Here is a 576716-nt window from a genome sequence, read left to right as displayed (position 1 = left end):
CATTCTCGTCGCCCAGGCACGGCTCAGTGAACGGAGCAACATCGCGGAGGAGGCCTGGAAGGACCAGGCCCCAACCCAGAGTCATCTTGATCAGCTCCTCCTCGAGACCCAGAACCAGCGCAAGAAAGAGGACGACACAGATCCAGAGCTACAGAAAGGAGTTGAAAGACTTCACAATGCCCTGCAAGATCTTCGCCTCGACACAGATCAAAGAGAACAGCTGGAGAGAGAAGCCAGAAAAGACCTCACCAAAAAACTCCAGCAAGGTGACGCTCTCCTAAAAAGAGCAGAGACTGAATTGAAAGAAAGAGACTGTAAAACCTGGGCCTGCAAAACACACTTGCAAGCTGCCCGAGTTAAATTCAACAAGCTTACTCTGCAGAGAGACAAGCTCCAAGATGAACTTTACACTGTTCACACAGAACTGAGACAATTTCACAGATTACAGATTGGCTGGATCTGAGAAACGCACACCACAAAATTTCTCCCGGGCCGCCACTCCAACCCTTTCAGCCAAGAACCCAGAGCTGGAAAAGGAGATGTAAGCTCACGTCTAAGGAAATCACCAGCCAGCTTACAAGAACATCTGTCAACAACGGAGGGAAGAGAACCCTTCCAGAGAACGCATGTCACCAAACCCTGCACTGCTCACAGAGAACTTCACAAGCTAGCCAGAAGCATCTCTACATTCAATCCAGATCCTGCAGGAGGACATGATGTTCATGCTTCTTTACAAGCAATTGACTTTCATTTGCAAACTGTCGCCAACGTGACAGATGTGAACACATTGTACCTGTTAAAAATCACGTCCAGCCGTGATGTGCATTGCTTTCTGGATCGTCAACCAGAGACTGTCAAAGCGTACTACCAGCAACTGCTACAGACTTTGATTCTTGAATTCTCTGATCCAAACTCAGATCATGGGCTCCTTATTGCTATGGACCTCAAACAGGGCCGATTTGAAAACCCACAGACTTTCTGTAGTCAGCTACGAAACACCTACTTCGGAGCATGCAACGAACCAGGTATGGAACAGGATTTCAACTTAAAAACTCTGTTCCTCCTAAACCTACATGCCAGTTGGAGTTTTCATCTCAGAGTCCCAGCGTGTCCCCGTAACAGGACTACACAAGAGTTACGGAACTTAGCCCACAAAGCTTGCACCAAGCAAAAGACTATTTGTGAAAAGACTGTGAAATACCCCAAAGTCTCTGTCTCTGAGCACTGCTTGGAGTTAACCCTAGATGGCGCCCTACAACACCACAGTCACAGACATTTTTACAGAGAGTCAATACCATTCCAAGCCAGCAGAGGGCAACACAGTGCAGCCACGTCTGAGACAGCAGAGATCCTGAGGGTGCTGAAAGTGCTTCTTCACATGAAAACTCACAAGGAAGATGAGCCAAGCACCCAGAACACTGCCTGTCATCTACAGACCACAGAGCTAACTGTTACAGCTAACTGAACGAGACAGCACAGGTCCTCACACCAGGTACCACAAACACAAGGTACCAGAAAATGCTGTTTTGACTACCTGCCTTCGCAGCGAGCTACACAAGACCGGTCCTCACCAACCACCGATCGTCCCACCTGCCCTGATGCCAACATTCCTGGGCAGCCCTGTCAAAAAGGGGGTGGGCCGAAAAGGAGTCAACAGGGAAGACCTGATCGACACAGGATTAAACCCGACGGGGATCTCATCTTACCTTTTCAAAAGACTCCAATTTGAAGCTAAGAGACAAGATCGAACTCTTACACCTCAAACTTATGAACTGAATGTACAGGTGTACAGACAGGATGACATCCAGTTTGAACAGGTTGTTTCCATTCACCTGACATTCGTTCCGATGAGTCTAATACATCCCATGTATGTCCCACCAATGAACACTCATACATTGCTCATCGACAAAGACCTGCTAGAACACTTTGACCCTTTTCTGAACTTCAAACAGCTAAAAGACTTTGCTCAAGTGCGAGAACCTCTTTCTCTCCAGCCACACAGGTTGCTAGAGCCAGACTGTCAGGTCGCAGAGGTCATGGGAACTCCCACAGAGCCAGACGGTCAGGTCACAGAGGTCACGGGAACCCCAGCAGCCAGCCATGAGTACAACGCCCTAACAACAGGCCCAAGTTCAAGCCTCTGTACCTTAGTCAACAAACAGGGTACGGTGGTACCAGCTTACACCAAAGGGGTCGCTGTTCGGCTCAACCTGCAAGGTGGTCAAACCTTACACCACACGCTGGATTTCTTCCAATCCTCACCTGAATGTGTGGAACTCGGACTCACACTTGCAAACAACAAGCATGTCAAACACCAACACCTGTTCCAGCAATGTGATAACATCACAAAAACACACAATGTGATCGTGTACTGGAAGAAGGTAAAAGGACACTCGAAGTTACCAAGTCTAGACGAGGACTTTAAAGATCACACTGACACCCTTGCCAAAACTGGCACACTAAACAACATTCTGTGGTCACTCCCAACCCACCCACCCACATTCAAGGTTGAAGTGATTACACACAGCACAAGAACTTTACTAGCTAAACTGCCTACCTCAGAATCGCTTACGCAGGCTCCGTTGTCTACACAGACCAACACAGCGGACATGCGGGCTTCTGAAACCTTAATAATGACTTTGCTTTACCACCTCTCAGACCCCTCCATCCACCCTGGCAACCAGTCTACAGTCACTGACAACCAAAGCCCCAGACCACTGCATGATACACAAACCATGCTGCGTGCACAGAACAATATTGTGGGTTGTGCACCGTCTGACATCACAATGCCAGGGCGTGTAATGCCACGGAGCAAAAGGGGGATACTGCCAATATATTTCCATGACGCAGCATGTGCTGCACCACGCAGCACCAGAGCCACTGAAAAAACACTGAAGCAAGCGTCATGCCAGCAGCAAGATGTGGCAAAACATGGGCGAGGGCGAGCTAAACCCAGTCACCGCCCACGAAGCAAAGAGACTGTCCTGTCCAACCTAAGACAGGCCTTGTTTGTTTCTTTCTCCCCTTTCTCTCTCTCTCTCCCTATTATCTGTACCAGGATGCTGCTGTGGTTTGCCGTGCCGTGCTGTCAGCCAAAGAGAGGACAGCTGCCACCGAGAAAACCGCTGAGACTCCTGACTACCGATGACAGGGCACACTACCCCAGCACTGTAACCGAATACAGCTGTACAAGGTTCCGATGGAGAGAGGACTCCCTCACTCACACTGAGGCCGATGTCAAACACCTGTTCAGCCAATATGAGAAAGTGACGGTTACACAAATGGAGTTAGGTGGACACCACCACTGCTCCAAACAATTCCCGGGAGCTTTGCTTAGAGCCGCTGCTGCCGCCAGAATGTTTAACATTGTTATGTCCAGTGTCAATGCAGCGAACCAGACTGTAAACTCCTTGAAACCACTGTTTACTGTCTTCCAGAAGAACTTTACCCAGAATCAGCTGCTTACAGCGTTAACAACAGACATGCTGTGGGAGGTTAGCTCCTCCAATGACAGCCTAACCACGAGTAAAACCCCACCATACATGATACCCTTAAGCCTCGTGTTAACTGTGTTGTCTTACACCATCACCATGCCAGCTGACCTGCTACGAATGCACCTGGCCAACTCTCTGGATAGCGCCTTCCTACGGCACGCAAACCCCAAACAGAGAGAAGTGAACGTGCCCCTGAACCAACTCATCAGCGAGTCAAACCAAGTCTACAGACCTAAAGACATTGTCAGTGTCAGGATGTGGAAGAGCAACACCCACACCAAAACACACATTCCAAATGTGGTGGCCTACCACGACACGACACACAGCTGTACCTGGCCCCAAACATGCACATGTGTACTTTAACCAAAGACATTCATTATCTCTGCCTTAGCAAACCCTTCCTCAGACACAACTCTGAAGGAATCTGCGAGCTGCAACCCTGGGTCAGCGATACGCGCTGCCCTGCCGAAGCCAAGCCTCGTACACAAGTCACAGAAACGCAAGCAGAGATTGTGGGTAACAGATGGCTCGTCAACACTCCTGTGCGCTCAGCTATGCTGACCTACGACCAGCATGACACCGCCACCCGTGCCAACCTGCTGGACCAAGTACTGAAAGGTACCACCCAACACATTGACATTACTCCTGTCGACACAGCCCTCCAAGCACAGCCTCGACAGCCCGTTCTGAACCAGTCATCTGCGGTCCTAGCCTGGACTGCTGCCGACACTGCACGGGGCATCTCCACTGTCAGTGGTCCCAACCTGACTCTTGGCGTGACCTTCATCCTATACAGGATACTCAACGAGATGCAAACCTCTACAGCCAAACTAACGACAACTGTGGCTGGAGGTCTCTGATGGAATCCCCGGAAAAGGGGGTGCCAAGTCAAAGACAACACCGAACCTCATCAAGCTGAGTCCTCAGCTTCAGGAACCACCTGCCATCATGACCCACCTGCTACATGACCATCACGATTCACCAGTCATCTGCCCATCCTGATGATTGCCGTCCGATGATGTCCACACAGGGACTTCATCTGACGAAAGGGGGAGGTGTAACAGATATGCAGGTCATCGATTCATGGGTTCAATTCAAGCCACAAATGAAACCCTGTTTGTACTAAACGCCTGGCCTGGCGCCAGCCTGGCTGGACTTAAATTATTTTACGATACCCATGCGAGCCTCAAAGGAAACCTGAAAACCCCCCCCAAATTCCTTAACACACACACACACACACAAAGAAACTTTCTCAAAGTTACTTTTTTTTTTGTAAGTCCTTATAAATATGTATTTTGAATGTTTGTGTATTGCATAAAAATGGTTAATCCTGGGTAAATGGTTAAAGTGCTGACTTATAAGTGGAAATGCGTGATTTAATTCTTATACTTTCTCAAAGAGTCATGTTTCTGCAACCCCCACTCCTGACCAGGTCGTAAAGCTTTATGACCCCTGGGCAACAGAACAGGAAATCTAAGCCTTAGGAAAGAATGGTCAAATGTAGTCTAAATGTGTATATATAGTATTGTTTCCTTTTTGTACATTAGATGTTTCCCATATAAATTGGGACTATCTGCAATTTATTATCGTGTGTTAATCTTTAAAGGTGTGTAATTCTGCATTTGAATGTAACTTCGTGTTTCTATCAGTTATATATATATAATATATATTGTTTGGTGTTTTTCAAATCGTCATGCTTTGACAGACCCACTTATCTAAAGTAAAGTAATGAAAAATGTATTATTCTGGAATTACGAACATGCTAGAATATCCCTGATGAAATCGGACAAGTCCTAAATTATTAGGGTGGGTTGTTCCCAGAGACAAAGGAACTTTCCCGCCGCTTCAGATCGCGGATGTTCATTGGGTGGTTCACGCGAAAAGAGGCGTGAACATCTCAATCTATAAGAGTCGACCGAACAAGGTCCACGCCCTCTCTTCTTCCTCTTCTTCTCGTTCTTGGTTCTCGGACACGCTGCTCTCCTGCGCGACCCTCCGCGCGGCCTCGCGCCGCGCTCATAGCGCAAGCCCCCCCCTCAGCACAGGGGCTGAGAGAAAAAGCCATTTTAATGGCTCCTTTAGAGAGCTTTCGTTTTGTTCGTTTCTTTTCTTTACTAAGTTTATTCAACTATTCGCCTCTCCACGCAAGGAAGACGAATTCTGGAACAATGTTTGTTGAACCTTTCAAATACCGCGCGAGGACAGAACAAAGGACCACGTGCTCCACGCTCACGCCAAGATCCAGCGCAGCTTGCACGCGCGTCACACGGCCTCCGGCCCACGCGCGCAGTTTTCAAAGGACCACGTGACATCACACGTGCGTCGCCGGTACCACGCTCACCCACTGGGCCATGCAAGTATCGTTTTCTATGGAGATTTAAATGCTGCTTTAAAGTGTTGCTATTATTTGATTCGTTGTTGGTTCCACTAAGGTTTACTGACTGATTTTCATACCTGAGCTCATTCTGTGATCTCTCTCGCTTTCTCCACTTCTCTCTCTCTCTCTCTCTCTCTCTCGCTCTCTCTCTCTCTCTCTCTCTCTTTTATTTGGATTCCGTTATGTCTTGTAAATGTTTATTGTCTGTATTTTCGTACGCATATTTACTCTGTGTGATTTGTAGTTTGATGTATTACTAGTTGAATTATTAAAAACCCATATATAAAATGATTGGCTTGGACTCCACCCCACTCACATTACGAGTCACTGAAATGTTTTGGTCTTTAGCTACAAGCTTTAAATTTAGAAACTAAATTTATCATAATGATAGGATAATGTTTTCGTGGCCAGAGAATATTTTTCCTTGAATTATAAAAAGTGATATCTTTATTGAAAATTGATAGGTCAATCTGGCTTGCTGGACAATCCACTGTTTGATCTGCAGTAATTTACAGTAAGAGATATCACAACAATTGATATGAAGAATGGAATATTGACATATTAATGAGTAAATTACAGTGCCCTGTGATTAGTATTGGTATAGGCAATTGAGCTATTTTTCATAATCAATCAAATTTAATGTAACTGTCATCTGAGATATAAATTAATCAAATTCCTGATTAATTATTCAAATTCCCTATATATCATTTGAGTTAATTACTACGTAAAACTCATTGTTGTTACAATAGGGAGCCAGTGCAGTGTGGACAGGACCGGGCTAATATGGTCATACTTCCTGGTTCTAGTAAGAACTCTTGCTGCTGCATTTTGGACTAGCTGTAGTTTGTTTACTAAGCGTGCAGAACAAACACCCAATAAAGCATTTCAATAGTCTAACCTTGAAGTCATAAATGCATGGATTAACATTTCTGCATTTGACATAGAGAGCATAGGCCGTAATTTAGATATATTTTTGAGATGGAAAAATGCAGTTTTACAAATGCTAGAAACGTGGCTTTCTAAGGAAAGATTGCGATCAAGTAGCACACCTAGTTTCCTAACTGATGACGAAGAATTGACAGAGCAGCCATCGAGTCTTAGACAGTGTTCTAGGTTATTACAAACAGAGTTTTTAGGCCCTATAATTAACACATCTGTTTTTTCTGAATTTAGCAGTAAAAATTACTCGTCATCCAATTTTTTATATCGACTATGCATTCCATTAGTTTTTCAAATTGGTGTGTTTCACCGGGCTGCGAGGAAATATAGAGCTCCGTATCATCAGCATAACAGTGAAAGCTAACACCATGTTTCCTGATGATATCTCCCAAGGGTAACATATAAAGCGTGAAGAGTAGCGATTCTAGTACTGAGCCTTGAGGTACTCCATACTGCACTTGTGATCAATATGATACATCTTCATTCACTGCTACGAACTGATGGCGGTCATATAAGTACGATTTAAACCATGCTAATGCACTTCCACTGATGCCAACAAAGTGTTCAAGTCTATGCAAAAGAATGCTGTGGTCAATTGTGTCAAACGCAGCACTAAGATCCAATAAAACTAATAGAGAGATATACCCATAACCAGATGATAAGAGCAGATCATTTGTAACTCTAAGGAGAGCAGTCTCAGTACTATGATACGGTCTAAACCCTGACTGGAAATCCTCACATATACCATTTTTCTCTAAGAAGGAATACAATTGTGAGGATACCAACTTTTCTAGTATCTTGGACAGAAAAGGGAGATTCGAGATTGGTCTATAATTAACAAGTTCTTTGGGGTCAAGTTGTGGTTTTTTTATGAGAGGCTTAATAACAGCCAGTTTGAAGGTTTTGGGGACATATCCTAATGACAATGAGGAATTAATAATAGTCAGAAGAGGACCTATGACTTCTGGAAGCACCTCTTTTAGGAGCTTAGATGGTATAGGGTCTAACATACATGTTGTTGGTTTAGATGATTTAACAAGTTTATACAATTCTTCCTCTCCTATAGTAGAGAAAGAGTGGAACTGTTCCTCAGGGGGTCTATAGTGCACTGTCTGATGTGATACTGTAACTGACGGCTGAATGGTTGCAATTTTATCTCTAATAGTATTGATTTTAGAAGTAAAGTAGTTCATAAAGTCATTACTGTTGTGGTGTTGGGAAATGTCAACACTTGTTGAGGCTTTATTTTTCGTTAATTTAGCCACTGTATTGAATAAATACCTGGGGTTATGTTTGTTTTCTTCTAAAAGAGAAGAAAAGAAATCAGATCTAGCAGTTTTTAATGCTTTTCTACATCAGGAAGATAACTTAAAAAGCTGTCTTTTGTGGTAGAAGTGATGGTTCTTCTATACTTGTAACAAGAAGTAGAATTTACAATTTTGGCTATATGAAGTTTGCACAGAACTAAATAATGATCTGAGATATCATCACTTGGCTGAATAATTTCAACACTATCAACATCAATTCCATGTGACAGTATTAAATCTAGAGTATGATTTCAACAATGAGTAGGTCTAACACCAATAGAGTTCAGAATGTCTATAAATGCTGATCCCAATGCATCTTTTTCATTATCAACATGGATATTAAAATCACCAACTATTAAAACTTTATCTGCAGCCAGAACTAACTCGGATGTAAAATCACCAAACTCTTTAATAAAGTCTGTATGGTGGCCTGTATACAGTAGCCAGTACAAACATAACAGGGGATTTATCATTAACATTGGTTTCTCTGGATAATGTTATATGAAGCACCATTACTTCAAACGAGTTATACTTGAAGCCTGCCCTCTGAGAAATCCTGAAAATGTTGTTATAAATTGAAGCAACTCCTCCCCCTTTGCCTTTTAGACGCGGCTCATGTTTATAACAGTAATCTTGGGGGGTGGACTCATTTAAAATAATGTAATCGTCAGGTTTTAGCCAAGTTTCTGTCAAACAGAGCACATCTATATTATGATCAGTTATCATATTATTTACAAAAAGTGTTTTCGTAGAAATGGATCTGATATTCAATAAGCCAAGCTTTATCATTTGTTTATCCATATTGCATTTGTTTTTTATTTGTTGAACCTCAATTAAATTGTTAGCCTTAACTTGGTTTGGAAGTTTTTTGTATTTCCTAGTTCGGGGAACAGACACAGTCTCTATAGTGTGATATTTAGGTGAAAGAGTCTCTATGTGCTGAGAATTAACTGACCTCTGTGACGGGAGGCAGCTAGCAGACGGTCGGTTTAGCCAGTCTGTCTGCTTCCTGACCTGGGCCCCAGTTAGTCAAGTATGAACTCTAAGACTATTTGCCATATTTCTAGAGAGAAGGGTGGTGCCACCCCAGGAGGGATGAAGACCATCTCTTTTAAACAGGTCAGGTCTGCCCCAAAAGCTCGTCCAATTGTCTATGAAACCTATGTTATTCTGTGGGCACCACTTAGACATCCAGCCATTGAGTGATGACAATCTGCTATGCATCTCGTCACCATGGTAAGCAGGGAGGGGACCAGAGAATATTACAGTGTCTGACATCGTGCTTGCAAGACAGAAAAATAAAAATAAATTAGGGGGATGGTATGGTCAAAATTGTTTTTAATTAATTAATTTTTTGTTGCTAATGTTACATTATGAATACAAACTTTTCCTACAATTTTAAAGGGGTTTTGTTTAATGAAAAAAATTGCCTTATTAAATGAACTATTATTTAATTAACTATTTATAAGCTTATTTATAAGGGTCTGAAATAGAGGAATTTTTATAATATTGATAATTAAATAATATTTTGTGTTCATTTGAATGGACTGTTGAATCACTGGCTCACTTGATTCATACAAAAACCAATTAATTCAAGGAGCAAAACATCTGTGAGATGGGATTGCCCTGCGTCTGCCAGAGCCTCTGAGTTCTGGACTCCGATTCAGGTCCTTCTAACCAGCGGCTCCACCATAGCTCCCTCCTCTCTGCCATGGTCCGTCAGTCCACTAGCTCCACCGGGCTACCTTGTCCCCTAGGCTCCACCTTGGTCTGTTGTTGACAATCCGCTGTCTTGGGCCTCCAATCCTAAGGCTGCGCCTCATCCCTCCATCCATCTGACTTTGTCAGTCTTCTCCTACATTCTGGCTCCACCTTGGTCCTCTGTTGCTCCGGATCCACCATGGCCTTTCTGGTCCTCACCTCAACCTTGGTCACTGGAGCCATCTGTTCTGCCTTGGCCCTCAAGATTCTCAGTGTCATCCTGGCTCTTCGCCTCCACCTTGGGCTCCACCACCACTTGCTCCGCCACCGTCGGTTGGCCCCCTGGAGCCGTCAGCCCTTCCTCCACCATGGATCCTCCCTCCATCGGCTCCACTGTGGATTGTTTTTCCGGGTGTCCATCCGCCGCCCAAACCTCCTCTAGTATTTTTCTGCCTGCCTTTTTTTCATCCATTTGCCATCCCCTGTCACCATCCAATCCTTTGTCCTCCTCCAAAGTTGTTCCTACGTCGCGAGGTTGCGCCCTCCAGGAGGGGGATGATCTGTCACACCACTGGACTGTTTTTGTGTTTTCATCCCTCATGGGCTTCGTGACCTAGTTTTACCTCATGTCTGATTGTGTCATTTATTTCATTTGTGTCTTTTTAATTGTCCTTGTCATTCCATGTATTTAAGCCCCAGTCTGTGCAGTCTGTTTTGGTTCTGTCTACTACACCCCTACATGCGTCCCCTTCCTGTTCTGTCCTGGATTTACCCTTGTGTGAATTTATTAAAGGTCCCAGGATGTGGATTATTTCCTTTTTTATGTTTTTTTTATGTTTCCTAAATAAATAAAAAATAAAAGGCATTTTTATATCCTGATTGTATCACAATTTAAATAACAGATTTGTTTCATGTTACTAAGAGAAACAATGTGAAGTTGATCGTTTAGTCACTGGCTTGATAAGATAAGAGAAAGAAAGTCTGTGTGAACTTGAATAATTGGCTACACATCAGAAATCACTGATCACAGATCAAGCATTAATGAACACCGTTACTCACTGTTTGTGGCGTTGTTGTCGAATCTATATCATAAATTTGTCTTTGTAAAGCCTGTGCTGACATTGCGACTGAATTAAATGTAAAAAATAAATTGAATAAATTTTCTCCAAATTCTCTGGGTGGGCAAAGCAGAGAAAGGGGAGGTAACCTTTCCCCATATGACAACATACAGGGAAGATTCCAGATTGGCCTGCCTGAGCTCTCATTTTTTTAAAGGCAGAGCAGGACACCCAGGGCATGGTTTACACTTATCAAAATGTCTAGCCACTGGGGGACCAGACAGGCAAGTGGAACTCTTATTAATGTCAAAAAATTTCATGTCATGGGACCTTTAAAGACCTTTATTTGTATTAATCTTCTTTGTGTGTTTATCTCACCGTAACATGACAGTCACCATGTTATTATGGGGGGCTTAGTTTAGTGCAAATGTTAAGTAAGTGTGATAGGGAAAATGGGGGGTCAAATATTTCTGAAGACTTTTGCTCAAAAAAATCACACAGTATATGACCAGCTTTATGTGTTGTGGCTGTTCATTTAAACAACATCAGCATTTTGGGGGCCTGATGCAAAACACAAACTTTTAAAAATGGGTTTGAAAGTGTACATTTAAAAAAAAGAAAAAAAAAAAAAAACTGTAATAAGAATTTGTGAAATTGGTGATGTCATGACATCGCCCAACTACTGGCCTGGCATGCATAATACAGAATTTCAAGCCAGGCTCACACAACAGGAATTTTAAAATCCCAATCAATTATAAATCTGGTTGCAGCACACACATAAGGAGAATCTTTGCAGATTTTCTTCCCACAAATCTTAAACATGGACACACTACAAGATTAGAAAATTGTGGCACATCACACACTACAAGATATTATTAAGGCTAGCCACACACTAGACTATTTTCAGATTTTAACATATTTTAAAACCATGGTTTTTAGCCTTATAATTCTCTGAATGTGCAGAGTAGACAATTCTACCAGGCCACAAGACCACACACTTGCTGATTATAGAAACGATTTCACAGTAACACGTGATCTCACTGAGAATTGTGAGATAACACACGACTAAAAATATAAACACATATGGAAGACAATCAACAATGTCAGCTGGCTCTCTTGGAGTGTGTTCTGTTTCACAGTGAAAAACAAAGTCCACCGACTGTGCAGATCAAAAGCATGATGGGAAACGACTTGTCAATGACACAGCTTCATGCTTTGTGGTTCAGACAACTGTAATGCTGTGTTCTCTTCTCAAGAGTTTTACTTAAAAAAAAAAATCTGATTTCATGTGGTTATGTATTTAAATTATGCATGAATATTCACAAACACTATGACAGTGCAATATCTGTGTGAGATAAGTGATTGTTTTCATTTTTCTATAAAAATATAGATTTTTATCAAAGTAAAAATGGATGATACAGTAAAATAGGAAGCACTTTGAATGTGCTGTTCATCATATTTATTTTCATATACAGTAAAGCAGTTCCGGTTTGATTGGATACTCTGGCGCGATTTGGCTGCCGCTCCTTTCACCATTTGTATGTTTTCTGTTTGTTTTGTGTTTTTATGTTAAATGGTGCAAGTCTATTCCATATTTATTGAATTATTGCTTTTATCTGCCTGCGTTCTCTGGAAGACTTTGGAGCCTAATCGAAGGAGTTTACTATGTGGCCTTACTGTCAATACTCGTCACTTTGTTACTGTTGCAGTCGTGGACACACGGAGCATGGCTTTAAGGTACACCGCACAACAGTTGCTCAACTTAAAACAGAACGATTTACAAAAAGACGTTATGAACTCTGTTGTAATGCTATCCTGTTGAGATGAAGATGGTATCTACATCGGAGTGTAGTTCACAGTTATTACCCTTGCTCTTCTAACATCTGCGTGCCTACCCTTACGAAAGCAAAATATATTTACCAATATATTTCTTAAAATATATTGTGATATATTGTAATAAATTATTTTCCCTTTTTATTTTCTAATATTTTATATATTTGAATACATTTAATAATATATTGATGATAAATATATTATATAATATATTGCAAAATATACAAATGATTGCCGCTTTCAATATATTGCAATATATATATAAGAATATATGCCTAATATATTACATGATATTTTCCAATATACTGCAATATATTTTTGTTTCATAAGGGTATGAGTAGGCGACAGACAAAAAGAGCGTCCTATACTGGTGCGCTACTGTCTATCGACCACCAAAGACAAATTAAGCTTTTATGTCTGAGTTTGCTGATTTGTTGTTCATATTGTGTTTTAAATTCAAGAATATACTTGTCTTGTGAGACTTTAACATACACATTGACCAAAATGACTGTGTGATGACAAAGGACTTTAATCTCAAACAGTTTATTAACGGCCCGGCACATAACAAGGGTCACACTTTAGACCCTGTGATTGCAAATGATGCAGTTGTTTCACAGCTGTCTTGTGTTGACATTGGTCTCTCAGATCATCTGGCAATTTTCTTTGACCTGGATCTGTCTCCATTGTACTTCCTTTTCAAATACTGTTAATTTCCGTAAATGGAAATCAAATGATTTATCAGATTTTGCAGATTCTGTTGTTTCCTCTCTTAGTGGTCTTCTGTCAGCTTCTCTTGAAGACAAGATCTTGCAGTTGACACACAATTTTATGCAGATGACACTCATATCTATATTCATTCTAGGCCTGGTCAACATTTGGATGTTCTTTTCTTAATCCAGTGTATTACTGATATAAAAATATGGTTGTCTGAAAACTTATTGTGTCTTAATTATGAGACTGAGGTCTTACTTATTGGCTCCTCCCATTGGCTCATTAATTTTAAACATTGATGGCTCTGTTTTGGAGTCACAAACTAAGTAAAAAAAAATTAGGAGTTATTTTTGATTCAAGTCTTTCATTTGACTATCATGTGCAGTACACCATTAAGAACTCCTTTTTTCTTCTCAGAAATATTGCTAGACTTTGTTGTATGCTATCCCTCCCTGTGACAGAGTTTTTTTTTTTTTTTTTTCTGGCATTGATTATTGCAATGCACTTCTTGTTGGGGTTCCTAAAACCACACTTAACAAATTGCAATGTGTCCAAACTGGGGGTCCTGACTGGTGCCAGGAAAAATGAACATATTACACCAATTCTAATGTCTTTGCACTGGCTCCTGGTCAGGTACCGAGTTGATTTTAAAACTCTTATGCTCAGATAAAAAACACTACATGGTCTGGCTTCCTCAATATCGGTCTGCACTTTTAATTTTATATACACCCAAGCATCATTTACGGTCCTCACAAGCTAGTTTATTGGTAGTTCCACAGACATGGTTGTGCCCTGCAGGTGACAGGGCTTTCTCCTCTTACGCTCCTAGGCTTTGGAATATACTCCCTCTACAAATTAGAGATGCACACAACTTAAGTATTTTAAAATCTTATTTAAATCTTATTTTTAGGTTAGCTTTTTCATGACTGTTTTGATTTTTATATTTTAGCTTGTTTTGAATAGGTTATTGTGTGTGTTATATTTTTATTTGTTTGTTTTATTATGCAAAGCACCTTGAGAAACTGTTTTAAAGGCGCTATATAAAAATAAAGTTATTATTATTAAAGTAACAGAACTGAAATTATATAATGCTCAATCAGCAGTGCAGCATACGAGTGAGAATAACGCAGTATCTGCCTCTGATCTCGCAGGTATCAGTTCCACTTCGCGATGTCAGAACTGTCCTTTTTGACTGCACTTATTTCACTCCTCCCCTCACTGCAGCCCTCTACTCTCGCATACATTTCAGGCGAGACAATGCGAGGTGAGGCGTATCTCAAACAAGCCTAGTGCCACATGTGATCCCACACAGCAGATCGTCATTGGCATTTCAGCAACTAATGTTTGCATATGTTAGCATGCTAGCTGCTTTCTACACTCACCCGATATGTTTAAAATTGAGGAGATTTCACCACATTGTTTCTCTTGTCCTTCCAGTTGTGTTTTCGATACATTATCATGTCGTGTTATTGCAAAACTTCCATAAGCAGTTCCTCAATCACCAATATCCAATGGACCTATACAGCATTGCGCATTACTGTGACAGTTTTCGGAAATCCTTGTAAATGTGGACTGTTTTTTACAATACTGTGATCTGTATGCAAAACTATTCAAAAACATAAAGGACATTTTTTTTTCAATTTTCAGTACATCATTGTCAAGTAAACACACCCTAAGGCTAGAGAGAGGTCTACACTGTGTGAGTTCGAAAACCCAGGAATCAGTTAACCTAATAATCATGCAGTACGTGGCACAATAGAGCGGCTCAGCTGCTATTGCATGAGCTTTGGTGCTAAACATGGGCATTAGGCTTTTTTAGATTTGCTGCAATTGCTTTGGACAGAAAAGGAAAGAAAATTAAAGGACTGCTGTGCAAATGATTTGGTGAATAGTAGAAAACAGCATTGGCCATTTCAATTGAACAAAATCTACTATAGAGCATTTTTGAGTGTATGTGTCAGTGCATGTGCATGTCATGTGATTTAGGAACAGGGGACATATACACTGTTCAAATTAGGGTTGAATCCCCAAGTTATGTTTCAACAGAGCTGATATTTCTTGATATTTCTATACTCGTCTTCGGCATTAATAGTACAGACTTCTTTTGGAAGAAAAAAAATTACACACTGTGCACAGTTTACATGTTATTCCAAACATAGGCCAAACTGGTTGATGTGTTCATGTGACCCAGTGCTGGTATCTTGATAAAAATAAATGTTAAAAAAAGGTTTGGCATTAAATATTGCAACTCATACAGTATATTTCTTTGATATTCAACCGTCATAACCCAGTGTCTTATCTGATTAACACATGAATTAGACCAATATGGTTTCACAACTCTTTCTCTCTTTATATATTCAGAAATTCTGCCAGTTTATTTTATCTCGCAGCGTTGTCCCCTGTGGTGCATGCAAGTGTTAAATTGAGTTGAAAATGTGCTCACAGCACTTTTGTGCTTGTGATCGAAAATTAGGTCATGATCGTGACTAATTGAGGGGAAGTAATTATCTCACAGACCCTTCATGATCACTCATCCTATTTGTTGTTTTTGCTGTCAAGCTTCATTTAATGTTGTGTTAATTGGCTTAACATATGGCCTTATCCTTCACAACTTTGAAGTGTTAAGACAAATACATTCAGTCACTTTTATCAGTTGAGCTTTTACCCAACATTTAGATTTAAATTGCTACTAATGCTATGTTAAAGTCTGATATATTGAGAAAATCTGAAATATGATGCCATTTTTAATTGGGACCACTAAATTTTATAAATGACATCATTAGGGTTAAGTGTCTATATTGCTTGAGAAAGTTTTTATAGGATGTTTTGAGAAGCGGGTAAGGCAATGCTTCAGGTCTGTGTTACCTCCCGTCTTTTGTTGTTCCATCACTGAGAACAAAAACTTTAACTTTAGCCTTAACTGCGCTGACCAGAAATGATAGGCTGGTCCCATAATCATAACAACACACAACAATATAACTCTCCAGTAATCTTTGTAATTATTTAGCTTGCTATTGAAATTTGGCATAGGAGTAGTGTGAATATCGTTGTGCTTGTAATGATTATTTTTAAGATCTGCAGGTAAATATGCATCTGTAAATATTTTGTTGTTGACATGAAAGGGCATCCATGCAAACTGTACTGTGCAGTATTTTAGTGTAAAATAAAACATTTTGAATGCAGCATTTTAGAAGAAACAACTTTTAAATGTTGCTATATGGCTGATGATTACATCCCGAGAAATTTATTTAACAGGGTCATATGATGCTACATGCACTTTTACAAATTGTTTAAACTGAAATGTGTGTTGGCAGTGTGTGTACACAACCACCCTAAAATGATAAAAATCCACCCATTGTTTTTATTTATTTATTTATTAATCTGCTCAAATCTTGACCCCTTTTTCAAATCGAGCTGATCTCAGATATCTGTCTGTGTGATGTCACAAAAACAGACCCCTCCCCCAATGATAGTTTGATTGACAGAAGCATTTCAGCAAAGACTGGACTGGTGTCTTACCCCCAGATCTACCTAAATGCATCTATGTTCGCACAAATCATTTGTGATCTAGCTTCACCTACAGAAGAAGTGAGAATACGTTCCTCTTCAGGAACTTGAGCTGCGTCGAAACGTTTTGGGGAACGCGTTTAGCTTGAGCGACTCTGAATATGATATCTAATCTGTTTTATAGAATAGTGTGACGTCACGGGTGAGGTGACGAGGAAGCTATAAAGGCATGAGCCGCACAGCTGGCTTCAGCTTCTGCGTTTTCAGCAAGCGCTCTGTGTGTGCATGTCATTCTATCTTGTCAGTCTTATTTATTGTTGTTTGTCACTATTAGCTCCTCAAAAAGTAAGCAATAGTCAAAGAGCAAAGCTAAGACGAGACATCTGAAAGGCAAATCCAGATCGCGTTTCAGATTGTGTGTTCATCACGAGTGATAATACACGGTCTGTGCGCGGTCTGCCTGGGATTGAGGCACGCTGTTTCGGCTCTTGAGGGAGCCGACTGCCTGCACTGGTACAAGCCAGTGTGGACGCTTCGATCCCGGAGGACTTTCTTGAGGGGGAGTCTTCGCCAGCGTTCCTCGCGGTGTCGGTCCAGCTGGTATTTCACAGTTCCAAAGAAGGATGGGGGGTTGCGTCCGATTATAGACTTGAGGGTCTTAAATCATTCAGTTATGAGATTGAAGTTCAAATGCTCACGATCAAGCATGTTGTAGATCAGATCAGGTCCGAGGACTGGTCTGTCACAATATATCTCAAAGATGCATACTTCCACCTTTCCATCCTTCCACAACACAGGAAGTTTCTGAGGTTCGCTTTCGGGGGCGAAGCCTACCAATATCGAGTACTTCCCTTCGGCCTTGCACTTTCACCCCTCATGTACACAAAATGTGTAGACGCGGCTCTGGTCCCCCTGCACATGCAGGGCATCCGCATTATCAACCACATCGACGACTGGTTGATTTTAGCTCAGTCAAGAGCAGGTTGCAGCTCGGCATCGAGGTGTTGTTCTCGCACATATGGGGGAGCTGGGTTTGAGACTGAACTCCAAGAAGACTGTGCTTTCTCCGGTTCAGAGAACCACCTATCTAGGCGTAGTATGGGATTCGACCACGATGCAGACACAATTGTCCCCTGCTCGTATCGAGTCGATCCGCATCTCAGTCGAGAGAGTCAAAGAAGGCCAGTCACTCACTGTCAAACAATATCAGAGATTGTTGGGTCTGATGGCAGCTGCGTCCAACGTGATACCTCTTGGCCTGCTGTACATGAGACCCCTACAGTGGTGGCTCAAGACCAAGGGATTTTCCCCGAGGGGCAATCTACTTCGCACTATCAAGGTCAAGCAGCGCTGCCTCCGTGCCTTAAACATGTGGAAGAAACCTTGGTTCTTGAAACAGGGCCCGGTGCTGGGAGCTCCTTGTCGCCGTGTAACACTAGCGACGGACGCATCTCTCACCAGCTGGGGTGCAGTCATGAGTGGCCACCCTGCCCGTGGTCTGTGGAACGATCGCCATCTAACATGGCATATCAATTGTCTAGAAATGCTAGCAGTTTATCGTGCACTGAAGCACTTCCTCCCAGACCTAAGGGGTCACCATGTGTTGGTGCACACCGACAACACATCGGTGGTCTCTTATATCAACCACCAGGGAGGTCTGCGTTCGTGCCCTTTGTACAAGCTGGCGCACCAGATCCTGGTGTGGTCCCAGAGCAAACTCCTCAGAGCAGTATATATTCCTGGGAAACAAAATATGGGAGCAGACATATTGTCGAGGCAGGGGCTGAAGCCCGGGGAATGGAGACTTCACCCAGAAGTAGTGAAGCAGATATGGAGAGTATTTGGCAGGGCTCAAGTAGACCTATTTGCATCTCAAGAGACGTCACAATGCCCCCTTTGGTTCTCTCTAGTTCATTCAGCTCCTCTGGGACTGGACGCCATGGTACAGACTTGGACGAGGCTTCGTCTTTACGCATTTCCCCCTATCACTCTGCTCCCAGGAGTTCTGGCGAGAGTACGCCGGGACGGGGTCCGTCTGTTGTTAGTAGCCCCGTTCTGGCCGGGCCGAGTATGGTTCTCAGATCTAGTCTCGCTCCTCGACGGCTCTCCATGGGAGATACCGATCAGGACGGACCTACTCTCGCAGGTGCAGGGTACGATAATTCACCCTCGCCCGGAGTTGTGGAAGCTGTGGGTGTGGCCCCTGAGGGGGCACAACTGTTAGCAGCCGGTCTCTCAACCGAGGTTGTTGAGACCCTTCTCCAATCTAGAGCTCCCTCAACGAGGAAACTGTACGCCCTGAGGTGGAAACTCTTCACCTCATGGTGCAGAGACCGCCAGTTAGACCCAGCAAACTGCCCGGTTGGTACAGTTCTGGAGTTTCTACAGGCTAGGCTCTCTGCAGGGTTGACCCACTCCATGTTGAAGGTCTAAGTGGCGGCTATTGCGGCCTACCACGCCCTTCTCGATGGCCAGTCTCTGGGAAGACACCCCCTAGTTACACGTTTCCTCCATGGTGCGCTGAGGCTGAGACCTCCAGTACGGTCCCATGTTCCCCCCTGGGACTTGGGTGTGGTGTTAGAGGCTCTTTACAAATCTCCATTCAACCGATTCAAGATATCTCAGATAGACATCTGACTCTTAAAACCGCCTATCTGTTGGCCATTACCTCTCTGAGGAGAGTAGGAGATTTACAGCCCCTCTCAGTGGCCCCTACCTATCCTGATTTTGCACCTGGCATGACCAACGTGTTCATATACCCTCGAGCGGGATATGTTCCTAAGGTGCCCTCTATCACACCACAACCTGTAGTGCTGAAGGCCTTCTGTCCTCCTCCCTTTCGGGAGCCCGATCAAGAGAAGCTAAATTGTGTGTGTCCAGCTCGAGTGCTGGATGCATACGCCCACAGAGCTGCCCTGTGGAGAAAAACGGACCAATTGCTTGCATGCTGCGGTCCGTCTCTAGGTTACGTATGTAACTCTAGTTCCTCGAGGGAATGAGACGCTGCGTCTCGAGGCCATACCCCCGGCACCCCTGCCGGCACTTGCTGGTACTTGAAGCTGAAGCCAGCTGTGCGGCTCGTGCCTTTATAGCTTCCTGGTCGCTTACGTCACCTCGCCCGTGATGTCACACTCTTCTATGAGACAGATTAGATATCATATTCAGAGTCGCTAACGCTAAACGCGTTCCCCAAAGCATTTCGACGCAGCGTCTCGTTCCCTCGAGGAACTAGGGCTACATACTTAACCTAGAGACTTTTTTTTTTTTTTTTTTTATGAATCTTTGCAAATCACCTTTCCTAATAATGTGCTTATTAGTAAGTTTCACAATGAATTCGGCTAAAGTGAACAGTCCTTCAAAGAGCAGCTTGGAAGAGAGGGTCAGCATAGCTCATTAACATTTAAAGGAAAATGTTACAAAACTGCATACTCTGAAAAGAGCTGTTTTTGAGAGGGTAAAAAGGTGTCTTTTACACTACCATTTTTTTATGTTAATTATTGTTGGAAATACAGATTGAACTGCAATTCACAGAATTCTCAAAAATTTACTGAAATTTCAATTTCAAACAATACATCAAATAAATGGTAGTTTATGCTTTAAGGTAGTTGTGAGAAATGTGTTATCTGTTTATTGTATTATAAGTGTCAAATTACATTATATTCAGCCACAAGTTGTATTGACCAATTTTATGGTACTCCGTTGGAAGTGAATTCATACATGGATTTGGACAGACTAGAGGATGTCTAAACGAGGACAGATTTTCATTTCTGGTTGAACTAGCCCTTTAGAGTCAGAGTGAGTATCAAAGATAGTCGTCTTGCGAGTGTAAATGAGGACATGGGCACAGTGGTGACTCAGCCTGGGGATTCGGTCCCCTGGTGAGTCTCACAGTAAACAGCAGCGATATGTCTCATCAGTAAGTCCCCACAGACAGAGGTTTGCTGGGACACATCACCTTCATGCCATTTTCAACATCTCTTAGCGTAAATATCAATCATCCTTTCTCTCTTTCTTTTAGCCATTCACAGCAGGTCATGTTTACCTGAGCATAACAGTCATCTCCAGCTTTTGTGAATGACTTTGAAGAGTCCTGCGTGAGCTGCTCTCGCTGTGCCATTGAATGTTGAAGATTTATCCATAATTCATGGATCCAAACTGTGCTCTCAAAACCAGGTCTATCTGTGCTCATTTTTTATTATTATTATTTTTTTTTTACACTCTGTAGACTGGAAGTGACCACCTTAAGTTTGTCCACCTTGTCAGCACAAGCTACAAGCCAGTGCAAACTGTTCACTTATAGGAACATTCACACTAATCAGCCAAAAGGCTAGATTTCAGAAGTAGTAAATTAATAATTAGATTAGATTAGACTGATATTGATTAGATATTGTCATTGCACATGTAAGGTACAAGGCAACGGAATGCAGTTAGCATCTAACCAGAAGTGCAACAAGCAGTAAGTACAGAATATATAGTGTCTACAATATGTTACAAATGTACAATAAATATACAGATAAGGCAGTACTATGCACACAATTTACAGATTTTTTTAATACTATCTGCATGATACTATCAGCAATACTATCAGCATGATATAAAGAACATACTATGTTCTTACTATGTAATATGAACATACTATACAGATGGATTGTGTAATAGGTGTCTGCACACTATAAGCAGAAACTATGAACATATGAACATAGTGTACACTAGTGCAATGGACAGTAAAAAGGTGCATAGAAAATATTCCAGTGTACAAATGGTTTCTGGTATTGAATGGATGTTCTGGATGAACAATAAGTAATAAACAGAATAACCAGAATTCAGTAAGGAGACAGCTGTAGGGAAAAAGCTGTTCCAGAGTTTGCTCCTGCAGTGAACTGAGCAACTAAGCAGTTCCCATACCAGAGTGTGATACAACTGGTCAGGATGTTCTCGATCGCACACCGGTAAAAGTTAACCAGGATGGCTGAAGACAGCTGGTTCTTCTTCATTGTCCTAAGGGAGATGAGGCACTGGTGAAACGCAGAAAGCAACAGGTCTGGGGGGAAAAAGTTCCTGGGGAAAAAAGTTCCTGGTACAAATGTTCCTTGTAATTTCGTTGGAAACGGAAAATCAGAAGTGACCACTTAAACAAAACATCTAAAGACAAACCAGCAAATCAACACCAAACTGTGAGCTTCAGCAAACAGACTCTCCAAAGATAACAGTACCCAAATGGTTTAAGCTGCACCTGAGCCACGAGGACTAAAGATGTGTAAATATTCACATAGTTAACTCTCAGTATGAAGATCAGAGATTTGCAGAACGCCTTCACTGGAAACTATATCGAATTTAATCAGTAAATAGATGCCATCACGTTAACCTTGAATGCCCAATACAATGTGAATCACCTTAGTTTTTCATATGATGTTATGTCAGGATGAAGAATCAGCAGATCTTAAACAGATTCTTAAATTTGTAAATCCCACAGAGTACAAATACAAATTCAAACATCTGATAAAAACTTCTTAAATTCACAAGACATCAATAACCCACAAGTAATCAACATAACTCAGTTGATCAATTAATGTCTTGAGAAAGCTGTGTTTGGAAGAAACAAATACATCAAGAATTTTTTTTAATTAAACTGGCTAGAACGATGCTCTGGCCAAAAGACCACTCCATAATCCTATACAAACTCCCCCCATGAGCAATCCTCTGTTGTCGTCTCACATCAAAATCCACAGACATGTTTTTTTAAGAACTGTTTGGGACTGTTTTTTTTTCTTTTTCTGGCAAACAGTGCTTAATCTGCATATTTGTCTCCTGATTGAAACCGGAAGACTTTTTCACTGAATAAAGCAATATTATGGATAGAGGACTATGATGTTTGAAGTGTCTTAAAAATGAAGAATCAACTATTTATGTTTAACTTTATTTGACCCTCTAACTATAGCACTCTATTCTAATAATGTTCTTTAAAAAAAATAAAAAATAAAAAAATAAAATTAATAAAATAAAAATTCCCCATAATCATGTGCCTGGAATCATTATCACTGATTGCATTCACCTATGTCTTGTTACCTCATCTCTCTCACCCTATTTAAAGCCTGGTTCCTCTCTTTTACATTGCTTAGTATTGTATGTTTAGGCCATGTCTAGTCCTAGTTCCTGTGTTTTCAGAGTTTCCAAGTTTTTTGTTGCCTTGCCTTGTTTTTGACCCTAGACTCTTCCTTGTTTTCTGATCATTTGCTGCCTGCCCTGACTGTTTGCTTATTCATTGGATTACCCTTTTTTCCCTGGTTTATATTTGTTTGCAGCTGTTTGACCCTGCCTGTCTGACTATGCTTTATTGCACTTGGATCCTCAATTTCATTTTCACGCCCCTCGTTAGACACTCTATTCATTTATTAACTGCTTCGTTTTGTTTTCTTAACTTTCCTTTTTTTTTTCTTTTTCTTTTAATTTATTATGAAATTGTAACAATTAGTCCACTGAATGTGAGTTAAAGAATCCAAGTGCAGCTTTATTAAAACAAAAGCAGAATCCAAAATCAAACAAATACAAAACAAAGTCATGACTTGGCATTAATAGACTTGACTCACTATTTAGGCTATTTATATCAAACAATACAGGTCACATGATAAGAACCAACCAATGAGAGACATGACACATGACTAAGACAACCAATTAGGGTTAGGCCAATAGACAATGCCATCGTCCATTGTCAATGGCTGACAAACATCACGATGTTGAGCCAGCATTGTGAATCCCCCAAACCAACTATCCCCCCATCGCAATCCGCCGCATACCAATAGCTTGTTTGAAATGAAAATGAAGTGTACTACAGAACCCCTAAAGGGAATACATACGTGATGGGAGGAAAATGTATATTTCAATATTTTCTCTCGCAGTTACTTGTATATTATTGGGGAATTATACTGTATATAAATTGCAGGCATCAGGGAGCCGCTATTATGCCTGGCATTTAAACTATTTTCTATAGTTTCACTTTCACTTTTAAGATTTGCGATCGTACATACACCATACGATACAGTGGAGCAGAAGTCTGCCAGGTCAGATACAGAGGAGCATGAAGCAATGGTAGAGCAGGCAGGGCAGGGAGCCATGGCGGAGCAGAGGACCACCAGGTCAACAGAGCATACAGGAGCAAGGATCCTCACAGTGGAACAGATGACCATCACAGCAACCCTTACGAAAAATATGTTTATTTAAGTGTACTATTAGTATACTTCTTTTAAACTAAAAATAGTAAAGAATACTTTTAGTTTACTTTTTATGTACTCCTCAGAAATATACTTAAAATTTGACTTTTACTTACAAAACTTCTAAATATATTTGAGCTATATTTGTGCTCCTAGAATCTGTGTATATATTATTATACAGTAGAGGGCGCTACTTCACATCTCCTGCACATAATTTCCAAAAAAAAAAAAAAAAAAAACATAAGTGAAGAAGAAAATAGAAAACAGATCTAACATGAATCTAACATGATCATCTGACAGGAAAACAGCATCAAAACTGTAAAGCTATGGAATATTCAAGTTTAATTCAATTCAAGTTTATTTGTATAGCGCTTTTTACAAAACAAATCGTTACAAAGCAACTTTACAGAAAATTATGTTTCTACAATATTTAGTAGTAGCTAGTAGTTTGTGCACATTTGACAGGATTTTAGAAAAAAAAAAAAAATAATAATAATAATAATACAAGACGTAGTCAGCTAGACGATGAACTATCAATATTATTAATTAAGTTATTATATGATTCAGTCACACATTTAGCAATAATTGTTAGTTCTGTTTGTTGATTCAGGGTTAGCATCATCTGAGGTCCTCTGAGGGTCAGCATCCTCTCTTCTCAGGTGTTCTGGATCCAGACTGGAGCTTGTGTAAATCCTAGTTACCACGGGATGTAAAAAGACTATGTAAATCCCGTGGCGAAACATAGAAACAAAATACAGACATCATTAGCATAGCTGCTGATCCAACAAAGTAAAATTAGTTTAACCCAAGCTAATGAATAAAAAAGCACCTTTGATCAGATGCAACTACACTCACAATTTAAAAGATACATTATTCGAATGCTTGGCGAAAGAGATGTGTTTTTAATCTAGATTTAAACAGAGAGAGTGTGTCTGAACCCCAAACATTATCAGGAAGGCTATTCCAGAGTTTGGGAGCCAAATGTGAGAAAGCTCTACCTCCTTTAGAGGACTTCGCTATCCTAGGAACGACCAAAAGTCCAGTGTTTTGTGACCTTAGGGTGCGTGATGGGTTGTAACGTGGTATAAGGCTAGTTAGGTACGCTGGAGCTAAACCATTTAGGGCCTTATAGGTAAGTAATGATAATTTGTAACTGATACGGAACTTAATAGGTAGCCAGTGCAGAGACTGTAAAATTGGGGTAATATGATCATATTTTCTTGATAAATCTGAAAGGGGGGCTGAAATGCTATTTCATGCATAAAATTTCAAAAATTAAGTTGTACGTTTGAAGGAGTATTTCTGTTCCAAAAATACTCCTTCCGGTTTGTCACAAGTTTCGGAAAGTTTTTTCGAGTATGGCTCTGTGTGACGTTAGATGGAGCGGAATCTCCTTATATGGGTCCTGAGGGCACGTTTGCCGGAAGAGCGCGCGCTCCTGTATAGCAGAGCAGAGAGAGGCTGTGCACAGGCAATCACTGATCAGAGCGAGAGTGTCGCGAAATGTCACAAAAGGAGTGTGTTTTTGGTTGCCAGGGCAAGACAACCCTGCACAGATTACCAAAGAAAAAACAGTATTAAGGGACCAGTGAATGGAGTTTATTTTTACAGAGCATCAACGGAGTTGTGCAAGTGTTTGTGTTTGTTCCCTGCATTTCGAAGATGCTTGTTTTACAAACAAAGCCCAGTTTGATGACGGATTTGCGTATCGTTTATTTCTTAAGGATGATGCAATCCCAACGAAAAAGGGTCACGATTGTGTGTTGGAACCACAGGCGTTGAGTAAAACTGCTTAAAATATCTCTGCCTCCTTGTTAGTGCGTCCGCCTCCCATCGGAGACCCGGGTTCGAGCCCCGCTCGGAGCGAGTCCTTGCTGCTGCTGCTCTCGTTCAGTTTCAGCCTTCACAGCTGTCACAGCTTCCAAACGCTCTCAACGCAACTGGCGCTCGTGATTCTTTAGCTCCGCCCACACGTCACGCCTCCAGGCGCTCGTGTTTTTCCGGGAAAAATCAGTACAGACTATCTTTCTCTTATGAATATAATAAAACTAAATACTTTTTGGAGTTATGAAGGATGCAGTACTACTCTATAGGTACTCAAGATTAACAGGATATTGAGTGAAAACGAGCATTTCACCCCCCCTTTAATAAAATGTCGACTGATGAAGAGAGAATTAATTACAGTCAAGCTTTGGGGTGTTGATCGACTCCATCTACATTTTCATTATCATTCTGAATCCAATTCATAGTCTTTTTCAGCTATTTATTAAAAATTTTATTTATTTTATGAAACTTACCCACATTAAAGAATGCATGAAACTAGAATAAAATGTTTTTGTTTACAAGCAGATACCCTGTTCTTTCTTTGGATGTTTTGTATGTTCAGATATTCACTGCTGGTCTGAAAAGGCAAACTCAGAGTTTTCGATTCCAATAATAGACAAAACTAAACCTCTCTGTAAGTTACAATAGTAAATTACTCTGTGAACCTAGCCTGTTTGGTAGAAGGTTTTTTTCAGTAAACCCAGAGTTTCTTTTGGTGTGCTCGCCCTTTTTAAAGAGTAAGCGATGTTTAAGTACCTCATTCATTCATTCATTCACGCTGCAAAAAGCTTTTATTCAAGATTTTTAACCTTATTTCAAGTTCAACTATATAAAAATTCGAATTTATTTTAATTTAATTTGATGTAATTCTTTCTATTTTGCCATATCCACATGCATATTTATTTGAACGGTCCCGCATTTTGGCACTCTCTTTATAACATCTTTTTGCGACCTATAAGTAACCTAATAATTAGGATTTCCAGTGTGGTTGGATGCATTGATTTCACACATATTCTCACCATTGCACATTCAGGAAATTAAGCTGATTACTGTATGGAATGGAAGGATGCCAGATGGAAGGGTAGTGCAAGATATATGCCGTAACCACCACCACAGCTGTTAAATAACCACAAATTATACACAATTTATTTGGTCATCTTTATGTTCGACAAATGTTGTTTGTCGGATTTTAATACTGGTATTGTGGGAAATCTCCTCCTCATCTGTCAGTTATGCTGGTGCAGGTTCTCCTCTCATTTTACAAGTTTCTGCCTTCTTGCTGTTGGCTTCTGAATAGAAGTCAAATGTATTTGCATTACCCTTAATTAAGAAATATATTTCATTTATAATAATAAATAAGAAATTGCATGTTGGATTAGAGAAAGAAAAAGCATACCATGTTGGAAAAGTGCTGCACACTGAACTAGATATACACTGAATGTTATTTATTGAATGTCAAATATTTGTAAAGTCATGCAACGTTAGCCTACATCCATTTTATACTTTACCTGATTGAATTATGTTTTTATGTTTAAATTATTTTCTTTTCTTTTCTTTTCTTTTCTTTTCTTTTCTTTTCTTTTCTTTTCTTTTCTTTTCTTTTCTTTTCTTTTGCCCGTGGGATAACATGGAAATTAATATTAGTACAATAAATTACATTTCTGCCAGTTTTCACCTCTGATAACACTGATTTAGAATTAAAGTTACATATTCTGTTGTATGCGGAAGTCTTTTTCCAGGAGCTGTTGCCATGGTGAAATGTAATTTCGGAAATACATCGATCATGGCTTTTCACAGCCATGGTGCAAGAGCTAAACTCAGAGTAAACATACTTAGAGTGGACTGAACTAAATCTGATCAGCTGATCTTTTTATTTATTATATAATAATAATAAAAAAAAAAAAAAAAAAAAAAACTTGCTTACATGTACTATGTTAAGATAAGTGAGAGTTGTTATAGCACTTGGATTGATCTTTAGATGATTTTCATTGCTTCCATTGTCCTCATGTGTCTGCTAAATGACTAAATGTAAATATAATAAAGATATCAGCCTTGAAAATACATTTATGATATTATCATCCAAGCCAAATGTCAGATAAAGGAGAAACTGAATGACTCCTTAACTGAAAAAAGACAGCAGATCTGTTTTTAAATAACTACATGGAATGTAAAATTTATCATGAAAACATACATTCTATCTTTGCACATCTCTTTTCGAAAGAAAGCTAATGCACAATTTCTCTCCAGCTTTCTATAGTGTCTCTAGTGAACAGATTCTGTTTACTTCTGTTGTTTCAGTCTCTCATAAGGATTGATCCAGAGAGTTTTTCTGCTCAAAAGAACCCATGTGTGCTGTTAAGATCTCACTGCACTGCAGGGGGATTCTATTGAGTGCTGAAACTTCAAACCAGCACTTAAGAAACCTTCTCACACATGGAATAGTAACATTTTTTATATACACAGACAGGCATGTGACTCCACGTTTTGCACTAATGTGAACCAGAATGAAACCATGGCTTCAGAGCATGAACGTATGTTCCCGCTAAATACTTATGTGTGCATGCATGATTCTGTTGGGCATTTACAGCAATAGATAATTAACAGTGCTAAAACAATATTTATTATATGAAGCATCTTCATTTTTTTATATTACACAATATAATGTGTAAGTACTTAAAGGGTTCATTTGATGCGATTAACATTTTTCCTTTCTCATTGGAGTGTTACAAGCTCTTAGTGCATAAAGAAGATCTGTAAAGTTTCAAAGACTAAAGTCTCAAATCCAAAAAGATCTTCTTTAAACAATTTAAGACTTGTCCACGCCCTCCTAAAACAGCTCGTTTTAACACAACCTCAAATGTCTACATCACTGTGTAGGAAGATTTGCATAATGCTGCCCTAAGAAAGAAGGCATACCTTTTATTCTTGCTGTTGCCGCTGGTGCCATGTTGTGGAGAAGCTGTGTGTTTCAATGTGAAAGCAAAACGACTTTTTTGGCCTTCCAAGAGAAGATGATATCCGCTTTCTCATGCCTAGAGCTGATCCGTGCTGATCGCTGAGGAAATAGATCAACTTTGTGCTGTGGATCGCTTGATCGGCTTTCACCATGGACTGAGCGGAGTCCAGCTCGGGGTATATGTGGTTGCCACAAGCCCAAGCCGCTCCCTCGTCGAATCTGCCGCGATTCCTCAGTCTTTGCAAGGACAGTCTGGTGCTTCTGCCTGAAATACCTTTACACATTGTACAGGAGAAATATCTAGCTAAATATCTACCTTTGAATGATGCACATTTCACAATTTTAACCACAAATCACTGGTCATAAAATTACACAAAAAATAATAATGTACATACAAATTGTGAGTAAAAAAGGAACCGAATAATTGAAAAATCTCATAAACTTATATTTTATTCACAATAGAATATAGATAACATATCAAATGTTGATTGTGAGACATTTTGAAATGCCATGCCAAATATTGGCTCATTTTGAATTTCATGAGAGCTACACATTCCAAAAAAGCTGGGACAGGTAGCAGTAAGAGGCCGGAAAAGTTAAATGGACATATAAGGAACAGCTGGAGACCAGTTTGCAACTTATTAGGTCAATTGGCAACATGATTGGGTATAAAAAGAGCCTCTCAGAGTGGCAGTGTCTCTCAAAAGTCAAGATGGGCAGAGGATCACCAATTCCCCCAATGCTGTGGCGAAAAATATTGGCGCAATATCAGAAAGTAGTTTCTCAGAGAAAAATTGCAAAGAGTTTGAAGTGATCATCATCTACAGTGCATAATATCATCCAAAGATTCAGAGAATCTGGAACAATCTCTGTGTGTAAGGGTCAATGCCGGAAAACCATACTGGATGCTTGTGATCTTTGGGCCGTTACACGGCACTGCATCACATACAGGAATGCTACTGTAATGGAAATCCCAACATGGGCTCAGGAATACTTCCATAAAACATTGTCGGTGAACACAATCCACCGTGCCATTCACCGTTGCCAGCTAAAACTCTATAGGTTAGAAAAAAGCCATATCTAAACATGATCCAGAAGTGCAGGTGTTTTCTCTGGGCCAAGGCTCATTTAAAATCTACTGTGGCAATGTGGAAAACTGTTCTGTGGTCAGACGAATCAAAATTTGAGGCTCTTTTTGGAAAACTGGGATACCATATCATCTGGGCTAAAGAGGACAAGGACAACCCAAGTTGTTATCAGCGTTCTGTTCAGAAGTCTGCATCTCTGATGGTATGAGGTTGCATGAGTGCGTGTGGCATGGGCAGCTTACACATCTGGAAAGGCATCATCGATGCTGAAAGGTATTTCCAAGTTCTAGAACAACATATGCTCCCATCCAGATGTTGTCTCTTTCAGGGAAAACCTTGCATTTTTCAACATGGCAATGCCAGACAACATACTGCATCAATTACAACATCATGGCTGTGTAGAAGAAGGATCTGGGTACTGAAATGGCCAGCCTGCAGTCTAGATCTTTCACCCATAAAAAAACCTTTGGCGCATCATAAAGAGGAAGATGCGACAAAGAAGACCTAAGACAGTAGAAGCCTGTATTAGACAAGAATGGGACAACATTCCTAAAGTTGAGCAGCTTGTCTCCTCAGTCCTTAGACTTTTGCAGACTGTTATAAAAAGAGGGGATGCCACACAGTGGTAAACATGGCCTTGCCCCAACTTTTTTGAGATGTGTTGATGCCATGACATTTAAAATCAACTTATTTTTCCCTTAATGATACATTTTCTTAGTTTAAACTTTTGATATGTCATGTTGTATTCTTAATAAAATATTGAAATTTGAAACTTCCACATCATTGAATTCTTTTTTTTATTCACAATTTATACAGTGTCCCAACTTTTTTTGGAATTGGGTTTGTAGTTGGCATTTAATGTAAGACCAGTATACTTTATATGATTCAAATTTGGATTCTGATCAGTACAAAACAAAACAGCTGAAAAGGCTCCGCACATCATGACACGTCTTTCTTCCATTTTTCACTGCTGTAGAGATACATCCATTATTGCATTTCTCACAAGATCTTCACAGACATTGCTCTGGATCATCACCATGCAACTCATGTTTTATCATGATTCATCAATACAACTCTACGGAACCACTCTGAATCAAACTTCCTATATTCTGGCAAAAATTGAATTCTGTCTGATGTTTTTCTAAGATAGCAGTGGCTGTTTTAGGAGTGCAACTCAATACTTGATGATTTTCTTAGCAGTTATTTGTGTTTAGCCTTTTTATTTAGTCACAAAATAAAGATGAAGCAACAAAAGTAATGCTTTTTTTTTTTTACTTTAGATAGTTGTATAATTGTATATGCAAATTGTTTGGTGAATGTACACAAAATATTTGATATTTTAATTTGAACTTTCATGAAGTTTAATTGCACAAAAGTTAATTGTCATTCATTTCAGTTAAATATATGATCATTAACATGCTTATGAATATGTCCTTGCCACAGGACATGCTCTGAGCTGGGACATGCCTTCAAACTGCTTGGATATTGTGTCCTATGTGTTTTCATTAGCCTGTGTTTGGCAGGAGTTTAACAGATTCAGAGCTCACTTTTTTAATGGTGATTCTGTCCTCTGCACCTTTTCTGGCCCCTATTCTCTACTGATTCCAACCAAAATCCATATTAAAAGGCACTGAATTTGGGGTAATTAAAATTATCTTGGCATGATTACTTGAAATGATTGAACTGCAATTTAGCCATTCACTGCAGAGTTTCATGTAAAGTCAATTCAAGTCAAGTCTGCTTTATTGTCAATTCTTCCACATTTACAGTACATACAGATAATCAAAAATGCGTTTCCCCAGTGCATATAGATAACACTAACAGTATAGCCTAAAAATCTACATCAAATATAAAATATAAGAAAGAACTATACAATAAGGGAATGTAAAAAAATACATAATACAATTAAAAATAAAGTTCAATAAAGCAGCCCAAGGCACATTGCAGATTTGAACAAACAGAGCAGATATATTAGTGGGGGTGGGGGGGGGGGGGGGTTGTGGAAGGACCTGGGGAAGTGGGATCTGGGGTGGGGGGGTGGTTGGGGTTCAAAGTTCAGTGGTGCCTAGGGTAGAATAGGGACAGGGGGGCAAGTTCGGGAGTGAGTTCAGCTTCCTGACAGCCTGATGGATGAAGCTGAAGCTGTCCTTCAGTCTGCTGGTCCTGGCCTGGAGACTCCGCAGTCTCCTCCCTGATGGCAGCAGACTGAAGAAGCTGTGTGATGGGTGGGTGGGATCACATGTGATGCAGAGGCCTTTGTGAGTGAGATGGGTTACTTAAGTGTCCTGGAGGGAGGGGCTCTGGCTCTCCTCAGTTTGCAGATGTAGTAAATACGCTGCTGTGATTTCTTGGCCAGTGCTGGTGTTTTCAGTCCAGGAGAGGTCCTCTGTGATGTGCACACCCAGGAACTTGGTGCTGCTCACTCTCTCCACAGTCGCAACATTGATGGTCAGAGGAACGTGCTGAGTGTGTGCTCTCCTGAAGTCAACAACGATCTCCTTCATCTTCTCCACGTTCAGAGAGAGATTGTTGTCACTGCACCATCTGGCCAGGTGGCTCACCTCGCTTCTGTAGTTTTTCTCATCTTTGTTGCTAATGAGACCCACCACAGTCATGTCATCCGCAAACTTAATGAAGAGGTTGGAGTTGTGTAATGGTGTGCAGTCATTGGTCAACAGAGTGAAGAGGAGGGGGCTCAGCACACATCCTTGGGGGGCCCCATTGTTCAGTGTGATGGTGCTGGATGTGTTGTTGCCGACCCGTACTGCCTGAGGTCTTCCAGTCAGAAAGTCCAACAGCCAGTTGCACAGCAAAGTGTTGAGCCGCAGCTGGATCAGTCGGTAAATTAGCTGTTGAGGGACGATTGTGTTGAATGCTGAACTGAAGTCTATGAACAGCATTCTGACGTATGAGTCCTTTTTGTCCAGAAGTGCGAGTGCTGAGTGGATGGCAGTGGCGAGCAGTTGGACCGATATGCAAACTGGAAGGGGTCCAGAGAGAGAGAGAGGGGGGGTGGGGGGTGGGCAGACTTGATGTGGTGCATGACTGGCCATTCAAAGCACTTCATGAGGATGGGAGTAAGTGCAACCGGACGGTAGTCATTGAAGCAGGATGGAGATGGCTTCTTCGGAACTGGAATGATGGTGGTAGTTTTGAAGCATGTGGGAACAACAGCCTGACTAAGTGAGATGTTGAAAATGTCTGTGAAGACATTAGTGAATTTTGCTGCACAGTCACTCAGTACATGCCCAGGGATGTTGTCAGGAACCAGAGCTTTGCATGCACTGATCCTGCTCAAGGATCTCCTCATGCTGTCTGGGGTCAGCGTCATCATCTAATCGCCGGGAGGAGGTGGAGTCTTCTGTGCAGTGGTGCTGTTTTGTTGCTCAAAGTGAGCAAAGAAGGTGTTCCGCTTGTTCAGCTGAGAGATGTTCCTGTCACAGGTCCGTGGTGGGGGCTTGTAGTTCATAATGGTCATGTATCCCCTGTCACAGGCTCCTAGTGTCTCTGCTGTCATTGAATTGATGGGCTATCTTCCCGGAGTGCTGTCTCTTAGCCTCTCTGATGCCGCAGGACAGGTTGGCCATGGCTGTTCTCAGGCCCACCTCATCTCCCGCTCTGAAGGCAGCGTTCCGTGTCTTCAGGAGTCTGTAGACCTCCCCTGTCATCCACAGCTTCTGATTGGCCTGGACAGTGATGGTTTTTGTGACTGTTACATCATCAATACACTTGTTGATGTAAGCACTGACAGTCTCTGAGTACCCCTTTGGGTCAGTGGAGTTATTGTATTTGGCAGCCTGCTTAAAAATGTCCCAGTCAGTTGTGTCGAAGCAGTCTTGAAGAACCTCTGATGATCCTTCTGGCCACACTTGAATCTGTTTTTGAAATGGTTTGGCGACTTTAATGAGCAGTCTGTATGCAGGCATTAGCATGACAGTGATGTGGTCTGAGGCTCCAAGATGGGGGAGGGGGAAGGCTTTGTAAGCTCCTATCTGTGTGGTGTAAAACAAAGTCAAAAATGTTATTACCTCATGTTGGAAAGTTAATGTGTTGGTGTGTTTTTGGAAACACACTCTATAAGTTAGCATGGTCGAAATCCCCAGCTATGATGAGAAAAGTATCAGTGTGTGCTGTCTGCTGCTCACTGATGTTCTGGTAAAGTTCATTTAGTGCGTCGTTCCTGTTGCAGAAACCCGCGACTGTATGCGTGCTTACAGACAGGTAGATTCGATGACGACGTACAAAAACACTGCGACTCACAAGACAAAAAACATGAAAACACTGTTCTGTCGGGACAGAGAGAAGCTGCTGCGTGTGGACACGTGCCGTCATGAAAGTGATACTTATTTCATAAGCATCAAGTGGCACCTGCAACTGTTTTTGTTAAAATGTCTTGCTCTTCTGTTCAGTTGAAGTACTTACAAAATTATCTACAAGGTATACGGACTGAAATGTGTGTATAAAATTAAAGCTGTTGTGGTTTATATGCTGGAAGTCAAGAATACTGCATAAAAAAGCAGCTGCTTGATATGATTTCATTGATATATTTGAAAAAAATTCTTGTATTCTTCTAAAAAAAGAGAGTAGGATTCTGCTACATTTTCCTCAAGATGATGCAACAACAGGTACGTTCACTGCCCTGCGGCCTGTCCTTCTGCTGTCTAATTGCAGTGTCTTGTGTGTATGCTTAAAAAATGAAATTTTGGGGTGGCCAGTTAGAGGTCACCTTTGACACTCATCTGGCTCCACTTGTTTGTTTAAATTAATCATGCAGTGATATCACTAATAAGTAGTAGTATCAGTAGTAATCGTAACGTACTCTCAAACCCATTTGAATAAAGCTATGTCTAAGAGCATATAGCTGATTTTATTGGGAATCGAACCCCATACGTTGCACTTGATATTTAATATCATATTAATCAGTTAACCTTTTGACTGAAACCATAGAGAAATGCACATTTTGCCCTCATACAAGTCCTTGTTTCATGCATACATGTTGTTTCAGCAGATTATAGGTTATCTTTGGTCATTTATGAATCTGAAATGTTTTCTTAGGCCTTGTTTTTTTATTTATTTATTTTTTTTATTTGAATCTTATGTCATTGAAATTAGATTTTTACAGATGTGTCTCAGTCTGGATGCTTTGTTTGCTCAAATGGGATTTAAAATTGTGTTTTGCATCACTTTTAACATGACAAACAGCAATAATGTCAAAACAAACAGTTGGAAATAGGCTTTTTGAAGTTCAATGTAGTGCTGGAGTAAATGGAGCACTTCTAAGAAAATTAACCAAAATCTGGCATCATAGGATAATATACTCTAGGGATATTGACTAATTTAGTGTTGGAGTAACTGGCATGTCTTAAAGTGAGTAAATTGTGGATCACTGCTGACCTGAGCAGTGAACTAGTTACTCCAGTTCACTATAAATAACGATTATTTCATGAACCAGACATCACTATCATTATCATTAGGATACATCACTAGATGCTGAACTTATACCCTCTATATCCTAGTTGACAAACCTCACCAAAAGTGGGTTCTGGTGTTTCAGGAGGGAAGAAGTCCTCCACCAGGGTTGCAAAACTGGAGAGCCACAGCTCTGCAGAGTTTAGCTTCAACCCTAAATAAACGTGCCTGTGTAGTGTAGTTTCATGCTCCAGTTACTTCAAAAGATAAAATGCCATCCCATCTTATGTTTTTGTTGTTTTTTTGTTGTTCACTCCAAAGTATCACTATGAAAGTGAAATGGGTTGTGAATGGTTTCATGTTGACTGTGAATACAAATGATAAAAACTTATTTTGCAGGCTCAGTACATATCCATTTCAAATGTGATGAAACAGAAACAGTTTTACCCTGTAAGTGTATTAAACATTATGCCAGCAGTCCTATAGTCATTCTAGTCTTGTGTGAGCTAAAAAAAGCTTACAGCAAACCCAATTTCCCCTTAGACAATCATTGTTAGTGTTCAGCTTCCATAAATATACATCCAATTGGATTTAAAACCTCTACTACAGCTAAAAGCTAAGCTACAGTGCTACCGTAACCCAACACTCGGCCTGAAACTTCTGTAGACTGCAGGAATATGATTTATATAATCTAGTTTGTGGGCTTTTAAGAGCGGCCTGCCCTCTTTAACATCTTTACTGTACATCACCATAACATTTTTAGAAGGAAGCAAGGTTAATCTTTCTTTTCAGCTATTTTAAAACCGGCATGGATTCTGAACATGATATTTTGAAGGGAGTTTCAGATCAGCCATAGGCAACACTTTTGTTCCAGAATATCAACTCTGTACTTGTGAATTTGAGTCGTAACTTTTGTCCTGTGGCTTGATTTGGAATTCTACACCACATTCCTTCTCCTGCATGTGCATCTCTCCTGTGTGTCTGACTTCACAGAACTATCCTCAAGCTTTGAAATGTCAGCATTGGCTTCCTGTATATAGAATCTATAATTTGTATTCTTCCTTGTTTGAGTGTGTGTGTAATAATACACAACAGCCATTATATATATATAGTGCTGTCAAACAATTAATTACATCCAAAATAAATATTATTTTTTGTTTACATAATATATGTGTCTACTGTGTATATATTTATAAGTATATATTTACTAAGTATATATTTCATTACCCTGAATACTGTTGCATTATGAATATGATAACCCCTGTTCACTCATAAATCGAGCATTAATTCAAAAGTGACACTTATAGCATTAAAGACATTCTGAAATATTTTTACATGCATGCCAGACCTCTACAGCTCATATCCCACTTATCTGTGTTTGCGTCATTATGTTGTGTTTTCCCTCCATATGTTCTGTGTCCCATGTTGATTGTGTCATTCCTAGCACCTGCGTTTTCCCAATCATCCTGTGTTTATAAGCCCAGGTCCATTAAGTTCAGGTTTTTCGGAGATTGTACGTTTACCTTTGTGTTTCCTGTACTCCTCTCTGCCCCGTGTATTCCTGTGGTTTATTGAATTAAAAGAAGATTGTTCCATTCATTACTGGTTTACTCATTCCTCGACTTTAGACTTTAGTGTGACAGAATCACTGACCAAAAACAGTTTAAATTGCACGTCTCGCATCCGTTGTGCCCTCATGGATCCCTTCCTTCGCCCCGAATTCCTTCTCCTCCTGCTGAAGCCGGGTGGCTAATCTTTTGAGGACCATATCAGACAGTTGCTGTTTTAAGCACACATCACCAGCTACCCGGATGATATGCTCTGTGCTTTCTATGATACAAGCATAAACGCAGAGTGGAGAGCGCTGTCGGCCAAATATGGTCCTGGGTAGGAATTCACAGCCTTCGTGGTGTGGACTCTAGCTAGAAATGGATCGCCACTTACCATCTGCCCTGTAGATGAACTCGCCGGAACCACTCCCGACCCAGAGCCCAGCCCACCATCCCCCCGATGCACAGAGCGCATGTCCGAGCCCACCGCTGACAGATAGCCAGAGCCCACCCAGACCGAGCCCACCCTCCACCTAGGCCTGTTGACCTGTAAGCTCCACCATGGCTCCTAGCTTGCTCCTCTCCATCGATGGCCTAGCAGTCCACAAGCTCTGCCTGGCTCCCTCACCTCTCCGGCCCCGCCTTGGTCTGGCGTTGACCACCCTGCACTTTGGGACTCCACTCCTCTGGCTTCGCCTCATCCCTCCGTCCCTCTGGCTCCATCAGGCACCTTCATCCCCTCGGCTCCACCTCAGTCCTCTTCCGCTCCGGCTCCACCACGGCCTCCCGGATCCACATCTCCTCGTCGGTTGCCAGCACCATCGGCTCCACCTGGGACCTCTGGATCCTCCCCAGCACCCTGGCTCTTCGACTCTCCATATCCACCTCAGGCTCCTCCACCACCTGCTCTGCTGCTGTTGGTCGGCCCCCTGTATACACTTTTCCTCCATGGCTACTCCTAATGTCGGCTCAACCGTGGGCCTCTGTTATGGCTGTGGCTTGGTCCTGCTGGGCTCCTCCTGCTCCAAGCTTCTTCCTGGCTCCTCCCTCCGTGGTCCCTGTCTGCCGGCCCCCTCTTGGGGGATTCATCCTCCACCGGAAACCTCCTCTTTGGTCCCCCCGCCCTCATTGTTCTATGGTGGGAGGTTACTGAGATTGTATGTCTACCGTTGAGTTTACTTTGCTCCTGTCTGCCACGTGTATTCCTGCGGATTATTGAACTAAAAGAAGATTGTTCCGTTCATTCCTGGTTTCTTCGTTCCTCACTCCTTGACTGTAGAGTGCAGAGTGTGAAAATACCATTATGAGCATTATAGAGATGTCAACTAAACAGTGTCATTATTATGACAATATACAAACATAATTTGAAATTGTCACTGCAAAAGAAACATGAAGTACATTAGCCATCCATCTTGTCTCTACTGCAGCACACCCAGCATCTTTCTTGAATACAACTAAATTACTTGATTCAATGATTATGTAAGTTTGAAACTCATTTAAAAAACAAAGATTTATACTGTTGAGTTCAGAACTCTATTAAAATGATTAGTTAAAACACACACACACACACACACACACACACACACACACACACACACACACACACACACACATATATATATGTGTGTGTTAATTAATGTTATGTTACTTGTTATGTTGACTTTTACTGACCCTCATTGAGCTACAATACCAAAAGAAAATTTAAGTTACAAAATTAAAAATAAATAAATAAACAGCATTCCACTAAATAAATAAATTCTAATGAAATGAGAGTCACTTATGACAGAATTTAAACTTTTGGATGGACTTCACCTTTAAGTATCTATGCAGCCTCTGAGCAATAAAACTATCCTTTGTTATTGCTTTGCAAATTAAACTGAATACATGACAATGAACAAAGGTATATTTTCTCCTTACATATCTACAACACCATAACAACACCATTTGCACTGTTTTTCTATTGACATGATGGCTGCATACATGGAGAGATGATGCAGCAGAACATTTAATGATATATTCCTATCCTCTTGTACTGACTTAACTTGGCAATGCGCACTGTACAGAAAAGTGGTTTTCTGTACAGCATGAAATTCTACAGGGGTTATTTATAATTCAACAGCATTCTACTGGTATGTAATTTAAAATTTGTCTATACATATTTTAGTAACCCCTTAGGGTGGTCACTTTAATCGACAGACGTGGTTGGGGTTGGCTCATTGCTCCAAATTACAGCGCCTAAAAATATAGCTGATTCTTCAATAATCCTGTAATTGAAGTGCAAATGCCCACAGTCAGTCTGTATAAGTGAGCCATTGTTATATCGAACTGATGCCGCAGTAAAAACGCAGTTGTGTTCACTTTTCAATGATTATATTGCTTTATTACAAGTACATTGCAAATAGATTGATACAGGTAGAAAACAAAGTGTGTTAAAGGATTAGTTAAACCATGCTGTTTTTCATGGTGATCTGAACTTGTATGCTTTTTTTGTGTGTGGAACACATAAGGAGAACTTTCAGTAATCATATCTCAAAAGCTCCAAGAGGTTACAAAGCACCATAAAATTAGTCCACACGACTTGCGAGCTATATTCTATGTCTTCTTAAGTCATATTCTGATTACTTAAATTTTTTCAAAGGTAATTCAATAGTTTGTCTGAAAAAAAAAGTCACAGGCCAATTCTTTCTATGGTTACTTTAAGGCAACAGGAGTGTATGATTTTCGCATTTCTTAGTTTAGAGAAAGCACTAAGACTCTGGAGAACAGCGGGACGTGAGTCTTTCCGCTCACGTAATGAATCCTCACATTCTCTCAACCATGAAGTCACTGACCTGCAAGCTTAAATTGGGTCCCAGGTGTAGGGTGAACCCTCTCTCTGCTGCGCCACAGGGAGTTTCCGGTTTGATTGGAGAGGTCAGTATGGCTTGCCTGGAGCCTGCTGGGGTCACAGCACCTCAGTCTGGTTCAGCTTTCATTTAAGGCATTCAAAAGAAAATCCCTCTGCATTTTTGGACTAATTTTAACTGGAAATCCACTCCAAATGGACTAATCATTCTAATGATAATGTGTCTTTGATGAAGAAAGGATCAATGTCCCAGGCTGACTGTAAGGAAAGCAGAACATTTAGAAAATTCAGTCCACATTTGCGTCAAATATTTATTATTACCATGCCACAGTAATGGCATGGCTACACACACAGTAATTCAAACACTGAAACATTGATTCATATTAGTTATAGTAAGTTGAGATCATTTAACTGACTCTGACCTTTGAGTCTCGATTAACAAGATGAACAAATCGTTTTTTTTTTCTTTTTTCATTTCATTCATGTAATCAAAATATAATTAAAATGTTGTGTTATTTCCCTAACATGACTACTACTTATGCAAACGTCAATCACACTTCAAACAATACAAAACTATAATGCTATAAGAAACAGAAAAGATTAATTCATTCGTTTACCTGGGTCTTCGGTCTATGATTAGCTCAACTCACCTCTTATCTGACCGAAGTCTTCAGGTATGAGTCGTTCATTCATCATGTGACAGCCCCATAAACTTTAACCTATCCTTCATTTTTAGTCCCGTGATGTGACAGCATTGGATAGAGAAATTAATTTAAAAGCATCATTACAAACGGGTGCATAGTTATTATTATCATCATCATTGTTATTTACTCTTACAATAAGGTAATGCGTTTCTGGTCTCAAATTGTAGCTTTTTACTTCTTACAGTTCATAAATGTGTGAATTTCTGTCATGATGGTTAATTTCCATACACTGGTAATGTTGTAACAAAGATAATAAAGAGTTGGTTATTATTGTTAAGTCTCTTTCTGACTCAGACTTCATAGGTTAAGTTTATGGGCCCTGTCACGTGATGAACGAACGACTTGAAAAACCTGAAGACTCGAAACAAGTGAACTACTAGACTAATTCCAGTACAGAACATATAGAATTTTGCGCATGCGTGACAAAACAAATCACTTTGAGACTCCGTTCTTCCCAAGTCACATTAAAGATTTGTTCAAAATGAACAAATCGTTCAAGAATGACCCATCAATAATTCACATATAATCCATTGTTAAAACAGTCCCCTTAGCTTTGGTCTCAAAGCAAAACAAGTTCCCAAAACCCCTTCCCATTGCATCAGGCCAGCTCGACCGGTTGAATACAGCTTGGTGGCCAACTAAAGCCAGCGAAACTTTAGGCTGTTTTTTTTTTTTTTTTTTTGATCAAGGAGATGAAATAATCTGCACTTTTCTTTTTCATCAACAGTGATGTCGATATTCATAGAGATTTAGTGCATTTTTAAGTATATACAGGGCTGCTGTAAGTCTGTGATAGTACACTTCACAGTTGCAAATAAAGATGAAAAAGGACTACTGTTACTAGTGATCACACCCCATCCACTGCAATATATATATTAAGAATACTTTTATTTATCAAAATACAAAAAAATAAAATAAAATAACACTGCATAGTTGTGGTCTGTGAAAAACAACTTTTTTTTTTGGCTTTTATGTGGTTTTCTAGTGACAAATTATGCCATATTGTAGAACATTATATCAGCAGAGCAAGGTATAACTGCAGAGCTGACACAATATCAGAGAATATAGATCCAAAGACAACATCCATGTATTAACATGTAGTTCCTAAAGAAAGTTGCACTGCACTTACTGAATTCGAAGATGACGAAAGGAAATCACTCTCTCCTTTGATGGAATACCACCTTCTCAAACAAACAACTACAAAGTGCATGAAAGAGCAGAGAAATCAATTGACAGTCTGCATTACAGCAGCTGAAGAGGTTTTCTCGTGTGTGTGGTCCATGTGCGAAATGAAAGAGAATTCTTCATATTTGGATGTTTCATCTGTGCTGAAGTGAGTGCTGCACACCTTATTCATTAATTCACATAATTTTCCATGGATATATATTGCTATATCATAAATCAGCATTGTTAGTCATTAGCTTTGCTTCACAGCTCAACATGCATATAATTTTTGTTTACCTGAAATAATAATTTGTTCAGTGATTTCTTGTGTTGTGTGCAGAATTGCTTCAGTCTCTTATTATTGCTCTGGGCTTTATGAAAGTGTAAATTTCATTTGTCTGGCAAATTCATGTGCTTTAAAGAACCAAATCATAATATGAAAATGATCAAAACATATCTATCACTGACAAGAAGTAAACAAAACCTTTAATTTTGTGTTGCACCGGTGGTGTAATTAAATAATATTTACAGTGTTTTTCCTGTTTGACATTGAGTAAAGCTGCACCTGATGCTCAAACAATATAAAGTAGATAAATGACTACAGCAGATTTTACATAGAAATGGCTTTCCACATCTAGAATAAAATTAGAACTGAAGATAACCAGCAGTTAAAGCAGCATTACAGCATTCTGGATTTTATTACTATATCCAGAAGATCACGTTTTCAATATGTGCTCTTTATTGATAAGAATTCATTTAAATTCTGCATTATCTGGAATATGTTCTGTGCAATAACAGCTAGTTCTAGTCTTTCACACAATATAATAGGTTTTTTAAAAACGAATGCATTTTAATTATTCTGATAAATGTTGTTTTAGGTCTCTTGTAGACCATTGTAAAATATGTGCTCTATGAAAGCACTAGCTTAGCAAAAAAAAATAGAACTTGACATCTGTAATATGTATCATGGGATGCATTAGGCTTGCCAGTTTTCCAATGTCAAGCGCTAGAGAAATCCCTGGGTAGGCATATAGTGTATGTCACTGTTATTTCCTACACTAGCACATGAAGCCATAAGTCTGCAGCCCACTGCTGCTGGAACATAATTGCCATTTAGACTCAATTCATTCCCTTTACATTATCAAGTAAATCACTGAACAAATAGTGCTGTTAGATCACAATGTTACTTCTGGGTTCACAGCACTACACCAATCAGTCAAAGCAATAGAGTGTATCCTGCTTAAACGCCATTAAATCTCTTGTACAACTGCTCAAAGACTATCAAACAACTGGAGTAAATTCAGCAGGGAGCAAAAATAAATACACTTTGAGATGTTTTGTGGTAGAGATTTATCAAATGATATACTGCTTCATATACAGCAACAACAAAAAGGAAGGTCTGATTTTCTGACATTTCTGAAAGTGTGTTTACATTTCTGTTCTGTTACATTTCAATAGCACAATGAAAGGGTCCATGCTTAATTTTTTTATATATATTTTTTGATGATACTTGATGTGTTTCATTGAAACCTGTGCCTACAGGTACTTGACTAAACGATCTGAGTACAACTCAAGCCTGCTGAGTTTAAGTTTTTCTAAGTTCTAAGTATTTAGAAGCAATTCTATATTCAACAAAACGAAAATAAAGCAACAGATATTTCAGATTTTTCAGTGCTTCAAAAAATATGTGATGCTAATTAGATTAATTAATTTGCCTCAGCCTTGTGGAGTGTTTAACAGCAACTAATTTTAAGTGGTTTCATAGCAGCATAACAAAATCTATTTGTGTCTGTAGATTTTCATTGCGATGTACTGTATATGTTTAAAGGAACTTTTTTTCTCATGCACTGAGCCAAAAATTGTCTCAGGGTAATCGGGTCTTACTTGGGAGCCTGAATCCTCTCTGATAAAGAGAAAATGACAATGAAATTTGGCTAGTGGATTTTGCATGCTGAGCCACTCCCTTTGCACACAGGTATAAATAGGCGACAGGTGCATCCACTCATTAGGTTTTATATAGGGGAGCGAGAACCTGTCCCTGGCAACCAGCAATGGTTCGAGGTTGTGGCATGGGGACATAAGGTTTCCATTGCCTCTATCAATGAGGAATGAGGAATCTTCGTATGTAACCAAGATATTCACTATCTGTCGGTCACTATGATTTATGTTGTGACTCATCATTATGGGGTCAATGGAAAGCTCCACAACCTGAACACTGTTACAACCATATGTTATTACAAATATTGACAAGCAGCCACGTGTGAGGGAGAATGGTGCAGCAAGCGTGACATCGGCCAGCTCTTCCTGCCACTTACCTGTTACCAAACACATGAGAAGAAACTGGCTCAATGCAGAGACTGTAATCTCGTGCAAAGGTGTTCAGTGTCACCCAGCCCACAGCTGTACAGATGTCTGCCAAGAGAGGTGTTCGCCTCGGTATTGGTTTGCCAAAGAGAATGGCACCCACAATATCATGGGCCAACCTCTGCTTGGAGGCTGCCTACCATTTCTATATTGACCTCTGACTTCCCGTAACGGGGCAAGGGCACCTTCCATGATTTCCGCAAAGACATGAGGGGGACAGGGAAAGCCCAAAGGGAGGACCCTGACAGCAATGCCCGACTCTCCAACACAAACCATAGGAATGGGCTGTGTTGAGGAAGAATCAAGACATGTAATTCAAGGAACATTTCATGATGGGTAAAAGCAAAGAGCTTTCGCAAGACCTTCGAACCTTATTGTTGCAAAACATACTGATTGGCATTGATTACAGATGGATTTATATACTTCTGAATGCTCCAGTGAGCACTGTTGGGGCCATAATCCGGATATGGAAAGAACATAATTTCACCATAAACCGGCCACGACCAGGTGCTCTTTGCAAGATTTCTGGTAGAGGAGTGAAAATAATTATCAGAAGGGTTGTCCAATAGCGAAAGATCACTTGTGGAGAGCTTCAAAAATTAGCATGTACAATTGTTTCAAGGAAAATAATAAGTATGCACTCAACCACTGTGCCTGTCTGCATGCTCACCACGCAAGGCTCTATTGCTAGATAAAAAGTATGATGAAGCTCATTTAAAGTTTGCTGCACAACATTTAGACAAGCCTGTGAAATAATGGGAGAATATAGACTGGTCAGATGAGCCACAAATTGTACTCTTTGGATGCCATAATACACACCATATTTTCAATTCAATTCAATTCAAGTTTATTTGTATAGCGCTTTTTACAAAACAAATCGTTACAAAGCAACTTTACAGAAAATTATGTTTCTACAATATTTGGAGGTCAAATGGCACTGCACATCACCCCAAAATATCATGGTGTAGCACTGGCAAAATGTATTTAATTAAAGGAAGGATGAATGGAAAAAATTTACAGAGACATTCTTGATAAATATTTGCTGCCATCTACCAGGATAATGAAGATGAAATGAGGGTGCACATTCCAGTAGGAGAGATCCCAAACACACAGCCGAAGAAACAATCATTTGCTTTCAGAGAAAGAAAGAAAAGCTGCTAGAATGGCCCAGCCAATCACATTGAATCCAATAGAAAATCTAAGGAAAGAGGTAAAGATTAGATTTCATAGAAGAGGCCCATTGAAACTTCAAAATTTGAAGACACAGATTTGGAAGATTTGGAAGAATGGGCCAAAGTCACACCTGAGCAATGCATGCACTAGTTTCTCCATAAAGGAGGCGTCTTGAAGCTAACATTACCAACAAAGGCTTTTGTACGAAATATTAAATACATTTCAGTAAGCATGTTAAATTTTCAATTCACTTCTCCCTATGTCAATCAATTTTATTACACATAACTTAATTTCTTATTAACTTATTTCTGTTGTTTTATTTGTATGTTTTGACTGCTTGGGTTTGTTACCGAACTGGTGGTGAAAATTTGTGGTGAAAATTTCATGCCAACAGCACCTTTAGAAATATATAAAAATGATGGTGTTCAATACTTATTTTACCCACTGTTTGATAAAAAAATATAGAAAATCCCTTTGTAAAAATAAATAAATAATAATAGTAATAAATTAAACAAGAACTTTGAACCTTTCTGTATCCAGTAATTTTGGAAATTAGTACATATTTAATTAGACATACAGTATAACAACTTTTCTGAAAAATGCAATACAAAACAATTGTCTTAAGGTTCTGTGATAATTGTCTTAAAGGGGTCACTGAGAAATCGAAATTCCCTAAATTCCCTTTGTCTTTTGTATGTTATTTTATTAATAAATAAATAAAATTACAATTATTTTCTAAGTTTCAGAATCTCAAAAATTATATTGAAGCCAATCTGCCAAAACGACATGTTTTGGAATCTGCCACTTTATGACATAATAGTGTGGATAAACACCACCTCTGCAGAAGAAGGCCAAAGCCTGCTTCTACAGTACATCGCTGTCTGTTTAGCCCGACCCACCGATTGACACATGTAGTAGGTAAAAAAAAAAAAAAACACGGCGAATGCAGGCCTATGCCAGACTGTGTTGTGTAAGAACTTCAAAATAGATTGTGATCATGTCTTTTGGTAATACTGTCTAGAGAATAATAAAAAAAACAACAACTCTGGGATGACGACCCACCAGGCTCCCTTCAAATTTATAATTTGATAATCTTGTCCACAAATTAAGTGCATTAAATAGCCCTGGTCTAAAGTAAAGTTTGCTTGAGGGTACAAATAATCATGGGCGGTTTTACTTTTCCAAAATTCATTGCAAAAGTGCCATCTGGAAACATCTGCATTGTGAACCCTGCCTGCTGCCATCACCCATATTTCCATGTGGTGTATTTGTGCTCCGCACATAGAAGATTCAAAGATACATCATTTCCAAAAAGGTATTGTATTTAACATTCATGTGCATAACTCTGGGAAATTGCACTCCTGTGACCCCTAATATTAATTCCAGTGGCGGAAACAGCATAAATGGAACATGATTCGATCTGAATTATTTATCAGGCACTCTTGGAATCAACAGAATAAAAGATGGCTGAAACGGATTTGAAGCATGTTATCATCCAATGCCACAGCAAGTAGGCTTTCTAACTAATGTGAAACAATACTAACAAAGTCTAATAGTAGTAGTGCATTAATCTTTGTCCCAAGTGTCCCATAAAATCACAACTGCTATCCTGCAACAGAACAATAACCAGGTGGCCACACTTTACAGAAACAGTTTGGCAACACAAAACTTCACAAATTGGTTCTCACATGTCATGTCATGATGTTTGGTCATGTTCATATTGTGTCGAGATGTATGTCCCCATGGAATAATGCATGAAAGTTTCCATGGATACAATTTTGCCATATGTTATGGTCAAACTATTTTGTCAGTTAGTCAGTCATATAAATAAATAAATACTTTTACATGTCTTGTTATCCTGGGTTGTGTTAATCCTCTGAATCAAGCAAGAAAGGGTGCATACACTGGAACTCAGTTTCAGTTCTGCAGGGCACAGAGTGCATGTTTCTCTAATTAACTTCTGCATACTCAGCCATAGAGAACTACTTTTATTTTTTTTAATTTTTTTCTGAAGAAAATGGGTGATTCTTGCCTGTGTAAATTCCACTGCCACTAGAATACGTTTCTAGTGTTACTGTTTGTTGCCACATTCTTAGGAAATCCCCCTTAGTGTTAGGGGTTTGTTCAAATCCCTGAACAATACAGTGATGCTTTCTTTAACAAACAGTACTAATGATTCTATTTTACAGAGCAATACTTAATTTGTTTTTCCTTTTCACCACATATGAACTACAATCTCTAGGTTTGGCTCTTGATTCCTTATAATTATCACCACATTCTCTCTCTCTCTCCCAATTTTGCCTTTCCCATCCCACACAACAAAGCATTCAGTGGAGCTCTGCTTGGCATTTTAAGCACTGACCACCATCTGTTAACCCTTGGGAAGTGTTTGCAGTTTGCTGGAATCAGTTTGGCTAACATCTTCCCTATGGACTAGTCTATCTCATTTGTGTATTAGTTTGGTCATTTGTCTTTTTTAGGTTGGCATGTCTCCACATATTATGATTTAGATCAGTTGCCACATGGTTCATTTGAGGGGAGAGATGGGCTGTGAGCATTGTTCTTGGTGTGACAGCCCTGTCTATTGTCTACACTAATTTCATGAGATAGGAACATTCTTGTACTGAGCAGTGATGTTTGTCTAGCAAGCTTAAAAAAGGTTTAATTACAAATCCTCTCACAGGAGATGATCCATAGATCTTTTTAATTCCAAATTAATGTTTCATTTGTCGCTATCTATCCTGTGTTTTCTCAAAGGACGGACGCTTAAATTAAAATGTAAATTAATTATTCGGGATTTGTTTTGTAATGCAAATTAAATGAGATTCTATTATATGCAAAACTGTCACATTTGTTTTACTCTGTAAGACTGTCATATTATCCAGGAATGTTAAATTTCAGGCCGGTTGCATTCCTTTGGGCTCTCAGTGACTCAAGCTGATTTGATATATATATATATATATATGATTATATATATATATATATATAATTATAGTCTAGTTATTCTATAAAATAAAGTCTCTGATATAAATGTTCATTGTAATAAGTTCTTCAAAAAAGCAATTACAGCTGTTGCTACAGATATAATTGATCAGTACATGGATATTTCCTCTGTTAGAAAATAAAGCTTCAGCTGACAGCTGAGTTTTGAAGCATAATAGATGGTTCCAAGCTCATTATTGGCTGTTCAACCATCCACTGTTCCAAAAACAGCTTAACCAGTTTAAGCTAGTGTGACCAGCCAGTTTGTTGCTCTTTCAAGATGGTATACCATCAGCTAATGAAGGGTTTGGACTGAAAACAAACCATCTACCATGTTTCAAAACACATCTAAAAGCCTAAAATAGATTTTCAAGCAAGGTTGCTTTATTACTTTAAACACTTTGGGGGCACTTTGTTCACTTTTGCAGCATGTTTGCAATCAGTCCTAGTTAATTTCTAACCCTAGATTATCATTGTTTATAAAATAAGAACAAGCTTGGCCATTTGTAACTTGAATGTGCAAGGCTTCTGGTGACATTCGCTTCCAGTAATTGTACCTGTACAAAACCATCTGTTATACTGTTTTATATTCCAAACTAGTATTTGTTGTCATTTTATTTATACTGTTATACTGATTCATATTGCAAACTACAGTAGTATATGTTATCTGTCACGAATCTGGTCTATAAACTTCCGTTCACTCACCACCAGAGGTCACCGACTCTCCATATGGACTCCCACAACACTGACTGCTACACATTACCCTGGACTACATTTCCCATGCTCCATTGGACTAATCACAAGCTCAGATGAAAACAATCACACACAGCTGTAAGCAATCACACATTCACTATACAGTATAACACTCACTCAGATCCCTTTCAAATTGCTGAGTATTGTTTAGCTATAGCTACCTTTCCATGCCATTCCATGTTCTTAATTAGTCTTGTGTATTGTTCTGTTGTGTATTGTTCTTTATCAGTCCCCAAGTGTTAGCTGCTTTACAAAGCCATTCCGTGTTTCTCTGTTCTAGTTCAGTCTTAGTCTAGTCTTTATGTGTTGCCTTGTTGTTTGTTCCCTGACATTCTGCCTGTTTATTTTGGATTACCCCTTTTGTGAAGCCCTCTGGATAATGTTCGCCGTTATTTGACTCTGCCTGTGTTTTTGACCTTGTTTATTAATAAATCTTGCACATGGTTCTGCAAGCCTCTCGTCTCGTCAGCTCTGTTATAGAATTCTCGGCTACACAAGGATCCAGCAGCTTTTCAGAGAAACATTGGCCAGGAATGGACACACCACATATATTATTAGCTCTTAAACAAGGTGTTCAATGGAGAACTATATTCAAGAGTATCTAGCCATTGCCTATTACTCTGATTTACCGGCCTGTTTGTTGATAGAGTTTTTTGCGATGGCATTAATCAACCGCTGAGCTCTAAGCTTAGACGCGAGGGTCCGCATTCATCACTTTGTCAGTTTATGGACTATGCTTTGTGTGTTGGCACTTCATTCACTGTGGATGTTGTGGAGGAGGAATGCGACACAGCTGATCTTTGTGAGCCCAGTCAAGTCACAACTGATCTTTGTGAGCCCAGTCAAGTCACAGCTGATCTTTGTGAGTCAAGTCAAGACACAGTTGATCTTTGTCAAGTCAAGTCACCTTTATTTATATTGCGCTTTAAACAAAATACATACATTGCGTCAAAGCAACTGAACAACATTCATTAGGAAAACAGTGCGTCAATAATGCAAAATGATAGTTAAAGGCAGTTCATCATTGAGGGTGTACTCACACTGCCAGTTTGAACCGTGCCCGAGTGCGTTTGACCACCAAAGCGCGGTTCGTTTGACTAGTGTGAGTGCTCCGAATCGTGTCCGGGCGCGGCTCGATTGGCCGGCCCTGGCCCGCTTGGAAGAGGTGGGCCAGGGAACGGTTCAGTTGGACTCGGGCGCGGTTCGCATGCAGTGTGAGCGCTAACCGTGCCGGGGCACGGAAAAGGACGCTTTGCATCACGGTTTTGCGACGCTCCAAAACCAACATGGCAGGGAAAGGGTCGCTTTGGTCTACGGCAGAGGTGCAAAACGCATAAAAAAAATAAAAACTGCAAAGTCCTTGCTGCACTTCAGCTGGTATCTTGCAAACATCCTCATACGAGCAGCACGATTACATGAAAATGTTCGCGCCACTAAGGCGACACATCTGTTTAACAACAGGCTGTGGACCAAACAACACAAAATTATCCACAAAGAAAACAGAGCGATGCACTCCATTGTGTTCATAGAGCGCCGCTCTTCCTGTTTATCCCGAAACCGTCGCACCATAATGACGTAAGCGTGCTCCGGCACGAATGCTGAAACCCTATATGTGAGTGCAGGCCAGAGGGGGAGTGGGGAGGGGGGACAATCGTACTCGGGCCCGGTTCATGGCAACCGTGCCTAGTGTGAGTACACCCTGAATTTAGTGAAGTTATCTCTGTTCAGTTAAATAGTGTCTGTTCATTTTTTTGCAATCAAGTCAACGATATCGCTGTAGATGAAGTGACCCCAACTAAGCAAGCCAGAGGCTACAGCGGCAAGGAACCAAAACTCCATCGGTGACAGAATGGAGAAAAAAACCTTGGGAGAAACTCAGTTGGGGGGCTAATTCTCCTCTGCAGCAAAGTCAGATTGTGCAGAAGGATCATCTGTTCCCGAGGTCTTGTGCTGGTGCTCCTCTGAGACAAGGTCTTTACAGGGGATCTGTATCTGGGGCTCTAGTTGTCCTGGTCTCCACTGTCTTTCGGGGATGTAGAGGTCCTTTCTAGGTGCTGATCCACCATCATGTCTGGATATGTATTGGATCCGGGTGACTGCAGTGACCCTCTGATCTGGATACAGACTGGATCTGGTGGCTACGGTGACCTCGGAATAAGAGAGAAACAGACAAAAATTAGCAGAGATGCCATTCTTCTAATGATGTAACAAGTACATCGAGTGTGATGGGAAGTGTTTCCGGTTCTGGTTTACCTAATTAATGCAGCCTAAAAATCCTTTAATGGATTTGGATACTAAAAGCATATTAGTATATTATGTGTAAGCCAGGTTAAAGAGATGGGTCTTTAATCTAGATTTAAACTGCAAGAGTGTGTCTGCCTCCCGAACAATGTTAGGTAGGTTATTCCAGAGTTTATGCACCAAATAGGAAAAGGATCTGCCGCCCGCAGTTGATTTTGATATTCTAGGTATTATAAAAAATTGCCTGTGTTTTGAGAACGTAGCGGACGTAGAGGATTATAATGTAAAAGGAGCTCATTCAAATACAGAGGTGCTAAACCATTCAGGGCTTTATAAGTAATAAGCAATATTTTAAAATCTATACAATGTTTGAAAGGGAGCCAGTGCAGTGTTGACAGGACCGGGCTAATATGGTCATACTTCCTGGTTCTAGTAAGAACTCTTGCTGCTGCATTTTGGACTAGCTGAAGTTTGTTTACTAACCAGGCAGAACAACCACCCAATAAAGCATTACAATAATCTAACCTTGGGGTCATAAATGCATGGATTAGCATTTCTGCATTTGACATTGAGAGCATAGGCCGTTATATTTTTGAGATGGAAAAATGCAGTTTTACAAATGCTAGAAATGTGGCTTTCTAAGGAAAGATTGCGATCAAATAGCACACCTAGGTTCCTAACTGATGACAAAGAATTGACAGAGCAGCCATCAAGTCTTAGACAGTGTTCTAGGTTATTACAAGCAGAGTTTTTAGGTCCTATAATTAACATCTCTGTTTTTTCAGAATTTAGCAGTAAGAAATTAATCGTCATACAGTTTTTTATATCGACTATGCATTCCATTAGTTTTTCAAATTGGTGTGTTTCACCAGGCTGCGAAGAAATATAGAGCTGAGTATCATCAGCATAACAGTGAGAGCTAACACCATGTTTCTTGATGATATCTCCCCAGGGTAACATATAAAGTCTGAAGAGTACCGGCCCTAGTACTGAGCCTTGAGGTACTCCATACTGCACTTGTGATTGATTTTATACATCTTCATTCACTGCTACCAACTGATGGCGATCATATAAGTACGATTCAAACCATGCTAATGCACTTCCATTAATGCCAACAAAGTGTTCAAGTCTATGCAAAAGAATGTCGTGGTTAATTGTGTAACAGGAATGAGTCGAACCAGACAAATTAAAGAGTCTATCAAAGCTGTGCGTTGAAACACAAGCTGAATTCCTCAGGAAGTCATAAATCAGTTCTAGTGCCACAAGAACCAAGCAAGATGACCAACCAACTTGTTCACACAACAGCTTTCAACATTAACACCACTAGAACAATTATTTACAATTTCAATTCGAAGAAGAGAAATTTGGTTTCAAATTTGTTTTTTCGTAATTGAAATGCAACGCTGGACATCACATGGAAACCCATGAGTTAAACACTTCCATTGACTTCCCCCACCTAGCAGAACCAGACTGAAATTCCTAAGGGGGGAGGGGCTTTAAACCTCTATCTTCACAGAACATCTCTTTGTCATGAGAATGGCAAAGAAACTGCTTTTTGTACATGTATATGGACCAGAATTAACTCAAAAAGACTTATAAATGAATCAGTCCGTCGCTTCACCCCATATTCATTTATGTGTTATTCATTTGACTATCATGATATAATCACTTATTGTGTATGTTTTTTTTTTAATAACTATGGGATAGCTAAAGGATACACAGTCATGTCTGGTATGTGTGTGATTGAATCTACTTGCTTGAAATAGCCCTGACAATCATTTATTTGTCACATGTATCATATTCGTGTTAAAGGAATCATGTCCAAAATTATACCCTGCAAGAGCAGGAAAATTCGGACCACATGCTTGGTAAGATAAACATATAATTTATGATACCCCCGAGCCAAGACAATATCTGATTGGTCAAGACAACATTTGAGGTGTGGCCAACAGGCGAGTTTAAAAACTGAGGACACCATAAAATCTTTTTGCTGTTTAGTCATCACTGTTCTTTGAGCGCAGTTCCAGTGTGCTTCAGCCTGCACGCCTGCTGCTACTCAGTCACGATGAGAAGAAACCCAACCTTGTCTCGTCAAACTTTATTTCTTTTCTTTTCCGTTTGAGAGTTTCGTGTTCTGAGTTAAGTTTTGTAACGTCGACCTCGTCAGCGCGTTTCAACTCCAACCAGCCACACAACTCCAGCTTCAGCCAACGCCCAACAACCACAGGCTTCCCAAGACGTCACTTCAGCCGCTACTGAACTTCCAACCAATCAGCGACACCGGGATACCCCTTTCAATGGGAGTACCTTTCACAGGAAACCAAGGCATTGTATCCCCAGATATTTGTTGTGCTGGTGTATCTAATATAATTTTAACCCCATTGAGGAACTCAATGCGAGGGCTAATTACGTGATTGATGGTTGTTCATGTATATGCAATTTAACATATTGCTGTAAACTTTGGATTCCATATTTCCATTCTCTTAAACTCATCTTTTCCTAACTTTCGATCTTCCTGCAACTTGTGTGAATGTGTGAGTGCGTGTGTTTATGTGTTAGATTAGTTTATATGTCTTAGATTTATCTAATAAAGCCTTATTCATATTGAAAAGAGAAGTATCTTGTGTTTTGTGCTTACAAGTTAATGTCTTAAACTGCCGATCTTGTTACTGTGCTAATTGATAGTGTTTCACTATAGTTTGGATATTAGTATCTAGCGCATATTGGTCTACAATTAACTAGTTCTTTGGGGTCAAGTTGTGTTTTTTTTTTTTTTTTGATGAGAGGCTTAATAAGTTTGAAGGTTTTGGGTACATATCCTAATGACAATGAGGAATTAATAATAGTCAGAAGAGGATCTATGACTTCTGGAAGCACTTCTTTTAGGAGCTTAGATGGTATAGGGTCTAACATACATGTTGTTGGTTTAGATTATTTAACAAGTTTATACAATTCTTCCTTTCCTATAGTAGAGAATGAATGGAACTGTTCCTCAGGGGGTCTATAGTGCACTGTCTGATGTGATACTGTAGCTGACGGCTGAATGGTTGCAATTTTATCTTTAATAGTATCTATTTTAGAAGTAAAGTAGTTCATAAAGTCATTACTGCTGTGGTGTTGGGAAATGTCAACACTTGTTGAGGCTTTATTTTTCGTTAATTTAGCCACTTTGTGTGTGCAGTCAATCACAGCTGATCTCCGTGAGTCCAGTCAAGTTACTGCTGTTCTTCCTGAGTCAAGTCAAGTCACTGCTGATGTTCCTGAGTCATGTCAAGTTACCGCTGATCTTCACGAGTCAAGTCATTGTTGATTTTTATGAGTCAAGTCAAGTCACAGCTGATTATCAGGGGTCAGGTCACATCTAAGCTGATCTGCTAGAGCCTCGTCACATCTCAGCTGTTCGTCCAGAGTCTTGTCATGTCTCAGCTGTTCATCCAGAGTCTCGTCACATCTCCACTGGTATCCCCAAACCCACTCACTCTAGCCCTCCTGTTTCTGAACTGATTTCCTTGTCTGAAGTGCTTCCCTTGATAGGGATTGCTTTATGGTGTTTTTGGGCTGTATACACCACCTCAGAACTTCCCAAACATCCTGTTCCCTGATGTTACTGCTGTAGAACCTTCAGTGGTGGCGGCATCTGCTGCAGAACCTCCGGAGGTGTCAGTGGTATCCATTTATGAACTCCCTGCCTACAGAGCCAAGGAGGCTGATTATGAGTTTTCAGTCTGTCCTGTCATGTTCAAAGTGACCGTTGCTGAACTCCGTACCCGATGGCCTCCATATGAACTCTCCCTTTTTCCTGTCGGTATTGCTGTATAACCTCCAGAGGTTTCAGCATCCACTGCAAAAACCCCCAGAGGTGTCAGTAGTATCCACTTGTGAACTCTCTTTCTGTTTGGTTCCGGCCAAGGAGGCCTTTTGTGCACTCTCTGCCCATCCTGTCACGGCTATGAAGGCCATTTGTGAACTCTCTGCCTTTCCTGTTACGGCTATAGAGGCAGCCCAAAAACCTGTGTTTGAACCTTTAACCCTGACTGTCATGAGTCCAGAAACTACAAATACACCCCATGTCTTTCCCATTAACCCTGTAGCTGTCATTGAGACCATTCAGGAACTGTGTACTTGTTTTGTTTCCCCCCCAAGTGTGTCTAATTCTGAACCATCTCTCTTGCCAGTCTTAACCAATGAGTTAAATAATTAATCTGATCCTGACTTCTCTGTCTGTCCAGTTTCAATCACTGATATGTCTACCTGTACAGTATCAGTTAACACACCCAATTTTGAACTGTCAGTCCATCCCATATTCCCCTAGAAATCTGTTTGTGAACTGTCTAACTATCTAGATTCAGTCTGTGTGCTGGTTTATGAACTGTCTGCATGTTCATTAGTCACCAGGGAGACTACTGATGAACTTTCTGTGTTTCCTGCCTCCGTCCCTAAGACCATGAATGCACTGCCTTTGTTGTCTGTCTCTGCTTTCACTAGGCCCCAGTCTCTGCCATGGGTCCCGTCTGCTCCGCCCTGGCGGGCTTCTGTCCCGTCTGCTCTACCCTGGTGGGCTTCTGCTCTGTCTGCTCCACCCTGGTGAGCTCCTGCTCTGCAGTGGAAGTCTGCTGCCCTGCCCTGGTTGGCTTGTCCCATCTGCTTTGCCCTGGTGGGTTTCTGCTCCATCTGCTTCGCCGTGGAGGTCTTCTGCTTCACCCTGTTGGGCTTCTGTCCCTTGCTCCATCATGCTTTTGACAGTATGGGCAGGTGCCAAATCCTACTGGAAAATGAAATCAGCGTCTTCAAAAAGCTGGTCAGCAGAATGATGACATTTTTTTTTTAAATGGGTGCAGTGACTTTGGGTTTACAAAGAACACAATGGACTAACAGCAGATGATATTGCACCCCAAATCATCACAGACTGTGGAAACTTAATACTGGACTTCAAGCAGCTTGGGCTATGAGCTTCTCCACCCTTCCTCCAGACTCTAGGACTTTGGTTTCAAAATGAAATACAAAACTTTCTCTCATCTGAAAAGATGACTTTGGACCACTGGGCTACAGTCCAGTTCTTCTTCTCCTTAGCCCAGGTAAGATGCCTCTGATGTTGTCTGTGGTTCAAGAGTGGCTTAACAAGAGGAATACAACAACTGTAGCAGAATTTCTTCACATGTATGTGTGTGGTGGCTCTTGATGCCTTGACCCCAGCCTCAGTCCATTACTTCACACAAATTCTTGAATTGATTTTGTTTGTTTTGTTTGACAATCCTCATTAGGCTGTGCGCTTCTCTTGGTTGGTTTTTTCTTCCATACTTTTTCCTTCCACCCAACTTTCTGTTAACATGCTTGGATACAGCACTATGAACAGCCAGCTTCTTTGGCAACGAATGTTTGTGGCTTACCCTCCTTGTGAAGGGTGTCAATGATTGTCTTATGGACAACAGTCAGATCAGCAGTCTTCCCCCTGATTGTGTAGCCTAGTTAACCAAACTAAGAGACTATTTTGAAGGCTCAGGAAACCTTTGCAGGTGTTTTGAATTGATTAGCTGATTGGCATGTCACCAAATTCTAATTTGTTGAGATTTAGGGTTTTGGTTTTTTTGTTAAATGTGAGCCAAAATCATCACAATTAAAAGAACCAAAGACTTAAACTACTTCAGTCTGTGTGCACTGAATTTATTTAATACACGAGTTTCACAATTTGAGTTGAATTACTGAAATAAATGAACTTTTCCATGACATTCTAATTTACTGAGATGCTCCTGTAGATTAAGATTTTACATCAGAACCTGTGCAAAAATCCATTAATAAATCCCAGTCAGTTTTTATTTTTTTATTTTTTTTTGTGGAAACAGGCCCATTTATTGCAGTGTAAACACAATTGTCTGGTTCGACAAGTCACAGACAAAGTAATGTGCAAACCTTACAGTTTTCTCTTAGTTATATGCTTCTAATATAGTGGTATTTTTCATTTGACATCAACACCATTGTTCTAACTAAAACATTTATCAAAATATGTAATCTGTAGTTTAGTTTAAAGATGATTTATTGTGCACCTATAGCACTCCTAGCTGTCATTAAAACATAGCATACCCCAGGAAAATGATGTAGCCTATTGTTAATAAAATTATGTAATTTATGTTTTGTTTTTTTTGTAAATATTATGTAATTTCAGTGTTTATCTCCATTAAAGAGAGTGGAATATTTAATGTAAATGTGTATATCGACATGAAAACAGAGTTAAAAATCATTGTTTACATCATTACTTTTCTTACTCCAGGAAAAAGTGTTCGTACGGATTATCCATATGGTGCATAAATATTTACGCCAAGTTAATATTTTTGTATAAATCATGAAATGTGCATGGAAAATTGCCTATGCATGTTTCTATGCCCATTTTGTGCATACCCAACGTTTATAAATGGTAATTTATAGTAAGCATTCTGTGTTTGCATATTCACTTAAAATATGTTTCTGGCCTCATATTTTGCTTGTGTCTGCTGGTTTTCTTTTTCTTCTTCTTCTTTTGTTTTGTTGCTTTGGATGATTTAGTGCTTATTCTCTTAATATAATTCTCACAGGTTGGGTTCATTAAATCACTTTGCTTGAGCCATTTGCAACTCCTAAAATATTACACAGAATAATGAAACTTTAAATTAAGATTAATCAGGATTTCTGTGAGCTTGTAGAAATTTTGCATGAGGTCAGATAAGTTGATGAACTGGGTGGGTTTCACCTTGTGCTGCAGCACAATTAACATGCCAGTGACCATCAAATATATAAAAAGAAAAATCCCTTGAGAGACAAGTTATTGGCTGTACACCAGGTAGCAAATTACAACTTAATTTCTTTATGCTGATTGATCATTGTTAGACGAGACACATCACTGTGAAATCATCAGCATACTTGATGATATGATTACTGTTGGGTTTGGAAGCAAAGCTGTGGATCTGCAGGATGTTCAACAGTGAATTATAGTAAAGCAAGCACAGCCTTGTGGTGCACCAGTATTCAGAATAGTAGGTAGTGGGAGCAGCTACCATTGATCCTAATTGCTCTATAATAAATTATAATAACAGCCTGGGAGCTGGGAGCCATTGGCAATACCAGAAATCTCCAAGTGGTAAGAACTTGATGTAATGGGTTGGACCTATTGATTATTTAGTAATTTCATTTTATTTCCAGACCATTGGTATTTTCTGGTAGCTTTGACTGGGTGGACCAGGGCCACCCTGGCTCTGGAAGATTTTATTGAGGAATTCACGGCAAAGTCAAAGAAAAAGTCCCCATTGTGTCAGATTTGAGGTAACAGATGAGGCGAGGACTCTGGTGCAAAGCAATGAGTTTTTTTTTTTATTAAAGTTCAAACAAGAAACAAAAAAACTATAAGGCACAAAAAAGGAAAGTCAGGAGAGGACTAGAAAACAAATATAAGGGTGTTAACAATGACAAACTGGCGAAGGACTGAAATCACATGGAGGGCTTTTATTTTTGAGAAAAATAAACTCATAATGAGGTAACAGGGGCAGGGATAGACAGTATACAAACACATGGCATATATAATAAACATAAAAGCCTTGTGTTCACACAAATCATAACACAAGAACATGTGGCCAAAAAGAACACTCATGAGATGTGAACTCACACAACAAGACGGCATGTCAGCACACAGCCAACACTCACAAGCTGTCTGCTACAAAACACAGAACACCACAAACAAAACCATTAATCAAGAGCGGAGGATGGGGGAATGAACAATCAATACATGCACTCAAGACAAAGACAAAACATGCCCAAACCCTGACATCAAACCAAAAGTGAACTGACAGTCTTGCCAGGATCCGAACATCACACTCCAAACATATTACATAATGCACAGACTAAAGAGTGTATGATCTGAGTGAACTCGAAACCACATGCTCACACAAAAACAATATTACAGAAGTGTCAAGGTTCTGTCATCTCTGTCACCAGACTGACTTAAATGACAGAACAACAGAACAATGCCATAACATTCCTCAGAGCTGCAGTGTTGACATGAGAGTATAAGTTCGGGAGCGAGTTCAGCTTCCTGACAGCCTTATGAATGAAGCTGTCAATCAATCAATCAATCACCTTTATTTATATAGTGCTTTAAACAAAATACATTGCGTCAAAGTGGAAAACAGTGTGTCAATAATGCAAAATGATAGTTAAAGGCAGTTCATCATTGAATTCAGTTATGTCATCTCTGTTCAGTTTAAATAGTGTCTTTGTATTTATTTGCAGTCAAGTCAATGATATCCCTGTTGATGATGTGACCCCAACTAAGCAAGCCAGAGGCGACAGCGGCAAGGAACCGAAACTCCATCGGTGACAGAATGGAGAAAAAAACCTTGGGAGAAACCAGGCTCAGTTGGGGGGCCAGTTCTCCTCTGACCAGATGAAACCAGTAGTTCAATTCCAGGCTGCAGCAAAGTCAGATTGTGCAGAATAATCTGTTTCCTGTGGTCTTGTCCTGGTGGTCCTCTGAGACAAGGTATTTACAGGGGATCTGTATCTGGGGCTCTAGTTGTCCTGGTCTCCGCTGTCTTTCAGGGCAGTAGAGGTCCTTTCTAGGTGCTGATCCACCATCATGTCTGGATACGTACTGGATCCGGGTGACTGCAGTGACCCTCTGGTTTGGATTCAGACTGGATCTGGCGGCCACGGTGACCTAGGAACAAGAGAGAAAAAGACAAATATTAGCGTAGATGCCATTCTTCTAATGATGTAGAAGGTACATGTTATGTGAAGTGTTCCCGGTTCCGGTTCAAGCTATTGGAGTCTTCCGGCAGGACGCGTTGCAGGCACCATACCACACAGTGATGCAGCTCCTCAGAATGCTCTCGATGGTGCCTCTGTATAAGGTGTACATGGGGGGGGGGGTCTCTGGCTCTTCAGTTTGCTGAGGAAGTAGAGACGCTGCTATGATTTCTTGGCCAGTGCTGAAGTGTTTTCAGTCAAGGAGAGCTCCTCTGTGATTTGCACACCCAGGAACTTGGTGCTGCTCACTCTCTCCACAGTCACACCATTGATGGTCAGAGGAAAGTGCTGAGTGTGTGCTCTCCTGAAGTCAACAATGATCTCTTTCAGCTTCTCTATGTTCAGAGAGAGATTGTTGTCACTGCACCACCCGGCCAGGCGGCTGACCTCGCTCCTGTAGTTTGTCTCATCTTTGTTGCTAATGAGACCCACCACAGTCGTGTCATCTGCAAACTTAATAAAGAGGTTGGAGTTGTGTGACGGTGTGCAGTCATGGGTCAGCAGAGTGAAGAGGAGGGGTCTCAGCACACATCCTTGGGGGGTCCCAGTGTTCAGTGTGATGTTGCTGGATGTGTTACTGTTGACCCGTACTGCCTGAGGCCTTCCAGTCAGAAAGTCCAATAGCCAGTTGCACAGCAAAGTGTTGAGCCCCAGCTGGATCAGTCTGTAAATTAGCTGTTGAGGGATGATTGTGTTGAATGCTGAACTGAATGTCAAAATTCAGGAATGATCTCTGATGACACTTCTGTGGACATGACAGGAGTGACCTCTGGACACTTGCAACATCTTCTGGACACTTGACAACATCTGTGGACATGACAGGAGGGATCTCTGGAGACTTACATCTTCTGGACAATTGACAACATCTGTGGACATGACAGGAGAGATCTCTGGACACTTGACAACATCAGTGTGGCTCATCACCTCTTGCTGAAAAGCTATCCAACCGTGTGAGGAGTTCGGCACTAAGAGCATCCACATTCTGCGCAATGGTGTTGAGATGGATGGCATGCTAACCCAGTCAAACTCCCTGCTGTATGAGAGCCAAGCGAAGTGGATCAGATCCTGCTGAATCCATAATTGGCCAGACTGTTCTGTCAGGATGAAACGGGCTGGATTCAGTTGCGGGTTACACTGAGCTTTATTGAACACGGATAAAACAAGGCAGATGAGTATCGTTCCACAGTTTAGCTCATTCGAGAGCCAAATACCAGAGACATGAGCGCTGGAATCTTCTAGGAGTACTGCATTCGTGAGAACAAGAGACAGAGCAAAACAGCAAAAGACACTGGAGCCTGAAGACAAGACAAAACAAGGTGAGTACACAGACCAGCTCAAGCTATTGGTAAGAGTTACAACAGTTTGGCCATGGACAGAGAAACACAGGGAATTATAAAGGGAAGAAATTAGAAGAGCATTGAGAACAGGTGGAAAACAATTAAGGTTAACAACGGAGAAACAAGGAGGGCGGGGAAAACTCAAATCAAACGAGTGGACACAGAGAGCTGTCAAAGCATCCAAACACCAACAACCCCAAAAGGCAGGTGATTAGCCCCAAACCCTTACACTGAAGTCTATGAACAGCATTCTGACTTATGAGTCCATCATATATATATATCGTCCTCTTGAAATTATAAGGTTCTATCTGCATTCCGAGTAGTTTTGAGATATTGAGCTTCAAAGTTTTTGCATTCCGTTCGACTGTACAATATGGGAAAAACTCAATTTTGACAAAAATGTCCCCTTGTTTATCTGTAAAATAAATCAAATATATTTCAAGAATTTATTCCTTGTATGAATATATGTGCTGCAGATTTTATATATAAATATAATGTAGTAATATTAGAATTTTCACATCTAGGTGGATTTTTTTTTTTTTTTTTACTACTGTCTGTCTAAAATAAATGAAAAAAATGTCCTGTTGTACCGAAATCGTATCGAACCATGACCCCCGAACATCTGTGTACCGTTCCACCACTATTGCATACTGACAAGCATAAAATAAATGGTTTATGGTTTTTGTGTTTTTGTAAATGGTTTTTGTTTATATTAAAATATGTTTTCATGTTCTGGATTGCAGTATATTTCCATGACAAGATGTTATTTTATGTTACCAGTTTATGATTGAGCAGCTACCAGACCAAGGGTCATTGAACTATTAATCTCTTATGTCTATTATAAAAACAAAAATTAAAAATTAAAAAATATAAAAGTTTGATCTGACCAAACAATTTCTAGATGACAATAAATCAGATGTGATATTATTTTTGAGACCTTTAGAATTAGTTGTAACTTTTTTCTTGTCTTTAGAATTATGATTTTATTTTACACAGTAATGCGAGATCTCCTTATCATCTTGCAGATTTCAGCTCCAATAATTACAGACAAGTGTGTTAGAGCAGGGTTTATTTTTTTATTTTTTATTGATACCTATATTAAAGAGATGGCAGTATTAAGCATTTTTGCTACAGTGGTGCTATGACCTGGGCAGTAAGGTTTGGGAGGGTGAATGTAATGGAGGCCAGCTTTTAGAACAGATACAGTAAACTCACTCCCCTGGCTTAAACATTTACACTAAACTTACAAACTTACATTTTTATGGATGTCTTGATTTAACTTACAGAGGTACTAAGTTTACTCCAGTGGCATTTAATTTCCTCTATAAACTAATGAAAATTCATATACAGTGTCTGAATATACAAATCTGTAGATTTAATTTCAAATTTCAAACTACCCAGTTATAAAAGATGTTTCAAACTACCCAGTTGCAATAGGCCATATGTGTAACATAGCAGACTCAGGCAGAGCAGAGGGATCCATGTGCAGAGATGTATTAGTAGCAAAAGGACAATGAACAGAGATGTAGGCCGTATAAAAACAATCCAGGGAACACCAATTGGGTAACCAAATCCAAACACATAAATTCAAGAAAACAATAAAACAAAGCAGATAACCCATAAGGAAGCCAAGGCAGAACATTGCCTTGAGAAAATTGGAAACCAGGCATCCAATACTTTGCTAAGCATAAATGGAATCAGGGTCCTTGTATATGAAGGAGTAAATGTGTGACACAAAAAGAGGATATATGATTATACAAGATTTCCGTGAGATGTGTGTGTTGTGTTCTTTAACGTTCCACATGGAAACAAAGATGCTGTGATGCCAAACCCCCTCATGAAAGAAGAAAGGTGCCATGTTAAAAGCTGTGACAATGAGCGCTTATCATGATCAACTAAATGCTGGATATTCAAAAGTATGTGAAATATGTTAAGCATTACACACTATTCTGTTATTGTGGGAATGCCCCGAAACATGACATGGCACAAAACAAAACATGATTGGTTGTTTTACCTGTCAGTCATGTAGCCTTTTCAGAGGTCCTTGGCCATTCAAAGAGGACAAGGTTCCCAGACCTTCTGCCATCAATCTGTTACAGAAAGTTACAGAATGACTACATTTTAGTCAAGCCATTTTTTATTTCATGATTCACATAAATTAATAATTAAAAATTTAAAAAATATTCACCTGGCTATTTGAGTCCCTGTCCCTTTCTGTATTTTATTTTGTAATTAAATATTTGGCTATGTTCTTTTAAAAGTTTTGACATTTTCTGTTCAATTTGTTGTTGTTGTTGTTGTTGTTGTTATATTATGTGGTGTAATTAGTGTAAATGAATGTCATCCTAATTGAGATCCTCAATGTTTTATGCTAGATAGTTATTTCTTCATAACAGTAAAATACAGAGAAATGTTTATCTGGAATAAAACAGAGAGGATATCAATTAATGACATAAATCTGTTGAATAAAGTTATGAAACCTTTAAAGAAAAAGTAGGTAACTATTTATGTTTACAGTTCTTGCTCCAGGCTTTGCTGTGGGCAAAATATGACCTAAACCCTTAAAAATGATTTTGGAAAGAAAAAAGTATAGATAATTTTGTTACAGCCGTTTGAGACCAAGAAGCAGTATGCTATGAGCAAGCCAGCTACAAAAAAATGCAAATATTTATTTCCCATATAAAAATAGATGCCTCTTACCAAATGCAATGTGGTCAAAATAAGACAACACTATAGCAACATTCTGCATACGTTTTCTAATATATCCATATTTTTCTGAACCGGTCTATGCCGTTTTAAATGATGGTTAGCACTTTCAGTTTGAGTAACTTCCACTCAGAATAACTGGGGAAAAAAAATATTTAAAATAATAAGGTTGTGCTATAAATAATCCTCAAGTCTCAGTCTCACTGAATGAGCTGTACATTTTCTGCCATGCTCTATTTCTATCCATCAGGAAAATTATGTAATGCTTAATAGTTCAGAGTGAGATTAGTATCACAAGATTATTGGTTAAAAACACTTGTTTCAGTCCGCTGTTCTGTTGCATATGGTTATTTTCTTTTTATTTGTATGCAGCTGTACTTACAGTATTGTTCAAAATAATAGCAGTACAATGTGACTAACCAGAATAATCAAGGTTTTTCGTATATTTTTTTATTGCTACGTGGCAAAAAAGTTACCAGTAGGTTCAGTAGATTCTCAGAAAACAAATGAGACCCAGCATTCATGATATGCACGCTCTTAAGGCTGTGCAATTGGGCAATTAGTTGAATTAGTTGAAAGGGGTGTGTTCAAAAAAATAGCAGTGTGGCATTCAATCACTGAGGTCATCAATTTTGTGAAGAAACAGGTGTGAATCAGGTGGCCCCTATTTAAGGATGAAGCCAACACTTGTTGAACATGCATTTGAAAGCTGAGGAAAATGGGTCGTTCAAGACATTGTTCAGAAGAACAGCGTACTTTGATTAAAAAGTTGATTAGAGAGGGGAAAACCTATAAAGAGGTGCAAAAAATGATAGGCTGTTCAGCTAAAATGATCTCCAATGCCTTAAAATGGAGAGCAAAACCAGAGAGACGTGGAAGAAAACGGAAGACAACCATCAAAATGGATAGAAGAATAACCAGAATGGCAAAGGCTCAGCCAATGATCACCTCCAGGATGATCAAAGACAGTCTGGAGTTACCTGTAAGTACTGTGACAGTTAGAAGACGTCTGTGTGAAGCTAATCTATTTTCAATAATCCCCCGCAAAGTCCCTCTGTTAAAAAAAAGGCATATGCAGAAGAGGTTACAATTTGCCAAAGAACACATCAACTGGCCTAAAGAGAAATGGAGGAACATTTTGTGGACTGATGAGAGTAAAATTGTTCTTTTTGGGTCCAAGGGCCACAGGCAGTTTGTGAGACGACCCCCAAACTCTGAATTCAAGCCACAGTACACAGTGAAGACAGTGAAGCATGGAGGTGCAAGCATCATGATATGGGCATGTTTCTCCTACTATGGTGTTGGGCCTATTTATCGCATACCAGGGATCATGGATCAGTTTGCATATGTTAAAATACTTGAAGAGGTCATGTTGCCCTATGCTGAAGAGGACATGCCCTTGAAATGGTTGTTTCAACAAGACAATGACCCAAAACACACTAGTAAACGGGCAAAGTCTTGGTTCCAAACCAACAAAATTAATGTTATGGAGTGGCCAGCCCAATCTCCAGACCTTAATCCAATTGAGAACTTGTGGGGTGATATCAAAAATGCTGTTTCTGAAGCAAAACCAAGAAATGTGAATGAATTGTGGAATGTTGTTAAAGAATCATGGAGTGGAATAACAGCTGAGAGGTGCCACAAGTTGGTTGACTCCATGCCACCCAGATGTAAAGCGGTTTTAAAAAACTGTGGTCATACAACTAAATATTAGTTTAGTGATTCACAGGATTGCTAAATCCCAGAAAAAAAAAAAAAAATGTTTGTACAAAATAGTTTTGAGTTTGTACAGTCAAAGGTATACACTGCTATTTTTTTGAACACACCCCTTTCAACTAATTGCCCAATTGCACAGCCTTAAGAGCGTGCATATCATGAATGCTGGGTCTTGTTTGTTTTCTGACAATCTACTGAACCTACTGGTAACTTGTTTGCCACGTAGCAATAAAAAATATACTAAAAACCTTGATTATTCTGGTTAGTCACATTGTACTGCTATTATTTTGAACAATACTGTATATTAAAAAAGACAGCAGACACAGTGCAGCTGTGGTCTGCTCTTTAGCTTTTCTCCACAAATCCTCATTTACATCTCTTTTTTTATTATTATTTTTATTTATCACAAGCTTTAAAGTATTTTTGCAAACAATTATTATTGAATTAATAAGTGAAACCTTTAAAAAAAAAGATTTACTCTTATTATTTGTGCAATGCGTTATGGGGAGTAGGAAAAAAGATGGATACTATAACATATTCAGTACTTTTCCAAAAAACAATAATCAGCTTTTCAACTTTCAGAAATAATGCTTTCCATGTTGATGATAAAGATTTTTTATTTTTTATTTATTTTTTATTTTATTTTGTCCAAACTCGACAGTAGGCTACTTTGATGCAAATCTGTAACTTTTTAACTTTTGTGAATAAATGTTACTTAAATGTGCAAAGTATACAAGCCATACGGCATAGCACAACACATACATAAAAATATATTAAAAGCATTTTGAGTGTGGACAAATCCAGCAAAGTGAATTCTCACAAAAATGCTGACTGTCCCAGTTAAAATAACCTTTTAGGCAAACAAAGTAGTCCTGATATGCTCTTTAATATGCCCATTAATATGTGATTTCCAACACAATAAAGTGTAATGGACAATGTAGCCATGAGGTGCAAGTGAATCTTCTTAGATGCTATTAGGTGCAGGAGTGCTCAGAACTGGAGTTGTTGGGTGGGGGTGGGGGTGGGGGGAATTTTCAAATGACTTGTGCTTGCTTTACAGTTTTTTATGATTGCTTCCACACTAAAATAAAAAATAACACACAGCTAGTGAAACCTTACACTCAAAGAGCAAAAACCCATCTCAGATCTGCACAACTATAAGCACATTCTTAGTCTTACACTTTTTGCAAAACACTAAACACACTTCTCTACATTAGACACGGAAATCTAACCTAATGTCACTTCGCTATTTCAAGACAATGCTTTACAAAATACTACACATATGAACCTATTGATCAGACATGGCCATCAGGTGTGCAGACACGTAGGTGCTTAACTGTAATCTCAACAATCAAGCTGTAGGCACTATAAAAAGTTAATACGTGAATTTGCAAAGTAGATTTTTCAAAGTAGAAAAATCAAAAAGTGTATCATTGAAGGATTTTAAGGTTGTAAATGGGCTTTACCATCAAGAAAAGACAAGCATTTCACACATAGGCCGTCCTTACTTCTCACCATCAAAAGGCAGCAGGTGCATAAATACACTTGCTTTGTTTTTATTTACTTCGTGTAGTTCTGAGAGCTGAGGTGCACATTTTGATTTTTTCAGATACATCAAGGTAAGTGCACAAAGGTCTCTTTCCCTCTCACACATACACTCACTCACACTCACACTCACACACACAAACACTTCTGGACCCTTGTGATGGTATAACGTGTTGTCCCTGAAGTCAAGCCTCTGGCAGGCTGAAGGAAGTGAGTTGTCTCCACGTTTGTGGAAAACCACACTCTACCGTTTCTCACAATCCACCCTGATACAGGATCCTCTGAATCCTCCTCGCCTTCAGTGGAAGTTTGAGAGGATAATGAGGGTGCCACAACCAAATCAGGATCTGACTCTCCTGAGCCTGTGGTGTCAGAGGGAGAAGACAATACATCCTAATGGTTAGAGGGTTCGACTCCCAATCGAAGGGTTGTGAGTTCTAGTCTCGGGCCGGACGGAATTGTGGGTGGGGGTAGTGCATGAACAGCTCTCTCTCCCCCTTCAATACCACGACTTAGGTGCCCTTGAGCAAGGCATCGAACCCACAACTGCTCCCCGGGCGCCGCAGCATAAATGGCTGCCCACTGCTCCGGGTGTGTGCTCACAGTGTGTGTGTGTGTGTGTTCACTGCTCTGTGTGTGTGCATTTCGGATGGGTTAAATGCACAGCACAAATTCTGAGTATGGGTCACCATACTTGGCTGAATGTCACTTCACTTCACTTCAATCATTTCTAAAACTTCAGTACAAGTGAAGCATTTTCTCATGTTGCTTGCTGCTCTTCTCACCATTAAATGACAGTAGGATGGCATGCAAGTGTTTAAATCCACTTGTTTTTCTTTGGTCTGTACTATCAAAAGGCAGCATGTGCATAAACACACTTCTTTTTTAATTGTTTGATCCATGTAGTTCTGTACGGAGCCCCTCTGGTACCACTTTGTCAAAAAAAAAATATATATAACTAACTCGTGGCCTCAAGATAATAACTCGTGGCCTCAAGATACTAACTCGTGGCCTCAAGATAAGTTAACTCGTGGCTTCAAGATACTAACTCGTGGCCTCAAGATAAGTTAACTCGTGGCCTCAAGATACTAACTCATGGCCTCAAGATAAGTTAACTCGTGGCCTCAAGATAAGTTAACTCGTGGCCTCAAGATAGTGAAGTGTCTGACACATGGACCCTTTGTTATTAAACTGGACCCTGTACTGTAGTGTAATGTAATACTTCACATTCTGTGCATTATTATCTGTTTTAATATTCAGTGTAATATAATTTGCTGCAGTTCTGTTTCTATTTATTTACTATTACTGTTAATCACAATCAATTCAATTCTGTTAATACAGTAATGTAAATCTTGTAGGCTGCATTCCAATAGTCCTTTATAATTCTTCATATTTTATAGCATATTTTTATATTTTTTACATGTATATAGGCTTGTAGTTTATTTACCAACTTCTATTATTATTCATATTCCTTTAAATGTCAGACACTTCACTATCTTGAGGCCATGAGTTAACTTATCTTGAGGCCACGAGTTAACTTATCTTGAGGCCACAAGTTAACTTATCTTGAGGCCACAAGTTAACTTATCTTGAGGCCATGAGTTAAATTATCTTGAGGCCACAAGTTAACTTATCTTGAGGCCACAAGTTAACTTATCTTGAGGCCACGAGTTAGTATCTTGAGGCCTCGATTTAACTTATCTTGAGGCCACGAGTTAACTTATCTTGAGGCTACGAGTTAACTTATCTTGAGGCCACAAGTTAGCTTATCTTGAGGCCACGAGTTAACTTATCTTGAGGCCACGAGTTAACTTATCTTGAGGCCACGAGTTAACTTATCTTGAGGCCACGAGTTAACTTATCTTGAGGCCACGAGTTAACTTATCTTGAGGCCACGAGTTAACTTATCTTGAGGCCACGAGTTAGTTATATATTTTTTTTTTTTTGACAAAGTGGAACCAGAGGGGCTCCGTAGTTCTGAGAACTGAGGTGCTTATTTAGATTTTTTCAGATTCATCAAGGTAAGTGTGCAAAGGTCTCTCTCACACCCTCTCTTTCTCTTTCTCTCTCTCTCTCACACACACACACACTATAATATGCTGTTATACTACATATAACTCCATATACAAGCCAGAAACTAAGTTTTTTTTTTTTTTTTTTTTTTTTGCACATGCCTATCTAAAGGGTTAATGCTCCCACCTAGTGATCAATCATAAAAAATATAAATTTTACCTCTTCCCAACAGGGAAAACCACCAACAATCAAGAATGCATTATATGGTGTCCAGGAATGTGATCAGATGGGCAGTGTTGTAGGGGCCAAGGGTAGAATGGTGATGGATGATACCGTGGTGGCTAATTGCTGCACACATTGTGATGTTCCCTCTGCGCTGGCCAGGGACTTCAACAATGGCATGTGGCCGATGATATTCCTTCTCCTCTTTCATCTTTTTATGAGGCTGAATCCAACCTCATCAATGAAGATGAACTGGTGCTCCATTGCAGCCACCTCTAGCTCAAGGACTCTCAAGGACTCTCTGAAACACACATGACAATATCAGAAATAGACATGGAGTGGTCAGTATTGTGAAGCACAATCATTATGATTACAATACTAAAATATGTATACAATGTGTTGAGAGTTTGCATCAGTTGTGGGATTGTATATGACTCACTTGCACATAGTTACATAGCAATTCTTTGACTCTTTCTGAATTGCGTTCAAATTGCACCCTGTAGACCTGCTTCATCCTCAGATTATTTCTACACAGGAAATGGTCCAGTATTGATAAGCTTACCCTATCAATATTTAGAAATATCTAATTGTTTTCTATTATTTTTATTTGCATTTGCTGTAATGTTATACCGTTATTTTCTAAGACCATGTTCATGACTGCATTTTCCTGTTCAGGAGACAGAGAATGTTCCTGACACCCTTGTGCAGGTAATTCAGTTCTGCCAAACAAATAGTAAAATACTGTAAATACTGTGAATGAATACAAAGTAGGAATAGATTTCCCAAACACTTGAAACATACTTTATTTTTACAGTCCTACAGAACAGTCCACAGGCATTCCTGTAGTACTGTATTCATTGAGCACTGTATTGATTGTATTGTATCCTTCAGTTTTCTAGTGTGAGTAGATTTCTTGCCTATTCTAATTTTGGAAAGTCCAGATGGTGGATGCTACAGTGTAGTTGCTCAAATTTGGCTGTACCCTTCGCCCAGCCTCCCTCATTGTTAGACCATGGTTGACCACATGGTAAACCAAAGTGGCTCGGATCTCATTAGAGATTACGGTCCTTGGCCTTCCTCATTTTTGTGTTCATCCTCGTCCTCTTCATCCTCCTCCTCTTACTCTGTTTCCATTGTTGGTATCCATTGCTCCAAAACAGAAGAGCTGTTGCCCTTTTATGCTAAAGCTCTGTTTGCTTATTGTAAAAATGTGTGACAGGTGTTTGCCCATGTGATGAGTCAGTGTGCACATTTGAATGGCAGTGTGTTCCTTGTGAAAACAAGATTTTTCTGCTCAAAAATGTGGCAAATGCAGAGAATTATGTGTAGTGTTTTGAAAAAAAAAAAAAGTGTGTTTTAAAACTGCAATGTGAATGTAAAGCAGGAATTGAGCTTGTAGTTTAGCAGAATTCAGAGGGTTGGTGCATGAGTTACATGTTGTGGTCATTGTGTCTCAGGTACCACTATTTGTGTGTAAACAATTGAGAAAAACTGTAACAGCAATTATTATATGATGCAATCACACTTGTAGCAATATTTTAAGTTTTGTATGTTATTTCAAGGTTAGCATCATGTGAGGTCCTTGGAGGGGTTGGCCACATCTCTTCTCAGTAGTGATGTCCGATTCGTGAACGAATCGTTCAATTTAACTGCTTCTTCTTAGTGAACTGGTTGAACCAGTTCACCAAATCTAACTGAATCGTTTGAAACGGTTCATGTCTCCAATAAGCATTAATCCACAAATTACTTAAGCTGTTAACTTTTTTAACGCGACTGACAGTCCCTCTGAGTCAGAATAAAATAATATCCCGGAGTAATTAATTTACTCAAACAGTACACTGACTGAACTGCTGTGAAGACCGAACTGAAGATGAATGCCGAGCCAGTTGATGAACGAACACGCCCACTGCTGGAACAGTTCTGACTCCAACTGACTCACAGAGCATCTGAACCGAACTGATTCTTTTGGTGATTGATTCTGAACTGATTCTGTGTTAATGTTATGAGCACGGGTAAACGGAGGGATTGAATGAAGAGCAATCTGGTGAAACGTAAGTTCATTTAATAACAAATACATCGCAATGGTTTATGTATAGTAAGTGGATCATGGTTTCTGCACTGATGACACCTAATTTATTTACTTTATATCTTCAAGACTTAAATCCTTGAATGCACATTATTGCTGTTACTTTATTTGGGTGCGTTGTTGCAAAACTCAAATGTCAACATTTTAACTATTTACCATCATAAAGTTATGATTACTGACACACACACACACAAACACACACACACACATATATATATATATATATATATATATATATATATATATATATGAATGTTTGATAGACGTGACGCCATTATGCCATCGCAAATGACGTCATTACGTCGCGTGTAAAATAACTGATGAACTGTTTTTTTTCAACCGGTTAATTGAATCGAACCGTTCGAAATAACCGGTTTCGCAGAAAAAAAATCTAACTTCCCATTACTACTTCTCAGGTGTTCTGGATCCAGATTGGAGCTTGTGTAAATCCTGTGGCAAAACAGAGAAACAAATAGAGACATAACTAACGTAGCTGCTGTTCCAACCAAGTAAAATTAATTAGTTTAAGCCAAGCTAAAGAATAATAATGCACATTTGATGAGATACAACTGCAGTCACAAATTGTGAGAGACATTATTTGAATGCTTGACGAAAGAGATGTGATTTTAATCTACGTAGATTAAACAAAGAATCTGAACCCCAAACATCATAAGGAAGGCTAATCCAGAGTTGGGGAGCCAAATGCGAAAAGCTCTACCTCCTTTAGTGGACTTATAGTGTAACCCAGTAGAAGAATATTCTACAGGTAATGAGTTTACTTTTTTATACATTGATATATAAATGAATGAGTGTAAGCTTTTAAGAATGTGAGCATATATCAAGTTAGATTTTTACACGTGAAAAACGTGGTTTTACCCTACAAGTTACTGTAGGTCTTTATTTTATTGGTTCAAGAGAGTTAAGTCCCGCCCACGCTATGTCTTGTGTTTTTTTTTAAGTGGTTGTTCAGTGGGGTGATTGAATAGGAGGAAAGGTGATATGCGGTAATAGAGTGGTGAATGATCTACGAGTTTACAAGTTTAAAATCTTGAACTGTAATATTGATCGCATGTGAAACACACAATTCATGTTTATTTGTTTTTATTGCGAGTTCACTGTGAGTGTTTATACAACATTCCAGTATCGTTAATTGTCAGCCACACACACAGACTGTTCTTAAATATCCCGCACACGTTATTCATCTGAACCGGACTATTAAATTAGTGGAACATTTCAACAGAACCAATTGACCAGTGAGGCAGTGTTGTTTCCTGCATTACATGGGGGAAATTGAGGACCAGATAGCGCCCCAAATACCCGCGATATTTGGGATTCCTCTGGCTGCATGGAAGGAGCGTTTCCTCGGCGGGCCAGAAAGATCAAAACCGAGGAGCTGCAGGAGGCCTAATACAGGAGTCCAGGATAGCAGTTTGCTTCACACATGAAATTGAGGTACCAGTGTTGATTTTGTTCAGAGGTGTCAACAGGTGTTACTGTACTTAAGTAGAAATTTGGGGTATCTATACTTTACTTGAGTGATTATTTTTCAGCCGACTTTTTACTTCTACTCCTTACATTTTCAGGCAAGTATCTGTACTTTCTACTCCTTACATTTTAAAAATAGCTTCGTTACTGCTATTTCATTTCGGCTTGTTTACATACCGGCTTGTCATCATTAAAAAAAAAAAAAAAAAAAAAAAAAAAAACCTATCCAGATAAATCGCGCCATCCGGATGGAGTGAATTTGATTGTGGTTGGATGAGAAGCCATTCCGACACCCTATTGGTCTGTACGCGATCCATCGCACCTGCATGTGACACAAATCACATCACAGTCCAGCCAGGACATAGACAGTTTTGGGTTCGTTTATCAAAAAATATATTTCTTAAAAGTAGGGTTGGGTATGGAACCGGTATCCGATCGCCTCAGAGTCAGTCCGCTTAAATTTCACATGAAACCAGCGTCAGACCGGTCTCCTCCCGTCTTTCAGCGCGCTCTTCCATCCGCAGAGGCGCAGACCGCGAACGGAGCAGCGCATGCGCACTTAAACAAACAGAGGACACAAGGTATGTGTTTATCGATAGATTGTTAGAATATCCATATCTGTGCAGTTCTTTGTCATAAATACAGTTTACAAAAGGTCACGAGGTAGCAGTCGGTTTCTCATCTGTAAAGTTTTCGCTCATCACACCACAGCCGTTTCCTCCAGCGAAAGTCTAGCCCTTAACACATATGAACGACCACATACTTTAATTACACTTACTTAAATGTACTTAATTTAATCATACGGACCATACGGCAAAAGTCTTAGACACTTTAGTATTTTCACTTAAAAGAATGGTGTTCGGACAGTTATTTATATATTTTGCTGTAGTGTGTCAGTATAAAATATCAGTTTACATTTCCAAACATTAATTTTGCCGTTGTCAGACTGCTTGTGCATTCAAAATCGCACTAGATTATTATTAAAATTAATGGCAAACTGATATTTCCAACTGACACACTACAGCAAAAGATATAAATAACTGGCTTAAAAACCTTTTTGGGGAGAAAATACTCATTTTTCCATAAGACTTTTGCACAGTACTGTATTTTAAAAACGACATTGTTGCTACTTTATAAAGAATGACCATACAGTAATTCACAGAACTGATTTAAGACAGTGACAGACAGCACTCATCTAAACTAAACATCAGAGTGATTGACAGAGATACAGTAGAAACATTATGTGTGGTTTTGTGTTAAATAATGACCCAGATTGTGAAATACATTTATTAGGCTTAGATTAAGGGAAGCACAACTTGCACAACATGCTATGGATTTATTTAAAATATTTGTAATGTTCTTTAAAGTTATCCATATTTTTTTTGTGGTTCTTTTTTTTTAAAGTATCGGTTCAGGCACCGTTTAGGAGCCGGTACCGTTTTAAAAGTATTGAAAAGGCACTGGACCCTACTTAAAAGTTATTATTTCTCACTGGCTCATTTACCAAATGAGTGCGTTTTCTTCGTCCTCCACAAATTAAGCTACTGTAGGTAGTTCGGTAGTGAGATGTTTTAATAAATTAGCATTTTCGATTGACGATGCGATTGACAATGTTGTGATAAATAGGCTATACCAACTTTGTAACTCGTTACCCCCCGAACACTGGACATAGCAGACGTATGTACCAAATACAAGAAGCTATCAATCAAGAAAGTATCAGGATTATGATTTCTTTTTCAGTTTTAGTTTTTGATTAATCACTTGGATTAATCATTCATTTTGACAGCACTATAATGTTTACTGTAAATAGACAACCATACAAGTGTAATTGTTACTAAGCCTGCACCAATGTTCTTGTCCATTGCCCTCGCAGATTCCTGCAGCTAATCTTGGATGTACATAAACATTCCATTAAAAGTTATTGATGACAAGCCTCTAAAGTTTACTTTTTGCACCATAACAATACTTATTGGCAACTAGTCATCATATCTCTAGTCCTTCAATGTATTTGCATTGTACTAAAGTGCATTCATTTTAAATGGGCATATATGCGGCTGAGGAAGATCTGAAGGTCGAACATTGCTTGATTAAATTCCTCTGGAGCAGTAGTTTTCAGTGTTCAGACTTCACTTCTTTATTTGTCTATATCATTTAGTTGTCTTGCACCTGTGTCCTAATTGGATGTTTGGGATGTGCACACCATTTTTGTATTTTCATATATGCTGCTGAAACAGGAAGCCTAGTGCATCCCAAATTTTTCAACATGAACATTTTAATATAACATTATAGTCATTATGGCCTATGGCCTTTAGAAAAATGTTTTTTGAGGCGGTGGGGTAGTACACAATAGGCCTCTGTGGTGCGGCCTAAGCTTTTGTTCTTAATGGCATTTTTTTCCCCTTACATTACTTTTACTTGTATACTTTAAGTAGTTTTTTAAACCAATACTTTTACACTTTTACTTGAGTAAAAAGCTTGAGTTGATACTTCAACTTCTACAAAAGTCTTTTTAAACCCTAGTATCTATACTTCTACTTGAGTAATGAATGCCAGTACTTTTGACACCACTGATTTTGTTTGTGCTCAGTAGATTGAAGGGGCCATTTTTCAGTTTCCCAGCCACCACGAACACATGCTACGATCCAGGCCTGCAACTGTGTGTGTGTTTGTGTATGTGGGCCCACAAAGCTTAATCTTCTTTACATTGTGTTTATTCAGCATGCTTATTAGCTGTGAATTTTAAAAGTGATTTCTGACATCCAGAGTGAATAGGTTTGTACATTTCATTCCAAGTGGATTTACTTGCTCCTTTAATTCTGAGTGTTTTGTTACAGAGACCATTTCTGTACTCTTGTCACCTGAGATATTGTCAGGGATATGCAGGACTCAGTTGCAGGTAACAGAGTTTATTTAGCCCTCACTGGGCAAACAGGAAAAACAGGAGAATGACTACTCCACAGTGCAGAGAAAAAGAATCCTCTCAGCGGGAACCAGTCCAAGCGTCTTCTGTGATGCAACGTCAAATCACATCAACCAGAGCGTCATTGGGGACGCAACGTCAAAGGCTCACCAAAATCCCTGAATGAAAGGACAGAGCACAGAGAGGAGCTGGGGAGAGGTCTCGGAAGATCCCAACAGAAAGGTGATGCAGGGACCGGAGGCAGAACCAGTCTAGACTGACAGGAACAGTTCAGGTGGGGAAAAAACACAATTCCAAAAAAACACTTGGAGCCTAAACCATGACTAGGCAGACTGGACAGGACGATCACACTCGAAGCACAAAACAATCACAACAGTCTGACAACAGACAGAGCACGAGAGGAACTAAAATAGAGGAGAGCTAATGAGGGAGGAGTGGCTACAGGTGTGACTGAACATAGGGAATTAAATGTAATGAGTGGGAGGGGGGAAGAAACACTGACAGCAGAACACATGAGCTGTCAAAACAAAACCCAAGTGTTCTGAGACTAGACACACAGACAACAAGACAAAAATACAGCAACACAGACCTAAGTCATGACAGATATAGCCTTTTTGGGGGTTTATTTGATTAGATCTTAAGTCTATGTGATTGTGTGAATACATCACATCACTCAAATTCAATCTTTGACTTTCTATTTCTGTTTTTCTGTCCTTATATTTCGTTACTTATCTAAGAGTTTTGCTTAACTATTTATTATAGTATACATATAATACATTATATATATTACATTTGAGTATAGTACATCATTATAAATAACTTTCTAAAGGAGAAGTAATTCATTTTTGACACCAGAGGGGCCTAACTTCAACATCTGTAGGCACATAGTTAATGAATCTGGTGCCCTGTCCTATTTGATCAACATAAAGGCAGGTAGGGGGGGCTACACAAAGTGAGGGCTCGTCCAGGATCTCCCTCTGGCTAGACACAACTGAGTTCCTGAAAGAAGAAAAGAAGAAACAGAAAAGTTAAACTCAAGCATACCCTGTTGTTACATTGTAAGAGACTGAGAACTGCATACAGAATAGTCATGGCTCTAAAAAAAGACCCTTTCCTCCAAGCAGAGTTGGCCAACTGGTGTAAAGATGCTGGCATTGATGAGGCTTATGCTGTAATGCTTTTAAATGTACCAGTTCACAAAGACGTGGCTGAAATTGAAGAGGCAATGGAAGCAGTAAAAGTGTTAGGAAGAGTTTGTGTAAGAGACACGAGAGAAGGACCTACCTCACATTCTCTGCTGGTGTTGTGTGAGTACAAAAAAGCCATTGACCCCTTGCGCATACCATCTGAATTGTTCTGTGGAGAAAAGAGCGAACCATGGTCAGTTATAGTAATTCAGAAACAGGAATCTGCATCTGACACAGCTACTGCAGGATTTACTGACAAGCTTGCAAAATACTTGATGGAAGAAGGAAAGTCTCTCAGTGATATAGAAGCGTTGATTTCTCCTCCAAGTGCTCCTTGCAGTTCTACTGAGTCGATTATATGTGTCATGGGTGAGGTCTTTGCAAAAACAGTAAAGCTCCCAAGTGACAGCAAGGCTTATCGTCACCTGCACACCCGCAGTTCCAACCCATGTGGGAGAGGAGAATATGGAATCTTGGATGGACCAAGCCAGGCTGATGATACTGAGTGTGACTGCTCTGAAAGAGAAAAACAACGCAGAATTGTGGAACGTCTCAAGGGACCTGCATTGGACATCATAAGAGCTATTTGATTTTCAGATCCTGAAGCAAGTGGTTTGCAGTACTTGGAAGCGTTAGAGAGCATTTTTGGCTCATCTGAGTCTGGTGAGGATTTACATTTCAAGTTTCGTCTTATACGCCAGGGCACAGGGGAGGCTCTGTCTGAATTCCTGAGAAGGATGGAGAAGACCCTCAGCAAAGTAGTGGAAAGAGAGGGACTGTCCCTCAGACTGGTGGACAAAGTACGAGTAGAACAACTGATTAGAGGGGATGTTAATTCTGACATGATGTTGCTGTAATTGAGGCTGAGAGAGAGGAAAAATAACCCACCTTCTTTTTTGAGTCTGTTAAAGAAAATACATGAAGCAGAAGAGAGAGAAGCTGCTCACCATAGAATGTCTGCAAAAGCCAAAGTTATACAATTCCATGAAGATGAAAGAGCCAGCACCTCTGTCATCCAGGATCTTAATGCCGAGATTGAAGAATTGAGAAGCCAAATAAGTGGAGGTGAGCCCAAAACCTTATCTATTTCATCATTAGTGATTAAACAAAAGAAAAAACAACCAAGAGGACTGAAAAAAATTATGATTCAGAAGTCCAAGATTTAAAGAAACAGGTCCAACACTTACATCAGCAGCTGGCAGTTCTGAGTGTCAGTTCTACTCAATACTCACCTCATGTTCCAGAACAGCGGCCAACACCATCCCAGTCCCAGTCTATATCCCTGTCCTTCAGATAAAAGTCAGCCAGAACAAGAGATGACTACTTCTGCTACAGGTGTGGAGAAGACGGTCATATTGCAACAAAGTGTCTAGCTCCACCAAATTCTGATCAAGTGATTCCTTGCGGCAGGCAAAGATTGGGAAGAACGAGATGGGTGGAGGTAGAACTGCATCAAACCAGGCTTGCTTCTCCAAAAAGAGCCAGACAGACATCTACAACTAAAGCATAAAAAAATGTTGACATTTCCCAACATCACAGCAATAATGACTTTATGAGCCACTTTCCTTCTAAAATCGATACTATTAGAGATAAAAATGTAACCATTCAGCCGTCAGCTACAGTATCACATCATACAGTGCACTATAGTTCACCTGAGGAACAGTTCCACTCATTCTCTACTATAGGAGAAGAAGAATTATATATATTTGTTAAATCATCTAAATTAACAACATGCATATTACACCCTATTCCATCTAAGCTCCTAAAAGAGATGCTTCCAGAAGTCATAGATCCTCTTCTGACCATTATTAATTATTCATTGTCACTAGGATATGTCCCCAAAACCTTCAAACTGGCTGTTATTAAGCCTCTCATTAAAAAATCACAACTTGACCCCAAAGAACTTGTTAATTATAGACCGATCTCAAATCTCCCTTTTCTGTCCAAGATACTAGAAAAGGTAGTATCCTCACAATTATATTCATTCTTAGAGAAAAATGGTATCTGTGAGGATTTCCAGTCAGTATTTAGACCATATCATAGTACTGAAACTGCTCTCCTTAGAGTTACAAATGACCTGCTCTAATCATCTGATTGTGGCTGTATCTCTCTATTAGTGCTATTGGATCTTAGTGCTGTGTTCGACACTATTGACCACAACATTCTTTTGCATAGACTAGAAAACTTTATTGGCATTAATAGAAGTGCATTAGAATGAATGGGGAAGTCGTGGCCTAAAGGTTAGAGAGTTGGACTCGCAATTGAAGGGTTTTGAGTTCGAGCCTCGGGCCGGTAGGAATTGTGGGTAATGGGAGTGCATGTACAGTGCTCTCTCCACCCTCAATACCATGACTTAGGTGCCCTTGAGCAAGGCATTGAACCCCCAACTAAGACTTGATGGCTGCTCTGTCAATTTTTCGTCATCAGTTAGGAACCTAGGTGTGCTATTTGATAATGCTATTTGATCTTTCCTTAGAAAGCCAGAGACCAGGACAACTAGAGCCCCAGATATAGATCCCCGTAAATACCTTGGGCCATATTTTAACGATCTAAACGCAAAGTGTAAAGCGCACGACACAGGTGCACTCTGGGTGTCTCCAAATCCACTTTTGCCATTTTAATCGATTGAAAACGGTCAGTGCGCCAGGGCGTATTTTTGGAATGGGTTGTCCTTATTCTCTTAATATGTAATGGGTGTAACGTTCAGTAAACCAATCAGAGTATCATCTCCAATTCCCTTTAAGAGCGAGATGCACTCATGCCATGGTGGAGCGCTATTTACATGGGAGAATTTGTTTGGCGAAAAAGCTGAAAGCCTTTCAAGCGAAGAATCCGATCTGCTCGCTTGCGAAGTTAAAGTGTGTGAGCAGATCATCTATGGAACAAGCAGGAATCCACCAAAGCTCCACGCGATGTGTTAGTTTATATGTATGTGTTTGTATTGGCACGATTGCCAATACATGAAGTTTTGGTTCCTTGCCTCTGGCTTGTTTTGTTGGGGCCACTTCATTTACAGCGATATCGTTGACTTGAGTGCAAATGATTGCACAGATACTATTGAGATGATGACATCACTGAATTTAATGATGAACTGCCTTTAACTGTCATTTTGCATTATTGACACACAGTTTTCTTAATGTTGTTCAGTTGCTTTGATGCAATCTTTTTGTTTAAAGCGATATATAAAGGTGACTTGACAACTTTTTCAAAAATTTTAGACAAATGGAAGATTTGAAATGGACCTATAATTTGCCAGTTCACTAGGATCTAGTTGTGGTTTCTTAATATGAGGCTTAATAAACGACAGCTTGAATTATTTTGGAACGTGACTTAAAGATAACGATGAGTTAATAATATTGAGAAGCGGTTCTTCGGCTACAGGTAACAACTCTTTCAGTAATTTAGTGGGTGCAGGATCTAATAGACATGTTGTTGGTTTAGATGCAGTGAAGTTTATTTAGTTCTTCCTGCCCTATAGTTGTAAAGCACTGCAGTTTATCTTTGTGTGTGATGGATGAAACTGAAGTATTAGACATTGTAGAATCTACATTTGTTATTGTTTTTCTGATGTTATCCATTTTATCAAGAAATTTATTCAAAAAGTCATTATTATTAAACATTGATGGAATGTTTGAATCATTTGAATGGCATCTGGTTATTTGTTAATCTAAAGTGAAAGTGAGTGAAAAGTGAGTGAAGTGACATTCAGCCAAGTATGGTGACGCATACTCAGAATTTGTGCTCTGCATTTAACCCATCCGAAATGCACACACACAGAGCAGTGAACACACACACACACACACACACACTGTGAGCACACACCCAGAGCAGTGGGCAGCCATTTATGCTGCGGCGCCCAGGGAGCAGTTGGGGGTTCGATGCCTTGCTCAAGGGCACCTAAGTCGTGGTATTGAAGGTGAAGAGAGAGCTGTTCATGCACTACCCCCACCCACAATTCCGTCCGGCCCGAGACTAGAACTCACAACCCTTCGATTGGGAGTCCAACTCTCTAACCATTAGGCCTACCATTAGGGATATGCTTAGGGCCTGTCTGTAGCTGGACATATTGTTTTTTCATGCAATTCTAAAAACTTCCAAGTTAGTTTTTCTCCACTTGCACCCAAAACTACAAATTTATTTCTTGAGTGGGTATTACTGTTATACCACGGCACATTACATTTATATCAAACCTTTTTTTAATTTGATGGGGGCAACAGCTTCTAATGTATTAGAGAATATTATTTTAAATATTTCTGGTTTAATCATGGTAAGATTTTCTCTAGATCCTATATTAAATGTATATTTTGACCTCACTATTTGGGGAACGACAGTCTTAATAGATTGGACAGCACCAGTATTTCTATCATTTAAGTGGGTAGAACAAAAGCAATCATAGTAGGTATTTGAGAATTGGCTTACTATTCATATGGAGCGAAGCGTCCTGGAGATGTTGCCCAAAAGGAGTTCCGCTCAGACTCTGTTGGGGTGTGGGCCATCAGTGCAAAAAAGCCTAGGACGCTCCCAGAAAAGATTTCAAATATTAACAAATAGCAGTTTCTCTTCTTTACACCATGACAATACCTATTCATTTAAGGCAAAAATTCTAGTTAACCATTCGTGTCCTCGTCGATATGTGGTCAGTGGTCCTGACACGATGATCATCGCTGAGGGTGTCGTGCTGGGCACCATCTCGATCAGGCTCCTGAAGTCCCTCTTCAGCGTCTCTGTTTGCCGCAGCGTGGTGTCGTTAACCCCGGCGTGAAGCACGACTGCTCTGGGGCTCTCGTCGGCCTTCAGGATTGTGGGTATCTGTGCAGAAACATTGAGAACATGACCACCAGGAAAACAGTGAGTGTGCACTTTACCTTCGGCTAGCATAGCACAGACATTTCAGACAGTAGAGTCTCCAACATTCACAGCGCCACGTTCAGTCTCGCCGAGGGGAGCGAAGCAGTTCTGGGTGGAGAACTGAAAGACCGAAGGGGAAGAAGTCATCGCCAGAGGCCTGGCTCACATCCTCTGCTGTGAATGCACCCAGGGTCTGTGGTGCCCTGGCGCCGGAGTGAATGACATCTGAGAAGATTGCGTCCTGGGTGCACAGGGCCTTTGCAGAGAAACACACAGAGTAGAAGTTGTGGGACTGTTAGCAGGGCACTGTATACATATCCCAGACTTGTGAGCATCAGCCCGGGAGGTTTCCAGCATGGCTGTCTGCCATCTCAGCTGGGCCTGCCTCACCTCCAGGTCACAAATCTGCTTCTCCATGGCCTCCAGCTCAAGCTGCACTGAATTCAGCTTGAACGTGTCCTCACCTGCACTCATAGGTAGACATACATCCGCCATCAAAGCAAGTGAGTAAACAGTGAGTAAACCAATGTTCATGTGTATGAATAGAGTATAAGCAATGCAAGCTGGAATAGCAGAAGCAGAAGCTCATAGCCCAAGTTGCTTGAAGTCCAGTGTTAAATTTCCACAGTCTGTGACTGATTTGGGGTGCAGTGACATCTGTTTTTTTTTTCACTGCACCCATTTACCAATAAAATTTGGAGCACTTCATGCTTCCTTCTGCTGACCAGCTTTTTGAAGATGCTGATTTAATTTTTTTTTTCCAGCAGGATTTGGCACCTACTGCCAAAAGCACCAAAAGTTGCATGGTGTTGGTGTGCTTGACTGGCCAGCAAACCGACCAGACCTGAACCCCATAGAGATTCGTTAAAATTTGACAAAATTGGGTTTTGCTTAATAATTGTAAAGTTTTAAATGAAGAGCTTTGATTTGCAGAAGATCTGAGATGTTTTGATACTCTTACTTGTGGATGTGTTAATTGTGTATAGTGTTTTGACAAAATGAGCTTTGTCTAAGCAATAAAACTAATAGCCATGAACTTAGAAAACAAAATATATCCTATATATCCTATACTGTCTAGGCAAAAGAGGGTTCTGATTCTAAATTCTTATTTTGTCCATAAACTTTAATGATTATTATATAATAACTGGCTAGATCATAATGCAAAATTACACCATTATGAAAGGGAAGAAGAAGAACAGTGCACCAGTTACTGGAAATCCTAATTTGGTCTGAAACACAATATCAATTCACCATCAGCTCTGCTGTATTTGCTTTGTTTCACTGAGCTTTCATTTATTTATTCACCTGTCACAAACACATCTCATATTCCATTAATTCAAAGCTTGATGGATCTGTGCCCACTGAGTGGAGACTCATGGAAGTTTATGCTAATGAATGTCTGGTAATTATCTCAGCCCCCTAATGCATCTGTGTGCAAAGGCATCTGGGAACAATGTCCCTTCCAGGAAGCTATTGAGAGCGTCTGAGGAAACAATTAAAGATGAATAATGATGTTTGTCTTGACATAAAAATGTCTAAGTGTTGATTTCTCAGCAGGCAATCCAATATTGCATTAGATTCTGACATATCCATTGTCTAAATTTTGAATCTGTCTGTAAGCCACAAGAAAGCAACCAACCACTACCCCACACACGCATATCACCCCCCATATTTGTTTTGCTGTGAATTGTGGGGGCTTTCCATAAACTTCTGTTACTTATATACTGACCAAAGGATATATTTGAGAAAACCTGTTTGCATTGATTTATGGCAATTAGTAAGTGTCAAATTATGAATACAGCATAATTTATAATTAACAAATAAAAGTTTTTTTTTTATTGCCTACCAATACTTAAAGTATTATTTTCTAAACTCTTAACACAGCAACACACCTACATCACACAGTTGGCTGAAAAGTAAAATTTCTTGCCAAAACCACATTTTGTTAACAGACTCTACATTTCAAAATGCTGAATATGCTTTTCCACATATACTAACTCTACCAAAACACAGCAAACCTGTTTCAAAATTGTTTGATTCATTGAAAACCTTAGCACTAGCTTCTATCCAACAGAAGCGCAATCATAGCACAGTAACAGTCAAATTACTAAAAGTTGATGGCTTTACATAAACCGCATAACTTGCCATGTTTCAATTCCACCTGCATATAATAGACAATATAATAAAAAATGTATTCCGACATAAATGGCCTTCGGTTACTATGCAAGCTTATTTCCGTCAAAGAGTAATAAAGTAAAAACGGTAATTGTGAAATTTTTACAGTATCTCACAATTGGATTTGTGAGTTTACATCAAATTCACAACTACAAGAAAAAAGTACATCAGGAAAAACATTTGCAGCTTTTTTATTGGTCTTCACAAAGATCACAAGCATTTTTGTACCATTTTCAAAACACAACAAACAAAACTCTGTGAACTGTAAAATAGTCAATTGCACATCTTATGTCCTCAATTAACCCCAAATTGATATCTGATGAGTTAGTAATCCACTCAACACAGAAAAGGCCAATTTCCTAATTGTTCACACAGCTGTCTTAATTACAACAACTACATAAGGGGAAGAGAAAAACAACAAAGAACACGAATGAGGAGAAAAGACAATAAAAAAGAGGAAGAATGAGCAGTGGAAAAGTGAGAGGTGGGGGACAGGGTAGAGGGAGAAGAAGAGGAAGACAAGATGGAGAAAAAAAATAAGAGCTGAGGATGTAGGAGCAAGAGAAAGAAGAGCTGATGTTGTAGGAAAAGGAGAAGATAGAGGAGTAGAGGGAGAATAGATGGATGGATTGGAGGGCAATGGTATAGTGTAAAGCGAGTAGAAAATATAAGAAGAGATGGACAGAGAGGAAGATGAGCGCAAGGTGTAAGAGGAGGGAACTATTCTACTTCAGAGTAAGTATTTATATAATTTTACTTCTACAATGAGTCTATGTAGTCTTGTTTGACATGGGTCTAGTTTTCTACAGTAAATGTAACTGATGCAGTATGTGGTCTGGTATTGTCGTGTTCGAAAATGCAAGGTCTTCCCTGAAAGAGATGACGTCTGGATGGGAGCATATGTTGTTCTAAAACTTGCAAATACCTTTCAGCATTGATGGTGCCTTTCCAGATGTGTAAGCTGCCCATGCAAGCTGCCCATTCCACACACACTCATACAACCCCATACCATCAGAGATGCAGGCTGAGCGTTGATGACAACTTGGATTGACCTTGTCTTCTTTAGTCCAGATGACATGGTGTCCCAGTTTTCCAAAAATAACTTACAATTTTGATTTGTCTGACCACAGAACAGTTTTCCACTTTGCCACAGTCCATTTTAAATGATCCTTGGCCCAGAGAAAATGCCTGCACTTCTGGATCATGTTTACATGTTGCTTCTTTTTTGACCTGTAGAGTTTTAACCGCAACAGAGAATGGCACGGTGGATTGTGTTCACTGACAATGTTTTCTGGAAGTATTCCTGAGCCCATGTTGTGATTTCCATTAAAGTAGCATTCCTATATGTGATGCAGTGCTGTCTAAAGGCCCAAAGATCATCCAGTATGGTTTTCCGGCCTTGACCCTTAGGCACAGAGATTGTTCCAGATTATCTGAATCCTTGGATGATATTATGCACTGTAGATGATGATAACTTCAAACTCTTTGCAATTTTTCTCTGGGAAATTCCCTTCTGATATTGCTCCGCTATTTTTTGCTGCAGCATTGGGGGAATTGGTGATCCTCTGCCCATCTTAACTTCTGAGAGACACTGCCACTCTGAGAGGCTCTTTTTATACCCAATCATGTTGTCAATTGACCTAATAAGTTGCAAATTGGTCCTCCAGTTGTAATTTATATATGCATTTAACTTTTCTGGACTCTTATTGCTACCTTTCCCAACTTTTTTGGAATGTGAAATGACCCAATATTTTGCATAACATTTCAAAATGTCTTCCTTTCAACATTTTATGTTATCTATAGTGAATAAAATGTTTATGAGATTTGTAAATTATTCCATTATTTTTTTTTACTCACAATTTGTACAGTGACCCAACTTTTTTGGAATCGGGTTTGTAAGTCTTCAAGCGATGCAAGAGGCCTGTGGAGATATTGGGGTACAAGCATGTCAAGGATGGATACAGTATTCTAGGTATTTTTTCCCACGATGCTTGACTCATGAAAATATGAACGATAAAAATGCACAATCCAACACACGATTACTCTTTTCCCCTACCTCTTCTTCTCACTTTTTCTGATCCAACTGCTCTACCTCTTACAACTAGTCCTCTACCTCTCTGATTCTTTGTGTTGTTCGGCATCCACAAAACCAATTAAAATATGTATTTTTTACTTTATGTTGATGTAGTGGAAAGAGATTCAACATCTGACTATTCCTCCAACTGAGACTGGAATACACCATTTCTAAATATTTCAGTGATCTGTTACTTAAAAATGCTTATCAGTTGTTACAATATTTTATATAGAGATATTTTTTTCAATACTTTTGAGCTGCTGTTGTTGCAGAAGTAGAAGCTTTATACTATATTTAAAGTTTGTAAAATAAGGTCTTCATTTCTAAAATGTAAGCATTTTAGAACGATGGCAATTGACTGCATATTTTGTGAAAACAACATGAATTTTGTTAATGGTATGGTCACATCAGATGGATGTTGTACTAATTGTGTTTAGAGTTTTGAAAATGTGACTACAGATTGGATAAAGGGATGTGAGCTATAAGTTACGGATCATTCGGGAGACAGAGGAGTAACCGATGAAGTTGTTTATTTAGACACAAGCAGAGGAGCAGGAAGTGAGGAGTGGATGGGCGTTGGGATCCGTGCAGGGTGTGTAGTGACTTCTGGAAAGGTAGGTGAACCACACACACGCACTTAGGGGAATCGGTATCTTCGGAGGCAATCCTTGGAGAGAGAGTAGAAGAGGAGTTAGTCCTAATAGTAAGCATACAGGAATGATCTTGTCGCGAACATGACCGGACGATGACTGGGTGCGTGTGTGTGGCTGATGAGTGGATGATGAGGAGCAGGTGGTGATGACTAGTATTCCGGTGAGGGTGTGCGCTGTGATTGTGTGGAGGTGGAACCTGGCGTGTTTGTAACAGTACCCCCCTCCCCAGGGCCCACTCCTGAGTGCCGAGGACCCTGACGACGTGGTGGGTGTCCTCTTCCCCTCTGAGCTGGTCGGTTGGGGTGAATGGAATGGAAGGCATCCAGGCGGGATCCAAGATGTCGTTGCGTGGGACCTAGGAACGTTCCTCTGGACTGTATCCTTCCCAGTCCACTAGGTATTCCAGCTGCCCACCACGCCGCCAGGAGTCCAGGATGTCCTTGACTGTATAAGCTGCGCCGTCATCTAGGAGGAGAGGAGGGGGGGGGGGCTTCCGTCTCGCCAGGTTCTGTGGAGGGAGAAACAGAGGGATGGTGAGGTTTCAGGAGTGACACATGAAATGTAGGGTGAATCCGGTACTCAGGGGGGAGCTGGAGTTTGTAGGTGACCAGATTTATCTGCTGGGTGATGGTGAACGGGCCAATGAATCTGGGAATAAGCTTGCGGCAGGGTAGATGCAGGCAGATGTCCCGGGTAGACAGCCAGACCTTCTGACCGGGTTAATACTGGGGGGCCTCGGACCGGCGAAGGTCGGCTGTCGTCCTGCGTCTGTGAAGAGCCCATTGTAGCCGGTGATGAGCCGCATCCCAGACCCTCTCACTCTCCCGGAACCAGTAGTCGACTGCGGGAACATCCGAGGGCTCTCCTGACCAGGGGAATAGAGGTGGCTTTTAGCCGAGTACGCGCTGGAAGGGGGTGAGTCCGCTGGTTGGTTGGCGGAGGGAGTTCTGTGCGTACTCGGCCCACCCCAGGAATTGGTTCCAGGAGTTTTGGTGGCCGTGACAGAAGGTACGGAGGAAGCGTCCGATCTCCTGGACCTTCCTCTCCATCTGCCCGCTAGATTGTGGGTGATAGCCGGAGGACAGGGTGATGGCCACACCTAGGACGGAGTGAAACGCTCTCCATACCCGGTAGATGAACTGGGGACCCCGATCCGTCACGATGTCTTCTGGAATGCCGAAGTACCTGAAGACATGGTTAAACATCAGCTCTGCCGTTTCCATGGCAGTTGGTAGGCCCTTCAGAGGAAGAAGACAACAAGCTTTAGAAAATCTATCCACAATTTTTCCACAGTTTGCCAGATGGTAGATGGCGAGGACTCCTGGACATGGCGCAGCTGGTACATCCACTCACATACCTTCTGACATCCGAGGCCATGTTGGGCCACCAGAAACATTCCCGTAGCAATGAGAGGGTTTCATTGATCCCCGGATGACCAGTGCCAAGTGATGTATGGGTGGAGTGGATAAGTGGAGTGCGCCGTGTCCTGGGGATATACTGGTGTCCTGGTGGGCAACCCGGCGGGGTGTTGTTAGGAGGTTCGGCTGGAGGAAGAGTCCAAACTGACCAGGTGATAGGAGCGATTATGACCTTGTCCTGGATGATGGGTTCTGGGTTTTCTGACCTTTCTTCGGGTGCATAACATCTGGATAGAGCATCGGCCTTTACGTTCTTTGCCCCTGGGCTGTAGGAGATGGAAAACTGGAAGCGGGTGAAGAATAACGCCCAGCGGTATTCCAGGTATTCCAGGTTCTTGTGGTGAGAACTTGAAACGGATGTTTGGCTCCCTCCAGCCAATGTCTCCACTCCTCCAGGGCAAGTTTGATGGCAAGTAACCCCATTCCCGATGTCATAGTTTGCCTCCGCCGGGTTGAGTTTCCTGGAGAAGAAGGCACATGGATGGAGGTGGCTGGGATTCCCCTGCTGCTGTGAAAGGACCGCTCCCACTCCGGTGGTTGAGGCGTCCACTTCCACTACGAATGGTAGATCGGGGTCTGGATGTACAAGGAGTGGGGCGGTCGTGAAGGCTAGATTGAGGGCCTGGAAGGCCTCAGTGATGGCAGGAGTCCAAGACAGAGATTTGGGCTTCTGGCGGAGGAGGTTGTTTAGAGGGCTGGTGATTGTGCTAAAATTCTTAATGAATCGTCTATAAAAGTTGGCGAAGCCAAGGAATTGTTGCAGTTCCTTAATAGTGGTTGGAATGGGCCAGTCCCTGACTGTGATCACCTTCCCCTTGTCCATCCGGATTCCACTGCGGTCGATGGTATATTGCACTGAGGGTTGATGGAATGAACACTTCTCTGCTTTCAGATAGAGCTGGTAGTCCCTCAGGCATTGCAGGACCTCCGTGACGTGGCGCTGATGTTCTGCCAGGCTCCGGGAGTATATCAGGATGTCATCAATGTAAACTAGGACGAACTGGTGGAGGAAATCCCGGAGCACCTCATGCATGATATCCTGGAATACGGAGGGGGCGTTTACAAGCCCATACGGCATGACGCAGTACTCATAATGGCCAGTAGGGTGATGAAGGCGGTCTTCCACTCGTCCCCCTCATGTATCCGGATGAGGTTATACGCACTGTGGAGTTCCAACTTGGAGAATACAGTGGCACCACGGAGATGTTACAGGGCTGCTGAGACGAGGGGAAGTGGATACAAGAATTTCTGAGTTATCTTATTTAAGGCTCGATAATCAATGCATGGCCGTAAACCTCCATCTTTCTTGGCCACGAAGAAAAAGCTGGAGGCAGCAGGGGAGGTAGATGGGTGGATGTATCCTTGTGCCAGCGCCTCCTTGATGTAGTCCTCCATGGCCTTCTCCTCGGGAATGGATAGGGGATATATCCGTCCCCTTGGCACTGGTTCACCCGGCAGCAGATCTATTGCACAGTCCCACGGCCGGTGTGGAGGCAGCTTGGAGGCCCACTTAGGGCAGAAGACATCGTTGAAGGGGGCGTAGCACTGGGGAATGGAGATGGATTGGTTCTCGACAGGGCTTTCAATGGATGTAGAGTAAACAGGTAGCGGTTCAAGGGGATGTTCCAAGGGAACAGGGCAGCCGGAGATACATGACTGAAAGCAAGTTTCACCCCTCTTCAGGATTTCACCCACTCCAGTCTTCCAGGAGATCACAGGGTTATGCTGCTCCAACCATGGGTGCCCTAGGATTACGTCAGCGGTGGAGTCCTCCAGAACCAGCAGATGGATTTTCTCATGATGTAGTAGTCCTGTCTGGAGAGATATGGGACCCGACCAGTGACGTACATATTTTTTGCTTAATGGCCTGCCGGTGATTGTGTGGATCTGGTAATCTCTGTTGTGACACTTACTGCCACTGATGTATCTCTTCCAGTTTCCGCCCTCCTCGATTCTGGGTCAGCCGGCAATCATGGGTTCGTTGGCTGGTTCTGGGGAGCTGACGTTCTCTGGTCGGCAAAGTGGTGTGGAGGACTGCGCCTGGCCCTGGTGCTCTTCTAAGCAAGACTGCATACGAGTGGCGAAGCAGATGGACAGCTGGATGAATCGCTCGAGGCAGATGATATCCTTGTATGCAGCGAGATGCAAACGCACTCTGGGTTCCAGTCCTTGGCGGTAGGTTGTTAGCAAGGTTTGTTCGTTCCATCCACTGGAGGCTGCCAGGGTTCTGAACTGTAAGGCATATTCATTGACATACATTTTCCCTTGTTTTAAATTGTACAGTTTCTCACCTATCGAGGAGTCCCAGTCTGTTGGATACGAGAGCGGTTGCATCTCCAGGACCAGTGAACACTGAAGCAGGAAACCGCTGCATTCCTCCGCCGAACCAGAGTAGGGCGCCGGCCTGGCCATGGGACTGGCGTGCACGGCAGGTGAAGGAGGGATGATGGGATCGGCGGAAGTGCTCGCTGGTGGTGGGGATGCTGGTGCCGACATGAGTGTACGACGGAGTGCATCAACTAGGTCTTGGAAGGGATCCGTGAGGCTCATGCTTGTCTCTCGGTGCGGGTCCGGTCATCTGTTACGGATCACTCGGGAGACAGAGGAGTAACAGATGAAGTTGTTTATTTAGACACAAGCAGAGGAGCAGTAAGTGAGGAGTGGATGGGCGTTGGGATCCGTGCAGGGTAGGTAGTGACTTCTGGAAAGGTAGGTGAACCACACACACACACTTAGGGGAATCGGTATCTTTGGAGGCAATCCTTGGAGAGAGAGTAGAAGAGGAGTTAGTCCTAATAGTAAGCATACAGGAATGATCATGTCGCGAACGTGACCGGATGATGACTGGGTGCGTGTGTGTGGCTTATATGGTGCAGTGCTGATGAGTGGATGATGAGGAGCAGGTGGTGATGACTAGTATTCCGGTGAGGGTGTGCGCTGTGATTGTGTGGAGGTGGAACCTGGCGTGTTTGTAACACACTATATATATATATATATATATATATATATATATATATATATATATATATATATATTGGAAATGGGGAAAAAAGTGAATACAGTACAGTAGGTGCCCTGTTAAAATGGCAATGGTGAAAATTTATAGTTTATTTCTTTCAGTTACCAACAAGGATTTTAACAACCATACTGCACCACCTTTACTAACAAAAGAGGCAAAAAAAACTTGCTTTGTGAGGATATCTGTGTGAAACGTATTTACTTTATTTTAAATCTAAAAAAAAAAAAATACAGCCACATGGAACTATATTTGATCTGGACTGCCACTGCAAGGTCCTTACAGGTTTGTAGAGCAGTGCCTCAACAATTAGCAGTAAAATCTGAATGCATTAATGTCACTATTCCTGCTGAAAACACCAGCTTAGGTTCAGATTCAAACCACAGGTTTGTTTTGTTTTTGTTACTGTGACACTGTTATTGAATTACTGCAGCTGTTTATCTCGAAAGATTTTGCTATATTCTTGAGGTCTCTTAATGAACTCTGTGTGCTATTTCATTAACTGCCTCAATTTAGAAAGTTATCAGTAATTTCAGTTGATGGCAGAAACTACAGATTTGCTAAAAGAACAACAGATGGCCAATGAGCAGATCATTTCCATACAATTGACTGATATTCAAATGCAACACAACCTCTACCCTTCCTTTACTAGGCTGAATCAGAAATGTAAAAAAGTATTGTGGCAAATTCTCCTTCTGTAAAAAGAGTCACTTAAGGTTCCATAAGTAAGTGGAGGATGAATGAATGTGGAAATCGTAGCTCATCCAAACTCCCATTAGACGTCTCAGGGGAGCCATTAAAGACTCATGGAGGAATTGTTGAGGGACAGAGAGTGATAGAATAGCTCACCTTGAAGACGGCAAGCCAACTAATAGGGAAGGCGAATCAATTATTCCACAGAAAATCAGTGTGCGGGAAACACTAAAAGTAGAAGGTAATATGAAGTGAAAGAAAGCAGGTATAGGATACTGCTAAAAGGAAAAACAGCATTTTATTATAATGAAATATCTCACAAAATTCACCAGACACAAAAAAACAAGCGCTACAAATGAATAAAAGAATGCAATATTATGGTTAGAGGTTTCTTTCAGACAGAAACAACGGTTTTAAGTTAAAAACATCTTAATGATGGATTTGATTATTTTAAACACTTAAATTTTATGTGAAGCTTTTCACTTCAAAAGTATGGTAGCCATGAGAGCTCAACACACTGCAAATGAAAAAAAAAAAAAAAAAAAAAACATTTTTCAGGTGATTCAAGCCAAATGTATATTTTGTCCAATAAAAGGTGTATCATAAACAGGTATTCATATCAATTAAAATATTATTTGTTTAAACATATAGACTACAACCTCATGAAATATCTTGTAAATATTCCTCATAATCACATTGTACCAGATTTCAATAGCTGGTGCCATGTGATGCCTCAATGCTTGGAGTTAGGGTATAACCCCAGTTTAGAAAAAGCTTTCAAACTCAGGTTTGAATTTTCTAATACTTTGCATACTTTATGTATAATCCCTCCAATCCTATTGGAATAACTTTAAATCACATTGTAAAAAAGACACGATTACCTGTGGTTACAGCACACAATCCAATGAGAATGTGTCTGTTTCTTCTATTGCCCTTTTCTGGGAATAGTCATGGGAACAAAACCTCATTGAGACATTTCTAACCTGTAAAGAAGAGCAAGTGTACTCTTCTCTGAGACCTTGATTAAATAAAAGCAGAAAGTTTGAAGATGTGCCTCTGGAAGATATTCCTTCAACTGTTAACACCCTAATAGCATGTGTAACCATTGGGAATTTTGGATTAAGTCTTTTATCCACCCACAGATAGGAGAGTGAGGCGGGTGAGAGTGTCAAGGGATCTGCAAGAGTTTCAGAGCTGAAAATCTAGAATAAATTCAGGGTTCGGTTCGGGGACCCTGTAAAACATGGGGTGGGGGTTTGGGGGAGAGGGGGGATGCAAGAAAGTGCAGGAAGAAAGACAGTCAAGAAAGTACAGGAGTTTCTCTAAATGCACACTACAGTCCAGTACATTTTTTTAACTTGACAGACAAGGTTTCTATGAATTGTTAATGTATGGAAAAGTGCTGCTATGAGATAAATTAAAAAGAAGATTTGGTAACACTTTAAAGTCTTTATGTATAATGCATTTGAAATGGTTATTTGAGGGTATAAAGGATTATAATTATTCATAGTGTGGATTGTATTACTTATTTGCTTATATGCATAATAATGTCTTATTTCTTGTTGTACATACTGCAATTATAACTGAATTTAAAATGTATAATGTAACAATGAATTGCAGTTTAATAATGTATTAAATGTGGTTGTAATTTTTCATGAGATAAGGTGCATTCCAAGGCATAATTAATGTACTAAAACTACTTTTATAATACATTATAAAGCCTTTATATAAAGTGTTAGATTTTTAATTTTAATATTATTTATTTATACATTTTTTTCAGTGAGGAAAAAATGGGGTATACAGGTTTGGAACAATACAAGGGTTGTTGATAGTTGCTTACTATTCATTTCAGCACAATCATTCCTAAGACACATGACACCACAATTTTACACATCAGAACGTAAACACTAAGATGATCACTAGAATGTTTGCAACAAAAAATACCATTTAATATGATATTCTTTTATTTTATTGAAACAACATTCTCACTCAAAGCCCATAACCACATTTTCAAACATTAACTAAATATTCAGGAAGACGAAAATATGTATTAAAGTTGTTCATTCATCTTAATATAAAAGCAATTGCATTTCAAATGCATTTACTTAGTCAGCAGCTGGAATGTAAATATGATATCTTTCCATTACAAAAAATGCTGACTGTTTTGACATAATAATGATGATGATGATGATGATGATGATGATAATAATAATAATAATAATAATAATAATAATAATAATAATAATAATAATAATGTTTAAGTCTCTTTGTGACTTCTAATCAACATTATCTGGGTGGGGGTAAATAAAATTGTATTAGTTTGTATTTTTCTGTTTGATAGTGTTGACCCATACGGAGTTACAAGCAATAAATAAATACATACAAAATAAATGCATAAATAAATAAATAAAAAGTAAAAAAAATAAAATAAAGGAGAACGCATTAAAGATGTAAGCATGGATTCACCATTTGAGAAGATTCTTCTCTCACTGTTTTGCAAAGGTGCATTCCAAGGCATAATTAATGTACTAAAACCTATATAATACTTTGTAAGGGCTTTATATAAAGTCTTATAAAGTTGTATATGTATATACAATATATTTTTATGTATATATATCAAAATTTGAAATGTTAAAAGGGTTTTAGATTGTACCCAGCAGTGCCTAAGTGGTTCAAACCCGAATCCAACTGTTTGAACCATGTGTGTGCCATATCAACCCATTCTCACTCCAAAGGCGTCAAAAACCGAAGCATGGTCAAGCGCCCCTAGCGTCACTTTTATGACGCCAAATGTGCCTCTCGGCGTCGACTATCGAAGCACTACGACCTTCATTGCTTTCAGTGGGAAACTTTTGGCGTCAGAATTCGACACGAGGACATGAGATGTTTATCGCTATGAAATCACGTTCAAGAAGTCTCATTCAGCATACATCGCGCGATACTTGCTATCAGTTCCACAGTTTGGGTGAGTAGTCGTATATACGCTCTTTTAATGCCTTTTATCAAATGTATTCTGTCTTCTTTATTAATCAGATTAGTGCCATATGTTTAATCGCTGTATTATATCGGTCATCCGCGGCTGTCTTTGAGTTTCATTGCGTTTAAATAAATGAACACAGCTGCTAATTAGTGTGATTAAACTATATCTGTCACCTGACGTGCCATAGACCTTCGATCCGTTTTATATTATTATTAATTTCAGGATCAATGATGTAAGTTGTATTTGTAGTAAAATCATGGTAATCACGACACAATAGTAATAAATGAAATGTGAAGTTAAAACACAGTAAATGGGACATTAGTAACTGTAACTGTAGTTTTACTATGATATATTAATAATCAATACAACAATACAATAATCACCAAACCAGCTATGTTTGTATCACTGTAATGTTAGTGTTTTTATGTGCTTTTATATGACAGATATCACAGTAATCATGTGTTCTGTACCATGCTTTTAATACCTTTTAATGTGAATCCAAAAAAAAAAAAAAAATCAAATTAAAAATAAATAATAAAACTGAAAAATGTATTTTTCCATCTTGCAGTTCATTCATATCAGTTTATATATATATATATATATATATATATATATATATATATAAATATTTTGCTCACAGATCATTATTAACATTCTGTATATAATTCAATTTTATTTTCTCTCCCCTTTTTTATTATTTATATTTTTAGCTGAAAAGACGTAAAGGCAGTCAGCCCAGTGGTGTTTCTGGAGAGGGATTCCTTCAGAAATGGAGAAGACAGAAAGCTGCGGAGGCAGATATTTGCAGCAGGAAGTCTGTGATAGTTTGTCTCTTTTATCAAAAATTCCTGCTGTTATAATTTGTACAGCATTTGTTGTTTCTTAAACTGTTGCACTGTCCAAATACCCACACTTGCCATCTTTTCACTTGACCACTTGATTACTTATTTGAAGTCTTTCCTGTATTTGGCCTAGTGTTCGAGTGAGCATGATGACCACGAGTGTGTGTCGAACTTTTCATGACCTGATGACTGTGTTTCCCAATCCTGATCCTGGAGAACCCCAGCACTGCACGGTTTTGGCATCTCTCTTATCTGCCTTGGAGTCTTCACTGATGAGCTGATGAGTTGAATCAGGTGTGTTTGATCAGGGAGACATCTCAAATGTGCAGTGTTGGGGTTCTCCAGGACCAGGATTGGGAGCCACTGCCTTATGGGACACTTATGTGTTTAAAGAGATTTTTAATATCTAATTATCAATATTTCACATACTGTACTAAACACATCACAGTCTTAATAATCCAGTTTAACACTTGTATGATATTGTACAAGCCCCAGGACGGTCTCATCTGACACTATCAAAAGAATTCATATGACTATAGCTTGTTATTAATTACTTGCTTTCAATAATGGATTCATTTAACATTTAATTTTACAGCATCTTTACAGAGGCTGCTTTTATGGTCTAAACAAAACACAGTGTAATGTATAAGTTGAATGTAATGTAATATTTCTGTTTTACAGGATTGTTTGAGGATAACACTGCAGTTCTCCATCATGCACAAGGACTCACCTCGTTAACTCTTTATCCCCCACACACACAGATATGGTCCCTGGATCAGTGATTAGACTTTGCAGTGGTTTGATTTTTGCAGAAGATGTAACTTTGTTTTATTTATAAGCTCATAATGAATACATTACAGAACCAGTGATGAAAACAATAGTTAAAAATAGTATTTTTCGTATTGATAAAGCATTTTGTTCTCTTTTTCAAGCTTCATACAGTGAACTTTTTAGACTTTAATTAAGAGTTTTAGTAAAGGAGATATTCATACACAGTCATCCCCTAGCTCCAGTCATGAAGTGAATTCATGATGTTATTGTCAAAGCTAGCAGGTGTTTGTTTTCCTGAACACTTTCTCTGTCTTTCATTGTTCAGACAATCAGTGTTTATTTGATGCTGTGCTGATTGAGTTTTATAGATGATATTGCACACTTGACATGCATGTCTTCATGGTGTTTTTTTGTGAGTTTGAAACATTTACATTGTGTTGTATAACATTTTGGTCAATTTAATTTTTTTAATAAAATTGATCTTTTTCCAGTGTTCTCTGAAAGACATACTGTATTTACTGTTTTGTTTTTTAATAAAAGCATTTTCATTTGCATACTGAAAATAGTTAATGTTTACAACATAACTGCCTTTTTATTCTTTATGGTGGCAAAAACGAGCTTGGTGACAGAGGATGCAGTGTAGTAATTTGGGCATGTTGTCTTTAAATGAGTTTGACATATCAATAAATAATGGAAGATCCTTACAAAAATATGCATGTTTATTATGCTTTATGTATTTATTTGTTCATTCATTCATTTATTCATTTATAATTTCTGTTTTTATTCCTAGGGTTCAAATGGTAGAGAATGGTAAATCACAGAAACACAAATGTGAACAATTTTAACTTTAAAACACAATGTAATATACAATGTAAATTTTAGAAGCACGTCATTTGATTAGTAAATATATTTGTCTTTGGTCAAAAAAAAATATACAAATCTTAAAAATGTGTCATATTTAATGAGAGGAATCTATCTGTTGGATACAACTGCGACTGCTGGGCATGTGCACATCAATATTGCCCAATGTTTGTCAAGCTGAACAACGGAGGAAGGTGAAGACGTTAATAAAACAGAATCTAATAAGTAGCAAGCTTAATCTATTGTTAACCGAATCTATCCCTTCAGCCGAAAAACGAAAGACATCTGTCATACATGGATAAGGAAGTGTGACGCTGCTGCTCAGCTTAGATGCCATTGGCTATGACTTTTCAGGACAGTCTGTGGTTGGACTATCTTTTAACCCATATTAAACAGCGCATCATGTTAAAAAGTATGTTTTGCTCCTATCATCACATTAGTAATATATTAAGTCAACAATGAAGTGTTGCTATCTTGAGAAAAATGACATCTTTAGCGAGATCCTAATCCTAACCCTAAGCATAACTTCAATGAACTACAAAAACAGCCCCCTAGTGTTGCCTTTCTATAGATAGAACGACGGAGGCTTGTGGGTAATGTAGTTTAAAACTTTTTATTAACGAAACTAAATAAATTATTTATTTTAAGGTAAACTGGATATCTAAATATGTTTATTGTGCAAACCTCTATGATATATTTGAGAGGCAGGCTGAAATGTGGTATTTTACAGTGAGCAATATTTAAAATGCTTTTATGCCAGCTTTCCACTTATTTCTGAAAACTGAGCTCAACATTATTTTATCAGCATAGCATAAGTAATAATCCTGCCCATTTTCTCTTTGATATGTTAATTGGACTCTGATTTACAGCCATTTGAAATGTACAGTTTTGGGCTCTTCCGGGGGGTGCTACTGGGCCCCTGGGGGTAGCAGGGCAGTAAAACCTACATATATGTATTCTCCTCATCATGAACAACAAACTGAGCTGAGTCACATTTATATCTGACAGTTTTCACAGTCCTCTGTTTTCTATTATATTCATCATGGCTATTATACCTTTTGACAGGACATTGTGAGGCCATCTGATGAAACATGGAAAAATTATAAAGAAATGATTTAATAATGAAAATAATAGATTATTTCTTTGATTTTTGAAGTAAATGGCAAGAAATATAATGGATGAACCTGCAACAACTTGCCATTATCTATTCCCCACTGTAAAGCAGTAATCAAGGACAATGTATACACATTGTGATACTTCACTATTACACAAGGACAAATTCATGCAGTGCTAAGAATATTAATTTATATATATATATATATATATATATATATATATATATATATATATATATATATTAGCATTATATATAACTAATTAGCCGAAATCAGTGTAAAAATGTCCTCCTCACCCCCGTATCTTGCTCCTCAGGTGCTGGACATCATGTGCGTGCTCTTGGTTTTAATGCAGTACAAGATCCACGTTGATCATTCCTGCTACATTCTCAGTTATCCGTCAAGTGCTTGTAACAATAAAGCCCATGGCACCATCTTGTAATGCAGAATAATTAATCTTGTAACTCCCTGTATTTCACAAAAAATGTGCATATTTGTTACTAAAATATAAAAAAATTACTTTCTGGTGTACTGATGTCCCAGATGTTATTAATCCGATCAAAAATGTTCATGTCTTAAATAAAAAAATAATCCCAATAATTAATATGTCGTTTTTCCAAGTCTAAAATAAACACATATGAGCCTACCTAGTAAAATGATGTATTTACCAAGAATCTTCAGAACACAATATTCACCATTTTCATTTTATTGAAGCATAGACTATAAACTTGATAAAGTAGCATCAAGACAAATAAGATTCAATGAAAATAATTATCATCAAAGATACATTAACCTCATATATAAATCAGTTCACACAGATGAGTGATGAAATGTCCTTAAAAGTCACACAGTCCCATCCAGTCAACTGTGATACAGATCATGTGATACATATAAGACATGTGATACTGTTTCAGAAAATAATGATTCCCATCATCACATCTAAACTGGTTTCATCTCCCCATCATGATCTTCTTCTCTCGTGTCTGGAAACAGTTTGTGGTTGATGTCCAGCACTGATGAGGTGTAGCTTGTTCTCAGCCAGAGGATCTCTCAGTCCTAAGATCCCAGGCCTGGTCAAAGTGAAACAAACAATGCAGAAGAAGTTGTTTAATGGACAGAGAGCGCAGCTTATGTTCTGTGTGGTTTTAGCAGGGTGAGTAACTATGACCCTTGTAGTACTGTACACTTACCATTCTTCAAGCTGTTTTAAGATCTTTTGAGAAGCTTTTCTCTGAAGACAATTTACCACATCCTCTTCTTTCACTCCTTTCAAGAGCATCACTTGGTCAAAACCCCTCATTTGGCTGATGAGATCATCTGTACAAATAAAAATACTGCAATAAATATGTCATTCTGCAAGAATTAAGAAAAAGTTACAGAAGCAAAGGTCTTGCTCATGAGACATTAGCATGTGTAGTTCTCAGAGACTCTAGAATTCATCTGTTGTTGCAGTAAATGTGTTTTTTTCCTCTAGAATCTTTCTCCAAAGTTCCTGACTTCTCTCACAAATGTGTTTTAGTCTGTGCAGTGTAATGCCTGGCTTCAAACCAATCAACTATCAATTCACAATTAATAACATAACATTTACAAAACAATGAAATAATGTCAATTGGTGTTTATATCAACTAAACCAATTTCATGACACTTGTCTGCTAATAAAACAGGTGGTGTGTTTTTAAAAACATAATATTAAAAATGTCCAGTCACACTTTGCTAACATGCTGTAATTGTAATAGTATAAAACGAAATCAAGGCTAACATGACCAGTTCTGTGAGAGATCATCATAAAATGTTGTATAACATTGCTTCAACACACACATACCAGAGGACTTCTGTTTGTTTGAGCTCAAGATGGCCATCTTCATTCCTCATCCTGAGCAAATCATATCCTTGGTCTTCCTTCTCTTCTGTGAAACAAGATAATCTCTACTTACTCTCTGTGCAATTAATATTGCTCATTAAACATAATTAAGTTAATTTAAAGTAAGATTCAGACCAGAGCATTTTTGGAGTAAACAAATGTACCTGGGAAGAGCTGATCATGGCAAGATTCGCTGAGACTCAGTAATAGCTCTTTTAGGTTTTAGGAAGGTTTGTGAGGGTTGGCTCTTAAAATAGCTGTTGAGCTCGATATTTTAGACTTGAAAAAGAAGAACAGCATTATCTGGAAAAAATCCTGTAAGACAGAAGGAAGGACATATTATTAATTACGTGCAGCTTGTACATTACACCTCTGTAAAGATGCTGTATAATTAAATGTTAAATGAATCCATTATTGAAAGCAAGTAATTAATAACAAGCTATAGTCATATGAATTCTTTGATAGTGTCAGATGAGACAGTCCTGGGGCTTGTACAATATCATACAAGTGTTAAACTGGATTATTAAGACTGTGATGTGTTTAGGGATCATTTTTAAGACTTTGACCCTGTCCAGATACCCACACTTGCAGTCTTGGCCACTTGAGAGTGTGTGTCCCCGGTCTTAATAATGCCAAAGCACAGCGTCCTTAACACACACTAAACCTCTCCAATACTGCTCTGGAGCGCTATACAAAGCTTAGTGTATCCCATCATGCATCATGTTTTGGAATAAATCGTCAGACTTTTTGCCGAGATCTCACAAGAGGTCATGGAAAGCTGTCCAATGTACAGTATGTGAAATATTGATAATTAGATATTAAAAATCTCTTTAAACACATAAGTGTCCCATAAGGCAGTGGCTCCCAATCCTGGTCCTGGAGAACCCCAACACTGCACATTTGAGATGTCTCCCTGATCAAACACACCTGATTCAACTCATCAGCTCATCAGTGAAGACTCCAAGGCAGATAAGAGAGATGCCAAAACCGTGCAGTGCTGGGGTTCTCCAGGATCAGGATTGGGAAACACAGTCATCAGGTCATGAAAAGTTCGACACACACTCGTGGTCATCATGCTCACTCGAACACTAGGCCAAATACAGGAAAGACTTCAAATAAGTAATCAAGTGGTCAAGTGAAAAGATGGCAAGTGTGGGTATTTGGACAGTGCAACAGTTTAAGAAACAACAAATGCTGTACAAATTATAACAGCAGGAATTTTTGATAAAAGAGACAAACTATCACAGACTTACTGCTGCAAATATCTGCCTCCGCAGCTTTCTGTCTTCTCCATTTCTGAAGGAATCCCTCTCCAGAAACACCACTGGGCTGACTGCCTTTACGTCTTTTCAGCTAAAAATATAAATAATAAAAAAGGGGAGAGAAAATAAAATTGAATTATATACAGAATGTTAATAATGATCTGTGAGCAAAATATTTATATATATATATATATATATATATATATATATATATATATATATATATATAAATAAATATATATATATATATATATATATATATATATATATATATATATATATATATATATATATAAATAAATATAAACTGATATGAATGAACTGCAAGATGGAAAAATACATGTTTTATTATTTTTTTTTTAATTTGATTATTTTTTTTTTTTTTTTGGATTCACATTAAAAGGTATTAAAAGCATGGTACAGAACACATGATTACTGTGATATCTGTCATATAAAAGCACATAAAAACACTAACATTACAGTGATACAAACATAGCTGGTTTGGTGATTATTGTATTGTTGTATTGATTATTAATATATCATAGTAAAACTACAGTTACAGTTACTAATGTCCCATTTACTGTGTTTTAACTTCACATTTCATTTATTACTATTGTGTCGTGATTACCATGATTTTACTACAAATACAACTTACATCATTGATCCTGAAATTAATAATAATATAAAACGGATCGAAGGTCTATGGCACGTCAGGTGACAGATATAGTTTAATCACACTAATTAGCAGCTGTGTTCATTTATTTAAACGCAATGAAACTCAAAGACAGCCGCGGATGACCGATATAATACAGCGATTAAACATATGGCACTAATCTGATTAATAAAGAAGACAGAATACATTTGATAAAAGGCATTAAAAGAGCGTATATACGACTACTCACCCAAACTGTGGAACTGATAGCAAGTATCGCGCGATGTATGCTGAATGAGACTTCTTGAACGTGATTTCATAGCGATAAACATCTCATGTCCTCGTGTCGAATTCTGACGCCAAAAGTTTCCCACTGAAAGCAATGAAGGTCGTAGTGCTTCGATAGTCGACGCCGAGAGGCACATTTGGCGTCATAAAAGTGACGCTAGGGGCGCTTGACCATGCTTCGGTTTTTGACGCCTTTGGAGTGAGAATGGGTTGGCCATATGGTATCAAAATAGGCTTTTGTTACATTATTGTAAAGTAGTTTTGCAAAAGATCTCAGATGTTCTGATGCTTGTGTGTGTGGATTTGTTAACTGTGCGTAGTGTTTTGACAAAATAAACCGTGTTTTTAAAATTGTGTCTAAGCAATCATTAAAAAACTGTAACTCATTTTATTATTTTTACCTTTTTTTATTTTACGCACATAAGAAAAGGTGTACTAGTCAGACAAATGCATATTCTGTTGAATGCTACAGGGATTCAAGATAATTTTTTCAAATTATTTTGACATTTTTTAAATTGCTATTGTGACATTTAAGTGTAGTTGTCTACGTCTATCCATGACATCTTTTGAGTAAAAAAACATGGACATCAAAACATCCGCATAAAACCTATTACGCTCTGTATTCGGAATGAAATGTCAGCAACAAAAGGCGAACCACAATCGAACAAATAACCTTTTATGTGATGCCAGCTCAATATCGTGTTTGCATTCAACCTTTAATATGTACCCAATTTTTCTCCTTTATTGCAGTTTTTCTTCTCCCCAGACATTTGTCAAAAGAGATTTTATACCTTATATTGGAATTTTAGTTGGGTTTTTGCTTGATAAAAACATATATATTAAAATCATCATAAAATAAAAATGTACTTATTCAATATCCCTAATTCATTGTTGTACATTATTTAAAATAAAAATCTTATTAGAATAATAACATAATAGCTTTACACTTATGTTTTAGCATTTTGAACTTTACAGCAAGATTTTGGGTAAATCTAAAATTACAAGCCACAAATTTGTTTGATGTATTATTATGCATTAATAATGTAACATATTATGCTGACTTAGAAATCTTATTATTATGGACTGGCATGCTGTGTCTTCTGCTGATATTTTCATATGGTACAGTTGACAAAAAAAAAAAAAAAGTATGACCATTCACATCAAATCCCAAGAATTCTGCAGAACTGAAAGACTAGTGTAAAGATAAATTTCTCATTTGACTATATTCTTCAAGTTTTATTTACAGTTACAGGAAATATCTAATGGTGGTTATTACTGCCAAATGTCTCATAAACTTTTTTCCATACTTTGAATGTTCTATGCCATATTCAATAAAGAAATGAACATTTGTCATATTTGTCTGATATTCTTGTGTTTGCCTTTTGTTGTGAGTTAGTTGAAGATCAGACCAAAATGCCCATTTTATGCATAAATGCGGGTAAACATACTTTTTTCCTGCAACTGTATCTCACATGATTTGATATATCTCAGGCATCAAACACTTCAAGGTAGAGGCTGGTTTAAATTCAACATCAAAGATCCACTGATCTGATGGAAGTGTGCTAACACCAGGGCCGGGTGGAGTTTGTTGAGGTGTTTGATGTGGTCTCTAATAAAGTGAGCTTAGACATGTTTAAACCCTGGATGAGCTCAAACTTAGCTTTGAATTGAAGTGATTAATCAGGTCAAGGGCTTAGAGACTCCAAACTTTCCTTCATTTTCATTTTATTTATTTTTGTAAACCCTGATAAAACTTCATGCAGACATGCAGAGCTACCACTTATGTTTGCTTCCTGATTAAATCAACTCACTGAAAAATGTCAATACAAGCCTCAATATAGTGTGGGGCAATTAATAAAGCACACTCCTTAGGGAAACCAGACTCGTGCTGCTAGCACTGACTGAGATGGTATCTAGGCAACAGATCATCTTAAAGTTTCTAACAATTGGATCTGAGCTAGTTAACATACATTGTTGTGGTATATAAAATCTGTGATTATACCCAAATAAATCTAGCAACCATTATATGGTTGGAATATATGTTTGAGAATTTGAATTCGCAATAGGCATTTTCCTATCTGTTGGTCACTACGAGTTATGTTGAACGACATATGGGGTCTCACTTGGGAGGCCAATCATCTCTGAGTTTAAGAGAAAATGCCAATGAAAATTGGCTAGTGGATTTAACATACCTGAGCCACTCCCCGTGCCAACGGGTATAAATAGGGTGACAGGTGCATCTACTCATTAGATTTTTGCTTCAGAGCCGAGTGGTTGTATGAAAGCTGTTATACTCCACAAAGCCATTCATCTGCTGTGTTGGGAAGCTGTTCTGGTTGGGGGTACGGTGCAAACAGTGGTGTCCCTTTCATCAACTAAAAGAGCAGATTTCCTAGAATAGCAAATCACGGACAATTCGCGTCTTTTTATAGACGCCGTTTCGTCCGCGTCCTTCTGGATGCGGTCATTTCCTGTTTTCTTTTGCTGGGCTGTCTTATGGCAGTACCAACGGGTCATTCAGTTTGCTGCCGGGGATCAGATGTCGATTGCAGCATCGGGATGGGCTGTTGACCTCTGTGGATGAAGATTCGGCGGGGCTGCCCCCCTCGGGTGTTGTCGCCACTGCCGAATTGGACCCAGAGTTGACAGCCGTGATTGCCCAGGCATCTGTTAGCTTCAGGATGGAGGTGAAAGCACCGCCCAGCCCTGAGTGCTCATGACTGTTCGATTGGTTCTCGGTGTAGAGCGCGGCTCACAACCGCGTTTTGCTCTGGTTCCTTTATTCCTGGATGTGCATGGGGAAGTGATGTAAACTCACCAATCCAAGGCTTTAACAAATGCACTAGGGTAGAACCAACCTGAGGTTGATGCAGGAGCTGCGCTCACCCTTCCAGGTGATGGAGTCACGACGCAGTCCCTAGGGAAGGCGATGTCCACTCTGGTGGTCCAGTAGTGCCGTTTCTGGTTCAGCCTGGTCTGTATGAGAGATGTTGACAAAGTGTACTTTCTCGACGCTCCCATCTCCCAGGCTGTCCTGTGTGGCGACGCTGTCAGGGGCTGTGCCCAGCAGTTCCTGACAGAACAACAGCAGACTGAGGCCATACAGCACATCTTGCCACGACGTGATCCTCCGGTTGCCACCATTCCGTCGCGGGCAGTGCGTCAGCCTGCTCGTCGCCGTGGGTGCCCCCCTGCGTCCTCCACACCAGCTCCACCCCATGCTGAGAGTTCTTCGAGGCCAGCGCGTTGAGCCCCGTGCAGGAGAGCGGCGCCCCCCGTGTCACTTCCGGTTGCGAAGTTCTCTAGGAAGACGACTAAGCGTCCCTGACTCGGGCAACTCGGAGATGTGGAAGACTGCTCTTCAGGAGCTGGTGGAGACAGAGCCACTCCTTCCCTCGGAGGAGGCCGGGTAAAGAATCCTCCGTTTTTGTTTCTTTCTGTTCCGCTTTTTCTTAAAAGTGCAATTTCCCTTTCCTCCAAGTTGGACAGTTGAATTTCCCTTTCCTCCGGGAACAGGAGGAGTGTGGCTGTGATGACTCGGAACGCGATGCCTTCTGGGCCATCCAATACAGCTCCCCATCGCTGCACCACTGCGGGTATGTCGACTGTCACTTTGGTGCCACTTGTGCGGAATTTGGGAGTGTGGCTTGCGCTTCACAACCCGTCACGCTGGCTGATTCGGATTCAGTTCACCCGGCGACCTCCCAAGTTCAATGACATGCTCGAGACTTCGATGATATTCCAGGATGCCTCTGTCTTGCGCGAGGAGATTGCTGTCCTGCTGGCAAAGGATGCAATCGAGCTGGTCCCTCCAGCCGAGATGAGCACAGGGTTTTACAGCCCTTACTTCATCGTACCCAAGAAAAGCGGTGGCCTTAGGCCTATCCTGGATCTGCGAGTCCTGAATCGGGCCCTGCACAAGCTCCCGTTCAAGATGCTGAAAGACACGTACTTTCATTTCTCGATCTTCCCTCGCCACAGACCGTTTCTGCGGTTTGCATTCGAGGGTCAGGCATGGCAGTACAAGGTCCTCCCCTTCGGGCTCTCCCTGTCCTCTCGTGTATTTACGAAGGTCGCGAATGGCACCCTTGCCCCACTCTGGGAAGTGGGCATCAGGATCCTCAACTATCTTGACGACTGGCTCATTATGGCCCGGTCCCGAGAGCAGTTGTGCGATCATAGGGACTTGGTGCTCCGGCACAGTTAGGGCTTCGGGGTCAACCGAGAGAAGAGCAAGCTCTCCCCTGTGCAGAGAATCTCTTATCTCAGTATGGAGTTAGACTCGGTGAGTATGACGGCACGGCTCACCAGCGAGCATGCCTTCAGAGTCAGAACAGTGGTACCACTGAAACACTTTCAGAGGCTCCTGGGGCATATGGCATCCGCAGCCGCAGTCACGCCACTCAGGTTGATCCATATGAGGCCACTTCAGCACTGGTTGCACTCTTGAGTCCCGAGATGGGCATGGCACCGTGGTACACATCGTGTCACCATCACACCGATGTGTTGCCGCCGATTATGTCTGGAGTCAGACGTGGCTCAAGTTCGCTGTGCACTACCCACATCCCAGGGGAGCTCAATCATGCAACCGACGGACTCTCACTACAGCTCACCTTTCCCGGGGAATGGTGACTCCATCCCCAGATGGTCCAGCTGATCTGGAGTCGATTCAGGGAAGCCCAGGTAGACCTCAATTCAATTCAATTCAAGTTTATTTGTATAGCGCTTTTTACAAAACAAATCGTTACAAAGCAACTTTACAGAAAATTAACCCAAGCTAATGAATAAAAATGCACCTTTGATCAGATGCAACTACACTCACAATTAAAAAGATACATTATTCGAATGCTTGGCGAAAGAGATGTGTTTTTAATCTAGATTTAAACAGAGAGAGTGTGTCTGAACCCCGAACATTATCAGGAAGGCTATTCCAGAGTTTGGGAGCCAAATGTGAGAAAGCTCTACCTCCTTTAGTGGACTTTGCTATCCTAGGAACGACCAAAAGTCCAGCGTTTTGTGACCTTAGGGTGCGTGATGGGTTGTAACGTGGTAGAAGGCTAGTTAGGTACGCTGGAGCTAAACCATTTAGGGCCTTATAGGTAAGTAATGATAATTTGTAACTGATACGGAACTTAATAGGTAGCCAGTGCAGAGACTGTAAAATTGGGGTAATATGATCATATTTTCTTGACCTCGTAAGGACTCTAGCTGCTGCATTTTGGACTACCTGTAGCTTGTTTATTGACGAAGCAGGACAACCACCTAGAAGTGCATTACAATAGTCCAGTCTAGAGGTCATGAATGCATGAACTAGCTTTTCTGCATCAGAAACAGATAACATGTTTCGTAGCTTGGCAATGTTTCTAAGATGGAAGAATGCAGTTTTTGTAACATTGGAAATCTGATTTTCAAAAGACAAATTGCTGTCTAATATAACACCCAGATTTCTGACTGTAGAGGAAGTAACAGTACATCCGTCTAGTTGCAGATTGTAATCTACAAGATTCTGTGTAGTGTCTTTTGGTCCAATAATTAGTATCTCTGTCTTATCCGAATTTAATTGGAGAAAATTGTGTGTCATCCAATCTTTTACATTTTTAACACACTCTGTAAGCTTAGATAATTGGGAAGTTTCATCTGGTCTCGTTGAGATATATAGCCGAGTATCATCAGCATAACAGTGGAAGCTAATTCCGTATTTTCTAATAATATTACCAAGGGGCAACATATATATTGAAAATAGAAGGGGACCTAGGATGGATCCTTGAACCTGTTCGCTTCCCACGAGTCCTCCCACTGCCAGCTGTACTATTCCCTGTCCCAGGCCCCCCTGGGCACGGATGCAATGGCACACAGCTGGCCTCGGGCATTACACAAGTATGGCTGTCTTGAGAGACAGGAACTTAAGCTCGACTGAATCCAGCAGCTCAAAGGGACCCCTCTGAAGTACTGTCCGGACAATAGTGAGGTCCCAGGAGGGAATCAGGGATGTCCTAGGAGGATGTAACCTTCTGGCACCCCTCAGGTACCTAACGATCATGTCATGTCTCCCCAGGGACCTGCTGTCCACTGCATCGTGATGGGCTGAAATGGCAGCCACATACACTTTTCATGGGATGCTCTGAAGTGGAGTCTGTTAAAGGTTGTGTGGTCGGGACGGACGCCCCCCAGGGCGAAGCAGAAGACCCCCACAACCGTGTGGTTGGGCAAACAGGAGGACAAGTCTGGTTGGGCAAGTCTGAAACATAGAACATGAACATGTTAAGGGTAGCCTCCGTGGCCACAACAGGATCAGTCGGGTGTTCAGAGAGTTCGACTGAGATGTGATGAGACTCTGGAAGTTCCGCAGAGGCGAGAAGAGACTCTGGTAGTTCAGCAGAGACGTGGAATGGCTCTGGCAGTTCATCAGAGATGTGGAGAGGCTCTGATAGTTCAGCAGAAATGTGGAATGGCTCCTGCAGTTCAGCAAAGATGTGGAGAGGCTCTGGCAGTTCCACAGAGAAGTGACGAGACTCTGGTAACCCCATGGTGTTTATACTGGATTCCAGAAGATCAATGCTGACTTGACTCTGCTCATGAAGATTATTGGTGACTTGCATTTGTTCATAAAGATCATTGGTGACTTGTATTTGTTCATGAAGATCAATGGTGACTTGCCTTTGTTCATGAAGATCAATGGTGACTTGCCTTTGTTCATGAAGATCACTGGTGACTTGAATTCTCCCATGAAGAACCCCAGTGACTTGACTCTGTCCTTGAAGATCACCAGTGACTTAACTCTGTCCTTGAAGATCACCAGTGACTTGACTCTGTCATTGAGGATCACCAGTGATTTGGCTCTGTCCTTGAAGATCACCATTGACTTGGCTTAACTCTGGAAGGTTAACGGTGACTAGCCTTGACTCTGGAAAGTCCACGGTAACTAGCCCTGACTCTGGTATGTCAATGGTGATTAGTCCTGTCTCTGGAAGGTCAACGGTGAATAGCCCTGATTCTGGAAGGTCAACGGTGACTAATCCTGACTCTGGAGGGTCCCCGAGCACCAGACTCAATTCTGGAAGGTCAACAGGAACTAACCCAGACTCTGAAAGGTCAACAGTGACTGACCCTGACTCTGGAAAGTCGATGGTGACTATCCCTGATTCTGGAAGGTCGACAGTGACTAACCCTGACTCTGGAGGGTCCACGAGCATCTGACTCGACTTAGGAGGGTCGACCTGAACCTGACTCAACTCTGGAAATTCAACGGGCACCTGACTCGACTCTGGAAGGCCAACAGGAACTAGCCCTGACTCTGGAAGGTCAACGGTGACTAACCCTGACTCTGGAAGGTCGACGGTGATTAACCCTGACTCTGGAAGGTCAACGGTGACTAACTCTGACTCTGGAGAGTCCATGAGCACCTGACTCAGCTCTGGAGGGTCCACGAGCACCTGACTCGACTCTGGAGGGTCAACGAGCACCTGACTCGACTCTGGAGGGTCAACCGGAACCTGACTCAACTCTGGAAAGTCAACGGACACCTGACTCGACTCTGGAAGGTCAACAGGAATCTGACTTGATTCTGGAGGATCAACTGGACCATGACTCGACTCTGGATGGTCAACAGGAATCTGACTCAACTCTGGATGGTCCACTGGAACCTGACTCAACTCTGGAGGGTCAACCGGAACCTGGCTCAACTCTGAAGGGTCAACGGGAACCTGACTCAACTCTGGAGGGTCAACGGGAATATGACTCGACTCTGGAAGGTCAACCGGAACCTGACTCAACTCTGGAGGGTCAACGGGAACTTGACTCAACTCTGGAGGGTCAATGAGAATATAACTCAACTCTGGAAGGTCAACTGGAACCTGACTCAAACCCGGAAAGCCTTTCTTGTGCAGTGGCGCTGGGTTGGTGGCCATCTTGTACTGTGGTGCTGGCTCAGCAGACGTGAAACGAACAGTCTCTGGATCAGCAGACGTGACATGAACACTCCTGGGAATCTCTAGGATCTTTGACAGCCTGGAGAAATAATCCAAAAATGTCTCAGCGGCCATCTTGGGCGTTGGCGCTGAGCTGGCGGCCATCTTGCACCGTGGGGCTGGGCTGGTGACCATTTTGTGCTGTGGCGCTGGGCTGGTGTCCATCTTGCCTCGTAGCACTGAGCTGGCGGCCATCTTGTGCTGTGGTGTTGGGCTGGCTTCCATCTTGCCTCGTGGTGCTGGGTTGACAGCCATCCTGTGCAATGGTGCTGGGTCAGCCCCTCTCCGTCCACAATGGTGAGACGGCGGTTCCCATCCGTACTCAGTGTCGACGGGGGGCCATATTGGAGAGTGATGCCAGACCTCCTCTCGAGCACTCACTCCTGAGCGACCTCCCATGGTCCCACAAAACACAACCAGGCGAGTACCCTCGAAACCATGAGCTGGCGGCCATCTTGTTCTGTGGTGTTGGGCTGGCTTCCATCTTGCCTCGTGGTGCTGGGTTGGCGGCCATCCTGTGTAAAATGGTGCTGGGTCAGCCCCTCTCCGTCCACAATGGTGAGACGGCGGTTCCCATCCGTACTCAGTGTCGACGGGGGGCCATATTGGAGAGTGTTGCCGGACCTCCTCTCGACCAGTCCTCGCGACCTCCCATGGTCCCACAAAACACAACCAGGTGAGTACCCTCGAAACCATTCCTCACCCGCTCGGTGACTGAGGAGGAAATATGAATAGACATGCCGTGGATCTCTTTTGACGATTGTGTACCAGAGAGTCACAGGAGAGAGTAGATCTAATTGCAAGTATTTATTAAATCAAGGGTAATCCAAATCGTGGTCGAACAAGCCAAGGTAAAAGCCAAACAGACAGTCCAAAATAAACAAACAAATAAACAAAGGAGGGAACAGGAAAGGGAACTCGGAAGACGAGAGGTTAGGGTGAATCTCGGAAGATGAGAAGACGAAGGAGAATCTCGGATGACGAGAAGGCTGATAACACGAAGGGTAGGGACTCCAAACAACAGGGAAAGACTGGTATTTAAAGGTGCACTGGTGCAATTAACAGGAGTGCAATTAATGTGAAGACAGGACCAGACTAGAGGAATTCTAGTGCCTACGGTGAAGTGCCTAAGGGGAAGTGAGCCCACTAGTGGACACCCAGGAAAACAGAGACTAGACAGCGTGACAATTTCAAATTTAGTTTGAATTTGATGCTTTTTTTTTTTTTTTTAAATAACAATTTTTCTTCTTATTTATAGATTTTTTCTTATATGTTATGTTTATTAGGGTTGTATGTTACATATAATTTTGTTAAATTAATATTTATTGCATATTTCAGTTTAATGATACTGTGCACCTTCTATGTATCTTATTGTTTAAAAGCTGCTTGTATTAGGCTTTTTTTCATCATGTTATTTCCTTATCACCACCTGCTTTTAGCGGTTACCAGAGTATTACAAAGGTACAAAACAGATTTCACTGTACACTGTTAAAGAGTTGGATTCCCATGCTAAACATCGACAAAGTTTCAAAAATTAAGTTGTACGTTTGAAGGAGTATTTTTGTTCCCAAAATACTCCTTCCGGTTTGTCACAAGTTTCGGAAAGTTTTTTTCGAGTATGGCTCTGTGTGACGTTAGATGGAGCGGAATTTCCTTATATGGGTCCTGAGGGCACGTCTGCCGGAAGAGCGCGCGCTCCCGTATAGCGAGGCTGAGCACAGACATTTCACTGATCAGAGCGATTCACTGATCAGAGCGAGAGCGTCGTGAAAAGTCACAAAAGAAGTGTGTTTTTGGTTGCCAGGGCAAGACAACCCTGCACAGATTACCCAAAAAAAAAAAAACAGCATTAAGGGACAAGTGGATGGAGTTTATTTTTACAGAGCATCAACGGAGTTGTGCAAGTGTTTTTGTTTGTTCCCTGCATTTCGAAGATGCTTGTTTTACAATCAAGGCCCAGTTTGACGACGGATTTGCGTATCATTTATTTCTCAAGGATGATGCAATCCCAACGAAAAAGGGTCACGATCGTGTGTTGGAACCACAGGCAGTGAGTAAAATGGCTTAAAATATCTCTGCCTCCTTGTTAGTGCGTCCCCCTCCCATGCCGGAGACCCCTGTTCGAGCCCCGCTTGGAGCGAGTCATTGCTGCTGCTGCTCTCGTTCAGTTTCAGCCTCGGGATCTGATTCTGGATCATAAATAAATGGCTGAATCTGACTGTAAGCCATGGTTTGTTTTGGATGATGGTTTTTCCCTCACGATAATGTCACAGCTTCCACATGCTCTCAACGCAAAAGCCTACAGGCGCTCGTGATTCTTTAGCTCCGCCCACACGTCACGCCTCCAGCCAGTCGTGTTTTTCCGGGATAAATCGGTACAGACTATCTTTCTCTTATGAATATGATAAAACTAAAGACTTTTTGGAGTTATGAAGGATTCAGTACTACTCTATAGGTACTCAAGATTAACAGGAGATTGAGTGAAAACGAGCATTTCACCCCCCCCCCCCCCCTTTAAATTATGGTATTAAACTGTTTTTTTTTTTTTTTTTACTGTATATTTTACAGATTTTTTCTTTTTTTGTACACTGTATGAATGTTCATAAGAAATAAAACATATGTAATTAGAGATCTTATAAAAGGGCTGTGGTATACATATCATTGTAGTGTGCATGTGTTTGAGCTATTTTAGAATCTGAGAAGATTCAAGCATTTACAGGCTTCATTTTTCCTATTGATCAGATTATTTCTGGTATGCACCACTCCTTTTACTCCAATCAAAATGTAATTTAGATCAATCTCGGCCGGATAAGGTACATGAAGGCTTTTCTGATTTAGTTATTTATACAATTACTAACAGTTTTTTTTTTTTTTTTTTTTTTTTGGGTGCAATGTACTTAGCTACTGCAAGGTTTTGACACTAAGTGGATTTTCAGTAATACAAGTCATGGCCAAAAGTTTTGGCAGTTACATAGATTTTGTGTTTTGCAAAGTTTGCTGCTTCAGTATTTGTAGATTATATTTCCACAAATTGTTATGTTATACGGAACAACAATGATAAACATATCATAAGCTTTAAAGGCTTTTATTGGAAATAAATATAATGAGTCAATATTTTCAGTGTTGACCCTTGTTCTTCATAACATCTGCAATTCACTCTGGCCTGCTGGATATTAGCTTCTGGGCCAAATCCTGACTGATGGTGATGCATTCTTTCCTTATTCATTCTCGGATTTGATCATAATTTGTGGGCTTCTGCTTGCCCACTCGCTTTTTGAGAACTGACAACAGGTTCTCTATGAGATTGAGATCTGGGGAGTTGCCTGGCCACAAATCCAAAATTTTAATTTAATGATATTCAAGCCACTTCTTTGTCACTCTTGCTTTGTGACATGGTGCTCCATCATGCAGGAAAATGTACAGATCATCACAATGATTGGAAGCGCTTCTTCCCTCCTTTTATGGAAATCAGTCTACTCTTACAATATATTTTTATGATTGTCATGAATACTGTCCATGAACTTCCATCCACTTGCCACCAGAGGGTCCCATTATATTGGATCTCACACCCTGGACTACATTTCCCATGCTCCATTGTACTTATCACAAGTGCACCTTAAACCAATCACACACAGCTGCTACCAATAACACACAATATATAAATCAGTCTCACATCACCATTCACTGACAATCATTGTTTAGTGTTTATCCCTGATTCAATGAGAGCTAAAAGAGCCAGTCCGTGTTTAATCTTGCCTTACCTGTTTTCCTGTATTTAGATTTAGATAGTGATTTTACTTGACTACTAATTATTCACACTTTCACATGTGCTGTTGGTATGATTAGTGGTAGCTGGTCATTTTGTGTCAGGATCAAAAAACAGTGATTTTTATTTTATAATTTAATTTAATTTATTTTTTGTGAAAAGTTCATTTTATTTACTTTTGGCCAATAAAGCTTTTAACGATTATTTTGAAAGCATCTGATCACTACACAATAATCAAGAAACAATGGGAATGAACACCACAACAGCTTAAGCAGCAAACTTTGCAATACACAAAATTTATGTCACTGCCAAAACTTTTGGCCATGATTTTACTCATCCAGTTTCACTGTCAAGAAGCAATTCATTTTAATTTTATGGAGGAATGCACATCCTTTACATTTCTTTTTATTTTATTTTAAAGTACAGACACTAGAAGATCATTGGCAAAACTCAAAGGATAATTTTTTTGATCAGTGGTTGCCCTTTCATAGCTCATGAACATAATAACTTTTTATTATTAAAGGAAAGACATGGACGATAATTCAAAGTCACACAGAAGTACAGAATAAGACAAATAGAAAAAAGATTATATTTTTTATTTGTATTTGTCATTGACATCCCTCACATCTCATATATATATATATATATATATATATAAAATTCTGAAAAGAAGGCTATTTCTCCATTTCATCACCACTTAATCTAGATACTATAGAGGTGAAATAACCTATGAGAAATCTCATTTGTGATGTTTGTTTCAAGAGATATTTATATTGATTGGTCTATATGTTGCTGAAGTGTCTGTAAGTAAAGTTTAATCAGCAGAAGGATCAGTGTGTTCTCTCAGCAGAATATTTAATATGTTTGCTCTTAAGCAGTTTGATTGAAGCTCAGTCCAGCCCTGTACTGACTGATGCCTCTCACTCCATATCACTGAAACTACAATAACTCTTCTGAAAACATTTGTTTCAGAGTTGAAAAATGTATTAATTATGAAATTATTTAGATTCAGATTTACAGCAGCTATAAAATGTACACTTTTTTAGAGACATATTCCAGATACTTTAAACAAATATAATATGTATTCTTGTGCAAGTTCTGCCATGTTAGAAATAATTAGAGAAATGATAATCTATGTTATAATATCCACTTTTCCTTTAAATGATGGTTAAAATAATCTTAAATTCCCTTGTCCTCATTTGAGCTCTCTGTCAGTCTGAGCAACAGTTAAGTTATCTTTTATTTTATTTGATAGTTCTTTATTTCCATCCTGTTAGGTATCTTGTCATTTTGCTTGCCATTGGGCAAATAGGTTATAATTAATACAATTGATGCATCTTAACTACAGCATATAGTATAAATGACTGTCATGTTGCTTCAGTGGAAGAAAGGAAAATAAAAAGTGCATATATTGTATACAGTGTTGTTCAAAGGGGAATGGCTCCAAAGTGATTAGTCATATTTGGTTGACTGACTCAAAAACAACGGTGTCCAAAATTGAACAGCCATGAGCCAATTTTCAGATTTCAATGTGTGCACTTCTGGGGGACCTGAGCCAAATGAGAAACTGGAATCAAGTTGAATTGAATTGTTAACAAATAGCCTTCTCCAGGTATTACAGACCTTTGTTCTTTTCCACTTCTTGCCCCAAGAGAAGCCCTGCTGTGAGTTATACTGGAGCAAGACAAAACCCAGACACTCAGACAATCAAAAGATCTACTTCTTGCTCCAGGCAAAATCACAAATCTCTGCTCCTCACAGTTGAAATGCTCTGGTCTCGGACACCATGAACACAGAAAAGAGACATGATGCCAGCACCAAACACGCTACTGAAGTTATACTAAATATCAGTGCTTTTGGAATTTTGTCCAATTAAGTTTGCAATATACAGTTTGTACAATTCATTTATAGGATTTTAACTAATGCTCAAAAAAGGTAACAATCAGTCTGTCCATTTAGGAAGCATAGATTTTGAAACCATTTCACCTACCTGAGAGGCAAAAGTGACAGTGAAGGCCACAGACAATTGCTCTCCCTCTTTATTATTGCCGACTGATTTGTCTCTATTTTTGTATTTTGTTGGAGTCATTCTCACTGCTTTAATAGCATGAGGCAGTACCTGCAACCAATCAGGTTGCACAGGTAGTCCATGTTCATGGGATTACAGAGATCTCCCAAGTAGCAGTAAACGTCTCGGGCTACGCATGTAATCATAGTTCCCCAAGAGGGAACAAGATGCTGTTCCCCTGGGGGACAAATGGGGTAATGCCACCAGTATGAACAGTCTCTGAAACACATGTGAAACAACGTCAATCATATTGGTCCACATGGCCCATGACGTCATAGATGGGGTGCCCGGAAGTATAAAAGGGCACCTGCTGAATACGTCACCAACTTAGTTGTCTGAAGGAGACATAAACAGGCAGGCCAAAGGCATGGCGAGGGGGTGCAGCGTCTCGTTCCCTCTACACTGCAACCTCTAGGGGGGACACTGGGGAACAAATCCAACCATGACACACTGAGTCGCGAGCCTGTCCACCTGGTGGGAGAGCACCAAGAATGCAACATACGCCAAAACTTCCCTTAGAAAGGGGCCAGGCCACTGACACCACAGGCTGCTTAAATAATCAGGCAGAAATGGGGAGACCCTGATTAGATCAAGGGGAGCACCCCACCCAAGTTAACCCTCTGGGGTCAAGGAGTGTTTTGGGGGCCTGAAGAAGTTTTGACATGCCCTGAATTTTGGAATTTTTTCAGTTGCTTATAAACATATAAATGGCTAAAGTTTGAAAACACTGTGGTCACTACAAACTGGGCTACAATAATATGTAAATAGCATTTATATACATGATTCTGTTTTTGAGAAAAAAAAAAAAAAAAACGTTTATGCATGGTTAGTGAAAAAATACAATTTTGAAGTCAGGTGTGTGACTGAGAGGGAAGAGTTACAAGAAAGAATGCGAGGACAAAATAAATGTACTATATATATATATATATATATATATATATATATATATATATATATATATATATATATATATATATATATATATATTGTAGTTTATTTAGAATATATTTAATAATCCCACAAAATAACTTGTGATTCACTTGCAAGTGCAGTTAAACAGTTTATTAGGAACAATCAAAGCTGACTTTCAAAACTTAACTTTTAGCATCATTACTCACACAGTCCTTCAGAAATCATTCTAATATTTTGATTTGCTACTCAAAATTTTATTATTATTATTATTATTATTATTATTATTATTATTATTATTATTATTATTATTATTATTAATGTTGAGGTGAGAATAATAATTTTAGCAATTTTATGAATAGGAAGTTCAGAAGAACAGCATTGTTTGTAACATGATTACTGTATTTATCATCACTTGTGTGTTAAATAAAAGTTTTAATTTCTATATAAACTGACTCCAACCTTTTGAATGTATAGTGTTACACTTGGAGTAAGACTGGAGTAATAATGCAGAAAATTTTGCTTTGATCATAAGAATAAATACAATTTTAAAATATAAATAAAATGGAAAGGAGTTATTTTAAATAGTAAAAATATTTCACAATATTTCTGCTTTAGCAAATGCAACTTTATATATTTTGGATCAAATAAATGCAGGCTTGGTGAGCAGAAGATAATTCTTAACAAAAACATGAAAAATCTTACTGTTCAAAAGCTTTCGACTGGTATTGTGTATATAAATGAACAATACTTACCTGGCATTTCCAAAGTGATACTGTTTATGTGCTCTGAAGTACTTGCTTTGCAACAGGTTCTTTTGCACTGTTTTCATCATATCTGCAATAAAAAGTAAGCATGCTGTTTACACAAATAATACTACATTATTAACATTATTGTAATTGTAACTGATAATTTATTTCCTATAAGTAGTAATATATAGGAAAAAATTAAAAATAACACAATTACAAAATAGAACATTTATTATCAGTGATATTTACAGCTTACTTGATACATTTACACCTCAGATGATCAAAAACACCAATGACCTGGGGCCTGTACCATGAAGCTAGATTAGCTGGCTAGCCAGGTAAGTTTCAGGTTAGTTTGCACCAATCCTGGCTTTAAGGTACCACGTAAGTGGCTTAGCTTTTAACGGAATTCATTGCCATAGTAACTTACACTCCACGGCTAACCTGCTCCGGGGCAGCTTATGTTCTGGGTTAGAGATCTCAAACTGAAGTTGGACCAGTCAGATGTGAGAGAAGTGACACATGTCTGACACAAAGTCACTCCAGTTTATCTTGCTCCATATTAAAGGTCACTAATGCTAAAAAAAAAAGAAGAAGAAGTCTAGCTTTAATGATAATTACAGAGTCATTTTATGATTTATATAATTATTGTGATTCATATTAGTATTAGTATTATTTATCTTTTATAGTTTTAACCGTTATTTTAATTTGTTTATTTAAAATAATATTAATGTATACATATCATGTATAATATAAATAAGCTGCAGTATCAAAATGCACTGTTTAAAAAAAAAAAAAAATCTGACCTTACATGTTAGAGTCTCTTTCACTATATATTTTCAAATATATAAACTAAGTTAACAAGTTTCACTTTTCACTGCACTGATAGAGCAAGATATTTTATTTTATTAGTCCTCCTTCATTTTTATATGATGTTTAAATGTGTCATATTCTTCAATCCCTTTACCTTTAGCAAAACCTTTAACCTTTAGTTTTAAATCTCGCTGGGTCTCTTGGGAGAAGTAAATCAAACTTGCTTTGTGTTGCAAGGCTTGTGATTGGCTGTGATTGGCTGTTCGCCAGTGATGTCACACATTCATGTGCATGTGCTCCACAAACTTAGGATCAAAGCCTGAGTTGACAAAGAAAGTTGATACCAACAAAGGCAGATTGGAGAGGTTTGGTTTTGTCAACTCAAAACTAATCCTGTATCTCTGAATTTGTTCAGGTACCATCATGGTACAGGCCCGTGATATAACACATTCAAAATATTTACACCAGACCAGATATTAATGAACAGAAGTTTAGTTACATTCATAAACACACACATGCTTTGTATGTAGGCCTATACAGTCCAAAACTAGTTATAAACATATATGGCTATATTTGTGAACACAGAATTGCCTATCACAGCAAAGTTTTGTCTAATCATTCTTACTTACATGAGACCGTTATTTGAACACATGCAGGGGAGCAATCACTGAGCTAGTACATAGCTAGGCTATAGGAAAATGGGACCACTCCAGGAGAGGGCTCACTGCAACTGCAGTAGAAAACAACTAGCCTCAGAAAGCTGTATTGATGTAAGCCCATCCTGCCATAACAATGGCTGGAATATAACCACTCTCAGATGGCTTTACTAAGGAGGTCCCCAATCCATTTGTGTCCCACGGTAGGCTAGTGAAGCACCCTGTAATTTACCCATAGCTCACAAGAGGGAGATCTGGTCCATCAGTTAATTATTCGCTAAAGAGTGAACACATAAACATCATTATTCCTAGATCAAAGCCATATTTAAGCTGTAGCCATAACACTAGAGGGCTATTGTTAAATCTGTAGTTTTTGTCTGAATCATTGCAGGGTTGAGCCGTGACAGTATCTGTATGGGAGATCTCCTGGGAAAGCTAAGGATGCTGTTAGATAAGGTCAAGGGAAGGTGATGTGTTCTGTGTAGGTCCTATTACTCCAGTATAGTGATGAGAACAATAAACTGAATATGCACACCATATGTGGTTAGTAAAAACACATGATGAAACTTAAATTCATTATGAGATATACTACAGTATCAGATTCCAAATTTTTTTAAGCAAGAAAAAAAGGATGATCATGAGTCCTCAGGAGAGAAGCATGACATTAAGATAAGCAAAAGCGAGCAACTTCGTCATGCTTTCACCAGGAATGATGAAATTAATGGCAATTCTTTCTGAATCAGTTCCTCCAGAGGAGGTGGGAGGTAGATTAAACATTGCTGTGCTCTGGAAATGTATGACGGCTGCTTTACAAGTGCAAATACATAGACGCCATATTACCGCCATATTTTTTTGGCCCCCAGGCCCAGGCCCAGAAAATTAGATGCTGCTGTGTTAAAAAACAAAAACATAAACAAAAAAATACCTTTAGTATTTCTGTATCACAGACAGCACCTGACTGGAGAAAAAATGGAGAAAAGAAAATGGACAAACATGCCTTGTCAAGGGCCAACATATTGGTTACATGGCAACCCTTTATTTTACTGTCGTAACAGAGCCGATGAGACAAGAGACAAGCTTTTATTTAAAGTCATGGTTCAAACAGGCAAGAGTCAGACACCAGCAAACGGATATGTTGAGGGCAACACCGTGCCATTCGCCGTTGCCGGCTAAAACTCTATAAATAAAACCACAGACGACATACTGCATCAATTACAACATCATGGCTGCGCAGAAGAAGGATCCGGGTACTGAAATGGCTAGCCTGCAGTCCAGATCTTTCACCCATAGAAAACATTTGCCGCATATACAGAGAGAGATGCGACAAAGAAGACCTAAGACAGTAGAAGCCTGTATTAGACAAGAATGTGTGACACATCAAGAATGACATTCCTATTCCTAAACTTGAGCAATTTATCTCCTCAGTCCCCAGACTTTTGCAGACTGTTATAAAAAGAAGAGGGGATGCCACACAATGGTAAACATGGCTTTGTCCCAATTTTTTTGACATGTGTTGATGCCATGAAATTTAAAATCAACTTATTTTTCCCTTAAAATGATACATTTTCTCAGTTTAAACATTTGATATGTCACTATGTTGTATTCTGAATAAAATATTGAAATTTGAAACTTCCAAATCATTGCATTCTGTTTTAATTCACAATTTGTACAGTGTCCCAACTTTTTTGGAATCAGGTTTGTACATTAAGCTTTATGACATATAGTGCAAGTTATGAGGTAGGAGGGCAGAAATCAGTTTAATGCAAATGACTGTACATTCAACATAGGTTGGAAAGAAAGAATAAACAGAAGGTTCATTATACAGTGAGTATAAACAGAAGGTGCATTATACAGTGAGGTACGTAAATAGCATAAGTTTATGTATGGCCAATGACCACAACACTGCAAATGGCAAAAAACGAAATCAGAGAAATTTGCAAAATACAGAGGGACTAATAAGAACATTGTGAGTGAGGAGTGCAGACGTGTTATTGTTCAGTTCACTTTTCTTTTTTTTTTCTAAGCCTTAGGTAGTCAATCTAGGATGTGGTGTCCAGCTCCTGAGATTGGAGTTCAGTAGGCTGACCGTTGAGGAAAAGAAACTGTTCCTGAGCCTGCTGGTGCGACAGCGAAGACTCTTTAACATCTCCCCGATGGGAGAGGAGAGAAAAGTCTATGACTGGGGTGATAGGAGTCTTTCATGATGCTTCTCAGTCTCCTTAGGCAGCCTTTGTGGTAGACATCTTTGATGGAGGGTAGACCGACACCAGTGGTGTATTGGGCAGCTTTCACCACCTGCTTGATGGCTTTCTGGTCTGAAACAGTGCAGTTTCCATACCACACTGTGATGCAGTTTATGAAAATTCTTTCAATAGTGCAGCGGTAAAAGTTCAGCAGGAAGTTTACTAAGGAAGTAAAGGCTCTGTTGTGCCGTTTTGATCGGTATGGAGGTATGGAGGGTACAGAAAAGATCCTCAGAGAGATGGACACCAAGGAACTTGAAGCTCACCATGTGCTCCTAGACTCTAGATCTCATTATTGCCACTGATTAGGCCATTGTGGTGTCATCTGCAAACTTGATTATGGAGTTAGAGCCCTGCACCGGTATGCAGTGGTGTGTGAAAAGGGAGTAGAGGATTGTTTTTTTTTATCTGCTCCATGTGCCCAGTCCACTTGCTGTTCCACAACTTCTGCTCCATCATCAGCTTTAATAAAATAATCTGATAGCTGGGGATTTTACTGACTATGTTTTATATGCTGTTTGCATTTTACGTTTTTTCTTTTTTTGAGCCCCTCTCTCACATTTTTATTTTTATTTATTTTTTTAGAATAGCTGACATTTTTACTTATCGAAGATTGTTACTTATCGAAGATTGTTCTTTGCGTGACCATTTACAGATTATGCCTGATTGAAGTGAAAAGATGTGAATGCGACATCAGGTGCAGCGATCATCTGATAGATATGCATACAGTTCATTCAAAAGTCAAATACAGAATAAATGCATTTGACTGGTAAACCAAATTCAAACCTGACATTTCAGTCTCCAATGGTAATAAATGGAATGTAATGCTAATAAGTGTGGGCATGGTGGGGCTTTAGCGATCGGTGCTCCAGTCAATCTACACCACAGCCAATCACAGGCCCCCTCCTTGATCGGGCCTTGGGGCTTCAGCCCCTCCTAGCCCTACTGTTAATCCAGCCCTGAAGAGCTCACTATAAAACATTATTTTGGATATGTTAGTGACAAAGGAATCTGCCACTACAAAGAATATTGATTAAATTAGTAAAGTTATATTGAAATTTTAGTTTAGAGCACAGAATTACACTTATTTAAGGGTATTTTGAATTAGGCATTTCAGAAATCAAGCATTTTTTAAATTCAGCTCACAGTTACTGATAAATGAAATACTGATAGCTTATGACAACTATCCCATGAGACAGCACAGCAGTCTCTTCGACATGCAAATATATATAAAAAGGTGAGAATTCATCAAAATATCAGAAGCCCCCACCACCACCACATACACAATGGGCATATCACTGATGCTTTCAAAAAATAAATAAATTAATAAAATAGTTGTGATTCCTGTGACACTCTAGATACTTATTCCTCTCTGCACCTCTATCAGAGAAAGCAAATTACTCTCACATCACGATAGACACTCTGCAGATGCTATTCATGATTCTCCAGCTCAATTCTCATACATATTACAGTATGGTGGAAACCTTCTCTCAGGTCAGATATCAAACTGCACTGACCTATACAGCAAAAGGAAAATAAACCAAAGATTGGACCGCAGAGACACTTCCTTCTTGTTTATTGTGACAACTAATGTGTCCAGCTTAAGTTTATTAGCAGAATGATTGTCTTATGCTGTGGTTTGCACACACTTTTTAGTTTTTGTTTGTATAGTTGCTGTACAGAAAGATTTCACAACATTCTTGTCCTCAAGAGAGCATGGACTGCATTTGTTCATCACAATCCGACGTCCAAATGCAGCTAAATTTTTGCATCCATGCGGATTCATCCAGACAACAGCACATGCAAGTTATCAAACACTCAAACTGAAGGGTCCACTAGTTTGCATTAACTAAAAGTGTCCATCTGCCCTCACAGTCAAGTTAGATTTTTTTTTTTTTTTTTTTTTTTTTTTTTTGAAAAGCTCATTTGAGAAATAAAGTATATCCATATCTTTAGTATCCCAGAAATACGAGAGAATCTCTGTTTCCACTTGGATGTGTATTTTGGTGGTCCAATGACAAATGATCAGACAAGACACATTACAATTTTTTTATCTACTATTCACAAGTTCACACTTACATACAATTGAGGGGGTACAGTTTAATGCGTATTTGGCGTGCTGTCCGGAGGGAGGGCTCCGAGCTTGGAGTTTGGCCCGAACCCAGAGTACTCCCCCCATGTAAGTGGTTTAGGACTAGAAGTGAGGAAAAGGGATGGTGGGGGGATGCTGCGAGACTGTCAAATGAATTACGGTGAGACTGCTGTATATATACCTCTTACCATTGATTGCTGAGTGCTCTCCACCTGTGTTAATTATCTGCAAATGCTCCCCCCGAACTTTTTAATAAAACCTAATTTCAGGAGTTCACACTTAAATACAAGTGAGGGGGTAAAGTTTGATGCGTATTTAGCGTGCTGTCCGGAGGGAGGGCTCCGAGCTCGGAGTTCGGCTCGAACCCAGAGTACTCCCCCCAAAAAGCTAAAGAGCAGAGGACAGCCGCCGAACTAAAGACCCCTCCAAATGAATGCCGCGTTTGGCTGGCTGGCATCTCGAGAAAGGGTCTGAATGTTTGGCCAGTGGGCCCGTGATGGCGGCTCACTGTACCTGGACTGACAGGCCCTGCTGGCCTGCAACGGGGAGCAATTGTAATTTGGAGTGACCGATCAGGCCAGTCTGTGCCTTTCTCCGCTGTGAGACAAATGCTCACTGGACAGAAAAAGAAAACAGGAAAGAGGAAAATGAGAGCTTGAACGGGAGATTTTCTCACACTGCGTCCGCTGTGAGACCCAATGCTCGCTGGACGAAAGAGAAAAAGGAAGTGCTCTAACGGGAAAGTTCTCACTGCATCCGCTGTGAAACCAAATGCTTGCTGGACAGAAAGAGAAAACGGGAAAGAGGGAAATGAGAGCTTGACCGGGAGATTTTCTCACACTGCATCCGCTGTGAGACCCAATGCTCACTGGACGGAAGAGAAAAAGTAAGTGCTCTACCGGGAAAGTTCTCACTGCGTCTGCTGTGAGGCCAAGAGCTCGCTGGACAGAAAGAGAATACAGGAAAGAGGAAAATGAGATCTTGACCGGGAGATTTTCTCACACTGCATCTGGTGTGAGACCCAATGCTCGCTGGACGAAAGAGAAAATGTAAGTGCTCTACCGAGAAAGTTCTCGCTGCGTCCGCTGTGAGACCCAATGCTCGCTGGATAAAAAAAGAGAAATCAGGAAAGAGGAAAGATGTTTGTGAGTTGTTTATCTCAGGGGAAGTAGCACGGTACATCAATTTATGGAAAAACTGGATGCCGCTCAAGTAACCTTTGATGGACCCGACTTGAAGGCCCTTAATGCTAATAAGGTAGGTAATAAAAGAGGTGACTGAAAGAAGAGAAAAATCAGGGAAAGGCGTGTTATAAGAGAAATGTAATGTTTTAAAACATCTCCAAGCAGTCAGTTTTAACGGGTGGGTTACGGGAATATTAGTTCTGAATAGCGAGGTACTGGAGTTGGGAACTGATCCGCCTCTGGAGCCAGCGTCCTGAATTTCTGAAACAGAAAAAAAGACAGGGAGTCAGCGATTTGGTTTTCTGACCCAGGGATGTGTTTAGCAATTATAATGAATTGGTCGCAAGGTGTAATCCATGTGAGATGCCTAAACAGTGGCATCAGAGCAGGTGAATGGGAACGGCCTTTGTTAATGCAATGCACTGTTGCATCGTTGTCGCAATGCACTAAAATGCTACTAGCAGCCCATTCTTTTCCCAACAGAAAAGCTGCTACTACGAAAGCGTAGAGGTAGAATATAGCTGAGGATTGAGATATGTCCTGGAGCTGCGGTGGCCACGGAGTCGCCAACCAACGACTTTGAAAAAATTATCTGAAACCGATTGAGGGGGTGGCGTCTGTGTACAGATGGATATTGTCGGAGACAACCGATTCCACTGGTTTAGAAATGTTAACCATAGCCATAGAGTTCATCGTGACATGCTTGAGTTATGGAAATGAGTTCCTCTAGTAAGTGAACGGAGGACGCGAGTGAGAGGAGATGCGATATGAAGGGGCGGCCTTGCGGAATGATGCGCATTGTTAAGTTTAAATGTCTGAGCAGGGATAGGAGTTTGCGTTATCAACAATTAGAATTTTCTTGTAGCCACTCCAATGGGGCTAATACGAAACAGATCAAATTGAGGATTGTCAAACGGGCCGATCATAAAGCCTGACTCAGATTCTTTTTTGATCAGTTTGTTTACGACTTCAGGTTCTATGAGGGCAGATTGAAGATTATTACGTGTGATGTTTTGGGAAAGTGGGCACTCTAAGGCGGGTTTAACCTGTTAGCCAGCACCAGAACGCCCTCGTCCTCAAAGCCTCTCAACTCCCACGTGTCATTGATTATGAATAGATTAAATGAAACGGGACAAATTTAATCTTGACAAACTATTTATCATTATAAAGATCTCAAGCATCGACGACAGATTGCTGTTTTTCAATGGAAAGCTTATACAGACTGTATTTGCTACATTTGTGTAAGCAGTACACATAAAAAAATAAGCAATGAAAACACTGTACATACCAGATCCGTCGTAATAACAAGTCATAAACACATCCACAGCTGTAAATCCCAGTTTACTGAACACTGAACGAAATCTCATAATTCCTTTGTTTACATTTCATTTCTTCAGCGACAGAATTGTTTGTGTCCGTTATGGAATAACTCACGGTCGTAAACTGCGTCTTGGTAGTAAAAACACGGCATGGTTTTGTAGCGTACAGTGTCACAAACAGAATGAGGCGATCCACCGGAAAAAAGAATTAATGAAAAAATAGTTTATTTGAATTTGGCGCTCTCGTTTTTTAGGCCTGACAGCAGATAATGAGTAAATTCAGTGTCCGGGTGATGAGCTAGTTCGAAGTGCATGCGCGAAATATTTACAGGAGTCGGCAAATAATTTTGTGATTTTTTTATTCACAGATTTATAAACTGGACATACGTTGCGGGCATGAGCGCCGCCACAGAAACTACAGATATGCATAAACCGGTAGCACGCTCTGTTACATTTACCATTGTTAAAATTATTACAGGCCTGTCGGCTTTAGTCGAAAGGAGAGTCCTGGTTTGCGTGGGTGGTTGCTGCCTGAGGTATGTAGCTGGTGGATTTAGCTGTGTTTGTTCCCGCATAGGGAAGAGAGGAAGGGTTAACCTGCGGGCACGATGCAGTTGAGTGCGTTACTGACCTGAAAACTGCGCAAGTCAATCAATCAATCAATCACCTTTATTTATATAGCGCTTTAAACAAAATACGTTGCATCAAATCACTGAACAACATTCATTTGGAAAACAGTGTCTCAATAATGCAAAATGATAGTTAAAGGCAGTTCATCATTGAATTCAGTTATGTCATCTCTTTTCAGTTTAAATAGTGTCTGTGCATTTATTTGCAATCAAGTCAATGATATCGCTGTAGATGAAGTGACCCCAACTAAGCAAGCAAGAGGCGACAGCGGCAAGGAACCAAAACTCCATCGGTGACAGAATGGAGAAAAAAACCTTGGGAGAAACCAGGCTCAGTTTGGGGGCCAGTTCTCCTCTGACCAGACGAAACCAGTAGTTCAATTCCAGGCTGCAGCAGATTCAGATTGTGCAGAAGAATCATCTGTTTCCTGTGGTCTTGTCCTGGTGGTCCTCTGAGACGAGGTCTTTACAGAGGATCTGTATCTGGGGCTCTAGTTGTCCTGGTCTCTGCTGTCTTTCAGGGCAGTAGAGGTCCTTTCTAGGTGCTGATCCACCATCATGTCTGGATATGTACTGGATCCGGGTGACTGCAGTGACCCTCTGATCTAGATACAGACTGGATCTGGTCGCCACGGTGACCTCGGAACAAGAGAGAAACAGACAAATATTAGCGTAGATGCCATTCTCCTAATGATGTAGCAAGTACATAGGATGTTATGTGAAGTGTTTCCGGTTCCGGTTTACCTAATTAATGCAGCCTAAAAATCCTTTAACGGATTTGGATATTAAAAGCATATTAGTATGTTATGTGTAAGCCAGGTTAAAGAGATGGGTCTTTAATCTAGATTTAAACTGCAAGAGTGTGTCTGCCTCCCGAACAATGTTAGGTAGGTTATTCCAGAGTTTAGGCGCCAAATAGGAAAAGGATCTGCCGCCTGCAGTTGATTTTGATATTCTAGGTATTATCAAATTGCCTGAGTTTTGAGAACGTAGCGGACATATAATGTAAAAGGAGCTCATTCAAATATTGAAGTGCTAAACCTTTCAGGGCTTTATAAGTAATAAGCAATATTTTTAAATCTATACGATGTTTGATAGGGAGCCAGTGCAGCGATGACAGGACCGGGCTAATATGGTCATACTTCCTGGTTCTAGTAAGAACTCTTGCTGCTGCATTTTGGACTAGCTGTAGTTTGTTTACTAAGCGTGCAGAACAACCACCCAATAAAGCATTACAATAATCTAACATTCAAGTCATAAATGCATGGATTAACATTTATGCATTTGACATTGAAAGCATAGGCCGTAATTTAGATATATTTTTGAGATGGAAAAATGCAGTTTTACAAATGCTAGAAACGTGGCTTTCTAAGGAAAGATTGTGATCAAATAGCACACCTAGGTTCCTAACTGATGACGAAGAATTGACAGAGCAACCATCAAGTCTTAGACCGTGTTCTAGGTTATTACAAGCAGAGTTTTTAGGTCCTATAATTAACACCTCTGTTTTTTCAGAATTTAGCACCCCTGAGGTACTCCATACTGCACTTGTGATCGATATGATACATCTTCATTCACTGCTACGAACTGATGGCGGTCATATAAGTGCGATTTAAACCATGCTAATGCACTTCCACTGATGCCAACAAAGTGTTCAAGTCTATGCAAAAGAATGCTGTGGTCAATTGTGTCAAACGCAGCACTAAGATCCAATAAAACTAATAGAGAGATACACCCACGATCAGATGATAAGAGCAGATCATTTGTAACTCTAAGGAGAGCAGTCTCAGTACTATGATACGGTCTAAATCCTGACTGGAAATCCTCACATATACCATTTTTCTCTAAGAAGGAATATAATTGTGAGGATACCACCTTTTCTAGTATCTTGGACAGAAAAGGGAGATTTGGGATTTGTCTATAATTAACTATGTGGCGAGTGGGGCGGGGCCGAGAGGCGTGGGACTCGATACTAGCGGTGGGGCTCAGGTGTAGCTCATCTCCAATCACTACACCTGGCCTCACTCCTCGTTCCCACGCCTCTCGGCCCCGCCCCACTCGCCACAAACTAGTTCTTTGGGGTCAAGTTGTGTTTTTTTATGAGAGGCTTAATAACAGCCAGTTTGAAGGTTTTGGGGACATATCCTAATGACAATGAGGAATTAATAATATTCAGAAGAGGACCTATGACTTCTGGAAGCACCTCTTTTAGGAACTTAGATGGTATAGGGTCTAACATACATGTTGTTGGTTTAGATGATTTAACAAGTTTATACATTTCTTCCTCTCCTATAGTAGAGAATGAGTGGAACTGTTCCTCAGGGGGTCTATAGTGCACTGTCTGATGTGATACTGTAGCTGACGGCTGAATGGTTGCAATTTTATCTCTAATAGTATCGATTTTAGAAGTAAAGTAGTTCATAAAGTCATTACTGCTGTGGTGTTGGGAAATGTCAACACTTGTTGAGACTTTATTTTTCGTTAATTTAGCCACTGTAATGAATAAATACCTGGGGTTATGTTTGTTTTCTTCTAAAAGAGAAGAAAAGTAATCAGATCTAGCAGTTTTTAATGCTTTTCTGTAGGATATGTTACTTTCCCGCCAAGCAATACGAAATACCTCTAGTTTTGTTTTCCTCCAGCTGCACATTTTTCGGGCTGCTCTCTTTAGGGTGTGACTATGCTCATTATACCATGGTGTCAAACTGTTTTCCTTAACCTTCCTTAAGCGTAAAGGAGCAACTGTATTTAAAGTGCTAGAAAATAGAGAGTCCATAGTTTCTGTTACATCATCAAGTTGTTCTGAGGTTTTGGATATGCTAAGGAATTTGGATACATCAGGAAGATAACTTAAAAAGCAGTCTTTTGTGGTAGAAGTGATGGTAATGTTTTTGCAACCTAAAAACACTCTGCTGTGGAGATCTGAGTCAAGTACTCCCCAGTGTGTGCGCTGATTCCACTGTGCGACTCGCACTGGAAGTTTTGCGCAAAAAAAGTTTTTGGTACGTGTAGAAGTGCCCACCGCCATAGGACAGTGCGAGCTCAGCTATAATTGCTTGATAATCGTTCAGTTTGCGCCGCCTGTGGGGAAAAGCTGAACAGATGATTTCAGTGAAATGGGAAAAACAATTGCAAATTCAGAAAATGGAAGAACACGAGATAAGTGAGTGTTCGTGTTTTTCAGAAATCACCGCAATCTATTTGGCGGTCTGGTTCCGCTGTGGGGAGTAGAAGGAGAAGAGAAGAAAGGTCTACACCCGCACCTGATAGGATCTGTGCGGATACTTTGGGATACTGGTGGTGGTTCCATGGCGACTGTGTTGGTGATTTAGTTTGTATGGGAGAGCTGGGAAGGGTATAAGTGTATGCCTGTGGCTGCGGCTCGATGGGTGAAGTGAGCAGGATCCTGTGCGGGAACACGACGGTGGTGGCTGGGCTGGCAAATTTTGGGCTTTGCAGGCTTTGCTCTGCCTGTGGCTCATTTTGGGAGTTGACTGTAGGGATACGTACAGATCATACAGCTCCGTTTTGTTCATTTTTCGCGAAGCCTGTATGTCTGAGTTGTCCAGCGCTTCCCTCAATCCAGCTACGGTCCATTTCCCGATAGGTGGGATCGTCAGGACGGCCGAGCTGTAGGAGGAGGCCGGGGAAGAAGGTGGAAGCCTTGCCGGTGACGACTGGCCTTGGCATCTTGGTGAGCGTAGGGCTGTTCGGGCCAGTGTGCGGCTGCGTGAAGAAGCCTGGGGCTCAGGTGTGATGTCCGGCGTTGGAGGGATGGTCGTGCGAAGTTGCAACCTTTGTGATGTTTACGTCTTCATCGGATGAAGAGTTTAATTTAGACATGGTAGCAGAGCTGAGACCAAAAAATGCTACTAACTGCTGTGAGACTGTCAAATGAATTGAGGTGAGACTGCTGTATATATACCTGTTGCCATTGATTGCTGAGTGCTCTCCACCTGTGTTAATTATCTGCACGTGCTCCTCCAGAACTTGTTAATAAAACCTCATTTATTGTGCATTTCAAATGCATTTTCTGTTAGTGCTTGTGTTTGTATTTCCTTTTTTTCTTTTTCTCAGCTCTAGCAGTTTCTAGACTAAATGGTTCCTTTTTGACTCAAGCCAAAAGACCCCACCCTCTAGTCTCTTTCTCTAAAAAAGATAAAGGTTCCTTAATCACAGGCGGTATAAACAATCCAATATACAACACGGCAGGAACAAACAAAAGGAAACTGCTTAGGAAAAGTCAGACTAAACAAGACTTCGCAATAACTGAGTCCAAACACAGTATATATAGGGGAGTGGTAATGTGGAACACCTGGCGGTGATTAGCCCTAGGCATGGGATTATGGGAAATGGAGCTCTGACCCCAAATGCAATAGTCCTGAGTGGAGTGCCCTCTACTGTGGTTCGTGGGCACTCCAGATGACGATCGTGACAAATACACAGACTGATCTTGACTTTCTGTGTTTATTATGCAGTATGTGTTTGTTTATTGGTGATGGTTTGGCCATAATAGTTTAACTTCTTCAGTGGGTGAAAAATATGAACAAATGGCACAAAATCTTTAATTTGTTCTTAAACAAGATTTTCAAAAGAATTTGGTTTTAATGTATGAGCGAAGTATGGAGTTTGCTTTTTTCTGAACTGGTGTAATATATTTTTATCTTTTATTTGTTGCTATTTCTGTGTTGCTACTGTTGTCATATTGCATATTACGAAAACCCAGATTTCAAACAATATTTGAATTAAATAAGATATTCACCAGTTTTACTAATATATTATCTGATACATAAATGTATGCATGTATGAGCTACTTAAACATGTGCCCTCAAGGTAAGTTGGTGCAATGGACCAGTTTCTAGGTAAGTGGAAAAGAGAATTAACGACAGTAAATAAAATAATAATAAATAAATAAATAAAACCATGTAAGGAGAATAATTTGAAAATCTACACTAACTGGCAACTTTATTAGGTACACCTTGATAGTACCAAGTTGCACCCCCTTTTGCTGCTTTAATTCTTTGTGGCATATATTCAACAAGGTTTTAGAAACATTCCCTTTAGATATTTTGGTCCAAATTGACATGATCACATCATACATACACTGTAGATTTGTTGGCTGCACAATGATGAGAATCTCCTATTCCACTACATCCCAAAGCGGCTCTATTGGAGATCTGGTGACTGTGGAAGCCATTTGAATAAAGTGAACTCATCGTCATGTTCAAGAAACCAGTCTGAGATGATTTGAGCTTTGTGACATGGTGCATTACTCTGCTAGGAGTAGCCATCAGAAGATGGGTACACTGTAGTCATAAAGGGATGGACATGGTCAGCAACAATACAGGCTGTGGCATTTGCAGTAAACAATGTTCAATGATACTAAGGGGCCCAAAGTGTGCCGAGAAAATATCGCCCACACCATTACACCACCAGCAGCAGCCTTAACTGTTGAGACAATGCAAGATGGATCCATGCTTTCATGTTCTTTATGTCAAATTCTGACCCTACCATCTGAAAGTCGCAGCAGAAATCAAGACTCATCAGACCAGGCAACATTTTTCCAGTCTTCGACTGTCCAATTTTGGTGAGCCTGTGCAAATTGTAACCTTCATTTCCTGTTCCTAGCTGATAGTAGTGGCACCCAGTGAGATCTTTTGCTGCTGTAGCCCATCTGCTTCAGGGTTCAACGGGTTGTGCATTCAGAGATGGTATTCGGCATACCTTGGTTGTAATGAGTGGTTATTTGAGTTACTGTTGCCTTTCTATCATCTCTAACCAGTTTGCCCATTCTCCTCTGACCTCTAACATCAACAGTGCATTCTGGTCCACACAAATATGCTGCTCACTTGATATTTTCTCTTTTTAGTACCATTCCCTGTAAACCCTAGAGATAGTTATGCATGAAAATCCCAGTAGATCAGCAGTTTTTGAAATATTCAGACCATCCCATTTGACATCAACAACCATTCCACATTCAAAGTCACTTAAATTCCATTTCTTCCCCATTCTGTTGCTCGTCTTTGTCTTCATCTTCGTCTTCTTCTTCTTCTTCTTTTACGGCGGATCGCAGAAGCAAGTAGTTTTTACCACATCTAGATGTCTACATGCATTGAGTTGCTGCCATGTGATTGGCTGATTAGCAATTTGTATATATATAATATTTACAATATTTATAATATTTTATAATAATGTTGAAAAAAAATAATAATTATCTCTTAAATAGTGTCAGGGACCACCAGGGCTGTATACAGAATTCCTAAAAGAATTTGCAGATTTCCTCTCACACCTTTTGGTTACAGTTGATAAATTGCTAATAGTCTGAGATTTTAATAATCATGTTGATAATACAAATGATGCATTAGGACTTGTGTTTACTGACCTAATAAACTCTTTTAAAGTCAAGCAAAATGTCACCAGGCCCACTCATAGTTTTAATCATACACTAGATTTAATTTTATCTCATGGAATCAATCTTACTTATATAGAAATCGTACCTCAAAGTGATGATGTTACTGACCATTTCCTTGTATCGTGCATGCTGCTTATCACTGATATTAACTAGCCACCAAAGGCAGATTCACAAATAAACTAGGATCTGTCCTAGGTCCTCTTCTATTTTCAATATACATGTTGCCACCTGGTAATATTATTAGAAAATATGGTATTAGTTTCCACTGTTATGCTGATGATACTCAACTATATATCTCAGACCAGATGAAACTTCTAAATTATCTAAACTAACAGATTGTGTTAAAAATGTAAAGGATTGGATGACCAACAATTTTCTCCTATTAAATTAGGATAAGACAGAGATATTACTTATTGGACCAAAAAAAAAAAAAAAAAAAAAAGAGTACACAGAATCTAGTAGACTACAGTTTGCAACTAGACAGATGTACTGTTACTTCCTCTACAGTCAGAAATCTGGGTGTTATATTTGACAGCAACTTTCGAAGTCTTTTGAAAACCAGCAGTCTTTTGAAAACCATATTTTCCATGTTACAAAAACAGCATTTTTTCATATTAGAAACATTATTACCCAAATTTTACAGTCTCTTCACTGGCTACCTATTAAGTTCCGTATCAGTTACAAATTATCATTACTTACCTATAAGTCCCTAAATGGTTTAGCTCCTGCATACCTAACTAGCCTTATACCATGCTACAATCAATCACACTCACTAAGTTCACAAAACTTTGGACTTTTGGTAGTTCCTAGGATAGCAAAGTCCTAGGATAGCAAAGTCCACTAATGGAGGTAAAGCTTTTTCCCAAACTCTGGAATAGCCTTCCTGATAATGTTCGGGGTTCAGACACACTCTCTCTGTTTAAATCTAGATTTAAAACATCTCTTTTGCCATGCATTCAAATAATGCATCTCATAATTTGTGACTGCAGTTCAATCTGATCAAATGCACATTATTATTCTTTAGCCTGGGTTAAATTTAACTTTTTTACATCCCGTGTAACTAGGATTTACACAAGCTCCAGTCTGGATCCAGAACACCTGAGAAGAGATGATGCCCTCTCCTCAGAGGACCTCAGATGATGCTTACCCTGAAACAACATGGAGAACTAACAAATATTGCTACTTACTATGGTTGACTATGTCTTGTATTAATTTTTCAGAAAATCCCTGTCATAGTTGCTTTGCAATGATTTGTATCGTAAAAAGCACTATACACATGAACTTGAATCCTCTTCAGGCATTACCTGAGCATGCTAACACAAAAGGGGCTGATATCAGAGCTGCATTAATAATGCATTTTAACAGAGGGAATGAGTGATTCTTTGAATTGTTTTATAATACACCAATGCTACATTTGTTACACTGCCATTTGTGTTTGAACACATATAATGCATAAATTGTATTATATTCTCCTACATTTATGAAAGAAACTGAACCAGACATTTGTTTGAATAAAAAATAGTTTATTAAGAAAAAGACACAATACAACTCTTTATAAAAAAATTTAAAAATGTAAAGTGCAGTAAATTAAAATACAATTTTCACAAATAATTATAATAATAAAAAAACTGATGTAATTTATTTGCAATCATTTTTGTGAATGTGCCTCCATTACCAGAATCACAGAATCACCCCATAAGTCCAAGCAGAGAATGGGTGTCCGCTCTCATTTCCTGGAACAAGGCATCCTTCATTTCCTTGCTGTGCTGCAAGAACCTCTTATCGTCGACGTACAGTACTGTCTCTCTTTCAACAGCAACAACAACAATGTTAGAGAAGGGAGATATACAAAATTTGCAGAGTAGGGCCTTCAGGACAGGCTTGAAAACACGTAATGATTGTTACATATCAAAGCAATTTTAATTTATGTTCATCAAGTAACATGAAGAAAAATATAAGCATTATTTCAGTACCTGTTGGTAATACACATATCTCAGTGTTTGCATAGTGTATGGTGTAACCAGTATATCCACTGCACATCTTACCTCATTTGTCCTGTCCTGTTCAAGATCTGATACACGACAGTGTGGGAGAGCTACAGTGCTAACTCAACGTTGTCATCACCTTCATCGATGGCAAACAATTCTACAAACAAAAACACGACCGTACTTTAAAAAAATAATTGTCCTCTAATTTTTCTACAATGTTCTGTGATACTTTAAACATTTAAATGACAGATAATACAATCCTAGCTAGGCAAACGTTAGCTAGCAATATTGCAACCCTGATATGACAAATTAATTCCTCACTAAACAGCTGCGAAGTACATAGCTGGATGGCAACAAACAAAACTAAACAATATAAAAATGGAACTTACCAGTATCAGTAACTTTACTGCAGCGAATTTGTCACGTACGGTGATACAATAAGCACGGGAGAAATCCAAATGCAGTAAAACAGGTTTATTTGAGGGGCAATCCAAAAGAATAAACAGTCCAGGCCGGGTCAAAACCAGAAGATCCAAAACATAAACACAACCAAAAACACACGGGAAAAGCAGACTCAGGAAAGTAACATCCATACGACAAGGACTCCATGACAAGGACTCAAACAGACCGGGTATAAATACACAGAAGGATAATGGGGAAACAGGAGACAGGTGGGGAACAATCAATTAACTAAAACAAGGAGGAAGGTGACCAAATAAGGGAACAGGAAGTGATGAGATGACAGACACCGTGGGAACGGAGGACACCTAGTGGACACCCAGGGAACACAACCCAGACACTGTGACAGAACCCCCCCTCTACGGAGTGGCTTCCAGACGCTCCACGATAGACAAAACAGAGACCAGGAGGGAGGCGGACAGGTGGAGGCTCAGGGGGAGGGACGGAGGGCCAGAATAACCGAGGGGAACAGGGACAGGAGTGAAGACACAAAACAAGAAACAGACCGGGTATAAATACACAGAAGGATAATGGGGAAACAGGAGACAGGTGGGGAACAATCAATTAACTAAAACAAGGAGGAAGGTGACCAAATAAGGGAACAGGAAGTGATGAGATGACAGACACCGTGGGAACGGAGGACACCTATTGGACACCCAGGGAACACAACCCAGACACTGTGACAGAATTGTCCAACATTGACTCAAGTATTATTGTTGCCGAGTTCAGTGCCCCGTCACCTGGCATGGCGTTCTATCACAGAGGACAGTATTGAGCACATCAAAATGTGGGTTTCAACGTTGCCAGCCATTGCCACTTTGACCAAGGCCCTTTTTTGGTCCCTGTACTCCTTTTAAGTTTGTTTCTAATCTGCTCGATGTTCCTTTTGTACCCCGCTGCAGCCATCTCGCGCTGAATTTGCTGCGACACTGGTTTCGTCTATGAAGCACCCTCTAATTTATTCTGGACTTCTGGAGAGGACCATATTGCAAGATCACTGCCGTTTTTGCTTAATCGAGTAAATCTTTTTTAGCTGCTATTTCAAATATGGTGGCAGAAAGATTCTGTTCATCTTGTTGGTCATGGTAACTTCGCCCCCAGCCCCTGACACAAGCGGCATTTCCTTCCAGTCCAGCAATGTTTTGATGCTACTACCGAACAACTTTTCCTGGTTTGAAGCTGCTTTGGGTGTCGAAAGACAAAGAACTGGTTTGAAACTGCCTTTGTGCAAAAGGGGTGTATGTCATGTACAGTAGGTGCAATGTTACTTATTAGTCAACAGAATGTATTAAAGGGGCCATAATAAAATCAATTAGTTAATGTTATTACTTGGGCTTATGCATAACATAACAGCTTGCTTCCTCATGGCGACCAAAAAGAATGTCCCCACAAGGTCAAAATCTACTGTTATTATTGTCCATGCGGGAACATTTGATCCCCATAACATGGGGACACACACAAATATTAAAGCTATCCCATTATTTTATATTACCTTTTTCTTTCAACATGGTGCAGGGCTGTCTTACCACCCCTTTTTTGCAACTTCTATCCTTCATAAACATAATTGTTTTTACATAAGCAAATTGAAGGAGACACAGTTTAACTCATCTAGGAACTCTGTAGCACAAACATGGAACGACTTGCATAATTTAATAATTAGGGTCACGGGTTTGTTGAAAAAAATAGTAATGATGCTTGACAAAAATAAAAATGTGAGGCACAATATTCATCTGCATATTCTGAGACTGCATTTGTGCTCTACTTTTCACGGATACAGACATTTTTCCTATAAGATTTGTGACCTCAATAAATCAACAAAACTGCATCCTTCCCTGCATGTGGGAGATAGAATCAAAAACAGTCATGTTGATGGAGGCATTTATTTGTATTATTTGTACTTTTCTGCCTGATTCACAGGGAACCGTCTAGCCCAAAAAATCACCTTTGTCTTTTGTCAGTAGCCATATCTGAGACCTCCCTGTGTGTACCTGTACACCCACAGAGAAGCAGGGATGCACTATGTGCCCTTCAAATACTAACTATCAAATGTGTTTGTTTATCCTCTGTGTATAATTTATTGTGGTGTTCACATACTCTGCAGGATGCCCAAATCCAAGCCCCGGGGAAAAGCATTAAGGACATGAATAAATTCAATTTGATATCACCCAGAATTCTTTTTAACAGGCATACATTAGCATCTGTATTTGGGAAGAAAGGCTCAGGAGACGAGTAAAGAAAATGGCTTTATTAGAGAAGAGATACGAATACATTAGGATTTCACAATATTGGGCTCTGCTTTTGATAAACTGCTTAGGAAACGGTTTCAGGAAACATCAGAGAAAAAAAAAAAAAGAGGTCAGGAGTAAAAACTTGATTTTATGAAGTCTATTGATCTGTGTTACTGTCTACTACCATAAATTAAGCATTGACATTAGTTCTGGCAGGTCACGTGTGAGTCAAGCTTGCATCAGATGATTCTCAGCTGATTCTCAGTTGATCACATCTACCTAAGGGAATCTAACCTATCGTGGCAAGCAAATAAGCAATCCTGTTTTAGATTTAAATCCAATCCAACTTACTTCCCACATGGAAAGCCCTGTACATACTAGATATGTCTTCTATATAGCTAATGGCAGGATCTGGTCATTTTGTCTGGTCATACACGATGCCTAGCTCATATTTTCTATTATCAAGGCAAAAACTAAGAATTAACGGAAAAAAAAATTATGCAAGAACTTATGTATGTGCGAACATGTGAAATTGGTATTACATGTTATTGGCATGTTATGGAATATAACTATGGCAATATATTAACATGATATACAGAGCCGGACTGTAACGGAGAACATTTACTTTAGTAGAGTTTAGTAGAGTACTTAAGTACAATTTTGAGGGATCTGTACTTTACTAGAGTATCATTTTTGGGGAGTACTCATGACTTTACTCAACTACATTTGAGAGGCATATATTGTACTCTTTACTCCGCTACATTTCTATCCATAACCGTAAGTACCTGTTACTTCTTCAGCCCCGTCCACACGGAGACAGACCCCCAATCTTTTTTTTTTTCCTCGTCTCAAGAAATATCCATGTCCACACGAAACCGATGTAGTATACATGCCAGACCAGCATGTGCATGTACAATATGCATCTTGTCTTAAATTTGCTGCTGCTATTAGGATGTATGCTTCACCTTTTATGATCACACAATTTGCTTTACGCAGCTCAAAGCAACATGCTTGCTGTGTGTCCTCGTTGCTCAGCTCGGGGTGTTGCTTCCCCCAAAATATGGCACATATATACAAATACTTTTAACATGCTTGTTGTTTTAAACTGCTGATGCTAAAGGTATATGCTTCCCCCTTTACAATCTCATTTTGCTTAAAGCAGCTTCAGCAACATGCTTGTTGTTTATCATTGTTCAGCTTGGAGTAACGCTCCCCCCTTAATTCAATTAATAGCATGCTAGTGTGTTGTGTTATCATTGCTGCTCTCCCTGCTCATTCTTGACAGGCTGCATGGAGGGGCAGGGAGTTTTTGACCAGAACAGAGCCATACCTTCAAACAAAACTTTATGCTAAATGTCTATAATTTTGAGGATAATGATCCTGACAGAAATTAAGCGTTAGCGTTAGTTCTGGCAGATCACGTGTTTCAAGTTGCATCAGATGATTCTCAGCTGATCACATCTACCTATGGGAATAGGACACCTATCTTGGCATTCCTATATAAGCTCTAGTCAGCTATTTGAGTTTTTCCACTTGCTGTGAAATCAATTAAATCAATCTGAAAATGAAATATCCATTCATTTTACTGATATTTTCATTAACTCTAACTCTTAATAATAATGCAATGCTGTGAAAAAATCAAAATACAGGTTAAAGTTAAGAATCAATATGAAAAAATCCATTATATTAATACAGTACTGTACATTTTGCCCTGTTTATTGGATTTGTTTTATAGTGTACAATATTTACTGTACTACTGTAAAATCTGGCATAAATCCTGCCCATTTTTATTGGTGATAATTATTCAAACATACAACCATCCATCTATCCATGTGTTAATTTCTTGGATTGAAAGTATGCAGTTAAATTACACATAATGATACATTCACATGATAATTTGCAGTTTTATGCTGGCTAAAATAAAAATAATTATGTTGGTAAATTAAACATTAACATTATACAAGTCTTTTTATTTATTTATTTATTTATTTATTTTAGTCTTTTTAGTCATATTACAAACTTGCTGTATAATTTGTCTTATTGGAAAGGATATATGTGATGCTGCTTTCAATTTTGACTAAAAAAAAAACATCCTGGAAGACAGTATACATATTATCTTTTAGGGGGAAACAATGCATGGGTTTTGAAACAGAACTATTGTTTAGAAGATGAGAATGATAATAACAATTTGGTAAATTCACAATAACGACAGAGTATCAGAATTATACAAATGTCATGGAAATCTCTTGTAAGCATTTCTCAAATAACTTTTAGCTGTCCCAATTGAAAATGGGGCTCTCACTTCATTCAAAGCTCCCCTTGTCTCTTTTGTTATGTCTTTTGCAACAAGCTTTGCCACCCACCTGCATGATTATTTTTAGCAGTGGCCATGTCAAAAATGTAAATGATCCCTCAGCAAACATGTCCCTTGTGCTCCCACACATAAGCCTACCCAGCATTGTTTACAGCACAAAATCCTTTATGCAAAAATGCTTTTCATCATTCCGATTAGAGCTACAGAAGAGGTGTATAGAACAACATGGTCTTTTTTATCTAACATTTTAAGTAGTAAGGATGAACTCTCTGAGCAATAATTTCAAGCATGATTGTTTTTATATCAATATTTTAGATATTGAGCACCTATATTGTCATACCTGATGTTTTATGTGAAATCTAAGTTGCTGCAGCTGAATGCATCAATAATGTTATGATATATGGAGTGCAGTAATGTGGCAATGTCATTATGCACAGATGAGTATTGATAGCCTGGGTTGTATTTACTGTATTACAAATTGCCAGCAACCGCAAACCACTGCTGGCAGGAAAAAGGAGCTGTGGGCAACTGCAGAGGTTTGACAGCTTAGGATTTGCACACTTCACACAATTAAAATAAATGAGTCACAGCTAAATGAGGCATAGCATGAGAATCTATTTGAAAGACAGTAAAAACAATCAGAATCTGGATTTATTTCCACAGTGTACTGTAGCTTATGTGTTGGTGTGACTACATGTGGCTTTAAACCAGCTCCAAGTACTTGCAGATAATCTGTTTTGGAAACTATCAATGAAATTATTCTAAGGCAAGACATCATATTTGCATTATTCTGACTACTGCAGCAATGTAAGTAGATTTCTGTAAAATATATGCTTTTGTTCACACATGTACACATATTACAATATCCATATGCATGCATAATTTAGTCAGAGAGTTCAATTTTTTTTAAACTTTTAGACAGATCTGAAAAGGAAGCTCTTTCTTGGCTAGGAAGAGTTGTAGTGTTTCAAGTCCAGGTAAGCATGAAGAGTCAGATTCCACAGCCTGGATGCCACATGGTTGCACACATTACATTTTTCTTCTACACCTTTTATAGGTACTAACTTAGTAACCCATAGTGCCCTCTTCTGGTGAATCAATAATTCAAGAACACAACGACATCCAGGTTGGAACTAAACACAGAGCTACATCTTGTTGCCAAAGCAGTGATATAAATATCCATATTCCTGGATGTAAGGTCTCTGATGTAGTGCACATTAAGAAGGCACTGAACCCTGAGGCACCTCCCCCACCCCCTCATATTTTGAAGCCATTTTGACACTGCTCTCCTCCAAGATACCCTGAAAAATCTACTTGTGACACAAACCAGCAGTGTAAAAATCCCATGTTGCCTGGTGGAAAAGGCTGATAGAATTATCTGCTGAATTGCTTTGTGTCAGCAATCACACATACAGAACACTCAGGTAAGTGGCAAATTACAAGAGGCTTTATTCAAAAAAGAGGCCGAGGATAAGGACGGCAGGAGAAGGTATCAGCAGTTTAGTAATACAGGCAATGGAACTTATCTGAGTAAGTCACAAGAGTCCTTTCTTTGTCTTTCAGATGGTGAGCGGAGCACAGGGAGTAAATATGACAACTACAGTCATATCGAAGGAGTCAGGAGCACAGGGAGTACAGATGAACACCACAGTCATATTAAAGGAACCAGGAGCACAGGGTGTACAGACGACCACCACAGTCATATCGAAGGAGCCAGGAGCAAAGGAAGTACAGATAACCTCATTGGCCTTGATGAGGGAGGAACCTCTCACCGCTTGTGTTAGCTATCCATGGTAACAGAGGGCTGGAGCCATCTCTTGACTCTGGTCAGGGGCTAGATCCCTCTTTTGACTCTGGTTAGGGTCTTGAGCTGATTCGGGTCTGTGCTCTGAGAGGGGTATATGGTCTGGATAGGACTCTCATACAAGCTTTTGAAATTATGTGAGAGCCCTCGGAGGCATAAAACCGTGCCTCATATCAACTCGCAATGGGGGACTCTTTCTCCTGCTGCAGCAAAGCCACAGCTCCCTACGGAGTCCCTCCATCAGTCGCGTCTCTTTGCCTTTTCAGCATCGGACTAGGGCTCCTATTCCAGTGCAGCAGACCCACGGCTCCCTTCGGTCATAGGTTGAACCCCACTTCTGAGTTATTTTGCATGCTCAATGGTGGTAAGGGATCTCCCTCCTGGTGGAGTAGAGCCGCTGGCTCCCTTCGGTTGCATTAGGAGCCCTTCATCCGACACGCCAAACCGCGCCTCGAATCTCCTTGCCTATTCAGCATCTGACAGGGCTCTCCCTTCCGGTGCAGCAGACCCACAGCTCCCTTCGATCGCAGTGTGAACCCCCCATCTGAGTTATGTTGCATGCTCAATGGTGGCCAGGGATCTCCCTCCCAATGGGGTAGAGCCGCTGGCTCCCTTCGGTCGCAGTGAGAGCCCTCCATCAGATGCATCAAACTGTGCCTCATACTCAGCCGCAAGAGGAACTCTCCTTTCTGGTGCAGCAGAGCCGCAGCTCACTTCGGATGCAGCAAGAGTCCTTCTTTTTATATCCGGCATTGTTCTCCTCTCATAGTGGTACGGAGGGCCCGCCAGTAAGACATTGCGAACCGTAGCTCTCATCAAACACTGCACAGGCTCTCCCAGTCGTTCTGCGCCTTCTCTCTTCTAAGCACGCATATTTTGGGGGGCAACTAAATTTAGCTCTCTGGCTGCTGTCCTATGCCTTTACCCCAGTACAGCACACCAAAATATGCTTAGTATTTGCTTTGAGATTAGATGTAAGGGTAAACTTGTGAAATTAGGTTTTATCAACAAGTTTCGGGAGGAGCACTATCAGATAATCATCCAATTTGGCACAGGTGCATCTCGTTTAGCAAACCATCTTAACTAGCACAACAAGTATATATATGCAGCCTTCTGACCTCCTGTCCTACAACAGTTTTTCGGCATCCCTCATACACCCAAACTCCTTACTTCTAATCTATTTAATCCCAAATTTGGAATAGGGGGAGTTCTCTGGGTTCGGGCTATGTTCCAGGCTGGGACCCCTCCCCCAGGACAGCATGCCAAAATATGCGTACTATTTGCTTTCAGATTACATGTAAGGGTGAACTCGTGAAACACAGATAACACTCAAGTAAGTTGCAAATCACAACAGGCTTTATTCAACAGAGGGGCAGTAACAGAAGGGCAGAGGATAAGGATGACAGGAGAAGGTAAGCATCAACAGTTCAGTAATGCAGGCAATGGAACTTATAAAGATGGGATGTCTGACACTGAGGCTCGGATGCCTGTTTTACTCTATTGAAGCAAACTGGTTAAAAAGACTAAGGATTGTATCAAATCTCAGTGATCACATGACTAATGAAGTTTGATGCTTCATACATCACAATGAAATGCCTGAAGTAATTATAAGGTGACACAAAATGAAGAAGAATGAAAACACTGCTGCCATTGCTGAGTATTGCTTTTGTGTTGAAACTGGGATCAACAAGTTGTGCGAATCATTTGAAAGTGGCTGCTATAATTGTAGCTGACCACTAGATATCACTGATAGGGTCCGTCTTTGAGACTTTGAATCTTTTTTTTGGTACAATCAGGAAAAAGCATCAAAAGCTTCACAAGGCTTCTTCTGCCCATCTCTAGGAACTTAAGGCTGGTTCACACGGCAGGATAATTGGGCCGATTTTAGCCCCGATTCAGCCCTTCCGACAATCTTAGGATGCTCCGATTATCGTAAAATAATCTGATCAAATATTCCTGCCGTGTGTGGTGTGTTAAGACTAATCTCCTCTGCTCGGAAGAATGTCGGGACCGCTCCGATCTCAAATCGGGGATATCCAACATGTTGGATTTATTTTGCCCGATTTCTTCTCGTGTGTGGTGTCCCCCGAGGACAAACAATCACGCAGCCTGTGGACTGTGGCGTGTAGCCAATCAGAAAGCGAGGTGACGAGGCAGTGATAGTACCGGGAAACAAAATCAAAACAGCCGGCGTATATAATATAACAAATACAAATAAAGTCGATGGGCATAACTACATCCACAACTGCAGTCCACCAGAGTACATGGAAACTAATATATGAACGTTTATTTCAACGGTTATTAATCTGTGTAGTACGTAACAACATTTCTATGAGATAAAACAACAACTTATCTCCATATCATGATATAGCAAGTATAGTCCATGCTCGCGTCGTCCCCACCTCTTTGACCATCGCCTTTTCTTATTTTTCTTATGTTTTTTTCCCCGTTAAAAACAAAGCACAAACAATGGCCACTGCATCCTCTTTGTCCGCCATGATTGTTTACTCTAAAGTCACGTTTGATCTCGAGGGATTTTGCGAGATTTCCCGTCTGACCTGGGAATGCTCGGGAGTCAAATCGGTTCGTGTGTGATGTGTTGATATTGCCGTGTGGCTGCACACCACACACGGAGCGACCAAAACTGTTAGACCCGTGATTTTTTATCGCCGTGTGTGGGGTCTCTCAGGTTTGGAAAATCTGCCGACAATTTTAAAATCGTCCCGTGTGAACCAGGCCTTAGATGAGTGATCAGATGTTGAGGGAGCACAGGGATCACAGGAGAACACAGGTATGTAAATTGAGTCAGGTATGAGAGAGGAGTAGTAACCTTGAGACCAGACAGTGGCTACATTTAAATGCAACCAAATAATCTGTTTGTAGTTGGATTTAAGGGCTCATTAGGACTGAAAAGCCTTTATGTAAACACCTTAATCAATCTTAACACCTTAATTCCATCGGATTGAAAGGAATGGTTTGTTCCTTTATTTATACAGTTGAGAGTGCATGTAAACACTCGATCAGGTTGAACCCCGAAACTGAAAGGACTGCGCATGAGCAATGATGCAGAAAAATCCAAATGAATTCAGTCTGATTTGACCAAAAATTGTGCATGTAAACATAGCCACTGTATACTGTATACTAAATATACTGTATAAGAAATTGTACTATATATATATATATATATATATATATATATATATATATATATATATATAATGTGTATGTGTGTGTGTGTGTGTGTGTGTGACCTTGAACATTATATATAAATTAAGATTTTACTAATCAAAAATGATATTTTGAAATGTATGGTAGAAAATTGACCAAATATCTTTGTCGCACAGTCGCACACAATTTGTATATCTTATCTAGAAAACCCAAACATCATTGCCCTTTAAATTATTTAGACAGGTTATATCCAGTGAAGGGATCAAGATGGGACTGATGTAGTCCATTTTATTAAACACTAGACAATAAAACACTACAATCTGCGCAGACAAATAGGTAACAGGGAGCAATTCTACAATAAATAAAAATCATAGTGAAAAAGTCTCATAATAAATGAGTTACAGGATATAAAGTCTAACAATACAAGACTACAGTTAATAAAGTCAAATTAATACTGTTCACATACACACATTCCAACACTGCAAGAAACACTTCAAACCAAATCGGCCATAAGTACATTAACACAGCATTTCACATTACAAACGTTACAAAATAGACACTGTCCCAAAAGGAAATATTGCAAAATGTCCATAGACCGAATGTTGAATTATAACAACTACATCCTAGGCCCACCTAGGTCCAGGTTTTCAAAGAACAGTGGTAGCAGATCCCCAACACACACACACACACACACACACACAAAGTAAAACAAAATGATTAAACCCAGGAAAAACAGTGGCTAGTGAAGGCAATCCTCCTATAGAAGCACAAGCATAAATATTTTATGAGGCAATATTTGATCACATTTTGACAATTTAAAGCAATAAGTCTCTAAGAAAGGATTAGAACAAAAAGGAAACTTACATTTAGTTTTTGGATACCCGCTGGAGGGATATTTAAAAGCCTTTATATAGAATGGTGTACGTTTCAATAACTGACTACGATTTGTATTGTTTTTTTTATAAAAATTGTGTTTTATCTTTGTTCATTGTGTGGTGATGTGTATTTCTTTGTAAAATGTGTCCTTTGCTGCTTATTTTGACCAGGATCCCATGGTAGAAGAGATAGTGGGAACTCAGTGGTACCTTACTTAAACAAGTATATAGCTGAAGAAAAAAGTAAAGTTTGTTACTGGAAAAGAATCATTATTTTGCTCCTCTCATAGCTACTTATGTAAGTGCTTGAAGTGTTATAGTTATAAACGTGAATTTAGGACACACTGAAACTTGTGCATTGATTAAGTTCACTGGAATTGTTTTAATTTAGAAAACCATTTATGTAATTAATAAAAAATGTAAGTTGTTAATGTGAAAAAAATAATCACTCCAAAATTTAGATAAAATACCCCAGTCAAGTCAAGTCACCTTTATTTATATAGCACTTTTAACAATACAGATTGTGTAAAGGCAAATGATAAGTAGTGCAAAAGGAAATTCATCGTGAATTCAGTGATGTTATCATCCAGAACAGTTCAGTTTAAATAGTATCCGTGCAATCAAGTCGACGATATCGCTGGAAATTAAGCAGTCACCAAACTCTCTGATTCTCTGCCATCTGACCTCTGCCTTGTAAACCCGTTCATGATTTTCACTTCACTGACGGAGGAGCTGGGCAGGACATTACAGGCTCTTTGCAGTTCACCACCTCTAAATATTCCGGCCACCACTGCCCCATCCCCACTCGCTCAACACCTCAGCCTCATGGCTACCAGCCCTACCGCTGAAACTGCTTTTCTGAAAGGGTCTTACAGCAGAGTTGCAGTCAGAACTGGATTGCCACAACAAGGGAATTACACTCGAACAGTTCATCGAGCTCACGATTTGTATTGACAACCTGATAAGCTCTAGATGTCACCAGCGTCATTTTACTGCACTGCTCTCTCCTGTCTCAGTTCCGACCTCATCAGAGCCCTAAGCCATGCAAGTTGGCCTGACCTATCTCACATCTGAGGAGAGAGAATGCAGTAGGATGGAAAATATGTATTTGTACTGCAGGTTACCAGGTCATATGATAATCACCTGCCCAGCATGACCACCTACCAGGGATTCATCGACGGTGAGTTCTAATCCGTCTTCATTATCCATCCTAGAAGTACCTATCTCTATAACATATAATGACATAAACCTAGATGCTGTGGCATTGATTGATTCAGGGGCATCGGGCAGTTTCATTGATATAACTTTTGCTTATACCCATTTCCTTCTTCTTGTTTCATGTGAATCCGGTGTGGCAATGGCAGCTCTAGATTGTCACCCTCTGGGTACAGGGTGCGTTAAGTCACTCTAAGGACTGGTCCACTTCATACTGAAATGATTCACCTTTTCGCCATCAATTCACCTTGGGAACCCATAATCCTCGGCCTACCCTGGCTGGAGAGACATAATCCCTTTATTTACTGTTCCTCTAGACAGATTGTCAAATGGTCTGCAACATGTCTGTCACGTCCCCGGGTTGATCTGTCTGTTTTCCGCTATAGTGTGTGTGGTTGTTTACACTTACCATGTGCTTCTGTGTCACCGTGGTGCATGTCTCCGCCCTCTTGTTTCATTTTTATCTTGTTATTGGTCACCATCACCTGTTCTGCATCATGTTAATCACTCCTTCTCTATTTAGTCTCCTCATGTGTGCTGTCTTTTGTCAGATCGTCGTGTTGTTCTCGTTCATGTCTCAGCTTTGTCCACATCTCTCGTCTAGCCTGCACAGAGATTGTGCCCGTTTTGTTTTTCATCCTTTAGTTTTGTTTTTTTCCCTCTTCCTCCTGCTTTCAGGCAGCGCTACTCTCAAGCCTTCCATGCTCGCGATCACCGATCGCTGCCACTCCTCTTCTTCGCCGCGCTGCAGCGTGCCACCAGTTTATCTGGGGCATTGCATCAGTGGATTTCCAAGTGGAATTCGTCCAGGAGGCTCTTTTGGATCTGCTCCAGACTTCCCTGTTCCTGGATAGTTTTTGTTTATTTTCATTTAAAATTTTTCTGTCCTTTGAAATTAAAGCCCATCTAATAAACTGACCTTCTGAGCACCTGCAACTGAGTCCCAGTCTCGCGTTGAAAATGTCACTGCCTGTTACCTCATTCTTGCCCTGTCATTTCTCAAATACCAAGACCTGGCTGAGGCTTTCCCCAAGACAAAAGCCACGCAACTTCCTTTTCATCACACTAGTGACTGTGCCATCGAGCTCATCCCTGGGGCAGTTCCTACCAGAGTTAGAGTTTACCCCCTAACTCAGCTCGAATCTTAGGTCATGAGGACCTACATTGAGGACAAACGAGGAAAGGGGGGGTGAGTGATTAAATATCGTCCGATAATTAATGCACATCCCGTCAGTAAAGCCGGTTATCTAATCAGAGATAAATTCCATCAGGTGTGTGATTTCACAAAAAGCAGCTGTTACTACACAAAGCTGTTGTTAACTGACAAGCTGCGCAAATCAACGCTGCTAATGAACGTGGATTTGTGATGCTTGTCAGTTAATAGAGCTTGTCTGCTCTATGTGAAATCACGCACCTGATGGAATTTACCGCTGATTAGATAACTGGGTTTACTGACGAGATGCACATTAATCATCGCATGATATTTATCGTGCACCCCTACAAAGGGCTTCATCAGACCATCCACTTCTCCTGCTTCAGCAAGCTTCTTCTTTGTGAAAAAGAAGGACAAAGGATTACGGGCCTGTATTGACTACCATCACTTGAATGAGATCACGGTAAAGTCTCACTACCCCCTTCCTTTAGTTCCAGCCGCTCTGGAACAGCTTTGATCCGCCAAGTACTTTACCAAGCATGATCTACGCAATGCACACAACCGCTTTCGGAAGGAGGACAACTTGAAGACTGCCTTTTCTACCACCACCTGGCACTATGAATACCTAATTATGCTATTTGGGCTTGCCAACAATGATGTGTTCCAGGACATATTAAATTAGTGGTTGATTGTCTATATCGATGACATTCTGATATATTCTGACACACTTGAGTCTCATGTGCAACATGTACGAACAGTTCTACAGTGCCTGATTAAGCACCAACTGTATGCAAAATGGACAAGTGTGAGTTTCTTCGAACCCTGAGTTCATTCATGGGGTACATCTTCAGTGCAGCAGGGGTGGTGATGGCTGAGAAGAAGGTTGAGTCTGTTCTCAGTTGGCCACTGCCTAGGATCTCTCAATAATATTTGATGTTGTCTCATCTTCCAACTCACTCAATGAGCCTATCATCCCAGCTACACGTATCCTTGCTTCAGTTCAATGGGACATAATGATGGAGATTATGGAGGCTCAGTCTAATGATCCTATTTCACGTCATAAAATAGGATGGTTCATACAGATGGTCATACAGATGGTTCATGAGTTACCTAGCTCTGGTCTTCCCAGTATCACTGGCAGCAGTTCGGTTCTGGTAGCTATCAATGCGAAAAGAAATTGAAAAACTTTTGTCCAGCACTGTGTTACCTGTAACATCACTAAATCCTCAGATCAATGTCCAACTGGTTTACTTCAGCCATTACCCATACCTCAATGCCCCTGGTCTCACATTGCCATAGACTTTGTAATCGATTTTCCCCTCTCCAGAAATCACACTACCATACTGACAGTTATTGACCACTTTTCCAAGGCATGCCACCTCATTCCCCTTGCAAAACTCCCCACTGCCTTTGAGACAGCTGAGGCATTAGTGGAGCAGGTATTCAGATTCTACGGTCTGCCAGAGGATATAGTCTCGGGCCGCAGACTGCAGTTCACCTCCAGTGTCTGGTTTGCTTTCTGTCAACAACTTGATATAAATGTCAGCCTAACCTCTGACTGTCACTCCCAGTCCAATGGCCAGGTGGAGAGGCCCAACCAGGAACTAACTAGTTTCCTATTGTAGCAGAAATGAGTCGAATCAGACAAATCAAAGAGTCTATCAGAGCTGTGTGCATTGAAACGAGAGCCGAACTCCTCAGGAAGTCATAAATCAGTTCTAGTGCCACAGGAACCAAGCAAGATAACCAACCAACCAACTTGTTCACACAACAGCTTTCAACATAAACACCAATAGAACAATTATTAACAATTTTAATTCGAAGAAGAGATTGTCAAATTTATTGTTCGTGATTGAAATGCAACGCTGGACATCACATGTAAACCCAGGAGATCAAGTTAAATACTTGCATTGACTTCCCCCCCAGCCAGTGAAACCAGACTGAAATTCCTAAGGGGGAAGGGCTTTAAACCTTTGTCTTCACAGAAAAGTCCTTTGCCAGAGAATGGCAAAGAAACCCTTTTTATATATTATATATGGACCAGAATGAACTTAAAAAAGACTTATGAATGAATCATTCCATTGCTTAACTCCATATTCATTTACGTGTAACCCACACATTTGACTATCATGTATAATCACTTATTGTGTATGTCTTTTGATAACTATAGGATACCTAGTCATGTCTAGTATTCAAATAATCGCATTTTCTTGCTTGATATTGTCCTGACAATCATTTATTTGTAAAATATATCATAATCATGTTATAGGAATCATGTCCAAAATTAGACCCTGTGAGGCAAGAACCACATGCTTGGTAAGATAAACAATGATTTATGATACCCACCCCAAGAACATATCTGATTGGTCAAGGCAACATTTGAGGGGTGGCCAACAAGGAAGTTTAAAAACTTTGGACACGCTTTTAGTCTGCTTTTAGTTCTAGTCTGCCTGCTGCTATTAGCCATGTCGGCTTTTAGTCTGCTTTTAGTTCCAGCCTTGCTCGTGCTATCAGTCATGCCTGCTCTTAGCTTGTAGCTTTGCTACCTAGCTTTAGCTTGTAGCATCTAGCCATGTGGTTAGTCATCATGGTTCTTTGAGCGCGGTTCCAGCGTGCCTGCCTGCTGCTACTATGCCACGATGAGAAAGAAAACAACCTAGTCTCGTCAAACTTTATTTCTTTTCTTTTCCGTTTGAGAGTTTCGTGTTCTGAGTTAAGTTTTGTAACGTCCATTCAACTTCAACCAGCGAACACGACTCTGCACTTTCAGCCAACGCCCAGCAACCACGGGCTTCCCAAGACGTCACTTCACTACTGAACTTCAAGCCAATCAGCGACACCGGGATACCCCTTTCAACTGGAGTCCCTTTCACAGCAAACGAAGGCAACGTATTCCCAGATATTTGTTGTGCTGGTGTATCTAATATAATTTTAACCCCATTGAGGAACTCAATGCGAGCGCTAATTACGTGATTGATGGTTGTTCATGTCTATGCAATTTAACGTATTGCTGTTAACTTGGGATTCCATATTTCCATTCTCTTAAACTCATCTTTCCCTAACTTTCGACCTTCCTGCAACTTGTGTGAATGTGTGTGTGCGTGCGTTTATGTGTTAGATTAGTTTATATGTCTTAGATTTATCTAATAAAGCCTTATTCATATTGAAAAGAGAAGTATCTTGTGTTTTGTGCTTACAAGTTAATGTCTTAAACTGCCGATCTTGTTACTGTGCTAATTGATAGTGTTTTCACTATAGTTTGGATATTAGTATCCAGCGCAGATTTGATGTTAAACGGCTCGTTCACTGAACCGCAGGCGCGTCTCCGTGAACAGCCGTGAAACAGTGATTATGTTCAAATTCCCTTTAAAATCTTAAATGATTCCCTTTGAGCTAAATTGACCTGTTTCCCTTACACTATGTATGCTCCTACTGCCATAGCAACCAGAAAGACTGAAAGCACTGAATATGTACAGAACTCCTTGAACAAACCATCCACTGGTCTAAATCCCTTTCAGTGCATTCCCCTGGTATGGGGAGCCCTCAGAATTGCCCGCTGTGAACGACTGGCTACGTCGTAGAGAGGAGACCTGGAACTCCGCTCATGTTCACCTCCAATGTGCTGTGTGCCTAGTCAGAGAACAGGCCAAGGCAAGACCGGGTCACCCATATGCTCATGAGGCAGGTTGCTACAGTACCTCACAGACTAGGAAGGCTATGGTCCTGAGGAAAGGTCTTGGGTTAATGCCCAGGATATCTTGGACTGCACATTCATGGAGGACTTTCACCATGCTCATCCAAACAGGCCTGTACCTCAAACCTGTGGAAGGCCGCGGCATAGAACCACCCCTCGCTTCAGGAGCCGCTCGCAGAGAGGGTGCTCTGTCACGAATCCAACCTCTATGGTACTGCCCGAACACCACTGGAGGGAACCCTCTCCTGAGTATTAGTTTGAACTACATTTCCCTCAATTCACCCCTCATCTGAGACTGATTGCGATGTTTAATAGGGAGGCAGTGCAGTGTTGACAGAACCAGGCTAATTTGGTCATACTTCCTGTTTCTTGTAAGGACTCTAGCTGCTGAAATTTGGACTAGCTGGAGTTTGTTTAAGCATGCAGAACAACCACCCATTAAAGCATTACAATAATCTAACCTTGAACGCTTGAATGTTTCTGCATTTGACATTGAGAGCATAGGTCGTAATTTAGATATATTAAATAATGTATGAATTAATACATTTGAATGAATAATCTGTGAAAATGGCACAAGCAATAGAACATGTGATGAATAGCTGTCCCAAATATTGTCAAATGTTTCTAAACTTAAGCAAAATAAAATAAATAATGAGCTAAAAAGATTTAGAAAAAAATGTATCCATCTATCTACAGATAGGTCCATATTTGAAACAGGTACATTTTTAAAATTATTTTAGCTGTTGACTAAAGAATATTCAAGTTAAAGTTATATAATGAATATGGAGGGACTCGAGGAAAGATTAAGGAATTACAGCTCTTTAATATGTGCATAAGTAAGAACAAATGTGTCAAAAGCCATTCCGCGGAGAGATGTGGACTATTCTTTATTCATCATTTAAAGGGACAATAAGTAACTTTTTAGGTATTTTATTATCTAAAATCAATATTTTTATTCATAAATATGCCCTCAATGGTGTACAAATACCTATGCCAATGTTTAAACTAATCCTTGTAAATGAAGAATTTATTATCTTTATATACATGGGACGGGTAGGTCGACGGAGGCTTCCATGTAGTTCCACCATCTTGCAAAACTATAATAGCAGAGAGGGACAAAAAGTACTAAGCCAACGCGTTTCCACAGCGCGTTTTCGGTCAGAGCCAGAAACGCAGGTGCAGAGCAGTGAGAGGCGCTTGAAACTGCACCGGCAAGTTTAAAAGTCTGGATTGCATTCTTATTATGGACCATACATATGCCGCGCCACAGGAGAAGAAAACATCGTCGCCAAAACAGTCAAAAATAGAACGTAAAAGGAAACGTGACCGTAGATTACAGAAAACAAGAGTTAATGTCGGGGAAGCTTTTTCTAGGTGGAAAGAGCTAATGCTGGATAAAGATTTCAAAAGAGACGCTGAAGTGGCCAGTTTTCTTCTCGACAGGTAAGTCAGTGTTACAGTCTATATTATAATATTTTTTTTATATCTAACAATGCATATAATTCAGAAAATATAACGAATAAATTAGACATAACTACTAATTACAATATTTCATGTTTTCCACAGTCAGTAATTCATACTGTAACATTCGTTTGTTAGTTGTCATGTTGCAGTTTGTTTGAAATAACACACCTGTTCACCTGAAGGAAAACTCGACGAAGTGCTATTAGAAGACATCCTGTCAAAGCTTTTTGGTACATATCGCCTACCGTACATGCAACGCGCATTTGAAAAATCGAGGCGCTGGCGAGCAAAATTTGTTTGAATGCAAAATACAATTTCACCACTAGATGGGAGTAATTCCTGCTTAGTGTCCCTTTAAGCAAGTAAAAGGTCTGGAGTTGATTCCAAGAGTGCCATTTGCTAAGCTGTTGATATGAAGCCACATCATGTGGTCAAAGGAGCTCTCTATGCAAGTAAAACAGACAATTGTTAGGCTTCAAAAACAAAACAAATCGATCAGATAGATAGCAGGAACATTTGGAGTTGCCAAATAAAATCAACAGTTTGGTACATTCTGAGAGAAACAAAATAACACTCTGGTTAGCTCAGCAATATTACGATGTCTGGACGTCCATGGAGGACAACAGTGGTGGATGAGCAGAGAATCCTCTCCATGGTAAAGAAAAATGCTTCGCAACATTCAGTCAAGTGAAGAACACTCTCCAGGAGGTAGATGTGTCACTGTCAAAGTCTACAGTCAATAAAGACTTCACAAGAGCAAATACAGAGGGTTCAACACAAGGTGCAAACAAGGCCAGTATTAAAAATAAAAATAAATAAATAAATAATAATGATAATAATAAAAATGTCTGCCCAGATTCAGCCAAATGCAGCAAAATTGACTAGGCGCAGCTTCATAGTACTTTAAACAGTAGATGCTACCTTGTTGGATCACATGGATCACAAACAGCAAAACCAACCCAGGAGTTTTAGAAGGTATAAAAGCTGAATATTCTGCAATGGCAAAGTCTGGCTCGATTCAGTGTTCATCTTCATTTCTCTCTTCTCAGCAGTTCAATCAGTGTACTGTTTGAGTAAATTAATTACTCCTGGATATTGGTTTGTTTTAACTCAGAGGGAGTGTCAGACACATTAAAAAAAGTTAACAGCTTAAGTCATTTGTGGATTAATGCGTATTGGAGACGCAAACCCTTTCAAATGATTCAGTTCGATTTGGTGAACTGGTTTAAAAAGATCTGGTTACATCGAATGATTCGTGCGCGATCCGGATATGACAAACTGCTTTGTTTTGAACTGTCTCACAACAGCCACGGAAGAGAAGACAATGCTGAATAAAGTCATAGTTTTTGCTATTTTTGGACCAAAATGTATTTTTGATGCTTCAAAAAATTCTAACTGACCCTCTCATGTCACATGGACTACTCTGAAGATGTTTTTATTACCTTTCTGGACATGGACAGTATACCGTACACACAGCTTCAATGGAGGGACTGAGAGCTCTCGTACTAAATCTAAACTATCTTAAACTGTGTTGCAAAAATAAACGGAGGTCTTACATGTTTGGAACAACAAGAGGGTAATTTATTAATGACATAATTTTGCAAATTGGGCAAACTAAATTAAAAATAAATTAAACTTATGCATTTAGCAGACACTTTTATCCAAAGCGACTTACAGTGCATTCAGGCTATCAATTTTTACATATCATTTAAGGTTAGGATTAGGGTTAGGGATAGTGATTAACTTTACACATAACATATCAGATGTTCTGCACATCTGTACAGAGTATGCAGTGCTAATATATAACAGTTTGGCTTAGAAAATATTGAATTAATATTGTTTTCTTTACTAAAATTGTACTGCTATTTTAAAACACCACATACAGCATGAAATTATGTGTAGCTTAAACAGAGGAGCACTCATTTCTTCTGTCATCAGCATGTGTTTCTGCTTAAGCAGTGAGGAGGACTTTGGTCATCCATCATCCACTGGTTGTTGTATAATTTAACCCCTCCTCCTTTGCATTCCCACGGCCATCAATCAGCGTTACAGTAGTGATGACACTCTGATGTGATTTCTCATCAATATCTCATCCAAAAACCGCTGAACCTTTAAAATGGCTTGATAAGAGGAAGGGGTGGAAGAGGATGAAAGGAGAGAGAGAGATAGAAGAAATACTGGCCTAGGGGATCTTCATTGTCTGCTGTAGATCCTCTTGATGTATTCACTCCAGTTCTGTTTCACTAGCAGGGAATTATTTGTTGACTTGCATTTTTAGAGGAACAAAAAGTCAAAGTTCCATCACAGAAATGAGATGCATGAAATACGATACGCTCTTTTTGATTAAACGTGTGACAGAGGGTGAAATTAGTTTCTAGGTGAACATAGATTTACTTTCTCACTCTTTCTGTCAGTTTTTAGCAGTATTTCTCCATCATCTTCATCATATCCACGTTCTTATGTACCATACACACATATACAAATTAAAACTTTATGTTAATGAATATGATAAACCTGATTTTGCTGAAAAATAGTAAAAGATAATACTCTCTCTCTCTCTCTCTCTCCCTCTCTCTCACACTCTTAGTAACTTTTAATGTCTTGAGGTATCAGGATGACTTTGTTCATCTCTGCAAAATGGTATCAGCTAATGTATTTTTGCATGTAGCAAGTGTTTAGATCTTTAGAGGGTGTTATCTTCAAGTTCAAATTTTACAATTTTTAAACTTGTCGGATCGTCTTTGTTTTCACACTGCGTGACTATCTGGGGTAGCATTCAGTTGCTGCTGTGTGGAAAGTAACAAATTCCATTTACTCGCGTTACTGTAATTGAGTAGCTTTTTTGTGTACTTCTACTTTTTAGAGTAATTTTTAAAATCTGTAATTTTACTTTTACTTAAGTATATTTTGTTTGAAGTATTGTACTTCGCTACATTTTAAAACACATTAATTACTGAGTAAAAAAAAATTAAATAAAATAATAATAATAATTCGCTCCCTGGAAACTACGTCAGTAAATAATGGGCAGGAGAACAAACTGGCGCTAAAATCACAAGAAAGATGCAGACGGACAAAACAGGCGTTAGTGGTGCAGACACCGCTGAAAACGAAACCCAGTCATATTCTGAAGTTGAACTTGAAGGAAATGAAGTGAACCCCTGGCCATATTTATGCTCTATGCAGTGTAAGCTGTGCTTAAGAGAGACCAAACTAGCAGCTTATAAAATCTCGACATCAACCCTTCGCAAGCATGTAGAGGTAAGCTAAATAATTGCAACATTGCATTGGTGGTTAAAATGAAGCTTTGACATTTTAGCAAGAGGTTTTGCACAAATTAGCCAAAAAGACTGGTGCGGAGCATAGACAGTAAAAAAAATGGACACAGCGACCCCATTGGAACTCAATTGAGACAAATGAAGCCCAGTTTTAGCGTTTTTTAGCACTTCCGTTTCTGACGCTTAGACTCAAACGAAGCTTGACGACGTCATCAACCCGTCTGACAGATGTAAATCTTCTAAGTGGCTGTGCGTGCAAACTGGCATCGTTAATCTTGCAGAGATGGCAAGCTTGAGCGGGGAGTTCTTTGTCGTGAGTGAGCAGGAGTAAGTATTCTGATTAATTATTTTGTATAGTATTTTAAAATGTAACGCCAGTACGCCATATTAAGTTAATTGCCTGCGAGCTTCTCCTCCTGTCTGTACGGTAATGTGACAGAGAGACGAGTGGTTATGACGCAATCGTTAGCCTATTTTTTACAAAAACTGTTTATACGGGGCCATAATGTAACATAGAAGGTAATGGAGCCCTTTATACATTGTCGTGTATCTTTAGAAATAAATAATGGACAAACGGAGTCTTTAAATGCCTCAGATGTAAAGTTATTCGCTGTAAAAGTGACGCCAAAATGAATGGGAGTCAATGGGAATGCTAAAACAAGTGAAGTTCTGCTAAAAGATGGCAGCCCCCACCCGACTTCAACTTCCGGTCGAGTTCCTTACCCCCTGGTGCGGAGTGTGCGATATATCTGGGATATATCGTCTGCTATAATATCATTGTTGTTTTAACAATGTGCGCGCGCATTTAAAGTGCGTTCCTTCACTGTGTGATTCAGTCTGTTATATATATATATACATACATACATACATATTTTACAACAGGTCAGTAAACAAGTTAATTAAGAGAGTTGCGCTTTAGACACCATATTGCCTGTTTTTGCTCTATTTTTACAACAAAAAATAATTCCAAACATAGCCACCAAAGCACAGTTTTGCATCTCTGAGCAACATGACTGTTTAGTTCCTGAATGAATCAACCGTTTAAATGATTCGGTTCAATCGCAATGACTCACTTATTAACAGTGACTTGCTGACACATACTGGCCATTTTAAGTTCACAATTAAAGTATCTTTTGATTTTTTTTTTTTTTATAATTTATTTCTTATCATTTCAAATGAGTATTCAACATTTTATGTCTTGTATATCAAAACATTATCCATGCATTTGTAACTGCAGGTTAAATGCATTCTTGTCCTGCACTAAACAGTGTGTAAATACATCTAAATGCCACTTCCGATGAAGCTTCTGCATTTCGTCTGCATTGAAAAGATGAGTTTGTTGAAACTGATTTGCCTGGTAACAGCCCAAATGTCTTATTATTCTAAATAACTGATTTCTTTAATTAAAAACAACTAGTTTGAGATTAATAGGCCTGTGCCAGGGGTGTCAAACTCAGTTCCTGGAGGGCCATATAGCCCTGCAGAGTTTAGTTCTAACCCTGCTCCAGCACACATATCATGTAGTTTTCAAATAAGCCTAAATGATTAAATTAGCTTGATCAGGTTTGTTTAATTAGGATCATATCTAAACTGTGCAGGACTGTGGCCCTCCAGGAACTGAGTCTGACATCCTTGGTCCCATTTTTGCCTCCCCATCACTGTTAAAGTGTAACTAAGTAAATTTTAAACAAGCTACTTTTTACTTTTACTTGAGTAGATTTTTAGACTGGTACTTTTACTTGTACTTAAGTAAAATTTCATTCATGTAATGGTACTTTTACTTGAGTAGAATATTTTCGTACTCTTTCCACCTCTGTGTTCATATTGCATGATGGATCAGCAACAGGGGGTTTCACATTGCATGACTTCACAATAGGAAGAATCGCAGACAGCTCTGTCTGGTCTGCAAACTTTTACAACAAAACACGCGAGAAGTGGTCTGGAGTTCTAGGTCAACACTGGATTTATAAAAATATATGTATATATAGCCCACAAATTGTCTGTGAGCTAATTTCCAGCTACAAGGAGAACAAATAAAAAATCTGATTATGCAGGAGGGTGTTCTGCAAAGAGAGCTGGAGGTAAATAATTTGGCAGTAACTGTTATGCCGATGTTGTGACTGGTCAAGCAAATGTTTGTGCTTGTGTCTGTATGATATAATTGTTCATTTATCTATTAAAATACTGATATTCTGGTCTATAACTCCTCCCCAAACTTCCCTTTGCCCTTTATCTTGGTCTGTCATTGCCTTTTTGTTTATCGCCGATAGCTCAGATTGCGTCTTTGATAATTCACACTGCATGTTTGTCACTCACGTGACAAGCACTGATTGAAATGAGCATACTCGCACCCTAAAGAGAGCAGCCCGAAAAATGGAGCGCAGCTGGAGGAAAACAAAACTAGAGGTATTTCGTATTGCTTGGCGGGAAAGTAACATATCCTACAGAAAAGCATTAAAAACTGCTAGATCTGATTACTTTTCTTCTCTTTTAGTAGAAAACAAACATAACCCCAGGTATTTATTCAATACAGTGGCTAAATTAACGAAAAATAAAGCCTCAACAAGTGTTGACATTTCCCAACACCACAGCAGTAATGACTTTATGAACTACTTTACTTCTAAAATCGATACTATTAGAGATAAAATTGCAACCATTCAGCCGTCAGCTACAGTATCACATCAGACAGTGCACTATAGACCCCCTGAGGAACAGTTCCACTGATTCTCTACTATAGGAGAGGAAGAATTTTATAAACTTGTTAAATCATCTAAACCAACAATGTTAGACCCTCTACCATCTAAGCTCCTAAAAGAGGTGCTTCCAGAAGTCATAGGTCCTCTTTTGACTATTATTAATTCCTCATTGTCATTAGGATATGTCCCCAAAACTTTCAAACTGGCTGTTATTAAGCCTCTCATAAAAAAACACAACTTGACCCCAAAGAACTAGTTAATTATAGACCAATCTCGAATCTCCCTTTTCTGTCCAAGATACTAGAAAAGGTGATATCCTCACAATTATATTCCTTCTTAGATAAAAATGGTATATGTGAAGATTTACAGTCAGGATTTAGACCATATCATAGTACTGAGACTGCTCTCCTTAGAGTTACAAATGATCTGCTCTTATCATCTGATCGTGGGTGTATCTCTCTATTAGTTTTATTGGATTTTAGTGCTGTGTTTGACACAATTGACCACAGCATTCTTTTGCATAGACTTGAACACTTTGTTGGCATCAGTGGAAGTGCATTAGCATGTTTTACATCGTACTTATATGACCGCCATCAGTTCGTAGCAGTGACTGAAGATGTATCATATCGATCACAAGTGCAGTATGGAGTACCTCAAGGCTCAGTACTAGGGCCGCTACTCTTCACGCTTTATATGTTACCCTTGGGAGATATCATCAGTAAACATGGTGTTAGCTTTCACTGTTATGCTGATGATACTCAGCTCTATATTTCTTCGCGGCCCGGTGAAACACACCAATCTGAAAAACTAATGGAATGCATAGTCGATATAAAAAATTGGATGGCGAGTAATTTCTTACTGCTAAATTTAGAAAAAACAGAGGGGTTAATTATAGGACCTAAAAACTCTGCTTATAATAACCTAGAACACTGTCTAAAACTTGATGGTTGCTCTGTCAATTCTTCGTCATCAGTTAGGAACCTAGGTGTGCTATTTGACCGCAATCTTTCCTTAGAAAGCCATGTTTCTAGCATTTGTAAAACTGCATTTTTCCATCTCAAAAATATATCTAAATTATGGCCTATGCTCTCAATGTCAAATGCAGAAATGTTAATCCATGCATTTATGACTTCAAGGTTAGATTATTGTAATGCTTTATTGGGTGGTTGCTCTGCACGCTTAGTAAACAAACTACAGCTAGTCCAAAATGCAGCAGCAAGAGTTCTTACTAGAACCAGGAAGTATGGCCATATTAGCCCGGTCCTGTCATCGCTGCACTGGCTCCCTATCAAACATCGTATAGATTTTAAAATATTGCTTATTACTTATAAAGCCCTGAATGGTTTAGCACCTCAGTATTTGAATGAGCTCCTTTTACATTATACTCCTCTACGTCCGCTACGTTCTCAAAACTCAGGCAATTTGATAATACCTAGAATATCAAAATCAACTGCGGGCGGCAGGTCCTTTTCCTATTTGGCGCCTAAACTCTGGAATAACATTGTTCGGGAGGCAGACACACTCTTACAGGTTAAATCTAGATTAAAGACCCATCTCTTTAACCTGGCATACACATAACATACTAATATGCTTTTAATATCCAAATCCGTTAAAGGATTTTTAGGCTGCATTGATAAGGTAAACCGGAACCGGAAACACTTCACATAACATGTAACTTCTACATCATTAGAAGAATGGCATCTACGCTAATTTTTGTCTGTTTCTCTCTTGTTCCGAGGTCACCGTGGCCACCAGATCCAGTCTGTATCCAGGCCAGAGGGTCACTGCAGTCATCTGGATCCAGTACGTATCCAGACATGATGGTGGATCAGAACCTAGAAAGGACCTCTACTGCCCTGAAAGGCAGCGGAGACCAGGACAACTAGAGCCCCAGATACAGATTCCCTGTAAATACCTTGTCTCAGAGGACCACCAGGACAAGACCACAGGAAACAGATGATTCTTCTGCACAATCTGACTTTGCTGCAGCCTGGAATTGAACTACTGGTTTAGTCTAGTCAGAGGAGAACTGGCCCCTCAACTGAGCCTGTTTTTTTTTCTCCATTCTGTCACCGATGGAGTTTCGGTTCCTTGCCGCTGTCGCCTCTAGCTTGCTTAGTTGGGGTCACTTCATTTACAGCAATATCATTGACTTGATTGCAAATAAATGCACAGACACTATTTAAACTGAACAGAGATGACATAACTGAATTCAATGATGAACTGCCTTTAACTGTCATTTTTCATTATTGACACTGTTTTCCAAATGAATGTTGTTCAGTGCTTTGACGCAATGTATTTTGTTTAAAGCACTATATAAATAAAGCTGATTGATTGATTGATTTGCCTCCGATTTCGGGCATTTGTCTTGATTTCGCAAAACCTGTTGATGAGTGAAAAATTGGGCTAAGATCATGCAGTGTGAACACAGCATAAGGCCAGAAAACACATCACTTGGAGTGATGAATTTGCAGTTCTTTAAGTGAGACGTTCACTGGCCACTTTACTGATCGTAAACACAAATATCTATTCAGCCAATCCCATGGCAGTAACTTAATGATCCTCAAGACATGGTCAAGATGATCTGCATTTCAATCTGAGCATCATAGGAAAGAAAAGTAATTTAATTTACCTTGGACATTATCAACTTAGTTAACCCAAGTTGATTATTCAAGATGGCTGCTTCCTATTTGAAAAGAAAACTACTGTGTAAATACAATAATATTTATAAAGCTTCTGTTATATTCCCATGCCATTGAGTCATACACGCATTACTGCCCAACCTCTATCTGATGAGTGTTGCTGTTACACATTGTAGTGCAATGTTCTGTTTTTTCTAACACTGCTAATGCTAACATGAGTTAACTCCATAAAATTTTTTTTTGGACTTTTCTACTTGAATTCGGTTCATTTGGGTGTGACATCATTCCCAGCTCCAATATCCAACTTTCGAGGTATGCAGCATTAGAAAGGCTGGTTTGAGTATTTCAGAAACTGCTAATCTACAGTACATGGATTTTCACACACAAACAACTCAAGTTTCACAGAGAAAGGTCTGTAAAAGAGAAAATATCCAGTAAACCACAGTTATGTGGGTGAATATGCATTGTAGATGCCAGAGGTCAAAGGACAATGCCCATGCTGGTTAGAGCTGACAGAAAGGCAACATGAACTCAAATAACCATTTGTTACAACCAAAGTATTCAGAAGAGCATCTCTGAAAACGCCACACCTTGAACCTTGAAAAAAAAGAACTAACAAAAGGAAACTGATAAAATAATTACCATGGGTTCACCAAAACTGGAAAAAAAGAAGACTGAAAAAAGGTTGCCTGGTCTGATGAGTCTCAGTTTCTGTGGTTACATTAAATGTAATATAAAAATGTAAAGTCAAAAAGGGGGTCCAACCCGGTATTAGAAAGATCCAATTAATTGGCGGTTCTAATGGAGTTTATTTAGCGAAGGATTCACTAGATTCAAACCAATATCTATTTGAGAATCAGACTACGTGGGTGAGCTTTTTGTGTGCACTTAATGACAACAAGCTTACAGCTTACAATAGGAAATTTTTTATTTTGCCATGCCACTATGGCTTCAATCAGTGCTTGAAACACAAGGTGTGTACGCAAGAACTTAATACTTGTGTGGTGAAATAAATAATGAAATATTATATAAATTAATTGAGCTATAAAAAAATGTAAATAAAAAATAAATCAATAAAAGCCGTGCAATTATTTTTTTCAAGTTCTATTAATTTGTCTATGTAGAAATTATGTGGTGTTAGTTTAAGTACTATGTTTATGCAAATTATATATATCATCACAAGGGGCATTTCAAACGGTGGTCTCTGATAAGATAATAATGTTGGTGTGACAGTTGGGCTTGTGGTTCTGGAAAACTCTTTTAGAATATCTCAGCTATTTTTAATGTAATTTATGCAAGTGGGCTGAGATGCAAAGCCTCATCACAGAGAAGGAAGTTTTCAAATAAGCTTTTCTGTCACAGAGTGCCACTTGCAGTGCTTATGAAGTGTGCAGCACTCTCTCTGATTTATTTTTAGGACATTCAGTGACTATGAAAGAAGGACTTAGTTTGGGTACTTTTCAAAAGATATATAATAAAAAAATGAACCTACAAACTTCTCAAAATGACATCTCAATATTACAATGCAAGTAAAATTATGGGAAGGAATAGCCGGAGGGTTAATATAATGCTTTCTTAAAGTTCTGGTGAATCATCAGAATACTTATTTTGTATGTAATGCTGCTGAAATACAAAGTAACAGTTTGAAGGTTATTTAGACATCATGTTGAATACTTGTGTTGGACTTGCAAGACTATTCTGTGTAGTTATTATACTGCTATTATTTCGTTATTACCGTTAATGAAAACTGATCAATTTAAACTTTGACATTACTATACCAAAGCTAAAATAAAATGAAATTACACAGGGGGGATTTATCACCTAAAAATGGTAACATTTACCTTTTTTTTTTTAACAAATAGCATTTTTTCGCTTTCACCAATTTACAGACTGGAGTTGAGTGCACCCATTCACTACAGAAGAAGCATTGATGAGCAAGTGATGCAATGCTAGATTTCTCTAAATCTGTTCTGCTGAAGAAACAAACTTACATTTAAATTAACATTACGTTTATTCATTTGGCAGCTGCTTTTACCCAAAGCAACTTGCAATTAAGGAATACAACAATCGATTTACCATAAGATGGAAATAAACATTAGAAGTGCCCGTTATACAAGGTTTCAGTCATCATTCAAAATAGTAAAAGCTAAAACAGGAAGGGATTAGGATAATATGAGAAGAGATGAAGTGAAAGCATAGATTATTTTTTGTTTAATTATTTATTTTTTATGACAGGGCAGGTCAGACGCTCACAAAAAAAAAAAAAGATGCATTTTAATTTTCTTTTTTTTTTTTTTGGAGATTATTGGGGATTTGGCTGTCCGAATAGAGCTGGGTAGGTCATTCTAGCAACAGTGCACAGTGAAAGAGAACATCCTGTAGAGTGATTTTGTGCTTCTCTTCAATGGGACCACAAGCCATAGCTAGTTTAACAACTGGAGGCTCCTTGAGGGGATTTAGATGCATAGGAGCGAGCAAAGGTAGTGGAGCCATTGGCCATTCAAGCACCAATGACTTGAACTTGATGTGAGCTGCAATTGGTAGCCAGTTCAGAGAAGTGGTGTGACATGGGCTCTCTTGGGCTCATTGAAAAAAAAAATCATCTACATCTGGGATGGCCATATCATTAGTATATTTTCAGCAATTTTTTTTAACATTTTGGGTGAACTATTCTTTTAATGTAACAATTGCCGATTATCACCTTTTACAGTGTAGAGAACTCTGATTTTTTTTTTTTTTTTTATGATAGTCATAAGAGACTATGGGGTGTGATGACTTAAGTTTGGATGTTTGATAAGCTATTCTTAATAATCCTAGTGACCTTTTTTTTATTTTTTTTATTAAAGTTCATAAACCAAAACAGAAAGTGTATTTTCAGCAAGAGTCTTCGTTTTAAGTTATTGGATGTGGAGGATGTTATATTAACAGATCCCAGGTCTCCTGCATTAAAGTTAATTTCCTTGCGCTCCTGAAGCACAGACATGTCATTTACACTGATGCAACTTTAATATCCTCCCTGAAAGTTAATGCTGAATCAGTATGAAAACACCTCAGCCTTGCAAGAGAGAACATTGTGGATCTGAATGAATCTTTCGTCTGCGAGTCACATCACTGAGTAATGGAGTGTGAAAAAAAAAATTGATTGTGACGCAGGTTGGAAGTAATGAAATATTAACTGTTGAATATTGGTAAGTGATTGGGATCACTATATCCATTTGGCCCCTGGGAAGGAAATGTTGGGGAGTCCAACGGTCATGTGAATTTCACCCTGACAGTGTACTAATCTAAAATGATATCAACTACCGCAGATACCCTCCACCATGGCACCGATTTCTATGCATTTCAAATAACTTTCCATTGTTAGACATCAGTAGCCGTTTAAGAGTTTGTGTGCAAGCAGGAAAGCTGTTGGCTTCTCCATCCAATCCATTAACGTTGTAAATGAAATCTATCTTTTTTATAAATTGCTTGTTTCCCTTGGTTTACTTCCACTCTGTCTCTGGACTGTAAAGCCTTCCAGAGAAACAGAAAAAAAAGAAGAAAAAAAAGATTAATTTAAATCCCATACAAAATAAACTACACCTAATTAATTCTAAGCTATTTTTATTAACTGTATGCTGCAGTTTCATTACTTTTTCTTCTCAGACTTAAACGATGTGAAGTGTTCATGTCAGATCTGTAATTCTGCTTGTATAACATCTTAAAGTGGTAGTTAACCTATAAAGTGGATCGGAAATAGAAACAGGTTCAAGTTCAGGAGAAAAAGTTCCAAAACAGCATGTGATTTCTGAAATCATGTGGCTTTGTCTGAAACATACTGTATAGTGAAATTTAGTGAACGTTGTGATCCTAGGTCTTACAGATGTGGTACATTTTCAAAACTCTTAGTACTAATCTCGCAACAAATCATGAAAAGTGCACTTTTCTGAAAGATGTGTTTAAGTACAATACACTATCAAAAATAAATAAATACAAAACTTTTCACTACACAAAATAAAGGTTTTATCTATATAAATGCTTCATTCACAGTACTGCCTTTCATAAAGCTCTAACTATCAAACTTTTCATTTGCATGAATTCTTATTCTACCATTACACTTGCTCTGCCCACCACTAGATGAATGCAATTACAATCATTTATTTATTGCAAAAAATGTCAAAAATAGTACCAAAAGTAATCAAAAAGATGATGCGTTGCAGCCACAGTCCTCTCTGGTAGAATTTGAGTTGTTAATTATTGAAAATATTATCCACATTATTTTCCCGATCCACTCATAAAGGTATTCATAAAGGTGTGCGCGCATCATTCAAAACACACCTCACCAGAAACACAGCACGTCGCAATGAGCATTTGGTTGCTCTGCTGTAAAACCTGTCGTTTCAAGCAGCAACGTTTGAATTATGTCCATGTTCTGTTTATGGTCGCTAGACTTGCTGCTCTGGATGGAGATGAAGATCGCCTAATAAGGCTTGGATTTGGGTCTGTTCCTCGCAGTCGTATGGATTCTGAAGATTTGGATAAAATGATTATATTTCATATTTATGTTGTAGTTTAGGTGTATTTTATATTTCATAGCATGTTAAAAAAATTTATTTTGTGGCCCATGGCAAACAAAGTAAACATTACATGACAAAGGTTAAACAACTGCAGAAATGTGATTTATTTTAAGGCTTAAAGTGAAGTCAGTTTAACATTAGGTAGGCATATTCTTGGAAATGAGCTGGCAGCAGAAATCACAACAAAATTAAATGTTAAGTAATAAGTAAACGAGTAAACAATTTAATAATGAAATTGGAAACAAGGTAATTGATATGACAACTAAAAACAACTAATAATGAATCAAATGCTGCTATTTCAATATTCATAAGGATTCATTTTTAGGCATCATCAAAACATCAGTTTTGTATGTTTAAATGCTTAAAATACATATTTATATGTTTAGATGCTAAGTAAATGTACGTTTTATAAAACCACATTTTAAGTAAAATACATACAAATTATCTGTCACGCTGTCTAGTCTCTGTTTCCCTGGGTGTCCACTAGTGGGCTCACTTCCCCTTAGGCACTTCACCGTAGGCACTAGAATTCCTCTAGTCTGGTCCTGTTTTCACAGTAATTGCACTCCAGGTAATTGCACCAGGTGCAGGAAATCTATTGTCATTAGCCTCCCTATATATTCCAGTCTTTTCCTGTTGTTTGTATGGAGTCCTTACCTTTCGTGTCATCAGCCTGCTCGTCATCCGAGATTCCCCTTTGTCTTCTCGTCTTCCGAGTTCCTTTCCTGTTCCCTCCTTTGTTTATTTGTTCGTTTATTTTTGGACTGTCTTTTTGGCTGTGACCTCTGCTTGTTCGACCACAAATTGGATTACCCTGAATTGATAATAAATACCTGCAATTGGATCTCTTACTCTCTCCTGTGTCTCTCTGGTGCACGAATCGTCACATTATCATGAGATCATGAGAATGAATCTTTACTATAGCTAATTTTCTCAGATGAAGGGTGAGTTATTGTAATGTTCAGTCTTTACCATGGTTATGCTTCTACTGTAAATGCAGTATCACAATGCATAATGTAATTTTAAATACCGTATTTAATGCCATCTGTCTCCCTTCTGATACATCTCTAATCAACCTCTGATCAGTTCCTCTCTCTTGTTTCCTGCTGTATGTTCAAAAATAGCAAAACACATGATTTTTTTTAAAAAAAGGACGTCCGCAAAGGAAGGTTTTAGGAGATTTTGTCAAGTTTTGTTTACTTCTGGGTACCAATTTGTCCCCAAAATATGGTTACAGTTAGTAGGCACACACACACATACACACACAACAGTTTTGAAAATCAACACCTTACTTATGACACTAGTTCCAAAGAAAAAAAAAAAAAAAAAAGACAAAAAACATATCCAAACTTGAGCAGACTGTTTACAATGACTATATATTGTTTCAGACTAAACGATTTTTAAGCTTTATTTTTATTGCACTTCATCTATTCATCTTCATCTATTTGCATATGTACATTTCAATAATAATAATTATTATCTTTAGTAGCACTTTTCAATGTAGACTTTACAGTTTTGTATTCTGTATTTTGTAGATTTTTTAAGATGGGGATTTGTTCATATATAATATTTACATAATATAATTTCACATATAAACTTCATTTATTTATTTATTTATTTATTATTTTGACAATATGTTCTAATAAAAAAACCTATAGATGTAGCTCTTAAATGTCCTGAGCAATCTATTTACTACACAAGCTATAATGGGATTTGAGAAACATAGTACACAATAGTTACATTTGTTACGGTAATGGCACTGGGATTCCCTTTCTGTAACGTGGTCTCATAGTTTCTATTTACTAAAATTATTATTTTTGTTAAATACCCCGTTCAATGGCTAATTTATAGGTATTTTCTTAATATTGGTGTTTTGATCGTGCAAAATCAGTGCCTTAATCAACTGGGGTAGTATGGTGATATCTATTTATTCATTTTTTGTCCTTATTTATTAATCCTTATTTTCATCCTATTGACCAAAGTTGTTTTAACTTTTCCTCAGTTCATTGGAAAATTACTTCTTTCTTCAGGTCTTCAAAGTAAAGCCAAATCTTCTCGCATCAGGTTGTCCAATGTAAAAACTAACAGTGGTGGATGCTGAGAAAACCCAATCCATTCTGGGAATTTCTGTATCAGCATGAACTCTGTTTTTCCCTGTTCCTCAGCAAAGATGGAGGCAGCTGCAGTCGTACTCTGCAGAGAATTCTGATTAACACTCTGTTTGTGTTTGTGTGCCACCAGCAGCCAGTGGGGAGGGATCAGAGTCTTTTACGAAAGGAGCAAATGCAAATGGAGGTCTATTCTTGAGGATGCACTGCCCACCAGAGAGTTGTGTTTTGGTTAAGGGGATGATTTGATGTTTTTACCCACGTGCATTAATGCATTTAATGAGATTATAATTCACAATGGAACAGTTACATAATCATGAATAACTGTATTTTAGTTTAGTGTTGCTTGCTTTAAACATTCTGTATTACATTCTGTATTCAGTCTTCTATCAAAAGATAACAAGATTAAAATATTTTGACTTGAATACAATTATACTACGGTGTTACGGTTTAACTTTCACAAACTAATGACAGTTTCATATTTTAAAGATTTTTGTTGCAAATACACCCTTAAGTGCATTAAAGTACATGTGTTTGTACAACCTGATTCTGCAGTAAATCAATAGCATTTGTGTCTTTTTTTTAATAGAGGTCAAGATGTATTTACCCTGGAATATACCTTTAAAAGAAAATACTTTCAGTTGTAATCTAGCACAGCAGTGAAATCAATGGAATATTTATGCATTGCATAACATGGAAGAAATTGCATTAAATTACATGACATCACAGGCTGTGTGTTAAAGTCAACGAGAAGCAACCTCGTTCACAACCCTGTGTAGTTTTGTGATCTTAAGAAACGGGTTTTGTTTTGACGATCGATAGATAGATAGATAGATAGATAGATAGATAGATAGATAGATAGATAGATAGATAGATAGATAGATAGTTATGCAATTTCAATGGATAAAATACAATGGGTAATCTGAAAAAGCAGCTGGATCCACATGAATTTAAGGATTAAAATGCTCCTGCAGATCACTTCTGTGCTTGAGGAGAGAGCTGTTCTGATGCAGCAGTAGGACTGAACAGCCACTGCACTGAGTAAAGTGTAGGGCAGGCTTTCTACAATACATCAAAGCCTTTAAAAGAGACTGATTGATTAAAAGAGAGTGGGTGACACTCCTCTCCAGAGCTTTCTGAAAATGGCTTTCAGCTGAGATATGATTCACAGCATCGCAGATAAATATTTGCCTTTATAAAGGTATTGGAGGAAATGCAAATTTCACTGGCATGTCCTCTTATAACAGGTTTTATGACAAAACTCTCTGGAATATTTGATTTCCTCTATTACTATTTTGCATATTATGCATCACTCGAAAGTGAAAACAGCGATTACAACAACAATAATACATTTGTGATTTCTATTATTTTATTTTATAAGAAACAATATCAAGATACTTCCTGTTAGATTTTTGAGTCAAAGGCAGAGTATTAGTGGATGGTTTTGCAGATTTGGTGTGTGGTTCTGGTGTTTGAGTGTCAGTTACAGAAATTGTGTGACAAGTAAAGATGTGTGTAAACAAAACAAAACAAACAAAAAATAAAATAGCAACTCTAAATGATGATGGATGATGGAATCAATGGATGGATGAGCACTAACATCACTTCATTGGATAAAAAGTATCAAAGGAAGGGGCAAAGTTATTTCTTCTTTAGACAGGTGCTCCATCCACAGGTGCAGTTCATCACATAAACTGTTAATACAAAAGTTCAATGAAAGTTATAACAACATATAATTTTAAAGTTTTAGAAACCTATTTTTATATATTTGTCTAACATATCTTTTTGGCCAATATTTCTCTCTGGTCTTTTTTTTTTTTTACTACAAAAATGATTCATTTTGCATCGAACACAGGTGTGAACTACAAAAGGAATTGTGGGTTCTTGTGTAAGGCTGTACTTTCACTGGCAGTGACTGAGTTGTGATGCAGCTACTAACAGGATCACAATGAGTTCGACTCATTTGTACATGTTGTCGTTCAATGTTTGAAGGCTTCAACAACTGCACACTGAATCTTTTTTTCTACTGTACATAAAAGAAGAGAAAAAACTATCTCCCCACTTTCCTCTCCCAACCCGTATTTGTAATTTATGCCTGATTCACATTTGGATAATATTTCACCCAGCTGTGAGGACATGACAGGAGAGATATGAGATCCTTTGGTTTATATTATCAGAAAAAATTTCCATAACATTGCAAGATTCCCCCTGCCCCACAGCAATAGTTATTAATTCATAAGTTAAGAAGAATTTGAAGAATTTGAAGTTTGCACATATAAAATATAGAGAAAGCAAGTGACCACGTGCATGGCAGTTTCTCACGAGGAAAGCATGTTTCTAAATGTAATATCTCACAGCATGTTCTAAAGAAATTGAGAGAAATATTGATTTATTAAACTGCAGCCATATGATTTATAGATGGTATTAATTTGCACAGATATTTGCACCTGTAATATCCTGGACTATTAATTTTATCACCAAAAGCATGAAAATAGCAAGGTTGCTTTGCCATGTTTTAATTATTGGGTGTTTTCATGTTAAAACATAAGTCATGTAACTGATGCTTTGTGAGAACTGATCATTTTTAAAATAATATTTACCCAAAAGAAGCTCTCTCCTTTATGGTTTTCTGCAATGAGATTAAAAAGGAGGCAAACTGAGACATTTCCTGCTTTTCAGATGTTTCTTTAGAGGGCACTTAATATCCAGCGATATTGTCGACTTGATTGCACAGATACTATTTAAACTGAACTGAGCTGGATGATGACATCAACTGAATTCAATGATAAACTGCCTTTAACTGAAAATTGAGTGTTTACTATTGTCATTTTGCATTATTGACACACTATTTTCCTATGTAATACTGTAAAGTCCTTTGACACAATCTGTATTGATAAAAGCACTATATAAAGGTGACTTGACTTGACTCTACAGTAAAATACCCAAATCATTTCACATGTACTGTATCTCTTGTATTTTTAGAGTTTCAGATGAGATCTTAACAATGAAACCAGTCTGCAATCAAAAGTGAGAGATCTCGAAATAGGGAGGCCACTCAGAGGAAAATTATTACATTAAGAGGCTTAATGTAGTCTACATTCATGTTTTATGTTACTTTAATATTAATAGAACCAATAGAGCTATTAAATGCATTTGAATAACATGGCTTTTTAGACATCATGCTGCACATTGTTATTAGTTCATTTATGTGGTATGTTTTGGTAAAAAATGATTGGTCGCTTAAACTTACAACGATTTGTAACCCTGTTGCATTGACTTGATGTAACGTATCATGAAAAAAAGTAATAATTAAAAAGCAGGAATAATAAGTAATAATACTTAAGTACCATGATGGCACCAGCATGCATTGCAACATGAGTAAATAATGCCAGTATTTTTATTTATTTATTTATTTATTTATTAATAAGAAAAAAAAAACAATACTAATAACCATAAAGAAATGAATAGAGTTCTATGAATATCTATGAATAGAGTTAAGCCAATATTAATTCTGAACAACATCATCTGTAAATGTATGAAAAACCACACACCTGCATAAGTAAGTACGGTATATAAACAATGTGTTGTTTAAAGTGGTTGGTTCTCAGCCTTTTTGACCTTATATTTGCTAATGTTTTTTCTGCTTTATTTATGACAGTGCTGCTTGTCTTATTGGAGAGACGCCACTGCTCCAGCACGGAGGAAGATGGTGTTGGAGGAAGTGTGGTGTCAGGAGGAAACGACAAGTTGGGCCAAGGCAGTTGCACTCGGTAAACAGGGATGGTGGACACGGTGGGAGAGTGTCGAAAGGAGGAGGCTGAGCTGGAGGGATGTATGGGCCATGGAAGCAAGGGATTTGAGCTTTACCATCAGAGCCATATATGATGTCCTCCCAACACCAACTAATCTCCATCAGCGGTTTGGTGAAGATCCTGGGTGCATCCTGTGCTCCAGGCCAGCCTCCCTCCGGCACATACTCACCGGGTGTAAAACCAGCCTTACCCAAGGATGATATACTTGGCGCCACAACCAAGTTCTAAAGAGCCTTGCTGCCACACTGGAGTTAAAACGATCCAGCATCAATGCCCTGTCTTTGCTAATGCCTAACATCTCAACAAAACCATGAGTTACTGCCTTCGTCCGTGAAGGGGCTAAAGCTGCCAGGAGCAACTCCACACCATCAGAGAGAAACTAGCTGTGCCTAGCACGCGACTGGAAGATGCTGGCAGACACTGGTAAACAGCTGGTATTCCCCTCAGAGATTGCCATTACCTTCTTGAGGCCTGACTTGGTGCTTTGGTCCCCCTCCATAAAGAAGGTATACATAATCGAACTCAGTGTACCCTGGGAGGATTCCATGGAGGAGGCATATGAGCGGAAGCACCTGCGGTATGCCGACCTAGCCGCCGAAGCAAAACATTGTGGCTGGAACGCGGAAGTCTGGCCAGTGGAGGTTGGGTGCAGAGGGTTTGTGGGAACATCCACTACAAAACTGCTGAGGGATCTGGGAATTAAGGGCCAGAACCAGCGCACAGCCATTAAAGCTGCATCAGAGGCAGCAGAAAGAAGCAGCCAGTGGCTCTGGCTGAAGAGGTACGACCCCAGCTGGGCCCCCAAGTAGTGTGCCAGAAGATAAGTCTGCTTTGGCTTGACTCAGGGAACAGGATGTCTCTGCCATGGAGAGTCCCCTGAGATGTCCGCCGCTTGGCAACAAGGTGACTCTCATGGCTAAGTAGACTTGGGACAAAAGCTGAGGTCTGATCAACATATAGCTGGCCGCCTCTGGGGAGGGTGTATAGTGTCAAAGGCCAAAACACCCCATGACCCAGAGGAACACCACTGATGATGTGTCCTGTAAGTCCAATTCTTCTCACGAATCTACCATCTACCATTTACCGACCACCAGTTACTCGCATGTGCTCGCACAGGGAGTCTCCATCTCATCCTGTGTTTTCTAGAATCTATAAACAGAAACTGAGTGTTAAAACAAGAAATTAATAAATCACCATACCTCAGTTCATGATTCCAGAACCAGAATTTCTGTATGTATATGTTTTATCAAATTTTAATTAAGATGTAATTTATACTTGTTTTATTTTCAATGTGTATATATAAATATATATATATATATATATATATATATATATATATATATATATATATATATATATATATATATATATATATATATATATATATATATTTAAGATTATTTGGTGCAATGAAAGCTTATATTCATGCAATTTTCTTTTTGTCATATACACTATTTAACATTAATTAACCTGAGTGTAGGCAACCCATTTTTCACTTTTCCTTTTTTTTACAGTGCTGGCAAATCTGAGTGGAGAATGAGACATCATTGAGATCTTTTGAAACTACAAGAGTTCTTTATAAGTTTCAGTTAACTCTCCATTTATTCACAACGCTTTCCAAGGATACACATTTTTGGTAAACAAGATCTATGGTTGTTGATTGCCAGTGTTTTCATTGATTGATTGTTGAATCTTCTTGTGTTTACCCATCAAACTGTCAGTTCGGAGTAACACTGAACCCATAAAAACATCTCTATATCTTATCTCACTCTTGCTTTGTGTGTATTTGCAGCATGGACACACAAACACCTACATGTAACATTGACACGTGCTGTGGGACTAGAGGTTTTCCAGGCCTCAGCCGTACAAATGGTTGAAGATTAATTGGCATTTTAAAGGTTGTTGTGGTTTAAGACATGCCCACACAACAGCTTGCTCAAGGAATTCTCCGACATCTGTTCCTGAATCTATGAGTAATCTCCTTATTAAAAGATGCAGGTTGAGGAGATCACCGCCCATCTGTTCAAATGCGAGCATCTCTAGTGTGCACAAAGAGCCTGACTGCTTTACTTATACGTATGTTCCACAGCTCACTGTATGTTGTCTCTCTCATATGTGTGTGTGAAACACATGATGGTTGACACATAATTGACATGGCTGTTCAAAACACATTGGTCTGGATTTTGATCAAGCAGGCTCATTGTATCGTGATGCTGGGATGCCCTGAGGCAGAGACTGTCACCGCCATCTCTTAAAGCCTTGTACAAACATAACATACTGTATTTTTAACTTAACTTTATATTATATTATATTATACAATTGAAATGCAATGAAGATAAATGCAATGCAGATCAAATTCTTAAAAAAAAAAAAAAACAATTAGATTGCAAAGATTGCTATATAATTGCTATGCAGTTGCTAAAGGAATCATTTATTTGCCAGCTCTCAACTCTGAATTTCCAATCTCTGTATGGATCAGTTCCCCCTTTGAAAAGTCTATGGTATTTTTTCTGTTACTCTGATCATTTAGAAAAGTGGTGAAGTGACATGTGGCCAAGTATGGTGACCCATACTCAGAATTTGTGCTCTGCATTTAACCCAACCAAATGAACACACACCCAAAGCAGTGGGCAGTCATATCACTGCAGCAGCCGGGGAGCAATTTGGGGTTTGGTGCCTTGCTCAAGGGTCGCACCTCAGCCGTGGTACAGAGGGCTGGAGAGAGTGTTGGTCATTCATTCCCCCCACCAACAATTCCTGCCAGACCTGAGACTCAAACCTGCATCCTTTGGGGAACAAGTCCGACTCTCTAACCATTAGGCCAGAACTGCCCCTCTAACAGCACAGCTCTCCTCAGGAAACTGCACAATTGTATGTCATACAAATGTGGATGAGTTGTACAGCAAAGTTTATTACTGAGGGGAATATTTATGAAATATGTAGGGCAACCAGATACGTAAACACTTGGAAATCATTAAAGTTTAATTATGTGGTGTACTTGTTCATATGGAAGTGTGAGATATTGAAACAGTAATGTTTGTTGTCAAAGGCAAGTGCAGTATACCAAGACTGGAGAACAACTGCTTTTTTTTAATTTATTTTTTTATATGAGAATGATTGATTGAAATGCTTCACAATCAGGCTTCACAGTCAATCCTTTCAATCTGAGCATAGTTGAGCCAAAGCTGTCTGTGACAGGATTTATCTAAGACATATCCTCATTTTAAACAAAAGTGTAGTTACCTTCCCTGTGACTGGTATGGTGACTGAAATATTTACTACATTAAATAAAGACACTGATATTTACTTTGAAGTCACTTAGAATTTGTATTGTATCATTTATTTATTTATTTATTTAATTTTTTAATGATTGTGAATCAGGTAGCCACGAGGGGGCCTGGGTGGGCCTTGGTCCCCTCATTTGCATGTCTGGCCCCCTCAGATTTCCGATTGCTTTACATAAAATAAGAAAATGTTGATTTGTCAGTCTGATTGATAGATTTAACAATTAAAATGCTGCGCGGTAAAATGCGTTTTCAATGTTTTCAAACTTGATTTGATTAGCCTATGTCACGTGTTGTGCGTAACTTACGCTGTCATCTTCGCTTAAGAATTCATTAATATTCGGTAACAATGGCAGCTACCGCACAAAATACAATATTACACTTTTTCAAAAAAGCACGGAAAGATGAGCGAGAAGAAGACGATGTGACATCTACATCATCTGAGTCTGCTTCTGCGACAGACAGTGAAGTGCCACCTGAGGCTTCTAAGGACACAAAAACGCTTCTTCACAGGAGTGTAGCCGTGAGACTTCCACAACACAGATCGGAATAATGCCCAATGATTTGTCTGAAATTGATGAACCGTCTTCACAACCACTGATGACCACATTACCTTACACTGAGTTTGCCGGAAAGAATCATTGCTTTTACCCAAAATGGTACAATGAGTTCACATGGCTTGAATATAGGTCAACAAATAATGCTGTGTTTTGCCGCTGAGCTATGTTGTATGCTATTATGCTGCTGAAACAGTGAAGTATAAATGCTGTGATTTTATGCTGTATATATTCTGCTGTTTTTCGAATGTACATTTGTGGATTTTCTGGACTGAGTATGATGACATCATTGACATCATGACATCATTTAATAATCACCCTCGTAGAGTCTACAAGGTAGACTCATGTAAAAGGTTATAATCACCGAGCTATGTTGTGGGCTGTTATGCCTGTTCTGAAACGGTGAAGTAAATATGCTGTTTTAAATATGTACAGGTGTTAAGCTGTTATATATATATATATATATATATATATATATATATGTGTGTGTGTGTGTGTGTGTGTGTGTGTGTGTGTGTGTGTGTGTGCGTGTGTGTGTGTGTGTGTGTGTGTGTGCAGTAAAGGTGTCAGGGTTCTGTCACTTGGTCTGGTTTATTCTCAGTTTGGTGACACTCTATCATCTTGTCTCAGGTTGTATACTCTTGTCAGTGTGATATGTGTATGTGTAGAATGATATTTTTGGTTCTCTGCACTTCTGTATATTCCATAGTTCTGTATAGTTTTATTTGTTCTTATTTTATTATTAATAAAAAGCCCACTGCATCATGCATTCGAGTCTTTCCCTTTTCCCTAACTTAATAGACAAAAGGAGTAGTCCCCCCCCCCCAAAAGAAAAATAAAATAAAATAAAATAAATAAATACATAAATAAATATATCCGCAGGTGATCCAACTTACAGATTAATTAGTTTTTTCATTAGAAATTGAGAAATTTAGCATTACATCACTTCACCAAAGGATTCTCTGCAGTGAATGGGTGCCGTCAGAGAGCTCAAACAGCTTATAAAACCATCACAATGATTCACAAGACTCCAGTCCATCAACTGAAGTTAAAAATGGAAAGGTAGAAAATGTTATGAATATATATATATATATATATATATATATATATATATATATATAGATAGATAGATAGATAGATAGATAGATAGATAGATAGATAGATAGATAGATAGATTTTTGTTTTCTTAATATCTTAAAATAATAAAATATCTTAAATATCTAAAAACATTTTTATGAACAAAGTCCAAGTAAAACTGTGCTCACAAATATATTACCATAAAATTGCTTTTCAAATGAAATGATAAATTCATGACTGGGTGGTGAAAAACATTGTTTGGTGATGTCATTTTAGGGGTTGAGCAAGTTGCTATTTTGCAAAAAACAAACAAAACTATTTTTTTTTTTTTTTTTTACTTTGGAGTACAGTAACTTTCACCAAATTGCTCATGATAATTAAATACCAATCTGGTTTTAATTTCATGTTGACTTTAAGCTAACCTTGAGCACCTCCTCAAATGTGTAAAACAGATGGTCAAAAACAGAAATAAATATTAATGGGTCATTCATGCAAAATAACGTGAAGTTACAACATGTAAGAAAGATTGATGGAAGAGAGAGACTCCGTAGCTAGAAGAGTATTCATTGGCATAACATCAAATGCTTTTGTTTACTAAATATTTTGGAAACAATCAGTAACACAGAGCTGCAGAAAGGACCAGTAGACCTCATAAATTAGATTATACACAATGACTATTATAATGCATAATATATTATCTATATCAATATACACACTATATTATCCTGTCACCACTATGATTCAACACAGAGTCACATTACCATCCTCAATATAAGCAGCGCACAGACAAAAATCTCAGAGGACTTAACTAAAGGTTGGCAAATCAACACACTCTCAGGGTTACTGATTCAGCACTTTTGTGAAAACTCTCACAATTTATATTCACCACTTAATTCTACACACGAATGCCAAAAAGTCCATTGAGTGGGATTTGTTTTGCTTTCTTCTGTAAATCTTCTATAAGTCAGAAATGGAGTCTGCTCCATTTCATTCTGCTGGTAATATTTAGCACTGAGTGTTTTTGGGAGTAAATGTGTAAGTTGAGTAATAGAAACACAAATGGTGTTCAATCGAAATTAATTGTTCGATTAAAAGAACAAGCAAAGCATTGAACTTTCTCTTATGTGAGATAATAAGCCTATGAGAATTATGTGCACACTCTCAGAAAGTGGCTCTTAATTGTTGTATTTAAATAATAATGAGGGTGAAAGAAAGAAATACATTTTGTTCAGCACACCGTTCTTTGTAAAATACAGTTTAAAGTTAAACACTACGTGTGTTGTTGAGTGCCTTGGATAGATTGATTTTGCTTTTTCATTCATTATTCTCAAGTCACTGAGGGAAAAAAATCTTAATGTAAATATAAATGAAAAATCTAATCTAATTCAATGGAAAACCTAGAATATTGGAATTTAGTGGAAACCCTAAAATAATGGAAAACACATCCAACAAACAATATGAGACATAAACTATTATTCAAGTGTTTTTTTCTGAATGTCATATTTTAAAACTAAAATGTAAGACAAAACAATTTCAGTACACGTCCTTGAAACTGCCTAGAAATCATTTTCATCCATCACATTTTATTGACAACAATCCTATATAAAAATCAAGATTCTTAATACCTCAATCTCGTGTGGTGTATAGAAAATTTCAGATCGGGCTCACCCAGGTATTCTTAGCAAACGAAGAGTGATAGCAGTTTTGTAGTTTTGCCATTTTTCATGGCTTAGCACATCATACCTGTCACGATATCACCATCAGTTATCTAAGATGGACAGGCTCACCATGTTTGGCCCTTAAATGTAGCAGAAGAGAGTGAGAGCCAAACACTTCCTGCTCTGTGATTAGGAAATAGATTTACCCTGCAGTTTGATTAATCTGTTCCTCTGCACCTGCTGATGGTACACTAAACTCCACACACACACAAACATCATAAGCACTGGGATCGATATGGCTTTAGAAGTCACACTGAACTGGAGATGATGGAATTGTGCTCTAAGCCCTGAGAATCGCAATGCCAAAGTACAAAGGATACATGTTTCGAAGCTAGTCTTATGGTATTCCTTTTGAACTTCTGAAGTTGCTTAGCTAGATGGGTCAGATATTGTCAAATAATTTTCTCATTGTTTCCAAAGCCTGTAATATTCCAACCTGGTCTCATAAAAATACATACCTCTGTGCACTTTCTGTGCAACACTGTTTTTATGTAACTTACCGCACATTTGCCGCAGTTTCGAAGAGAGATGTCCACTAAGTGGCGCTAAAACACTGGTTCAATTCATGAACCCTGGCACATTTTATTACGTTGTAATAGCTACGTATTGCTGTGTTTTTATTATGTTGCTTCTGGAATATATTGTGGCGGTTCAGAATTCAAATATATGTGGTCTGTCGCTAAAAGTTAAAACGGAAATATGCCCTACACCAAACCCAACCCTAAACCTACTCGATAGTGTTAAATGCAAAACTGATATAAAAACACATTTGCTGATGCAACTGTGTAATTTCAACTTCCTCACAGTTTATGCAGATTTGAACTGCTTTGTTGAGAGTTTTACTGCCTCTGGAGTTCATTTATTTTTGGAAACTGCAGTGATATGTACATATTGGAACATATTTTGCGTTTTGTTCGGTATTCTGTATTTTTCTATATATTTTTTTTTTTCTTTTTTTTAGCTGTCACTGGCCAATCACAACATTGGAACCACCAACAAAAACTCAATGTGTTATATTACTGTATAATGCTGTATAATGGTGTACTACGCTCTTATAGAAAATAAGCAACTTTATGTTGTTCAGATCACAGAACTTGGGTATGAACTTTAAAAATGAACTGCAGAGGTTAAAGTCAACACAAAATGGCATTTGCAACCCATTTTACTTCCAAAATGTAAAAAGTTAATTTTTATCCTTATGAATTATTATTTATTTCGCATATGAAATCTCAGAATAAGTAGTTCTTAAATCTTTTGCTGAGGGAATAATGGCAATGGTGTACTGAAAATTGACATGGTGTAAATCTATTACCATAAAAAATAAAAAATAGAGCAATATAAGGCTAGACAATAAAAACTCAGAAATGAATTTGATTGTGAAAAATGTGCTAAATATGAGAATGTGGCAAATGGTTTAATGTTTTGTGGATGGTGGTTTAAGGGTGCTTTCACACTAGCACTTTTGGTGCGCACCCGGGGTCGATTGACGTCAGAATTCGGTTCGTTTGGATGATGTGGACGCTGTCATCCGTACTTGGATGCGCACCCACAAACCGTACCCGAGTCCGCTTAAAAACAGTGGTCTGGGGTACACTTCATGTGAACTCTGGTACGGTTCGCTGCTTATGTGGCCTCAATCGTACCAAATCGCCGAAGTGAACCGCTTTTAATGACAAATTATTTGATGAAAATGTGTGTTTGTGTCTGTGTTTCACTCACTTTCCTGATGACATGACTGAAGTGCTGCAAGCAGAGGGCTGTACATCTCATTTATATTCGCCTTCAACGTTCTTTAGAGCATTTTCAGTAAATTCGTAAGACAGACGCAAGTGCCGTTATGTACCGAAGCTTTATCAACAAAACGAACAGTTCAAAAACGTAATGGTGCAGAGAGTAATGTTATGCATTTGCCGCCTTCTCCTGCACTGTTGTCACCAAGCAACGGGGTAAACAGCTGCTGGCTTGATGACGCAAGCGAACCGCGGTTAGGACTCAAATATTAGGGACTTTAAGCAACAGCTGCGAATGGAACGGCTACAGCGACCGGAAGTTTGCTATCACACTGCCGTAGCCAAGAACGTAAAAATCACTTAGCAAAGGTAAACAGGACAGCGCAACGCGGCATTAATTCATTTATTGAGAAACAAAAAAAATGTAATTTAAAAAAAACAAGAGAAGGATTGCTTTTGGCATTAAATGACAATCTTTTGTCAGAAGAGGAGTTTTTAATATTGTATGATGTAAATAAGTCTAAAAACCTAGATTTACAATGTAAGCAATACTTGCCTTTTAACCTTGATTACATGGAGGAAGACGAATGCTTAAATGAATTTCATGTCAGAAAATGTGACCTACCAATTAGCCTTTCGCCGAGCCACCCCCCCCCCCCCACCCCCCCCCCCCCTTAGTTACTGTTGCTACCTCCGACAAACAAATGGTCAAACACGACCAGCGCGACATATTGCCATGACGGGAAGAGGTATACCAGTGCGTGTCAGTGACCTTTTTTGGAGCAATACCTCCGCCATATCCTCCAGATCGAGGCAAAAGAGGTTACAGTATGCAGTGAAGGGATACATTCAAAATATAAAATTACGCAATGAAGGAGACACGACTACTATCGAGGCTAATGCTTACTGGTCTCAAGCGAAATCTGAGAAACCCCATGACCTGTACCTCACATGCAACCAGCACTGCCTTGTGGACCAGTCATGCTCTTGCACTGCCGGGAGAGTTCTCTTTCATATGTTATGGTCTATTATTGTCTATTGCGAGTAGCGATTTTGTACAAATACAAGGGTATGTTAGCTAGTTAAACTTACATGTGTGTCATTCAGATATCCATTTTATTTTATTGCGTTGTGTTTTCGGCTTTGGGAATGGAAAGAACACAACTCCTCCAGACAATCTCTCGGGGTATCTAGTGTCCGATTTACAAACGCCGTGGGCGCACCGCTTCACCATCTTGCTGGGAGTCAATGTTTGTCTGAGCTGCTCACATAGTAACGGTTGCTATGATGTGTGATTGGACGATGGCCGTTCTGGGGGAGGGGCCGGCGAAAGGCTAATTCTGGTAGATGTTCTTGGGATTGCCAATGAGGATTGTCCCTCGGCCCCACCCCACTCGTCACAGTCACCGACAAGTCCCAGTCCTGTGCATGGCCACAAACTCCGTGCTGGACTATATATATTCTGCACATCATCACAGGATAACGCAGTGGAATGTAAACATACTGAACCCTGTAGCATTGAGAAACTATGCTGACTGCATCCTCCAAATGGGAGCCCCTCTGGATAATTGCTTTGGGTTTATTGATGGCACTGTACGTCCCATTGCCAGACCAGGTGTAACACAGAGAGGATACTATATAATGGACACAAATGCTTCCACAGTCTAAAATACCAGGCTGTAGCCATCCCTAATGGTTTGATTGCCCATCTATACGGCCCTGTAGGTATGTCTTAATAATTTACCATCTATGGAAACATTGTCATTCCCTTTAAAATTTATAAAATAAAATCAAAACATTTTTTAATAAAAAAATATATTTTAACAGAGGGAAAGAAGCATGACTCTGGAATGCTGGCAGAATCTGGGCTGTTGGCATTGCTGCAACGTCATGCCATCTCTGTAGATGGCCATCCAATATGTGTGTATGGGGACCCAGCATACCCACTGCGTGTGCATCTGCAAGCCCCATTTCGACATGTTCATCTCACCCCTCAAATGATGGAATACAACAAACGAATGAGTGAAGTCAGAGTGTCTGCGAAGGGGTTGTTTGGGGACATAGCAAACTACTTCAAGTTCATGGACTTCAAAAAGAATTTAAAAATTGGTTTGAGTAGTGTTGGAAAATTGTATGTTGTATCTGTTTTGTTAAGAAATGCACTAACTTGTCTGTACGGTAATCAGACATCGCAGTTTTTTAACTTGGATCCTCCACACATTTTTCATGAGGTAACGCATACATGCAAAACTACACTGTGCTATGTAGGCCTATGTATATATAAATACATTTAAAAATAAAGATAAATAAATATAACAGTATACAAACACACAATATAAAACCAGAATTGTATTTAAAAAGAATGAGACATTTTATAACACATTTTTTATTTTATTAAAAAAATATAGTATACATAGTTAGTTTACACAAATACACAATATAAACTCTGGAATAACCTACCTAACATTGTTCGGGAGGCAGACACACTCTTGCAGTTTAAATCTAGATTAAAGACCCATCTCTTTAACCTGGCATACACATAACATACTAATATGCTTTTAATATCCAAATCCGTTAAAGGATTTTTAGGCTGCATTAATTAGGTAAACCGGAACCGGAAACACTTCACATAACACCGTACTTTCTACATCATTAGAAGAATGGCATCTACGCTAATATTTGTCTGTTTCTCTCTTGTTCCGAGGTCACCGTGGCCACGAGATCCAGTCTGTGTCCAGATCAGAGGGTCACTGCAGTCACCCGGATCCAGTACGTATCCAGACCAGATGGTGGATCAGCACCTAGAAAGGACCTCTACTGCCCTGAAAGACAGCGGAGACCAGGACAACTAGAGCCCCAGATACAGATCCCCTGTAAAGACCTTGTCTCAGAGGAGCACCAGGACAAGACCACAGGAAACAAATGATTGTTCTGCATAATCTGACTTTGCTGCAGCCTGGAATTGAACTACTGGTTTCGTCTGGTCAGAGGAGAACTGACCCCCCAACTGAGCCTGGTTTCTCCCAAGGTTTTTTTCTCCATTCTGTCACCGATGGAGTTTCGGTTCCTTGCCGCTGTCGCCTCTGGTTTGCTTAGTTGGGGGTCACTTCATCTACAGCGATATCATTGACTTGATTGCAAATAAAAACAGACACTATTTCAACTGAACAGAGATGACATAACTGAATTCAATGATGAACTGCCTTTAACTATCATTTTGCATTATTGAGACACTGTTTTCCAAATGAATGTTGTTCAGTGCTTTGACGCAATGTATTTTGTTTAAAGCACTATATAAATAAAGGTGATTGATTGATTGATTGAATATACATAAAGTAAAGTAATAAAGTATATGCTACTAACAACATGTTATTAAAAATATGCTATTTTATGTTAATAGATTTTATATTTTATTATTAATAGAAGGATTTATACATTGAAATGTTTTATGAATGAAATCACAAATAAATGTTTTCAAATTGCAAAAGAATAATCATTTCTTTGACATATTTTCAATGAGGCTAAGTAATGCTTGCCCTTGCTGTTGCTGAAGTAGCATAGTCTGCATTGCCTGCATTTGCTGTTGTTGCATTAGTTGCATCATGTCACTCATCTGCTTTTGTGTTTGTTGTGCTGCTTTTGCTTGCTCTTCAACCTGTATTTTTTTTTCCAATTCCAATTCCTTTTCTCTTAGAACCCTCTCAGTTTGGCTTCTCTCCCTCATAAACTAAATGGTGTCATTCCCACTCCTTCTCCTACGTTTGTTGTTTGCCCAGTCCTCTCCCTCTTCACTAAGCCTCCTGTTGGTCTGGCTAACCCTCTCCATGGCCTTCTTCCTTGCCTCTTCTGCTTTGGCCCTGTCCGTCTCTAACTTCCTCATACTCTCATCACTCCCTTTGTTTTCCTCAGCTGCTCTTTCTTTCTCTGTTATTTCTTCAATTAGTTCATCAAGTTCTGTTATTTCTGCAGATGTTCCACTGCTCTTCTCGTCTTTAATGTTTCTGGACTTTTATTTCGTCTGAATCAAGTTGAATCTCTCCCTCACTGACCTCTGCATAACTCTGAATTTGGGTTCTTGAGAGCAATTCAGTGTGTATGCTATACTTGACCTTGCCCTTGTCAGCACTGCCCTTTTTGTACCTGTATGGTTCTGTGAGCAGGATTTCTCTACAGAGAAGCACATAATGTTGCTCTTTCCACTCCATAGGGACTCTAATCAACAAGAAACATGAGGTAAATAATATAGTTAATTTTTGAAAAGTAAGTATAATTAACAGTCTTGAAAGATAACTAATAAAAATCTATTTCTAATCTGTTAATCTACTTTATTTTAATAGCATAGTAATACATTTAACATGGATTTTGAGAAGGATAAATGCAATACTTACATTGTTCGCTTCACATCATCTCTAATCTCAATGCTGCCTGAGGTGTTGTTGCTAACAACAGACATATCTTTATACAAACAGAAAAAAAATCTTTAGAATTAGCTTAAGTTTAAAACATTTTAACACATATGATATAAAACACTAGTGGTACAATCATAAACTAATGCAAATTACAGTGTCATATGGCATAAAACATAACATTTGTTTACCTAATCTCTCACGTTGTAGCAACTCCGGCAAATCAGCTGTTTTCCCGTAGTAGACCATTAAAGTAGAACGTCACAAGTGAAACAATTGTGAAAGCACCCTAAATGTTGTTTGGAAAATATTTAGATTTGGAATACAGTTGGGATACTTATGAAATGATTTTAGGAGCTGGTGTAGTTACAGCATGTACCAGCAGGGGCTAAAAGGTTTGTTCTTAAAAGGGTCATCAGATGCCCTTTTTATACAAGTTGATATGATGGGTGGATTTTTGTCATTATAGTGTGGTTGTGTACACACACTGCCAACACACATTTAATTTCAAACAGCTTGTAAAAGTGCATGAAGCCTCATATGACCCCTTTAACCCCTTGCATATTGCTATTGAGAATGAGGAGTTGTCGTCATAGCACAGAGCCCCTCCCCTCAATATCACAATGAAACACTGGCAGCGAAACATTACTGTTTACGTGTGTTGTTAACTCGGTAGTAGAGGAGGTTCTCGCAATTCTGCACTGTTTTACCATGCCTGGAAGTTACTGCTGCGATAAAAACTGCTCCATTACCTCACACAATACATATGGAACACATAGGAACAATGGAATACAGTTTTTTTAGGTTACACCAAGTGCAAAACAGCGGACTATCGACCCATACAACCTGGACCATTTACCTCCATGCACATATATTGACATTGTGAATAAAGTAAGTTTATTCACATGCGTTTTAGCGTGTTGCAATTTCATTGCATTTAGCAGGCACTTCTTGACCAAAATGACAAGGTAACTTAAACAATTGCGACTGTTTCGTAAACACTAGATTGTAACGAGAAGTTCAATGTACACAAACGTTTCCAACATGTTTTGACGTAGGCTAAAGCTGTGTATGTTTAGTTATAATTTGATTTTAGCCCAATGACACATATTGTACCAGGTTTTTGTGTTGGGGCCTGCGAAGTGGACAAACCAGTTCTGGGTTAGCTAGGGTAGTTAAATGTGTGATTGCAAGATGTAAATGTCCTGGTAAGATTAAAGCCATTAACAGTGTGAATGCAAGGTTACTTACACCATAAACAAGATAATTCACAATATCCATATGTGAATGCATGGAGGTAAATGCTCCAGGTCTCTGTCCCGCTGCAGGGAGCTCGTATGGGTAGATATTTTTTATGCCTGAGAGCTTCTCCAAATACCGCTGTTTTGCGCTTGGTGTGAGCTTGTTCCTGTAAGGTCCCCTTTCGTTCACCTTATCTTTTTGCATTGCTTTACTTTCTCTGTTCCGCCGACATAATGCGCAAATATTAAAGAGCTCTGAAATGTTTAGTCGCGCCTCTGTGAAGTTCTGAAGGCGTTGCCCCTGGCAACCGATAGCGTGTCCTACCATCATGGCCGACTGGCTCAGACCCCTCCCAAATCAACCCAAATCGGCACGTGACTCCTCACTCTCAATATACAAGAGGTTATATACAGCTAATGCCAGCTGAATGGTCAAGGGGTGGAACAAGTACACAGTAAAAAAATCACAAGATGACAAAATTCAAAAACTTAAGGCAACAAGCTTCAGGGTATTTTTGAGTTGGCTAAACTTATAGTATATACAGTATGTATTAAAATTCATCAGACACATTCTGAGTTCAAAATTAATGTTATTTATTTATTTGTAGATCCACATTTAAACAGCTTGCATTTCAAGTTAATATGATCATTAATATTACAAATAGTGATGTTGAACTTCTTGACGTTTTTCTAATAGACCATGCTCCAATGGTGGCATAATACAACTTTTAAAAAAATATAATAAAAAAAAAAATCAAAAAAAAAATCAAAACTAAAACATTATCATTTCTGAATAACTAATACCACCAAACTTGAAAGTTTTTGCTGTTTGATTGACTGCTTTAAGTTGCACAAACTAAATATCCAAATGTGTATTACGTAATATATAATGTAATGTCAGCCTTTTTTTGAAAGCCTGATGAATGATTACAAAGATAAATTTAAGGTCATCTTACATTTCATTCCAGTCAATTTGACATCTACCATCTATTCACGTTATGAGCTCCAAGACGTAAGAGGTCATTAGCCTCAGACTCTGTTCCTGTCTTGTGTTGTCTTTTCCTCCTCCACGTGCTTCATGTTTATTATTATGCCCTTACTTGGTCCTTCCCGTTCCTGTCCTTATTATTATCATTTGTTCCAGGTGTTCCCCTTTTAGTTCTATTGATCTCAGGTGTGTCCCATTAGTTCATTTCTTACTTTAGCCCTGTGTTGGTTCCTGTTTGGGTGTCCAGTATTGAACATCGATCCTTGTGGCCTACGTGTGATTCTCCTAATGTAAATAAAGTCTGTGATAATTCTGGAATCTCCTTCGTCTCCTTGCTCCTAGTAGGCACACTGTGACAACTAGATTGACTAAATAAAATAACAAAATAAGTAATTGTCACTCACAATTATTACTTAACTATTATCTAAACATTTCAATCAAAGAACCCCCCCCCCCATGACATCATGTTTTGTTTTCAAATATCTCACCCACTGGGAAAAACAGATCCTTCTAAACAAATTTAAAGCTGAATGCATTTTCTTGTAAAGCAGTATATATCTATAGGGAGATTCTGAACTGTTTATAACAGATATTGCGTAAATTTATATCAGAGCCTTTACTGAATTATTGTAAAATCATATCAATTGCATTGCTTTGGGATTTTATACTCTTTGCATGTGCATATTACTCGCAAGTATGTATGCGGGGTTTATGCAGTAGTAATTGGTCGTTTCCTCTCTGAAGAGCTCGAGGAGAGCGAGTAACTCCAGCACTCTCTACATGCCATGTGCAGCAATACCTTCTGCTCCATCTCTCCTCATCTGCATTTATGACCACAGTGCTCTGATTTTACTTTGACATCTAATAACTCCTTATCGTGGATTTTTCTTTTTTCTGTCGGACAATAAACAATTAGGCTAATAATAAAAAAAGGACATCACGACCCACTCAACTATTTCAATCACCTTGTTTGCGCTTTGTGGAAACAAACTTGGGGCACTTTGTCAAGACTGTGTTTATCAGTGGGAATATTAAGGACGAGTGTTAGAATTGAACTCCTCAAGACTTCCAAGTACATTCAAAGAAGACTGAACAGGTAAAGCTGATACACAGGTAAAGTTCATATTATTTTAATGCGCTATAGTCTGCAGTGTACACGACGCGTAGAACGCTTCTGCTTCGCTACACACTGCTTTAAAGTGGACAGTTTCGTACGGGTCACAACGCATGCTTCTCGAGAAACGTTTTAAAACTATTTGAACTTGATGTTTGAAAAAAAAAAATGTGTAAAAATTCGCGCTAACAGCAACGTTCTAGTTTTGACGCGTCGCGTGACTCGCGTCACGGTGTAGACGCAGTGTTGGTGTGAGCTGGGATGTTTGTTGATGATTTATTTTCCTCTACTCTTCCAGTGATCGAGAATGAATCAGACCGCAGGAGTCACAAACACTTACAGAAGATGCTCAAAAGGAGGCAAAGTAAGTCGGGTTTAACTGTACGGAAATCGTATGAAAAATATTAACAAAACAAACTGAACTGCAAGATACACCGAAGAGCTGTTAGAGTCGAGGTGACTGACTGTTGTGTCGCAAGTGCCATTTCACAGTGGAAAAATGGTTGAAGCTGTATGTTGGTAAACTGACAAGATGTCTTGTTGGATTCGAACTTACAAGGCTGAAAGTATTTTGTCTTTAATACCGCGCCAGACAGACAGCAATGAAATAGGTGTAGTGAGAAATCATAAGTCATAAAGAGAGAGAACCAGTCGGGGGAGCAGCCCGGGACCTATTAACCAATCAGATATGCTGTCTGACATGTCTGTAATTTTATTCATATAGATTTTCTGACTGACATTCTGACCTGTCTGTGGAGGGTGATGATTTGGAGACAGTGGGTTGACTAATTCTTTGACAAAAAAAAAAAAAAAAGAAGATCCAAAATAGGGTCAATAATAATAAAAACCTAATTATTAAATGCATTTAAAAAGTGTTAAACTACTCTCAGTTTTTCACTCAATATATGGGATTCAGTTCCTCTATTTGTAAAACATCTTTTAGCTATGTGGGTTAGCAGGTCAAAATTTACAAAACTCAAATGGTATAATAGAAGCTATTGACAGTAAACTTGGTCTCGTAATGTTTTTTTACTTGATCAGATAGCTATCAGATCATGAAAAGACCAGGTTTAAATGCTCTCCAGAACTCATTCGAGTCAATCCGATGACACAAACCACTTCAGGAAGTGGGTTGAGATGTAATGCAGGCGCAGATGGACAAGTGTAAATGCATCTGGTTGTTGAAGCCACATATGTAAATTAAGCTTTTCCTTAAGTGGCAAAAAGTAAATGTGTGGGTTATATCACAGCACTAATGAAACATTACTCTACATGTATGGTCCGCTGGAGATGAACATCTGTCTTCAGCAATCATGCACAGCACAACACAAACGTAACTCTTCAATCTGTGGAATCTTCACATGTTTAACACAGTCATTTTCATTAAATGTGGTGAATGGTTTTCACCAATACTTTCACAAGTGCTGATGCAGCTCTCTCAGCTACTGCAGCCTTTGATTTTGAAATCAGCTGATGAAAATATATAGTTGTTTTCAGTCACATGATCTCAGAATTTGCATATAGCACAGGAATTGACGATTAGATGTATGTATGTATGTATACATATATATTAGGGGTGTAACGGTTCACAAAATTCACGGTTCGGTTCGATACGATACACTGATGTCACGGTTCGGTTCGGTTCGGTTCGATACGTTTTAGATACAGCAAAATGTAAAAACATCTCAACTTTTCAGAATGCCGCAAGCGCACCGCGGGTCATGTGACAAGAACCAACCAATCAGCTTCATCCTTTCCCGTAACAACGTTGAGAGCTCAGCCAAGATGAAGGATCAGCTGATCATAGTTGTATATGGATTGCAATTTTGAAATAAATTTAGTAGCAGAGCTACTGCAAGCGATTTTTAGAGCTGCAAATCCATTTATCCTTCGCTGAAATTTCCGCGTCTCATGGAGAGAGCACGTCATTGTTGCTTAGCAAAGACAGACGCCTCATGAGCGCTTCTGCCCGAGCGCTTTGGAAAGGAAACCACTCTCTTGCCATCACCATTATAGCTTAAAGGGAATCCAAAGTGCACCCAAACACCAGACCTGTTGGTTATTGGGGGATCTTCTCATTTCTAGTCTGTTAAACGCATTGGCTATTTTGCAACGAGCCTTCAGCGCGTACTGAGTGAGCGAGCGCCTGCTGAGTAGCCTAACATAAACATATAAGATGGTGTTTTTTTCTTCTTCGGGAGTGTCAGGGGCGTTGCCTGTTACGTTGTTTGGGTTATTGGGCTACCTTGTTGAACGCATATCATTATATTTCTCTCTCTCTCTTTTTTTTTTTTTTTTTTTCAAATATAATTAAATACTCCAACGAACCGTTCGGTATACATAATGCGTACCGCGTACCGAACCGAAAGCGTCGTACCGAACGGTTCAATACGAATACGCGTATCGTTACACCCCTAATATATATATATATATATATACACACACACACACACACACACACACATATATAATTATTACTATTATTATTATTATTATTATTTCTAAGACATTTATGTGGCCAGGTGTAAATGGAACAATTTTAACAAAACAGATCTCCTATTTGAGAAAACACACAAAGTGTAAATGGGGCACATACATTTTAATTATTTATCTGAAATATATTTTCCTCCTCTCACGCTAACTGAACACGCTAACTGAATTTGTGAATGGCATTCAAGGGGGAAATGATCAGTGAATGATTACTCAAATTTTAGTCTGTTTACAACACAAAGCTGTTATTTGATTTCAGAACACTCAGAATATGGCACACAAGTCATGTTGAAAAAAAATCATAACAGCATATACATTTATAACTGCAAAAATTTTCATTTTTGGTTAAACTACTTTTATTATTTGGTATTTCCGATGTTTTTTAACAAATGAAGTTCCAAACCTAGGTTCGGGAAGAGCCTAATCATTCAATCCTCTGAATCATCATTATGAGCTTATATACAGTATAAGCAGCACTCATTGCACTTTCCAAGCATAAATTTATCCGGCATTTCTTCACGTCTCCATATCCTCCTCTATTTTTGTTATTCTCCCTTTAGGTAAAACCGCATTAGGGGCTTTGAACTCAGAGCTCAAGCCGAACCATGGGTTTGAGCCTCCATTGAGGACAGCAAGCAAAGTTCATTTCCCATTAGCAATCAGGACTGTATGGGCAGGCGAACTATAATACATAGTACAGCATGCAATTTAATTGCAATTTAATTCAGTATACCATTCAACAAATGTATGGAAAGTCGAGTAGTGCAGTGCAGAATTCAGAGTAATTGCGGTAAGTCCTGTAAACAGCTGTATAAAGCAGTACAGTACATAACTCAATGTTGTAACTCTGCCCACAGAGTTTTTTCCCCTGAAGTTGAATAGCAAATAGATAAATATGGTGTTGTATTAATGGTATGTACAGTATGCACTCTGTTTGCCCTCAGGCTCTTTAAATTCTCTGCTGGAATTCCCAATAGTGCCACAGTGCTTTGGGAATTCAGTCTGTTTCCTTAGTATTCCCAGAAATATTTGATTATAAATTTGGTTTGATGAGGCAACTGGATGCTGAGTGATTGAAGCAACCTTTTATTGGATCCCACTTTTGTTAGACATGGCTATAAATGTGGAACAAGTCTCATCTTTCATTCTTTCTTATCGATCGATGCACCACCCAGACGATCACAGTTCTAGTTAAAACCAAATTTCTGTTATGGGCACTGCATTGCAGAATAAGGTATGTGTTTATTGATCTTGATCTTTCCTGTGCTGACTACCCTTCCTGTTCTAGTGCCATTAATGCTTTTCACAAACTGCTAAAAAGCTCCCTCGATCAACACATTTAGTACTAGAGATGCTTCTCAGAACAGATTTAGTATCAATAAGCTGATGTCATTTTATGTATTAAATGCTGCAGAATCACCAGGGTTGCTCACTAATTTGGATCCATGCTACTCTTGCTTGGCATACCCTCTGAAAGGTCACTGATTGAAGGAGAGTTAGTGAAGTGTGCGCTGTCTGATACTGAGAGAAAATCTGTCATGTTTCAATTGGATCAAATTGATAAGTGTGTGTTTGAGACAGTTTCTCAGCTAGTGTTATGATAATGATAGTTGGGAGCAACAGTTTGCAGGTAATCGTGATGCCTTGGCTCTGAAGTCAAATGTTAAAAATTAAAATAAAGTCATTTTAAATACTTTCTTCCATGACAGATATAGGGGTTTTAGCAAAAAAAAAAAAAAAAATCCTGTTTATATTCTGTGCATATAGTTCACCTACCTTGGGATCATCCGATCTTCAGATTTCTTCACAGAGTACTATAAAAAGTTTACAGTAAAAACCTGTTAATTGATTAACAGCAAGTTTGATCACTCATTATGGTGAAAAAAATGTAATAAGTTTAGAAAGAAGTTTAAAATACTGAAAAAAATATGTAATCTGGTAACTTACAGTATAAAACAAATATACCTTAAACTGACATTCCCATGTGGCAACTTGGTTATATGAGTGGAATAAATATTTTGAAGCAATGTTTATTTTATAGTGTTATACAAATTTTTACTGTATTATTCATTATATTAGTGTCATGTGTTACCGTGATGGTTTTTTGTTTTTGTGTGTGACACTTTCTGCATAGTGGCAAAATGCATGTGCTCATAATTTCACAATTATCCGATTATCATGGGACTATGGTTAAAGTGTATTTTAAATGTACTGACAAGCATTTCTGTGAGCTTAAATACACTTTAATGTAATTTATTTAATGCACAAACAAAATAATATTAAAGCAATTATTGTACAAAATGAAAAATGATACTTTATAATAAAATAAAAGAATGCAATTTAAAGTCAAACTTAATTTGAGATTATTACAAAGTGCACTTTTTCTAGAAAACTCATGAAAGGCTATTTTCTTTAAGTACAACTTATTTTGCTAAATCTGCTTTTATGATTTGACGTACACTACAAGTTCACATTCAGTTCAATTAAACATTTCCCCCCACAGGCGTATCCGTTTTATTTTCTAAAATATTGAATATCCTTGAAGAAATACAGCTGTACATATAAAGTTCACTGTTTAATTTATTTTGAACATAAATAGTTTTGAAAAATAAGCTAATGATGCATTGAATTTAGCTAATGACTGGGTTTGAATGAGAAACAGATACCATGTGTTTTGCTAGATATTCTTGCTGAATGCATTTGTGTGAAAATAATTAAAAAGATTCACTGCTGACAGACACTGCTGTTCAACCGACTGTATCATGAGTTTTGAAGATGTGTCGTAGGTATTAAGATCATTGATGAGTGAAAGACTCAATGTAGTTGTTTTATAGGCTTTACAGTTGCTCACATCTCAAAGTCTTTGTAAGCCTCAAATCAAATTCTAGACTACTTCTACCTGAATCCTGAGGTCTACAGTACTGTTTGTGTCTGTCACTGCTGTGGTCATTACGTTCAGTTGTTGATGGCAGCCTTGACCACTGTTCCTCACAGTGCAATGAAGTATATGTAAGGACAACACCTTCAGTTTTGTCCCTAAGGCAGGACACACATCATGGTATTATTATCTTTATGACAAGCTGGGACAATGGCAGAAACGGAGAGGTGTGAAGGGAAACCGGTATTATCTCTGAAGCCTTTGATGATTCAGTGTATCTTGTGGACAGAAGTGTAGAGTGTCACTTTGTGTGGGTTTTGTGTCCACTCAACTGAGGCTCTAGAAGAGTTTGATGAATTATTCTGTAGGAAACATGTCATGACACTATACTGGAGCAGAGAGCAACTTTACAAAGGAGAAGTAGGATTAATGTTGAGAGTATTTGACACATGCACCAGTAAGGCTCTTGATTGTCTGCAGAAAACAGTAGGATATATTTATCTGGGTATAGGAGACTGTATGAAATATATAAAAAAAATTATACGTTTTATATTTCTGGTACAGTTTTAATATAAAGTAATAGTTTGGTTGTATATTGTAATGTATTTAGGCTGATTCAACAGAATTAAATAGTATTTTCGTGAAAAAAATCCTGTTAATTTCGATTTTATAGGCCTACATTTTTCTTCAGTGTGAATAATATTTAACAATCAACTAAAACATTTTTAAAGTGAGATGAATGGTTCTGAAAGTGCACTCAGCATCCTCCAAAACATATTAATGTGGATGTGCCAACATTATGCTGTATTATTTTGGTTGCTTGTATTTATCACAGCAGTTCAGAATCAAATGTCTGTTGATCGGCACTAAAAGGTTAATGCTCTATTGCAAACCTAACCAATAATGTTAACAAAAGCAACCTTGAGATAAAATGCATTCATAGAAGCGCTCATGTTGTTTTAGCTTGCTTTTATAAGTCTTAGAGCTCTTTTATTATGACTTACGTTTCACTGAACTCGAAGATTGGACTCGTGCAATGCTGTAACAGGTGAGATGCAGAGCAAGTTTACTATGTCAGAAAAACATGCATATGGAGCTGGTTATGTGATGCAGATGTCAAAATATACTGGATGTATTTAGGCCAAATGGTTTTACGGCCATACCATGATATTGTTCAAGAGCTGTGTGAAAACAAGTCATTAATCAATAATCTGCCTCTGTAATTGTTATTTTGAAAATTTTTCAGTTTGTCACTCATTATGGGACACTGATTGATGTCATGGATATGGAGGTATTTGGGTGCTGTTTGAGACAGGACCACTGGCTCACACATTAGGTTTGCCTGTTTTAGAATAGCAAAAATAAGGAATTATTGGTGATTTTCTACAGTATGTGTGAAAGAAACTTGGTTTTATAGGGTGTTTGCATTAAGGTCTAGATCAATTTATTGAGTTCATTTTTCATGCTCTGTGTTATTTCCCCCAGTCAATACTTTCAGTACTGCAGAGATTCATAAAAACCTGGAAATATCAAGGAATATAGGGATGTTTCAAGCATGAAAAAGTCATTGAAATTGGATGGGGGGGGGGGGGTTTAGTTTACATTTATGTTCTAAAATATTTCATCTGCAAAAAAAATGCCATTTGTAAATACAATAATAATAATAAAATCTTTAAAAAATGGTTGAAAGGTGTGATACTTTTTGCTTTTGGTGAATCATGCAAAGTATAAATCCTCTTGCATATTTTTTTTCAGAAGGAAGAATTATCCATGGGCATGTCAGAATATCACAGAATTCCTCAGTGTAGTTGGAATTTGTTTTATTTTTTATTTATTTATTTTTTTCTTGAAGAAATGTGTGTTTGCTTGTTTTAACAGCACCTTTTAAATGCACTTTCTGTGCTTTGGTGAACAATCACTTTTAACATTTGGTTCATTTTCCCTGCTGACAAGCTGTAGCAGCAGTTAACCACTAGAGGTCCCTATAGTAATACATTCATATAAGGGTATTTTTGGTACTGTACATTTGGGACATGTTGTTTTCAACATATGCTGATCAGATATGGCAGTTCAATAAGAAAATGGTTGTGAGTGTATGCCATCTATTGAGCATGATGTACGTAAAAACACAGATAAAGAGCTGTAGATGCTTTTTTGATTATGTGCTGGCAGATTTACCACGGTTCGCTGAAGTAAACATTGCACATGCACATATTGAGATATATTGCTAAACCTAAGCTTGAATTTTAGTAGGGCTGAAGAAGAACATGTTTGTGCCATCTGCAGAAAGTAAAAGCATCTCAGCATAACAGGAGTGAATAGAGGAATGAGTTTATTTTCTATGGCGCTGTGCTCACTAGTTATGTCTAGACAGTTTTCTCTGAAAATAAGACCAAGAACAAACATCACCCGCTGTGATGAGAATGAAGTGGCCCCAAGTGCTCTCCATACTTTTTCAAAACTTTTAAAACAAGCACTAAAGAACACCTGCTCGAAGGAAATCCGAGTCTCCCATGACTTTCCCAGCATCTGCTAAATGATTGCGGTTGTAAACCTGAGTGGTTTCTGCTTTATTCTCCCTGGAAAGACAAACAGTCAGATTCATTCTTAGTTTTACCTGGAGGCAAGTTTACAAGAGTTGTATATTCACCATGAGGCTATGTCATAGTTTCTGGTTGCATTCAGTCATTGGAAACTTCAGAATGTTTCGCTGCTTACAGGATAAACATGTAGACGTGGCCAACAAAACTTTGTTGTTTATCTCACCTTATCTCATGAGGCTTGTTAAGATGTGATCTAATACTTCTCTAATGCAGATATTTACGATTTTATGCAAGCAAACAAACAAAAATCCCATAGAAATACATTGATACAGTGACTTGGTGGTTATACATATATGTGACCCTGGACCACAAAACCAGTCTTAAGTCGCTGGGGTATAGTTGTAGCAATAGCCAAAAATACATTGTATTGGTCAAAATTATAGATTTTTCTTTTATGCCAAAAATCGTTAGGATATTAAGTAAAGATCATGTTCCATGAAGAAATTTAGCAAATTTCCTACTGTAAATATATAAAAATGTAATTTTTTTTTATTAGAAATATGCATTGCTTAGAAATTATTTGGATAACTTTTAAAGGCGTTTTTCTCACCCTCAGGTTTCTAGATATTCAAATAGTTGTATCTCGATATACAATATATTGTCCTATCCTAACAAAATATATATCAATGGAAAGCTTATTCATTCAGCTTTCAGATGACGTATACATCTCAATTTTGAAAAAATTGACACTTAAGACTGGATTTGTGGTCCAGGGTCACATATACATGTATGACTACCAGCTGCATTTTAGTGCCTTGGCATTGTGACAAAGATTTTTGCATGGACAGATTTGATGCCTATTGCATTTGCTTTTGTAAACGTGTAATACTTTCTTTAATGCTATGCCAGCCATGTAGGGTTTTGTATGACGCTGTCCATGGTGCTGCCGAGTCCTGGTGCTGAAGTGCTGGTCAGCTCCTGATCTAAATAACGCACCTATTTTCTTCTGGATTCCACAAGAAACCCCCTATTGAAGACATGCCTCACTGAACAGATTGTGTTCTCTTTATTCACCAAGGTTTTACATGCTCTTTGTGAGAAATGTTGATCTGCATTTGTTCAGTTTTCAAGAAATATGTTATTATGATATTGGAGATGGAAGGCTTTTACCTGGTTTTTACTCCAACAAAAAATACCTAGACTTTTTCATTTTCTAAAGAAAATGTAAGTGGTGCACTGCTACGCAGTTGCTAATGTATTCTGAGAGGTTGTTGGTGTTTTGATATGCAGTTGCTAGGGTGTTTTGAGTGGTTGCTAGGTGGAAAACCAAACTTTAAATTTCTATGATATTCTGGTCTCTAGATATGACTAAGGTTTCTTCAGTATAAGAATATGGGTTTTCTGCACATATTATATTGTTGAGAATAAATTTTTTTTGTATCTTATATACATAGTTTCTTTGAAAAGAACATGTGCACAATAAGTTATATGATTTGAGGAATCATTCATGCCTGTAGCAGAAATGGTGCAGGATATTTGTTCATATCAACAACCAAATTAGCAATAGTTAGTGATGCTTAGCAAAGAGAGAACATTTTATCCTGTCCTCTATACATAATTAAAATTAAATAATAAAAAGTTTAATGTTGTTTCTCTCTCTTGGGGATATGAAAAAAAAAATACTACTCACTGATACATATGCATTATTTTTATTCAAATGCATAATAATTGGAAATGTATTAAGTAGGAAAATCTGTTTTATCCGAATCTTATTTATGTTTAATCTTTTTTGATTTCACACAACTAATCTACTAACCTCAGTTGAAAGTAGGGGCTTGACCCAGGCTCAGAGGTGATGGTAGTCACGCTGTGTTTTGCACTGAAGTGTATCCCACAATTACAGTGCCAAGATTAGCCAGCAGTGCAGCAGTGAGCTCATTGAAACGTGCCAGCTATCGAGCGTTAATTCATTACTCACTCTGCTCCAATCTATACTTATCACTGGAGGTTCCATAGCACAACTTATTGAAATAAGCATTGATTTGAGAGAGCAGTACGTAGTGGGGTGGGGTACTTAATTTATTGTTTGCAATGTGCCTAATTATTGCTTTTGAAGTGTTTTCATAATCATTAACTAAGTCTTTTATTCAGTGGCTAGAGAGGGGAAACCACATCATCAACCTAATGCAATGAGCAGTAAAGCTGCCTTAATAAAATATAAACAGAATATGTGTTAGTAAAAGCTAAATGTCTAAAAATCCAGCTTTCTTCTAAACCTTTCCACAAAAACCCTCTAAAACATATTGTGTTAATTTGTGAGTACTTACCCATTGTCACGATTATGTTAAGTTAAGTTATGTTATTTAGTTAAGTTCCTGTCTTGTCTGTTATGAGCTCTCATTAGATTCCATGGTTTCTGATTAGTTAATCCTTGTCCAGCTGTTCCTCCTTAGTCCTCTAATTTACCATGTGTGTACTTATAGTCCTGTTTCTGTTTTATCCTTTGTCGGTTATTAGTTGTGATATGTGCTGCATCTAGTCTCGGTAACGTCTTATTTTGAATTAGTTGTCTTCGTCTGCTGTTCTCTTTCCCCGACAGCATGTTACAGAATAACCAACCACATCAAATCAAATGGAAGGCATGGACTCCCCAGTATTACTCCGCCTCCTCAGACCTGAAAGCCAAAGAAGGCTGGAGTATCTGGGCTTGATGCTCCAGCACGGCGGCCTCTCCCTCACAGTCAGTGAGCCCGAGAGACCAACAGGGCTCGTTCATGAACCAGAGCCAGGGATCACGGAAACCAAGGAGACGAAGCATGCTGATCAGTCCACCTTAAAGCCAGAGGTGGACATGAACCTTATTGATCTGTTGCCTGCAGATCCTATTCCCTCCCTAGTACCCACCCTCAAACCTCTGTCTTCTTCGCTGGTTCCGTCTTGATTGTTAGAGGCTCCGGACCCATCCAGGGATCTTCCTCCTCCGATGTCCTTATAAGATTTCCTGGTCCCATCTCCTCCACTGGTTTTAGCCAGTCTCCTGGATTCGTCGGCCCTACTAATGTCATCCAGCTCTTCGGCTCTGCCTCTGCCGCTAGCTTCTTGCGGCTCATCAACCTCGCCTCAGGCTTCCCCTCCACCAGCTCGGGTTCATGCTGAGTCCACGGCTGCACTTCAGCCCTCCAGGCCCATGTCTCCACCTCAGCCTGTCAGCCCACCGGTTCTGCGCCGGCTCTGCATTCCTTTGGCTCCACCGAGGCCAGTCTGCCCAAGGACTCCTCCGAGCTCCCTAATACATCCGGACAAACCTTGATCGACCTTCACTCAGTTTCCGCCACGGATTTCCAGGTCTCCGGTTTCGCCTCGATCCTCCACCCCTTCGGCTTCACCAGGCTCCTCCCTTCCTCTGATTTCCCTGTCGTCCTTACTTGCTCCATCGTTGCCCTGGTCAGATGAGTTCCCATCTCCACCTCAGGCATGCGAGCCAGCCACTCCCCCTTGGGCTTCCAGGTCTTTGATGTTGCCCTGGTCCATCGATCTCTCAGCTCCTCTGGTTCCTCCATGTACCCTGGTTCCGCCTCCTTGGATCAGCCTCTGGGTGTCGCCCAGTCCTTCAGCCAAAGCTCCTCCCTGGTTCCTCCCACTGTCGGCTCCACCATGGTGTTGGCCTCCTCAAAATTCACCAGGTTCCAGTCCTTCACCAGCACCATGCCCTCCACCTAAGCCTCCACCCTCATTTCTCCTTTTCTGTCATCTACTGTTGTGGCGTGATGTCACGCCTTCTGAGGGAGGAGCTAATGTCATGATTACGTTTAGTTAAGTTCCTGTCTTGTCTGTTATGAGCTCTCTTTAGTTTCTGATTAGTTAATCCTTGTCCAGCTGTTCCTCCTTAGTTCTCTCATTTACCATGTGTGTACTTATAGTCCTGTTTCTGTTTTATCCTTTGTTGGTTATTAGTTGTGATATGTGCTGCATCTAGTCTCGGTAAAGTCTATTTTGAATTAGTTGTCGTCTGCTGGCCTCTTTTCCTGACAGCGTGTCACACCCATATGACTAGTTTTAGCCATTGACATCCCATTCCGGGGTGCAGTTCCTCGAAGAACTGTTAGCCAACTATTGATTGCTTCCCAAAAATCTTGCAAGGCTGAAATTACAGCTCTTGACCTGTGGTTAGAATGTGGTTATGATGTGGACTTAGATACTCTTAAATACATACTCTAGGGCCCAATAAATAAGCTAAAATGCAGAAAATTATATATTGTATTCAGTGTATTCAGTATTTAGTATTCAGTGAAGTGACTGATGCCCATGCCATGAGTGTTATGTTGATGTTTTTAGCTCTAATATTCAGTCAGCCTATGTTTCTGACAGACGTTATAATGTGCTTGAGTATTATAAAACATGCTGGACATGCTCATAGTTCATTAAACTTATTTTATGGAATGACATTTATGTTGTGGCTTAAATTACAACAAAAATGTTACAAAAATAAACTTATGTATTTACTTACAGTGGTAATGTATTTACTTACAGAGTTGTTTTATTGTCTCTTATAGCAAAAAAAAAACACTTTTATTTAAACCCATAAAAAAAGATCCTGTTCTAAATAATAGTGAATCATTATGATTCATTATTTGTCCTTTTAAAGTGGCAATAATATAAAATACTAAATCAGTTCTTTTTAAAATTTTATTTTGACAATTTAGTTGAACATTGAAATAATTTGAGATGTGTACTTTAAAAAAATAAAAATTATATTTACTCCACGATTCTAAAAATTCCTCATTTACTAATAGACATAATCTTTACAGCAGTATCTTGGAGAAATGATGCTGTGGAGAAGCCTACTGACCTGATGGTAATTGCATTCTGCGTAGCGTTTAAAAAAATTAAATAGCTTTGTTTTGTTTGTGCAAATTCACTAATGCTCTGACATTAACTGTGATCCCAATTCAGTTAATTAGTATAAAAGTTTTACTCCGCCACTTGCGTGTGATGTCAGTAATGATAATCCTATATTGTAAAACCAACGAGGTTTAAATGAAGGAGGTATGACAATGTTGCTATGGTTTTTGGGAAATAGTTTTGGTTAGTTTATCCAGTGATGTGTTGTATCATGGTATTTAATCAGCGAGTTAAATCATTGGATGGGAGATTGCACCGCTGGACAACTTGAATTATTTCAATTAATCCATTTGCAGTCAAAAGAATGAGTGGGGAAGTGATAGCAACCCATGTCTTCTCTCCTCCAAGGCCAGCAAAGTAATCATGGCCTATAAGAATGAGTTCACCAGAGGCTGGAAAGCACTGAGGCACAGCCACGGATAACTAAGGGAATTAGACCTTGAGTAGAGACACAGCAAGAGACAGAGAAGACCATTTATAATTCACAAGCTCAGGCACTTAATTAGTGAAGCAACTTTCTGCATGTCAAATAACACTGTGTCCTAACCAGATACAACCTGATAGAGCGACAAGCGATAAAAGCTGGGAGTCAGAGTTTTTTTTTTTTTTTTCTTTATCAACCACAACCATAACAACTAATGAGGGATTGGACATTCAGACTCTTTCTGCTGAGACATGCCATTGCGATGCTTCTAAAATATTTAGTATAATGCAATGGAAAATTTCTAATATGAACAGTCAGAATACATGGCAAGTTCTGAATGTCTGCCATTCAATAATAAGAAATGTTTCTTGAGCACCAAGTAAGCGTATTAGAATTATTTATTTTATAAGTTTATTTGACTAAATTCAGCATTGCCATCACAGCAAAAAGTTTCAATTGTAATAATATTTCAAAATGTTATTGTTTTCACTGTATTTTGATCAAATAAATGCAGCCAGTTTATAGTTACTGCTTAATATTAAAAAAAAAAAAATATATATATATATATATATATATATATATATATATATTTCATGCATATGCAATATTTATTTTGTTTTATTATATTGATTCTTTTTAGAAAATCTTAATCTGTAATACTCTCATTTAGTAAATTAACATGTTTGATTATTATTTATCTATATATCTATATATATATATATATATATATTAATCAAACATATGTTAATTTACTATATGAGAGTATTACAGATTAAGATTTTCTAAAAAGAATTTATATATATATATATATATATATATATATATATATATATATATATATAATATATATATATATTTTTTTTACCTTTGTTTTACCAGGAAATAATCCCATTGAGATTCAGAATCTCTTTTTCAAGGGTGTCCTGGCCAAGACAGTAGAATAATAGTTCCATATTTAAAAAAGAAAAATAAAGAAAAATACATGTACAAACAATTAACAAAAAAAGAAAGAAAAAAAAAGCACTCAGTAACAGTACATGTGCATTTAGTACTCAAATAGTCCTTTATCCTCATTTTAAATTGTGTCATTGTCTGTAAATAATACAATTTAATACAATTTTAGCTGATTCTGAAATTTATTCCGGGAAAAAGGTGCAAAAACTTTAAAGGCACTTTCACCGAAGAACGTTTGCGTTCGTGGGATATCATACATGATTTGCCCATATGATCTAAGATTTCATGGTAGTGATTTTAAGAGTCAGAGGAGAACATAATTAAGGTGGCAGTTTACAAAGTATGGCCTTAAAAAGAAAAATATACCAGTGCTCCAGCCTGTGATTGTGCAGAGATGGCCAACCAACACTCTCATACAAGCTGCAATGATGAGTACGACAATTGGAATTAGTTACAAATCTTAGTGCTGCATGAAATACTGAATCCAACATTTTCAGGTTTTTACAGTTCATATACATGCAAACTCTTTGCTTGAACTTTTTTTCCAGGTATCATATCATATTCATCAGAATCATAATTGCAGTATTAATAGTCTCAATCAGCGTCCTGATGACTTGGAATATAAATGAGACTACTTAATAATCCAATTTAAAAATTAGCAAAGGGAAGACCAAGTTCCTAGTAGTTCCCATGGTTTTGAAATTAAATGTTTAGCAAGCACAAAGAATGTATTTGAAGGGATAGTTCACCAAGCTAAAAAAAAAAAAAAGTTTCAGTTGTTTTTTCCCATATATTGAAAGCCATAGACCGTTGGCTAAACTTCTGATGCATATGAAACATAAAAGTGGAAACACTTTTGGAGTTTTGAAGTGGCCATTGCATTGGTAGAATTATATTGGATTTCTGGGAGACATGTGTGTCATGTTCTTTAACATTCCTCCTGGAAACAAAGATAACGTGGCACTAAACCTCCTCATGAAAGAAGAAAACAATCTTGTTTACAACTGTGATGACGAGTGCTTATCAGGATCAACTAAACGCAGGATTCTCAAAAGTACGTGAAATTAAAAATTGGCAGCATAGAATCTTTGAAATATTTCAGAGAGTTTTACACACTGTAATGAAACAAACCGTGATTGGTTGTTTGACATGTCTGTTAAACAGCCACATGGTAATGAAAGCTGCCATAGATTCCAGATCTAAGCTGTTTTAATCCTATAAGTGTCATGGTTACTGTTGGCTGTGATGGTCAGTTAGAAGGGTTTTGGGTCAGGTCAGGTAGGGTTGTGATTGTGAGGAAATCTTCCCACCGGTTAATCGACGTGCGACCACACCGGTATCACAGTGGGGGTGGGGTATTCCCGCTTTTCTTCACTTACCTCGCTTTTCAAATAGCGGCAATTCGTCGTAAAGCAATTGTTCAGTTTCAGTTAGTTTGGTTGAATTTTCCTCTTTTCCTTTCTTTACTTCACTTTTATATAGCCTAAAAGCACGGATTTTACTTTCAGTTTTAATTTTAAACAGGTATACATATACAGGTAGGCTATATATATAACCAAATATATAAGTAGAACCTTTATTAGCAAAAAGAGTAAAAGCTTGGAAGCACGGCATGCACCTTGATGAAAAATAAAATAAATAACAAAGTTTAAATAAAGTGAAAATCAGCAAACAATGTGGAATCAATGAATTAAAGGGGGGGGTGAAATGCTATTTCATGCATACTGAGTTTTTTTACACTGTTAAAGAGTTGGATTCCCATGCTAAACATGGACAAAGTTTCAAAAATTAAGTTGTACGTTTGAATGAGTATTTTTGTTCCCAAAATACTCCTTCCGGTTTGTCACAAGTTTCGGAAAGTTTTTTTCGAGTATGGCTCTGTGTGACGTTAGATGGAGCGGAATTTCCTTATATGGGTCCTGAGGCACTTCTGCCGGAAGAGCGCACGCTCCCGTATAGCAGAGCACTGAGAGCACAACAGACGGTCACTGATCAGAGCGAGAGCATCGCAAAATGTCACAAAAGGAGTGTGTTTTTGGTTGCCAGGGCAAGACAACCCTGCACAGATTACCAAAAAAAAAAAAAAACAGCATTAAGGGACCAGTGGATGGAGTTTATTTTTACAGAGCATCAACGGAGTTGTGCAAGTGTTTTTGTTTGTTCCCTGCATTTCGAAGATGCTTGTTTTACAAACAAGGCCCAGTTTGACGACGGATTTGCGTATCGTTTATTTCTTAAGGATGATGCAATCCCAAGGAAAAAGGGTCACGATCGTGTGTTGGAACCGCAGGCGGTGAGTAAAACTGCTTCAAATATCTCTGCCTCCTTGTTAGTGCGTCCCCTCCCATGCCAGAGACCCGGGTTCGAGCCCCGCTCGGAGCGAGTCGTTGCTGCTGCTGCTTTCGTTCAGATTCAGCCTCTGGATCTGATTCTGGATCATAAATAAACGGCTGAATCTGACTGTAAGCCATGGTTTGTTTTGGATGATGGGTTTTCCCTCACGATAATTTCAGAGCCTTTAATATGTTTTTCAACGGCCCTGGGTAATGTCACAGCTTCCACATGCTCTCAACGCAAAAGCCTATTCGCGCTCGTGATTCTTTAGCTCCGCCCACACGTCACGCCTCCAGCCAGTCGTATTTTTCCGGGAAAAATCGGTACAGACTATCTTGCTCTTATGAATATAATAAAACTAAAGAGTTTTTGGATCTATGAAGGATGCAGTACTACTCTATAGGTACTCAAGATTAACAGGATATTGAGTGAAAACGAGCATTTCACCCCCCCCTTTAAGAAGCAAAGTAAAAAAAAAACTTCCAAAATCACCTTAGATAAACAGAAAATGTCAACAGGTTTTTCAAAATCAAGAATATTGCCAGACAAGCGCTTTTGCATTTTGTCCGGATACTAAATCATTTGTCATCGTCTTGGCTGTCTCACCTCACTCTTGCCAGTCAGCTCAACTGTGTGAAGCGACTGTCATTCGGCACGCTGCATTGAGCTGCTGCATTCAGTTTTTAATTGTAGTGTCTGTTCTTTTACGTAACTTTAGCTCCTCCAGTAGTATCAGCTCCTCGTTTCGCGAATCGGACACGTCTGACAGAAACGGTTCTTGACTCGTGAACGAGTCACTCTATTGTTCGTATTGTTCATCTTCAGTTCTCTCTTCACAGCGGTTCAGTCAGTGTACTGTTTGAGTAAATGAATTACTCAAACAGTACATATTGGTTTATTTTAACTCAGAGGGAGTGTCAGCCACATAAAAAAAAATTAACAGCTTAAGTCATTTGTGGATTAATGTGTATTGGAGACACGAACCATTTAAAATGATTCAGTTCGATTTGGTGAACTGGTTCAAAATGATCTGGTTACATCGAATGATTCGTACGCGAACCGGATATCACTAAACTGCAGTGTTTTGAACTCTCTTACAACAGACCTGAAGAGAAGACAATGCTGAATAAAGTTGTAGTTTTTGCTATTTTTGGACCAAAATGTTTTTTCGATGCTTCAAAAAATTCTAACTGACCCTCTGATGTCACATGGACTACACTGTTAAAAAATTACTGTAAATTTTACAGTAAAATACTGGCAGCAGGGTTGCCTGCCAGTATTCTCAATTACAGTAAAATTCTGTAAATTAAGACTACTGTAAAATTTACAGTAACTGGCAGTGTGTACCTTGGAGTTCAGCAATGAACTCCAAGGTACACACTGCTTCCTCCTGGTACTCAAGATTAAACAAGTAATAAGCAGCAAACAGAGTGGCAAGGCCAGACAGGAAACTGGGCTGAGTGCCCTCACACACCACCTCGCCTTCAATACTCAGCATTCAGTGCCCACTTGTCAAAGTGTCTCCTAAAACAATCAATATCACAATAGTAATTAATACCTATTCCTTTTTTTTTTACTTTTTTTTTTTGTATTTTCAGATTTTTACATTTACATTTATATCCTATATTTAGTAGGGGTGGGATAAAAATGTGATTCTTAAACGTATCGCAATGCAAAAGCAGACGATTCTGAATTGATTCACAAATATCAAAAATCAATTTTCTAAACTTTAATAAATTGTAATGTTGACGGAAAGTAAAAGGCAGATCTCTGAAACGCGGAAGTGCATCCCCGGCAGTCTGTGACATGCACATAACTGTGTGTATCCACTGGCGCAGAGCAAGCGTTGTGAGACCTATACTTGAGCGTTTTCAGTCCATTTAATGGAAGTTGAGCTTCCATAGTTGCACATGGTCAGTGGTGGATCGATTATGCAACAAAATGCCTCCTAATGTGAAACAGACTGCAAGCACTTTGTTTTTTCTTCCTGAACCTTCGGGTTGTTCGTTCATTTGAAATGACTCGAAAAAAGATTCGTTCATTTTGCTCTATTCTACAACTACAATAAGTCAACTCGTTTGTTTATTGGACAGTGTCGCGCATGATCAGTTCATTTGTTCAAGTGTCACCGCACTGATAAGGTGCCTTTGTGCACCCTTGTGCAAAAATACACACAAGATTTGCCTGCCGACATAAATATAGACACATATCTATAAATAGCATATTTAATAATTTCAAGGAAAAATTATTTGGTCGCCCTAAGGTAATAAATTAGGCTAACTATACAAAGACTTTATATCAAACAGATATGTTAAAGTTTTCACATTAACGTTACCTGAAGTTAGCAAAGGCTAAAAAAAAAATCTACATCTCACTGGTTACGTTAACCTCTTGGAAGAGCACCACTGAGAATTTATATGACACACACACATCCTCCGTGAGCGGCCCTGACTGACCGCAAGGCTTTAGAAACGCGTTTTATTTTGACGCCCATGTTAACAGATGACTGCCTGTGCAAAGTTTTTACATCATAAAATAATCATGGCAAAGTGTGCTGATAAACACGAAATTACCGTGAATATAAACTATTAGCACTGAAACATGTCATTCATAACGAAGGAACCCAGAGATTTTCTGCCCATAGCCGGGGGATGTGTGAAATCCTACCGCGACCGCGCTACTGAAACCCCGTGCAATTCTGCCTCGCGTCCCGCGGACGGATGATGCTTGAATCTGGGGTTACCTAGATACATTCATATACTATAAACTACCAAACAAGAAACATAAAAAACTGAAGTCACTTACCACAGTTGTGAATCACTCCTCTTGCCTTTAACGTTAATCTCCTTGACTGTTGATGCGGCTCTGAAGATTTGAAATTTACAGCAAAATTCTGTAAATTTGAGTCAGACCCACACGTGACCCCAGAATGCATTGCAGTTTACAGCAATATGCTGTATTATTAAAAAACAGTCAGCGGCTGTAAAATAATGCTGTAATTTTTACAGCAATTCATTACAGTGTACTTTGATGATGTTTTTCTTACCTTTCTGGACATGGACAGTAGACCGTACACACAGCTTCAATGGAGGGACTGAGAGCTCTCGGACTAAATCTAAAATATCTTAAACTGTGTTCCAAAGATAAATGGAGGTCTTACGGGTTTGGAACAACATGAGGGTAAGTTATTAATGACATAATTTTGCTATTTGGGTGACCTAACCCTTTAAGTCTGGTATCAGCGTCAGCACAGTCTATCGCGGCAAGCTTAAGGTCAGGCCCAGGTTGGGTTCATTGTCTCTAGCTTTGACTAAGAAAGAAGAAGGCAGCTTTTAATTACTAGATATGGCTGTGTCACACACCAGCTCACCACCATCACCACAGTCTGACAAACACAACTGATTGTGGCCTCAAACCCTTAGGATCGGCTGCATAAACTCTGCCTAATGAATTCCTGCCCGACATTACTCCTGCCTCATATTAATAGTGATTAGTGACACTTTTGTAAGCTAATGCGGATCGCTGCTGGGGAGAGAAGGTGATGGAGGTGATACTTATTCGAGGGAGAGAGCAGAGAAGAGAAGATGAGAAGCATCGCTGCTTTGGTGGACTGCCGCTGGGACGATATTGTCGTAAAACCACTAGACGGACGATGTGATTTATTGCATGTGTGCACTGCTGCTTGCAGATTTTGCTGCAACAGCACTTCTGTGAGCTATTTGATCAGCTGCTGTGGCTCAGCTCTGGACCTACTGTAATAAAGCATAAAACAGGTGCTCCGGCCAAATGAGCAAAAATAGAGAACACTTCCAAGAACTTGTACTGATCTGTTTGTTTGTCTGTTTATCTGTCCATCTATTTAAAGTAACCAGACATCCCTGCTTTTTAGGATCAGTTCTGGTTTTTGCTGTCCTTCTGGGGCTGTCTGTGGATTTGTCCTTGTTTTACAGCAAATTCAAAACAGCATTCAAATACACTGGGGAAACAAAATATACTGGTTGTGTATTTAAACCACGAAGAACATAACCTGGATGAGATCAGAGTGCTATTATCATCAATTATCAAAAGAGACATTAACACGGATGTATACTAACTAAATGTGTTAAATTAAAGTAATACTGTTTGCATCAGGGGAGTGTGGTGGTGTTCTGAATTGAGAAGAAAAAATCCTTATTTACCAGAAAACAAAACAAAAAAAAATATATTTTATATATTTACAAGTGATCATGACATTAGATATCAAATTTGCCTTGATCTTTTGGCATATAAGAGTTCTTTGTACCATTAAAAAGTCCTGTTAGTTTTATAGCTTAAAATATTCTCCTCATTATAAACAAAGCATTTATTTAATCAAGCTCCAAAAACGGCTCGTTTGACATCACCCAGGCACAAACATTTGTATAAGCATTGCATCGAGAGCAAGGCATTGACGAATAGTCAATCTTGCTACCACAGAACCGACCCACTGGCCATGCAGTCGCCTAACAGCTGACATTTGAAATAAAATAGAAATTACAATGACTTCTGCTATCTTGTCCACACTGGATACAGTATACAAGATGAGCACTCGCTTTCTGACACAGTCCACGCACTTCGTCTATCATCAATAGGACAAATTGATTGAAAGAACGTTCACTTTGACACTTTGTTTGGTTTAAACAACTCGCTCATGTCTTTGTACAGATATCAGAAGGATACTAGAGTAAGTGGATGGTTTATTTTTAATGGCATCTTAATGACAAGCCTTAAAGACCGATCCCTTAAAACAGGTAGATTTAGAAAGAGGGTTAGAATGAGGGTTGAAAAGAAGCCTTTATATTTATTCATAACAATTTAAACTACATATTTTATTTGTGAACTCATATTCAGCTTTTCTTTTTTATAGTTAACTTTTAACTATTTTTGAATTTGTCAGGTCATCAGTCATCAGAGCTCGGTAACTATTGCTCACAGACGAAGAGATTTACTTCACCAAGCTGATTGCTCACTAAAAACTCCCATTTTGTGTTTTCTCTCATGTTTTCATGCCATTTTTAAGTCTTATTTTGATGTAACAAAGTGGATATATCTAAGTGTGTGAGTTGTTTACTTACTTTTTTATTGATTCTTCCCATTAATGGCATTATATTGTTCATTCAGACTGATTCATGAATGCAGAATTTGCACAAACACAAAAGATGGGATTTATCGCATGAACCACAACATAACAAGTCATATCTGATCATATCACGATGGAGGCATTGCCTCCTCTCACGTAACTTTAATTTTTTTTAAATACAATTAGGGAATGTTTAAAATATTTTTAAATGCATTGTTTGTCCAAAGTTCAAAATTACAAGAGTGAGATTGCCAATATTTGGGCCACTAAAATAAGAAATGTCCCCATCAGAAATCTGGTCACAATCAGTCTGTCTGTCCATCAGTTAATCTGTCATTTTTTGCAGTTTTAATTTGATTTCAGAGTGTTTTCTGTGAGAAGGTGATTGACAGCAGGAGTGTTATGAGTCACACAGATCTCTCTAGCCTCTGAGTAAACAGCCGTCTTCACTAAACACTGAGGTCATGACAGTCTATCTGCCAGTGATTTCACACACTCTCAAGTCGACTCCAGCTCGAGGAAAGGAACTCACTGCTGTGGTTCAAGTCACATCCAGAGGGGATGACACACTTTTCAGCTTACAGGCTAAAATCATTATTTATTTTCTGCAAAACACATGCAATCATCATTTGTTTATATGAGGCACTACATACTTGGACAAAAAAAAAAAAAAAAACACATAGGAAAAGCCATATTATCCAATTAGCCTAAGAACCATTTTTAAATCTTTAATTATCCTCTCTTATTATAAAAAAAGATCAAAGATATATTTCAGGTTATCTGATCCTTCTTTGTGAAATGCTAGAGCTGACCTAATTAACGTAATTTGAAAATGACTGATAAACAACAGGTAATAAGTACAGCCGTTCACCACACACTCGACTGTTTCAGGAAGTGTTCAAAATGAAAGTGTCAACCATTTAAATGCAGTCACACAGTACATAAGGCAGCCTAAACAAGCACAGTGAATGAATTATCCCGCAGTAACGTTCATTCTGACCTACAGTATGCTCAGTAGGAATATCAGATGCATTTGACAAATTCTGCTTAAATATTTGGACAGCATTCACACTGTCCCCTGGTCTCACCTCAAATATCATTCCCCAAGTGTTTCCTCAACTCAGAGTGTTTGGAATAGGAATCCTTTCATTGAAATGCACGGTGCTGCCTATAGCATAGCCATCTTCATTTAACTGCAGCTGAGTGTTTTATTGACTATTTGAAAATGGCTGGCAAATAACCCTCTGTGCAGGCCGAGACAACCCACATGGCCATGGCCGTTAAAAGAAATGATTTGTTGAGTATGAACCACACTTAAACCGTACTCATGTCATACTAGAGTGCAAATGAGCAGTCATTTGGAAGTGACAAGGAATGCCATGCACTGGGACATAAAAATGGTTTTATAGGTGTAAAATCATCGCATTCAGACGTTTTTAAATCACTGAGTGGCATGACTACATTATGAATGTTTGTGTGGTTACAGAAGCACAAATGGATCGTTCCTAGGTTGCTGTTTTCTTAATAGAAATTTTGAATTAATGCTCAGCAAATATGAAATGTCAGTGGTTGATTCTTAAACTGTTTTTGAGATTCTAAATATACAGTATGGTTGCACCAATAATTATTTATCATTATTACATAAGTGCTACATATATATCAACCCTGTTACATCAAGTTTGAAAATAAATCAATCAATTAATATCAATAGATTTAGGTGTGCCTTAACAAATCACTGTATAAATGAAAAATAAATGTGTTCTCTGCTCTGCTTTTCATGTGAATTTGGTGTTGCAGCCCAGACTGGATAGTTTGCCGTTGGTCTAAAACTTTCTTTATTTTTAGATTAATTTACGTACAGTGAAAAGATGAATTTTAAATATCTTGGGAATGGCTTTCAATCCCTTTTCAGACTCATAAGCTTCAACAATTTTCCTTGTGAGGGCCTCAGGCAAATCTTTTGATCTTGGCATAATGGTGCCATTTACAGTACTTTAATGCTTATGACTAAACCAGACTAGAGTATTGAGGTTTATGGTAGATATGGCCTTGCTGATGTTTTTGTAATTTTCATTTGATTTGACTGTGTTCTACAGGTTTTTTTTTTTTTTTAAATAACCATTTGTGTATATACTGATAACCCTGTTACATTTCAAATACTTTGGTCAGTGTGCAAAGTGTCTAATAATGTCTATAAAAGTCCTTTTTTTAGCAATCATATATCAATGCACTACACCACCTAATTTGTAGTCAGTTCTCTTATGCCAAAAAGTTGTATTTTGAACAAGTTTGTCTGAAGTTAATAGTAAAATCCTAAAAATTCTAAAAGCCTATAAAAAAAATAAAAAATAAAAAAAACCTTTGAGGCATGTGGTCAAAAATAAAATGTCACTAAAATATAATGCAATTTTAGAAAGAACAAACCACTAATTATTGTTGCATTTTAAGACTATACTTCTATTAAATAATGCAAATAAGTTTGGTATCCTGAGTAAATTATGTTAATATTAAGTCAGAACACACTATTGACAACATTTCAACAGAGATGCTAATATAACATATAATAAATGTCATTATTTTCTATGTAGATAGCATATTCATAAATCAGAATACTCAGAATATTTTGCATGGCCAAGCATGTTTTCACTTTAATAGATGTAAAGGCCTAATTTTAGTAATGTCGTCTTCGGTCATTCCTTCCTTCATTCCTTTTATTTATTTTTCTTATTTTATTGTTTATTTCACTTTAGTTCTTCTGCTTTGGTGTTTGATATTGCTCAATGTACACTTTACTATTGTTATTTGTTTTAAAGCCATTATATTTAATGATGACTGATTATGATTAATGACTATGAACCTTTGTTGTTCTATATCAAGTGGAAAGCTCTAATAAAACATAAAACAATTAAATAAATAAATAAATTACACAAGCAGAGCAAACATGCCAGCATCAAATAAGCTGATTATAACACGTTTTACTTTATTTTATATATAATAAAATAAATAAGTAGAAAAGAGACTGGTGATTTTAAATGTCTTACCAGAGCAGGTGAAAGACCTTGCAGCGTTAGACATCAATGCCTTGATTTAATTGATGTACAACTAGTGAACAATTTCATAAAACTCAAAGAGAGCTTTGTCATCTGGAGAATAATGAGACAGGTGTTCGCTCCAGAGCAATTGACACTCTATCAAAAGTGAAGAGGCATTTTATCTATGTCACCACAGATCTTGAGGGAGTTTGCAGCATAAAGGTGGCCTGCTGTATATGTAATTGTATTCATTGATCAGTCAATGTCAGTGAAATCGTCTAACTTATTTAGCTGTGAATGTCTTTCATATGTGTTTCTATTGTGAGTTATATAATTAAATAAAGTGGTCCAAAACAATACTTGGACACTTTTAAGAAATTTGTTTTACTAAAATAGTTTTAAAATAATAAAACCATATATGAAGTATTTAATATAAATTTATTGTGGCATGCATGGCTCATATGAATTAAAAAAAAAAAAAAAATGTTGTGTGCCTGGGTAAAGGTGATGGTAACTTTTTTTAAAACCTAATACTTCTGGGAATCACACACAAGCGAAGCAGCTGCCTTTGAGATGAAAGAGAATGCTAATGGCTTTCCATGTATTATAAACCCTCTGAATTTGAAAGGAATTGAACTCCACCAAAAATCACCTTTACTCCAGTTGCCTTAGAGTCATTGCAAAAACAGCTTGGAACCAAGAAATTTATTCTGAGCTTTAGCAGTATTTGTTTGCAGATGTTTTCACTTGAGATGTGGACTTTTTCTCAACTTCCCAATGTTTGGAGAGATTTGGTTTAGACAGCTTTTTTAAATAGTCTGCTTCACCCCTGACATATATAGCTGGATGCTTAATTATTTACGAGACCTTTGAAATAAGTGTGGTGCTTGGATAAGCATGCGTAAAGGTGAGGGTAATTTGCATTCGGGAAGCACTGTCCATGAGATTACATGAATTGATTGATGCTCTTTTCAGTCGCCCCAGAAACAACCTTCAGGATCAGTTATGAGCTGTACATCTTCCCAGTAGCAGCCCATAAAGCATATTCTCTTTTGCACTACATCTTTTAAATGGGGATGTGAGGTGTTATCCTAGACCAGCTGTCTGGATCGGTAATGAGAGACTGTCATGTTAATAGGAAATATGAAGGCAGCCAATATCACGTCGGCTTGAACTTTCTTAATTATACTGGCTCTTATTGTATTTTCATCGTTCAGATCAGGCTGGTGTCATGGCTAGGTGCCCTATCCAGACCATAGATACAGGTAAAAGAAAAAATTCTGTAGAATGTTCTTTTTTTGACAGCCTATCAGTAATCACTCTTCTAGGGTTACGTGAAGTGATATCCCAGCATTTTTTTAAAACAGACCAGTTACAAATGTGATATTTATTTAGAGCAGCTTAAAAAGATTACTATCATGGTATATATTAGGCACAATATTGTATTGATGTTGCAAAAATTTGTGTAAATTTAATTATATCATATAAAGCCAAAGAACACCTCTTATGTGTCTCCTAAAAAAACACAATAGGTGTCTGACTTAAAGCAGCACTGCACAGACATCAAATTATACAAAAAAAGTCTGTATTTATAGCAATTTCACGGTCCTAAGTTCAAATGTAAATGAATTGCTACACATAGATGTGTGCACACACTGTCAGAGCTGTGTGAGATCACTTCCATGCTGTTTTTATGGGGATGGGTAGGGGTGTTAAATAAATAAATATATTATATTCCATTGGCTTGGGTGCACCATATCATTTATCGGGTGGCATAACACTTCTTAAAAAGGTTACATTTAACAGTGACCGAAATAAAAGCACCGATGTGAGGGGAACATTTTGTGATTTACTGACAAGGTGCACATCAAAGAACACAGACGCAACATCTTCCATAATGACCAGCGCAATCTACCTAGATTAGTGCAAATTGCTTTCCGAGGGCACCTGGATCTGACTGAAAGGGCACTTTTTCTTTGATGATTAAGTTGGCAGGGACAGGGGTTTGAGCCCACCCACAATCCCCAGTTGTGCTGCTTAATAGTTTTGATTCTTTCAGGATTATTTGAAAAAAGTTGTATATTAAATGTTCTCAGACCCAGAAACGTACTATGGACATCGGTAAAACAGTCCATGTGACATCAGTGGTGGAATTTAATTTTGCTACAAGACTATTTATTGTGTGCAAAGAAAACAAAAATAATGACTTTATTCAAAAATTCTTCTCCCTGAGTTACTGTCTTCCGCCATTTTGGAGAGTGCCACAATGCATGTGCATGGTTTCCACTGAATGTAATCAACTTTTGGAGAGGAATGCGATGGCCAAGAAACTGCCATTGGGATGAATGTGAATAGATTGCATTCTCCAGGCATTATCCTTGGTTAAAAGTGAACCAGGTTCAGTTGAATCCAGTTTAACATTGAAACACATATGCTGTTGTGTGAGCTCTGCATTTGGTGCAGCACATGACGATCTCCCCTGCCATCCGTTCTGACTCCGCTCTGGGGTGGGCAACTTTTCTGGAACATTTCATTAAGTTCTTCTCTCCTGTCAGCCTGGCCCAGAGGTAGAAAAACATCTGCTCTGAAATTTCACCTCATCATTCATCTCCCCAGCAAAGCAGGTTAAAATGATGGATTTAATATGCATTTATGGCATATGTCTGCTGTTCTTAGGAAACTCTTCCATTAATATTCAGTTATGCAGAACATTTTGTTTTTAAAGGAACAGGCTGTGTCTTAAAATACTGGTAATTGCTTAAGACTTATTTGTTCTTTCTCTCATTAAATCATAAATAGTGCATGGACTTTGAATAGCTTTATAGAACAGTTATACGTTTGAAACAGAGTGTTTAACTCTTCAAGTTAAGTCCTAAATACTTTTCCATTTAGATAATGTCATATTTTTCATTGCAAATATGACTGGCAGGTTTAGTCACAAAATGTTCCAGTAACAGTGACAAAACTGTCATCAAAAAATCACTCATGAACCACATTTAAGCACTATAATGTCATTTTCGATCTATGATATGCACACAATTCCTCTTTATCTGTCTTCATTAAATAATGTAATTATGTTTACGTCTGACAGGGCATGACATGGAAGGTCAGCGCTACTGACTCTTCTAAATAACCCTAGCATCTCGGTTACGTACGTAACCCTCGTTCCCTGATGGAGGGAACGGAGACGTTATGTCGACCGACAAATGGGGTCTCACTTGGGAGGCCAATCATCTCTGATTTTAAGAGAAAACGCCAATGAAATTGGCAAGTGGATTAACACACCTGAGCCACTCCCCGTGCCAGCGGGTATAAATAGGGCGACAGGTGCATCCACTGATTAGGTTTTACGCTGAGGAGCCGAGAACGTGTCCCGGCAACAGCGAATGGTTCAAGGTTGTGGCATGGGGACATAACGTCTCCGTTCCCTCCATTAGGGATTGAGGGTTACGTACGTAACCGAGACGTTCCCTATCTGTCGGTCACTACGAGTTATGTCGACCGACAAATGGGGTCCTATGGAAAACGCCATAACCTGAACCTCGTCACAACCCTGAGGCGCTGCAATTGTTGACAAGCCTTGGCGTGCCACAAAAGCTACGCTTAAGGTCGTAACCTTCCCAAAGCCCCAGCGCAAATTCACTGACCTTGGTACCAAAGGGGCCAAAGGGTGAGTACATCGCTGCTGGAGAAGGCCATGCTGCTGTTCTGCCCACATAAAGTAAATGGAAGGGATTTCAACCTTCAGTGAAAGATTGCTTCAAATCTTCCCTATTTGTTCTTTCAGCTGGCAAGACAATGGGGAAGCGAGCCTTTAGGAAAGGTCGCTACGGAGACCACATCCTACCCGTAGGGAGGTGACATGTGGATATACCAATATGGACTGACCCAGGGGGCAGTACTACATATGGAAAGGGTCTCTGAGGCAGGTCCTACCTTAGAGTAGGGATGGAACGGCTGCCAGAAGAGACTGACAGAGCGATCTGTCAAGGGAAGACACGGGTTTGCCAAGAGGGAAACCTTACCGTGGAAGAATACACATATGGGATTACCCGTAGGGAACCCAGCCATATGGACACCTAGCCCAGTACAGGGGCTGACCGGCTCCGGGCATGCTAACGCCAGTACTGGGCCTGGCGACAGACTGCTCCGCCAAGTCTGACGCCGAGGGTGCTGGAGGATGCTCGACCAGGGTACGCCAACCGGGGAACTCTACTGGGAGAAGAAGGCGCTCACATCCCCGTGTTAGGGGGAATGGCGCAGCAAGCGAGACACCCAGCCAGCCCTTCCCGCCAATTACCTGTTACCCAACACACGGGAGGAAACTGGCTCTACACGGAGGTTGTAAAACCTCGCAAAGGTGTTAGGTGTCGCCCAGCCCGCAGCTCGACAAATGTCTGCCAGAGAGGCGCCGTGCGCCAACGCATAGGGGGAGGCCACACTCCGTGTGGAGTGGGCCCTCACCCCAGGGGGCACGGCTCGCCTTGGGAGGTAAGCCAAGGCGATTGCGTCCACTATCCAGTGGGCCAACCTCTGCTTAGAGACAGCCTTCCCCTTCTGCTGACCTCCAAAGCAGAACAGGAGCTGCTCAGAGCTTCTGAAGCTCTGGATGCGGTCCACGTATATGCGAAGCGCTCTTACGGGACACAGCAACGACAAGGCTGGATCTGCCTCCTCCAGGGGCAGCGCTTGCAGGTTCACCACCTGGTCTCGGAAGGGAGTGGTGGGAACCTTGGGTACGTATCCAGGCCGGGGTCTCAGGACAACGTGAGAGTAGGCCGGCCCGAACACAAGGCACTCTTCACTTACCGAAAATGCTTGGAGGTCCCCGACCCTCTTGATGGAAGTGAGCGCGATCAGGAACGTTGTCTTGAGAGACAGGAACTTCAGCTCAACCGAATCCAGCGGCTCAAAGGGACCCCTCTGAAGTCCCGCCAGGGCAATAGAGATGTCCCAGGAGGGAATCAGGGGTGTCCTAGGAGGATGTAACCTTCTGGCACCCCTCAGGAACCTAACGATCAGGTCATGCCTCCCCAGGGACCGGCCGTCCACTGCATCGTGATGGGCTGCAATCACCTTCAGGGTGGAGGGTGACAGCCCACGCTCCAGCCTACCTTGCAGGAAAGAAAGCACGACTCTGACCGGGCATCTCCGGGGGTCTTCCCGGTGAGAAGAACACCAATTCGTGAACAGACTCCACTTCAGAGCATAGGCCTGCCTCGTGATAGTGATAGTGTCTACCACTGCTGGGGGCAGATCACTTAGGTCTGCCGCGTCCCGTCTAGAAGCCACACATGGAGGTTCCAGAGATCTGGGCGCGGGTGCCAAATGGTGCCAAGCCCCTGAGAGAGAAGGTCTCTCCTCAGGGGGATGCGCCAGGGAGGGGCTGTCACGAGGAGCATGAGTTCCGAAAACCAGGTCCGGGTGGGCCAGTAAGGCGCAACCAACAGGACCTGTTCCTCGTCCTCCCTGACCTTGCACAGTGTCTGTGCGAGCAGGCTCACTGGGCAAAACGCATACTTGCGTAAAGCCCGATGCCAGCTGTGTGCCAGTGCATCTGTGCCCAGGGGGGCCTGGGACAGGGAATAGTACAGCTGGCAGTGGGAGGACTCGTGGGAAGCAAACAGGTCTACCTGGGCTTCCCCGAATCGACTCCAGATCAGCTGGACCATCTGGGGATGGAGTCGCCATTCCCCGGGGAAAGTGAGCTGTCGTGAGAGCACGTCGGCTGCACGATTGAGCTCCCCCGGGATGTGGACAGCGCGCAGCGACTTGAGTCACGTCTGACTCCAGAGGAGGAGATGACGGGCGAGTTGAGACATGCGACGTGATCGTAAACCGCCTTGTCGGTTGATGTACGAAACAGCCGCAGTGTTGTCCGTGCGGACCAACACGTGCTTGTCCAGCACTAGCGGACGAAACCGTCGCAAAGCTAGATGCACTGCCAGCAACTCCAGGCAGTTGATGTGCCACAGCAGTCGAGGTCCTGTCCAGGACCCTGAAGCTGCCTGCCCGTTGCATGTCGCGCCCCAGCCCGAGTTGGAGGCATCTGTTGTGACAACAACGTGCCGGGACACTTGTTCTAAGGGCACGCCGGCCCGTAGAAAAGCAAGGTCCGACCAAGGACTGAATAGGCGGCGACACATCAGTGTGATGGTGACACGATGTGTACCGCGGCGCCATGCCCATCTCGGGACTCGGGAGTGTTACTAGTGCTGAAGTGGTCTCATATGAAGCAACCCGAGCGGCGTGACTGCGGCTGCGGATGCCATATGCCCCAGGAGCCTCTGAAAGTGTTTCAGCGGTACCACTGTCCTGCCTCTGAAGGAACTCAGGCAGTTCAGCACTGAGTGGGCACGCTCGCTGGTGAGACGTGCCGTCATACTCACCAAGTCTAACTCCATACCGAGATAAGAGATTCTCTGCACAGGGGAGAGCTTGCTCTTCTCCCGGTTGACCTGAAGCCCCAACTGACTGAGGTGCCGAAGCACGAAGTCCCTGTGATCGCACAACTCTTCTCAGGACCGGGCCATAATGAGCCAGTCGTCGAGATAGTTGAGGATCCTGATGCCCACTTCCCAAAGTGGGGCAAGGGCGCCCTCCGCGACCTTCGTGAAGACACGGGGGGACAGGGAGAGCCCGAAGGGGAGGACCTTGTACTGCCATGCCTGACCCTCGAAAGCAAAGCGCAGGAACGGTCTGTGACGAGGGAGGATGGAGACATGAAAGTACGCGTCTTTCAGGTCGATCGCTGCAAACCAGTCCTGGGGCTGGGCGCATTTGATAATGCGTTTCTGCGTCAACATCCTGAACGGGAGCTTGTGTAGGGCCCGATTCAAGACTCGCAGATCCAGGATAGGTCGAAGGCCACCGCTTTTCTTGGGCACGATGAAGTATGGGCTGTAAAACCCCGTCCTCATCTCGGCTGGAGGGACCGGCTCGATTGCATCCTTCGCCAGGAGGACAGCAATCTCCTCGCGCAAGACAGGGGCGTCCTGGACTGCCACCGAAGTCTCGAGCATGCCATTGAACTTGGGGGGTCGCCGGGTGAACTGAATCGCATAGCCGAGTCGAACCGTCCGGATGAGCCAGCGTGACGGGTTGGGCAGCGCAAGCCACGCTCCCAGATACCGTACAAGTGGCACCAAAGGGACAGTCAACATACCCGCAGTGGTGCAGCGATGGGGAGTCGTGCCGGAAGGCCCAGAAAGCACTGCGTCCTGGGTCATCGCAACCACACTCCCCGTGTTCCCGGAGGAACTGGCCAGAGACGCGTGGAGAGGCGTTGCGTCTCCGAACCGCGGCCTCTTGGCCGCTGGCAAAAGGGGGCGTCGTGGGTGAGAATGAGGAAGCTGTGCGTCGCTCATTGTCAGCCCACAAGCCTTGCAACTCGGAGGAAGGAGAAATTGCTCTTCCAATGAAAATGTGGGTGCCACTGGCCATTCGACCAGCGGCGGAACAGAACCAGAAGATTCTCCACCCGGCCCTCCTCCGGGGGAGGGAGTGGCACTCTCTCCGCCATCTCCTGAAGAGCAGTTCTCCGCATCTCCGAGTTGCCCGTGTCAGGGCCGCTTAGTCGACTTCCTCGAGGACTTTGCAGCCGGGAGTGACACGGGGGGCGCCGCTCTCCTGCGTGGGGCTCGACGCGCCGGCCTCGAAGAACTCTCAGCACGGGGCGGAGCTGGTGTGGAGGACGCAGGGGGGCGCCCTCGGCGACGAGCAGGCTGAGGCACTGCCTGCGACGGAATGGTGGCAACCGGAGGATCACGTCGTGGCAAGATGTGCTGTATGGCCTCAGTCTGCTGTTGTTCTGTCAGGAACTACTGGGCACAGCCCCTGACAGCGTCGCCACACAGGACAGCCTGGGACATGGGAGCATCGAGAAAATGTACTTTGTCAATGTCTCTCATACAGACCAGGCTGAACCTGAAACGGCACTACTGGACCACCAGAGTGGACATCGCCTACCCGAGGGACTGCGTTGTGACTTCAGTCACCCAGAAGGGGGAGGTCAGTCGCCATGCGCAGCTCCTGCATCAACCTCGGGTTGGTCCTACCCTCGTGCATTGTTAAAGCCTTGGCTTGTTGGGTTTGCAGGATAGCCATGGCATGCAAAGCAGAGACAGCTTGGCCCGCAGCACTGTAAGCCTTGGTAGCGAGCGCGGCCGACAGCTTACAGGCCTTGGGTGAGGGGCGCGGACTATCCCTCCCAGTGGCGGCGTTTTGCGGACACAAGTGCACCGCAATCGCACTCTCCTGCTGGGGAATTTCAACACACCCCTAGCTGCCTCGCCATCGAGGGTAGTGAGGACGGAGGAACGAAATGAGCTGCTTCCGGCCGTAAAAGGGGCCATCCACGACTACATCACTTCCCCATGCACATCCGGGAAGAAAGGAACCAGAGTAAAACGCGGTTGTGAGTCGCGCTCCACACCGAGAACCAATCAAACAGCCATGAGCACTCAGGGCTGGGCGGTGCATTCACCTCCATCCTGATGCTTACAGCTGCCCGGGCAAGCACGGTTGTCAACTCTGGGTCCAATTCGGCAGTGGCGACAACACCCGAGGGGGGCAGCCCCGCCGAATCTTCATCCACAGAGGTCAACAGCCCATCCCCGATGCTGCAATCGACATCTGATCTCCGGCGGCAAACTGAATGACCCGTTGGGACTGCCATAAGAAATCCCAGCAAAATCACCCAGCAGCTGCACAGGACAAACACTGCGGAAGGGGTAAGAGGTCCGTGGGGCGTGGCCCGGCGGAGAAGCTCTCACTGTCACCTTCAAATCTCCCAGAGCACTAGCAGGCGGTCCTCTGCTCGAGACAGAGAAACCAGAACGGGTAGTGACAGAGGGGTCTGCTCCCTTCCCTTTAAGAAAGGGGAGACACGATCACAGCGTTGCCATGGTCACACACGCAGTGCGTGCATGAACCATCCACGAACGCGCCTTCATCGTGCTGAATGCCCAGACACGGAAGAGAGCGAACGTGGCCGTTGTCAGAGAACAGGAAACGACCGCATCCAGAAGGACGCGGACGAAACGGCATCTTGAAAAAGACGCGAATCGTCCGCGATTTGCTCTTTTAGGAAATCTGCTCTCTTAGTTGAAGCGCCCAGGGGAATCGCTGAAAGGGACACCGCTGTTTGCGCCGTACCGCCAACCAGAACAGCTTCCCGACACAGCAGATGAATGGCTTTGTGGAGTATAACAGCTTTCATACAACCACTCGGCTCCGAAGCAAAAATCTAATGAGTGGATGCACCTGTCGCCCTATTTATACCCGCTGGCACGGGGAGTGGCTCAGGTGTGTTAATCCACTTGCAAATTTCATTGGCGTTTTCTCTTAAAATCAGAGATGATTGGCCTCCCAAGTGAGACCCCATTTGTCGGTCGACATAACTCGTAGTGACCGACAGATAGGGAACTATACTTACAAAGTAACTCCTGAAGAACACCACAAGAAGTTACACATGACCTGGTTAATCAGCAGTGCAGAGAGAGCCATCAATTCTAAGCACTCATATGACTGGAATCCTAATGTTGACTGCTCAAATGTTGAAGTGTTTTATCTTTAAGTGCATCACACGTGCATATAAGTGCAAGTGCTATGAATCGAGTAATTTATGTTTTGATTAAGTATTTTGTTAATGAAAGCACTTGCAGTTAAAAAAAAAGAAATAAACTGATGCAATGTGTCCTAATTTTAGTCCATAAAGATGATGCAAGACTCAAAATTAATTGGTTGCATCTAAACAGATATTTTGTTTTCTACAAAAAACAAACAAACTGTAGACTCAAATATACTGAACAAAAGTATAAATGCATCAATTTTGTTTTTGCCCCCATTTTGAATGAGCTGAACTCAAAGATCTAAGACTTTTTCTTGTGATATCTTGCGACAAACTTGTGACATCTGTGGCATTGTGCTAAAACTGCACATTTTAGAGTGGCCTTTTATTGTGGTCAGACTAAGGCACACCTGTGCAATAATCATGCTGTCTAATCAGCATTTTGATATGCCACACCCGTGAGGTGCATGGATTATCTAGGCAAAGGAGAAGTGCTCACTAACACAGATTTAGACAGATTTGTGACAATATTTGAGAGAAATAGGCCTTTTGTGTAAATAGAGTTCAGCTCATGAAAAATGGGGGAAAAAAGTGTTGTTTATAATTTTGTTTAGTGTAGTTCAACTCATATTTCATTTTTTTTTTAATTGAGATTACATCTGTCAAATTGCAAATTGTCAAATTTCCATTGATGTAAGGTTTGTTAGGATAGAACAATATTTGACCGAGAAACAACTATTTTAATATCTGGAATCTGAGGGTGCAAACTAAATTTAAATATTGAGAAAATCGCTTTTAAAGTTGTCCAAATGAAATCTGAATTTCGAATAAAAAGGAAAATAATTAATAAAACCAAAGCCTATATAGGTTATACAGTACTATCGGGACTACTGTTTGTTACATCACACAACGCTTCCCTCCTGTATTGGCAGAGGAGAGGAAGCAAATGAAGTGCAATGATGATTTAATGAACCAAGTTCACACAGAATGTCAGAGAATCAACAGAAAGCCACACGATGAATGTAGGGCAGAACTCTCACTGCCAGGGATCAGGTCCGGAACCAGACAGGAGAGCGTGAGGCAGGGACTGAGACGGGCATTCCTGAGGTGAGTGAAGAGGTGAAGAACCCACGGTGATACAGGAGTGAAGCAATCTGTCTTGAGCAAAACAGGAAACCATCAAGGACGAAAAGACCAGGCACGAACATGGGAGACTATAAACAATGATAGACAGGACAATAAATAGAAAGCTGGAAATGATTCGCAGCTGATGGAATAATTAGCGGTCTCACCCACATGAAACTATCAGTGATAATGAGACATACACATAACCCAGAGGTCAGGGGATTAATGTGGGAGTAAAATACAGGTTTGATCTTTGATACATGAAAGGCGGCATAAATTCTCTGGTACGCCAAGCTAATCGTAGCTCCCAATAATTTACAAAACTCTTGCCAGAATTTAGACACCAATAGGGAACCCCTGTCAGAGACCATGTCCATCAGGAGGCCATGTAACCAAAAGACGTGATTAATTACCGTAACTGCTGTCTCCTTGGCTGAAGGAAGCCGCCTTCGAGAACCGCTCCACTACGCTCAAAACAACAGCCATACCATTAGAGGGCGGGAGGGTAGTAACAAAATCTAGTGTGATGTGGGATCAGGCTCTCGAAGGGACAGACAGTGGTTGGAGTAACCCATCCGGAGGTCGGTTAGACATCTTACCACTGGCACAAAGTGAGCAAGCCAAAACAGAAACATGAATATCGCTATTATCGCTATAACCAGAATCATTGCTTTACCAAGCAGCTATTGTGGTTTACTCCTGGATGACAAGCCACGTTGGAGCAATGATCCCCTCAAATAACATCGGACTGTAACCCCTCCGGAACAAACAAACAATTCGGTGGGCAACCGGGCAGAGGCATTACCCTTTCTAAGGCTGTCTTGACCTTCAATTTGACCTCCCATATGAGTGCGGAGAAAATTACTTTCTCGGGTAAAATGCACTCGGGAGTGACCAGGCATTCGGATGGATCAAAAATGCGAGATAAGGAATCAGGTTTGATGTTTTTGGAACTAGGTGGTACGAGAGAATAAGGTCAAAACATCCGAAAAAAGTGCCCTCCGAGCCTGCCTGGAGTTGTGTCTTTTATCAGATCTAATATATTAAAGATTCTTATAGTCGGTCCAAATGATAATAGGTACTCCCGACCCTACTAACCAATGATGTCATTCTGTCAATGCTAACTTTACAGCCAAAAATTCTCTGTTACCAATGCCATAGTTAGTGCAGCTAGTTGGCTGAAATTACGAATAAAATGCTGATAGAAGTTGGTGAATGCCAGAAACTGCTGTAGGGCTTTACGGGAATCTGGACTTGGACAATCTATCACAGCCTTAACCTTTTCAGGATCCATGTGCACTCCCTCAGAAGAGACGATGTAACCTAGAAAAGAAACAGACTGTGCATGAAAAACGCATTTCTCCGCCTTGACAAAAAGCCCATTCTGTGTTCCTGGAGAGAGGAAGAAAAAATCAATAAGTCATCCAGGTAAACATATATGAACTGATCTACCGTGTATCTCAACACGTCATTCATGGGTGCCTAAAAAAAAAACGCTGGGTAGTTGGAAAGACTGAATGGCATAACCAAATATTCAAAATGCCCTCTGGGGGTGTTTAAAGCGGTTTTCCATTCATCACCTTCCTGATGTGAACCAAATTATATGCATTATGTAAATCCAATTTTGTGAAAATGGATGCTCCTTGGAATGTCTTCGAAGGCTGAAGACATCAATGTCAAAGGATACATATTTTTCACTGTGATGTCGTTCAGCTTTTGGTAATCAATACAAGGTCACAGAGAACCATCCTTCTTACCAACAAAAAAGAACCCCGCCCTCGCAGGAGAAGAGGAAGGTCAAATGAACCCCGTTGCTAGAGAATCAGAAATATGTTTCTTCATGGCCTCCCTTACATGAATAGATAGAGAGTAAAGTTTGCCTTTAGACCGAGACTTACGTGGCACAGTCATAGGGATGATGTAGAGGAAGTGAAGCAGTGCGAGACTTACTGAACACTTCCTTCAGGTCCGGGTACTCTGCGGACACATTTGACAGAACCGCTGCTTTCTCCTGAAACACAGAACCAGAGACAGACGAACAAGCAGGCACCAGATAGGACTCGTGACAATGCTCGCTCCATATAGTTATAGAGTCCGAGCCCCAATCCACCCAAGGATTATGCTTAACAAACCAAGGGTGGCCTAAAACAATGGGTGCAACAGGGGAGTCCAGGAGGAGAAATGGAATTGTCTCGGTGTGATTGCCGGAGGTGATGAGGGTTATGGGACCAGTAGTACGTGTGATGTTGTGGAGATCCCACCCGATAGTAGCCTCAACCTTACTTTCAGGCTTGCTCTTTTACTGGGCAAGAGAGTAAGAAATGTCCAGAGCCACCACAGTAAAGGCAGAGTCCATGGGAGCTCCGCCTCTCTCTCTCTCCCCCTGGGACAACCAAGCTCTCCCCACCTGCATGGGGTCGTGATCGACGACGGGACTGACCGTGTTCTCTGTACTGCTGCTTCGAACTCCAGTGATTCCAGTAGTGCATGTGGTTCGAGCGTGTTGCTTCAGTCGATCAATGCGGGCATCAACCCGTAGGGCCAAGTCAATTAATCTAGGAGTCTAGGAGGTAAATCCAGCATATAAATCTCTTTAACCCTCTGGGGACGGATTAGGCGGTACCGCCCAAAATGGCATACTTTTACAAATGTGTAGTTATCTCAAAAACTATTAATGCTAGAGAGATGCGGGTTTTTTTGCCGTCTTCCTCAGATTCCGCTGAAAACAGCGGTGTCCAGTTTGTATATTAAACACTTCCCTTATTGCGCAATACCACTGCGTAAACAGGCCAGTGAAAAAGATTGTGCTAGGCAGATTCAACACGCAACAGCCAATGGAAAAATTGCCGCTGGGAGGAGTCTTTTTCTAACCCAATCAGAGGAAGGTTATGTCTTCTAGCGATTCAGAGGACTCTGTAGCTCTGCTGTAGCCTTGTAAAAGCTGGCTGGACTAAAGTAAAAGACATGTAATCAATAAGCGTTCAGAGAATCAGCATCAGGGTGGAGAAAGCAGAACGCGATCGGAGTATTAGCGAGCACAAAGAGCTAAATTCGAGCGATCGGAGAATCAGCATCACGTGGAGAAAGCAGAAAGTGATCGGAGTGTTAGCGAGCACAAAGAGATAAATTCGAGAGAGATACATCATTATTACAGAATTGTTTTATCAAAATGGCAAGCAGTAAAAGATTTACGGCAGAACAAGCTCTGGAACAATTACTGGAAAGGCCTGGAGAGGCCTTGCTTTGCTCACTGGCATGCCTAGGACTGTTTTTTAAAAAAGTTAATTATTTAATTGTTCTTTACACATTTGATTAAACAATAACACATTTCTGTCAAGCAAAGAGTTTGAAAAAATATATTTTCTTTGTTCAAAAACTGTTCCATATTGTGTGTTTTTCAGTAATAAATGACAAAAATCTAATTTTCGTTTTTGAAATTCTCTAGTTTATTGTAAAATTTTTCACTCATACTTCCTTTATATAAACATATTGCATGCATGCTTATGGTAGCTTAGGGTCTTCTGAATCCATAGATACCAAACACAGGGTGTTTCATCTCCTTTACATATGATTTATAAGCCCAAATATAAAAATAGAGAAAACAGACCAAAAAGGGCTTAGTCCCAAAAATAAAAAAAAACGCCTAGGACTGTTTGTAAATAAAGTTAATTATTTAATTGATCTTTACACATTTGATTGAACATTAACCCATTTCTGTCAAGCAAAGAGTTTGAAAAATATATTTTTGGGACAAAAACTTTTAACTATTGTTGTGTGAGGTAGGATTTTCAGTAATAAATGACAAAAATCTCATTTTCGTCTTTGAAATTCTCTAGTTTATTGTACAATTTTTCACTCATACTTCCTTTATAAACATATTGCATGCATGCTTATGGTAGCTTAGGGTCTTCTGAGTCCATTGATACCAAATACATGGTGGTCCATCCTCATTACATATGGTTTATAAGCCGAAATGTAAAAATAGAGAAAACGGACCAAAAAGGGCTTAGTCCCCTAAGGGTTAAACATGATCGGCCGGCCCATGCAGGAACATATCCCACTGCGCCTCCTTGTTCCATTTGCACTCTGCTGCCAGCGTGCCAAATTCAATCGAGTAGTCTGCAACGGAACTATCACCCTGTCTAAGATCTGCGAGTCTTCTGGCAGCCTCCTTGCTGGCTACCGCTCAGTCAAAGGCCCTCTTCATTCCTGTGGCAAGGCGCAGCATATGTCCCGGTTCTCCCACACCACTGTTCCCCACAAGGCTGCCCGTCCCAAAAGTAGTTTAAGAACGAAAGCCACTTTAGTCTTAAACGTTCGGGGCTGCAACCAGCATATCTCTTGGGAACGGGTAGGCGGAGCTCCGGTCGAAGGCTCGTCTCTGGTACAGCACGGGGAACATGGAGTGCGGGCTGCACAGCGGGAATGCTAAGTTGATGAATCCGCTGGGTGAGCTTGGACACCTGCGTCACAAGTACTTGAACTGCGCGTCAGGTGTTGGTTATGCTCTCCTGCTGCTGTTCCATCCGGGAGATGCTGTGATGGATGAAATCCGCCAGCGAGATTGAGCTTGCTGCTTCCATGAATGGTCAGATCGTTCTGTAATGGCAAAGGAGGAGAGGAAGCAAATGCAAGTGCAATGAAGATTGGATGAAGACCAAGTTCACACAGAATGTCAGAGAATCAACAGAAAGCCACATTATGAATATAGGGCAGATCTCTCGTGGCCAGGGATCAGGTCAGGAACCAGACAGCGTGACGCAGGGACTGAGATGGGCAATCCTGAGGTGAGTGAGGAGGTGAAGAACCCATGCTGATACAGGAGTAAAGCAATCCATCTTGAGCGAAACGGGAAACTACCAAGGACAAAAAGACTAGGCACGAACACGGGAGACTTCAAAAAATGATCTGAAAAACACAAGACGAAAGACAGGGCAATAAATTGAGAGCTGGAAATGATTCACAGCTGCTGCTGATGGAACAATTAGCAGTCACGCCCACATAAAACAATCAGTGATAACGAGACACACACAAAACCCCACCCACATAAGATCAAAATGAGACAATGGTTCTAACAACCGTGACACCTCCCCCACTCCCACTCATGCCCATTTTAAAATAATGTGTGTATGACGCCCCTGTCCTTAGCAACACATATTATTCATCAAAAATTATTATTAACAGGAGGAAATGTACAAAAATTTTGGCATACTAAGGATTTAAGATAATTTCGACCCAATTTTGATATAATACATTAAATACACTATAACCCACTGGCCTCAGTGACATGGCTGATTCAAGTTTATGAAGGTAAATTTAAGACTTTTAAAATAAATACGGGGAAAAAAATCATAGGGGACACAATATTTCTAATTATATGTCATATGCTATATGTTATATGTAAATGTAAAATAAAAAAATAAAAATAAGAAAGAGAATGCAATGAATTAGGAGCACTTCAAAGTTTACAAATTAAACTTCCACCCAATCTCCATTACACACACAAATAGCTAAACTAGTATATGGAAATAATGTTTATTCTATCTTTTGATCACACTGCACAAAAGTAATGTTCTTCATAAATATTTTTGCCTTGTTTTTCAGTGCAAATGTCTAAAAATTCTAAAATCATATGACATAAGAAGTTTTGAGAAATTAGAAATGTTTTAAAATGAATTGAGTTAATGATAAAAAAAAAAAAGTCTCAAGTTAAATATGTAACCCTAGTTCCCCAAGGGAACGAGATGCTGCATTGAATGCTTTGGGAACGCCTTCAGCATGACTATGCTCTGAATCGTGTGTGTAATCAGACCAAAGGATGGGCGTGACTAAGGATGGGGTAACGTGTGATCAGGAAACTATAAAAAGCATGTGAGGTGGAGACAGCAACAGCTTCTGGAGATTGAGGAAAGCACTCGCAGGGATGTCGGAAGTATGGCAGGAGATGCAGCGTTCCCTCTGGGAACTAGGGTTACATGCGTAACCTTGATATGTTCCCCTTCAGGAACTTGAGCTATGTCGAATGCTTGGGGAATGAAATGCCCATGCATTTGATGCAGCTCGAGTTCCTGAAGGAGAACAAATATTTTTCACTTGGCTCAAAATCAACAAAATCTGAAGGGAAAACTAGTCTACCCTATTGACAGACATTTGTTTTAAGCACTTCTTTAAGCAAACTCATTTAATTTTGTTCAGTTTCTCTGAAAATACTTCATATCTTCACTTTGCATCTCAGGTAACTGTATATTGATTTAAAGATGTTTATATATTATACAAAAATATTTAAAACTATTAGACAGAATTTAAAACGTTCTGTTAAAATTGTAAACTTTTCAAGGCTTTCATTTGTGGAAGCACAAATGACAACTTTTTAAGACCAATAGAAACCCTCAATGACCCCAAAGAACAAAAATTTCAGGTGGATTCAAGTGTAGATTAGCGTACTTTGTTGTTTAAGAAATCTTCATATTACTAGCAACATTTGCTTGTCTCCAAGAGCTTAGAGAAACATGTCAAAATTACATCCTTAAACCATTGTATTTCTCCATATTTTTTTCCCCATCATGTAGCAAACTCTATTTTGTGTATGCAGACGTAATGTCCTTGAGGGAGTCATTCCACAATGTTGCCATATATTGATTGTGTCCCTCAATTCTTAAATTAGCATAATAGCCTTGTTAACAACAGTTTATTTATTCAGGGTAGTACGTCATCCAAGCTGTTTCCTCCTTATATTTTGTTTTATGGCTCCTTATGTTCAGTCTGCAAGTCATTGGTGCACACTAAATACAAATGGCCAATGGCTCATTTCCATACAATATATGTCTGTGCATCCTACAAGGATTGTTAATTATTTTTGTTCCATTATATATTTATACAACAGTGTTTAAATTGCTCTAGACCCGTGGTTCTCAATCCAAGTCTTTAAGGCCTTCCGACACTGCACATTAGATGTCTCCTTAATGTAACATACCTGACTCAACTAATCAGCTCATCAGTCCATACCTTGAAATTTGTCAAAAAAGGGAGTTTACAAAAATATGCAATGTTGGTGGAACTCCGGGACCGCGACTGAGGACCATAACTAGAGATAGATGTTAACACTTCAAAATTAATCAGAGTCTAGACATGTTTAATGAGCACCACTCAGTCTCCACTTGTGGTGTCTTCATTAGTAAGATTCAGTAAGAAGGCAATGTGTATGAATTTGGAAGTCAAAATATTTTCTGTCATACCAGTTTAATATGGAGAGACAACTAAATAAGTAAGCCACTGTGACTCAAATCTGAAATGTTGCAAGTTTCCAACAGAGTTCAGTGTAACTTTTCGAACATAGTAAACCATGCCTTTTCACACTCCATTTCAACCCAAGACAGTAATGCAGACTTTGTTAGAATTAGCCTACCTGCTTGTCTGACCAATGGAAGATGGATTTAGGGGCATTTTGAAGTTCTGTATGGTTATGCTAGTAACCCATGGATTACACATTTCAGCTTTCCTAATGTTTTTTTTTTTTTTCTTCTTCAGTAAGTGGCCCAGTTTCTGACCCAGCAAGGCTGACTGTGCAGTCTGGTGAATGGATGGAAGAATCTCTGTCTTATTAGCAGCAATAAATTTTGCTGGAGTAATTGACTGTACCCAACTTAAAGCCTGTTTGTGGTGGGAACATGAACATTTTTTTGCTCAGAAAGTAGGCTAAGATCTGTAAAAAATGCAGTGTTAGATGGCCAGAAGGGAAACCGACCTGAAACATACAGTTGCACAAGCCTGGTTTTGTGCATTTTGTCTCAATAATGCAAATGCACATTGAATTCTCAGCATTGCTGCAAAAGGCATTAGGCATTGGCATAAACAATAACCTTACTAGGACTGCAACAAATAATCAATAAAATGTATTATTATCGATTATGAAAATCATCGACAACGATTCACCTTACTGATTAGTCAGGTCTGATCAAAGCTGCCCAAAACATAAGAATTCTGTATTTTAAGCTTTAAGCCAATGCATTAGCATAATGGCTTGCCCTGTCAGGTGCTTTGACAGATGATGCGTGTGCGTCCTCAGTGCAAAAACATTTAGTTTATGGTCATATCCTTATGTATACTGTAAATGTCACAAATTCACACAAGCATTTCCATTTTTGAAAAAAGGTTCATGCTGACAGTCTGCGTTAAAGCTGCAGTAGGGAACTTTTGACGCTCTAGCGGTTAATAAACAGAATTGCTTGCGTCTTGCAGAAGAACATTGTAGCCGGAGCTGCTTCTCTCGGTTTATGTCTATGAAGAATCACAAAGCTACTGGGTTACTCCTCCGCGGTACCCCCAAAGCAATCTAAAATAGTCCGAATATAAACACTTATTATAGGTGTACCCTAGTGATTCAGGACAAGCTAAAAGCACGGTTTGGAAAATGGATTCATGGTGTACTCGCTTATTATATACATTTTTCTACATTTTGAACACAAACAAAGTTACGGACCGCACCTCTGATTGGTTGTTTTTTACCGGGAGCGCATGACTTTCTGCAAATGGCAATAGGACCACTGGGAGGAGCCAGAGGAGCTTGATTTTTTTCACAGATTATCTGTCTCATATTCTACTGTCAGGACATAATGACAGGTTTAATAAATATGTAAAAAATATTTTTTTTTACAAAAGTTCCCTACAGCACCTTTAAGTTCTGCGTTAAGAAATCTTTACTGAAAGAGTAGCGGCCATGTGCACGCGGGTCAGACAACAGAGACCATAAGTAATCAACACAAAACATTCATTGTGCTGAAATATCTGTTGCTGAAAGTTAAATTAAAGTTTAAAGGTGAACATGCATTGCAAGAGTTTTATGAGTGTAGGAACTGTAAGGGAGATAACAGCGTGTAATTGCCTGACTATATTTATCAGACGCTTCATAGCTGCCTTTTACAGGATAAAGAAATTACATTAAGACATGACTGTGGTCAAAGTGAACGTGTCTTCCTGCAGAACATTACTCTTACCTAAATTTACATTTTTAATGCAGAGATTGAAACTATATTCACTATATACAATTTATTAAAACAAATTTATGTAAGGCTATTAACAAATTATGGTTTGAGCCACTGCAGCTCTAAACTAAAAGTACTGGTGAGTACTGTTTTTTTATTTTTAGCTTTCTGTATTGGTTAGTCCTCCAATATGTGTAAGCTCTTTAGTAACAGTAGTAAGCTATTTCCGAGGCTATAATATAATTGTTACTGTTATCTATGAAAGAAAGGCAGAGGGCTTTATATAGTGTTTTTTTTCTTCAGATACCCAATTACAGTCAACAAGTACATAAACAATTCCAGCAAGAATACAAGCTTAAATGTTTCATCCACTGGAGAAAAGTAAATAAATAATCTTTCCTGGTATATTTGATTCCCAATACAAATATTTAAACATCTTTAAATCAAGATACTTTTAGATGGAAAATGAATATTGTTCCCCTTCAGGAACTCGAGCTGCATATAAAAGCTATGGGAAAGCCTTCAGTGTGACCAAGCTCTGAATCACATGTGTAATAAGGCCAATGGTTGGGTGAGACGTCAAGGATGGGGTGACATAGCAACCAGAAAACTTAAAAGCATGTGCGGTGGATACAGCAGAAGCTTTTTGTCATCCAGCAAGCGCTCTTTGGATCGCTCGCTCTCTCTGCCCTCATTAAATAAATGCGTAGTCTGTTTGGAGCAGAGCAGGCACAGTCAGCTCTCTAGGGGGCTGTGATCTTTCGTAAATGTCCCTAAAAAAAGAAAGGAAAGGGGAATTACATTGGATCTGTGAAATTAAAGTTAAATATCTGAAACTAAATATAGGACCCCGATAAAAATGCTGCTTTTAGAAGAAAATTTCACATGGCACTTAGCGGCTTTTGCATCTGAACTCTTCATATATATAAATATAATTGTTTAAGCAATGTGTTTACCTCTCTTCAGGGCACAGTGGTCTCAAGAAAGTGCAACTCTCAAGTGTCCAGCCAGAAACATTGCATTTCTCGGGGTCTCGCTACCTCGAAGGAGGTCTCTAGAGCAGCTAGTTCAGTTGTCCCCTGCCTGTCCTACACTTTAGGGAACTGAGCTGGCCGCTCTAAGTACACCAGAGGCTAGTCTTGAGAGACTGGTTCACTTAGTACTGTAGGTCACCTGGTTTTGTGTGAGCCCCTGCCAAACATGTCTCATTGGCTCCTGTCCTGAGCATGCTCTGGTTCTTTCAGTCTAAGTCTTCCTATGAGATGACGGGCCTGAAGTCATTTTCAATGGGAGACTTCAGCCAAAAGAAAGTCCTGGTGCCCATGGCTCAGGACTCCTCAGGGCAGGCCCCTCTGGGGAGTACCCGTCTCTCCTCAGTGCCCTGGGGAGATCGATTTGCCAACCCTGCCATTCACGGTGCTTCAGGGCGCATCGGTCTCCGGCGAGAGCTCCTCTCAGTTACTGCCCAGAAACGTAGCAGTACTGAGAGGCTTACTACTTCTTCGGAGATCTCCAGAGTAGCTAGTTCGGCTTTTCCCTACTGATCCACCACGTCAGGGCACCGAGCTAGCCATTCTGATTACACCAGAGGTCATTCTCGAGGGACTGATTCCCTTAGTAGACTATTTGGCAACGTGGAAACTTCTGCCAAATATGTCTCAGTGTTTCCTGCACACTGTAGAGTGATGCTGTAGCCCCTCTCTACAGTGTGCAGGAACCACTGAGACATATTTGGCAGAAGTTTCCACGTATATTTATATATTTCCCACTCTGGGACCCGAGCAAGCTCCGGTAATAGAACAAGAAGTAAACACTTTCTTGAGGAAAGAGGCGATCGAAGTGGACCCTCCTCTCGACAAAGAGTCCAGGTTCTATAGGTGGTACTTCATAGTTCTGAAGAAGGATAGAGGGTTGTGTCCCATTTTAGATCTGCATCTATTTAACCAAACCTGTCCTCCAACCAAAACGCTCGTATAGGTAGTTTGTCCAAATCTCTGAAATACGACCCATCAGAGCGTATCCTACAATTGCCCCCCTATCGGCAAAAGGTCGTTTTCATATTAATGTTTTGTATTATTTTATTTGCACTCTGGTTTGTGTTTCGTGTAGCTCAGTTGGTAGATTTTTGCATTATACCTTGATATGTAATCATGCTATCATGGGTTCGATCCTAGGGAATGGACGTGCACAGAAATGTATATGCTCAATAAATCATAATTTAGCATGATTTCTGTGAGGGTTAGGTTTAGGGGTGGGGTTAGGTGTGGTCATTCGAACGAATAAGCAACCTAGTAAAATATGTAGGAAATACAGTGTGATCGGTGTAAAAAAGCCCACACATTGCATTTAAATAAACGTGCGTTTTGATTGATTTAATGACGTGATGCGTCATTTCATGACGTCAGACGCAAAGCGATTCTGTCATTATTTTTATGCCCGCTAGAGGGCGCTTAACTTTAAAATGTAAATATAAGGTCGTAATAAGGTGCTTGCACAAACAACCTATATGGTCGTTTTTTTGTTGGAGAAGAGACTCATTTAACCACTCAGTCATGAAAAATATATATGCATTTGTGTTCCGGGTGGGCTGGTCCACATTGGCCAGTGGCCCACCGGGAAAAGTCCCAGTGCCCCAGATGGCCAGTCCGCCCCTGCCTGGTTGCTACGTCACCCTGCCCTTGACGTCTCACCCATCGATTGGACTGATTAAACATGTGATTCAGAGCGTGGTCATACTGACTGTGCTCCCATAGCGTTTCGACACAGCTCAATTTGCTGAAGGGGAACCTTCCGTTGCAACAGAGATTTGATTTGATCTTGAAAGATTTGGCAACACCACAGTGGTCATTTTGGGTAACAGGACCCAAGACTTTCATTCGATGCCTGTAGTTCCAGAGAGTTCAGAAATAGAGAGATGCTTGTAAACACTTTGATTTCATAATTTCAAGGTTGACAGGGAAAACCTGGTTTGGACCTGAATAAACATGAATGACATTTGAGCTACATACATGATGCTTATTATATTATTTTGCTGTAGAAAAGAAAAGTGATGGCAGAAGTTTCATTTTAATTGCAGGCTGGGCTATTGTCAGAATTTTTTATTATGTGTGTTACACCTTTTAAAATGTGAAAGATGTAAAAGAGAAGAAAAAAACTTCCATACAGTTTCTGAAAAGACTTCTGTGAACCAGCACAGCCACAAAATTGCTGGTCAACCAGTACAGTATGGTAACTTGCTATAACATACGTCTTTTCAGCAAGGATACTGTAAATAAACAAGCCCCCCAGTTTCTGCACAAATCGTTTTCTTCTGTGGGCATTCATTTAAAAAAGATTTAGTATTTTGGTAGGTTTTTCTTGTAAGAAATCGGTTCATATTTCATTCTATGCTATAAGACATTTCAACGACCTCAGCAGTAAAGTTAAGCGACAGAGCCCTGGCACGAGGCGTGTTTCTCCACAGCAGCGGGATTGTCATGTGCAGCTTCACTCACACTCCCGTCGAGTTCACGGTGCGCGATAGAACCGTCACCCGCTCTGAAACCACCAAATAACCATCCTGAGACACACTGGAGTCTGACTGAGAGCTATCGTCTGCTGCTGGCGTCTAAAACATCCGAGGGTGAATGACTGTAGAGGTAGTTTAGTCTCGGAGCGCTCAACAGGGTGCTGAGAAAGAAGAACCGGACCGGGCGGAACCAGCCGAGACACCGACACTGACACACACATCCATCACACCGAAGAAACCAAATGAAGGAGAAGAATTTAATCGAAACGGCCAAAATGCAGGGAAACATGATGGTAAGCGGAACATATTTATTATCAGACGAGCGCGACACTGAAAGTGACTTTCTGTGAATAACAGATTTGTTTGTTTGACGTTTTTTCTCATTCGCAAAAGCAACAACGGCGTTTAATTTTCACTCTACAATAAAAAAAAGTACTGTGTTCCTACCAGCATACCAGTTTGTATGCCATGTTTATGATACCGTGTGATATAGGCTATATGAATACCGTGGTATTAATGTGGTTCTCTAAAGGTGCTTCAGATAACATCGTAGTCTATTATTTTCACTGATGTCCAAAAATAACATTGTACTCTAGGCTTCTAACATTGTATTGAGGGAAAAAAATACCATAGTAGCCTACAGAAAATAAACTTTATGGACGTGGTACATTAAATATGGTATTATATAGGCCCTATATATGACAATAATGTGTATCCTGAGAGTAAATCACATTGGGGTTGCTGACTTGATGCTATTCCTATTGAGCTACAGGTACTTATTCTTACAATATATCAGTTTTGTATGTTTCAGTGTTTTTTTTTTTTTTTTTTTTTTTTTGTAATTGCAAGTGATTCTGCTGCCTCCATGTATAGTAGATTGGAAATTATGGAACATTCTAATTGTTGTGGGATATCCATTTAAAAATGTTTAAAGCCGAGTGAAACACATGGGATCTTTTTTTTTTGTTAGGGCTTTAGCCTGCATTAAACGCAGAGATGACCTTTAGTGTCTGGGGTTCAGATGAGAGAGAATTCATTAAAATTTGATCACACTTAAAGTACAGTGGAATATTGGGATATTACAGCTCCAGGCTCACTGTGTCAGTGACCTGCAGAGACTGAGGTCCAGACACACTTCATTCAGCTGAAACTCAGACTGATCTGATGTCAAAGACTGAAAATAACTTTACACTGCATTCATGACAGGGAATATAAGTATTTGCCATATTTACAATAAATATATATACAGAAACTACTCTGAAAGTGCCTGAAATTGAGATTTTTTACATTGCATTTAAGATGTGAAGACTATTTGTTTTAGCCCATGATGTTCTTTACGTTTTTGGTGCCATTTGTGTCACATTTGTCTGTTTAGAGGTAGCAATTGCTGTTTGTATTATTGTAAAACACAGAACTCTAAAGAGGGTCCTCCACTGAGACTCCGCTTTTACCACTAGATGCACAATTCTACCTTTCATGTATTAACAAGATCCTTGTCCAGCTAGGCATGAGAAATGTCAGTTTGAGCCATGTACCTATCTGACAACCTGTCTGCTTTTGTTATCCTCATGCGTTTGAGATGGTTGAATTTCTCAAGCTTACACTGTGTTCTCAGACAGAGAGACCCTCAGCTTGATTTAAAGAGACATCTGATCAGTGCTGATGGTTAAAGATAAGACATTTTGTGACTAAACAATATGCCTCAACTGTTTCTCAGTGATTGATGAACAGATGATTGCTTGATCACAAATTGGATCATTGAGTGTGTTTATAAGCATGTTCTTAAATTGATGATTTTAATCTGACCATGGCAAATCACTTTCCTTTATCATGCCATAATATCCTAAACAGCTTAAGTATAAACTGATTGGCACAGCTAGAATTTTCCTTGTTGCCTCAGTTTTGCCCAGCTTGTAAATACTTTAACCTGTGTTCTGTCCGCTTATTGAAATGTGTATATGTAATATAATGTATCAGGAAAGAATCATTATGGCATGTTTAAACTCACCCAGCTACAGCAAGTGTTTCACTGTAGGGGATAAGGAGATATATTGCAATATATTGCAATCTTTCTTAACCCAAGAAATTATTAAAAAAATATGTTCTCATCTCATGCAGCCATGTAGTCATATAAACTTCAAATATAAGAGAAAAATGAGTCAGTTTTTCAATGACATTTTGGAATAATCTGGGGTTTACTGCTTTATTTGTCGTCACAACTCACACTCAAATTAAGTACTCTATGTAGAATACATGGATGCTTATTTTTTGATGTCACCATTGGGAAATAACCAGATTTTTTAATCAAGTCTTGCAAATGCGTTTACAGGTTATTGATTTATATGTAAATTGGTAAAACAGTTTTTTTTGTGGTTGTTATCAGCGTATGAATGTTTATGTAAATGTGCTCAATGAATTGAAGATTGAAATAGAAAGTTATCTAAAACAGGCCACTAAGAAACTGTGTAAAACTGGGCAAGGAATGAAAATATATGTAAAGTTGCTCTATTTGAATATCATCTGTGGTTTAGATTCTATTTCCACAAGAAGGACTGCCTAGTGGAGTATGAAGTCAATGGCATGAGTTATTTATTTATTCATTTTATTAATTTTTGTCTGCTGTCTTTGATTTCACAGCTCAAGATAATAGCATTTTTGTCATGATGAAAGTTTTCTGCATATTAGCAAAAACCTTTTTTAAATTGCTCACCGCATGTGTCATTGAGATTAATATGAATACTAAATGATACATATTAGAGACCTTCTTGGTGGAATGAACAGAAAAAAAAAAAAAGATTTGAGTGTCCAGTATATATTTCCTTTAGAGGCAAGTGTGCTCTAAGGTTTTTGTGGCCGTATATCCAGTGGTCGTTTGTCTTTGGAGTCTAGTGGAGAGTGTTTGAGTTATTTTTTCCATGTAGGACAAACTTGGTACTAGTGTAGCTCTTTGCTTTGATTACTGTAATTTGAGCATTGCAGTGGCCCCTAATGGGTACTTCGGTTACTTAGTGGCAAAGAGAAGCAAATGGAGGCATATTGATGTAATTATATAGAATACCTTTTTATGAAAAAATCCTATGATCACATATAGCGATTCTTTACAGCTAAAATCTGAGAATCAAAATGAGCATGTTAGAATGAAGTCTGAAGTATCAGGTGGAATAATGGCTGCTGGAAATTCAGCTTTGCCATCACATGAATAATTTACCTTTTAAAAATGCATGCAAATAGAGAAGACAATTCTAAGACAGACAAGTTTAAATTTTGATAATATTAGAGACTCCTTTCCAAAAATATTATTCTAAACCTTTGAACAGTAAACCTTATTGTAGTACTCTCAAGATATGTATCCTGCAGCTCCTTCATGGCACCTGCTCCAGGTTGATTGAAAGCTAACCAGCGTGACCGGATATGTGACGTGTCTGTGTCAGTTAAAGTCACACATAAATCTAATGAGCAGAACATACAGGATTGTCTGTCTACAATCCGAGAGTAAAAGTGGCGTGTTCATGCTGGTAAATGTGGGCTTGTGAGCGGCTGGGCTCCGTGCATCGGTTTATTTGATTGGGGTTGGCCCGCTGGACGAGTTCGGCACATAAGCGGGGAAAGAGGTCCGTGATTTATAGTGACCTTTAAGTGGGCCGCCGTTTCTCAAAGCTGGATCTGGCATCTGCAGCGTTTCATTAGGCCTGCTGGAATCCATCATCTGTAATGTTTTTCTCAATGCAATGCTGCATGCAATTTAAAGAGGTACATGCGCAAGTAAATATCACGTTGTTTTTCACGACCATCAGACTTTCATGCATGAACGCACTGCCGTTTTCTGTCAGAGAGATTTTCATCCTTTCTAATATTTTTAGCCAGTCATAAAAGCCATACTTTTAGTGCTTACTACATTTTCCAAAATGGATTTTTAATTTTTCATTGCCTGCTTCCCAAAGTTTAGCATAACTGGTTACTTAGTTACTGATCAGACACTGAAGGGAAAAAAATGAAATAAAAGTCACAGCGAAAGTTGTTGGAGTTGTTTAATTTGTTGTGTAGTAATCAATCAAGTGTGACTTTAAAGTAATAAAACTAGTTGAAATAGAATCCAAAGAATCAGCCTTTTGGTTTCGCCAAGCCAACTTTGTGATCCTGGCACAGTATGACCTGCAAAATTTTTAGTTTTCTACTCCATGCTCAGTAGTGATGATAACCCTGCTGTGAGCGTTCCTGGAGCAAGCGAAAACACTAACAGTTTGACTTTCAAAAATTATGTTTCTTGCTCCAGGGAAATTCACAACAGCTCCACTGCCCACTCCACTTTCACTCCGCACCATTCACACACTATGGTCTGTAACACTACAAACATAGAAATGCATGTTTTTTTCTTATAATGTAATTGTGTAGCACCCCACTGTTGTTGTTATTGTAAATATCAGCACTCCTGGAATACCAGCCCTCAGCCAGTCAGATTTCAAAACCAAAACTCAAATAGTGTATGATTTAGGTTTGTGTTGAGAACTTGAACGTTGTAAGTAAGTGTAAGTAGTAATTAATTAAATTAGATTTTTGGGATGTAAATTGTTACTTTAATTCACTGTCATTAACATCTCTGTCTGATTGTAAAGATTAAAACTATAAAAAAAATACTCAGAAAAGAAAACTCAGAATCAACTTCAATTCAAGCTGACATCATATAGACAATGTTTGTGGACAAATAAGCCCACAAAAAAACAAACAAACAAACAAAACCTTAGCTTTGTCCTTTTGAATTAAGTTTTTGATTATTTGCAAATGTGCTTCCATAGTGTCGTGAACAGCATTTAACTTATTTCACATACTGTAAATAATTATTGTACTAGTGTTGATGCACACCAGGGAAAGTATGTTGTAAAGGAAAATATCAATATAATATACGATCAAATCCAACAGCTTCATAACAAATTCAGTTCAAATAAGAATGACGATTTCAAACACTAAAAGTTGCATTGATAGATATTGTGTTGCCTACTATTGAAGTTAAAAAGAAATCGTCCTTTTAACATGAATTGCTCAGATGTTTCTCTTTTATAGCTCAGAAGACCTAATTGAGTTTCCATCGGTTCTTTGTTTGACTATAAACTTTATCTCAGATGTTTCTATCAATGAATAAATAAATAAAAATAGGATAAAATAAGTTTTATGGAGCTGTATTCAATTAATTTATAGCAAACCATAGCATAAGAAATTGATGAGCAATGCTTGAGTACATACTGAGATGTTTTTACTGAGAACTTTTACAGGACCTGAAAAGCATTGATGTTTAGGAAGTGCAGCTGAGAACTTGTTTGTGAGTTTTAATTTCCTGCATATGTGTTTCTGTTGTTTCAATGACTCTGAAACTTGAGCTAATTTTTAAAGATGTATCATCACTTGTGAAGCAAATATAATTTTCATCAACTCACATTGTTCCTAAAATCAAGTGTTTTCCTGGCTTTTTATGTTAAAAGCTTATTCAGGTAGATGTGTTGTTACTGTGTGGTGTGATTGCTCTCCTGGTTGAGCTATTTGGATTGGATGAATGTTGTGCCATGTGCAGAATCCTGCTCATATAAATGCAGTTCTTTCTCTATCCTGCCCATTTCTATCTGTTCCACCGGTGCGTCGGTCCAAAGCCATCCATCACCACTCACAACTGTGGGCCAGTCTGCAAGCAAAATAATGAGTTTACAATAGATGAATATTTCATCATGCCTTTTGCCTCATCCAGTGCCTTCATGTTCACACTCAGATTAGATGAGCTGATACTGTTAATACATTCTAATTGATTCAAATGGCTTAAGGCTTTGCTAAAATTAATTCCTTGTGGCATTTAGTATTTAATGGCAATCCATACTACTTTTTCTTAACAGTTTGTGTAATGGATGCCACTGAAAAGGGTAATGCAATTTTAGGTTGTAGTCCTCTGTTTCACAACAGCTGGGATAAGGGAAGAAAATACATAACAGTTCATCAAAGTTATTTAAAAGTTAATCAGAAACTCTAAATAAGATTATCCAGAATGCATTATTAGTATTATATTATAATACCTTTAATGCATTATTAGTATTAGTATATAAATATAAAACAGCAGGGCTAGGAACTGACGTACATCTCTTCATTTGATATTATAATGATATTTAGCTGCCAGTTTCTTATGTATTGTGATTTTTATAAAAGTCTGTTAATTTCATTTTAATTACTTTATGTATTTAATCATAACAAAAGTTTTTGGTAACAATGTTGGGGTCTGTCCATTTACCTTCAGGCTACAATGAAGAAGATATGAATATGCTTGATACCTCATCAAATATTACATTAAAAACGTTAGTTCTCACATTGATTGATATCCTGATCTAGCCTGTGTCCATGCATGTGGTAATGTGGATTTTTGTATATTCCTTTAATAATTAAAGTAGTCTTACATGCATGAAATAATGTATTTTTGAATCATGTACCATAAGCATAGCTTAATCCAAAAGGGGTAGTAAAGACCTTTTTTTTTTGTGAACAAAGAAAACACCATGATCATGTGTAATAAATCATAAATCATGATGATGTACTCACCTTACTTAACGTCTTTATTAAGGTGTTATTCATCCACAAAATCATGAATGAAAGACTATGAACTCATGTTAGTTCCTGATAATACATAAGATATTAAGATATTTGTGTTTTCAAAATTTACTACATTTATATAATAAGCGAGAACATCATGAATCCATTTTCCGAACTGTGTTTTTGGCTTATCCCGAAACACTACTGTATACCTAAAATAAGTTTTTATATTCTTACTATTTCAGACTAGTACTGATGGATCCACTGCGGGGTCACCGAGTACCTGCATGATTCTTCATAGACATAAACAAAGCTCCAGCTCCAATGTTCTTCCACAAGACCCACACAGTACTGTTTATAAACTTCTAGAGCACCAAAAGTTATTAGATTAAAAATTAATCATTTTTGTAGCAGAAACAACAAACAGAATTGTGAGAGATAGACTCAAAATTGCAAGATATAAACTCAATTCTGAAAAGAAAAAAAAGTAACAGAATTCAGAAATCACAAGAAAAATACCTAGAGAAAGTGTCTCAAAACACATTGCCACGAAAGATGCAAGATGCGAGACCCAAGTTAAACAGTCAAAGATGTCAGTCTAACACGTAAACATAGAAAAGCATTGAATAAAAAGTGTAATAGACTGCAAAATACACATTGTTAACAGCCCCTAAAAACATTTAACTAGAGTGTAAAAGACTACAAAAAATATTCTGTTAACAGCCCCTTACATTTTTTCTTCCCTATAAAGATATTTCCGACTTTTTTCTGATCACTGACTCATGTTAAAAATCACTATAAAAATGTGTCTGCACACATTAGGTTATATATAATGCATATTGAGGCAAATTGCAAGTGATTTTTCCTCTGGCTCTCAATATTAGTCTGAATCTTTATCTAAAAGAAAAAAGTTGCCTAATGTGCTGTTGTTTTAGATTATAGTGCAAAGAAGAAAATTATAGACATTTCCTCAGTGTTCTGTCCAGCTGATTATGACTCATTCAAAAATATGCTATTTTATGTAATTTTCATTTTTTTTCTATTATTTACTTTATTAGATGTGCTTACAAGGCCAAAAAATGAAAAGTTTTTTTTTTTTTTTTTTACCACAATAAAACATTTTGGTAACACTTTATAATAACTGCATGCTATTAATCATTAGTTAAGCATTAGGAAACAGTTAATTCATCATTTATAAAGCATTAATAGACATTTATAAGCAGTTTATAAATACAGATATAAATGCTTTATACCTGATCTAAAAGCATATCTATAATGTATTTAATAATTGTTTTTTCATACTTTATTAATGATCAATTTATCATTTTTAAATTAAGTATAGCATTATTTACACACCAGTTATTAAAGGTCCCCTTCTTCGTGATTCCATGTTTTAAACTTTAGTTAGTGTGTAATGTTGTTGTTAGAGTATAAACAACATCTGTAAAATGCTAAAGCTCAAAGTTCAATGCCCAGCGAGATATTTGATTTAACAGAATTCGCCTACAAAAAACGACCCGTTTGGACTACAGCCCTCTAGTTCCTGCAGGAATGACGTCACTAAAACAGTTTTTTGACTAACCTCCGCCCACATGAATTCACAAACAGGGGGCGTGGCCTTGTTGCGCTCCGACGGAGAAGAAGGAAGAGCTGTTTGTTTTTGTCGCCATGTCGATGAAACGCTGTTATTTTCATCTCTGAGTCCAATCACCTTTGTTTGGGCTTCCCAGGAACGCTGTACTTTGAGATTAATGGTTACAATTTATGTTTAACTCGGTTCCCGAAAATTATAATGCACATGTAAAACTATGTGCAGCTCATTTTGCTGAGGACAGCTTGCTGAGGACAACTTTCTCAATCCCAATCAGTTTAATGCCGGATTTGCACAAAGATTATTCTTGAAAGATGGAGCAGTTCCCTCTTTGTCTGGAGAAGGCGTTGTTTATGGACCACAACTGGTAAGTGTATTTTATTATTTAAGTTGGTGCGTTTAACAGTTTCTGTAACTTATTACACAAAGGGCAACGCTGTTTAGCTTTGTTAACTAGATGTTAGGGCTGTGCAAAAAAACTAATGCAGTTTTCATGCGCATCTAGTCAGTAAAAACGCTCCTGTGACTATAAATACATCTCCAGCACGGGCGTTCTAGCCCAATTGCGTTACCAGGAGGGCAGCCTGCTCTCAGCTGCTGTCGAATCACAGCACAGAAACCGCTGGCCCAATCAGAACTTGTTACGTATTTCTGAAGGAGAGGCTTCATAGAACAAGGAAGTCATCAGCCCGTTTTTGTGACAGTGAAAACAGCAGTATACAGATAGGTGAATTGTGTGAAAAATACTGTGTTTTTTTACACGCGAAACATGAACACATGTTATATTGCACACTGTAAACACAATCAAAGCTTCAAAAAAGTGCGTAAAACGGGACCTTTAAGGAGTTGTCAGTGGTTCATAAGATCACTTAGAAATTGTAAGTAGATGATTAATAAACTATTTAAATGTGCATTCATACATCTTTTTATTCTGACATATAGTAATAGTTACTTATAGTGTTAATAAATTGTTTATTAACATGTATTTCTACTGTAATTCATGGATAATTCATGGAGTTGTTAGTTAACTATTTTTGTGAGCTCATCTAAAGTGAGGACTATTTATGCCTTGTAAAGCTTTTACAAATGAGATTTAAAGGCTGTTAATATTTCTATGTTCTGTATCACTGTGTTGTGTTTGTTTCTGTTTTTTTGTTTAGAAGACAACTGAGCCTTTAAATATCCTTTATGTTAAGTGGCCTTAAGCTGTTAACTTTTTTAATGTGGCTGACACTCCCTCTGAGTTCGAACAAACAAATATCCCGGAGTAATTAACACATCAAAGTGGTATTATTATAAAATACTAATCTAAAATGTACTTTAAAGTAAAACTTTTAATTTGACATTTTTGTAGCTTTTAAAATGCATTAAAGTGCTTTAAGAAACATATGCATTAAAGTGAACTCTCCTTTTATATACACTTTACATTATGAGTGCACATTCTATATAATTAAGTACACAATGATTTGTCTAGTCTCTACAATGTCCAAAACCTGATAAGTACATTTTTATTCATCGTTTTTGGGTGTTGTGTTTAATATAGAGAGGGTAGAGGGGCTGGCGTCCAGCTGTATGATGAAGAAATTGCCTTTGTGAGCAGCATTAACGATGATTTCCCTGTACTGTGCTCATTAGGAATCTGCTGTCATAAGCTGCCCTCTAATACTCACTCATACCATTAAATGTAACTGTGCTTCATAGTGCCCACTGAATGATAAATCTGGAGATGCTTGTTGTGTGTAATCTCCAAGCCCACTGCAGGAGCCACCAGATCAGGCTGTATCTTAGTCAGGAGGGACGAATGGTGAGTGACAGCAGAGGAAAGTGCTAAATGTGCTGATGTAAAGTGGGTGATATGATATACAGGAGAGAAAACTCTCACACACTAAAACTGAAACATTGTTGTTGGTGGCTAATGGCATTTTAAAATGTAATGCGTTATAATATTGCCTTTCTCCTAGAAATGAGCTAATAATGGAACTTGAAGGAATAGTTCATACAAAAATGAAAATTAGCTAAAAATGTACTGTACCCTCAGGCCATCCAAAATGTAGATGAGTTTGTTTCTTCATCAGAAAAAAAAGAGATAAATTTAGCATTACATAGCTTTATCACTAATAGATCCTCTGAGTGAATGGGTACCATCAGAATGAGAGTTTAAACAGCTAATAAAAAACATCAAAATAATTCACAATAATTAAAACAAACCACACTAGCAGTCTATAAATTAACATCATGTGAAGCAGCAAAAGCTGTGTTTTGTAATTAACAAATCATTAGGGCTGCAACTAACGATTATTTTGATAATCGATTAATCTGTTGATTATTTTTACGATTAATCGGTTTATGTACTTATATTTTAGTTTTTTTCCATTTTTTCCCCAAGTAAATTATTAATAAAGGGTCTTTATCATTCAGCATAGATTTTTAAGAGATTTTAACCATTTTACATTGTCATATCCTCATCAAAAATATACCTGGAGTTGTTTTATTATGTTAGTAATCCTTTGTCGAACTCTTCTGCAATCAAAACACTGACCCATACTCTAGCAAAATTCACAAGGAGATTTCAAATATTGTTTTCACCATGGCAGTCCTTAGAGCTCCTAAAGTAGTTTAACATCCCAAACAAAGCTTAAGGAATATTTGAGAACATATTTTCACGAAGTATAAGGATAAAACAGAATAAAATTGCAGTGCATTGTATTTTATTATTTACTGGGAAAAAGCTTTATAGCTTATGCTGTGAAATTGTAAACAATCCTTCGAAAAAAAGTGCCAATGGCATGAAACCTGAATGGAACTCACAATTTAAAGTAAAATCCATCAGAAGGTTGTCCAGAAAAAAAAAATGGGGACACACACAAAAAACCTGCTGTGTGAAAAAGAGCAGTGAATACTTAGAAAAGAAGTGCATTTTAAATATACTCAAACATTTACCTCTCTCATTCAGTCATAATTAGGCTGCAAGTCTGAATTATGAACTGGTAAACGACAAACTGATCACGTAACATGTTTGTAAAGCTTTAAATGTTAACTGTTAAAAAGCAATGTTATCAGCTTTTACGACTAAACATTTGCAAACAACCTTGTACTGGAGAATCTGCACAAATAAAATTCTTAGGGGCCGTTCACATATCGCACCTAAAAACGCGTGGAAAACGCTAGTCGCGCCGCTTTCTCCTTCTTTCCAAAGCGCTCGGGCAGAAGCGCCCCTGAGGCGTCTGCCTTTGCTAAGCAACCATGACGTGCTCTCTCCATGACGTGCCCTCTCCATGAAGACCCGGAAATTTCAGCAAAGGATAAATGGATGCGGTGTGGACGCACCTGGAAAAACGGGCGCATCGCAGCGCGTGCGTGTCGCGACCGCGTCGCTTCCATTATGAGAGTGCATACTGCGCGCCTACATAGGAAATAACGAACTTGAGCACGCAAAAGACACGATATGTGAACGGCCCCTTAAACAGTTCAGTAGTGCAGAGTTTACAGGTTACTCTTCATTTTGATTGCTCAAAGTAAAGTACTCCCACTTCCCGCTGAATGCTGCAGAGACGCTGTTCGGGAAGCACGTGACATCCTCCGGTGGCTCATTACTGCCACATTTTGGTCACCGCAGATTTGAAATATGCACGAAATGAGCCGCTTATGGCAAATAAAATTTATTTAGCGACGAATCGATTACTAAATTAGTTGACAACTATTTTAATAATCGATTTTAATCGATTTTAATCTATTAAATCGATTCGTTGTTTCAGCTCTACAAATCGTCTCAGGTTACATATGTATCCATGGTTCCCTGAGAAGGGAAAAAGACTGCCACTTTGGGGAACGCCTTCAGCGAGAACGGTGACTGAAACATACATCTAAGCATGATAATGACATTGGCATATGGAAGCCTTTGACGTCATTACCACTCGCGACCGCAGTATAAAAGGGTGCAGGGAGAACACATCATCTGCTTCTTCTGAAGCTTATGTCCAAAGCATGGCGAGGAGACTACATAACCTGAGACGTTCCCTTCTGAGGGAACTTCGTACTGCATCCTCTAGAGGTGGCTTTGGGGAACAGTATACACATGCTGCCATGCTGAGGGGAGTGCATGACAATTCTAAGGCGAGCACGAAGTACCAACTCAAACAAGTCAAGCTGCCCCTAGGACGCTATGATGGCTGTCTGTGACATCAGACCATACTCCCAAAGGCCTGAGCTATAAACCAAAGAACTTACCTGTAAGAGCCTGGCTTGAGGAAGCCTGAGCCCAGGGCAAAGCTCTGGAATCTAAATAAAAAGATTTCTTTAAGGGGATGAGGCCAAGTATCAGGGCTGTCATAAACCCATATATCTGCCTGTCACACAGGGGGCTACTTTCTGCTCTTAAAACGAGCTGCCTGAGGATCACTGGATACTCCAGGGACTTAACAAACACCCAGCCTAAAAAGGGTACACACGGAGAGAGGGGCCCAGGGTAAAGACTGGGGCCAGAGCCAGAAAGGGAACAATGCCAGCATTTTATCACCCTTATCATAAAGGATTTTAGAAAGGTGTTCAAAAGCTTAGCGTGCACACCTACCATGAATGTGTATTTAAAGAGAAGCACACAGAGAACTAGCATGTGCACTTACCATGAAAATGGATTTAAGTAATACCATTACTAAAAAGGTAATAAAAGCCACGGTGGGCCTGGAACCTGATATGACTGAGACCGCTCAGGAGTAGCAGGGTACTCAGCTTTGCACCTGTGGACCTGAGAGTTGTGTTGTGTCTCAAGAAGAACCCTATAGCTAAGGGGAGCTTTACTAACTGACTAAAAGCAGTCACAAGACTCTAGATCTCTAGAGCTCTAGATAATCATGCCCACTTCTGTTTCTCAGGGAGAGCTATGATCTGTGAACAATGTGCTCACAGGCACCCTTCAAGGAAAGGGAAGCACCACAAAGCTCAACCATGGGAGGAACCTAATAGGGTGGCAGAAATTGCCTCAGCAGGAGGAGAACTCAGATGCTCAGTTAGGAACAGCATGCTCAAAGTTGACCCTTAAGAATGTAGGAAGCACTGCAAGAAGAGTATTCTAACAGGGATGCAGAAAAGTGTGTTCAACCTGGCAGCAGCTCAATGGGGCACCAAGGTGCGAAGGACTCAACTCACAGAATGGGATGAGAACACAGACACTCCAACGAGAGCAGAATGCTCATAGATGACCCTACAGAACAATGGGAGCACTGCCGTTAACTTTATAGTTAATACATAAATGAAGCAACCAAGCAGGGAGGCTAAAGGTAGCTAAACTACCTGACATGGATGCTCAGTGGAGCTCAAAAGAGTGGAAGGCCTGACACCCAGAAGTGGGAGAGGCCCTAAATAGGTGTAGCATGCTTCAAAACCACAAGCTTAACACGAAGGCAGAGTCTGACTGCCTGAAGTGGCTATTACACAGAGCTCTAAGAGAGTCGAGCCCAACTCCCAGGAGTTGCAAACTCAGAGAAGACACTCGACACCAGGGGGAGCGCTGTCAATCTCAACCATAAGAGCAGCCCGACAAGATGGAAGAATGAGCCTACCATCCTGATGTGAATGCTCAATAGAGCCCTAAAGCTCAGAGTACTCAATCGTAGGGGAACTCCAGAAAGAGGAGAACTCAACTCAAGAACAAGAGGGTAACTCAAGTCAAGTCAATTCAAGTCACATTTATTTATTTAGCTCTTTAAACAAAATACATTGCGTCAAAGCAACTGAACAACATTCATTAGGAAAACAGTGTGTCAATAATGCAAAATGACAGTTAAGTCAGTTCATCATTGAATTCAGTGATGTCATCTCTGTTCAGTTTAAATAGTGTCTGTGCATTTATTTGCAATCAAATAAATAAATTTATTTGCAACGATATCGCTGTACATGAATTGACCCCAACTAAGCAAGCCAGAGGCGACAGCGGCAAGGAACCGAAACTCCATCGGTGACAGGTATGGAGAAAAAAACCTTTAGAGAAACCAGGCTCAGTTGGGGGGCCAGTTCTCCCCCGACCAGACGAAACCAGTAGTTCAATTCCAGGCTGCAGCAAAGTCAGAAGAATCATCTGTTTCCTGTAGTCTTGTACTGGTGGTCATCTGAGACAAGGTCTTTACAGGGGATCTGTATCTGGGGTTCTAGTTGTCCTGGTCTCCACTGTCAGACACTCAGACACTCAACAGGGAGCGGTATGTTCGCAAATGACCTTCTGACTTTAGGGGAGCATGCAGGTTCAACCAAAAACGGCAGCCCAACAGGGAGACCTAGAGCCCTAACAACCTGGAGGCACTACCTAAAGAACTAAAGGCGGCCGGAGGCCTGACTCTCAAACAGGAGAGAAACTTAGCTCAGTCCAGAAAGGGGTGGTCAAAACTCCGGGAGCCAGACTTTCCATTCTCAGGAGAGAGAAGAGCCAAATGTACTTCTTATGTCTTAATAACCCTCCCACAGAGAGGGGAGCACCAAGCTCTGAAAGCAGACAGAGAATCATATGCTCCAACAGAGGGTACTGCAGGCTCCCACCATAGAGATGGCCAACCAAAGAGGCAACAAAGAGGCCTAGCTACTTGTTATGAACATCTATGGAGTTACGGGAGTGCCACTCTCGGCCCTCAGGCTGAGGCAGGCCCTCATACTTCATACTCAGCCTGAAGCTTGATTCAGGTCTACTGAAGCCTCTCAGGGCAAGACCTGAGCAGCCCAGGGAGCATGTCAGGAGACAATGCTCAGAGACAAACTCAACCTGGAAAAAAAAATTATAAAAGCCCACAGGTCTTGGTTACAGCACTATATACTGGGGACATGATGAGTAAGGAGGCCTCTAGGAAGCCTACAACTCGGAGTAAAAGTCCAGCCAACATGGGACCAACAGGCTGCCAGGGTCCTGCCAGTCAGCATCAGTTATGCATCCTCAAGGAAGCTTGCTGGAAAGGGGGAAGAAATGCAAGAAAGGTATCCCTTTGTTGTTTAGGCTTAGACCTTGACCTTTGAGGAATGAAGGACTTAAAAGCAGCTGAGCACACCTTTGCCTCCTTGTACTTCTTGACAACTCTTGACAGAAATGCTGAAAAGCTCAGAAGAAGATACTGGTGCATTAGGGAGAAAGCCCCACTCTTTTATCCCGATGTCAGCCAGGTTCACCCACAGATGTCTCTCCATAACCAACATAGCATAGTGTACAATGAAGCTACAGCCTGACCTGCTGCCGCGTATGCCTTGCCATTTAGATGAGATGTTACTTGAAGGGGTCTGAAGAGAAGAGGAGGGAGTCTTAAGAGAATATGTTTCTACCACAGAGAGATAGCAAGCCAGCATCTCTTCAATCGGAGGAATCTTCTCATATACTGTATGCTTTTACATATCCCTTCGATGTTAGCATTACTAGTCAGCTGGAATGTGTGAATGCACGAAGAGAACAGATTTTTCTAAGTCTTCTCAATTTCCACATCAAGATTTGGAAGAAATGGAAGGCTCACCTGAGCTGAGGGCTATTATGATCAGAAAGATAGCGTTCATCGAGATGACCACAAGGCACCACCATCCTGGTCCGCTTCTAAAGCAAGTCAAACCTTGCTGTGGCACGTTCCATAACCTCAAAAAGCTCATTATATGCATGGCAGAATGTTTGAGAGGACTTAGTCTCAACTTCCTCTTCCTAATCGATCATTTCCTGCTCTTCCTGGCTAGAAGGCAGTAGAGCACTAGTCACTGGATCAGATGACTTTAGAGTAATGGCGTCATCCTCCAGAAACTCACTCTCATCCATGAACGACATGCGAGTTCATCTGCTAGGTCCACCTGTGAGCATCCATGCCCCAGCAGCAGAGATAGATTTTCCTCATAGAAAAAATGTTCACAATGAACGCAAACCACCCCCTTTGAGGATGTAAAAAATTCAAAGTTTGAGTGTCATCATGGATGAACACATTTCTGCAGATCTTAAAAGTCTGGTAGATGACAAAGGGATAAGATCTTTGAAATAAGATGGAGCTTTGAAAACAAACAATGTCTTCAACTAAACTATAAAATGGACCGGTAGCCTGTTTTAATGAAGCTAATATTGAGGTGACATAGTCATTTCTTTGCCCCAGTCAGCAGCCTTGCTGCTGCATTTTGGAACAACTGTAGGCTAGAAAGTGATGACTGAGGAAGACCTGAGTACAGTGAATTCTACAGAAATCTAAACTAGAGGTAATAAAAGCATGAATAGCCTTCTCAAATCTTGAATAGACAAAAATGATTTAAGTTTCAAAATGACTGGCAATTGATGAAAACTGTTACTAACTACAGAATTGATTTGTTTAGATAACCCTAATTCTGAGTCTATGGTAACACCCAGATTTCTAACTTGTGAGGAAATTGGGAGGAAATGATTGCCCAGCTCCTTAATGATATTAATCCGCCCCAGATCTCAAGAAAATCTCATACCATTCTTTACTATCGTAATCGCGGGTTTATTATTCGGATGTTTTGCGTGTACAGAGGTGTATCACTGTTGTTTTGGCCAGATAACTACCAGGAAGTGTTCACGAACCATGTGACATGATGCGGCAGTGTCTGGTTATGAAACTCTAAAGATTGACAAGGCGAAGGACCAATCAGAGTTTGTCTGACACACAGCATGAGCACTGAGGGGCAAACACACAGAGACAGTGCTGGGAGAGGCTGTTTATCATCAGATCGCGTAAATCAGTGGGAAATGAATAGAAATGACGATTCTGTCTGAAGAAATATGAAGTAAACATCAGTAGATATATCCATATATCTCATATGCATCTTTGGTCTATAAGTCCTTATTGACGCTGTTCAGTGAGTCTATGTGAACACAAATAAACCGCTGCTGACGTGACTGATTATGAATGAGTGGTGAATTTCTATTCAAAATGTGGCATAATAAGGATTTATTATTTTGCATAAATTACTAAATAACAGTCACTGCCCAATGTTTTATCAAAACATTGGTCAAATATCGAAGCTAGAGTCTTTTACTTTAAAATGCACAGTTTGTCCAGATCAAGTTAGACAGTGATGTTTAATGTCCTGTGAAAGTGAAACAATAATAAACTGGGGCCGTCGGCGATGCTTGCAAGCAAGGGGTTAAATGGTTACTCCACCCCAAAATGAAAATTTTGTCATTAATCATTTACCCCCATGTCGTTTGTGATTAATGGCAAAATTTAAATTTTGTGGTGGAGTAACCCTTTAATGATATTGATGATAATTAACGCCTTAATTTGTCCCCCTTTTTCGGGGACCAATTAATTTATTTATTTTCTCATTAAGTTGGAGAAAGTTATTTGATAACCATTTTAAAATTTCTGAAATAGATTCCAACAAGGGTTGAATGGAATCATCAGCTTTTAGATGGAGGTAAAACTTTATATAATCAGCATTTAAATGTAAAGAAACATTGGGGTTCCTAATGATATCCTCCCTAGAGGGCGCATATACAGTATAAGTTAAAAAGAAGTGGCCCCAGAATAGAGCCGTGAGGTACTCAACTAATGATTGGAGCAGATGATGAGGAAAAAGTGCCTAGCTCTACATAAAAAGAATTGTCTTTGAAATATGAGCTCAACCGTCATGAGGCTGTACCCCTGATTACCGATTAAATGTTCTAAATGCCATAAAAGAACATAATGATTTACAGTATCAAAGGCATCTGTACGATCAAGTTCAAGATCAAGTAGAATCAGTGCTGCAGTTTTACCGGCGTCAACAAAAACACTCTCATCCAAACCTTGCTTAAAGCAATTCATAACCACACCAGTGTCCAAAGATGAGTTAATCAACACTTGGATACTAGGGTCAATTACTGGAAAGGCTGATTTTATGATCTGTGGGGGAACAACATCGAGCGAGGATGTAGTTGTCTTTATTTTGTTAACAATATCAGAGAGTTCCATTAAAAGAGATATGTTGAAATGACAAAAGAAAAATGGACTGGCCAGTGAGTTCAAAGACAGGTCAGACAGCTGTGGAGTAAAAGATAAATGAATGGCACTCACTTTATCAACAACAAAAAATAAATAAATACAGAGCTGTACAGAGCTCTGATGACGGCTCCCAAGAAAACTGGGAATTTGGGTTAATTATTGAATTTATTGTGGATAATAATAACCTAGGTGGGACAGTTTGCAGTAATCAGATCTGAAAAATATTTTGATCCATCATACTTAGCAGCACTCTGAAACCTAGCCAGACACTCTTTAAAAAACTCAATAATGGTTGTGGATTATTGTGATGTTTTTTCAGCTGTTTAAACTCTCATTCGAGAATGAGTCAGTCTGTTGTTCGTTATCTGGCTCGGCTCGGTGTTCATCTTCAGTTCTCTCTTCACAGCAGTTCAGTCAGTGTACTGTTTGAGTAAATGAATTACTCCGGGATATTGGTTTGTTTTAACTCAGAGGGAGTGTCAGCCACATAAAAAAAAAAAAATAACAGCTTAAATCATTTATGGATTAATGCGTATTGGAGACGCGAACCGTTTAAAATGATTCAGTTCGATTTGGTGAACTGGTTTAAAAAGATCCGGTTACATCGAATGATTCGTTCGCAAACCGGATACCACAAACTGCTTTGTTTTGAACTCTCTCTCACAACAGACACGGAAGAGAAGACAATGCTGAATAAAGTCGTAGTTTTTGCTATTTTTGGAACAAAATGTATTTTCCATGCTTCAAAAAATTCTAACTGACCCTGTGATGTCACATGGACTACTTTGATTATGTTTTCCTTACCTTTCTGGACATGGACAGTATACCGTACCCACAGCTTCAATAGAGGGACTGAGAGCTCTCGGACTAAATCTAAAATATCTTAAACTGTGTTCCAAAGATAAACGGAGGTCTTATGGGTTTGGAACAACATGAGGGTAAGTTATTAATGACATAATTTTGCTATTTGGACGAACTTTCCCTTTAATTAGTATTTATTAGTAAAATATTTTATATAATTAATAAATAGTAATTGCATCATAGTAATATTACAGATATTAATTATAGCAGATTATATATAATTCTGCTTATTACTAATTTTATTTAGAAAATAAATATAGAAATAAATGGATGCAAAATATTGATCTGAACTGAAATTACTTGATATACAAATACAGAGGGCACAAAATGATATGAGACACATACAGGAGCGCAGTGTAGGAAATTGGTTTTGCCAAGGACAACAGCCAAATATACAGTAAATACTACAGAAAGCTATGATTGTCCCTTAACAAACAAGTTTTACATGCAACTGCATAATAAGAAATTAATAATAGCATTCCAACACATACTGTCACATTGACAATAACATGCTTCTGTCCATTCTCTGTGTCCCTCTGCTAGACACATTCTCTGGCAGCTTTCACTGGTATTTTCCTCACAAACCTTCAGCTGGCATTCAAAATATTCCTTTGCAAGTCAACAACATTACAGATATGGCTGTTTGTCTTCCTAAGCAGCAGTTATGATGCTACAGCACCATGGGATCTATGGCATTTATCCTCATTCTTATGACCTGTTTCTGATTTCATTGTGTTTTACTTTGTGTTGATGAAAACAACGACCTTCGGAAAGCTGCAGGTTCGTTCAAACTTTTTGCAGCTACAGTCAAACCAACTGCAAAGAACTTCTTGAAACATGCTTTTACATTGCTGACGGTTTGAACAATTGCAGAATTTCTGAAAAGTGTATTGTGATGCTCACTAATGTGATGACACTTTCTCCTGAATCAACATGTCAGCCTGTCACCTCTCTCTCCCTCTTTCTCTCTCTCTCTTTCTCTCTCTCTCTCTTGCTCTCTTTCCATCTTTTGGTCTCTGCGCAGCCATTTCAGTAAAAAGAAGTGTGGAGTTCAAAGCAAGCCGCTATGCCATCCCTCTTCCCTAACGCTCCCTCTTTCTCCCTCTCTCTCTCTTCTGCACACACACATGCCTTTCAGCCAGCTGATTCACACCATTATTCATACACACCATTTTGTCTCTGTGAGTGAGGGGAGTTCTTGGAAAGATTCTCTGTGATGTATAAATCTTTTTAATGGAACTCTTCATTTGTGTCTTCCCCAGAGCAAGGAATTGTGGATAGTTATATTGAGGAAAACCATTGTCAAGCTTTTAACAGGTTTTTCACAGCTATAAGTGTTAAGGTAACAGGAAATCTAAATTATCCCTGTTTACAGTTGTAAGGGAAACAGGTCAGTTTAGCTCAAAGGGAATCATTTAAGATTTTAAAGGGAATTTGGACAGAATCACTGTTTTACAGCTTATCACTGAGACGACCAGTGATTCATGGAGCGAGCCGTATAACAAACTCTTCAATGGATATTAATATCCAAAGTATAGTGAAAACACTATTAATTAGCACAGTAACAAGATTGACAGTTAAAGACATTAACTTGTAAGCACGAAACACAAGATACTTAGCTTTTCAGTATGAATAAGGCTTTATTAGATAAATCTAAGACAAATAAACGTATCTAACACATAAGCACACGCATTCACACAATATGCAGTAAGAGAGAAAGTTAGGAAAGAATGAGTTTAAGAGAATTAAAATGTGAAATCCCAAGTTTACAGCAATACGTGAAATTGCATACATGAACAACCATCAATCACTTAATTAACCCTTGTATTGAGTTCCTTAATGAGCTCAAACTTATATTAGATCACTACACCAGTTTAGATCGGAGTCTGGAGGTAAGGTACTTGCATTGCCTGTGTAAAGGGGTATCCCGAGGTTGCTGATTGACTGGAAGTTCAGAAGTCATTGAAGTGATGTCTTGGGAAGCCCGTGGTTGGGCGTTGGCTGACGATGCAGAGTTTTGGGCAGGTTGTAGTTTTAGGCAGGCGCTTGAGGTCAGACTCGGAGACACAGCGTTACAAAACTTATCTAAGAACATGAAACTCACAAACAAAAAAGAAAAGACACTAAAGTAAAAGAACAGAAGTAAAGTTTGAGGGGACTAGGTTGTGTTTCTTCTCATTGTGGCTAAGTAGCAGCAGGCCGAACCACACTCAAAGAAATGCTAAAAGTGATGACAAAAAGCAGTAGCTAAGAACTGGCATGACTAAAAGCAAAAGCTAAAATGCAAAAGCAAAAATCTGATGGTGTCCTGAGCATTTAAACTGGCCTTTCGGCCACACCTCAAATGTTGTCTTGATCAATTAGATATTGTCTTTGCTCGGGGTGTCATAAATCATATGTTATCTTATCAATCACGTGGTCCGAATTTTCCCGCTCTTGCAGGGTATAATTTTGGACATGATTCCTATAACAAGAATATGATACATTTGACAAATAACTGATGGTCAGAAATGTTTCAAGCAAACAGATTCAAACACACACACACATACTAAACATGAATATGAATACTTACGCTATTCAGTAGTTATTAAAAATACATACACAATAAGCGATTAGAAACATGATAGTCAAATGTGTGGGCTACATATATTATATGTAGTTAAGAAATGGACTGATATATCATTTATAAGTCTTTTGGGGTTCATTTTGGTGCATCTACATCTGTATAAGACATAAGGATGTTCTATGGAGACCATAGGTTAAAAGGTCCCCTTAGGAATTTCAGTCTGGTTCTTTTCTTCTAGGTGGGGGAAGTCAATCCAAAGAGCGTGTTATCATGAGTGCTATCATGGGTTTACATGTGATAGTCATGCTGTGCATCTTTTTGACCATCAATCTTGATTACTTGCCCCAAATTTGACAATCTCTGAAATTGTCAATAATTGTTCTAATGGTGTTAATGTTGAAAGCTTTTCTGTGAAAGATTTGGTTGGTTAGCTTGCTTCAGACTGGCTGGCGCACGGATTTGATTTACAAATCCTGTTGTCTTTTCTGTGGAATTCGGCTCCTCATGTTTCAACCATGTTCCCGATCAAATCTTTAATTTGTCTAGTTCAGGTCTGATACGCTACAAAGTACTTTCTCAAAGCATGTTCTTGGTTGTATTGTGATTCACTGGTACAAATTATTTCCAAGAAAAGTTTTTTTCTTTGCAATCTTGTAATCATATTCTAATATACTTGCTCCTCTTCCTATTTTCAACCCCTCCTTTTTATTATTTTTTATTATCTATTATGTTTCCGTTACGCAGAGTAAATGAAAACCTTTCTCATTGTAAATACTGTTGGACTTTGAAATGCTTTAAGTATAATGAAATTAATACTGTTGATTTTAAGAACCTGTTATAACCTAGGTCTCTGTGGCTCTCTCCAATGGCTACCAGAGTGCAACTTCACCCGAGTACTGACTTCTTCATGGACTACATTACCCATATGCCCCGTACCTCGGAATAATCACAACCAGGTGTTCCTCATTCCACGGCCTATATGCACTGAAGCCAAACACTCCATCTTTGTGAAGCCTTGTTTAGCCAGCCTAGCATTTTTGAGCGTTTATCCCTGCCTGTTTATCTTTCTATTACCTTGGACTGTTCTGATTCTACCGATCCTCTGCCGTCTGCCTTACTGACCCTCTGCTTTGTCTTTGACCTGCCTATCGTCTGCCGCCTGCCTTGATTCAATCCTGGTAACCGATCTTGAAATTGATTGTCTCTGATATACCTGACGCTGTTGTCTGAACCCTGCCTGTTATCACTACAAGTTCTTAATAAACATTGCACATGGATCTGAATGTATCTAACTCCTCGTTACAGAACCACAATGTGTTTCATTAGAGTTGTGTCTAGTATTTATTAATGAAAATAACAGTATTCATAGGGCAGCCCAAGAAATATATCTAGGTAGTTTAGTTCATAATCAGTTAATTACGAATGAAGAACATTTGAACCATGTACCTCTATGTAGATCAAATTTTAATTCTCAAAAAGCATTCCAACTGCTTAAATTATCCACAACAGTGGTTCCAAACCATGTTCCTGAGGCCCCCAACACTGCACATTTAGCATCTCTCCTTTATCTTTCTCACCCAATTCAGGTCTTGGAGTATCCACAAATGAGCCGATGATCTGAATCAGGTGTGTTTGATTAAGGTGATGTAAAAAACGTGCAGTGTTGGGGGGCCTCCAGGAATATGGTTGGGAAACGTCTCTGTTACGTATGGTAACACTCGTTCCCTGAAGGAGGGAACGGAGACGCCACATTGGTGACCCACCAATTCTCGCCATTCTCCCGGGACCATTGCTCGAGACAGCTCATCGGCTGTACGGTTGAGCAGGCACGGAATTTAAACAGCATGAAGTGACCTCAGAACCTTCCGGCTCCATGTCTGCCAGACCCAGCCAGAGATGGCGCTCCTTGACCACTAATGTGGACATCGCACGACCCAGCAAACTACTTCTGTTCCTGTTTGTGCTTATTTGGTCATGTTCCTGTCCTAGTTTAGTTAATTAGTCATTCTGTACACCTGTGTTTCTCCAATTATCCCTTGCATTTAAGGCCCTGTACACACAGAGAAGTGTTTCGCTGTATACGCATACATTTTGTATCGTATAACCGTTTCATCCACATGGATCCGGCGTTTTGGGAGAGTGAAACCAATATTTTTTTAAAAACCGGGTCCCAGAGTGGATAAATTTGAAAACGCCACCTTTGTTTTTTCGTGTGGACATCGAATCTGTATATTTTCTGAAATGATGACATCATCATCGTCCCACTTCTCGCCCCTAGTCAGACACCTCTATGTCACGTAACATCAACAAAAACATGAACTCACACTGAACGATTGTCTTTTTATTAACTAGATTTAATAAATGTATTGTTCCTTGTTCGTTTGTGTACCACATGCAAGGTTTATGTGCATAGTCCATGTCTTCTCTGTTTTTAGTGTATCTCTGTGGCAGAATTACAGCGCCACATGCTTGTCTGGCATGTATACTACATAGTTTTGTGGTTTCGTGTGGACGTGGATGTTTCTTGAGACGTGGAAAAAAAATATCGGATAGGGAAAGCTCTGGATTGGTGTGAATGTAGCCTAAGTTTGAGTCTGTGCTGGTTGTCTTTGTCTGAGATTGAATATTAAACCATTTTTTGGGTTAAAAGCCTATTGTTTGAGTGTGTGCTTTGTTTCTTTGCCGTGGTACTCATGTCGTTAAGCAGTTTAAACCAAATTAAATTAAAACTGTGGAGAGAAAAAACTAAATGAGTGGAAGCTTCAATAGAATGCTGCCTTGCAAGCACAAAAAATTACTGGATTTCAGTAACAACATAACTATGGTTGCATAATGTTTGTCTCTATAAAGCCTCACGCTTTCAGTCTGCAATTTTAATGAGATCTTGAATGCCGGACAGAAAATTAAATAACACCCGTTAGACCCTGAACAGAATATTCCCTGGCCATTATGAGAGCGCTTTATCATGGGAGCAGTCACTACATCTAAATTAACTTATAAATGCATGGCAGCACCTTGCATTTCAGCCACGCTGTCATTTAGTGTCTGTTGTTGCTTAAGAAATTCACTCAAGAGGCTTAAATGATAATGGGAATGAAAATTAGGCACTTGTTGAGGGTCACATACACAAGCTTAATTTCCTAGTTTTAAAGACTAGTCCCATAAAGGTTCCCTTGGGTGTCTTTCATTCATGTTCAGAGCATGGTCAGATACTTGACTTAGAACATGACCAGCTACCAAAGATGGTGTTTTAGGACTGGACTTAAAATGCTCCAAAAACATTGGAACAATTAGTCTTAAATGGAAAACATTCTCAGTCATTCTCCCAGGCTGGATGCTAATAAAAGAAGAAACATGGTTTGCATGCTAATCACTAGGTTTTAAATGTTTAAAATCCTAATTTAAAGGTTTAGTACTTCAGAAGAGTTGAAATATAGAGAATGAGTTGTATGAACCAACACACTCTTATTGCAATTCATAAATATCTGCCATTTTTGTGAAATGGTACTTCATTTGTATGATTCGTATGACCATTTTTCCCCCCCAAAAACATTTTCACACAATGCAAAACATAAAAATTCACAATTCACTAATTCAGCAAAATGTTATATAGTTATGTTTTCTCATGAGACTGTATTGTATGGTCCACTTTTAAGTTTTATGTATAGGCATGTTTTTGTCTTATTTTGTGAGAATAATATGACTGTGAATTCTTATACTATATGGAAAAGAACTGCAGGAAGATTCTCCAAAAAATGTACTTGAATGGTCGAGAGAGAGAGAGAGAGAGAAAGAGAGAGAGAGAGTGAGAGAGAGAGAGAGAGACAGAGAGAAGCACATAGGTTTGGAATGTCATGAGAATGAGTAAATAGTGGGAGAAGTTTTTAATGTGTCTCACAGAAACCTAGTATATTATCAGTGGGGAGACAGGACTAAATGATCGCAGAGGGTGCATTATGGATCAGTGGCGAGAGGTGAGACAGGTCCTCTCTGCCGAAGCATTCAGTTGTTTCATATTCATCTGTCTGATTGAAGCTTGAATGTGTGTTACATTTCAATTGGCACCGAGCCCCCTCCAGAGTGCTGGAGATATCTAATGCTTTGCCAATCATATGCACATAATAAGGAGAGGAGGGTGAAGGGCAGAGTCATGACTTCCAAATGTTTTCTGTTCTCTTTGTCAAACTTGTCAGGCATGCAATATCTCAACTGCCGCCCAAGCGAGCCCAGGTATTTACCTAAAAACACTTCCAAAGGGTTTTATTTGAAAGAAATGTTTGAAAAAGCCATAGGGCTAAAGTCACTGTTTATGCATGCTTTGACTGATTGATGTCGAATGCATCTCTGTTTGAAGTCTGCTTTGGTGGTGGATCTGAGCACAGGAAGTATGTACGGTGGAGCACGGGCCATATTGGGCCATAGCGTGGCATCTGAAAGCGGCCGTGCTCACCTAAAGTGCTGGGTGCACATGAAGCCACTGATGCTTGCTTAATGGCAGACTGTGGCGTCTCGCTCTGCCTTTCCAAATCCAACCGTTTGGGCAGATGCTCCCTGGCAGTCGAAGAGCCTCTGGCACACACCTATTAATTAGCTTCCCACAAACAGGAAGCAGGTTTTTGGAGAGGAGATGGATGCTGTCTCCAGTCCAACTTGTCTTGTCTGAGATGCTCTGAAGTGACAATCCCTCAGAAGAACTATTGGCACTTAAAGTTTCATGGGAAATGGCAGCGTTGGAGAGTGCACAAAGCTGGCACTTGACAAGTGGGAGTGGATTTAAAAAGGCACCAAATGTTCCTCTGTTGTGGCTCTATTGTTTGTGATGGAGATTCATTTTTCTGTTATACAGCTACTGAGCTGAAATGGAGCTCATTGTTTACAGGTTATTGTGAGTGATATGTTACCCACCTGATTACATATTTCAAGACACTGCAGACCTGAGTTTGATTGACATCCAAGTTTGGTTGGTGTAAATGTTTGCACAGTTGCAGGTATGTTACAAACGTTCAAGACTAAACAATAAAATGTGAAAAGACCTGTGAGGATGAGATTGAGTCAAGCACTTGAACCAAGCCTAGAAGCAGCCTGAGATTATGTGTATTTTCCCCCAGTTTATACAAAGACTCAAATTGCTTAGATTACATGGCAGATGACCTTTTAAAACCTTTGTGTGATTTCAGAGTTACCTCTAGTGACTTTATTGTTGTCTAGTAGTCCCAACAAACTGATTTCAACATTGAATAGAATAATGTCAGCTGCAGATTTGCCTTAGACAAGTTTTGATCCATATTCAGTAACTGTATAGTCTCATGTTGAAAGACCTTTTATTATCAGCATAAAGTTGCAGCTTCTTCCATCCAAGATCGTAGACAGAAAAGGACCGTCTAAGTAAGAGTATATTCATTGTAATATCATACAGTAAATGAAAAACGGAATAGTACTATTTTTGAAGAAAGCTGTAGTAGACATTTAGTCAGATTTGAGTTGGCCATTTCAGCCAAAACTTCAATAGAAGTACATGCCTCTAAATATATTTCACAAGTTTGTGCATAAACATATAATTTGCTAGAGCATTTAGTAGTATATTTTGCATGCTGTCCATAGGTAGGGCTCCCCTGGAATAGGATGAATTTAGATTAAGAGTGAGATGTTGTGCCAGGGTCACGTATTAAACCCACATTTTAGAGCCACTCAATGGATGTTTCACTTTGAAACTGCTTCGAAAAGTGCAGTAATGTACGTAATAAAGGTGTTGCAGAAATGTATGTAGAAGCATGTATTTCCTATGAGCCTGGGTTGCAAATCTTGCAGTATTTGGGCTTCACATAGGCATCTGAACATCAAAGACACTGTTGCATTTTCATAAAAACTTTATTCACTTTTTTTTTTATTGTTACATCTGTCTTTGCATCAAATGCTTCTCATCCCAGTATTTCATAGATCACTTTGAATTTAGCACTTGAGGTGCAATGAAGCCTTTCTGATTGATAGATATGTTCACTGTTAAAAGACCTTGACTGTAGCTTGCGGGTAAAGACATATCCAACCCCAGAGTCTTCTGAAAGGTCAACGCGCCATTTAATCAAACATCAGACTGCTGAGGCCGAGCTGTCAGAGCTATGTGACCTTCTGCTCTCCCCTCTTTTAAAGATCAGCTCTAACCCGCTCAAATGCTGCCACATCACCCGGCCTATCCTGCTGTCCCCCGAGCAAGATCACTCTCCTCGCTGCCTCTTTGCTCTAGGTCTTTGCCCGCTGTCTGCATTTCCTTCAAGTATGCTTGTGATCTTTGTATAGCTTTCGCCTTTGTTGCCGGTGTTTGCTGACAGATGTTATTATAGCATACTGTTGATCTCACATGGACATTTTTTTTTTTTTTTTTTTTTGCAAACTTTCAATTATTCTGTGCTCAGTAGCAGGAAATCCAGTCATCTTTTAGTCCCAAGCCAAAATGACACATTGCCATTAGGACTAATAGAGTTTGATGCAGCTCATTAGCTCTGTATAGGCTACTGCGTATAGTGGCACTATTTTTCGATGGCAAATTGGATGCGAGGATGATCTCTTGCTAATGGTTATTTCTAATGCAGAGCTAATGTGGTTGCCCAAGCCCCTCCCATGAATCCAAATGAAACAGGGTTGTTAGGTAGGAGGACACTGTATAGTAGAGTGTCTAAGTATCAAATTCTGGCTTTGGATTGCAATTTAAAAGCTTTTAGCTTCTGCACAACCGTTGCAGATGGTGTCTCCTGTGCTTATTAGCAGTGAAAATTTACAAAGCTTTATAATGCTAAATGGTTTGGAAAGTTTTTGTGTAAAGCAGTTTTCTCAAGCTTTTTTATCCATACTGCCCCATTGTCCACTATGTACAAAAACTAGGACTGGCAATATAATGAAAATAATAAATGTATATCAAATTCTGCATATATCCTAGTTTTACAAGAGCACTGGAACCCTGATTTCTAGATGTAAATTGTAGTTGTTGAGTAAAAAAAGTAAAAGTAAAATTAAAATAATTATTTTTACATCTGGATTTTAGCGGTGTTTGCTTATTTTAAAGATTATTATTATTATTATTATTATTATTATTGTTATTGTTATTGTTATTATTATTATTATTAATTTTATTATTATTTATTTATTTTAAGTTGGACATTTTAATCATTTAAGCCATTTTGAGGCTTGGAAGTGTGCCGAGGCCCCCTACCGGGTTCCGACCTCCGAAGTTGAAAGCCGCTGGTATAAAGTAATGGGATTAAATTCATGCAATTTCTCTGATATTTGCTGCCATTAAATCACATTTCACATTTCACTCCTCCCTTATGTCTTAATGGGCTCATGTGTCCTAAATGCATGTCTGCCTCATCTTGCTTTTTCAGCTCTGGTTTTCTCAAGTTATGACTGAACGAATGTGTAAAAGTGCAGAGATTTTCTGTCTGTCATGTAAGTCTTATTCATCCTGTAATGACTGAACAACTAATATCCTCTCAATGTTGGGATTGCACACAACTAAACTTTAAACTAACTGTATCACAAGCTGCATAGTATTTGGTTTGCATTGTAACCTGTATTGGAAAAATATATATTTGGAAGTTCCCAAAAGTGAGAAAAAAGCTTAACCCTAGGCACTTTTTGTCCACAAAGCATGTTGCAAGTGAACAGTGCTGCATGAGCTGTAGAAAGCGTAGAAATCGTAGGTCTTCTGAGTCCACTTATAAGCCAAAATGTATGTGCCCTGAAACTGATCAAGCTTCCCCAGAGGAGGACAGAAAATATAAGAGATGAGTCATGATCGTTTTTGCATCATTCATGACGCATTCACATCATCTCACCTGTGTGCAGATTTTCTGCACTCTCCATCAATGCAGTGCAGGAAACATTGACTCGCTTACTAGTTGAGTAGCAGCCTGGACAACTACTTAACTAAAAATAAGTAGTTTGCAAACCGTAGAACTTCTTTTTGAGAAGAGCACAAAACATAGTTTATTACTAGGATCATTGACATAATTTATGGAAAATGCAATTCATAAATCAAGTGTAGCTTTAGTTCTGGCAGGTCACGATTGTCAAGCTCGCATCAGCTGACTCTCAGCTGACCCCTATCTACCTATAGGAATAAGACACCTATCTAAGCATTCATATATAAGGTCCCTCAGTTTTATCAGCAGTTTCCCCATTACTCTATAGCTAATTACCCTTCTCCATCCCCAGCTCCTCCTCTGTCAGTCAGGATTCAGCCTTCTGATTCTCCTTTGAATCAGACTTATTCTAAAATGTATGCATAACATTATTGGACATTTAAAAATACATTTGTATACATTGCAATACATTTATGTTGGTTCTGTTCTGTTTACCCTGGTGGGTAATCACTGCTCTCTCTGCTCTTATCTTTGCTAGGCTACATGGATGTGCAGGGAGTTTTTGCCTAGAACAGAACCATACCGCCAGTCTAAACTTTATGCTAATTGTCAATCATCTTGGTCCTGACAGAAATGTATACACATCTTTTCTCCCCTTAATTTTGAGGTTTGTCAGTATGGTGCAACAGGTACAACTGTCTTAATAATAATAATAATAATAATAATAATAATAATAATTTAAAATAATATATATTTTTTTAAAGAAAGCCTTACTAAGGCCCTGTTTACTCTAGTGTGTTTTCACTACTGGCGTTTTTTTACTGCATTTCAGAAACGATCTCCTTACACTACTTAACCGAAAACGCATGTCACCTGACCATTCATGCACATTGTGCATGCAAGTATATAAGTGTAAACAAAAAGTTGGTTGCTAGTCACGGGCAGGTTTAAGAATAGAGCATGATTACTGTTCATGATACGGCAGCCATGCCAATGTTTTATTTATTTTTTAGCCCGGTAGCAGTTTAATTTCTTTTTAAATTTGAGAAAATGTGCTTGCTGACAATATTTGAGGTTGCTTGAGTTTCGGAGTTACCTGTTAGGGTTTTTCTTTATTTTGTGTGTTTTTGGAAAATGTCTGATAAGGCTGAGTTGGCAAAATTCTCTTTGACATTTTGCTAGTTTTCCAGAGCACCAAATGAATACAAATGTGCTCACATAACATTTAGTTTTCAAAGGCACTGTATGTTGTAATGGCCTGATCTCCTTATCAATGAGCTGCTTGCTCTTTCCTCTGTACTGCTGACTGACGAGACATTTAATTAGGGCTGAAACTAGTGTTCTCATGTAACACACACAGAAAAAAGAACCTTGACTCTTATCTGGGAAGAAAATACTTTGTTAGCTAAACCTGCTTGTTAAAGAAAATATCTAAACCAATTATGTTGCAGCAACTCACAAACTCACAAAGCAAAGCACAAAAAGATGACATGGTTAAAAGATTCATTCGTTCAAATTAAACAGAATGTGGATGAAGTGATCTGAGGATTAGTAAGTTTGATTCATATATGTTTGATTGATTTTGCGAACAATTTTGTAAGTGGAATCAAATCCATTTGTTTAGACTTTGCTTTCTAGGGATGTTACGAACATTCTGCCTGTTATCGAAAACAGCTAATCGCTTTGATTTGATACAATGTCACTCAACATGTTAATTGCAAAAACATATATATATATATATATATATATATATATATATATATATATAATGTTTTTGCAATTAACATTTATATATATATATATATATATATATATATATATATATATATATATATATATATATATATATATATAATGTTTTTGCAATTAACATTTTCTTAACATTCTTGAACATTTTTTTGCAAAAGATGTGAACATGCTTACACTAGAAGTATGCAGAATATGAAAAGATCAGCCGTGTCAGTGGTGTCAGCCAAAAGTGTTTACAGTAAAAAAAAAAAAAAAAAAAGTATATATATTCATACCATAAACAAGTAAATGGGTTTAGTTTCTTTCTGTCTTTCCTTTTTTTTTTTTTTTTTTGCCTGTCTAAATAAAACCATAGTGACTTTGAGGTTGTTGGAGTTAGTCAGAGACGACTGAATGGTGAAAAGCAGTACTGTGAGGAGGGTCAGAGGAGAATTTGCAGACTGGTTCAAGCTGACAGAACGGCAAACACATTACTGTTTGAAGTGGGTGGGCTACAGCAGAAGAAGAAACAATAGGCTTCGCTCTTGTCAGCTTTAAGAACAGGAAACTGATGCTACCATGGGATCGGACTCAACAAAACTGAACATAAAGATTAAAAATATGACTGGTGAGCAAGTTTCTCATAGCATTTCACACTTACTTTCCACCATAAAAGAAGATTCTCATGAGACTGATTATAACCGCCTATTAAGAATCAAAAAATTGCCAAGCTTGGTTGTGCCTGAAAGCCCAGTCCATCACCTCTAGCCTCTCATGTCCACAATGCATCATGATGGAAATTGTGACAAATAATATATTTTGGTAACACTTTAGAATAAGGGACCATTAGTTAATGTTACTTAATGTTTTAATTAACATGAAAAAAAAAAAAAAAAAAAAAAAAAAAAACAATGAACAACATTATTACTGTATTTATGAATCATTGTTTAGTTAATGAAAATACAGTTATTCATTGTTAGTTCATGCTAATTCACAGTCCATTAACTTATGTTAACAAGAACAACTTTTGATTTGAATAATGCATTAATAAATGCTGTAGAAGGACTGTTCTTGCTTAGTTCATGTTAACTAAAGTAGGTAACTAACATTACTAATACAACTAATGGGACCTTATTATAAAGTGTTACCCATATTTTTCTTACCCCATGAATACATATGAGTGTACACCTTTTAATGTCTATTTTCAAAAGAGTATTAAATAATATTGTTCAAGGCAAAACAATATCAAGTATATATATAACAGTAGTATATAAGTTATGTAAGTTTGTACCATGCAGTAGTTTACTAAAATTGCCATATGATAATAAGATCAAAAACTCTTTGAAGAGACTTAAAAACATGAGAGAAAATGAGAAGGCACACACTGCATCGGTTAGGGTTCAAATAATTTTTGCCAAACATACACCATATTAATACCATTTCTTGTTTTATTTTTTCATTTATATATATATATATATATCTTATCTCCAATCATGTGGTGTGAAGTAAGCAAGTAAGCATCTGCAAGATGAGCTTGTACATTATCACACTCAGAAAAACAGATATCAGTTGGATCAGCAGGGTTACACATGTGAAAATGAAACACCTTTTCTGCTGCAGATCAATGCCAGTGGACGGGGTGTTCAAAATACAATAACATCAGGTAATATTTTACATGGGCACCCCCACGGAGTCAAGTAAACATCACTGAGCTGTCTGTGTCTGTAAGGTCGGGCCACTGTGGCCCCTGTGAGAGTGTGTCTAATGGGAGGAGGGCGTAATGGCAGCTGTTTATGAACCCTGCCCACGTCTGGATGGATGAGGCTGTAACTGAAGTGGGCTTTTATCCAGGAGGATGTCTCTCAAAATCCCCCCCATCTCAGCCCCAGCCATGTGTGCCACGAGAAACAGTTATTTCACTCTGTCGTTCTGTGAGCTCAGGGGAGAGAGACAGGCCTGGAGGATCCAATCAGTGCAGAAAAACCTTTGGCGTCTCGGTCTGTAGGGAATGCTGCTCCGTATGAGTGCCGCTCTTCGCTGTTGCTCTCATGTCCACCTCTATTTGTTACAAGGGAGATGAGCTTTGATTTTTGCTGTTTTACAGTTTCGGTTTGTAATGTGGTTGCTGAGACTTTACATCAGTGGTTCCGACTTGGTGGGTCGTGACCCGAAAATGCTTTGCAGATCTGTTCTGATAACAGATGCAAATTATAAATGCCCACTAACTATATAATCATGCTTACTGTAGGATAGTTAGGATAGCTAAATAAATTAGCTTATAAGCTTTGAAAAAGGGGGCAGAAAACACTTCTTTTTGTATCTAATCAAGCTCTATGGTGTTTTGGTTTAAATTCATCTGTCAGTTGGTAAATTAGTTTAATTAGACAGGTACGGTCATGATTAGTTTTTTGTGAATTACCCTCATCCTTAAAAACTTTTATGGGAAAAAAAGGCAATAAATTGCATCCAGAATATTAATACAGTTTTGCTGTGAGATTAATCATGTGCAAGCCACAATTTGTTTTGTGTGTTGAATACTGTATTTATACGGATATGATTTGTTGAATAAAATCTTTATTTATTTATTTTCTTCTTGTACAAAAAAGTATTCTGATGATGCTTTTTATATTTTTCTGGATCTTGACAGTGTATTTTACATGGCAGTCTATGGCCAGTCACAAGCCTCACGTTTTTTATCCAGAATATCTTAAATTGTGTTCCAAAGATGAACTAAGCTTTTACGGGTTTGAAACGACATGGTTGTAAGTGATTAATTACAACATTTTCATTTTGGGGTCGAGTACCCCTTTAAGTATGATCTAGCCTTTACTACACCTCTACCTGATGTCATCGCATAAATTCTCATATTAACCAACTCACCATTTATTCTTCATTATTATTCAGTTATTCAGTTGCCTTTCATTTTCTCATTTGTTTTACTTGTTCATTGTTTTCCTGAGGCGAGCACTTTCAGATAATATACAACCTCTCTGCTGGTGACATCAGGGTGGTGTTACACCGGTCTTTATAAGAACACAACACGTACTGTATGCCATTAAACCAGTCAATGCTTTGAAGGGCAAGGGGACATGCTGTAAAATACGTAAAGAATTAATACATGCAATATAGCATGCATGTTTTGTTTTTGTTTGATTTTTTCTGATATGGAAGACAAAAAGAGATATTTAGCAGAATGCTACCAAGCTGCTATTTTTATAGTTACATTTACACTTGCTCTGTTTAGTGTAAGCAATTTTGCAAATACCAGTCATTAGATTATTAGTAGGCTTTGTACTTAATATCTGCTAATACTGTACTTTGATGGCCCCCCAACAGACAGTTATACTTTAGACTTGAATGAACTAAGTACATAAACAAATTCTACTAACCCTAAACTTAACCCTAACCTAACAATCTGCTAATACTTAAATTAGAGTTAGTTGATTTATAGTTGCAAAATAACTTACTCCAAAGGGGACAATGAAGCATGTACGTGGTTTCATATCAACATTACACAACTGTTGTCTTTCCTTGATGCACTTTTATTTACTTATATATATATATATATATATAAACCTTTCGAGATCTATATTAAATCTATATCAGTGTGAGGTGGGTACAGTAATCAGTGAAAATCATGCATCATCATTTATTAGCCTGTAAAAGCCATTTAGCTCCTCCCACATAAACTGAGGCCTGTTTATAACTTTTATCTTAATTATTTATTAATATTTATAAACCTTCCACCTCTTTTGACAGGCTCATGAAAGTATGCAGGAACATGTTCCTATGTTTAGTCTTTTTTTTTTTTCATGAAATACTGTGATAATTGAACGGCAGAGGACAATCATTCATTTATATGCAAATAAGGGCCCTATTTGATATCAAGCCAAAGAGAGATACACATTATTATGGTCTAGTATGAGTGTGTTGTTTAACACACACACACACGGATGTTCAGTAAATGGATACTTAAGTCATGTCAATCATGCACTGTAGACGTTAGTCACACAAATATACAACCAGCACATCTGGCTCCATCCTGATTGGTCACGTGAGTCTCTTTGTTAAAAACATTTATTTTTTCATATCTATTTTCATTCTGGTTGCTCCTGATACTCTCATGCAGTCCTATTAATAACACACAATACAATATCACAGTCAAGCGCTATCAGACGTACTTTTATTATGAGGAATGGGCCAATTTGGCACAAAAAGATTGTGGGTGTTCAAAACATGCACATCACTTATCTAAATAGTTCAGTCGCTCGCTGAATGTCAAGTTAATAAGCACCGGAAATCTGTACAGAGACTCATTGCTGCTGCTGTATGAAATTAGAAAAAGTTTAGCATTTATTTTTTTGCATAATGGAAAGCAGCAGTTTAAGTCACTTTTTTTTCAGAGATAACCAATGTCTGATATTTGTGTCTAAATGGTCTCTGTATGCAAGTGCACTCCTAAATACGTTGTCACTGTAAAAATGTAACAAAAATTAATTCTTCATACCAATACAATGCCACAGCAAACATGTAAATATTTAAAAAGTGAAAATTATAAATGCTTCATATAAAAGTAAATATTGAATATTAAAACATCAGCATGTCCCTTTCAAGTATTTCTAAAAGTAAACATTGTTTCATGTTATCAAATAATTATTCAATTATGCAGTCTGTACTAAATTAAAGAACAAAGAAACAACTTATAAACAACAGAACAAAGATACTAAAGAAGTAAACAGTGTTTGATATTTTTCAGGTATCAAAGGCTTTTTTCACACTTCAGAGAAAATGTGATTATCAAAAACATCTTCTTTTTTTTTCTTGTTCAAACTGCAATTGTTTTCGCCAGCTTTATGATATGTGAGACTTTAGCAATAGATGTTTCACCACTGCTATGCTCAGGGTAGGGTTGTCCACAAGCTTGTTGCGTACACAACAGGATAAAATAAGAAAAGATGGCATAAGACAGATTCAGACTGTAATTTCATATGGTGCATTCACCTAGGATAAGTGAAGCTTGTGATTTTACACAAATTTACTGACTTCTCTCCTGAATAGGATGTCAAGGCTTTGCGTAACATTATATCATAAACAAGAATTTTCCTTAGTGCATACTGCTATCCATGTCATTCATCTCTATGTAGACATTATTTTTGTTTTCGCTCTTCTGATGGTTTTCAATTTTCCCTTTCTTCAAATTATATAGTTGTATGGTGCATAGCGATATGACCCAGCACTCAAAATACAGTCCAACACTGCCTCCATTCTTTACGAAAGATGGATAAAAATGAGCTCAGGAAATAAAAACCTTGAAGAAATGAAATACGACCCCGCCAAATCATAGCCCAATGGTGATGGCGATGTGCACAGGACTAATATTATCACTGGATCTCTGTGTTTGGTGAAATGGGGGACTTACGGGGGACTTACAGACTTACAGAATTACAGACCTGGCCGATTCGTACTGTACGTGAATAAGATCGCAGACAGTTATTACAAATGACTAGAGGTCACCAGGTATAACTCATCCTGTGCGAATAGTGCTTTAGTCTGTGATTTTTATTGCTGTTTGAATCCAAAATGTGTGTGTTTTTCTCCCAATAGTCACGTAAAAAACCCTGGTAGAATTTCCTACTGTTTTTGAACAAAAACCAAGGTTATGTGGAAATATAACTGACATCCGAATCCACATATCTGAGTTTACAAGAAGAAATTGATTCAAAGTTCACTGTTTAAATCCTTTTGACGACTGCTAGGCTAACACCTATTAGGCTAACTGTTGCACATTGCTGTAATCTGCATGCATTTTTATTACTGAAATGCTGGAAAGCATTTACATGAACAATGTTTCATAATATTTCTATAATATTTCTCTGCTCCACCACTGTGAGTGAGCTGTTAAGAACAAGAAAATCACATAAACAATTCAAAAACGTATTTGGTACAATTATTTTAGCGAATCAGCTCAAGGGGAAATATGAATAATCAATCACCACTGTAGTTATGATTAATTATAAATATTTAGATCCACTGTAAGTATTTACTTGACCTCACAGTGTCAACTGTTTGTCAATTCTAAGAACGTTACTTTCCTATTTAAGGAAAATAACTTTCTTACTGTACAATACTACTCAGAGCATGTAGCAAAAATCGGCATGATTAGGGACTTCAGTTATGAGCAAACAATGAACAACCTCAAGTGTGATACAAGTAAGACTTTATTAACTACATAAACACTTAAACTAGTCTAACATACACACACACACACACACACATACAGCGGGCATAGTAATAAGGGTTAAAGCTTAAGCAGTAAAGAGATGAGAAATAAAAACATAAAGCTATCATACATTTTGATATTCAGCAGATCTATGGCCTAAAGGAAATATCAGTTTCTTAGTTCAAACACACCTTTATAAAAGGTGCATATGATACTTAATGTATCAATTAATAAGACTAAGTTTGATTGTTGCACATATCGCCTGCTTGAAGTCTTGATGCACTTTGGGGCTCCAGTTGGTCTCTGCTGAAGTGAGGTGATGAGAAAGACCAGTTCGAGTCAGAGGATCGTGATGAATGGAAAGTCAAGGAACGAAGGCCTGGCACAAGCTTAGAGTTGCTTTGCCGCATTCCTGGGTGCCATTAACTAGTGTTATCACATAGTGTGCCTTTGGTTGCTATGGCCTTTTTTGAGGTGATAGTTGCATTTTGGGGGAAGGGTCCGAAGACCCTTTGGTTAGATGAGGGGGCGTTAGATATAATTTATTAAATATAACAAATAGTTGTGTGTCTGATTGGTCCAAATGCTACAATTTACAAAAAAAAAATAATAATGATAATAAATAAACAAATAAAAAAAATAAAATAAAACAATCAGATGTATGTTTACCTTAGGTTTCATAAACTTATATCTTCTAATCTTCACATTTTTTATGACATCCATAATTTTGAGAAATAAAGAGAGAAAACAATTTCAACTACAGTGACCTTTTTATTTTTAAACAGGAGATTTAAATAAACAAATAATAAATAGGATATTATTAAAAAATAATTAATTCTTATTATAACAAACATATGACAGCAGACAATCATGTGACTAGCTATGTGAGCAGCGTGTTCCCAGCTTCGTAGGATTACAGGACTCACTTCTCCACTGTACATAATTTGCCATCCGAATCCATGAGTTCTATCCCTGTGGAGTTATGTAAATTTATTTTAACAGACATCCACATGAGAGACAATTACTGTCCAAATAGGGAAATATTCATTGTTTTTGGTGAAGTCTTCTTCAGTCTCTCTGGATTTTTTGCAATTCTGTAATGCCATAAGTTTGAGGAGTAACATTCATATTTAAATACAGGATTGTATCCCCTAAATTACAGTTTTGTGTGTGCATGGAACAGAAAATTCTGGTTTCCTGTGCATTTGACATCTGCTGTTTTTAACCAAAGTCATATTACCTAAGGTTTGTTATCTTGATTTTGATTTTGAGCCACCATCATATATATATGATAGATCGGGTTTTTCCAAGAATTTCCATAAATGTGGCTATCACTCTCATAAATTACTGAACTGTGTGTACAGAACAGGAGTAAGCAGTAAAAGGTCAATTGACAACCCAATTTAGCTGCAGTGTGTACATGGCCCAACCCTGTTGAGAAAAAAAGGCATTTGCTGGTTAGGTATGTTTTGAAGCATGGTATAGCTTGTTTAAACCGGTCCTTAGTTGGTCATGAGCTGGTTTATGCTGGTCCTGAGCTGGTTCTGAGCAGGAGCTAGTTGCTCAGGACCAGCTTATAACCAGTTCATGACCAACTGGACCTTAGTTCTTATACCAGCTACCATGTTTCAAAACATATCTTACCAGCATATGCTGTTGTTGGTTTTTATTTTATTTTTTATTTTTTAACAGGGAATACAGTCAATTCTGAGTCAAGAAAGAGAACTGAAAAGGGTCTGAACAATTCATACAGTGTAAATATGCTTTCTTTGGTGTGAAAAAAGCCTTTGCAGTGAACACAAAGCATGCTCCAGACTAGTGACATGATAGCAAAGAGCAGATCATCTACGGAAGTCAGAACAGGCCACAAAGTGTATTCACAGTGTCAAGACCATGTCCAAATGCTCCCGAATCCATGATAAGACCAAGACAAAAAACATATAGTATTAGATCTAGCCGAGTTTAGTTTTGAATACTATAAGACAGCGTAAATATTGCTAGATAGAGCTAACTAAAAATATATATATTTTTATTTGTATCTTTATTTTATTGTATTTGTCCTTTGTTATAATGTCACTAGTCTTTTTTCTTGATGTGGTTAATCATCTGAGCCTGTATAAATTGGAATTACATACAGTGTGTGTTTATAATTTATTACACAATTACCACCAGAGAAAGAGACAGCTGATAGCCACATATAACAAAACAAATGACAAAAACAGACCAAATTATTAACCTGATCGCAACTTTTTAATACAATGCAATTACAAAATAATCTCATCTACTTAAGCGATACTATTATATTACAAAAAGAAAATCAAAAAAGCTGCTTGTTACATCCCTACTTCTAAAAATTGTCAAAGAATTTTAACAGATATGCACATTTAAAAATAGATGTCATTTATGTCCCCACTATTTTTGTCCTAATTGTCTTCACCAATTTATAAAACTGCTTGTGGTAAGGAAAAGTAAATGCATTTAAATTGGGGAACAGGAGTTTTAATTAAGTTGTTTTGTGTTATAATGAGTGGCGTTCCAGTTATGCAATTTGTTCATTTTTAATATGTTATGGTGAGCACTTTGAAGGCAACAGCAGTGCACACAGACTCTCGCATTGATCAATTGCTTTTTCACAGCTGCTCTGGCTCACTATTCATTCTTGTATAATCACCACCCAAACTGCAAATAAATCTGATATATGACTACAGTTTTGGTTAATTAAAATATTAAAAGTTTTATCAGGCAAATTAGAACAGAGAACCTTTAGTTAACCTTTATAAATGTTATAAACAAAGTGGTACCGGATTTAACCACTGAACTACAGAATCCCAGGATAGATGTAGGAATTAGGTTATCAACTTAAATAAGTTGCATGTTTATTGGATCACTTAAATGGGTCAACAAGAATTATTGTTTCCTTCAATCACTCTGGAATGAGTTAATGAAGTGGTATGCTGAAAAATGGCCAGTCAGTGTGGTATTAAAATTGAAAAAAAAAAATAAGATTTCTGTATGTTTCTTACGTTGGTTAGATTTGAGTGCAGGCATGGAAATAAACAAATACTCTTCTACCGATGTCAATATGTCACAGACTAATAATTTATTAAAACTGTAAAAGATTTGTGCATAATCTATTTAATATTAATGAGCATAACTTATGCTACAGCTTTCTTGACAGCACAAACAGTACATCAGTGCAAAAGTGACAGCCATGCATTTAAAATTCACATGTTTTCCCTAATGAAAAATTAAACAAAAATGTTGATGATTCATCTTGCACTTAGTGGCTTCTTATTTGTAATTATTTTTATTTTTTTTTGTCCATTAAAATGACACTGTCACTCCCTCTAATTATAAATTCCATCTGCTGTATTCTGCCACATTTGTTGCATTCTATAAATGTTGCTGCATTTTATAAACGTTGCTGCAATGAAAAAGCAGTTAAAATATGCTTTTATGTGTACAAGTTGGCATTTCTAAAAAAAAAAAAAAAAGTCACCAAACAGCAAATCCACAGAGACTCTTTGAGATAAACAAATAAACACAATTTACATATATTTCAGCCCACTCTGTTTCCATCACCGGGATTCTGGTCTGTGTCAAGTACTCTGAACTGATGTGGAGCGACGGATACGGACTCATTTTATCTTGCTTGAGGCAAATCTCAGCAAGATGACAGTGCTATCGCAGGCCTCTGGGAGACTGCTCATTTTTTAATCCATCCCTCCTTCATGAAGTGGGGAATTTGGGAGGCATTGTTCAATAATGAAATAAACTCATCATCTGGGGACTCTTGAATTGTCTTGTTTTGGAGACAGGATCCAAGAATCCCTCATTGCTACATCCATTGCTTTTGATTCGGTTGTTTTTTATTAAGTTTATGAAGAGCAAACAATGTGTCATAGAAACTGACTTTTATTATTCAGAGAGGAATCATAGGGAATATTTGGAATGGCATATTAGATACCATTTTTAAAAGTTGAAAATGAAGTGTGCATACTATACTGTGCGTTTTCTATTTACCATAACTAGAGGTGAATTGCAGCTGCCAAGCTGTTCTATGTGGCTGCTAGAGCATTTCAAGGTGGTTTCTAAGATATGGTTTGGATTGGTGGGTAGGTGGTTGTCAAAAAAAAACAAAAAAAAATCTCTATAATATTCTGGTATATTATTCTGGTAAATATTCTAGATTACTAAGGCCACATCTTAGGTGTTTATGGACTTTCTACATTTATTGTAACTAAAACAAAGTACATATGATACAATGAATTACCACTGCATATAATACAATAATTTGGATTGAAAATTCAAATGTTAATATTTCTGAAATTATATTAGGACATTATAGCGGTAAAAATTTGATCTTGAAGTATAGTTGTGTTTGATACATTATTGTTGCACACTGCATACTGCTTGATATGTTTTTAAAATGGAAAAGGCAATGTACAGTATACTGTGTAGTGGGTAATGTGTATGCTTTACTGCACAACAAAGTATGCCGCAATGATTTATCATTTACTTTTGCATGTCAGGTGTGAGTGGATAGGTAAGTGTCTGCTCTGGCTCTTGCTCTGGCTTGTGTGTGTGTGTGTTTGGCAGTGTAAAATGCTTGCTCTGCACCTCTGTCAGATGGACCTGCTGGGAGTTCACAGTGTGAACGTGTGCACCAGCCCTTCTGATGGATCAATAACCTCAGCTCATGCCTCTCAGCGTAATTGATTTATGACTAACCAATCATATGTTCATCTAAGACAAATCTAGATATGAGGGAAGTGAATGTTCCTTTCCTTCTACCGAGGTCCTCAGAGTAAAAATTTTTTTACCAGAGTTAGTGGAGACTGAATTGGGTTTTCAGTCGTTTCATTAATTTCCTTCCCGATCAAATGAAAATGAATTTTAATTAAACATACACATGTTGACATGCATTATAAAACTGTAAATTAAATGCAAATAGCAGCTCAGATCATTTGATTTTGGAAGAATGTTCCATATTGTTTTATAATGAGTTCATATACAAACTATTTTTTAGTCTATATACTGTGAATATATACAGTACAATACTATATATATATATATATATATATATATATATATATATATATATATATATATATATATATATATATTAGGGGTGTAACGGTTCACAAAATTCACGGTTCGGTTCGATACGATACACTGATGTCACGGTTCGGTTCGGTTCGATACGTTTTAGATACAGCAAAATGTAAAAACATCTCAACTTTTCAGAATGCCGCAAGCGCACCGCGGGTCATGTGACAAGAACCAACCAATCAGCTTCATCCTTTCCCGTAACAACGTTGAGAGCTCAGCCAAGATGAAGGAACAGCTGATCATAGTTGTATATGGATTGCAATTTTGAAATAAATTTAGTAGCAGAGCTACTGCAAGCGATTTTTAGAGCTGCAAATCCATTTATCCTTCGCTGAAATTTCCGCGTCTCATGGAGAGAGCACGTCATTGTTGCTTAGCAAAGACAGACGCCTCATGAGCGCTTCTGCCCGAGCGCTTTGGAAAGGAGGAGAAAGACGCGCTTAGCGTTTTCCATGCGTTTTTAGGCGCGATATGTGAACGGCCCCTAAGGCGCTCGCTCACTCAGCACGCGCTGAAGGCTCGTTGCAAAATGTCTAATGCATTTAACAGACCAGAAATATAAGATCCTAAAATAACCAACAGGTCTGGTGTTTGGGTTGGATTCCCTGTAAGCTATAGTGTCTAAATGCTGCAGGGATAGTTTGCTGCGTGCATGTTTCTCCTTTTTTTCGTCTTTTCCCAGATAGTACTGACGCATATATCCCAGATATTCCCGCTGTTTTTTTTTTTTTTTTTTTTGTAATCCCGCTGGTGTACCCTGTCATGTTGCAGATGCGACATACCGTTGTTTTTTTATCCACCACTCTCTTGCCATCACCATTATAGCTTAAAGGGAATCCAAAGTGCACCCAAACACCAGACCTGTTGGTTATTGGGGGATCTTCTCATTTCTAGTCTGTTAAACGCATTGGCTATTTTGCAACGAGCCTTCAGCGTGTACTGAGTGAGCGAGCGCCTGCTGAGTAGCCTAACATAAACATATAAGATGGTGTTTTTTTCTTCTTCGGGAGTGTCAGGGGCGTTGCCTGTTACGTTGTTTGGGTTATTGGGCTACCTTGTTGAACGCATATCATTATATTTCTTTCTCTCTCTTTTTTTTTTTTTTCAAATATAATTAATTACTCCAACGAACCGTTCGGTATACATAATGCGTACCGCGTACCGAACCGAAAGCGTCGTACCGAACGGTTCAATACGAATACGCGTATCGTTACACCCCTAATATATATATATATATATATATATACACTAATTGTTCTTTGAGTACTATCTTATGTGGTTCCTTCAGAAACTGTGACATTACTTGAGTCGTTTTCTCAGGAGAAGCAGAAGACTTCAGCAGAAGTCTCCATTTGCTCTCCATGTATTCTCATTGCTGTCTTGAAGACATCTGGCCTGTGATTTATCTCTCCTGTGGGCTGTATCCTGAAGCTCATGTCTTGAGCAGCGCTTCTCCATGTCTTCTGAGGAAGCACTGTGTGTAGTTTTGAAGTGATTCTGACAGCGACAGACATATCTCATTGTGTCAGACTTCAGTTTCCCAAAACATGTTCCCTTCGACCAGGTTTTGTTCTGTCATAGCGCTGAATCTCTGGATCACTACATTTGTCAGCCGAACGGCTTTGAGGTAACAAATCGTTTGATTTGCCTTTGACACTTCAGCTGTACACAAATAAACCAGTGTTGCAGTGGATTGCACCAGTACCGTTTAGTGGAGCAGGTATGGTACGCTCGACATGCCACATAAGGATTCCCAGCCTCACAACGACTGAACGGATTGATTCCGTGAAGGTGAAACGGATTGGAAATGAACCAACAAATTTGCAAATTTGTGAAGTGAAGTAATGACTTTACCAAAAGGGTGATTCACTCTTATATTTAGAAGGAAATCAAAACCGATTTTTACCATTCAAAGTAATATGGTACAGAGTGAAACCTGGTACTGTATGTACTGGTAGTGTTATATATGGGCCATTCTACAAAATTGACAGAGTTGCCAGAGTTGAAAAAATAAAATGCAAATTGTATTATATCCAATGTACACGTTTCTAGGTATTGTGCAGTTAATTCTCATGTTGTATTTTAACAAAGTTTATATTTGTCCTCTTCCCAAATTTGTCACTACTGAAACACAGAAATTACAGAAACACTAATTTAATTAGAAGGGTTATATTGACCTATTAAGATTTAAGAAAAAATTAAGCAATAAAATAATCCACAACAAATAAATCAAATCATCAATTAAATATTTTAAGTGTAATTTATGAGATTATTTTGTATTTTGAATCTTGTACCCAATAAATGATTATACATTTTATATATATTAAGCTTACTAATATTTAAAATATTATTGTGGATTTCAATAGATAATTGAAGGATCTTAAAGGGATAGTTCACCCCAAAATTTTAATTCTGTCAATAAACTAGTCCCTAATGTTGTTCCAAACTTGTAAGACATTCGTTCATCTTTGGAGCACAAATATATTTTTGATGAATTATGAGAACTCTCTGACCCTCCCACATACAGCAAGTATCTCAACAACACGATCGAGGCTCAGAAACGGATGAAGGACATCGTTAAAATAATCTATGTGACCTCAGTGGTTCAACAGTATTTTACAAAGCTATGAGAATACTTTTGTCTGCAAAGAAAACAAAAATAATGACTTTATTCAACAATTCGTCTCCTCTGCACCACACTATAGTGCCATTTTGGAAAATATTGCATACCTAAACAACTTATGCAACCTATGTATTCAGATACGTTGTTTACATTCAGTTCAAAATGTAAACAACGTAAATATATGTGTTTCCGCATACGGTTCTGCTGACACAAAACAGCGTATGTTTTTTACATATGTGATATTCTCCAAAATGGTGCTATAGGGTGGCGCAGAGGAGACGAAGTGTTGAATGAGGTCATAATTTTTGTTTTTGTTTTTGTGCACAGAAGTACAGAAAAAGTAGTTATCGGAGTATCGTATCATAAAATTATGGTTGAACCACTGATGTCACTTGGATTATTTTAACGATGTCCTTGCTACATTTCTGAGCCTTGCTCTTGTTAGTACAGGAGCTGAATATGGAAGGGTCAGAGAGTTCTTGGAATTCATCAAAAATATCTTAATTTTGTGTTTTGAAGATGAGTGAAGGTCTTACAGGTTTGGAATGACGTGAGGGTGTAATTAATTACAGAATTTTCATTTTTGGGTGAACTATCCCTTTAATAAACATCTAAAATTTGAATATTTAGAGTAAATGCCTTTTAAAGTTTTTTTTTTTTTTTTTTCTTTGGTTGTTGAACAGCAGTTTGGCACCAGTTCTGTAGAATGGCCCATATATAGTCTGTGACACAGCTGAATCAGTCGACATGAAATGCTATTTGCAAACAATTTAACATCTGTGATGTGACATATTTTTTTCTCAGGGAAGCAGAATAATTAATAATAAAGGGAAAAGGTGGGTTGACTACCTTCTTGAAGCACCGCCAGCAGCCGTTTTTGAGGAAAATCTCCACCTATCCCGAATAGATTTGGGTGATATATCAAATATTAATGATATAGTGATGATGTTTTTGTTGCATATGTAACATTATCTGCCTGAACTGTCATTTATGTGACTCATAAATATGAGAGAGACTAAAAACTGAGATCTATGCATAGTGAAAAACAAGATCATATACAGTATGTATGTATCACTCCGTATTCCAACATGTGACTCTTTTTGAAAGATAAGCTGGAAAATTGGAGGTCATACTTAAGGTACTCTAGGACTTTGAATCAAGGAAATGAGGTGTAATTGTTTTATTTCTGGATAAGAACATATTGATGTGGCAGCTTTGATAAAAAGAATAGAATCTCCCATCAAACCTGTGCTGGGTATGAAACATCAGTCCTTTTGCTTGAGATGTTTCAATTCCACAGGAATGCTGACCATCTCTCACCTGTACTTTCTCAACAGAATAATTCTTCTTTATAAAAAATTATCAGGGGTCTCAGTTTGGTCAGCAGTATTCTGGTAATTGTTTACTGGTGTATATAAATGAAAATCATTAAGTATGAAGTATTATCTCTTTTTGTAATGAAAAATATTTAATGAAGCACAGTTTTAGATTTTTTTTACTGTATTTTTCAACTTCCAATTAGGTTGCATTGTTTTTATTATTATTATTATTATTATTATTTAGGCATTTCAGTGTTTGGAGATGAAAAATGTAATATCTTCAAAAGACAGAGAGATACATAGAGTAGAGATACATTTTAGCTGGACTGGTCTAGTACCAAAAAAAAAAAAAAGTTGTTTTGGAGGCAGGACAATTACATTTTGACGAAATATTGCAAATGTATGCAATATCATGCTCATATATATACAAATATATGTATATATGTATGTATATGCAATACCATGCTCTGATAAATCATGCTCAATAAGACCAAGATCTTGTATTAATATAGAAAATTAAATAGGGTCAGTTTTGATTTCATGTTGTACTCCAGTCATGAAGAGGCACATTCAGTGAGTGAATGGAGGTGGGTGGGAAAATAAGGGGGGATGGAGTAAAAAAAGCGCGAGATGGGACCAAGAGAGTGAGAAAGCATGAGAATGTGAGCTAGACAGCCACAGAGTAAGAAACTGAGATAGATAGACTGTCTTCTCGTTGTCTACTAGACGATTGATTTGTTGGAGAGTGTCTTGTAGTGAGCTGGCGTGGGGTCCCGAGTCAGAGTCCCATATAGAACCCCTCCCTCCATACCCCAGCGGACTTCCTGAAGACTTGAAGTGAGAGATAGAGAGACAGCAGCAGGAGACGGCAGCGACACAGGCGTCTCAATCATGTCTGTCTTAATTGCCACCCAACAGATCGATACGGCTGCCTCCTCTAACGTGGTAAGAAACTTTCGGTGATGGCTGTGCTGTTTTATCCCTCCAGAGAGAGCGATTCTTTACCAAGGGCTTTATATCTTATTAGAATTTTGGAAAGGGATCCAGTGACAATGAATAAATAATTTAATATTGCAGCATAAGGGGAATCATATTGTTATTGCTCTTCTTGTACATGTGGTTATGAGATCTGGCCCACAAACTAAATATCACTTGTCTGATTTGTTAAAGCTTGTAAAATATATGGCATGCTCATCCGTTGTTCTGTAACTGTCATTTTTGACAGAAAACGCTCTCTTCCTGTCAATGGCAGCATCCTGAAGTAGTAAACAGTGTATTCGGTGGCATGTATGTTTTATTTGCAGTTTTTAACAAAAAATGTAGTTCTATTAAATAAATTACATTTATTTTATTTTATTTAAATCTCTGGACAGTCCTGTTTAAGATAGCTGCACAAGCATGATTTTTTTTTTTTTCTGTATTAATGTAGATGACTTTCATCAAGTGACAAGCTCCTAATAAGCAGAATTAGGATGTTGTGAATGAGAGAGAGTTATTCTGACATGTCAGTTGGATTGAGCATTTGTGGTGCTGCCGTTTGAGTCTTGCATTTTATTTGCTGCAAGTATCAATATGCATAGGAATGAATGTAATTTTTGCTGAATCCGAAGTAAATATCAAATCTGACTCTTTGAAAAAGTTGGAAACTAGGAGGTCATCCGTTTGATTCAAGGAGATGGGCTGCAAATGTTTTATTTCTGGACATGAACATATTGATGTGACAGGTTTAATATAAAGTATCGAATTTCCCATCAAACCCGTGCTGTGTATGAAACATCAGTCCTTTTGCTTGAGACGTTTCATTTCTCGGCTAATGCGTCCATTTCAGCCCATCTCTCACCTGTACTCTCTCAATGGATTCATTCTTCTTCATGAAAGATGATCAGGTGTCTCAGAAAGTATTCAACATCAATCCCAGTCTCCAAAAATTAATAGTTAGCCTATGTTTCTTTCTTTCCTTTTTTCTTTCTTTTTTGGAAAACATATATATATGTAGAGAGAGAGAGAGAGAGAGAGAATTTTACATGTTTCATCTGTGGAAAATTACAGAGTGGGTCAAATACAGTATGAAAAAGACTATGAGATTTTCTCTGAGAGCATTTATCTTTGGGGAAGATTCCCTCTGCCCTTCGAGTCATTATTCTGCTTGAAGAAATCAATATTGACATGCAGCCTTTTGATGTCCTGTCACTAACTCAACCTTTAGCTCTCAAAAGACTGGATATGAAATGAAAAAGAAAAATGAAAATAGCTGTTCAGAGAAATTAATCTTTTTGAAGTAAGCATGCTGATATTTGGTATTTGTTTCTGTTTTTACAACGGCAAGCTCTTGCTAAACGTTTAGTGTAATTGAATCGCCTTCAAGTCAGAAGCATTTAGAGTAAGGTTACCACCATACCAAATTAAAAAGCCTATTTTAGGTATAATCTTTTAAATGCTGGATTGTTGGCATAATCAGTAGTTAGAGCATGTCTTCCTCACTTCTGTTTTTCAAACCGGTTTGTCCGTAAATACATTTTCCCGGCCACCATTCAGGGCAGGATTACAATGGACGGCTGTGGAAATTATGCAGTAGACTTCTTTTTGAAAAGACCTATTTTCATCACACTATGGCTATGTTCCAAAACCTAGTGAACTGCTTTCACTGAAATGAACCTCATAAATGACTGGTTTGAAATGTGACGTACAAATAGTCTCTTTAAGGGCTCTGAAAACTGATTTCGCAGTCAATAATCTTTAAAAAATACTAATACAAAGTTCTGTTATGAAACTCTAGATGGCGCAGACCAATATGTTCTAACCCAGTTGGATATAATCATATCATTATTCACATGGTGCAGCTGATTGATGTCTCTCATCAGCAGCCAATGAGATTAATTGTCAAATACTTGGCTAGTGATTGCTGTAGCAGTTGCAACACACTTCAGGAACCCTCCGCCTTCCCCAGCTCCACCTGTATAGATTGGCTAATTAGTGATTTCATGTATGTTATAAATAGGGGTTATTTCAGTATACAGCATGCTGTATGTGCAGCAGCAGCAGCAGCAGTATTTCTTACATGCTCACATTTATGTTAAAACAAAACTGAAACCAACTTTGGGTCTCTTAATCGACACAAAATCAAAGTTTCCGTATTTGCTGTGTATTAGAATGCAGTTAGTCAAACATATATATATATAATATATATAATATATATATATATATATATATATATATATATATATATATATATGTTTGACTAACTGTATTTTGTTATAATAATGAACAGGCTGCATTGTTAAGGGGAGACTCTGCAGGCAAAAACACTTTTTTCATGCACCTGTCAATTTTTTGATTTTGGGCTTTTAGGCTTTCCATAAATAGTTTTTTTCAGACTGATGGGAAAAAAAAAAAACATCCAAAAGACACTGTTAAGTGTTTCTTTTATAGTACTTTATCTGTTTGTATCAACAGTTTTAAATTACAATTCATATTTTTAAAGGCTGTTTCAAAATGAGCCATAAATCTCCACTTCAGTGTCACACCAAACTTTACATATATATAGTCCTGTCTATATTCTGAAGGTTTTTACAGAGGGATTTGTTCATATATATATTTTTTTATTATATATATATATATATATATATATATATATATATATATATATATATATATATATATATATATATATATATATATATACACAACACTTTATTCCCCCCATAATTTTGAAAATTGTTTTTTGGCTGATCAAAGTATTTTCTGAATTATGGAGTGACAAAAAAAGATTTTGTACTAGAAATGTATGCAAATTAGCACATATTTTATTAAATAATGCCTCACTTACATATTTAAACATAACATTTTAGAAAACTTTTAATACAAAAAATGCTTGCAATTATTAATGTAATCAATGAACTTGCTAAGTAAGGTGATAACTATTAGTTAATTATTTTACCCTGTTCACCTGCAGTGTGTGCGCTCATGCGGTGCCAGCACAATTACTTGAATTGTTTTCTTCTAACAGTGGAAGCAACTACTCCTTTTAGTCATAAAGATAATTGGAATTGTAAAAGATGTGCCTTTTATTTGTGTACATTCACAATAAAATAAATCTTTGTGCTTTTGTAATATAAGCCTAAAGAAAAACAGGATGCCACTTTCTGCCGTTTGGTTTACTTTGGTGCAGCACAAAAATAAATTGAAACTTTGCATACTTTTTACATACTTTTTACTTTTACATAATGTTTCATTAATTTTCGTAATGTGTTATTTAAGTAAAATATATATTTCTCGTATAGGCCTATTTATTTGTTGTGTGTGTGTGTATATATATATATATATATAGCCTATTTGTATTATGTTTTTTTCAGCAGCTCATTATGCAGGCCTGTCTTTTCAGGTGTAAATACAATGATATTCATGATAGTTGACGCCTATTCGCATATGACTTTTACAAACAAAAAGTGTCTTAGAATATTTAAATCAATATATTGTTTTCTGTGAGTGAGTAAACAAGATGATTTTCACATCATTTGGAAAGAAAAATTCTCGGCTACAAGCTCCAGTTCTCAAAAGTCCCGGGAACCTTATTCAAGTGATTTACTTTTTTTTTTTTTTTTTTTTAACACAATCATGTACATATATGCTGCTCACATATTATTATGGCCCAGTTTGTGCTGATTACAGTGATATTAGACTTTACCCATTTAGATGTTCATAAGCAACTGAAAAAAGCACAAATGTCACAAATGCATGACAAAACTTCTCCAGGCCCCAAAAATACCCTTAGACCTCAGAGGGTTAATAATCGGTTAACAGGCATTGGTTGTCATTAAGGAAAAATAACCTAAATGAACATCCCTAATCATGAGACATGTTTTTCGCAGGTTTTTCCACAGGATTCATACCCAGGGATTCCGCATCCAATTCCATGTTGGCTGAGCTACTGAACAAGCTTGTTACGTTCAGAATGCGAAACATATGGAGCTGTAACCATAATTGTGTACAAAAACGATTATAAGTGCTCGCTGTTCAACCACCTCAAGTGTTCATTTCTGTTGGAAACTGCATTGATTTGTACTTATTTCTATTTATTTCCCATCTTGTACCTGTGGGTAAGTTTTCGTCATGAGATCAGGTTGGTCATGTGCCATAGTTTGAAAATAATTATTAGATTATTACGATTGGCCAATCGATTGTAGGTACTACACTGAGAAAAAAAAAATGGTGTAGACAGTTTTCACTTTGAAATTGCTATTACCAATAGCAATAAATGGCAAATAACACACTGAAATAGAAAAAAATAAAAGAGCATTTTAAACAATCTTTGTTGTAGCTTATATCAGAGATTCCAGTGAGGAAACAAGAACCTCAGCAACAACTGTTGGAGTACAGCTAATTGCCTCAATTTCTGCGAGGTTACATTGAGTTTGCTGCCCTGAACTGTATAGTACCTTTGACTTTGTTTTCCCTATGGTCTTTTTTGTCTTTGTGCCATCTCTTGTTTTATCTATTTTCTCCTTTCATCTGGAGGTCTAGATAATAACACTGAACTTTGCTGTGTCCAGTATGGCTGGCAGCACTAGAAACTGAAGTAATAAAGGAACTTGGCAGAATCCTGACTGATGTGTTGAGTCCTGCAGCAGTGGGGTGCTGCACAAACTCTCATATACAGCTACAGTATTATAGACGTCACAGCACACCAACACACATCTGCTCGGTTATTTTCACTCTTTTTCTTTCAGTAACAAGAAAGTACCAAGGTTATAGGTTTTTTTATTTATTTATTTATTTTTTACCATTTTACCGTGTTTTGGGGGTACAATGTATCAAGTGTTTCTAATAGGATTGCGTTTCCATTTGTCCTACATACTGGCTTGTGTGAAAGTCTGCTGTTTTTGTGGATTTTTTTTTTTTTTTTTTTTTTTGACTGGGAACTGCGTGACAAAAACAGCACTTTTTTTTTTTTCCAGAATGTTGTTTTTCCTGCTTGATCTGAGAGGAGGGATTGGGTGGATGGAGCTGTCACTCAGAACGAGTGTCTGTCTCTGACAGGCTGGAACAGAGGTGTGGATGGGAATAACAGGGCCTATTAATTTCACCGTTTGGATTTTAGACAAACATGGTCAAGCTCCAGCAGCCTCAATCTCTCCCTGTCATTCAACCGGGCCTTCATCGTAGCCGTAGCAAACACAGATACACACACACACACACACACACTCACACACACACACACACACACACACACACACACACACACACACACACACACACACACACACACACACACACACACACACACACACACACACAGAGACAGACACGCACTAGGAATGTATAATGGTAATACACATTATACACACAGTGCTGAATTTTAGGATGTGGATGAATGTGGATGAATCTGTTATAAATATGTTAATAATGATAGTTTGTAGTTCTATCAACCCAGAATCTCTGGAAAAACATGCCTATGCTGACATTTCTGCAAAATTATATTGCATTGTCTCTTAACACATTTTGCAACAATTTATAAATTGTAATAAATTCAGCAACTTTTATTACATTTGTTGTTGCACATACTGTACTAGAGCAGGCAACAATACTTATTTTAATATAATAAAATCAGTGGTGGATTCATTTTTCGAGTATCCGAGTATTTTTATATTTAACTACATCCCAACGCATTATATTGTACTTTTATCCCCACTACATTTCATAAAAGAGTTGTTCCTTGTTATTTTGAACTAAAGAAAGGCACAATAGTGATGTCTGATTTGTGAATGAGCTAATTTATTATTCTTATTTTTTCAAGAACCTGTTGAATTTTTATTATTATTATTATTATTCATTTGTGAATTGGACCGATCCAATATCAATATGGGGTGGTGTTAGCGCAGTGGATAAGACACACGTCTGTGGTGTGGGAGACCCGGGTTCGAATCCACTGTGAGATACCAATGTGTCCCTGAGCAAGACACTTAACCCCTAGTTGCTCCAGAGGCGTGCGACCTCTGACATATATAGCAATTGTAAGTCGCTTTGGATAAAAGCGTCAGCTAAATGAATAAATGTAAATGTAAATGTAAATATCAACTTGCTGATTTGTATAACTGGGAAATCAATGCAGCTTGAATTTGTGCTTGACTGAATGTGCTAAAAGTAAATTAATAAATCTTACCATTATATATATATATATATATATATATATATATATATATATATATATATATATATATATATATATACTTGAAACATAATAATAGTATTACACAAATACTATTGATTATATTGACTATTGACTATATTGCAGTAGGGCATGCCACACAAAGCAGAAAGATACAAAAAGTGACATTTCCCAGTGCTCTTGTACTCTATATCAGCACTTTGAAAAGTGAAATCAAAAGACAAGAACTAACTATAAAATGACTGTACTGTGGTATTTGACTTTGGTCATATCACTCTGACACCTAGCCAGAATAGTTCACAATCGTGAAGAGGAGTGGGGCCATCTGTTACACTCCAACAGCCTTCTTCGCCTCAGCTGGGTTATACAGTAGAAAGGATTGTCTGGACTAATTCAGTGTGTCCCTTTGTTGTAGAGTACAGAAATATGAAATATCCAGGTAATGGCCATATTGATCTCGCACATATGAAGGCTATGTTATATCAAAGCATTGTGGCTGAGGAATGTGATACAAAGGAATATATTTGTGTGTTCTCTCTGGCTCTCCTGCAATGAAGATCCATTTAAGATCTACCTACCTATCTATCAATCTTTCTATCTACCAATCTATCTATCTATCTATCTATCTATCTATCTATCTATCTATCTATCTATCTATCTATCTATCTATCTATCTATCTATCTATCTATCTATCTATCTATCTATCTATCTATCTATCTATTTTAAAGATAATGTCTATGACCATTAGTTTTTAAATAAAGTTCCAGACATACATAGAAATGGTTCTGTATTCATTCTCTCACATCCTCTGTCTCTTCCTAAATGTGTACATTTATTCAATTCAAATATTTGTCATAAGTGAAACGGCTCTTTTTTGACATCAGTACCCCAAAACGGCACTCAGACATCACAGCCATAGTCACTGGATATAGTCCAGAAAAAAGAGTTTGGTGTGTGCTGCTCACAGCGAGAGCATCCGTCATATTAGGAGGAGAACTTTAATGCCTATTACACTGGAGAGAACTGTCTGATATGGATGATAAATCCAACTAAAACGGGCAGATCAAGCTGGGTGGTGAGATGGAGATGATTGGCCCTCAAAACGAGGAGTAAAACATCCACAGACAATCTTGTTTTCCCTCAACCACCTCATTTATAAAGCTTAGCCACAGACTCTCAGAGACAGTGGAAGGAAAGTAGCATTAGAGGAATTTAAGGATATAAAGTTTGCTGGCAAATTAAGGGCACATTATATATCCACTGACATGACAGTGTTTTTTTAAGCATAGTTGGAGAAACTTACTGAATATACAGTAGTCTTAAAAATGAATAGGATGCATAGCTATCCAAATGTCAAATCAAGTAACATCTGCACTCCAGTGCTGCTTTTCTCAGATCTAACTTCTCTTTTCTTACTTTTAAACTTCTGTTTGGGTGATTTTTTTTTTTTTCATTTATTTTGTGGATGCATGAAGTCAGCGTCATACATCATATGTGTTTGTGTCTTGTTGTTTCTTGTTTGATGTCAGGCTGGCACAGGCGTAGTTCCTTTCAGGACCTGCTTGCATTCTGGGCTGGTTAAAGGTTTTTAACGTGTTCATGAATGCATACTTTATCCCTGCAGGTGTTTCTGAGTAATGCATCATTTAAGGAGCTCTTGCATATGCAAATCTCTCAGAGGCTGATTATGTGTGATGGAGCAGATGTCCTTACTCCTCTCACGGACCGCCTGGGGTTGTGTGTGTACAGTATGTGGGTCTGGCAGGTACCTCTCAGCCCCATACACTGCAGATTGGCACATTGTGTTGGAAAGAAAAGGGGCATTTGTTCAGTGTGTAATTACCCCTCACAAAAATAAAAAGAACAAAAGAACAAAATTACATAACTATCATTAGACCTAGGTCATAAGGCTTTAAGATAAAAAGAAACATGAATTACATTTTCTCCAAATATTTGACCTGTACTGAAAGTGTGTAAGTGATTTTGCTGAGATTTCTTTGGCCACATGGAGGCGCTCTAGTATTACTTGTGTTCAGTGTAAAGAGGTAAAGATTTAGGATGTATATATATATATATATATATATATATATATATATATATATATATATATATATATATATATATATGACTGCAGAAAAGTTACTCTTTAGTAGTATGATGTCATTGTTTTTGACTCATTCATGGTAATTATTTGCCCTTTTTTCATTTTGTCTGATTCAAGATTAATCTCTGATCAGTTTGGCCACTGTTCACACATGGGAAATCATCGTGAATCAGGCGATTGGCTGCTCAATCCTTGTTTTCAGCTGAGAGACATTTGTTCCCATCTTCTCTGGTTTTTGAGGTTGAATAAACTTGACGGATGGATGAATGTGAACAAAGAAAATGGACATGTGGAGAATAATGATGAAGCTGAACTTAAGTCTTCCTGAGAACTGTCCGTCCCGTCACCTCGGATCTTACTCTCTGAATTTAAACCTTATCGATCTGCTTGTCTGACTTTTTTCCCCTTGGATCTTCATCGGCTCTTTCTGTGTGTTGAGTGCGAGGGCTTAAAAGATCATTTTGTCAACATCAGCGTTCCTATAGCACACACTGCACTTTGATAAGAGTATATCTTGTGATATTTCCTAATGGCTTTGCTGTACCAATGATTTTCCAGTAAGATAAGTGCCGCTGGGCAGACAGAAAGTGTGAAGACCCCACACCGGTCAGACTCACACAGAGTAGCCTAAAATAGCTTTAATAGTCCAGTTACTCACAAACTGTTACTTTATTAGTAACTGCATTGTTATATAAGATTTGAAACAAACTGAAAACAAGAATGATCGTCTGCGCCTCACTGATATTTACACTAAACTACCACAACTTACATCCCTAAACAATATTTTAAAATAAAATATTAGTAAGCAAATAACAATGTGTACTGTATACTATGACAGATGCAATTTCATGTAGAATGACAGTGACCTGCATTGTTAGACATGTATATAGATGGTGAAAAACTATATATATATATATATATATATATATATATATATATATATATATATATATATATATATATATATATATATATATATATATATATTGTTCTTATGACAATATAATTAATTTGATCAGTGTGTGTGTGTTTGTACGCGTGTGTGTTTTTGTCATATTTGCATCTTCCTTCAGTCTGATTAAAATAAGCACATTATATATAATTAATATAAATCAAAAAATGTTATACTATGCAGTTGCTAAGGTATTCTGAGTATTTATATTGAGTTCTTGCTGGTTTCAATGGCCAATTATCTAGTCTATGATATCCTGTTCTCTATTTTTTTTTATGCCTTGGTTAAAATCTCTTAGAAGTATAATAGCACACTTCTCCTCAATAAGTCGCTTTATGTGATGTTTATTCATATCCATAGATAGATAACGAAGTACATCGCACTAATCATAAATGTGCCCTACAGATGCAAAACACAATAAACGTTCATTCACAATTTTAATCAAAATTGAGTTTTCTATTAAATTATAACTATGATCTATTCTGTAGTAGATAAGTTTGCATAAAATCCAGAGAAAATTAACTGTGAAAATGTATACCAATTCAGTGTTTGCATTATATATATGATATAATGTAATGATGTTTTTTTTTTTTTTTCATTTATTTCATGAAAGTTATAAAATGTTATGATCATGTTGCTTTTTCTGTGTCTTGTTGCATTTTTAATTAGTTTTAATTTAAGGCATAATTTAACCAACTTTAGAAATCTCAGTGCAGCTATGTCGTAATCACATCAATTTATCCTGACTTCACAGGAAGGCTATGCCCTCTTAGCTTTTAATGGCAGCCTCTCTTATAGTCTGTTAAAAGTTTTAATGCATTTTGTGATGTGTTTGGCTCTAAGCCATTGACCATGATTGCAGTCCTACTTGAGAAACAGTCAGTGTCACCAGCAGTTTCCATCCAATCATTTCTATTCATTAGTGAGGAGTGCAGTGAAATGCTAAAGCTACTGTAATTACCACCGCTTGATTTCACAGTTTTGTGTATCTCTTTACATGCTCCAGCTGGCATCCTAAATAGTCTGTAACAAGTTCCTGTGTCCTATAACTGTGTCCCAACCAGGGCCACGTAAAAACCCAATGGAAATGTAAACAAGTTTTATGTAAACTTATTTTGCTTTGTTAAATAAATAAATAAATAAAGTAAAAGTTTTGAGTTAAGAGTGCTTGATGAAGCAGTTTTTGAACCTTTATGAAGGTGCTGTAAGGGAACATAAGACAAAACAACACTGAACTATAATAATAAAGAGCCTTTAGTGATTTTGTTTCTTGTTGCTATTATTAGAAGACATAATTTCCTGTGTGCTTGTTTTCAGAGGTACAATTCTCTTCTAAAAATAGCCAAAGGCGCAACATATATGTCACCCGGAACGCCAGTTTCACAGTTGAGACCTTTTGTTGTCCCAGATTCTACATATTTGTGGCTGAACATTCCTGCATAAAAATGCTACTGGTCTCCAGTGTTTAGGAAGTTCTGGTTTGATGGCTGAATACTAGCTTGTTTAGGTTCTAAGATTCACTACCAGCTAAACCTGCAAAGTAAACCAGTTGAACTGAATTTATATATTATGGTTTAGTTATCATAACATCTGTGCTGCTTTCACTTGTCAAGCACTCATCCTGTCCTAGTTTGCATATTTTACAATCGTAATTAATGCAGCGTGTCACAACAAGCTTTAACAATGTCTGTTGTTTTGAAGTCACTGTCCACGGTTCTGAAAAGCACAGTCTCTTCTGTGATCTGGAGCTGTCCATGGTGCTGCAGCACTGCTCTGACTTACTGTGCCAATATAGGGAATTTAAGAAATACTGGAGTACAACATTTTAAAGGAATAGTTCAAACACACACACAAAAAAAAGTACAATTGCTGAAGATTGATTCATCCATAGGATATCCAAGATGTAGACAAGTATTTTTTTAACCAGAACCGATTTGTAGAAAATTACATCACTTGCTGGATCCTCCACTGGATCCTCTGCTGTTGATGGGTGCCGTCAGAGGTTCCAAACAGCATCAATAGTCTAAAAGTATCCATTTTGTACATTTTGTTTAGGAATGTTTTTGCTTGCAAACTCTGCTTGATCTGTGCCTATCTCTCTCTTGATTCACTTTGTTCACTAAGCAAAGCAATATTATGGATAAAGGTGGAATTTTGGTATTTTAGCCTGAAGCAACAGTTTGAAAATAAAAACATTTTAATTATGGGTTTGTTTCTTACAAAGCGCTTTACACTTCACAAGACGTTAATTAATGGACTCCTTAGTTGTGTATTGTGATGTTTTTATCAGCTGTTTAGACTCTCATTCTGATGGCACCCATTCACTGCAGATAATCCACTGACGAGCAAGTGATGTAATGCTACATTTTTGCCAAATCTGTTTAAAATAAATAAACTCATCTACATCTTGGATGGCCTGAGGGTGAGCAAATTTTCAGCCAATTTGCATTCCTTTAATTTGCGGAATTCTCACATGTTAGACATGTGGGAGCTAATTGGTGGTGGTTTATAAATTGTTGAATTGCATGTGACTTTTAATTAACCTGTCCAGATAACAGAAAACTATTGACTTTATTTATTTTTATTTTTTTTTACTTTTGTCTTTTGCAATTAGCAATTATGTTCCTTGCTTTATTTTGTGTTGATGGTCCCTTGCCAGAAAAGCTGCCACATTAATTACTATGTTATAAATTATATAAAAATAACTAATAATAATAAAAAATGCAATAAGCTAGACGTGGAAATTAGATTATCAAATATATGTCATTTTTAGAAGTCATAAAATGCATTGTTTATAAATAAATTAGATTATTGTAAATGTGGCACAGTGGTTAGCACATATACCCATTACTTACCCATTACAAAAAGTCACTTTTAAGGACTTTTAAATTAAATGTTCCCTTCTGGTGGAATTAACTCCCCAGCTCAATCCGAGCAGCTGAGTCCTTAGCCATCCTCAAGAATTGGCTTAAAACACATCTCTTCCATCTTTATTTGACTCTCTAACTTTAACACTCACTATTCTAATTCTATTCTTTAAAAAATCTAACTACCTTTCTAATCTTTTTGTATTCTATTTTCTTTTCATTTATTATGCAATTGTATATGTATGTGTGTGTGTATGTGTAAAGACCTCTAACTAGCTTTTTTTAATTTTTTTTATTCTATCTGTTTTTCTTTTTATGTATTATATTAGTTAAAATCCCATGCTACGTGTACTGTGTTAACCTAACTGAGACTTGTTATAGCACTTATATATCATTGCTCTTTTGGTTGTTTTTGATTGCTTCCACTGTCTTCATCTGTAAGTCGCTTTGGATAAAAGCGTCTGCTAAGTGAATAAATGTAAATGTAAATGTACTTGCAAATATATAGCTCCCAGGTTAGAGTTTAGCATGTCTCAGCCCTTCTACTAACATCCCCTATCCTATCAATCAGTCAAACTATTTACTTTTTTTGTCTGATAAAGATGCAAGATGTGAAAATAAATGTATTAATTAATCATCTATATTTATATAAAACATTAAATGAATAATCAATATTAATATTCATAAAAAGAACGATAACTGTCTGTAGGTGTTTATATCTATCTAGTCAATGTCACGGACTCGCAGCAGAACTAGTGTGGATTGCATCATACTAGTGTAGATCTTCCAGCTGGATGAGGGATTCTAAGTGCGTTTCTCAATGCCATCCCTATAATTGAATAACCTGACCTTAATTACTCTTTCTAACCCTATTGCCTAAGAAAGTTGGCATTTAAAGCAAGCACGTTTGTGAAAATAACCTATCGAATCTCTCCGTATTGAGCAGAATGCCTTTCATTTTTACCTGCTTTCTGTTTGCGTCCCCTCACCTTTCATTGGCCTCAGTGAGGACAAGGACTCCATCCTCTAAAGCATGGCCTTTCATAACGTCAACACACCTTTAATGCGTGATTGAAAATGTCCAACCGAGGCTAATGGAAGTCTATTGATTTAGGCTATTGGCCGTGAGTGGCTTACGTGGTGGAATTAGCGTGAATGTAAAAAAAAAAAAAAAAATTGCAATGCATTTAAAACGATTAATTATGCCCTTATGCGACTTGAGCTGCAGCTTTGTTGTGCAAAAATCCCATTTTGTCAATACACCATGCGATGGCTTTGGCGCCTTAATCTCAAACCCTTCTAAGTCTCTGCATGAAGAGATGTTTGATTAAAATCTCATCAAACTTTTCTCTGCGAGAAATCTTTCTCGCTGTGTATGCAGTTAAACACACACACCTGAGGCGCTGAATGCAGATGAGGTGTGTTTGGATGTGTTTTTGTGCTGCTGTCATCTACACTTCTTTATTCTTCTGTCCCATGTGGTTACATCTGCGAATATACAACATGTCAAATACATTTGGAGCAGTTGTGATTTCACACTGTCACTTTAACCTGATACTGTTGATGAAGATTCTTTTAAGAGTTTAGGCTGTTGTGAGGTCTCTCTCCAGATATCCAGAACGTAGGTCTGCACCAGTCTAGTTTTCTAGTTTTTTGAACTCCACTGGGAACTTAATTCCTAGCAAGGCAATTACAGCAGCAAAATTATAACAAAGGATAAAGATTAAGAAGAATGCATCAAGTTTGAACTTGTTAAGGGTCTTTGCTAAGGCAAGAATCACAATTACTATTTGAACTAACCCTTATTCAAAGACAATGTGTGACTAATTTTACATGATTAGCTCAAATTATGTAAAGTTTTTACATGTTTCACAAGGTTTTCACTTGGCAGATGATAAAACATGCAAAAACTATGTGCCACTCTCACTGAAATAAATAAACATGCTTTCAACTAAATTTTTGCAAAAAAAGAAAGGAAACTCCTTTCACTCTTATTCCTTCTTAGACAAATTATATTTATATGGCCAGATTAATGATTATTAAACACTTATTTTCCCTTTTCCTTTTTATATTTGTACTATATAAATGGATTAATGTTTATGGATTTTCTGTTGTGGTAAGCGTGCTCGATAGCTCACCTGGTACAGAAATGCACTTTAAGGTAGGGTTTAATATAGGTGGGACATTGGGTCCTTCTTAAATTTGGGAGTGACTGCCGTTCTTTTTATGCCGTTTATTTTTAGATGACTATAAATGCTAAGCATTAATAGAAATGAGTCAGATTTTATGAATGCAGGTTTGTACTGAGATTTAGGGTTCAGACACTGCAGTGTTGGATGAGAAGGGGTCATTCTTTTATCAGGCCTCATGGACAGATGTCCTCATATCACTCAAAGAGTCTTTGTCATCTTTTTTCTTCCTTTGGGGTACATATCTGAACAGATTTCATCAGTAAGCTTAATAGTTTGGCACAATATATATATATATTTTTTTTTTTGTAAACGTCATGTTTGGAATTATGAAGATTTTGCCGGATATCACAATTTAATTAAAAACACTCAGATTGATTTTTGTGAAAATTTAATTGCAAGTAAAAATACAAATACAAATACAGAGTATGAAATGTAAATTACATTTATATTGTTTCAAGCCCCCTCTGCATTCTGCCCTGTCACTCTCATTGAATATAGATTGTGACCTGCAGGTTACTTTTACTGAGCATTTCGCTGGGCCTTCATGGAGTCTGATTTTGCTTAGTGCACATGCAAGTCAGAATATGACATGCTCAAATGACACCAGTCTGGTCTGGTCGAAGTCAAACATGCCCAAAACCATCCATACAGCTGTCAACCCAACATTGTGATGGCTACTTCTAAAAAAAAGTGTGGGATTACTTCAGCATTATTTTCATCATTTTGTTACAGTTATAACCATTAGTTTAAACAGTAACCTTCCCATGACATTTATTATAAGTTAGCTGTTGACACTGAGCTTAAGTGCCAATGTCAAAAACATCAATCTTCATGTGTTAAAATGTGTGTGCTTATAAGATATTTGCATCCCAAATTCAGCTGAAAGATCCACATTTTCCTCACTAATGAGGACATTAAGATTCATCCTGGGTGAAATACTGCAAACTAGGGTCAGCGTTAAACCCAGAGCTAAACGTAGTGTCAACATTAGCCTCGGGGGGAATACACTAAGACTGAATTATGCCATGCTGACAGTGCCATTTATTTGCACACATTTTTTAAGCACTCGATTCAGCAGAAGTTTTCATACTTTTTGACATGGACTCCTGGTCCCCTAAAGTATATAAAAAAGTATTTTTTAAAATCTAAAATACAAAGGCAGCCATATATACTGTACAACCCCAACAAACATGCCTGTGGCAACATTTTTATGTGGCAGCATAATTATAACAAGTTGCTCCTTGCACATATTGTGACACTTTAAAATTGAAATATCCATTGAGTAGCTGCAAAAGTGTATTCAGTTTTATCCAAAACGGATGAATTTGAAATGGTGAGTGGCACTTAAACGCTCTATTATGTTAATATGTAATAGACTAAACCTGATAAACTGATCGTGTTTATCACGATAATATGCCAAATACACTAAACCTGATAAGATAATATGCCAAATACAGTAAGCCTTATAAACTGATCTTGTAAACAAAAGCAAACATGGTAAAACATGCTTGCATAAGCTACCCATGCAATTTCTGGGTTTGTGCTCTTTTGTCAGGATTTGTGTTCCACAAGTCTCTAAAAGCTCCACATTGCAAATGCAGTAATGTACTAGGTGAGGTGCAGAGCAAGTTTACTATGATAGTAAGTGAAGCTATAAATATGGTGTTTGTAATGGGATGCAAATGTCAAAATGCAGTTTGCACATCATTCACTATCGTAAAAGTGCTTTAAGGTCATAACATAGTATTTTCATCAATAATAATTAGTGTGGAAAGGAATAAAAGTTGTGTTTTACTGCCACCATAGTGTTCCTTTTACCTGGGAACTGAAGTGCATATAGTGTGAAGCCCCATTTATACAGTTGGAGCAATTATTGTATTATAAATGAATTGGAAATTTTACATTTGCTTTTATATTATTGCTGAAAACAATCTCTGTGGCCAACCAAAGTTTATAATCTTCACAAATGAATTTATTTTGAATTTATAATTTCTGAAGCCTAAATTAGGTTTTTGTTGGAATAGTTTGCAAAAGGACTGAAACACAACAAGGTTGTAAAAGCAGACTAGTGAGTAGATATTTCTATTTAAAGGGGTTTTAATTAAGTACTATATGCCATAGAATACCTTGAGCTTATGTTTACCACCGACATTATCCAATTCAAAATCCAAAATCCATTTCAAAAGACCATAATTAATTTCCAGGTTTTAGGGCTCATATCAATAATTTAGTAAAATCCCTTTTCCCTCACACTTTTCCACAGACTCCAAGAACCTTATTGTGGTCTCTAGAGTGGTCCCCAGTTTGAAAACCTCTGCACAAAAAGAATTAAACTAGTTATACGGATTGTGGTTACTTAGTGAATAAGACACAGGTCTTGCACTGTAATGCTGTGCACTTTAAACAACTGTTTAGAAAATGTGACCCATAGGGTTTCTTTCAGAAACCCCGACTGGTCAATCTACCAGTGACCTTTGCTTGCAAATGTGAGCAGCCTGCCATCCACAACCAGTGCTCACACTCATGATGGTTGGGGAAAATCACAGCGCTAATGCTGGAGATAAATAGAATAATAGAGACATTAGGATCCTGGCAGGGTTGGTGCAGAGAGGCAGGCCCTGTGGAGCAGCTGTTGTATCGTGGGATGGGTGATTTGGAGCCAGAGTGAGATGTTGCAAATAAACGCAAATGAACGACAGCTGGCATAGCTCTGGGTTTTGTTTGCCAATATAGACAGAATTAGACGAGAGTTGTCCAGGCAATGGATCACTATTCAAATGCCGTTGGACACAAAAAATGGAAATTTCTGCCCTCATGATAGCAGATATAGTTTGTGAATGATGGCATAACTGTCAAGTGCAACTGACATAAATTAAGTAAAAAGTCTTTAAAGATAGTGATACATATCAAATATATATTTGTGTAAATAGGGTTGCTATGACATCTACATTGTAGAGACAAATTCTCAATCCCAGATCAGAGTATTAGGTAACTAGCCTATTAGTAACAAATAAACAAACAAAAATTCCTCAAAATTATTGAAAATATTTCAACTTTCAGTAATAAAAAAGCAAAGGACAAGTACAATACAATAAAACAGATACAAATGAAACAAACTGTGCTTTAAGTTTGTGTTGTTGTTTCCAAGAAGGTCTTACAGCTAAATTCAAGCAGTTAACGGTCTATTACAGGAATAAAGAATCAAATGTAAAGTAAAACCACATAGTCTACAGTGTAAGAATTTCACTTGCTTTGTTTCTTATTAAAGCTACAAAAGTCCTTCACTCAAGACCAGTGTGTGATTTAGATTTTGTCTTTTGTTGTTTGATTAATATTAAGCACACAGTTACAGCAGGAATATAGCTCGTTTTCACTTTAAGAGTCCAATTTACTGTTGCACGGATATTTTCTTTCTCAACTCTTAAATGTGCATTTACTGCATGACCGACGAAGGTATACATGAATAATCACTAGGTTCCACATTTTAACACATTACAGATTACTTTACATCTGGGCATTCAATGTTAACTTTCTGAGAGGCAGCACAAGTTCTCTTTTACGCTTTTAAAAACATTAATAAATCTAATATACTTCCATAAGTCAAGCACATCCCATTTTGAAAATGTTACATGATTTTACTGATTTGCACATAGCACATTGCTTGAAAGGGGGCGGTATGGGGCGCAATAATCGTTTTATCTTGATTTTTGTATTTTCATAATCGTTGGAGGCTGTCGAAATTTTTACTGTTTTTCGATTAATTGCACAGCCCTATTTCAGATTTTAAAAAAGCAGCTAGTTGATTATCCAAATGACTAGTCGACTATATTTAGGGTCATTGATCTTAATCATGCATTATTAGCAAGGTATGTGTGCAAAAAAACACCCATCTGTCAGTAGTGTAACTGACAGATATTCACCAAATAAATAGACTAAAATAACTGTGAACAAAGTCGGTAACACTAATGCTAGGTCTTGGAGTCATCACTTGTAAAAACTAACTGATGGATGTGTCAGCACTACTGACACTGAACCGTGATGTGCTATTATAATTTTGCATATGTTGCATTATATGAGATCTTCCATTTTGCTGGAATGCTCCCACGCACAGTGCCTGGAAAAATAGTTTAGTGTGCTGACAGTTACAGCATAAAACCGTGGATGGTGAAATACATGAGCTCTGAGCTCTTCTAAAACCTAGTAAGATGGCACATTAAACGTAATTATAAAAGTTTTTTTTTTGTTTTGTTTTTTTCAAGGAATTTTCATTTTGTAATAAAAACTGTCTTTTATAATAATATTTTCTCAGCTTTCAGGGGGGTTTAGCTGTAAATTTGGAAATTTCTAGTTATCCTGAAGACCGTAATTGTCTGGTTCAGATATACGCTGGAGTTAAACTATGCTGGAATTTTCCTCCAGAAGTAGGATTTAGTCAATAGACATTTTATAGACATTAAATAAGACATTCAATCAATCAATCATGCTGAAGCATGCTAACATTGACTGCACTTACTCTCTCACAAAAACTTCTTAAAAACATATTAAAAAAATATTTATTAAAATACATTTGTTTTTTACATTTATTAAATGCATGAATTAAAATATATTTATTAAATTATTTATTACTGTAATTACTTAGTGTTTAGACTTTGTAAGGTATCATGAAGTGATTTGCAATCATGCAAAACTCAATAAATGTTGTAAATATAAACTATTAAAGTCCATACGGTATTAAATACATTGCCCTTTACTAATATTGGCATCCTTGGTAAATATGAGTAAAGGCGGCTGTGAAAATAAACCGGCATTCTTTATAATTTTGATCTTTATTTAAAAAGATTCACAAAATTCTAATCTACCATTGAAGTAAAACAAATGAAAGTGTGGTTGAGTACGTGAACCCTAGCCCTTCTGGTACCTATTGCAGCAGTTCAGAATTCAAATATCGGTAGCACTTTATTTTACAGTCCTGTTCCTCATGTACATATTATGTAGTTATTATAGTAATTACACTAACTATGTAATAACTAGGTACTAACCCTGAACTTACCCCTAAACCTAACCCTACCCCATTTAGTTACCTTGTGTTACCAGAACTTTCTTAGATAAATACACTGTAAGTACACTATAAGTACATGGCAGTACACGTACTTTAAAATAAAGTGCAACCCAAATATCTGTGGACTATATCTCTAAAAGTTAATTCTCTATCGTGGAAACTGCAGTGATATTTACTTTTTGGTATGTATTTTGCGTGCCCCCATGTACGTTTATGCCATAAGACCAGGTAGGAAATAAATGCTTTTTCTAGTTCATGTTCTCTCCAGATCCTGCATATTCACAGCTCCATGTTGGTGCTTCTTCTCTTCAATTCACCCCACTCATTTTCTACAGGGTTCAAGTCAGAGGATTGGGGCAGCCATGGCAGAAGCTTCATTTTGCACTCAGTGACCCATTTTTGTGTTGATTTTGAACAACATGTGGTGATGTAAGGGCTGTTTGATATTTTTTAAGGCTTCTATCCCCAAGATTCAGCTAATCTTTGCAAGTCTCCAGCTGTGTTTCTTGGACAGTCTTTGGCCACTCAAACTCTCCTTCTCTGAGCATTATAGATACAATATAGACTGACGTCCTCTTCTAGGAGGATTTGTATCGTCTTTAGTTGATTGGAACCTCTTAATAATTTCCATGATAGTTTAAAATGGGTATTTTCAGTGCTTTAGCTATTTTCTTACAGCCACGTTCTGTTTTGTGAAGCTCAACAATCTTGTTCTGCACATCAGAACTATATTTTTTAGTTTTACTCCTTGTGATGGATGATTATTGTTTATGTTCCTCATATTTATAATCCTCCGGAATGGGAAGTCATGGCTGGACAATTTCATGCTCCTAGTCACCCTGGTGCGTTAAAAATATAAATATCAATGGTAATGTACTTCTGAGATATTTTACTCATAAGAAATTCTAGGGGTGTCAATAATTGTGGCAAACGTGCATTGGAGAAAAAAAATATTTATCTATTCATGAGAGTTTTTCCCCACTTTTAATTGTTTTACTTCAAAGAAAGGTTAGATTTTTTTGTAAAAACAATTTTTTTTATGAAAAATCAACAATACAGATTTATTTTTACAGCCGTCTTTGCTCATGTTTACCAAGGGTGACAGTATAAGTGGAGGTCATTGAATGTGTTCTGAGTTTGAACCAGCCAAATGTGTTCACCCAGCCAAATTTGAATTCTGAAAACAGCCAAGAAAATAAAACAATTATCAAAATCAAAAAAAAGAAAAGAAAAAAAAACTGTATTTTCTGCTAGATTAGGTACCAGGTAATATGCATTTTCGTGAATAAGGCATAGCTAGCTAAGAAACTATATAAGCTGTAGTAATGGTAACTTGGGTGGGCAAACCACTAATGCTAATGTTCGCTAATTATTATATAGAGGAGGGGCAATGCTTAGTTTAACAGTCTAACTCCATAATTCAGAACTGCATAGTTCATAAGTCTTTGTAATGTGTTTTCAGCAATACATTTCTAATATTTATAATGTGTTTAGAAACAATTCTCTGAATTGCCTTTACACAGACTTTAACACTTTTCACAGAGCACTCCCACAAATAAGCATGGAAACATCTGAAAGTGGCTGCCTGTCAGAAGATACTGAATTGACCTTGTACTTGGTACTACTGGTACTGAACAAGGTAGAGTAACATCTTTAAAATGTAAGGCTCAAATTGACCAAATTACAGATACATTTGACAAATCCAAATGCCTTCAGCATAAGCTGGCCCATCCATGCATACAGGCACACCTCGTTTGTCACATATGGTCAGATTTTACAGACATCCTGGCTAGTGTGCTTGACCTAGACAAACAGTTTGTATTTTATTATACTCGCCGGGCTTCTCTTGCACCATAACACTTTGTAGTGATAAAATAGCATATGAATATAGTACTTTGACTTGAATTATGCTGTGAATTATGCAGTCAGTAGGGCAGAGAGCAGCTATATGGTTTATTCATCTGCAGCATATAAAGTTTGAGGTAAATCAGATTCTCATATAAAAACCTCACACGTCCTTGCTTTTAACCCAGCTCTGAGCATCGGAGCACAAAGTCGTCTTCAGCGGGGTGCACTGTTTTTCACGGCTGGAGTTCGGTAAATGGTAGACAGACAGTTACATCACACATGTCAACGTTCAGCTGATTTGAGCCAGCAGGTTTAGATGGATGGTGTCATACATTGTTAGGCACTTTGGTACAGAGGGTGAGATAATACTAGCATGATATCAGAAATTAAAATACTAAAGCTGAAAATGAGATCCAAGACTTACAAGGTGATGTGATTTGATTCGTTTCATTGATGTTTCTTCTTTATTTTTAAAGTTTTTCATTTGTAATGTTTCTTCTTTATTGTTAACAGTTTGTCACTGTACAAATTTCTGTAGAAATAAACATATTTTTATTTAAGTAAACAGGCAGCAATAAAGAACAAAGAAACCAATTAAGTGTTTTTCTTGTTAATATTGTTGTATATTATTGTAATATTGAAGTTGACAGCAGCAGGTCAAATGCTCTAATATTTTGATGCCCATGCTAATTATAATAATTATTATAATGTATTTTTTATCAACAACAATACCTTTTTTTGCTTTTTTTTTTACTACAAATCTCATCTTTAAAGTCTCTATTAAAGTCAGAAATGGTTTCTACCTTTAAATGTTTGGATGCATATAAATCTTTATCATGTATAAGAATAGTCAACAGTTTCTATGGAATTACCATTGTGTTTCAAAGTAGTAACATGGTAATAATACAGTAATAACATATTTTTTATTTTTATAAGGATTTATTGAATTATTGACTTGGTATTGATTTTTTTTATATTATTATTATTATTTTGACCAACCAGTGCCTTATCCATTTATAAATCAACCTATGACTAGATGCAATTTGAGGAGGTTAAGTTTGTGATACACACTAGTTTACTGAATTCGTACTGGGACTAAAATGTTAGACTATAAAGGGTGAGTGACACCTGACACCACTTATTCGAGGATTTTGCGTTCAGCAGACGGCTTTACGGATTCAATTTGGGTTTCATTGACTTCTGACAGCAGCACAACCAGATGGCAGACAATAATAACTTCATCTTCCTCTAAAAACGGATTCATCACCGTCTGTGTTCACCATCACCACACGCACTGTTTCAAGATACATCTCCACCTCCGGCACAGCATGCATCCGTGCTCTGATCTCTAATCTCTAATCCCCTTTAAGATCCGCATATGCGTAGCTGTGCACTTCATTCCCACACAGACCAAAACATACAATTCACAGCAGAAGTCAAACTCCAAAATATGTGATTTGTTGAATCCTAAATGAAAGGAGCATTTCAACTGGAGTGCATCCACATTTTCATTGATTTTCAGTATGGATTTTCTTATCTACCAAAATGTGCTGAATAGCATAAAGAAGTATTTGGGGTTATGTGAGCTAGTATGTGGGGTTTCTGCTTAGGTGTCTGAAGGGTCTAACCAACAGGAATATGTTTTGCTCAGGAAGAACAAAAGGTAGAGAGAACAATATACGCCTCTCTTTCTCTATAACCCTCTATGGTACTGTGAGAGACAGTATGGCATTCGCTTTAAAGACAAAGTGCTTATTTAGTAATAATTTATGATGTTTTTTTGTTTTACGGAAATTGGGAAAGAAAAAAGCACCAGCAGATAGAATCATAAAGCATCAACAGCCACATTTGTAGACGCACAAGCTCATTTTGTATTCATCCCTCGGCTATGAGGCTACGTTTTGTAAGACATAAAAGCCATTTTGTTAGATTAATTTATTATTTTTTGTGATGTTGTTTCAAATGGCCTATTTCTACGGATTTGGGCAGACCATAGAGAGAACCCCTAGAGAGATGCATGAAAGCTAAAGTCTAAAGTTCTTCTAGTTTTTTGTATACTTCTCGCTGTAAGTTTGACATTTCACCTTCCCATTGTCCATATGGGCAGGATGGATGACTGGTTGTCATATTATTTATTTAGTAGTTATTATTATTTTTTTAGCAGAGGTGATTTAAGGGGATGAGTTTTGAGATGTAACTTTTCAGAGAGTGTTTTAGTGAGCTATGCTTAGTCGCTAGGGTTGCACTACAATTCTTTTTTTGTATTATTGTTTTGTTTTCCAATCCATAAAAAAAAAAAAAAAAATCAAGAAATAAAAATCTAGAAATCTTCAATCAACAAACATTTATGCCTAAAATGCTGTCAGTAAGGAAAATAATCTTGATTTTATTTATATATTTATATATTTTATTTATATATGTTTTCTGTTTAAATAAAACACACACACACACACACACACACACACACACACACACATATATATATATATATATATATATATATATATATATATATGTTTTTTTTTTCAGAATACAAGATTTTATATTTTTAATTAATTTTGCTTCACAATTAAATGAATCTTGATTTAATAATGAATAATGTATGAAAATAATAAGAAATTAATATTGTTTTTGTAGTGTTCCTCACAATTCATTATACAGCAACATTTATGGTAATATATTTCATTTACTTTGTTTTACAATTCTGTTTTAAACTTGCTTTCTAATGTTTTTCTATTCTGTTTTCTTTTGATTTATTATACAGTTAACAAAAGCAAAAAAGACCTCTAACACTAGCTTACTCTAATCTTTTTTTATTCTATCTGTTTTCTTTTTATTTATTACAATATTTAAAAGCCCTTGCTATGTGTACTGCATTAAGCTAACTGAGACTTTTATAGCACTTGTATATCATTGCTCTTTTGTTGTTTTTGCTTTTCCATTGTCCTCATTTGTCGCTTTGGATAAAAGCATCTGCTAAATAACTAAACGTAAATGTAATGTAAATGAGTATTTTTAAGATGCTGTGTCAGATTTATAACTTTTATAAATGCATCCTGAGACCCTTGCGTTTTGTTTCATTTCATAGCACTCCGTCTGCTAGGCCTCCTCAGATCTCTTCAAGGTGTCTTTCACATCACTCGTGACCCTACTTAAAGTCCTCACAGTGTTTTTACATGCACTTTCCAAATCAAGAAATTTGCTTTGAGCTACAGTGACAGCAGGAAGCCTCAGTGTCCTGTAATATATGAATATGAAAGCTAATCATTTTGACGAATCAATGGAAGCAGTGCACCTCAAAAGAGCCTTTGAAATGTTCAGTGCTGATGCGCATTTCTTAGAGAGGTGTCTTTGCTGTCATGCAAGCTCAAGCACTTATTCGTCAGATGTAGCATTGGCTAGTCTGATCCTGTATGCTGTGTTCTTGATCTAAGGTGATTCTGAGCTCTGTCTGGTGTAGTTCTCACTGGACACCACTAGAGACTGTAATGCTCCAGTCACAAGGACAAACATCTGGCTCAAACTTGTACAGTTAAACCAGAAAGAAAATTATATATATATATCATGTTGCTACTTTCTGTAACACAATACATGTAGGCATCTCAATCAGGACTGTGGAGATTTATAAATTAATTGTATTTATTATGACAACTGTGCAAAAAGACTATATAAATATGAATAAATAAGACCAGTAATTTAACAGTTGTATGTTTGTAGTGTTGACAGGTATTGAACTATAATTCATGAGTGCTGGGTCTCAATAGAGAATATCACTTGCTTGTTAGAATTAATTGAAGTAGGCAACCCAGTCATTTCCACAGCATTTTTAAAAAAGTTATGCCTCCACAATATGCTGCAGCTTTCCCTCCAAACACATGCCCTTATTTGTTCTCTCATAAATCAGATTTGGACAGGTGGTGTTTTTTTTTTTTTGTTTTTTTTTTCGCTGCTTCACTCTAAAGCTCTCTTACCATCTGGGATCACCATAGTGTTCTTTGGTGGTGTTTCTAAAGAAAAATAAATAAATGCAGGCAGGACTGCAGCAAACGATAGCAGCTAACACTGAACACATGGTAAATCTATGGCCTTCTTTCTCAAACGTTGTTTGCTGGAGACTGCTGTGCCTTTGGTTACACATTTATTGCATTCGTCAGATGAAGTTTTAAGAGCCTCCTGTGTCTGGACCCCCTTTTGGGCTGGATAGATACTCAAGGCTCATAAGAGCTGTTGGGAACTCATATTTGAGTCTGTTTTGGTCACGTCTCAATCCCACTTCTCTCTCTTAGCCTCATGCTTCATTCCATACACTGAATTGTCTTATAAATATAAGCAAAATAAGAAAGAAGGCATTGTTTATTTGTACATGCTATAAGCATTTTTCAGCACTCTATTTACTCAAGTAATGATGCCAACATGGCGACAAAATAATTTGAATTTTCCACAGAGAAATATATGCAGACATTCCTGTTAAACATACTTGTGTTTACAGTTAACTGTCAGTGGCTGGTGGATATGTTTTATGTTATAAATGTATTATTATATGTATCTTTTTGATCAATATAAATAGCAACTGCATTGCAAAAATAGGACCTGATTAAGTGGTATGTGAATAGAATAATAATATATTTTGACCAACGAATCACAGTATTGCATACAAAAACACAAGTTATGCTAACCGTATTTAGCTTAGCACAGTGTCAAAGTATGACAATTTATAAGCCTAACAACATATTTTTACTTTAAACTTGTGTTACAGTGCCAATCGAGTGTTTGAAATAATTTATTTTAGTGAATTGAATTCTTTCCACACAATGAGGCAGATTTGATAGCATTGTAATCAAGGATAAAGGCTATGTCAATTAGCATTGCCTAAATATGCATTATCCTTTATGAAAATACCCGAGGCAACTTGAAAACAAAAACGCTGTTGAATTTGTGTGCTGATTCAATGTTTCATCAGACAAGACATTTCTTTCTGCAGTTTATTCAGCTACATCAATAGATGGATGCATTGTCCATTTAAAGAATTTCCTGGAACATCATGAGTTTTATTACTCCTATGAGTCTTGATTGTGGACTCTGTGTGAGGGCGCCCTCAGGTGTTGAGTATGAATAAAACATGAATTACATGTGAGAGTTGGCACTGGCTCTGGATTATTATTCGGGATCATTTATTCATAACTATACTGGAATATTGCGATACCCCCAGTACACACACACACACACCCACACACACACACACACACACACACACACACACACACACACACACACACACATATATATGCTGATTTGCTGTTCAAGAAGGATTTCTTATTATAATCATTGTTGAAAATAATCATGGTGCTTCATATTTTTCTGAATAATATGATACATTGATTCGTGATACATGAGCTCCAGTCATCTGAGGTGCAGCAGATGATGTGGCAATGCTGTCTAATGCCTGCCGCAGCCACATTTGTAGAGACAGATGTGATAAAAAGATACATATAACAGAGAGACACGTTCAGAGCCTCTGGACGCATGGCTGCAGTATCGCAACCTGCTGCTGGTGCCTGATGTGTCATAGAGCCTTGTGCTTAAGACGGATCATGATCGCAGATTCAGGGGCTGGTAATTGATCATCTTCCTGGTCTGCCTCTGTCCGGTGACACTGCAGTGAGCAGTGCAAAACAAACCTGCTCTCATGCACACACACACACACACACACACACACTGAGCTGTGGTCTAATTGGACGGGTTTCTCTAACTCAAACAGAAAAATCTTGTCAGATTCACCTGCACAGCTGCATTTTCAGCTCTAATTGGACTCAGAGTCTTTGTCAGGGAACGTGCTCTCGCTTCAGCCAACAGTATCTTTCTGTTGTTCTCTCTGACTTAGCTCTCCTTTGTCCTTTCTTGTTTCCCATCCCCCTTTCCTTCTCTGCAGAAACATATCCTTTTTGTCCTGTTCAAACAACTATGAGTTTTTCTTATCATTTTTCCCTGCTCAATGGTCAACTAGACTTTATGCTTCCTAATGTCTCCATTTCTCTTTGTCAGTGTTCCTGTAATCCTCCCAGAATAACTTTGGGAAGGAAAGAACGTCCTTGGAAAGTCAATGGCCCCAGTGCAGATGTAGGTGCTCAGTTTAAAACAATGTGGAGAGAATGAGAGTGAACAGTCTGGAACAATGAATAAGGGTGTAAAAGCCCACTCTGGCCCTGAGAATTCAGCTGTTGTGCTTTAAAACATAGACAGCATATATTATCTCTGTCTGGTTGTGTTTGTGTCAGTGTTGAGAACTCATTATAACAATAATAGAAGTATGTTTGATCTGCACAGCTGAAGCTCTCTTTCTAACTTTGTGAAAAAACCCTACTGAAAAAAGACCAGCCTAACGTGGTTCACTTCCAGAGTGGTTTCTTGGCCACTTTTTAACATGGAAGACCAGCTTAAGCAAACTAAGACAAGTAAACCAGCTTTGGGCTCTCTTGTGCTCATCAAAAGTACAGTAAAAAAAAAAAAAAACATTGAAAAATTACTGGGTAAGTGTAAGTAGAGACAAATAAGATTATGTCATTTGAAGTATGTTTAAGAATACCTGAATGCACTAATAATTATACAAATTAAATGTTGTATTCATTTCAAACATAATTCCATTCTCAACATATAACTGTAACTAAAATAACAGTTTTCCAAAAGCCCACTAGAACTATTGTATTATTTTATTGTGTGTCAGCAGTCAAACAGCATTTGGTACAATTATTTTTTATTATTATTGTTTTTTTTCCCCTCAAAGTCAACATTTTCCCAAAATGACTGGCATGTGAATCACATTAATACTTGCCATTCAGTAATATTCATTTCCTCAGTTACCATTTATGAAATTACTCGCAGGACTGATAAACTTTGTCTTATGAATTGCATATTTGTTAAGGGTACCAATGAAAACTGACAACTGACAATATATTGTGCTTCTCATATACAGTCCTTAGTCGACAGTCTTCTGTTAAAACTGGAATAAAGAGCTTTTAGAATATACACACATTTTAAAACACTAGGCATGATCCACTAAAAGACTTAGGGCCCTATCATACACCCGGCACAATGCGATGTAAGGCGCAGCGCAGGTGTGTTTGCTAGTTTGAGTCTGGCGCTGTTCGCATTTTCCCGTCCGACCCCACGTCATTTAATTAACAAATGCATTTGCACCCATTTGTGCGCCCATGGGCGTGCTGGTCTAAAAAAGAGGTGTGTTCAGGCGCATTGCTGTTTTAAGGAGCTGAAAATAGACTGCGCCATAGACCAACTCAAACCTGGTCTAAAGTCTAAAGTCAATGGCGCAATATGCTTTTATTATTTAAAGAGCGCGACGGTGTGTTGGTAGAAAATGCGCCTCTGGGCTGATCCACAACATGGTTAACTTTTTTTAACTTTTATTACACACAGTGATGCCCATCACACAAACATGCCAAATATATAAAAAAAAAGGATTACAGTGTAAAAGAATATTATCGTGTAGGCTACATAAATATAAAAATGTAATGATGGATAGTAATTGCGTGTATTAGAATTAGGCTACCTATTTGCAATTGAGCCTGTTACTACTTATAATGATACACGAAATTCTACTTCATCTACTTCATCCCACACCTTCTTCACCTCGGGAAGCTTTGGTGGGTTCCTGCTTGTCCAGTAGATGATCTGTTTTCGCTTCAGATCGTTTTTTTTTTTTTTCGCTTGAGAAGTGTTCAGCTTATCCGCCAACAAATTTCGCCATGTACAGTAAATAGCGATCCGCCATGGCGCAATGGATCTCGCTCTTAAAGGGAATGGGAGATGACACTCTGGTTGGTTTATTGAACGTTACACCCATCACTCAATAAGAGAATAGGGACAACCAATTCCAAAAATGCACCAGGCGCACAGACTGTTTTTCCATCGATAAAATAGCAAAAGTGGATTTGGACACGCCCTGAGTGCACTTGCGCCATACGCTTTACACTTTGCGTTTAGATCATTAAAATAGGATCCTAAGTGTATAAAGCTTTATTAAATCAGGTTGTTAGTGTTTATACTATCTTACATCACATGTTTACATTTACTTCAGTGACAGTTATACAGCACACAAACATTGAATAATAAGGTTATGATTTGTGGGGTACAGTGAGCGATAGAGCAAAGGCCGATACAATAAATTGACCATTATTGAGGTATCCAGCATATATGTGAAGTGTTCAGTGCTACAACCCGAGTAGATTTTTTGAATAAAGCTTTCCCTCAACGTCCTTTTTTTCTTTCTTCCCCCTCCCTGGTTCATTGCTCTTCGACCCAGCACATCAGAGAACATTGTTGGCTCCGTGAAGCAAAACATTACTGGCCATCGCTGTCCTATCTGTTTGCACTTCAAGACTTGGGTCAGGAAAGAACAAGCTTTACATCTCTCAGCCTGAGACAGATCTTAACAGAACAATTGCCTCACGTTTTTAGCTTCTGAGCTGACCTCTATGATATAGACTAATGGACGATCTCTCAAACTGTCATTTGAAATGATTCTCTGGCTTACTCCATCTGTTTTTCTCCTCTACTTTTCTTATTGTGTTTCTCTCGGATTTCTCCTTCACAAAGCATGGCTTTTGATTTGTTTTCCATGTTGCCTTTCGGTTTTCCAGGAGCGGGGTTCACTGCTGTTTGCGTCGTGTCAGTGTTTTCCACTCTGAATGCTTTACCTTGACGTATGACAGCCAAACATTATTGCTTTTGCAGAGTTCGCTGACATCTGTATATCTTGAATTATGTCTGTGAAAATGAAATGATGAGATACAGTACATCTATGCAGTGGAAAGAATATAGGCCGACTGAGAGAAGATCATATTTGTCTGCTATATGGCAGGACAGGCTTATTTTTAAGATATTAAATTGCAAAGGCGCTCTCATTCTAGCTGAGATGAAAGCCATAGCTTTGATTCTTTCTGTTGTGTGAACAAAAGCAATATATATTTTTTTACAAAATTGTTCACCTGCTACAGCTATTTTGAAATCAGTGCAAAGATGTTACATACAGCGAGTGCATTCAGTGAAGCAAAGGAACACAGTGGGAAATCTATTTAAAATAGCTTTATGAAATTGACACCAGTGGAGGATTAATTTATTAACGATATGGGGAGAACAGATTATAGCATCGGTTTCACACAAATCACTAAAGCTATTATGTTAATCAGTTTAAGGCTGCTTACAGTTTGCATAGAACAATTCTTCCCTCTGCATGTAAATGCACCCAGACAAAGACAGTGAGTGGTGAAATCTTCCAAACAGGAACTAGACTATCTTACACACAAGGGGTCTCATTCATGAAACATGAGCAGAACAATTGCTGTGTAAATCCTATGTAAATTGTCACATTGAATTGAATGCTACAATCTATGTAATAATGGTTTTTAAGAAGAATTGACACAGATAAGCAATGCATTGTGGGATGGCATTTAACCATGGGATACATTAAGCTGCCAGCTGTTTCGAACATCCTTTGTTCAGTGCTACAATTTACTTCAGAATTGTTTTCTGAATAATTTACACAGCAATTTGTTCAGGCTTAAGGTTCTAAAAAATGTAAAACCTCAGAAATTGTATACTTCTCTTTAAAAGTTTAGGGTCGATAAGGTGGTTTAATTTCCTTTAATTTCCCTTTTTTTTTTTAAGTCTCTCATGCTCACCAGGGCATCATTTATTTGATGATGTAAATAATAATAATAATACTTATTTTTTATATATATATATATATATATATATATATATATATATATATATATATACAGTATTGTTCAAAATAATAGCAGTACAATGTGACTAACCAGAATAATCAAGGTTTTTCGTATATTTTTTTATTGCTACGTGGCAAACAAGTTACCAGTAGGTTCAATAGATTCTCAGAAAACAAATGAGACCCAGCATTCATGATATGCACGCTCTTAAGGCTGTGCAATTGGGCAATTAGTTGAATTAGTTGAAAGGGGTGTGTTCAAAAAAATAGCAGTGTGGCATTCAATCACTGAGGTCATCAATTTTGTGAAGAAACAGGTGTGAATCAGGTGGCCCCTATTTAAGGATGAAGCCAACACTTGTTGAACATGCATTTGAAAGCTGAGGAAAATGGGTCGTTCAAGACATTGTTCAGAAGAACAGCGTACTTTGATTAAAAAGTTGATTAGAGAGGGGAAAACCTATAAAGAGGTGCAAAAAATGATAGGCTGTTCAGCTAAAATGATCTCCAATGCCTCAAAATGGAGAGCAAAACCAGAGAGACGTGGAAGAAAACGGAAGACAACCATCAAAATGGATAGAAGAATAACCAGAATGGCAAAGGCTCAGCCAATGATCACCTCCAGGATGATCAAAGACAGTCTGGAGTTACCTGTAAGTACTGTGACAGTTAGAAGACGTCTGTGTGAAGCTAATCTATTTTCAAGAATCCCCCGCAAAGTCCCTCTGTTAAAAAAAAGGCATGTGCAGAAGAGGTTACAATTTGCCAAAGAACACATCAACTGGCCTAAAGAGAAATGGAGGAAAATTTTGGACTTATGAGAGTAAAATTGTTCTTTTTGGGTCCAAGGGCCACAGGCAGTTTGTGAGACGACCCCCAAACTCTGAATTCAAGCCACAGTACACAGTGAAGACAGTGAAGCATGGAGGTGCAAGCATCATGATATGGGCATGTTTCTCCTACTATGGTGTTGGGCCTATTTATCGCATACCAGGGATCATGGATCAGTTTGCATATGTTAAAATACTTGAAGAGGTCATGTTGCCCTATGCTGAAGAGGACATGCCCTTGAAATGGTTGTTTCAACAAGACAATGACCCAAAACACACTAGTAAACGGGCAAAGTCTTGGTTCCAAACCAACAAAATTAATGTTATGGAGTGGCCAGCCCAATCTCCAGACCTTAATCCAATTGAGAACTTGTGGGGTGATATCAAAAATGCTGTTTCTGAAGCAAAACCAAGAAATGTGAATGAATTGTGGAATGTTGTTAAAGAATCATGGAGTGGAATAACAGCTGAGAGGTGCCACAAGTTGGTTGACTCCATGCCACACAGATGTCAAGCAGTTTTAAAAAACTGTGGTCATACAACTAAATATTAGTTTAGTGATTCACAGGATTGCTAAATCCCAGAAAAAAAAAAATGTTTGTACAAAATAGTTTTGAGTTTGTACAGTCAAAGGTAGACAATGCTATTTTTTTGAACACACCCCTTTCAACTAATTGCCCAATTGCACAGCCTTAAGAGCGTGCATATCATGAATGCTGGGTCTTGTTTGTTTTCTGACAATCTAGTGAACCTACTGGTAACTTGTTTGCCATGTAGCAATAAAAAATATACTAAAAACCTTGATTATTCTGGTTAATCACATTGTACTGCTATTATTTTGAACAATACTGTATATATATATATATATACATACATACATACATACATGTATAGGGGTGGTACGGTTCAACTTTTTTATAATTCGGTTTGTTTCACGGTTTTAGAGTCACGGTTTTCGGTACGGTTTTTCGTGCGTTCAGAGGCGTGGGTTTGCATGCTTCGGATGAGCGGCATGCACAAATCTTCTCACTGCGCACGCAAGCTTGCGTCCTTTGGATCTTAAATGTTTAAATTGACAGAGCTTAAATTACTTTAGTTTAAACACATATTAACGTGTGCTATTCAGGTCTCATTTGTGCGCGCCCACTATCAGCACCCGGGTTTTGATGGAATAAATGACAGCACATATTCCAGCAGTAATTCACATTGATCAAGTGTGAATGGCTTGTCCAGGTTTTTTCTTTTCTTTTTTTTTTATTGTTGTAATGTCTGGGAATCCAGAATGCGCATCCATCAACTTTTTTGAACCCAGTTTGTTTTACGTGCTATTTAGAGCAAACCAGCAAACCATACAGATGCTTTGTCAGATTTAAGTTGAACCACGGTCCCAGCGCGTGTCGAACCGCCTGGGGTGAATCGAACGGTTCGGATTTTTTTCAGCGAACCGTGCCACCCCTAATATATATATATATATATATATATATATATATATATATATATATAATGTTAGTAGTTTTCTGCCATCAGTTTATTATCTGCTCATTCAGAAATTTTAATATGCTGACTTGCTGCTCAACAGACATTTCTTATTATTTTATTATCTTATCTTATATTATTCTTATTATCTTATTATTAATGTTGAAAAAAGTTGTTCTGCTTAATACCTTTGTGGAAACTGTGATACTTTTTTTGGGGGGGGAATCTTTGACAGAAAGATCAAGAGAATATATATTTACATTTATAATATAAATTTTTTATGGTAATAGAATTGTTTTTAGTGTCATTTTTGATCAGTTCATTGCATTCTTGCTGAATAAAAATGTAATCCGTTTCAAAAAGAAAAGGAAAAAAATAATCTTACTCACCCCAAAATTTTGAATGGTACTGAATATCTTAAAAATAAGCATGGAAATCTATTTTTTTTACTACTCTGTTTAACACTAACGTTTTGAAGCCAAAATGGCACAATGTCACAATGTATACTATGACACAACAAGGCATGGCAAGGTTCCAGCAGCAAGCAATTTGTCAGTTTGTACTGAGCATGAAAAAGGACGTGATGCAACACTTCATAATTTTTCACCAGATTTCATGGGCTTTTTAGAGGATTTGACATGTCTGCGTTTCTCCTCATCCATGTTTGTCTTTTAATATAAATAAGGTAGGCGGTACATCAGTGTAATGAGGTTTTATTTTGAGTGGGTCTACTCAGTACAATGTCACAGAAATAGACACAAAACGAACTACAAAATGTAGTACTGCTCGTCACGACTGGTAAGAACACTGTGTAAACTGCACATTTTTTTTTTAATAAAGCCTCATTTGCATGAAATGAGGTGTCTTTTCTAAAAGGGAATGACAGTTTGTTACACATGGATCAGCATTAAATTATCAGATAGAATTTTGCTCCGAGATGCCGTTCATTAAAGTGGCAAACCTGTAACTTTAGCTGCTCTTTTAATTAAACTGAAGGACTTTGACCCCTGTGTTACATTCCTGTATTTGTTTCCAAGCCTGATTGTTTAAGTTCACAATGCTTACTCAGAGTTTCTTGTGTTTGCTATGTTAATGAAGCTTGTTCAGTCAATCAACCTCAGCCAGAAATTGCACCCTGCTTTTGCATCAGCAAACCAAGTCAAGGAATTTTCATTCATATCACCTCAGAATGACATGTTTACACTCAGAGCATTGAGGAGTATAAAATCCATCCACTCAGCCCTGGAGTACTGGATTGTGTAAAGGAAAGTGTAATCTGACAGGCACCCTGGGACCCACGTTGTCGACGTGCATGAGCGTCAGGATTTGTAAATGAGGAAAACATATTCCCAGCTCACCATGACCCTTCTCTCCACAGTAGCCGTTGACAGGGTGTCAGACGCTACCGCCAGGGTATTAGATGCTAATGCTTGCGTCAGCACTGCTTCTACTGACGGGATCAGGAAGGTTAGAAAGTGTAAATCTGGGCGAAGAGTTAAAGCACATAGACTGTTTGTCCTCTTCACCTCTGACCTGACAGCTGGGTAAATAAAGACAGACAAGACATTAATGACTGTACAGATAATGTGCTTACAGTGCACACAGCAGCTTAGACATGTCGCTCCACTGTCCTTCCAGAAAATAACCCTCCTGATCTCTCTCCCACATCTCTCGAGTTTTCTGATTGTCTGGGCCAAACAGTGGAAGTGGGTGGTACGAGTGGACATGTTGGCTCTTCTCCAAACCCAGTGAGCTGCATTACTGTCTAAAGTCTGCAGCTAACGTGTTTTAAAAGTAAGGTAAAGTAAAGGTATTAAAAGGTACTGAGTCAGTATATGGTACAATGATGGTGTGAAATGGTAATACCATAGTATATCTGTGCAGTTTTTGATAAATGAGGCAGTTAAGCACAAAAAAAGGAAACGCAAAATTATTCTGTTGGACAATAGAAGTTTTAATGCGAACTGATTAGAAACCCTATAAAATCACTTGGTGATGTCACCTTAAAGGGATACTCCACCGTGTTTTCATATTAAACTATGTTTTTCCCATTACCTAAGACGAGTTGATACATACCTCTCTCGTCTCAGTGCGTGCACTCATTAGCTTTGCCGCGCAGTGACACTTTGAAAGCACTTAGCTTAGCCCATTCATTCAATATGGGCCAAGCAGAGAAGCTACCAAACACCTCCACGTTTTCCCTATTTAAATACAGTTACTCGCGTAGTGTAACTCGACCTAGGACGGTAACACAAAACAAAACGTTGCGCTTTTCTAAGCGTGTAAAATGGATAACTATATTGTGTGGCGGAATACCATGGCAAGTGCTTGTAAGCACTTCGTCTTGGCGCAGTAATATCTTCATTAGAGGGAGCGGGGGCCGGTGAGAGGATTTTTCACGCCAAAGCGATTGAGTGCACGCACTGAGACGAGAGAGGTATGTATCAACTCGTCTTAGTTAAGGGAAAAACATAGTTTAATATGAAAACACGGTGGAGTATCCCTTTAACTCTTACAATGTTGGTTAACATGTTTGAAATTGCTATACATATTGTATAACCAAAGCTATGGATAGTCAAATAAACGTTTCACATTGTCCATGTTTCTATCTATAATAGTTAGTTTCAAATGTATGCTTTGAATGCAGTTTATGTTGCTTTGGGTAAATGTGGCTGCAAAATTCATATATGTAATTTTTTTACAAGCTAACTGTTCAACATATTAATTAAATGTAGCATACTACAAACAGCTGATGCTAGTTTCTATCCTAAGCAAGCATTAAAATATTCATTTTTTTAAATTTTTCGATTAAGCATTACAAACAGATACTCTCTCTACCATACAAGAGGGTGGTAGGGTGGACCAAATTGTTTATGACACAGAAACTGAAATTGAACTTCCTAAGAAAGTGAAAGCATTAGACAACACAGCACACAAAAACACTGGACAAGTTCATATGAATTAGATTTGTATATGAATGAACAATTCCTTAATGGTATCCACTGTCTTGAATTAAAATTTTCACTTAGCTAATAGCAATGCTTATTTCGTCAAAGAATATCATGGTATGTGTGGTATATTTGAATATTCCTAAAGTTCCATGGTATCCAGGTATCCAGCTTTCTGGGGTTTGAACCTTAGATGTTGCCTTGCCAGATTTTCCACCCTCTGCGTTGCCAGGTTTTATGATGACAACCCAATACAGAATACTACCAATACCAGAATTCTTTATTGTACACATATTAAAAAGAAAGTCTTTATAAATGAACACTGACATTTAACTTTTAGGGATTTACTGCTTCCCCATCAGTACAGGCCTATTTGCCATTTGTGGATCTAGACCCAGCTCTTGTGTAGCACTGATCTATATCTCACCCACTGTAGGTGTTTGGTCTCCATGGCACAGGTGTCTGTTGCAGTTTGTTCCTGTTGTATTTGATCCATTAGCAGGTGTTCAGTGTTGTGGCACTCTCAGCGGGCCCCAAAGGCTCACAGCCTCATCTGGGGTCTTCGCACCTCAGATGACTCAGGATCCACCAGCAGCTCTGTTAAGAACTCTGGTCTGATTAATTCACGGTGTCTCCTCAAGCGATGTTGGTCATTGTAGATGCCACTCTATTTGGCCCATCCAGTTTACATAGGTGAATAATAATCAAGTGCTTTTTAGTCCCTGAAATAAAACAACTCCCACGTCTAGGCCTGAATCACACCCGCAGGTGTCACTCATGGTGCTAGAGAGGATGTTTAGAGCATTTATAATGAACAGATAAAGGCTGAAGTGCTGGAGCGGAGGAGGTTAATGCTAATTCAACAGGCTACATGGCTCTTTGAGATTAGCCGCTAGTAAGGGTCTCCTGAGTGGGCTTTGTTCTGAATATGTGTGATGTGCCTGCCATCACTTAACCTTACACATTAGGAGTCCAGTAGGCCGGGGCCAGAGACGGTACTAGGAGCTCTCTATGTAAACTCTAGGAGGCAGTGGAGGAGAACCAGCATTGGGTTTATTACAATAAGAACTGATGCATTCTGACATATAGCAAAAGAGCGAGTCTTTGTGAGTTTAACCTGAGGGTCACAGTGTGGTTTCATCTTTTTTAAATGGTTGAGTGGGTGCAATGCATACAGAGAATAAGAAAGAAACAGATTTGAGCTGTGAACCAAGACTTGATTCTACCGATCTGCCCCCTCCAGGCCACTTTTCACATTAGAACAGAATATTTGTAGGTATAAATACAAGCTAAGTTTCATGTCTGTCTTTGGGAGCATGCGCACAACAATGGCGGACAATTATAGTCTGATTAATGTGAATAAATGTTGAACAAAGCCTCTGTTAGTCCAACCACCCAAAAATTGGACAAAAGAGAAAAGCTATTTTATTTTACTCCAAATAAAATTTAGGTAAATTAAAGCTTGCATACTTGGCATAGATACTTTGAACCCAAGCAACATTTTACTTGTAATGCAAGTAGTTCAACAACAGTAAAGTTTCTCCTTTAAATTTGACACTCAATGGAAAACCATTCTATCCATCTTCTAAATGCTTGCTTGCTTGCTATTTAATTTATTTACTTGCTTTACTTACTTAATTTGCCTTGAAATCTTTAAAAAATGTCACAAGTTGATATTTTAGTGAATCAATTTGTTTGCTTAAGCCCGCCGTTTTATACTTTCTTTCAAATCCAACTTCAATCTCACATTCATAACTGGTGGATGGAATTTATAATATGCTTCACTCTGATATATAGTACATCACAATATGGGGAAAAAAACACCTGTCACTACTTCTGTTACATTTTGACTTGTAAAGACACTACAAGCTATCTTTGCCTTATCTTGCACAAATACAGTGAGTGGTGACCAAATTAAATTAAGATAAATGCAACTGATAAATTGCTAAAGTAACATTTCAAAGCATAGTGATAAACAACAGTATTTATTATGTCAGATATGCAAAGATGTCAAATGGCATGCAGGAATTAATTTGGTTCATTAGCTGAGCTGGGTAGCTACAGTAGGTAAAGGTTGACCAAAAAGTTTGTTCTTTTTTACTTATGTTCTTGTCGGTTAGGAATTATATCTTTATGTCACTCTATGCAAAACTATTGTCAAATGTGCAATGGTGCTACAGAGTTTCAAAAGTGGTGCCACAAAATCGCCAAACAAAGTGGTCCATAAGACTGATGATCTATATTCCAAATGTTCTGAAGCCATGATAAGTCTCAAGTTTCATTTAACTGAAATAAGTCCTTTCAAGATGGTATCAGTTCACTGGCATCAAGTTCTCTTATTTGACATAAGGAGTGCAAATGAGATTTTGTTTCTTGGTGCTCCACCATCAGAAAAATTAGTCTGCTGTTAACATCTTGGTGTGAAAACATTATTATATTTTATGTGTGTGTACTCGGCTCTTTAACCTCTTTTATCTTCTGTCTCTTATGTTCTTACATTTGCTCTTTAAATGGGATATTGAGTGCCACTGGAGGCCTGTTCTAATCTCAGCATTTAGGCTCACATTTCTGCAGTGATCGTAATCTCTAATCACTTTAGCAAATACGCTAAACTCATTAAAGTGATAACCCAATTTAAGGTGGTGACCCTGGTGAGAAACTATTATGTTTTTAGGAAGGAGGGCTCTTACAAGCGGAGATCTTGTATCTGTTGTCTTGTTCCATCCCTGCTAAATGTCTGCTAGACAGGATGGCTGCTTTGTCTGCTCTTCCGTTAGCATGTAATGGGATCTCCTGCTCAAATGGGCTGGATTCTTATTTTTTTATGGGTGTTTGATTATTGGGAGGGCTTCTGGGAGTCGTATAAAGCATTCAGACTGTACGCGGTCCATATATTCTGTGCAAGTCCTCTTGCCTTCAAGATGATTTTTGACCATGTGTCTTCTACAAGGCTAGTATCGCTCTCCCGCAAACGGTCCAGGGCCAAAAAGTTCTGGAAGGTAACTGCTGCTTTATTCCTGTCTACAGATTAAATGCGTTCAGTTGAAGAGATTCGATTGAGGGAGTAAACGTGTTACATGCTGAATTATTGCTTGTCTGTTCATGCTCTGTTCTTGGGTTGTTTAACAGCTTGTTGGTTAATGTGGTTAATCAGGCTAATTGTTTACAGCATGGAACACAGGAGGTTAATCACAGCAGATGTTATGTCGTAGTGATGCAAATGTAAAGCCTGTAGCTATTACCAACCACAGCCTCTGCTTTGTTCATCTATAAATGCCTGTTTATATTTATGGCGAGGATTGTTCCCTTGTGCAATGATTGTGCTACTTAAGATATGTTTCAGCTCAAATAAGCTTACATAGAAGCCTTTTGGTGAATAGGTTAAACTTATTTTAGAATTCACTGGCTTCACAGGAACAGGTTGGAAATGCTAATGCTACAACTGTTTTGAATACAACACCAGTGCTTGTGTTTTCCTCAATATGATCCATTAAAGATTAGTTAAATCAGCAAATATAACAAGAAGTGTATTATTAAATGCTTCGGTAATGCTTTAGATTACAGCCCGCAATGTACTGTGTAATTAAACAGAATTTACAACGTACTTATTTGTAACTAGCGTACCTCCACAGTACCTACTCATAGGTATACAGGAACAATGTTACGTTTGGGGAAAAAAGGGGGTAATAACCTGCAAAATTATAATATACAGCATTTATACTGTAAGTATCTTATAACTGAAGGGTACCTATTCTGAAATTACGTGTATGTAGAGTCCGCAATTTTCCACGTCAGCATAACTTAAACCTGAACGTACGTGTAGGTAAACATAAACGAGGAATAATGGGGTAATGACTTGAATAATTTTTGTATTTGGTTTTTCATAAGCAAGGTGTAACTATTCTAAGATTATGTGGTATTAATACCCTACTGTGTTAGGCAACAATATTATGATTTATAACAAGTTGCCTTATTGTAGTTTATATTTATTTTTTATATATTTTTATTTATATATATATATATATATATATATATATATATATATATATAGTGGGGATCGACAGTTTGGGCACCCCTTGCAGAATCTGTGAAAATATGATTAATTTTCAAAAAATAAGAGAGATCATACTAAATGCATGTTATTTTTTATTTATTTTATTATTGTCTTGTGGACTAAATGTTAATATATTTTATGCACAATATCCTACCCAGGACAGTACTAAATAAAATATAACATGCATTTAGTATGATCTCTCTTATTTTTTGAAAATTACTCATATTTTCACAGATTCTGCAAGGGGTGCCCAAACTTTCGATCCCCACTATATATATATATATATATATATATATATATATATATATGTGTGTGTGTGTGTGTGTGTGTGTGTGTGTGTGTGTGTGTGTGTGTGTGTGTGTGTGTGTGTGTGTATATATATATATATATATATATATATATATAGTGGGGATCGAAAGTTTGGGCACCCCTTGCAGAATCTGTGAAAATATGAGTAATTTTCAAAAAATAAGAGAGATCATACTAAATGCATGTTATTTTTTATTTATTTTATTATTGTCTTGTGGACTAAATGTTAATATATTTTATGCACAATATCCTACCCAGGACAGTACTAAATAAAATATAACATGCATTTAGTATGATCTCTCTTATTTTTTGAAAATTACTCATATTTTCACAGATTCTGCAAGGGGTGCCCAAACTTTCGATCCCCACTATATATATATATATATATATATATATATATATATATGTGTGTGTGTGTGTGTGTGTGTGTGTGTGTGTGTGTGTGTGTGTGTGTGTGTGTGTGTGTGTGTGTGTATATATATATATATATATATATATATATATATATATATATATATATATATATATATATATATATATATATATATATATATATTGGGTAGCCTACTTATTGTATTATTACAACATATACCTTACATGACACTATTGCAAAGAATAAATTAGTAATTATAGATAAAGTTAAAAACCACCATAGTCTTTATAAAATTTGTCCACAGTTTACTAAAGAATATAAGCTATATTATTTACTAGTGTTATCTATGTGGGGTCATGGAGATTACTGAACAACTCAGCTGAAAGTATGGTGCAATTATGTGATGAGCTTCTTATTTGATTTGGTTTAGAAATTCCCATATGAAAATTTAGTTGATGTAAGAAAAGAGTATTGCTTATGGTCATCTCAGCAGCGAGTCAGGTCATCAGCATTGTAATGTTCAGTTGCAATACAGTGGAAAATAGATGACCTGTTTCCAGCTCCTCCCAGGATATATAACGGCATAATGCACAACTATGTTCGTAATTATAATTTATGTTTTTTGATAGCTGTAGTGCTGTTGATGCACTTGAGCTTCTGTATATGGTTTGAGGCAAGTAGAATAAAATGTACTACAACATTTTTCTTAACTACTGTGCCAACAAACACCCTTGCTATATTATTATATATGTATATATTGTTATATATGTAGTTACTGTGTAAGTGTAACATCCGCGGGCTGTAACAAATATTTTTTTATTATTATTTAACAAAATTTTAACAGATCTTTTCCAAGAACAGAATGCAAAAAAAAATAAAAAAAAAAAATCTAATTTGCAACAACTGTTAATACTTCAAGTTTGCATAATGTATAGAAGTGTTGCACAAAGCTTATATTTAACCAAATATATAAAATACGGACTGTATTACAGCAATGTTTCAAGGAGAATCTGTAAGTGTTGCCAACACTGTGATATGGTAAAGCATTAAATAATACAATTACAAAGGACTACAAAAGTACACAGGTAACTGGAAAATAACAAACAAGAACCTAATATTAAAACAAAATAGAGAATATGCGACAGTCAGTAGGTGACGGTAAGTTCACTCTGTAGTTCACTTCTGGAACAAAAAGTTACAGATAATGTATTCACCCCCTTGCCATTCAAGGTGGTCATGTCTTTCTTTCTTCAGTCGTAAAGAAATCTTTTTTTTTAAGGAAAACATTTAAGGATTTCTCTCCATAAAATGGACTTCTATGGTGGCCCCGAGTTTGAACTTCCAAAATGCATTTACATTACATAACATTACATAAATGCAGCTTTAAAGTTCTCTAATCAATCCTAGCCGAGGAAGAAGGGTCTTATTTGGCGAAAAGATTGGTTAATTGCTCCTCTTGTCTAGCTCTGCGTGAACGTTTTATTTATTTATTTATTTATTTTTAAAATGACCTTGCATTTAACAATACATTTCATTGTTAATAACAAATATAATTAAAATTTTATAAATAAAATTGTTTAATGTTACACTTACACAGTAACTACACTTAACAAGAGGGTACCGATGGATCACTTTAAATTTCAGTCTGCAGATGTTACACTTACACAGTACATGTAACAAGGGTGTACTATATGTTTGCACAGTAGTTAAGAATAAATGTTATAGTACATATTATTCTACTTGACTCAAACCACATACGGAAGCTCAAGTGCACCAACAGCACTACATCTATCAAAAAACATAAATTCTGTAAATGTAAAAGTGTTTTATGATGTTATATTTATATGCTATATCCTGGGAGCATCTGGAAACAGGTAATCTAGTTTTCCAATGTACTGTAACACATCGGACACGATTCGCTGCTGAGATGACCATATGCAATGCTCTTGTATCAGCTAAATTTTCATATTGATTTTTAAACCAGATCAGCAGAAACTCATTACAAAATTTCCCCATACTTTAGTAATCTCGACTATGGTGGTTTTTAACTTTACTATAATTATTAAATTATACTATAGTATAGGCCTACTATAGTTTACTATTTGTATTAATGTCAGGCAAGATATATGTTGTAATAGTACAATAAGTACCTAGTATGTAGTGTAAAATATATTGCATCATATATTTTATGTTATTACAATGAGGCAACTTGTTCTAAATCATAATGTTGCCAAACACAGTAGGTCATGCATACCACATAATCTTAGAATAGTAACACATTAGTTATGAAACACTAACAGTATAAATGGTTTTAATTTTCCAATTTATTACCCCCTTATCCCCCAAACTTTGCACATTGTTCTCATTTACCTACATGTACCCACAGTTATAAGTTGTGCTCACGTGGAAAATTGTGCAAAAATTGTGTCATACTCATACATACCACGTCATTTCAGAATAGGTGCCCTTTAATTATAATATACTTACAGTATAAATGCTTATAATTCTGCAGGTTATTACTCCCTTATTCCCCATACGTAGCATATTGTTCCTGTATACCTACGAGTAGGTACTGTACTACGGAGGTACTCTATAGTTATAAATAGGTACGTTGTAAATTCTGTTTAATTATGCAGTACTTTGCGGGCCGTAATCTAAAACATTACCAGTGCTTCTTGGAAATGCTGAAGTAGCAATAAATGAAATCTAATCAGTGTGAAATCCAACAGTGCTGGCTGTATTATGCGCTAGATTTCAAGCTCAAGAAAAAGCCTGAGCTTGTAGTCTTACTCTGAATTAACCATGACCCCATCTTTGTCTCTTATCTCCTGGATGGAGATGATACAAGATTACTCTGTCCTCTTTCCTTATGTCTCCTGGCCTCCAGACTCGGTTCCAGTTATTTGTCTCTTTCTCCCGCTGTCCCTCCCTCGATGTATTGCTAGCCTAACCTCACAAGTGTAGCGATCAGACCCCATAATCATGCAATTCAGTTGTTAAGGTCATAAATGTCCCCTTACTTAATTGTCTTTTTCTTTTGTGTGCACATGTATCCATGCTAGGAACTGACCCTTCAGCAGCAGCCTTTTTACCTCTACAATCATTTTGACCTCATAATGTGAGAGGAAATTAGATTTGAAGTCATTTGAAGTCTTTTGAAAAAGTTCCAAAGGCTCCAGGGTTGAAATAATCTTCAAAAATCTGAGTCATTGGGTCATTTGTTCATCTGGCCCTCAGGAATCTGGATCATGATTCTTGATATTACCAATGAAACCAGTGAATTAGGCTAGAATTCCCACAGGGCTCATTACAACACCCAGCTGTGGATAGTCAATTAACCACATTAGGAAGTTCAGCCGGAATACAGAGCCTGGGTAGATTCTTACACAAAGAATCTATTCAAGACTGTAAAGCCTTATGTGATTAAAGGTAAAGGCATAATGGCATATTTCAAGGCTTCAACATGCCATTAAACATATGAATGGCATCCACAATAAAAAGCACTGTATGGTCACAAAAAGGCAATTTTTTAAGGTTGATAAAAAGGTAAGAAAAGTTAGGGGTGAATACTATTATTATTATTTAAATAAATACATGGATACTTTTATTCAGGAATGACACATTATATTTATTGAAAGTGGCAGTAAAGACATTTTTTTAAAGCACTCAATCAGCATATTAGAAGAATTTCTGAAGGATCATGTGGCAATGAATACTGGAGTAATGATACTGAAAATTTAACTTTGCCATCACAGGAATACATTACAATTTAATTTAGTCATATTAAAAGTAGTGCTGTCGAAAGATCAATTGCGATTAATTGCATCCAAAATAAAAGTTTTTGTTTACATAGTATAAGTGTGTGTACTGTGTATATTTTTATGTGTACATAAGTACACACATGCATGTATATTTGTAAGAAAATATTTTATATTTGTATATTAAATATATTTAAATATAATATAAATTATATGAATATAAATATATAGATGTAAATACATTTAAATATTTTTAAAACTTATGCTGCATGTGTGTGTCTTTATAAATACATAAAAAAATATACACAGTACACACACATACAGTATATGTGACTCTGGGCCACAAAACCAGTCTTAAGTGTGCTAAACAAAAAAGCTTTCCATTAGACAATATTTGGACGAGATATAACTATTTGAATATCTGGAATCTGAGGGTGCAAAAAAATCTAAATAATGAGAAAATCTCTTTTGAAATTGTCCAAATGATTTTTTTGCACTGCATATTACTAATAAAAAATTAAGTTTTGATAAATTTATGGTAGGAAATTTACAAAATATCTTCATGGAGCATGATCTTTACTTAATATCCTAATGATTTTTGGCATAAAAGAAAAATCTATAATTTTGTCCGATACAATGTTTTTTTTAGTTATTGCTACAAAAAAAAAATATACCCCAGCAACTTAAGACTGGTTTTGTGGTCCAGGATCACATATTATGTAAACAAAAATGTTTATTTTGGATGCGATTAATCACGATTAATCATTTGACAGCACTAATTAAAACTGAAAGTTTAAATTTTATACCATTTTTATAAATGAAAGTGATACACGAATGAGGTTTCGGCAGTTTTTGCCAGGTTTAACTGTCAAATTTGTCCCTAAATTATGGTTAAGTTGGGACACAGCAGATGAATTAAATTAATAATAACGTTTCCTGACATTTTATGTACTGTATGTGTAAAGATGCGGTACTCTGTTGGTGTTCTCTGTGAATGATGTTTCACTTGTTTTCTGTGAGGATTAAAAGAATGTAAAAAAACAAAAACAAAAAAAAAACCTTAGAATAGAATGCTCAATTAATTATTTTAAACATGTTAATCAGAATATATTAAACTTAGAAATGAATGTTATTTTCCCAGCATTAATTAGATTTTCAGTGACAAATGCAATTTAATGTTGGATTAGTTTGAACTTTGAGCAAAACCACTAGACCAGTGTGATGTTGATTGTCTCAGGTCACATTCATCTTGTTGAATCAAAGTTCTTTGGACAATCTCTCACTTGACTAATGCATGCCAAGGGACATGTCCAGTCTTCTCTAACCACACATGTCCTCTAAAATCCCTCCTGACTCTTCTTACAGCAATCTGTTATCATCCTTTTTTTTGTGTGTGTGTGTTTGTATCATCACGTGGCATTGCTTGCCTTGGTCTTGCAAAAGATAGTCCTTTTTCCTTTTTTTTGTCTTTGTCTTTTTTTTGTTTTTTTTGTTTTGGAGACAGTGTCTCTACCAATGACTTGTTTTTCATTCTTCGACATTGTAGATAAAAACTGAAAAAGACGTGTGGTTACTGTGGAAACAGTAGTCTCACTTAATTTAAGGAGCTGTCAGCTAAGGTGTTTTGCATGTGTGACACAGACCTGTCAGTCAAAAGAGATGTAGTGTGTGTGCATTTCAGATAACAAGTTTTAGGCACTTCATTTGTGGAATGCAAATTGTATTTGACCCTTTTTTGTGGCAGGGCAGCAGCAGGGCACAGATGTTTCTGCCTGTGAACAACACTGAATATCCCCTCCCAAAATGACCAGAATGGCTGTGTCAGCCAAGACATGAGACCTCTCATCAGTCCGACCTGGACCGAAGCCCAGGATATGACCCTGAATCCTGAATTGGTTAAAGACCTTGGGCCCTATCATACACCTGGCACAACGCGATGCAAGGCGCAGGCGCAAGTGTCTTTGGTAGTTTCACGTCGTTTAATTAGCAAATGCATTTGCGCCCATTTGTGTGCCCATGGGAGTGCTGGTCTAAAAAGAGGTATGTTCAGGCGCATTGCTGGAGCTGAAAAAGGTCTGCGCCATAGACCAACACAAACCTGGTCTAAAGTCTAAAGTCAATGGCACAATATTTTTTTGTTATTTAAAGAGCGCTTTGGTAGAAAATGCGCCTCTGGGCTGGTCCACAGTGCACGTTGACTTTGCTTATTACACACAGTGATGTGCATCACACAAACATGCCAAATATTAAAAACAAAAGGATTACAGTGTAAAAGAATATTATTGTGTAGGCTACGTAAATATAAACATGTAATGATGGATAGTCATTGCGTGTATTAGAATTAAGCTACCTGTTTGTAATTCAGCCTATTACTAATTATAATGATAAGTGAAACTGGCTTATTAATTGAACAATCATGCCAATACACACACACATATATATTAACTGACGCATCGCTCAGAGCTTTGGTGGATTCCTGCTTGTACCTTAGATGATCTGCTCGAGCGATTTAACTTCGCGCACGAGCAGATCGGTTTCTTCGCTTGAGAAGCGTTCAGCTACAAATTCCGCCATGTACAGTAAACAGCGATTTGCCATGACACGAGCGCATTCCGCTCTTAAAGGGAATGGGAGATGGCACTCTGATTGGTTTATTGAACGTTACAGCCATTACTCATTAAGAGAATATGGACAACATAGGGACAACCCATTCCAAAGCAAAAGTGGATTTGGACATGCCGTGAGTGCACCTGCGCAGTGCGCTATACATATTGCATCTGGTGTTTTTGCTTGATGTTCCAACAGATTTTAAGACACTCAAATATAAATTTATAAAAATTTGAATTCTGTCATCAGTCACCCGCATGTTGTTCCGAAACCATAAGATGTTCCAGATCTTTCAAACTTCAATGACAGTATTTTTAATGAAAACTGAGATTTCTGTCCTTCCTTTCAAAGCCCATTACACCAAGACTTTGAATGCTTTAAACACTTTAAAAAAGGAGAGATCATAAAAGAAATCTATATGAATCACAGTTTAATCCAAGTCTTCTAAAGAGACATGATTGTATGATGAACAGATTTAATTCATGCTTTTATTTGGATATAAGCATTGATCAACGCACATTACCACATTAAATATGGTAAAAGGAAGCTCAGACATACTTGTTAATCGTAAAAGAGCTAGTGATGTTTTTCTCACGCATCAAACAAGTACAGACAATTCACTTTTGAAGACTTTGATTTAACCACCTGATTCATATGGATAACTTTATGGTGTTTCTATCCACTTTAACAATCATTGGCGGTTCAGGTATGATTAATATATTTTCATTTGCGTTTCAAACATGAACAAAAGACTGATGACAGATTTTTTTTTTATTATTATTATTATCGAAGTCCTAAATTTACAATGCAGGTATTTTGACAGTAACATAAGTATGAAACGTTAAATGTTACAAGCTAAATACAACCAAATCATAATGTGATAGACCATAACCAGCAAAGATATCCATTTGCCTACAACAAATTACGAAATGCAAAATATTAGCAAGAACAACGTTTTGAAAGAAGCACTTGTGACATTTCCTCATAAGACTGTATAGTTCAGAAACAAAAAATCTCTGACTGAACCAGATGGTTGATTCAGCTGCTCTTTGCCATGGCCGCTCACCCGTATTCATCAGGTGCCCGTTCTGTCAGCATTTTCTATCCTAGTCACTTAAACTGTCAAATGGAGCGAAACGGCGAGCACCCATGCTGCCTTAATACTCATTGCAGGGTGGCTGCGTCTAACCTGTATATTACAGGCCCACGCATATTCGTTTGACTTGCATCCAATCGCTTTGGTGAGTAATGACTCTGCCACGACTTTTTCCATTTTCTCTCGGCCATCTCGCCGTTTCTTGATGTGTAAATTCAGTGCCGTGACCACTGATCCCTCGACTGAAGACAGCTGTTCTATATATTTTCTCTCTGCTTCAGATAATGCGTTTCATGCATCGTCGGCCTCTGTAATTGTTGGTAGCTGTGGCAGTCTGTTTTTTTTTTTTTTTAGATTATTCCACACCTCCTGAAACGTTGATATTTCAATGGCTTTTTCTTCCTTTTTCCCAGCACAGGTATCTTCTTTTCACATCTTCCTGCCTTTCCATCAGCTTTTTTCGCCCTTCTTTTTGTTTGTCAAAAGCCTTTTGTAAAAGCCGCCTCTTCTCTCCAAAGACCATTCTCTTGATAAAGGAAATTGTGCCTGATGAAGGCATTGTGCTGCGAGAGTCTAATGCCCATCAGGTTTTCGGGCCAGGAAGGAGGGGTGGGTGCTGATGGAGGACATAAGATGTCGTCTAAATGAGATTTTGTCACCTGTGCAGAGCCCTATTACAGAAAGTCCCCCAAAGGCCTTAACACCTCTGATAACTCTGTGTGTAAGTCCAGGAGAACCATCACCACACTTGGTTAATGTGGCCACTGAGTGGAAAGCTGATGGGTTTATTCTTGGAAATCAATCCCTCAACCACTTCAGATGGGATCACTGTGTCTTAATATATTTTCAAGAGGGAAAATGGAGGACTTTTTCTTTTCTCCCCAAAATGTTAAGAGATTTTGCACATGCTTTTATCCAAATTAAAAATAATAAGAATAATTCCCTGGGAATTGAACCAATAACCTTTTAACACCAAGCTATAGAAAAAGAGAGAGAGAGAGAGAATTATATTTTTACTAGTGGTCAACCTGTTTTTTGACAGCCGATGCCGATATCTTTGAAAGCTGGGTGGCCGATATAATCATATATATATATATATATATATTTAATTAAAATAGAATTTAAAAGGAAGTAAACACTGTAACCAACAGGGCACTCAGTATTCTGTGAAGTTTGTATGCATTGGGAATCATATTTTTCAAATAAAGCCAGGGTAACACTCATTTTACATACAAAACACAGAGAAAGTGACATGAAAATGACAGTGGGCATATGCATAAAGTTTAGTATAATTTGGAATCACAAGTTTAAAGTTTAAAGCATTAAATTCACTTGGACCGACCATCACATAGAGAACACGCGATCATCATGCTTGGTAAAACTGCACACTTCACAAGATCTAACAGCTGAATACCACTAAGTTTGCAAGGTTTGTGAAAATAAATGCTCATTAGTCATTCAAAGTTTTGTTTAAATCATATAAATGCTAATTTGCTTAATGTTGACAAACAAAAAAGTATTATGATGTTAACCTTTTTATTGCTAATAATATAAAATCTATCGTTATAATACTTTTTGTATACATTTATTCCTTTGTTTACCCATTTTATCTGATTATTAGACAGACTTCTATCTGTATTTAGACAGAACTGTTAACAATTACAGTAAACAAGATGGAGAATGTGAGCACTGTGTGTCCTGCCTCGAACACATCAGCCAAGCAGAAAAACCTATATCGGAAATATCACATATCGGTATTGCCGATAAATTGGTCGACCACTGATTTTTACATAAATTATTTTTCATGGAAAAATTTTATACTTCAAGGAGGTTGTTGGTGTGTAATGTGTTCATTAGTACAAATAAGATTCAAGAGCTATCACATAAGGGAAGAGTTTTACCATAAGGACTGAATATATACATACGTAGTTCAGTAATGAAACTCTTTAAACAATCAACTGTTGATTATAAAGTTGGCCAGTTAATCTTTTTGTCCTATGTTCTTGACCTCATTTATTCTGTCCTGACCCGGCTCAACTGCATTGAAATTTTCCTAAACCCCCTCCTTCCCAAGCACCACCTGTCTAGATCTGCTATGGGATTTTCCCTACTTTCCTATTGCAGCATGTATCCTACTGCATCATGCACCCCCTTTAATTATGTGCATGCAATCTTCAGTAGCCTTCAATCATGCCAGCAGCAGTGTAATAGATCTAGTCTACCAAGACAAATGTACTTTCCATTCTTATCAAAAAAATGTATTTAAATTTATTCTGAGGGTTGTCAAGATTGTAATGAATATGAGATATGGGTCAGTGACATATAATAACATATAAAGAGTTTCATAAAGAAATTACACCAAGTGCAATAACGATAACTTTAGCATCCATATCAACAATAGCATTCTATTTGTGTAACTGCACACTTCATGTCTGCTACTTTCAATAAGTGAGTTCTTTAAATTCAGGTGGATTCTGACTGAAATATTTTTTTATCATTCATCAATTCAAAGAAAAAAATGTAACTGCCACCCCCCTTGGGGAACCATGACCTAGAGCCATGTTGCTGTTTACTCTTCAGAGTACACTGCATCAATATTTAATTTATGCATTGAACAGATGATGACAAACCCATAATATACTAGACATTTTTAACACTCAGCATGTTCCTCTATGAAGGGTTTAATTGTGCAAACAAATCCTTCAAAAGCAGAACTGTAAATAACTGATTACTGTAGCAAATGGTTTATTTACCCTCTCAGTCTGCTGAGAAACACAGTATTTGAAGATGCTGGGATTGAGATGTAGAGCGCAGCTCTGATGTTTTATTTATTTGAAATGTAATTCCGACCCACTACACAATTGCGGTGGCAGTTCTGCCTTGTTTTCTATCTCATTGCAGCAAACATAATCTCTGCTCATGGCGCAGAAACCTTGGAGTACAGGCTAATTTGCCAGAGAGGCCTTTTATGTTTTAATCAAATATTTATGTAGCAATAACCCAGATGACAAAGGGCTCTGTCTTTGAGATGAGCTCAAATAGCACATTAGTGTTTCTAGATGTCTCTTTATGGAAGTACGACCCAACATGCGTAGCATAGCTACTGAAAAAGATTTTAACATGACACTACATTTATGGCTACTCCAAACCTAAGGATGAGGCCAGGGCCGTCCCCCCATCCCACGGAACGCAATCGCAAACGGACCAAGGAGAAACACCCAACCAATGGACCAATGGGAATCAGTGTGTATACTACTGTATATTCACAATGGGAACATGTTTGCTTGCATTTTCGTTTTATAGTGAGCACTGGAAAAGCTTAAATAAGCTGTATTGATCACTGAGAGTTGTGTGGGAGAGATTATCAGGACTGTTGATTTCTTCTACTGATGACGTCATCCATTTTAACAATGAATTGTATTTGATACGATGAATCGAATGTGATTAATCATGAATTGTCATGCACATTTAGTCAGTAAAGCCGGTTCTGTGATTAGTAGTAAATCACTATCCCCTGCATTTTGGGGAAGCACCATTTACTACTCAGAGATGTAGTTCTCTGACAAATTATGCAAAATTGCATTTATAATCTCAACGACTAAATCGTTTGTGATAATGACAGCTATTTACGTACTGTATCTTCTCAGTGAACTAGGGATCTGTGTAGTAAATGCTATTCCGTCTAAGAACATGTGAAAACAACACATTTAATAACATGTTTTTACTCCAAACTCACTTCATAACATCAGATGAGTGTTTGAAATAAATCCTTCCGTGAGATGATGTTGCTTTTTGAACAGAGTAATTAAGGCACACAGTATTTAATTGTATTCTAAGCAGTGATAAAGGCTATGTCGATTAGCATTTCATTATAGATATACTTTGTTATGGTGAAAATTATAATAATATGAACTCAGATAAACCATATATTGCCATAGTCGTGTGTTTATTAGTCATGTCGAATCAATGAAAGCAGTTATATCTTCTGTTTATTTAGCTGCAGCGATCAGCATTTCCTGGATTTATTCTTCGGGCATAATTGGATTTTGTGCGCGAGAGCCCCCTCTGACAATTGCAGCTTCTGCCTAATCACGTTTCATCACCTTTATGATTTAATTTTGATTAATTCTGCATGTGTATCCTTAAGGCCCTGATATACTTCAAACGAAATCGAAGAACGAACTGTTATGATGTAATTTTGAACAAAATCAAGTCGAAACTTAGTTTTTTTTTAGTTTGTTTCGGCAGTTCGAAACAGCTGACCAAAGTGAACTTTCTGGGGGAGTTTGTTTCAGCTCCTTAAAACTTTTGAGTTTCCATTGGTCCGTGGTGGTTATGTAATCGGTGGGTGTGTTCTGAAACTCGCATTCAACGGAGGTCAGGCAATATAGAACCACTTTTCCTAGTCACTAGCAACTTGAATACACTTCCAAAGCTATGAAAATAATGAACACAAAATAGTAAAGATAAAAGGTAGCAAGTCCCAAATACATGTTTCAAATAAATGTTACATCATACTGCTGCTGTTGCTGCTGCTGTTCTTTCAATAAGCGAATTTAAAGGGTATACAATAAATTAAATGCCAAACGAACATACAATAATAAACCTTGTTTTTTTTTTTTTTCAAAAGTAAATCATGACCTCACATAAAATATAAAAAGTTGTAACAATTTATCTGGTTTAATAAAATAAATGGACACTAATAAAATAAAATAACAAACTGATTGCAATATATTGTTTTTTCCACATTATGCTAAAGTTTTACAGACTATGAGACATTCACACTTCCCATAATGGATTGATTATAGTTATTTTGTATTGCAAACATGATACTTGACTCTGAACTGCTGCTAAACATTATTGTTTTTTCTATAATATTCTGACCATTGGTGCCCGTCTCTCACCTAGATTGCCTACTCTTCATCATTGTTGTGTTTAGGGGATACGCGCGAGTGTCACGAGTCATGTTTACATTAATCTACAACCCGCCTCCAGCAGGGCGGGGGTGTCGGAATGTTCGGAAACAGTTTACCGTCGCTCAGCCTTTTCGAACTTCTTTTTGCCCCCATACAAAGAACAAAAACGAACTTCATTTGAAGTATACCGGTGTTTTTACATTCCTTTCATAAGCTCATATCTCATAAACTGATGAAGACATCTCCCACCCATCCTCATTGTAAAGTATACCGGTTGGAGGATGATCTCTACAGCTGTGTTCAGGATATGCTACTTAACAGGATATGCTATGGAAAGGATTCTCTAGCACTGAAGATCCACTTTCCTGAAGATTTTAGTTAACTTAATCAAACATGCCTGAACAAGCTAATCATGGCATTTAGGCTTTCTAGAAAGTTACAGGCTGCTACGGTAAGTTTGATCAAATCTTGAGCTAAGCTAGGTAGGTATTCTTTTTAATGCAAACTGTAATGCAACATTTGACTAAATTGCAACGTTCACAAAATTGCAATAAATGGACTAAAAAAGTTCTAATCTTTGGTAGTACTGTCATATATGTTATGCAAGGTGTTCACAGAAATCACAACTGAAATTACTTGTGGTTTGTTTGTCCTTTTTGCATTTGTGCGATACTAAAGACTTTTGAAGCAGTTCTCGTGAATTCTTAAGATATTCTGCTTTTTAAAAGCAGTATCCTTAGTGTCCTCACAGGAAGTGGTTTGGATTGCGCATGTGAACGAGTGTCCATGCTTGGACTGTGCACAGTGCGGTGCGAGGTGAGGTGAGCTAGTGTCAGAGGCAGACACGTTTGAGGCCAGTGACTCGGCAGCCGATAAGAATAGAATTACTGCTAGACGGACAGCTGTGCAGTGCTGTTGATGAGGTAGAAGTGACGATAAGTCCTTCATGGCTGTTTGAAGAAGAGGAAACGATATGCTGCTGATAAACAGCTGTGCCAGGCACAGGCTATTCTTTGGTGATAACAGACGCACTGCTCTGTTGTTCAGTTTCTACATGATGCCCCTCAGTGATGTGGGAAAGATCTGTCCGTGTGTAAATCTGCTTATCTTTGTGACAACAGGAACAAAGCCAGCTGGGCTTGTGTTTACCAATGCTGCACTACATTAATCCAGTGCTTCTACTGTATATGAGAGAGATACACAGAAAGTCATATGCTGCTTTTTATTGTTGTCATTTACAACAATATGAAAGAATGTATACAAAAGAAAGAATGTATTAAAGTAAATTATTTTATATCCAGCAGAAGAAAGGAAGACATACAGGTTGGAACAACATGAGTGTAAATCAGTCAGGACAGAATTTTGATCCGAACCTTTAACAACCGCAAAGCAACACTGGGAGAGCTATCCAGGGTTGTGTTTCCCAAAAAACAACTATGGTCACAAATTTTGTCATTACCAATAGAGTTCAATGGAACTTACGACCATAGCTAATGATGCTTTTGGGAAACACTCACCAGATCTTTGTTGCCATGAGTTTTGCACAGGCAAGAATCACTCACATTTCTTCCGAGACTGTAAAAGACGTAGTCTAGTAAAAGGTTTTTAATGTTGTTGCTGTCAGACAGGTATTATTGGGATCTCAAGCAGTACAGAATTGTACAGTGGCCGAGAGAGATCAACGTGCTGCAATTTAAGAAAAAACATGCAAATTGTAAAAACACCAGCAAAAAAAAAAAAAAAAAAAAAAAAAAACATCGTCATCAGTTTGACAACACAAGTGTTGCAAATCCTCACAACACATGCATATAACGAAACGCGCTGCAAATCCTCACAACACATGCATATAACGAAACGCGCTGCAAATCCTCACAATACATGCATATAACGAAATTTGCTGCAAATCCTTCACACACATGCATATAACAAAACGCGCTGCAAAACCTTCACAACCCATGCATATAACGAAATGCGATGCATATCCTCACAACACATGCAAATTAACAAACACACTGCAAGTAGCATGGAAATGTTTCAAGGAGATCCCAAAAAGTGTTGGACCCTGCTGGGATTTGCGTATCGTGCAGTGGCTACTGGTCAGTGGACTTGTTGGTGAACTGAAAGGTGAGGTTTTTTATTCACGTATTTATTTTTTTAACACCCTGATTGCATGATTCCTTTATCTTTTGGATATTATTAGCCTAAATAAGCTGAATAATTACATGATTAAATGTAAAACATTACTTAAGATGGCTAACTTTAATTTCCTCAGCCAAATATAATTTCTAGGTTAATGAAAATACATTTGCAATGCCTCATTAGCTGTTTCTTAATGTGCATGTGTTGTGAAGGATTTGCAGCGCGTTTCTATATGCATGTGTTGTGAAGGATTTGCAGCGCGTTTTGTTATATGCATGTGTTGTGATGATTTGCATCGCATTTCGTTATGTGCATGTGTGGTGATGATTTGCAGCGCGTTTCGTTATATGCATGTGTTGTGATGATTTGCAGCGCGTTTCGTTATATGCATGTGTTGTGATGATTTGCATCGCATTTCGTTATGTGCATGTGTTGTGATGATTTGCATCGCATTTCGTTATATGCATGTGTGGTGATTATTTGCAGCGCATTTCGTTATATGCATGTGTGGTGATTATTTGCAGCGCATTTCGTTATATGCATGTGTTGTGATGATTTGCAGCACGTTTCGTTATATGCATGTGTTGTGATGATTTGCAACACTTGTGTTGTCAAACTGATGAAGATGTTTTCTTCATTTGCTGGTGTTTTTTCAATTTGCATGTGTTTTCTTAAGTTGCAGCGTGTTGAGCTCTCTCGGCCATCGTAGAATTGTCTACATTCAGATATTGAAAGGATTTAGAGACCTCCCCATATATGAGCATCCCAGTTGTTTCATTCAACTTTCACTTGTGTGGATACAAACAATATTCTGCAAATCCGTCTTACTCCTTCATAGAGATGTGGTCCAGCTTTTTATAGCATCATAATTTCACTTGCCTGAACAGAAACAAGGGGGTGTTATAACTCCTTTATGGAGGGAAACTAATCAATGTTAGACACTTGAAGTCCAATTATGAAGCATCTGCCTCTGCGTTTGCTTCTGCCTTTTATGTTTCTGCAGAAGTGTTCCATAGAATACATAGAAATTTAGACCCTGGAGAGATGAGAGTATTTGAGAAGAAACATTGGTTGCTTTCATATTTGTTACACCTGCATATTACTTGAGCAGATCAGAGATGGTGTAAAGTCATGCTGGTGCTGGTTGATTTAGAAAGTGTCTGGATGTTCTGACTAAAGTGCTCTTCTGCAGTTTAGAGCACCTCAGTTTCTTTTGTTTGTGTTGGCTTCTTTCCTAGGGTTGCCCTATGATGGAGTGGCTATAGATGTAAGAAGACATTGTTTTTCATAGAGAGGTTTATTTTATTTTTTATCTGAGCAACAGTGATGAATACACTGAATTCTCAGTGGGTCTAGTATGTCATATTTGATTTTGGAGGACAGAACAGAGATACTCAAAGAAAGAGAAATGGACAAATGTGTGACGTTGTCTTAGTCTCAGATATCTACTGACCAGCAATGTCCACCCCCTCCCCCCACCTCCATTTACATGTATTTGAAAGTGTAGATTCACAGAAATAAACAGGCTTTCCATCACTATCAAGGACCACTGGTGCAAGAACTATGCTAAATTTGAAAGAACCTTCCAAAATCATAAGGTCCAGTAAAATAAAAGCTATGGAAAAACATGTTTTAAAAAATTAGGGACAGTGCTGCAATTAATGCTAAAGCATTGCATAGAGATTGCAAAGTTAATGGCTTTTGCACCACATATAAGAGAGTACATGAGATACCTAAAAAGCAGAACTGAATATTCTCCTTCATTTCCAGACTTACTGTATGTGTGTGACACAATCAGTGTTTATTCATTTTAAATAAACATAAATCTGAACATATTTTTAGCTAATTACTTCAGCATTGTTGCTAATAACCACTCAAAGAGACTATTTTGCCAATTGAAAGCTCTACCACTTCAAATTACTGATCCTTTTTATTTTACAGATCTTTACCAATCATTCTGTGGCAACCTGGGCTTCATTTCCCATATAACAATGCAACTTGCTGCTTAACTACCATAATGTAGTGCATCATTGGAGAAATTAACTAGTTAGTCATCATTGTAGCCACAGTCCAAGAGCTTAAGCTCCAACCAAACAACTTTGCAATGTTGTTTGCAAATATTTGAATGTTCGTTGGTTTGCGTTCACCCTGGTTGGTTATTCTACATGTCAGTTTCTACTGTACTTGTCCAAGTGGATGATTCTTGGCCCGAATGAGCTTAAAATGACAAGTTTTAACAGGCTGCAGTACTGTGAATTTTGTTTGAGTTTATCCATGAAGCTCATAAGTCAATACGTGATTTAGGCTTATGCCAATAGTCAAAACTATGGCTCTATGAAACTAGTGATAAAGCTGCTTTAACTCTGTTTTCTTGGAAATATGCTCACTTCCCTGTTGGGAAATTGCTGATTTAAACAGATTTACCATATCAAAATTTACACCATATAAAACATTGTATAACACATTTTAACTTATGGATTTATCTCTATATCAACTCCTGCGGATTACTGATTTGACAGATCTGTATGAATATTGCTTCCTGACCAGCGTGTTCCTCACAGGCACCTGTTGACTCCTGTGTTACACACTTTAACTGTGCAGTAACACATCCCTTACCTGCAATTTAATGCAGACACCCTAATTAAAGTAACTGTACAGACGAATCGCTGCATGACGGAGATGAAAGACTGAGGACCAGACTGAATTTCATTCCATCAGAGTGTCGTGCTGTCTCATACATCCACTTTAATTGCAGAGAGGGTAATTTTCTTGATTGCTGCCTTGCAGATGTTTAATGGTCGTTTCATAATTACATGAGTCGGAAGTTGTCATCTCAAGAACAATCAGGAACATTCTTTCTCAGCGTGCTTTTGAGGCTCAAACAACGCTGCTTTAATTGGCGTTCTTTTTTAGTTCCAGACAGAAAATGAGCAGTGTTTTTGTTCAGTGGATTTAAATGAATATGATATTACTGAGAGAGATGACATGTATTATAAGTGAATCCATAGCTCTTTTTCATCACTTACAGCCTCAGGCCTGAAACTCTATGCAAGTATGTGAATGCAAACACTTCTAGCTATGTAAGCTCAATTAGATGCATTGTTGCATTCATAAAGCAATAAGTTAAGGTTTCTTCCTAATAATTTTTTGCAAGAGCTGCTAGTGTGCAGCATGTAGCTTGTTTACAAAAAAAAGTCTGTAGCATTGTGCATCCTTTTTTATTATTTCCTTTTACCATCTATTTTTTTCTGAAATAAATTTTGGACTATAAATGTTTCAAATTCATGTTTTTCATCACCATTTGACATTTTCCCCTCAAACTGTGACATAACTGTTCATACAACATGCTGTGTTTCTGTGACAGTCCAAAGTGAAAAAAAATTAAGTCTGTTAATCTGTCATAGTTATTATAACAATCTACCTGAACAATATTGTATCCAGTACAGACATTTAAAGGAAACTCTATTGCTCCCTTGAGTACCAAAATTGATTACCACAAGAGAGGCAAAAAATAAATAAAATAAAATAAAAAACAACCTTAAGGATTGTGTGTCGGCCAAACGTTTTCATACTGGTTTACTTGCATAGATTATATTTGTGGCCTTATCTACATCCACCACATTCTGCTGTGTGTGTGCTCGAGAGGTGATATTGTGTTTTGGGGTAGGTGACTGTATCAAAACTGATCCGCTCACAAACTGCTACGCATTCTGTCCCACAGGAAGAGATACCGACAGATTTAATATTTGGTGTGTTATGTATTCATCTGGATTTAAGACAAACAGCAGCGGCTCAGTGTTGGTTTTGCCCTACGGGACTGATTTGCTGTAATTTGCAGTGTGTAGAAACGCACTGACGAGTGGAGATGGAGAACTCTGTTGCCACAGGCCTGTCATGTACACAGCTGTCTTAAGCTGATAGTGGTGGTTTGATGATTACTTAGTATTTTTTCTGTATACTGTATATGCGCACTCATTCAAAACTCTGATACCATTGGCTTTCCATTGACTATTTTCTCTGACTAATGTAGCATACATTGCTTTCACTTTGCACTGAATGAAAGTGTTAAAGTTGACATGAAATGAATCACTTACTTTCTGTATATGCTGTCCTTGTCATATTATGAGTGATTCACATTCGCGTCATTTTCTCTTGCTTCACCTCTAAAATGACTTTCCTTCTTGGCTGATGTCACTTATGTCTCTTATTTTCCAATCTCTCCCTTTAGCCCTGTCTTAGAGAGGCACCTTCCACCATCCAATCAAGTCCAGGTGGACAAAATCAAGTTGTAGTAGTAGTAGAGATGTAGTATTTCAGTGTTCATAGTCTTTTGCAATTAGATCCATCCATGTTTTTTTTATACTGAAAATAAATAAATAAATAAAACAAACCTTAATATGCAAAACATACAAATGTTTGGTAAAATTGTCTAGAGGGAACTATTTTCAACTTACTTTTCATTAATGAATCTAATGTAAATATAGATTTATAATAAGCATTTCACTGCATCTGCCATCTTGGATGACAATATTTCCTACTGAATCTGTTCTGAATTGCAGTGCATTATGGTATTACATTTTCAATATATGGCCAAAACAAGGCATCGCATAATTTTAGAAGCATAATTTTGCTGCCTACCCATTGTAACAGCTATTTTATCAGAAGTGTGCCTGTGCCCAATCTCACTTTGCTAATGTGACATATTACCAAGTCTACAATAAGAAAAACATTCAGTGAAAAAAAAAAGGATCTACATTGAATTGGGCTTGATTGTATTGTGAAAAGAGGGGTTTCTCATATCAAAATGGAACCTGACCTAAATGTGAGCTTGGTGGGCCACTCCCCTCATTTTAGCACCCAGGGGTGTCCAGTCCTGGTTCTGGAGGTTCAGTGTCCTTCAGAGAATAGCCACAATTTGTAGATTATAAACAGATTCTAGCAATCCTGAAGTCTTTGATTAGCTAGTTCAGGAGTGTTTAATTGGTGGTGGAGTTAAACTCTGATAGACAGTGCCCCCCAGGAGCAGGACTGGACATCCCAAATCAAATAAGGATATTCATAAATAGCATCAGACAGAAAATAATTTCCCAATACTTGCAAAGCTACCTTAATTTTTCATCTCATATTTTAAGAAGTACTGTATCATTTTGCTGCTTAACATTTTTAAACAACCTTTGTTTTAGAAATGTGCCTGTGCCCCATTTTACTTTGCTAATGGGACATATCATGTATACCATAAGAAAAATGTTCAGTCAGAAAAAAACAACAACAAACTACATTGTATTGGGATTGCCATACCAGAATGCATTCTGACCTGAATGCAAGTGTTGTGGACTATTGGCAGCTTTTTTTTTTTTTGGCAGTAAATTTGCCAGTGTTGTCAAGGGGTGTCCAATCCTGGTTCTGGAGGGCCAACATCCTCCAGAGATTAGCCCTAACTTGGCTCATACCATACCTGCCTGGAAGATTCTAGCAAGCCTGAAGACATTGATTGAATAGTTCATACAGTATGTGTTGTGTTGTGGGGTGGTGTTGGAGCTAAACTCTGAAGAACAATGGCCCTCCAGGAGCAGGATTTGACAGACAGCCAGAAAGAACGATTACTGTATTTCAAAGACACTGTAGGTTGTAATGTTTTTTTTTATTACTAAAAGGGTAAACAGGATCCCGATTTTATATTGAAACTAGGCAGTTTACTAGGGGCTGTATCTGAGCTTGTGTTTTTTTTTAGAGTTTAGGTTGTGTTGGTGCACTGCCATTTCAAGTCCTCTACATTTAATGCCTTTAACCCCTCTTGACTGCCAGAATAAATATTCATCGTAGGTCATATTAACTACCAAATCGAATCCATTATGTGGCCAGGTATGATCCGTGCCAGCTGAGCATCTTTTGTAGTTCTGAGAATTTCATGAAGGTCAAGCATTTGAGCGTCTGGCTGGGCGCCCGTGCTCTCATGGAGCCCAGAGACTGGACAGCTCCATGCAATCAGACCGCGCTTCCATTAGCTTCACCCGGCTCTCCGACCTTCCTGCTGCGGGACACGGCAGGCCATTTCACATCTAAATCAGACAGCTGTACAGCAATTACCATCAGCACAAATTTACCTGCACACACATCTCGCACCCCAAATCTACCGCCTGTCTCATCCCACTCGGCTCACACTTACCTCCCTCTTGCTCATTTTAACTCAAATCCATTCTGTCTCCCTCAGTCCTGTTTTACCTCTCAGCTACCTGCCTCGGCCGCAATTATGCTACAAACTTGATTCGTTGGAAGTGCTGTCAGTAGGGGCTTGCAATGAGTTAAGTGCACTTTGCAGAGGGTTTTGTTTTGAGGTTGAGATGTTCATCATTGGGCATAACGCATTAGTCACCTATTATTGGGAAGAGGGTCAATTTGGCACAATGAATTGGTGAGCTGAAATAGTCACATGCACCAGTCTCCAGAGACTGTGGCAGGACGTTGAGATGCAAAGAAAGCCTCATGCTCATCCTCAGTTGTTAGTGCCATTAAATCAGGGCTCAATTAAAAACTCTTGCTCTCAGATCCGCACGGTTTCTGATAAAGGGGCGAACGGAAGACCTACATTTGAATTGCAAAGGTGTGTTTTTTTTTTCCTCTGTAATTCTGCGTGCTTATCCTGCTGCTTATCTCAAACTATACGAGACGAAGACTTTTAATGAGTTATTTTATTACGTTCTCTTCAGAGTCTTTCCCCGCTGGCAATCTCACCTTTTAATATCCCGGCTTCTCTGCCTACAAAAGAATATACCCAGGCAGAAGCTTATCTGGAATTTAAAATGCATGTACAATAATATGGGGGGTTGAAGCTCCTCTCTGGCACTTTTCAGAGTCTTTATTGGGGTTGGGCAGTAGGAGGTGACGGTATGATGGTGTATTATTTAATATGTATTGAATGTACTTTGTATCTGGCTTAATATTCTGAAAGAGTCCAGCTTTGTTTTCATGCTTTCAGCTTGTGAAGATGATTCTGTGCTGCAGAGAGAGGTCACTTGTTACCTAAGTATGGTAATTAAGATTTACATTTTCACTTAAACTGACGTGAATGCAATGTGAATAAAACTGAATAAAAATAATGTAAGTCAAAATTTTTAAACGTGGAAACATTTGCATGACATCCACAAGGATGCCAGAAAGTGATGTAACTAACCATAAAAAAGGACTATTTACATGGAATATAATCCATCCATGGGAGTTTCTTCTATAATGCTTCAGAAGTTATGAATTTAGAATAAAGTGTTCATCTGCCTAGATCTTCTAAAGGGAGGATTTAGACTTCCAGAACTTTATTACAAAGGCTATTTGTAGTAAGTGCAAATATTGATAGATACTATGTGTAAATAGCACAGAAAGGACACTTTGCAACTTAAAGGAATAGTTCATCCAAAAAAAAAAAAAAAAAATCCTGTCATCATTTATTCACCCTTAAACTTCTTTGAATTTCTTTCATCTTTTGAATCCAAATATAACAAACTATACATCTATACTGCAAAAATCTTTTAACAAGGAATCCAAGAGGGTCTGGCTGCAGACTTGCACTTGCACTCTCAGACTTGCATTCTCAGACTATTTTTTATTTTATAGATTTTTTTTTTTTAACGTTTTGTTTGAATTTCACAGTACACAACAGTAGCCAGGTGGCGAAGACAAGAAAAAAAACTAATAAACTAAATTACAATGTCACTTGCAATCGCTACTTTCACTCCCTGCTACCTGCGACACTTGCAATCGACACAAATCGTGCTTGTTGCCAATGGAGACAAGAAGCTGTGGTGGTGAATAAACGCAACGCGCAAAGTTTCGCGTGAAGCATTTTTCCACATAGAATAAACTGTCTACAACTCGTTTATATCAATGTCTTTGTCCATTAAACACATTATGTGTTTTATTTATAATGATTTTCTATAGGAGGAACACGTTTAATGAACAATTTAACGCACTGCGTTCTGTACTCATCTGCCTGCCTGTACGGAGCTGATCCTTTTAAAATCACTTAATGCATTTCATAATGCACGTTCATATTTGCTGGTCTGTATATACGTTGAGTCAACAACAAGACATATAGGCTATGCCTACTGATTTGTCTTTATCATCTTAGTCTGTTATTCGGCCACATTAAGTGTTCGCATTGTGTTCATATCCATCTGCTTGCCTTATTGTACATTAAATAATAACTATATATCGAATTTGGCCTTTTAATTGAACTTAACGTATCCTAATACATTATGCCATATTAAGTGTTTGTTTTTTTCTACAGGAGGAAAACTTTGTGTATAGTAGTAGGCCTACTAATTTAGTTTTAATCTTTTAATCACCACCACAGCTTCTTGTCTCCATTGGCAACATGCACGATTTGTGTTGACTGTAAGTGACGTCACAGGTAGCGGAGGGTGCAAGTAGCGATTGCAAGTGGCATTGTAATTTAGTTTCTTTTTTCTTGTCTTCACCACCTGGCTACTGTTGTAAAATGTTGAGAGATTCAAAACAAAAACTTATGAATAAATATAAAAAAAATAAAAAAAAATAAAAAATAAAGACTGCAACTAACGTTGCTAGCGGAAGCACAAGTGTCTGGGAGTGCAAGTAGCGATTGCAAGTGACATTGTAATTTAGTTTCTTTTTTCTTGTCTTCACCACCTGGCTACTGTTGTAAAATGTTGAAAGATTCAAACAAAAAGTTATCAATAAATAGAAATAATAATAATAATAATAAAGACTGCAAGTGACGTCGCTAGCGGAAGCACAAGTGTCTGGGAGTGCAAGTCTGAGAATGCAAGTCTGAGAGTGCAAGTGCAAGTCTGCAGCCAGACCCTTCTCAAGGAATCAGTCGAGTTTTGGTCTTTAGTTGAATAATTTCATATTCAGAATCAGGACTGGGTATCGATTCAGATGTCCTGATTTGATTCAATTTTGATACACAAGCTTTCGATTCGATTCTCAATTTATTTATTTTTATTTATTTTTTAATTACACTCAGTGAATATAGTTTTTATACAAATGCTATTGACAAAAAAATAATAATAATAAAAAGTTTTTTTTTTTTGTGCAAATGGTGAATTTATCATTTTTATAGGGTACTTTTTTAAACAATAATAGTGCCATATAAAATGTTCTTATTTTTCAGATGAAGGCATAAAACAATTTAGTTTATCCTAATTAAATGAAAAACCCATTTATTTATTTTTTGGCAAACAAAGTGCTGCACCACAGAGATTTACTGTTAAAGTTAAAAAGAAAACAAATGTGATTATTCCTTTAAAAATAAGGAATAATTAATATTTATTAGTAGTAGTAGCATTGTTGTTACAATGAGTCTTATGACTACTAAATAGTAATATATTTTTCACAGTTTCTTCACGTTTAAATAAACTTTTATTTTGATGGTTTGCTGTGAGGACCTTGCAGCCGCTGTGTATGTAATATGCCGGTAGTTTTGTCAAATTAAATGATAAAATGCTAATGAAATGACTCTAAGAGCAGGTGGAGATGAAATTCGTGTATTCATGTCTTTATAGTGAGATGACAGAGGCTGAGCGTCATCTGCGCTTGCGTAAACAAAACAGTGCATTGCACCATCTGCCATTCATCAATATCAAACCGACGTCTTTTAAAAAAAAAATGATTCTTCTAAAAATCAATTTTTTTGCCCAGCCCTATTCAGAAGACATCAGATATGGTTGCATGTGAACCGAAGGGAACTGAGTCCAGGGCATGTTTGAACAGATGTCAGAAGAGTGTCTGGCTCTTTCCTGCTTGTATATGTGTGCTTGATGCATTGTTAATGGTGGCCTCTAGTAACTTGCTGCAGCCAATGGACTGTAGTCCTCACCTCTCACATGCTTGTTAGAGCTGATGGTGTGAGTTATTGGTGTATTCCTGAATTGACAGCTATTTTCTTGCTTGTTCCTACTGGGCTGACCCATTTTCCCTGTCACATGTTTGCTTCGTCGTCCTCTGATGATATTTTATAGTTTTCCATACAGACTCCCCTTGCTAGCTTTGTGCAGTCACCTCTGTGTTTTCAGCTCTGCGATTCTGGTGTGTCTGCTTTCTGTATCAACACTCTTAACACTCATGCACTCAAGTACAGAATACAAATGCAAATTCCAAAATAATATTTGATTTACTTGCACTATTAATAATTGTTTATGAATGAGGAGGTGCTGACTGACTAATTAAGGGGTCCAATTCAGTGGGGACATCAGAAACAAACAAAAAATTAGTCAGTTCAGCATGTTCAGCAAGTTGTTGTTGTTGAAACTTATAATCTATTACAGACGTTGCTTTCTGATGCGTGATAAAACCTTTTTATTATCATTTAATAATTTGTCTTTTATAATGTTATCAACAGCTGTGAGAAAAAAAAAAAGTTACACAAATAGGCACGCATACTATCCCTAGAACAGATTTAGACAGGTGGTGCTGGAGGAAGTGGAGGGTTTCACAGAGAACTGCATTTGTTTGGAAAAGGCCCTTTTGATGCGAGTGAAACCAGCAGTGACAAACTTCAGTGCATCTTCAGTATTATAAATTTGCGTGTATGTAGCTTTATTTTAGACTTGTTCATTCACTAAATGTATAGAAGGATGAGTATAAATTCATGGTCTGTGCGTGTGTGTTTGAAGTTAAGCGCAAGGACGTTGCATACTGTACAAACTACATCAGAACAAGAGAGAGGAATTACAGACAGATTCAGCATGACAGAGGAAGACAGAAGGGAAGACAGAAAACTCTCTGCAGAAGGAATGTGATCTCCAGCTGGTGCTCAGCTCATCACAGATGAGCAGAGGCGTAAACTCATACATTTACATCAGTGCTTTGGGGACGTGATAATATGAAACAAAAGTCAGAAGGAGTTTGTTTCAAGCAAACAACTCCACTCTGAAATCAGAAAAGGAAACGTTTCAAGGAACTGACCCACACTGCACATCATTTTAGCATGAAATTTAGAGTTTATAATCCTCGCTTTACACACTTTAATTTCATAGCAATTTTACAGTTTTACAATCAAAACGATAAATAAAATGTACTGTATTTAGATTTGATGCAACTGTGGTACGAACATACTATTTAAAAACTATAAACGATTTCTTTGAAATTGGCCATGAAAGTGATTTATTAGATTTGTGATGTAAAATTATTAGTTGTGTTTGTACAGTATACAACAGGAGCCTGCAGTCCACATAAGCTGTGAATTCTCTGCGTACCCAAGTCATTTGAATGAGTTTATGGAGTGGCAAATTAATATAATTACGTGGATCCCTGGAATACGTGATTCTGATTGGTCAGTCATTACGAGGTATGTTATTCCCTGATAACAATCGCCGTCATTAGCAATCAGTAGGTCATACAGGTATTTGAGATTGGTACTTCTTTAACATCTCTAATATCACACTGCAGTCCTATCTCTCTCTCTCTCTCTCTCTCTCTCTCTCTCTCTCTCTTTCTCTCGTTTCATTTAAACACAATTGCTTTCATCTTATGCCTCAGTTTTTGGCTGTATTTAGAGTATCATGAAACTGTAGGACTTCATTGTTAATAGTAGGCTTGCACAGTATTGTTAGATACGTTCATCTTTTTGCTAACAGTGTTGCTAAAAATAGTTGGTAACATTTTATAATAACTGCATGCTATTAATCATTAGTTAAGCATTAGGAAACAGTTAATTCATCATTTATAAAGCATTAATAGACATTTATAAGCAGTTTATAAATACAGATATAAATGCTTTATACATGATTTAAAAGCATATCTATAATGTTTTTAATAATTGTTTTTTCATACTTTATTAATGATCAATTTATCATTTCTAAATTAAGTATAGCATTATTTACACACCAGTTATTAAGGAGTTGGCAGTGGTTCATAAGATCACTTAGAAATTGTAAGTAAATGATTAATAAACTATTTAAATGTGCATTCATACATCTTTTTATTCAGACATATAGTAATAGTTACTTATAATGTTAATAAATGGTTTATTAACATGTATTTCTACTGTAATTCAGGGTTAATTCAGATAGTTATTAAACGTATGTAGTTGTTAGTTATCTATTTTTGTGAGCTCATCTAAAGTGAGGACTATTTATGCCTTGTAAAGCTTTTACAAATGAGATTTTAAGGCTGTTAATATTTCTATGTTCTGTATCACTGTGTTGTGATTTGTTTCCGTTTTTTGTTTAGAAGATAACTGAGCCTTTAAATATCCTTTATAAATGCTTTACAAGGCATAACTAGTCCTCACTTTAGATGAGCTCACATAAATAGTTAACTGACCACTACTAAATGCTTTATAACTACCTGAATTTACTACATTTCTTGTGATCTTATGAATCACTGGCAACTCCTAAATAACTGGTTTGTAAATAATGCTATACTTCATTGAGAAATGATAAATTGATCATGAATAAAGTATGGAAATACAATTATTAAACACATTATAGATATGCTTTTAAATCAAGAATAAAGCATTTATATCTGTATTTATACACTGCTTATTACTGTCTATTAATGCTTTATAAATTATGAATTATCTGTTTACTAATGCTTAATTAATGATTAATAGTGTGCAGTTATTATAAAGTGTTACCAAATAGTTTTATGCACTGTAATGGATTTAAGATCATAATTGGGTTAGAATAACATTGTATGTCCTGGTCTTTATTTATGTGGTGAAAAAGCTACATAATTAGTAATGTGACTGTACATTATGCCTTAAATATCTGTCTTGTCTGAACTTTGACATTACAAAGTCTAAATTGAATTTGTTGGGAACAGTTTTACTTTGCAAAAGCTTTGCATTTTTATATATATCATCTTAAATACTTTGTGGGTAATTTGTAATTGTGCGGCAGGATTTGTGTGAGTGGCAGCCTTGGGCACCTGCACCCTATCGTTATGAATCATCATTACTGATGCACATGCTCAATGGAATGTTGGCATGTGGGTTATTTCAAGCATAAAGAAAGCTGTCCGCAAATTGTTCGCCAAGCGGAAAAATGTGCTGTTGCTGCCACTTTTTGATTACTGAAAATCAAACTGGGGAAAAAAGTGGTAACTACATTTTTACGTTTTCTCAAATAAAGCAAGTTTTGAATGTCCATTAAAACAGAGACATTTTGACGTAAATAAACCATGTTGAAGGTACACATAATTTCAACATTCTTGAGCAAAGTAATAAAAGTAAAAATTTCAGGGGATTTCCATTTGTTTTTCAATGCTTGACAAATCTTGCGTGTGGTATTTGTACATATATATTTGTGCTTAAACATTTGGAAGACACTGAGACATTTAATGGCTATTCATGACAAAATGTATGAACATATTTGCCACGATAAATTAATAAACATTGTCCTTTGATAAATTAATAAATTAGATAACATACCCTGTTAAAGACATCTCTATAGACCATTGGTATACAGGTTGTATTTCTACAGATGGCATCAAGCATGAATTGCAGCATGGATAAATTATACACTCATGCTCTTTTATATTACTTGAGGGTTATGACTTTGCTGTTTTTGCTGTCAAAAGTAGAACAAAGCAGTTTGTTCTGTGAAGTTCGGAGTATATCTAAAAATGATTTGTCAGTTGTCACCATTTTAGAGTTTGTAATCTCTGTTTCTAAATGACAGCTTATAACAAATAATCTTGCAAGAGTGTTGCACAATGCTGGTTTTTCTAAAGGTAACATTTGTTTTTCAGTAGCACTTTTAAACAAATTTTAAGAACTAAATTTGCAGATGTTTTGTCAGATATGTATACTACATTAAAGTGGATTAGAAGTTTACTTTTATTTCATTCAAATAAGGAACATTAAATTTGAAATGTCCACATGCTTTGCTCAGGTATACCAAAGGCCTTCTCTCTAAATGCTTGTCCAGTTGGATCTAGCAAAGCAGTGAAATCCTGTCCAGGTTTTGTAACCTTGTAGTTTGGAGTTCTACTGAGGCAAATTCTGGTAAGTGCTCCATAAAACAGAGACATGCATTCATCGAATGCAAACATTTACTGGATGAAGAGTACATTTGGTTTTATTTTCTTTTCTTTCTTTTTTTTGTCATTTTTAAATGTCAGTATGTTTTGGTTGGAACAGAATAGCGGATTGAATCTGTTTTACAGTGACAGAAAAGCATGTGCAGTTGACATTTAAAAAGAGAGGCTTGTGAAAGTGTCAAGCAAACAAGACAACACATTATTTGTGTGTGTGTTTATTATAACACTAGTAGGGTCTTAAGGCCTGAAAGTAAAAAAAATAATAATAAAAAATAAATAAAGACATCACCTATACATTTATTTACTATTAACAACTTGTTTAGGAAGGTTGCAATCAATCAACCAATAATCACACATGCAAAGTTTGTACGGCATTACTGTAATTTTCAGTGAGCCTTGGTTTCAGAGAGCTTTTTGGAAATACACATCAGAGGAGGGTTTGACATAGACAAAAAGCCATGTAGAAAAGTACTTTTTTTCTGGTGGTGTGTCTGTAATGCTGTGCGGCTATTTCTCTTCGAAAGGCCCTGGACAACTTGTTACTATCGTAAACTCCAACAGGTACCAGCAGATACTACATCAATACCTGACTGAGTCTGTCAGGAAGCTTAAAATGGATCTTCCAACAGGAAAATGATCTAAACACACCTCAAAATCACTTGCTTTACTACCCACAGAACGGACTGAGCAGTCCCTTGACCCAAACATCCCTAAAACACCTGTTGGATGAGGTGAAGACGTCATAATACCATATGAAGTGATTTAGTTTTACTGTACTTTAAGTATTAAAATGTAAAAATATATGCAAGTATACAATTTCTTTTCTTGTTTGTTTGATATTTTTCTCTTGTTAAATGTCAACTGCAATTGCGCTGTGCTTAAATCTTTTCTGTCACTGCATAAAAGATTGAATCTGCTTTCCTGTTCCAACCAAACACAGATACAGAATGTCATGTTGAGACATGAAAATGACAACAGACTGAAAGACTAAAAAGTAAATCAAATATACTCTTCCTCCAGCACATGACTGCATTTAAATAATGCCCAGCTCCATTTTTTTGTCATATACAGTATTGTAAAGAAACAATTTCAATTTCAGTACTTAAATACCTTCAGTATTTACAGAAATAAGACACCTACAATATATTTTAAGATGTCAATACTTGTTTTGGTTGTTTTGTAAACCACCCAGAGATGTTTGAAGACCTTAAATGATCATAAGTGTGGTGAGATGCACCAAAATTGTAGACTGCTGACTGTTTTTAGCTTAATGACTGGTACGATGGTTTCCCACATATAAATATATAATTTGCTGGCACAAATAGACACCCACCTTTAAACATTAACTGGCAATGAGAAGGGCTTTGCTTTCTACATTGAGGGAAGAGATTAGCACTGCTGTAATAATAAGCTCATTTGTGTTCTTCCTCGCCTCTGAGCAGGAATAATAGGCTGGCATGTTGAATGAAGACAGCAGAACTAATCGCGTTTGATGGCTTGGCTGGCAAAGGAAGATAATGAGTATTTGTGCATGGACACAAATAAGGTGTCCTCTTATCGCTGATCTTCTGCTCCTTTCTGATCGGAGTCATCTATCTATCTATCTATCTATCTATCTATCTATCTATCTATCTATCTATCTATCTATCTATCTATCTATCTATCTATCTATCTATCTATCTATCTATCTATCTATCTATCTATCTATCTATGTTAAATGTTTAACCCAACCTTCTGAGCAGTAAACCCAACCGCTTGCTTACGGAAACTTTTTTTTAGGGCACAAGTGTCCCAATACTGATAATTCAAAGTTCACTTTTTCGAAATTCTTGAAGTTGTCCCAAACAATTTTTAGCATAGCACTGAATTTTTAGATTTAGTGTATATTCAATATAGTATTACTGTAGAAATTTACAGTAGCAAAGTTATTCAGTTTTGTATAATGTTAGGTTTTGAACTTGAAAGAGCAATGCAAATGTAAAAATTGGCCTATAGATACATAGAGGATGGGTGGTAGTTGTGTCTAAATGAGAGAAGAAATTTGTGCAGTTAATGAATGCGTTTTTTCCAATGCAAGAACAGATTATCTACCGTTTAACACACATCTGTGCTGTTGTGTTCCAGGAGTGAAGAGCTTTGAAAAAGTGACCTAAGTATTGAGACATGGGTCCTAATGATTGTAAAAAAAAATAAAAAAAAATAATTTAGACCAATAACTGATTTCTAAAAGTTATGACCAATCTTAAAGGAAAACGTCTAAGGAGTCTATGTAACCAGCCTTTGGTTATTTCACTGGCTGACATTCTGTTATACCTGGATTCATCAAGATATTGACATGTTTTAGTCAGAGCTCTATGTGCTTGTTTTGATGTTAAATGGACCCTAAACTACAACCAGCCAAACCAGATATGAAATGCACAATATGCTCACAGACAAATGCTTTCTCTCGCTCAGAACAAGCGCTGGTGCATATGCACTTAGTTGTCATGACAACAATACTTTAATGACTATCCTGAGTAGGGAAAAATCATTTCTAAACTTATTCCTTTTCATGGAATGACTGATTTGAATGGAGACATGGACACTTGTTGTGGTTTCACTAGTTGGGGTCTTTTAGAACACTCTTTATGGGGTACTAATTATTAGTAGAAAGGTCATTTTGATGTGAAAATGTGAACATGAAACCAGCCAAAAAGCTGTACTTTAAACAAACACATATAAGTGAATTTAAAATCAAGTACTTTGTATTTTTACATATGTAAAATTGAAAATTGGAAATCTGTACTTTCACTCACATAGCTGATTTATGAAATAAAAACGTACAATTTTGCACAGCATAAAACCATAGAACACAAATACATGAATGTAGTATTGCACACATTATTAGCTAACCTTAAAATTCTAGACAAATTTATTTTGAGTCACGCGAGAGGAATCTCTGCACCAGTTACTTTTCTAAAAACACGTCTTTAGCCTGAGAAAGGTTGGGGATCCCTGTTTTAACACAGTGTCCTTTCTGATTGTGTGTGCGTAACACTGCTTCTTTCATAGGAACTCCCATTCGGCAGATTTCACGGCTTGGCGCTCACAGGACTGATATGCCCATTTGCGTGGTATTTTCTGCAGCACTGCCATGCTGGAGTGTGGAGCAGTGTTCTGCACCGTGACGGATCAGCCCCAAAACTCTCTCTCTCTCACACACACACAAACACATGCACACACACACACAATGTGGCAGTTTTGTGTGTAAATGCACCTGGAAAACTGGTGCATATGCATAGATACATTTCTAGACTGTCTGCCTGTGATAAATGGTGGGAAGTGATGATTCTGTAATGAAGCTTGAGCAATTGTGCATGAGGCTGGTTGGTCTGTAGAATCATCATACTGTACAAATCAATGTGATTACTGTGATGAACAGAAAAAATACAGCCAAGTATGGTGACCCATACTCGGAAATTCATGCTCTGCATTTAACACACACAGAGCGGTGGGCAGCCAGTGCCGTGCTCAAGGGAACCTCAGTCATGGTATTGAGGCTGGAGAGAGCACTGTACATTCACTCCCCCCCACTTACAATTGCTGCCATCCCAAGACTCAAACTCACAACCTTTGGATTATGAGGCCGAATCTCTAACCATTAGGCCACGACTTCCTATCAGCAACAACAAAAACATATCTGGACATGTTCTGTGCTGATTTGTGGAAAAAATCAGTAAAATGGATTATAATTTTTATGACAGCCAGGATTGCAATTTTCCAGTCCAAAGCCAATTGGGAAAAATGAAAAAAAAAAAAAAATGCATTAATAAATTTATTAATTGTATTATTATTATTATTTATTATTATTATTATTTTTTGTAAATGCTATACATTTGTATTTGTGACATCTAAAAACGCAGATAAGTATAAGATAATATCTTATGCTTTTAAAATCCCTCAGTTAATCATTCAATCAGTTAATGGAAAATATCTCCACAATACAACAAAATTAGCACAATACATTGGAAACAAGCCGCAACAACAATTCTTACATTTTTTTAGTACATTTTGTTCTAGATTTTTTTTTTATTAAATTCAATTTTAAATATGTTTTTTATTGTTTTTATTCATTGTTGTTTATTAGCTTTAGTTTACTTAGTTTTAATAACCTTCACGTAGAACTTTATAAATGGTGTGTGTGGCAATTGAATTGAAACTTCCTGTGGAGTTTAGTGGATACAGGATTAAATGTGGAATGGGTTTGTCTTCTGTACAACTATAGCAGTTATAGATTGTTTTCCTCCAGTGAAAAATAAAGTAGTGGCAATGAGCAATGCTGATGTTTGTTACATCCCAGCCACAATACAACCCCAGCTGGAAGAGAAAGCTGTTTATCTCTTCTAATGCTAACAACACTGCAGTGCTGCGTTCATTTCTGTGCAAGCGACACATTCTGTTTGTTGTGTGGTATTAATGGTTTTAAAAAGGAGCGGTGTGGCGTTGTTCTGTGTAGCGACCGGCTGAAGCGATCAGGTCTGTGTTTCTGAGTCAGAGCACAGTGCTCTAGTCTCTTGGGTAATCTCAGTGCTGGTGGTTTGCCGAGCTGAAGACTTTGACATTAAAGCTAATGTAACAGTGAGCGATTGCTTTGGCACCTCGAAACGGTGTGGAGCTTTTTGTAAGACCAGTGAGAAATATGATTTGGAAAGCCATTTTAAACTTCATTTTCCCCACAGATGTGTGTGTCAGTAAACACCCTACCTCCACTTTGTCTTCGTAACACTGTGAGTGAATAAAGGGATATTCACACTACGGCTAGGTGACATACCCGAATGTTTTCAGGATTATATTTAGCTTGTTTATTTTTCGAAAGGTGTTTTTTTTATTTATTTTTTTTTATGGTATAACAACTATTATTTCAACCAAATGGGTTGTTCAACAAACAAAATATTTCTGGAGATTAACCATTATAATTCATCCAAAGGCCAAGTGCTGCAGATAATTACAGCCAGATTTTCTAGGTCCTAGAAATATTTCCAAAGACAACGCAAATCCTGCACAAAAAATAAAAAAAAACTAGCCCAATTTCCCCCCATCAAATCATAACCAACAGTTGTGGGATTCTCATAAAGACTCTTAAAATAAGCATTTTGATTTGATTTAAATCTCACTTGGATGAATTTAGCTAGTTTATCTGTAGTATGTACATATTTATTTATTTAAAACAATTTAAACAGCTTTTTTAAGCTTTTACTTCTTTGCCTTTGCGTTTTAATCTATTTCACATGTGAGCTATGAATAACACTGTCACAATGCGATACACAATGTGATGTGATAGGTTAACTTCATTAAACTGCAAAAATTCCTGATGTGCATGAAGTCAATCAACATTATTTCATTTTCACATGAAAAAAATTCCATTAATTTATAAAAATCTGTCAAAAATGTATATATTCCATAAATCTCTATGATATGAAAAGGTTTATGATGTCTGCTAAATTGGCAAATAACCTGCTATAGTAATGAACTAATCACATTATTGTTAACCAATTAAGTTTGGAAACATATACTGTAGAACTTGCATGGAAGTCTTTTTGTTTCAGTTTACTGTTAACTACTGTTTTGAATAAGTTACTACATTTCAAAGACATCCTACTGGGTAACTTGAGTAACTTTAGTCAAAATATTGCAGTTATTGTTCCAAATGAGCACACAGCAGGATCAGCTGCATGTTTATGAGCAACACACTGTGATGGGATTTTTGAATGAATACGAGATTTTAAACAAATCAGTTTAATTAATGTTTCAGATGCTTTTGTCTATATATAACCTTCTCCAGGAAATTGGAGAACAGGACCTTTTGAGAAATACTAATAATTCAGTTTTAGCTATTTTAGCATCCCCACCAATACATTCTACATAATGACAGCCTGTTTGAAACAACAAAACACAGACCAGCGAAGTAAAACAAACAGTGCAAAGTCCCAATCAATCAAATCTGAGGACTAGAACTAACTGTTGTACAAATATTAGATAGAGCCTATGACAGGTATCCTCAAATCTGGCCCACGAGATCCACTTTCCTGCAGAGTTTAGCTCTTAACACATCTGAGAATGCTAATCAATGTCTTCAGGATCATTAGAAAATCACGGGTAGGTGAGTTTGATCAATGTTGGAGCTAAACTCTGCAGTGCATTGGACCTCCAGGACAAGATTTGAGGAACCCTGTCCTATGAGCTTTCACATTTGAGTCAATATCATTCTAAAAACCTATGTGATTGTATTATTTGGTTACTTTATCTCGTTTCATTCTGTTCATACTTACAAGACTTCAAGTTTTTAAGATTTTAATCATACATTCATAAACCATGAGTTAACATTCTTACTTGCATATTTATTAGGTCAGTAAAATTGATTGGATGAATGCAGCATTCTTGCACTACTCATCAGTTTTTGCACTAGAATTTGATATTAGCAGAGAATAACTATTTCATAAGCCAGGGTTAAAACTGATGCTACAATAACTCTCAAAATTACGTAAAACATTGCTAAATCGAAGGTTAAGAACATAGTTAAGGCCTTTTACAGCAGACACACACTTTTTTGATGCATTGAATCTTGAACTTTAAGAGTTCTTTCAGTCTACGTGTTACATTAAATCCTCAGACTTTGAAATCAACAGCAGATTTGCCTTTATTTCGAAAGCTCTGGGGTGTTGCGTGGATTTAGAGGTAGGATTTTAAAAAGGCTAGATCTTTAAAAATCGCAATTAAAATCTTACATTTAAGAGCCAACAAAGGGATGACAGTACTATCTAAGCTCAAAGGCTGGATTACCAGTCAGTCTGCTGCTCTTCCGCAGCTGTAAAAAAGAAAAAAAGGCCAAAAAGGTTCTGTTTAAACTATTGCTGAACACTTAGCACAGCCTTTCGGCATCAAAAGTTCTCTTAAAAGAGATAACAATTACAGCTAGGAGCCGTTTTCCAAAGGGTGTAATGTAATTGCCTGTTTGGCCATGGCCTTACTGTTGTTTCACGGCCTTTTGCTTGATGAAAGTCCCGGTGAACATACGCAATAAAGAAAGCAGACTTTCAATCTCCTGAAATATGAGTTCATGCTAGACTGTATCGCAGGGGGAATTAATCAGTGCTCACTCAAAACGCTTTCACACGTATACTGAACTTAATTTCACCCGACCATTCCTGTTCTTTAACTGAATCTCATAGTTTCTGGTGCTTGTCCCCCGTTTCCTTAAAGTGCTTATACAAATCAGGCATGCTTGAAAAGTTGATGTCGTTGTTAAAGTTCACCTCAAAACTGGAAATGTAGTCATTAATTACTCATCCTTATATAACTGCCAAGCTGTATGCTGGTACTCTTTCTGTAAAACAAAAAGAAAGTCTTTTTGAATAACTTTTAAATGGTAATAATAATAACAATGATATGCTATATTTATGACATCAGGATAGAGACAAATTAAAGGTCCAGTTTTTCATGCTTTTTTTTAAGCTTTAGTTGTATTTAAAGTGTGCGATATAACGTGTTCATGTTTCGCGTGAAAAAAAAAAAACCACAGTATTCTTCGCGCAGTTTACTTATATGTATACCGCTGTTTTCACTGTCATAAAAATGGACTGATGACTTCCTTGTTCTATAACTCCTTCAGAAATACGTAACGAGTTCTGATTGTTGTGATCTGTTGTGATTCGACAGCAGCTTAGTGCATGCTGCCCTCCTGGAAACGCGATTGGGCTAGTGGTGGATTAGTTTTGAGAAGCAAGTGAGCAGGATTTGTTTTGAAAACCTGCCAATCCTGATCTGAACGCACGTGCTGAAGATGTACTTCTAATCACAGGAGCGCCTTCACAGACGAGATGTGCATGAAGATCGCATAAGATTTTTTGCACAGCCCTACCATCTAGTTAACAAAGCTAAACAGTGTTGCCCTTTGTGTAATAAGTTACAGAAACTGTTAAACACACCAACTTAAATAATAAAATACACTTACCGGTTGTTGTCCATAAACAACACCTTCTCCAGGCAAAGAGGGAACTGCTCTATCTTTCAAGAATAATATTTGTGCGAATCCGGCATTAAACTGATTGAGATTGAGGAAGCTGTGCTCAGCAAAATGTGCTGCACATAGTTTTACATGTGGATTATAATTTTCGGGAACCGGATTAAACATAAATTGTAACCATTGATCTCTAAGTACAGCGTCCCTGGGAAGGCCAAACAAAAGTGATTGGACTCTGAGATGAAAATAACAATGTTTCAACGACATGGCGCCAAACACAAACGCAACTCTTCCTCCTTCTCTGTGAGAGTGCAAACAAGACCACGCCCCTTTTTGTGTATTTCTGTGGATGGAGGTTAGTCAAAAAACTGTTCTAGTGACGTCATTATTGCAGGAAGTAGAGAGATGTAGTCCAAACTGGTCGTTCGATGTAGGCAAATTCTATTAAATAAAATATCTGGCTTGTCATTGAACTTAGAGCTTTATAATTTTACATATATTATTTATACTCTAACAACAACATTACACACTAACTAAAGTTTGAAACATGGGATCACAAAGAATGGGGCCTTTAAATTCTTCAGCAGGAAGGAAGATTTTCATTGAAAAACCCTTTAAATTGCAGTGTGTACTTTATACAAAGATATTGCATGACCTCAGAACATTATATACAAAAATTCTCAAATTCTCTTATCGGTTCGATAACGATAACATAAAAATTGATTATCGTTATCGAACCAATAAGAGACTTTGGCCGATATCTTAGAGCTGATAAATAATGCATTATTTCCTGCAGAGACACTTCAGATGCGCATTGTTCACCAGGATGGTTTTTAATTGCTTGAAATATCATTGGAAACACTTCAAAAATTGAAATACAGTGAACTGCAATGTGCAGGGCAAGTCTGTCATATTATGATGAGATTATTAGCTAGCTACCGAAAAATAATGTAACATAATCTTTGTTCGCCCGTGTTTTAGCACATTGTTAAGGGAAGAGCGCATCCACAATGGAGCTCTTCGGTTTGATGGTGATAATCTGTAGCTCAGCGCACGCAGCTCAAACAGCAGCTTACAACATTAATAACTATGATTGAGATTGTCATATATATATATAACATTATAATGATAATACTATAATAATAAAACATTATAAATTTGTTTATTTTGGTTTCTGTGTTTCCGCGTGTTGTTGCGGGAAGAGCCAAGAGCGCATCCACAACAGAAATTACACATTCTGATTACCACGTCACTTAGTTTGAGTTCACATGTGCATTGTATAAATATCTGAATATATGATACGATTTCCTGTGTTACATAAGCTGGCAGCACTTCCGTTTACCAGTGTTCATTAAGCTCTTCAGCTTCAGCACACACAGCTTGTGCACAACAGCAGTGCACAACATTAATAACTATAATTGGGAATGTCATAAACATAATATTATAAATAGAATATTACCGTAATAAAAAAAGTTGTGAATTATTTGGGTTTGTTTGCCGTGTTTCAGCGCATTCAGAGCATGTCCATGACACATCTGACTATACAGGGTTTGTAGCGCGGGAGCATTGCAGTATTGGAAATAGGCTACTTCTGTTTTAAACCCTGAAGGCGAGCCAGTGGATATCATACAAGCAATGTGCAAACTTTGTGCAGGTCAAACTTATGGCAGTCAATGTCTTTCACCATGATAGTGAAAGTAAAAACTGACGGCGCTTTCGGCATCTGACGACGCACACATTAACAGTGCGTATTCTCTCACAGACGACGAGAGACTAATCTTCTAATATGTAATATATTAAATTAACTTAACTTTAATTTATTTCTTTAATGTTTCTCTTGTGGCCCGAACATAGTGAAAACAATGAGTAGAAACATGTTTTATGAGTTGAACAGGTTGTTTTTGAAAGTTGGTGCATAAAATTGATTCAGTGTTACTAAAGTGTAACAATTTTATTTAGGCTTTAGGCCTATAATTCATTGTAGGCTATAATAAACCTGTTTTAAAATATTTTTTTTATTTCTTTTTTATTTACATTTTCATTGAGGAGTAGCCTAAGCTAATAGCCTCATTTTTTATTTTCCTCACAGGCTGTGATTCACGTGCCAGTTATGCGGTGATGCACTATGAAATTGTTGCAAAGCAAATTAATTGTAATATTATTTTAATAATACAAGTAACCTAATAATAATAGCCAGAAAATAACAGGTCTACATTAATTAGAAATGCCAAATACTCTTAATAATTACAATGTTTAATGATTTTGACAATATCTCTGGCTATAGTCCTTACATGCTGGACCTCTTTCAACACAATCCCCCGTTTATTGCCTTATATTTTTTACACACAAGTTATGTTGTCCAGTAACTTGTTTCCATTATTTAAGCATTATTTTATTTATTTGTAAGGCTGCTTTGTTTGATTTATGTTGAAGTGTTTAATGCCTTTTAATGATAAGACTTTTTTGGTAATCAGGTTTTTAAAAAATTATGTAAAATGTGGCGTAAGATTTATCGGCCAACATATCGGTTATTGGCTTTCATATTTAAATGATTATTAAATATATAATAAATATTAACAGTTTCAATATGATAACTATTTTTACATTGATTAAATGGATTTATTGCATTTTGGATGGAACATTATAAGTTTTTATCAGAAATCTTTAAATATAAAAAATCTGTATTTAAATTTTAAATGTTATTATATTTATAACCTAAAGATGTTGTCTGAAAGTTTAAGACATCTTGCCACTTTCTTTGTGAAGAAAACACTATTTGTACCATTTTGGAACCAGACTCTTCATATATAATACACGCAATAAAATAATTGTTGGCGTTAATCAATTAATGAGTTAATGCGATAATAACACATTTACTTGACCAGCCCTAATATATATATATATATATATATATGTGTGTGTGTGTGTGTGTGTGTGTGTGTGTGTGTGTGACGTGAACTGGAAAAACTCGTCAGATGTTGCGTTGGGACGTTTTCAGTAAAGTTAAAATCTAACGTTTGACCTCCCTAAAAAACCCTGAAAGTGAGTTTATTTTATTTGCATCTTTAATCTATTTTATTTTATTTGTGCTGTTGCTTGTAGTTAAAATATTCTTAATAAAATGATAAAATATATATATTTTTAAAGTATAGTTTTTCCATACACATAGAACATACAATGGTACTTGCACAAACTAGCAAACTTATTTTTACATATGGGGATACAGTATTTTTTTAGTGCCAAATTTGATCAGAAATTTTGATTTTCCATTTCTAGCCTAAAATATATAGCCTAGTCTACAGTGTGTATTTATTTATTTTGAAGATGACGAAGGAAGCAACAGTAGCACTAGTGCTGCAAGTGCTGTAAGTGCTCCTGCTGGGGGGTGGCTGGACTGTTCAGCTTTTGAGTCAGAGCAGGAAACTTCAGGTAAAGTTTAAGCTATAAGCAAAACTAAACATGCTGGCTTTACTCTTAGAAAAATATATGTGCTTTTATGATTCATAAGGTCATCAGTAGTAGGATTGTGATCATGGGGACATACAACTGATGTCTGCATAATTAATGTAGATTATTTAAAGTGCTTATTTCATATTACAGGGAAAGTCAATGTGCAGAGGGAGAGAGAGGGAGATTCAGGGAAAAAATGATAGAGACAGTGAATGCCTTGATACTCCATTTGATTATTTTGCCCGTCCACAGTCTAAGGATTTAGATTTATTCAATTCAAACAACTGAAAGAGCCAAATAATTTAGCAGTCTGGTGGACACATTAATTGGGTGGTGGTGACTGCAGCAACAGTGACCTGGGGTGGTGTCAAATTTTATATATATAGTTACGAGTCAGCTGCCTCCTCCCTGATTATCATTGGCACCCCATCCTAAATTGCTGCCCTTCACCAGGCTCCCGACAGGAGTGGGTGCATGAGAGAGGATGGGCGCTGGATGAGCCAGGGCTGGCGGCCTGTGATGGGGTACACCTGACGTAAATGGAGCCTCATCACCGCCACGGTTTGATAGCCCAACACGCCTCTCCTTGAGAGACCAGTCTCTTCCCTGTGCATGCCACGGGGCACACTTTTTCCAGCTCCTCATTCGGTGAGCGTCAGTTCTTGTATGCCCCCAGAATATTTGGAGTTTCTCTGTGGACCATCATTCTTGCTACACACTATTTGGCTAGAATATCCTAATTCCTTGGCCCAAGATTTCTGAGGGTGGGCCCCACTGGGAAAGAGCGATGTACACTTCATAATAAGGTGCCTGTCTCTCCTCAGTGCCGTCAGGGGATTGGTCTGTCACCCCTGCCACCCATGGTGCTTCAGGGCACAGCGGTATCCAGTGAGTGCTTATCTTAGCCTTTGCCTGGAAACGTAGTGGTTCTGAGAGTCTTGCTACCTCCAAGGAGGTCTCCAGAGCAGTTAGACTGGCCATTCCCTGCCGGTCCTCCACTTGAGGACTCCGAGCTAGTTGCTCTAAGTACAAACTTAATTCCGAAAAAGTTGGGACACTGTAAAAATTGTGGATAAAAAGAGAATGCAATGATGTGGAAGTTAGTAACATAGATGACACATAAAATGTTTAAACTGAGAAAATATATAATTTTAAGGGAAAAATAAGTTGATTTAAAATTTCAAGGCATCAACACATCTCAAAAAAGTTGGGACAAGGCCATGTTTACACTGTGTGGCATTTCTTTTTCTTTTTATAATAGTCTGCAAATGTCTGGGGACTGAGGAATTAGGAATTAATATGAATAATTATTAAATCATTAAAATTGAGGTTTAGGAATAGGAATGTTGTCCCATCCTTGTCTAATCCAGGCTTCTGGTTGCTTAACTGTCTTAGGTCTTCTTTATTGAATCTTACTCTTTATGATGTGGCAAATGTTTTCTATGGGTGAAAGATCTGGACTGCAGGCTGGTCTGTTCAGTACCTGGATCCTTCTTCTACGCAGCCATGATGTTGGAATTGATGCAGTATGTGGTCTGGCATTGCAATGTAGGAAAATGCAAGGACTTCCCTGAAAGAGACGACATCTGGATGGGAGCATATGTTGTTCTAGAACTTGGATATACCTTTCAGCATCGATGGTGCCTTTCCAGATGTGTAAGCTGCTCATGCCACACGCATTTATGCAACCCCATACCATCAGAGATGCAGGCTGAGCACTGATAACAACTTGGGTTGTTCTTGTCCTCTTTATTCTGGATAACATGGCATCCCAGTTTTCCAAAATTAACTTCAAATTTTGATTCGTCTGACCACATAACAGTTTTCCACAGTCCATTTTAAATGAGGCTTGGCCCAGAGAAAACGGCTGTGCTTCTGTATTTTTATTCCAAAATTCATTTTATTTTGTTCCAAATTCCATTAGATTTTTTCTCCACTCTGTTTTAATAGTTAAAGTTTATTAATGAAAAAGTAAATTAATTAAAACCATGAAATTTATACATTTTCACATCAATTTAATTTAATTTAAGTTTAACAAAAATTACGTTTAGGGCCTTATGAAATGTTTTATTTTTTCTCACCATATATATATTTATTTATTTATTTATTTTTATTATTTTTTTTCTTATCAAATTCTGTGTTTTAGCATTTCTAATTATTTTAATCCATAAAACAACTAACCTTATTTTCCAAACTATAAGTTGCACTTTTTTTTATAGTTTGGCTGGTCCTGCGACTTATCGGGTGCGACTTATTTATCAAAATTTATTTGACATGAACCAAGAGAAATGAACCAAGAGAAAACATTACCGTCTACAGCTGTGAGGGGGCACTGTAGATGGTAATGTTTTCTCTTGGTTCTTGGTTCTAAATAAATGATACTTATAGTCCAGTGGGACTTATATATGTTTTTTCCTAGTCATGACGTATTTTTGGACTGATGCGACTTATACTTAGGTGTGATTTATAGTCAGAAAAATACGAATGTATTTATATTTCTTAAAGAAGCCTTATGCTTTATTTCCCCTCAAAAATTCTGTGATGTGTGTTAAAAATTTTCTGGTTACCAAATGAAGACATGAAACATTAATTTCATTTATCTTTTAATTACTGAAAATTATGCAAAACAATTTTGGGCAAACAAAGGGGATTTACTATTAAAATTAAAACATGGAAAAAAAATGCTAATCATTTGCGTGATTATTCCTTAAAAACATCATATTTGTTTCATTTTAGTAGTAGTAGTAGTAGAAGTATGCTATATATATTCTACTGAAAAATAGACCGAACTTTTATTTTGACGAGTTGCCGTGAATACCTTTCAGTTCTGTGTATGTGATATGAGGCTAGTTTTACTCAAATCAAACGGTCAGAAGGTCATGAAAGCTCTCTGAGAGCAGTTCTGGAGATGTTTTTCATATGTTTACGTCCTCATTTAGAGAGACAACAAAAGCTGAAATCACAGCGAGCATCAAGCGTGCTTCAGTATAAATGAAACCATACATTACAGTCACACAGAACATACAGGATTCATTTAATTCGAGTTTTGCAGCTTAATATTAACAGATACTAGTCCATCTCGCGTCCGTCTCCCGTGACATTCCGCGTTAAACTGTGAATTCTGTTTTTATGAATGGATTCCACGATTCCGTCCGCGTTTTCCGCAACATGGAAATCACATGGCACTACAACTATATCAGCACAATGTATCCTCTCACATTTTAACTGCTTCTATTCTTGAACACTTAATGATTATCTAATCAAAATGAAAGAGCAGCGCTGAGTCTAGGAGAACTCACCGCTATCACACAAACTCCGGACGAGTTGCGTTCAACTCGAGCAACGGTCTAAAACAGTTTATTTATTCACCAAATGGACACAAGTTTACTTCAAGAATGAACAATGAAGCATAGATAAGGTTGAAGTTATGTGTTTAAAAAAACGGAACAAATGAAAAGATCAATCTATATTATAGCTCTATAAATGTAGCATACAGACTTTATTAGAGCCACAGAAAGACAAACTTTTAGATGAAAATGCTCAATATACAATTCATTATGTACATTAACAACAATTCGGGGCGAATATAATGTAATTTAATGGAAAACTATGTGAAGGGCGCTCTGTGGTGTTGCAGGATTTTCTGTCAGCAGCATTTAAATCTGGATCTGAAGTTTCTCGCTCTGTTCAGTGTGCAGCATCACGGGTCTACACAAATAGCACATGCTGTCAGTGATTTCAGCAACTGGAGGCTGCTCTCGCACTGTATAATAAAAACATAGCCCTCTCAGCCACTCCAGCAATGGATGCAACCCGGAAAACTGTCTGCATGGAATTTTGCCGATAACCGATTGTTCCAGTAATCAATTATCGGTGCCGATTAATCGACAAAGCCGATACATCAGTCAACCTCTAGTCTCTACGCCACCCCACCTGTGACATCTGCCCATCCATAGGACTATTTACACATGTGATTCACGCTGAACATGGTCACGCTGAAGGCATTCCCAAAGCATCTCAACACAGCCTCTCGCTCTTTGGGATGTGTTGTTTGTGAACGAATCATTCTTTTTGAATGAATCTTTTCGGTGAATGAATCATTCTGGTTCACGTAATCCACTGACTCATATTTCTTGTTCACTGAAGTTCCTCCCTCCACAGCAGCACAGTGCTATTAGCAGCACATGCACAGTTCGTTGAATGAACACGAACGAGTTGAATGAACTGACACATGTCGTTCGTGAATGAAATGACTGATCTGATACCCATGTCATTCGTGAACGAGTTAAATGATTTAGTACATCTCGTTCATGAATGAAATGACTGAACTGGTACAAATGTAATTCGCGAACGAGTTTATTGAACAGATACATGTCGTTCGTGAATGAAATGAACTGGTATATAACTTATCTCATTCGTGAACGAAATGAATGAGAGTAAACCGGGTCAGTTGACCATTTAGCATGTCAATCTCGCAAAATGCAAAGCGCTGTTATAGGTACAATGCCCATACACTTGTTTTCATATTTAGCATACAGAACATAATTCTACGTTTAATCCCCGATTTAAGAATGTGAATATATAGGCTAATATATGAACTGTCTGACCAAACAATTAAATGATAATTATGCAATAAAACCTTGTGCTTTGTTCATCTGAACAACTTAAATAGACTTTGTATATTGAATGCGATTATGCACACATTTTAACAAAGCCAAATCCGTTTTTGTAACAAGTGAATAAGTTCGTTGACTTAAGACACTCTTTTTCGCCACCTGCTGGCATATTTTGTGTAATAAGAAGAAATGGTCACTGAACGAATCAGTGAACGAATCTGAACGAATCATTTTGGTGAACGAACTGAAAATGAACGAATATCTTGAAAGAATCATAATTTCCACCACTATTGCATGTACTATGTAAAGGTTTTTTTTTTTTTTTTGATGATTAGAGCTTACAGCTCATGAAATTCAAAAATTCTAAATATTTGAAAAAAGTCAAAATATTAGAATATTTAGATTTGAGTTTCATTAAATTACATCCCTACAGTATAAATTCCAGGTTTCTCTTGTCCTTTGAAACTACAATAATGGGGAATACTGCTGACTTAGCAGTGACAATCATTGACACCCTCCGCAAAGAGGGTAAGACACAGAAGTTCATTACCGAAAGGAGTGGCTGTTCAAAGAGTGCTGTATCAAAGCCTATTAAACGCAAAGTTGACTGGAAGAAAAAAAAAATGGGTAGGGAAAGGTGCATATGAAACAGGGATGAGCGCAAGCTTGAAAATACTGGCAAGCAAAACCGATTAAAACACTTGGGAGAGCTTCGCATGGAGAGGTCTGAAGTTGGAGTCAGTGCATCAAGAGTCAGCATGCTCAGATGTCTTCAGGAAAAGGGCTACCAAGCCATTTCTGAAACAGAAACAATGTCAGAAGCATCTTACCTGGGCTAAAGAGAAAAAAAGAACTAGACTGTTGCTCAGTGGTCCAAAGTCCTGTTTTCAGATTAAAGTTTGGAAATATATTTAGTACAAGCTGTATGGATAACTACTATTATTCATGTAAGATTATGAGTAAAGAACTAAATGAGTCATTCATGGTGGTTTGGATTGCCTTTAATGGTCCATCCACTGTAGTGGATACCATGCATGTGAGGGTTAATTAATACTGTGCAAGCCATTGAAGATTGCACTGGAGTTAAGTAATTAGGCTATAGAATACTTCCATCTTGTCTGTCTTTGTCAATCAGTTCATCTGTAATACTCAGCAAAATGTGTATTTAAAGACATGCCAACCAAGGTCATCTATCATTTTCTGAATAGTTATTTGTCAGTATTACCAATAAGGCTGTGTATACACTGCCCAGGCCCTACCGCAGCATAATAACATCTATTATGTGGCTAGCAGAGTGGCTGTATCCTTCAGCAAGTGCATGCTGCTGGCAACTGTGACCAAAACGAATGCCATTAGCTTGGAGGTGATTGATTTGCCGAGAAGAGATCTTTCATTTCACCCATCACAGGGCTGATGAAAAATAAGAGTTGATTTGAAGGACAAGTAGTAGAGCAGAACTTGGATGGCAAAACTGTTGAATTTTGGCACAGGGAATATGAGCTCATTGGGGGGTTGATCAGCCTGCTCAGCTTAATGCTGCAAGCCACTCATCTCAAATGACAAAATTATGTGTCCTTTTCTTCTCGAGCAACATTTGAATAACGTATGTTAAGAAGGACAGTGTGTTGACATTGAACTCCCTGCTATTGAAATCACAATATGTGTCGAGTACCAGGCCCTTCTTTATGCTGATGGACGGACTGTGGAGTTTGTGTTCCTCAGCATGTGGCTGGGCACATACAGGCCTTCTCTCTTGTCTTTTTCTGGTGGGGAATAATGATAAAGCGCCTTATGCATATTCATTAAGAGACAGCGTGCAGCAGCACTACCGTTTTGTTGCACGTTCCTGAGCCCACAGCTCCATGCTTGAAGGACATGAGCAAATCCACGCCGTGAGTTTTGGTTTTGGAATCGCATGACCTCTGATGATCAGGTGCCTTTGGGGATTCCAGAATAATTTGCCTGGTGAAAAGAACACACTTTGCCTTGCCCTTAATTAACAGAGAAGGCAAAGCAGGTTCAAAAAGCAGAACAGCAGAGACCTTGAGGAGAAATAAAAAGAGAATTCATTAACATTTAGAATGGCGTACCAACTGGATTGTTCTGAATGGAACAATATTAGTTAGACCTGAAACATTTGCCTGGTCAGTTTTTATCCCTGAAAATGGATCATATTTGTTTTATGAACAATTGAAATTGAACAAGGAATCTGATGAAGTGTCCGGTCAGAATCACCAGATAAGCAATACATTTTAGTATACGGGAATCTTTAGACACATTATTGTCTACATGAATATTATTATTCTTGATTTCTTATTTCTGCATTTACTTTTCCCACAATTTATGAACAACTTGCATAACTTTTCAATTACCTTTCCAGTCATCTAAGATAAGAATATTAAAATATAATCTGAATTCAGACAGGTTGAATCCTTTAGACTGATTTTGTGAACTGAATTTGGCTAATTCATTATAAAAGTCTAAATATCTAATATATGGCTGCAGTTTAGCACACACTGGTTTGCTTATAAGGGATTCATCATTTTGCTGGCCAGTATGGCTGGCCAGGCCAATAGAAAAGTGAAGACTGACAAACCATTGACATACTATTGTCTAACTTTCGATCATAACTACTAGGCCTGTGTGATACTCAAGAAAAATGCAATATGCAATACTTTGTTAAAATAATGTAATATTCAATATGTGCACTCTAAAAACTGCTGGGTTGAAAACAACCCAATTTGAGTTATTTTGACAACCCAGCGCTGGGTCAAAAAGGGACCAAACCAACACTAGGTTATTTTAACCCAGCTAGTTGGGTTATTACTTTTAAATCAGCATGCTGTGTTGCTTTTTTACTGGTTTAAAATTACTACATTGCAAGGCTAAAATGAACCCTAATTAAGCTAGGCATCAAACCTGCAAATCCTTTCATTTTAAAATACATTTTACACACAAATAATAACAATCAAAAAGTAAATATTTATTAAAAACAGTAAAAAAGTAACACATTAGAAGACATGAAGAAAAGTATGGCATTAACAGCTTTAAAATTGATAAATAAAGCATTGAACATTTGTTGACTATAACTTAAGATAAAAAAAAAAATGTTGTAATGTTTTTACATTATATAAAATATACAAAAACCCTTTTATACAATAATTAGATAAGTTCTTTACCAACTATTCTGGTTTGACAGTTACAAATAAACCACAACATTAACACTGATATTATAACATTTGACAGATGCATGTCTGTGTGAAAGAATGTGAGCATGTGTATAAATGACAGTGTAAACTCCATTTCTACTAAACACAGAACAAGCATTTAACATTTTTTTTTTATATATAAGTTATACACTTACAGTTTGTTTCATAGTTCATGAATACATATCATGCATCACTGTCAATTTTCATGATCTTTTCAGCATAACTGATGTAGCCATGAAGAAGCCCCATCAGAACAGTATGTGATCTTTTCCATCATCCAGGGCAGCATCCTCCTTTAAAACCCACTGTTGCATCAGTTTAGGGGAAAGGACATTTTCTTCTTTGACCAGCATTCCTCCAAGTCACCGCCTGCTCTTCATCAGTGGCCTAAAAAGAGAACACATTTTAATGTTTAATGTCTCTGTCTACCACAGCAATCTAGAATGCTATAATGGCAGCACCAGTGTGAGGGCAAGTAATATTGTTTGAAGAAATATATTGCTTTCAGAAAGCTACTTTACTGAAACATTAAAACAGACATGTCATTCACATACCTCACAAATTTTCATGTACGGGGACGGTTGCTCTTCAAAGGGTTAGTTCACCAAAAAAAGAAATTGGTCATAATTTACTCTCCCCCATGTTGTTCCAGTCCCATAAAAACTCAAATTTTTGGAACACAAATAAATATATTTAATATTCTCTTAATTTTTTTCCTCCATTGCTAGTCTGGGAAACCAGTATTGTCTTTTGAACATACATGTGCGCTATCATATAATTTCAGAATAAATCATACAGTATATAAATATAGCAATGGATTACTTCTACAATAACTCTGTATTTATGAGGCTTGAAAATACAGATTATCTAGACTCTCAATGGATTAACTAGAAATTATGAGAAAATTAAAAATATATTCATTTGTGTTGTAAAGACAGACAAAAGCCTTACAGGTTTGGAATGACATGAAGGCAAGTCAATTATTTTTTTGCATGAACTATTCCTTGAAGAGGGAAGACCAAGAATGATGACTCTCCAAATCAGACAACTCCAAAGTTGTTTTGAGTTCTAAAATGAAAAACACAGACATCAGCGGTTTAATGAAATGAGCACGTAATCACACTGCTGTTGCATCAAAATGTGAAGAAAACAGGCAGGAGACAACAGAAACATTACATAATTCTCAAAAGAATGATGCTCACCTCCTATGTACCGTATTTTTCGGACTATAAGTCGCACCTGAGTATAAGTTGCATCAGTCCAAAAATACGTCATGATGAGGAAAAAAACATATATAAATCGCACTGGACTATAAGTCGCATTTATTTAGAACCAAGAGAAAACATTACCGTCTCCAGCCATGAGAGGGCGCTCTATGAGGGTTGAAAAAACAACCCAGCGTTTTTTAGAGTTTGATTAAATAATGCATTAAGGGTGTAAAACAATATAAATTGTATTTAAAAATATTTAAAAAAAAGAAAAATTATATAACCAATGTATATGCTTGACATTATATCTTGGAAAAGAAACCCTTATTACAATTTCTGAATGTGACCAGTTTTAGCATTACATAAAAAAATTGCTTTGACTTTTAGGCAGGCTTACATTTGATATATTTAACAGTACAGTTCAAGTAAGAAACAATACAGAAACTGGATGATTTAATGTAAAACTAAAAGTTCTTGCATAGTCTTCACATTAATTAATATACATACACAAGCTACAAAGGTTATTCAGTCAAGCACAGCTTGTCCGTGAAGCACGGTTCTATGACCAGTAGTAAATACTGCTCCATCAGAAGGCCAGAGGGCACTCTTACGCTGAAACTCCAAATATGTCCAGCAGAAGAAAGGTAATGCAGTTATGGCAGTGCTGCCAGACACACAATAATTATCGTATTTGTGCGATAGTTGTGACCTCTGTACACTGTACTATAGACACGTTACACCTAGTTATCTATTATGGTAATTTGCAGGTTGTGTCAAAAATGTGTTAGTTTAGATAAATAGCTGTATTCTGTACATTTGTCTTGTGTACAGGACTCTGAGGAGAGACGGACACCATGCAATGAATATGAATGAATACCATCTAATAAACACACTGCTATGACGATATAGCCTATGGTTTATCTGAGTTATAATTATTATAATTTTCATTATCATGAATTGCATGTCATTGCGATATGCTTATGTACATTTGAAATATTTCAATAATTTTCAAGTGACCTTGAACTAAAATAGTTCTTGAATGACCTTGAGTGCCGAAGGGACTATTGAATCTTATTTGGGAATCATTTGTGTATCTTTCTGTAATCTGGTAATTTACAAGAACTGTCCAAATGTAGATAGTCATACAGAGGTTCATTTAAGATGAACCCAAATTTCTAGAATAAAACACATTTTACAAAGCTACACTACAGAGAGCAAGAGAGTGAGAGAGGGAGGACCAGCTCCAGAATCAAATCACTGAGGGTGCTTCTTAAATGAACGAAGGTGCTCTAACTACACACACACACACACGGATCTCTTAATTACATTGCATCAACACTTTGTTTTAATTAGATGATTCGTACAGAACCTAATAGCCTACCTAAACAAAAACTATGGATTCTAACTTAAAAGCTTCTGATTCAAGAAATCAACAGATATGTCTGTAATTGACTTCATTACTCAATGCTGCAAAAAACAATCTCCAAAGCGCAATCCATAACTCACTGGATAGATTTACAAATATGCAAAAAAAGCCATTAATGCAGCTTTAACTGAGGAGTGCCTTTGATTTAGTTTGAGGGTGCTTAGCAACCTCTAGCACCCCTGTAGAACAGGACCTAGAGAGAGAGAGAGAGAGAGAGAGAGAGCTGTTTAGGACAATTCACTATCATCAAACTTTTAATTCAGTTAACTTTTAATCTATATACTAAAGTAATAAACTATATACAAGGACCTTTCCTATAGGAAATGGAATGGAAGACCGCATCCGATTCACAAATAAATCAGACTTATCAGTGCTGAAGAGAGCTGACATTGTGGTTGTTTACCTTCTCTTGCTCAACAGTAAGGTTGTTGCACTATACCACTAATCATTAAAAAAAAATAGTTTGTTACATTATAAGCTACATTGTCATGACGAAAGCAGCTGAGCTTCTTTCAAAGTTACTTGTGAGTGTTTGGAGTGTCACTGCTGTTGTACTATATGTGTATTAAATGTCAAGGACAAGCTGAATCCTATCAGTTTAATTCCCTTGACATTATCTCTAAACACTGTGGAAGACTATAAGATAATCCTTACAGTTACGACATTAAAACATATGTTGCTTCATATTTGTAATACACTTTTACACATTTACCTGGTGTCCGTGACTGCGCAACCTTATACATGAATAAAAATTCTTCAATATAATGACATACCGTCATATACGAACTGAAGAAAAAAAAAAAAAAAACTCACTTGTCACATTTTTTATTTTGCTAGCTTCAGGCAGAAGGTGAAAGGCGGCAGTCACGCGCGTGTGCGCGCTTGGTGCACGGAGGCGGGGGTGAAAAAGGCGGCAAGCGCGCGATGGGGAATGAAAAGCTCGTGTGCGATGCACTCGTAGTCTACCGGTGTCGGTTTCCAGGCTCTGATCGGTGCTCTCTGTGTCCCGTTTTTCCTTCACTTCTCTAGCTCTCTTTCTTTGTGTAATTTAGCAACAGTGGCGCACCTGTCCTCCGAAGAACGACTGTAGAAATCAAATCTCACGTCTCACTGGGATTTTGCTGTATTTCCACCGTTTTCCCTTCAGCATCTCCTCTCCTCTCTGTAACCGCCAGCGGTCTCGTCCCAAACTGAATGTCTCTTGCTGTCTGTGGTAATTTGTTATAATGACCACAGCAAAGGAGTCAAATATATCGACCAAAGCAGCTCAACAGCAAGATCAGGTACTGAAGTAATTTATTTACGTTTGTATGTGTGTGTTTATTTATTTTTACTGGAGAGAGATATAGATACGTTATTAATTTCAAGAGGTGCATTGCTTTTGCTGAACGTGAGGTGATTTGTAAATCTGTCCGAAAAAAGAAAAAAAGTATCAGCTTTATCTGCTTGAATGGTTTAAATGATTTAGTAAGAAAGTAGGAAATTATTGAAAGAATATTTCTGACCACTGATTCTTCGTGATTACTAACGGCACAGTTTTTAGTAGCCTAACGTTACTGGTTTCAAGTTATCAGTTTAAATCAGCTGGAAGTCCATATTCATACATGCACCTAATCTGATAAGCTGTTTGTTCTGATTTCCCATTACTTTTAATTGAAAATTTCATTTCCTAACATTACAGAGATAGCTGACCATTAATTAAATGACCGTTAATGATATCATATTGTCAGAAATCTTTTAAAATTATTATTATTATTATTATTATTATTATTATTATTATTATTATTATTATTATATTTTCCCCTGTGTCACTCACATATTGTTTGTTTCCAGTCCTTAAAAAAAGAACATCATAGCAATAAAACAAATATATACCTAACAAAAGGTGACCAGATATTATATTTGCCACAATGTAGTTTTACAATTATATAATATTTCTTCTTTTCCAGTGTGAACTGCTTAAATAAAATTCCCTCTTTTTTTTTTTTCAAAGTATTAGCTTGATTACCCTAACCGTGTATGTTGGTGCTTGATTTCAAGAGAGAAAGAGTGGAAGCAGGTACAGAAACAGCCACAGGCAATACTGACAGGAACAAAGTGCAGTGCAGGAAAAGCATTGTGAAAGGTGGGAACCCCACTAGAGACAGCAGAGAGCGAGGGCAGGTGAACACATCAAGGACAGGCAAACTTTGACAAGAGGAACAGTAGATCTTCTGTTCTACCACTGTCTTCCGAAAGGCAATAATCACCCAAGAGCAAAGTTGAGATTTACCTTAAAAGTCATGTCGTATGTATAAAGTTCGGTAACACTTTAGAATAAGGTTCCATTAGTTAATATTAGTTAACTACTTTCGTTAACATGAACTAAGCAAGAACAATCCTTCTACAGCATTTATTAGTCTTAGTTCATGTTAATTTCAACATTTACTAATGCATTATTTAAATCAAAAGTCGTGCTTGTTAACATTAGTTAATGCACTGTGAATTACCATCAACTAACAATGAATAACTGTATTTTCATTAACTAACATTAACGAAGATGAATAAATACAGTAATAAATGTATTATTCATTGTTTGTTCATGTTAATTAATACATTAACTAACATTAACTAATGGAACCTTATTCTAAAGTGTTACCTAAAGTTCAAACATAACCATAATAATTAGGCATGTAAATTAAACATGTTAATGTATTGGCAGTTATAAAAGGATGCAAAAAAACAACAGCATGTAATCATGTCCCATAACCAGTTGGTAGATTGTATAATGGATTTTCCCACCGTTGGAGCAGATTAAAGTACTGTACACCTAACGTGTTTTTATGAATCTACGGTAAGATATTTTTGTGTTCAAAAACAGCTAGCTCAATTGCAGCTTAAACAACTTTTTATTTGCCAATGTCTTAACTCATGTCACTAGATAGATGCTGATAGTAATACAACACAATAGAACAGCCAAAGGTGAATACAATAGGCCATTTATCAATGATGGCTCTGTGCAGGGATCACAGAAGTGAGGGGTGGGGGGGGGGGGTATAACTTTATTGTCCGGATATAATGTTAGCTGATGTTGCTGCAGCCGAATTCAAAATAAATCGAGAGATTCTTTCAAAAACAATCAAATCAAGTTTTTTTTTTAAATTTCAAATATATATGTTTTTATGTATTTTTAATAGGCTTATTTATAAAATTTTAGACTCATTTAAAAAAAATAAATAAAACATTTAGGAAAATAAGTGAATTAGCCTGTATGTTATTTTGTTTTTATTTATGTTATTTTTTTAGAATTGTGGGAGAAAGATGATCTCTATTCTAAAAATCAATTACCCAGAGTCATAGCTTAATAAATAATATCTGCCATCTAACTAATAGCCTACTATTATTACCATTTCTAATAGCATATTAAAATGTAGACTAGGCTGTAAACTGTACAATCTTACAGACTGTATGTAGTACAACAACAAAGATTTGGTAAATTTATAATGCATTATAATGCCTCTTCTCATCTGTGCTAAGTTCTGCAACTTGTCTGTCCAAAGTGAATCATACAGCAACGTAGCTTGCCGATTTACTAAAGAACAATGCTTCAGTGAGGAAAATAAACTGTTTCCCTAAACCATAGACTTTTTTGCACATCAGTCATTCAAACCATGTTGGTTGAATTCATTTTGGACTGTCATTAAAGGATGTTGCACAGGTGGTGGAGTAATAACTTTGCCTAATTAATTGGTTAGAGAACAAATTAATGTGATACTAATGCTATAAATAAATACTATTATGAGGACCACTATTTATGTTCTCCACTATTTAGCTTTTTCAGTTGTTGTTTCATTAAAATGCAGGTTCCCTCTTATGTCATACTCCGTAGTTTCCCCAGGGTGCTAGACCACATTCACATCTGCGCAACCTTCGGAAACGCTGCTTTCATTCTTTTGACATTTTACCAGACATAGAGTGCAATTTGAATATTTATGCAATAAAAGATAGTAAGTGAATAAAAGTAAGTGAACATCAAGAAACTATAGGCTTCTAACCACAGTTTTGCGATGCAGTTTGTAAATGTTTGTTGGAAAAATGGTCTTAAGAAACTCTTAAAAAGAGTCAGTTGAATGATAAAACTTGCAACCATAGTTGGTTAAGGATGTATTTGGAAAGTGCAACCCAAAACTATTGTTGGGCTCTCATTAAATGCACAGCACTGCACCTGATGTGCAAAAAACTAAGAAAATACATTTTCATGATTTATGTGATGCTTCATGCTAATTTGGAGTTATTTCTAGGAGCCTTGTGTCTTATTCTAAACCTACGCGATCAGTCTATTCTTGTCCATGTTTGATGTTTCTGTAGAAGCACTACTTTGGTCCAGTACCTGGAAAATGTTTTGCATGTCATTTTGTGGCTGCTTGGCACAAAACAATGGACAGACATGGAAGAGATACCTTTTATTGCTTTTAGCAATCTCAGAAAATGTGGCCAGGCCATATCTCATACTACATGATTATTGTTATTGTGAGGATTTAAAGAATAGTAAATAGACCCAGAGGCTATAGATATTCTAAACACACATAGTCATAAACACTCAAATTCATTCGCCTACATGATTGTCTGTTGCCAAAAGATGGATCCAATTATCTAGTAATGTGTTGCAGATGGCACTGATGTATAGGCCGAGATGAGGTATGCTCTCCTGGCACTGCTGCGGAGCAAGGCAGTTTCAGCCTATAATCACACACACAAACACATAAACACACACTCATGGGTGCATTTATCTAACAGCTCATACTCACACATACACACACATAAGCAGCTCCTGACCTGCTCGAGCCTTGTGTGTGAGTGACCATTTATTTCCTTAAATTCATAAACCCTCAAAATCGCCATCACTCACAAGACAAATGCCAGCTGCCAGTGGGCGGTGGTGCAAATGGTAGGATGAAATAAGATTATAATAGTACGTCACTTTGAGGTGGCAGACAGATTTTTCTAAATCTCAGCAAAATGTCTTTTATGAAGTTTTATGAGCATACAGCCGAGTGGTGATGGTGTCCAGAAGTGATGGGTTTGAGTCTGTTTCAAATCCATTGCAAAAACAAATGTAGGTGTACAAAGCATGTTTGCTATGTTTTGTGAAGTGTGCAAAATCTCTTTGTAGTCTTGGGCGTTTTCATTTATAAGGCAACTCAGTCTCGCAAGAAAAACTTCTAAAAGAAATAAAACTTGTTCCCCCAAAAATGAACATTTTGTCATCATTTACTCACCCTTGAACCTGTATGACTATCCTTTTCCTGTTGAACACGAAAGAAGATCCATATATTTTAGAATTTTGTGTGAAAGATTTCCCCACACAGATTTCACAATGGATTTGCTGCATTGACCAACAGAAAGCTGCTTGGTTTGAAAGTGACTTTCATGTGAGCTATTCTTCATACATGACTACCCTGTTTATAATTGACCTTTTTGACCAAAGCATTTTATTAATGTGACTGTACCTTAAAGGCATAGTTCACCCCAAAATGAAAATTCTGTCATTAATTACTCATCGTCATCATGTTGTTCCAAACCCATATGTGACATAAGTGGTTCAGCATTAATGTTATGAAGCTACAGGGATACTTTTTGTGTGCAAAGAAAACTAAAATAATGACTTTTTACCAGCTTGCATCATCGCGGTACTCGCATCGTGAATGCACGTCGAAGACTCAGTCTGTGGCCTAACCTTGACCAATCACATAAACCAATTACATCCAGAAGACACAAGCCCTTTAAGACTTCCATATCACTTTAACGTCATCACCAGTGTGATTATTATAGCAAACGGCATTAACAGCAGCAGCTGTTCAGTCTCACACATGCTCTCCCTCACAGAGTCTTCTAATCATTGAACAACAAATAAAAGAGGAACTAAATGAAAGGCAGGCGGTGTATTTGTTAATAACACAACTGCATATACATTATTTATTGTATAACAAAAAATAATAATAATGAATGTAATATACAGTATAGTATAAGAAATAATAATCAAATATAAGAACGCTATTTACACCTACTGTATCAATTATATAATATCACTTACCCCAGTATGCTGTTTTCTCATTGTCCTGAAACACATATGGATATGGGATTTTTAAATAAGTTTCTTATTTAATTATATATATATATATATATATATATATATATATATATATATATATATATTTTTTTTTTTTTTTTTTTTTTTTTTTTGCTCATTATGATTATCATGTAACCAACCTAAAGTATTTTTATCAACAAAACTAGGACAGCTTCAGTATTAGCAGTTAATAGTGACCAAAAGCGGAAAGCTTAAATATAAGTGGACATGATAGCATAAGCAAGCAAAAAAAACAAACAAATAATAAATGAATAAATGTATAAAATGATCTGTATTAGCTGTTAAAGGGTCATGAACCCCCCTGTTTTAGCACTGGTTAGTTCTCACCACAGTTTTAAAAATCGCTAAGAAAGTGGTGTGCGGAGGGGGAAGAGGGTAGACACAACACAAACAACTGTTCGGTCCAGACAGTTTCCTTTTGCTCCCTTCAAGGTAAAAGCACAAATAAATGCACAGCCATTTGCACTCTGCATCGAAAACATATATATGAATGCGCTGGACCACCTCTGATAACATTTAAGACTTATTCTGCTGCATTTATATAAGCCGATTGACGGGTCGTGTGTCATAGAGCTGTACAAACGGTTATACTCTCTTAAGTGAATGAATCGTGTTTTTATTTGTATTATTTCTCTCCTTCGATCCATGATCATTTCTCTTAGTTAAAGGGGGGGTGGAATGCTATTTCATGCATACTGAGTTTTTTACACTGTTAAAGAGTTGGATTCCCATGCTAAACATGGACAAAGTTTCAAAAATTAAGTTGTACGTTTGAAGGAGTATTTCTGTTCCAAAAATACTCCTTCCGGTTTGTCACAAGTTTTGGAAAGTTTTTTTCGAGTATGGCTCTGTGTGACGTTAGATGGAGCGGAATTTCCTTATATGGGTCCTGAGGGCACGTCTGCCGGAAGAGCGCGCGCTCCCGTATAGCAGAGCAGTGAGAGCACAACAGGCATTCACTGATCAGAGCGAGAGCGTCGCGAAATGTCACAAAAGGAGTGTGTTTTTGGTTGCCAGGGCAAGACAACCCTGCACAGATTACCAAAGAAAAAACAGCATTAAGGGACCAGTGGACAGAGTTTATTTTTACAGAGCATCAACGGAGTTGTGCAAGTGTTTTTGTTTGTTCCCTGCATTTCGAAGATGCTTGTTTTACAAACAATGCCCAGTTTGATGACGGATTTGCGTATCGTTTATTTCTTAAGGATGATGCAATCCCAACGAAAAAGGGTCACGATCGTGTGTTGGAACCACAGGCGGTGAGTAAAACTGCTTAAAATATCTCTGCCTCCTTGTTAGTGTGTCCGCCTCCCATCGGAGACCCGGGTTCGAGCCCCGCTCGGAGCGAGTCATTGCTGATGCTGCTCTTGTTCAGTTTCAGCCTCGGGATCTGATTCTGGATCATAAATAAACGGCTGAATCTGACTGTTAGTCGTGGTTTGTTTTGGATGATGTTTTTTTTTCCCTCACAGTAATGTCACAACTTCCAAACGCTCTCAAAGCAAAAGCCTACTGGCGCTCGTGATTCTTTAGCTCCGCCCACATGTCACGCCTCCAGCCCGTCGTGTTTTTCCGGGAAAAATCGGTACAGACTATCTTTCTCTTATAATAAAACTAAAGACTTTTTGGAGTTATGAAGGATGCAGTACTACTCTATAGGTACTCAAGATTAACAGGATATTGAGTGAAAACAAGCATTTCACCCCTCCTTTAATCTACGCGGTCTCACAGTCTGAAGCATCTGTCATAGCAGATTAACACATGCTGCTGTGAATATTTATGCAAAGCATATTCTCATAATATAATAACACACAGTCTCATGAATAATTTAATAGACACCAATGTGTCGTCAATACAGTACAGTAGTCCTTTGCCACGTCATGAATTGTGAAGTAAACACAATGTAGATTTTAAACCCGGAAGATGAAAATAGTGCAAAAAAGTTTCAAATTAACCAGTTTTCTTCAACAGTTAAAATTATTGGATGTTAACATTGTCTTCTATGATGTGCAACACAAACACTTCTGCTAAAATGTAAGATAAAGTAGTCTGGGGTTTCATGACGCTCGTGATTGGTGCCGCCCTAGCAATTAATGTGGCATGCAGTCTCAATTGTACTGGCTGCTAAAATGTCACCGGAATGTTTTGAATGTGTGTTTAAATAATGACAATCAACAGGCTGTTTAGTTATCCAGGAGCTGTGAATTCATTTAGATGGCATTTATTTCGAAATGCCAGCTTCCCTCAAGGGCTTAATTGGATAATTGGATTTCATAAAACAGTGCAACATTGCATGACAGACCTCCGTTTATGTTTGCAGATATTTTTTAGTCCTATATTTTAATAAGGTCTTTTTGGGATTTGGATGTCAGGCCAGAATATCTCCATATTTGTTTTGTTTTACTACTTTTGCCTTTGCCAATATAAACTGGTCTAGATGTGTAAAATAACCTGCATGCATGACTCAGGCTTTCTTGCTAGCTCTGTTACTTTCTGGATATTCTGTAATGAACAGAAGGAGCAGACAGTGGGATGTGTGTTTGGCAGGGTGCGTGTGCCCTCTCTTCTGGGGCGGCTCCTACCCTTCAGAGCGAGGCTTGGTATTAGAGCCCATATGTTGACTCAAGACAGATCCACTATCCTCAGAGAGCCTAGCTTGATTTATTTACACAAACTCTTTGTATCTGTCACTCATAGATTTGTTTAGGCCCGTATAGAAATTCTCTCATTTGTTTTTCATGTGTTTTGTTCGAGCTCAGCTCTGTTGATCTGTGATTACCTATCTGTTTTAAATAATGTTTGTTTGTTTCAGTAATTGTAGTACTACAACTTTTATTTCAGTAAGCATTTTCAAGGAAACATTTCTGTTTAAGTTTTTAAGGTCTAAGCTTCTCATAAATATATGTATATAGGAAAAAGAGGCTACAATTTGCACGAGCTCACCTAAATTGGACAGTTGAAGACTAAAAATGTTGCCTGGTCTGATGAGTCTGATGAGTGTAAACAGAATGAGAACATGGATCCATCATGCCTTGTTACCACTGTGCAGGCTGGTGGTGGTGGTGTAATGGTGTGGGGGATGTTTTCTTGGCACACTTTAGGCCCCTTAGTGCCAATTGGGCATCGTTTAAATGCCACAGCCTACCTGAGCATTGTTTCTCTGACTGTGTCCATCTCTTTACGACCACCATGTACCCATCCTCTGATGGCTACTTCCAGCAGGATAATGCACCATGTCACAAAGCTTGAATCATTTCAAATTGGTTTCTTGAACATGACAATGAGTTCACTGTACTAAAATGGCCCCCACAGTCACCAGATCTCAACCCAATAGAGCATCTTTGGGATGTGGTGGAACAGGAGCTTCGTGCCCAGGATGTGCATCCCACAAATCGGGGGCGGGCACATAGATATTCGAATACCGGTATATTCTAATACATTGCATCATATTTGATATCCATTCGAATTAGATTTTGCTCAAAAGAGACAGCCCTAAAATATATATATATATATATATATATATATATATATATATATATATATATATATATATATATATATATATATATATACACATACATACATACATACATACATATATATATATATATATATATATATATATATATATATATATATATATATATATATATATATATACAGTATTGTTCAAAATAATAGCAGTACAATGTGACTAACCAGAATAATCAAGGTTTTTCGTATATTTTTTTATTGCTACGTGGCAAACAAGTTACCAGTAGGTTCAGTAGATTCTCAGAAAACAAATGAGACCCAGCATTCATGATATGCACGCTCTTAAGGCTGTGCAATTGGGCAATTAGTTGAATTAGTTGAAAGGGGTGTGTTCAAAAAAATAGCAGTGTGGCATTCAATCACTGAGGTCATCAATTTTGTGAAGAAACAGGTGTGAATCAGGTGGCCCCTATTTAAGGATGAAGCCAACACTTGTTGAATATGCATTTGAAAGCTGAGGAAAATGGGTCGTTCAAGACATTGTTCAGAAGAACAGCGTACTTTGATTAAAAAGTTGATTAGAGAGGGGAAAACCTATAAAGAGGTGCAAAAAATGATAGGCTGTTCAGCTAAAATGATCTCCAATGCCTTAAAATGGAGAGCAAAACCAGAGAGACGTGGAAGAAAACGGAAGACAACCATCAAAATGGATAGAAGAATAACCAGAATGGCAAAGGCTCAGCCAATGACCACCTCCAGGATGATCAAAGACAGTCTGGAGTTACCTGTAAGTACTGTGACAGTTAGAAGACGTCTGTGTGAAGCTAATCTATTTTCAAGAATCCCCCGCAAAGTCCCTCTGTTAAAAAAAAGGCATGTGCAGAAGAGGTTACAATTTGCCAAAGAACACATCAACTGGCCTAAAGAGAAATGGAGGAACATTTTGTGGACTGATGAGAGTAAAATTGTTCTTTTTGGGTCCAAGGGCCACAGGCAGTTTGTGAGACGACCCCCAAACTCTGAATTCAAGCCACAGTACACAGTGAAGACAGTGAAGCATGGAGGTGCAAGCATCATGATATGGGCATGTTTCTCCTACTATGGTGTTGGGCCTATTTATCGCATACCAGGGATCATGGATCAGTTTGCATATGTTAAAATACTTGAAGATGTCATGTTGCCCTATGCTGAAGAGGACATGCCCTTGAAATGGTTGTTTCAACAAGACAATGACCCAAAACACACTAGTAAACGGGCAAAGTCTTGGTTCCAAACCAACAAAATTAATGTTATGGAGTGGCCAGCCCAATCTCCAGACCTTAATCCAATTGAGAACTTGTGGGGTGATATCAAAAATGCTGTTTCTGAAGCAAAACCAAGAAATGTGAATGAATTGTGGAATGTTGTTAAAGAATCATGGAGTGGAATAACAGCTGAGAGGTGCCACAAGTTGGTTGACTCCATGCCACACAGATGTCAAGCAGTTTTAAAAAACTGTGGTCATACAACTAAATATTAGTTTAGTGATTCACAGGATTGCTAAATCCCAGAAAAAAAAAATGTTTGTACAAAATAGTTTTGAGTTTGTACAGTCAAAGGTAGACACTGCTATTTTTTTGAACACACCCCTTTCAACTAATTGCCCAATTGCACAGCCTTAAGAGCGTGCATATCATGAATGCTGGGTCTTGTTTGTTTTCTGACAATCTACTGAACCTACTGGTAACTTGTTTGCCACGTAGCAATAAAAAATATACTAAAAACCTTGATTATTCTGGTTAGTCACATTGTACTGCTATTATTTTGAACAAAACTGTATATATGATTTTATTTAGTTAACAATAACAACACTGGACATTGGGGCAAGACAATGGACTGGAATAGAGTTTACATTACATACTATTTTATTAACTGTTATAGCATGTTACAGTACTTACATTGAGCAAATGTATTTACTTGGTTTAATATTTGCATAATATTTGCATGCAAAGATAGTTGACATGGAATGTGCATTTTTTCAACATTAAGAGCCAGATTTACTAAACAGGGCAAATTAGCATTAGAGCTTGAATTTCCCCGTTGGGAGGCTAAAATTCTGTGTGAAAATGTGTTGCGCACATTAAATAACACAAGACACTGCAAGATCATTTCCATAATGACCAACGCAATCTACCAAGAGCAGGGCAAATTACCGCCTGCTTTAAGACATGCTTTTTTGGCTGTTAATAATACAGTATTTTGACATTCGCAAATGTTAGTAAATTGTGTTGCGTGATTCATTTTACTACTCTCCTCCCATAATTTTGCGTCTGAAAGGGAAACTACTACAAATGCATATTCAATAAGGTCAGATGCAAAAATATTTGTCCATTCCTTTTCAGCGCTTTTTCTTCACTGCGCTTTTTTAGTAAATCCCAGCAGTATTATTTTAACGGCAAAAGAAGGTTTGCATTGGCGCAAGTTGTTGAATATAGTTTTAGATGAATTCTGGCTTGTCACATTGCAGGTCACTGCAGACAACCCAAAAGTGCTTGGGCAAATATACTTCTTGCAGAATCCTGTGTAAAAACCCTCATGAACTTCTTTTGTGTCTTTTTGTGTGTTGTTACGACTGAGAGATGGCTTGAAATTATCTTCCGCGGTAACAGAATGCCACAGATGACGTTAACTGATTATTAACCTGGACTTGTAATGAAAGATGACTAGATTTACTATTTCATTGTTCATGCGTAACCCAAAGCTTATTCAGAATGATTTTCCTGAATGTTCATGGCCTCAGCAAAACTGCTCTGAAATGGCACATATGGAGATCATTACAGCATTTGAGGGACATTTGGTGGAAATTATCAGGAATCTTTTTTTTTTCTTTTTTTTTTTGGAGCTTTGCAGTGTCCATGGATCAAGGATAAGAGCGGATTGTAAAGCTTCTTTAGCACACTCTGTTTTGAGGGAATATTTGTCTCTGCTGCAGTTATGATCAAAAGAGCATTTGGGTTCTACACCTTGATGAGACAATAGATTGGAATCTGGCCATCAGCACAATGCATGATGGGCATTGCCCTCTGCCCAACAACAGCAACCTTTTTTACCAGACAGGCAGAACTGCTGGTAAAGCTGAGAGGAGTAAAAAAAAAATGTATTCCTCTCTTTTTCTCTCTCTTATTCTTTGCTCATTTCATGTCTTTGCTGGCTGCCATATCAAATGATATAGTGTTCTAACATTTCTAAGAGCAGCAGTGTTGAGTATCGTCTCAGATTTGTGAGCAAAAGAGAGTGTGTTATTGGAAGGATGAGAGAATTGCTCACACTCATCACAGTAATCATTTTTGAAGAATAGCTTAAAAGAAAATCCAAAATGTAATTGTTTTTTGTGGATCATCTTATACATGATGTAGTGTTTAACAGGTATTTGTTCATACTAAAGATTGCATGACTGCTGTCTTATGCTACTCTTTTACTTTACTTAAAACAATACCTAAGTTAATTGTATACTAGGGATTTATGTTACTAAAAAAAAATTGTTTGTGTCAACAAGTGTATATTAATGAAAAATACCAATAATCAAATGTATATAAAAATAAATAATATATATATATATATATATATATATATATATATATATATATATATATATATATATATATATATATATATATATAATCTTTTTTACTATTATTTTAACATAACAATTAATATCCTCAGATATTCATGCAACATATATTTGGAAAGTTTTGTGAAAATTATCAAAAATGTGTCACGGTGTCTGGTCTGTATTTCTCTGGGTCTCCACTAGTGGTCTCACTTCCCCATAGGCACCTCACCGCAGGCACTACAATTCCCACAAGGCCTTGTCCCTTCATCACAGTAATTGCACTCCTGTTAATTGCACTCAGGTGTCTTCACTTCTTAGTCATTATCCTGCCTATATTAACCGGTCTGTTTCTGTTTGTTTCATGGAGTCCTTACTTTCTGTCACCTGGTTTCCTTGTGTTCCTAGTATTTCTTGTTTGTTTGTTTGTTTGTTTGTTTGTTTGTTTGTTTGATTGTTTGACCCTGGCTTGTTTTGATGCTGATTTTGGGTTACCCAATAAAACTCACAGTGCTCATGGATCTCTCGTCTCCTGTGTCCCGATCTTTACAAAATGCTGGTGGTGGATCAAAAATATATGCATGTAATATTTTGCTTTTTTTCTCATCACTTAGATTTTCACTCAACTGGTTTGAAATAGTTTATAATAGAATAATACAAAAATTACTTAGTCTATTCGCTATTGTCCTCCTGACAACTGCTGTCCTTGGTCACGGCATGTCCCGTGCTAGAAATAGCAACTTAAATACCACTTATAATGGGTTGAGTGAATTGGTTTCTTGTCCCAGTGAGTGAGGTTCAGGGTGGTGACTGTAACAGAGGCCAGCTAGTAAGAACTGTTTAGGTAAACCACACTCCCCTGATCTCAAGAGTTCAACTAGTGACTAACGCTAGAGGCTGCAGTCTTTAGTGTCCTTGTTAGTGTGTCTCCCATGCTGAAAATGCTTAATCAAGTACCAGTCAGATCAGGTCGAGTAGAGGGGTTACATTAGCACCCCCATAAAACCAGGCCTGGAATTAATTGGTGTTCATTACATGCCCGCTGTACACACTCGAATAGGCCTACTCAATAGCGTTTGATGGAGCTGACTAGTGATTGAATGGTCGACTTCTCAACTAGTCTATGCAACCCCTATTTCATATTTACTAACTGAATGAAACTGATTCATGTTTTCATTAGGGGTGGTTAGACTCTCTGCACTGGCCTTAGGGGAAATCTGTGGAATGGTTTTGAACATAGTAAAGACTGTTAAATGGAGTTGAGTGTGCTATGTTTTTATTACTAGCTGAATGCATTGTCAAATAAAGATTATTTAAAAAGAGGAGCACTCAAGAGGTACAGGATATGAAGAGTGTTTTGTAATCCTTGTTTTCACATCGTATCCAGTCTGTTGAGTGTCCTGGCAAGAGTGTTGCTTTTAAAGATGTGTGCCATGTTAAAGTAATGTAAATTTCTGTCTATTGAATGAAACTCCTATGTATTGCACTATTTTAAAACAACTCACTAACCTCTAGAAACAACTTTTCCCCCACATTTTCAATATATACTGTATATATATATATATATATATATATATATATATATGTGTGTGTGTGTGTGTGTGTGTGTTCGTGGATAAGATAATATGTTAATAGTGACATTGTTTGTTAATAATTTGTGTTATGAAAAGGGCAACAAATGGTAATAAATTGTCATTAATAATATTCTGCTTTCTCTCAGCTGTTAAAATGAGCCAGCAGTTTTTAAAGTTCAGATTAAAGTCAAGCAAAATAGTGACATTGTTAATGTGTTCATTATTTAGCAGTATTTGTCTGAAAATTTCCTGAACTATACTGAAGTTTAAAAAGATATTGATGGTCCCTTAGCTGTATTTTTCACTCTTTGAAAATTGTTATAGAACAAGTGTTATTTTTCTCTCTAAATAAATGTAGGCCATCAATCAAGAGCGATGCTGAAGGGATGTGTTCAACAGTCTGTCTATTCATTCAAACTAATTACCAATCCATTACAAAAATATTTAAATTTGAGTAGAAAAGAGAAAATGTGTTATTAAACGTGAACCTTCGGGGACAGAATAAATGGTGGGAGGAGAGTGATAAACCTCTTAGGCATGATTCTGTCACCTTATGAAGTCTGTTTGCTCACACATGCCTCTTTGATTACATTTGTGTCTGTGGGTATCAATCATCGGGGTATGTGATGCTCAAAGCAAATTGATATATTAATAGACTCTAGAAATGTGATGGGTGTGGGGATGCAGGTGTGCATAATGGCTTTAAACATGATTTATCATTCCAGATTTTACAGCTGGAACTATCCATTTATTAGCGATGTAATGATTCACTCAAGTCATGATTTGATTCACAATTTTGATTTCACGATTCGATTTGATTCCCTTTATTTTTCATTTTATTTATTTTTTTAAGACGAATTATAAATGAATTCCTATTTTGTCCTTTTATTATTGCTTGGACAAAATGCTGCACATTTCTTTGTGAAATTGAAATATAACACTATAATTATATATGAATATAGCACTTGCATATTATTGCTTTTTTATCAAAATGTTATTTCACAGGCACTTTTATCCAAAGTGACTTACAAATGTGGACAATAGAAGCAATTAAAACCAACAAACGAGCAATAATATGCAAGTCTAAATTAGATTCAAAATTTTAAGCAAAAACAGAATGATTTGACTTCAGTTTTGTGAAACTATACGTAAAAAAATATCTGCATGAAACAAACAGCAGACAAGCTGAACGGGATGCAGATTCACTTTCTGCCAGCAGGAGGCACTTAAAGCGTTACCTTGGTTTCCACTGTAACTAAAGCAGCTCTGCACTTATGAACTTTAATATGTATTATACAGAGGCAAGATAAAAATAAAAAATACCATTTTAACTTTTCTAAAGATAGTAAGTTCATATGCATTTGATACATTATGATACATATATCATAATGCATTCATATAAACTCCTACCCCTAAATAAATTGCAATTTGTTTAGCATCTCATTCGATTTAAATCGTCACATATTTAAATTTGATTTCCAAACAGCTTGTGGTTAATCATTACATCCCTACCATTTAAAGGGGTCATTTGATGCTTTTTTAAATATCATTATTTGTTGTAACAGAATGTGCTGAAATGTTTTTAATGGTAAAAAACAATTTTTTTTTCACAAATGCTGTAAATCATTGTAGGTCCTCTATGCACTCTCTCAAATGCATAGTTTTTTTTACAAAGTCCCTCCTTCCAACAAGCGCAGTCTGCTCTGATTGACCAACTGACCCAATGCATTGTGATTGGCATAACACTGCAAGCACTCGTCGGAAATGGAACACCCCTTTCCATAATTGTGAGCTTCATCTTTCTAAATAAATGTAAAGACAGTTAATAAAGTCCTTAGTTTTACCATCAGTTCAAGCCCGAAAGGGGAACAGAGTGTCGTGACAGACACAGTGAGGAAGCTTGTATGTGTTTGCAGTACACAAGTCACTGACGGTTAAGACAGCTGACTCCACTGTGCGACCTTCTCTGTACTTGTATTTGAATATTCAATAGCAAATACTTTAAAAAAAAACATACTTAGAGTAGCTTATTTAGAAGTGCCAGATTGTCATAGCAAGGTCAGAATTCCCTCCTCTCCTTGGTTCACAAATGGTCGTCCGTAAAATGTTGCTGTTCTGTTGTAAGTAATCATCAAGATTTGTAAATGCATCTACTTTCAGAAGGCCAAATAAAGTGTTTTTGCTTTCACCTAGATACACAGCATGTACCTGACATGGCTGCTTCTACACTAACAGCGGTTACTGAAACCATGCCTTCTTTGTTTGCATGAACATTTGGCCAGCATTACACAAATATTTCAACATAGTGATGTAGACATGTGGGGACGTGTTTGAATGCGCTGTTTTAGGGGGGCATTGCAGGGTCTTAATTTTGATAAATAATTTCTCATTGTATTTGAGACTTTAGTCTTTGCAACTTTACAGATCTTATTCATGCATCAAGACCTTGTAACACTCCAAATAGAAAGGAAAATTTGAAATTGCACCATATGAACCCTTTAATAATATTCACTGCAGTGAGCGATATAATTGTACAACTGAAATAAAATTGGGATCCATGTCTTTAAAATATATAGCTGATGTCGATGCTTTAGAAAAACAATTAAAAAGATTTCTCCACCATAGATCTAATACAAGACTAATTCTCTGGTAATATTTTTCTCAGCAGACTACAAGTAAATGAGCAACTAGTGATCTTATTTTCTCTATAATGGGGAAATATAAGTAGCGATCCCACACTTTAAGCCCTGAATAAATTGTTGAATCATTTTTGTGTCCCCATAAGATTTTCCTAAGAGTGCTTGTTTTTAGCAGATTTCATGATAAAGGACGAATGACAGCCATGTCTCTTGGGGCTCTGTATAAATAAGAGGCCATGCCCTTGCTAGCGCTTTGTGTTGAACAGAATGAGGGTCCACTAATCATAATCATCATCATCATCATCATCATCATCATCCTTTCACACATTATTGACTTGCACTCCTATTTCCCTGCAGAAATCTGTCTTTTTAAACCTGCTTTTAGTCCTATCGCATAGTGGAACATCAGCTATAGCATGGATTTATCGGTCGAATAATATTTATACCATCTGCAAATGTTCATACAACCATATGTATTTGTACTGATTTTGCAACAGATACTGAATCATCATATGTTTAACATATATTTTGTCAAGGGGTGAAGAATCACTCGACAAGAGGTGCGTGAAATCAAAAGCCCCGGAGGGTGGATTTGCAGGCTGATGGGGAGCAGCTGTGACCGATCGCGGGCCATCAACTGTAGGGGCGCGTGGTTAGTTATCAGGGTGAACTTGCGGCCCAGGAGGTAGTACCGGAGCTCCAGGACTGCCCACCTAATGGCCAGGGCTTCCTTCTCCACGTTGGCGTACTTCCTCTCAACAGGGGATAGCTTCCTGCTGATGTAAATGATCGGATGCTCCTAACCTTCTTGAATTTGGGTGAGGACCGCTCCCAGTCCTGTGTCGGAGGCATCCGTCTGCAGCAGGAAGGGGCAGCTAAGGCCGGGGCGCGGAGTAACGGCGAGGACGTGAGTGCTGCTTTAACCTGGGAGAAGGCCTCTTCCGCCGACGGGGTCCAGCATATTTTCTCTGGCTGCCCCTTCCTGGTCAGGTCTGTCAGGGGTGCGGCTAAAGAGGAGAAGCTGGGGATAAGAAGTTGGGGATAAAACATCGGTAATAACCCACCAACCCCAAGAAGGCTCGTATCTGGGTCTTCGTCCGGGGTTTGGGGCAGCGTGGATGGCCTCGACTTTTTTGTCTTGCGGCCGGATGAGTCCTCGGCTGACTTGGAAGCCCAGGTACTTGGCCTCAGAGAGCGCTAGGTGGCATTTTCGGGGGTTGGCGGTAAGTCCAGCCCGCCGGAGCTCCGAGAGCACCCTCCGCAGATGATCCAGATGTTTGTCTCATGCCTCGGAGTGGACCACGACGTCATCCAGGTAGGCGGCCATGTAGGCCTGGTGGGGCCGGCTGCTGCTCCCACACTTCCCGGGCCACGTCCAAGAGGCCCCCAGGTTGACGGCCAAACAGGAGCTCAAAGGGGGTGAAGCAAGTTGAGGCCTGAGGAACTTCGCATAAAATTCTTGAGAGCTATAAAGAGCAGAGCAGACAGCTCCTTATGCGAATCACTTTCACCTGTTTGTTCGTTCATTTGACTTGAAGCATTGCGGCGCACTTTGTTTTTGTTTTTTGGGGATTTGTGAGCAGCGACGCTTTTATCGTTCCCTCTAGATCTCACCTTCTCACATGCAGCCCCAGGATTGGTTGATTTTGTACAATACCTGCATGTTATTCGTCTAACTGCTCTGGATGTTTTAGGCAATATTAAAATCATGGCTGGGACGTGTTACCGGCGCATATGGTAACCCTTAGGAAATGCCGCCGGAAAAGAGGGAAGAGAGCTGGCGTCCTTTCAGACTCAGACGTCGTCCCCTTAGACCTCCACTCCCAACTATTTTGCTGGCTAACGTACAGTCACTGGACAACAAACTCTGAGAAATGCAAGCACATATCTCATACCAATGAGAAACAAGGGACTGCTGCATTATTTGCCTCACATAAACCAGGATGTCTGCAGAGGTTCCAGACTCAGCCATCGAGTTGAAAAGCAGAGGTGGGGGCATTTGTTTCTTTATCCACAACTTGTGGTGTGATGAAAGGAACTTACACTCTATTAAATCCTTCTGCTTCCCTGATCTGGAATTTCAAATGCTTCTGTGTCGATCATTCTGGCTACCGAGGGAATTCACAGCGGTCATAATCACAGCTGTTTACATTCCTCCTCAAGCCAACACAGACAAGGCACTAATGGAACTGTATGGGAATATAAGTAAGCAGGAAACCGCCTACCCAGATGCAGCGTTTATTGTTACGGGGGACTGTAACAAAGCCAAGTTCAGAACAATAGCTCTAAAATATTTTCAACACATCACCATCAACACACGTGCTGTTTCATCAGGAAGTGTGTAGAAGATGTAGTGCTGACAAAAACAATCCGCATCTACCCCAACCAAAATCGTGGGTTAATAGCAATGTTCGAGCAGCCTTGTCAGCGCGGACATCCGCTTTTTAATCCGGGAACGCTGATGATCACAAACAAGCCAGTTACGATCCCAGAAAATCCATCAAAGCTGCAAAAAGAACAAAACAAAGTTGAAGAACAATTCAACACCAACGATGCAAGGAGCATGTTGCAAGGCATCAATAACATCACAGACTTTAAAAGGAATGAACTAGCTACTGTGAAAATCGCAGCCTCCCTACCGGATGAGCTAAATAACTTTTATGTTCGTTTCAAGGCTCACAACACCGCCCACACAGAGAGCGCTCCCACGGCTGCTGCAGAAAAAGTGAGTGCACTCTTCGTCTCTGTCGCAGATGTAACCCCATCCTTTCGACAGGTAAATATCCGTAAGGCTGCGGGTCTTGATGGCATCCTAGGCCGTGTGCTCTGAGCATGCACATTCCGACTAGCAGGTGTTTTCACAGACATTTTCAACCTCTCCCTCTGTATGTCTGTGGTTCCCTCAAGCTTCAAAAATCTACCATTGTGCCCATACCAAAGAAAAATAAAATCACATGCTTAAATGACTGGAGGCCGATTCCTCTCACACCCATTTTCAGCAAGTGTTTCGAGAAACTGGTCAGAGATTACATCTGCTCTGTGCTGCCTGCCTCATTGGACCCACTACAATTTGCACATCGCAGCAACTGTTCTACAGATGATGCTATTGCTTTCACCCTACACACTGCCCTCTCCCATCTGGAAAATAAGAACACCTATGTGAGAATGCTGTTTGTGGACTATAGCTCAGCATTTAACACCATAGTGCCTGCCACACTTGTTGCAAAGCTCCAGACTCTGGGTCTAAACAGATCTCTGTGCAGCTGGATCCTGGACTTCCTGACAGGCAGAAGCCAGAATGTGGTCAGAATGGGCAACAACACTTCATCCCCACTGACCCTCAACACTGATACTCCTCAAGGCGTACTCAGCCCACTCCTGTACTCCCTGTACACACATGAGTGTACAGCCACACACAGCTCCAACATCATCGTCAGGTTCGCTGATGACACAACAGGGATAGGCCTGATCACCGACAACGATGAGATGGCCTACAGAGAGGAGATGAGGACCCTGACTAAATGGTGTCAGGAGAACCACCTCTCACTCAACATTGACAAGACCAAGGAGCTGGTGGTGGATTTCAGAAGACAGAGCAGAGAACACATACCCATCACCATCGACAAGACACCTGTGGAACGGGTAAGCAGCTTCAAGTTCCTCTGCGTTAACATCAGTGAGGATCTCACCTGGTCTACACACACTGATTCAGTGTTGAAGAAGACACATCAGCGCCTTCTCTTCCTGAGACGGCTGAGGAAGTTTGGAATAAGCCAAACTAAAATAAATCCAAACCAAAATATTGAAGGTGAGCTTCCCTCCCTCCAGGACATCTACACCTGCGGTGCATAAGGAAAGCCCAGAGGATCATCAGTGACTCCAGCCACCCGTCCTTGCAGACTGCTCTCTCTGCTGCCCTCAGGAAGACATCTCCACAGCATCCGATCCCACACTAGCAGACTGAGGGATAGCTTTTTCCCTCAGGCTATCAGAAAAAATGAACAGTCAGAACTAATACACCCTACATCATACTCCCACAATATGGTATTTCACACAATGCACTTTAACTTTAACAATTCAACCCGTTACCACTGGATACCATCCGATGCACATCCACGTGATTTCTGTTTCCAGTTCACACACACTCTGTTGCACCTTAGCATATTTGTATGTGTATATAATTTTACATAATGTAGAATGTGTACATTCTGTGTTTAGTGTATAATGTGTAGTGCTAACTGTATGTATGTACATATTGTGTATAATGTTAACTGTAAGTATGTCTAATAGTACACTGTGTGTACTGACTATATGTATGTGCATGTTGCACATTTTAACCTGTTGAATTTTGTATGGTTATACGTTAACTGTTTCTGCAATTTCTGGAGCAAGCTCCCAAGAATTTTACTCACCAAAGCACATGTGCTGTGGTGATGTGACAATAAAAGTGACTTGACTTGACTTGAATTAAGCAGGGTAAACAGGGTATTGTGAAAAAGTGAATAAATAGTATTTATTTTCGACTAGATTTTTACAGTTAGTGTTTAAGTGTCTTAAACCCCATTAGACGCTATCAGGGAAATATATTGATTATCAAAAGGCTAAAATGTATTGAGGTTTAATATTTTTGGCTATATCACCCAGCCCTGCTTCAGGCAACACAAGTGAGAGTCAATTTCACCAATAATTTTAAGGAAAGTGATCATGGCAGAAGTAGAAGGTTATAGAATAAACTTAGTTTGCTCATTTCTGTCTGCAAGCTTGCTCTCTCCTGCTGTCAGTTTCCTGTCTGTGAAGTTGGGCCCATTGGCTGGTCATATCCACTGCCTCTGCCTTGAATCCACATCAGACCTTATCTTGGCAGGCAGGGTTTGGCTGTGGAAAGTGTCAAACCTCCCACTGCCTCTAAATCAACTAAAAACTTCTTCTTTGCTCACTATATATGAACAGAGTTAGATCACCGTTTCATTTCAGTTAAGCAATTCAGTAGCCTAAGTGTTTACTTTAGTCTCTTCCTGTTAAGCTGGCATATCAAAAGTTCATGAACCGTTTGGACTACAGGTATAATTATGGTCTTGCTATAAGGCATTTAGGTTTTTTGGTGTTAAACTGAGAATTTTTCAAATAAAATAGTTTGAATTTATTGCATACAAATGATTAGATATTTGACAAGTTCTGAAAAACATGGTATAGATGTAAAAGGGTTGAAATCTTTGTTCTCACTGATTCTTGCTCCACTTAATTTTATATTATAGTTGAATTCATTTACTTTCTTAGTACAGGCCCTTTGTCCTTTTTTGTGCACATGCAAATCGTGCACACATGCAAAATTAATGTTTTCATAACCTTTCATCGAAATGTAATATCATGGTGTGCCTCTTAAAAGCCTCCAACACACTGCTTGAATTTGTATATAACTCCCACTTACAATCCAGTCTGTTTGAAATGGATAAAATCAAGTGTCTTGTTTTTTTTCATCTTTTAGTACTCATCCGATTTTTTTGGAGTGAATACAAAATAGGATGCTAACAGTTTCATGTTAACTTTAAACATCAAATGTGATTTCAGTTCTGTGATTGTGTTGTTTTATTCAGATATCCCTTTCTTTGCGCATAAACCAATGACTTGACACTGGTTACAGTTAGAAAGGAAAAGCATATGAAATGCATTGAGCCATAGCCCAGCAATCAAACAAAAAATGCAAACAAATGTCATTTTGAAATGCCATGCTTATCGTGGCTCATGATCCAGCAATCGTTGGTGTGAAATTGTTTGATCCAGACAGCTGTCTGCAGTGTTGCATTTGGCTGCCTTATTATGACTAATAATGACTCTAATTGAGCTCTGTCTTTCTTCTTTCTGCTGGCCGTAGGGGTCGTGAATGTCTTCCTCTTTCCTATAATTTCCCCGACTGCACAGTAATGAACTCTTGAGTTTGTAGTCAGGATTGAGAGTTCCTCAGGCTGTGAGATGCAGGTGAATTACAGAATGTAGATTGAAAATGGCCCTTTTTTATACTGTAGCCAGTCACATTTATAATCATACTGCATCGTATTTTATATTCTATTTTGCTCAGATAGGCTTAGACACACAGCTTTGTCAAAAAACAAACAAAAAAAACCTTTTCTAAAAGACACATGTAGCATTTTCCAATTATTTCACTCTTTATACACACACAAACAATGCGAGTATTTAAAACAGCTTTTCTTGAAAGTTGGAGGGGTGTGGGTGAAAATTCTCTACTTATGTTTTATTTCTCAACCAAATTGGTTCTTCGAGGTGTGAAACAAAAGACTTGGAATTACGGGACAACAGTAGTGGTGTTTTTGGATAGAAGACAGCTGGCTCACTATTTAACTGTGTTCTGGAATATTTTTTCTGTACATGGCATAAAACATACACACACACACATATATAAATATATATATATATATATATATATATATATATGTATATATATATATATATATATTTGTGGTGGGCCGTTATCGGCGTTAACGTGAGACTCTTATCGGGCGATATAAAAAATATCACCGTTAATCTATTCTCAAAGTTGGGGTTGGACCTGTGTCTATACTAGGCGAGCTATGATGACTTTCACTTTGATATTTTAGCGTGGATGTATACCTAGCCGAATCTGTAGGGGGCAAGAATGAGTCTTTAAACCTGTGTGTATGCCTACTGTGAAATCACCACATCAAACGTGACGTGCTAACATGGATGCAGCTAAGATGGCGCCGGGTTTGCTTCAGGGAAATTTTTTTTTCCCAATGGAAACCTCGACAAGACACACACCTGTTTCACACTTAATCCGCCTGCAGTGCGTATGCAGTCCGTGTGCATTACGTATGTGGTGCTGAAGCAGCACGGACTCATACTCATTGTGCTTTTACACAGGATGCGTTTGCAGTCCACTACTCGGTATGTAAACGATCTCTGCACTGCTGCAGACGCACCGCTACTGGAACGCACTGACGGACCACAACCGCGTGAACGCTGGAATCCGTTAACATGGGTGCGTAAAAAAATACACAATGCATACGCACTGCAGACGGATTATGTGTGAAACGGGCGTAAGGTTTTTTGCACCTTTTTCAATGTGGAATTAGTTTACAGCTATCTCAAGCACTTTGTGATGCATTTTGGAAACAGGAGATGAGCCCCTGGTCTAATGCACCACCTGTCTTGAGAAACCCATTCTCAAAAACTTAACATTACTTTTAGTCATTATTTTATTTGGGAAGCACACACATATTCTGAATGCCTTCGGCAGAATTAAAATGAGCCATTTTAATCTAAATTAATTCCAAGATAACAGTGAGATTAATCTAGATTAAAAAAAAATAAAAATCTATGTCCACCACTAATATATATATATATATATATATATATATATATATATATATATATATATATATATATATATATATATGAATGCATGAACTCTTATACTTTTCTCCTAGAATGTCCTGAAACTGAAAAAAAAATAAAAATCTATGTCCACCACTAATTAATCTCACTGTGATCTTGAAATTAATCTAGATTAAAATGGCTCATTCGAATTCTGCCGACGGCATTCAGAATATGTGTGTTACCCAAATAAAATTGACAAACAGTAAGTCTTTGAGAAGGGGTTTATCAAACTAGATGGTGCATTAGAAATGTACATCTCCTGTTTCCAAAAGGCATCACAAACTGCTTGAACAAGCTGTAAACTAATTCCACATTGCACAAGCGGGGACCCGGTGAAGGTTGTACCAGTGGGCCCTGTTTGAAATGGTCTAATTTGTATGTTCGTTTATTTTTATTTATTTGTGCTATTTACACAATGTTCAAGGTTTTTTCAAGTTTGTAGGTGTCAAGGTACAGAAACTAAATAATTAAATGTAAAAAAGCACTGTATAGTCTTCAATGTAAAAATGAAATATACAATCAAACCTACATTTATTCAGACACCTTCAGCATTTCTCACATTATTACAGTTTTGCTATATATATCAAAAAATATATCTGGTGTCTGAATAATTTTTGGTTTGACTGTCAAAACTACAAAGTAGTCAAGAGCAGTGAGCGATTTTCATTTTCATTTTCTTGTATTAATATTACAGCAGCCAGTAGCTAAATTAGGCGCGGTCCCTTTAAGAGACGATGAACCCATCCTATATAATACACATCCCATTTTTTTCCAACTGTTTGCTTTCACTTAAGAAATAACTGACAGTTTTTTTCGAGCATAATTTCCAAGGTGGATATTTTGACATATTTTGTATGTATTTGTCGGCACTAGAGCAAAAATAAGCAAATTCGATGTTCAAGTGTTTTGATCAAAACACTTGAAAACGCTTATTTTTAGTGTCTCGAGACGCCTTTCTCTGCATAAGCCCTGAACACCAGAACACCGGGAGTACTGAATCGGACTCTTTCACATCTTGTTGTTTGTTTCAAAATGCGATTTGTATGTGTTCGTTCCGGTGCAGGAGGGACTTTGAGGAGAACTTCGCAGAAGAGAACTTCAGTGTCGCTGTCCGTTAGGCTGGCCTCAACCAGTCGGTTATATAAAATATCAAGGTGAAACTCATCATAGCTTGATTAGTATAGACCCAGCTCCCAACCCAACTTTGAGAATAGATTAACAGCGATATTTTTTTTTATCTCCCGATAAGAGTCTCGCGTTAACGCAGCACGTTAACGGCGATAACGGCCCACCAGTAGTATTATTATTATTATTATTATGTGATTTATGTCAGTATACATTGTTGAATATATATGCTGGTCTTTAGATATTGGCATTGGTCATTAAAAACATGAATAATAATCAGGGTGCACAAAGATGGTACACTGATGGGGCGCATGTGCGACCAAAATAAAAACTGCTGTGTAAATACGTTTTTGCTAATTTGCATACCGACATGGTTTACAGCTGTTAATGCACATTACCATTTTAGATCAAGAAACTTTGCATTTAAAGTATATCACAGAAGGCTTTTGATAGGTTTGAAATGATAAAACATTAGAGTAAATGCTTTTTTGAAACCACTGCCTAGCTCTGGAGCTCCGAGTCTTTAGCCTTGCATCTCAGTCTTAGGTCTCTCTCTCTCTCTCTCTCTCTCTCTCTCCTTCTTCTTTCACAGCATATTGAGCTCATTGGGCAGACTAATAGGAGATCTCACTGTCACACCTTTCCCCAGACAGCATTAAGGGTGAAAAAATATCATGGCTAGGGAGCTGGAGTTTGCTCTCAGCTTTGACTAGCATGCCACATCTGAGTCTTGTAGAAGCAGAATTTTAAAGGCCCAAAAATGCATATTCTATGACAGACTTCAAACACCACACCGCTATCTATGAGGCAGAGAGTGGAGCTCGGGATCACAGTCACATGCCAATTTATAAAGCTCTTTTGGAAGTTCTTGAATTAGATAATATATATCACAATTTTTATATCCAGTGAAGGTTGTAATGTTGCCTATAATGCCCAGGATACAAGCTGTCAGTGAGGAATGCTCGAGCTAGTTTGTTTGGTATGTTCCGCTCGGGCTCTTCATAACAGTTTGCTCGATTCAACATGTCGAATCGGCGCGGGGCCATCGGCGAAAGTGAGAGCTCGGATTTAATGTTCAGTTTAGCAAACAACTCAGACAGAAGGCTGTTTAAATGATACAGGATCTTTTCCAACCATTCTAATACCTAATGTTTTCATAACAGCATGAGCCGCATAAATTGATTAAAGTTAACGCTCAACGTTAATTATATTCAAAATGGTAAGCAAGCACTGCTTTGTTTACATTTCGTATATATCTGCGTTTATCTCGTGTATCTTCGTTTCATTCTCCTTTTGAATGACGAATATATACTATTAATAGGTGCTGATATGAACAGCTCGTTCTTCTCACGCATGCACAGAGCACACATGTTTGCCGTCGGCTGTAGTCTGTGCGGTGTGTTCCAGCGCAGCTTTTTGCCTTGACGCTGCTGACGCGAGGTGACAACACCATCGACTTTCATCGCAGCCGGTTCTTTCAAGTCGGCTTGGTGTATATGGGCCTTAACGGGATCTCCTCCCTTGAGGACACCAAGGTTCAAATTAGGTTCAGACTACAGAGCTGTGATCGGTGTTATCACAGTCACTTTGATTGTATTTGTTTGTGCCCTTTTGAATGACATGAGTTGTTATACTCATAAAAAATTTACCTTCTGCTGTCCTGAATTGCCACTAGTGAACACGTCTCAGATGAGGCAGTCAGTATTTTTCCATATTTTCTAACTGGTTATGCCTTTGTTTTGAAATGCTTTTAGACCAGAATATAGGATGAATTGAGGTGATAGTGGAAGAAAGTATGTTTTATCTTTGTGTTTAATTATTCAACCATAGTTCTTTGTACAACATTTTGGTAGTCTTGCCTGAAGGTTGACTGGGTGCTAAAAGCCTCTCAGTTCCATCCAGGTCTAGTGTGAGTGTAAAAAAAGAAAGGAGCACGGTAGATAGACAAGAGAAAAACTTTCTCTTTAACTTTTTTAATCTTTTTTTACAGATTATTTATAGTGAAAATGATTTTTAATGGATTGTATGTACAGTATTGGTGTTCTACATGCACAATAACATTCAAATTCATTAATTCAGTTTAACACTATGTCCTAACTACATGTGACACAACAAGATTCCAGTGACAAGTAATTTGGGTGTCCACACCAGATGCACCGCAACAACACTGCGTGACAGAGTCAGTGACAGGGTCATCTTATAACCACCAAATCAGCATATTAGAATGATTTCTAAAGAGTCTTGGGACACTGAAGACTTAAAAATTCATCTTTGCCATCACAGTGTTAAATTGCATTTTAAAATGTATTCAATTACAGTTCAATTATGTATTTATTCATTTATTTATTTCAAACAAATGCAACCTTGCTGACCATAGTACACTTCTATGCACTGTGTACTTACTAATGTACTTACTAATCCCGGCCCATATTAAGTCCATGTAGTTAACCTAATATTTCTCTTTTGTAGGTTCACAAATTTGAACTTGAGGGGGAGAGGGTCAATTTGTAAACTTACAAATTCACATCTTGTGTACCATTCAAGTCATTTACAATGCTTGTATAGATAAGCAGCAAGTGCTTATAGTAGTTGTGGCAACCTGATACATTTAATGCAAATAACTAAGGGCTACACTACTTCTATTTTTGGTGGTCTACACAGCAATAAACACGTTGAAAATAATGCACTAGAAACATATTTGTCAATCTCAATCTCAGAGCAAATTAAATAAACTTTGAATATAGTTAGTCTTCCTCCTGACATAAATGTAGAACTAGAATGGGTGTATCACCTTTATGTGATTGTCTGAATTTGGAGTCATTGAGCATGACAGCAGTGTCTTCATCTGATTGTAACATTTTTTTAGTCTTTTTGTTAAGTTTGGTACAGAAGTATCTGCAGTTGGTACGTGGTAAAAATACTGAATATAAATTTGTGCCACACAATAGGCAAGAAGTATACCAATAGGCTATTGTCCCCCAAAATGCAGATTAATCAAGTGACAACATTTTATGCAAATGAGATCGGTTTTGTACAAAACAACCATTTAAAATGTTATAACATCTATTAATAACATCTGTTATTTCCAAAGATTAGAATCTGGAGACTGGAAATCTTTATAATATGCCACCTTTTTTTCTCCAAAAGGCGTTGTTAATGTGTGCCAACCTGTGAGGTGAGATAAAAAAAGAGCCATAGTAGAGGAAGCCAAAGCTGAAGATTATTTAAGCAACACTGTGTCTGGGACAGAATCCCCTAAAAGCCCTCTCATTCTTCCCGATTTCAATTCTAAACGGCTTAGTCTAAATGGCCGTTTGATTACAAATAAACTCATGCACTCAGGTGACCCCTGCCTCCCCCAAATTTATCTGTAATCCACTAACATACTGTAGCTTTACTTCAATGACCCCATAAACGTCAAAGCACATATTTCCTGCGTTAACGTGGGGACTTAACATCCAAGTTATCAATAGGAAGTTATTTCACTCTGCCATCCTTCCTTTTCATTTTCTATCTTTCTCTCTCTCTTTGCACAAACTGATTCAAGACTGGGAAGAGAATAGGAACTCTGTCATATCTAAAGAGGGTCAGCTCATATCTGGCCATTATTCTTATGTCAGATAATAGTGTGAGGCCCCCAACAGGAGCCTCTATAAAGACTCTAATGGAGCAATTATTTTCAGACAAAAGGTCACCTCAGCCATGACGACTGGCTGGGAATCAATAAACCCCCAATTATGACTAAATAACCAGGCAGGGGAATTAGATGGCTGGCCCTATATTTGGCAGTAAATGATCAAGGTTGTATTAAAAGATCAGATTTGGAAACACACCTTGTTCCCTCTGTGTATTTTTAATGAGATGTTGCTTACTTAGCGATCATTAAAAATGAATAAATGACTCTCTGTTCTCCAGTGCACTGCTTCATCGATAGCTACCATCCCAAAGCAACCCATTGTTCAGCGACTGGAAATAGAGCATGTTGCTTATAAAGGAGGGAAAGTGTCTGACTTTATGGTCGTGGCGAGGATTATACTTGGAGCTGGATCGATTTTTGTGCTTGTTGTTGAGATCAAATAAGCCAGCCCTTAGGTGGGTGTTAAAGTTTCTGTGGCGGGGCTGAAGCCATAATGTGCCAGGAGGAGAGATTATGCCCATCTCAGGAACAACACGTCGACTTCTTTCTTCTATACTTGCACTCTCACTTGCATTTCCCCTCCTACACGCATTAGAGCCAGTTCTCATGCCGTTGGCTGCTCTGTGGGTCATTGGGATAAGTGCTGCCTTGCGTCGTCTCAGAAGGTGAAACATGCTGAGCCCCCAGCCATTGGCGATTGCTAGTAATTTACACTTGTATCAGAAAGTGCCATTTGTGAACTGCACAAAAAGCGCCAGCTGTTAATGAATGACACCCATTGTAATGCCGTGCAATACACTTGTATGTGGACAAGTCCTCAAGGCATCTGCAAGGTTTAATGCACTTGTTCCACTAGATCAAGGTTGCCATAGCCATGGCACAAGGCTGAAAGTTTTATAAAACAGTCACATTGCATTAACATGTTGCTGCTGGGCCACATATTAAGAATACACCATTTAGTCCCTTCCCAGGTGTCTCAAATACAGATGTTTCATGTTTAATTTAATTAGTAAGAGACAGTGATACAGTCCTTCCTACATTGGACAGGCAGAAATATGCAATACAGTACAAATTCAGTATTACAATATAATAAACTAGCAGGTGGTTGACACTGCAGTTGGTAAAATCGATGACTGCATTACAGTCTTTTTTTAAGGGGATTTGTCTTTTTTCAGCACCTCTACGGAGAGACGACATATGGCTTCACTGAGCTGTGTAAAGCTTTGGCCTGTTGAAGTCTCTAGCTGCTTATGAAACAGCATTCCATCAAGTCTTTTATTACTCTCGGGATTCACTCGGATGGAGTTTTGATCTTGCAGTGCATAAATCCCGAAGGTTAAAAAGCAAGCATGCATCGTTTGCAGTAATGACTAGGTAAGGGGACTTTGGCCCAGACTGTTTGCTCCATTACCTGGTTCTTTATAGTGCCTGTAAAAGCATTTCAGACTTAGATGTTGCTTTGAAATTCTGGTTACATGTCTCTTAAAGGCCTTTAACACTGTTTTTAACCCTAGATTAACATTTTAAAGCCTGGACTACAGCCATAATTTATAGGGTTATTATGTTGCAGTGTTCATGAATAAATGTAAATGTCAATAATACTAGAATGCTTTACACAGTAATTAATTCCCTTACCTGTCCAAAATAAAGAAGCATCTTGGGCATCACTACTCACAATTGTCACCATCATTAATTCTGCATTCTCAATGTAATACCAATGCTTTGTTTTTTTTTTTGTTTTTTTTTGTCCATCTTTCTTTCTTCTGTCTTCAGACCTTTTCTGCTTCTTCATCCATACTTGTACTGGTTTACTCTTTGTCTCAGCTGGTAAAGCACAATAATAAGTGTTTCATTGTCTAATCTTCACTCTTAAGTCAAGTCACCATTATTATATAGTGTTTTTTTTTTACAATGCAAATTGTGTCAAAGCATCTTTACAGTATTAACCTGTTACCCGCACCTGGACGCTGACTCTCTGAATGCTTTTTTTGTTTTTGTTTTTTGCATTTGTCAATGTTCACGAATAGATTAAATGAAAAGCGCCATAATCTGGACAAACTACAGGTATATATCATTCTTAAGGTCTAAGCCTCATAGAGCATATTTAGTCCAACGAAACAATAACATTGTAATATGGATGGTTATTTTCTTTGTTTACATCTCTTTTCCTCTGGGAGAGTCATTCTTTGTATCTGTTGTGGTGTAACTTGTGCTCAAAAAATTGCATCTTGGTATTAAAAAAAAAAAAAACATGGTTTTGTCACAAACAGAATGAGACCATCATTTGAATTCTGGTGCTCTCGAGTGACAGCTCGAGATGCAAGCTGTGATACACCTTTCTTGATCATTATCTTGATCATAATCTTTTTGATCATTATCAACTCTGGATGATGGGTAGTAAAGCCTAAAGTATCTTCTTTCCAAAGATTAAGATTAATATAAATTGTGTGTGTATTACACTTTTATCAGGAGCTGTTACCATTTTAAGTTAGGTAGGTAATTTTCAGCTCTGAGTCCCAAAATGGGGGGCAGCAGGTTAATGGGTAAAATGTGAAATAAGTGTGTTGAAATAGTGTGTTGTTCTCCTCTGGCCAGACAAAATCAGCAGTTTAAATCTGGGCTGCGGAAAAGTCAGATTGTGCAGAGGACAATCTGGTTCACGTGGTCTTGTCCTGATGGCCATCTAGGCAACGAGGTTTTCGGAGGGATCACAAAACAACTCTAAACTCCTTGCATGTCTACAGAGACGTTAACCAATGAGTGTGAGGATTCTCTCTGATATTTAATAAAACACCGCAGGTCAAATTAAAATTACTAAATACAATGAGGGGGGCAATCTGAACACTTTTGAGTCTAAAACCTTCGTTTTAAATTAAGTCGAATTTCACAGGGTCTTTTGCTCTATGCTACTTTTTGAAGCTAATAATGTAAAAGCCAGTAAGTCCACACTTTTGAAATCACATAAAATAAACCACCATGTAGCAAGACTGCAGAAGAACAGCCTGTGAAAATAATGTGTCATTGTAACATTTCCTTGATCCACCCATGGACCTTTCCTTTTATCCCTCTGCAACGTCATTGAGGAAGAGGGGTCAGCAGAGTTGTGTGAGAGAGAATTTAAAGAGGACCTTAATCCAAAATTCATCTGGCTGCTTGCCATAACCCAATCATCTGCAGCATACGGCCGCTTTAGAGTCAGGGAGAGAGGAAGTGAACTACACTGAGAGACTTCTGACAGCCTTTCAGGTAATGAATTTGAAAGCGCTCGGCCAACTGTTCTCAGCGTGGCAGCGCTGCACACCTGCTGGAACTCCAGAGCCACACCATAACATAGTTACTTTGCAGTGTTTTCACACTACATAGCTGAAATGTTATCTGCTGATGTAATCTCGCTTGCAAGGCACCCAAGCTGTGTAACTCCTCCAAATACTATTACTGCCTTCTCAAAAGACATTAATCAATGTAAAATTAACTTAAAATGAGGGGGAAATCACATTACTAGCGCCTGTGTGGCTGTCATCCCTACAGACGCTGACAGGCAGACGGTCAGATAGCAGAGATGAGGGGCACTAGATGAGGATGTAATAGATACAATATCCAAAGTAATTTCTTGCTATTTTGTGCCCTTTCTCTAATAGCGACGTATAGTACACTGTCTAAATATCACCATCATACCTCTGCCTAATGTTCTTCGACGACTCTTCCCTCTCGTATAAAGCAGACTACTGCCTCAGGCGATATTGCCTCTGTGAAATCAGAATTTTTGATTGATGTGCCGCCAGACATTAAATTGGATGGCAATCTAGCATTCATTTCCAGCCTCCACTCTCAGTTTAATGTGAATTACTCATACAAATTAAAGGAAGAAGCCATCTTTTTTGAGCGAAGACATGGTGCAAAAAGCATTTCTGTCCAGTTTGGAAGGTTTCGCCTCAGTAGCTCACATTATTAGTGTTGCAGCAGCTGCACACTGAGCACTCGAATGGATCGAATAGCCAATCTAATCTCAGCAATATTAAAATGATTTTATTTTAGATTTAGGCCTACATTTACTTAAATACTCTTCCCTGAATTGTGCCTCTATTTAATGAGATACAAAATACACATCACTGGGATGTGATGAGCCTTTTTTAAGTCAAACAAGATAGCGGACTTCTCTACAGTATGAATGGTGGTTCTACATTAGGGCTGTGAAATATGGCCAAAAATATTAGTGAACTAGTGAAATAAATCTACTTTTTTTGTCACAGTCTTCTGTCTTTCTGTCACTGTCTTCTGTGAGTGTTGTGTTTGTTTGGTGCCATGTGCTCCAGTGACGTGTCTCATGTCACTTTTTGATGATCTTCTAATTATATGACCAGCACCTGTATACTGTATAAATAATGACAGGGTAAAATTATATTATTTTAAAAGAAGAAACACTTGTTAACAATTTTAAAAGCTTTGTTCGTCTTTGGAACACAATTTAAGATATTTGGGATGAAATCTGTGAGGCTTGTGACTAGGGCTGGGCGATATGGAGCAAAAAATATATCTCGATATATTTTGCTATATCTCGATATACGATATATATCTCGATATCTTTACAGGAAAAATAACCCACAAAAAACTACTTCAAAAACAAATATGGCAAATATTACATGTTAAGGGGCCTATGAAACATTTTATTTTTTTCTTCACCATATGTTTTATTGTTACCTAATTCTGTGTTTTAGCATGTGCAATTATTTAAATGCATAAAAACAACTTAATTAGTTAAAAACAATTCTTAAAATAGCCTTATGTGAAATGTTTTTTTCCCTTCAGAAATTCTGTGTATTTACATTTTTCTGATTATCAAATGAAGGCATAAAACATTCATTTAATTTATCTTTTAATTATTAAACTTTATTTTTTGGTAAACAAAGGGGATTTACTATTAAAAATAAAACATGGGAGAAATGTTGTGTGATTATTCCTTATAAAATTATGTTCGTTTCATTTTAATAGTAGTAGTAGTGGGCTATCTACATTCTGCTGTACAATAGTAATAGATTTCTGTCAAATACTTTTATTTTGACGGGTTTACCTTCACAGTTCTGTGTATGTGATACCACAGTCTATGATGTGATATGAGCTAGTCTTACTCAAATCAAACGGTCATATGCTCATGAAGTGACTCTCAGTGCAGTTCTGGAGATGTTCCTCATGTGTTCACGTCTTTATTTAGAGAGAGGAAAGACAATGAAATCAGCGAGAGCGTTATGCGAGCTTCCGTGTTTAATGAATGAAGACGCGCTTCTGCTCCATTCGTTAACACAGACACGCAGAACATGCAGGATTCATATTTAAATAGACTTTTCCGGGTTAATATTTGCAGATATTAGTCCATTTCGCGATTTGATGTAAGTGCATGACCGACTTTTGATTAATTCATTTAAAATTTGACCAATTCCGTGACATTCCGCGTTAAACTGTAAATTCCATTTTTATGACTGGATTCCGTGATTCCGTCCGCGTTTCATTGGGCCCTACAGTAGACATCTGCCAGCCTTTCGCCATATAATGGAGCCAGTTGTCTTTTTTTTTTTTTTTTTTGACTAGTTCTCTACACGCGAGGTGAGAGGGGACAAAAGCAAGGAGGCGGGGGGCGAGCGAGCGGGGGCGAGCACAGCACAGGGAAGGCAAACAAGCAAAGTGGCGGAATCAGAATATAAACAATATATCGATATATACGATATGTCAAAATCCATATCGTGTTTAAAAAATATCTCGATATATTTTAAATATCGAGATATCGCCCACCCCTACTTGTGACTGTCCCCTTCACCGCCAAGTAAATTACACTGTCAAAGTCCAGAAAAGTATGAAAGACGTCGTCAGAATAGTCAGGATCTGCCATCATTGGTTCTTCCTTTTTGTACATGAAGAAAACTAAAATAATGACTTTAATCAACAATTCATCTCCTATGTGTCCTCCAAGTCACCGCAACACCATTTTGGAGAATATGAGCTGAACAAAGGTAGCGTATGGACTTCTGTGTCAGCTGTGACACAAGGATACGTTTTCAACTTGTATTTAAGCTTTGATTTGAATCAAAAAGCGTATCTTTGTGGTGCGGCTGACATGGAAGAGTGTATGCTGCCTGCGTTTAGCTCATATTCTCCAAAATGGCAATGCAGTGATGTGAAGAGACACAGAGGAGATGATTTGTTGAATAAAGTCGTTATTTTTGTTTTCTTCATGTACAAAAAGTATTCTTGTCACTTCATAACATTACGGTTGCACCACTGATGACAGATAGACTATTCTGACGATGTCTTTCATACTGTTCTTGACTTTGACAGTGTAATTTACTTTGGCAGTGAATGGGACAGTCACAAGCCTCCTGGTATTCATCAAAATTTCTTAAGCTGTGTTCCGGAGATGAATGAAGCTTTTACAATTTTGGAACGACATTGGGTAAGTCATTAATGACATTTACATTTTGGGGTGGAATCTCATTTCCAGATCTTTATTTAGTATTACCTCTAGTATATCTGATTTGTGATAACCTGTTAGATTTATCCATATCCATCAACTGATTGGTTACCCACATTCTTCGAAATGTATCTATTATGTTCAACATAAGAAATAAACCCAAACAGGTTTGAGAGCAAGTAAATGATGACAGAAATAAAATTGTTGGGGTGAACTGTCTCTTTAAGTAGCTTTGTGTCGGTGCCGGCATCCATAAGAGGAAAAGTCTGATATGTCTACTGATATATCTTGAGAGCAGGATGGCAAATGGCCAACAAATTGCTGCCATGTAATGTAATTTATTTACAACAAATGATACATACAGTACATCAATTGTTGAAATTAAACTCTTAATGTATTTTATTTTTTATTTAAGTATTATGTTGGCAACAGGCTGATACAGACTCTCAGTGAGAGTTAGGAGTAAACAGTCTCTCCAGCACAATTTACAAATCCTTCTTAATCGTTCCTCTGGAAATATTTATTTATTTATTTATTTTTCCATAGTGAAGAAGAAGGGTTGGATAAAGAGCCCTGAGAGAGCGAGAGAGAAAGAAGCTTAGTGAGATATGTGGTGAGCATAACTCTGCTGAATGCGTAATTGTGTTCATGCAGGTCTATTTTTGTGGCTTTAATGAGATAGTGTTTTTGCATCATGCTGCTGGGACCCATGTCAGCAGACTCTTATTTGGAAACCTTGTCAGCGACTGTTTTTCACAAATACTCACTGCAGCACTCGCTCACACTCTCTCTCACACACACAACCTGTAGTTTTCCTGCTCAGTAGTTGGAGAGTGTTGGAGAGTAACTAGCTAAAAGAAGTAACTAAATGAACTGCATGTTTTAGGAGCATGACAGACACTTTTCCAGTAACAAGCTACTGCTATCAAGAGGAACACGTCCCATGTAATATATGTAACCATGGTTCCCTGAGACGCTGTGTCAGGAAGCGCTTTGGGAATGCCCCTGTGTGCCCACACTCTGAATCACATATATAAACAGTCCAACAGAATGGCACAAGCAGGGTGATGCAGTTTTCACTTTATAGAGCATAGTACATACAGCTCAGTACAAGTACACAGGATGGATCAAGGCTAAAACATAACCTACAGTAATATATATTTAACTTTCCCTCATATGACAATGACGTGACTGGAATGAAGCAAATAGACTACAAAACCCAGACCTATCTTAATAGTGCTGCTAGCTTGCGTGGTGTCTAACTGAAAATAACAATAACAATAACAATAGCTACAGTACAACAAACACACTGCTGAATTTGGGCTGCTGTCATCAACAAGATCATAAATAAAATAGTTGATCATGAGGTTTCTAATAAACATTGCATTGTTTAAATTTATTTAGTCTTAGCTTCACTGCTAGCTTCGTGACAGTGTGTTCTGTCACGAAAACAAATTCCTCGTATGTGTAAACATACCTGGCAATAAAGCTCATTCTGATTCTGATTCTAATTCTGATTCTGCTTTAGCATTTTTCTGCACTCTCTATAGGTATATTTGTAGACAAAAATCATTAGGATATTTATCATTAAGATATTCTCATTAGGATAAAAAAAAAAAAATTAAAATTAATTAGGATATTCTGCTGGATCTGTCTGCTGCTTTTGATACTGTCAGTCATCAGATTCTTCTGTCTGCCCTCTCATTACTGGGCCTCACAGGGATTCCACTTCGCTGGTTTGAATCCAATCTCACTGGTAGGTCTTTCAGGGTGGCTTGGGGAGAGAAGGTATTGAAAGCATATCAGCTGCTCACTGGGGTTCCTCAGGGATCAGTTCTTGGATCCCTCCTCTTCTCCAGACACACGGCATCACTGGGTCCCATCATAGAGGCAAATGGTTTTTCCTACCATTGCTATGCTGATGACACACAGCTCTTTCTTTCATTTCAACCAGATGATCCAAGGGCAGCTGCACAAATCTCAGGCTGCCTGGCAGACATCTCAGCATGGATGAGCGAATATCACCTACAGCTCAAACTGGCAAAGACTGAGATTCTTGTATTCCCTGCCACTCCAACTTTACAGGGTGATTTTTTTCATCCTGCTAGTTTTTTTTTTTTTTTTTTTTTTTTTTACAATTAACTCTTGAAAAAGAAATCTTGGTGTAACCTTTGATGACCAGCTGACCTTCAAAGACCACTTGCAGGTTTGCTTTGCACAACATCAGAAAGATCAGGCTCTTTCTAACGGAGCATGCTGCACAACTTCTTGTCCATGCCCTTGTCATTTCTAGGCTGGACTACTTGCAATGCTCTTTTGGCTGCACTTCCATCAAGCACAATCAAACCTCTACAAATAATTCAGAATGCAACGGCACGACTGGTCTTCCATGAGCCCAAAAGATCCCATGTTACACCTCTCTTTATCTCCTTGCAGTGAGCCGGTTGTGGCTCGCATCAAGTTCAAGACATTGATGCTTGCATATAGAACAGCCCCAGGCTCAGCACCTGCTTGTTTCCACTCACTACTACAAATCTATATTCCCTCCAGAAGTATTTACGCTAGTGAGCGATACCTCATGGTACCATTGCAGAGAGGCTCAAACTCACTTTCCAGAACATTCTCGTTCACCATTCCAGGCATGCGACTGCTGAAAACTCATCTCTTTCGAAGCTAATTGACTTCATAAAAAAAAAGAAATAATAATAATAATAATAATAATAATAATAATAATAATATTATATATATATATATATATATATATATATATATATATATATATATATATTATTCATTCTCTTTCTAACTTGTACTTATTTGAACAATGCCTAAAACTTGGCAGTACAAGCACTTCCTGTGTCTGTTTGCCTCTTTAAGAAGAATCACTTTATGTATCCCCCAATTGTAAGTCGCTTTAGATAAAAGCATCTACAAAATGACTAAATGTAAATGTACTGTAAAATAATATAAAGATCATGTTCCATGAAGATATTTTGTAAATTTACTACTGTAAATATATCAAAACGTAATTTTTGATTAGTAACATGAATTTATGAGTACTTCTTTTTGACAACTTTAAAGGCGATAATGTCAATATTTAGATTGTTTATTTTTTTTTTTACCCTCAGTATCCAATGGAATGATCAGTGTAAAGCTTATTTATTCATTTATACATCTATCAAATGATGTATAAATCCAAATTTCAATAAAATTGACCCTTATGAACAAATGCATATCTCTGTCTTTTATTTGTGTTTATTACAAGCTAAGGTGGGCAAGGGATGTAGTGGGATGTTTTGTGGAAATCTGCCAATTTCCCATTCTGTGTCTCTGATAACCTTTAGTTATGCTGGTCTATGTGTCGCGCTGAGTTGACAGCATCGCTTCAGGGATGAAACAAGGGCTTATCTGCCCGTGTGTTTGAGAAGACAGAGGCCTTGAGGTTTTGTCCTAAATTCCACTTTAAACTGACTGAAAGATATGGTTTCTTCCTCACAGATGTCCAAAGCTCCCAGCGAGAGTTTCTCTTTCCCTGTCTTCTGGCCAGAGCTCATTAGCTCTCTATTCCCTGTCTTATCCATCATGTGTGCTGGCCTATCTCTCCTTCCATCACTGTGGCATGCAGCCACCACTCTACCCAATTCCATGCCGTAGAATTACCAACCCAAGTCGACAGTTTCCACAGCATACATTTTTCTTTTCTCTGCAATTGTCTGAAAATAAGCAGCAGGATCGTGTCTCTCTGCTATTTGGATAAATTTATTTATTTATTTTTTTCCCAAGGCTCACTAAATCCTCATAAAGTGGATTCAACCTTTACGTGTGTCAGAGAGACCGCATGAATGGGGATTTGTAGATGGTGGGTGGATTCTCACAGCGGCCGTCTGTCATCAGCAGCCTGTTTTTAGAGGAGACTCGATCAGCCGCCTCTTCTCGGGTTGTGCCGTTACTGTGACTAATGCTTCCTAGCGCCGTCCATGACTCACACACCCATTTTTAAGGCTTTGTTTATTTTTATTTGCCTCAATCTTGGCACTCGGTTTCATTCTGTCTCATGCATCCAATCATCCAGCATGTTGGTTTGCAACTTGGCTGATTTTGAAATAGCTTTCTGGAACCAAAAATCAACAGTATGTGTACAGCGATTTGGTGTTTGATTTGGATTTGTTTCAAATGTGTCTTAATTTATGTTTGGCTAAACAGTTTTAAAGCACTTCTGTCAAGCATGTTGAAGCCATTTTTCCCCCTCAAACCAATTAAGTCAGCCCTCTACAGACACCTTTGAAATTGAATTGCCATTAGCTAGAATTTTACTCGCCAGACTGATATACCATGTATGTATGTATATACTCCCTGGCCACTTTATTAGGTACACCTGTTCAATTCCTTGGTAACACAAATTGGCAATCCACCGATCACATAGCATCAACTCAATGCATTTAGGCATTGAGATGTGTGAAGATGACTTGCTGAAGTTCAAAACAAGCTTTAGAATGTGGAAGAATTTAATTTGGGATTTAACCCTCTCGAATCAATTCACGCGTATACGCGTTATGAAACATTTTCTCCTGATAACCCCAAAAAGAACTTAAATTACACTTTCAGTTTTGATCGTACAGATAAGAGCAACACTTTTATTTATATACAGACATAATAACAACAAAACTTTGTGCATTTATAAAATAAAGATAACAAACAAGGAGTGCTGTCTGCAGCCTTGGTCTGCCGTGATCTTCATTTACGAATGCGTTTCAACTCAGTGAATACTCAACAAAGAGAAATGAGAGATATATCTATAGAAAGCTTGACATGTCTACTTTTAAATTTATCAAGTGCTACCGAAAACAAATTTTCTGTGATAAAGTAATCCATATGAAAACAACGCAATGTCCAGTATTTCACGTCTCCCTTCATTAAATCTTATGCGACCACACCGTGTGGCTTGAATACGCCCATACAACAGAAGACAAAGCAGCGAGACCGTTCTTCAAGTATTTTTTATTTTACTGTTTGCTTCGCGATGAGATGAATACGATATAATTCACCCTAAGAAGATTTGTTGTGGATTATCATAAACATGAGTAAGTCTCTTTTTATTTATTTATATACTTCTACTAGTTTTCACATAACGTGTAAACATTTTACTAGTTAGACTTCTTCCAAACCATAATTCTTGATTAAATATACAATCAAGTGAAACATGTTTTAATAACAATATACACTAAACCATACAAAAGCTTGATGTAAATAATATAAATGTAACAAATTAATGTAACTGTAACCAATGTAACAGACAATGATGTTTATTTCTATTTATCCAAAAAAAAAACTGAAAAAATATTCTCAGCTTTTTTCCACATTAATAATAATAATAATAATAATAAAAATGTTTTTTTTTTATTATTTTTTTTTTTTTGTAGAAAATCAGTTTTTAATTGTTCCTAATAAACTGTTTAACTGCACTCGCAAGTGAATATTAAATTATTTTGTGGGACTATTAAATATATTCTAAATAAACTACAAGCATAAAAATATATACTTTTTTATGTCCTCAGATTCTTCCTTGTAACTCTTCCCTCTCAGTCACAAACCGTCAAGCTCCACAGAGCAAGTATTACTTGCTACTATTGTGAGCATGTAATATATTATGCTACTGCATGAATCAGCATACATAAATCCTGTAGCAGATCTAAACATGTGGAGCTGGGGGAGATGGAGGGTTTCAGAGAAACTGCAGGTGTAAGCACTCTCATTGGCTGCAGAATTAGCAGACACCAATCAGCTTGTGCCATGTAAATGATGTGAGTGCCAACACATTGTATGTAAAGGACCTATCATTCTGCACCATTTAGAATTTAGAATGACTGAACTATATACATGTATGTATCAATCCAAAAACGGCTGACAGTTGTCTTCTGCTGCTGTGTAAATTCTGTGGTGTTTGTGTTGAATGATTTGTTGACAAATCAGCTGCTGGTTCATGTGTGTAGATTATGATTTCATAATGTGCATTAGTGAGAAATGTTGTGGTCCTGAGAGGATAAATCACATAATTAATGCATATAAAGTGGATAAAGCAGGTGGTGGAGAATAGAGGAGCCAATGCTAATTGAGTTTGGCCCCAGCCTGGTTGCAGTGGAAATGAAGCAAACAAAACTAATGAACTAAAAAACGACATGAAGTAAAGAAAATCTGCTTTTGTGTGTTAGACTGTTCCCTATCAAAAGCTACTCTCGATGCTGCGCTCAATAGCGCTAATGAGAACACGTGTGTCAAACACACCAAGAATTGGCTCAAATAACCTCGGTGAAAACGTCATTGATTGCGTGCACCTGCAGGTTATAAATAGACGTGAAACGGAAACACCCTCTTGTTTCTTTGTCTTCGAGACCGCTTTGTGTGTGTGTGTCACTGTCTAGTTTAAAAGATATATATATATATATATATATATATATATATATAAGATATATATTAAGATCATGGGGTTTGCTCGTCGAGCTAGCTGAGAGACGAGGAGTGCGTGAGTGTCCTCTCTCTCTAGCGCTCTCTCCTGATCGCGAAGTCCCTGCCCCCGCTGCTGAAGCGCACCCCTGGCGCTTCTTCAGAGCGAGACGAGGACGCGGGTTCTCTTGCCTCGATGCGATGACAAAGCATTTGGGGAGCTTCTCGAGGTCGTGACTAACGCAGTGGCCATGCTTAAGTTAGACTGGCCACAAGAGAAAGAGAACCCTAAGCACTCCAGGTTAGATGACAGATTTTTGTCAGGTGGCCCTTTTTCTCAGATCTCCATGATGAGTTATCCCGTTCATGGAATAAGCCTTATTCTTCACGTATTGTTGTTCCCACGATGTCAATTTATTCGACAATCGTGGGCGCTAAGGCACAGGGATATGTGGCGATGCCTCAGGTCGAGGAAACACACTTGCGGGCTATCGCTCCCCTGGGATTTCATCCTCACTTAAAAGCCAACTCTCCCCACCAAGCCGTGTAGAGTTACATCATCTCTGGTGGGGAAGGCATTTCAAGCAGCGGGTCAGGCTGGTGCTGCCCTGCACACCATGGTGGTTCTGCAGGCGTACAAGGCTGACCTGCTGAAAGATCTGAGCATGGGCAGGAGTGGTAGTGAGGAGGCATTTTCAGACCCTGGGGGTCCAGACACTTACAGTGCGGCATGTTGGTATTCTCGTTCCCATTAGTGCTACTGAGCGCAGCATCGAGAGTAGCTTTTGATAGGGAACATCTCGGGTTACTTGAAAAAGCGGAAATGAGATGCTGCGCCTCAATGCCGCACTGACGACTTGCCTGAACGTCTCTCAGACCAAGGGGTAACCTGAGGATGTTTCCGTTTCACGTCTATTTATAACCTGCAGGTGCACGTAATCAGTGACGTTTTCACCAAGGTTATTTAAGCCAATTCTTGGCATGTTTGACACACGTGTTTCACAACTGGTCGAACAAAGAATGTTCTCATTAGCGCTATTGAGCGCAGCATCTCGTTCTCACTTTTTCAGGGAACAGGGTTACAGCACAAAACAGCAACAAGATTAATTTTAAGAAAGAGATCTTGAAATATATCATGGCCATGAGCATCATCCCCAGAAATTGCAGGGGATTGATAACACATCATAAGTGCCATATTCCCTTACTGCTATTTGGAGCCTGTGCTTTGCGTTGTTTGTTTCTTATGTCTGAGTGGTTTTATGGGGTGTTTTAATAAAAGACTCAAACTATTGTTAAATTATAAAACTGAAAAACAAATCCTCTACAAGGTCACCATCACATAGTTGGTTGACATCACAGCACTCATAACCTCCTAATGTTTTTAGGCCCAAGAGCAAGCATTAAAGTAGTATCTCACCCAAATCTGTCATTATTTATGTTGTTCAAAACCTGTTGGATGTCCTTTATTCTGTGGAGAAACACATAAGGAGAAACAGTAAGGAGAAACAATCCATCATGGACGATGTTGCCTTAATTGTAATGTTTCAATGCTAGACATTTATTTCTCATAGGTCCTGGCAAGCATGCAGTTGGGAATGATCGATGATAGATAACAAACACAGAAAAGTGGCTTTTTAATTCTTAATGTTCCTTTGTGAATAAGCAGCCCAGCATAAACAGCAATAGCATGCTAATGTTTGATTTGCACCTCAGTTGATTTTGTAGAAAGTTCTTATTGCAACACTTTAACTTGAGCATAGTGTTACCCTTAGTTCTTTTCTGTTTATATTCATGAAGTTTACACAAATCATAACACCTAAATGCTAGTCTTTCGGGCTAAACAAATTCTTGAGACATTAATGACCTCTCAGACCTTGACACATATTGCCATCCACAATTCTGTCAGACAGGGTTTTGTCCAGTGTAAGTCCCATGTTTGTAAACTGAGATCAGCAAATACAACAGCAAAAATATGTTATTAAATTAATGTTAAGTAGTGTACATATTGATTCAGATTAAAGTGTTTACAAGTTTACAGTGAGTGTGACAATTCTGGTCTCTTTTTTATTTATTTTTTTTTATTTTTTTTGGACAGGTAAGAGTATTTATTATTTTGAAAACCATTCCTTAACTGCTATGTATCAGTGTGATTATGTTGATCCAAATTAATAGATGCAGCCATTGTGATACCAGTATTTAATGTACACAAAGAACTGCAATACTCAAGCCAGCTAAATAACTCCTAAATGCACCTTTTACCAATGTTTTAATAATTTCTGAGGTGATTCATTCAATGTGTTCAATTCTCATGGTTGCTTATGGCAAAATGTGCTGTAAAAAGAAAGCTTGTGAAAGCTATCAACAGTAACCAAGGAAACTTTGCTTAGTAAAGTGTCATTTCTTCCATTCTTCCCATGTGTAATAAATGAGAGATGTTTGTGGGTGTCTGGAGGTCACCCTGTCATTGACATTATTTACCCTATTTCAGACAAGAGTTCAAGCTGCTATAGTCTGTCTTCTCTATTGGTGCAGAAACAATTCCGTAACAGTTCAGCCAATCCATGCAGAACAAAAGTATGCCAGGAATGATTTAGTGTGTGCATCACAGAGATATTCTTTTATGCTTATTTTCCTTTTCTTCTTCATCTTTTGAGAACAGACTGTCTGCTTATAGGCTTTTTTCCATTCTACTCCTGCATCCATCGCAGATGCAGAGCATGTTTGTTTAGCAGTAAAACCCTACTCGATTTCACATTAGCTGGAAAACACTGGAGACATGGCAGGAATATTAAGAGAAGAATGAGTGAGAATTTGCAGATTAATCTCTCATCCAGCTCAGTGAAACATGAGCATGCACCCAGTCTGCAAATCAGATCTCTATATCAAGTGCCACATCTAAAACTGAACCCTCCATCAAACACCTGCTGTCCAAAAAATCCATTCATCCAATCTCCAAACTGCTTGTCATGTAGAGTTGTGGGGATGATGAAGCCTATCGTGAGATCTCACACTCACACCTGCAATTTACAGTTTTACATATCTGCGAATTGTGGATGAAACCAGATGCAGAAAAATGTGACACTGAATTTAAGATACCTGCTTAATACCGCAAGCTCCTTCAACTGAAAATTACACTTCTATCCATCTTCCACACTTTTCTGTGGAGAACATTCAAACTCCACTTTTCTGAGCTTTTCTTAGAACAGAGACTCGGACCAAGGATCTTCTTGCTGTGAGGTGACAATGGAATATACTAAGTTACCAAGTCACCATGCTGTGGTTAGCATACTCCAGCACCACAGCAGATCAAGGAAGAGCTGATTTAGAGTTTGCATCTGACTGCAACATCTATAGGGTTTCATAAAGCTCTTCATTATCTCCAGAGACAGACTATAAGACTCGTACACACATTATCCATACCACCTCTATTTAACACTTCATCTGTAAAGAAATGTCAGAACTTCCACTATGCTTATGATCTCTCAGTCTGTGTTGATGGTGTTTTTATTTTATTTATGGGATATTTAGTCTCACCTTCTACACATCCACTAAGTATTATGAAGTGTTTCCAGTGGCTAGAGAAATTGATTCATAATTGTCTGTTAAAAATGATAAAATCACCTTTTTCACCCCTTTTATTTGTAATTTTTTGGAGCTTGATGGCAATATTGATGTACTCAAGACTGTGTCCAAGATAATATTTTAATTGTCCTGGTCTTGTCATGAACTTGGAAATATTTGAACTTGGTGTTAACTTGGACTTAAGATCACTGAGTGTTACAACACTGGGAAAAATGTTGTGGTCTGTGCCAAAGTGCAAATATGATCCACTTTGTGTAGTGTAAGTGAGTGAGTGAGTGCACTGCAGAGGTTTTGGGTGAAATCACATTTACTCTGAACTTTTCAGGTTACGACCTGGACTTGAACTAAAATGAGCTGGACTTGACTACTGCACTGCTTTACAGACCCTGGACATTGCATGTGTTTATTGTACAAAAACAAACAACTTAATCATTATGCCCATTCTAATTAGTTGTTTGTTCCATGGTAGAAAGTCATATAGGTTTGTAATAACATGAGGATGAGACAGTGACAGTGACTGAACTATTCATATGACACATCCCAAGCCCCTTCATGCAAGATTCTGTGATCTACATATCTCTGTATTTCAGGTAGCTGCCCTTCTAAATTTAGCTTCAGCCATAGTTGTTGAGGTCACTACAGTGTGTCTATAATGTGGGACACAGGTTCAGTCATTTCGAACTGGATGTGGACTGTTCCTGCATGGCTGCAGGCGGGATGTTCTCCTAGACCTCTGCTGTGATCTCTCTGCCCCAGGGCTCAACATTTGGTTGTCACCCCAAGCACCCATAGCTTGCCTGGGGCTCTGTTTTGGTCTTTCAATTGAGCACTGAAGCCCTATAACCCTCAGGGCCATGTAAGGACTGTAGGGTTTAGCCTCATGACTTATTCACAAAAACACATATCAGGACATGTTGCTCCTTTGGTTCTGCACCTTCAAAGCCAAGTATGTCTTATTTGGCTGTTACATACAAATCCCGACAATATCAGCCTCCCCATGTGAAATTGCTTACGATCAAAGTAGTAATGACTACCTTGTCTATATTGGGCATGAACCTATCATAATAATAATACAACCACGGATGCAGAGTGGGACTGCGAGCCACCAACAGTAATCGAATGCCCCGTTCTATTTCTGATGTACTATGTGTACTTTGCATTGCATTGAAGTGTACGAGACATGAATTTAAATTTTATTTATTTACAAAGGTATATGATCACTTGTCTGTGTGTAAAGATGTTGCGCAGCGCAAATATTTTTTTTTTTCGTAATAAAGTAAACTTAAACCGATTTCCCCTGCTCAGGGAGTAGGAAGCAATGAGAACACAGTTCATGCACGGAGCTCACTTATAATGAGCTGATTATCTGAATTAGGTGTGTTAACTAAGAGAGACATGCAAAATATGCATAACTGGGTGGTGCGATGACTGGAATCGAGAACCACTGGTAGAGTAGCATTTGTTATTTGTAGTTTCTCCGATCACAAATGCAGACATGGTTTTATGTTTACGTGCGCGATGCAATGCAATGTTTAAAAACACAGTATACATCATTATAGTCCATAATTATGTCCCCACTGGATGCAACAAATGCCTTGTTTGTAATAATGTAGGTTTTATTGTTTTTGTCTTGTAATGCTGGTGTTGTGACCAGGACACACATCACAGTAAGACAAGGGGTGTAACATTTCCGTCACACGCTTGACGCATTCGGCCACTCACAAAGCACTGAATAGTTGGCCAATCAGAGCACACCTCGCTTATCAGAACAATGATCTTTGTAAAAAAAAACAATGCGTTTCAGAAAGGGACGGCATAGAGGACAAACAATAATGTACAGTATGTGGAAAATAATGTGATTTTTTTTTTAACCCTTAAGGGGGGGGGGGTGAAATGCTATTTCATGCATACTGCGTTTTTTACACTGTTAAAGAGTTGGATTCCCATGCTAAACATGGAAAAAGTTTCAAAAATTAAGTTTGAAGGAGTATTTCTTTTCCAAAAATACTCCTTCCGGTTTGCCAAAAGTTTCGGATAGTTTTTTTTTCGAGTATGGCTCTGTGTGACGTTAGATGGAGCGGAATTTCCTTATATGGGTGCTAAGGGCACGTCTGCCGGAAGAGCGCACGCTCCCGTATAGCAGAGCACTGAGAGCACAACAGACTTCACTGATCAGAGCGAGAGGGTCGCGAAAAGTCACAAAAGAAGTGTGTTTTTGGTTGCCAGGGCAAGACAACCCTGCACAGATTACCAAAGAAAAAACAGCATTAAGGGACCAGTGGATGGAGTTTATTTTTACAGAGCATCAACGGAGTTGTGCAAGTGTTTGTGTTTGTTCCCTGCATTTCGAAGATGCTTGTTTTACAAACAAGGCCCAGTTTGACACCGGATTTGCATATCGTTTATTTCTTAAGGATGATGCAATCCCAACGAAAAAGGGTCACGATCGTGTGTTGGAACCGCAGGCGGTGAGTAAAACTGCTTAAAATATCTCTGCCTCCTTGTTAGTGCGTCCGCCTCCCATTGGAGACCCGGGTTCGAGCCCCGCTCGGAGCGAGTCGTTGCTGCTGCTGCTTTTGTTCAGTTTCAGCCTCGGGATCTGATTCTGGATCATAGATAAATGGCTGAATCTGACTGTTAGCCATGGTTTGTTTTGGATGATGGTTTTTTCCTCACAATAATGTCACAGCTTCAACATGCTCTCAACGCAAAAGCCTACTGGCGCTCATGATTCTTTAGCTCCGCCCACACGGCACGCCTCCAGTCGGTCGTGTTTTTCCGGGAAAAATCGGTACAGACTATCTTTCTCTTATGAATATAATAAAACTAAAGACTTTTTGGAGTTATGAAGGATGCAGTACTACTCTATAGGTACTCAAGATTAACATGATATTGAGTGAAAACGAGCATTTCACCCCCCCTTTAAACCGCATAAACACATTTAATTACCCCAAATACACAAAATAATGTTATTTCTAGCAACATCATATGACCCCTTTAAAACGGACATCTCCAAACCCTGCTGTAAGAGCAGCACTTTTCATGATACATATTATTCTTCACAATTAGTGTAGAATATATGAAAAAAAGTTCCAAATTAGTCTATTTATCACTTAAATTACCAAAGGTGGATGGAAAAATGTTTAGATGGATCCTTTGAACCATTTGTGTCCTTGTCCTTTTTTCTGCTAATCAGAGATCACCATTCCCTCATTCCTTATTCAATATCATGTAGTAAATATCTTCTGCAGCTTTATATTGATTCCTTGTTAGGTATCAATCTGTGTTATTCATTCCATTCTCTGGAATTTTTGCCTTGATGAAACTTACCGTCCCTTACTCATGCTCTGGGCATTATATTAGTCTGCATTCATTGAACCTGGAGCTCAGGTAATTCTCCTTGCCAAGATCATGATTGCAGATCATAGGGTACCAAAGGTTCTGCACCACATCTCAAGTTCTCTCTACTATGATATGTTAGATTGAACTCTACAAATGTCTTGGTCACACCAGGGTCTCAGTCGGCTTGAGAAAAGTGAGAATGGCTTGATGAACTGGCTCCCCGCTCTGTATTGATCAATAATGGCATGTTACACAAGTGTTGCTCAGCTCGTTTATGTTCAATACTCACTGACGAGGTGGCTGCGCTGCAGGTAATGAGCCTCACTTATGGATTGTCACATTCTCCCCAATCGAACAGAAAGCCTTCATTCCAAAGCCCTGGTCTGCTGAAAAACATGGCTTTATTGCCATTTGCACCATTGACTGCATCCGCTAACAGAGATAGAGAACTGACCAGAGTGTTTAATCTCTGTATTAGGGGTGAGAGATTTAACCAAAAGCTTGTTTTATATGGAATTGTTACTGATTCTAAATTACATAGATCCACTACATTACAAATTTAAGGAAATATAAGCAGACTATTTCTGATTACTTTTCGATTACTTTTTACCTTGTTTATCGCATCAATTTAAATATTGTCCTATGTTGACATATTGATATAAAAATACAAAAATAAAGAATATATATATTCAGCTATTTGTTGTTAACAACATTAAATGTGTTACATTTTACATTACATCAGAGTTTCCTATATTGGGGTTTGAGAAAGGACTGCAGGGGGATGTTGAGTTTAATAATTATAATAAAAATAATAATAATTAAAATGTTACATTAAAATACATTTTAAACAACAACAAGATTATACACTTTATATTTCATAATACACATTGTACACACACACACACACAAATAAATAAATATGTTATTTATTTAACTGCTTGTCAGAAAGGACTTCTTAAAATTGGTCTCTCCATTTTCTTTGTAATTAGATTAATTTGTAATTAATATATTAATATGTAGTACTTAGGTAATGTGTGATAACCTAGATAATATAGCACACAACATATCCAGATGGGGGGTCAATGTCAGAACCAGAATTGGCAGTAAACTGAACTCTGTTTGACTGACAGGTTTTGATTGTGGGTTTCATATTACATGCCATCACAGGGTTTCCGCTGTTTACTGTTAATCTTCCTTTTAGACCAGCTCCCCAGTTGCACAACAAGTCACTATGTCCTGCCATCTACACTTAAGGTCATTTGAGAATCATAAAACTGTCTTTCAGCTGGCTAAGAGAGAAATAACAGGGAGAGCACTTAGACCAGCGAGAGCTGGAGAGTGGCTGGTTTGAAATTCTCCTTCTTTATTTTTGAGATGCATCATAGAGCATGAAATGAAACTGGGATCTTATTTTCCAGTTTAAAGGAATAAATTTGTGTTCTTTTAGTCAGATGCCGAAGTGATTTTTAGCAAATGGCCCCTGATACCCTCCCAGGCTCTTCCATAAGGTATTGCCAGGCAATTGCAACCTGCCAGACATCTCAGAACAATGCTTTGAGAGCTAAAAGGGCACCACAGGAATGCATTTAGAGTTGTGCAGGCTGGGGAATTGGGGGCTTCTTCTCTCCTCATTTTCTTTATTTCGCTTTCTTTTCATCAGATGCTGGTCGATGATGAATTCCAAATCAGCCTCTGTGAAGTGTGAAATTTCAGTATTATGTTTCACGTACATATACGATCGAAGCTTGTTTTGTCTGATGCAAGCAACAGTCAGTGTTAAATCCCATTGTTGTCATATCCAGAAGGACTATCATCTGGCATTTAAAAGTCAGTCATCACAGGAATCTCTCCTTCTGGAATGGTTTTTATTGTCTCAATAAAAGCAAAGAGCTTGTCTTAAGTAATAATCAAATCCCTTTTATAATAGTGATAATATGACATTATTTGTAAAGCTGATTTGGCCCTACTACACCTTAGGAATAGGAATCATTCTAATGTACCTGGTGTCTTAAGAGAGACACCCTCCTCTACCACTTGAGCTGTTATTCTTAATGTAAGAGAGTCATCATTTAAACTCAATTATCTACTCTCACTCAAGTAATCTCTCTAGATTTGCCAGTGATTCTGCTGTGAGTTAGTGTTGACACAGGCTGTAGAAAAGCCTGATACTGCGGTTCTATCAAAGCCATTTGTCTTTCTGAGCAGGTATCCACAGGAAGTGTTAGTCTCACAGTTAGTCCTGCTGATGGGAAACTTCCAAGTCGAATAAAGGTACACTCTTAACCCAAATTAGTTGACTTTTCTAGAAATGTGCAAAGAAACCCCTTGCACTAAACTATTTTAGTTTTTACACAAAGTGAAACTAAAAATGTTTAGTTGAATTAACATAGAACCTTAAGTTTATCCAGTAGACAAATCAAGTTTACATAAGTAGTTCACACTATTTGGAGTATACTGTACCTTGCATAGAGTACTGTAACTATTGCAAGTTACATCTCTATCTCTATCTCTCTCTCTATATATATATATATGTGTGTGTGTGTGTGTGTGTGATGCATTCTGGGAAAACCCATCTCTGAAAATATCTTGGCAAATTTATCTTGTTTTTTGCAGACAAAAAATACTTTCTCTCATGTTAAGAATGCACTGCGGAGGTGCTTTCTCTTAACACCACAAAAACTGTTAACCTATCAAAATAAACAACCTAGCATATATAATGTAGGTGTATCAATGCACATTTCCCTCCAGTCCTGTGTAAACTATGGCACGCAAAGTTTTATTTATTGTTTTATATTGTGAGATGGCAAAGCGCAAGGAAACAACGCAGTCTGAAGCTGCTCACTTAGACAATCTTGCTCATCTCAGTCTGCTCAATCGTGGTGATGTCAGTGCCCTAAAGGATGTTACAATGGACTATTTCACATTCAGAGATAAAGGATCCGATTAAGTTACAATTGCGCTGCAATTGCTTTTCTAAGTACAAGGTACACTATTTGTGCTATCCAAACATACATGGGGTGATGAAAAGTTGAGAATGCAAAATAGACTATGCCCATCATGATAAACAATGGAAAACTGTCCTCTTCAGTGTACCGCTAGTCTGTTTGTGCTATGACGCAGTATAGCACTCCTGACAGCCAGCAATCATTAAGTTGAAGACAAAGTGAAACCCGTCTCACTTTAAACTCGTTTTTCTCAAAATTCCGTTATGGAAAATCATGAACTCAGCTTTCATCAGTAAGATATTTATATTAACAAATTTATATCATATATTGTCGTGGCCAAGTGGTTAGAGAGTTTGACTCCTAAGGTTGTGGGTTCGAGTCTCGAGCCGGTAATACCACAACTGAGGTGTCCTTGAGCAAGGCACTGAACCCCCAACTGCTCCCCGAGTACCGCAGCATAAAATGACCGCCCACTGCTCCGGGTGTGTGTGTGTGTTCAGTGCTGTGTGTGTGGACTTTGAGTGGGTTAAATGCAGAGCACAAATTCTGAGTATGGGTCACCATACTTGGCTGTATGTCACGTCACTTTCACTGTTCGCATTCACTGTTCCCATTCACTGTTTAATGAAGATAATGGGCCCTATTTTAACAATCTAAACGCAATGTGTAAAGCGCATGTTGCAGACGCACTCAGGACGTGTCCAAATCCACTTTTGCAATTTTAACGATGGAAAAATGGTCCGTGTGCCAGGGCACATTTTTGGAATGGGTTGTCTCTATTCTCTTAATAAGTAATGGGCGTAATGTTCAATACACCAATCAGAGTGTTATCTCCCATTCCCTTTAAGAGCGAAATGCGCTCGCGGCATGGCGGAATTAGTTGGCGGAAAAGCTGAATGCTTCTCAAGCGAAGAAACCAATCTGCTCGTGCGTGAAGTTAAAGCGCGTGAGCAGATCATCTACGGGACAAGCAGAAATCCACCAAAGCTTCCCGAGGTGAAGAAGGCGTGGGATGCGTTGGATGCAGGCTTTCAAATGGCTCCGTGCGATGAGTCTGTATTGGCATGATTGTTCAATTAATTAGCCAGTTTCATTTATCATTATAAGTAGTAATAGGCTGAATTGCAAACAGGTAGCCTAATTCTAATACATGCAATGACTATCCATCATTAATATTTTATATTTATGTAGCCTACACAAAAATATCCTTTTAGACTGTAATCCTTTCGTTTTCAATATTTGGCATGTTTGTGTGATGCACGTCCCTGTGTGTAATAAGCAAAGTCAACGCGCACTGTGGACCAGCCCAGATTTGCATTTTCTACCAATGCGTATATATATATATATATATATATATATATATATATATATATATATATATATATATATATATATATTGCGCCATTGACTTTAAACTTTAGATCAAGTTTGAGTTGGTCTATGGCGCAGTCTATTTTTAGCTCCTTAAAATAGCAATGCGCCTGAACATACCTATTTTTTAGACCAGCACGCCCATGGGCACACAAATGGGCGTAACTTCATTTGCTAATTAAACGACGTGGCGCTGGACTGCAAATGTGAACGGTGCTGGACTGAAACTAGCAAAAACACTTGCGCTGTGCCTTGCGTCGCATTGCGCCGGGTGTATGATAGTGGCCAAGAATTTCCATAAATTTATTTACTTAGAATTGCAAATGCATAAATAATGTTATTAGATTGTTTCACTTTTTTACATACAAATATGGAATGTTGGAAAAATCCAATGTAATCATTGCATTCAGTATTTCATCTGAATGCTTCAAACTACTAATTATATTTAGTGATGTCAACATTTTTTACAAAATCAAGAAAGAAAACAATATCACATTTACACCCTCCTTTCACTCAGTGTGATGGAAGAACCCTAACATCTAGTTAACAAAGCTAAACAGCGTTGCCCTTTGTGTAATAAGTTACAGAAACTGTTAAACGCACCAACTTAAATAATAAAATACCATGTGGTCCATAAACAACGCCTTCTCCAGACAAAGAGGGAACTGCTCCATCTATCAAGAATAATCTTTGTGCGAATCCGGCATTTAACTGATTGAGATTGAGGAAGCTTGCTGTCCTCAGCAAAATGTGCTGCACATAGTTTTACATGTGGAGTATAATTTTCAGGAACCGAGTTAAACATAAATTGTAACCATTAATCTCCAAGTACAGCGTCCCTGGGAAGCCCAAACAAAGGTGATTGGACTCCCAGATGAAAATAACAGCGTTTCAACGACATGGCGGCAAACACAAACTCAGCTCTTCCTTCTTCTCCGTCGGAGCGCAACAAGACCACGCCCCCCTGTTTGTGTATTCATGTAGGCGGAGGTTAGTCAAAAAAGCGGTTTTAGTGATGTCATTACTGCTGGAACTAGAGGGATGTAGTCCAAATGGGTCGTTTTTTGTAGGCAAATTCTGTTGAATAAAATATCTCGCTTGGCATTGAACTTTGAGCTTTATCATTTTACAGATATAATTTATACTCTAACAACAACATTACACACTAACTAAAGTTTAAAACATGGGATCACGAAGAATGGGACCTTTAAATCCATGCTGTGCTCTGCTTTTGTGCGTATTAAAGATACAAGTGCCCAGCAGGTGTCATACTTCAGGAGTGATAATATTCTATTACCAGTGTATTATTGCTCTGTGCCGTGCCATGTTTTGTGTATAATGTGATGACATTTACTGTTTCAATAAAAAGAATTACACCTTTTGGTATTTAGATATTTCACTAATGTCACTGCCAATTTTGCAATGTCAAAACAAGGCTTATTATTAGATAATTTGTGTGTGCATTATTTTTCTAATAATTTAATGCAGTTATTAATGGAGTTATTAGAAAAAGGGCGAGAGGGGTAGAGACAAACAGAGAAAGAGAGAGAGAGAGAGAGAGAGAGCGAATTAGGCTGCAGCAGCATCTCTAAACATCACTGTTATTATATCGCTAGTGAGAAATGTAATGTGTATTTACTTTCTTAAAATTGTCTGTCATGTTGTTGTTTTTGTTAGTTCTGAAATTTATTACAGCTTTACTATGCGAAGTGATATGGAACTGTAATGTGGTCAAATGAGCTGCCTGGAACTACGTTTGCCATGCGTTTCCCAGAAAATAATTGCACACCTCAGAACGTTTGTCAGCCAATCAGATTCAAGCATTCAACGGCCCCCTTAGTATAAGCCTATATAACTGCATACACACTTCAGCTGAATACTGTATGAATGTGCCAAGTTGCTTTGATTGACGTGGCTTGGAAACTTTTGACAGTTACGTCAATTAACTATATTAGCTGGCATATGCATTGTTTTTTTTTATTTGTATTAAATGTTCCTGCAGTTGCTTTTTTATTTATTATTAGCATTGATATTCTTTGTGAACTTTAGGTACTGATACTGCAATGGTATTTATGTTTACTCAGTAATTAATTATCTTACCTGTCCTAGAAAAAGAATCAACTTACGTGTAACTACTCAGGATTATCTGTCATCAGATACTTCTACCATGTCTATGCCTTACCAATGTTTACACTCGTTTTTTGTCTTTGTTTTCTGTCGTTTGGCTTCTGCTTTTTTTCTTCTTTTTCTGTACAGGCTCTCCTGTTGTCTCAGCTGGTAAAGCATGATAATATGTGTTTAAAGTTGCCTTCACATCACTAAACAACACTAGAATATCTACAGAGGTAAATCAGAAATATTCCCAACATTTAATGAAACAGCAAGGATTGCGTTATGTCAGCATGGTGAAGTACATCGAGACCACAGTTCACTTTTTTTAAGATGCAATTTTTTTATCTCCAATAATATGTAACCCGGAATTTGGAAATTAGATCAAGCATATCTCATTTAAATGCTATAAATATTTCTGAAAAAATTTTTTAATATCTTTAAAAAATTCAACATAATGCATATTATACTTTGGCAAATTCAGGCCTTATCTCATCCATGTTTGCTCTCATTGTTGCAGCATGGGCAGTGTTGGGGAAAGTTACTTTTAAAAGTAATGCATTACAATATTGCGTTACTCCCTAAGAAAATTAACTAAGTTACTTCTTATGGACAGTAATGCATTACATTGCTTTTGCATTACTTTCGCATTACTTTTTAAATATGAGCAGGACTTGATTGTTTTTAATATAAGATGTTTTATTTATAGCAAACATAAAAGCCCAGTCACACCATAAAGAGTAATGAATAAACCTTCGGCTAAAGGAAAAGTTCATTCATGTCTGTACTGTAGAACACAGGGGAAGAAGGTTCAACGCTCTTCAGCTATAAAAAAAAAAAAAAAAAAAAAAATGAAGCACAATTGTTAGTTTATCGAAAGTCATTTCTGCTTATTAGTATGGTTGAACTGGATCACCAAATGTCAGCAAAAAAAGACATTAGCTTATAACATGGGATTAGATACATTTGTTAACATATTTCATTGTTATTTATTTATTCTTTGCGAGTGGGATGAATTCATGCACATTCACATTTAGTCTAGAACTACATCATGTTCACACAGTGCACACAACACCTCTGTACTTGTCAGTCAATAAATGGGAAAACAAAGTAACTTGCGTTACTTTTTTAAAAATAGATATATTCTTGTAAATTAAAAAGTAATGCTTTACTTTACTAGCTATTTTAGTTTTCTTCGTGTACAAAAAGTATTTGCGTCACTTCATAACGTTACATTTGAACCACTGATTGCAGATGGACTATTTTGACGATGTCTTCATACTTTCTGGAATTTGACTGTGTGTGGTACAGTCACAAGTCTCAAGTCTCCCAGTTTTCATCCAAAATATCTAAAATTGTCTTTCCGAACAAAGACGTACAAAGCTTTTACTAGTTTGGAATGACATGAGGGTAAGTGATTAATGACATTTTATTTATTTTTTTGAGGGGGAGGAGTATCCCTTTAATAACAGTTTAAATACTTGCTACATTACATTTTAAAAAGAAATGAGAGGATAAAATCGCTGAAGTAAACTCACTCATTGTAAAGAGAGACGCAAAGACACATATACAAACAACTTTCATCTCTTTCTCTCTCTCTCTCTCTCTCTCTCTCTCTTTCTCTCTCTCTCTCTCTCTCTCTCTCTATCTGGTAATATTTGAGAAAAGGGTTTAACGATGTCTATTTATTGGGGGGACTAGCCCCCCTCAATGTCTATGATTGATTACAGCCCTGATCAGCCATGAAAATATGCTGTACTATCGTGCTGTCAATTATATGCTGGCAGCCATATCACCCTGGAGCCCAAGACCGGTTGTCCACTTAAGCTAAGCAGGGCTGAGCCTGGTCAGTACCTGGATGGGAGACCTCTGAGAAAACTAGGTTGCTGCTGGAAGAGGTGCTAGTGAGACAAGCAGGGGTGCTCACCCTGTGGTCTGTGTGGGTCCTAGCGCCCTGTGTAGTGATGAGGACACTATACTGTCAACAAGCACCGTCCTTCGGATGAGACGTTAAACCGAGGTCCTGACTCTCTGTGGTCAGTAAAAATCCCAGGATGTCTTCCAAAAAGAGTAGAGGTGTGACCTCGGCATCCTGGCTCAATTCGCCCATTGGCTTCCGACCATCATGATCTCCTAACAATCCCCATATCTGCTGATTGGCTTCATCACTCTGTCTCCTCTCCACCAGTAAGCTGGTGTGTGGTGGGCGTTCTGGCGCAATATGGCTGCCGTCGCATCATCCAGGTGGATGGTTTATGCTGAGATAATTCATACCACTTAGTTTGAAGTGTGGTCTTAAAAAAAAATATTTGTTTGAAGGGCTATCTGGCCCTTACCCCACCACTCAAACCAAAAGAGAATCGAGACACCCCTACCCCTTCATGTGAACATGCCAAATGGACGGGTAGGGGAAAGGGGAATGGGCCTAAGACTTTTTGAAAACTGACTGCATAGTTGAAATATACTGTAGATGCTTATCACTGAAATCACCAATCAAGAAAGCTAAATAATGGGTAAATCTTGACCTAAGATGTAACAAAAATTGAAAGTCTTCAGAGGAGACTTCAGACAATGAAGATTAGCAATGCAAATGTAGTTTATTCAACACACTTCTCTTTACTCTCTGCCCTGAATCTCAATGAAAGCAAATGATAGCTCGCCATTGATTCAAGCATGCTAAGTGGACTTTTAAATATGTTTTGTTAAGTGTGTGCCTCCAGTAAGTGGACCATTTCAGTATTGTACATTCAAATCACTCAAGTCCTGTGTTTTTATGCAGGGTGTCACCAATCCCTTGTGCCAACGATAATGTCAAGTTATTGTCATGTTTTATGCACCAGCGCCATATGTTTATTTATAGATCCCATTCATTTCTACATCCAGCTGTTTAGCAGTGGTGCAGTTTACACATGTGTAATTCAGGCCACATGTAGCTGTAAAGTGCAACACCGAACAATCAGTATTTGATTAGCTCTATATGTCAAAGACAGACATACAGGTTGTACATTCACCTCACATCATCCCTCGTGTCTGTCTGTTCCTGCCTTGTTTTTCTGAGCTGCACTTAGGCTGTAGTGTCTTTTCAAGTGTGTGTTTTTATTTTTATTTTTTACGTTGGCTTTGTAAGTAGTCTCCTCCAATCAGGGAATGAAAGCTGGAGTACCGCGCTCTCTCTGTTGTTATCAACAGATCTGTATTCATTTCACACCTGCCAAAACACTTTCTCTTTTATTTATTTATTTTCTGTATTCTTTCTCTTTGTGCACACAACATGGCAGTAGATTATTATCTGAATGTGAGTGTGTGCGTGTGTTTTTGTGTTGTACGTATGAAAGCACGCTGTAGTTGGTGGTCAGCGTGGGTTGCTGGTAAAAATATAAAACAAATATGATGGTGCTCTGGACTGCAGGCATTATAAAGTATAATAGCTCTCCCGGTAGGAAAGTGTTGTGGTGGTTTAATGGAAGGCAGAGGGCTTGTCATAAACAGGTGTGTGGTGTGTTCACTAAGCAGCTGCTGTAATGGCCCGGTCATTATGATAATGGCCCAGGATGGATGTCATAGATTTGGTTGTCCCATCCCCATGTGTTTGTCTTATGAGAGGGCAGGTGTGGGCCATTACTGGACTGTATTGGAGGACGTTGTGGTAGGTCTAGTCTCACAGAACCAGGACCACACACACAGCATTCAGTAAAATTCAAATAGCAAAGAGTTCTATTTATTTTGTTTGTTTGTTAATTTCCAAAAAAGCCACAAAAATACCGTCTGATTAAGTAAAGGTGACCAAAATGTAATTTGTTCATGCGATGATAAACCCATTAGTCCAATCTTCAGTGTCACATAATTTTTCAGAAATCACTGTAACATGATGGTGTTTTATTCCTTTTTATTATTTTTTTTATACCAGTCCCCAGAGGACTAATAATTGCACATTAAAGATTTATTATTTATTTTTAACCAATGATGATATTGACTGCACCTCAAACAGTGAAATTAACACAACTAAATTAGGGGTGCTAACGAGGGACAGACAGGTGAGGATGATCATCTAATGAGGACACATGTGATAAATGACAATCAACGGGAAACAGAAACTATGTCACACAGAGCACATGGAGAAAGAAAACACAACAACAAACTGTCCAGGGGTGTGACAGATTACTGATCTTTATACTGTATGCATATGTAAACACTTTACCAGCCAAAAGTTTTTGAACAGTAACAGTTTTTTTTTTTTTTTAAAGAAGTCTTTTCTGCTTACCAAGCCTATATTTATTTGATCCAGAGTACAGCGAAAACAGTAAAAAAAGTGTTTGTTTAAATTTAATTTATTTAATACAACAGCTATCATATATGTATATTTTCACACATTTTTTTTCACATTAGCTTAGTAATGCGTCTAATTTAAACATAAATAGTTGTGATGTAGATTACATAGTACTAATGCAATACATTACATTTATTTCTTTTACTATTTACTATTACTACTGTGTAAATGAAACAACACAGTAGAGAAAATAATAACAAAAGAAGAAAATATATATTTAGGAAGCAGGGCATTGTGGGTAAACAGCTATTATTTTTATACAGTATGCATATGTGGGGCAGGACGTGGTGAAAGGCTTTGCTGGTTGTTAGCGCTGTAATGCCGTGTCAAATTCAGCAGTTCCATTTGCATACCGGAGAGGTAGTGTCCGCCTGTGTGACCCTGGGGAGGAAGAGAGAAATAGTGTTGAAGAACAGAAACAGAAAGAGAGAAAGACTGAGAGAGACAGAGAAAAGGACTTTAATGAGTCCTCGTAATGGGTGTCCCGGTAAACAGGCTCTGGCTACTGTTATCTCCAGGCTAATGATGTCTGCCGCGCTATTCAATTAGGACAGGAACAAGGTCACTAACAGCACAGGCCTTAAAGAGTTTAATGCCACCCTCGCCACTAGATTTCCACTCCATTAGTCTGTGTTGAGTCTAATAAAAACGTCAGCTGAGAGAACAGACCACAGCTGCGTGCTACTTTCAGCGCTATTTGCATGCATTCTGCTTAAAGTTCAAATGCTTTGTGTCTACTGACCTTCTGCTTATTGTAATTTCCATATTTCGGCAGCATCTGTATGAGCAAGAGATGTAATGTGTTCTGCTTTAATAAACAAACAGGTTTGATTTATTGAGTTTAGTATCTGTTATTCACATCCCATTCATTGTTAGTTTGAAATAGCTCCTGTCACACTCATTTTGATGCTTTCATGCAGAGATACTACCATTCATTTATCAAATTTGTTTCATTTATATCTACTGCCAAATATTAAGCCAGAAAATCTGTTTTAGGCTTAACATCTGTGAAGTTCCCTCACATGTTTTTTTGCTCTACATAGTTCTTACAACACATGAAGCAAATGCAAAACTGTTCAAGTCATGTATGCATTTTCTGACCTTTGGAAATCAAAATGCCCTCGAGCTTTTCAGAGGTTTATTCTTTATGTAACAAATAAATTTTGCAGCAATTTTGCAATTTAGGGTATTTTATAAATTTGTTGAATTTAATAAATTGTTCTCTTTTATTGAAATAAATTACAATGTTTATCCAGCAAAGATACATTTAATTACTTACAAGTGACAGTAAATATATATATATATATATATATATATATATATATATATATATGAAGAGTTCATTTGCAAAAACACATAACCCCGTTTTTAACAATGTTCAAAAATCATGTTTTTTCATAGTGCTTTCCAAATAATCAAACTGCAGGTTTTTCTTTAATTTTTAAGAAAAAATAACTTAACAAAAAATATATATACAGTGAACTAAAACAATAAAACACACACACACACACACAAAAACATGATTAATTTTAAAACGTGACAATTTAAATAGAAATTAAAAACATTGAAAATGGAGTTATCTGTTTTTGCAAATAAACTCTTTCTCTCTCTCTCTCTCTCTCTCACACACACACACACACACAAACATAGAAACTTTTTTGTTTATAATTGATAATAGCAGCAAATCAGCATGTCAAATCTGTATTTCTTATCAAATAAATGCATCCCTGTGAAGCATAAGATCTTACCATTCCTAAACTTTTGAACAGTAGCCTACTGCTTGTCACACTAAATTACATTTAATTTGATTTGTATTTTTGTACAGAAATGGTAGCAGAAATAGTTGTAGGCCAACAGCAGTTTCCCAGGAGGCGCTGCTCACTGACACACAACTGTCCTTGACTAACCTCCCATTTGCATTCATCGACTCACATGCTTTCTCTCTCTTTGTCTGGCTATTTCTGTAGGAGCTGGTGGGAAGTAACCCTCCGCAGAGGAACTGGAAGGGAATAGCGATTGCACTGCTTGTTATTCTGGTCATCTGCTCTCTGATCGTCACCTCTGTCATTCTGCTGACTCCAGGTATGCAGCCTGGGAGCAAAGGGCCCGGGGCCATGAGCCTCTGGACCACACTACACACACACACACACACACACACACACACACACACACACACACACACACACACACACACACACACGATGCTGTTAACAAACCAGCACATTTCAAGTGTCTAGATACAGGTGCACAATCCTATTACAGACGCATCCTCTCATGTCACCACATCCTGCCAGAACACCTTGAATGTTTTCCAAAACATCTTGGCTTGTACTTAGAAATTTCAATTGGGACAAGTTCTCACATATTTGATGCAACCATGCAAACAAAATGAACACTTTCAAGGGTTCTGGACACATCCAGTGTGGCCAAACAACACAAATGTGAAGTGTAATAACAGGCTTCATATTGCAACTAAATTTGCTGTAAACGAGCCAAAAAAAGTCTCTTTTGGCCAAAGGCAGGAAAACTGTTACAATAAAATGTTGTATAATTCAATTCAATTCAATTCAATTCAATTCAAGTTTATTTGTATAGCGCTTTTTACAATACAAATTGTTACAAAGCAACTTTACAGAAAATTATGTTTCTACAATATTTAGTAGTAGCTAGTAGTTTGTGCACATTTGCCAGGATTTTAGAAAAAATAAAAATAATAATAATAATACAAGACGTAGTCAGCTAGACGATGAACTATCAGTATTATTAATTAAGTTATTATATGATTCAGTCACACATTTAGCAATAATTGTTAGTTCTGTTTGTTGATTCAGGGTTAGCATCATCTGAGGTCCTCTGAGGGTCAGCATCATCTCTTCTGAGGTGTTCTGGATCCAGACTGGAGCTTGTGTAAATCCTAGTTACCACGGGATGTGAATCCTGTGGCGAAACATAGAAACAAAATAGAGACTTAGATTAGAAAATAGAGACAATTAGAATTGTTAGGTTTCAGTGTTGTTCTCTGCCATCGAAATACAATCAAAATAAGCAGTGAATCTGTGGACAGAATGAGATTTAGCTCTCACTAGATGAGGAACTACTATAAAAACCATATACCATATAACAACAGTGTGTATGTGGGCAGGGAAGCCTGTTACTGGACAATATAAATCTCTGTGTTCCCTTGCTCTCTAAAAGCCATAAAAATCTCCCAGCCGTGCTTTAATTAGTGTGCTGTGAATACTGGTTTGCCTTCATTAAGCTAGAAGGACCAGTCTTTGAGAAACTAATTGAGGAGTTTTGTCAGTTCCCACACATTAACGTTTTACTCGAATAAACCAGTGTAAAGTCTTTTAATGGGAGGCACAGATTGAGATGTGACACCCTGTGTAATTTGTTTTCTGTCTGTGAGATTTTGTGTGCTTGTGTGTGTTTGTTGTCACATCCTCTTTTGTCCATTTGGACACCTTGTCTAGCTGCAGTCCTTTACTTCATGTCTGTGCTGTATCTAAACTGGAGCAGGGGATGGTTCAGGCAGTCAGGCTAATAGAGGAAGAGAGAATGAGCACAGGCCATAGAGACTGAGCAGGTGGCATCTCTAGCTTGAGTCCTGACACCTCTCCAAAACTGCGGGACACAGGACAGCGTCTCAAAGATCTCTACAGACTGCTGCATGTCTGTAAACCAGGTCACTTACATAAGTGCACCTGATTTATCCAGGAAAGGCACATTGCAAATAATCCTGTTCTTGAGGTCAACATCATTCACAACACATTTTTCTTCTGAGAGAGGTATTAAAGAGAGAAACAGGATGTTTAGTGATAAAAACATGTAGGGTGGGATTTTATTCTTCATGAATTGATTAGAACACGACAGTTGGTCTCTATATGACAGGTGGACAGAAGGAAGGGGTTAAAAATAAGAGGGAATGACGCTTCAAATGGTTCAAAGGGTTTCTTCTTTCTTTCTTTCTGTCCTTGTTTTGTGTGTGTGTGTGTGTGTGTGTGTGTGTGTGTGTGTGTGTGTCCTTGAATTAATGGGAATGATAAATCATGCAGAAGACCAGAAACCTGTTTTAAGATATATAAACAGACACATTAAACTGATCAATACAGTAAAGATGTTCATAATGTTACAAATAGATTTCTATTTCAGATAAAAGTGGTTTTAATAAAAAAAAAAGCACAACCATTTTCGTCTAATGATGTTAGCAGACTCTTGAAAATAAAGGTGCATCACGATGCCATATAATAAAAAAAAAAAATTGTCTTAATGTTTCCATAAAACATCTGAACTTTAACATCTGAAAAACGAAAGGTTTCATAAAAGGTTCTTTGTGGAGAAAGGTTTTTCAGATAAAAAAGGGAAGAAAGAGATGGTTCTTTAAAGAACCTTTGACTGAATGGGTCTTTGTGGAACCGAAAATGATTCTAATATGACATTGTGAACACCCTTTTAAGCACCTTTATTTTTAAAAGTATAATAGTAATTTAAAGCAGCAAATCAGAATATTAAAATGATTTCTAAAGGATCATGGAGCTGAAACTTCATCTTTGCATCACAGGATAATATATCATTTACAAATATTTCATAAATAGAAAATCATTGTTTTGCTGTAATAACATTTCCCACAATTATCAAATAAATGCATTTCTTTTGGTGAACAATAAACATTAAAACTCTTTTTCTAAAAAATAAATCCAACTTTAAAACCATTGCCTATCCCGTGACTCCCAGGAGGAGCCCCTGTGAGTTCACCATCCCCCCCGCTGCCCCGCTGATGAACAGTTCACTGTTATCCACACTGCCAGATACAAAATGCTCCTGACACCCTACCACACTCCATTGATGTTCCTCTGGATTTCCTCTAGCCCAAGTGTGTGTTTTTTTTCTCAATCACCGCTGCTGTCTTGCTGTGACACGTCCTTTCTTTCATGTAACGGATAGGTTGATATGATGGGGCTCGATCAGTGCTTTGACTGGAAAACTGGGTCAGGTCTTCTTTTATCCCAGCTTTATTATTACGTTTTTAAACTAAATATACTGTATCTGACTGAAGACTGATGTTTGACTGACACAATGACAGCTAATTGGACATGCCAGGGGAGCTTCTTTCTCTGAGGGTTTGTGATGGAAACTCCCTTTCCTCTGATTTCACAAATCTCTCAGGAACCGTTGCACATGGCGGCATCATACCGGGGGGTCTGTCAGATAACCTTCCCACAGTTATTTCCGCTTCTCTGTCCTGTTGTTAGAGAAATTGCACTTTCCATGTGCATAGAGATCAGCCAAGTCACCTTCCGACTCTCCAGGAATTTTTCAGTGCGACTGCCAGAGGAATTTTCACCCCTCAAAAAAAAAGTTATTTTAGACGCCTTTTAAATATTTTGCTGATATCTAAGCTGACAGCAGTGAATTGGATCAGTTACACCAGCCTCTCTCATGAATACTAACAATGTCAGAGTACATAGACAGTCCTGTGTGTACATCTTTCAAAGCACAAGATTCAATGAAAACATTGTCAGTGCATCAAAAATACAGATGGCCTTTAATAATTTTCCTCCCTCAGCATTCACGTTGCATTTTCACATTTCACAAATTAAAGCTTTCTTCTTTTGCTCCACATCAGCGAAGCACCATCTATTAAGACAAATAATGAATCATGCGCTGAAATGGAAGGTCTTCATTTCCTTTTAATCGTTTCATTAACTTTGGGCCGAAGGGCTGACAAGTCGGATCCACATGTCTGTCAAACAAAGAGTAGTGCATATGAAATCAGCACATCTTACAGATAACACTGTGATCTTCTTAACCAACAAAAGTTTCTTTCATTCAGCCATTCCAACTCTTTGAAGTGAAGAACATCTCCCATTTTCTGTTGCTTATGAAAGCTCTTGCTGTTCTTTAATTAATGCCTGTGATTGTCCTAATTTAAATGTGTTCATCTACTTAGTCCTTATTTTCACCATTTTCTTGGTAGTGGATTTCTGGGAGAGGTTCTTCACCACTAATAATATTATGCAAAGACATTCATACGTGAATTTTACCATTTAAAAATTCCTTACACAAAAGCCTTACAATATATCTTCAAAGATGCAAGATATATGCAACATTGCATATTATACACATCATGCTATTTCTGCACTACTGTACATACCATATACATGCAGCATAGCACCGATTTAAGTAATATCTGTAGCACTTTATTTTACATTCCTGTTCCTCATGTACATACTATGTACATATTATAGTAATTACAATAACTATGTAATAACTAGGTACTAACCCTGAACCTACCCCTAAACCTAACCCTACCCCATGTAGTTACCTCGTTTTTCCAGAACTTTCTTAGATAAATACACTGTAAGTACACTATAAGTACTTTTTAGTACACATACTGTTAAATAAAGTGCAACCGTAATATCTGTTTGGTGAATAAACACTCATATTTGATCAGACTGCCAGAAAGTTGGACATTTTTAAACATTTTGATTTAAAATGCAACATTTATATACTTGTGCATAGTGTAAAATTAATTTAAATATGTATTGTACCATTTTGGGGTGGGTTAGCTTTTTAATGTTTTTTTAAATAAAAATAAAAAAGTCTCTTATGCCGCGTTTCCAACGAAATTACCCAGAACATTTGTACCAGGAACTTTTTTCCCCCCAGACCTGTTGTTTTCTGTGTTTCCACCGTGGTGTAAAGTACCGGGAAGATTAGGCAAATAGACTGGTGACGTAGGTCTGCGCGCGTTTCTCAATACAGAGTACCGCTGATTTAAAAAAAAAAAAAAAAAAGTACGCTGATTTTGGACGTGCATCATCGGTAGTTAGTTCAGACTTTGTGCATTCGTCTTGGGAGTGTGATGTCCGCGACGACGCAAGTCCGGTAAATCTGTAAACAGCAGTGTACTTGATAACTTCAGTCAGCTCGTCTTGGCTACTGTAATTTTCCTCTCTGTATATTTACAATTAAACAAAATAGGATATCAAATACCACTGCATCCTTTGGTTTTCATTTAAGCATAATAACAGCTGCAGAAATGTACTTAGCCATTACAATGAAACTAAATATTATATAAATTTGTCTTTTTTATTTTCATTTTAACATATAGATAAATTGAATACAGACCAAAGAAAACCTGTTAGATTTACCCCGCAGCTGAATTATATTTTATGTTTAACCACTGAAGACACGTCAGAGCCAGCGGCACATATCAGACGGTCTATCCGAGGTGAGGGCTGCTTCTCGTCGGATAGATGATCACTGAGCTCCCGCTGATCACGTGGAGCTCACCGTCTCCGAGATCGGCGAAACACATTTTTAAATAGGCGCTGTCTTTATAAATAAACAACAGATTTGAGTTTTAAACAACTACATTCTCGCCTGAAATACTTTTAAAATTACATTTCATAACACAATAACAGTAATATTTTGAAAATGTTTATCCGAATAAATGGTGGTTGAACTCAACCAATGCTGCGTGAACTCAACCAATCAGCATGTTTAGCGCCAAAGTCCCGCCCCCGAAAGTTCCGGAACTTTAAAAAGGTACCACCTCGCCAGCAGGGACTTTCTGAGGGGCATTTTTTTTACCCGGAACTTTATTTAGTTCCTGGTTCCTGCGGTGGAAACACACCAAGTACCAGGCCAAAGTCCCTAGTTCCTGGGTAAAGTTCCTGCGGTTGAAACACGGCTTTAGACTCACCAAAACTGCCTCCATTTAGCCAAAATACAGTAAAAACAGCAATGTTGTGAAATATTATTCTAATTCAAATTCTTAAGGTAATGTGTACTAAATGTTTTTTTTTTTTTTTTTTTTTTTTGAGTAAACAGAATCATTCTGCTCTTTAAAGTGCAATATATCCAGTCACCAATCTGCATCCCAGTTCGCACTCTCCATACTATCAAGTGCGGTTCATGTGATTGCCTTCAAAATCATAGTGCCAGAAATGCTTGAATGGTAAACTGTTTCTGGCAGACGTAATTGTGCATCCATGCAGGGTTTTTGTTCTGCTATTACCCAAAACCCATTACGGAAAAGGGTGGAATTTCCGGCAAAATGCAGAGCCAAAACTGCCACAACATGTGCAAAATGTTTTTTGTAATTCTCCAAATATCTTCTTCATTCACTTGCTGGAGTGAATAATAAAGGCCTAATACTGAGATTTTTGCGCTAAATGGCTGCTTATGGCAATGCACTTTGTAAATGGGCGTTTTCAGTGATGAATATTCATCTAGCTGTAATGGTGGGCAGCTCAGCTTTAATAGTGCAGAGTCCAGGCACGCTGCAGACTCTGTCTATAGCAGGCAGCCAGGCAGAGAAGCTTCCAGCTGGGCTCATTTCTCCTCTGTGCACCATGCAAGCTGTCAGCTCTAACACAGACACAGCAGCAGGGCATAAGACTTGAATATGCGTCCAAGACATTTATTTTTTTGTCATTCTTTGAAATTCACTTGACTGAACTCATTGGCCTAATAGCTGAATGTTTCTGTAATGTGTCAGTTTACAAGCGGAGTTATGTTTCTGCTCACGTTTAAATGTTTCCTAGTATCAGCCTCAGGCAGCATTCCCACTGACCGCTCATGGGCCGCCCAGTGCATATTGCACACAAAAACGGTGGCCGACATCAAAAGCTTCTATCAGATTGCCTGGATTTTATGCAGCGTCTGATGCAGTTTTTATCAGCCCACCAGGAAACAAAAAAGTCGTGTTTACAAATTCTGCTACAGTGAGCACTTCTGATATGTTTTATTATCTGAGTTCTTTGAAATACTCTTTGTAATTCTGCTGATTTGAAAGACTTTACACAATTTACTATGATAGCTGACAGTATCATAAACTATTAACTCATAAATATCAATGTCTTTTTACCCATGACAGTTTAAAACCTTGCCTTGTCATAAAAAATTAATAACGAAAAAAAAAAAAAAAAAACTTGACCCTGACACAGGTACACGATCATGTAGTCCTTTCATTGGTTGAATATTACTGTTAAGTTTTTAATACAAATTAAAGGAAATAAAGAAATAATAATGAATTTAGTCACTGAAATTCTTAAATTGTTTTATGCCAAATGGCACATAGAATTGTCAAGAATGTTTTTATTTCAATTCGTTTTTATTTTATTTATTTATTTATTATTTTTATTGTCAGTGGAATCACCCTGACATTTTTCCTATATCTTAGATTTGACCAAAAAAAAATAAAAATGCTAATCACAGAAGAGGTTTATTCCATTCATTGTGTATTTGCATGGATTTGTATGTATTTTTCAATAGTTTTCCAAAAGTTTATGGCTTCAGATCTTTGTTGAGTCTATTAGGTTACCATTGCCATAAAAACCTGCATGGACGTATCAATAAGTTTTTTAACTGTGATTTCCAGACCTTAAAAGGCGACGTGAGCTTCTAATTATGCGAATAAAACAATTAAAATAATTATTGTAATAATTATGGTATTTTATTTTTTTATGATTCATTTATGGCTATTAAACAGTGTTGGGCAGTAGCACATTACTTAGCAACACTTCACTGTCATTTAATACCTTTTTTAGTAACAGAGTAATTTAACGTGTTATAATTTTAATTAGAGTATAGTAATTCGAGTATAGTTACAAGCCGAGTAGTCTATACGTTACTGCCGAGTTACATTGTTGACAGAATGCAGTGTTTTGTAATCTAGAGATTGTAAAAGGATGTAGGTCTATACGCACTGTCGAGTCAAGTGCCAGTGGACTAGAGACCCGATCCCGCAAAACCCGATGCAACATCATTGCAGAAGAAGATGCACGAGTGCTGGTGGGAGAGGATGCGGGAGAACAATATGATTCAGAGGACTACCAAAAATAGAAATATCTAAACATAAAATATAAAAAACATATAAATGGTTATTTATCTATTGCACAAATTCAACATGAACTAATATAAAATATAAACGATTAACTGCTGCAAGCGTATTTGCAGAGTTTCTATTTAGGCTATAACACACGTTTGCAGTGTTGAGCAATGCAGTGCTGAAATTGCAATGTGTGCTCACAAATCCTCTCATTATAATACACGAATTGTAGACATAATGAAAGATTAATTATTCATATGTTTATTGTGTTAGAACAGAGATTTGTGAAATTGCGATGAACTGAGATGTCTATTAGAGATTATAAAAGCTGCGCTATTTGCTGGCATTCTGCCGAACCATGCACACAGCTGCCGCTTGCTTTAGTTAAAAATAACTGTTCTGTGAATGTTGATACTTTAATATAAAATATTTATTAGAAGCATGTAGCCTATGCTGGGATTTCATAAATTTAATGGAGAAAAACGTAACGTAATAGTAATGTAACTAATTTATTTTGAAATAAAGTAATCATAACAATAAAATGATTACTTTTAAAAAGAGTAATCAGTAATTAGTAATTTGATTACATTTGCAGGGTAATTTGACCAACAGTGCTATGACCATGATCCATGAACTACGACTTTTGTGACAGTCAATTACTAATTTGCTGTTTATTAATAGTTAGTAAGGTAGTTGTTAAATTTAAGTATTGGGTAGGATTAAGAATGTAGAATATAGTAATGCAGCATATGTGCTTTATAACTTTATAAGATAATCTTCAAATTTCCTGTCTAAATGGGCAGCTCTTGGCCAAAATAAGCTGCAGAATGGACAACGCTTTAGTCCACTAGGCAGACTACATACTTTTTTTTTTTTCTCAAAAAGTATATTTCTGGGGGGTTCTGATGTTTGGTCTTTTGCACTCTACACATTTAGGATGTACAAATCTTCTCGCCCTGACTTCAAAGTGAAACAAATCAGAAATTGCCTTTTCTGCATCTCACACTGCATATGAAATGGGTCATATCCCAGACGAAAGCACTCTGTGAACCTATCTGATATGCAGAATTATGACTAAATAAATCAGGTTAGTGCTGGCATCAGCTGTAAATGCACAAAGCCTATTTTAATAATGAAACTTTCAATTGGTCTAAAGCAGAGCCTGGAGGGACGCCTGATTGTGTTTACTCCCATGTCCAACCTTTTTTTCTTCTTTTTTTTTTTTCTTCTCTGCGGCAGTAGAGAATTGCACCCAGCCCACGCGTGAACCTGCACGAGTACACGAGTCAAAGTGACAGCCTAATATTAGTCAGAGCGAGATGAAGCACAAGTGAGTTGATAGATTCTTCCCCGCTTTCTCTGTCAAACACACTGAATACATTCTGGTGTTCATTCGCAGCTTATGGGGCTGTCATTTAATGCAAAGCTCTGCCGCCACATTCCTTCTGAATGCCTGCGATTTAAAATGGTTTTCCACTACGTCGCATGTTCGGTCTCTAGGTATTGATGTGGCGGTGAGTTGGTGCACTCGTGCTATGTGCTGAACGAATGAGTGGTAATGTCAAACAGAGGTTGCCTGAAGGAGGCGATCTTTGGGCCCTGAGCGCAGCGGTATGGCTGAGATAATGAGCCCAGGCACTGCTGGAAGCTGGAACAGTCAGAACTTTCCAGTGCAGCGTTAAGAGAGAACTGTGGTTTTCACATCAAGCCCAGGAGCTGCAGTTGCCATTACCGAAGAGACTATCGTATCTTTTGGAGGAAAAATCACCAGACTGTCCTCTAAGAAAAGCCTGTGAGCCAATTGAGCCCAATGCAGATACAGTTTGCTTCCCATGAACCTGAAAAGCTTAGAGTTTTTGACATGCACTGAGCAGAGGATTGAGGCGTGAAGATTGTGAGCTGCACCAAATAAACTTGGAGTCTTGGTGCTAAATGCACTGACTGGCATTTTCCAAACACTTTGTGAAGTTTCCAAACCTTTGCGAATCATTTATTCCAAGTCAGTGATTCAGCGCACATATTGAACCGTGAAAGTCATGTTTCTTATTCAACCCAGACTCATTGAAGATATGTGCTTGTGGTGATGTGGTGGTTCAGAATTCAAATGTCTGGGGAGTGTCGTTAAAAGGCTACACCAAACCCAACCCTATTGCTTTCTGATAATGCAAAAATACATTCACTGATGCAACCGTGTTATTTAAGTTTCCTTATACTGTATGTGGGTTTGAGCTGTAGAACTATAGTTTTAATGGGATTTTTACTGGAGCACTTTACCTCACAAGTGTAATGCCATATCAGTTGAGCTACCGAGCAAACCTTATAAATTAGAAAACCCATACATAATGTGTGAAGCTGTATATGTGACGCTAACTGATGTAATTGTGCGAATATTATGCCGCAAGTGTGCATGCGCAACCAAAATAAAAAAATTGTTATATAAATATGTTCTGACAGCGCATTTGCGTACCGACATGGTTGACAGCTGTTAATATACAATTACCATTTTAGAACACAAACTGTACTATATAAGTTTTATTTTCAACCTGAAAGCATAAATCTCATCCACTAACTCTCTTTAATCAGAAGCAGCGCTAAATCCAGAAGCGCGTATACTTGCCGGCAACCTGCAAAATAAATATTTAGCTGATTTTAAGTTTGAATATGATGAAAACACTTTTATTTATTTATTTTTAGATGCTTTTATCCAAAGCAACTTAAAATTGGGGAATACATAAAGCGATTCTTCTTAAAGAGGCAATTTACTATAAAATACCTTTATTTGTATTTAATTGTGCCTTTTATTTTTAAAAGGCACAATTAAATGCCTTTTATTTTTTATAATATTATCACACTATTGTTTAGTTTGTTTAATATTTTATTTAAAAAAAATAAAAAAAATAAATGAAGTGCAATAATATTATAACTATTATTAATTCTTTTTTTATAGTTATATTTAATGGGTCAAACTATATGCAGTGTGAGGACCAAACCAAATCTCCAGGTTCTCTTATGAGAACCAGGCTGAAAAAATTATGTGCACCCCTGTCTATATAGTTGAATGAAAATCTGACATATGTTGAACATCTAAAATGTTGTTCGTGTAATACTTATTGGACATACAATGCAGTTAAATGCAGAGCACAAATTCTGAGTATGGGTCACCATACTTGGCTGAAAGTCACTTCACTTCACATACTACTCGGCTCACATAATACTATATAGTATGGAAGTAATCAATTTAATACATTTATAAAAATTGTAATGACACATTTGTATAATAAAAAGGAAGAGTAATGGTTAATATTCAGTTTTTGGCCCAATTACCTAACTCTCAATAAAACAAACAAGTCCTACAAATTTAATACACAAATACAGACACTTAATATTTTGTAGTATTAGATTATTTTAAATTATATATGATAGATTAAAGTAAAAAAAAAAAAGTGATTTGTTGTTTGGTGTTTGATGCATGATTGAGCTGAGTTTACCTTACATTTACACTATTCACATTAGCAGGCGTCACAAGTGTGTGTTTTCTGTTCTTTATTTCTCCCTATAGGTGAAGACGATAGCCTGGCCTTTAAGGGGAAAGTTACAGTGGAAGAAATCTTCAAGAAAGACTTCAAAGTTCATGACCCGAACGCTAAGTGGATCAGCAGTAAGTGCTCTCCTCAGCAGACATTTGATTTCCTCTATTCTGGTTCTTCCATTATCTGCCCAGTATCTGATACGATTGCAGAGATTATCTCAGCATTGAGTCACAAACGTACTATAATTCTCATTCTGCACATAATCAATTCTTAGAGGCAGTGAAATACAGGCTTGTGCATTGCTAATTTCCTCTTCAGCGTAAAAGAAAAGTATTGATTCCGTTATTTTCTCTCTCTCTCTCTCTCTCTCTCTCTCTTTTTCCCAAAGTCCTGAATTTCAAACATTTGAGAATCAAAATCTTCCTGAAACCCAAATAAAGATGTTTTGGTTTAAAGAAGTACAGTAACAATTTCCAAGTACAGTGACTGAAAAAAGTATCTGAACATATATTAATGTCGCGTCTGGTTGCTTGTAACAACTTTAGATGACATAATCGTAACAAATGGGCTTTATTTTTAAGAAAGCATCAACATACTTCTCAAACAAAACATAAAAAATTGGTTTGAAATTATAAATATAATGTAAAAAAATATTGTGATACTTTGTGGTTGTGAAATGTGTGCTGTGATCATCTGCAAGGACACCCGTGTGAACTTGAGAAATGATATTACGTGACATTCAGCCAAGTATGGTGACCCATACTCAGAATTTGTGCTTTGCATTTAACCCATCCGAAGTGCACACACACACAGAGCAGTGAACACATACAAACTGTGAACACACACCCAGAGCAGTGGGCAGACATCTATGCAGTGGTGCCCAGGGAGCAGTTGGGGGTTCAGTGCCTTGCTCAAGGGCACCTCAGTCATGGTATTGCCAGCCCGAGATTCAAACCCACAACCCTAAGGTTAGGAGTCAAACTCTCTACAGTCGATTTTTTTTTTTTTTTTTCAATTTATAAGGTTTCATTTGTATTAAATTCAGTTTGCTGAACATGAGTTGATTTGTCTTTATATGCAATTTCATAATTAATTAGTAAATAGTAACAGTAAATAGTAAATATGAAATAGTAAATAGTTTGTTCTTTAATTTATGTTTAAAGTGTACCACCGATTGTACTGACAAGCATTTAAGGGTAAATTAATAATGTAATGTCATTATATTGAAAATGATGATATGTGATATTTATTTCAATATATATTTATGTAATATATTAAAATTTATTTGTAATGACTTTTGTAATGATGAAGTTGCAATTTATTTAATTTAATGTTTGGTATGTTTGTATAACTTCAAATGCAATATCAAATGCTAGACTACAGTTAAATTTATAATCAAATACTTTTACTGTAATTGTGATGGTGTACTTCTACTTTAAAGCATGAAAACTACTATTAAATATATTTTATTTTAGATTTAGATTTAATTGATATTACAATATTTACAAGTAGATTTTTTAAATATACTTTTTAAGGATACTCTATAAGTCACATTCATCACAATTAAGTAAATAATTAAATAAATAAAAAATGTACTAGTGAAAAAAGATCTCAAACATTTGAATTCTTTGCAGAAATGGCTCAGAAAAGTTATGCAAGATTTCAGATGACCTGCTTTGATATGATTTCTTAGGCAATAACCATTCAGACTTGTTTAAGTGGGTCTGAAGGTTTCCAAATTGTTTTGGGGGAACTCTACAATACTGAATTAAGACAGAATGAGGGTGATTAAATTTTTGTGGACATGTGTCTGGATTATGATGTCTTTTACTCATGCAGACCGATGACTTGATGTGAACAGAGGGAGGATAGATTAATCAAGCAGTCTGATTTGGTTTGAGCTTCATTGAGCTGTCTCCTCTAATCAGCTGCTTGAGGCTGTGCAGATATGGAAGCTCTCTTCATGCACTAGTCTCAGCCACAAATGCTTTAGAGACAATTAAATGCATATTGCACACAAAATGGCAAAAAATCACTGAAGTTATTTATTTATGTCACTTAATTATTGTCTATTGTTGTGGTATCATCAATTTCAGATTTACTTACCCTTAAAGTCAGGATGAAATCACTGTGAACATTTAATTCATCCATGCATATACAGTGTGTGTGTGTGTATATATATATATATATATATATATATATATATATAATATATATATATATATATATATATATATATATATATATATATATATATAATTTTTTATTTTTATTTTTTTCAAATGTCTGGTGAAATGATAAACTTCTTGCTTGCGAAGGGATAGTTCACCCCACAATTAAAATTGTTGTCCTTTGCTGTACCAAAACTGCATGACTTCTTTATTATGTTTCCATGAAGTTACAATGAACAGGGTCTGAAGTTTTCCAGTTTCAAAAAAGACACAAAAACACCTTTAAAGTGTAAAGTGATCTATGCCTTTTGGTATACTACATTCCAAATCTTGCATTTGGGAATGCTAATGAAGTCACAATCATTTTCAAACATAACTTTGGCTGCATTAAAATCATTGTATGCAAGACAACCGAAACAGCAGTTACATACTGTAGAAATTATATATATAATAGAATAAATTCAATTAATATTGGACTATAATTTTCTGAGGCGGTCCCCCTGATTTGTGGGGACCCCCAAGGTTCTATTTTGGCCCCTTTATTGTTTTCTTTATGTATGCTTCCTTAAGCCTCTATTTTTTTAAAAGCATGGCTTGTGCCATCACTGCTATGCAGACGATACTCAACTTTATTTGCCCCTGTAGCATAAAAATGGTGCAGACTCCCTCTGTGCCTTTCCGATGTCAAAACCTGGATGTCTTTGAATTAAGAACATATAAAAAATATAAATGAGAGTAAAACAGAGATCACTGTGTTTGGCTCTTCTGAAGTCCCCAACATTTCTCATGTGAATTCTGGTGTTTTATCTTCTACAGTTAAATCATTGTAAAACAAACTTAGTGTCTTTTTTGATAAATTTGAATAAATGTAGTTGTCAAATCAAGTTTTTAACAATTAAGAATATTAGCTAAAGTGAAGACCTTCATTCCAAGCACTCTGAAACTGCAATTCATGCTTTTATTTCTTCTACAGTTGATTAGTGTGATTCCCTGTGTCTGGGAATAAACAGTTCTTCAATCTCTCCAAATGGTCCAAAATGCGGCTGCACATCTTTTAACCAGTGTTCATAAAAATAAACGTATAACTCCTGTGCTTATGTCTATACATTGGCTCCCAGTACACTTTAGAATTGTTTTTAAATGGCTTTTGCTTGTTTTTAAATGTTTAAATGGCCTTACTCCCCTTTACCTCTCTGACCTGTTTGTGTGAATAATATCATCCGGAAGGAGCTCTTAGTTCTGCCAGCCACAGTTTGTTAACTGTTCCAAGGTCAAAATTTAAATCTAGAGGTGATTTTGCCATAGCTGCACCTAAACTTTGGACACGTTAACAATCCATATTAGAACTGCACCAACATGACATGTTTTCAAATCAAAGTTAAAAATGTATCTCATCACTATAGCCTATGACTTGTGATGTCCGTCTGAAGTTTGCTTGGTTTATATATGTTTTTATAAGTCATTAACAACATTATAAAGTACATTAGTCAACTGTTTGTTGTTTTTAATTGTGCTTTAAATGAATTGAGACTTGAGAATATATCTGACATGCAAGTCAACAAAATCTATGTCACTCAGTTTGTAGATGTTGTGACGCATTTAAAGCAGCACAGTGATGATAATTTCACTCATTACAATTTTGTTCATGTTCCTGCATTACAGCTATATGGAGGCATGAGCAGACCCTCATCACTCTCACACAGGAACATTAACTCAGCGCTCACAGTCATTCATCTCATCTGGCTTTGATTCATAACATAACAAAGCACAGTTCACCGCCTAGCAAGCGGGTGGAGTAATTTAGCTGGAAATTATGGCACAATGTCTCTGCTCTCATATTGATTGATGCTCTGCCCATTTTTTCACACCATCATTTTAGCTCGTTATCGTTCACGTCAGTCCAGCAAAGGTAAACAGATCTGTCAGAAAGTAATGAACTGAAAGGTGATGAGAAACCTCTGCCTCTTTGCTTCAATAATGATTTTTAGAATTTCAAATACTGTTCTTTCTTATTTACACATTTGTCTTTTTGTATTAAATGTTTGTTGTGTTATTTTTAGAATCACTGTGGTTAATGTGGTACTTTTTAAGTTTACACCATTTATGTCATTGTTTTTTTTTTTTACTTTTTTATTTAATTAGTACTATTAAAAAATCTGTATACAAAATAGTTAACAAATATATATATATATATATATATATATATATATATATATATATATATATATATATATATATATATATATATGCTTCTTTTATAAATCTTGTTAAATGTTTCTTTCTGTGTATACTAATACATCACTGTAAACATGAAATATATATTTTTTTAATATATGCAACATTATCGTTGCCAATAGCCTTGTGGGCAGCCCACAACATGCGGCATGGTTACTCTTTGGTCACGCTTCGGTCATCCAAAGTTTGAGTCCTGGCTTGCTGATCTTTCCCGATCCCGTTTAACTTCCTATCCTCTCTACATTGTCCTATCAAATTAAAGACAATAAAAATAAATATTTAATGTAAGTTAAATATTTAGTTATTAGCATTATTAGCATTATAAGTTAACAATGAAGAATAGTACCTATTTCAAAATCATCTTCAGTGATCTGTCCATCAGTGATCTGATTTGTGAATGTTCCTAAAATCTCCTAATATAGAGGGGCTTCTCAAGAAATTACAACATTACAATGTTGTGGAAAAGTTAATTTATTTCAGTAATTCAACTCAAATTGTGAAACTTGTGTATTAAATAAATTCAATGGACACCGACTGAAGTAGTTTAAGTTTTTGGTTCTTTTAATTGTGATGATTTTGGCACACATTTAACAAAACCCCACCAATTCACTGTCTCAACAAATTAGAATATGGTGACTTACCTGGGCTAAGAAGAAGAAGAACTGGACTGTTGCCCAGTGGTCCAGTCAAGTCCTCTTTTCAGATGAAAGCAAGTTTTGTATTTCATTTGGAAACCAAAGTCCTAGAGTCTGGAGGAAGGGCGGAGAAGCTCATAACCCAAGTTGCTTGATGTCCAGTGTTAAGTTTCCACAGTCTGTGATGATTTGGGGTGCAATGTCATCACTGCACCCATTTACCAAGAAATTTTGGAGCACTTCATGATTCCTTCTGCCGACCAGCTTTTTGAAGATGCTGATTTAATTTTCCAGCAGGAAATTAATTTAATACACAAGTTTCACAATTTTAGTTGAATTATTGAAACAAATGAACTTTTCCATGACATTCTAATTTATTGAGATGCACCTGTAATTAGTGACACCCTCTACACTGCTAAACAAGTCTCTTATTTACATTCTGATTTCATTGTTAAAGGAAAGTTTTCTTGAGATCTTCACTACAATGCAACCTTTGATGCCAAAAGTGTAGTTCTAAATATAATGCAATAATAGGTGCGGCAGTGGCTCAGTGGTTCATGTAGGCTGTCTACAAACCGGAAGGTTGGTGGTTCAATCCCCGGCTCCACCTGACCAAGTGTCGAGGTGTCCTTGAGCAAGACACCTAACCCCAGCTGCTCCTGACGAGCTGGATGGCACCTTGTATGGCAGACACCGCAGTCGTTGTACAGTATTGTTCAAAATAATAGCAGTACAATGTGACTAACCAGAATAATCAAGGTTTTTAGTATATTTTTTATTGCTACGTGGCAAACAAGTTACCAGTAGGTTCAGTAGATTGTCAGAAAACAAACAAGACCCAGGATTCATGATATGCACGCTCTTAAGGCTGTGCAATTGGGCAATTAGTTGAAAGGGGTGTGTTCAAAAAAATAGCAGTGTCTACCTTTGACTGTACAAACTCAAAACTATTTTGTACAAACATTTTTTTTTTTCTGGGATTTAGCAATCCTGTGAATCACTAAACTAATATTTAGTTGTATGACCACAGTTTTTTAAAACTGCTTGACATCTGTGTGGTATGGAGTCAACCAACTTGTGGCACCTCTCAGCTGTTATTCCACTCCATGATTCTTTAACAACATTCCACAATTCATTCACATTTCTTGGTTTTGCTTCAGAAACAGCATTTTTGATATCACCCCACAAGTTCTCAATTGGATTAAGGTCTGGAGATTGGGCTGGCCACTCCATAACATTAATTTTGTTGGTTTGGAACCAAGACTTTGCCCGTTTACTAGTGTGTTTTGGGTCATTGTCTTGTTGAAACAACCATTTCAAGGGCATGTCCTCTTCAGCATAGGGCAACATGACCTCTTCAAGTATTTTAACATATGCAAACTGATCCATGATCCCTGGTATGCGATAAATAGGATCAACACCATAGTAGGAGAAACATGCCCATATCATGATGCTTGCACCTCCATGCTTCACTGTCTTCACTGTGTACTGTGGCTTGAATTCAGAGTTTGGGGGTCGTCTCACAAACTGCCTGTGGCCCTTGGACCCAAAAAGAACAATTTTACTCTCATCAGTCCACAAAATGTTCCTCCATTTCTCTTTAGGCCAGTTGATGTGTTCTTTGGCAAATTGTAACCTCTTCTGCACATGCCTTTTTTTTAACAGAGGGACTTTGCAGGGGATTCTTGAAAATAGATTAGCTTCACACAGACGTCTTCTAACTGTCACAGTACTTACAGGTAACTCCAGACTGTCTTTGATCATCCTGGAGGTGATCATTGGCTGAGCCTTTGCCATTCTGGTTATTCTTCTATCCATTTTGATGGTTGTCTTCCGTTTTCTTCCACGTCTCTCTGGTTTTGCTCTCCATTTTAAGGCATTGGAGATCATTTTAGCTGAACAGCCTATCATTTTTGCACCTCTTTATAGGTTTTCCCCTCTCTAATCAACTTTTTAATCAAAGTACGCTGTTCTTCTGAACAATGTCTTGAACGACCCATTTTCCTCAGCTTTCAAATGCATGTTCAACAAGTGTTGGCTTCATCCTTAAATAGGGGCCACCTGATTCACACCTGTTTCTTCACAAAATTGATGACCTCAGTGATTGAATGCCACACTGCTATTTTTTTGAACACACCCCTTTCAACTAATTCAACTAATTGCCCAATTGCACAGCCTTAAGAGCGTGCATATCATGAATGCTGGGTCTCATTTGTTTTCTGAGAATCTACTGAACCTACTGGTAACTTGTTTGCCACGTAGCAATAAAAAAATATATGAAAAACCTTGATTATTCTGGTTAGTCACATTGTACTGCTATTATTTTGAACAATACTGTATGAATGAGTAGTGTGAATGGGTGAATGTGAGGCAAATTGTAAAGCGCTTTGGATGGCCATGTGGTCTGTTGAAAGCGCTATATAAATGCAGTCCATTTACCAATAATCAGCACTTTTCATTGTATAATGAACTGAATAAAGACAACTTATATAAAGTGTGTGCAAAAATAAAAACTTTGCTTTTGCTCATAAAATTGGCATGTGGACAGGGCCGTTTCTAGCCAATTTGACAGGCAAAATCCCTATTATAAAGACTTTTTTGTATTTATCTGTTTTTTGTTAAGTTGTTTTGTTGTTTCTTGAAACATTGATTTAAAGTGTCGGTTATTGCATTATTATTTCCGTCAAACCTATAAAACCCTTTGTTACCCCAAACTACATATAAAAGCCTGATCATCAGTGGCATAAAAGTAATCAATGGAGCTACTTAATACTTTGCTACTCATTAATGCGTGAACTTCCCCTTTAAATAACGTGATGCTCTGCCTTCTATGTGTATGCCACTGCTCCCTTTAAGTGCTGTTAGAAGTGAATGAATTGATTCAGCATTTCAACATCTTCATAAGGTTGCATTAAACTCGACAAAGCAGGATTTATTGATATTGTGAATTAGCTAATTTTATTATAAAAATATGTTTTTAATTGGCTATTAAAGTTCACATGGGAATAATGCATTGGAAAACAAAAACAAACATTTTCTGGACAAATCTCGCAGCGTGATTTATCAAGTGCCACAAATACTGCCTAATACTGATTTTTTCGCACTTTATTTACTGTAACAATATTTAAAATTGGCCTTTGAACTTAGCCTTATTGCATGGTAAACTGACATTTTTTTTTGCCTTATTGCCAAAGCACTGACAGAGCCCACTGATCTAATGGCGTTGTTGAGCACTCCAAATACAAACTTTGCATGCAACAATCAGTCAGCAATTGACAGCACACTGATCCAGCGGCATACAAGCATCATCAGATTGACAGTACTCTAGCCCAATAGTGTTGGGGGATGCAGTGGGGGCGGAAGTCATATTTCAGGGTGATCATCCTCTTTAACACAACCCTGCTAAAACTATGAGTGCTCATTGGCACCCCTTCAGCTGGTGGCACCCTAGGCGACTGCCTAGCTTGCCTATGCATAGAAACGGCACTGCATAGACAGGGTGTTACAGTGATGCAGTGTGGACAAATTACAGACTTCCTATTAATAAATGCAGCTGTTCATGCTGCAAACTCTGTGATAGCTACACAGGGGTTTATTAATTGAATGCAGACTGTGTCGAGAAAACAAACACAGGGGTCTCTTCAAATGGGCAAGAAAATACATTTTCAATTTTGTAATTTCCATGTTCCATTTTGGGTACACTAATCATATTTTTGGCAATATACAAAATTAAATAGGGCAATACAATTTTGTATTTTTGTAATAAAATAAAGGAAACAGTAGGAAATGTAGGATATGACATGGTTTGTCACCATTTTAATATGATTACGCGGCTCCCCCATGACTCACCTGCGGTGAAATCATAAATGTATGTAAAGACTTTGGCCCTGCCACACTCAATTAGACAAAGGAAAGAGCACTGCTCTGGCCATCATTGGCTGATTATTTGATCTTCGTTAAAGTGTCAGAAGCACTTAGCTGGGCAGATCCACAGAAAGCAGGGCCCATAGTTCCTTTTTGGAACATTAGCTATTACTTGATTTCAAAGGACAGGCCAGAAATTGAATTTTTTAATACAGAGTTATCGCAGAATATGTTTCCCCTTTTATTTTTTTGGCCAAAGAAATTTCCCCAACTCATCAATCAAAGTCAGAACGTCACAGCTGATGCAGCTCATACTGAATCAATCTATAAATGAATCAATGATACAGGTAATTTATTTACACAGGCAAAGCCTTTCTCTCCCTCTGGCTTCTCCATCCATCGACCACTTGCTTCCATCACAGAAATCTAGTGTTTTCAGAAGTGCTCTGGTAGTAAAACTCTGACAAAGGAAAACAAATAGAACACTTGGATTTCTTAACTGCCTTCAAGGAAACTTAGTCTATTATAAAGAAATAGGATCAAATTCAATCCAGGAAATAAAAGCTCATGACATCCCTCTGATAGGGTTAGTTCATCCAAAAAGGATCAAAAGAAGCTCAAATGTATTTCACATATTCCAAGGCATCAAGCAAGCATCAACTTTGTGCTTCCATTGACCATATTTGATATCCGCTATGCATGTGCATTGATCAATTGTGTGAAAAAAGTGTAAATAAATCTGTTCATCATATAAAGTGATCGTTTAGTTGAAGAAGACTTGCTGCTTGATTACTTTTATATCATGATATAATTCAATTCAAGTTTATTTGTATAGCACTTTTTTCAATACATTTCATTGCAAAGCAGCTTTACAGAATTAAGTTTCTTACAAAATTAAGTTTCTACAATTTATTTAGTAGTAACATGTTAGTGTTGACTATGTTAAATTATTGTACATATGGCAGAAATGTAATTCAGTTAATGACGTAATCAAACAGATGATGAACACTATTAACAGCAATGATTATACTTTTTGAAAATATACTTCAGAGGGATGAACACAAATGGTAGGGAAATATAAAAAAAAATGTTGTCATATGTGTTCTGAAGATCAATATAAATCTTATAGGTTTGGAGCGACACAAGGGTGAGCAAGTGATGACATAGTTTTCATTTTTGTGTGAACTAACCCTTTAAGATCTGCCTTGAATCATTTTTGCCATCATGAATCATCTTTTGCCAAGCCATCTTACTGTAAGCTGTTGTCCTCCAGCGTTCCTTATCCCACTGTTCTGTCCTCTATCTCCCTTTGGCTGTAATAGACTCACTCATTTTGATTCTGTCTGCCTGCCCCCATTATGATTGTACTAAAACAGCTATATAATTGCATAATTAGTGGAGCCCATTGAGCTGCCTCTCTATCTAGGAGTCTAAATCAAACAGATACATCATCGACATTACTCAACACTCGCAATGAGAAATTAAACTGAGCTAATGCCTGCTGTGGCCTAAACCATCTGGTTCCATTTTAATGGCCCACCCCTGTGTCCTTAGCCTAAGCAGCCACGCGGAGCTTGACGTGTGTACAAACTGAATGCTGTTAAGCAAACAAGAGTGTGATTGGTGGAGTATATGTCTTTTAACCTTCATGGGAGCAATCGACTTGACTTATATGATAATTTGTTGAAGTTAGCAGCAAGCTCAAACAGACCAGCAACCCCAGTGGCAAAACTCTCCATGCCATCAGAGTTCACTGAGCAAAAACAATGGCCCTGTGCTGAGAGATATGTACAGAATTCTAATGATGCTGTATGTTAAATAATTTGCATTACAGTTGTTATCTAAAATATTTATTTGATCTGTTATTAAGAAAGCATTTATAAGCTGTTCCAAAACCTAGTGAGCTGGCTACTTTGACAGTATTTTCATGGGTACACTACTGACAGATACTGTTCCAAAAGGTGGGATTGCGCATATTCTTCAAACAGCAATGCCAGATTCCAATGCATTGGGTTCACTGAAAAAAAATAAAAATACAATACAACCCTTGATTATATTTCAGTTTTTAAAAAATTGGCCAGTTTACCCAATATTTGTGTGTGTGTGTGTGTGTAATGGATGTTTTTGAGAGTTGTATGCTTTTTATTTTATTAGGTTAGCAGCATGTTAAAGGTGCCATATGCAAAAATTGAGGTAAAAATATCCATAACATGACCTACACCCATCAAAAGAATGAGAAGAAATAAGGGTGATGATGTCATTAAAATAATGTCAAGTTATAGTGCTGCAGAGATATCAACCTTAATTAGCATTAGCATTACTAGCACCGGCCCGACAGATGTCGTAATACCAGTTTCGGCCATGGGAGGCGGTATGCGGGCAACATAACCACCAGCCAACCTGCAATACACGAATAACTCGCACGGCTTGTGGGCATACCTGAACCTGATGTCAATCATGTGGAAAGTACAGCCCACTACTTCATTTCAGTTCAGGGAAGAGAGAGAAAGGATGGCTCAAGCCCTTGGCAAGAGACCACCACCCGCTACAGGGAAACATCCGTGCTCGGAATCACAAATCAAATCCGATAAGAAAAGGAGTCCGAACTTGCAACATTTATTTTGGATTGGTAAGTTAGATGCTGTTAGTATTTCGCTAGAAGTTTGTTTTATATGTTTATGTATTTGTTTTCGGGAAGTTATAACATAATGTATCGAAGGCTGTTCGATAAACGTGCTAATGTTAGCATGGCTAACCGTAGCTGCATTTGATAATTAGCTAGCTATAAGTTACCCATTTTATTATATCATAACTAACCTGCTCTGTCTAGTCTGTTGGTCTCTGTGTCCTCTTTGCTTCGTGGTTTTTCTGTGCGTGAAAAAAATTGATGTGTGGTGTGAAAGTGTGTGAAAAGAGTCAATTGCGTGTGTCTCACGGTGAATGCATTGGTTTTCGGATCACCAGTAGTTCTTTCGGACAGTTTGATTCAATAAACCAATTGAAGAAAACGGTTCACCGGTTCATTTACACTCAACGTAATGGCGTCATTGGCGATGATTGCTTTTCATTCAAGCCTTCGGTTTACCCGCACTCATAACATTAGCACAGAATCAGTTCAGAATCAATCATCAATAGAATCAGTTTGGTTCAGACGCTGTGTGTGTTGGTCTGCTTCACGCTGAATCACACATGTGCAGTATCATCAGCTCCTCGGTTCTCTAATCGGACACGTCTGACAGAAACGGTTCTTGACTCGAGAACGAGTCAGTCTATTGTTCGTTATCTTGGTCCGGTCAGTGTTCATCTTCAGTTCTCTCTTCACAGCAGTTCAGTAAGTGTACTGTTTGAGTACATTAATTAATCCGGGATATTGGTTTGTTTTAACTCAGAGGGAGTGTCAGCCATATTAAAAATGTTAACAGCTTAAGGCATTTGTGGATTAATGCTTATTGGAAACGTGAACCATTTTAAACGATTCAGTTTGATTTGGTGAACTGGTTCAAGAAGTCCCGGTTACATCGAATGATTCATTTGCAAACCGGATATCACTACACTGTTGTGTTTTTCAACTCTTTCACAACAGACACGGAAGGGAAGAAGTTTTTGCTATTTTTGACCAAAATTTATTTTCGGTGCTTCAAAAAATCCTACCCGACCCTCGGATGTTACATGGATCATTTTGAAGATGTTTTTCTTACCTTTTATGGACATGGACAGTATACCGTGCACACAGTTTCAATGGAGGGACTGAGAGCTCTCGAACTAAATCTAAAATATCGTAAACTGTGTTCTGAAGATGGTCTTACGGTTTTGGAACGAGATGAGGGTGATTTATTAAAGGGGGGGTGAAATGCTATTTCATGCATACTGAGTTTTTTACACTGTTAAAGAGTTGGATTCCCATGCTAAACATGGACAAAGTTCCAAAAATACTCCTTCCGGTTTGTCACAAGTTTCGGAAAGTTTTTTTCGAGTATGGCTCTGTGTGACGTTAGATGGAGCGGAATTTCCTTATATGGGTCCTAAGGGCACGTCTGCCGGAAGATCGCACGCTCCCGTATAGCAGAGCACTGAGAGCACAACAGACGTTCACTGATCAGAGCGAGAGCGTCGCGAAATGTCACAAAAGGAGTGTGTTTTTGGTTGCCAGGGCAAGACAACCCTGCACAGATTACCAAAAGAGAAACAGCATTAAGGGACCAGTGGATGGAGTTTATTTTTACAGAGCATCAACGTAGCTCTGCAAGTGTTTGTGTTTGTTCCCCTGCATTTCGAAGATGCTTGTTTTACAAACAAGGCCCAGTTTGACACCGGATTTGCACATTTTTGCACATTTATTTCTTAAGGATAATGCAGTCCCAACGAAAAAGGGTCACGATCGTGTGTTGGAACCGCAAGCGGTGAGTAAAACTGCTTCAAATATCTCTGTGTTGTAACTTAGCTATCGGCGTGTAAGCACATCAAGTAAACAACATGTGATGTTGTCATCAAACTGCACAAGTAAAACTGCTTCAAATATCTCTGTGTTGTTAACTTAGCTATCGGCGCGTAAGCACATCAAGTAAACAACATGCGATGTTGTCATCAAACTGCACTTTTTCCACATGTACAGCTTAAAAAAAAAAAGACGACAAAGTGGAACTTAGTCATTTTCCAAAATCGCTAAGCAAATATATACAGTTTCAGTACATACCACATAGAGACGTTGTTGCTGATGCTGCTCTTGTTAAATTTCAGCCTCCGGATCTGTGTCACAGCTTCCAAATGCTCTCAACGCAAAAGCCTACTGGCGCTCGTGATTCTTTAGCTCCGCCCACACGTCACGCCTCCAGCTGGTCATGTTTTTCCAGGAAAAATCGGTACAGACTATTTTTCTCTTATGAATATAATAAAACTAAAGACTTTTTGGAGTTGTGAAGGATGCAGTACTACTCTATAGGTACTCAAGATTAACAGGATATTGAGTGAAAACGAGCATTTCACCCCCCCTTTAATGACATAATTTTAATTTTTTGGTGAATTAACCCTTTAAGTTTGTTATGTTCATAGTATGTATATGCATATTACAGTATATATTTTAAGTGTTCAATACTATCATGTAATTTATTGGTTTTTATATTTTATTTGAGCCAATTATTATTGCCTTATCGTTAGTTTATATATAAATAGTCATACTAAATCCTGTTTTTTCACTTAAGTCTTTTTGTGTTACTAAAAAAAATGCAGACCTCTACAACTCAATTTTTTCTTTTGACTGATTACATCTAAACTTTTCAAATGGCTTGACTGAATTTGTGTGAATAAAATTTTCTAAATTCAGCTATGCCAATTGAAAAAATGTAGAGTTTTGAGAATATTTGAGTTGGCGAGGTTTTTTTTTTTTTTTTACAGTGTACTCAAGTTGACCACAATAATCATTAGTTACAGCCCTAGATTAGGTCTAATATTTCTATATACAACTGCATTGTTTTACTTTTTGCAATTAAAAGACATTCGAGATTTCATCAAAATATTATTACAATATTGTCACGTTCTAGTGAACCAAGTATCTGTATTTTGTCTGATTTTGTGAGCTAAGTGCTAAGTGTCACCTCCCTAGTGTCGATAAGCGGTGATATAGCTCATAATTTCCAAGCATATGATACAGCTTTCATTCTTCAGGTCAATCATATATTCATGGAAAAAACTGGTTTGAATAAAGAACGTGATACCTTTGCCATAGTATCCTTTCAAATGTAAAAGTTGTCACAGTCTTTGCATGTCTTTGCATGTGCCGCCTGGCCCCACCCCCGGTGCTTTAACCCCTGCAATTTTTTGTTTAATTTTAGATATCTAAATTTAGATATCATTTTAGTTTGAGTAAAATTTTAAATAATAATAATAATAAATATTACATTATAAATTATAATGAAGAATAATGTAAAAAACTAAAAGGAATCTAAAACATCAAAAAGACAGCATGTAAACATGAACATTGGTGTCAAATCAACGGCTTTACACAGGGTGAAAGATAAACAGAAACACAGACAGCAAAGAGAATGGTTTGTTATATTCATATGAAGTGTGTGATGCAGCTGCCAGCATGCATTTTCATAACTCTCTTGTTCTCTTTGTGTGTTGTCTGTGGGAGGTGACCTCTGCTTTTAATCAGCTCTCAATTAGATTAACTCTCACACCTCCTGTTATAGCCATATCACATGCAATTGATGCATACACATCAATAAACGCGTTATGCATGGGGTAATGCTTTAGTGCGGTCAGATGTTTGGAGTCAGTTTTGGTTAATTTCAGTCACCTCTTTGCTGGTTATTCACTTGAACATTTGATAAAGGACAATAAATAAATAAGGGGTGGGGGTGGGGGGAGGTTGCTGTGACACAGTTCTTCAGTATTTTCTTATCTTATTTTAATGCATCATTCATCAGTGCAGTTTTTTGTGTGTGTGTGTGTGTGCTTCTATGCAACAATTATCCTGTTTCAAAAGACAAGCTAGACTTCTGTAAAAGATCAATTCAGTAAGCACCCACCCAATATTTAAACAGCTTTACAGACTGAGCAGAGTGATTGACTTATAGAACATGGAGTTTCACTGTATTGGCTGGATGAGAATTATGGGGGTTGTTTATTGTATCGGTACACAGAGGTTAAGAAGGAAGCCCTGATCAAATACCTATGAGGTTAATGTATCCAGTGAATCATGTGCGTCTTTGGACTCATTATCAGAGTTGATGTGTAATCATAGCCAGTGCATTCTATAAGAACATTGTTGATCTTTGCTACAGTGTGCAGGCTCCATAAATAGCAGCCAATATTTTGTAAAAAAAAAAAAAAAAAATAATAATAATAATTGGATTTGATGAGGATATAAAAGTATTGCCAGTTTTCCTGCAACTGTTGTAATACATATATTACTTGTAATACATATATACAATGCAAAGTATGTTTTCACTGTCAGTAGGAACATTTATTTATCCATTAGACCTGATTTGTGTTTCACATTTTAAGTTTTCAATACATTTAATTACATTTACATTTATTCATTTAGCAGATGTTTTTATACAAAGAAACTTAAAAAGTGAGGATAATAGAATTACTCAAACCAACAAAAAAGAAACAATATGTAAGTGATAGACAAGTCCTAGTCTTTTTTATTTTAATTTTTTATAATAAATAGAAAGAATAAAAAAGAAAATACAAATAGAATAGTTACTTTTTATATAATGAAAAGAAAACAAGTAGATAGAATAGAATAAAGAGTTCTTGTGTTCGAGATGTGTGGACTAAATTTGCTTGTTCTTGCACTGGATGGATGGATGGATAGATAGATAGATACATGGATGGATGGATATGTTTTAAACAAACTTTTCTAGTTTGACATAATGATCTCCCTATGGTCCCCATTCAGTCAAAATTGAATCTGACTTTAGAAGTGTCTGTGTGGATTATCTTGTGTATCTGAGCAGTGTGTATACAGTATGTGTGTTTTCAGCTTTATGATGGACAGCCATGGCTGTATAATAAAGCATCATGTTCTTTAATGTGGCTGCTTGGGGCAGGCTTTCCTGTGGCTAGCCGGCTCACGCTCTGGGTTCTGACAGCAGGTGGTGAAAAATGAGCCGCACGGTCGACCTTGATCAGCATTGCTGATAACTATAAATCACAGAGAAAACAGCCACTCATGGCAGGCAGGAGGCATTGGTGGTTCTGTTATATTACAGACTGTCTACTTTGGAGAAGGAAGGGGTATGTGGCAGGTCTTCCCTAAGGATACACATCACTGATCGAGATATGTGGAGAGACATTGGTTCGATTAAGAGGCTCAGGATGTAATTTACACTGATTCAGTTATGCATGGGGTAATGCCTTAGTGCGATTAGATGCTGGAGTCAGTTTTGGTTCTTTCAGTCACCTCATCGCTGGTTATTCACTTGAACATTTGATAAAGGACAATAAAATACAATAAATAAATTGACACAATTCTTAAATATTTTCTTATCTTATGTTAATTCATCATTCATCAGTGCATGGTTTTTTTTGAAGAAAAACCTCAGACAACAATAAAGATAATATAAATACAAATAAATAAATAATATAAATACAAATGTACTTTTAATTTAAATTAAGAAAATAGTTGAACAAGCTTTGGTCTGTATTTTTGGAATATTTACTCATTTCAGTAGACAATAACTAGATTACCTACATCCTAAATTAAACGTAGCAATTAAATTAAATGTAAGACTTGTAACAACAATGAGTTTTACATAGTAATTAACTCAAATGATATATAGGGAATTTGAATAATTAATCAGGAATATGATTAATTTATATCTCAGATGACAGTTACATTAAATTTGATTGATTATGAAAAATAGCTCAATTGCCTATAACAATAAATAATCACAGGGCACTGTAACTTACTCATTAATATGTCAATATTACATTCTTCATATCAATTATTGTGATATCTCTTACTGTAAATTACTGCAAATCAAACCGTGGTATGTCCAGCAAACCACTGTAGACCTATCAATTTTCAATAAAGTTATCACGCCTTATAATTCAAGGAAAAGTATTCTCTGGCCATGAAAATATTATCCTATCCTTATGATAAATTTAGTTTCTAAATTTAGAGCTTGTAGCTATAGATCAGACATCTCAGTGACTCGTAATGTGAGTGGGGTGGAGTCCAAGTCAATCGTCAGTATATGGGTTTTTAATAATTAAACTAGTAATACATCAAACTACAAATCACACAGAGTAAATATGCGTACGACAATACAAACAGTAAGCTTTATACAATACATAACGAATCCAAATAAAAGAGAGAGAGAGAGAGAGAGAGAGAGAAAATAGAATGAGATCACATAAGGAGCTCAGGTATGAAAATCATAGTCAGTAACTTTTGGAAGCCAACAACAAATCAGATCATAACAACACTTTAAAGCAGCATTTAAATCTCCATAGAGAAAGTGATACTTGCAAAAGTGTCCCATGTGAGCGTGGCGTGAGATCGGCGTCGAGCTTGTGAGCTTTGCGCGCTGTTCCCGTTGAAACAGCCATGTGCCATGAAACGGAGGCCATGTGACGCGCGTGCACGCTGCGCTGGCTCTTGGCGTGAGCGTGGAACACGTGGTCCTTTGTTCTGTCCTCGCGCAGTATTTGAAAGGTTCAACAAACATTGTTCCAGAATTCGTCTTCCTTGCGTGGAGAGGCGAATAGTTGAATAAACTTAGTAAAGAAAATAAAAGAAAAGAACGAAAACGAAAGCTTCTAAAGGAGCCATTAAAATGGCTTTTTCTCTCAGCCCCTGTGCTGAGGGGGTTCGCGCTATGGCCGCGCGGAAGCAACGTTGGAGAGCAGCGTGTCCGAGAACGGAGAAGAGGAAAAAGAGGAAGAAGAGAGAGGCGGACCTTGTTCGGTCGTTCTTATGGCTTGAAATAGTTCACGCCCATTTTCGAGGGAGCATCCAATGAATGTCCGCGATCTGAAGCGGAGGGAAAAGTTCCTTTGTCTCTGTGGAGGCAACCCCCCGGTGATCTAGTGCTTGTCCGATTCCATCAGGGATATTTCTATCAAGTTTGTACTTCAGATTACATACATTTCCTTACTTTGTTCTAGATAAATGGGTCTGTCAGAGCATGACGATTAGAACAAGACTAAACATAATATATATATGATCAAAGATCTAATTTTTAGATCGAATTACACATTTAAAGATTTGCTTAACACATGATAACACTGCAGATGTTGGGAAACATCTAAATGTACCCAAAAGGGAATACGTAATACATTTATAAAACATACAAACAGAAAGTTAATGAATACATTCCATAGAATGCATTGTTCAAAATAAGCCAGTGATTTGGCTTCTCTCCTGTCCTGTGTGGTCGTAAACTTTTACAACCTGCAATAGTGGGGGTTGCAGAAACATGGTTCTCTTTGAGAAGGTTAAAGTGAGGAGAGACATTTCCTAAAGTATGAGCTTGCAACTTATACTCTTCACATAACAAGGATTAACCATTTTATGCAATCCATAAACATAATTAAAATACATATTAATAATAAAATGAAAGTAAGGAACTTATACGAAAGGTTTCCTTTGTCTCCAGTGTTGAAATGTGGTTGGGGGTTTTCATTTCTTCTTTGAAGCTCGCATGGGCATCGTAAATAATTTAAGTCCAGCCAGGCTGGCGCCAGGCCAGGCACTTGGTGCAAAAAGAGTTTCATTTGGAAAATCTGAATTAAACACATGAATCGATGATCTGCATATCCGTTACAGACTTCATATCTGCATCCAACTGCTGTAAATGATTATTTGCTGACCGTAGTTTTTCCTTTGCTAAGAGCACCAATGATGAACCAGGCCAGTGAAGCATGGCATCTGGACAGGACCCAAAATTCTGTGTTTAAAGCTTGTTTTCCATTGAGGATCAGTCTTTGCTCCAGTGGAACATATATATAAAATCAATGGAACAGAGGATAATACATCTACTTACTGTACATGTATATACAGTATTTGTGTAGGGAAAATAAAAGTGTCATGGCGCAGTAGAGACGGCGCCGTGGAAGAAACAGGGTCTGGGTACAAATGCAGGAAAATAACACTTTATTACACACGAGAACAAAAAGGCCAACACGGCAAAAACAAAACAGAAACAAATGACGTGACAATGCCAAAACACGAGAATCAAGAACCACAGCATAGACAAATGACGATTAATGCAACCAGACAGAGTGGTGTGTGAGACAAAACTATATACTCGTGAGCAAATTGGGAACAGCTATGTGAGTGAGTATGTGCACAGGTGTACAGAGTGAACCAGGTGTGTAAATTAATGTGTGAGGGGGTGAAGGTGATGAGTCCGGGAGAATGGAAGTGGTGTCCTCTGTTGGTGAGAGGGAGGACCACCAAGTCCGGACTCATGACAGGACCCCTCCTCTAAGGAACGGATTCCAGACGTTCCAGTGCCCCCCAGAGGAGACGCCGTGCAGGGGGTGGAAAGGGGGTCCCGGTCCATGAGCTGGAGGGGGACCAGGGGACTGAGGTAAGGCCGGTGGGGTAGGAACCCATGGCAGAGCCAGGATTGTGAGTGGACACCTTCGCCTCTGGTGTTACCCGAGCAGCCACCACCGCCTCTGCGAACCATGAGTGGCACCCGCCGCCTCTGGGAAATCGTCCGCGGGGGGCTCGTCCGCGGTGCCCACAGCCTCCTCGGGGAACTCGTCCGCGGCGCCCACAGCCTCCTCGAGAGACTCGTCTGCGGGGGGCTCGTCCGCGGCGCCCACAGCCTCCTCGAGAGACTCGTCTGCGGGGGGCTCGTCCGCGGCGCCCGCAGCCTCCTCGAGAGACTCGTCCGAGCACCGCCTCCTCGTCGGGAAACTCCAGGGCAGGCACCCCCACCCTGACGGCTGAGCCACTCAACTGAAGAGCAAAGTCGATATAACTCTCCAGCGTCTCGTCGGGGTGCCAGACCGGCATGAGAGACTTGAAGGGCTCGGCTAGTCCTCCCCAGAAGAATACCATTAGACAGGTCTTCTCTGTCGCAGACAGCCGAGCCGCCCCCACGAAGTCCCAAGCATAATCCTCGATACTCCTAGCTCCCTGGCAGACATTGAGGATCATCCCTGCTGGACCCATAACTGCTGGTTGCATTCTGTCGTCATTTGTCTATGCTGTGGTTCTTGATTCTCGTGTTTTGGCATTGTCACGTCATTTGTTTCTGTTTTGTTTTTGCCGTGTTGGCCTCTTTGTTCTTGTGTGTGATGAAATGTTATTTTCCGTCAGTGTTGTTTTATGCCTTTTTTACTGTTAAAACATCTAATAAAGAGTAATTTTTCATATTTGTATAATATTTTACATGCACTTTTCATACGATAAAGCTTTTGGTGGTCAGGCTTCCAAAAGGGAGGAGGAGAGAAGGCCTGGAGTATGACAGGCCATGGTGCAGATGAAGGGACCTTAGAGATGTACCCTAGCCCGTGGTACACAGACATCAATGATGGTTGATGTAAGAGACAACAGCTGTGCACCAACTATTAGTAGCCTCTTAGGCCAGGGAGGAAGTGTTTCAGTGCTCAACGATGTGCCACAAAAGATGCTGACCGCTCCACAGACTGCAGGCAGGGTGGCCACATATGACCACACCGGTAAGGGATGTGTCTCTTTTTAGCCTTAAAAGATGAAGTACTGGCTGTAGAAGTGATGGCCTCCTTCCTCAAAAGAGTGTTTACTTCTAGCTCCATTACCAGGGCCTACTTGGGGCCCACCAGAGTCAGAAGGAACCCATTGAAATGAGGTGCAGGAGAGCTGAATTTGGTAGTCTCTTTCGACAGTGTGCCGGACCCATTGAGGCACATTTGGCAGAAGTTTCCATGCTGCCAAATAGTCTACTAAGGGAATCAGTCTCTCAAGACTGATCTCTGTTGTGCCCAAGCTTCAGGACTTCTTGGCTAAGGAAATCTTAGCCTGAAGGATGGTCCACAGACCTGGCTTCAACTTCAAAGTCCCTGACCTAGAGCATCACTGCTCTCGGTCCTGCTGCGGAGGAGCACAAGAGGTGATGTTCTGTTTTTGTTGTTCCTGGTATGAGGAGCCTGTATATGAGAAGCTAGAGAGCAGCAAGGGAGGAACCACTGTAATCCTGCTGCTTGTTTATGGGCCTCCTGGAACCTGTCAATGACCAACTTGATGGTGTTGCCGAACAGACCAGAAGGTGCAAGTGGGGTGTCCATGAGGAAGACCTTGTCCTTTCCTCTGATCTCAGACAGGGTCAACCACAAATGCCTCTCCATGGCAAACATGGCTGCCATAGACCTGCCGATTGTGTGGGTGGTCTCTTTGGTGGCACAGAGAGACAAAACGGTTGTTCTCCAGTGATATCCTCCGACTTAATCATCTCACCCTCGTCTAACTCCTTCAGTAGGTTGGCTTGGTATGCTTGTAACACTGCCTGCCATAGTGTGCAAACTTGGAGGCTTGGAGGGCAGTGCTGTGGTTTTCAGGGACGATGCCAAACCGGGTGACATATAGCTCGGAAGCATCTGTTCGACCCGAGGCATCGTCCTGTAACCGCTGTCATTCAGCCGCAACACATTTTCATAGTGGCTAGACGCGTGTCTGAAGAAGAGGGCAGAGTAAGGCTTTGACCATGATCTCAAAACCTCAGTGTGAAGATCGGGAAGAAATGGCAAGCCCAGCATTGAGGTGGCAGCTTAGTACACAAAAAGTATTCTTCCAGCTTGCTTTTCTGTGGTTCATCCTGTTTTGCGATGAGGTACTACCTTCAACAGCTCGTCAGAATGGGGAGACAGGAGGGGGGAACCCCCTGCCTCATCGACAGCCTCCACATCGCACCCTTAGGAGGAAGAAAAGCGGAGTGCCAAGGCCTCTCCCCAGGGGGAAGAAACAACAGTGCGGGCTTCCTATCCCTGAGAGGGGTGCTAGATCTGGTGGATGAAGAAGAAGATAGGGACTCGCCCCATCACCATTCCCTCCGCCAGATCTATCTGCGAACCCCACGACCGCAATCGACCAAAGCCGTGGGCAATGCTGATCACAGCTTCTTCCTCAAAGATCCTTCCGGTACAAAGTGTCCACAGTGAGAGGCGTTCACAGTGCAGACAGATGAGAGCTCAGCTGACTGAGCATGCAGAACCACAAACAAACCACGCATAAACTGTGTGTATCTCCATCTATAATGTGGCATGGACAGGGAGGAACACACAGTCAATAGTGGTGCTTGTTTCCACCCTTATGTTTGCTTTTGCTGGCTGATTTAAGGAAGATAATGCAGCAACGGGAACCGCGCGTGCTTTTAAGCTTCCTGGTCTATATGTCACCCCGCCCTTTATGTCTCCCCCATTCATTGGACTGATTACATACGTGATTCAGAACATGATCAGGCTGAAGGTGTTCCGATATATATAACCAATATGATAATGATATATGTGATGTGACTTATAAATGCCAGGTTAATAAAATTAATTAAAAAATGATTAACATTTAACATATGTAATCAGTTTTTTAGTCATCCCAAATTACATGAAAAGCATTATTAACAAATTGGACAAGTAAATAACAATAGAGCATGCAATTGTGGATTAACCATAATGTGTATCCATTAGCAAATGTTTTCTCACAAAACCAGATAAAGCTTATTCCACAGACAATTGACTAAGCTTTGAAATTGTGTTGTCTTATTGTCTTTATTTGAGATATTTCCAAGTTCCGCAAGTTGGAATTGCGTCATAAAGACTTTAAAGTATTCTAAAAATTATGTCTGCATATTGACAAAGGACATTTTCTTACTAGTTGCTTTATTATTATTAGATAAAACAGTTAAAAGTGACAAGAAACTATTAAGGATACAGAAGTCATGATGTTGTACTAACTGAAACCAAAATCAATTAGCTACTGTTATTTACTATTGACTACTATTGTTTTACCATGGTATATGTTCTAAAAGCAATGGCACTGCTATAGGCTGAAATTCAGTGAACTGAATGACATAAATCTCAATTCTGTATTATGCGACACTAGGATAGGTGGATCACCTATTTCAATTGATAGCATTTTGCATAATTTATAATTGCATTTATTTTAATATCTGTCCTGAGCCAGGGGGCATCTGTGGTTTAAGGTGGATTTACAGCACAGCGAATTTCCATTCTTCTGTGGATCACTTTGTTTCTCCAGCCCTAGCAGGCACCTTTTGCTGCAAATTACCTGGACATGAATGAGAAATCAATTTAATCAAGAGCAATTAAGCAGGATCTAGTTTAAAGAAAAAGAGGCATGTTACGTAATCATCAGAATTTATTCCCTACTCTGCGTGAAGTGTCTTTTAGCACAGCACAGATGTGAGTACCGAGTGTGTGCTCATGCTCAAGTGCATTCTATATGTCAGAACTGATTTGTGTAAAAAATCTCCTACAAATGTGTTTTCAGAAAAAATACTAGGTACTGCAAAGTCAGCACAGCATTGACAAGCAGTCATTTTTCCACAAAGGTGCTGTCAGTTGAATGTTGAACATGGGCACAACTTTGTTCATTTTGGGGGTCTGAGAATGGTTTGCAGGTATTTTAGAGCATAACTCTTGGTCCAGAAAAATCCACGCCGAACAGGTGAACAGCAAAATACAATTTTCCGGTAAAACCTTATAAAAGACCATTTCTCACTATTAGCATGCATATAACTAGTGTATTGGCTGTTTTTTAGTACTTATAAAGCATATATTGATGCCTTATTCTGCATTTTCATATTTTTATTGCGTCAAAAGTCCCATAGTTAATAGTTAGTTAACAGTAAGAATATAACAGAGTGTGTGTGTGTGTGTATATATATATATATATATATATATATATATATATATATATATATATATATATATACTGTGCACACACACACAAAGTGTTTTGTGGTTCTCAAATCTGATGGGTGAGAGGGTTCCAATATTCTAGTAATAACAGAGCTCTATCTGTTTCACCACTTGTGTCACTCTGGTTGCAGTATTTCTGACAGATAGTGTAATGGTGGACACTGACTACATTTACAAGCTGTTAAAATTCGGGTTATGGTCGGGTTAAGGTCAATATTTGGGTTTCTGAAACATTAGGGATAACCCGTTTACATGCGTGAGCAGAGAGAGTTACTCCTGAATACATGGAATCTGTAATCAGTCGCCAATATCCCGATGTAAACGGCGACGCACGGTTAGCGTCTGGACGTAACACGCAATATGCGTCATTTCCGATTCTTCTTCCTGTATCCAAAGACTCAAAAGACCAAGATTCCTTGCGAATAGAACATGCGCAGAACACACCTTTTGATGGGGATATGCCGAAACGCGTTTACAAGACCAAATATTCGGGTTAGAAAAGGGGAACCCCAGGTATAATATCCCGGTTTTTTAAAACCCGGATATGAGCATATCCAGGTTTTTGCCGGTGTTTACATGGCCGTGCGCGACCGGGTTATTGCTAATATCCTGGTTTTAAATGGGTTATTGGCTGCATGTAAACATAGTCACTAAAATCCATTAGAATTTTATAAATAATAGTTTGTGTCTTTTTTAAGAGTTTATTACGTGAGAATGCACTTGTTTAGATTTCAGATATGTGGTTTGTTAAAGAAAACATATATTTTAAAAAAAATTGCTTCAAAGTTTTTGGAGTTGTTAGACTCGGCCAGTTCTAAAATACTAGAATGCTTCATTATATTCCTCAGCAACGAGGGGTTTTTGAGGTAACTACACACAGCTTCATTGTTTATAGTGAGATGCACAGATGCCGGTAACATACATACAACCATCATCTCTCTCTCTGTTTCGTGCTTATTCGGCAATTAATTCAGATAAATGCTATAATTCATTCAAATAAATGTAAACTTAACACACTATTTCATCTCTGTGTCTGATTTGAAGCAGGCAGAATGTTAGCACTAATGAAACATAAATGATGAAAATAACCTTAATTTTTACCCTTCTGGTCAGTTATTGCACTGCAAGCATCATTTAATGCTTTAACTTGTCAATCCTGGCCACTGACCATTTTTTAAGTGGGATAATGCATGGCTAGCTGTGCATTAAATTATTTTAATACTCCGCTCCGCTTTGCTTCGGGTGGTTCTTGGTCTTGCATTACCCCTTACATAGACATTGTGGTCACATGGTGTGAATGGAAAGTGGACTTTAGAGTTCTTAAAAAAAAAAAAAAAACTTTTTTATTTATTATTTTGACCTATCTGAGCAGAGTCCAAATGTACTTAGAGGTTTTAATCATTCACATGCCTTCATTATTTATAGAAGCAGCAGCCTTCAATAGCACTGCTGCTCTCCGGTCCTTTGAAAATAAAACTTGCTCGGGGAGAGTGAGCAAAGGAAAATAATTAACTGTGATTCAGTGTGTGATGAGATTGTATGAGGCTAAGGCGGAAATCAACAATCACAAGCTGAAAGGTGACTATGCTTCACCATCTCTGCAGAATCTCACTAGCGTCTCTGTTCAGTGACGTCTGAACGCCCTTGTGCACTGCAGCTAAATACAGTTCTCTTGTGAGTTTTGTAAACATTTCCAGTTATTTACCAGGAGTGATTATTTCATTTTACAATCAAACTGACATCTGAATGAATCAAAAAGAGATTTTCTTGAATTTCACATACGCACAAAACCAAACTCAAAATGTGAGAGCAGTGACCTAACCAGATCAGCCATTTTCATTTTAATTATAAAATAGTCCGAAAACATAAGATAAATTAACGGTTTCACAGCAAATGCACATTTATTTTCATTTCATTTTTTTTTATTACATTTACAGCTAATGTGGTATGTAAACATTGTATCTTGTTAAATTAATTTACACATTGCAAATAAATGAATAAAATGACTAATAAAAATATATTCTGTGAAAAACAAAAATACACTGTAGCATGCTATTTCAAATACAGTAGTACTAAAAATATATATACTAAAGTGGAAACTGGGACACTTTATTTCATGTTAATTGCAATTAAAGGAAAAAGTTTTGGTTTAAATTCATATTCATCAAATGCATATATAATTCATTCATGCACTTATTTAGAATGCTTTTTTGACCCACTTAAAGAGGGTGCACATACATCTTTATGCATCATTTCATAATTACTATTATTGTTTTAGAAAAAAAATTGTCCATTGCCCAATGACATGTATATAATTTCTATTTTTATTTCTATTTGAATTATATTTAAATATAATTGTAATTGCACATTTGTAATGAAGTTGCAATTTTAGAATAATTCATCATATTCTCTTTCAGTTCACTTAAGTAGCAGTTTATTTCATTAATATAACACTATCTGCAACGGTTTATATATATATATATATATATATATATATATATATATATATATATATATATATATATATATATATATATATACAGTAGGGATCGAAAGTTTGGGCACCCCTTGCAGAATCTGTGAAAATATGAGTAATTTTCAAAAAATAAGAGAGATCATACTAAATGCATGTTATTTTTTATTTAGTACTGTCCTGAGTAAGATATTGTACATAAAAGATATTAACATTTAGTCCACAAGACAAAAGAATTGCTGAAATTATTAAAATAACCCCACTCAAAAGTTTGGGAACCCTTGGTTCTTAGTACAGTGTGCTGTTACCTGATGATCCTCGACTATATTGTCAGTGACTGTATGATTTTGAGATACATCTTATCACACTGAGGACATTTGAGGGACTCAAACACAACTATTTAAAAAGATTCAAACATTCACTGATGCTCCAGAAGGAAACAAGATGCATTAAGAGCTGGGTGGTGAAAACTTTTGAACACGATGAAGATGGCCAAATTTTTCTTATTTTGTTGAAATATAATTGTTTTCCATTTAGTTCTGCCCTTCGTAAGCAACAGAAGATACTTGTATGTTTCCCGGTACACAAATTAAGTACAATTTACATTGATCTTAAAATTCCAAAAGTTTTCACCCCCCAGCTCTTAATGCATCTTGTTTCCTTCTGGAGCATCAGTGAATGTTTGAATCTTTTTAAATAGTTGTGTTTGAGTCCCTCAAGTGTCCTCAGTCTGAAAAGATGCATCTCAAAATCATAAAGTCACTGCTGGAAAGGGTTCAAATATGCAAAGATGCTGGAAAACTGAAGAATCTGCAGGACCTTAAAGATTTTTCTGAAGAACGCTGCTCAGTTTAACTGTTCAGAACAAACAAGGGACTCATGCACAACCATCACAAAACAGAAAGACAGTCGAGGATCATCAGGTAACAGCACACAGTATTAAGAACCAAGGGTTCCCAAACTTTTGAGTGGGGTTATTTTAATAATTTGAGCAATTTTTTTGTCTTGTGGACTAAATGTAATATATATATATATATATATATATATATATATATATATATATATATATATATATATATATATATATATAGTGATGCACGGGTCAATGTATTAATAACCCGCACCCGACCGGCGTTTTCAACTAACCCGCCCGCAGCTCGGGCCGCAAAAAAAAGGAAAATAAAATATTGTACCCGTCCCACTTCCATTTTTTTTAAGTAGTAAATGCTCATCATAGCATCACTGGGCCATATAGGAACTAGGCAAAAACAAACAAACAAATAAAAAGCATTAATATATTCTAATTTTGTCAAGAATTATATAAAAAAAATTGTCAATAAGCTCATCATTTGTTGTAAATATTCTAGTCTGGCTATGTCTATTTTGATGTTTCTGTTCAGCAGACAGTGAGGTTCGGGTTTTTTCCGATCAGAGCTCGTGAGTGGAGAGCGCATTTCTCCATATATCCATTCACTCGCTCATTCCGTGGGGTCTCGCTCAACCCAGAATGGCCTGCTGGGTCGAAAATATGCAAGGAGACATTTAATTGTTTATTAATAAACTGGTGTTTTTTTATGTCGCTGCAAAGATGAAGTTGACGATGCAGACTCGCCATGAACGCCAGAGAGAAATGCACATTTCATATGGATTTCATAATCAGAGAGTAGCCTATTTATTTTGGTTTTGATATTTTCGTTTATAATTAGACATTTCTTGCTGTAATATGTAGCCTATATTTCTCAAATCTGTGAGGCACACGCTGAGTTTCGGCACCCTCCAGTTCACATGCAATACAAGTGATCGTGCCGGCGCCTCATTACATTGTCTGCTATACATTTGCTTCTTATTTATTAAATACAGGCAATTGATTGATAAAACATTGACCAATATTAAGATACAATTTATACAAAACGAAAATCTTTTAAAAAGAGTTTTCTATAAAACACAACTTAATGAAGTCGTCAAAATCATGTTTTACCAAAATCAGGTCTTCACCTTTTCTCTTGCCGCCTCCATCTCTACCTGCAGACTGAGCTCATGCATCATCTTCGCGCCAGTTATTCAGCCAATAAAGTGTAGGCCTATGTATTTCAAAATTTTGTCTTGTACTATATTAATAACAAAGGTTTAATTGGCATCTTTATTTCAAACGACCCGACCGACCACGACCCGAATATCATTAAAAATATTTTTGGATGACTCCTAACCGCGGGCAACCACGGGGTGACCGCAGGCACCCGCTCATTTTGGATCAACCCACACATCACTTATATATATATATATATATATATATATATATATATATATATATATATATATATATATATATATATATATATGATTCAAGTACTTCTTTACACAAGGTTGTCCAATTTGTTAATTAATTTAACCAAAATGCTGTTGTATGTATTTGACATGTATGTGGGCTTATACCAGATGTTTGTGGCCAAAAGGAGTGACTTTTTTATTTTGTACTCACAGAATGATAAATTGGGGTATTCACGTCCACAAAAAAATGCGGTTGTCACTCGTGTACGTGTACATGACCAACATAAATCAAGCACAGATACAGAAATAAAGACCTGCTGTCAGATGAACATATGTGGAAGAATAAGATCAGAGAAAGAAGCTTGTCCTAGAACAAATTGAGACAGAAAGGACTGATAAAGAAAGAGCAGGGTAAAGAATGATGAAAGAATCATGCTTGGGGGGGTGTAAGAGAGGACAAGAGGGGAAACGAAAGATAGGAAGAAAGTGAAGGTGAGTGAGTTATGCCCTGAAGAACAAAGAAGCAGAGAGAAAGGTGAGTGCTGTGTTTGAGTGAGTGACCCCAGGCTCCACTGCAGGAAGTGTTACGTGCCAGTTCCTGCTGCTCTCCTCCATCAAAACACTGAGAGAGCACAGGAGAGATGCTGGGTTTGCAGGAGCCAGGAGACTCAAGAGTTCATGATTTTTACTGACAGGAATGAGGTGAAAAGAAATTTCTTTATAGCAAAGACCAGAGGAAACAGAGAGCATATGAAATGACAGGAAAACCGCCCACCTAGGCAATGTGTTTAGATATGCACTCATGACAGCTGTTCCAAAAAGCAGGAACCAAAATAATGCTGCCTTATAATAAGTTACTTTGTTTTTTACCCAGAAATTAGGGCAGCGTTGCTTGTATCATTTTATGTATAAGGCAAAATAAAAAAAAAAGAAGAAAAAAGATCAGTGAAAAGTTTAATCTATGACAGACAGAGTCAAGGGAAATATCAGTTTCAACTAGATTTGCATTTCCCAAAGGAAAATACCAGTGTTAGCAAGGCAGCAAAAAGCATTGTTGAAGGTATAGGTGAGATTTATGGAATTACATTTGGTTCAATAAAAATAAACGAAACTTTATAAAAGTGAACATAACTTTTTCAGAAACTATCAAAAATATGCTATTACAAAAGAAGAAAAACATAATGAAAATAAAAAAAAAGAACTCAGTCACAAAAAATTAACAGGCTCTTCAATTATGCTTCATTCTTTGTTAATGTTTTTCAAAGATTAGTTTTCGCTAATCGTGGATTCTGAATGCATTGCCACATATTTCGCTTACTCTTTGCAGTTTTTCATTTGGTGTTTTGACACAAATTTCTCGTGGGGGCGGGCTTACCAGTGATCTACTCTGATTGGATGGCGAGCTTTTGATTGACAGGTGCTCTGTGACTGGGAGCTGTGTACAACCACTCAGTGGTTTCCTTTATAACCATTTACCACTATTGCACTGTTCTTTTTGTGTGCTACAGCTACAGCGGTTATTGGAGTTGTCACACTACAATCTTGACACAATCCATAATTGAAATATTAAGTACACATTTTGCAAAAATCAGACTGATACAATTTTACATTAAAATAACATTGTTTTAATCTTTCTGAAATCAATGTGAAACTTTTAAAATGTTTTTTTTTTTCTTTTACTTTAATAACATATAAATACACTCTTTAAAATGACTTTAAATTAAGAAATATTAATTGGTTGTAATTAAAGCTTTATTTTTTTCTGAAAAAAAAAGTGAATTTCGTTTTATCATACATTTGATAAAGAGAAATAATTAAATATACATTTAGCAAAATGTACGTTTCGAATACTTAAATGCATGTTAATTGCACCACTAAATGACAATGTATGATAGTTTTTATTAAATTTGATTAGTTAAACAGTGTTTTTGTGACCCACTTTAGTATTACTTAAGTTGACGTTTATATGCAATTTCATAATTACTTCTAAAAAAAAAATGCTGAATGTAGTCAAATGACAACCATTTATAAGTTAAAATGTAGTGTAAGTCCAATTACCTTCAAACTTTAATTAACCACATGAACTAATAACTATGATAATCCTGAAAGTAATCAAGACAGTGAACTAATGACAAAACAGAACTGAGATCCACCTGACAAGACAACAAACCAATAAAAAACATAACACATGAACCAAAGGAAGCATATGAGAAGATCATATGTGGAGCACAATCACATGACCAAACATAAGCTAGCGGCAGGAACTGAGAGGCGGTTCAAACCGAGGACAGTTAGAATTCTCCGATGAGCTCAGAGGAGTCCCAGAGAATGAATGATATGAGGAGAAGTGTGTTTAGAGCACTCCTGTCTGAATGTGTGATGGATAGAGTGTGAGAGATGAATGAGAGCAGAGGGGAAGAGGACGCTTGATGAGGTTCTGATCTGAAACGTACGGCCCGACATCAGGTCAGAGGAAGAGCAAGAAAGGAGGAATTTGTCAAGTCGACAAATGATTGTTCTGGCACCTTATCAGCTCGCCAGTCAATTCCAGCCATGGAAATAAGAGTGAAGGGCACCTTTTTTCCAGCAATCACCATAAAATGAGCACATTTAACATTCAGAGCATTACAACAACCATTAAATGAAAAAAAAAAAAACACACTTTAAGCCATTATTATTCATCATGCAATGCATTAAAAAACTCATGTTTTATATCCATCTCAGATTATTTACTTCATAGTAATTCCATTTGTTGTATCTACAGCATAAAAATGACTAATTGCATTCCATCTGACCTCAGCGATCTGACCCATTAGAACTGCAGCGCTTTCAGTGCCTTCCACTTTAGCTTTAATGTGATTGTGATGGTAATTGTGTCACCTCTTATCACCGATTAGTTATGCAAGCGAGATAAAAAAGCCTTTGCATACCGTTCCCCTAATCCGCAATTAAAAGTGGCGATGGGGCGGTTTGCGTTCTTCTCAACAAGGGCTGTGTGCTGCATTCCAGATCTCTCAAAGAGCTTTTTACTGATGTCCTTGCCAAAGTCATCGTCACATGTGGAAAACCAAAAAATTAAAAGTTTTATCATTAATTTTCAACTGTCAGCCCCCTGGTACAGCTAGAGAGCACTGAGGGGCACATTCATGACTAGATTATTGACAGAGAGCAAGTGAGAGACTAATTTCTCCTTGACTTTTTTTATCCCACTAACTCCCGTCCTCTGATCCTCTCTCTTTAGGTAATGAGCTCCTCTATCGTACCCGTGAAGGTGATGTTGTCCGCTTTAACATGGAGACCAACGAGAGTACAATCCTGGTCACAAACAGGAAGTTTGTAAGTGTTTTGCTTAAACTCTTTCTTCCACATAAAATCGTAAAACCGCTTAGGAAAAGTTCAACCCAAAATGAAAATATGCAGAGCATTTACTCACCCAGGTCATCTAAGATAGAGATTTGGAGACATTTAGCATTACATCATTTGATCACCAATGGATCCTCTGCAGTGAATGGGTGCTGAATGAAGTATTTAATGGTTGATGAAAACATTCCAGTAATCCACAAGTAATTCACACAATGCCAGTCCATCAATCAACACAGTGAAACAAAAGCATGCATGTTTGTAATATAATCCATCAAGATGTTTTCAATTTCAAACCATCCAACTGAAATATGAATTGTCTATACATAATATCGCTTTCTCCAGTGAAAAAGTAGTCTCATCTAAACCAGGAAAGAAATGCAGAGATCATGAACTGTTTACAAGTCAAAACAGTCCAAAACTTCTAAACACCTTTTTTGTCCAGGATGGGGACACTGTTCAAAGTTAAAAAGACTTAATGATGGATTTGTTTCTTACAATCATGCAGCTTTTCACTTTACAAGACTTAATTGATCTACTATAGTCATGCGGATTAGCAAGTGATGTAATGATACATTTCTCCAGTTGTTTCGATCAAGAAGCAAACTCATCTACATCATGCAAATCTTTAGGAAAAACTGTATTTTACCACTTTTAGAACACTTGAACCATTTTATATATACTAATACACTCAAGTGTTCTACAAGTGGTAATTAAATACATTGTTAATACAGAGATAGTATGTTAATGCACATTTTCATATTCATATTCATAGTGTCTCAAATTCAAATCAGTTGAGTACACTTAGATATATCTTAAGTACTGAAAAATATTTGTTAGTATATTAAGCAAAAAATTAGTGAATGAAAATAGAGCACTTTAAAGTACATTATGAACATTTTTTCACCTGGGAAATATTCCTATGAGTACCTGAAAATTTTAATTGCTACTATTTGTGCTACTACTATTCTCTTCACCAGCTTAATTTCCTTTATCATTTTTGGTCATTTACTTCTAATCATCTGGTGTTTTGATGATTTTAAGTATATGTATGAAGTTAGTTCTCCTGAAGTTCACACAGGTGTGTGTGTGTGTATGTATATATATATATATATATATATATAAGCAACTGTACTTGCAGATAATATAATATTAATGAAATGTACTATGCTCTTAAAGGGTTCGTTCATCCTCGGAACACAGTTTAAGATATTTTAGATTTAGTCCGAGAGCTCTCAGTCCCTCCATTGAAACTGTGTGTACGGTCTACTGTCTATGTCCAGAAAGGTAAGAAAAACATCATCAAAGTAGTCCATGTGACATCAGAGGGTTAGTTAGAATATTTTGAAGCATCGAAAATACATTTTGGTCCAAAAATAACAAAAACTATGACTTTATTCAGCATTGTCTTTTCCCGGGTCTGTTGTGAGAGCGTTCACAACACTGCAGTGTAGTGATGTCCGGTTCATGAATTAATCATTCGATTTAACCAGTTCACCAAATCGAACTGAATAGTTTTAAACGATTCGCGTCTCCAATACGCATTAATTCACAAATGACTTAAGCAGTTAACTTTTTTTAACGTTGCTGACACTCCCTCTGAGTTCAAACAAACCAATATCCCGGAGTAATTAATGTACTCAAACAGTACACTGACTGAACTGCTGTGAAGCGAGAACTGAAGATGAAGACCGAGCCGAGCCAGATAATGACTCATTCACGAATCAAGAACCATATCTGTCAGACGCGTCCGATTCGAAGACCGAGGAGCTGATTATACCGCAAATGTTTGATTCAGCGTGAAGAGCGTTACACAGCGCTCCTAAAACAATCTGATTCTTTTGGTGATTGATTCTGAACTTAATTTCTGCTAATTTTATGAGCGCGGGTAAACCGAAGGCTTGAATCAAGGGCAATCATCCCCAATGATGTCATTACGTAGTGCGCAAAAGAACCGGTGAACCGTTTTCTTCAACCGGTTTATTGAATCCAACTGTCCAAATGAACCTGAAGACAATGCTGAATAAAGTAGTAGTTTTTGTTATTTTTGGACCAAAATGTATTTGCGATGCTTCAACAAATTCTAACTGACTCTCTGATGTCACATGGACTACTTTGAAGATGCTTTTATTACCTTTCTGGACATGGACAGTATACCATACACACAATCTAAAATATCTTTAACTGTGTTACAAAGATGAACGGAGGTCTTACTGGTTTGGAACGACATGAGGGTGAGTTATTAGTGACATAATTTTCCTTTTTGGCTGAACTAGCCCTTTAAGAGTACACTTTCAGGGCTGTTTATTGACATGTGTCAAGTTATGGGTTTAAAGTACATTTAAAATCATTATGATTAAAATATATGCTTCATTTAAACATTCAATAAATTTGCCAATAGCACATCTACTGTACAAAATACAGTTGCATAGTGATCAGAAAGTGCATCAAAAAAACAAACAAGACACAATAGTCCAATCAAATGCGATGGATAAAATCAACTCCCACCTTGTATTATTTCCTCCTGAATTGATCACCATATGAAAGATAAATGCATTGTGAATGTCTCATTTTGCAGACAGTCATGCATCAGCATGCACTACAGTATTAATTACTCCACCGTCATACAGCACATCACAGGACAGACAGTTCTATTGTTATTAATAGAGCTGAATACATCCATCATTAGTGCAATGTTCTGTGTAACTTGTTAGCAGCTTCAGATCGTTAGGGGATGGTGGGATGCAAAACAGTGAAGGCAAGGACACAGAACATGAGGTTTGTTGAGAATCAAAGAGTGGCAGCTCTGATTAATGCCACGCTCTCCCCGTGATCTGTCACAGCCGAATAAGGAATATGGTAATGAAGCTATGCTTTCTATAAAGTCTCATTTACCTTTTCTCCGTTTTCTTTTTTTTTTTTCAGGAAATGTACAAAGCCAGCAAATATGAGGTTTCCCCAGATATGAAACTCGTTCTGCTGGCCTACAACGTGCAGCTGGTGAGGCCTGTGTTTATTTGGTGTTGCATGTGTGTGTTGAGATGAAAGTAATCATTGCACGATGTGAAAGGGCCGTCACACTCTACTGCCTTACCAGAAAAAAATACACCCCGCTGGAGTGACAGAAACCAAGCAATCACACACACACACACACACACACACACACACACACACACACACACCTGCCAGTCGAGAGAAAGGAGGACAGAGGCTGTTTTCACACTTGGTTTGATTGGTTGGTCTGAACTCGGCTTCTATTCCACCCTCACCCCCATCTCTTTTCATATTGTGTTATACAGTAAGGCTCCGAACCACAGGGTGTCTGCATGATTGTACGAATTAGCCGCAGGTGTTGCTAGCTAGGCAACAATTCAATAAGAGAAAGCACCAAAAACCAGAGTTTCCACAGTAATAGAAAGCCTGGAAATAACAGGACATTTTAAAGTGTGGATTCCAGACTTTGGAATTGAAATGCAAAGTTAAAAATGTAAAGGAAATTTCTTCAGTTCTAAAATAGTTCATCAGTTGTATTTCAACTATTGAGTATGTTAACTAAATGACCCTTATCCAATTCAGATGGAAAATTCACAGTAGAAAATTATGAAGCAACACTTACGTACATGCAATTATTTATTTATTTATTTTATTTTTTTATTGCAATGATTTCAAACAAACTTCTTTCATATTGTCATTATGAGGTATTATTTGTAGAATGTTGAGGAAAATAATGAATTTAATACATTTTGGAATAAGGCTGTAGCATAGCAAAACACATTAAGTAAATCTCCGTACAGACTTCACCTAAAGCTTTAGTGTGCAAAGAAATGATGAAAGTACAAACTCTGAAGGACACTAGAGTCGGACACTAGAGTCGGACACTACAGGTGACGAGTTAGTTTGATCAGGGCAGCTGTCGTACAGAGCTGTAGAGACGGAGGAGAAGGTGTCATAAGCGCTGGGACAGTGACACCAGAGCACTTCACACACACATGACAAGCAAGAGTGAGCCAAAGAAAAGAATGTGAGCACTGCCTCTAGTTTGTTATTCAGTGCCCGTCCCAACATCACCTTGATGGAAGACAGCCTCGTCCCCCACCTGTCATTGCCTATGCTTAAGCGTGCGCACACACACACACACACACACACACACACACACACACCCGTTCATAACGCCCCTCATTCTCAAACTCTGTCATGGTGCCACTTGCCCTTCACAAAGCAGCTCTCCATCTCTCTGCATCTGTAAGACTGTGAGTACAGGTGTTGAATGTTAATCTTTGACAGTATTAACAGCTCCGCTACAGCACACGTGTCAAGCTCATGTCAGCTGTGAGCATATGCTGCGGTCAGCCCTCTGGCTCATGGACAGCTGTTGACACTGTCCTCAGAGTGATACAACAGCACTCATACCTTCTTCAGCAGTGATGGATTAGGATTTTCTACATTTAGTTAGTTCTGCCTCTGAAATTTGATTGTATGTGTCATATTTAAAGCACACATGTGACCACACCTTGGTTGACTTCTATATTAATTTACTAAGATGCAGCCGACAGAAAGGCTAATGTCCTGTAGAGTAATTAATATTTCTTTATTTGTTTATTTATTTAAATCTTTGAAAAAATGATTACAAAATCTAGCTTTTATGTTTGTTATTTAAAAATAAATAAAAGTTTAAAGATAAAATATAAATAAAGTTTTATATTGCAGGTAAATACAAATAAATAAAGTTTTGCTAACTTAAAATAATAGTATTTCATGTTGTGTAACCATAATTTATAAAGTCATATTCATTATTAATGAATTAATCATTATTTAAAAAATAATATATGTAAATAACCAGATGAATGCAAAATACTTAAATTTTCCAAGGTGCTAAGTTTTATTATTATTATTATTATTATTATTATTTTTTTTTTTAAGAAATATAAATTATTAATATACATAATTTCAAAAACATGAATCTATAAAAAATTATTGTAAGAATTAATAATTTTTTATGGGGGTATCATAATATTTTGCAGCTTAAACTAGCCTTGTAATGTAAAATAAATAAAATTTTAATGCACTTAATATACAGAAATAATAATAAGCTAATAAACACTTTCTCTGTGTTGATCCTTTCCTCTATTCACTTTTGACACAAAATAATCCACTAAGTGTGATTGATCAACGTAACAATTTTTATTTCTTTTTTGTACTGTAATCATGCTAAATGTACTGTCTATTAAACATTGGGCTATTTTACATTTTGCTTTTGTTGAAAAAATGAGGTGGTGTGTTACTGTGATTTTACCATGGCAAAAAATCTGTCCTCTTCACATTGTGGCTAAAACTTTTTGCTATGTCCCTGTAATGCATAGCCTTTCATGCTGTATTGCTAATAGAGCTTTTTGTGCTTGTAGTGGCAGTAACTGCTGTTCTCCCACAATTAATTGTTTTCTCTCTGTCTCTGTTTGCCTCTGTGTTGTTCAAACTCTCAGGTTTATGAGCACTCCTTCACCGCGGACTACATCATTTGCAGTCTGGAAACTCCGTAAGTCATATAGCAGTCGCATTAGTTTACAAAGTCCATTTGTCATTATAAACCAAGGAAACATCGATGCAGCATCTCACAGCTCACGTCACATGTCAAAGCCATTCAGAGAACTGAATCTTTCCATACTGCTATCCGGTGGTCCTTCCGACAAATTCCCAGCCTGTCTGTCCCGTGATTAGCACAGAGACGTACAGCTTGTGTCACCTGTAATTTTTGAGCCTGCAGTGCACAGAGCCATCGTACACAGCAGCAGAATAAAGCATCTATATTTATGTGCTCCGTCAGACGGAAGGAACAGATGCTGACACAGCGCTGGGCCGCTGTCCCGGCTGGATTTAACAGCGCATTGGGATATACTATCACTGTTAGGTTTCCTGGAGCAGGAATTCCCTCATGGTGCTTTATTCGGCGTACTGTTGTGTTGGGCTGTGTTGTACACCGTGATGGAATCAATATCTGTTGGCACACACTCCACTGCACCACACAGAGGAAGTGTGCGCTGTTAGCCCTCTGAAGACATGAATGTTTGACTGATTGCCTGTCTGTCTGTCTGTCTGGGTCAGGATGGTCAACTAGTCTATTTGTTGTGCAGAATCAAACTAGCTGATTAGTAATGGCTTTGCTTCTCTTTTACAGGGAAACGTGGATTCTGAACCCTCCAGAAGTGCGAAACGCTCATCTGCAGTATGCTGGATGGGGACCGCGAGGCCAGCAGCTGGTAAAGACGACATTTCCCACACTGTAAACCAAAAATTGCAGTAAAAAGAAAAAAACTGCCAGCAGTGAAGGAAAATACAGTAGGAATTCTTCAGGTTTTACAGATTGAGCTAAATTTACAGTATATTTTATTAACTTGTACAGTGTAATGTTAATATACCAACCTAACAATATAAATATATAATAATAATAATAATAATAATAATAATAATAATAATAATAATAATAATAATCTTGTGCATTTGTACCATTGAGATACACTGATAATCACCAAAATACACAGGTGGTAATAAGAAAACCAGGAAACACTTTTTTTTAAGGACTATACTATAGGGCTTTCACTAACGTTTATTTTGGTAATCGAGTAATCTTTCGATTATTCTGCTGATTAATCGAGAAATCTATATAAAAATAGACCTAAGCAAACAATAGACTTTTAAATGACTTAAAATACTTACAATAGCAATGAGGCAATAATTATTATTTAAAAATAAATAAACTATCAACAGCAAGTAAGCATTTGGTTTATTGAACACTGAAACTGTATAATCATAACTAATGAAAGAAAACAGCCTGACAATTGTTTTACATTTTACAGGTGTGATCTAATGCTTGTTTAATACTGAGTAAATAACATTTCATTTAAATGTCCATTTAATCTATAATACTTGATAGAAATTCTACAGCCACTGTCATTTCTTGAACAAGAACATGTGAACATCAAAACATGCTAACTTTATTTTGAAGTCACCATGAACAGTTAGCTTATTTAGAAAGATAGGTGTAGGTTTATGATTTCTTTTTACCTTATAAATTCCCAGACGAACGTTATAAGCAATTCAGACTCGCAGGATATGCAAAGTATGGAGTTTGAGATGAGGTGGTGCCAAGCATGTAAATGATAACTGTTTGTGTGGAGCAGCATTTACTGTGAACGGAAGTGCTCTGAGATGCACATAACTGCACACATATAAATAAAGTGAATATTAAACCGGCAACAAATATATATATTTATTTGTATCACAACCTTTGTGATTTCACCATAGCACTATGCTTTATTATGATTTTTTTTAAATCAGTTTAATATTTCTCACAGCCTTAGAAAACCTTCTGAAAATGCTTTTCATGGATTCTCATCTGCGGAATGCACCATTTCCAGTATTTTGCCAGTTAATCGACACAGGCACAGTTCACACACACACACTCAGTTGATGACTGGCAGGAAAATGTAGAATTAGAGTCGTGATAATGCACAAATTATAACACAGAATCATGATTTTCATGGGACACAGTTAGAAGCTAATATTACAGTAGATTATGGACTTGTCAATAAACAAAACAAGTGGGTACACCAAGGGTATATGCAAATATTGATCCTTGGAAGTTATAAAACACAAACAGCCCTGAGCAAATATGATGTATATGTGCGCATGGCCCCGACTACACCACTGAGCAGGAGGGATGCCAAAAGTGTCATATTTTGGTACCAAGTAAGTAAAAAAAAATTAAATTAAATATCAGCAGTACAAGTGCCGAGTTTGATGCGTGACTGACAGGCAGCTGCAGGTGAGCGCTCACATGTTTGTGTGTGCTCTGTAAAGAGTGGCTGTGTCTCATGGTAATGCTCCTGCACTTGTAAGCTGTCAGATGCTTTTCTTTGTTAATTTCCCATCTTGGCAAGGTATTGGTGTAAATACACTCGGTTTGTCTTCAGTGAATGTAAACATGCGGTATGAAAACAAATCAGATTTGTGTCAAAATATCAGATTGCTACACTGTATTAATGCAGCCTGATAGACCTACTGCTGTCTGTTATGGTGTGAATATAATAATCAAACAACAATATTGACCAAAAATAGAAAATCACTCACTGCTCTGCATGCAATTCATGTTCAACTGTTTATTTGAATAATTATCTGTGTACTTTGTCAATAAATACTTGAAAGCTTCATGTCATTGTTTTAATTACTTTTTTTAATTAGTTAATTTTTAAGGATGAGTGATATAGCTAGAAATGCATTTGATTAGTTTTTTGAGTATTTAGTGAAACCATTATTTCAATCAAACAGTTACGGCCAAGTGGATTCAAAATGCTTCGTATTTAAAAAATCTAAGTACTGTAAAGCATCCAGTAAAAATGATCAGTCAATGTTTCTCACAAAAATCTAGGAAAAACGATATCTAGTCATTTTGATTTGTGTGCACAGAACAACACACAATAATGGACAGCAATATTAACCATCGTATACACAAGCACTCAAAAGTTTGGGACCGTTAAGAATTAAAAAAAAAGAAAAAGAAATTCAAATAAATGTTTTATGTTGACAAAGGTTATGACAATAACACAGCAAAAACATGAACTCTGAAATATTATTAAAATTTCAAATAATTGTTATCGATTTGAAAATATTTTAAAATAGAATTTATTCCGTTTATGGCAAAGCTTGATTTTTAGCATCATTGTATTTAAGAATGATTGATGAATGATGATGATGATTTTTTAATTAAAACTCTTACCGACCCCAAACGTTTGAGCAGTTGGGTTGTAAAACATTTTAATATGTAATTGGATCTACTAATTGTACAATTTACAAAATAAATAAAGAACATGAATAATGCCACTGTTTAGAAAATATCCTGACCAAATGAAAGCAGTTTATGGCCCAACTTTAAGTGCTTAGAATATCGTTGTGGTATTGAAATTGATACTGTGTGATGTGAAATTGCTCTGATTTTAGTATCAACTATTGAAATCTTGGTATTGTGACAACCCCAATTTGCAAACCACTTTAACCACTTTAGATTCCTGAAAGGATGCAAAAATAAAAAAAAATCCAACTGCAGATTTGAATCACACCACTCTACATCATCCTCTCTCCTTCTTTTCCTGGAAATAATCTCAGTGGTTTATGGCACAGGCACACAAAAGACTCTGACTGAATTTATGATTTCACATGCTGGGAAGCTCACCAGCGCGACTCATCTCAGAGACTTTATGAGTGTGTGTGATATTAAATAATTAGGACATCCTGTCGTTCAGGACACACATCCTGTCATGTGTCCTAGATGTGTTTTACACATCTCGACATGCATATTAGATGTACGCAGCATAAAACTCTCCCCTCAGATACAAGAATCTCAACTTTTTCCAAGTACAGATGAGCTGCCAGACAGTTCAGAACACCTTGAAGTGAAATAAATTCAGAATAATTCAGCTCATCATATATTCATAGGCTTTACTACTTTATTGGTCTGGCAGAATAATATTTCGGGATTTCTTCAGATGTGTTTGTTGTGGTTTTTATAGTCGATATCTGAAAACCATTTCTCTCCATTTGATGGAGATGCATTTCATGGAGGAAATACAGTAGAGATGCATTTGAGTCACAGATGTTTATGGAGATTGCTTGCTTTTAGAATATTCACACCAGCATCCCCGTTATTATTTTTAAAGTTACCTTGAGACTTTTTACACTCGCATACAGCTCCACTTTAGGACAGTATTAAAACAGTATTAAAACCCATTGTGTATTTCTAGCTGTCATATTCATATATGTTTCAGCCGTATAAATGTGGAGTGCTTGTGTAGCTTGACCTCGTCTGTATGCAGTAACTATACCATCTGGGCCTGAAAAAGCATATTTTTTTATTGACAGACATTAAAGTGTAGCCATGTATCTTGGTCCTGTGGCATCTGCAGAACCACCATTGAGATAATTGAAAATGCTCAAAACTAGATTGTTTTTCATCTCACCTTAATTGGTTAAAACATCAAAACTGTCAAATTATTTATAGATATAGATAAAAGTCTTAAATGCCATTTTAAGATGCTTCTTTTAATGGGTTGTTGTCAAACAGTGTTGTTCCCCTTGTGAAAATTACACATTATCTTGCTTTTAAAAAGAGTACTTATTACAGAAATAGAATACTTTAAAAGAATATACTTAAGTGTGAAACTGATTGTAATGTTTTTGAACACTTAACTCCATTTAGATGACTTTTAATTAATTAATTAATTTAATTAAAAAAAATTATATTTAATTGCATTATTACTTCCGTTGTCTTTGAAATATGGATAAAGTGCACTTTACGTTAAACTAAAATGTACTTCAATGTAATTTCTATTCATAAAAAGTAATGTGTTTAAATACAGTATATTTGTAATTAGACATTTATAATGATGAAGTTTAATATTTCTCACAGCAAAATGAGTAATATTTACCAATACCCTGTGGTTAAACTTGCAATCAAGAACTTTACATGTGCTTTAGTAATAGAAGTAAAAATAAGTGCATAGCTTTAAAGCACAATAAAGATTATTAAAAAACAATGAAGTAAAAAAATACTTGAAAGTAAAACTTTTACAAAGTGCACTTTATTAACAGAAGCATTTAAAGCTGCAGTAGGTAACTTTTGTAAAAATATATTTTTTACATATTTATTAAACCTGTCATTATGTCCTGACAGTAGAATATGAGACAGATAATCTGTGAAAAAAATCAAGCTCCTCTGGCTCCTCCCAGTGTCCTATTGCCATTTGCAGAAACTCCATCGCTCCCGCTAAAAAACAACCAATCAGAGCTGCGGTCCGTAACTTTTTTTTTTGTGTTCAAGATTTACAAAATGCATATAATAAGCGAGTACACCATGAATCCATTTTCCAAACCGTGTTTTTAGCTTGTCCTGAATCACTAGGGTACACCTATAATAAGTGTTTATATTCAGACTATTTTAGATTGCTTCGGGGGTACCGCGGCGAAATAACCCAGTACCTTTGTGATTCTTCATAGACATAAACAGAGAGAAGTAGTTCCGGCTACGATGTTCTTCCGCAAGACGCAAGCAGTTCTGTTTATTAACCGCTAGAGCATCAAAAGTTACCTACAGCAGCTTTAATTTAGAAGCATTAACATTTTGAAATGTATTCTCTTAAATTACATTAAGTTTTTCTTTATTTCATTAATATTAAATTATCTGCTTGCACAGGTTTGTTTATATGAAGTATACTTCAAGCACACACTCAATAGACTGCAAGGGTCAGTCGGCTTTGTCTTTCATTATTTGTGTATGAAAGTCAATAATCAATTGTTGGTATTTGGTTTTAAAGTATGTTTAAAATATCTTACAATGCCTTAATTTTGTTTCCTTATAAAAAATACTAGCTTAAGCTTTAGAATTAGCTTTATTTACTGTTTCCGCAGCCATGGCTGAATACATCAGTGTGTGTCATCCAGTGCGCTGTGAAGTGACTGCGGTGTGTTCGAGAGAGATTACAGATCAATGCTTCTCCTGAGCCAGTCCACTGTCAATAGTCTTTCTGATATGTTATCGACACACCTCACATGCAGTGCAGAGCATGAGCTCCAAGAAAAACATCACGTAACAACAGCAGCAAGATGTTCATGATGAAATTGGACCCATAAGGACTGTGTGTTTCCATTGATTTGAAAGGGGCCAGCTTTCAGCAGTATATATTTTCACAAACAGGAGTGTAAAAAAAAAAAGAAGATTCATAACATTTAAAAGTTGTATAAACTCCTTTCTACAGCCTACGGTGTGTTTACAAGCACAACCACACATACTGATGGCAGTGGAATATATTCAGAAGAATTGTCTGGCTGGTCCAGCCATTTTCTCTTTTTCAATTACTTCATGAACCCTCAATGAAAACTTTTATTAGGTTTATAATAAAAGTGGAACTGCCTCATAACACTTTCTCATAACACTTTCTTTGGAGTCTATTAGCAGTTGCGACCCGAAAATACCTAATGCTTTTTTGAGAGTGATTCATAATTAAACACATTACAATAAACCAAATATTAAGAGGATAGTTTACCATAAAATGAAAGTTCTGTTATTATTTATTCACCAGTATTAATTTCTTCCTTCTGTTGTGCACACACACACACACACACACACACAATACTGATAACCAAATACTTGCTGATATAATGTTACTGGTCAAAGGTTTGGAATAATCAAGATTTTGTAAAGTTTTTTGAAAGATAACGTGCTTGCCAATAATATTTTACCTATATTATTATTATAACTGTTTTATATTTTAAAATATCTTAAAATGTAATTTATTCAGGTGATGGCAAAGCCAAATTTAGCATCACATGATCCTTCAGAAATCATTCTAATATGCTGATTGATGCTCAATTATTGTTATTATTATTATTTGTTTCTTAATGGATCTAAAATATAATTGCAGAGTAATTTCAGAGTTCTTTTTTACTGTTTTTACTGTGGTTTTAGTAAAATAAATAAGAGAGATCTTTCAGAAACATTAGATCATAATTTTTCCAAACTTTTGACCAACAGTGTATATTTATATCATTAAGGGAATAAGTTAATTAATTGACAGCAGTACTGGAACCACCAACTGTTATTTTACCTGCAAAGTTGGCAAACAGCTTTAAATATGTAATGAAGCTGCACCAGGAAGCACAACAAAAATGAGCTTTAATTATAGTATTCAACGAAGGTCAAAGTAAATGAGAAGCAATGGGGGGAAAATACAATACTGCAATCACAGACTTTCCTATCTGGGAAAATAGATTTTTCAGAGGACTGCCGAGTTAGTTGAAAAACATTGGGCAATCCGCTCTTTAGTTTTTACAGAGGTTTGTGCAAGCAGAACACAGATTCAGACAAGGCTGGTATGTCTGAAAGACAAATTTACCTGACCCCTTTAGGGAAAACTGATCCTGTTCGAAATTTAAAGAGATCAATCGATCTCTCTATCAATCAATCGAAGTAAAAAATAAAATAAATAAAAAATAAAGGAAAATTAGCTTTCGTCCAGGTGATTACTCATTTATTCAGATTTTTCAGCAATTTTAATTTGGTTAAAAAATATTGTATTATGTTCCTATGTTGTAAATAACTTTAAACTGAATATATATATATATATATATATATATATATATATATATATATATATATATATATATATATATATAGGTACGATCAAGTTCTATTTTAGAAGGTTTTCCTATTAAAAGTCAAAATGTCCTGGACTCTTCCCCCAGGAACTTTTTCTGTGATCTTTACCATAGAGAGTGTTTCCTTTCATTTCTGAGTGCAGAGGTTATTTTAAATATGGTGCTACAGATGTCATTTTATAAATGAAGCCACCAGGTGACTCTTCAGAATGTTCAGAGGTGATCTTGGCTTGGATACTGACGCTCACTTCAGCACAAAAAAATAAATGAATAAAAGTAAATTAATAAATAAAAAAGGACAGTTTGTTTAAAGGCCTGAGTTCAATGAAAAGACATATTTGAATCGGTATGAGCTCTCTCAGCCAAACTGTCCTTGACGTACTAAGAAACTAAAATGCAAAAATGACTCAAACTTTCTGACAGAGATAAATCAGAAACTCGATTTGCCAACTCAAGGTGAAAGCAAGATAAACATGATTAATCCTAAAAAGCTAAAGAACTCAGATTTAAATGTGTAAAGGTTAAACAAACCTTGTGCTGTTTTTTTGTATCAGCTGCTGCCTTTAGATCCTTATGATGTTATAAACCAAAGTGTGAAGTTCATTTTAAACAAAATGCTTTATTATTTTTGTCTGACCTCCACTGAATCACCCAAAACTAAAAAAATGCTAAAAATGTACAGGCTATCCAAGATGTAGAGCTTGTTTCTTTATCAGAACAGATTTGGAGTAATGTAGCACTACATCACTTGCTCACCAATGGATCTTCTGCAGTGAATGGGTGCCGTCAGAATGAGAGTCCAAACAGCTGACAAAAACATCACAATAATTCACAGGTAATGCACATGACTCCAGTTCATCAATGAATGTCTTCTATGCAGAAACTAAATGTTAGTAATAAACAAACTCATCATAATGGTGTTTTTATACTTCAGACAAACCCTATATCCAAACAAAAACAAATACAAACTGTATTGTCTGAATCAGGAGAGAAATATGTAGCCTGGTAATACCAGACTCTGCTACTTCACTTTGCTTCGTAGACAGAGTCTGGAATGGCATAATAGAGAAGTGTTTTCTCTCTCGCTAGGGGGCGCTTGTCTGAAGTTTAAAATCATTGGTTAACCGTAAGCCAATCAGATACGTTTAGTTATGACGAATGTTATGCTTCTGTACAACCGCATCGAAGCACAGACATCATGCATCGAACTCAAATCTATGATTGAACTTCCACTGTAAACCTGTTGTTAAACACTCTTCTTGTTCTGGCTTCAGTTTGAAAAAGAGTTGAATGTTCTCCATAACAGAGCGAATTGCATCCCGTGTCTCGTTTCCCATTTCGGCGGTCGTTTCGGTTTTCTATTTCTCTAACCTACTATGTAAAACTCGGCGCTTAGCATCTACGTGACGGCTCTCAGCCCGCCCTCTGTTCGTTGATTGGCCCGGCTGTTTCCAGACCGGTGGCAAACAGAAAGCTCTGACGCTGTATCAGACTGAGTACAGAAGCGAAATGAAATTGAGCGGAAGTAGAAAGTCTGACGTAGTCAGGCTAAGAAATATGCACAAAACATCCAAATAATTTCTAAACTAATATATCAATGGATGCTGATGTGAGAGGACAATTGTGGGGTTGACTTTTTCCACTATAAGCATTGTTATAAATTATGGACTTATATTTTGTCCAGAAGCATCAATTTTAAAGCTGAAGTAGGTAACTTTTGTAAAAATGTATTTGTGAAATCTGTCATTATGTCCTGACAGTAGAATATGAGACATATAATCCGTGAAAAAATCAAGCTCCTCTGGCTCCTCCCAGTGGTCCTATTGACATTTGCAGAAACTCCATCGCTCCCAGTAAAAAACAACCAATCAGAGCTGCAGTCCGTAACTTTTTTTTTTTTTTGTGTTCAAGATTTACAAAATGTATATAATAAGCGAGTACACCATGAATCCATTTTCCAAACCGTGTTTTTAGCTTGTCCTGAATCACTAGGGTGCATCTATAATAAGTGTTTATATTCGGTCTATTTTAGATTGCTTCGGGGGTACCGCGGCGGAGTAACCCAGTACCTTTGTGATTCTTCATAGACATAAACAGAGAGAAGTAGTTCCGGCTACGATGTTCTTCCGCAAGATGCAAGCAGTTCTGTTTATTAACCGCTAGAGCGTCAAAAGTTACCGACTGCAGCTTTAAGTTAATGATGGACTTTTTTCTTACAAACATGCATCTTTGCTTCACAAGACACTGAAGTTGTTTGGACTGATTGTTGTGATGTTTTGTAATCAGCTGTTTGGACTCTCATTCTGATGCAACCCATTCACTGCAGAGAATCCATCGGTGAGCAACTGATCTGATGCTACATTTCTCCAAATCTGTTTTTGAACAATTGCTTTAACAACAGAAACCAGGGACCAAAGAACTGTTAAACCTGCAATGGGGGCATTTCTTAAAGTCACAGCAGCAAAACCCCTAAATGCTTCTAAGGTCAGAGAGAGGGTGAAAACAAAAACAACTCACTAATATTATAAATGGACCTCAGGGTGAGAAGAAATTTGATCATAAAAACTGCATGATATTATTCCTTTAAAGTTCTCCGTGCACACTGTAAATGTCATCCCCAGTTAACCCCTCCAGGCCTATCCATCAAATTTTGATTGCAGCATGTTTGTGTTTCTATCCATTTCTCTAGATTTTTATATTTGAGAATAACATCTACTATCGGGCCACTGTGGAGAACAGATCCATCCGTCTTGTTTCCACTGGGAAGGAGGGTGTGATATTCAATGGTCTGAGCGACTGGCTCTATGAAGGTATGAAATATTTTAAACATGGACATTTGTTTTAATGCCTTTCAAAGTTAAAAGAGGTTAAAAGCGGTATTGGCCAGAACAATCTTTGTCTTTTTCAAGACCTGAGAGCTAAGGTGAACATTTAATAAATCAAAAGCAAGCATGTATCTTTAAAGAGTGCAATGTACTGTAATCTACATGAAACTAGTTGCATCTGATGTAGAAGAGGCAGACTTTGATGCTGATAGATATTGTTAAAGAGGCAGATAAGATGGTGATACATTCTGTGCATTGTCAATGAATCAAAGAATGAAAAATCAATATCCCAGAATGCACCACTGCCTTTGACAAGACTCAGCGGTTGTGGATTTTAGCTTAGTGTGCTGTGATTCTCCCATTTAAACTTTAATCTGGGCTGATATTGAGGGGACTGACCCTTGGCATGAGTTTATGAGATGCCGAAGGTCTCGAAATTGACACTTATTATTTATTAAAGGGGATGAATGTATTAAAGAGAGCAGAGACTCATCCTGACATATTTCTAATGCTCCTGATCTTAGTCTCTTTGCTTAAGTTTTCAGTATATATGATTTATCTTTCTATTAGTCATCCACCATATTTGCATTCAAAGCCATTGTAAAACTGCTATTAATCACACACCTGTGATGTCAACTATATTAATGTGGCAAGTTTCTTGGTAACCCTAAACAGATTATGTTACAGAGAGAACAGAGGAAGTGTGTGAATCCATGTGCAAGCTATTATCAAACAGAGACGTGGTCATAACAGGCAACGATCACTGGCAAACTGATGCTTTTGAACGTTAGCATCGCACATATCCAGCTTCATATCTATGGGTTTTCAGAGGCGGTAGGTTTGTTCGGTAGCTCATGGAGTACAGAAATGGACTTCAGAAGCAAGGAGCTCCAGTTCGAATCCCATGTGACAACGGTTTCACAAAGCAGTTCAAATCTGCATATAAGTTGAAATGGCACGGTTGCATCAACAAAAGAGTTTTTATATCAGTTTTGCATTTGTTAACATTATCGGGTGGGTTTAGAGTTGGGTTTGGTGTAGGGCATATTTCCAACATGATAGAGCATTAACTTTTAGCGACAGTCCTGGGGTATTTGAATTCTGAACCACCGCAATATATACCACAAGCGACGTAATAAAAACAGCAATACGTACTAGATAAACATACAGTATCCAAATGGGACGCTACAACAGGGGTAATCCAGGGCAGGCAGAGAACTCTACACTCCAGAGGCTGTAATACACAAACTTCCTGTCTTGACTCTGGACTTAAGATTTGAATAAATGAAATTACCATGGTTATTAAAAAAATAGGATAGGATACTGAGGTAATTTCTGTGATAGAGCCCCAGGACTCCAAATCTCGGATCTCTTTTTTCAGTCTGTGTTGCACACAGTGATCCAACCTGTTCAATTAAGTTTACATGTGCCCCATGAAGCCTCTCTGAACTGTCCTTGACTTCCTGTCCATGGGTTTTGTCAGTCATTGTTCATGTGAATGGCTTATAGCCGTCGAGTTCACCCGCAGATCCTCTGAATGATTAATGAATCGTCAAGCTTTGTGCAGTCTGAGGCTGTTGAATACAAATCTAGAGTCTGTTCTGTGTTTGGAGGAGAACAGGTGGCCATGCATTCATTGACGATGGAGTTTATGCCTGCTGGACCCTTCTGGATATGGAGTTCCCTGATGTGCTTTGGGAAAGGTTAATGTATGTTAATTCAGATTACCCATGCCAGACAAAAAAAGTCTAAAACAACCGATATCCATCATTATAAGAGCAGTTTAATTCTTCCAGCTGTATGGAGTTGCATTAAAGTCGAACGATCCACAGTGTTCATTTACTTAATATGATTTGAAAGTGGCTGAAAGTTATTATGAGGAAAGTGTTCTAATCAACTGCACCCCTACAGATTCCCCTTTCTGTAATTTGGAGATCAAGAATGTAGACTGTTGCATTGTTGTGAGTGTGCTTTCTTAGAGTAGTTCATCACTTCGTCGAGAGGATATTAATTACCTCAATCAGTCTGCATAATCAATGCTGAGTTTTAATTACCCCCGCATAATCAGTGAACCGCGTGTAGTTCTTGCTGTGGCAGACCACGTCTGCTGTAATGAAGATCATGAAATGAACCCTGCAAGAAGCTCGCAGTGAGGTGCACTTCTTGCGTCCTTGCAGCATTTGCTTCTGCGTGTTTGCAAGATCGTAGGATGTCTTATTTGCCGTTTTATGATTCAGAAATTTGCTCACAAATTACTGCTGTCCTCTTGCCCAACCTGCAGCAGTGGAGATTTCATAGAAACATTTAAAGTGTAGAGAAGCCTGATTTTTGTTTTATTTTGAAATATCAAAAATAATAAAACGATTTAGCAGCCTACTCCAAGTTTTTCGCAATGAAGAAATGTTGGTGTTTGAGACACTCCCCTAGAACAATTTGGCAGAGTTTTTATTTTAAATAGAATATTTTAAATTAAAAGAGTAATAAATCAAATGACCTGTTCTTGTTATTTGAAATGTACTGTATTTGAAAGAATGGATATTGTATGTTTTTGCAGCTAGCGCATGACACTGTGGTGGCTAACCACATTAAATGAAAAAAATTAAGACAAAACTAGCTAATCTGCTGTTTGTAATTATAATCCAGAAAATGTATTTCTCCAGTGAATTTTTTAGGAACAATGCAGTCTCTAATATGTACAGCGGACCTCCTAATTTTGTCAGTTTATGAACTTGAGTGTTTAGAAGATTTAGCCCTTTAATATGTATCTTATTGGAGAACGTTTCAGATATCTGAAACGTAAAATGTTTAGGTTGGCTTAGGGTTACTTTTTTATAATGGTGTAATTTTAATGGGACGTTTCAACAAAAAATGAAAATTTGCTGTAAATTTACAAGATGTCTATGAGTTTGTTTTTTTTTTTCATTGGATAAATTGAATGGTTGAATGATTAATGGGTGCCGTCAGAATGAGAGTCCAAACAGCTGATAAACTCCTTCACAATAATCCACAAGTAATTCACATGACTCCAGTCCATCGATGTCTTGTGAAGTGAAAGCTTGTAAGAAACAAATCCATCAAGGCATTTTATTTGTATACCATTATTTCCAGCCAAAATGCATAATAACGCTTCCTCCAGTAAAAAAAAAAAAAGATACCCCCTGATGCCCTCTCAGATTAAAATTCACCAACATATTTGTTTAGTAATGTTTTCACTGGTAAACAGTTCTTGATCTGCGCATATTTCTCTCCTGATTCAGATAAGACAACTAGAGGAAATAATGGATAGAGCACTTGTAGCCACAAACAACAGTGTACAGTTAAAAATGACTTAATAATGGATTTGTTTCATACAAACAAGCAGCTTTTCACTTCACATTGAAATAATGGTTTGGAGTGGTGTGGGTTACTTGTGGATTATTATGAGGTTTTTATCAGCTGTTGGACTCTCATTCTGACGGCACCCATTCACCGTAAAGGATCCAATGGTGAGGAAGCGACGTAATGCTAAATTTCTCTAAATCTGTGCATATAAAGTAACAAACTCATCTACATCTTGCATAGCCTGAGGGTGAGTACATTTTCAGCTGATTTTCTTTTTTGGGTGAACCATTCCTTTAAGCACTAAATCTAGCAGAACCTCCAGCACTCCCGACAGATTTTGAGACGTTTTTGACAGACCTCCCTACACCTCACAGCAGTATGCTGCTGCCCAGCACATCTCACTTTTCACTGCAGTTCAGCATGTTCTGATGTTTTGACTCTCTCACAACCTGCTTTGCATTACTGTCAATCCCACAACCCCTCGTACAAGCCTGCCATTCAAGCCAAACTTCCCCATTAATTGGGAATTATTTATTATGGTTTTGATTTCAGTACTCGTTGCAGTTGGCTGTCCTCATATGGTCTTATGTTTTGGTTGAAACAGTCTGCGATGTCTGTAGCTGAAATGAAGCAATTTTTATTAAAGATTCATGTACTTTAATATCATCTCTCTTTTGTCATCTGACTTGCATCCCATTATTCAGCATCTCAGACGCTGGTTGTAAGAACACACGATCATATGCGAACAGCTTCTTGTTTTTTTCTGATAACTGGATATCATTAATCTGATTAAGGTGTGTGTTCGGTTTTTGTGCAGTCATATCCTGAGGTGTCATTACAGCGCTTAGAATGCATCTCTGACTAAGGCTCTCTACTGCCCCCTGCTGAAGTGAGCTATTACACTGACCTGCATTGGTAACAGAGTTAAGAAAACTCGTATTTAAAGGGCTTTACCGTTTAAATAGACACCACTGTTTGTTGGTTTGTTTGAAATTAATGTTTGGTTTTATTCAGCAAGGATGCAATTGATCAAAAGTGTCAGGAAAGACATTTGTAATGTTGCAGACGTTTTAAACTTACTTTCTGTTCTTCAAGGAATCTTAAAAGTAAAAAAAAAAAAAAGAAAAGAAAAAGATAGCATCACAACTATTTTCAACATTAATAATGGAAAAGTTTGAGCAGCAAATCAGTTTATAAAATGATTTCAGAAAGGACCGTGTGACACTAAAAACTGAAATAGTAGCTGCTGAAATTACAGCTTTTCTTTCACATTTAAAGATTTATTCAAATAATAAACAATTATTTTTGATTGTAACAATAGATCATAATGTGTTTTACTGTATTGATCGAAATGTATTTTTTATTATCATGTTATATTAATTTATTATTATTATTTTGATCAAATAAACACAGCTTTGGTGAACAAAGGTTTCTTAAATTATAATAATAATAAGAAGAAGAAGAAGAAGAAATATATATCAAGCCTAAACCTTACAACTGTATAGTACAAGTATTAGATTATATTTATTTCTTGTGAATCATGATCTCGGATTACAGCATGAATCAAATTTATTAACAGTAAATATAATATCAAATATTACCACTGATAAAACTATAAACACTTAAATTTACGCTAATGATTAACAGCAGCATTTAACTAATTATTTAGTTGCAAAATGTATTAAAATCAGTGATTTACCATGCTATGTACTAATCCTGTTACTGGAAAATGTGCACTTATTTGAAAAATTAATAACAATGTAGCAATGGTAGAAGCATTGCACCCTTGATTTAGTCTCTCCTCTCACTGCTGCAAACAGACCTGTTAGAAAAATGCACGTCTCTGTGTCATACAGAGTGTAAAACAAAACAGTCCTTTCCATTAGCTGCTAATGAGGACAGTGGGTTTTACACACCTCTGTATCACAGGAGAGACTAATCGCATAGTTTTTGTGGTCCACAAAAATGACTAGCCCTCTTTCAACACCCTCCAATTTGCAGCTGAGAGATATTCTCTACTCATATTCTGCACATCTCCCAAAAGAAGTGTAGTGTTAATTAATGCAGTTCTCAAGCTAAAATTGAACAGTGTGCTCTCATGAGTTTGGCACTGTAGGGATGGTCAGGACGGTCGACTAGTCGTCTGGTTCACAGTATAATTTCTCCTGTGTGACTGCAGCAGCAGGAGCGCTTTGAGTTTTCTAACTGGCAGCGGTCCTGAAGTGTAGCACAGCTGGAGCGCTACCAAAAATAGTAAGGACATCGGTTGTTTCTTTTTTAAAAGAAGCCAAACCAGAAATGCTGCGCTAAGATGTAGTAGCGTTTGAAATGACAAATGGCTTTAGTTGAGTGATTGTGTTCACATGCTCCAGCGGAGCTGATCAGACCTCCACAGGCCTTCACCCTCATTGAATTATCTTCTCAGTGAACTCCAGCTAATTAAGTTGCTAATGGTTTGTTAGAAGCCTGTTATTACCCTGATCAATCCAATGAAGGTGATGAACAACGCTAAAGTCATGTTTGTTAGGACTCTTTTGAATTTAAATGAGAATCTTAGAAATGTGCTGCTTACAGACATAGAAAGACATGTGCTGACGTGTGGAACGTGAACAACGGAGCGGTTTCATTGATCTCTCATTGGTGCAGTATGATCAATGTAAAGCAGAAATCAGCAGACTCTAAAGAGGACATATGTACTCTATTTGTAGATTGTCTGAGTATATTTAACTGAAGTGTGCGTCCAGGGGAAAAGGGCAAGACAACTGCTTTTGCAATCTAAGAAACATATTTGCACCCAGAGAGGTAAAAAAGAAAGAAAAGTGAGTTGGTGTATTATGAATAAGTTAATATTTAAAGCGATAGTTCACCCAAACTTGAAAATCCTTTCATTAATTACTCAACCTCATGTCATTCCAAACATGTAAGAATGTTGTTCATTAAATGTAAATATCGGCATCGGCACTATATGAAAAATGATGCTGATATGTCTTGCCGATAAGAGGAATGTGTTAACTCACATTGTGAGATGCAAATTAGCAATTTTTAAAAAATTGCAAGATGCTAATACAAAATTGCAAGATTTGTAATTGTGAGAAATACAATCATAATTCTAGGTAACACTTTAGTATAGGGACCAATTCTCACTATTAAAAAAGTCATATGATGCCATTTCAATTTGTCCTTTCTCTTTGGAGTGTTACAAGCTTTCTGTAAAGAATCTGTAAAGTTGCTGAGACTAAAGTCTCAAATCCAAAGAGATATTCTTTATAAAAGTTAAGAGTCAACCACTCCTACCTAAAATGGCTCATTCTAACACACCCCCACGTCTACATCATGATGTGGGGAGATTTGTATAACGCCGCCCAAATGTTCATGCAAAGGCCTAACTTTTATTCTCACTGTTGCCAACCAGAGCCATGTTGTGGAGACGCTGTGTTTCGTTGTGAAGTTAAAACTACTTAGTTTGGTCTTCCAAAAGAGGACAAAACTAGAAATCAATGGTTAAGTTGTATTTACAACACTGTTCCAGAACGGGCCAACCCAATTATTCAGATGTGTGCTGCGAATTTTGCAGAGGACAAGGACTGTTTCCTGGGAGAGTAGCCTACAGTGCTGGTGTCTGTTTCTATAAAGTGGGGCAGGTTTAACTTTGCAAGGACAGTCTGGCACTTCTGACACACAGTCTGTAAGTGCGTTTACATGTGTAACGTTAAAGGATTTGCCACCGATGATTCAAACATGAGTTTTGAGCAGTGTAGAGTAACTGGTAGAGCTTGTTTCTTTGTCCTTTCTCAAATCAGAAATGCAGACATGGTTTTATGTAAATGCAGCATGATACACAAAACAATGCGTAAAAAACACAGTATAACTTTATTTAAATTATGTCGTCACTGGATTCAACAAATGCCTTGTTTGTAATGGGTTTTATTGGTTTTGTCTCATCGCACAGGTGTCCTGTCATTTTATCCTATCCGTCAGGCACACACGGCATCATAGTGTTTAGGGGCATAACATTTCAGTCACATGCTTGAAGCATTCAGCCAATCACAATGCACTGGATGGCGGGCCGATCAGCGTACACCTCACTTTTCAGAAAATTAGGAGTTTATTGAGGCAAAGTCATAGTTAATGGCTTGTTAATAGCAAGAAGTGCATCATACAATAAAGTGTGACCGAATCCAATGTTATAAACTTGCAATTCTGAGAGAAAAAAAAATGGCAAGAATTGCATTAAGTTAAAATATTTAAAATGTGTCACTCCATTCACATTCACTGCAATACTAAAATGTTTACCAGGTTTAGTAGATGTTGTTCTTGTTTTTGTTTTGGATAATGGGAGAGAAAAAATGGATAATGGAGATGCTGGGTTTAAACAGTAAAGTTTTATGGCCTAAACTATCAGCTCATTTTCCCCCATTCCATAGCTGTGTCCTCTGATTAAAGAAGGACAAGTGTGAGAAGACTGTGTGTGTACTAGACACGTCTCTACTGTCCTCCAGCTCTAAAAACACACACTCCTGTTTCATCCGTCATTCAACTCTGCCCTGTGTGAGCAATCACCAGCCCAACAAGTTTCCTGGCGCACTACTGAGAATGTGAGTGTGTGTTTGGCAAAAGAAAGGGCACAGAGAGACACAGAAAACAGCAATGAGAGAGACGTGTTTGCAGGGTTTCTGACATCTTGCGCCTAATGAGAGTCATTTTTGCTGTTTTGTACAGAGATGTCTGCGGCAGGCTTGGTTAGGTTCATCCACGAGTCAGCATCTCTGTAATGATCAGATTCACTGAAAAGCTCCCATGATAGTCACAAGCATTTACTCTAAAATATCCACATCATGCTCTCTAGGCATTAAAATATGTTATTGAAACTCTCAGCTGCTGATGCAGTTATTGTCCTCAATGGCATTAAGGAGCTAGTTCAACCAAAAAAATATGAATTAAAATGTTTTCCGATGAATGGCATATGGACTCGAAATGCACAGGATTGTGGGATATTATTTGCAGTGAAGGATACATCTGTGCTGCATTCTGATGCAGTTATTGTCCTCAGTGACATTAGATGGATAGCTCATCCAAAAATGTTTTCAAAACTATATGGACCCCTAACAGGATTGTTGGATAACATTGGCAGTGGATTATCCAGGCATCTCATTAGGCAAGATGGTAGGCAAACAAGGATCCGGATGTTTTGTTATATATGTATATTACTTCTAAGAAGCCTTCTTACTGACTGAAAAGAGGTCAGACTTTATTTTAAGGTCAAATACTCGCCATTAAAAAAACCATTGACTATGACTTTTGTCAGGTTATAAATAGTTAGTAATGTAGTTGTTAAAGGGTTAATCCACCCCAAAATGAAAATTGGGTCATAAATCACTTACCCCCATGTCGTTCCAAACCAGTAAAAGCTTTGTTCGTCTTCAGAAGGATATTTAAGAAATTTTTACTGAAAACCGGGAGGCTTGTGACTGTGCCATTCACTGCAAAGTCAATTACACTGTCAAGGTCCAGAAAAATATAAAACATACAGTGGCCCATCTGTCATCGGTGGTTCAATCTGAATTTTATAAAGTGATAAGAATAATTTCTGTATACAAAGATAACAATTTTATTAAACAATTAATCTCCCCTGTGTATCTCTGCATCACTGTAGCGTCAATTTGGAGAACATCCGCTGAATGCAAACTGTGTATGCTATTCTGTTTCAGCCACGACACAAGTATATGTTTTCTATGTTTTCTACTTGAACGAAAACAGCGCATCTGTGCAGTGCGGCTGATACAGAAGAGCGTACACTGCTTGCGTTCAGTAAATGTTCTCCAAAATGGCACTACGGTGATGCAGACAGACACAGAGGAGTCAAATTGTTGAGTAAATTCGATACACGGGGGTTAGTGATTAATAACAAAAATTACATTTTTGGGTGGAGTATCCCTTTAAGTTTAGATATTAGGAATAATTAAGTATGTAGATTATGGTCATGCAGAATTTGTGCTAAAGTATGTACAATATGTTAATAATAGGCATGCTAATAATCAACTAGTTAATAGTGATAATTTGATTGGTCCCTATACTAAAGTGTTACTTGAAAAGTCAAAATTGTATAGGCTTTGAAGCCAACATTCACAAATGAATTGGGCCATTAAGGGTTTTTTGGCCTGAACTTACAGTATGCAATATTAAAACAGATGTAATATTTCCCCAATATCTGCTACAAATAAAAGTAGTTTGAAAATACACAACTTAAATACATAGTCAGTATAAATTAATATCAATTCTTACCGATGTAACGGAAACAGGTCAATTTAGCTCAAAGGGAATCATTTAAGATTTTAAAGGGAATTTGAACAGAATCACTGTTTCACGGCTGATCACTGAGACGCCCTGCGATTCATTGAAAGAGCTGTTTAACATCAAATCTGCGCTGGATACTAATATCCAAACTATAGTGAAACACTATCAATTAGCACAGTAACAAGATCGGCAGTTTAAGACATTAACTTGTAAGCACAAAACACAAGATACTTCTCTTTTCAATATGAATAAGGCTTTATTAGATAAATCTAAGACATATAAACTAATCTAACACATAAACGCACGCTCTCACACATTCAAACAAGTTACAGGAAGATCGAAAGTTAGGGAAAGATGAGTTTAAGAGAATGGAAATGTGGAATCCCAAGTTTACAGCAATACGTTAAATTGCATAGACATGAGCAACCATCAATCACTTAATTAACGCTTGCATTGAGTTCCTCAGTGAGGTTAAAATTATATTAGATACACCAGTAAAGGTCACAGTCTGGAGGTAAAGTGATGTCTTGGGAAGCCCGTGGTGGGGCGTTGGCTGAAGCTAGAGTTGTGTGGCTGGTTGGAGTTGAAACACGCAGACGAGGTCGACGTTACAAAACTTAACTCAGAACACGAAACTCTCAAACGGAAAAGAAAAGAAATAAAGTTTGACGAGACAAGGTTGTGTTCCTTCTCATCGTGGCTAAGTAGCAGCAGGCATGCAGGCTGAAGCACGCTGGAACCGCGCTCAAAGAACAGTGATGACTAAAAGCATGGCTAGAAGCTACAAGCTAGCAGAAGCATAGCTAGAGACTAGAAACTGGCATGACTGATAGCAGCAGCATAGCTAGAGACTAAAAGCCAAGATTTTATGGTGTCCCAAGTATTTAAACTGGACTGTTGGCCACACCTCAAATGTTGTCTTGACCAATCAGATATTGTCTTGACTCGGGGGTATCATAAATCATATGTTTATCTTACCAAGCATGTGGTCCGAATTTTCCTGCCTTGCAGGGTCTAATTTTGGACATGATTCCTATAACACGAATATGATACATGGGACAAATAAATTATTGTCTGTACTAATTCAAGCAAGAAGATTCGATCACACACATACCAAACACAATTATGAATCGTTAAGCTATGCCATAGTTATTAAAAAAAACATACAAAATAAGTGATTATACATGATAGTCAAATGTGTGGGTTACACATAAATGAATATGGAGTGATGCGATGGACTGATTCATTTATAAGTCTTTTTGAGTTCATTCTGGTCCATATATCTGTACAAAAGCAGTTTCTTTGCCATTCTCATGACAAAGACTTCTGTGGAGAACAAAGGTTTAAAGCCCTTCCCCCTTAGGAATTTCAGTCTGGTTCTGCTAGGTGGGGGAAGTCAATGGAAGTGTTTAACTTGATCTCCTGGGTTTACATGTGATGTCCAGCGTTGCATTTCCCTTACGAACAACACATTTGACACCAAATTTCTCTTCTTTGAATTGAAATTGTAAATAATTGTTCTAGTGGTGTTAGTGTTGAAAGCTGTTGTGTGAACAAGTTGGTTGGTCATCTTGCTTGGTTCTTGTGGCACTAGAACTGATTTATGACTTCCTGAGGAATTCGGCTCGTGTTTCAACACACAGCTTTGATAGACTCTTTAATTTGTCTGGTTCGATGCATTTCTGTTACACTGACCATAAACCGTACTTATTCCCATAACATATTCATATTAACACGAAAGAAAAAAATGAAAACAAAAATGTAAATATATAAATATTGTCTAACAATTAATACCTGTCAAAATCCTCAGATGTCAAAATAAGCTCTTTGAGCACATTCACTCACTCACTCTCTATGTGATGAAGTGAACAGAACTCTACTGAACATGCAACTTCTTGCCCAGTTGAGCACAGGAAGAGGGGTCAGACCCTATTTCCGCATCCTTTGGTGGCATCCAGAAATTGCTTTTTTTTTTTTGTCTGCGATTGTAGAAGAGAAGGGGCACTTGATGGAGAGGGCCGGCACTCACTCTCGCCGGTCCCGCTGAGATTACAGGGCCAGATTTATGGGCCAGATCCTTCCACGCTGCCAATGTGTGAGAGAAGCAAAGATTCATACAGGAACAGGTGGTTATGGAGAAATGCTCTTAACTGTGGCCAGGTGCATCAGCTGTATCCGAATGAAGATAGGAAAGTGTGGAGTGTGTGTGTGTGTGGATGTAGCTGGAATGAGACCTGAGAGACCCTGTGTTATGGATGATTACTTTTTACTATTCCTGCAATTATTCGACTGATTGAACCACTGTGAAATATGACTAAGAGAAATTCCTGAATCTTTCTTGCACAGCGGAGATCTTTAAGTCCCACATCGCACACTGGTGGTCTCCTGATGGGGCCAGGCTCGCGTATGCGACCATCAACGACACGCTGGTTCCCAAAATGGAGATCCCCATTTTCACCGGCTCCATCTACCCTACAGCAAGACAATACCATTACCCCAAGGTAAAATATTATGCACGACCGTAAACATGAGGATATAGTGCTGAAGATGATAATATGCTATGCTTGAACGTTTTTCTTCCAGGCAGGAGAGGAAAATCCCATCATCTCTCTTTATGTGGTGAATCTCAATGGCCCTCTACACACTGTTGAGATGAGAAGACCAGAGGACCAAAGAATAGGGTGGGCTGACTCTCCTAGTGTTATTTTATTTATAAATTTTTTTGTCTGCCATTTTTAATTTAGAATTAGTCTTTTAAATTAGTAATAGGGCCCTATTATTCATCCGGCGCGATGCAGTGCCATGTGTGGAGCAACAGTTTTTTGCTAGTTTCAGCCCAACGCAGTTTATTTTCATAATTTTCATGTCCTGGGCCACATTATTTAAATTGCAAATGCATTTACACCCATTTGTGCGCTCATGGATGTGCTGGTCTGAAAATGGGGTGTGTTCAGGCACATTGTTGGCGTGTTGCTATATTGAGGTAACTTAAATAGACTGTGCTATTGACCAGCTAAAACCTGGTCTAAAGTCAATGGTGCAGTATTTTGTATTTATTTTTTTGTTATTTAAAGAGTGCTTTAGTAATATGCATCTATAGGCTGTTCCATAACACATGTACAGTACATGTATCACACACACATGGACACACAGCAGGAAATAAACATGCCAAATATTACAAATGAAATGAATACAATGTTAACGATTATTATCGTGTAGGCTACATAAATATAAATATGCCTACATAGCCGTTGCATGTATCAGAGCTAGGCTGCCTATTTGCTTTCGCACAAGCAGCTCAGTTTCATCTCTGGATGTGTTTCTTCTTTGCACTTGCAAATTCCGCCATGTAAATAGCCCAAAATAGAATGTTATGGCCAAAACACACCCATTTCTCATTAAAACCCTCTACCGCATGGTGTGGTCATATGGGTACATGCTCTTTGTGTTCATTTCCTCGCTGTTGTTTCTTTAAGAGAACATTCTCATTTTTTTTTTTTAGAAAAAGACCTTAGTTTAGCCAATGATTTGATTTGATTAGTCACATGACATGCAGTTTTTTTTTTTTTTTTTCTGTTGCGTAATTTCTGACAGACTGTCATCTCTTGATGGTAGTTGCTGAAAGCAAGGATAAGACTGTGTCACTTCCACACACAAAAAAAATTTAAAAAATCACTGTTATGATGACATATTCTCCTCTCAAAAAAGTTTTTATAAAATAAGTTTTTGGTAAATTGCTCAAAATATTTGTTGCCAGTTAGCAACATTGTGCAATAGTGGAATGGCATTGGCTAGCTAGCAAGGTCAGCTGTAATCTGTTAAGCTGTAACAATAACAGCATTAATACTAGTGATATAATGTTGAATAGTCTTATGTTAATGGAATTTGTATTATGGATATAATCATATTTAAATGGCAGTTTTACTTTTGATTAAATATGAACACAGGTAACATTACATCAGTGAGCATGGCCATATTCTATGGCAATGTAATGAAAAAAGGGCCGAATTGGCTCTTCCTTGCGCTTCAGACCATGCACGCAGATCATTAAAATAAGGCCCTTAGGTTTAGTCCTGAGTCAAATGTACTTTTTTGTTAGTCAGCCTTGTCCTGTTTTTGTTCAGCCTAGTTTTATTCGAATAAGGGCTAGATTTACTAAACAGGACAAATTAGCGTTAAAGTGTAATTCCATAAAAGTGCAGGGGTTGTTATTATTCTGGTGATTAACTTACAATGGGCATATTAAAGAACACAGACGCAGCCAGATATTTTCCAAAATAACCTTTTTTTTTTTTTTTTTTTTTTTTTGCAAAATACCAAGACCAGCACAAATTAGAGCATTCTTTAAGCATGCTTTTATTGGGGTGTTAAATAATAGCACAAGTACCAGTAATTTGTCAAGCGTGCCTTTTCAGCACTAATTCTTCACCGCAGGCATTTAGTAAATCCTGACAGTACTATTTTAATACCAAAAGACTGTTTGCAGTGGTGCAAGCTGTTAATAAATCTGCCCATAAATAGCTGAGCATTTTTGTATAGTTTTGGTAAATGAAAAATCACATTTACTTAATGCTGAATAATGGGTAAATTGATTATATATTTTTTTTGTGTTGTTGTTGTTGCTGTTTTTGTTGTTGTTGGTGATTTATTTATTTTTATTTTTATTAATTTTTTGCTAAAAATAGTAATGGCAATGATTTTTGTAATTTGAGAATTGTTTTATTTTTAAGGATTCACAGGGATTGCACTTTCACCAATAAAAACAAATCAATAGAGTGTCAACTCACACATGGTTTCCATAATAAAGAACATATTTCAACTGCACACATGGTTTCCATAATAAAGAACATATTTCAACTGTACACATAAAAGCTTTTGTAGTATATGCTTGTACAGCAGTCTGCAATAATATTTTGTCTCTTTTCTTTTGATGAAAATAAGAGATTTTGGTATAGTTTTTATTTTTTTTAAATACATATTAGTCTTGTCTTTTATTGCCAACAATATTACATGTTGATATGTTCACAGTTATTGTTTATTGTTCACAGTTAGTGTATTGACCTTGTTGTCATCTCGTCATCTTCTCATTTAAGTCATGGTTAAGCCCCATATTTCAAGCTCTATATATTAAGCTCTATAGTTCAGTAAAAAAGAAAAAAAAGAAAAGCGAGCAAATAAAAAAGGATTCAAATGAATATTTTCCTCCCATCTCATTTATTTATTTATTTATTTATTTATCACCATAACATACTAGGGGCAGTGGTTTCTTTTTTTTGTTATGGCGGGGAATTGATATTCATGTAGAGATTTGCTGAAAATTAAGTAAATAATAATGTATTATTATTATTATTATTATTATATATTTAAATAAATACTAAGGTAAAACAAAGGTAATTTAAGTTTTGAAGTACACTAGAGTGTACAGCTGAATATCCAATATCACCTGATATGACAAAAATATCATCCTGTAAGATATATGGTATTGATATATTACATATCCCTACCTGAACATATCATCAAATCTAATCTAAAAAAATATATACTTAATTTGTTGAATGGGCATTTAAAGTCTTCAAAGACATTTTAAAGATTCATTGCAAACCCAGTGACTGGATATAGTGATTCTGCCAGAATAATTTCTTATCTATATTACAGCGAGTACTATGTGACGATGGTGAAGTGGGCCACAAGCACGAAACTGGCTGTAAACTGGTTGAACCGAGCCCAGAATATTTCCATCCTGACCCTCTGTGTGGCCACAACAGGTGTCTGCACCAAGGTATGCCTAGATTTGAGAAGTATATTCCAAAGTGCACTGTAAAGTTCATTTTTCACTCCGCAAGGAAGGTGGAAATGTGTGGTACAGTGAAGAGACCGTTTCTAAGGTTTATAGATTTCTATAGGTTTTATTATTTTCCTTTTTTAAAACCAATGACGTGCATTCACATGAACAGTGCTTTAATAGATGGAGGTTGCCAGGTCACAGTATTATTGATTGCTTACTCCACTGTGGTGTTACTGTTTTACTGAATAAAAAAAAAAGACCCTCTAAAATGCAAGTCAATCACATAAACAGGTAAATCATTATCATTAACCATTTGCCAATACATTGTTAGATTTAGAAGTTTTGCAGATCACTGAAACACCGAGTAACGTGTATATGAGTATATATGAGTAACGTGATCATGGTTATGAGTAACCATGATCACGTTTACAGGGCGATGCCCCAGGTTGAGCAGATGCTTGTATGCTATCTGTCCACCAGTGCATTATCCTTGAAGGCTCCGGCATTGCCGCCCAAGTGTGTCTCAGTGGGTCTTGCAAACTGTAGAAAGAGGCTACTTAATTCAGTTTGGTTCTCCTCAGCCTCGTTTCAACGGGTTATTCCCACTCTGGTGGGCCCAGAGTAGGCTCTGGTAATGGAACAAGAAGTAAAAACTCTCTTGAGGAAGGAGGCCATCGAGGTGGTCCCTCCTCTCAAAAGAGAGTCCGGGTTCTACAGACGGTACTTCATCATTCCAAAGAAGGATGGAGGATTGCATAGTATTTTAGATCTGCGTCAATTGAACTGCTCAGTCATGTGACTGAAGTTTTGGATGTTCACAATCAAGCAAGTTCTGTCTCAGATCAGGTCTGAGGACTGGTTTGTCACTGTCAATCTAAAAGACACATACTTCCATATCTCCATCCTTCCCCAAAACAGGAAGTTTCTGAGGTTTGCTATTAGGGGCAAAGCTTACCAGTATCAAGTTCTTCCCTTCCATCTTGCACTCTCATCCCGCACTTTCACCAAGTGTGTGGATGCTGCTCTGGCTCCAGGGCATCTGCATATTCAACTACATTGACGATTGGTTGATATTAACTCAATCAGAGCAGATGGCAGTTCGGCATCAAGATGTCATTCTCACTCACATGAAAGGGCTGGGGTTAAGGATAAATGCCAAGAAAGGTGTGATTTCTCTACTACAGAGAACCACTTATCTGGTTGTGGTTTGGAATTCAAGCACAATGCAGGGACATCTGTCTCCTGCTTGGATCGATTTAATCCTCACTTTAGTCACAAGAGTGAGAGATGGCTGGTCACTCAGTGGTGGTCTCTTACATCAACCACCAGGAAGGTCCTTCCTTGTGTGGTCCCAGGGGAAACTCCTCTTGCTGAAAGCAGTCAAAATCCCTGGGCATCTCAATATGGGAGCAGAAGTTCTGTCGAGGCAGGGACCGAGACCCAGGGAATAGAGGCTTTACTCCGAGTTGGTGAAGCAGATATGGATAGTTTTTGGCCAGACTAAGGTGAACCTGTTTGCAACTCAGGAGACATTGCACTCTCGTCTCTGGTTCTCTCTGACTCATCCAGCTCCACTGGGGCTGGATACCATGGTGCAGATATTGCCAAGGTTTTCATCTGTATGCCTTTCCCCTGATCGCTCTGCTCCCGGGAATTCTGTAGAAAGTACACAGTTTACTGCTAGTGACCTCATTTTGGCCTGGCCGAGTAAGGTTCCTTGACCTGGTGTTCCTACTCGACAACTCTCCGTGGGAGAATCATATCAGGAGGGACCTCCTCTCTCAAGTGGGGGAACATAGTTCACCCCCGCCCATAAAGAGAGTTGGGGATTTGTAGGCCCTCTCAGTGGCCCCTTCTTACCTAGACTTTGCCCCCAGTCTAGCCAAAGCAGTTCTCTAACCAGGGTATGTATCTAAAGATCCTTCCTCTATCCAATGGCCTGTTGTACTACAGGCCTTCTGACCTCCTCCCTTTCGGTAGCCTGACCACCAGAATCTTATCTGTGTGTGTCCAATGTGAGCATATGTCCACAGAGCTTTCCTGTGTAGAAGGGTGGACCAACTGTAAGTGTGCTATGGTTCCCCCAAGAGAGGTCTTCCTGTTACTAAAGAGTCCCTCAGTCGGTGGATTGTGGATTACATTTGCATTGATTATGAGTCCTCTGATTTCCCCTTGCCCTTGGGGGTCAGGGCTCATTCTACTAGAAGTCTGGCAGTCTCCAAGTTCTTTCTGGCAGATGTCTCTATGCAGGACACGCCCCTTACATTCGTCAGGTTCTATGGAATCGATAGGTGAGCCACTCTGGGGTCTTCTGTTCTCTCGCCCTAGCTCTGCTCTTCCACACTAGGCAGAGATTTATAAGTCTGGCTGTGTGGGCATACTCTTTCGCATAGCGTTTCGACTCAGCTCAAGTTCCTGAAGGGGAACATCTCTAGGTTACGCATGTAACCCTGTTTCCCAGAGGGAACGAGATGCTGCATCAGCAGTGCCATACATCTGGCATCACTGCGAGCACTCATTTATATATAGATATAGATATTTTTTAAATGTTTATTTTTATTTATTTATTTAACTTTATTCCACACCGATCTGTCCCTTCTCCTATAAACACGATGGTCACGTCCTGCTTTTATGAAGTCCCTCCCTCAAAAAAAAACGCAATGGGCTCAGATTGTTTAGCTGGTCTAATGAGTTGTGATTGGCTAAACCGCCTCTAGTGTGCGTCTAAACGTACATCCCCTCAACCTAGCTTATGCGCTCTGGTTGTATTGTAAACACTGGCTTTATCTATGTTGCTTCTCAGTTCGAGACCCAGATAATATTAGTGAAGAGAATGTCGCAGAACCTGTGCAAGCACGGCTTTTAATGGTATGTTTATTTTTGTTTGTTGTTGTCTCATACTTTTAGATACGCTGTTATTTGTAAATGCTGCTTCTGTTACGTTTTAACATACGGTTTTATCCGGATTAAAGCTTTAATACAGTATGGCAACCACACGCGTGTTCATGTTTAATGCTTCTCATAGCTATGTATTGTTGGAGCTGAGCTGATGATCTGAATGATAGAGAGATAGATGCAGAGCATGTACAGTGTGAGGAACAGGACTGAGAACTGCTGCTTTAGAACATTGATTTTGAAACTCGCGATTCATATATGAATAGATTTTTACGTGCACCCCTAGTTTTCTCTTTCTCTTCTCTAAAGCAACACAACATGGCCTCACCCCCTGTGCTGCATGTTCCTGGAGGTGGGGTTTATTTTTTAACTCACTGTTGTCCCTCCGAGCCATTTTTATAGGTATTAACTGCCATAATTTTAAAAGACAGATATCTCTTTTAGTGTTAATTTCGTCAGACGAGACGAGACGAAATATGTTCGTCAACTACCTTTTTTTTTCATGACTAAGATGAGACGATGACAAGACTGCACCACTGTCCAAAACGCTGACTAAGACAAAATTAACATGCATTATTGTTGACGAAAATAGACGTCTAAAATCATCTCTGATTTTTCATCAGCTGTTACGCCTTTAAAATATTCAGAACGAGTTCGCGGCTTCGCGCTGTTGCTCAAGTTACAGGTCTCATACTCCTGTTGCTGCCAGCCTGTGGCTGCAACACAAAACTGCTGAACACACAACACCCGAAGCGAACACGAGTGACGACGACATGCTAGGTCGAAGGAAGAGGCTCGATACTTGTGTGTTATAGTTAGCAGTGGTCTGTTATCAAGAAATAAAATAGTGTGTGCGTAGAAAGAATTCATCCTGAGTGCAAGTCCAACGTCTAGGCAGGCTTTTTGTGTTAAATTATATTTCCTGTCACTACTCGGGCTCTTTTATTGTACATGACAGCTAATGTCCTGATGACCGGTCATTGCATTACAATTAAAAGCAGTATCAATAAAGTAAAAAAAAATTGATCAGTTTAATCATTTGCGAATGTGTCTCCTAAATCAGAAATTGAAAACCAGACACGTTTAACATTTGCATTCAACAAAAATCATTCAAGAAATGTATTTTGTCAGGTAATTATGACATTTAACCAATGTTTGAGATATGTGAAACACTTTTTTTTTACTGAAATGTTTATCAGTAATAATCTCAGTAATAATGTGTTATTAAAAAAAATACTTTTTTTTATTTTATTTTTTTATTTTTTTTACTAAATCTAGACTAAAATTAATTAAAAGACTTTTAGTCAACTAAAACTTAGCTAACACTAAAAGCTATGTGAATGACTAAATATGACTAAAAATAACAAGGACATTTGGCACAAGACTAATACTAAGAGTAAATAAAAAATAGGTGACGAAATTAACACTAATCTCTTTATAGATATCCATATAGATATCTCCAATTGCATTAAACTTTCAGCAGCGTATATTTGCAGATATTGCTTGTGCTCAAACAGCAACATTACACACAAACTAATGTTAAAAAAGTGAAATCACAATCAACCACCCTTTTAATTTAGTAATTTTTTATTTTCTATTTTTAAGTATTTTTTAAACAGAATCACTAAATTACCAGTAGTGTCTTTAGCACTAAGACCAGCCCTAAGTTCTGTCAGAATGCCAAATATGCAGCCGTTCATTTTGTACATAGCCAAAATCTAGATTCTGCACTCTTGTGATGTTTCACTGCATGTTATTTATTTTTTTTTTTTTTTTTTCAGAAACATGAGGATGAAAGTGAGGGGTGGCTACACAGACAGGTGAGCATTAACTTCCTCCACCCAGACAGAATTATGAGATGTCAGTGTCTGTCAACGGTAACAGCTTTGAATAGTCGAGGACGTTTGATGTTTTGTCTTATCACATTCCCCACAGTGCTGTGCTTGAGCTGATATTGTTTTTCCTGATTAGTTTTTCATGTCTGTTATTTTTGCCAGAGGAAGGAAGTGGCCATATGAAATGTTTTGCAATATCATGAATAAAGGATCGTACGACTCCTGCAGAAATAAGCCTGAGGGCTCAGACTCACTATTACATATGCGCAGCATTATCATAATAATTCACATTCTAATATATGTTGTTATGGTTTTGATATTTTTGGTGTTGCTTGGAGAAATATGACCGCTCTGTGGTGCGAACACATTGTCTAGTGCTCCCACAGGTCTTATAATTCAGTAATTATTAATCTCTGAAGAGCAACCAAATGATGAAACACTGTCATGGGAGGAGAACCTCACAATGTTGACAGTAATGATGGTGCTAGTGTGGCATAATGATCATTTAGAGTTACATTTCTCAAACAGAATGAAGAGCCGCTGTTCTCTAAAGACGGTCTGAGGTTGTTTTTTACCAGAGCAATCCCACAGGGAGGAAGAGGGAAGTTCTTCCACATCTCCATGTCCATCTCACAGGTACATGCTTCAGCAATTGGGTATTTTTTAATCTTTTTGATAGAAGGCTTTAGTATATATTTTCATATATAAAGGATTCATGGATGGTTCATGAATGGTGAGTTTTGAGCAGTATCTTTATTGCACAATTCCAAAAAACAAAACACTCAGAAACAGGAGAAATAACCAACATAAAGACAAGAAAGGACAAACACTGAACTACTGTAAAACACAGGTCTTAATGAGATCTAGAACTAGACTAGAAATGGTTGAATAGATGATTAATTAATGAGAAACTAATGAGATCATCCTTGGAAACATAAACAGGAAAAATGAACACAGAAACATCAAGATTAAAAGAACATCAAAATTTAGAGTCTTTGAACAGAAATTACCCAGTCAGAGCATACAATGAAAAAAAAAAATATTCAAAATATTGAAACTAATATACTTAGTTTCAAATGTGTTTTTTTTTTCTATCCAGCATTACATTACAATATTTTAGATATAAATTAGGTATAAACCTTAAACAAGGAGCACACAGAAATTAGACCACATACGGCAACATAAGAAGCACATGACTGCAAACACAAGGAGAGAAAAATAGGGAGCAAATGAGGAGAGTAATGAGGGAGACACAGGTGAACCCACTGAAACAATAACGAGGTGGCAAGATGGGAGGGGACAGAAAATAGACAGGAGAAAGCACATGGCACCCAACATTCACAACAGAAGGCATGTGCCTACAACCAGACTCTGGTGGCAATCCTGGGCAAATCAGCTGAAGACTGTGAAATGCTCCTTCTCAATTTGTAAAATGACACACCTTCTTTTAATATGTGTTTAAATATTGTATTGATGAGCATACTGTTCTCTTATTCAAAAAAACTTTGCTCCATTCATTATGAGTGATGTCTGTTTAATATGTTTTCTTCATAAAGCCCAACAGCAGCACAGATACTCTGCAATCCATCACATCAGGAGACTGGGATGTCACGCAGGTTCTTGCATATGATGAGGACAGCCAGTTAATGTGAGCCATCCATTATCAACACAAACTGAACATCAATGATTCATTTCTCATAAAAATTTGACTTTTTTTAAAAAATAATATGAAATCACAGCTGACATACTTTCTTAATTCACATTATTGTCTGCCTTAATCTCAATGTATGTTTGGTGCACATTATCCCAAATAGTTTTGTATTATTATTTATCAAAATGTAATAACTTTCTCCACCTCTGAAATGATTTTCTTTTCGCCTGTGTTATCAAGGTCTATTATTTTTTAACTTCAACACTACAGCCACCAGCTGTTGTTCTCTTAATCTTTCAGTGTCATGGTGTCTGTTGGTAACCAAATAGTTGAAGTAAGCCATTGAGTTAGTATTTTTTCAATAGTGTGTAAGTAAATGTGCTGTTCGATTGTTTGGTTACAAATAGTCTTCAAGTTATCTTCTTGTTTCTTCAACAGAAGAAAGAACATTTATACTTCAAATCTTTAAAGTATATTTAAAAGAAAAGAAAGTTTATGCAGATAATGAAATGTGAATGAAATGAAAGGCCACTTAAATGTACTTAAAGGGACTACGCTTTTATAACTGTTTATTAACACATTTATAGCACATTTACCAGTTGCATATTAAAACAGATGTAAAGAATTTTAATTAGTGCTGTTATTTAATACATATAAAGAATAAATAGGTTACACTTTATCTAAAGGTATCTTTGTTACACATTACATGTACTTACTATTATAATTACAATTAATTATGCATAATTACATGCAAGTAACCCTAAGCCAAACCCTAATCCTAACCCTAACCATTTATTAAGTATTTGTAGTTTATTCTTATTATTCGATGGTCTGTCTGAATACTGGATTCTGATTGGTTGGCAGGTATGCAGTAAAACCGTTTCATGCATAGGTAGTAACAAGTCAGTTTAATCAGCGTTCTATATTAATGCTTGCACAAACACACACACACATCATTTGCATACACACAGAGAGAGAGAGAGATTCAGAGATTGCAGATCACACATAAACTTGTTCTCAACACTTCCCTGTGATTTGTATGAATAAAATAGCCTAGATACTAGATCGCTACATTATATTTCTTAGCAACGAGGTGTATAATCCCTGTTGTTGAAGTAGCCTAATTAATTGTTTGTAGAGAGAGACGTACAGACGCAGCATGCAGGTAACGCACACACAACTGTCATCTCTCTCTCTCTTTCTCTCTCTCGAAAATTCTTTCAATGTGATCTTAATGCAAAAAAATTTCATCTGTGTCTGATTTGAAGTGGGCAGAATGCTAGAGATAATGGGCCATAACTGATGAAAATAATTTTTACCTATTTAAAAGTCATTTCTACTCATTTATTCAAATATTGTGCTGCAAAGAGCAATACTAGTTTTAACTTGCCTATAACTTTGCAAATAACCATGGAATAAGCAGGATAATAAATAGTTTGCCTTGCATTAAAGGATTTTAAAAGCACTTTGCGTTGGGTGGTTCTTTGCCTCCACGTCGTTGTGCATTTAAAATCCTTTAATGCACTCTAAACCATTGATTATCCCTTACTTATTCAGTACTTAAATATATAAATACACTGTAAAAATGACACCTTAAAAGAAAGTGTAACCTTAATTTATTTTAAATGTACTAAATTGCTAATTCATCATCACAAATGTCTAACTTTAATAAAAAAAAATAAAAAAAATAAAGACAAAATTGCTGTTTGCTGTGGAGTCAAGACTTGCAAATATGATTAAAATATGAATATGAGACAAAACTACATAATGTACAGAAGTTTATTATTATCGGTTTCAACACATAAATGTTTTCCCAAATAAAAAGGAAAGCACTTTTAGAGTTCATCCCACTATCTGATGTGAGCATAAGTATTGGGACAGTTGAACTGTCGATGTAAAAAATTAAAAGTTATTATTTAGTTGCAGATCCCTTGTGTGCTATCAGAGCAGTGAGTCTGCAACCCATAGACATCTCCAGACTCTTGGTCTTATGCTTTGAAATGCTTTTCCCAGCCTTTAATGCAGACAATTCCAGCTGTTGATTGTTTTGGGGATTTTCTGCCTTTAGTCTCCTCCTCAGCTGGTGAAATGAATGTTCACTCAGACTTAAATCTGGGTATTGACTTGGGCAATCTAAGACTTTCTTTTAAGACTTTTTTTGTTTTGTTTTTTGATTGTTTTTTTTTTCTGATAAAGGCCTTGACTGAACTGGCAGGGTGTTTTGGGTCATTGTCCTGATGTAATATATAACGCTTTCTGATGAGTCTGGTGGCGTTTTCTTGAATGTTGGTAGCCAAGATGGTTTTGTACCCTTCCAAATTCATCCTGCTACTGTCATCAAACATTAAGTCTTCATTAACATTGAGAGGGCCTGTTCCAGAGACAGCCATGCATGCTCGTCCCATGACACCACCTCCACCGTGCTTTACAGACGAGGCTGTATACTTGGGATCCTTTGCAGTTCCCTTTATTCTCCACACTTTTGCTTTCCCATCACTTAGAAAGAGGTTGATTTTTGTCTCATCTGTCCATAAATCTTTGTTCCAAAACTCTGGTGGCTTTTGCAAACTTTAATCGTGCCTTTCTATTTTTGGTGCTTGTCAGAGGTTTGCATCTTGCGGTGTAGCTTCTGTAATTCTGTGTCAAAGTCTCCAGCAGACAGAAGATTGCTTTAAAGATGTGCCTTTCATCAACTGCTTTTGTTTTTCTCTAATTGACTTAATCTTTTCTTTTAGCAGCCAAACTGCTTGCTTTTCTCTCAAAGTCAACCCCCCTCGTCTTCATCCTGGTTTGTGTGTGTCGTCATCAAATGCAAGAATCAGAATGGAGAAGCAATGAATATAACCGTTACGACACATTCCATGATTTTAATATCTGAAGAATTAATGCACCAGGAAACAGCAAAACACTTAGAAAGACCTGTGAGCCAGCTGTCCCAATACTTATGCTCCCATCAGATAGTGGGATGAACTCTAAAATTGCTGAGTTTCTTAGCTGTGTGTGTGTGTGTGTGTGTGTGTGTGTTAATTTATGGCATACATGCTTAAATAGAAATTACATTAACCAATACTGGTTATGAAATTGCATAAAAAGATATACTTAAGTCCTAAGTGGGTCAAATGCAACTCTTTATTAATTAATGTATAATTATTATATAAATACATTTTCATTTAATTTGAATTAACAGGCACCTTTTGTCTGACACATTCAGTTCTGACTTAAGTGCATTTCTGGAAGCATATAATTTCGGTAATGCATAAACTTATGCTGAAGTGTACTTGTTTTTCACCTTTGTATAGCTATTGTTATATGGAGTATGTTTTGATATTGTATTTTTTGCATGAACAGATATTTCCTCAGCACTGAGGATGACCCCAAAAGAAGACATCTCTACAGGTACATACAGCACATACATATCAATTGTTTGGCTTGTGCTGTCACAGGCTTGTTCTCGCTGACAGTGTTAATGTGTCTGTGGTTGTTCCAGCGCAGACACGGTGGGCACCTTCAACCGCCGCTGTCTGTCCTGTGATTTCACTGACAGCTGCGGGTACGTCAGTGGCTTCTTCTGTCCCAGCATGGACTATTTTCTGCTCATTTGTAAAGGTAGACATCTCTTTCTTTCTATTTTTTTCTTGTTCTTACTACCAATATACTACCAACCAAGAAATACTTGCATTAAGTCTTGGTTTGGCTGTAAAGCTGAGAATTAAAATGAGTCTCTGAACTCACCATAACCCTGACACATTTTCAATAAACGCTTGTGGGTTGACACCGCAGTGAATGTCGATTTAGAACCCATGAACCTTTACTTTTATATTGTCTCCTGACAAGCTTTATGTGCTTGATGAGTTTAGTGTTACGCTAGAAGAATAGAAAACGGGATGGAGACAGTGCAAGCAGACGCATTATCAAAGAGCATGTTGTTATTGCTCAACAGTGAAGTTTTGATTCTGCAAAGTGCATTGATTATTTGGCTTGTATCTACAGCAGCTGATGTGTTCTGAAGGCTTTAATGCTTGTATTCACTGAACCGTTGTGACAGAGCTGTGGAGAAATGACTGTTGTGTTTATGATCAGTGCTGATGTGCCACTCGTTAACGTTTCACAGCAGATGCTCATTAACTAATGCTTTTAAGCACCTTTTTCAGTTAAGCGGTTGTTTATTAAATCAACTTTAGAGAACGTGACATGTAATGCTGAAACATAAACAATGACTTAACATAATCACATACCTTTATTTATACTATGGTTATTAGCATTGGATAAAAGAATCTGCTAAAATGCATAAATGTGGTTCTATAAATTGTTGTTTGTATGTTTTTTTAGTTCGTTTCGAATAGTTTGGATTTGACATAAATAGCTATAACATTATTTTCTGAATCATCATATCTCAAACACTATGAGAGACTGTGTGATGATCCAAACAAGATTATTAACAAGAAAATGTGGGATGGCAGGCAGAAATTGAAAGACAGATTGTTAAGTAATTGCACAACTTTCTGTAAGAAGAATGTTGATTTGAAGTATCATGTAGCACAAATGATGCAGGCTGTGTTACATACAGAAGTGTAAAGGTTCTTTCATTTTTACAGTTGTTTAGCAAATTTCAGGCCATCCAAGATGTAAAGTAGGTGGCTTTTTTTCTTCAATGGAACACTAAAGACATGGTCCTTGGTGATTCGTTAACTGCAAGTCTGTTTCTACTGTCACTTTGAGAGCCAAAAACATATATAGGCAACACAACATTAATACCCTTGCCTTCTGAAAATATATTGACATCTTATGAAGCAAAATGATAAGTCTGTGTATGATTTTGTTCCTCCTGACTCACATGAAGGCTGTTTGCCTGAGGTTGTGCATTACAGGTAAAGTTTAGTTTCTTGCACAGACTGATAATTTCGCTTCATAAGCCCTCAATATATCGTACATTTCACAGTATTAATGTTGTGTTGCCAGTGAATGTATCTTTTTTGACTCTCAAAGTGACAGCCGTGGTCTTTTATGAATCACCAAGGACCATCAAAAGCTAAAATTAAATAACAGTAGTGTTCTTTTTTGCGGCTTGTTTTAATTTTAGTTTTAGTCTAGTCTTTGTGTGGAGCTGTCATTTTAGTTTTTATTAGTTTTAGTCACATTCATACAGTTTTTAGTCTAGTCAAGTTTCAGTCAACTGAAAGTCTGAGCATTTTAGTCTTATTTGAGTCAGAGTTATCCATTAATATTTTAGTCTAGTTTTAGTCTTTAAAAACTTTTAAAGTTTTAAACTTTTTTTTTTTGGCATCTTCTAAATAATGCCGCGAGTGTGGCTTGAGGAAGTGAGAAGTACTTATTGACGAACAAAAATAACATCCATTTGTAAAGCATTTGTTCAAACTATGAAAACAAATGAATGTCCTGTGTCATTAAATATTGATTATTATGTTATTGTCAGGTCCTGATGTTCCGTATGTGACTGTTTACAGCACCCATGACAGACAGAGTGAGTATCCAGCTTTCTTCCTCTCTACAGTATATTGTGTTTGTTCGTGTTTGAGTTCTTGATGATCCGCTGGGGCTTACTCCTGTCATTTGACTGCCCACCACTGAGCAGCATGCACACACACACACACACACTCACAGACAAACTCACACACACTTTCAGTTTTACATCAACAACACCCCCCCCCCCCCCAGCCCCTTGACTGACTAGCTATGTGTATGCATGACTAAATAAATGCTGCCTTGATGAGCATAAGAGACTTATCCAAAAGCATTTTTAGGAAATCTGACTGAATCCAAAATTTTATTTTGCGACTTAGTAACCTCAATCTCATCTGTGATATTACCCCATTACCGTGAGAAGGTGAGATCTATAGGGAACAATCAAAGCGATGCAAATATGTGCACGTGTTTGTTCGTTCATTTGACTGGAAGTGTTGCTGCACACTGATCAATAAAAAGACACCAAAGGTGCGAGAATGATTCAAAAGGATAAGGAGCAGTCTGCTCTGCTCTCTATAGCTCTCAGGAATGCCATACAATGATCGTCCTGCACAAGTGCAAACAGCCAAAACCTGGATATTTTTGACAGTATTAAAATCCTGTCCAGGATGTGTCACATATGAACGGCACATATGGCCACCCTACTTTATATGTGTTTTTATCATATCCTATATTTGTGGTGCATTCAAAAGTGAAAAGGAAGATTTCAAAGTATAGGGAACTGCTCGAAAAGGTGTCCCACAAGGCCTCAATTTATTTTCAGAGAGAAGGTCAAGCAGAACAAGAGGGTGCATTTCTGCGAAACTGCCAGAATATAGAGCGAGCACATGGTGCAGAGAACCCTGCCCCGGGCAACTGCCTCCATCGCCTACTCCTCAGAGCTGTTTAATTATCACAATACATTCATTTTATACAGTAATAGAGTCATATTTCATTGCTGGGTCATTTCTACAGTTTAGTGGATTTGTACTCCATGAAGCAATACTGCATTTTTTACATAAAATTTTAATTAGCTTTCATGCCACATGAATTTCCATGCATACAGTAGGCGTTGGCACAAATTGATTAGTACCTGAGAAAATGATTAGTTCCTAAGAATAATTTGTACAGACAAATTCCCATTAAGTATCCCACTAATGTTTTCTCAACTTCACATTGAAATAAAGGTTATTTATATATAAAGTATATATATAAATTAGCAGTTTTGAGTGTTAGTGTATAAATGTTTTTGATATAAAATACAATTTATTGTTATATTAAATAAAGTAAAACCATTTTATAACTTTGTCCTCCCTATTACATTAGTGCTACTTGCCATTAAATAAAATATTAAGCTTATGCCCTAAATTGCATGACTTGATTGGAGGGGGGGGGGGTGCTTTTATATAGAAAACGTTGTATACATTTTTGCCATTCATCTACACAGCAGCAGAAAACAGGTTTCACAGTGCAAGTGTGTTATTGTCTTTATTGCCGTTATTGTCTAACAAAATGTGAAAATGGTAATATCATGGACATGTGTATTATATAGTGTTCTCTTTTTTCTTTTCTTTTTTTTTTTTGGCCTGGCGTGCATTATATGGTGTTTGTAATCATTTTAACAGATCAGTGTGAATGTGGACTTTTCAAGTGGACCTTCAAATGTCCACCCTGTTACACATTGCAAAGTAAAAATGTAATTTAACAGAATAAATGTCCAAGACCACATGCTAAATATTTGGTCAGGATTGAGTTATAATATCCTGAGCTTGACCAGTGTGTTTTTTTTTTTTTTTTAATGATGACAAGCCGAAATGGAATAGCAGTAACCTATTTTTAAAATGTTAGGAGTAGAAAGTACAGATAATTGCAATATAAATGTAAGGAGTAGAAGTAAAAAGTAAAAAAAAATAATTACTCCAGTAAAGTATAGATACCCAAAATGTCGACTTAAGTAAGGTAACAAAGTATTTGTACTTCATTACTTGACACCTCTGCTGGTGAGTGGATTCTAACTTAAACACCAGTTGCATTTCATGAAATCAACAGATATGCCTGTGACTGGCTACACTCTTAAACGCTGCAAAAATACATTGTAAATAGAAACCTATGTGAAAATAAAAATATAAAAAGCATTAATTACATGCTTGTGATGATAGGAAACAGGACTGCATCTTTAGTGCACTGACGTTTTTAGGGAAAAATGCAGCAAATTGTGTTAACTGGTGATTTTGCATGTGGTTTGTTTTGTTGCATGTGTCTAGCATATTCAGAAACCAGGCAGATGTAATGTAAACAGCATTAAAAACTTGATTTTCACCACATGGGGGTCTTTAAATTTAACATTTTGCTGGGTATTATAACATCCTTGGTTGTCACTCACATTAATAACCAAACTGCTTTGAATTGAGCACTGAAATGAAGAGTGACAAGTTTAGGAAGATGCTCTAATTACCAGCCTCCACGTTACACACAGTCACACACACACACACACACTCTCGCATACTTGTCTCGTTGCATTATATACCCACAGCATGTCAACTGATGATTAGAGCTGCTTCCAGGCCTACCATAGACCGCGTGTGACTGAATAGACCTACACATGGCTGCTAGCAAAGTGAGAGCACTTACAGATGATTGGATTAGTGCCAGACATGCCATGACTTCCATAGAAATCTGACCTCTCTGTGTTAGAGGCTGGTAATTGTGTTAGTATGTTTATAATATCCTTTAAGCCCAATGATATCACAACGAGAGAGTGATTTAGTGCGACGGTCATCACAGAAGTCACATCAGTATGTGTGTGTGCAGAATGTTTATCAAGTATCTGTTTACAATTTAATCTAGAGTTCTTAGCCTGTCATTTTTAGATTTTTTCCCATCCATCCCCTTCTCTGCCAGGTCCATTAAGTAAATGCAAAATGTGCCACCAAGGTCAAATTCAGATGACATACGCGACGCTCATACAGATCCTGCTCTATATTGACATAAGAATCGTTGCTGTTTTTCAAATGTGCGGCTGTGTCAATTGCAATGGCGCATTGGGAGCAGCTGTGCTTTGTGAGGCTTGAGTCTGAGCAGGCACTGATAAGCCTGTCTTAAAACGAAACCCTCAACCGCAATGTGCTCTTAATTGTTACATGCACTTCCAAGACTCTATCACTGCTGCTCAGAATGGAAGGTCTCCGTGTTTACAGCAGCAGACGTGATATCTGCTCTATTTAGTCGCTCTCTATCAGGAAAGCCAGCTGCTCATTGGTCTCTCACAACCTCTGAACATCTACAGCTGTAATTCCTGCAACTGTTTCTCATTTATGTCCCAGAGCAATTAGCTACTCATTGGGAAGGTATTGTGAGTTTTTGCAGATGCTTAGTTTGAGATAAACAATGAATTTTGCATTGACTTGGTTAATAGCTTGGGAATAGCTCCCAAAAATAACATTTGTGTCATGATTTAGTCAATAATTCAATAATTATTCACCCTCATTACACATCTTTCTAAGTTTCGTTTTAACCTTAGATATCCCACTTCAAAAAATAAATAAAAATGTCATATTTCATATTAAATACAAGATAAGCTCAATTGACAGTATTTGTGGCTTGCATCCCTTTTCCTTAAAATAAATGATTGAAAACTTAACATGAAGCTTATAATTTTATGAAAGCATTTACATTGATTCTTCTGTTAAAAACATCAGCTGTAAATTTGTTCTTGTCATTTACATCCATTTTAAGATTTCTAGGCGAAATGTCATGGCAACATATTTAAAAAAATATTAGACTCAATAAAAGTTTAGCACGTGCAAGGACAATTAAGCTGCTCACAATGGAAGGAAATGAGTATCAAATGTAGAGTCTTTGAACAAAACTAGTCATAACATTGCTGTTGTAAAAGTGAGTATTTCATATAAATTGGCCCTGTTTACTACCATTGTAAGTTACGTCACTGTAAAACAGATTATTGAAGTGCACAAGTGCTGCAAATACTGTATACAGGCACAGGTCATAAAAAGTGATTCCAAATGTTGGTGCAATGTTTAAAAGAGACTTGAGAGCTATGATGGAGAGCAAACATTTGGAGTGAGAGCAACATGACCATTAAATTAAACAACTTTTATTTGTGACTTGGAACTTTTAATTTTCGGGGTAAACTGTTGCTTTGAGGAAGGGCTTTTAATCACACAATGATTGGTTTCTTTCTTTCTGCAGAGGTGCATGACATCGAATTGAATCTGAACTTGAGGAGAATGGTGAACTCGATGCAGATGCCGAAAGTGGACTACAGAGAGATAAGCATAGAGGATTACAGTATGTTATCTAAATTGTGTTCAAATGTTGGTGTTTAAGAAGGATATTAATATAATAGAGTTGCAGATGAATGTCTTTGATTGTCATACACAGGCCTCAGCATGCAGATACTGAAACCTGCAGGCTTCATAGACACCTTACACTACCCACTTCTGCTTCTTGTGTGAGTACACCTGCAACATTTTCTTACAGCCCCTATGCTTTTCTACACAACAACACATACAACCACAAACAAACCTTTTTAGGCAAAAATATGTCAGTGTTCCAAATATCTTCTCTAAACTCCATCAAGAATCACCATCTGGGTTGGATCACTCATTAAAAAAATATAAATCTACACTTCTCTTGCATGCTATTATTTCTCAGAGTTCTACTTATAATGTTAGTCAAAGTTTCTAACTTTGTTGTTCATTTACTCTATTTTCCACTCTTTCTCATATTTATTTGCTACTGAAAGATTTATATAAATAAATTAATCTTGCATGATAGCCAATATATACACCAGTATTTTGGCTACTCTTAGAATAGAACTGTGCCCGATTGATAAAATAAGATTAGTCCTTTTTTTGTAAATATTAATTAAATTAATGTAATATATATAAAACAATTCAATTTAAAATGTTTAAATTTACTTTTTAAGAAAACAATTAACAAATAATATATATATATATATATATATATATATATATATATATATATATATATATATATATATATATATATATATATATATATATATATATATATATGTGTGTGTGGGTGTGGGTGTGGGTGTGGGTGTGTGTGTTAATTTATCTGAATGTATATTTATATGTTTATGTTAATTTATCTGAATAGACCAATAAAACCCATAATTCCATGCCAAACTGCTGAACACCAAATATGTGGCATTAATATTTAAAAAGGGGCAGTCAGATGTTATCATGCTGATTGTTGAGACAACTTCTAGTCATTTTACAATTAAGTTTGAATAAATGGTCCAGGGAGGAAGCTTTGAATCATGAACTTTAGAGTTTGCCTGTAGAACATTGAGCTATATTATATCAAAGAGCAAATCCTGTTTTCCATGATATAAGCCCTTTAGAGCGTGTGCTGCAGGTCATCTTATTAACACACAAGCAGCAGTTCCTTTTCTGCTCTCTGTTCCTGCGCTGCACTTCAGGTCTCATCAAGAGTAAGAGTGTAACTCTGAAATGGACTTTAGTCAGTGCTATTAATCTTGTCTCTTCTGCTGTACACTCTCCACCACTGTAATTACAGCACAAATGAGTTCACCTGCAGCCCGCCTTCAATTAACCCACTGCACCCATCATACACACCGCAGCAGACAATCACCTGTGGTCTCTATAGAGCTGCCAGCACAGTGAATCTATATTGTGTGTTAGGAATATAGGCTGGCAGCTGTCTCAAAACAAAGTGAGCTGCATACCGACCTCTGTAAAAAAGAAGTACACTTTTGCATACTATATTGCATACTTAAAATAGTACTATTGTTATTTATAAATGATATGCATTCTAAATGCTTCAAAGGAATATATAATTTAATATAGTATAAAAGAATAAGTGTGAAATGAATACTTTATGAATTAAAAATGTAAAGAAATAGTTCACCAAAAAATTTAAATTAGCTAACAGTTAACTCAAAGTCAGGCTATTTGGGATGTAGATAAGTTTGTTTCTTCATCAGAACAGATATTAGCATTACATCACTTGCTCACCAATGGTTCCTCTGCAGTGAATGGGTGCCGTCAGAATGAGAGTCACCAAAACATCACAATAATCCACGAGTAACCCACACAGCTGTTTTCTGTTCAGTTAATATCTTGGGAAGTGAAAAGCTTGTGTTTGTAAAAGTTTTATTTTATTGTTTTACTTCAAACCATTGTTTTTGGCTTAAAAGTGCTGTATGTAAGTTTTTGACTCCACTAAAGCATAAAAATAACAATATGTTCGAAGATATTTAAGAAACATGCTAGGTTAAAATTGTTTATCTGAAAAACAATGCTACAGTCAGTAATTTCTTTTGAAAATGTGTGTTCGGGGCCAGAATGTTGGTCAATGTTGGTTATTTCATTTCATTAATCGTCAAGCGTGCTTGGGTGGAAAATAACCCCTCTCTAGTATTTTTAATTTGGACTGAAATACCTTTTGACCAATTAACCCAGAATGTTTCACCAGAGAAAGTGTTATTATGGGTTATGGATTTGTATTTTGATTAGTTAACACACCTTAATGACAGATATGATTATTACAAACACAGCTTTTCACTTAACAAGACTTTAATGTACACTACAAATAATAAATCTTTCACAAGAGTAGACAGCACTTTTGGACATTACAGCCACATTAAATTCAGCTAGTCTGACTTGGCACATGATATCTAAGAGAATGGGGCTATCATTGCCACAAATGTTCTATAAGAAAGCAGCTTACTGCTTGCTTTCTAAAGACAACTCTCTCTCATACTCTTTCTCTCAGAGATGGGACTCCAGGCAGTCAGTCAGTCTCAGAGCAGTTCCAGATTGACTGGGCGTCAGTGCTGGTCAGCAGTTTTGGGGTGATTGCAGTGCGCTTTGACGGTCGTGGAAGTGGCTTCCAGGGGACTAACTTACTCCATAAGGTTCAGCGCAGGCTGGGAATGTTCGAGGAGAAAGACCAGCTGGATGCCCTCAGGTAGTCGAGGAGCCATCTGCGTCCAACACACAGTGAACATCCATCAGTGCCAACACAGCTGCACGCGCAGACACACATGTGCTGCATCTCCTTAACCGCATGGCAGATTTAGATACAACTGACTTCAATGAAACGCAGTGATATGACCAACACTGATTATTCTGCATGTTCCAGACCATTTAACATTTTGTCTTTGTATTTTGCAGTATTTTGATACAGGAGCCATATATTGACAAGACTAGAATCGGCGCTTTTGGCCAGGTGAATACTTGTGGTATTTTACTGTTATTACTTGTCAAGACAAGATAGCTTGTTATTTATATACAAGATGTTTCTTTGCCCCTCTCATATTTACAGGAGCACAGAAAGTGCATTAAAGACCTGTTCCAAATCTATCTAAATTGCATCGTAACTGAAATAGAACTTATATCTTTAAACGGTATGCACAAAAAAGAACGCTTCGGAAATGCTGTAAAATAACGCTACTCTGCTACAGTCAGTGTGACCCATCCAACAGCATTTCTGATGATGAGAGAGTATGTATTTTGGCACGTGAGTTAAACTCTTCCTCTCTTGCTAACTTCAGTCCTGAAGGAGAGCAGAACAAATTGGTTTCATGCAGTAAGAAGAACTTAATTGAGACCATCTACATTTCTGGCTACATGTTCGTTTTTGCCCATGCCTATTTTTTTTTCCTCGAAAGATTTTTCAAAGGATTAATGAATGCATGTTCAAAGGCTGAATGAGCACAGAGCGTATCAGAAACTTCTGTAACTAGTAATGAGAGTTGTGCTCTCTCAGAGGTCTTGAGTTGGGTATTTTGTGTTTCAGGTGTATGGAGGTTATGTCACCAGTCTTCTGCTCAGCTCCGAGGACTCCGTACTCAAATGTGCTGCAGTGCTCTCACCCATCACAGACTTTGCACTATATGGTAGGGTTTGTGTGTGTGTTTCTCTCATTAAGACACATGGAGGGTCACTGTCCTGTAGTATGCCTACAATGGACCTTTTACTCTCCCATGAGAGGATTTATGAATGGCAGTGACTCGATGCAACTATCATTGGTAGATCATGTGACAATAACAGAATGGCAAATATGATGCATTCAGATTATATTCATATTACAAACATTCATACTATGTAATGTACTCTTTTTGCGGTTGTGAAGTAATTTGTTTTATGTGATTTGACATGTCTTGTGAACTGTTTTAACCAAAATGCCACCTAAATGAACAAAAATGCCTCACAAATTCAAGATAAAGAGGCAAAAATTGGCTCTGCACAATTAAACTAAATCTGTTATGGCTGGCGTGATTAAAAATAAAATGAAAATTAATGAAAAGTGTCAATTCAATGGAACAATGGAATTACGGAATCTGCATACCGTATTTTTCGGACTATAAGTCGCACCTGAGTATAGGTCGCATCAGTCCAAAAATACGTCATGATGAGGAAAAAAAACATATATAAGTTGCACTGGACTGTAAGCCGCATTTATTTAGAGTCAAGAACCAAGAGAAAACATTACCGTCTCCAGCCGCGAGAGGGCGCTATATGTCTTCAGTGTAGACTACAGGAGCACTGAGCAGCATAGAGCGCCCTCTCATGGCTGGATAAGGTAATGTTTTCTATTGGTTCATTTCTCTTGGTTCATGTCAAATTAATTTTGATAAATAAGTCCCACCTGACTATAAGTCGCAGGACCAGCCAAAATGTGAACAAAAGTGTGACTTATAGTCCGGAAAATACGGTACGTTGAATCAGATTGCTTTTTTGTTGTTGTTGTTGTTGTTGTTTTGCAGCAGCAGCATTGAGCTTTATAACCATTCAAACACGTTTCTGTTGATATGGCTAATCACAGGCGTTAAGATTAGTCAGCATGTTTTGCTTGCGTGCTCACTGACGGAATTCTCTCTGCACACTTGTGAATTCTCTAATCATAAACAACAAATTGCAGATACAATGTATATTAAGAGATTCATTTCGCAGCTGCAGTGATTACTACAAAAGTTTTGCATAACTTAATTCCATAGACTGACAAGTTTGTTAATAATATAATGTGACATTTCCCCACAAACAATTTGTGTTTCATTTGTGTTCTATAAATCAACATTAATAATCATCAATAAGCAATAATTGACCATTATTTTTGTCATGATATTGCGGCTATACTCACCTGTTATTTATTTATTGTTTATTGCAATTACAATTAGGCTAAAACAGGTTGTTGTTATTGGTAAGAGTTTAAAGTATTTTGATTGATTGAAGAAATTGGCAGAATTTATGCATTTGACATTCACCCAATAAGGTCAATCTAAAAAATGCCCTTACAAATGTAAAAAAATTATAATAATAATGACTCTTTAAAACAATTCCTAGTTGAAATGTTGGAAATAAATACAAGAGTTTACATCACAGGACATAATAATTGGTTGTTTAATATTCCTTGCACAAAACATGTCAAATATTAAATATTCAGCTACTTACCTCAAAGTTAACAGTCTGTTAAAAGCCCGCCCTCTTGAGCCGCTAGACTGCTGAAGTGGAGCAACTTTTAAAACTTTAGTTTTCCTAACAACAAACAGAGCAGCATCAATATTAAATATAAGAGTGGACTACAGCTCCACAGAGAGGAGAACAGAGATCTGTTCGGGTGCATCTGATCCTCAGATGTAGATACGATATGAATATCTCAGCAAGCACAAGACATCTGTTGAAAGGATTTGAGCTTATTATTATGTACAGACAACTATAAAAAGAGCAGATCCACATGCATTCGAAATCAAAACATCTGCTGAATGTCCTTTTAACATCCGGCAGGGAACGACACATTTTGTGGAAGATAAAGTACCCCAAAAAATACTTCACCTTGCAAAATACATGCATAAGTGTGATATCATCAGGAATGGGGAATATCCCCCAGCTTCTTCTGATTACTTCTGTGTTGTTGTAAAACTGGCATTTATGCACTGAGGTGACAGATGCTCTAGTTTTCACTTGACGCAATATCTTGAAAATAGTGCAGGATGCTGAAAAAACAGTGAGATGTGATGCAAGATGTCACCAACAACTGAACGGACAATTAAAAAAACAGTACAGGTGCAATAATGCATCCTGTGCGAATGTCTCACATCAGTATTCTGAGAGCAGGCAGGAGGACCGAAGCACTCCAAGAACTCTAAAAGAAACAGAGGGATGAAAAATGAATCATGTGTGTGTTCATCATAAACAGTACTTCACCTCTCACAGCGGCAACAGCACAGAAATCTGCTCATAAGTCAGCCAGTGCATCAGCGTGTATTGTGAAATGGCCACACGGTGATTTTTATCAAACGAAATGCTCGGAAATTAACAAATGTCAATGTCAAATGTTGACTGAAACTGTTTTTCTTTCCTGGTTTCAGCTTCAGCTTTCTCAGAGAGATATCTAGGCCCTCCCAAGCCAGATCGGAGGGCATACGAGGTACATTTCCTGTTTTATAATCTGTATTTTGTAGTCACCGTCCTGACAACACTTACGGTGTTCTCTTTAACATTTCCACAGATAGCCAACCTTGCATACAGAGCGTCTCAGTTCATCGATAAGAAGTTTTTAATCATTCATCCAACAGCAGATGGTACACTTCCATTCCAATTCTTACAATGTCTTTATAAAAGAAAGAACACTGTCAACTAGCACGCATCTCATTTACCTTCCAGAACAAGTTCATTTTCAGCACACAGCCAAATTCATCTCCAGGCTGATCAGCGAGAGAGCAAATTACACTCTGCAGGTAAGAGATCTTCAGAAGTTTAAGAGAATTTCTTCGTTTCTTCATTTTAGAGGACATTCAGACAGAACAGTGTTTTTGTGTTAAAATGGAAGATCAATGCATTTTTTAAATATAATAAACTGTGTACTTAAAAGGTAGATTTGAACTACGATTCAGTTTTATTTCCTGCTGGTTAAGCAGTTTGTTATTATTATTATTAATACTATTTTTTTTTTTCTCAATGTACAATATTTTACACTATTTTATTATGCTTTTAGGCCACAGTGTTATTTTGGTATCATTGGGAGACTATCATAATTTTTATTAATGTATCACTTTTTTATTATTAAAAATTATTTGTATTATTATTAATTTGTTAAGTATGTCTAAAGCTTTATACATTTTTATTTTAGTTTTTAGTATTTTTGTACATCAAGTTAAACTAAAATGTTGATTTTTATTTAATTATAAAAAATATGCATTTATAATATATAATTTATAATAACATGTTTTATGGTTTTAGCTTAAAGTGCTCCATGTTGTTTTTTGTTTTTTTGTTTGTTTTTTTTTGACTGTGCTAAAGCATAGTAACACCATAATATTTTTGCAAATATTTAGAAAATATGCTAAGTTTATATATTTGTTTCTAATATTTTTGAATTTGCATCTCTTGGAACAGCTGACTTGGAACAGATAGTGTAGGCCAGAGTGTGCCTCCATTCTAAGTTTAAGAGGCATTAGACATGAATATAAGAGATATTCAAGATGAGGCAAGTGTGGTGTTTCAGTCAGAGATTAGTTTATTTTTAACAAACATAAAAATGTCATCTTCATTTAAAGTATTCATCAGTGCATTCAAAAAAAAACTATATTTAGTTAAACATAACGAATTTGAATGATGATGTAATCAATAACTATTATAATTTGAAAAGTATAGAATAATGAAGAATAAAAACATGTTTTGAACTTTTGCTAAATAAACAGAGAATCAAATCATCTATCAATCAATCAATCAATCAAATTAGATTGCTCACAGAGCTCCATGTGCACTTTTGCTATGAATAACATTCCATGGTAACACTGACTTTGATTACAGGTATTGTACAAGTAGTTCTTCACTGGAAATTCCACTTCCAAATAAGTACCGTATTTTTCAGACTACAAGTCGCACCCAAGTATAAGTCGCATCAGTCCAAAAATACATCATGACGAGGAAAAAAACATACGAGTCGCATTTATTAAGAACCATTACTGTCTCCAGCCGCGAGAGGGCACTCTATGTCTTCATTGTAGACTACAGGAGCATTGAGCAGCATAGAGCGCCCTCTCGCGGCTGGAGACGGTAATGTTTTTTCTCGGTTCATGCCAAATTAATTGTGATAAATAAGTCGCACCTGACTGTAAGTCGCAGGACCAGCCAAACTATGAAAAAAAGGTGCGACTTATAGTCCGGAAAATACAGTACTACTTTTTGTTTTGTTTTGTTTTTGTTTTTTTTTACACTGAATTTGAAAACACCCTTGTGATTTATTCAGAAGCATATATCATCACATAACATCCTCAAGAGCTGATGGCAGGAAAGGTTTATACGTCATCGTTAAAAATCAATTTCTCTATGGAGTAAATGAACGGGGGTTTAACTGTACAACCTGCATCCGTCTGTGAGCATGACGTTGTTTGTCCAGGTGTGTGTGGTGTGGGGTGACGGGATCCTGAGCCTCTGAGCGGCTGCTGCCAGCGGTGGTATTAGACACACTCAGTGCATGCAGCTCATTTAAACAGATTATACAGGCCATTCTCAGGAGCCACACGCTGAATAATCCCATTATACTGTATTCCCTCACTAGGAGATTTGCTCTTTGCTTTCTGCTCGCTTATAGATCTGCTATTAATTACTGGCTGTTGAATGACTGTGGAATTAATTAGGGCAGATATTCATCAGGATGTGTGTGATCGTCGCTGTGTCAAGCTGTTCTTCTCAGTTTATGATCTGTTAGGACGTGTCAGGGCTGCCACGCACACAAGGAAAGTTTGTATCGTCGCAGTAGAAGTTCCTGGATGTTTGCGCACTTGGTTTGATTGTTTGATTCAAACCAATGGTTCAATACACAATTTCATGTTCTCACCAATTTCATCTGTCTACTAACAGTGTATAAAATTGGACATTAAAAATTAATGTGTTTTTATTTATACATATTTTTTGTAGGTAATGTAAATGTTTTACCTCTGTCATTTCACAGTCATTTTATGTGGTATAAATTATATTTAAAAACCTTTTGGAATAAAATGGCTAATTTTACAATTAACTTTCTTTTTGTATCCTAAAAATTACAATTAAATAATATTTTCACACATTTTGTGTAATTTTGCATAGCATAATTTTAGCAGTGAAGTGTTGGAGATGATGATACAACTTGGGACAGTTGTGTATATATATATATATGTGTGTGTGTGTGTGTGTGTGTGTGTGTGTGTGTGTGTGTGTGTGTGCGCACGTTTAAAGTCTGATTGTAGTTTAGGGTAAAACAAGGTAATCTAAAAAGTATTAAAATAAATTTAGCAAAAGTAATAAAATAAACTGTTTCCAAGTATTAAAAGACATTGAAAAAGTAGGAAAAATAAAACATGAAGGCATGGGTGAAAACATTTTCCAAGACATAAATAAAATAAAATAAAGAGAGAAGAAAAAGTTTTAATCTGTTTGCTTTAATAAATCAACCAAATAATGAGCCACTGAGACCCCTGGAACTATCCTGCTATTCTTTCACCAACCTTTGATGTCAGACTGTCACGTTCACTCCAGAAGATGCAGGGTGAAAGTGGAATCAGACTGACATGTGCTGTTCTGTGATAATGGGCTAAATAGCATGTCTTGTGTCCTTCATTAGATCTACCCAGACGAAGGACACTTCATTCACAATGAGGGAACGCGGCAGCACCTCAGTCAGTCGCTGGTCAACTTCTTCGAGGAGTGTTTCCGGCTCCCGGACCAAGTGTTCGAGGAGGCACTAGAGGAGGAGAGCGAAGAGGAGGGTTAGTCCACTCGCTCCATGATGTCCAAGCACAAAGCCAGCTCCTTTTGCCACCTGATATGCAACCCATAGATTTGAACCCTCCAGTTTTCAGTTCCCTCCCGGTGTCGCATGCTGACTCTGAGACCGTCCTGCCTCGTGCTCCTGCCTCGGCTCCCCTTCAGGTGCTCCTCACTATCCATCAACCCTCGACAGACTGCGGCTGTGCAGCGTGGCGTGGCATCTGGCTGGCGCCACATCGTCCCACTCTCCCCTGCAGGCCAGTTATGAGCTTCTGAAGGTGTTGGGAGTCTCCGGTCTGTCCATCACGTTGACGAATGAGACGCTGTGATATTAACTGACCGCCAAGCGCGAAGGCCTTTGAATCCCTAAGAGCTGTGAGACTCGCAGCTAGACTGAGGGGTCATTTGGTGTTTGATTCAAATAGGTATTTGGTGTTTCGGGCAAAGGGGTTGTTGTCGGGAGAATGTGTCATTTGTGGTTCAAAAGGTCTTCTCATGTCCAATTGTGCTCGTGTCTGGTGTTGCAATGTAAAGTCGCACATGAAAACCATTCACTTGGAACTTGTTTTCAGTGTTCAAGCGTGTCCGAGTCTTGGAAATCTTGTAGCCTCATGTGTGTATCTAGATGGTGTTTATTCTTTGCAGAAACTTCATCAAGCAGAAGGGGAGCTAAAACGATCCTCATTAGTCTCACAGACCATGACAGTTGTACAAGACTGTTGATCCCACTTCTCAGCGTGCGTTTCCTTGAAGTGATGGTCTGTCAGTGCTGAAGAAAGCACTGTATGTTGATTTAGTCACTGTGCCTTATTACGGGAGCGAACAATCAACTTCGAGGAGCCTCCTTGTGAATATCATCACTCATTCAAGGCTTATGTCGGACTGACTAAAATCCTGTATCTAAAACGCTCTTGTTACATTGTCGATGACATCACGGTATACATTACTGACTGTAATAGCATTGCGAAAACGCTGTTATTTTCGTTTGCGCACGTGTGAGCCAGTGTTGTTTTAGCATCAACAAAACAAACTCGCTCGCATTCTCCTAATAGCGCTTTTCCATCCTCTTTAAGGATCGAGTAATGGAGCATGAAATTAAAATGTATGATTTCAACATTACCTCAGTATTAAACTAAAGCCCCTCTGAGGCTTTACAGACACTTTGTAGAACATTTGTTAATCCATGCCCAAAACAAATCTGTACATAAAAAGTATATTAAGTAGGGTAGGAAACACTTCTGTGTTAAAGGGATAGTTCACACCCAAAAACAGCTCTTCTGACATTGACTCAACCCTTGTGGCACTCCAAACCTGTATGACCGACTTTCTTTTGGAGAAGAGGAAAGAGATGTTTAGCAGAATGCTCATGCTGTTCTTTCAATACAAAGAATGTCCACGGTGTTGTTGAATGGAAAGAAGTCCTCAGTGTTTCAGAAAAGAAAGTACAGTAGGTTTTTCAGATTTGCAGTGAGGTTGAGTATAAGTTGGAAGAATACGCTCTCTTTAACGCTCATGAAATACAATACTGTGCAATGTTTAACATTACAGTGGTGGAAGTCACATATGCTATGTTTGTTTGTTCTGCACAGTGCTGTATATGAACAGTTATTGGTTGTAACTTTTGCCTATAAAAGCTCTTAAAGATGAACTTTTATTTTGTTTGAATGAAACGTTCACGTTTGATCTTGATGCATTCATACTGCATGTTGAAAAACCATTTGCAACTCAAGAGCTATTTTTAAAAACAATCAAATATCTGCATAGTATTTTTGACGGCTTGAATGTTCTGACCTTGCATTTCACTTCCGGTAGTTTTGTGAGTGAGATCTCAGTCTTGTCTGCTTGATGTATAAATGTTACTGGAATCTTATTTAAGTCTCTGAATATGTGAGTGTTTCTTGTACATAAAGCATTTGAAGGTATTTTGTTCTCCCGTGTTGAGCAGAGCTCCGGAAGTCCTGAAATGAGCAGTGAAAAATCACATGGGACCAAGAGAATGATGGGATTGCTGTTTACTGACTCGGCAAGAACAGGCATATTTGACACCACTCAGAATACAAACGATTTTATCTTCACCTTTGTTATGATTTGTTTTCCTCACTTGGAGAAAAAAGGATGAATATGTAAGTAACCAAAATAAACTGAAAGCCTTCAATGTCGATGTGCCGCTTTCTTGTGAATTAAGTAAACGATTGCATTTACATGCTTGACCTTAAGACGACGACCTCTAAGGTTATGTAAACATCTTAGAAGGTGTTTTGTTCTATCCGGGAAAGGTCATAAATGGTTTAAATAAATCATAACCAGCATATCTTCATTTTTGCCTTTTCTCGATTCATCACTGCATCTGTCAGCTTCTTCAATGTACATAAATTATATGTTTTAAAACTTAAAGGGATAGATCACCTTAAAGAAAAAGAAAAGAAAATTCTAGCATCATTTACTCATTATGTCCTTTCAACCCTTTATTTCTTACTTAAGTGCAACATAAGAGAAGATATTGTGAAGAATGTTAAGCAAACAGATGACTGCATTTTATTGAAGAAAAAAAACAGATGGCTCAAAATTTGTGTTTGACAAAGAAATGTCATACAGGTTTGAATAACACGAAGGTGAGTAAATAATGACAATTATTCTTCAAATATGAACTGTACTTGTAACAGGATTTTTCCTTGTGGGTTTTAATAATTTGTATTTAAACCTTTAAATACCCAATACTTAGCAACAACAGCAATACTATATAAGCAATAATTAATAAATTGCTATATTTATTCAAATTAATTATTCCACCAAGTGATATTTCGCTGTGTAACTCTAGGCTGTTACAGTAATTGTGTGTATCAGTATAAAATAAAACATTTGAAAGATTACAATACATTACTGCCACCTTGCGTTCAAATTGACTAAATGTGATTCGTGAGGCATAATGTTTAGGGTTTCTTGACAGATGTCGCCATCTACTGGACATTAGCAGCTAGTTCAGATCACTGCACTCTCAGAAATGAGTCGTGTATCATAGTCTCTACTTCATCTACAAGCTTGCTGAAGTCAGCCTCACATACTACATGTGGATCATCTCTGCTATCTTTCATGCTCCTCATGAGAGCTTCGTGCATCTGCTCTCGGCCTCCAATGGTGCAGAGTTTATCCAATTGCTCAACAGGGTCTTGTGGGATATTTTGACACTGAAGGGCTTTTAAAACAGCCGGAGCAAACTTCCCATGGTGTGCAGTGGAGCATATCACAAGCGGGCAGGTTTTGTCATGTATACGATCGGCGACTACTTTACCAACCGCTGTGTGAGTGTCCATTATGTAGCCTCTAGTTGCGTGCACCTCATGTATGGCCCTCAAACAATCATCTTCTGAGCACCAACCGGCTTGAACTTCCAGATTTATCTTCTGACGCAAAGTCTCTGATACTTTAAAGAAACTATCTCTTTCCAGATTCAGAAACAGATCTCTGACCAGATTCCCATCCCCGCCAGATGCGTGATGGATGAACCTCTCAAGGTTTGAGGATTTCAGGATATCAATGGCAGGAGAGTTTGAAACCAGCAGCTTCCTCTTGCGGAGATCATACGCTCCACTGGCGATGAAGTCGGATATGACGCAGTTGTGATTGGACGCACAGATCACCTTCCGTATGGGGATTCCCATTTGTTTGGCATACAGTGCTGACATGGCGTTGCCAAAGTTTCCAGTAGGGATGCACACATCAATGGGGTCTCCAAACGTCAACGTGTGATTTCTGAGCAGGTCCAAGTATGCTGAGCAGTGATACACCACCTGAGGAAGCAGCCGAGCCCAGTTTATCGAGTTTGCGGTGCTAAGAACCGTGGCATATTCCACCGCTAAATGTCCGATCAAGTTTGAGTCCCCAAACATTTGTTTAATGCTCCTCTGGCAGAAGTCAAAGTCGGACAGGACACTAATGGACTTGGCATTGCCCTCCTGAAATCCTGTCATTTGTAGCTTCTGAATCTGACTCACTCCTTTCTCAGGGAAGAATACAAGCACGCCGATCCTCCTACGGTCACTGTCTTTAAGATTCTGGAAACCGTTTAGCACCGCGCTTCCTGTATCTCCAGATGTGGCCACTAGAATCAGGTAGTTGCACATCTGTGGAAGGCAGTGGGCGAACAGCTGAGGCATTAACTGCAGTGCCAGGTCTTTAAAAGAAGCAGTGGGACCGTGAAAGAGTTCTAGGATGTACTGATCATCAGTGAGGTGCTTTAGAGGAACAACCAACTGATTGGCGAAGTTCTGGCCATAAGCGCGATGCACCATTGTGCTCAATTCTACAGGTGACACATCCATAGGATGGATACAGTTTTCCAGTATGGCCCCAGCTCTCATTGCATATGGCATGCTGGATATTCTCAACCATTCAGAAGGTTCCAGTTTGGGGAATCCTTTCTTTGGTACATAAAGCCCTCCATCTGGGGCAAGACCCTCTATGACAACATCACTGAAGAACTTGGAGTCACTTGATATTTGGCTCCTTGTTGAAATGAACATCTCTGATTCTGAATCCTCATATCTACCCAGAGTCCTCAGGACTTTATCAGCCACATCCTCCACGGAGTCTCCGGTCCCACAAAGGACTCGTGCATCCAGCCATTTTTCATAAAACTGTTTCCTGTACTGCAAAATCTCTCTCATAGAAACGCCAGCATCCTGACCCACGATCCTATTCACCTTCATTCGAGAGAGTCTCTGCATGATATCTTCTGTGTCCACATCCAGATAAAAGACTAGTCCAGATCGCTTCAAATGCTGCATGGAATCTGGATGCAGTGGATTGGAGCCGGTTAGTGAGACAACACTTCCTGTAGCAGTGAAGTTACATACCGCTTTTCCTTCTTCTTCAATGAATCCATTGCCACCGATCTCTGCTAGCTTGTCTGCCACACTCATTCCCCATGTCCTTTCGAGAACATCGTCATCTATATCAATAACAGGCATCCCTAGTCTCCGTCCCACAATCCGTCCAACACAGGTTTTCCCTGCTCCTGGAGGACCCATCAGGAGAATGTTTCTCTCGCGAGGTTTAGAGATTTGATTTGATAGCCATGCTGTAGTGAAGTACGAAGAACCAAACTGAGAAAATAGCAGGTGGGTCCTCAACTTTCTCACTTTAGCTAACAGCTGGCCAAATGTTGAAGGGATCATCTTGGAAAAAAAGAGGCAGAAATATGTCACAGGATTAAAACATTCCAGTACATCTAATAATAAGATTATAAAGCATTTGCTAAAATAAAATATATAGATTCTGTATTCTGCTGATTTAATCTATTTAGTTAGACTAATTTGTTTTAATAAACACTTAGGCTCTTCCCCAATTAAGACACTAAGCCACGCGGTCTTCCTCCAAGTTTACATATTCGTGAATTGATTTATTCATGCCGTTTTGAATGTTGGGTAAGCGCCAAAAGGTTCGCATTGAAGCCGCAAAGGGGGCGCTCGAGACCACCCTTCTTAACCCTAAAATGAAACATGTGACACCTGCAACAGGAGCCTACAACCATCGTGAGTCTTTCTTCCGCATTGATGTAGCCTACTTTAGAGTTTAACACATTATTGAAGCTGGTTCCACTCATTGAATTCTGAGATGTGGAAAACATATGCATGGATGAATTATTCACAATAATAAATAATTGTTTATATATATATATATATATATATATATATATATATATATATATATATTATATGAGCATTTACCAAGTGCTGTTTTTTTTTTTTTTTTGCCAATTTCAAATCGAAATGTAAATTAATGCCAGTATTCACCAGAATAAAACAATTCCGTTTGAATAAAATTATCAATTTAGCTGTATGTTTGGAATATATATATATATGTATGCATGCATATATATATAATTACATTTACCTTAAAAAGCGAAGAAAAAATAAATCCAGTACTGTACAGTTCTGGCTATCTAGTCTGTCTATCATCAAGAGAACATTTGAACGTTAATGTTCTCTAATATGATTTCGGAAAGGATGTTCTTAACAAAGTTAGATGCACACAAAATAGCAAACTATTGTTGAGTTTCAAAAGTAAGGTTTAACAAAAAAGCGGCGTTTATCTGACTTTCACATGCGCTCATGTCATGCATGGCGTGTGCAGTGCCATGTAAACAAACCACGTCAGTACGGCAACCGCGAAAGGACATCTTCCGTTTACGTGCTGAGCAGTAAACGGCTCTCGATGGCCTTCAAATAATATAAATAAAATATATATTTAACATTGCATGAGAAATGTCGTGTTTTTTTTTTGTTAAATGCTACCCATTCAAACTTAAATTAAAACGTACTGAAATCATTAAATCTTTGACTAATACGGAAGAAGATAAAACAAGAGGAGAAGTGTTTAATGTTGCTTGGTAGTGGTTGCCATAGAGACAGTTAATCAACAACACCGATTCCATTACGTGAACAAAAAACACTACAGTCTGCAAACAGCGGGACGTTTTCTCTTGATTTCTTGTCATTTTTGTCTCTCTCAGCCATCATGAGCGACACAATCTATCCTCCAGAGAGCATCTATAACCTTATTCCCAGAGAGGAAGAGAAAGCCATGAAAGCGCCAAGGTAACTCACTGTTTAAAACTGCTTAAAAAAAACATGATCTCGTAACATGAATTATATCACATTCTTTGGCATTTTAGTATTTAATTGTACTTTTTCTCTTTTTCTGTTCATTGTAACAATATTTTCTCAGTTTGAAACGTGAAAAAACATACTTTTTCATTGTTACAATTAAGCGCACTTCCACAGTTCTCATTAGCATAATGTGAAAATATTAACACTGATATGTTTAAATTGTGAATTTTGTGTAACAGAATGCATTTAACTTGCTTTAATGCCCATAAAGTGTGTTGTATATATTATATGATGTTATCAGGTACATGTCAAAGTTCAGAGAGCAGGTGAAGCTGGAGAAAGAGGTGAACAAAGCCCCCAGTAAAACTATGGGACCAGCAAAAGTGGACGTGCCATCGCCACAGAAATATCTACTCAAACACTCCAAGGAACCCAAACTCCCAGAGAGTACATTCCCCGCATTTGGTGTTTGAGACATTCTGATCATTTATATATAATAATACTGTTTCATTGCAACAATACATGCCAATTTCATGTGCAGAGGTGTTGAGACCACTGGAGCTATTTACTATGCACTTATACTAATTTAGCTTGGATCTTTTTTTTACTTTCTTTTTTTCAGAGAAACCATTTAAATATGAAGATGATGAGCTACACAGTAAACCACCAGTCCCTGCCAGAACAGACAAGCCGCTCATGGGTCTGCACAGCAACAAGAACTTCATTAAGACCAACGCTGTGGAGAACATCATGACAGTCCCGAGGAAACCCCAGCCTGTGTATGCTTACACCAAGAAGGGAGACAAACAACTGTTGGAGAACTCTGGTCTCGTCCCCAAATACATAAAGAAGAAGGTGAGAATAGAGATGAGATGTTGAGCTTCATGTTTCAAAGCATACTGTCCATGGGACATACTGAATAGAACAAAAATAACGCTTGTTCTCAGGACTATGGCCAAACTCCAGAGTACCTGCTCCAGCGCAGAGAGGAAGTGAAGAGAGCACAAGGAGAATATGACAACTATGTCAAGGAGCGAATGAGAGAAGGGGCCATGAAACAGCTTTCAGGTGAAGAACGCCACAATATCCTGCAGGTAATCAAATACACACACAAACTGTGTGTAGCCTGTGTTCTCTAGAGATTATTATTGCAGATCTTGCAGCATTAATCTCCTGATGAGAAAGTGCTTGTCTTTTGTAGTTGTTCCTTTAGATGAATATATGAATAATGTTATATGAATAAATGGACGTGACCTTTTTTTTTTAAATTAGGATTGAAAAAATAAAATAAAGGAACACACTCTGAATAAAATAAATATAATAATAATAATAATGTATTTTATACTCACAAAGGCTGCATTTATTAAAAAAAAAAAAAACAGTTTAAACTACAATATTTTGAAACATGGCATTACAATTAAAAATAACTTTTTTTTGTTTTAATATGTCTTCAAATGTATTTTATTCTTGTGATGGCAAATTTGCATGTTCATGTAGTCTTCAGAGACACACGATGCTTCAGAAATCATTCTAATATGCTGATTTAATGTTTTAAAGAAACAGCGGCTGCTTTATATTTCTGTGGAAACTGTGTTACTTTTTATCAAAATAGAAAGTAGCATTAAAAAAGAGAGAAAATAAATCTTTTGAAACATCCAAAAAGGTGTTTACACCCATTTCAAACAATTAAATGCATTCTTGCTGAATTAAAATACCAAATAAATAAATAAATCTTCCTTGACCCCTATTACAAGCAATGTCTGATGCCTTGATTTTGGCAGGCTCTGAAGAAGAACTGGGACGAGCTTCATCACCAGTACCAGGGCCTCTCTGTTGTCACAGACACAGCTCCAAAAAAATATAGGAAGGAGCGTCTGGAGCAGGAAATGAAGCAGCTGGAGAAAGATATTGAGCTGATTGAGCGACACAAAACCATCTACATTGCTAATAATTGAGCATGATGTTAGCAAGTCGCCCTGAATTCAGAAAATATCCAAGAACAGCATTTGAAACTGACAAAACTGACACAGTGTCTTTGCTTGTCCTCTCTTATGATACTTCAGGAATATTTTGAAAGGCTTCTGAAGAGCTTTACAACAATACATCTGAGTGCAATAAAGATAGCTTTAAAGCAACTGAGTAGTCTCTCAGCGATTTCATTTATTAACTTAACATGAAATCAAAAAGAACCACTCTGTTCTTCTGTTTAGAATAATGTATGTCTCTGGTCTTGTTCATAATTCATCAGTGAAATATATATATATATATGTCTTAATGTTTTATCAGAACATTTAACACCAAGGCTACATTCATTTAATCATGATTGAATGAAAAAACTAATAAAATCTTACAAAGGTTTGATCAGAAGTGTAAAATAGTTTGTTGAACCTACTTTTTTTCTCTCTTATCTTGTTGAATATTGTAATTCAATAATATTGTAATGTCTATCAAAAAAAAAAAACAGTATTGTAATAATGAAAGCATTCTAAACTCCTCCCACTCTGTTTATTCATGTAAAAAGGGTGGGTGCACAAACGTCTCTCTCAGGCATTGTGGTAAATATGCCTAACATGTTGGATTTTGTTCAGTACAATTGCACCTAAAAGCTTGTTAAATTTGCATTCTCACTTCTTTTTGCTTTTTGTCCTTTCTACTTACACTAAACCCTACTATCTTTAATTTTCAATTCTGTCTTTGGTTGTTGGTTTGGATTAATGACTGCTGGTCAGGTTACAGTTTGGAGCTGTTTAATTATCCTTAACAGTACCAGGTGATCTGGAGTGTGTGTACATTCCTCATGGAGTCATTATGAACAGGTGAACACTCTGATGGACACAGATCACCTCCTCCACCACAAACACTGTACATAAAAATACAAGGCAGAGATTATTAAAATGGCACATGCATTCTCTCTTATACTCTTTTATTTGTCTCATTCATAAGTAGTATTCCAGTTATACTGCACAGAGTTTAAAGGGATCTTTTTCTCAGGAGCAAATCTGAGGAGCAGAGTACTTAAAGGGATAGTTCACCTAAAAATGAAGGTGAGATGTGTATCTGCTTACCCCCAGGGCATCCAAGATGTTGGTGTATTTCTTTCTTCAGTAGAACACAAACAAAGATTTTTAACATAAAAATGTTGCAGTCTGTAAGTCATATGATGTCAGTGGATGGAATCACGGCTTTGGGAGTCTAAAAACATACACAAACAAAACAAAATGAAACACTGCGGCTCATGACGATACATTGATGTGCAACGACACAAAACAATCGATCTGTGCAAGAGACTGAACAGTATTTATATAGTTTTTTATCACTGATTCACACAATGTCTGAACTGTTCAAACAGTCCCGAGCGTGTCCTCAACAGCCGGCACGTGACACGTCCATTTATTCTTCTTGTTTTACGGCAGATCACAGATAAGTTCATTACTGCCACCTATCTCTATCACCTATCTGTCAATGGTCCACTTGAGAGATAGGTGGCGGTAATGCACTTATTAGTCTGTGATCCACCTTAAAGCAAGAAGAAGAAGACACGTCACCAGTTGTATTGAAAAAAGAAAGAATGTTTATATTCTGAACTATTCATTAGATTCATGTTTTAGTCTTGTGCTTTCCAAGCTCCACAATCACATTCCGAAGAAAATTGGGTTGATTTACAACTCGCCCTGTTAGCTTCATGTGACCCTTAAATCTAATTTCTGAAATCACATGACCCCCTCACACACAAATACTCACAGTTTGTGACTTTGTGATCTAATGTGATTTGTATGATTGAGTGTGGCCAGAGATATTCTTCAAGATATCGAAAAATCATGATCTGATGGTTCTGTGTGTTCTGAAGGGAGGATATAAGTTCTGTTCTGACCTGGTGGAGACGATTAAAACTCGATTAAAGATTGACCATCAGAGTGAGGAAACACAGAAATCATAAGCATAATAGCCAAAACTAGTTCTGTTTGATAGCACAGAGTCACATTTCTACGACTCATCAGGAATAACAGTGTTCCGAAAGTTTAGTTCAGATAAAAACACACCCCTCAAATTAACTCTTTGTTAAATCCCAGAAATGACCAAACTGGACAGAAAAATAATAATAAAAAGAAAAAAATTAATAATAATTTTGTGAATGCTCAGAGTTAAAGTGGCCATAATTATCTGTAAGCAGCAGATGGCGCTCTATAGCTGTGTATCTATTATTCAGAAAAAAATATGTGCATTTGCTAAGACTAGCATATTTCTATTTCACAATATGGATATTGCCCAAATAAAAAAAAGAAAATGCCCAAAAATACCTGGATGATATACAGTGTACTACATTTCTACATTTGCCATAAATCTACTTTTGGACCTATACAGCTTGGATAAATTCTTGATTTATTAATTCATTCATTACAGTGTGTGAGAAGTCAGTACAACATCAGACAAGGTATCATTGGGAACAAGGTAACATGTACATAATTTGATTAACAAAATAAATGTAAAAATGAGTATGCTGTGAGCTAATATTAATGCAAATTGAAATTTTCAGAGAACAAATGAATGCTCTGTGTCCAATATAAGATCAGGTTTGAATATATAGTTTTTTTGTTTTTGTTTTTTAGATATAGTGTTGTCTAATTTTAATGCATTTTAATTTGATGTAGCCTGCTAAAGTAACCAATACTTAAACTAAAGTGCAAAATAATATATATATATATATATATATATATATAAATATGTAAAACTAATAAAAATGGCAAAACCACACAACACAATTAGTAAAACTTTAACATTAAAATCAGAATAAAAAAGAAGCACTGCACATAAAAATAAGGGGAAAATCCCTCTAAAAAACAATATTGTTAAATGCTTTCATTTGAGATTTTATAAATTGATCCCTTTGATGTATTGGTTTAAAATAACAGGCTCATCCATTCAAAATCACTTTGTAATACAAAATTTTGTTAAATGCTATTGTTTTATCAAAATGTTTCTGGTAGGTTATTACTATGAAGGATTTAATTTTTTTATTTTTTTTGCAGTAATTTCACTCACTTCACAGTGTTTGCTTCCAATATTCACATACATCAATTATTTAAGAACCGATTCAGTAACACTTTAGAATAGGTAGCACTTGTTAACTATTAACTACAGCATTTCTCTCAATAAATTATTAATTTGCTGCTTATTAATAGTTCGTAAGGTAGTTGTTTAGGTATTGGGTAAGATTAGGGATGTAGGATAAGGTCAAGTAGAATAAAGCATTAATATGTTCTTAATTAGCATTAATACATTGCTAATATTCTAGTTATATGGTATGCTAATAAGCAACTAATAGGTGTTACCTATTCTAAAGTGTTACCTGTGTGTCTTTAAATGCAAATAACACTAATCAAATTTGTCTTTTAGTACATATTATCAAAATAACTATCTCAAATACACAAAGAGATGGATACTGGAGAGGATACAGTAAAGGTCAAATTGTTCTGTCATGGCTTGGTCGGTCTTCAAAGTTGAGTGATTTACTCATGGGCCCGCGAGGAGCCTCCAGTCCTTCAGCCAGTGCTTCCACTTCCTGTCTGAACACAGTCGACCCAGAACATTCATCTCAAGCACAGAAGAGCCACTTCACCCATTTACAGAAGATCAGCTTGACCCTGAGAAGAGGACGCAACCCAATTGTCTCATCAGACAAAAGCAGCTTCTGTGGTGCATACAGCAGTCGATTGTGTCCGCGGTGCTCATGTCTATAGAGACTGTAAGATCTTATGTGCTGACCATCTCTATGTTTTTCTCACTCAGTGTTTTACAGAATGACCAGTCCACTGAAGATATGCACATTATTGGACCAGATGACTTCTCCATGCTGGAAGAGAAGGTATTGTATTAATTTTTATTTTATTATTATTATTATTATTATTATTATAATTTTTATTATTATTCTTTTTTTTTTTTGTAATAAGAAAGCATGAAAATTAGCTTTATTATCAGTGATATAATTAAGGCACTTTTATGATACCTCAAATCAGATTGTGGCTTTTTGAACAGAGTTGGTATTAATTTTCTTAGGGTAGGTACTTTTACATGACAACAGTTGTATACAAAAAATGTATGAAAAGTTCTTCCTTTCCACTTTTTTTTTAAGTTTTATATACACACATCGTTGTCAAAATGACCCCTGTTCACGAAAACCACCAAAGTCCAAGTACAGTACAAAACCCTGTACAGGGCAAAAAATCCAACCCTCCATTTAATTGTATTGGATGTAAGCCAAAAAAAAATAAACAAATAAATAAATAAATAAATATATATATATATATATATATATATATATATATATATATATATATATATATATATATATATATATATATATATATATATATATATAAAATGACACTTTACACTTTAAATTATTTCCATAATTTTATATAGGTAGTTCTTAACTTGCTGATTATGTTCAAGTGCTCATGTTTGTAAAAAGTTAATGTTTAGTCTGTTAGTTGATGCTATAAAATTGAGGTGTGGTGTCATGATTGTGAACTTGCGATTGGGTCTGCGGGAGTTTGGGAGGAACTATGATACAGCACCTACACCTCATGATCACTACTGTGCAGATCTGAGCTCCAAATGAATCAATTCTGTGCAGTTTCTGGCTCCAAATGAATCACCACTGCACATACTCGGCCTCTAAATGTACCACAGTTGTCGTCACAGTTATAAACTCAACGGCTTTCTTCTTTGGTGAGGGGGTTTGGCGACACAGCATTTTTGTTTCCAGGCGGAATGTTAAAGAACGTGACACACACGTCTACTGGAAATCCTTTATAATTCAACCAATCAGATGACGACTTTGACACTCCTGAAGTGTTTCCACTTTTGTGTCCCATATGCATCAGATGTTTAGCCAACAGTCCGTGGACATGACGTCTGAGGCTGAGACTACTACTGTGCAGACTCTGCCTCCAAATGAACCACTACAGCACAGACCAGGCCAGTAGTTGGCAATGTCCCTTTGGCATTTTCCAAATTGTCATTGTCAAATGTGTCTTGCCATGTGAGGAACCACTGAAACTATTCAGTGCATACGTGAGCTGTCATAATGAATCAAACTGAATCGCAAACTAATTCAGACCAACTCCTGCTTACAAACAGAAAGGTTGCTCGGTTTTCAAAATTTAAAATAGGTGGACCCTTTTGACTTTGGCCAGTAAACAAACAATTAGAACACTCTAAGATCCATATCACCAAGCAACATCCTACTACCCAGAATGCCCTAGCAACTGCCTTGAGGTTCACCTTAAAAAAAGACATAAAAAAATGAAAAACCTAGTCATGTTATTAAGATGCCATTCAACTTCTCTGTACACCAGCTCTCAGTACAAAGTGTGAAGCCAGCCTTAATTTGTTCCAACAAGTCATGTGTATAAAATTCCAGAACAAACAAACACACGCACAACCTAGAACATTCAAACTAGTTGTGTAATAATTTTCCCTAGCAGTTTGTGTGTGATTTTCATGATTGCACTGTATCAGGACCAGGGGGTCTGATGAACTGATTGTGTCCATATGGATCTTGGATCAGGGGTTGACTGTTAAATGGCTTAGTGTTTTTAGTGAGAAAGTACATACAGGCTGATTTTTTTTTTTTTTTTCAAGAACAAACCACATCGTGTCCCTTCAGAAGAATTCTGAGACCTTGTAAAGCTGATACATTTCTGGACTACCAGGACTAGGAAAGAATCATAGTTTCCACAGCAATATTAAGCACCACAGTTGTTTTGAACATGGATAATAATAAGTGTGTCATAAGCAGTAAATCAGCATATTAGAATGATTTCTGAAGGATTATGTGTCACTAAAGATCCTGGAGTAATGATCACAGGAATAAGGTAAGGGAAGTCGTGGCCTAATGGTTAGAGGGTTGGACTCCCAATCGAAGGGTTGTGGGTTCTAGTCTCGGGCCAGACGGAATTGTGGGTGGGGGGAGTGCATGTACAGTTCTCTCTCCACCTTCAATACCACGACTTAGGTGCCCTTGAGCAAGGCATCGAACCCCCAACTGCTCGCCGCAGCATAAATGGCTGCCCACTGCTCAGGGTGTGTGCTCACAGTGTGTGTGTTTGTGTTCACTGCTCTGTGTGTGTGCATTTCGTATGGGTTAAATGCAGAGCACAAATTCTGAGTATGGGTCACCATACTTGGCTGAATGTCACTTCACTTCACTTTAATACATTTATTACATTTACAATATACATAAGTGTCACATTGTAATGCTTTATCACAACAGTAAACTGGTAATCATAAAATGACCAGGAAAAAAGGGTTTATGTTCAAGAGTAGTTCTATCCTGTACAGAACACATATTAAACATTTAATCATTATAGATTGCTTAATTATTACAAATCTGCATCTGTGTATGATATGCAGCCATACTGATTATATCCATCTACAGCAATCAATAGTCTGTGCATCATCATGGCAGCAGTGTGATGTCATATCTGACCTAATGAGTGTGACTGATGCTTGGATCCTTAGAGACATTAGAATCACATTTCTACAGCTGGTCCAAAATACATTTCTATCAGATACAGTAGGTGTGCAAGAAAATATGTGGCCCATGAAGCTCTTGTGATATGAACAAAGGGTTAAAATATGAATAAATGAACCAAAAGTTTCAATTAAAATGTGTCATTATTTTAATCATTGTATGTAACCGATGATATCCGGATTCTTTTTTGGATGTTGGTTAAAATGTTTTGCATTCTTTAAATTCTGACACATTCTCTCTCTCTCTCTCTCTCTCTCTCTCTCTCTCTCTCTGGATTGTTGAGGTAAGGTGGTGTGTGTGTGTGTGTGTTTATTGCATGTTTAAAAAGTATGCAGATACATTATTAAATGTTATCATGAATCGTAATTATATTACATTTTCATATTATGCAACAATGATAAAAATAAATGATAAGCCAGCTGAAATAAAAGTACAAGAGAGAAGCAAACAGAGGTTGTTATGAATAATTCCCATTGCATATGTGCAGGGTAGTCTGGGTCGTGTCTGGAAAACAATAAAAAGGTATTTTCCTTTCAGATCTGATTTCATATCAGACATTTTCCAGTCTGAAATAACCCATGTAGATCACTCTATCACATGAGCTGTTGCATTAAATGCAAACAGTTCTGTGGATCGTATTTCTCTTTTGGTCTTTTTTAATTCTTTTTCATTTTAATTGTTATTAACTATCATTATGAGTTGTGTGCCAATTTCCATTCTTCTTTTATTTACTGTGTGGTTCATTTGTAAGTTAAACACTCATTGTTTCTTACTCTGAAAATTAGCTCTGTTATAACATGCATCATATTATAGCTGGACTAAAGACTTGAAGCTGTCAGAATGCATGCATTCAAAATGACAAACTCTTTTGAATGATATTTTTATGGCTTGCAAAATTGCTCTTTATATGGAGTACAAGTAATCACTTATGAGCAAACCCATATGGAATCTGCACCTGCAGAACTCCACAGGAAGACAGAATTCAAATAGCCAGCTTATTAGAACTGAGCTTTTGTCTCATGTATCACCATATATCCATTCCAGTGTAATTGTATATGTATTCATTTCCTCACAGGCAATAGTGGACACAGGAAAGACCATGAGAGCCCTTCTACAGCATGCATAGACTTTCCAGGCCAAAATAGTTACAGCTGCAGGGTGAGATCAGAGGATGCACAGCCTGAGAACAAATCTAGAGAGGCACATTGTGACATTTGCATGCGTTAATGTGGATGAGATCTAATGGAGGTTGAGGGTTTCATTAGCAATGTTAATGTGTTCCTGTATCTCTGGGCAGGATGCTGGTAAAGAGGGTTCCTCATGGCAGAGCACCCAGGCTGTGAGTGACCAAGGGTATTCAGATTTTTGCTTCAAAGCCAAGCTTTTCATCTTTGTGTTTCTGAGCTGTTCCTGGTCTGTGTGACGGCGCAGTACAGCGGTGTCCCTGTTGCAGTGATTCCCCTTGGCGCTTCGGCTAAAAGAGCAGTTTCTAAAAGAGTGAATCATGGACGATTTGCCTCTTTTTAAAGACGCTGTTTTGTCTGTGTCCTTCTGGATGTGGTCGTTTTTCTGTCCTCCGTTGATGGTCACAAGCGTTGTCTGCAGTGTCTCTAGATTGGTTTCTAGTTATGGAGCGTGGCTCACAACCGCGTTCTGCTCCAGTTCCTTTCTTCCAGGAGGTGCATGAAGAATTTATCGATGGCCCCTTTTATGGCCAGAAGCCGCCCGTCTCCCTCTTCCATCCTCACCACCGTCGATGGCAGGGCAGCCAGGGGGTACATGGATATTCCCCAGGTGGAGAGAATGGTTGTGGTGCACCTGTGCCTGCAAAATGGCTACTTGGAGGAACCGTCTGCATCTCCTGTCCAAGTCCTGTAAGCTGCCAAGGCTTATAGTGCTGCGGGCCAAGCTGCCTCTGCCCTGCATGCCATGGCTATCCTGCAGGTACATCAAGCCATGATGCTAAAAGCAATGCACAAGGGTGGTACCGACCTGTAACTGTTCCACTTTTTCAATAAAAGAGCAATTTCCCTTTCCTCTGAGTTGCAAGGCTCGTGGGTTGATGATGAGCGACGCACTGCCTCCTCATTCTTACCCATGACACCCCCTTTCTCCAGTGATCAAGATGTCGCGGTTCGGAGATGCAACGCCTCTCCACGCATCTCTGGCCAGTTCCTACAGGAACACGGGGAGTGTGGCTGTGAGGACTCAGAATGCAATAATTTATGGGCCATTCGACACAACTCCCCATTGCTGCACCACTGTGGGTTTGGCTTGCTCTGCACCAACCCATCGCGCTTGCTCATTCGTATGGTCTGACTCTAGTCCAGCTGATCTGGAGTCGATTCGGGGAAGCCCAGGTAGACCTGTTTGCTTCCCATGAGTCCTCCCACTGCCAGCTGTACTACTTCCTGCCCCAGACCCCCTTGGGCACGTTCTTCTGTTCTTCATACCCCCCAATCTATAATGTTGGAAGAATCTACTGTGGCCTGTGAAAAATTCCTCCACTTTTTTTGTGGAAAAGATTACCACTATTAGAGCTAGCATTTCACCTCAAGCCTTTGATCCTTCCATTCCCTTAGAGTGTGCTGCAGTCCTCACTGAGTTTGAGCCTGTTTCCATCTTGGCCCTTAATGATATTGTGACACATTTAAAACCTTCAATTTGTCCCACTGATATCATCCCATCACATATTTTTAAAGAGGTATGGAACACTATTGGACCAAACATTCAAGCAATCATAAACAGTAGTCTGACTTCTGGTTATGTGCCACTTTGTTTTAAAGAGGCTGTGGTGCAGTCCCTTATCAAAAAACTAAATCTGGACACTTCAGTTCTTTCAAATTATCATCCAATTTCAAAACTTCCTTTTGTGTCCAAGATTTTAGAGAAGGCAGTCCTGTGACGGCTGGTGAAAGGACAGTCTGGAAACAATAGCGAGTACAAGTATTTAATGAGATGATGAGATAATGGTACAAAGACACACAAAGACGATGATACGGCAACACTCCAGAGGGATGGTTAAGGCGGTGAGAAGTCCAGACAGTAGTGGAGAGCAGGTGAGGAATCCGGGTGTTGACGGCGTGAGGCAGCAGGAGAGAGTGGCACAGGAACTGCGGGGAACACACCCGAAGGTAAGTGTCCGTGGCTGAGTGATCGTGCGGAGAGTGGATGAGGTTCTGGGGAAACACAGACATCCAACGCAAACTACACAGAAGCCAGACGGGGGTAAACACAACGACATGAAACAACGATTCACGGATTTACTAACCGTGATAGTACCCCCCCCTCTAAGAACTCCTCCTGGAGTTCCCAGAAGGGCCTACCTGCTGATTGAATTCATCAATAAGGGAGTGATCCAATATGTCCCTAGCAGGTACCCAACTCCTCTCCTCCGGACCGTAACCTTCCCAGTCCACCAGATACTGGAATCCTCGTCCCCTCCGTCTCGAGTCCAGAATGCGATTAACCGAATAAGTCGGTTCCCCATCTACGAGACGCGGCGGCGGGGGAACCGTAGTGGGCGGATTAATACGTGCATAAAACACGGGTTTAATTTTGGACACATGAAAGGCGGGGTGTATCCTCTTGTACGCAGGAGGTAGTTTGAGGCGGACTGTCACCGGACTAATGATTTTGGTGATAGTGAACGAGCCGATAAATTTGGGAGCAAGTTTATTCGAAACGGATCGCAATGGAATGTTACTGGTAGAAAGCCACACTTTTTGACCCACGACGTTGACAAGGAGGCTTTGACCGGTGGCGATCGGCCTTGGCCTTAGTGCACTCCCTCACCCGGAGCAGAGTCTCACGGGCTTTGGTCCAGGTGCGGTGGCACCTCTGGACAAACGCGTGAGCGGAGGGGACCGCGACCTCAGATTCCAGACTGGGAAACGCTGGTGGCTGGTACCCTACACTACACTGAAACGGAGAGAGGCCCGTAGCTGACACTGGCAACGAATTGTGGGCGTACTCCACCATAGAGAGTTTGGAAGAAGGATTCTTGGAGACCAAACATCTCAACGTCCTCTCTCTAAATCTTGGTTGGCTCGCTCAGATTGTCCGTTGCTCTGGGGATGATAACCCGACGACAAGCTACCTGATGCTCCTAATAACTTTGCAAAACTCTTTCCAAAATTTGGATATGAATTGGGATCCCCTGTCTGAAACCACATCTACCGGGAGGCCATGAAGCCGAAAGACGTGATCTAAAACAGTAACCGCTGTCTCCTTGGCTGTCGGTAATTTGGGCAAGGGAATGAAATGTGCCGCCTTCGAGAACCGGTCCACTACAGTCAAAACGACTGTCATGCCATTAGAGGGCGGGAGGGCGGTGACAAAATCTAGAGCGATATGTGACTAGGGTCTCGAAGGGACAGACAGCAGTTGAAGGAGCCCATCAGGAGGTCGGTTAGATGACTTACCACTGGCGCAAACTGAACAAGCCAAAACAAAATCGCAGACATTGCAAGCCATACGTGGCCACCAGAATCGTTGTCTAACCAACCCATTAGTTCTAATTATCCCTGGATGGCAAGCCATGTTGGAACAACGACCCGACTGGACAACTTCGGACCTTAACTCCTCCGGCACAAATAAACGGTTCGGTGGGCAACCGGATGGAGGCATTACCCCTTCTAAGGCCGTCTTGACCTTCGACTCGACCTCCTATACGAGTGCTGAGACTACTAATTTCTCAGGCAAAATACACTCGGGAGTAACGGGACGGGCGAAGGGATCAAAAAGACGTGACAAAGAATCGGATTTAACATTTTTGGAACCCGGGCGGTACGATAGGGTAAATTCAAAACGGCCGAAAAAAAGTGCCCACCGAGCCTGCCTGGAATTGAGTCTTTTGGCAGTTCTAATGTACTCTAAATTCTTATGATCGGTCCAAACAATAAAGGGAACCCCTGAACCCTCTAACCAGTGGCGCCACTCCTCCAACGCTAATTTGACCGCCAACAACTCTCTATTGCCAATGTCATAATTACGTTCGGCAGGAGATAATCGATGAGAGAAAAACGCGCAAGGGTGGACCTTATCGTCTGAAGCAGCACATTGGGACAACACTGCTCATACCCCCACCTCTGATGCATCGACCTCCACCACGAACTGCCGTGTGGGATCAGGGGCGACAAGGATGGGAGCCGAAACAAAGTGGTTCTTAAGGTTAGAGAATGCAGCCTCAGCTGCGTCAGACCACCTGAACGGAGTACTGGGGGAGGTCAAGACTGTCAGAAGTGAGGCTAGTTGGCTGAAATTACGAATAAAACGCTGATAGAAATTGGCGAATTCCAGAAACCACTGTAGGGCCTTATGGGAATCTGAAGATGGCCAATCTATCACAGCCTTTACCTTGTCAGGGTCCATTCGTATTCCCTCAGACGATACGAAATACCCTAGGAAGGGGACCAACTGTGCATGGAATACGCACTTCTCCGCCTTGACAAAAAGCCCATTCTGTAATAACCTCTGGAGCACTCGTCTGACATGTTGAACATGTTCTTGGAGAGATGAAGAAAAAATCAGTATGTCATCCAGATAAACATATGTAAACTGATCTACCATATCTCTCAACACGTCATTCACGAGTGCTGGAAAAACCCCGGGCAAGTTGGAGAGCCCGAACGGCATAACCAAATATTCAAAGTGCCCTCTAGGGGTATTAAAGGCAGTTTTCCATTCATCCCCCTTCCTGATGCGGACCAAATGATAAGCGTTACGTAAATCCAATTTTGTGAATACAGATGCTCCCTGCAACCTCTCAAAGCTGAAGACATGATTGGTAAAAGATAAGTATTCTTAATAGTAATGTTGTTCAGCTCTCGTAAATCAATGCAAGGTCGCAGAGAACCGTCCTTCTTACCCACAAAAAGAACCCCGCCCCCGCTGGAGAAGAGGAAGGAGGGATGAACCCAGAGGCTAAAGAATCAGAAATATATTTCTCCATGGCCTCCCTCTCAGGAATAGAAAGAGAGTATAACTTGTCTTTAGGCGGAGATTATGGTTTCTTGATGGTTGCCAGATGTGATGAGTGTGATGGGTTCAGTATGGTGGGTGACATGAGGCAGTTCCTGGCCGTTGAGTGCGGTGACATGGATGGGGAGAGACACAGGAAGGACAGGAATGTTCAGGTGATGTGCAAGTGAAGAATCAATGAAATTACCTTCGGCTCCGGAGTCCAGAAGGGCTTGGCATTCATGATGGTGATTCTTCCACCACAGTTTCACCGGAAGGAGGGTCGATGATGTAGGTGAGGACTTCTCAGCGGAGATCCCACCCGATAGTAGCCTCAGGTTTACTATTGGGCTGACTCTTTTACCGGACAAGAGTAGTTGTTATGGTCAGAGCCTCCACAGTATAAACATAGTCCTTGAGACCTCCGCCGTTCCCTCTCCCTCCGGGACAGCCGAGCTCGACCCACCTGCATGAGCTCGTGATCGTCGACAGAACCGACCATGTTCTCTCGACTCAAGCGCCCCTCAAGTGGGAGAGAATGGAGGTCTGGAAGGACTGTGTTTGCGGCCCAGGCGATTAAACCTGGCCTCCACCCGCAACGCCAGGTCTATAAGTTCGTTGAGAGTAGGGGGCAGCCCGAGGAAGTAGATCTGCTGCTGAACACGGTCGGATAACCCATGCAGGAATCTATCCCACTGCGCCACCTCGTTCCACTGGCACGTGGCCACCAGGGTACGGAACTCGATGGAATACTTGGTGACAGATGAATGTCCTTGTCGGAGTTCCGAGAGGCGATGGGCGGCCTCCCTGCCGGTCGCGGCCCGGTCGAAGACTCTCTTCATTTCGTCAGATAGGAGGTGGAACGAGGCACAGCATGGATGTTGATTTTCCCACACCGCCATTCCCCATAAGGCAGCCTTGCCAGAGAGAAGTGTGAGCGTGAACGCTACCTTGGATTCTTCCGTAGCGAAAGTGCGAGGCTGCAGAGCAAAATGCATCGAGCACTTGTTAAGGAATGTTCTGCAAAAAGTGGGCTCACCAGCGTAGTTCTCCGTCACCGGAAGTCGCGGCTTTGGCCGGAAGTGGTCCTGGGAAATCCCCGGGGGAACGGTCGGCGCAGGCGGCGCGATGGGCGCAGCGGGAGACGTGAGCTGATGGATCTGCTGGGTGAGCTCGGACACCTGTGCCACCAGCGCTTGGACAGTGCGTCCGGTGTTCGAGATGCTCTCCTGCTGCTGATCCATCCTCTTGATGCTGTGGTGCATGAAATCCGTGAGGGTGTTGGTGCTCGCTGCTTCCATGTTGGTGAGATCGTTCTGTGATGGCTGGTGAAAGGACAGTCTGGAAACAATAGCGAGTACAAGTATTTAATGAGATGATGAGATAATGGTACAAAGACACACAAAGATGATGATACGGCAACACTCCAGAGGGATAGTTAAGGCGGTGAGAAGTCCAGACGGTAGTGGAGAGCAGATGAGGAATCCAGGTGTTAACGGCGTGAGGCAGCAGGAGAGAGTGGCACAGGAACTGCGGGGAACAGAGCCGAAGGTAAGTGTCTGTGGCTGAGTGATCGTGTGGAGAGTGGATGAGGTTCTGGGGAAACACAGACATCCAACGCAAACTACACAGAAGCCAGACGGGGGTAAACACAATGACATGAAACAACAATCTCACAAACACAAGACGTGAGACAAGCCATTATATAGGAGATGGGTAATGAGTGGCAGCTGTTGCTGATACAATTAACGGAGACGCCCACAACTAATCAGTGCAGACGCGGAACACACAGAATTCACCACAAAGTGTAAACAACCCGAGATCACGGTTTACCAACCGTGACAAGTCCTAGTGCAGTTACAAGCCTATTTAGATCTGTATGGTATTCTTGAGGTGTTCCAGTCTGGTTTTAAAGCATTTCATAGTACAGAGACTGCACTTATAAAAGTTTTTAACGATCTTTTGATTTCAACAGATTCTGGAGATTCTACAATCTTGATGCTTTTAGATCTTACAGCAGCCTTTGATACGGTTGACCACAGTATTCTTATCTCGAGTCTCGAGCACAACGTGGGGATCAAAGGCACTGTATTAAAATGTTTTAGATCATATCTCTCAGCGAGAGTGTTTAAAGTTGGGTATGGGGGCTCTGCTTCATCAGCAGCACCAGTGACATGTGGAGTACCGCAGGGCTCTATTTTGGGGCCGATTCTCTTCTCCCTTTACTTGCTTCCTTTAGGTTCCATCTTAAAAAAGCATAACATTAGTTTCCATCTGTATGCAGATGATTTACAAATCTACCTGCCTATAAAACGACTGGGTGAGGATTCGATAAAAAGGCTGTTAGAGTGTTTTTATGATATTAAAGCATGGATGGCTTTAAACGTTTTATATTTTAATGAAAGTAAAACTGAAATTATGATTTTCAGACCTAGCAGTTTTACTAGCACCTCTAAATTGGACCTGGGACCCCTGACGCCCTATGTAAAGTCTATGGTAACGAACCTTGGGGTAAAGATGGATAGTGATCTTCACCTAGAGAAACATATAAACTCTGTTGTAAAAGCTAGTTTCTTTCAACTTAGACTACTTACCAAATTGAAGCCATTTCTATCTTTCAAAGATTTGGAGAGGGTTATACATGCTTTTATCACCACTCACATATTTTTTATTGCTACGTGGCAAACAAGTTACCAGTAGGTTCAGTAGATTGTCAGAAAACAAACAAGACCCAGCATTCATGATATGCACGCTCTTAAGGCTGTGCAATTGGGCAATTAGTTGAAAGGGGTGTGTTCAAAAAAATAGCAGTGTCTACCTTTGACTGTACAAACTCAAAACTATTTTGTACAAACATTTTTTTTTCTTCTGGGATTTAACAATCCTGTGAATCACTAAACTAATATTTAGTTGTATGACCACAGTTTTTTAAAACTGCTTGACATCTGTGTGGCATGGAGTCAACCAACTTGTGGCACCTCTCAGCTGTTATTCCACTCCATGATTCTTTAACAACATTCCACAATTCATTCACATTTCTTGGTTTTGCTTCAGAAACAGCATTTTTGATATCACCCCACAAGTTCTCAATTGGATTAAGGTCTGGAGATTGGGCTGGCCACTCCATAACATTCATTTTGTTGGTTTGGAACCAAGACTTTGCCCGTTTACTAGTGTGTTTTGGGTCATTGTCTTGTTGAAACAACCATTTCAAGGGCATGTCCTCTTCAGCATAGGGCAACATGACCTCTTCAAGTATTTTAACATATGCAAACTGATCCATGATCCCTGGTATGCGATAAATAGGCCCAACACCATAGTAGGAGAAACATGCCCATATCATGATGCTTGCACCTCCATGCTTCACTGTCTTCACTGTGTACTGTGGCTTGAATTCAGAGTTTGGGGGTCGTCTCACAAACTGCCTGTGGCCCTTGGACCCAAAAAGAACAATTTTACTCTCATCAGTCCACAAAATGTTCCTCCATTTCTCTTTAGGCCAGTTGATGTGTTCTTTGGCAAATTGTAACCTCTTCTGCACATGCCTTTTTTTTAACAGAGGGACTTTGCGGGGGATTCTTGAAAATAGATTAGCTTCACACAGACGTCTTCTAACTGTCACAGTACTTACAGGTAACTCCAGACTGTCTTTGATCATCCTGGAGGTGATCATTGGCTGAGCCTTTGCCATTCTGGTTATTCTTCTATCCATTTTGATGGTTGTCTTCCGTTTTCTTCCACGTCTCTCTGGTTTTGCTCTCCATTTTAAGGCATTGGAGATCATTTTAGCTGAACAGCCTATCATTTTTTGCACCTCTTTATAGGTTTTCCCCTCTCTAATCAACTTTTTAATCAAAGTACGCTGTTCTTCTGAACAATGTCTTGAACGACCCATTTTCCTCAGCTTTCAAATGCATGTTCAACAAGTGTTGGCTTCATCCTTAAATAGGGGCCACCTGATTCACACCTGTTTCTTCACAAAATTGATGACCTCAGTGATTGAATGCCACACTGCTATTTTTTTGAACACACCCCTTTCAACTAATTCAACTAATTGCCCAATTGCACAGCCTTAAGAGCGTGCATATCATGAATGCTGGGTCTCATTTGTTTTCTGAGAATCTACTGAACCTACTGGTAACTTGTTTGCGACGTAGCAATAAAAAAATATACGAAAAACCTTGATTATTCTGGTTAGTCACATTGTACTGCTATTATTTTGAACAATACTGTATGATCTACTGAAGATGCATGCTCCTCTAAGGTCATTGAGGTCTGCTGACCAACTACTCTTATCTGTTCCTAGAACAAGACTTAAAAATAGGGGAGATTGAGCTTTTTCAGCCGTGGCCCCTAGGCTGTGGAATGATCTGCCTATGCGTGTCAGAGTGGCTCCCAGCCTTGACAGTTTTAAATCACGACTTAAAACTCACTTTTATTCATTGGCCTTTAAACCAGCCTGAGAGTTCATTTATGCATTTTATTATTTTAGTTTGTCACTTGTTTAAACTGTGTATTGTGCTCATGCTATGTTTTTTTTTTTTTTTTTTTTTTTTTTTCAATTATGTCAGTGTCCAGCACTTTGGCTAACCTCGGTTGTTTTAAATGTGCTTAACAAATAAAATTGTATTGTATTGTATTGTATTGTATTGGGCACGGATGCACTGCACACAGCTGGCCTTGGGCTCTACGCAAGTATGCGTTTTCCCCAGTGAGCCTGCTCGCACAGACACTGTGGTCAGGGAGGATGAGGAACAGGTCCTGATGGCTGCGCCTTACTGGCCCACCAGGTCCTGGATTTCGGAACTCATGCTCCTCATGACAGCCCCTCCCTGGTGCATTCCCCTGAGGAGGGACCTCCTCTCTCAGGGGCTGGGCACCATATGGCACCCACGTCCAGGTCTTTGGAACCTCCACATGTGACTTCTGTACGGATACGTGCCCAAGGTTCCCACCACCCCCTTCCAAGACCAGGTGGTGAACCTGCAAGCACTGGCCCTGGAGGAGGCAGATCCAGCCTTGACATTGCTGTGTCCCGTAAGAGCGCTTCGCATTTACGTGGACTGCACCCAGAGTTTCAGAAGCTCTGAGCAGCTCCTGGTCTGTTTGGAGGTCAGCAGAAGGGGAAGTTGGCACATTGGATAGTGGATGCCACCGCCTTGGCGTACCATTCCCAAGATGAGCCATACCCCCTGGGGGTGAGGCCTTACTCCACACGGAGTGTTGCCTCCTCCTATGCGCTGTCTGGCAGACATATGTTGAGCTGTGGGCTGCAATAATCCCATATGTGTATTCTCTCACGGTAAGGTTTCCCTCTTGGTAAACCCATGTCTTCCCTTGACAGACCCGCTCTGTCAGTCTCTTCTGGCAGCTGTTACATCCTTACTCTAAGGTAGGACATGCCTCAGATACCCATTCCATGTAGTACTGCCCCTTGGGTCAGTCCATATCAGTATCTCCACGTCACCTCCCTATGGGTAGGATGTGGTCTCTATAGCAACCTGTTCCTAAGGCTCGTTTCCCCATCATTTTGCCAAGGTGAAAGATCAAATAGGGAAGATTTGAAGCAATCTTTCACTGAAGGTTGAAATCACTTCCACTAACCTTTTGTGGGTGGAATAACAGCATGGCCTTCTCCAGCAGTGATGCTTTCACCCCTTGGCCCCTTCGATACCAATGTCAGTGAATTTGCGCTGGGGCTTTGGGAAGGTTAGCTTTTGTGGCATGCCACGGCTTGTCGACAACTGCAGCGCCACAGGGCTGTGACAGTGTTCAGGTTGTGGCGTTTTCCATAGGACTCCATATGTCATTCAACATAACTCGTAGTGACCGACAGATAGGGAACGTCTCGGCTACGTGCATAACCCTCATTCCCTGAACAGAAACAATGAAACATAAATATATTTCAAAATAAAAGTGTAAAGACCCATTTTACCAAGGACAATAGTTTTAACAACAATGAAAACTATAAAGTTTTTAATTATTGTTCCATTACAGCTGTAATGATATCAACACAGGAATGATAGCAATTGAATAATTTTCAAAATTATTATTATTACAGGGTTGCCAACTCTCACGCATCTAGTGTGACACTCAGGCTTCCAGCATCAATCTCACGCCGATGTCCAAGCATGAGTGTCATGCCAGATGCGTGAGAGATGGAAATCTTGTTATTATTTTTACTTCGGCTGGTGAATGAATGAGAAAAAAAACATTGACAGGAATCAGAATCCACACAACTTTAAAACACTTTACAACTTAAAGCAACAGAAGTAAAAAATGGCAGTGCACACTCATATTAAACAGAACAGTATTGTGAGTTGTTGTAGATGCTAATATAATATTGTTATTTTTTTCATTATAATTATTCTTTGTGTGGACAGACCTTTAAACAGGTACAGCAACCGTACAGTTTTTTTTTTTAGCAATTTGTAACTATTATAAAGTTTGTCAAATTGATGGCTAATTTGTATGAATTTGTGTAATTTATTTCATACTTTTTTGTATCATCAGCTTATGCCCCACTATAGGTTAATGAAGCTTGATGCTTCATTTATTTATTTATTTGTACAAAACCTGTGGCAATAGATACTTTTTACACTAAGTGCAAACAGCAACAGATGTTTTTTAAACTAAGTGCAAATAACAATATTTAAAAATAGCAGCATTTTCTTTGCAGTAAGATTAGTTAGATGCTTTTTATACTACTTATTGCAAGTGGCAGTAATGGCAATATTTGCACCACAGAATTGTAGTACATTATAAAACAGTGTGCAAAAACAATATATTGAATGGGCCCATAGCCCTAACAGATAAACACCCATAAGGCACTTTGTTTTCTTCGTTCATTTTATAAAAATAAAAAAAATGCCTTTCCAGTCTTATATGTGATGTGAAAATGGAGAATAGGGAGTTCGGCAAAAGGCAGATTTGAACTCAGGTTGATCTCAGACTCGGGTCAAAAGGTCACTGCTCCAGGATTTACCACCTACCACCTGAACTGTTATTCAGCAGGACTTTTTGGTAATGTTGTTGAGAACAACCACAAGTTAGTGGGCAGAGTTAGTGTAAATAGCCTAGTGTTAGTAGACACTCCTTTGAACAAATCATTTCAATATGATCAGAGTGTATGAATTTGTACAATATCCCCTCCTCGTAAAAAGTGACCCTGGACCACAAAACCGTAAGTGTCAATTTTTCTAAATTGAGATTTATACATCATTTGAAAGCTGAATAACTAAGCTTTCTGTTGATGTGTGGTTGTTAGGATAGTTCAATATTTGGCTGAGATACAACTATTTGAAAAATCTGGAATCTGATGGTACAAAAAAAAAAAAAAAATCTAAATATGGAGAAAATCACCTTTAAAGTTGTCCAAATGAAGTTCTTAGCAATGCATATTACTAATCAAAAATTAAGTTTTGAATATATTTATGGTATGAAATATACAAAATATATTTATGGAACATGATCTTTACTTAATATCCGAATTATTTTTGGCATAAACCATTTTGACCCATACAATGTTTTTTTTTTTGCTATTGATACAAATATACCCATGCCACTTATGACTGATTTTGTAGTCGAGGGTCACAAATAGGTTCAGATGGTTTAATTATGGCATTTTCCAGAAGGGCCAAAAGTTCACTCCTTGGAATAGCCCAACTTAAAGGGATACTTCATTAATCATTTACCCCATGTCATTCCAAACCTGTGAACACTTTGTTCATCTTCCGACACAATTAAAGATATTTTACACTGTCAAGGTCCAGAAAAGTATGAAAAGCATTGTCAGAATAGTCCATCTGCCATCAGTGACAACAATTTGTCCCCTCTATGAGCTGAAGGCAGGCAGCTTACACTCTTCACTGTCAGCTGCGACACAAGGATGCGCAAGGACCTTGTGGCGCGGCTGACAAAGAAGAGTGTAAGCTGCCTGCATTCAGCTTATATTCTCCAAAATGGTGCTACGGTGATGTGGAGAGACACAGAAGAGACAAATTGTTGAATAAAGTCAATATATTCATGAAGTTGAATATATATATTTACAACAAGTATTCTCGTCACTTCATTATGTTACAGTTGAACCACTGACGGCAGATGGACTATTCTGATGTCTTTCATACTTTTCTGGACCCTGACAGTGTATTTTACTTGGTAGTCTATGGGACAGTCACAAGCCTCCCGGTTTTCATCCAAAATATCTTAAATTTGTGTTCCCAAGACGAATGAAACTTTTACAGGTTTGGAACAACATGGGGGTAAAATTTTCATTTTGGGTTGGAGTATATCCCTTTAATAACATTGACAAGATTGACTACTATTTTCAAATACATCAAAACACAGCTCAACCAAAAATCTGAAATATTAGCCAGTAAAAAAAGCAAAGGTTTAAAGCTGCATAAAAAGGCCTACAAACATCAAAGCTTATCATAAAACATTATATAAGACATTAATCTCACAGTCATTTAAACCTGTAGCTTGAATGTCATCACTGAGTGTTGAGCGGGACTTGGTGAACATCCAAATTAAATCTGGCATGCAGCACAGCATTCATCTTTCCTAGAAAACTCTAATCAGCCTCATACATCATGTGAACAAGCCCCTCCTGCAGCTGTAAATGTGATGGAAAACATCTTTCTGTTACACAGCAGACAAGCTGAAGTGAACATTTTGATGCGCTATTTCTACAGTTTTATTGTCTGCTTTATTTATTGCTCGACTCACGTAAGCGATTTCTTCCTCCTCTTCACAGCATATCTGCGTCATCAGTGAGACGGGGAAACAGAAATAAAAAGTGTGACAAAACTCCTCTTTCAATAGGAATGGACATTAATATTAACATAACAGATGAAAAACAAGATAACTGTGCTATCAAATCAGAAATCAATCTGATCTCTCAAGTCTAATATCTGTAACTGACATTCTGAATTATGTTTGAAATTATATAATATATTTTGCATGAATTGGGTTAAAGTCACATCACAGTAATAACGTGATATGATGTGAAAAAACATATTTACTGTATGCCATTTTATATGCTTTATAAGAGCCCAGCGGTTCATTTTTGTCCTGTTTAGAAGATATCTGTTTCACAGACCATCCATGCCACTAAAGACATCTCATATATTTCCAGCATACAAAATGATTGCTGGTTTGGTGATGACAACTCTTTGTTCTCTTCATTGTTTTTCAAAATTTCTGATGTTGCAATAGTTCCTTGACAATATAATTTCAGTGATTTCTTGATGTCTGTGTAACATCAAGGAATCAAGACATCATGGTGTAGCAGATATATTTCAGCAGTTGAGGAGACATTTCAGATGAACAAGTTTTATATCCTTCCAACCATTCCACGGATACTGAAGTTTATCCCAGCATCTCAGGCTCTAAACACGTTAATATAAAAAAAATAAAATAAAAAAAATAAAATAAACAAACTGGACATTACGCACAGTTGAGGCCAAAAGTTTACAACCCTCCTTTCAGAATCTGAAAAATGTTAATTATTTTACTAAAATAAGAGGGATCATACAAAATTAATTGCTTTTTTTTTATTAATTATTTATTGTTATTTGTTTACATACCTGAATTATATTTATTATTTTATATTTATTAATTATATATATATTTATAATTATATTATTTTTATTATTATTATTTTTTTTATAGTTGTTAATAGGCCTCTTTTGTTTGTCCTGAAGTTAAACTGCCTGCTGTTCTTCAGGAATATTCTTCAAGTCGTTTGGTTTTGCAGCATTTTTGTGTATTTGAACCCTTTACAACAATGACTGTATGTTTTCGAGATATATCTTTTCACACTGAGGACAACTGAGGGACTCTAATGCAACTATTACAGAAGATTCAAATGCTCACTGATGCTCCAGAAGGAAAAACTATGCATTAAGAGCTGGGGCGTGAAAAATTTTGAACAAAATGTAGATGTTTACATTTTTCTTATTTTGCCTTATTTGTTATACACACACATATATATATATACACACACACACAGTGTGTACAGAAAGTATTCAGACCCCCTTAAATTATTCACTCTGTTATAATGTAACCATTTGCTAAAATCACTTAAGTATTTTTTTCCCCATTAATGTATACTGTACAAATTAATTAATTATTAATTAATATGGGGTGCTGTGTGTACATTAATGAGGAAAAAAAATGAACTTAAATGATTTTAGCAAATGGCTGCAATTTAACAAAGAGTGAAAAATATGAGGGGGACTGAATACTTTCCGTACCCACTGTATATATGTGTGTGTGTGTACTGTATATACATTTGCTGCTAATTTTGCTTGAAAAAGTTCAGAGGTCCTTGACACATCAGAGTTTTTTTGGGAGCATGAAAGGAACTTACACAATAGTGGTTTTAATGTTGTAGCTGGTTAGAGAATAAAATTGATTAAACCTGATATTTGCAAAAAATACAGGGTAATGTTAAGGTAATGTTAATGAAGAATATTAATATAGAAAACAATGCCTTGTTTTCTTTGTAACAGAGTACGGATGTCTTCTACAAAGGACACAAAAAAATATTTCTCATGTACAAACCAATATGACAACAATCAAACAAATAAATAACATGTCTTCAGCTTTTTTGGGGGGTTCCAGAAAGATATATTTGCAAACTACAAACTTGCGCTAAATAAAGAACATCTGAAAAGCACTGAATAAAGATGATTTATTTGAAATTTCTGTTGAAACTTTGGATGGTGCTGTTTTCCCAGTGTTTCGCCTGGGGTTTGACCTCTTTGTCAATGTACAACCAGACAAAACCAACATGAGGGTTTGATTTAATTTACAACCTGCTGTGGTTATCTCACATCTCACACAAGCAATGAATTAACTGGAAATTTACTGCGCTAATACAGAACTCAAAGCTGATGTTCCCAGAGAATCCTGAAAAAAAAAAAAAAACTCATTTCAGCTCATCTGCTTTGGATCTGCTGTCTACAGGCAATCCGCTTGAAAAGTCTGGCTTTTGAATTTAATAAATAAGCAAAACGGATGCTTACACCTTCAAGGGCATTATATAATACAACGTAAGGTGACCTTACAGTGATTCTTCTTTATGTGACATTATATCTTAAACTATATGAACTGATCCAGTGTCAAAAAAAAGATTTGAGTCTGGTTATATTGTTCTACATGGATGGTTTAAAGTGTCGAGTGAGAGCTGTTTGTGCTTTACACCGAGCTTTCCATGACTCCGTCTGGGCGCCAGCCGGGTACAAATGCCAACAGCCACCATCTGCCATCAGTTACTGCTCCTCATGACTGCAGAATGAAGTGCTGCACTGAAGACACAAAAGGTTTTTTATTTCATTAGATCAGTCAGTGGGTCATAACAATGCATGAAGATAGTGTGTTATTATTTGTCTTACAGACTGTGAGGCTTATTTGTGTTTAAAGATTAAATGGTCTGATGAAAGCAATTTTCTGTTGTGTATTTCCAGTCTCTTTGCAGACAAATTGCAGGCCTGTGCGATTCTACCCTACTCTATCTATCTATCTATCTATCTATCTATCTATCTATCTATCTATCTATCTATCTATCTATCTATCTATCTATCTATCTATCTATCTATCTATCTATCTATCTATCATACATCTATAATGTATGTGTGTAAAACACAGTATAAAATTTTATCACATGAACATGTATATAAAAAGTGCATTATTGAATATAAAATGACAGCCATTACGATAAGTAAATATATTACTTGCATATTTCTCAAGAACTGATAAGCAGCAATTCCCGATTACTTTCAAATATTGTCATATATTATTAACACAATATATATGATTCTGTACTATATTTAAAGGGTTAGTTCACCCAATAATCAAAATTATGTCATTAATAACTCACCCTCATTTCGTTCCAAGTAATGGAAGAGATCGCGTTCGGGTATTTTATCGCAGACAAAGTGAATGTATGGCTGACATTCTCAGCCAATGAACATGAAGCTGTGTCGTCAGTCAGTCATTTCCCATCATGCTTTTGATCAGCGCAGTTGGTGTAGAGCAACTGCACTCGACTGCTCAATCCGACACAGCCGTCTTGCCGTTGCAAAAGTTTTTTTGCACACGTCAGCATGACAGAGCAAGGCGGACGTAACTCGGACACTTTTTTAACCGGCATGCATCTCACAGTGATCACCGGTGATCAGGTTCTGCCAGAGACAATTTATAAGAGACATGCCACTTCCACAATCCTCAATGCAACTATATAAGGAAAACCCATAATGGCAAAGATGGCAGTTGTATGCACATGTCCCGCCCCTCCCGTTGGAAAGCCAAACATCTGCTTTAAACAGTCAAGCCAGGAAACATCTAAGCCTATCGTCTGGTTCCACTGACGTATGCGCACAGTTGAAGAACCCTTGCACATGTGTAGTAAAAGTTTAACCTGTGGGGGAAAAGGCATTTTAAATCTTATTTTGGGGCAAAGTCATCAAATATTTACAGCGATTTTTATCAGATTTTACTGCTGTTTCTATACATGCAGTTTTTTCGTCCCGGTGAACAGTAAAAGTGCAGTTCTGACTCTATGCCCATTCATTTAGATAGGAGCTGGTCATGTTAGTCTGAAATAACTGCCCTGAGGCATTGCCACAATTGCGGCCGAGTGGCACAACTTGCCTAAAAGAACTTTGGTTCTGCGCAAATTTTGCTCAAGTAAAACAAGCCTAAGGGCAATCATCGCACATGACGTCATTATGTTGCTAGCAAAAGACTACTGGTGATCCAAAAACCAATGCAACCGGTTCTTGACTTGAGAACGAGTCAATCTTTTGTTTGTTATCTGGCTCGGCTCGGTGTTCATCTTCAGTTCTCTCTTCACAGCAGATAGTCAGTGTACTGTGTACTGTTTGAGTAAATGAATTATATTGGTTTGTTTGAACTCAGAGGGAGTATCAGCCACATTAAAAAAAGTTAACAGCTTAAGTCATTTCTGGATTAATTCTTATTGGAGAAGTGAACCATTTTAAACGATTCAGCTCGCAAACATGGTATCACTAAACTGCTTTGTTTTGAAATCTCACAACAGACCGGAAGAGAAGACAATGCTGAATAAAGTCGTAGTTTTTGCTATTTTTGGACCAAAATATATTTTCAATACTTCAAAATATTCTAACTAACCCTCTGATGTCACATGGACTACTTTGATGATGTTTTTCTTACCTTTCTGGACATGGACAGTAAACCGTACACACAGCTTCAATGGAGGGACTGAGAGCTCTCGGACTAAATCTAAAATATCTTAAACTGTTTATCTTATCCGAAGATAAACTGAGGTCTTATGGGTTTGGAACGACATGAGGGTGAGTTATTAATGACATAATTTTAATTTTGGGGTGAACTAACCCTTTAATATACATTAAATAATTGAATATATTGATCATTCATAAAAAAATTATATATTTCCTTCTAGTTATATTTTCCATTTTCTATATGGGCTGAAAGCTAAGTCAGTAGGAAAACATGGAAAAGCAAGGCAGAGAAAAGTGCTGTATGATTTCGCTCACAGACACAGTAAATTGGGACTGGTTTGTAATTTTCAAAAGGTTTAACATGCAGCTTTGTGTAGCTACAAAAAATAGAAGGAAAAAGCAAGTCAAATCTCAAGTTCACAATGTATCACGTTGCTTTTCTATACAGTACAACGTTACAGGCCATAGTATAGGTGTTTTGGGCTAAATGCCCCTTATGTAAGTAAAAGACTAACAGAGCTCTCTTAGTTCCAGTTCGAGTATCCGATGTATGGCTACAGATTACAGAGGAGGAAAATCCACCTCTTGTCCCTCTGAATAAAAAGGCTTTTTGGGTCTGTGTGACAGAACTGACAAAGTCACTCTTTGTTGGCTTGGCTGTGACTCGCTTGCTCTTATCAAACATCAGCACTTAGGAACGGTTAACTTACCTAGCTGATAAACGCTCCACACCTCTGTGGGAACCTGGCGGCCTTTCTCCCAGCAGCCTAAAACTAGATCCGCTGAATGACAGACTAAATGATGAGTGAGTTTCTCATGCTGGGTCTCTGAGGTACAACATCACCAGAAGAGCATGGTAAGAAAAAGACTGCATACAAAGACACAATAATAAAACACTGCACCTTCACATGTATGCCATGGGACAGAGGATACAACTTCACTTCTCAATAGGTGCCAATGGCCTGGATTTGTGGGTTGAACTAAATGATATGTGTTTATGGGTCTGGAATGGCATGAGGGCCAGTCATTTGAGTAAGACAAAGTGGATGTGAACATGAACATGAAGCTGTGTCGTCAGTCAGTCATTTCCCATCATGCTTTTGACCAGCACAGTTGGTGTAGAGCAACTGCACTTCGACTGCTCAATCCGACACAGCCGCCATATGAGTTTTTTTGCACACGTCAGCATGACAGAGCAAGGCGGACTTAACTCGTACACTTTTCTAACCGGCATGCATCTCGCGGTGATCGCCGGTGATCAGGTTCTGCCAGAGACAATTTATTAGAGACTATATAAGGAAAACCCGTAATGGCAAAGATGGCAGTTGTATTCACATGTCCCGCCCCTCCCGTTGGAAAGCCAATCATCTGCTTTAAACAGTCAAGCCGGGAAACATGTGAAGTAATGACAGAATTTTCATTTTTGGGTGAACTATCCCTTTAAGCAGACATTCTCCATTCACTTCACCATTTAATTTGAATCATAATTTGACTACACAGTGCATCCAGAAAGTGTTCACTTCCTTCCCCAGATCTGTCCCTCGATACAATCCTGTCTCAGAGGTCTACAGACAGTTCCTTTGACTTCATGGCTTGGATTGGATTGGATTGTGCTCTGACATGCACTGTTAACTGAAAGACCTTATATAGACAGGTGTGTGCTTTTAACAAATCATGTCCAATCAACTGAATTTACCACAAGTGGACTCCAGTCAAGTAGACGCATCTCATTGATGATCAGTGGAAACAGGATGCACCTGAGCTCAATTTTGAATGTCATGGCAATATATTCCTACATGTGATTTTTTTTGCAATAAAAAAAAAACTTTTTTCACATTGTCATATAATTTTGAGGATTAATTTAATCCATTTTGGAATAAGGCTTTAACATAAAATGTGGAATTATTATTATTATTATTTATTTATGTTACATTTTATAAATTATGTAAAAAAATACATATTTCTTAGTCCTCTCATTAAAAATATATATTTTAATTGATCTCATCATTAAATGTATGCTGAAATAAATTGCTCGATTGCTATAAAAATTGACGAGTAACATGCTAAATTAAAAATTAAGGAAGACAGTATAATTTGGAGTAATCCAATCAATTGTTTTATTTACAACAATTTACAAAGTCTTTTATTCATTTTTTTATACTGTATACATATATGCTGACATTAAACTTAACATTATCTTGTTTTAAGCATGAATTGTGAATTATTTCTGTTTGTATAAGATGCATATGAACATTCAATTTCAATCAATTGTATTCATAAACCTGTGGAAACACCAGGATTTAAATGTTAAATCTATTATTATAAGTAGTGGACCATTTGTACTACTGCAGCTAATCTAATTACTGCCGGTCAAGCGTGGAGAGTAACAGATTTATTATTCACTTTATTAATATAATAGTAATAGCATTGTTGCTGTTGTTGTTTTATCAACTAGGATATCTAACCAAGTGCCAGTAAACCTTATATTGTCTTGGTCAATAGTGCACCAGGCCTTCAGAACAATAGGAGAAAAGCTGCTCTTTGAGATTCAGCAGCCTTTTATTTCAGAATAGGTCACAAGAGTTGTCCTATTGTTCCAGGTTCATTGTGGTGGAAAGAGGCATACAAAACACTGCTCTCCATTGCTTTTGTCCTGAAGCTCCATGCTGCATCCATGCTCTGTGTCACTATAATGGAGTTTGAGACTACATTGGAATGTTAGAAATATTGTTGTAGTATCGTGAGCTTGCCATGTCCAGCTGGTTATGGCAAATGTGTGAGATTTATTATGGAAGGAGGGGTGTACACTGTGAGCATACAACGCTAAGAATATCAATAAAACTGCATTATAGTTTAATTCCAGGTAAACTCAGCTATAAAGTCAGGTTTTCAAATGTGCCCAACTTGTGACTTGTGAAAACATTCTAGCCAGTAATGCCACCGCCACTGCTTTGAAGAACTGGATTTGTTTAATCATGATTACATAAAATACTGCCAAGAACTAGCATTTGGAATAAACTCTTGGAAGAGGATCAGATTATTTTAATTAAACCCAACAGAAAAAAAAAAAAAAAAAAAAAGATAATTTGACTGATCGGAAATGTCAATTACTTCCAAAAAAAAAAAAAGTTTTCAAGAGAACAAAATGTTTACAGCATGATCTTGATAATATCTCGAAAACATTTACTGCTGGCAGTAGAACATCAACAGAATTCAAAAGCAGGCTTTAAAAACAGGTTTCTAAGCCACTAGTGAATTACACAAGGACTCACACAATCCGTATTAATAAACAGTGACAGTAAGTAATTGAGCAGAGAATACATACGCATGTGCCTCTTATGTAAGAAGAAACCTTGTTGGTTGAAGTCGACCAGCATATTTGAATATCGCATCCTATTGGACAACAGGACGGCGGGCAGTCCGAAGGGGAGGGGCCTCGGAGTGACCGAACGCCAGTTAATAGTGGCAAACGTATTTAGCTGTGGGAAATCCGAGTCTTTAAGCGAGTCGGTTCGTTGGAATGATCCGTGAGCTGATTCAAAGGAACCGACTCACCAATTTACCAACGTCTCCGAGAGACTAAAATAAATAAATAAATAAATCAACTTTTGTATTAAATAGGCTTTTAGTTAGGTAATACTAGTTGTTGTCACTATGCTATATACAAGGTTAAGGTTGTGTCAAGCCTACTGTGTTTTTCATGTCAACCCCTTTATAAATTATAGCTTTCATTAATTGTTAGATTCATATTAGGCTGTTTCAATTCAATTATATTTGTATAGTGCTTTACACTCCACAAATCG

The 576716-nt window shown here is 38.1% G+C and overlaps 3 protein-coding genes and 4 long non-coding RNA genes across 14 annotated transcripts; 3 read left to right on the top strand and 4 right to left on the bottom strand.

Moving 5' to 3' along the window:
- Positions 1-99695: 99695 nt before the first annotated feature.
- Positions 99696-100766, bottom strand: LOC128012818 (uncharacterized). The gene is made up of 3 exons (XR_008183190.1): positions 100646-100766; positions 100443-100527; positions 99696-99937 (listed from the first exon to the last, which is right to left on the bottom strand). It is a non-coding gene; the product is annotated as an uncharacterized LOC128012818 (long non-coding RNA).
- A 337-nt stretch (positions 100767-101103) lies between these two features.
- Positions 101104-102892, bottom strand: LOC128012819 (uncharacterized). The gene is made up of 3 exons (XR_008183191.1): positions 102646-102892; positions 101735-101834; positions 101104-101569 (listed from the first exon to the last, which is right to left on the bottom strand). It is a non-coding gene; the product is annotated as an uncharacterized LOC128012819 (long non-coding RNA).
- An 85776-nt stretch (positions 102893-188668) lies between these two features.
- On the top strand, positions 188669-540738 carry dpp6a (dipeptidyl-peptidase 6a). Of its 5 annotated transcripts, none has more exons than XM_052596001.1 (27): positions 188669-189038; positions 189355-189420; positions 437760-437874; positions 449190-449288; positions 481426-481520; positions 484470-484544; positions 487025-487077; positions 487717-487798; positions 497434-497554; positions 509531-509685; positions 509768-509865; positions 512840-512963; positions 517646-517684; positions 518228-518335; positions 519256-519347; positions 522699-522746; positions 522838-522956; positions 524785-524832; positions 529023-529121; positions 529215-529284; positions 531600-531794; positions 532001-532055; positions 532626-532725; positions 535198-535256; positions 535338-535410; positions 535493-535566; positions 538434-540738. In XM_052596001.1, exons 2-27 carry the CDS (start codon positions 189364-189366, stop codon positions 538581-538583), a joined length of 2403 nt encoding a protein of 800 aa, XP_052451961.1. In that variant the 5' UTR covers positions 188669-189038; positions 189355-189363; the 3' UTR covers positions 538584-540738. The 5 variants fall into 5 exon arrangements, with proteins under 5 accessions (XP_052451961.1, XP_052451959.1, XP_052451963.1 ...); XM_052595999.1 differs by having other exon boundaries at positions 188669-189055; XM_052596003.1 differs by lacking the exons at positions 188669-189038; positions 189355-189420 and adding an exon at positions 236855-237189.
- On the top strand, positions 199479-201475 carry LOC128013206 (uncharacterized). The gene is made up of 2 exons (XR_008183265.1): positions 199479-199812; positions 200357-201475. It is a non-coding gene; the product is annotated as an uncharacterized LOC128013206 (long non-coding RNA).
- On the bottom strand, positions 372876-376583 carry LOC128013207 (uncharacterized). The gene is made up of 3 exons (XR_008183266.1): positions 376448-376583; positions 373555-375827; positions 372876-373387 (listed from the first exon to the last, which is right to left on the bottom strand). It is a non-coding gene; the product is annotated as an uncharacterized LOC128013207 (long non-coding RNA).
- Positions 540739-541086: 348 nt separating the features above from the next.
- LOC128013204 (threonine synthase-like 1) lies at positions 541087-544735 on the bottom strand. Its single transcript, XM_052596004.1, has 2 exons — positions 544472-544735; positions 541087-543753 (listed from the first exon to the last, which is right to left on the bottom strand). The coding sequence occupies exon 2, from the start codon at positions 543751-543753 to the stop codon at positions 541564-541566; it is 2190 nt and encodes a 729-aa protein (XP_052451964.1). The 5' UTR covers positions 544472-544735; the 3' UTR covers positions 541087-541563.
- enkur (enkurin, TRPC channel interacting protein) lies at positions 543785-547322 on the top strand. 4 transcript variants are annotated; one of them, XM_052596006.1, is made up of 6 exons: positions 543785-544110; positions 545091-545175; positions 545489-545634; positions 545810-546042; positions 546135-546281; positions 546969-547322. In XM_052596006.1, exons 1-6 carry the CDS (start codon positions 543996-543998, stop codon positions 547140-547142), a joined length of 900 nt encoding a protein of 299 aa, XP_052451966.1. In that variant the 5' UTR covers positions 543785-543995; the 3' UTR covers positions 547143-547322. The 4 variants fall into 4 exon arrangements, with proteins under 4 accessions (XP_052451966.1, XP_052451967.1, XP_052451965.1 ...); XM_052596007.1 differs by having other exon boundaries at positions 543788-544110; positions 545489-545652; positions 546135-546255; XM_052596005.1 differs by having other exon boundaries at positions 543793-544110; positions 545489-545652.
- The last annotated feature ends 29394 nt before the right edge of the window (positions 547323-576716 follow it).

Source organism: Carassius gibelio, chromosome B24, assembly GCF_023724105.1.
Source record: "Carassius gibelio isolate Cgi1373 ecotype wild population from Czech Republic chromosome B24, carGib1.2-hapl.c, whole genome shotgun sequence".
Taxonomy (NCBI): domain Eukaryota; kingdom Metazoa; phylum Chordata; class Actinopteri; order Cypriniformes; family Cyprinidae; genus Carassius; species Carassius gibelio.
The sequence above is the reverse complement of the archived record's forward strand: the minus strand, read 5'-3'. Positions and strand labels throughout refer to the sequence as shown.

Excerpts from the sequence above, each read along its gene's own strand:
- dpp6a (XM_052596001.1), top strand. The coding sequence starts at position 189,364 with ATGAATCAGACCGCAGGAGTCACAAACACTTACAGAAGATGCTCAAAA. Across the intron at positions 518,336-519,255 it reads TCTCCATGTCCATCTCACAG|CCCAACAGCAGCACAGATAC; the intron begins GTACATGCTTCA and ends TTCTTCATAAAG. Across the intron at positions 535,257-535,337 it reads CAGATCGGAGGGCATACGAG|ATAGCCAACCTTGCATACAG; the intron begins GTACATTTCCTG and ends ACATTTCCACAG.
- LOC128013204 (XM_052596004.1), bottom strand. The coding sequence starts at position 543,753 with ATGATCCCTTCAACATTTGGCCAGCTGTTAGCTAAAGTGAGAAAGTTG.
- enkur (XM_052596005.1), top strand. The coding sequence starts at position 543,996 with ATGTTGGGTAAGCGCCAAAAGGTTCGCATTGAAGCCGCAAAGGGGGCG. Across the intron at positions 545,176-545,488 it reads AAAGCCATGAAAGCGCCAAG|GTACATGTCAAAGTTCAGAG; the intron begins GTAACTCACTGT and ends TGATGTTATCAG. Across the intron at positions 546,282-546,968 it reads AACGCCACAATATCCTGCAG|GCTCTGAAGAAGAACTGGGA; the intron begins GTAATCAAATAC and ends TGATTTTGGCAG.